The 510,493-nt window shown below is 51.6% G+C and overlaps 177 protein-coding genes and 5 non-coding genes across 182 annotated transcripts; 87 read left to right on the top strand and 95 right to left on the bottom strand.

The window, feature by feature from the left end:
- Positions 1-332: 332 nt before the first annotated feature.
- Positions 333-2,707, bottom strand: BO70DRAFT_396726 (TTC39/IML2 family protein; the record flags this gene model as incomplete). The annotated part of the gene is made up of 6 exons (XM_025546643.1): positions 333-1,178; positions 1,229-2,208; positions 2,260-2,326; positions 2,393-2,469; positions 2,544-2,561; positions 2,626-2,707. 6 exons carry the CDS (start codon positions 2,705-2,707, stop codon positions 333-335), a joined length of 2,070 nt encoding a protein of 689 aa, XP_025399208.1.
- Positions 2,708-3,521: 814 nt separating this feature from the next.
- BO70DRAFT_396725 (proteasome regulatory particle lid subunit SEM1) lies at positions 3,522-4,261 on the top strand (the record flags this gene model as incomplete). The annotated part of the gene is made up of 3 exons (XM_025546642.1): positions 3,522-3,636; positions 3,801-3,918; positions 4,228-4,261. The coding sequence occupies 3 exons, from the start codon at positions 3,522-3,524 to the stop codon at positions 4,259-4,261; spliced, it is 267 nt and encodes an 88-aa protein (XP_025399207.1).
- Positions 4,262-5,168: 907 nt separating this feature from the next.
- Positions 5,169-7,029, bottom strand: pgkA (phosphoglycerate kinase pgkA). The gene is made up of 2 exons (XM_025543280.1): positions 6,434-7,029; positions 5,169-6,382 (listed from the first exon to the last, which is right to left on the bottom strand). Exons 1-2 carry the CDS (start codon positions 6,927-6,929, stop codon positions 5,616-5,618), a joined length of 1,263 nt encoding a protein of 420 aa, XP_025399206.1. The 5' UTR covers positions 6,930-7,029; the 3' UTR covers positions 5,169-5,615.
- Positions 7,030-7,250: 221 nt separating this feature from the next.
- On the bottom strand, positions 7,251-9,084 carry BO70DRAFT_429465 (Mpv17/PMP22 family protein). Its single transcript, XM_025548071.1, has 6 exons — positions 8,764-9,084; positions 8,520-8,610; positions 8,420-8,445; positions 8,013-8,355; positions 7,797-7,963; positions 7,251-7,740 (listed from the first exon to the last, which is right to left on the bottom strand). The coding sequence occupies exons 1-6, from the start codon at positions 8,827-8,829 to the stop codon at positions 7,669-7,671; spliced, it is 765 nt and encodes a 254-aa protein (XP_025399205.1). The 5' UTR covers positions 8,830-9,084; the 3' UTR covers positions 7,251-7,668.
- A 404-nt stretch (positions 9,085-9,488) lies between these two features.
- Positions 9,489-11,637, bottom strand: BO70DRAFT_315398 (TRAPP trafficking subunit Trs65 domain-containing protein). The gene is made up of 4 exons (XM_025540308.1): positions 11,363-11,637; positions 11,033-11,302; positions 9,862-10,984; positions 9,489-9,812 (listed from the first exon to the last, which is right to left on the bottom strand). The coding sequence occupies exons 1-4, from the start codon at positions 11,535-11,537 to the stop codon at positions 9,629-9,631; spliced, it is 1,752 nt and encodes a 583-aa protein (XP_025399204.1). The 5' UTR covers positions 11,538-11,637; the 3' UTR covers positions 9,489-9,628.
- A 246-nt stretch (positions 11,638-11,883) lies between these two features.
- On the top strand, positions 11,884-14,705 carry BO70DRAFT_315396 (snoRNA-splicing protein PRP40). Its single transcript, XM_025540307.1, has 4 exons — positions 11,884-12,053; positions 12,139-12,293; positions 12,344-13,421; positions 13,470-14,705. The coding sequence occupies exons 1-4, from the start codon at positions 11,913-11,915 to the stop codon at positions 14,511-14,513; spliced, it is 2,418 nt and encodes an 805-aa protein (XP_025399203.1). The 5' UTR covers positions 11,884-11,912; the 3' UTR covers positions 14,514-14,705.
- Positions 14,706-15,639: 934 nt separating this feature from the next.
- BO70DRAFT_353004 (chitin synthase C) lies at positions 15,640-18,658 on the bottom strand (the record flags this gene model as incomplete). Its single annotated transcript, XM_025541817.1, has 5 exons — positions 15,640-15,777; positions 15,886-16,531; positions 16,592-17,984; positions 18,075-18,619; positions 18,651-18,658. The coding sequence occupies 5 exons, from the start codon at positions 18,656-18,658 to the stop codon at positions 15,640-15,642; spliced, it is 2,730 nt and encodes a 909-aa protein (XP_025399202.1).
- A 930-nt stretch (positions 18,659-19,588) lies between these two features.
- Positions 19,589-20,357, bottom strand: BO70DRAFT_42287 (uncharacterized protein). The gene has a single exon (XM_025547573.1). The coding sequence runs from the start codon at positions 20,246-20,248 to the stop codon at positions 19,700-19,702; it is 549 nt and encodes a 182-aa protein (XP_025399201.1). The 5' UTR covers positions 20,249-20,357; the 3' UTR covers positions 19,589-19,699.
- A 1,560-nt stretch (positions 20,358-21,917) lies between these two features.
- Positions 21,918-24,196, bottom strand: BO70DRAFT_371351 (P-loop containing nucleoside triphosphate hydrolase protein; the record flags this gene model as incomplete). Its single annotated transcript, XM_025544794.1, has 2 exons — positions 21,918-21,937; positions 23,302-24,196. The coding sequence occupies 2 exons, from the start codon at positions 24,194-24,196 to the stop codon at positions 21,918-21,920; spliced, it is 915 nt and encodes a 304-aa protein (XP_025399200.1).
- A 2,274-nt stretch (positions 24,197-26,470) lies between these two features.
- BO70DRAFT_292423 (chromatin-remodeling ATPase CHD1) lies at positions 26,471-31,029 on the top strand (the record flags this gene model as incomplete). Its single annotated transcript, XM_025539407.1, has 2 exons — positions 26,471-30,843; positions 30,897-31,029. The coding sequence occupies 2 exons, from the start codon at positions 26,471-26,473 to the stop codon at positions 31,027-31,029; spliced, it is 4,506 nt and encodes a 1,501-aa protein (XP_025399199.1).
- Positions 31,030-32,857: 1,828 nt separating this feature from the next.
- BO70DRAFT_337069 (C2H2-type zinc finger protein) lies at positions 32,858-34,310 on the bottom strand (the record flags this gene model as incomplete). Its single annotated transcript, XM_025541136.1, has 3 exons — positions 33,583-34,310; positions 32,966-33,516; positions 32,858-32,929 (listed from the first exon to the last, which is right to left on the bottom strand). Exons 1-3 carry the CDS (start codon positions 34,127-34,129, stop codon positions 32,858-32,860), a joined length of 1,170 nt encoding a protein of 389 aa, XP_025399198.1. The 5' UTR covers positions 34,130-34,310.
- A 173-nt stretch (positions 34,311-34,483) lies between these two features.
- BO70DRAFT_387464 (aldo/keto reductase family protein) lies at positions 34,484-36,271 on the bottom strand. Its single transcript, XM_025545914.1, has 4 exons — positions 35,979-36,271; positions 35,815-35,928; positions 35,497-35,752; positions 34,484-35,425 (listed from the first exon to the last, which is right to left on the bottom strand). The coding sequence occupies exons 1-4, from the start codon at positions 36,028-36,030 to the stop codon at positions 34,945-34,947; spliced, it is 903 nt and encodes a 300-aa protein (XP_025399197.1). The 5' UTR covers positions 36,031-36,271; the 3' UTR covers positions 34,484-34,944.
- Positions 36,272-36,669: 398 nt separating this feature from the next.
- BO70DRAFT_396715 (uncharacterized protein) lies at positions 36,670-37,312 on the bottom strand (the record flags this gene model as incomplete). Its single annotated transcript, XM_025546641.1, has 2 exons — positions 36,670-37,137; positions 37,190-37,312. The coding sequence occupies 2 exons, from the start codon at positions 37,310-37,312 to the stop codon at positions 36,670-36,672; spliced, it is 591 nt and encodes a 196-aa protein (XP_025399196.1).
- Positions 37,313-49,388: 12,076 nt separating this feature from the next.
- On the top strand, positions 49,389-50,685 carry BO70DRAFT_42166 (C2H2-type zinc finger protein). The gene is made up of 2 exons (XM_025547538.1): positions 49,389-49,550; positions 49,773-50,685. The coding sequence occupies exon 2, from the start codon at positions 49,805-49,807 to the stop codon at positions 50,627-50,629; it is 825 nt and encodes a 274-aa protein (XP_025399195.1). The 5' UTR covers positions 49,389-49,550; positions 49,773-49,804; the 3' UTR covers positions 50,630-50,685.
- A 1,231-nt stretch (positions 50,686-51,916) lies between these two features.
- BO70DRAFT_362355 (uncharacterized protein) lies at positions 51,917-54,292 on the top strand. The gene is made up of 2 exons (XM_025543279.1): positions 51,917-52,416; positions 52,501-54,292. The coding sequence occupies exons 1-2, from the start codon at positions 52,095-52,097 to the stop codon at positions 54,039-54,041; spliced, it is 1,863 nt and encodes a 620-aa protein (XP_025399194.1). The 5' UTR covers positions 51,917-52,094; the 3' UTR covers positions 54,042-54,292.
- Positions 54,293-57,755: 3,463 nt separating this feature from the next.
- BO70DRAFT_371344 (uncharacterized protein) lies at positions 57,756-58,847 on the bottom strand (the record flags this gene model as incomplete). Its single annotated transcript, XM_025544793.1, has 4 exons — positions 57,756-58,118; positions 58,170-58,293; positions 58,415-58,719; positions 58,791-58,847. The coding sequence occupies 4 exons, from the start codon at positions 58,845-58,847 to the stop codon at positions 57,756-57,758; spliced, it is 849 nt and encodes a 282-aa protein (XP_025399193.1).
- Positions 58,848-60,451: 1,604 nt separating this feature from the next.
- BO70DRAFT_42117 (uncharacterized protein) lies at positions 60,452-60,984 on the top strand. The gene has a single exon (XM_025547531.1). It carries the CDS (start codon positions 60,533-60,535, stop codon positions 60,824-60,826), a length of 294 nt encoding a protein of 97 aa, XP_025399192.1. The 5' UTR covers positions 60,452-60,532; the 3' UTR covers positions 60,827-60,984.
- Positions 60,985-63,423, bottom strand: BO70DRAFT_42116 (uncharacterized protein). The gene has a single exon (XM_025547529.1). It carries the CDS (start codon positions 63,274-63,276, stop codon positions 61,144-61,146), a length of 2,133 nt encoding a protein of 710 aa, XP_025399191.1. The 5' UTR covers positions 63,277-63,423; the 3' UTR covers positions 60,985-61,143.
- Positions 63,424-68,081: 4,658 nt separating this feature from the next.
- BO70DRAFT_396710 (uncharacterized protein) lies at positions 68,082-69,378 on the top strand (the record flags this gene model as incomplete). The annotated part of the gene is made up of 5 exons (XM_025546640.1): positions 68,082-68,102; positions 68,174-68,351; positions 68,417-68,773; positions 68,839-68,928; positions 69,020-69,378. 5 exons carry the CDS (start codon positions 68,082-68,084, stop codon positions 69,376-69,378), a joined length of 1,005 nt encoding a protein of 334 aa, XP_025399190.1.
- Positions 69,379-69,890: 512 nt separating this feature from the next.
- On the bottom strand, positions 69,891-70,003 carry BO70DRAFT_t177. The gene has a single exon. It is a non-coding gene; the product is annotated as a tRNA-Phe (tRNA).
- A 69-nt stretch (positions 70,004-70,072) lies between these two features.
- Positions 70,073-72,539, bottom strand: clf1 (putative cell cycle control protein (Cwf4)). The gene is made up of 2 exons (XM_025543278.1): positions 70,569-72,539; positions 70,073-70,460 (listed from the first exon to the last, which is right to left on the bottom strand). The coding sequence occupies exons 1-2, from the start codon at positions 72,345-72,347 to the stop codon at positions 70,224-70,226; spliced, it is 2,016 nt and encodes a 671-aa protein (XP_025399189.1). The 5' UTR covers positions 72,348-72,539; the 3' UTR covers positions 70,073-70,223.
- A 196-nt stretch (positions 72,540-72,735) lies between these two features.
- On the top strand, positions 72,736-74,421 carry BO70DRAFT_362352 (U4/U6-U5 snRNP complex subunit PRP31). Its single transcript, XM_025543277.1, has one exon. It carries the CDS (start codon positions 72,780-72,782, stop codon positions 74,349-74,351), a length of 1,572 nt encoding a protein of 523 aa, XP_025399188.1. The 5' UTR covers positions 72,736-72,779; the 3' UTR covers positions 74,352-74,421.
- Positions 74,422-75,201: 780 nt separating this feature from the next.
- BO70DRAFT_362351 (uncharacterized protein) lies at positions 75,202-76,320 on the top strand. The gene has a single exon (XM_025543276.1). It carries the CDS (start codon positions 75,324-75,326, stop codon positions 75,927-75,929), a length of 606 nt encoding a protein of 201 aa, XP_025399187.1. The 5' UTR covers positions 75,202-75,323; the 3' UTR covers positions 75,930-76,320.
- A 261-nt stretch (positions 76,321-76,581) lies between these two features.
- BO70DRAFT_315362 (uncharacterized protein) lies at positions 76,582-78,052 on the top strand. The gene is made up of 4 exons (XM_025540305.1): positions 76,582-77,352; positions 77,399-77,613; positions 77,661-77,753; positions 77,802-78,052. The coding sequence occupies exons 1-4, from the start codon at positions 76,725-76,727 to the stop codon at positions 77,838-77,840; spliced, it is 975 nt and encodes a 324-aa protein (XP_025399186.1). The 5' UTR covers positions 76,582-76,724; the 3' UTR covers positions 77,841-78,052.
- Positions 77,960-78,289, bottom strand: BO70DRAFT_396705 (uncharacterized protein; the record flags this gene model as incomplete). The annotated part of the gene is made up of 3 exons (XM_025546639.1): positions 77,960-77,993; positions 78,040-78,089; positions 78,140-78,289. 3 exons carry the CDS (start codon positions 78,287-78,289, stop codon positions 77,960-77,962), a joined length of 234 nt encoding a protein of 77 aa, XP_025399185.1.
- A 748-nt stretch (positions 78,290-79,037) lies between these two features.
- BO70DRAFT_362349 (adenosylhomocysteinase) lies at positions 79,038-81,077 on the top strand. Its single transcript, XM_025543275.1, has 7 exons — positions 79,038-79,087; positions 79,185-79,236; positions 79,289-79,421; positions 79,469-79,595; positions 79,647-80,248; positions 80,294-80,729; positions 80,778-81,077. Exons 2-7 carry the CDS (start codon positions 79,198-79,200, stop codon positions 80,788-80,790), a joined length of 1,350 nt encoding a protein of 449 aa, XP_025399184.1. The 5' UTR covers positions 79,038-79,087; positions 79,185-79,197; the 3' UTR covers positions 80,791-81,077.
- A 157-nt stretch (positions 81,078-81,234) lies between these two features.
- BO70DRAFT_406139 (Tm-1-like ATP-binding domain-containing protein) lies at positions 81,235-82,799 on the bottom strand (the record flags this gene model as incomplete). The annotated part of the gene is made up of 1 exon (XM_025547141.1): positions 81,235-82,799. The coding sequence occupies exon 1, from the start codon at positions 82,609-82,611 to the stop codon at positions 81,235-81,237; it is 1,377 nt and encodes a 458-aa protein (XP_025399183.1). The 5' UTR covers positions 82,612-82,799.
- Positions 82,800-83,369: 570 nt separating this feature from the next.
- BO70DRAFT_362348 (TIM-barrel enzyme family protein) lies at positions 83,370-84,640 on the top strand (the record flags this gene model as incomplete). The annotated part of the gene is made up of 3 exons (XM_025543274.1): positions 83,370-83,489; positions 83,559-83,704; positions 83,851-84,640. Coding segments are annotated over exons 1-3 (832 nt in total), but the record flags the coding sequence as incomplete, so codon positions are not given.
- Positions 84,641-84,703: 63 nt separating this feature from the next.
- BO70DRAFT_362347 (SDR family NAD(P)-dependent oxidoreductase) lies at positions 84,704-85,886 on the top strand. Its single transcript, XM_025543273.1, has 2 exons — positions 84,704-84,806; positions 84,869-85,886. Exons 1-2 carry the CDS (start codon positions 84,755-84,757, stop codon positions 85,711-85,713), a joined length of 897 nt encoding a protein of 298 aa, XP_025399181.1. The 5' UTR covers positions 84,704-84,754; the 3' UTR covers positions 85,714-85,886.
- Positions 85,887-87,802: 1,916 nt separating this feature from the next.
- Positions 87,803-89,818, top strand: BO70DRAFT_396700 (Zn(II)2Cys6 transcription factor; the record flags this gene model as incomplete). The annotated part of the gene is made up of 5 exons (XM_025546638.1): positions 87,803-87,874; positions 87,925-88,025; positions 88,072-88,765; positions 88,810-89,519; positions 89,572-89,818. The coding sequence occupies 5 exons, from the start codon at positions 87,803-87,805 to the stop codon at positions 89,816-89,818; spliced, it is 1,824 nt and encodes a 607-aa protein (XP_025399180.1).
- A 113-nt stretch (positions 89,819-89,931) lies between these two features.
- Positions 89,932-90,590, top strand: BO70DRAFT_41995 (uncharacterized protein). Its single transcript, XM_025547502.1, has one exon. The coding sequence runs from the start codon at positions 90,031-90,033 to the stop codon at positions 90,523-90,525; it is 495 nt and encodes a 164-aa protein (XP_025399179.1). The 5' UTR covers positions 89,932-90,030; the 3' UTR covers positions 90,526-90,590.
- A 2,505-nt stretch (positions 90,591-93,095) lies between these two features.
- On the top strand, positions 93,096-93,935 carry BO70DRAFT_362346 (uncharacterized protein; the record flags this gene model as incomplete). The annotated part of the gene is made up of 2 exons (XM_025543272.1): positions 93,096-93,367; positions 93,468-93,935. Coding segments are annotated over exons 1-2 (578 nt in total), but the record flags the coding sequence as incomplete, so codon positions are not given.
- A 426-nt stretch (positions 93,936-94,361) lies between these two features.
- Positions 94,362-95,705, top strand: BO70DRAFT_362345 (uncharacterized protein). The gene is made up of 2 exons (XM_025543271.1): positions 94,362-95,054; positions 95,219-95,705. Exons 1-2 carry the CDS (start codon positions 94,758-94,760, stop codon positions 95,378-95,380), a joined length of 459 nt encoding a protein of 152 aa, XP_025399177.1. The 5' UTR covers positions 94,362-94,757; the 3' UTR covers positions 95,381-95,705.
- Positions 95,506-99,586, bottom strand: BO70DRAFT_362344 (DEAD/DEAH box RNA helicase). The gene is made up of 5 exons (XM_025543270.1): positions 99,273-99,586; positions 98,904-99,209; positions 98,418-98,847; positions 95,957-98,359; positions 95,506-95,907 (listed from the first exon to the last, which is right to left on the bottom strand). Exons 1-5 carry the CDS (start codon positions 99,414-99,416, stop codon positions 95,633-95,635), a joined length of 3,558 nt encoding a protein of 1,185 aa, XP_025399176.1. The 5' UTR covers positions 99,417-99,586; the 3' UTR covers positions 95,506-95,632.
- On the bottom strand, positions 99,465-99,798 carry BO70DRAFT_41974 (uncharacterized protein). Its single transcript, XM_025547496.1, has one exon. It carries the CDS (start codon positions 99,701-99,703, stop codon positions 99,497-99,499), a length of 207 nt encoding a protein of 68 aa, XP_025399175.1. The 5' UTR covers positions 99,704-99,798; the 3' UTR covers positions 99,465-99,496.
- On the top strand, positions 99,774-101,287 carry BO70DRAFT_362343 (uncharacterized protein). Its single transcript, XM_025543269.1, has 3 exons — positions 99,774-100,488; positions 100,546-100,848; positions 100,919-101,287. The coding sequence occupies exons 1-3, from the start codon at positions 99,895-99,897 to the stop codon at positions 101,006-101,008; spliced, it is 987 nt and encodes a 328-aa protein (XP_025399174.1). The 5' UTR covers positions 99,774-99,894; the 3' UTR covers positions 101,009-101,287.
- A 3,024-nt stretch (positions 101,288-104,311) lies between these two features.
- BO70DRAFT_41926 (uncharacterized protein) lies at positions 104,312-111,023 on the top strand. The gene is made up of 5 exons (XM_025547470.1): positions 104,312-104,724; positions 104,803-105,669; positions 105,719-109,301; positions 109,360-109,481; positions 109,529-111,023. Exons 1-5 carry the CDS (start codon positions 104,512-104,514, stop codon positions 110,921-110,923), a joined length of 6,180 nt encoding a protein of 2,059 aa, XP_025399173.1. The 5' UTR covers positions 104,312-104,511; the 3' UTR covers positions 110,924-111,023.
- Positions 111,024-111,927: 904 nt separating this feature from the next.
- On the top strand, positions 111,928-113,797 carry BO70DRAFT_315341 (MFS general substrate transporter). The gene is made up of 5 exons (XM_025540303.1): positions 111,928-112,312; positions 112,440-112,566; positions 112,663-113,107; positions 113,201-113,405; positions 113,486-113,797. Exons 1-5 carry the CDS (start codon positions 111,955-111,957, stop codon positions 113,788-113,790), a joined length of 1,440 nt encoding a protein of 479 aa, XP_025399172.1. The 5' UTR covers positions 111,928-111,954; the 3' UTR covers positions 113,791-113,797.
- A 732-nt stretch (positions 113,798-114,529) lies between these two features.
- Positions 114,530-114,620, bottom strand: BO70DRAFT_t176. The gene has a single exon. It is a non-coding gene; the product is annotated as a tRNA-Ser (tRNA).
- A 997-nt stretch (positions 114,621-115,617) lies between these two features.
- Positions 115,618-116,390, bottom strand: BO70DRAFT_396694 (uncharacterized protein; the record flags this gene model as incomplete). The annotated part of the gene is made up of 3 exons (XM_025546637.1): positions 115,618-115,733; positions 115,797-116,198; positions 116,378-116,390. 3 exons carry the CDS (start codon positions 116,388-116,390, stop codon positions 115,618-115,620), a joined length of 531 nt encoding a protein of 176 aa, XP_025399171.1.
- Positions 116,391-116,849: 459 nt separating this feature from the next.
- On the top strand, positions 116,850-118,058 carry BO70DRAFT_379865 (DUF3632 domain-containing protein; the record flags this gene model as incomplete). The annotated part of the gene is made up of 3 exons (XM_025545379.1): positions 116,850-117,225; positions 117,305-117,973; positions 118,044-118,058. The coding sequence occupies 2 exons, from the start codon at positions 116,850-116,852 to the stop codon at positions 117,709-117,711; spliced, it is 783 nt and encodes a 260-aa protein (XP_025399170.1). The 3' UTR covers positions 117,712-117,973; positions 118,044-118,058.
- Positions 118,059-118,123: 65 nt separating this feature from the next.
- Positions 118,124-118,194, bottom strand: BO70DRAFT_t175. The gene has a single exon. It is a non-coding gene; the product is annotated as a tRNA-Gly (tRNA).
- A 681-nt stretch (positions 118,195-118,875) lies between these two features.
- BO70DRAFT_t174 lies at positions 118,876-118,956 on the bottom strand. The gene has a single exon. It is a non-coding gene; the product is annotated as a tRNA-Lys (tRNA).
- Positions 118,957-119,504: 548 nt separating this feature from the next.
- On the bottom strand, positions 119,505-121,553 carry BO70DRAFT_406129 (putative mitochondrial carrier protein). The gene is made up of 3 exons (XM_025547140.1): positions 121,129-121,553; positions 120,750-120,939; positions 119,505-120,399 (listed from the first exon to the last, which is right to left on the bottom strand). The coding sequence occupies exons 1-3, from the start codon at positions 121,162-121,164 to the stop codon at positions 119,597-119,599; spliced, it is 1,029 nt and encodes a 342-aa protein (XP_025399169.1). The 5' UTR covers positions 121,165-121,553; the 3' UTR covers positions 119,505-119,596.
- BO70DRAFT_362339 (putative eukaryotic translation initiation factor 3 subunit EifCh) lies at positions 121,201-122,855 on the bottom strand. The gene is made up of 5 exons (XM_025543268.1): positions 122,796-122,855; positions 122,696-122,735; positions 122,504-122,623; positions 122,155-122,432; positions 121,201-122,103 (listed from the first exon to the last, which is right to left on the bottom strand). The coding sequence occupies exons 1-5, from the start codon at positions 122,801-122,803 to the stop codon at positions 121,524-121,526; spliced, it is 1,026 nt and encodes a 341-aa protein (XP_025399168.1). The 5' UTR covers positions 122,804-122,855; the 3' UTR covers positions 121,201-121,523.
- Positions 122,856-123,021: 166 nt separating this feature from the next.
- On the top strand, positions 123,022-124,353 carry BO70DRAFT_387446 (arylformamidase; the record flags this gene model as incomplete). The annotated part of the gene is made up of 3 exons (XM_025545913.1): positions 123,022-123,450; positions 123,539-124,100; positions 124,135-124,353. The coding sequence occupies exons 1-3, from the start codon at positions 123,353-123,355 to the stop codon at positions 124,351-124,353; spliced, it is 879 nt and encodes a 292-aa protein (XP_025399167.1). The 5' UTR covers positions 123,022-123,352.
- A 90-nt stretch (positions 124,354-124,443) lies between these two features.
- On the bottom strand, positions 124,444-126,330 carry BO70DRAFT_362337 (casein kinase II subunit beta family protein). Its single transcript, XM_025543267.1, has 3 exons — positions 126,042-126,330; positions 125,360-125,605; positions 124,444-125,307 (listed from the first exon to the last, which is right to left on the bottom strand). The coding sequence occupies exons 1-3, from the start codon at positions 126,096-126,098 to the stop codon at positions 124,816-124,818; spliced, it is 795 nt and encodes a 264-aa protein (XP_025399166.1). The 5' UTR covers positions 126,099-126,330; the 3' UTR covers positions 124,444-124,815.
- Positions 126,331-127,314: 984 nt separating this feature from the next.
- BO70DRAFT_387443 (uncharacterized protein) lies at positions 127,315-130,500 on the bottom strand (the record flags this gene model as incomplete). The annotated part of the gene is made up of 5 exons (XM_025545912.1): positions 130,368-130,500; positions 130,163-130,291; positions 129,859-130,107; positions 129,368-129,809; positions 127,315-128,628 (listed from the first exon to the last, which is right to left on the bottom strand). Exons 1-5 carry the CDS (start codon positions 130,385-130,387, stop codon positions 127,315-127,317), a joined length of 2,154 nt encoding a protein of 717 aa, XP_025399165.1. The 5' UTR covers positions 130,388-130,500.
- A 634-nt stretch (positions 130,501-131,134) lies between these two features.
- BO70DRAFT_337013 (PSME3-interacting protein) lies at positions 131,135-132,460 on the top strand. The gene is made up of 2 exons (XM_025541135.1): positions 131,135-131,492; positions 131,588-132,460. Exons 1-2 carry the CDS (start codon positions 131,327-131,329, stop codon positions 132,157-132,159), a joined length of 738 nt encoding a protein of 245 aa, XP_025399164.1. The 5' UTR covers positions 131,135-131,326; the 3' UTR covers positions 132,160-132,460.
- Positions 132,461-136,690: 4,230 nt separating this feature from the next.
- BO70DRAFT_337009 (flavin-containing monooxygenase) lies at positions 136,691-139,163 on the top strand (the record flags this gene model as incomplete). Its single annotated transcript, XM_025541134.1, has 2 exons — positions 136,691-137,126; positions 137,193-139,163. 2 exons carry the CDS (start codon positions 136,691-136,693, stop codon positions 138,686-138,688), a joined length of 1,932 nt encoding a protein of 643 aa, XP_025399163.1. The 3' UTR covers positions 138,689-139,163.
- Positions 138,964-140,355, top strand: BO70DRAFT_292060 (alpha/beta hydrolase family protein; the record flags this gene model as incomplete). Its single annotated transcript, XM_025539403.1, has 2 exons — positions 138,964-140,046; positions 140,116-140,355. The coding sequence occupies 2 exons, from the start codon at positions 138,964-138,966 to the stop codon at positions 140,353-140,355; spliced, it is 1,323 nt and encodes a 440-aa protein (XP_025399162.1).
- A 536-nt stretch (positions 140,356-140,891) lies between these two features.
- BO70DRAFT_337005 (putative hybrid NRPS/PKS enzyme) lies at positions 140,892-153,642 on the bottom strand (the record flags this gene model as incomplete). The annotated part of the gene is made up of 8 exons (XM_025541133.1): positions 140,892-143,901; positions 143,988-145,991; positions 146,093-146,796; positions 146,862-149,045; positions 149,111-149,171; positions 149,229-149,449; positions 149,509-152,590; positions 152,682-153,642. 8 exons carry the CDS (start codon positions 153,640-153,642, stop codon positions 140,930-140,932), a joined length of 12,189 nt encoding a protein of 4,062 aa, XP_025399161.1. The 3' UTR covers positions 140,892-140,929.
- A 789-nt stretch (positions 153,643-154,431) lies between these two features.
- BO70DRAFT_337000 (cytochrome P450) lies at positions 154,432-156,017 on the bottom strand (the record flags this gene model as incomplete). Its single annotated transcript, XM_025541132.1, has 2 exons — positions 154,432-154,856; positions 154,907-156,017. 2 exons carry the CDS (start codon positions 156,015-156,017, stop codon positions 154,432-154,434), a joined length of 1,536 nt encoding a protein of 511 aa, XP_025399160.1.
- Positions 156,018-156,805: 788 nt separating this feature from the next.
- BO70DRAFT_379853 (uncharacterized protein) lies at positions 156,806-158,568 on the bottom strand (the record flags this gene model as incomplete). The annotated part of the gene is made up of 3 exons (XM_025545378.1): positions 157,198-158,568; positions 157,004-157,031; positions 156,806-156,889 (listed from the first exon to the last, which is right to left on the bottom strand). The coding sequence occupies exons 1-3, from the start codon at positions 158,430-158,432 to the stop codon at positions 156,806-156,808; spliced, it is 1,347 nt and encodes a 448-aa protein (XP_025399159.1). The 5' UTR covers positions 158,433-158,568.
- Positions 158,521-159,938, top strand: BO70DRAFT_406097 (zinc-binding alcohol dehydrogenase family protein; the record flags this gene model as incomplete). The annotated part of the gene is made up of 2 exons (XM_025547139.1): positions 158,521-159,342; positions 159,407-159,938. Exons 1-2 carry the CDS (start codon positions 158,762-158,764, stop codon positions 159,936-159,938), a joined length of 1,113 nt encoding a protein of 370 aa, XP_025399158.1. The 5' UTR covers positions 158,521-158,761.
- A 7-nt stretch (positions 159,939-159,945) lies between these two features.
- Positions 159,946-169,118, top strand: BO70DRAFT_336994 (uncharacterized protein). The gene is made up of 7 exons (XM_025541131.1): positions 159,946-160,350; positions 160,410-160,635; positions 160,704-160,772; positions 160,843-161,702; positions 163,214-163,254; positions 166,095-166,238; positions 167,058-169,118. The coding sequence occupies exons 1-7, from the start codon at positions 160,162-160,164 to the stop codon at positions 168,832-168,834; spliced, it is 3,306 nt and encodes a 1,101-aa protein (XP_025399157.1). The 5' UTR covers positions 159,946-160,161; the 3' UTR covers positions 168,835-169,118.
- BO70DRAFT_352961 (DsbA family oxidoreductase) lies at positions 168,998-169,973 on the bottom strand (the record flags this gene model as incomplete). Its single annotated transcript, XM_025541816.1, has 3 exons — positions 168,998-169,566; positions 169,680-169,824; positions 169,926-169,973. The coding sequence occupies 3 exons, from the start codon at positions 169,971-169,973 to the stop codon at positions 168,998-169,000; spliced, it is 762 nt and encodes a 253-aa protein (XP_025399156.1).
- A 526-nt stretch (positions 169,974-170,499) lies between these two features.
- Positions 170,500-171,235, top strand: BO70DRAFT_291944 (phosphotransferase family protein; the record flags this gene model as incomplete). The annotated part of the gene is made up of 2 exons (XM_025539401.1): positions 170,500-170,918; positions 170,992-171,235. The coding sequence occupies 2 exons, from the start codon at positions 170,500-170,502 to the stop codon at positions 171,233-171,235; spliced, it is 663 nt and encodes a 220-aa protein (XP_025399155.1).
- A 1,016-nt stretch (positions 171,236-172,251) lies between these two features.
- BO70DRAFT_336989 (GTP-binding protein YchF) lies at positions 172,252-175,618 on the top strand (the record flags this gene model as incomplete). Its single annotated transcript, XM_025541130.1, has 6 exons — positions 172,252-172,326; positions 172,535-173,092; positions 173,309-173,855; positions 174,586-174,637; positions 174,949-175,089; positions 175,197-175,618. 6 exons carry the CDS (start codon positions 172,252-172,254, stop codon positions 175,585-175,587), a joined length of 1,764 nt encoding a protein of 587 aa, XP_025399154.1. The 3' UTR covers positions 175,588-175,618.
- A 241-nt stretch (positions 175,619-175,859) lies between these two features.
- BO70DRAFT_387427 (RIC1 family protein) lies at positions 175,860-178,410 on the bottom strand (the record flags this gene model as incomplete). The annotated part of the gene is made up of 4 exons (XM_025545911.1): positions 177,470-178,410; positions 177,138-177,405; positions 176,618-177,093; positions 175,860-176,571 (listed from the first exon to the last, which is right to left on the bottom strand). Coding segments are annotated over exons 1-4 (2,391 nt in total), but the record flags the coding sequence as incomplete, so codon positions are not given.
- Positions 178,411-181,019: 2,609 nt separating this feature from the next.
- Positions 181,020-183,196, bottom strand: tim44 (protein translocase subunit TIM44). Its single transcript, XM_025547392.1, has 2 exons — positions 182,150-183,196; positions 181,020-182,095 (listed from the first exon to the last, which is right to left on the bottom strand). Exons 1-2 carry the CDS (start codon positions 183,019-183,021, stop codon positions 181,420-181,422), a joined length of 1,548 nt encoding a protein of 515 aa, XP_025399152.1. The 5' UTR covers positions 183,022-183,196; the 3' UTR covers positions 181,020-181,419.
- Positions 183,197-183,305: 109 nt separating this feature from the next.
- On the top strand, positions 183,306-184,534 carry BO70DRAFT_362320 (mitochondrial 37S ribosomal protein uS11m). The gene has a single exon (XM_025543266.1). It carries the CDS (start codon positions 183,505-183,507, stop codon positions 184,207-184,209), a length of 705 nt encoding a protein of 234 aa, XP_025399151.1. The 5' UTR covers positions 183,306-183,504; the 3' UTR covers positions 184,210-184,534.
- Positions 184,535-184,800: 266 nt separating this feature from the next.
- Positions 184,801-189,493, top strand: BO70DRAFT_315288 (putative VPS9 domain protein). The gene is made up of 3 exons (XM_025540302.1): positions 184,801-185,093; positions 185,155-185,404; positions 185,463-189,493. The coding sequence occupies exons 1-3, from the start codon at positions 185,016-185,018 to the stop codon at positions 189,035-189,037; spliced, it is 3,903 nt and encodes a 1,300-aa protein (XP_025399150.1). The 5' UTR covers positions 184,801-185,015; the 3' UTR covers positions 189,038-189,493.
- A 116-nt stretch (positions 189,494-189,609) lies between these two features.
- Positions 189,610-190,662, bottom strand: BO70DRAFT_362318 (uncharacterized protein). The gene has a single exon (XM_025543265.1). The coding sequence runs from the start codon at positions 190,586-190,588 to the stop codon at positions 189,935-189,937; it is 654 nt and encodes a 217-aa protein (XP_025399149.1). The 5' UTR covers positions 190,589-190,662; the 3' UTR covers positions 189,610-189,934.
- A 1,777-nt stretch (positions 190,663-192,439) lies between these two features.
- Positions 192,440-194,215, top strand: BO70DRAFT_315286 (bicyclomycin resistance protein; the record flags this gene model as incomplete). The annotated part of the gene is made up of 2 exons (XM_025540301.1): positions 192,440-192,708; positions 192,785-194,215. 2 exons carry the CDS (start codon positions 192,440-192,442, stop codon positions 194,079-194,081), a joined length of 1,566 nt encoding a protein of 521 aa, XP_025399148.1. The 3' UTR covers positions 194,082-194,215.
- An 819-nt stretch (positions 194,216-195,034) lies between these two features.
- On the top strand, positions 195,035-196,321 carry BO70DRAFT_429412 (uncharacterized protein; the record flags this gene model as incomplete). Its single annotated transcript, XM_025548070.1, has 3 exons — positions 195,035-195,394; positions 195,450-195,537; positions 196,017-196,321. 3 exons carry the CDS (start codon positions 195,035-195,037, stop codon positions 196,319-196,321), a joined length of 753 nt encoding a protein of 250 aa, XP_025399147.1.
- A 326-nt stretch (positions 196,322-196,647) lies between these two features.
- On the top strand, positions 196,648-197,671 carry BO70DRAFT_41548 (uncharacterized protein). The gene is made up of 4 exons (XM_025547375.1): positions 196,648-196,913; positions 197,157-197,239; positions 197,409-197,473; positions 197,632-197,671. Exons 1-3 carry the CDS (start codon positions 196,803-196,805, stop codon positions 197,461-197,463), a joined length of 249 nt encoding a protein of 82 aa, XP_025399146.1. The 5' UTR covers positions 196,648-196,802; the 3' UTR covers positions 197,464-197,473; positions 197,632-197,671.
- A 69-nt stretch (positions 197,672-197,740) lies between these two features.
- Positions 197,741-200,030, bottom strand: BO70DRAFT_336970 (alpha-N-arabinofuranosidase). The gene is made up of 7 exons (XM_025541129.1): positions 199,699-200,030; positions 199,433-199,627; positions 199,185-199,297; positions 199,122-199,136; positions 198,974-199,062; positions 198,825-198,924; positions 197,741-198,773 (listed from the first exon to the last, which is right to left on the bottom strand). The coding sequence occupies exons 1-7, from the start codon at positions 199,803-199,805 to the stop codon at positions 197,875-197,877; spliced, it is 1,518 nt and encodes a 505-aa protein (XP_025399145.1). The 5' UTR covers positions 199,806-200,030; the 3' UTR covers positions 197,741-197,874.
- Positions 200,031-200,521: 491 nt separating this feature from the next.
- On the top strand, positions 200,522-202,458 carry BO70DRAFT_336968 (MFS sugar transporter; the record flags this gene model as incomplete). The annotated part of the gene is made up of 7 exons (XM_025541128.1): positions 200,522-200,624; positions 200,679-200,724; positions 200,780-200,855; positions 200,920-201,111; positions 201,159-201,402; positions 201,455-201,711; positions 201,783-202,458. Exons 1-7 carry the CDS (start codon positions 200,598-200,600, stop codon positions 202,456-202,458), a joined length of 1,518 nt encoding a protein of 505 aa, XP_025399144.1. The 5' UTR covers positions 200,522-200,597.
- A 568-nt stretch (positions 202,459-203,026) lies between these two features.
- Positions 203,027-206,397, bottom strand: hir1 (putative histone transcription regulator Hir1; the record flags this gene model as incomplete). Its single annotated transcript, XM_025540300.1, has 3 exons — positions 206,014-206,397; positions 203,188-205,944; positions 203,027-203,124 (listed from the first exon to the last, which is right to left on the bottom strand). The coding sequence occupies exons 1-3, from the start codon at positions 206,258-206,260 to the stop codon at positions 203,027-203,029; spliced, it is 3,102 nt and encodes a 1,033-aa protein (XP_025399143.1). The 5' UTR covers positions 206,261-206,397.
- Positions 206,398-207,001: 604 nt separating this feature from the next.
- BO70DRAFT_362313 (SPFH domain-containing protein) lies at positions 207,002-208,733 on the bottom strand. The gene is made up of 2 exons (XM_025543264.1): positions 208,194-208,733; positions 207,002-208,086 (listed from the first exon to the last, which is right to left on the bottom strand). The coding sequence occupies exons 1-2, from the start codon at positions 208,685-208,687 to the stop codon at positions 207,312-207,314; spliced, it is 1,269 nt and encodes a 422-aa protein (XP_025399142.1). The 5' UTR covers positions 208,688-208,733; the 3' UTR covers positions 207,002-207,311.
- A 608-nt stretch (positions 208,734-209,341) lies between these two features.
- BO70DRAFT_41466 (uncharacterized protein) lies at positions 209,342-209,760 on the bottom strand. The gene has a single exon (XM_025547353.1). The coding sequence runs from the start codon at positions 209,663-209,665 to the stop codon at positions 209,375-209,377; it is 291 nt and encodes a 96-aa protein (XP_025399141.1). The 5' UTR covers positions 209,666-209,760; the 3' UTR covers positions 209,342-209,374.
- Positions 209,761-210,308: 548 nt separating this feature from the next.
- BO70DRAFT_41496 (La domain family) lies at positions 210,309-213,071 on the bottom strand. Its single transcript, XM_025547360.1, has 3 exons — positions 210,663-213,071; positions 210,441-210,503; positions 210,309-210,387 (listed from the first exon to the last, which is right to left on the bottom strand). Exons 1-2 carry the CDS (start codon positions 212,886-212,888, stop codon positions 210,495-210,497), a joined length of 2,235 nt encoding a protein of 744 aa, XP_025399140.1. The 5' UTR covers positions 212,889-213,071; the 3' UTR covers positions 210,309-210,387; positions 210,441-210,494.
- Positions 213,072-215,791: 2,720 nt separating this feature from the next.
- Positions 215,792-215,863, bottom strand: BO70DRAFT_t173. Its single transcript has one exon. It is a non-coding gene; the product is annotated as a tRNA-Arg (tRNA).
- A 2,314-nt stretch (positions 215,864-218,177) lies between these two features.
- BO70DRAFT_336957 (nitrogen permease regulator 3 family protein) lies at positions 218,178-220,719 on the bottom strand. The gene is made up of 2 exons (XM_025541127.1): positions 219,638-220,719; positions 218,178-219,570 (listed from the first exon to the last, which is right to left on the bottom strand). The coding sequence occupies exons 1-2, from the start codon at positions 220,701-220,703 to the stop codon at positions 218,234-218,236; spliced, it is 2,403 nt and encodes an 800-aa protein (XP_025399139.1). The 5' UTR covers positions 220,704-220,719; the 3' UTR covers positions 218,178-218,233.
- Positions 220,720-221,021: 302 nt separating this feature from the next.
- On the bottom strand, positions 221,022-222,358 carry BO70DRAFT_41281 (uncharacterized protein). Its single transcript, XM_025547320.1, has 4 exons — positions 221,692-222,358; positions 221,548-221,582; positions 221,282-221,396; positions 221,022-221,202 (listed from the first exon to the last, which is right to left on the bottom strand). The coding sequence occupies exons 1-4, from the start codon at positions 221,955-221,957 to the stop codon at positions 221,106-221,108; spliced, it is 513 nt and encodes a 170-aa protein (XP_025399138.1). The 5' UTR covers positions 221,958-222,358; the 3' UTR covers positions 221,022-221,105.
- An 86-nt stretch (positions 222,359-222,444) lies between these two features.
- On the top strand, positions 222,445-223,190 carry BO70DRAFT_429405 (GFA family protein; the record flags this gene model as incomplete). Its single annotated transcript, XM_025548069.1, has 3 exons — positions 222,445-222,452; positions 222,555-222,734; positions 222,852-223,190. The coding sequence occupies 3 exons, from the start codon at positions 222,445-222,447 to the stop codon at positions 223,153-223,155; spliced, it is 492 nt and encodes a 163-aa protein (XP_025399137.1). The 3' UTR covers positions 223,156-223,190.
- A 1,506-nt stretch (positions 223,191-224,696) lies between these two features.
- BO70DRAFT_362307 (BTB/POZ domain-containing protein) lies at positions 224,697-226,170 on the top strand. Its single transcript, XM_025543263.1, has 2 exons — positions 224,697-225,165; positions 225,230-226,170. The coding sequence occupies exons 1-2, from the start codon at positions 224,932-224,934 to the stop codon at positions 225,935-225,937; spliced, it is 942 nt and encodes a 313-aa protein (XP_025399136.1). The 5' UTR covers positions 224,697-224,931; the 3' UTR covers positions 225,938-226,170.
- A 662-nt stretch (positions 226,171-226,832) lies between these two features.
- Positions 226,833-228,104, top strand: BO70DRAFT_336951 (aldo/keto reductase; the record flags this gene model as incomplete). Its single annotated transcript, XM_025541126.1, has 4 exons — positions 226,833-226,972; positions 227,046-227,311; positions 227,387-227,710; positions 227,788-228,104. The coding sequence occupies 4 exons, from the start codon at positions 226,833-226,835 to the stop codon at positions 227,985-227,987; spliced, it is 930 nt and encodes a 309-aa protein (XP_025399135.1). The 3' UTR covers positions 227,988-228,104.
- Positions 228,105-228,533: 429 nt separating this feature from the next.
- On the top strand, positions 228,534-229,987 carry BO70DRAFT_396653 (PAP2 domain protein; the record flags this gene model as incomplete). Its single annotated transcript, XM_025546636.1, has 3 exons — positions 228,534-228,673; positions 228,868-229,307; positions 229,500-229,987. 3 exons carry the CDS (start codon positions 228,534-228,536, stop codon positions 229,985-229,987), a joined length of 1,068 nt encoding a protein of 355 aa, XP_025399134.1.
- A 69-nt stretch (positions 229,988-230,056) lies between these two features.
- Positions 230,057-231,094, bottom strand: BO70DRAFT_41246 (vacuolar protein sorting family 37 protein). Its single transcript, XM_025547312.1, has 3 exons — positions 230,730-231,094; positions 230,169-230,662; positions 230,057-230,118 (listed from the first exon to the last, which is right to left on the bottom strand). The coding sequence occupies exons 1-2, from the start codon at positions 231,005-231,007 to the stop codon at positions 230,176-230,178; spliced, it is 765 nt and encodes a 254-aa protein (XP_025399133.1). The 5' UTR covers positions 231,008-231,094; the 3' UTR covers positions 230,057-230,118; positions 230,169-230,175.
- Positions 231,095-231,272: 178 nt separating this feature from the next.
- Positions 231,273-232,554, bottom strand: BO70DRAFT_362304 (ankyrin repeat protein). The gene is made up of 2 exons (XM_025543262.1): positions 232,427-232,554; positions 231,273-232,371 (listed from the first exon to the last, which is right to left on the bottom strand). The coding sequence occupies exon 2, from the start codon at positions 232,347-232,349 to the stop codon at positions 231,684-231,686; it is 666 nt and encodes a 221-aa protein (XP_025399132.1). The 5' UTR covers positions 232,350-232,371; positions 232,427-232,554; the 3' UTR covers positions 231,273-231,683.
- An 89-nt stretch (positions 232,555-232,643) lies between these two features.
- BO70DRAFT_336940 (tRNA ligase) lies at positions 232,644-235,586 on the top strand. Its single transcript, XM_025541125.1, has one exon. It carries the CDS (start codon positions 232,922-232,924, stop codon positions 235,394-235,396), a length of 2,475 nt encoding a protein of 824 aa, XP_025399131.1. The 5' UTR covers positions 232,644-232,921; the 3' UTR covers positions 235,397-235,586.
- Positions 235,587-236,240: 654 nt separating this feature from the next.
- BO70DRAFT_41160 (putative Golgi traffic protein SFT2) lies at positions 236,241-238,192 on the bottom strand. Its single transcript, XM_025547292.1, has 4 exons — positions 237,871-238,192; positions 237,429-237,549; positions 237,027-237,177; positions 236,241-236,689 (listed from the first exon to the last, which is right to left on the bottom strand). The coding sequence occupies exons 1-4, from the start codon at positions 238,097-238,099 to the stop codon at positions 236,537-236,539; spliced, it is 654 nt and encodes a 217-aa protein (XP_025399130.1). The 5' UTR covers positions 238,100-238,192; the 3' UTR covers positions 236,241-236,536.
- A 7,713-nt stretch (positions 238,193-245,905) lies between these two features.
- Positions 245,906-247,898, top strand: BO70DRAFT_41054 (basic helix-loop-helix domain-containing protein). Its single transcript, XM_025547254.1, has one exon. It carries the CDS (start codon positions 246,342-246,344, stop codon positions 247,884-247,886), a length of 1,545 nt encoding a protein of 514 aa, XP_025399129.1. The 5' UTR covers positions 245,906-246,341; the 3' UTR covers positions 247,887-247,898.
- Positions 247,899-249,181: 1,283 nt separating this feature from the next.
- Positions 249,182-250,814, bottom strand: BO70DRAFT_315246 (putative mitochondrial 2-oxodicarboxylate carrier protein; the record flags this gene model as incomplete). The annotated part of the gene is made up of 5 exons (XM_025540299.1): positions 249,182-250,328; positions 250,391-250,474; positions 250,572-250,601; positions 250,671-250,681; positions 250,737-250,814. The coding sequence occupies 5 exons, from the start codon at positions 250,812-250,814 to the stop codon at positions 249,623-249,625; spliced, it is 909 nt and encodes a 302-aa protein (XP_025399128.1). The 3' UTR covers positions 249,182-249,622.
- A 388-nt stretch (positions 250,815-251,202) lies between these two features.
- On the bottom strand, positions 251,203-252,848 carry BO70DRAFT_362299 (putative GPI anchored protein). The gene is made up of 3 exons (XM_025543261.1): positions 252,750-252,848; positions 252,010-252,698; positions 251,203-251,929 (listed from the first exon to the last, which is right to left on the bottom strand). The coding sequence occupies exons 2-3, from the start codon at positions 252,680-252,682 to the stop codon at positions 251,319-251,321; spliced, it is 1,284 nt and encodes a 427-aa protein (XP_025399127.1). The 5' UTR covers positions 252,683-252,698; positions 252,750-252,848; the 3' UTR covers positions 251,203-251,318.
- A 310-nt stretch (positions 252,849-253,158) lies between these two features.
- On the bottom strand, positions 253,159-255,473 carry BO70DRAFT_362297 (cytochrome P450). Its single transcript, XM_025543260.1, has 5 exons — positions 255,244-255,473; positions 254,909-255,126; positions 254,621-254,807; positions 253,545-254,566; positions 253,159-253,495 (listed from the first exon to the last, which is right to left on the bottom strand). The coding sequence occupies exons 1-5, from the start codon at positions 255,434-255,436 to the stop codon at positions 253,424-253,426; spliced, it is 1,692 nt and encodes a 563-aa protein (XP_025399126.1). The 5' UTR covers positions 255,437-255,473; the 3' UTR covers positions 253,159-253,423.
- Positions 255,474-256,298: 825 nt separating this feature from the next.
- Positions 256,299-257,381, bottom strand: BO70DRAFT_362295 (PAF acetylhydrolase family protein; the record flags this gene model as incomplete). The annotated part of the gene is made up of 1 exon (XM_025543259.1): positions 256,299-257,381. Exon 1 carries the CDS (start codon positions 257,326-257,328, stop codon positions 256,300-256,302), a length of 1,029 nt encoding a protein of 342 aa, XP_025399125.1. The 5' UTR covers positions 257,329-257,381.
- A 375-nt stretch (positions 257,382-257,756) lies between these two features.
- On the bottom strand, positions 257,757-259,061 carry BO70DRAFT_406062 (uncharacterized protein; the record flags this gene model as incomplete). Its single annotated transcript, XM_025547138.1, has 1 exon — positions 257,757-259,061. The coding sequence occupies one exon, from the start codon at positions 259,059-259,061 to the stop codon at positions 257,757-257,759; it is 1,305 nt and encodes a 434-aa protein (XP_025399124.1).
- Positions 259,062-261,274: 2,213 nt separating this feature from the next.
- BO70DRAFT_396641 (glutamate--cysteine ligase) lies at positions 261,275-263,423 on the top strand (the record flags this gene model as incomplete). Its single annotated transcript, XM_025546635.1, has 7 exons — positions 261,275-261,285; positions 261,339-261,411; positions 261,460-261,525; positions 261,571-261,683; positions 261,730-261,855; positions 261,906-262,470; positions 262,524-263,423. 7 exons carry the CDS (start codon positions 261,275-261,277, stop codon positions 263,421-263,423), a joined length of 1,854 nt encoding a protein of 617 aa, XP_025399123.1.
- A 904-nt stretch (positions 263,424-264,327) lies between these two features.
- Positions 264,328-265,880, bottom strand: BO70DRAFT_371284 (MFS transporter; the record flags this gene model as incomplete). Its single annotated transcript, XM_025544792.1, has 2 exons — positions 264,328-265,377; positions 265,434-265,880. The coding sequence occupies 2 exons, from the start codon at positions 265,878-265,880 to the stop codon at positions 264,328-264,330; spliced, it is 1,497 nt and encodes a 498-aa protein (XP_025399122.1).
- A 1,240-nt stretch (positions 265,881-267,120) lies between these two features.
- On the bottom strand, positions 267,121-271,207 carry BO70DRAFT_352932 (formin-mediated actin nucleation enhancer; the record flags this gene model as incomplete). Its single annotated transcript, XM_025541815.1, has 5 exons — positions 267,121-270,120; positions 270,242-270,484; positions 270,631-270,793; positions 270,967-271,034; positions 271,103-271,207. 5 exons carry the CDS (start codon positions 271,205-271,207, stop codon positions 267,121-267,123), a joined length of 3,579 nt encoding a protein of 1,192 aa, XP_025399121.1.
- Positions 271,208-273,295: 2,088 nt separating this feature from the next.
- Positions 273,296-277,016, top strand: BO70DRAFT_40854 (putative PAB1 binding protein (Pbp1)). The gene is made up of 4 exons (XM_025547209.1): positions 273,296-273,589; positions 273,946-274,132; positions 274,192-274,465; positions 274,529-277,016. The coding sequence occupies exons 1-4, from the start codon at positions 273,426-273,428 to the stop codon at positions 276,904-276,906; spliced, it is 3,003 nt and encodes a 1,000-aa protein (XP_025399120.1). The 5' UTR covers positions 273,296-273,425; the 3' UTR covers positions 276,907-277,016.
- Positions 277,017-279,106: 2,090 nt separating this feature from the next.
- On the top strand, positions 279,107-282,168 carry BO70DRAFT_379825 (COPI-interacting protein CEX1). Its single transcript, XM_025545377.1, has 9 exons — positions 279,107-279,329; positions 279,412-279,549; positions 279,613-279,723; positions 279,782-279,928; positions 279,985-280,358; positions 280,413-280,707; positions 280,761-280,964; positions 281,016-281,188; positions 281,239-282,168. The coding sequence occupies exons 1-9, from the start codon at positions 279,207-279,209 to the stop codon at positions 282,017-282,019; spliced, it is 2,346 nt and encodes a 781-aa protein (XP_025399119.1). The 5' UTR covers positions 279,107-279,206; the 3' UTR covers positions 282,020-282,168.
- A 240-nt stretch (positions 282,169-282,408) lies between these two features.
- Positions 282,409-285,177, top strand: BO70DRAFT_429388 (uncharacterized protein). The gene is made up of 2 exons (XM_025548068.1): positions 282,409-282,415; positions 282,522-285,177. Exon 2 carries the CDS (start codon positions 282,736-282,738, stop codon positions 284,848-284,850), a length of 2,115 nt encoding a protein of 704 aa, XP_025399118.1. The 5' UTR covers positions 282,409-282,415; positions 282,522-282,735; the 3' UTR covers positions 284,851-285,177.
- Positions 285,178-285,590: 413 nt separating this feature from the next.
- Positions 285,591-286,984, bottom strand: BO70DRAFT_40789 (peptide alpha-N-acetyltransferase complex A subunit ARD1). Its single transcript, XM_025547190.1, has 2 exons — positions 286,407-286,984; positions 285,591-286,052 (listed from the first exon to the last, which is right to left on the bottom strand). The coding sequence occupies exons 1-2, from the start codon at positions 286,774-286,776 to the stop codon at positions 285,676-285,678; spliced, it is 747 nt and encodes a 248-aa protein (XP_025399117.1). The 5' UTR covers positions 286,777-286,984; the 3' UTR covers positions 285,591-285,675.
- Positions 286,985-287,193: 209 nt separating this feature from the next.
- BO70DRAFT_352927 (PI-PLC domain-containing protein) lies at positions 287,194-288,741 on the bottom strand (the record flags this gene model as incomplete). Its single annotated transcript, XM_025541814.1, has 3 exons — positions 287,194-287,417; positions 287,500-288,099; positions 288,156-288,741. The coding sequence occupies 3 exons, from the start codon at positions 288,739-288,741 to the stop codon at positions 287,194-287,196; spliced, it is 1,410 nt and encodes a 469-aa protein (XP_025399116.1).
- Positions 288,742-289,022: 281 nt separating this feature from the next.
- On the bottom strand, positions 289,023-289,842 carry BO70DRAFT_396633 (uncharacterized protein; the record flags this gene model as incomplete). Its single annotated transcript, XM_025546634.1, has 3 exons — positions 289,023-289,108; positions 289,156-289,425; positions 289,545-289,842. 3 exons carry the CDS (start codon positions 289,840-289,842, stop codon positions 289,023-289,025), a joined length of 654 nt encoding a protein of 217 aa, XP_025399115.1.
- A 367-nt stretch (positions 289,843-290,209) lies between these two features.
- On the top strand, positions 290,210-291,586 carry BO70DRAFT_40745 (SUR7/PalI family protein). The gene is made up of 2 exons (XM_025547177.1): positions 290,210-290,770; positions 290,836-291,586. Exons 1-2 carry the CDS (start codon positions 290,365-290,367, stop codon positions 291,414-291,416), a joined length of 987 nt encoding a protein of 328 aa, XP_025399114.1. The 5' UTR covers positions 290,210-290,364; the 3' UTR covers positions 291,417-291,586.
- Positions 291,587-292,085: 499 nt separating this feature from the next.
- On the bottom strand, positions 292,086-294,299 carry BO70DRAFT_362285 (uncharacterized protein). The gene has a single exon (XM_025543258.1). The coding sequence runs from the start codon at positions 294,183-294,185 to the stop codon at positions 292,251-292,253; it is 1,935 nt and encodes a 644-aa protein (XP_025399113.1). The 5' UTR covers positions 294,186-294,299; the 3' UTR covers positions 292,086-292,250.
- Positions 294,300-294,941: 642 nt separating this feature from the next.
- On the top strand, positions 294,942-296,638 carry BO70DRAFT_336898 (WD40 repeat domain-containing protein). The gene is made up of 4 exons (XM_025541124.1): positions 294,942-294,987; positions 295,081-295,102; positions 295,160-295,655; positions 295,721-296,638. The coding sequence occupies exons 1-4, from the start codon at positions 294,966-294,968 to the stop codon at positions 296,348-296,350; spliced, it is 1,170 nt and encodes a 389-aa protein (XP_025399112.1). The 5' UTR covers positions 294,942-294,965; the 3' UTR covers positions 296,351-296,638.
- A 286-nt stretch (positions 296,639-296,924) lies between these two features.
- On the bottom strand, positions 296,925-298,072 carry BO70DRAFT_362282 (dynein light chain Tctex-type family protein). Its single transcript, XM_025543257.1, has 5 exons — positions 298,022-298,072; positions 297,721-297,807; positions 297,553-297,591; positions 297,355-297,429; positions 296,925-297,253 (listed from the first exon to the last, which is right to left on the bottom strand). The coding sequence occupies exons 2-5, from the start codon at positions 297,748-297,750 to the stop codon at positions 296,969-296,971; spliced, it is 429 nt and encodes a 142-aa protein (XP_025399111.1). The 5' UTR covers positions 297,751-297,807; positions 298,022-298,072; the 3' UTR covers positions 296,925-296,968.
- Positions 298,073-298,331: 259 nt separating this feature from the next.
- On the top strand, positions 298,332-299,604 carry BO70DRAFT_387397 (uncharacterized protein; the record flags this gene model as incomplete). Its single annotated transcript, XM_025545910.1, has 5 exons — positions 298,332-298,693; positions 298,727-298,831; positions 298,874-299,193; positions 299,236-299,450; positions 299,504-299,604. Exons 1-5 carry the CDS (start codon positions 298,394-298,396, stop codon positions 299,602-299,604), a joined length of 1,041 nt encoding a protein of 346 aa, XP_025399110.1. The 5' UTR covers positions 298,332-298,393.
- Positions 299,605-300,039: 435 nt separating this feature from the next.
- Positions 300,040-300,888, top strand: BO70DRAFT_362280 (putative vacuolar transporter chaperon Vtc1). Its single transcript, XM_025543256.1, has 2 exons — positions 300,040-300,379; positions 300,472-300,888. The coding sequence occupies exons 1-2, from the start codon at positions 300,346-300,348 to the stop codon at positions 300,804-300,806; spliced, it is 369 nt and encodes a 122-aa protein (XP_025399109.1). The 5' UTR covers positions 300,040-300,345; the 3' UTR covers positions 300,807-300,888.
- A 98-nt stretch (positions 300,889-300,986) lies between these two features.
- BO70DRAFT_40624 (glycoside hydrolase family 5 protein) lies at positions 300,987-302,728 on the bottom strand. Its single transcript, XM_025547144.1, has one exon. It carries the CDS (start codon positions 302,495-302,497, stop codon positions 301,319-301,321), a length of 1,179 nt encoding a protein of 392 aa, XP_025399108.1. The 5' UTR covers positions 302,498-302,728; the 3' UTR covers positions 300,987-301,318.
- A 2,769-nt stretch (positions 302,729-305,497) lies between these two features.
- On the top strand, positions 305,498-307,796 carry BO70DRAFT_362277 (uncharacterized protein). The gene has a single exon (XM_025543255.1). It carries the CDS (start codon positions 305,637-305,639, stop codon positions 307,710-307,712), a length of 2,076 nt encoding a protein of 691 aa, XP_025399107.1. The 5' UTR covers positions 305,498-305,636; the 3' UTR covers positions 307,713-307,796.
- A 178-nt stretch (positions 307,797-307,974) lies between these two features.
- BO70DRAFT_40600 (uncharacterized protein) lies at positions 307,975-309,708 on the top strand. Its single transcript, XM_025547137.1, has 2 exons — positions 307,975-308,536; positions 308,659-309,708. Exons 1-2 carry the CDS (start codon positions 308,148-308,150, stop codon positions 309,242-309,244), a joined length of 975 nt encoding a protein of 324 aa, XP_025399106.1. The 5' UTR covers positions 307,975-308,147; the 3' UTR covers positions 309,245-309,708.
- A 464-nt stretch (positions 309,709-310,172) lies between these two features.
- On the top strand, positions 310,173-312,521 carry BO70DRAFT_292368 (arylsulfotransferase family protein; the record flags this gene model as incomplete). Its single annotated transcript, XM_025539406.1, has 4 exons — positions 310,173-310,553; positions 310,598-311,725; positions 311,806-311,892; positions 312,216-312,521. The coding sequence occupies 4 exons, from the start codon at positions 310,173-310,175 to the stop codon at positions 312,519-312,521; spliced, it is 1,902 nt and encodes a 633-aa protein (XP_025399105.1).
- Positions 312,522-314,067: 1,546 nt separating this feature from the next.
- On the bottom strand, positions 314,068-317,572 carry BO70DRAFT_362274 (NEDD4 family E3 ubiquitin-protein ligase). Its single transcript, XM_025543254.1, has 9 exons — positions 317,330-317,572; positions 317,084-317,141; positions 316,912-317,017; positions 316,723-316,856; positions 315,445-316,660; positions 315,098-315,391; positions 314,906-315,043; positions 314,461-314,856; positions 314,068-314,404 (listed from the first exon to the last, which is right to left on the bottom strand). The coding sequence occupies exons 1-9, from the start codon at positions 317,351-317,353 to the stop codon at positions 314,305-314,307; spliced, it is 2,466 nt and encodes an 821-aa protein (XP_025399104.1). The 5' UTR covers positions 317,354-317,572; the 3' UTR covers positions 314,068-314,304.
- Positions 317,573-318,892: 1,320 nt separating this feature from the next.
- BO70DRAFT_362273 (RNA-binding domain-containing protein) lies at positions 318,893-320,350 on the bottom strand. The gene is made up of 4 exons (XM_025543253.1): positions 320,043-320,350; positions 319,659-319,915; positions 319,516-319,603; positions 318,893-319,460 (listed from the first exon to the last, which is right to left on the bottom strand). The coding sequence occupies exons 1-4, from the start codon at positions 320,109-320,111 to the stop codon at positions 319,302-319,304; spliced, it is 573 nt and encodes a 190-aa protein (XP_025399103.1). The 5' UTR covers positions 320,112-320,350; the 3' UTR covers positions 318,893-319,301.
- Positions 320,351-320,844: 494 nt separating this feature from the next.
- Positions 320,845-322,771, bottom strand: BO70DRAFT_371266 (vacuolar protein sorting 29; the record flags this gene model as incomplete). The annotated part of the gene is made up of 6 exons (XM_025544791.1): positions 320,845-320,961; positions 321,029-321,442; positions 321,516-321,530; positions 321,586-321,643; positions 322,030-322,671; positions 322,731-322,771. The coding sequence occupies 6 exons, from the start codon at positions 322,769-322,771 to the stop codon at positions 320,845-320,847; spliced, it is 1,287 nt and encodes a 428-aa protein (XP_025399102.1).
- Positions 322,772-323,251: 480 nt separating this feature from the next.
- On the top strand, positions 323,252-325,462 carry BO70DRAFT_429371 (alanine--glyoxylate transaminase; the record flags this gene model as incomplete). The annotated part of the gene is made up of 3 exons (XM_025548067.1): positions 323,252-323,323; positions 323,857-324,239; positions 324,303-325,462. The coding sequence occupies 3 exons, from the start codon at positions 323,252-323,254 to the stop codon at positions 325,372-325,374; spliced, it is 1,527 nt and encodes a 508-aa protein (XP_025399101.1). The 3' UTR covers positions 325,375-325,462.
- A 617-nt stretch (positions 325,463-326,079) lies between these two features.
- Positions 326,080-328,618, bottom strand: nemA (Nem1-Spo7 phosphatase catalytic subunit NEM1). Its single transcript, XM_025543252.1, has 2 exons — positions 326,752-328,618; positions 326,080-326,693 (listed from the first exon to the last, which is right to left on the bottom strand). Exons 1-2 carry the CDS (start codon positions 328,142-328,144, stop codon positions 326,551-326,553), a joined length of 1,536 nt encoding a protein of 511 aa, XP_025399100.1. The 5' UTR covers positions 328,145-328,618; the 3' UTR covers positions 326,080-326,550.
- Positions 328,619-329,080: 462 nt separating this feature from the next.
- Positions 329,081-330,750, top strand: BO70DRAFT_362266 (translation initiation factor eIF2B subunit beta). The gene is made up of 4 exons (XM_025543251.1): positions 329,081-329,185; positions 329,252-329,547; positions 329,602-330,451; positions 330,517-330,750. The coding sequence occupies exons 1-4, from the start codon at positions 329,088-329,090 to the stop codon at positions 330,587-330,589; spliced, it is 1,317 nt and encodes a 438-aa protein (XP_025399099.1). The 5' UTR covers positions 329,081-329,087; the 3' UTR covers positions 330,590-330,750.
- A 74-nt stretch (positions 330,751-330,824) lies between these two features.
- Positions 330,825-331,837, bottom strand: rps23 (40S ribosomal protein uS12). Its single transcript, XM_025543250.1, has 2 exons — positions 331,548-331,837; positions 330,825-331,331 (listed from the first exon to the last, which is right to left on the bottom strand). The coding sequence occupies exons 1-2, from the start codon at positions 331,804-331,806 to the stop codon at positions 331,153-331,155; spliced, it is 438 nt and encodes a 145-aa protein (XP_025399098.1). The 5' UTR covers positions 331,807-331,837; the 3' UTR covers positions 330,825-331,152.
- A 528-nt stretch (positions 331,838-332,365) lies between these two features.
- On the top strand, positions 332,366-333,665 carry BO70DRAFT_362263 (DUF5315 domain-containing protein). Its single transcript, XM_025543249.1, has one exon. The coding sequence runs from the start codon at positions 332,486-332,488 to the stop codon at positions 333,263-333,265; it is 780 nt and encodes a 259-aa protein (XP_025399097.1). The 5' UTR covers positions 332,366-332,485; the 3' UTR covers positions 333,266-333,665.
- A 44-nt stretch (positions 333,666-333,709) lies between these two features.
- BO70DRAFT_362261 (MICOS complex subunit Mic12 family protein) lies at positions 333,710-334,351 on the bottom strand. Its single transcript, XM_025543248.1, has 2 exons — positions 334,264-334,351; positions 333,710-334,131 (listed from the first exon to the last, which is right to left on the bottom strand). Exons 1-2 carry the CDS (start codon positions 334,282-334,284, stop codon positions 333,784-333,786), a joined length of 369 nt encoding a protein of 122 aa, XP_025399096.1. The 5' UTR covers positions 334,285-334,351; the 3' UTR covers positions 333,710-333,783.
- Positions 334,352-334,551: 200 nt separating this feature from the next.
- BO70DRAFT_362260 (mitochondrial 54S ribosomal protein bL17m) lies at positions 334,552-335,745 on the top strand. Its single transcript, XM_025543247.1, has 2 exons — positions 334,552-334,907; positions 335,040-335,745. Exons 1-2 carry the CDS (start codon positions 334,692-334,694, stop codon positions 335,400-335,402), a joined length of 579 nt encoding a protein of 192 aa, XP_025399095.1. The 5' UTR covers positions 334,552-334,691; the 3' UTR covers positions 335,403-335,745.
- Positions 335,746-335,780: 35 nt separating this feature from the next.
- Positions 335,781-339,070, bottom strand: BO70DRAFT_362259 (putative R3H domain protein). The gene is made up of 4 exons (XM_025543246.1): positions 338,707-339,070; positions 337,888-338,651; positions 337,691-337,831; positions 335,781-337,616 (listed from the first exon to the last, which is right to left on the bottom strand). The coding sequence occupies exons 1-4, from the start codon at positions 338,755-338,757 to the stop codon at positions 336,191-336,193; spliced, it is 2,382 nt and encodes a 793-aa protein (XP_025399094.1). The 5' UTR covers positions 338,758-339,070; the 3' UTR covers positions 335,781-336,190.
- Positions 338,856-339,702, bottom strand: BO70DRAFT_40412 (uncharacterized protein). Its single transcript, XM_025547065.1, has 2 exons — positions 339,236-339,702; positions 338,856-339,132 (listed from the first exon to the last, which is right to left on the bottom strand). Exons 1-2 carry the CDS (start codon positions 339,561-339,563, stop codon positions 338,954-338,956), a joined length of 507 nt encoding a protein of 168 aa, XP_025399093.1. The 5' UTR covers positions 339,564-339,702; the 3' UTR covers positions 338,856-338,953.
- Positions 339,553-340,861, top strand: BO70DRAFT_379800 (uncharacterized protein). Its single transcript, XM_025545376.1, has 3 exons — positions 339,553-339,743; positions 339,796-339,931; positions 339,989-340,861. Exons 1-3 carry the CDS (start codon positions 339,659-339,661, stop codon positions 340,692-340,694), a joined length of 927 nt encoding a protein of 308 aa, XP_025399092.1. The 5' UTR covers positions 339,553-339,658; the 3' UTR covers positions 340,695-340,861.
- On the bottom strand, positions 340,852-341,664 carry BO70DRAFT_362257 (CCDC12/cwf18 family protein). Its single transcript, XM_025543245.1, has one exon. It carries the CDS (start codon positions 341,592-341,594, stop codon positions 340,995-340,997), a length of 600 nt encoding a protein of 199 aa, XP_025399091.1. The 5' UTR covers positions 341,595-341,664; the 3' UTR covers positions 340,852-340,994.
- Positions 341,665-341,818: 154 nt separating this feature from the next.
- Positions 341,819-344,308, top strand: BO70DRAFT_362256 (pentatricopeptide repeat protein). Its single transcript, XM_025543244.1, has one exon. It carries the CDS (start codon positions 341,916-341,918, stop codon positions 344,139-344,141), a length of 2,226 nt encoding a protein of 741 aa, XP_025399090.1. The 5' UTR covers positions 341,819-341,915; the 3' UTR covers positions 344,142-344,308.
- Positions 344,226-345,112, bottom strand: BO70DRAFT_362255 (protein kish). Its single transcript, XM_025543243.1, has 4 exons — positions 344,898-345,112; positions 344,720-344,829; positions 344,544-344,625; positions 344,226-344,441 (listed from the first exon to the last, which is right to left on the bottom strand). The coding sequence occupies exons 1-4, from the start codon at positions 344,898-344,900 to the stop codon at positions 344,418-344,420; spliced, it is 219 nt and encodes a 72-aa protein (XP_025399089.1). The 5' UTR covers positions 344,901-345,112; the 3' UTR covers positions 344,226-344,417.
- A 42-nt stretch (positions 345,113-345,154) lies between these two features.
- Positions 345,155-346,311, top strand: BO70DRAFT_315156 (putative transcription initiation factor TFIID subunit 13; the record flags this gene model as incomplete). Its single annotated transcript, XM_025540298.1, has 2 exons — positions 345,155-345,599; positions 345,714-346,311. The coding sequence occupies 2 exons, from the start codon at positions 345,155-345,157 to the stop codon at positions 346,163-346,165; spliced, it is 897 nt and encodes a 298-aa protein (XP_025399088.1). The 3' UTR covers positions 346,166-346,311.
- A 742-nt stretch (positions 346,312-347,053) lies between these two features.
- On the bottom strand, positions 347,054-348,253 carry BO70DRAFT_292293 (eukaryotic translation initiation factor 3 subunit F; the record flags this gene model as incomplete). The annotated part of the gene is made up of 3 exons (XM_025539405.1): positions 347,054-347,276; positions 347,353-348,065; positions 348,149-348,253. The coding sequence occupies 3 exons, from the start codon at positions 348,251-348,253 to the stop codon at positions 347,054-347,056; spliced, it is 1,041 nt and encodes a 346-aa protein (XP_025399087.1).
- A 357-nt stretch (positions 348,254-348,610) lies between these two features.
- BO70DRAFT_315151 (UTP25 family protein) lies at positions 348,611-351,339 on the top strand. The gene is made up of 5 exons (XM_025540297.1): positions 348,611-348,725; positions 348,781-349,148; positions 349,210-349,406; positions 349,470-350,047; positions 350,100-351,339. Exons 1-5 carry the CDS (start codon positions 348,631-348,633, stop codon positions 351,016-351,018), a joined length of 2,157 nt encoding a protein of 718 aa, XP_025399086.1. The 5' UTR covers positions 348,611-348,630; the 3' UTR covers positions 351,019-351,339.
- Positions 351,340-351,413: 74 nt separating this feature from the next.
- On the top strand, positions 351,414-353,593 carry BO70DRAFT_362253 (DMT family transporter). The gene is made up of 2 exons (XM_025543242.1): positions 351,414-352,025; positions 352,230-353,593. Exons 1-2 carry the CDS (start codon positions 351,609-351,611, stop codon positions 353,193-353,195), a joined length of 1,383 nt encoding a protein of 460 aa, XP_025399085.1. The 5' UTR covers positions 351,414-351,608; the 3' UTR covers positions 353,196-353,593.
- A 459-nt stretch (positions 353,594-354,052) lies between these two features.
- On the top strand, positions 354,053-355,692 carry BO70DRAFT_379793 (uncharacterized protein; the record flags this gene model as incomplete). Its single annotated transcript, XM_025545375.1, has 4 exons — positions 354,053-354,737; positions 354,800-355,344; positions 355,594-355,601; positions 355,641-355,692. Exons 1-4 carry the CDS (start codon positions 354,236-354,238, stop codon positions 355,690-355,692), a joined length of 1,107 nt encoding a protein of 368 aa, XP_025399084.1. The 5' UTR covers positions 354,053-354,235.
- Positions 355,693-356,251: 559 nt separating this feature from the next.
- Positions 356,252-358,053, bottom strand: BO70DRAFT_362251 (choline-phosphate cytidylyltransferase; the record flags this gene model as incomplete). Its single annotated transcript, XM_025543241.1, has 5 exons — positions 357,564-358,053; positions 357,236-357,462; positions 356,830-357,180; positions 356,515-356,779; positions 356,252-356,467 (listed from the first exon to the last, which is right to left on the bottom strand). Coding segments are annotated over exons 1-5 (1,266 nt in total), but the record flags the coding sequence as incomplete, so codon positions are not given.
- A 1,306-nt stretch (positions 358,054-359,359) lies between these two features.
- On the bottom strand, positions 359,360-361,563 carry BO70DRAFT_387371 (PP2C family serine/threonine-protein phosphatase; the record flags this gene model as incomplete). Its single annotated transcript, XM_025545909.1, has 7 exons — positions 361,414-361,563; positions 360,687-361,005; positions 360,512-360,585; positions 360,364-360,448; positions 360,103-360,309; positions 359,786-360,046; positions 359,360-359,721 (listed from the first exon to the last, which is right to left on the bottom strand). Exons 1-7 carry the CDS (start codon positions 361,447-361,449, stop codon positions 359,360-359,362), a joined length of 1,344 nt encoding a protein of 447 aa, XP_025399082.1. The 5' UTR covers positions 361,450-361,563.
- Positions 361,564-361,567: 4 nt separating this feature from the next.
- On the top strand, positions 361,568-362,125 carry BO70DRAFT_362249 (uncharacterized protein). Its single transcript, XM_025543240.1, has one exon. The coding sequence runs from the start codon at positions 361,840-361,842 to the stop codon at positions 362,065-362,067; it is 228 nt and encodes a 75-aa protein (XP_025399081.1). The 5' UTR covers positions 361,568-361,839; the 3' UTR covers positions 362,068-362,125.
- A 1,263-nt stretch (positions 362,126-363,388) lies between these two features.
- Positions 363,389-365,029, bottom strand: BO70DRAFT_371246 (MFS transporter; the record flags this gene model as incomplete). Its single annotated transcript, XM_025544790.1, has 4 exons — positions 363,389-363,862; positions 363,917-364,337; positions 364,392-364,524; positions 364,579-365,029. The coding sequence occupies 4 exons, from the start codon at positions 365,027-365,029 to the stop codon at positions 363,389-363,391; spliced, it is 1,479 nt and encodes a 492-aa protein (XP_025399080.1).
- Positions 365,030-365,656: 627 nt separating this feature from the next.
- BO70DRAFT_336827 (putative transmembrane glycoprotein) lies at positions 365,657-368,516 on the bottom strand (the record flags this gene model as incomplete). Its single annotated transcript, XM_025541123.1, has 1 exon — positions 365,657-368,516. One exon carries the CDS (start codon positions 368,514-368,516, stop codon positions 365,673-365,675), a length of 2,844 nt encoding a protein of 947 aa, XP_025399079.1. The 3' UTR covers positions 365,657-365,672.
- Positions 368,517-369,090: 574 nt separating this feature from the next.
- On the bottom strand, positions 369,091-369,717 carry BO70DRAFT_362245 (GNAT family N-acetyltransferase). The gene has a single exon (XM_025543239.1). It carries the CDS (start codon positions 369,617-369,619, stop codon positions 369,137-369,139), a length of 483 nt encoding a protein of 160 aa, XP_025399078.1. The 5' UTR covers positions 369,620-369,717; the 3' UTR covers positions 369,091-369,136.
- Positions 369,718-370,256: 539 nt separating this feature from the next.
- BO70DRAFT_396596 (mitotic-spindle organizing protein 1) lies at positions 370,257-370,956 on the top strand (the record flags this gene model as incomplete). Its single annotated transcript, XM_025546633.1, has 3 exons — positions 370,257-370,349; positions 370,605-370,682; positions 370,894-370,956. 3 exons carry the CDS (start codon positions 370,257-370,259, stop codon positions 370,954-370,956), a joined length of 234 nt encoding a protein of 77 aa, XP_025399077.1.
- A 160-nt stretch (positions 370,957-371,116) lies between these two features.
- On the bottom strand, positions 371,117-372,964 carry BO70DRAFT_362244 (CUE domain-containing protein). Its single transcript, XM_025543238.1, has 5 exons — positions 372,826-372,964; positions 372,458-372,755; positions 372,165-372,395; positions 371,839-372,108; positions 371,117-371,773 (listed from the first exon to the last, which is right to left on the bottom strand). Exons 1-5 carry the CDS (start codon positions 372,844-372,846, stop codon positions 371,418-371,420), a joined length of 1,176 nt encoding a protein of 391 aa, XP_025399076.1. The 5' UTR covers positions 372,847-372,964; the 3' UTR covers positions 371,117-371,417.
- Positions 372,965-373,383: 419 nt separating this feature from the next.
- BO70DRAFT_362242 (putative ATP dependent RNA helicase) lies at positions 373,384-375,604 on the top strand. The gene is made up of 2 exons (XM_025543237.1): positions 373,384-375,224; positions 375,300-375,604. Exons 1-2 carry the CDS (start codon positions 373,614-373,616, stop codon positions 375,429-375,431), a joined length of 1,743 nt encoding a protein of 580 aa, XP_025399075.1. The 5' UTR covers positions 373,384-373,613; the 3' UTR covers positions 375,432-375,604.
- A 118-nt stretch (positions 375,605-375,722) lies between these two features.
- On the top strand, positions 375,723-377,040 carry BO70DRAFT_362241 (PITH domain-containing protein). The gene is made up of 3 exons (XM_025543236.1): positions 375,723-376,036; positions 376,105-376,216; positions 376,447-377,040. Exons 1-3 carry the CDS (start codon positions 375,892-375,894, stop codon positions 376,856-376,858), a joined length of 669 nt encoding a protein of 222 aa, XP_025399074.1. The 5' UTR covers positions 375,723-375,891; the 3' UTR covers positions 376,859-377,040.
- On the bottom strand, positions 376,921-378,050 carry BO70DRAFT_379784 (ESCRT-III subunit protein VPS20). The gene is made up of 3 exons (XM_025545374.1): positions 377,942-378,050; positions 377,437-377,800; positions 376,921-377,362 (listed from the first exon to the last, which is right to left on the bottom strand). Exons 1-3 carry the CDS (start codon positions 377,983-377,985, stop codon positions 377,147-377,149), a joined length of 624 nt encoding a protein of 207 aa, XP_025399073.1. The 5' UTR covers positions 377,986-378,050; the 3' UTR covers positions 376,921-377,146.
- A 371-nt stretch (positions 378,051-378,421) lies between these two features.
- BO70DRAFT_362239 (putative AAA family ATPase/60S ribosome export protein Rix7) lies at positions 378,422-380,931 on the top strand. The gene is made up of 3 exons (XM_025543235.1): positions 378,422-378,502; positions 378,588-378,833; positions 378,896-380,931. Exons 1-3 carry the CDS (start codon positions 378,455-378,457, stop codon positions 380,801-380,803), a joined length of 2,202 nt encoding a protein of 733 aa, XP_025399072.1. The 5' UTR covers positions 378,422-378,454; the 3' UTR covers positions 380,804-380,931.
- Positions 380,932-381,237: 306 nt separating this feature from the next.
- Positions 381,238-383,757, bottom strand: erb1 (ribosome biogenesis protein ERB1). Its single transcript, XM_025543234.1, has one exon. It carries the CDS (start codon positions 383,721-383,723, stop codon positions 381,363-381,365), a length of 2,361 nt encoding a protein of 786 aa, XP_025399071.1. The 5' UTR covers positions 383,724-383,757; the 3' UTR covers positions 381,238-381,362.
- A 180-nt stretch (positions 383,758-383,937) lies between these two features.
- On the top strand, positions 383,938-385,613 carry BO70DRAFT_362237 (Zn(II)2Cys6 transcription factor rglT; the record flags this gene model as incomplete). Its single annotated transcript, XM_025543233.1, has 2 exons — positions 383,938-384,069; positions 384,147-385,613. Coding segments are annotated over 2 exons (1,229 nt in total), but the record flags the coding sequence as incomplete, so codon positions are not given.
- On the bottom strand, positions 385,529-387,319 carry BO70DRAFT_362235 (Paf1-complex subunit LEO1). Its single transcript, XM_025543232.1, has 3 exons — positions 387,006-387,319; positions 386,776-386,950; positions 385,529-386,718 (listed from the first exon to the last, which is right to left on the bottom strand). Exons 1-3 carry the CDS (start codon positions 387,206-387,208, stop codon positions 385,720-385,722), a joined length of 1,377 nt encoding a protein of 458 aa, XP_025399069.1. The 5' UTR covers positions 387,209-387,319; the 3' UTR covers positions 385,529-385,719.
- Positions 387,320-387,638: 319 nt separating this feature from the next.
- BO70DRAFT_396587 (Mob1/phocein family protein) lies at positions 387,639-389,047 on the top strand (the record flags this gene model as incomplete). The annotated part of the gene is made up of 4 exons (XM_025546632.1): positions 387,639-387,661; positions 387,992-388,290; positions 388,360-388,474; positions 388,546-389,047. The coding sequence occupies 4 exons, from the start codon at positions 387,639-387,641 to the stop codon at positions 389,045-389,047; spliced, it is 939 nt and encodes a 312-aa protein (XP_025399068.1).
- Positions 389,048-389,271: 224 nt separating this feature from the next.
- Positions 389,272-390,261, bottom strand: BO70DRAFT_362232 (uncharacterized protein). Its single transcript, XM_025543231.1, has one exon. The coding sequence runs from the start codon at positions 390,208-390,210 to the stop codon at positions 389,752-389,754; it is 459 nt and encodes a 152-aa protein (XP_025399067.1). The 5' UTR covers positions 390,211-390,261; the 3' UTR covers positions 389,272-389,751.
- Positions 390,262-390,413: 152 nt separating this feature from the next.
- On the top strand, positions 390,414-392,797 carry BO70DRAFT_387359 (rhomboid protease PCP1). Its single transcript, XM_025545908.1, has 5 exons — positions 390,414-391,423; positions 391,498-391,601; positions 391,671-392,001; positions 392,077-392,251; positions 392,321-392,797. The coding sequence occupies exons 1-5, from the start codon at positions 390,622-390,624 to the stop codon at positions 392,637-392,639; spliced, it is 1,731 nt and encodes a 576-aa protein (XP_025399066.1). The 5' UTR covers positions 390,414-390,621; the 3' UTR covers positions 392,640-392,797.
- A 795-nt stretch (positions 392,798-393,592) lies between these two features.
- BO70DRAFT_39897 (uncharacterized protein) lies at positions 393,593-395,489 on the top strand. The gene has a single exon (XM_025546827.1). It carries the CDS (start codon positions 393,744-393,746, stop codon positions 395,373-395,375), a length of 1,632 nt encoding a protein of 543 aa, XP_025399065.1. The 5' UTR covers positions 393,593-393,743; the 3' UTR covers positions 395,376-395,489.
- Positions 395,490-396,428: 939 nt separating this feature from the next.
- On the top strand, positions 396,429-399,109 carry BO70DRAFT_39850 (uncharacterized protein). Its single transcript, XM_025546788.1, has 3 exons — positions 396,429-396,547; positions 396,626-398,641; positions 398,701-399,109. Exons 1-3 carry the CDS (start codon positions 396,535-396,537, stop codon positions 398,826-398,828), a joined length of 2,157 nt encoding a protein of 718 aa, XP_025399064.1. The 5' UTR covers positions 396,429-396,534; the 3' UTR covers positions 398,829-399,109.
- Positions 399,110-399,190: 81 nt separating this feature from the next.
- Positions 399,191-401,368, top strand: BO70DRAFT_39785 (putative amino acid permease). Its single transcript, XM_025546737.1, has 2 exons — positions 399,191-401,008; positions 401,096-401,368. The coding sequence occupies exons 1-2, from the start codon at positions 399,454-399,456 to the stop codon at positions 401,128-401,130; spliced, it is 1,590 nt and encodes a 529-aa protein (XP_025399063.1). The 5' UTR covers positions 399,191-399,453; the 3' UTR covers positions 401,131-401,368.
- Positions 401,366-403,676, bottom strand: BO70DRAFT_362227 (triacylglycerol lipase family protein). Its single transcript, XM_025543230.1, has 3 exons — positions 403,561-403,676; positions 402,435-403,484; positions 401,366-402,362 (listed from the first exon to the last, which is right to left on the bottom strand). Exons 2-3 carry the CDS (start codon positions 403,257-403,259, stop codon positions 401,607-401,609), a joined length of 1,581 nt encoding a protein of 526 aa, XP_025399062.1. The 5' UTR covers positions 403,260-403,484; positions 403,561-403,676; the 3' UTR covers positions 401,366-401,606.
- A 160-nt stretch (positions 403,677-403,836) lies between these two features.
- On the bottom strand, positions 403,837-405,552 carry BO70DRAFT_379773 (60S ribosomal protein uL6). The gene is made up of 5 exons (XM_025545373.1): positions 405,440-405,552; positions 405,142-405,189; positions 404,751-405,006; positions 404,413-404,590; positions 403,837-404,344 (listed from the first exon to the last, which is right to left on the bottom strand). Exons 1-5 carry the CDS (start codon positions 405,483-405,485, stop codon positions 404,294-404,296), a joined length of 579 nt encoding a protein of 192 aa, XP_025399061.1. The 5' UTR covers positions 405,486-405,552; the 3' UTR covers positions 403,837-404,293.
- Positions 405,553-405,881: 329 nt separating this feature from the next.
- BO70DRAFT_379772 (glutaredoxin) lies at positions 405,882-407,345 on the bottom strand. The gene is made up of 3 exons (XM_025545372.1): positions 406,873-407,345; positions 406,431-406,809; positions 405,882-406,349 (listed from the first exon to the last, which is right to left on the bottom strand). Exons 1-3 carry the CDS (start codon positions 406,945-406,947, stop codon positions 406,048-406,050), a joined length of 756 nt encoding a protein of 251 aa, XP_025399060.1. The 5' UTR covers positions 406,948-407,345; the 3' UTR covers positions 405,882-406,047.
- Positions 407,346-407,535: 190 nt separating this feature from the next.
- On the bottom strand, positions 407,536-411,128 carry BO70DRAFT_315094 (alpha/beta hydrolase). The gene is made up of 2 exons (XM_025540296.1): positions 408,940-411,128; positions 407,536-408,868 (listed from the first exon to the last, which is right to left on the bottom strand). Exons 1-2 carry the CDS (start codon positions 410,723-410,725, stop codon positions 407,937-407,939), a joined length of 2,718 nt encoding a protein of 905 aa, XP_025399059.1. The 5' UTR covers positions 410,726-411,128; the 3' UTR covers positions 407,536-407,936.
- Positions 411,129-413,407: 2,279 nt separating this feature from the next.
- Positions 413,408-417,589, top strand: BO70DRAFT_315091 (uncharacterized protein; the record flags this gene model as incomplete). Its single annotated transcript, XM_025540295.1, has 4 exons — positions 413,408-413,698; positions 413,849-415,466; positions 415,529-415,642; positions 415,706-417,589. The coding sequence occupies 4 exons, from the start codon at positions 413,408-413,410 to the stop codon at positions 417,475-417,477; spliced, it is 3,795 nt and encodes a 1,264-aa protein (XP_025399058.1). The 3' UTR covers positions 417,478-417,589.
- A 436-nt stretch (positions 417,590-418,025) lies between these two features.
- Positions 418,026-419,886, top strand: BO70DRAFT_352874 (RXT2 domain-containing protein; the record flags this gene model as incomplete). The annotated part of the gene is made up of 4 exons (XM_025541813.1): positions 418,026-418,098; positions 418,151-418,290; positions 418,382-418,535; positions 418,616-419,886. The coding sequence occupies 4 exons, from the start codon at positions 418,026-418,028 to the stop codon at positions 419,884-419,886; spliced, it is 1,638 nt and encodes a 545-aa protein (XP_025399057.1).
- A 258-nt stretch (positions 419,887-420,144) lies between these two features.
- On the bottom strand, positions 420,145-421,681 carry BO70DRAFT_379768 (bifunctional phosphatidyl-N-methylethanolamine N-methyltransferase/phosphatidyl-N-dimethylethanolamine N-methyltransferase). Its single transcript, XM_025545371.1, has 5 exons — positions 421,612-421,681; positions 421,492-421,531; positions 421,396-421,412; positions 420,855-421,281; positions 420,145-420,716 (listed from the first exon to the last, which is right to left on the bottom strand). The coding sequence occupies exons 1-5, from the start codon at positions 421,658-421,660 to the stop codon at positions 420,641-420,643; spliced, it is 609 nt and encodes a 202-aa protein (XP_025399056.1). The 5' UTR covers positions 421,661-421,681; the 3' UTR covers positions 420,145-420,640.
- Positions 421,682-422,474: 793 nt separating this feature from the next.
- rgsC (putative intermediate filament protein (Mdm1)) lies at positions 422,475-425,461 on the top strand. Its single transcript, XM_025543229.1, has one exon. It carries the CDS (start codon positions 422,620-422,622, stop codon positions 425,278-425,280), a length of 2,661 nt encoding a protein of 886 aa, XP_025399055.1. The 5' UTR covers positions 422,475-422,619; the 3' UTR covers positions 425,281-425,461.
- Positions 425,462-427,116: 1,655 nt separating this feature from the next.
- Positions 427,117-427,889, bottom strand: BO70DRAFT_352871 (uncharacterized protein; the record flags this gene model as incomplete). Its single annotated transcript, XM_025541812.1, has 4 exons — positions 427,117-427,266; positions 427,356-427,539; positions 427,602-427,653; positions 427,742-427,889. 4 exons carry the CDS (start codon positions 427,887-427,889, stop codon positions 427,117-427,119), a joined length of 534 nt encoding a protein of 177 aa, XP_025399054.1.
- A 162-nt stretch (positions 427,890-428,051) lies between these two features.
- Positions 428,052-428,935, top strand: BO70DRAFT_39475 (uncharacterized protein). Its single transcript, XM_025546486.1, has 2 exons — positions 428,052-428,753; positions 428,895-428,935. The coding sequence occupies exon 1, from the start codon at positions 428,152-428,154 to the stop codon at positions 428,587-428,589; it is 438 nt and encodes a 145-aa protein (XP_025399053.1). The 5' UTR covers positions 428,052-428,151; the 3' UTR covers positions 428,590-428,753; positions 428,895-428,935.
- A 1,353-nt stretch (positions 428,936-430,288) lies between these two features.
- On the top strand, positions 430,289-431,925 carry sonA (putative nuclear pore complex protein (SonA); the record flags this gene model as incomplete). The annotated part of the gene is made up of 2 exons (XM_025548066.1): positions 430,289-430,555; positions 430,627-431,925. 2 exons carry the CDS (start codon positions 430,289-430,291, stop codon positions 431,452-431,454), a joined length of 1,095 nt encoding a protein of 364 aa, XP_025399052.1. The 3' UTR covers positions 431,455-431,925.
- BO70DRAFT_336758 (methionine--tRNA ligase MES1) lies at positions 431,908-434,347 on the bottom strand. Its single transcript, XM_025541122.1, has 2 exons — positions 434,138-434,347; positions 431,908-434,066 (listed from the first exon to the last, which is right to left on the bottom strand). The coding sequence occupies exons 1-2, from the start codon at positions 434,272-434,274 to the stop codon at positions 432,242-432,244; spliced, it is 1,962 nt and encodes a 653-aa protein (XP_025399051.1). The 5' UTR covers positions 434,275-434,347; the 3' UTR covers positions 431,908-432,241.
- On the top strand, positions 434,121-435,552 carry BO70DRAFT_39445 (Yae1 family protein). The gene is made up of 2 exons (XM_025546464.1): positions 434,121-435,411; positions 435,545-435,552. Exon 1 carries the CDS (start codon positions 434,355-434,357, stop codon positions 435,162-435,164), a length of 810 nt encoding a protein of 269 aa, XP_025399050.1. The 5' UTR covers positions 434,121-434,354; the 3' UTR covers positions 435,165-435,411; positions 435,545-435,552.
- Positions 435,553-436,562: 1,010 nt separating this feature from the next.
- On the top strand, positions 436,563-438,224 carry BO70DRAFT_38712 (ICE2 family protein). The gene is made up of 2 exons (XM_025545881.1): positions 436,563-437,252; positions 437,306-438,224. Exons 1-2 carry the CDS (start codon positions 436,731-436,733, stop codon positions 438,107-438,109), a joined length of 1,326 nt encoding a protein of 441 aa, XP_025399049.1. The 5' UTR covers positions 436,563-436,730; the 3' UTR covers positions 438,110-438,224.
- On the top strand, positions 438,123-438,938 carry BO70DRAFT_38720 (uncharacterized protein). Its single transcript, XM_025545890.1, has one exon. It carries the CDS (start codon positions 438,232-438,234, stop codon positions 438,673-438,675), a length of 444 nt encoding a protein of 147 aa, XP_025399048.1. The 5' UTR covers positions 438,123-438,231; the 3' UTR covers positions 438,676-438,938.
- Positions 438,939-440,218: 1,280 nt separating this feature from the next.
- On the bottom strand, positions 440,219-441,101 carry BO70DRAFT_38684 (endosulfine family protein). Its single transcript, XM_025545856.1, has 3 exons — positions 440,925-441,101; positions 440,770-440,853; positions 440,219-440,704 (listed from the first exon to the last, which is right to left on the bottom strand). Exons 1-3 carry the CDS (start codon positions 440,958-440,960, stop codon positions 440,306-440,308), a joined length of 519 nt encoding a protein of 172 aa, XP_025399047.1. The 5' UTR covers positions 440,961-441,101; the 3' UTR covers positions 440,219-440,305.
- Positions 441,102-442,451: 1,350 nt separating this feature from the next.
- On the top strand, positions 442,452-445,941 carry BO70DRAFT_371217 (alpha/beta-hydrolase; the record flags this gene model as incomplete). The annotated part of the gene is made up of 7 exons (XM_025544789.1): positions 442,452-442,785; positions 442,959-443,069; positions 443,125-443,243; positions 443,316-443,366; positions 443,916-444,109; positions 444,189-444,549; positions 444,613-445,941. 7 exons carry the CDS (start codon positions 442,452-442,454, stop codon positions 445,939-445,941), a joined length of 2,499 nt encoding a protein of 832 aa, XP_025399046.1.
- A 153-nt stretch (positions 445,942-446,094) lies between these two features.
- Positions 446,095-447,684, bottom strand: cia1 (iron-sulfur cluster assembly protein CIA1). Its single transcript, XM_025543228.1, has one exon. It carries the CDS (start codon positions 447,571-447,573, stop codon positions 446,185-446,187), a length of 1,389 nt encoding a protein of 462 aa, XP_025399045.1. The 5' UTR covers positions 447,574-447,684; the 3' UTR covers positions 446,095-446,184.
- A 270-nt stretch (positions 447,685-447,954) lies between these two features.
- Positions 447,955-451,787, bottom strand: BO70DRAFT_371215 (IQ calmodulin-binding motif domain protein; the record flags this gene model as incomplete). The annotated part of the gene is made up of 2 exons (XM_025544788.1): positions 447,955-450,838; positions 451,777-451,787. 2 exons carry the CDS (start codon positions 451,785-451,787, stop codon positions 447,955-447,957), a joined length of 2,895 nt encoding a protein of 964 aa, XP_025399044.1.
- Positions 451,788-451,997: 210 nt separating this feature from the next.
- BO70DRAFT_315049 (RING finger and CHY zinc finger domain-containing protein) lies at positions 451,998-454,460 on the bottom strand. The gene is made up of 3 exons (XM_025540294.1): positions 453,136-454,460; positions 452,717-453,081; positions 451,998-452,663 (listed from the first exon to the last, which is right to left on the bottom strand). Exons 1-3 carry the CDS (start codon positions 454,375-454,377, stop codon positions 452,066-452,068), a joined length of 2,205 nt encoding a protein of 734 aa, XP_025399043.1. The 5' UTR covers positions 454,378-454,460; the 3' UTR covers positions 451,998-452,065.
- A 530-nt stretch (positions 454,461-454,990) lies between these two features.
- On the bottom strand, positions 454,991-455,633 carry BO70DRAFT_362202 (DUF1763-domain-containing protein). Its single transcript, XM_025543227.1, has one exon. The coding sequence runs from the start codon at positions 455,485-455,487 to the stop codon at positions 455,176-455,178; it is 312 nt and encodes a 103-aa protein (XP_025399042.1). The 5' UTR covers positions 455,488-455,633; the 3' UTR covers positions 454,991-455,175.
- Positions 455,634-456,461: 828 nt separating this feature from the next.
- On the top strand, positions 456,462-459,602 carry BO70DRAFT_315045 (DUF2293 domain-containing protein; the record flags this gene model as incomplete). The annotated part of the gene is made up of 6 exons (XM_025540293.1): positions 456,462-456,596; positions 456,649-456,768; positions 456,826-457,116; positions 457,197-457,949; positions 458,035-459,401; positions 459,472-459,602. 6 exons carry the CDS (start codon positions 456,462-456,464, stop codon positions 459,596-459,598), a joined length of 2,793 nt encoding a protein of 930 aa, XP_025399041.1. The 3' UTR covers positions 459,599-459,602.
- An 88-nt stretch (positions 459,603-459,690) lies between these two features.
- On the bottom strand, positions 459,691-460,342 carry BO70DRAFT_429315 (copper metallochaperone ATX1). Its single transcript, XM_025548065.1, has 2 exons — positions 460,237-460,342; positions 459,691-460,113 (listed from the first exon to the last, which is right to left on the bottom strand). Exons 1-2 carry the CDS (start codon positions 460,322-460,324, stop codon positions 459,962-459,964), a joined length of 240 nt encoding a protein of 79 aa, XP_025399040.1. The 5' UTR covers positions 460,325-460,342; the 3' UTR covers positions 459,691-459,961.
- Positions 460,343-460,591: 249 nt separating this feature from the next.
- Positions 460,592-464,038, bottom strand: BO70DRAFT_315044 (uncharacterized protein). The gene is made up of 4 exons (XM_025540292.1): positions 463,795-464,038; positions 462,543-463,733; positions 461,794-462,478; positions 460,592-461,727 (listed from the first exon to the last, which is right to left on the bottom strand). The coding sequence occupies exons 1-4, from the start codon at positions 463,895-463,897 to the stop codon at positions 460,689-460,691; spliced, it is 3,018 nt and encodes a 1,005-aa protein (XP_025399039.1). The 5' UTR covers positions 463,898-464,038; the 3' UTR covers positions 460,592-460,688.
- A 165-nt stretch (positions 464,039-464,203) lies between these two features.
- Positions 464,204-465,168, top strand: BO70DRAFT_429313 (kinetochore Spc25 family protein). Its single transcript, XM_025548064.1, has 2 exons — positions 464,204-464,519; positions 464,579-465,168. Exons 1-2 carry the CDS (start codon positions 464,288-464,290, stop codon positions 465,121-465,123), a joined length of 777 nt encoding a protein of 258 aa, XP_025399038.1. The 5' UTR covers positions 464,204-464,287; the 3' UTR covers positions 465,124-465,168.
- Positions 465,169-465,366: 198 nt separating this feature from the next.
- BO70DRAFT_371210 (SKI complex subunit WD repeat protein SKI8) lies at positions 465,367-467,559 on the bottom strand (the record flags this gene model as incomplete). Its single annotated transcript, XM_025544787.1, has 6 exons — positions 465,367-465,550; positions 465,598-465,784; positions 465,839-465,932; positions 465,988-466,157; positions 466,214-466,474; positions 467,241-467,559. The coding sequence occupies 6 exons, from the start codon at positions 467,557-467,559 to the stop codon at positions 465,367-465,369; spliced, it is 1,215 nt and encodes a 404-aa protein (XP_025399037.1).
- A 555-nt stretch (positions 467,560-468,114) lies between these two features.
- On the top strand, positions 468,115-469,463 carry aspD (septin aspD; the record flags this gene model as incomplete). The annotated part of the gene is made up of 6 exons (XM_025539402.1): positions 468,115-468,253; positions 468,326-468,454; positions 468,521-468,602; positions 468,654-468,791; positions 468,850-469,063; positions 469,125-469,463. 6 exons carry the CDS (start codon positions 468,115-468,117, stop codon positions 469,461-469,463), a joined length of 1,041 nt encoding a protein of 346 aa, XP_025399036.1.
- Positions 469,464-470,321: 858 nt separating this feature from the next.
- On the top strand, positions 470,322-470,787 carry BO70DRAFT_38493 (uncharacterized protein). Its single transcript, XM_025545697.1, has 3 exons — positions 470,322-470,535; positions 470,602-470,639; positions 470,717-470,787. Exons 1-3 carry the CDS (start codon positions 470,441-470,443, stop codon positions 470,746-470,748), a joined length of 165 nt encoding a protein of 54 aa, XP_025399035.1. The 5' UTR covers positions 470,322-470,440; the 3' UTR covers positions 470,749-470,787.
- Positions 470,788-470,899: 112 nt separating this feature from the next.
- On the bottom strand, positions 470,900-473,250 carry BO70DRAFT_379750 (putative Golgi matrix protein). The gene is made up of 7 exons (XM_025545370.1): positions 472,968-473,250; positions 472,763-472,899; positions 472,288-472,698; positions 471,794-472,229; positions 471,462-471,741; positions 471,308-471,414; positions 470,900-471,243 (listed from the first exon to the last, which is right to left on the bottom strand). Exons 1-7 carry the CDS (start codon positions 472,975-472,977, stop codon positions 471,020-471,022), a joined length of 1,605 nt encoding a protein of 534 aa, XP_025399034.1. The 5' UTR covers positions 472,978-473,250; the 3' UTR covers positions 470,900-471,019.
- An 80-nt stretch (positions 473,251-473,330) lies between these two features.
- BO70DRAFT_362186 (putative DUF814 domain protein) lies at positions 473,331-474,519 on the bottom strand. Its single transcript, XM_025543226.1, has 4 exons — positions 474,422-474,519; positions 474,317-474,357; positions 474,055-474,181; positions 473,331-473,992 (listed from the first exon to the last, which is right to left on the bottom strand). Exons 1-4 carry the CDS (start codon positions 474,492-474,494, stop codon positions 473,592-473,594), a joined length of 642 nt encoding a protein of 213 aa, XP_025399033.1. The 5' UTR covers positions 474,495-474,519; the 3' UTR covers positions 473,331-473,591.
- A 2,299-nt stretch (positions 474,520-476,818) lies between these two features.
- BO70DRAFT_429308 (uncharacterized protein) lies at positions 476,819-486,771 on the top strand (the record flags this gene model as incomplete). The annotated part of the gene is made up of 2 exons (XM_025548063.1): positions 476,819-477,303; positions 486,762-486,771. The coding sequence occupies exons 1-2, from the start codon at positions 477,023-477,025 to the stop codon at positions 486,769-486,771; spliced, it is 291 nt and encodes a 96-aa protein (XP_025399032.1). The 5' UTR covers positions 476,819-477,022.
- Between the last annotated feature and the right edge of the window lie 23,722 nt (positions 486,772-510,493).

Here is a 510,493-nt window from a genome sequence, read left to right as displayed (position 1 = left end):
GCGGTGTAGACATCGCTGTTGGCTGTGGCTGCTGGCTGCTGTTGGTCTTCTGGGAAGTGAAAGTGGAAGTATCCGACCGCGGCTAGGGCATGTATCCGAGTGCCCTGGATTGTAATTCAGTCTGGCACAGGTGAGTTACAGTGGTTGATTAGTATGAGGGACATGGGGAATTCATATGGTCCATTCAATTCTATACTCATCGATCCAGGAAACTGGATAAGCTTCAGGGCCATGTTATGTATTCGTTAAGGTACATCATAAAATCAATTGCTCCTCTATCCCTTCGTAATCTGCAAACCAGCGGTAACTGTACAGCGTCATGATCCATCATTTTACTCGTCCGCGTGCGTCGCTTCCCACTTCTCCACAGCCTCCAGCGCGGCCGTCACCTTCAGCCCAACCCGCGCGTCTAGCTCGTAGCTCTCCCACTTGGCCGCCTTCTCCAGGTGCTCTTTGCATTCGCGCACCTGCCGCCGTTCCAGCGTCTCGGGTGTCTGGTTTTTGTCTGTTTTGTCGGGTGTCTCGAAAATGCTTGGTGATGAGGACACCTTCCCGTGCACCGCGCAGTACGTCGCCCGCTCCATCCACAGGTTGGCCGCCATCTCGAAGTGTGCCACCGGGTAGATCCAGTCGTCCTTGAGGTGGCCCGTGAATTGCGCCTTGTCCTGGCTGAAGATGCTGGTGCGGATCATCGCCTTGGCCTCCTCGTGCCGCCGCATCGCGCGCAGAACTGCCGCCCGCAGAATCTGCAGGATCGCCTTCTCCTCGCGCCCTTCCCGCGCCCACGTCGTGTTGGCCTCACTCTCCGACCACGCCAGCTTGGCCATGGACTCTTCCAGCTGCGCCTGAGTCATCCGGCTGTGTCCGTTCCAGAAGAAGATCATCTCCTCGATCGGGTCCACCCCGACCGCCTCCACCAGTGGCACCTTCCACTCCTTCGCCCGCGCCTCCCACTTGGCTATCTTGCGTGACACGAACACGTCGAACGGCAGCTGCCGCGCCATGAACTTTTTCTTCCCGGCCAGCGGCGGCGCCATCCGCAGGTATTCCGTCGCCTTCTCTGCATGTTCTGCCGCCGCCTTGGGGTCGGTTTTGGCGACGCTGCGATACAGGCTGAGATGGGAGGATCCCGCGATGTAGTAGTAGAGGGATCGCGACCATGAGTTCAGGTCAACGCACTGCGACGTTTAGCTTGCATTTATCTGGTAAGTGGTATAGCTCGGCTTACCTCGATGAAAGACTCCGCGCAGAGCTCGTACTTGTGCAGGTACATGGCGTTCAGGCTCCGCTCGAACACGCGCAGGGCCTCAACCTGCTTGAGCGGACTGCGGTCTTCCCCGCACAGCAGCTCCAGCGCCACGTCCAGTTTCTTGTTCGCCCCGTTCATCCGCGACTCCTCCAGCAGCCACAGCTGGCTCTTGGGGAAACGCTTCCGCATCAACGCCAGTAGCGCCTCGAGCCGTTCTTGCGGGTATCCTTGCACGTCGTCGCCCGGGACCGGGTCGGTCATGATGTCGCAGTAGCGCACAAAGCCGTTGGAGTACCCCAAAATGGCAAACGCCGAGAGCGCCCCGATCAGGTTGTGGAACTTGCTCGCCTGCCACAGCATGCGCAGCCCGCGCTCCTTGTCCCCGTGGAAGCCGATGATGCCCAGCAGCTTGCTGAAGGCTGGCGGCACCATGGAGATCAGGAGCAGCAGGATCCCGAAGCAGAAATTGGCCCCGGAGTGAATGAACACGTCAATCTGGTTCTGGAAGATGTCCGACTCGGGGTCGTGCCGGAGCATGTCGGATGCCTCGGATTCCGTGGCAATCGACAGGTCGGACAGCTCTTTGGCTAGGCTGCCGGTGACTTTGGTGGGAGAGGCCGGGACAGATCGGGGTGCTGCCGCCCGGGTCAAACTCTCGGAGGAGGTGCTGTTCCCCGAGGCCTGGGCCTGCAGGATGAACTTCTGCTCCATTTTCAGGATGGCGTCCAGGGTGATATAGGCCTTTCTCAGCTTGTAGAACCCCTTGATACTCTCAGTCAGGCTCTCGTTCAGCACGCCGACGACAGCGCTCATGAGCTGTGCCATGGCCTGGCAGAGGGCAAACTCAGTGCCAGGGGCATAGATCTGCGAGTGGTATGAGTTGGGAGCGTGCGAGTTGTGCTGCGCGCGATGCTGGTCATTGGCGGCGCTGGTCTCGGCAGCATTGAGCCGCTCCGAGGCTGCAGGACATACATCAGCACGAAGTCGAGGTCCAACCGGAGACTACCCACCCTGACGCATGATTTCTTGCTCAAACCCCAGCGTGGCCCGGATGAACGCCACAACACCTCGGCCAAGCTAACACCGGCCACGTCGAGAATCAGCATGGACCCAGCATCACATCTTGCGACAGAGAATACACACATTGTGGAACGAGGAGACCCCCTCGGACAGGCCATCTTCCGCCCCATCGACGTCATCGTTGAGGATCAGAGTCGCGGCTGTGCGGTCAGCATACGCCCAGCACTGACCCCGGAAGAGCGGGGGTTCGATCACGGAGGGGAATTAGACGTACCCCTCATAGCATCCTCGACTGGAGGTGCGAGAAAATGTGTCAGCCTGATTGCTTCGGAAGGATGAAGAGGGTGGCCACTCACGATCCCGCAGCTCGGACAGAGAGTCCAGAGACTGGGTGGAGGCGGGCTTTTTGCCATAGAGCCATGAGCCTACTCGAAACATGGTCGCAGTATTGGCGGTAGCAAGCAGTAAGACAAAAAGAGAGGATGAATTTGAAGCTTCAGCAAAGAGTCAAAATCAGGGAGTATTTCCCACGAGCCCCTCCAGCGATAGCAGTGGTAGACGGAATGGGAGGCCAGTCGAATCTCCCATCAGAGACGCACCGAGAGCGAGGCGGGGATCCGGGAACATACCCTAGAGAGACGGGGGAGGGAGAGGAAGGGAGTGAGAATGAGACGATAGGAAGGAAAAGGGAAGGCAGCGGATGACAGCCGTTATAAGCAGGACAATAATCGGTAGACGGTCAGGCTCGATCCACTTGCGGCGGCGAGGCGGAGCAACAGCAACAGCAGCAGCCAACAATCAAGGCTCAAAGAGAAGCGTCGCGAACGAGACAGTCCCGGGCACGAACCATTTAGGGAGGGAGTTAGTGCGGGCTGGGACTGCGGACTGCGGACTAGCTAGGGTAGCGAGCTATAGTAGTGCAGAGTATCTAGATCTGGGCCAACGATATCCGGGGGGGTCCGAAGATGGGACTGAAAGAGGAGATGTCGTAGTTGGTTTTGGAGGTGCTGAGCTAATTGCGGCCGGCCTCTGCTGTGCCCGATTGACCGACCGACCGACCGCCGCCGTCACTCATCATTCACATCTCCTCACTCCTCACCACCGCCACTTGCAATCGTCAGACCTGTCAATTTCCCCCCCTGCGTCCTCTACTCCTCCCCCCTCTCCTCTTTCGTCTCTCTCGCCCTCCTCCTCCAAGCCACCTGTCCCCTCCTCCCTCCCCTCCCCGCCATCACCACAACAACCACCCACCATGTCGAATCCCTCCCAGACCTCCGACAACAAGGCCGAACCCACCCAGCAGCCCCAACCACAGAAGCCTCCGGTTCTGGAGGAGGACGACGAGTTTGAGGATTTCCCTGTTGAAGGTTAGACTCAGTGCCAGCTACCTGCTACCTGCTACCTGCTACCTGCTACCCATCTAGCTATCTAGCTAGTCGGGCAGGCAGGTGGTGGGAGACAAATAGATGGCTATCCCGCCAAGCTGAAGCCGACGGAGGAGGACACGAATATGCGCTGACATCCCCATCAGACTGGCCGCAAGAAGAAACCGAGCAGGGCGCTGCCGCTGCCAACGGCACCAACAACCACCTGTGGGAGGAGAGCTGGGATGACGATGATGCCGCGGAGGATTTCTCGAAGCAGTTGAAGTGCGTTTCCCCCATCTCTATTTTCGTCTCTGTTTTGCCTCTGCTATATCCCACTTCTTATCTTTTCCTTCGATCTACATGTCTATCTACCCGTCTACCTACCCCTGCACCCATCCATCCATTCACCCGTGTTGCCATCGGAGTATGAAACCATTTACCTATCTATGCCCACCACTCAAACAATACCTACCCACCTACCTACCTACCTACTGACACACCCCTCCCTTCCAACCCATCTATCCTGTTTTACCCTGTCCCCATCAACCCCGCGATGCCATAAAACTAACATACATATTTATCTATCTACAGAGAAGAACTCAAAAAAGTCGAAGCTTCCCATTAATCACCCTCAATCAATCAACCAACCAATCAACTAATGCTTTTGTCCGGTCGGGTCGGTTTATGTTAAATGTTACATGCGGATGAGCGGATGAGCGGATGAACGGATGAGATGAACGCGCGCGCGAACGAATGCCCGGGGTGTCGGATACGATTGCGCTTACACTACGGCTTTATTATGTGTATGTGGTATATGGTATGGGGTATGAGGTATGGCGGTGCTCGATAAATAAAGAGAAAGGAACAGAGAGAAAGGAAGAGAAAGAGAAAGAAGGAAGAATGAATGAAAAGAAACAAGGGTAGATGTCGAAATGAAATGAATCCAGTTACAAACAGTTCAATCAATCAATCAGTCAAGTCAGATCAAACCAGGCCAGGCCAAATGAGAGAAGAGTTTATTTGATTTGTTGGGTTGGGTGGATGGCTGGGTGGTGGTTGAGGGGTGTGAGTGGGTGTGCTGTGTGCTATGCTATGCTATGCTATGCTATGCTATGCTATACATACAAGAGGGGCCATCTGTCTGTCTGTCTGTCTGTCTGTCTGTCTTTTTATCTATCTATCGGATGGACTATGTCTGCGTATGTGCGGGATGACAGATCTGTACGACGAATGGATAACTAAATGGATGGATAGATGATGGATACAAGCGTGCGGAAGGGGTTCTTACCGCCACCACCACCTACCTACCTACCTACTACCTACCTACCTACCTACCTACTCATCTCCCTACCCACCCACCCATCTACAGGCCAGCCAATCAACCAGCAAAGTCATCAAGAAGGATTCCAGCCTGAACATTTATCCGTGTCATCTACTCCATATTCTCATCTCATTCTATTATATCATATATCATACCACACTACAGACTGCAGACTACCCCACCAACTCAACCTATCTAACACATGTACACGGTGGAATGCAATGCCTAAGTAGGATGGGTACACACACAAGCCAGGAAGCCAAGCCATGTCACAGTTTCGGACCCATCTCTATTCCTAATTCGCGATTACATCAGGAGGTATTCTGCCAGGCTTGCGTTGTGTATATTGAAGTGGAAGTTGAACAGAGGATTGAGCAGGAACAGAAAACATGAGTTGGAAAATGGAAAGCGCATCTTGATTGATTATTATTTCATTCATCCTGGTACATTACATTCGTTGAGATATGTAGATAGATAGGTCCCACGCGTCTATCTATCTATCTAACAGACAGACGGACAGACGGACGCAGAACGGTATCTACAAGGCCTCTTGTTCAAATCAAATCCTAACCCGGGACGGCGGCCAGTCCTTTTCATATGGTATAATATAGGACGCGAGGGAAAACGCCCGAATCACGGGAGATGATATTTTTCAGATTTACTTACTGGACAGGGCGGAAACACCGGGGAGGTCCTTACCCTCGAGGAGCTCGAGGGAGGCACCGCCACCAGTGGAGACGTGGCTGAGCTTATCCTCGACGCCGTACTTAGCGGCAACGGTAGCGGTGTCACCGCCACCGATGATGACGATGGTGCCGTTCTGGGCAGCCTGGACGACAGCATCGAGGGTCTTCTTGGTGCCGTTGGCGAAGGGCTCGAGCTCGAAGACGCCCGGGGGACCGTTCCAGAGGATGGTCTTGGCCTCGGCGATGGTCTCCTTGTAGAGCTCGACGGACTTCTCACCGACGTCCAGACCCATGTAGCCGTCGGGGATGCCCTCGGCGTCAGTGGCGGTGCCGGTGGTGGCATCGGCGGAAAACTTGTCGGCAGTGATGTAGTCGACGGGCAGGACGATCTTGACGTTGTGCTTCTTGGCCTTCTCGACGACCTCGCCGACGATCTTGCTGCCGGCCTCGTCGAACAGGCTGTTCCCGATCTTCACGCCCTCGAGCGTCTTCTTGAAGGTGAAAGCCATGGCTCCGGTGATGATCAGGCTGTTGACCTTGGGGAGAAGGTTGTCGATCAGCTGGATCTTGTCGGACACCTTGGCGCCACCGAGGATGGCCAGGAAGGGGCGCTGGGGGCTCTCGAGAGCCTTGGCGAAGTATTCGAGCTCCTTCTTCACCAGGAAGCCGGAGGCCTTCTGGGGGAGGTCCACGCCGACCATCGAGGAGTGGGCGCGGTGGGCGGTGCCGAAAGCGTCGTCTGCATGTTGGTTAGTATATAGTTATGATTGATGGTAAAAAGAGGGCTTACTGATGTACACATCACCAAGGGCAGTCAGACCCTTGCGGAACTCAGCGACCTGGTCCTTGTCGGCCTTGACCTTCTTGCCCTCGGCATCCTTGGAGCTGCCCTCCTCCTCGGCGTGGAAGCGCAGGTTCTCCAGCAGAACGACCTGGCCACCGGAGGCCTTGTTGACGGTCTCCTCGACCTCGGGGCCGACGCAGTCCTCGGTGAAGATGACGCTGCGGCCGAGGAGCTTCTCAAGCTCGGCAACCACGGGCTTCAGGCTGTACTTGGGGTTCTTCTTGCCGTCGGGACGGCCCAGGTGGGACATCAGGACAACGGCCTTGGCGCCATTGTCGATGGCGTACTTGATGGTGGGGAGGGCACCGACGATACGCTGGTTGTTGGTGATCTGCTTCTCGGCGTTGAGGGGGACGTTGAAGTCGACCTGGTGTTGTTTGTTAGCTTGGTGGATGGAGAGTGGTGGAGGGGGGGGTTTATTCAAGCTCCGGAGAGGGGACATACCCGGATCAAGACACGCTTGTCCTTGAGGTCGACCTCGGTGATGGGGAGCTTGTTGCTGAGAGACATGGTGGATGGGGGATTGAGGGGGTGATGGGGAGGGTGATGGGGAGGATTGAGAGAATGAGAGAGAGAGAAGCAATTGGAAAAATGCCTACTTAATAGGACGACGGTGAGGGCAGCGGCGGGGTAGCGGGCGGTGGATTGTTTTGGGGCTGGTCACGACTGGTGGGGCAGCCGGTGAGACTCACTCGGCCAGACTGGCAGCCAGAGACACTCGGGCTGTTGCGGGACTGATGTCACTCTGCCGGCCGCTGCCCGCGGAACCCCCCGGCCTCAGGGGTGAACATCAGCCCGCTCTCCCCATAGCCTCGGATCTCTATCAGCCCACCTTCCGGGTCTTCTCGTCCAGCTGGACCATCGGGTCGGTCTGTCTTACCGATGCCCCGCCTACGTACGGAGTACTCTAGCACAGGATCAGGAGTCAAGACCCTCAGTCACTAACCCGAAACACGGTGTATTCTCTGTCGACATGGTTTATCAATAAGGAACGAACGCAATGACTCCGGTAACCACGCGAAGATGATCCAGACACCCATAGAGGAAGAATACCAAGTCCCAGAAGCACATGTACAACGCCCGGTAAGCATACACAACGCAGCCAGATAAGGAACGACAGGTACAGAAATGAGCGACGCAATGACAGAACACCTTTTGAGAACCAACGGGCCCGGTGACCCTTACTCCTCCTCCGACGAATTGGTCAGCGACAGATACGCGGTCCAGGCGATACCGATAGACGACACGAACGGCTAGCCATGTTAGCATGTATTGCGCGTAGAGGGTTCATTCTCGGCCAGGGACTTACAATCTGGAACTGGATAGGCACGACGCGGAAGTTCAGGATCTGAACAGCCGGCCACAGCACAAAGTTGGCCTTGAGAGTGGGGAGGTAGACGTCCTGGAACTTGCGCGTCAACGCTCTCCTGCCACCACCCTCGGCCACCGTCATGAACGTGAAGAAGCAAGCCAGGCCTGGAGACCGTTAGCGACACCCCCCAATTCCGGTCGAATGACTCCTTACCGAACGGAGCGAACATGAGCTGATCCACGGCCACCCTCTTCAGGGCCGGGATGGACGGGGCCTTCTTAGTGAGCGGGAACGTGCGAGACAGGAACCCAAACCAGTGGAACTGAACCGGCGCCATGAAGAAGCCATACGACATGAAGCGAGTCAGGCGCTCGAAATCGAACGGCGACACCAGCTGTCTCGCAAGGCCCAGCTCACCCAGAGCAGGCGGTTTCTTCTTGTCAAGCTCGTGAATCTCAATCGAGATGAGGTCTCCACCATCCGGGGGCCTGCGTCCGGCACTCGCCCTGACGGCCGTGATCAACTGTGCCACCGTGTCTGCGATGCCACCGAGAATCTACCACGCCGTCCAGTCAATCGACGGTATCCCCAAATCACTCAAGAATGTAGACAGCGCTTACCGCGTTGGTGACCATCGTAGTCAGGACTAGAGGCGAAGAACCCATCCCATTAGCTACCCCCCAGTAACTCAATAAAAGGGGTTGATTCGATCCAACATACCCGGTTTCTCCGCATAGTAGGAGTTAAACTTAGCGGCAAGCCGCATTGCAGCCGCCATCTCGATCAGGAAGATGATGGCGTGGAGCAATGGCTAAAGTAAAGCAAAGCACGAAGGGAGGGTCAAAGTCAGTGGTGGTCTGGAACACCGGAGATGAGGGAGAAAAAAAGAAAAGTACTTTTGACGACGGATGGACAGATAAGAGAGGGCCGGGGAGTGGCAGGATCAAGTCTTGGTTTCACATACCAGACGGCCGTAGATGTACCTCCGATTGAGTCCATCTAGAATGCGTCGACGGCCAGTAGAGAACATGGCGAAGCCAGGGGGGCGGAACGGGGTGATGGGACGAGGATGGGAGGGCAGGCAAGCAGGGAGGGAGGGAGACCGTCGAAGGCGAAGGCGAGGCCAAGAAAGCCCGGTTGGCGGTTTCGGCGACTGGATGACGCAAAGGACAGGCCGGCAGGGCGCACAGGCGACGGGTCGGGGGCTCTGGCGGATGCCCACCACAGTTGGGTCGGTTTGAAAGGCGATGTGTCGGGGTCGGGATGACGGGGATGGATGAAAGAGGATCGTCCAGCGACAAAGGGCCCCTTCAGCAGCAGCAGCAGCAGCAGCAGGCTGAGGTAGTGAAGATGAGGAAGATGAAGAAGAGGCAGCAGGAGCAGCAGTCATGTCATCCTGTGGCCGCCCGCCAGCCAATCCGCTCGCGTGACCATGCGCCTTCTCCGCCTGTCGCCGCCCTTAGGGTTTGCCGCCCCTCCTCTGGCCGCTTTATTGCATTACTTCTAGATAGACACTGGCGCATTATTGCATATTGATCATTGCAAACTCTGCCGTTGCATTTGCAGTTGCAGTTGCCGTTGCAGTTGCATTGGATGAATGACTCCTGGCCAACTACGGTACACTACGGTACACTCCGGTCCACCGCGCGGGTGCGGGTTACCCACCGGGCGTCTGGACTGGACTGTGGAGATTAAGAGTTTATGCATTGATGTCTCGTACGGCGTATATACGTCCACCCTGAATCCTCCCCAGTCATCAAAACAGCCATATCTATGGATTTGTATCGTAGGCGGCATTGGATCAATCATAACAGCTATTTTCTCACTTCTCAAACGGATGCCTCTGTCGGCGTCCCCTTCCGATCGAAGGAATGGATATCCGGGAGATCTTTGATGTCAATCGTTTCGTTCGTATTCACGTCCACCAGACGCACCGCTTCCAGCCGGAGCGCCCCAACCGCCAACGGAAGCAGCTTCAACTCAGTCGAAAAGCAGGTGCCCGGCAAAAGGGGACTGAACAGGTTAGTGAAGAGGACAAAGAAAGAAACAGCGCAGCACTCACCCAGCCCGGACATCGGTACTCAAAGACACGAGCTCGGCTTCCTGGCCGGCCACACTCTTCTGCAGGGCATGAATGATGTTATCGTCCGTCACCGCTTCGGCCACCTGGGATTCTCGACGCCTCGCCATTGACGAAGACGACGGTCGGGCGGTATGCCCCCGGAGATCCGGCCGCTTCCGACGAGGGATGGCCACCATGGAGAACTTGCGCGACGCGGAGGACCGATTCACGATGAAGACGCCCCAGGAAAAGGGTTTCCCGACTTCCACCCGCGGAGGGCCGGTGAATGAAACGGACACCCCAAGGTCCGTGGTCGAATACGCTCTCTCGCGCAGGGAGCTTCGGTTTGGTGGAAGCCCGCCCGCCACGTTGCTCTGGCTCGGGGTCATAGGAAGACTGGCCGGGCGGTTGTTTCGTTGCAAAGCCTGACTCGGTCCCCCGTAGGTGGGGTTGAGCACCATCGAAAAGTCGACATTGGTCCGCCACTGCATCAGGATCCGCGGGTTGCAATTGTCTGCCAGGTGGATGACCGCCTCCAACGAGATATCTAGCACACTAACCATCACCGTGGTGGAGGGATTGGCGCCTGGACCATAGTCCGGTGTCAGCTTGTAGACGAGTGTAATATCATCCCGGGGGAGGCATCGGATGGGCGGGACAAGCCCCGTCGCGGCCGAGAGGGTTTCGATGGTCCCGTCCGACATACTGAGCTCGGCCTTATCGAACGTGACATCGCAATTGAGGAACGGCGTCACCTCAAAATCCAGACTCGCGACCGTCGTAGGCCGTCCGCTATAGGCGTTCAGTCGAGAATAGCGGATCCTAGCACTGGCGGCAGGAACCACGCGGATCGGGTGCCCGGAATGCTGCTGGACATTGTAGATGGGGTCTTCGCTGTGTTTCGCGGGGACCACGCGCAGCAGGCGGGACGCAGGGAGGAAGGGATCTTTTTGGTTCAGGGATTTGTCGGACGAGAAGGGCTGTAGGATGTTGGTCGACGCAGGGATTAGAGGCGGGAGGTAGTCGTCGCCACGCGACCCTGGCTGTCGCGAGTTGGCTGGGTTGAGGCTAGCGGCGGCGATGAAGAGGAGCGACGGGTGTTGGATCCGTATGCGGGGGCGCTCTGGGACTTATTAACACATTTGGATGCAGAACATAGGCGGCAGCGTACTAAGAAAGGCCTCGATGCTCCAGATCACGTATACATGATTCCCGCCACCGGCGTCCCCTTCGAACTCGTTCACCACCACTAGCGGCTCCTGGGAGCTGATGACCCCTGAAAAGACCAGATCTCTCGTCGGGGTGGGATTCTCGCCGACAGTCTCAGCGGGGTCAATGGCGAAGGCGTCTAGACGGATCTCGAGATGAGGGAGGTGGTGTTTCAAGCTCGAGGGCGAGCAATTGGAGAGGCGCAAGACGATGCGAGCGGCGCAGAACTCATCTGTATGCGGCTGTCGATGAGTAAGAGAAGAGCTCGGCGAGCTGACAGGTCATGGCGTACCAAAGAACAGTAGCGAGCGCTGCGGAATATGCGAGAGCACCGCGGTGAGGTTGTCGGCGCCGCCTTCCAGCGCGGACGTCAGCGCGGCTTCGAGGTCGACATCTGAAGCATGCGGGACCACGGTATCTAGAACAGCATGCCGGAGGAATTCCCCGGGGATGTCGAGACTCGGCATGGCGAGAGCAACAGCCGCATGCTCCGCGGGGAGTGAGGATGAGAAAGAGAGCGTGGTAAGAGTGGGAGAGATGAGGAGGGGGAGAGGGAGTAGGATGGGGGGGGGGCAAGGATAGAAGAAGGAAGCTGGGAAGTAGAAGAAGCGACGCGAACCCCTCGGCGCATTCTAATTAAGAGGCCGGTGGAGTGTCTCACCCTCACTGCTTGTAAGTAACTGTATGTATAGTATGTATTGTTACAGGGACGGTGCAAACACGGCAAACAGCTCTAGCGCAGGAACATCGCCGGCGAGCTTCTTCCAACGCTACTTTTTCCGCCTTCTTCCATCGCATCCCAACTGCTGCCTGTCTCGCCGTGGCAGTTCTGCATCGACACGATGAATCCCATGAACGGCCCGCCTGTAGCTGCTCCCCTGTGGCAGGAGGCCCGCAACGCCGAGGGTCGAGTCTACTACTACAATGTCCAAACCAAGGCGACCCAATGGGCCAAGCCCGTCGAGATGATGACGCCCGTCGAGGTAAGTTGCCGGTCGCCGGTCGCCGGTCGCTGGTCGCTGGCTCAGCTGTCTGCTCTCACATACTGATGAGCATGTCTTGTTTTAGCGCGCGTTGGCAAACCAGCCATTCAAGGAGTACACTGCTGAGGGGGGTCGGAAATACTGGTACAACACTGAAACCAAGCAAAGCACTTGGGAGATGCCAGATGTTTACAAAAATGCTCTGGCACAGGCTCAAACGGCTCAACCCCCTTCTATGCCGTAAGTCATACTGTCCTGCTTCCCGCGCCAGCTAGGCTAACATATCCCAGGGCTCCGACTTTTGTTGCCGGTGGCGTCAGCTCGTTTCCCTCTTACCCCCAGCACCGTGACCGTGACCGTGACCGCGACCGTGACCGCGACCGCGACGACTTCGATCGAGGCTACAACGACCGACGGGGAGGCTATGGCGGGATGGACTCCAACGGCATGGCGGCTCCCATGCTAGGCGCACAGGAACCCGAGTACGGCTCCCTCGAAGAGGCGGAAGGCGCGTTTATGAAGATGCTGAAACGCCATAACGTGCTGCCCGACTGGACCTGGGAGCAGACCATGCGCGAGACCATCAAGGACCCCCAGTATCGGGCCCTGAAAGACCCCAGAGACCGCAAGGCAGCATTTGAGAAATATGCGGTCGAGGTTCGCATGCAGGAAAAGGACCGGGCGAAAGAAAGATTCGCTAAGCTCAGAGCAGATTTCAACACCATGCTGAAGCGGCACCCTGAAATCAAGCACTACAGCCGCTGGAGGACCATCCGGCCGATCATCGAGGGCGAAACGATCTTCCGGTCCACCGACGATGAGGGCGAGAGACGCCAGCTCTTCGAGGAGTACATCATCGAGCTGAAGAAGGGGCACGTCGAAGAAGAAGCGGTGAAGCGCAAGGCCGCCATGGATGAGCTGGTGACTATCTTGAACTCCCTGAACCTGGAACCCTACACCCGCTGGGCCGAGGCGCACGCCATCATCCAGTCCAATGACAAGGTCCAGAGCGATGACAAGTTCCGAAGCTTGAGCAAGTCCGACATCCTGACCGCCTTTGAAAATCACATCAAGTCGCTCGAGCGGGCTTTCAACGATGCGCGCCAGCAGCAGAAGGCCGCCAAGGCAAGGAAGGAGCGCCATGCCCGTGAGCAATTCATCGATCTTTTGAAGGAGCTTCGGTCTCAGGGCAAGATCAAGGCGGGCAGCAAGTGGATGAATATCTACCCGTTGATCAACGAAGACCCCCGGTATCTTGGGATCCTCGGTAACTCGGGATCATCACCCCTGGATCTCCTGTGGGACATCGTCGAGGAGGAGGAGCGGTCATTGCGCGGTCCGCGCAACGATGTCTTGGACGTACTTGATGTGAGTAACCCAAATCCTTCCTCTCAATCTCCACTAATTCCTTCCTAGGACAAACGCTTCGAAGTTACACCCAAGACCACCCTGGAGGAGTTCAGCGCAGTTGTGTCGGGCGACCGCCGCACGGCCAACATTGACCCCGAAATCCTGGAGCTGATCTTCCACCGCGTCCAAGAGAAGGCAGTCCGACGGAGCGAGGAAGAAAAGTACGCAGCAGATCGCCATCAGCGTCGCGCCATCGATGCCCTACGCTCCCGCATCAAGCGTCTGGACCCCCCCATCCGCGCCACCGACACCTGGGAACAGGTGCGGCCCAAGATCGAACGATTTGACGAGTACAAGTCCCTGGAGTCCGACGAGGCGCGGGAGGCAGCCTTCGACAAGGTCATCCGACGCCTCAAGGAGAAGGAAGAAGATGCGGAGAAAGACCGCGACGCCCGCGACCGAGACCGCGGCAGTCGCCGTGGCCACCACGACCGGGACCGGGACCACCGCAGCGGGCCGTCCTACCGCGGCGAGCGGCGCGGCGCCTCCAGCCGCCAGAGTCGCACCCCCGAGCCCGACGCCTACGAAGCCGACCGCCGCAAAGCCATGGCCGACCGCGAACGGTCCTACCGCAAAGCCAGCGGCCTGTCGCCCGTCCGCGAACGAGACACAGACCGCTACCGGGAGCGCGAGCGGGATCGGGACCGCGAACGCGAACGTGAACGTGAACGCGATCGGGACTGGGACCGAGAACGCAGCACCCGCTCCGTCAGCCACTACGAGCGCGAGCGCCGCGGGCGCGAAGAGGAGCGCGAACGCCTCTACCGCACGCGCGGAGACCCCCGCGGCAACCGCGACGAACTCGACTACGGCGGCGACACCCGAAGCACCACCAGCAATGACCGTCGTCGCCGCCGCGACAGCGATACCGAGAGCGTGGCCAGCCGGTCCGCGAAGCGGCACCGCCGTGACAGTCGGGAGCGAGAGAGCAGTCGAGCGGCTCGCAAGGACAGGGACCGTCGCGAGCGGACGCCCCCCGCCGTCGAGGACACCAAGGAGGAGAAGGCTGTCCACTCGGGCAGCGAGGAGGGCGAGATCGAGGAGGACTAGATCAGATCTGTCCATCGGTCTTGGGCATGTTATTTATTTCCATACCTAGATGATCATCTCTCTATCTATCGCTCTTGGCCGCTATGCTATGTATGGATGGATGGATGGATGGTATGGGATGATATATCTTCTAGTAACTTATTACCTTACTACTTCTTTGGTACTTTAGCTTGACGAACTGCAAACAAACACCCCATGAAGCGATTCGGCTTATTTCACTCACTAAAGTATTATTTTCTTGTAGAGGGAAGGTTGATTCACTTGTTTATCAATCTCCTAGCATGCATGACTGGAGCATGTAGATCTACTACCTACTTATACATACACAAGGCCCCTCCCTGACCCAAGACCCAATAGCGAAAGCCCGTCCAGTCCACACGGATATGGGAAGTAGGTAGGTACTCGGTATATTAGCTTTCTTTATCATCTATTATCATCTATTATCATCTCCCTTTCGGGAGCCCGTACTGAAATTAAATCCGCAGGCAAGCAAGCAAGAGAAACGGGGGATGGTGATAAACTGCAGATAGATGGGTCTGCAAGTCCAAAAAAAAAAAAAAAAAAAAAAAAAAAAAAAAAAAGAACCAAAAAAGAAGACCTTTTTACTGCCGCTGGGCTCGAACCACAATTGATAAGTAACCCTCCTGCCAGCAAGAGGGAACTATCCATACACACTCACAACCACCAAATACATCTAGATGTTCTGAGGAAGTTGTTGTGGGATGGATAATGTGATGGGCTTACCCGTGATTCTAGGATGCTATGATACTATGATATTAAGCTTAGTATGTATGTATGTATGTATGTAGACCCCCGGTTCCATCTTCCATCTTATTCAAAGAGATCAAACCTCAGCTTCAACTTCAATCATGTACAACATTATCCACTCATCCATATCCATCCAAAGAAATAAAGGAGAAAAGGAAAAAGAGAAAGAGAAAGATACTACAATGAAATGTCTCTAATCCAGTAACTTATCCTATCCTATCCTATCCTCCCCGTTCTGCTCTGCTCCGGCCCGCTTCGCTGCATTCATGTTCGGCGTGACATCCATTATCTGCAGCAGACGATATACATCTGTAGATATTGAGTGTATGTATGTATGTAAGGAGGTAGGTAGGTCGCTCTAGCGCCGGGAGATACAACACAAGACGCCCGTCTTGGCGAGGAAATACAGGGCGCCGAGGAAGCGGAAGAAGGACAAGCCGGCCGTGGCCCAGAGGATGGCGCGGAAGTAGTTGCTTGTTCGGACGGTGGAAGTATTCTATGAGTATGATTAGCAAGGGTTCGGACGGAAAATTGAGTTGATCGAAGAGGAGGGAGGGAAGGGAAGAGAGGGGGTTTGGAAGGAGAGGTGTTAAGTAGCACATACCGTAAACCCAATTTTATCAACACCCTCACTCGTAATACAAATCGCCAGGAAGGCATTAGAAAAAGTCCACAACAAGACCAGCTTCGTTCTGAAACTTTTATACGAATCATCCAGACTGCGACTCTCGTCCTCCTCCTCCTCGACGAAGGGCTCGAGCGCACGCTTCACGATCGTCTCAAACTGACTGTCGATATCAGCCTGCGACTTGTCCACCTCCTCGATGTAGTGCTCCTGCTCCTTGCCCTGGGTCTTGGTCTGCGCGGAGGGCAGCGCGTCGGACTTATCGGACCCCTTAGTTCCCCAGGAGACGTCGTGCCAGTTGCAAAAGGCGTAGACCATCAGCACGTTGATCGATGATGTCATGCCCGCCATGTACGCCCAGATAGAGGTGAGCATGTGCCAGGGGTCCATGTAGAGGAGACTAGCGATCCAGTAGATGCCATAGGTGGAGACGAGGGCGACGAGGACAATTCCGGCCGAGGCGGAGGAGAAGAAGGAGGCAAGGAAGGCCCCAACGCCGTGGTCAAGGTCGAAGTCGAGGTTGCCGCCGGTGAACGCGCGAGAGACGAGGTAGAAGGATAGGACGAGGACGTATACTTGCACGATGGCAAAGTAGATGAAGGAGGCTGTGTAGGATAGTTTTGCGCTGGAGGGGGGTGGTTAGATGTGTGGATTAGGTGAGGGGGGAGACTGGGAGGGGGCTTACCCTTTGGGTCGATTGCCCAGAGCGAGAATGAACTGAAGCGCAAGAAATCCCAAGTACCCGTACTGAAGGACGGTATTGAGCTTCGGGGTCACCGTGTTTCCAAACGGCCAGCCCTTGTTTTTGTTCGATGCGCTGGGCGTCCCCACCAGGTTCATGATGACCGAGGTGGTGAGCCAGTAGGAAGATAACGAAAACCAACTCATAACGGTATTGCAAAACGTGTAGATCGCTTGAATATGCAAGAAAAACATGCGCGGCAGACTGTGGCTACTTTTATAAATTCGTCCAAAATGCATCATCGCGTATAACCCGGCCGCGAAGGACCCGTTCAGCCAGCGGCGTCGTTGACTGATGAACTCGGGGGCGCGTTCGGGGACATCAGTTTCAGCCTTGGAGGCCTTCACGTAAGAAAGGTGCCATTTAAACCCAGCTTTAGCGACAAGCTCGAAGCAGAGAATGCGGTCTTCGGCTAAGAACATGTTTTTCTTGAAGATGTTCATCCCTTCAATACCTTTCTTGCCAAGCTTCTTCGATAGGGTATGGTCACCGTGGAAATATTGCTCCAGCGGTCTACCCATGATCGCGCGATAGCGATAAGCAGAGAACGCTCCTGGCAGAACACTCACGTAGCCAAAAGAGCTCTCCAGCGGTTTGTCCAGAATATTAGAGATCTTGTATTCGAAGTTCTGCGCCGCAACGATCGGGTTCAACACCTTCTCCCATCGGGGGCCCAGCATCGCATGGATTTCACCGCAAGCACCCCCTAGGTTCTTGTCGTTATAGAAGGCCTCCCATAGGGCGAGTAGAGACTTGGGGCCGGGTTTCGTTCCCGCGTCGATCAGGATGCAGACCTCCGGGTTGAGGATGCGGCTGAACGCATTGAACAGCCATCGGTGGGAGTTGATCTTCTTGCTGTTTTTCTGTTTGAGGCAAAAGATCATTTGCACCGGCGGGAATTCCTTGTCGTCGCTATAGCCCGGGCGGATAAGCTGCTGAGATGGGGTGACGGACAGCTGGGTCGTGTACTCGAAGATGTGAGCCGTGGTCTCCCGGCCATCAACATCGCGCTTCATCACATTCTCCTGGTAGATTCCAACTGTGGCCAGCACATCGAGGGTAGGCTTATCGCACGGGTCAATCCCATCGAAGACCAGACAGACGACGATCTTCTGCCAGGCCGGGCCTCCCTTATTCCAAAACTCCGACTTCTTGATGTTGACAATGTCCCTTACATTCTGCATGACGCCATGCAAGGTTCGGGCCGTGAGCACTTTGTCCTCATTGTAATAGGTGATTGCGATAAGGAGCTCCGTATGGCGGTTATACATGGCCGGTCGCAGATTGTAGCCATTGCGCAAGGTGAACTCGTCCGGATCGCACGTCGCGGCCGTATCTAGTTACCAATGGTCAGTAATCAATAATTTCTCCGAGCAGAACAGACCGCGAAAGGCCGGGAATCCCTGCCGGGGTATGTAGTACACACATCTCATGTGGGTGAACTCCTCGGGAAATGCGTCTTCTGCATCTCGGTAAATCGGCTGAATTGAATTTTGGATCGCGCTCGGCACAGGATAATCCACGCTCAGAACCGAACCGCGCACCAGTCTGATCTTTCGCGTGCCTGATCGTTGCAATTTTCCGGGATTGAAGACCTGACTGCTGCGCCAGCCTTCATTCTGCCAATCAGCGCCCGTGGTCAGAAGCGGCGAGCCAGCTGCCAGCTCTGGGTTTGGGTTGGCCTGGTAGGTCGGGGGCGTTGCGAACGGGGACAACAGCCCGAGATTGGCCTCGGCGGATGCGGGTTGGGTGGTGAGGAGATCATCGAGACTGTAGGACGAGGCGGATCGGGAGGGGTCGTAAATATTTTGTTCCTCCGTTAGAGAGGAGTTGGAGATGCTGGGGCGACTCCGAGCGAGGTGGGCTTCGGCGGGATCTCGAAGGGTGACGCCATGTTGGTGGTGCTGTGGCTGCGGGTGGTACTCCTGCTGGTGAGACGGGTTAACCTCCGGACACCGCGAACGGGGGACGCTGCAACGAATGTTGTCTATCTAGTAGTTACCTCCTCATGCAGAGAATAGTCAGCGGACGAATGGCCAGGTCCCACACCGGCTGAGTGACTGCTCATGATCTGTCGCAGGGTTGGTCGGCAGCGATTGTGGAGGGATAAAGAATGAGCCGGGAATGCGATTTAACTGGGGAAGGCGGCTAAACAGACGCAATCTAGATCTGGTGGGTATCAGGGTCCAAAAGAAACGGCAAATATCGATATAAAATCGAAGCTGGAACGACTGGAATGGGACGACGGTGGACGAGAGAGAGAGAGAGGAGGAGGGAGGGAGAGAGAGAGAGGAAGATGGACAGCAGGTGAGTGCCTCTTGTCCAACATGCGTTTGCTACGAGCGCGTACCACCAGGGGCCCCGATTATATAATTGACCTGTGTAAAGTCTAAGCGAGCTCATTCGTTGCACAGTCGGCGGGCCAGAGGGCACCGTAGCTACAAATGGCAATTCCCTTTGCTACAGCGCTGTGCACTGAGTGGTCGAGAGTGTCTCATGTGTGGTTACTGCGGCCTGGAAACCGTCTGTGTTCCCCACCCGGGTGAGCGAGGATGGATGGGATGGGGGATCGAGGAGACGCACTGGGGCTTCAGGGAGGGCAGCGGGCCCAATAATGCCCAGCCCACCCCGGCAGATCAGTTGCCTAAAGGTCCAAGCCACAGGGATATATTGAGTGTTTCAGGCCTTTTGTTCATTACCACGCCTTGCTCCAGCGTGACAGGTGTGAGGGTGATGGGGGTGCATCCAATACAATGTACATCATCCCACCGCATTATTCAATATCCAATTTTCCTTCCTTCCCCTTCCAGTTCTTCCTCTCCGCGGTGAAAGCGGATTCTCCTTCGGACCCCCGGTTTGACATGCGCCGCCGTAACCAATTGGGCTGGGGGGAGTTGCAAGTGTTATTGGCTCGACTCATGCACCAAGCTTTGCCGGCTTCCAATTCAAGTGAGACATGGTGACACCCCATGGCCCAGAGGGGCAGCAGTCTCCTCGCGTCTCCCCATTGTCCGGGGGAAGCTCGCTACGTGTCATATCCTTTCTTCATCCCTAGGGTATAAGAAAGGAGTGTCCGTCCCTACTGCTGGAAGAATTCGCCGGAAAAGTCACCGCCAAGTGGGATACAGTTGCTCGTCCAGGGTTCGGGGTCGGGTTCGGGTTCGGTTCTCGTTTGCTATTAATATGATCCGTTGCTTGAGGTACAGTACCTACCGGTACATGCTGCTTACCCAGGGTCGCGGTGGACCCGCTTCCCCAATATGCGCTTCCCACGGAACCCCCCGGGCCATGCTTCCCGCGACTAAGTATGCCGGGGTGTGAGTGGGTGAGTGAGTGAGTTGAGTTGCTGACTGTCACTGGACCAGACTGGACTGAGCTGCCATGTCGCCCTGTGTAGGGTTGCCGCCGTAAAAATAGAACACCAGCACCGCCAGGCCTGCTTGGTCTGATGCGAGTATCCGGGAGCCCCGAGTGCCAGGATGGCTGGAAGCAACCCACCCACATCGTATTGTGATGGTGTTGTTGGGATTGAATCTGATGAGACAAAGAAGCGGCGCTAACGGACCCTGTTCTCCACGGCGGGTCCCCACTCACAGGCATCCTTTATTTGATCATCAGGGAGGGGAGACCCTGAGTGGGCATCGTCCCCCTGCCATTAGTCAATGCGATCCTCCCAGTGGCTGCCGCCCTTGCCCACCAGCCAAACACATGACATCACGTAACCCGCTTGGCACGGCTCACTGGCTCAGCCCCCTTCAGGGTCCCCTGCAATTCTCCGCCCAGGGTGTTGTGTGCCGTTTTGCCCTTTTAAGTTTTAATGCCGCAGTTGGCTGGTCCCCTGGGGTCGGATTGGCTGTTCCCCGATTACAAAGCAGACCCTGCCGTAGTTAACTACAACAGACAGAAGAGGGATGGGCAAACAATTGAAAGAGAATCAGAAATAGCAATAGAATTTGTACTGAGACGAGTAGGTAAATAGTACTTTGTACAATAATGAGTTGGCTAGCTGGGTCTTACATTCTATCATAGTCTACTAACCAGTCCAACTACATACCCAGTCCGGAATCCCACGGAGTCCTGCGGAGTATCTACCTTACTGCTTCGTATTTAGTTTCTATAACCACCCAGAGAGAGCATCAGAGTCAGACGCTACCGTACCTACATATTGTGGTAGTCTTCAACCCTCATCCTCGTACTAACGGGGTTCTCCGAAACCCACCTCACAGGGGCCGTGGCACTCCAGACCACCACAACCACCACAACCATCATCATAATAATAGAAACAAACACAAACACAGACCTGCCTGTGCACCCAGCCGGCACCGTGTAACAGTAACAGCGGATACTAGGCACCTTAGATAAAACCACCCACCCATCGAACCGTTTGAGATGCCCTAGGACCCTGCCATGAAGCTTGTTTCATTTGTTTTTTTCTCTGAATAGACCTGAGTCCAGTCCGGGTGAAGCTATAATCGCATAGTAGTACGAAGTATAGTGTCAGAACGGAGAAAGTTTGGCTAGAGCTCCGATTTCCGCAGCGCAGCGCAGCGGGACGACTGGCCGGTCGGTGCGCGAGTTTTCCCGTTCCGGGGCGGACGGAGTATCCTCGGTTTGGTTCGGCAGGGACGGGTTGGTTGCCTGATTCGAGCTGTAGGGTGTGGTATAGTGTAGTGTACACCGCTCCATGGCTCTGGGCTGGCAGAATTGTGTTCTTTTCTTTCTCTTTCTTTTTTTTTTTTGTTTTGGTTGGCGAGTCAGATGAGGTGAAGGTGAGTGTGAGGTGGGTAGAACGCCAAGATCAGGTTCTGCTTGTCAGATGACTGACTTAAGTAAATTGGCAATTGTGCTGTGTGTTGTGTGCTGTAAGCACTATCTTCGGAATTGGTGAATGATAAGTTGATGATTGGGATAACAAGGCTGATGGAAAGGTATTTTCGTATACACAGTAGGATGTTTCGATTTCTACTGGCGGGCGGTGGCAGTCGTACTGTAGTACAGTCTGGTACAGCGGACATGCGCCCTGCAGGGTAGTTACCAGGTTAGGCAGATACAAAATATGTACTCGCAGTGATTGCACATACCCAAGAGTCTAGATTCTGGATTGTGCGCAGACCCTGCAGCACGGTATGCCTTATATCAGGGATTTTATTTTAGTGGATAATGCCATGCATTAAAAGAATTCATGGGTGGTGTACTACGCAGTACAGTCTACATATATATCATATGATGGCGAACAAAAGTTTCTGGAATAAGCGATGGAGAGTTACTATCAATCAACAGTATAGACAACTTTAGAAACTGAGCTAATCAGACTGTACATACTGATTATTTATCTGATGATGGTGCAGAAAATTTAGGATCTGATAATGATAGCACTTGTTCCATATTAGACGCGGAGGGAGAGACTCGTTCTCCATAATATGCACAAAGTCCACTTCCTGTTCAAGAATCCATGGTTACATGCGAACTAAATACACAGATTAGTAGACCTGATCTGGAATACCCAGAATTTAATGCCTGTACTCCATCCATGTGCAAATTGTGGTAGGTATGATTTGAGTTGTACAGCAGCCGCCTGTCTTGCAATTGGCTACACGAAGCATATTGTGCAATGTCAGTCATATGTCACTTTTGCCTTGCTTGATATCAGTGTGGGGTTGAGCGGCAGTTGATTAATTTACACAGTCTAAGAGAAAAAGAACTCCGTGAACGATAACCTCGGCATCACCTCTCTACGTACGGTCTACATCGTATCCACGGCAGAGCAACAAGGGAAGGATAGTATATACGGTGGGTAACATGCACTAACAAAACAACATATGTGCTCAGAATCTTTTGAAAAGCAGTGGTCACCTAACTCGACCACACCAGCTATTTTTCACCGAACCCGTCGTCGGTGGACCATTCATGTCGTGAAGAACCATGGGACATCTTAGTATAAACTTGAAAAGAAAAAAGAAAACTCCCACATGACTGCGCCAACCAAACCATTCCCTAAACATACCGAATCTAACAGCCGAGTTTTCGTGTCCTCACCCCTTAAGCAGGTGAAGATGACAATTATCGGACGTGCAGGCGTCGATGGGCTTGGAAGAGTTGACGATGGACGACGACATCTGGGCCGGGAGGGTTAACTGGAGAAGGTAAGGTACCCCACTGCCCCTAGCCCAGTATGTCGTCTTCTTCCTCGTCGTCGTCCTCCTCCAAAGCTTCACCCACATCACCAGCAAGGCGCACGCCATGGCGGCGGCGCCTACCCGGAGCTGCAGAGGCCTTGGTAACGCCGAAAAACGCCACTACCCGAAGGTACCTCCATCTCCAGCGACGTCGGTCTCGTCGCTGGTTCGAGTCGCGGCCATCACGTCTGTGAGGCACGCGGTCATGTTTGCCAAAAACAACCTCTTCAGCTCTCATTCTCCAGGAAGAACTATGATGGGTTAGCATGTGTTGTGTGAGTTGGAGGGTACAGACGGCACTTACGTAGTTGCCGGCCAACTTCTGCTCCTGGTCCATCTGACTCTGGTACTTGTTGATACGAGGACGGTAGCTGTTAGGGTCACGACGGAAGGTGACGTCCAGGTTCCTCAAGAAGGTGTTGCAACCGGTGACCAGAGACTCGGGGGTGTTGGCGTGGGCATCAATGGACGGCTTACCATCGAACACAATGACACGGTCCGCGAGGTACGTGGCCATGATGAAATCGTGCTCGACGATGAAAGCGGTCTTCTTGGAGTGCATGATGAAACGCTTGATAACGCGGGAAGCGATGATACGTTGTTCGGAGTCGAGGTAAGCACTGGGCTCGTCAATCAGGTAAATATCGGCGGGCATGCCCAGAGCCAGGACAATGGCGACACGCTGCAATTCACCACCAGACAGGTTCTGCACCTCCTGGTCAATGAAGTCGTCGATCTTGAGGGGCTTGTAGACATCGGTCTGGAACTGGGGCGACAGGAAAGCAGCCTTGATACGCTTGAAGAACAGCTGACGGACAGTTCCCTGGAACTTGGGGGTAATCTTCTGGGGCTTCATGCTGATGTTCAGGCGGGGGACGCTGGCGCCGTGGTCGGGCTTCTCAGCACCAGCCAGCATCTTACAGAAAGTGGTCTTTCCGGTTCCGTTCTCTCCCATCATGACGATAATCTCTGAATCCGTGAAGTCTCCGGCATCGACCTTAAGGTGGAAGTTACCCAGCGTCTTCTCCATGGTAGGGTAGCGGAAAGCACGGTTCTTGTTGACGATCAAGTCGTCACCAGTTTCGGCCAGACGGAAAGTGAGGGATTCATCGCGGAATCGCAAGTTCTCGGTGGGGATGTGACCATCCAGGAAGATGTTGATACCTTCACGGACGGAAGCGGGTAGAGTGACCACGCCGTAGAGGGCGGGTCTTCCGTACAGCACACAGACGAAGTCGGAGAGGTAGTCAAGCACGGACAAATCGTGCTCAACAACGATGACATAGTCGTCGGGGCGGAGAAGCTCTCTGATGGAGCGGGCGGCGGCGAGACGCTGCTTAACATCGAGGTAGGAGGAAGGCTCGTCGAACATGTAGCTGTAGCTGTCGTCAGTATCAATCGAGTAGATCAGGATCTAGGCCATCTTACACATCCGCTTTCTGGACACAGACCAGACCGATGGCAAAACGCTGAAGCTCTCCTCCGGAAAGGTGGCCGATATCACGGTCCTGGACCTGTCTCAATTCTGCGCATGATTAGCATGATGGCAGCAACCCGCACAAGGTAGGACCTTCATACCAAGAGTGTCCAGGATGTGTTCCATGTTGTCCAGCTGAGCACGGGCCTTGATGAGGGCGCCCACGTTCTGGACCGGGCCCTTGACGGCTCTAGGAATCTGGTCGACGTACTGAGGCTTCACGACAGCCTTAAGGTCATCCTCCAGCACCTTGGTGAAGTAGTCTGTAGCGCGTTAGGTCGTGTCTTCGAATCGATCCGACTATACATACTCTGCAGCTCGGAACCACGGAAGTACTTGAGGATCTCCTCCCAGTCGGGGGGATTGTCAAAACGGCCAAGGTTGGGCTTAAGCTTGCCGCTGAGAATCTTCAGCGCCGTACTCTTTCCAATACCGTTGGTACCGACGAGACCAAGAACCTGTCCGGGACGGGGCATGGGCAGACGGTGAAGCTTGAAACTGTTGGCCGAATAACGGTGTGTGACCTGAGTCTCCAAGTTGGTGGGCAGGTTGATGATGTGGATGGCACCGAAAGGGCACTTCTTGGGGCAGATACCACAACCAATGCAGAGGCGCTCGGAGATGAAGGCGATCTTGGATTCGGGGGAGACCTCGATACAGAGCTTGCCCGTACGGACGACGGGGCAAGACTTCTTACATTCCTGGCGACATTTCTATGACGGGGGACGGGTCAGAAAAATCGGGTTGGGCGATGCGAAGTATAGCAGAGGATCCTCATACCTTGGGTTTGCACTATCACGGAAGAAGCAATACGTCTCAGTAAATATTGATGCGTCCAGTGTGGTGGTGGCAGGGTATGCTGCGGGGTATAAAAAAAACTCACTTTGTCACTGTTGACAATAGCAACTCTAGACACATCGATCCGTTAGCTCAGAAGTCTTCAAGAAAAAAAAAAGTCCACGGAGGTGGATTTGGCGGGTCATACCTGGTAAGCTTGTCAGACATGATGCCTGTTCAGATCACGTAGAACGCGCGAAACAGATATAAAGTGGGCAGAAGAGTAGCAGCAAAGACGCAGGAACGTCGACGGTGGTGTGATCTCGGGGAAAAAGACGGATCACACTGCGACCGGAGGACTGGCAGAACGCGAACACGCCAGATATCTGCGCAGGCAGTACCAAGAAGAGGGTGAGGAGGAACGTTGCTGGAGAACCCCGACGAGGAGGGGCTCTCGAGAGAAAACTATGCCGGGCGTTGTGGGCAGCCGTCGCAGCCTGAGGCAGCAACGCCGGCCTGCATTATTTCCTGCCGACCTGATTGGCCTGCCGCCCGCCGCGGTCGAGGGAGTCCGGAGGAGAAATTGATCCGGGCCCGCGTCGCACGTGATGAGTAACACGCGCTAGGCCGGTTCCAGCCTCGCTTGAGGGGCACTAAACCGCACAGAGCATGGCGGGCGCTGGCAGCCTGAGCCGTCAGGCCGCCAGCCAATCCCTTCACGGCGACTCGTCCACCTCCAGCCGACGTACAACACTCTTCCTACTCCCTCCTCATATTCTCAGCGGTCTCCCCATCGTTCCTCTGCTGCCTCCACCATTCCATCCTCCCCCCTCCCCCCTCCCCCCCCACCTTTCCCCTCAACTTTTTCCACCATTTACTCCCTAATTCTCCCCTGAGTCGGGGTCACCAAGCTATGGATTGTAAGTATTTTGTTCGTCTTTCCTAGCTTTTCCAGACGTGTCCTGGCACTGTCGGCCTGGGGTACTTCTCCACGGTCTCGACCCACCGAAGAACTTCAGATATCCCCTCATCTGCAGTGCTGAGGGCCTCTAGAGTTCCTATAGGTCAAGGTCTGGCTGGTCTTCTCCTCTTGTACCCGATTTTGCCATTGGATTTGCCCTGACTGTCCACGTCTCCTCCCTAACACTCTCCTGTCGCGTTTCATCCAACCCGTCATCAAAAACATGCCCATGCCATCATACCCCATCTCCTATCTTGTTCACCTACCGATCCTGGTCGTTTCCCATGAAAACTGGGTCGCGTATCTCCGCTCAACACCATGCCGTGCCTTCCATCCCTCCCCGGGCCTGCGCTGAGCGTCAATGCTGATTCCTCTCCTCATCAATAGCTACTAGCATGGTGATCCCATCTACCTCCGAACCATCGGCCGCAATGGCCTTGATGAATGGGTACTCGGTCTCGCCTGCCTCCAATGCTGCCAGCATCCGAGATGAGTTCGCAGCCAGCGAGAGCGAAGGCCACCTGTCCGATACCTCTGCAAACCATGCCGCCCGCGAATCCTCCTCCCCCGATGAAGACGCCGCGGACGATTCCTACAATGCCGGCTCTCCGGACGCCGAAGTAGATGAGGATGGCTCTGCGACGGAAAACGATGGGAACGAGGGCAGTGCGTCTGGCTCTGAAAACTCTTCATCGTCAGAGACCAAGCGAGGAACGAAGCGTAAGTCGTCGTCGGTCAATGAATCGGACTATATCCGACAAAACCCCGACCTATACGGCCTTCGTCGAAGCGGAAGAGCTCGCACGACGCGTCAAGTGGTCGATTCCCCCTCCGAGTCCGAATCCGATGCCGTGGCTGCCCGGTCTAAGCGTCGACGCCCCGCGGCCTCACAGCCGGCCTCGAAACGCCCCTCGCGGTCCGCAACCCGGTCGTCGTACTCTGAAGACTCGGATAGTGACGAGTATGGCGGCAGTCGCGCTCGTACAAGCAAGGCAAGGCGCCGACGCCTCCAGACATCTTTGAACACTGCCCCCTCTCACCCCGAGGTGCGTTTCTCGACGCGAAACGCCTCCAGGGTCTCGAATTACAATGAAGATGACGATGACTCGATGTTCGAGGATGAACCAGACGAGGTCATGGATAACTACTGGGCCACTGCCGTGGAGGACAACCGCCCGGCGGTTGACATTGTCCTCAACCATCGTCTCCAGGAGGGTGTGGACCCAAGTAGCGCCGACCTCAGTCGCCACGACTTTGAGTTTTACATCAAATGGCAAGGCAAGTCGCACTACCATGCTACGTGGGAAACGGTCGAGAGCCTTGCAGACTGTCGTAGTACGCGCCGCCTTGACAACTACATTCGCAAAGTCCTGTCTGAGGACATCCGCCTGAAGACCGACGAGGATGTCGCCCCCGAGGACCGGGAAAAGTGGAACCTCGACCGGGAGAGGGATGTAGACGCTATTGAAGATTACAAACAAGTTGAGCGCGTCATCGGAATGCGTGAGGGCGACGAAGGCACCGAGTACCTCGTCAAATGGAAACGCCTGTTTTACGACTCTTGTACATGGGAGAGTGAAGAGCTCGTTAGTAATATCGCGCAACGCGAGATAGACCGCTTCCTAGATCGATCCTCTCGCCCCCCGGTGTCAGACAAGTCTGAAACGAATCCCGCCACGCGAAAGCCATTTGAGACCATCAAGAGTGAACCGAGCTTTTTGCAGAACGGCCAGCTGAAGGAGTTCCAAGTGAAGGGGGTCAACTTCATGGCCTTCAACTGGGTGAAGAATCGCAATGTTGTGCTTGCAGATGAAATGGGCCTGGGAAAGACCGTGCAGACGGTCTCCTTCATCAACTGGCTGCGCCATGTGCGGAATCAACAAGGTCCCTTCGTGGTGGTTGTGCCATTGTCGACAATGCCTTCCTGGGCAGAGACGTTCGACCACTGGACCCCCGACCTAAACTATGTTGTTTACAATGGCAATGAGGCTGCGCGCACTGTTTTGCGAGATCACGAGCTCATGGTCGACGGCAATCCCCGCCGACCCAAGTTCAACGTGCTCCTCACGACATATGAATACGTCTTGCTAGATTCAGGCTTCCTCAGCCAGTTCAAATGGCAGTTTATGGCCGTTGATGAGGCGCACCGATTAAAGAACCGTGACTCCCAGCTGTACCTGAAGTTGCTGGAGTTCCGGTCTCCAGCTCGCCTGCTCATCACGGGTACTCCTATCCAGAACAACTTGGCTGAGCTTTCTGCGCTTTTGGACTTCTTGAACCCAGGCCTGGTCCACATTGATGTTGACATGGACCTCAACGCTGACGCGGCCTCCGAGAAGCTTGCAGAGCTAACGAAAGCCATTCAACCCTTCATGCTGCGCCGGACCAAGTCCAAGGTGGAATCCGATCTCCCGCCCAAGACCGAGAAAATTATCCGAGTCGAACTTTCCGATATCCAGCTAGAGTATTACAAGAACATCCTTACCAAGAACTATGCTGCACTCAATGATGGGGCTAGAGGCCAAAAGCAATCACTTTTGAACATCATGATGGAACTCAAGAAAGCGAGCAACCACCCATTCATGTTTCCAAATGCCGAGGCAAGGATCTTGGATGGCAGTGCCCGCCGTGAAGACGTATTGAGAGCTATGATCACGAGTAGTGGTAAAATGATGCTTCTTGATCAGCTGCTGGCCAAGCTGAAACGAGACGGCCATCGTGTGTTAATCTTCAGCCAAATGGTCAAGATGCTTGACATCCTGGGCGACTACATGGAATTTCGTGGGTACACATATCAGCGTCTCGACGGAACCATTCCGGCGGCGTCTCGTCGTCTAGCCATTGAACATTACAATGCCCCTGGGAGCAGCGACTTTGCGTTCATTTTGTCCACTCGAGCTGGTGGTCTGGGTATCAACCTAATGACCGCGGACACGGTGGTCCTATTTGATTCGGACTGGAATCCTCAGGCCGATCTCCAGGCCATGGCTAGAGCGCACCGTATCGGACAAACGAGGCCCGTCAGTGTGTACCGTCTAGTGTCCAAGGATACGGTGGAGGAGGAAGTCATAGAAAGAGCGCGAAACAAGCTTCTGCTCGAGTTCATCACCATCCAACGGGGCGTTACTGACAAGGAAGCGTCGGAGATCCAAAATAAGATGGTTCGGAGTGGGATTTCTGTCAGCGAGCCGAACTCGACGGACGATATCTCGCGCATTCTCAAACGTCGTGGTCAGAAGATGTTTGAACAGACTGGTAACCAGGCGAAGCTGGAGCAGCTGGACATTGACTCGGTACTTGCGAACGCTGAGTTGCACCAGACGGAACAAGCCGAGGAAATCCAGGCCGATGGTGGCGAAGAATTCCTTAGAGCTTTTGATTATGTTGATATCAAGGTCGACGATCTGAGCTGGGACGATATTATCCCCAGGGAGCAACTGGAAGAGATCAAAGCAGAGGAGAAGAAAAAAGCAGACGAAAAGTATCTTGCCGAAGTCATTGAGCAAAACCGACCGCGCAAGCGCAACGCCCCTGGGGATGTACGGGATACACGTGAGGAGCGCAAAGCTAAACGACAAGCGAGAGCGCAGGTGAGCATGGACAATGCTGATGATTCCGATTCCGGCCAGTCGGATCCGATGCGACCCCTGACGGAGAAAGAATACCGCCACCTCCTGCGATCGTATCTCCGTTTTGGTGATGTTGGGGAACGCGAGGAAGATGTTTTCCGCGAGGCGCGTTTACTTGATCGGGACAGGGAGACGGTCAGGGCTGCTTTAAATGAAATCACTGACAAGGCAGCCGCTCTTGTACGAGAGGATGTTGAAAGATTAGAGGCTCTTGAACATTCCGGCAAGGTGCCGACGAAAAAAGAAAAGAAGGCAGTCTTGTTTGATCTTCATGGCGTCAAGCGTCTGAATGCGTACACTATTGTGGAACGGCCGGCGGAGATGCGTATATTGAAGGAGGCCACTGCTGCAGTACCCGATTTCAAAAACTTCCGTGTGCCGGAAGCCACAAAGGCCGCGGATTATACATGCCCGTGGGGTGCGAGAGAGGACGGTATGCTATGCGTGGGTATCGCGCGTCATGGATATGGCGCTTGGACTCAGATTCGAGACGATACCGAACTCGGTCTAAGCGATAAGTTCTTCCTCGAGGAACACCGGGTGGAAAGGAAAAACGAGCGCATGAATGCCGAGGACAAGACCACCAAGTCTCCAGGTGCTGTCCATCTGGTTCGTCGTTCGGACTATCTGCTATCTGTCCTCCGAGACAAAGCCACAAGCGGTTCGAGTGTCAGCGCGAAGCGAGCCGTCGACAACCATCACCGGAACAACCGGAAAGGCTCTCGTGCGCATGCGAGCAACAGCGTGTCGGCGTCACCGGCCCCGTCAGCGCGTAGGGGTCATCGGGAAACAGAACGATCCAGGCATCGGTCCCATACCCATGGAGCTCGGGATAGTGTTGAGAGACACCACACCCCGAGCCACGATGCCCGGTCCAAACCCGTGCATGACGGGGAGCGCAGCCGCCATCGGACCTCAGACGCTTCCAGTGAGGATGTCCGACGCCGGAAGCTCCACGAGAACGGCTACTCCGCGGGCAAGGAGGACATGTCGCGCCTCTTCTTCAAGCCAATCCGTGAGAATCTCAAGAAGGTATCCGCTGTCACGAAGGAAAACTTCCCGAACAAGGCTGAGCGGGCCACGGAACTGCGACGTCTCTTGGGCAAGATCGGCGAGTTCATCGGCCAGAACCTAAGGGGTGAGGGCTCCGTTACTTCTTTGGAGACCCGTTTATGGTATGTGCAAGCCCATTGTTAAGCCAAAATAGGACAATGCTAACTAGCGCCAGGCAATATGTCTCGTTGAACTACTGGCCCAACAAAGAGGCAGGGGGGTCCAAACTTCAAGAAATGTATCATAAACTGATTGCTGCCCGGAAGGAGGCGGCGGCCACCAAGCGCGTCACATCCAACGGGGAGTAGACTGTGATCGAGTCCGACAAGCACTGGATTTACAAACAAAAGCTGTCGACGGTCTTGTTATTGTGGAGTTCTTTTGCCTTTTGATTTCTTTTTCCCTTTTTTTTTCTATCATTCATGTTACAGGTACATACATATGCATCATTTGGGAAAGCATGGCGACGGCGTCTGGTATGATCTACGAAAGGAAAGGGGGGAGTGTTGTGTTGATTGATTGATTGATTGACCCACCACCCCACGAGTTGTGGAACTTCATGATGTTTGCTTGCATGGCAGTCTTCTTGGCTCTTATGTCTATGTCTTTATCTGCGACCCTGTTTCATCTCCATCTGTCCTGTCCATCTGTGCGTATTTGGAGCCTTTGGGCTTTGATTAATGTGTTCACTCACATATATCATTCTCCTCTTTCTCTCTTCTTCTTTTTCTTCATCTTCTTTCTTCCTGTGCGAGGTTCATCACTGCTGCCTCCCATATACCTGGAGTCATGATGACCTTTCTTTCTTTTTTTTTTTTTGCTGTGGTCCTCCCTGTTGATTCTAGCCGTGGGACCGGGTCCCTTTTACTTTACTTTACTTTACTTTACGCGTGTGGTATGCTTGGCCCGCCCGCCCGATGGTTGGTCGACTGACCTGGTCACTTGAACTTATATCCGAATTCAATTCACCATGTATCTTCTTCAGATTCTTTTTTCCTCTTCTTCTCTTTTCTTGATCTCAGGTCTACACTCAGAGTTTGACCTGTATTTGGTCTGATCTGCTGAGGAGGGTTGGTTGAGTGAGTGAGTGAGTGAGTGAGTGAGTGAGTGAGTGAGTGAGTGAGTGAGTGAGTGAGTGAGTGAGTGAGTGAGTGAGTGAGTGAGTGAGTGAGTGGCTGAGCAGATGGGTTAGAGCGTGGGTGAATTGTCTGTCTATCGAAGGAAGTACTATCTCTCCATCTGTCTTTAGATTTATTTATCTGCCTACCTACCTATCTATCTGACTGGACTGGGTATTATGAGCGATTACGATGTAGTTACCTTTGGTAGGAATGTATGCTGGTATTAATGCTATCTATCTACTTAGGTACCGCATTTATTGTCTGTGTGACCTGTATATTGGGAGGGGAAGAGAGGGGTGTGTCTACTCCGTACTACTCATTTAGCTACATCTACCTATGTACCTATAACATACCTGCTGAATCTATTGGTATTGGTTGATGATTTACTACTACTACTACTACTACTACTACTACTACTACTACTACTACTACTACTACTACTACTAACACACACACACACACACACACACACACACACACACACACACAAAACTACCTATTATCCAAGACAGCACCAAAGAGTTTGATTATCACTTGATTGATTGATCGATTGGTTCTTTAAAGGCAAAACATAATAAGTAGAGCGCCGCGCCAATCCCATTTCATAGAGTACAGATACAACAACACTTCTCGTTGGTAAAAGGAGGAAAAGTCCAGGATATTTCGCAGGAGGGATGTAGAAAAGAAAAGAAAAGAAAAGAAAAGAGGCAGCCGGAATTGAAGCGGAGCAGGTGGAAGATGAAAGGAAGGGAGGAGAAGAAGAAGATAAGAAGCGCCGTGGTAATATCCGCTGTTGTGTGCATGTCTGTCTGTCTGCTTGACAGTCTCTCTATCAGACGATGCTCGATTTTGTGTCAATGTCAATGCCAATGTCACGACCAGCCCGATGGATAAAAACAGCAAAGCTTGATGAGAGAAAATGGTATACAGGATGGGGGCATGCATGGATTGGACCATTGGCAGCCAAGAAGACAACTGAGTCGGGTCGTAGATATCGAGTAGTCGATCCCACCCTCTAAGGCGGAACAGACCCCTCTTCAGGATCAGGACCGACATCCATCTCAGTTGTCTCGGACTGACGAAGCTGCTGTTGCGGATCCTGTTGCTGCGCCTGTTCCTGCACCTTATCCGGCGAGTCATTGGGAGGCGGCGCGGGATTCGGGACGCCATACCCGCCATCAGGCCCAACAATGGCTCTGAACAACCGCAGCTCTGCCTCGACCAGATCATCAAAGATGGCCTCTTTCTCCATCCACGACTCCTTTCTCTTCACGTGGATCTTGTCCCACGCGCTCCGAAGCTCCGCCGTCTCCTGCTGCGCCCAGTGAATCTGTCGCAGAAGCAATCGATACAGCTGCGGCCCCTCCAGCAGCATCTCGTACGTGTCGAATTCCTTCTCCAGCCCCCCCGGAGGCAGCTGCAGATCCTCCTCCGTGCCTACCGCCTCATCGTTCGCGCTTTCGCTGTGCTCCCCGGCATCCTCTTTCGGCGGGTACGACAGCTTCAGCTTCAACCGCTGCACCTTGCCGGCGGGGGTGCCAGCGGGTGTACCGGCGGCGGAGGCGGCGGCATGGTGTTTAGGGACGGGGTCGGAGGGCCGCAGGGCCTCGGTTTCATGGACGGTTCGCATGTGCTTGGCGAGGGCGTCGGAGCGGGTGAAACTGCGGTCGCATTCTACAGGAAAAGCAGAGTGTATTAGTCACTGGCGTGGTTGGGTATAAAAAAGTGGTGAAGACAAACCCGGAAGCGCGCAGTAGAAAGGCTTTTCTCTCGTATGGCTGCGCATGTGTGCGCGCAGGGCGTAGCCACTGGCATGGGTCTGGCCTTTGCGGGTGCAGTCGGACCACTCGCAGGAGTACTTCTTCTGGCGGCTGCCGACGTGTTCGTCGTGGATGTGTTTGACCAGCCCGTCCATGTTGCCGAGGTCGCCGGCGTCGCACCCGTCCCAGCGACACACGGTCACCTGGTCGTTGCCCTGGCCGCTATAATCGTCATCCTGGCTGCCGCCAATCAGGGCCAGGGTGGTGGGGGAGTTGGGGATGTCGCCGGAGGTGTCGGACGAGATGGAGGTGGAGGGTGAGGCGGGCGCGAGGTCGTCCTGGAAGGAGGTCGAGACGGGGGTGTTGCGGTCCCAGGAATCGACGCCGGTGCGACGGCGCTTGGAGGGTGGCATATTGGTGGCGGAGGGGGAGAAGCCTTGCTTCAGGTCCTGGTCTTGGTCTTCGCGATCCGACATGTCGTCGTCGGAGGCAATGGAGGAGAGGGGAGAGCCCGGAGATTCCGTCATGGTGGGAGGTGGGAGGTCGGAGGTGGGAATCGAGGACGGACGGACAGACCCGCTTGGGGTCTGGTGAGGGAATGTGTTGATGGGTGGATGGGTGGATGGGTGGGTAGGTTGGTGAGTGAATGTGTGAATGGGGTCGAGTGTTAATGGGAGGAGGGAGTGGATTGAGGAAGCAACAAGCAACAAGCAACGGCGGCGTTGGCGCAGTTCGGCGTGTCGGCGTATACTATTGCGAGCTACTAGCAAAGCACGGAGTCCTCCTGGCGCGCACTGGCAATGTCACGTGATGAGGCTATTAAAGCCGCCGCCTTCCTCTTCTCTCTTCTCTCTTTCTCTTTCTCTTTCTCTGCACTTTCTCTTCCCCCTCCACGGCAGTGTCGCGCGTGTGCTTCATGTTTGCGCTGTGCTACGTCCATTGGACTCACTGCTCTTGGGGTTCCTTGGCCAGTTCCTCTGTCTTGCTAACCAAACCAGTAGACAATTGGGGGTATTTGACGCGTCGGGAAGCTCCAGCAGGGTAAGTGACCGATATTTTCTTCTGGCCCACCGCCCACCTCTTATGATGAATAAAACAAGAGTTCTGCAATTCGGACAGTCTCCTCTTTTGTGAGATTGCATGTTGATTCTTCTACACTTGATCTGATTACTGTTTTATTGGATTCTTAATATGCATGAAGCTTCTGCTCCAACACCTCGCTGACAAATGGCTTATCCAGGAACCCTCCCGTCCTATCCTTCTATAGCAATACAATTATATCCAGTTTCAGTAGTTGTCAAATCTCAACGTGTATTATGCTGCTCCCCCGAGTTCCGTAGATTCAATACCGAGCGCCAACAATCTTGTTCTCCTCCAGGATGGCCTTGAGCTCGTCCAGCTCGGCATCGCTCAACACCGGAACGCCTTGCAGATTCTGGGTCACCTTGTCGACCGTCGTGCCGCCGGGGATGGGAATAATGGTGGGCAGGCCGGGCTTGCCGCTGAGGGCGAGCACCCAGGCGATCGCGATCTGCACGGGGGCCACGTTCTTGCGTGTGGCCAAGGCATTGACCTCCTGGACCAGCTTGATGTTCTGCTTCATCGCCTCATCTTGGTATTTTGGCAACGTCCGCCGGAAATCTCCCTCGGGGATCTCCTCCAGCTTGGTGAAGGCTCCCGCCAGCACGCCCCGGCCCAACGGGGAGTAGGCCACCACGGGGATGTCGAGCTCCGCGCAGACCTTGGCCACGTCGTTGTGGAGGATAGTGGTGTCCCACAGGGACATCTCCACCTCCACGGCCGCAATGGGGTGGACTTTGTGCCTGCGTCGGGTCAGCCACGGCTCTGTGCGATCCCCCATTTATTGTAACAGCGCGTAGGGAAGGAAACATACGCTCTGCGGATGGTCTCCGCATCGACCTCACTCAGCCCAATGCCTCCGATTTTACCCTCCTTGACCAGTTGTGCCAGCACCGTCACCTGTTGCTCCACGGGGACATTGGGATCCTGCCTGGCGCATTCGAAGATGTCGATGGCCTTCTTCCCGTCCAGGACGCGCAGGCACTCGTCAACGCTGCGGCGAATGTTGGCCTCGGAGCTGTCCGGCTTGAGCTCACCCTTCTTCGCCCCGCCCTTGATGCTCAGGACGACTTTGCTGGCGTTCTCGGGATGTTTGGTGAAGTACTGGTTGAGGAGGTGGCACGAGTGGTACTCGGGGTACCGTAGAGTTCGCCCGCGTTCCAGAAGTTGGCGCCCAGCTCGAGGGTCTTGTTCAGGGTGTCGAAGCATTGCTCTTGCGAGGGAGGTTCAGGGACCCAGGTCATTCCTGATTGCTGGTTAGCTGTGAACGTCCCATAAATTTCTCTAGAACCATACTCATGAGACCGTAGCCGGTAGCACCGACCTCTTGTCCGTTTAATGAAGGCATTTTTGCTGTGATGTGCGAATACTGGTGATTCTGCAGTGTTGCGAGTGAGGGAAGGGTGCGTGGAAAGCTGGAGTGGAGGGGCCGACAGAGAGGGGCAAAGAGAGGGCTTTATATCGCCCGCCGTCCCTCCTCCAGCTTTCTGTCCTACCCTCCTACCCTCCTACCCTCCTACCCTCCACCTCTCCCTCCGTCCGACTCCCGGTGGCACCTGCACCAAAACATCAATATCGTGGATCATGTGGAAGACTATCTCGAGTCAATCGTCAATTCTGCACGGTGTTAAAGCTGACAAGCCCCGGAGACCGATGGCATCGGACTTAACCCCGGGCTTAAGACTTCGGTCATCTGTGGCGGGACGGAACCATCGCGAATGTCACAGAAGCCGGGATCGTCCTTGAGGGACAGCAAGATAAGATCACTATTCAAGTCTTGATTTCTAATTTCTAATGACTAATTGCTAACTATATTGCGAGTACCTAATCATAACAGTTTCCTTCCAAACCATTGGTCTTCATCAATCGTGACGCGCCGCTGAGATGCTTTTCACATAAACAAACAATTCCTTTCGAACCCAGAGCAAGAGACAAAAAGAAAAACCCAGACCCCCCATGAACATCACCCAACTTTTCATGAAACTGCTTAGTTGAGGGTGTGCTCGTCCTTGCTGTCCAACGCCTCATCGATGGTGTGCTGGAGTTGCCGCATCAGGGCAGACACGAACCCGGCCGGGTTCTGGGCGGGATTCGGGAACCTGTTCTCGTCATCCTTCTCACCCTTGTTGTTCTTGTTGGTCTTGGGGCTCGCAGTGCCTGGGGTGGCCGAAGGAGTCGCGCTGGCATGGCTGACATGGCTCGGGGTGGGCTTTCTCTTCTCCTCTTTGTCGCCAGCAGTTGTCTGCACATCGCCTGCTTTGTCATCGGTGTTGTTCTGTTCCGTCTGGGTTGGTGTAGCGCTTTTGCTGTCGTCGATCACGTCGGGCTGGTTGCTGGACTGGTCGTCGGACTCGTTGTCTTCTTTCCAGTGGTTGAGCTTGTTCAGGTCGCTCAGTCCGACGGTGTTGAAGAGACTGGAGACGAGATCGTTGCTATTGCTGTTGGGCATCTCTCTCTGTTGAATGTTAGCTAGCTGTGTCATGCGTTGAGCGGGTGATGGGGCATACCGGTGAGCGCGGAGTCAATGCACTCGCCTTCTGGGACGCGGGGACCGGATAGGCTTGGGTGATTGATGAGAAGGCCATGCAAGCCAGCAGGAAGGAGGCCATGGAAGCTTTGAAGCAAGGCATCTTGAAGATATGGAGTGATGGGACGATGAGATGAAGATCAGCGTTTGAAGCGGGGCTAGTGAGATGATTGCTTGAGAAGATAAGCTTGAGTGGATGTCTGGATCATCAGAGTTTGGGGAGACAGCAGGGCTAGATATACTGCTCGTGGTTGCCCTGGACTCCTGTGCGAGAACTCTGCCGCCGCCTGGAATGGAGAGGGCTGGAGAGCGTCGCGGGGGAGATCCCTCGCGTTTTGCAGCCCGCCCCCCAGAAGCCTTTCAGAACGCCTCCCGGCGAGATCTGGCCACTGTGTGGCTTCCTTATGGTATTCGTGGTTGCCCGGAGCCTTCCAGATGAAGATTCTCATCAATACGGAAGAAGCTTCGTTGAAGTTGACACCACCACCAGACGGGACCATCTTTAAAGAGGACAGAGGTCTTTCTCGCGTCACGCCCATTTCAAAGAGTCCAAATGCCCTTGTTTCATCGAGTCATCCGGGTTTGAGAAGCGTGAAACAAGGACCTCGAATGGAAGGGGCAGCCATCTGACATTCCAACGGCTCGCGCATTCCAACTAAAGGCTAATATCTGACAGAGCATACCCGCCGCACTTCGTTATGAGATGTCTCCCGGGGAATGAGATCATACACCAGTTGGAATGCATTCCAGGTCTCGTCGACCAATGTACAGGGGTAAGGTAGAGATTGATCTGTTGATGAGGAGATGTCAGTGGATGTCCCTGCCTAGCGACGGCGACAGGCACGCGTCGCACCTATCAACCAATATGGCAAAGAGAAAGCTCGATACTCACATCACAGCCCAAGACGTCGCGATTCGACATCTGTCACTCTGCGCATCACTGCAAGGGGCTTGCCCGAGCGAGTCTCTACCTGATCTCGGCATACCGGTATGGGTCTAGCCAATATCTTGTATACTTGGTCCATATCCAGCCTCTTCCATTATTCGAGCAAAGGTCTGGGCCAGCACTTCACTGTTTTTGCATTCTCTATGCTGAGGGCCCAGCAGCACTATCCCCGCTTCGTGCTAAAGCTATAGCGTCACATAAGCTTGGGTCACGTCACGCCCTATCCATGTATCCGCAGAATCCTCACGAGCATCAGGATGCTGACCATGTGGACCGCTCAAACCAACCATGCATATCTGACTGCAATTGGTACCAGCGATTTGTAGGATCGAGGGGCGGCTGTCTAATATTGCGGACGAACGGAGATGAGGTAATGAGGATTCTGACTATGACATGAGAGTTCAGGATGTGCTCGAAGTACGATCGATCGGTATTCTATTGTCCTATCGTTTCCAGGAATTTCATCTCCGAGGTTTCACTGTCCCTGGTTACCGAGGGACCAACGTCAGCCTTCAGCCATGAAATTAGGTGCAGATGGCGATAAATTCAAAGTCGCAGGCAACGCAATATCAGCCGGCCCAGCAGGCTGAGCGCATACTATAGCGCATTCATTGGCCAACCTGCCCCCTGCCCATCTGGATCAGACGCGTAAGTATACCTTTGCACGGTATATGGATTGCTTTGTCTGATGTTGATGTACCCCAGCAAGCAGCAGAATCAAGCAAGTAAACCCAATAGCAGGCGTCTGTCCAAAGCCACCCCAAGGGTCCAAGCCAGCTGACGCACGCAGCAGAGCAGACCTCAGACCCTGTCTATGTCTGTACAAATGCAATCGTCCCATCCCCCCCGGGGACGTATCATGCTGACAAGGTAGACCACCCAGCACGGGTAAATAACGCCTTCATTTGGACATACGTGATCAGCCCTGGACCGCCCAAGGCACCCCAATCCAGGGTCTTCCGGTGGCTGCTGACTAGCCTACCACCAAGACTCACGGGGCCCAATATACTTTGCTAGATGGTAGTCTGATCCTGTCCCCGAGGGCGAGACTCGTCCGCTACTCCGGAGAAGGAATGATCTTCCCTGCAGGCTGCGTTGCTGAGATTGGAGAAGTAATTCTCCATGCTGCGCTCGGTACATGCTGTGCACGAGACCTCCACACTCGTCGGACGTTTCCAGCGATCATTCCATCAATCAACCCGGCTACGGACTGTCAATCTATGGACATGCCGTCGTACGCACCGCCCCCGTCCAAGTTATCTGATGATGGCGGGTATGGAGTCGAGCTACGTACTCAGGAGGCCTCGGGCGTCCGAAACGTCCGCCCGTCTTTGTCAGAATGCCCTCATCAATGAGAACATGCTACGTAGACCTCTTCGGTCTGGTCTGGTCATCAGAGCAACAGACTGGGGGTCTGTTAACGCCGAGCCTAATCAGCGCGAGCAGGCAGAAAAATTCGATGCCTCGGTGAGGAGGCGATGACGAGAAAACGCAACGAAGGGAACCCTTAAATGAAGTCGGCCCCAATCGCAGCGCCGCTAACACCCCTGTTCTTTATATCCGCGAGCCCTAACCGGCCCCACTGGGGGGGAAGAACGGAGCATTCGTATGCCTCTACGGAGTACTGAGTACGCAGTGTACTGTGTACGTAAGTACGGAGTAGGCGAGATACAGCCTCGGACATGAAATATGGGGAGACGATCATGACCGACCGAACTGACAGGCATCCGAATTTCCCTGCCTGAGGCGATCCCGCGCGGTCCCTCCCTCGGGGATTGTGGAAAGCAGGGAGGCGGGCAGCGATGGTGTGCTCGGACGAGGCTAATTCGCCAACGGATCTATCGCACACGCGATGACTATCTACCTCCCCTACCCCGTAGTTTGTGCGTGTGGCTTACCGCTTACGTATGTTTAGGCCAGGTACGAAGCAGTTACTTCGTGTTGACCCTCAGCCCGCGAGCCCTTGAAAAGTTGTTTACTGCCGCCACGGTGCCACCAAGCAAGCCCGTCTAGAACAGAGGCAGTCGAGGGCCAGCGCGTTAGGCTGCAAAGGGATTAGTCTCCGGCTAAACCCATGCGTATCTCGGGACTAATCTAATTCTACGCGCGGCATGTCAAATCTCGGACCCCACTGAGTGACGTCTCTGCTTACGCAGCTGGCGCAGATGGCGCAGATGGTGGCCGATGGTGGGAGAGTTAGCGTGGTGGGGGGTGTCTTGATATGGATTTACACGGTATTATTGTTTGTGTTCATTCAAATAACAAACTGCTGTCAAACTGGACATAGATAGTATACACTCTACTATTACTTAAAGCTTCATCTATATACCGATCTCTATAACCATAACTCCCCCATCTTAGTCAAAGACAGCATTGCACAACGACAACTATGATAAATGATAAATAATAAATAAAATAAAATATAATCTCGACAACCTCGACCCAATTCTGCACGATAACCAAACCATCCGTACTAGCGCGTAGCTAAGGCGCCTCTAGTGCGCCCCACACCCACAACCACAATCCACAATCTGAATCCTGTGTCCACAGCACAACAGCAATCATTTCAGCATGGCCATGGCCTGATGGAAAAAAGTATATGCGTTTGTCTGGATGTAATCTTACTACTAGATAGTCTAGTCCCTCCCAGTCGCAGTCGCAGTCGCAGTCCCTCCTCCCAGCCATTAACTACTGCAAGCCATCATCAACCCTCAGCGGCAGCTGCCTATTATTAACCTTTATCCATCTATGTATGTTCATATTAAATTATTACATTACTTACTTACACACAGTCACACACTTGGTGGTACTTCAGTAGTAGGTAAGATAGTAAGACGGTACAACAGGTAGGTATGTAGCCCGTATCCCGTCTCGGATATCAACTACCGTAGGAAGCTTAGCCCCGAGAGCGACCGTGGTTTGACTTTTTTTTTTCTTTTTCTTTTTTTGGGAGGGATTTTTTTCCCCCCCTGGCTTGTTTGTTTTTGATTTTCGAGCGGACTACTGGTCCCGAACTTTCTTTTCGGACCCTGAAGATCGCGATGCGAGCGCCGAGCGGTGGATGAGATGCGTGGGTTTGGGTTGGGTTGGGCTGGGTCTGGTCTGATTTTGGTTTTGGTTTTGGTTTTGGTTATCCTTGGGAAAACGGTCCGTGACTAGATAGATACATACGGAGCACACAGGTATCTAGGTAGTTATTATTTATGTCCAGACTTAGGTGGTTGTGCACTGTTATTTTATAATAGTTAGAGGGGAATATTATTATCCAAATGATCTAAATTATCCAAAGACATGGGAGAGACACATTAAGATGAGGTGAGTCAGCGGGATTCAACCGTCCTTACCTAGTACAGTGCGTATACCATCTCACCTCACTCACAGTATAGTTCTTAGAGAAAAGTCTGTCCGATCCCGTTGCCGGGCCTACTCAGGTTCTTTATTCTCCTTGATATACTGGCTAATAAAGATTCTTAAATATCTATATAAATCTGCTTCCAAGTTATATACAAAGTCTTCCAGAGGAAGTTCTTCTTTGTAATATTATTACTACACATGCTTTTAGGCAAGAGATTAATCTTATTAATCTTCTTTTTTAATAGGAATTATATATGCTCAATAAAGTGAAGTATAGAGATTATTTTATCAACATTCAACTCTAGGGCTTAATCTTTGAATTATATAGTCATTTTATAGGCTGTATGGATAGCAGTGTTATCTTGCATAAAGATAAATTTCTTTTCTTTAATCTGATCGCGAATCTCAGGCAAAAAAATCATCCAAAACCTGTATATAGGACGCGGGCCCACCAGCGCGTTTTGGGACAGACTTTTTTCCTAGGCACTGACTGTATCTATCCATGGTTGGGTATTTCAGGGTTCACCAGGATATGATTACTTGTATAGGTAGGGATGAGGGGTGATATTCTCGGAGATAGGCATTGAGTTTTGCAGAGTCATGGATCAAGTTCATCGATCATAATAATAATTGGCAAAATTCAAGGAAAACGTTTGTGTTGTTGCTGTAGTACTCGTTGTGGTCAGTCCCTGACCCCGAACCGTACCCGTATCCGATAACAATAGATGCTCAGAGTCAGTCGCCGTGGCTGTTTCATCTGCTTCCCCTCCCCCTTTTCTGTCCCTGATGCCAGTCGAAGTCGGACTTGTAAGTAAGCGATCCGATCTGAAGCACACTGCTTCTGGTAACGATGATGATCTATCCTGACTCTATGGGGTTCGGTTCGATCGTTCGTCTCATGTTTCGTGTTTTATGCTAAAGATAGACACACCACCTGCCTACCACGTAACCTGAGGCACCAGGTGCCGGTAGAGGGGCATCTATATTTACCGATGGATGGATATCTTTATTTTTATCTTCATGTTGTGAGAGAGGCAAGTAGAAGCAGTAACGGGAGTATCATCTCCTGTGCAGTACGTATGCCTCTACGTATACTGGGCTTGGCTTGGTTTTGGGTTGGTTTGGGGGGGGGGGGGGGGGGTCTGGGTGGCTTTTTCTGCGTATTTGTGGCTGATGGTGGTGTGTTTGTATACATGGGACGAGCTATCTCTTTTGGGTAGGTAGACAGATAGCCGGAGAGAAGGATAGGTAGGTAAGTAGGTGGTTGGTTACTCATCATTTTTCCTAGGATTGTGTGTGTGTGTGTGTTTATGCTCGGGGGAGAGCCGAATTGGAAAAATTATATTTTCTTTACAATCACAATGATAGTAAAAATAATAATGATGATGTTCATCCATCCCGATTTTTTTTACCTGCCTGAAGCTAATAAATCCCTGCATTGGTCTGGCACCGGGTCGTTCGACCCCTACGCCCAGTACTAGCCGCGCAGCGCCCAAGACGGTTTAGCTCCGCCGAGCCAGGGTCCATAGGGCTCAAGGCTCAAGCCACCGACTGACACTTAACTCGGGACATACGTACTCCGTCTCCATGCGAAAAAAACTTTCCGGGTAATACTTTAAACACCAACACTGATGGGTGGTCGAGACCCGGGATGGATCGAAAAAAAGTCTTTCGGTCTGTCTGTCTCTGTGAGTGATCTATTTGGGACTTTACGGAGCGCGTCCGAAGGAGAGTGAGGATGAGGAAACCGGGTGAGGAGATCGAGGGTTATTTAAACATTGGTGGTTTCAGGCAGTTGTTCGCGGTCGCGGTCGCGGTCAGCTCGGAGGGTCCCGTGCATTGACAGCGTCGTTCTTGAGGCGGTGGTAGGGTTCTCGGGCTTGAAGACTGAAGAAAGAGGCTTGGGGAGAGGGGAGGGAGGATGCGTATGCTAATATTGCCGAATGGGTTTGTCTGCGTGTGCCCTGCGCGTTCCATCGTATACGTATCCTATACTGTATCTATTTGTATACTTCGAGTCGCTTAGCATCCATCCATCGACTCCGTACTCCGTACGCAGTCCCTGAAGGCAATCGGGAGATCTGGACCGGAGAACAGCTGACCAGTGTTCCAGTCCCAGTTGTCCCAGAGCGGTAGTTAGTGGAGCTTCCGCTTAATAAAAGAGGGAAGGGAAAGGGAAAAAAGCTCCTCGATACATACCGGCTTTGCATGGGTCCTGTACCGTACCGGTATTCCGCTGTAGATCATGGCAGCCCAGTAACAATTACCGTAACACCGTAACTCAGGGCTTCGGCCTGCTCGGCAGCGGGAGTGCCAGCCAGCTTAGTCAGGCCGCCCCTCGTATCATCCACGTATGCCCATCTCCATCTCATCTCCATCTCCATCTATCAGCGACCCTGATCTCCGGCCACCGTCCTTACCCAGAATTCGCTGCGTGGCGTACCACTACGGTCACGCCAGCCTCGCCGTGATTGTCTTTGGAGGCATGGACAGGGCATGGTCGCCGCTGTAGGGACTCGTATAGTCTGCCTTAGCCCAGCCACGCGCCAGCACAGTCACCGCCCCTAATTATTCTACTCGGTCATGGTACCTGGGCTACTTAGGTTGCTAACAGGGGTGGCGGCTTCAGGGTGTTTGTGTTTGCGCTTTAAGTCTGCGTGCACAAGCAAGCAAGCAAGCCAGCCGCTCTTATCTGTCCGCGAGTCAGTCGTCAGTCAGCAGACAATCAGACTCAGCACTGAGACTTCCGACGGGAAGACGGAAGACGGAGAACGGAGGACTTCAGCCAGTACGGACGGAGTAGTACTTAGGTACACGGCTCCGTACGACTATCTATCTATTATTATGAAGAGAGAGAGAGAGAAAGAGGAGTGTGCATGCTGCATGGCAACCCGCCCCCGTAGCGCCGCCAGATCAATCTCATTATTAGATACTAGATAGTCTGCTCCTGGCAAGCCTCCAAACAGCAGACATGATCAGCAGTCTGATCTTGGCTTTTACAGCCAATTTCTCGGATCGCTAGCCGCTGCTGTCAGGGTGCACTCCCCATCCTATACTCCGTAAGTACATGCCCATCGCAGGCCTGCAGTGTAACTGTACGGAATACAGTTATGTATATCAACTATCAGCTACCTCATCACAGTTCTGGTACAAGTAGATCGTCATGAAGTCAAATGACCATCCATCTATCTATCTACCTAGCCATTTATCACTCATCATACTTAACCGCTTGGGGGGGGGGGGGAGGAAAGTGTCGTGACTAACGCAATTTCCCAGCCGTAACAGGCCGGCTGAATCAACAAGCATCCAACCATCCCCGGTCCTCTCAGGGCATATTGGCCCCGACCTCCGACCCTCCCTGCCTCCGCCTCATCCTGCGCAAGCTTTCTGCTGTTACGCTGTAGGCATCAACATTCTCGTATCTGGCCAATAGGCGATCCCCGATGCAGGGTGGACTGTGGAGGGGGGAGGGGCCCTGAACCTGAACCGGACCCCCCCCCCTCTCCCTCCTCGGCACGTCAGGCGTGCTTCTAAGCGCTTGGAATCGGACCTTTTTCTGACGTTATCCCGGGCCCTGACGCGTCTGATGGAGCTTGGTTCGGTTCGACTATTGTGTCAACTTTCCAGAGTTGAGATGAGGTGGGTTGGGTTGGGTCCACTGTTAACTGTGAGGGGGTTTTGGATTTCACTATCTACCTACATGCGGTAGATAGATACAAAGTACGGAGTTGATATCTATTATCTAACTACCTACCACTCACTTCCACTATCAAGTAAGTATCTACGAGGTTGATAGGTTGTGAGGTTGGGCTTTAGAGCCAGCAAAAGAAAGAAGATGAAGGAAGAGAAACTCGCTGGTAGGTGAGTATGGAGCAAATCGCAGACTCTTGGTTGGTCGGGGAAGCTAATCCAGGGTCTTTGCCAATTTCACGGCCATGGCCACGGTCATTATTACCTACCAGTAAGGAGTGGGGATAATTGGATGGGGGGTGGATGGCGCAGGCAGCAAACGGAACAAGTCATAACAGGGCCGCAGGGCCATGCTCGGCCAAAGGGATTGTGTGGACTAAGGATTGGTGTGTGTGTGTGTGTTGTGTGGATGCCGGGGCGCCGGGGATGAAGGACAGGGCAGGACAGGGCAGACAAGCAGGGCAGGTTACCCAGTTACTTGTTAGATACCAGTACTTTTACTGTCTAGTGTCTTCTAATTCTCTTAACTTTTGGCACCAACACGTATGCATAATTAGCATCCGGTAGTAGATAGTAGTAGATAGTAAGTAGGCTTAGACTCCGGACTCCGTTAGATTAAATGATTGACAGTTCATTATTTTATCTCTATCTAGATGCGAGGCTAAGAAGGCTTAGTGTTATGGATCACCAGAACCAGATGGGGGGGGGGCTCGGGGAGGGGTCCGGAAAGCTTCCCTGAATGGACAACCATATCCATCATGATTGGTAAATTTTTATCCCTGTCCCGGAGAAAATTTCAGAGCCCTTGGAAAGGCAGGCAGCCAAAGTAGATCGGAAGGCAGGGAGGTGAGAACAACAGGTTTGAGGAGTGTATGAAGTCATTGTTTTTTTGTCCGTTCTGCAGGGCCCTGGATCATGGGTGGGTGTTTCCACCGACCTGCAGACTTGAGGGTCTTTCTACCAAGTACGGGGTACCTGGATAGTATACTACGGAGGACTACTCTACACTGCGTAGAAACACACCACCTTCGTCCAGGCTGCTATTTTTGCACCGCTGGATGATACCTCCGTACGTAGTCAAGTACGTAGTCGTAGATAGTTCCTGCTAGCCTTGTCGGGGGCTATAATTGGCAGGGACGGGGTGGGCGAGGAGGTGAACTGTGCCCCTCCGCTCTCTGGAAATCGGAAGCTAGTACTATTTCTGGTGGAGTGGGACACTAATCAATTTTCCAGAACGTCGGGTGGGCAACAACGCCTCTGATGATGGGACCTGGAAGTGGAAGCATGGGAGCCTGGAAAGAGGGGGGTGTGGATAATGACCGACAACCTCGGGACACTTCTCCACCTCACCGTTTGTTGCGCATTGTGTTGTTGTGCGTACTTTGTACAGTGTACGGAGTGGGAGTACACAACACTGTAAGAGATTCATTGTTCGGTTTCCAGCTATCCAGATTCCAAGGGTTGCCATACCCCCGGGGCCCGAAGGGCGTTGCTTACCCCCGACCCAGGTCGGCCGAGGATACCCAAACAGGGGATGTTGATCTGAGGGGCACTGCGGCAGCAAGAGGTTTGATCGTATCATAGTATGTATTCGTCTCGCCACCAGCCGGTTACGTGTTGAAAGAAGGCGCTGCAGCAGTTCAAACTCTCAACCCTTAATCGGACCTGACCCTCGAGCATGATGATGGTGATAATTATGACTAGGAGATGGAGATGCAGATGGAGATGGAGGGGAGACTAGCCCTCGGCGCTCCGTATCTAATAGAAAGTCGCCCCTGTCGGTATCGTGACTAGCGCCAGATACGCCCCCGTCCATGGATTCCATCACACCGTGGCTAAAAGCTTGTCCGTAAGCCTCTTCTGGGGATGGGACCAGGGGCCACTTGACCCTACCAGGCAGGGATCGGCGTGATTGCAGGGCCGCACGAGCGAGGCGTCCTGGGGGCGCTTGATATACAAGATACATGTAGCATGTACGGAGTAGGTAGTGTCTGTCGGGAGACTGACGATACGGTGAGGGGGTTTTCGGACCAGACCGGAGAGCATTCTATCCTACATCTTTTTTGGTCTCTATTGTGCGAGTACAAAGAAGTTATTCTTCAGATGCCAGGAACCCTTCGAGATACTTAGATACCCCGAATACAGTAGGATTCCCCCCCCCCCCTGTAAAATACATAACCGTCACTTGAATACCGAGTAAACTTTTCACCGGCGCAGGAACTAACCGTGACGAGCACCGCTGCTTTTTTGCTCGGGAACCCTGGAAAGTCTATGTATGCATCTTGATTAGCGCCGTCCAATCCCCCCGCTGTCTTCTGGTAAGGGACTCATTCACAAACAGCGACACGCCAACTTCTCTCCACTCCAACGCACCCGGACCAGACTAATTCCGATTAGTAAATTTCGTCTCCCCCATCTTCTGATGCTCTGGTTTATTTTGGTTGGGCCTGATTCGCTCTTTTTCTTTTTTCATTTTTTTTCCCCGTCGGCTTTGCTCTTATTATTTAGGTCTTATTTTATTTTTTGTTTATTTTTATTTTTCCTGTTTTCGATCTCGGCTTTTTTACTATGACTGGTCTATCTACTGTTCGGGGGTAGCAGCTGGGATTTCTTCGTGGAATAATTTCCTTCCAAAATCAACAAATAAATATTGTTGTTTTTAATTTACTTACCCGTACGGGGTACCGTACGGTCATTCCGCCTTACCAACAGCCCTCCGCCCATTCAGCTGACGACAGGGACACGTACCAGTCAGGGATCTAATCAGTTAGATTGCAGCCCGGTGGGAAAGAAAGAGGGGCGGTTTGGGCCCTGAAAGCGAAAGGGGTCGAGTCGGCAAGTCGGCCTGGAAAAGCAAGCGAGCGGCCTGCCTGCCATCCAGAACTTTGCCCGGTGTTCCATCCGCCTTCGTACAGTGGAAAATGACAGGGCAACGCCGGGTCACTCAGGTTGATCCGCGTGGCTCCTGGTCACGGTCACCCGGGAACCGTGGTTGGGACTGCCATCCTGACTAAGGCTGGCGACGAAGGGCCCCAGTTTAGTGCCGATGGCTGTACTTCGGCTTTGCTGGGACTCGGGCGGCTGCCGGACAGTATTCAGTAGGTATCTATCTGGGTATCTTGTACAGCCAGCCGGGTGAGAGGGTGAAGGGGAAAAGAATTAAGAATTAATGTGGTCTACTTTGTAGATTAGTATCTAGTAGTGTCGGTCCGAACTCTGAAGAGATGAACGGCTAGTGATGCGAATGAAGACTGCGATTGGCATATACGGAGACCCTGTGGTTCCCTGGGCTGCCAGTTAGGGTCTGGTTCTGCTCCGTCGGTACCCTTACCCTGACTTACTACCCTGACATACAGTTTACAATTTACACTTACACTTTACACTTACAGTCCACTAGTTAGACAGATACTGGCCACTTCCACCGTCCATCCACCGTCCAGTCTGCTCAGCCCACTCCGTCACCCACGAACTGGAGACGAAGAGGCAAGCTAAAACCATGAATGATGATGCCTATTTTCTGCTCCACTCCGGCGAACTAGCGTCGTGGACTGTCCAGAACTAACACTAGCGAACTAACTCAACTGACGGACTACCCAGATGGCCAGAGCTTCTGGAGGGACCCTGGACGGGTTTCAAGATGCTTCTTTCGTAGCCCCGACGTACGTACCGGCTGGCCCTGCTGGTGGGCGTGTCGCTTTTTAATCTTCCGCCGCCGCCCTTCCCATTCGACATCCTTTCCCTTCATCCTGATCCTCTCTTTCCATTCCTTAATCCTTCTTGGCCCCATCCCAGTCTAAAAAGCTTGGTCTATCGTTGGCACAGCGGCTTACTTCCCTCGCTTCTCTACTCCCCCCCTCGACTCTCTCGATCTACTTATCTCCCACTATCAACCCTTACCACCACCTACCACCATCTACCACCACCGTCTATCTTCCTTTCTTATCCGACTCGTGGCATCTTATTTCGATTCTTCAATTCCTCTGAACTTCCCTAGAACACCACTGCAAGCTAGCATTTCAAGCAAAAAAAGGGCTCGTCTGATTCCTGCAACATCATCGGCCCAGTTTGCAATTGCCCTTGGATTCACCCGATCCCATTGTCCGCGGGTCCACTTCAACGGTCTTCCACGGGGTTAGAATATCGGCTCCTCGTCGGCGTCTCTCGGTCATATCAGCGGGAGACATTGCTGGGGTGACTCCAGTGCCATAGGAAAGCGTCAGGCTGGTACCGCCTCCAACTACTCTTCGAGTGCCTGTCACCGTTCCACCCAGGGGCTCGTCTGCAGATCGAGCGGCGTGTTACACGAACAAATCGAGGCAAACATCCTCGAGAAGAAAAATAAAACTAGTCGGTGCGTACTTTGTCTTCCCCGAGTCTTTCTGTCACCTGCTTTCCCCCCATGACTGCGCCATCTGCTCCATCACTTTGGGTCTGGAGATCCTGATGAGCTCGTGGTCAGCCCGTCAATCCTCTCTATCAGGAGCGGGGAAAGAGCATAGTGCGGAGATAGTCCGAGTCAGAAAAAGAAAGAAAGAAACCAACCCAGGACCCCCGCTGACGATCCATCGAACAGGTTGCCTGTTGAATCTCGTCATCTGACTCAAAATGGCGAGCTGCAAAGCGAGTTTCGTGTCGATCCTGAACAACGACGACAACCCGTCGTTCACAGTTCGGTCTGCTCCCCGGGTATCGCGACACCCGACCACCTCACCCTATCAGTACCACTATGAGGCCCAGCAGCTGGCCCCGGCGCCAGAGTTCCGCTACCACCACGCATATGTGAACTCCCCATTGATCTCGCCCGGCATCATGCGGCACCCGTTCGACGCCGTGCCCGAACCCCCTCAGCCCACCTCCCCCGGCTCCTCGGACTGCTCCTACGACTACATGAGCAGCGCCAGCGTCCGCTCCCACTACCACCTTAGCCGCCCCGACTCGGGGGCTTACCGGCCCCTGTCTGAGAAGCGCATCAGCGGGAGCTCCGTGATTGACCCCCCGTCGCCGCAGCCCTCGATCGGCAGCACGAAGGACTCGATGGCCGCCAAGTCCGGGGTGCGCAAGAACAAGTACCCCTGCCCCTTTGCGGCCAGCCACGGCTGCTCCGCCACCTTCACGACCTCCGGGCACGCCGCCCGCCACGGCAAGAAGCACACGGGCGAGAAGAGCGTGCACTGCCCCATCTGCAACAAGGCCTTCACCCGGAAGGACAACATGAAGCAGCACATCCGCACGCATCGCACTCACTCGGAGGACATGCCCGCCGGCATGACGACGGACCGGGACAGTGACGGCAGCAGCAGCTGGTCGACCCGCCGGAGCAACACCTCAGTGTACAACCACCAGCGCTCCATCAGCCAAACCCAGATGGAGAGTTCCCTGGCTTCAAGTGGCAGCCACCGGTCCTATGAGACGATATCCTCACGAGTATGAGCACGAGCCAGAAGATGGGGGGGCAGTGTTCCCTGCTTTACTTTCTTCTTTTCTTTCTTCATTTCCATTCACCCCATGGCTGGCGAGCCATGTCGGGTGGGAGCAACGGCGTTATATGGAAAAAGGCGTCCCTTGACCGGCGCCCGGGGGTGACTGCTGGGCGGCCACTCTGATTGTCATGGTGGATTCATTTCTTTGTTTTCTTTTCCTTCCTCCCGTCCAAAGCGAGACGGGTAGAAAGACGCGATAGAGCGGTTTTGACCGGGGGCGGCGCGAGCTGCATAAATACCACATTTTGCCTTCTGTTGTTTGATTATATCACCTTTGCCCATTGCATCTTTGTGTGTTTATACTTTTGGATGGCTTACCAGCGTGATTGTTTGTTTTCTTGCCTGTTCTTGTATATGCCATGAATACCTGTTTGTTTGGAGCGACGGCCGTGAGACTTGTTTTTGGAGTGGATGGATGGATGGATGTACAATAGATTTTACCTTACTCCACCTACCTACGAGACCGGGGGACCACACCAGATGTGGCCCCGTCAATGGAAAGATCCATGTGATGATACCCTACAATTCTCTCTCTCTCTCGTTTTTGTTCTTGCTTTGAGCGTATAGTCCAGTGCCTCACTGTCTGGGTCTCCGGGCCAGCCCCGGGCGAACCACGGAACGCGCCCGACGGAACCCCCCGGGCTGGCCCCGCGGATGGCACCCGCGGGCTGACAGGTATAGTTACTGATGCTGGATACTGAGTGTCGCAGGTCGAGATACCTGCATGTGTGGACGCTGGACTAGCATCCTTCATAGCATGCTATGATGTATGCAGTGAGGTGTTGCCGTGTCGTGCCAGTCTGATGGAGGAAGGGCTGCTGAGTCAGGGTGTGGTGCACAGGAATGATGTCAGCCCTGAGACCCTTGCTTGCTGGCTTTGCCTGTCAGTGTCAGGCTGTCAGGCCGTCTGTCCAACAGCAGTAAGTACTGTGTAGTCCTGTGGTACTGCGGTCCTCCGTCCTACTACTGGCCGACAATGGCCGACCTGAGTTAGGGATTTTCTTCCCGGTGAATCAGCAGCCGCCAGCCTGAGACATGCCGGGTTTCAAGGGGACCGGGGATTGGCTGCCCGACTTCTACTTTGTACAGTAAGTGAATTAATGACTACCCAAATCGTCCAGACTGTCAGTCCCCGATCGTACCTGCCGGATCCAGCCAGGCCCTGAGCTGCCAAGCGCGCCTGCTCCATACGTCACTGATTTGCCCCGCCGCCTCGCCTCGCATTCACTCTCGGCATCTCTCTCCTCTTCTCTTTTCTTCTCGCTCTCTCTTTCTCTCTCTCTCCATTCTTTCATCTCCCCATCATCTTCCCATCATCTCCCTCCATCCTCTCACCTACTCACTGCATCCTCTCCCTTAACTCCCACTTCACCCCCACCGTGGTGGTCCCATCTAGATTCTAGATCCACCACACAATGACCTACCACGACAACCGCCGTCCTGCCGACTACAACTCGGACTACTACTACGCTGCCGGTCCCCCTCCCACTGGTCGTACCCGCACCGATGTCGTCCGTCATAGCAACCCCAGCGTCGAGTCGTTCGAGTCCGTTCCCCGCGACTACCCCCCCGGCGAATATGGGTACGAGTACGGCTACGGCTATCCCCCGCAGGCCAGGCCCTCCCGCGTCGCTACCGTCCCCGACGGCCTGCACCGATCCCACTCCATGGGCTACCGCGATGAATCCGACTACTACCGTCGTTCGCACCACCGGTCCCGACGACAGGATGACCGCCGTACGTACCTGTCTTTTCTTTAGACGCACGCACGAATCGGGAAATACAGACTCGCAGCAGGCAATAGCATACTGACTGTCCCAGGTGATCGTCACAGGTACTCCCGCTCGCCATCCGAAAGTCGCTCTCCCCCCAGGCGCCGCCGCAAGTCCTTCTCCGAGCAGGCGCTGGGCGCCCTCGGTCTAGGGTCCGTCGCGTCGTCCGGCTCCCGGCATCGTGAACGGGACCGCGGTCGCTCTCACGGCCGGGATCGCAGGTCTTACTCGTACTCGCCCTCACCCACCCGCGACCGAAGCCGTCACCGACGTGACAAGAGCGAGCAGCGGATTGCCCAGGCCGTGCGGGCAGCCCTGACTGCAGGTGCCGTTGAAGCCTTCCGTGTCCGCAAGGATCCCGGCGAATGGACCGGGGAAAAGGGTAAGCGAATCCTCACGGCAGCCATCACGGCCGGCGGAACCGACGGACTCGTGGACCGGAACCCGGACAAACACTCCAAGCGCCACATCATCGAATCGACCCTGGCCGGTCTGGCGGCAAACCACTTCATCAACGGATCCCGGTCTCGCTCGAGATCCCGTGGTCGGGGTCGCTCCGATAGCCAGGGCGGACTGAAGAACCTGGTGGCCACCGGGGCTATCGCCGCAGCAGGCAAGGAGGCATACGATCGGTTCCGATCCAAGTCTCGTCCGCGAAGCCGCAGCCGCGGCCGTGGCCGTTCCTCCTCCCGGGATAGCTACGAGGACCGCCGGCCCCGCCACCGGAGCAAGAGCGTCTCGGACTACATCAACCAAGGAATGGAAGCCCTCGGCCTAGGAAGCAAGGAAAAGCATGGCCGGAGAGACCAGGACCGGAGAGACCAGGACCGGAGAGACTATGACCGGAGAGACCATGGAGGCCGTTCATCTCGCCGGGACGACTACTCAGACGATAGTGACTATGAATCCCGACGCTATGGAAGCCCCCGGCGATCTAGGCATTCCAGAGATGTGAGTCGACCTTTGTCTGCAGCCAACACCCCGGCACGACCCTCCACGCGCACCACATCCCAAGGAAATGGAGCTGGCCGTGGTCGTGTCCCTCCTCATGGCGAGCATTCCAATTCGGACCAGGACACTGACTCTGACTTGGGGAGTAGTACCGATGAGGAAGACAGGCAGAAGAAACTGACCCGGAAAATGCTGGTAAAATCGGGCCTGGCCGCGGTGGCCACGATACACGCCGCACATAACATTCACGAAAGCATGGAAAAACACAAAAAACGGGCCGAACAGGTACGAGAAGGAGAGATAACCGCCGAAGAAGCCCGCCACCGTCGCATCAAGGGCCAGCTCGGGGATGTAGCCAGCGTGGGCCTGGCGGCGCTGGGGATCAAAGGCGCCGTGGGGGAATGGAAGCACGTGAAGGAAGCCCAACGCGAGAGAATGGAATTTGCGAAAGGGTGCGATGAACGCCGCGAGCGCCGACACCAGCGGGCTCGCAGCCATGGGCCAATATCCCGTGCGTCTCGGACGGTGTATCCCGACGAGATCGAGGAGCATCATCCGTCTGAGTATGGATCGACGGCGGATTTGCGGTCTCGATCAGCGGGACGGACATCGCGTGTGCCTGTGTCACAGTATGCATGAAAACACAGATTGGAGATTTCTTGGCGAGATGTGGTATGATAATGACTTATGATTAATGATTTTCTTGATGCACTAAATTGATTTACATGCAACTTTGTAACGTGCTGCTTGCTTACGCGTGCTATACATGTGCATAGCTTGTTTGAATTGATGTTGTTCACTTTCTTTCTGAGTTGAGTCACACATGTAATAGCGAAACATGATATACTTCCTTCCTGACTGGAAATCACACATTAACTCGCCGGAATGTGATATACTCCTGTTCCTAACTGTAAGTGATCCACACCTGTAATATGGAAATAGTGAAATAGAGATATCTAGCTTTGAGTAAGACTACATACAGAGTAAGTACAGACAGGTCACACACATCATCCGATTGATTGGCTGTCGTCCATCACACAGCACTACCCCCCCCCCCCCCCCCCCCGAAAACCGTAACACAAAGGAAGTATATCCTCTACAATGCAATATCAGAAGCAAACCCACCTTCTAAACCGTCAAAAACCAACACAGCACAACAAGAAGTTGAGAAAAAAAATAGATAAAAAATATAATAAAGATACATACAACAGCATAAGTATGTTGGTGCTCACCAAGCGGCTGCGGTGGTCCAGTGCCGCCTTATTCGGACTTATTCAGGTCAGCTGCTGGCGGCCGTCAGCACCCTGAACAACGACCATCTTTCCTGTCACCACACCCATCTAGAAGGTGACCGGCACCCATCGTAGTCTCTCGGCCTTGCCACACTGACAGGCTGACAATACGAGTAAGCCCATGCTCCCCTGTTTCTCTCCAAGGTGACAATCTCTCATCTTACTTTCTGTCTTGTTACTTCGGACTGCCACTTAAAGAGGTGTATTGCGATCAACAATGGGAGCAAAAGCAGCAAAACACTACCAGACAATAAATCTTAATAATTATGATAACTCAGAAATCAAGCGATCAGTCTTGGACCGAACTAAGGCCTCTTATGATCGGGCATTGGCGACTTTTGATGAGTAAGTGTATCCAAGAAAATAAGTCCTATAATTTAACAGCCTTGAACTTATGAGGTTTTATAATCAACTGCAGTTGATCACTATACAGCGGAAATTACATACGAATCGGAATAACCTTTGTTGATATTTATATATTCACTTAGAAGATTGTATCTTGTCTGCCTGTCTAGAATCTGCGCCAAACCGCTTGTGTATCAATTGGAAGCTAGAAGATTCCCACAACTTGGATAGTCACTCCGCAGTATTTGTTGCTACTGGATATTGCCCCCCTTTCGCCGCTGTCAGCGCCGCTATCTTTACACGGAAACAAGTCGAGGAGCCAGAGTCAGATAATTTTATTTCTTGGGCGTGAGTATCTATAAAACGATTATAGGTACAGTATCAGCTAACATTACCAGTACTAAAGTAGTCCATTTTCTGCTCGCACGTGGATGGATTTCTGGTGACCTAAATCAATTAAAGTCGATATAACTATAAGAACGCGAGACATAGCATCTTCTTCTTGCTCCAAACTCAGCAGACTTTATATCAGGAAGGAAATAAGTTAAAGAGTAAGGTCTGTACTTGAAAATCTCAGACTATACTCTACTAGCATTCTATAGATAGAGCCGCGGTCCAAGCTCCTTGTATCTCAAATCTTCTAGCCAAAAGTAAAATCAGTATAGATAATTATTGAAGTGTCAATGTAATTAGCATGCAGCCAGCTTAAGGATTAATAGTATTCAGCGACAGGCGACACTGAGTGAGCTTCCTGTTATCTGAACAAATTCGATGGGTCTAATGGCAGCGTATCAAATTGACCAACGTGTGATTCTTATATACACTAAGCGTGGCACCACTGACGAGAAATAGAAGTTAAACTTGTGGCTACTAACTAACCTAAACACTGGTAGACAATCTTACAGTAGGCAGGACATATATAGTTGTCCCCAGAAGATCTGTGCGCACGGCCACAAGGCTCTAGGCCAACTCCGCGGTCAATATGCCGCATTTAGATATGCATCCATCAGAGAATTACCTGTTTTCATTTGTGATTATCGTCTCAGTCACTTGCGTGTAATCAGTAAAGGATTGAACTGAGAGCCGGCTGTTAAGGCCAATGCTTGTATAAAATGTATAGGCACACAGTTTATTCCGCCCCAAAGCTAGAATTTTATTCCTACTTAAGTCAACATTCAATCCAATTCACTAATCCGCAGCCAGGATGGAATTACTCTTGCCTTTCTTACCATCAAATGTTGAGCAAGAACAACCTCTAGCTCAGCAGTATCGACTTGCAGCGGGGCGTTTTCCGATACCAAGTGCACACTTAGGCGGTGAAAAGAAGGGGCCTTCAGGCTCCAAATTGGGGTATTGAGGAAGTAAATACCGTTCGGGCTATACTCTTGATCAATCTCGACCCGACACGCATTGTTCCTTGGAAATTCTTTCCTGGTGATGATATTAAAGGTAAAGTTGCGCACAGCCATTATATCTCACTTAGCTGATATCTTCTTTAAGGATTTAAATGTCTTCGCAGTTCAATTCGCGCGGCAACACTCGACGATCTCAAGGCATTTGATGAAGATCAATTCTCAGGATAATGTGTACCGCTTGTTTTTTGAGTATCTCGCTGAATTGCTTACGACATACAATTCTGAGGATTCTATCAACAGGGCCCATCAGCGGAGAATAAGCACCAGTTCGGTTGCTACGGAACTCTCAACTTCAAGCAACGAAGGGAAACGCGAAACTGTCAGCACAGAAACCCTAAAGTTTTTTATCAAAAGTCCAATGGCAAAAATGAATATATACAAACATTTAGCAACTGGCAAGCCCGCGGCGCCGATTCTAAAGTGGTCTGTGAATAGCTGGTTGCTTCTAACTTTAAGAAACAGCTATGCCGCTGAGAACCAGTTTCAAATGAATATAGGAGGTACTACCTATGTTGTAGTCAATGATGGGTCCATTGGAGTCAACTTCCGCGGTACCTTTTCGGGTTCCGATAGGAGCTCGGAAGTACCAGTGGCGAGTTTGGAGGTGAGGAGCACCCAAATGATGATATTGTGATCTGTGACTGCTAACAGCTTTGATATAAGTGCAAACCACGGGACGCTGGTGGTGTCAAGCGAGGATTAGGAGAGTCTGAGCTCTTCATTCCTGCTGTTTTCACTCAGGAAGTTGCGGAATTAGTAGCAAGTGTGATCGCTCAAAAGTCCAATATTAGGGCTGTAAAGCACAACGACCAGGAATCATTTGTTATCAGCATGCATGGAATACTTTTCTATGTTAGCACTGCATACTTCTCACCTGACTATATCAACTATATAGGGACGGGCCAATTGGCTGGTGAAGGCCCATTTCTATGGGTCAGGCGGTCAATTTACTTCGATTTGAAGGACATTGATGAGAGAGCAGGTTTCTGTGGGCATTGATTCACTACATTGCAAGTAGAGAGGCGAGAATTAATATTGTCACTGCTGTAATTAGTGCTTCAAGAACTTCAGCTTCAAGTTGAGCATGTTCATTGTCTTGATCATGTCACTTGCTCTACATGCCTATTTACTCCTGCATCTTATTCTGAATTTGATTTGATCTTTATGAGAGCATGTTGTTCATCTCTCGGTATTCAACCTTGTCATGTCATTGACTCCAAACTGTAGACAAGGGGGATCTGATTGATGAATAGTGATGACATGAGCGACAGAACTTAAGATATTATAGTTTGTTGCCTTTGTTAGGGGTTGACTCGCACTGCGCTAACTTTTGAGCTGCCGCTGAAGAGGTAACGGAAAAGCCTTGTTAGTACACGAGTGCCTTCGAGCCAATCACACTTGAGACAGAGGTTATAACCTCGAGTGAATTCCAGATTGAACGCTTCAAGCTGTGAAAGACCTTGTGAATGTGCTCTGAGAACAGTGTCAAGTGTGAATACTCCGCGAGCAACATGGATACAGGAGTCATAAAATCCGACCACAAAGACTTCTTGATCCTGCAACCCGTCACATTCTTTCCAGGCACCTAGATTGCTCGCAAGCTGTCCCAGCATTATACTGAGTTTTTCCCCGAGAAACTGACGCCATGTCTGTCCTATAAACCACTGTATACGAAGTGAGTGGCGATTCTAGGTAGAAATGGAAATTGAACATACTCCAGTATAGGAAATGATCGGTAAATTCTTCTCTCGGGGACCGATAGCGATCTGGCCCTCTGATCTGGCCTGGTACTGCGTACCACCAGCAATGTACTTCATTTTCGGCGTGGATATTGGAAACCTTCCCGGAAGGTGTCAGTGAAATATAAGTTAATATATACCAAAGGAAATTGCTCACAGTACTTCAGGGTCTCCTTTTGTTATGCCTTCCAGACTTTCATACACAGTCTTGCATAAGCAACTTTAGAAGCATACCTTGTGATTTAATGAAATGCAAATGATTCTTTCTCTCCTCTGAGTCCCAATTTCTCAAGGGTATTTTGATAGTCTCGACCGCTCTCCAAACGCTTTCGATCCCGGAGTCATCGAGAGGGGAAGAGCGGGTTTTTGATAAAGCACAATCGGATAGGAGATTGTCAAAGAAAAAGGATAAGGTAAAGTCTTCGTCAGGCCAGGATTCTATGTCATCTTCCACCACAACTTCTTTTTGTCGAAATACCCAAGGTAATAGTCGCTCAACATCCATATCTGCATGGACCGTGTTAATCTGGGGGTTACATCGGCGAACAAAATAAGAAGCAGTTGCACAGTGTTTATACCTTCGCGTTCGATACTCACCACTCTAGGTATCAACACATCCAAGGATACAATGTTGGAAGTAATAGTAACCGACATGTTGTTTCGAAATGTTATCGACTTGCTCTTCGAAGGATTTGTGCTCCAGCTTGAAAGTAGATCGTCGTCTTAAGAATGTTAGGCAGGGCTGGAGGGTGCTAAGTTAGCCTTTTCTAAGATGAAAGCTTAAGAAGTGAATATTGCATCCAAAATGACTTAAGATGTTTACATACAAAAGAGAACAACGTCTGCGATAGTCCCTCCCAGCTGGTCGGGCCTTCGCCTATTGGTAACATGCCTGCACGAGGTTATTAAAACAACCCTGAAGACCAACGAGCTGTGATTTACTACTTATCCCAGATACCTAGGATCTCTTTTTTAGGTCATTGGCTATCTCAGCTTCCTTTAAGAAGAATATCATGATAATTCCCAGTTATAGCCGGGGAATAATATCCTAGCACAACCCAGACCGTACATCCTACATGCTGATCAGACCAGGAGACGACCTTCTTTCCATCCGTCCGCAAGGACCTCCTTATCCGCCAAGGATGTTAACTACCCAAATATATCAGATATGAGATATCAGACATCATATATGTGACTAGTCCAAGCCAAGCCATACCATACATATCACCCACCAACACAATTTCCTATAAACCCAGCAGTCACCGCCCTCGTGGGGTCTTTCTCAGAGATCCGGGATCGAGATCTTCCTGATAATTACAAAGTATCCACCCAGAAACCCGCCACAATACTCATCTGCAAACAAGTAAAGATTCGAGTAGAAATTCAGGACGGGGGTGAGTAATACAACTATCTGGCTTGAGTGACTTGAAGCGTTTTTTCAATATTCTTTTTCTACTCAACCCTTTCTGTGCCTTGTCTCCCGAAGACGTGTTTTGGGACTTATTTGCATATGATTAGAAACAGAAATCCGCTTTTATCCAATGTGATAGATACTATCTCATCTCATATATTTAATAGCCACTCCTCCATTTTCATGATCATGATCATATGGTGGCTGACTGGCGGCCCGGCCCGACCCGCACGCAGCCTGCTCCTGCTCCTGCTTCTGCTTCTATCTATCTAGCCTGAGGCACAACGCTTGAATGCAACCCCTAGGGTCACCAGACTGATATGTACGTTATATGTATGTATGGCTACTCCTTCGTGTCTAAGTAGAGGATAACATAGGAATCCTTATCTTGATAGGTTGGTTCAACCCCTGTCCCTAAGGGCAACCTCCACAGTCTTGCGAAGCCAGATTCCTCAATGAACAAATACAAACACACCAACATCGCAGTCAATAAGAATAGCCGTGGTACTGGGGCATGCGTGGCTGGGCAGTTTATCAAGATAACTGGCCGATAAGGATGCAACTGAAAAGACGGGATTTCTTCCAGTGAGGCTCAAGGCTAATAAATGTCTTTATTACTAACTATTTTCCTGAGGGGGTACTTTTTCTTGCTTGAATGGATAATAATAGTACAGTAACTGAGCAGTAGACATGCCTACCAGCGTTAAGTCAAGTAGCAAGTATTCAAGTGGACTCTTGAGTTGAAGGAATATTTTGGACGGTCAGACGGACTGCGACTGCGCAGCAGCTACATCATGATGTGTTAAAACCACCGACTACGGAGAGAGTAAAGAATTAAGTAAAGGATATGACGATAGCATAATCCATTCCGGCATGCAAAACATGCAGGCATGCATGTAACTCTATCAAAGGGAGTGTGGCCCCATCCATGCAGCAGCAACAAACACAATATTTACAATGCAGACGGACAGAGGCAAGAGGGTCAAGACAACACACAACACCGGGTATGGTATCTCAAGAGACGGACACACACCTGCTAACCAAACAGATGGGCAATATCATGGGCAATACAACCAAAGATTCAATCAGATCATCGATCGCGCAAGAACCAAGAATGAACTCAATGCAAGAAGATGACGATGGCCGAGCCGGCGAACAGAAAACACGCAGTGAACGGAACGCTCGATTCTTTTGCCAGCAGAGTGAAAAGCAGATGCAATAGACAGACAGGTGGTGGTGGTGATGGTGTGGTGGTTGTTCAAGCAGGGTGCGGGCACCATTAGACAGGAGGAATCTGGCAGTGAACATGTGCAAGGAACAGATAGAAAAAGCGCAGCTAGCTGTACATCCCAACGGGGAGAAGGAACTTTTGCAGAATGCATCTTCCGGGGTGGGTACCATTAAGTAAACAGGCCAAGGAAGGTATCAGGTCGGAGCCGGGGCCGATGGCGCAGAAACGAAGGTTGGGGGAAGGGAGGGTCCATAGTTGACGTAAGAAGGGTGATCGCGTTTCACATCCGATAGATATGCCCCGGGCTATCATCGATCGGCATTCAAGTTCAGCCAGCTCATGTCCGGGTTGACGTTGGCATTGCGCGTGGGCATTGGTTCCGGTTCCAGCCTTTCGGGTATGAGGATGCTAGAGCCCCGCGTGTTGGTGTGTGATGGGTCAAACGGTCGGTAGTCACTTTCCGACGGCGCCGCCATCGAAGGGACGTGCGTGCTGGGGTTGTAGAAGCTTCGACTATATGTGCTACTGGGCGGTCGACCCATCCAGCTGGGCTGTTGCCAACGCGAGTCGCCATCCAAATCGGCGCTCAGTGAGGACGCGCTCGAGATCCGCGCCGACTGGCTCTCTTGGATAGCAACCGTTCGGCCTTCGGATGATATAATCGACGAGGCGTGTTCGGTTGTGGGACTGCCGCTTATTACCATGCCCAGCGGCTTTGGCTCGTCCAGGAACCCAAAGTCCAACGGTGTCAGCGTCTTCATGGCCCAGGCAGGTCCTTTTGGTCCGGACTTGACCGAATCGGTGGTTGAAGCAGGTTTTAAAGACTGTGGCTGCGCGACCAGGCTTGTCGTCGTACTGTTGTCCTGGAAGTACCGGCTCCACCCTTCGTTGGTCCTTCGATCACCCGGTCGACCCCCAGCACTAGAGTCCTGGATCTGAAGTTCTTTGTCCAAAGCAGCATTCGAGTATATGCTGGGAGAAGAGGACTCTCCACTGGAGTGGATGGTCGTCAGTGGACTCGACTTCAGCGGAGTCGAGTTCGGCGCCAAGTTGGAGCGACCACCGGCCGACCTTGGAGTCTTCTCGTCGCCCAACTTGCCTGAGAAGATCGCAAGCGAGTCTACTGAGGAGGCTGCCACAGGTAGCGGGCTTTTCGCCATTGGGTAGGCCGACTGGGTTAAAGGCTCCACGCCCTGATCCTGGAAACTAAGCCGATCCTTGTCGTTTTCGCCTCGGGCCTTCTTCAGGTTCTGCTTCTTGCGCTTGATGAGGAGCAGTATGATCACCAAGATCGCGGCGACACCCAGGATGGCTCCCAAGGTAGCGCCAACTATCGTGCCAACATCGTTGCTGGACGAGCTACTGCCGGCAGCGGCGCTAGATGTTGTGCTGGACGTGGCGGTTGCCGTCGATGATGATGATGACGTCGTCGTGGATCCGAGAATCTGTTGCTGCGACTCATCACCGTAGAATAGTTTCGTGGTGTTGACCCAGCTGTTGGCGGTCTGGTTGAAGATGGCCAAAGAGTCGGTGCCATTGCCGCTGGAGATCACGACGAGTCCATCACTGCCCTGTGCCAATGAGTAGTTTTGTCTGGTCGTGGTTGCCGCGAGGTTGCTGTCATACGTTGGGTAATCGCTGAGAGTGGCATCCCTCTTCCTGGACGAAGACTGCGAACTGAGCACTGTCGCCGGGTTCTCTTCCTCTCCATCGGAATTCACCAAGACGACGCTGGAGACCGTGTTGGGCGAAACGCTCATGTCAAAGGCCTCCAAGACCTTGCTTTCATCGGATCCGTCGAGAATGGCGCATTGTACGTCGGAGGAGAGCGAGTTGGCCAATGTCACGTTTGAACTGTACCAGCCCACGGTGGGGTCGAATAAATGTACCTTTTTCGGGGTTGTCGTGCCACCTACCAGGGCTGCGACGCGATCGGTCCACGGCAGCAGTACGGGCACAGTGGCAGGTGACGCTTCCGTCGCATTGTGGGCCGCAATGTCGTACGGCGAGGTGGTGCTAAGAACGTAGGTGTCGGAAGATGCGACCGATTCGTCTGTCTGGTGGCCACCGTAGACCAGAATCGAGGAGGAGTTGGAAAGATAGACGGCCTTGTGGCGAGTGCGATTGGCCATGACTGATTGTGGGGGCTGGATGGTGGTCCACTTCTCGTCCTGGAAAGAATATCGCTGCAGGCCGGGTTTGTCCGACAGGGAGCCAGTTCCTCCGACAACGTAGAGTGCCTGTTGCGATTCGTCGCCATCAATACCACCGGTCACGCACGCCGCATCCGAGACGGGCTCCCCCATAGTTAGTTCGCTCCACGAGGCATTGCGTTCGAGGGGTATCGAGGCGAACCCATCGGCGGAGTAGGTGTAAAGAGTGCTGTTGTAGATGACGGAGCAGTGGCCCTCCAAGTTCACAGGGGGCGAAGGAGCCAGCATGTCGAAAAGAGAAAGAGAGGTTCTTCGAGTGCACCAGCCGAAGACGATCAGGGAATTGCCAGCCGCCCAAGGTCAGCACGCAGGCGCAGGGACGGATAAGGAATAGAAGAGAATGCCGGAGCACTAGTGCATGGTCGACGCGGTGCAATCGTCGTGTCGGACGAGGGGGCAACTGGGCGGGCGCGGTTCTCTAGCAAGCGAGGGTATGCGGTTGAGAAGTCCGGGTCGAATGCGATATGGAAGGCTGAGTGGGAGTGGATAGAAACCGGGATAACCGATGGGGGTGTATAGGGGATGGCTCTGGAATATGGAAATGAATGGCGACCTGGCAATCGGTATGTCAATTGGGGTTGTGGTTGGGTTCAGGGGGCGTAAACGATGGACAAGTTCACGATATCAAATCGTGCGACGACTGGCGATGAAGGAGAGAAAGAAAGAAAGATCGAAAGAAGGCGATGGGGACCACGAATGGCGACACCGCAGCGAAGGGGAAAGAATGCCAACGGGCAGAGAAGCAAAAAGCCCACGGGCGGCGGAGGGGAGGAGAGGAGAGGAGAGAGGGGATGGGATGGGAACGAGGGCGTCAGGAGAGGCGAGGAAAGATTGTCTGGGTGAACGGTGGAGGGTGAAACGCCGGAGGGCAGCTTAGACCAACACTAGGAGAGCACTCACCCTTTCTTGGTTACGACTCGGGGCGTGACGGCATCAAGGACAGAGGAAGAGGCAGGAGGAAGGAGCGAAAAAGGCAATTGAAACGAAAGGCAGGTGAACAAAAAAACAACAACAGGCACGAGTGCACAGCACGACGGTGGTGGTGGGGGGGGGGGAGGGGAGGAGAGGAGGAGGAAAGAGAGGAAGGGGAAGAAAGAGAAAGGAAGGGGAGCAAAAAGGAGGAGGCGGCGATGGGAACTTTGGAACTGGGAAGGAAGGAGCGAACAGCGACGGCCGCTAGGGAAGGTACCGGACGGACGACCGCCAGCATTTTTACTACCTGCTAAACACCACTAGTATGGCTAGATTATTATTTTTGTGGTATTATTACTATTACCCGCCAACCTCCATCCCAGTCTATCCATCATCCTCTTCTTTGCTCACTTTCCTCACCTTCAAGGTGTCGTTTGTTTTTGTTTCAGCCTGAGAAGGGTCCTTGCAGGAAGAGGGGGGGGAGTCCTCCGTACCTGCAGGAACCTGCAAGGAAGGATGTACCGCATCGCACCGCACCGCGTCGTGTCGGATGTTGGTGTTCCAAGTCCAACATTCGGCTGGGCTGGGCCAACTACTAGAGAGAGACCCTACGGGACAGCTCCAATGCTCAACCCAACCCCTTGGGCCCCCAGTGTCATCCTTTCTTTGGACGCCCACGGGTCGCGCACCCTTGGAACCACCCTGATCTTCAGTCCTCCCGACGGCTGGCATGGCTGCGATCACATCAGTCCAAAAATGGTGCTGCCTTGATCCGAGGTGCTGGCTGGGAGAAGAAGTCGAGCAGAATCAGAGAGAGCAAGCAACCAGTGGAGGGCGGACCCCACCATGATCTGATCGCGCGCAAGAATGCCCAACCGCAGCGACGCATGGCGGTCATATGGGCGACCGGGCTTATCGCTCAGTCACCTTCAAGTATGTCAGTTAATGTACGGAGTATCTAGTCTGTCAGAATCAGAGTCTGACTGACTGTCTGGCTGGCTCCCTCGTAAGATTAATATCGACCGTTGCGCTGCTCACCTGATGTGCGGCCCTCGTGCAGGATCCTTGCTGCAGGCGGTTTGATGATTGGCTGGTTGGGCCACTAGTCAGGAACCGCAGGGATGACGCAGGTACCGTACTGTTCCATTAATCAGTCTCCATACTGTGTTAGTAAGGGAGTACGACAGTACTAAGTGCTACTAGTACTCCATGGGCTATTAGTACCTATCCCGGTCGGTCGCTAAAATATTACGCCGGGGATTTTCTCCAAGCCGAGAAACCCCTCTCTCTATTTATAGCATGGTTCCAGCTTAGCATCTGATACTCGACAGGAATCAGGATAGTCGTACAGCAGTGTGCTGCTGCAGTAGCATGATGCTTGAAGTCTGGTACCGGTGGATAACGCGACCGGCACGCTCGTTTCACACTCTCCACTCATCCATGGTTGCGGATCGGAGGTTGATCGTGGTTGAGGTTCCCATTGGCTGGACTGGGGGTTCTCCCATTGGTCCGCAGCTTGAACTTGTTGAGCCTGAGGCCATGGGGTGTTTCATTCGATCCCCAGGCAGCAATCTAACTGGTTATGTGTCTGACGTAATCGCCCTTCGGTCTCCTCATGTTCGGAACCTATTGACCCATTGTTGTGATCCTCGGTCGCAGCCATCAGACTTGAAGCATACTCGGTATGACACACATGAGGGCTATGAGTCGCCATCTGCTGAGTATAGCCACAGTCCGAAGCTCTAGAGCTGACACTTATACGTACGCTTGCGCACGGCTATCCAACCGTATGTAAGCAGACAGCAGACTCGAACTAACCGCAACCGACAGACAGTAACCCTAACTCATCGATCCATCCTCGATACAGAGTACGTACTCCATATATAGATCCTCCCTACCCAAACCTCCATATATTATCAAATCCAGGCCAAGACTTATTCATTAAACACCAACAGAGAAACAACCAAACAAACAGATACCTTTTACCTCCCATATCAGATAACATGGTCTTAGTAATACGCCCTCGCTCTCGAAACATATTTTCAAATCACTACCTTACGTATCATATACCCAGTAAATATACTTCTCAACAAACGATCCATATACAGAGGAAGAAAAGACAACCAGCACCAACTCATCCATTGACCTCAACCCACCAAAACCAATCAACTCCCTCAAATTATACTACCCAGCACCTACCCTCTTCACGTTCAAAATAAGCTAGACCAGACCAGCTCAACTCAATCACTTACATATCGTAGATATGTACCAACTACCCTCTCCCCCAGAATACTCAATTTCAAAATAGCCAATACCCCATATCAATTACGCCTGCGTACACTCAAACTCATCATTTAATACTACCCAAGACTACTTTGGTGTTTAATTTCCCACCATAACTGTGACCATGATCATAAGCGGGGAAAGGAAATTTCATCTCGTGTTACACAGCGCCCGCCACACATCTACTACCAACCAACACATGTGTATAATCTGTATCTACACGTAAGTACTGAAGTAGTACAGAACCGGAAGAGACAAATAAACAAGCAAACAAACAAATTAATTTCAATCAATGGTTAGTATAGAGTAATTGGATACAGCTACCGATACTGACCGTACACACTGTTGGTGCAGGTGTTCTTTGGTATTAGGGACAAGCATAAAAGTAAGACCCCCCTGTAGACTACAATGATATTTTCTTTATGACTTCACCTACTACTACTTACTAAAAGAGAGATTACTCGCTTAAATTTGGAAATAAGTCCCTAGATAGAATTATATTATTCTTATCTAACCGATATGTCTAAATACTGCTATGCATCGATTTCACCGTGAATTCAGCCTATCAAAGGACTTTTGCTGGCAATTATGACCTTGAGTAAAAACCTGCATGTGTAACAGCTGACATCAGTAGACATGTTTGTTGGATAGAAAGCTCCTGTTAAAGATAACGATATCTCTATTCATCATTAATGTGAGGGGAGTAGGTCACGATAACTCTAGTCAGGCTACATTGCAGCACAGCTGCTGTATCTCCACCAGTCTCAGGATTTCTGGGTCTTTCCTGCTTATTGGTAGAATATAGGATTGAAGTTTTAACCAGAGGCTCGTTCAAAAAGTGTGGAAACCCAAGCTGTAACTAATTACAGCTGCTATTATTACACAGCATATTCTGGACGATCTTATAAATCTCGACGTTGCTTAAGGACAGGAGCTGGTCCAGGTGGCTGGTATTCGACAAGATCTACATGGTATCATGACCATGGAAGACGTGGCTGGGGAGTACTCCTTTTGCCGTAATGGTATTATATCATATGATATTCTGAGGCCCAGGACGGTCTCTCTATCTTTGAAGCTTTATAGAGCAGCCCGTATTTATCCCCTCTTCAATCGTCTAATACACCGGGACAGTGGACCCGATAATAGCGCGAACAACGATGGTTTGATGACTACCACCATCTAAATGGCATATTAGGAGACATCTCTTTTACTGACACAGCATTAATATCAAAATGCTCCTGTTTAGCACCCGGAGAGAGGGCTAGACTTTAGGGCTGTTGGGAATTACTACCGCCAAGTGACGGGCCCATCTAGTCTCCAACGTGATCTTAACAAGCTCTATATAAATAACCCCCCAGTGAGCACCAGTTTTCGTAGAGAGATTAATCGGGCATGTGGTGATAATAAACGTGAGGCTGAGCATACTCAGACATTGGAGATTCCCGCAGGCTCTTTCCAGCCTCGGGGAGCCGACTCCCCATCAATCTTGCGATCCCGGACATCGGACAATCAAGCCTTTAGTCAGAGCCTAGGTGGTTCTTTTTCCGGAAAGTCCTCCCGTCTACCCCGGGACGTAGGGCAATATCCCTGGAGGGAAGGACAAAGAACCAATAACAAAGAACTCCCGGTACAAACAACGGAATCACCCACCACTGCTTGGCCAGGACAACGATCGGGTCGGTCCATAACATCTGAGTCGCCCCCTCCCCCATTCTTCTTTTCACGCTGCACCTGTTGCTGCTATTGCTATTTAACGTTCCTGGTAACGCTGTTGCTATCGTTGCCACCTTTTCCCACTCAGGGATCTGTTGAACTTCTTCCAGTTCAGACTTGATACCATGGAGAAGAGACAGGCCAGGGTGATGATCCTCTTCGATTCACGTGATGAATGCCTGACAATGAAGCTGGCTGATTTCTCTCTTCTCTCTAGAGTAAAACCGCCAAGAAGGCCCGGGCGAAGCCTTCCCAAGACAAAACGGGCATAGCCATGAAAAGAGAGGCGTCGAAGAAGAGCGAGACAGCTGCCACGCTTAAGGCAAAAATCGCTAATCTAGAAGCGGAATATGCTGCGTTCAGGGCTGAGGTGATGGAAGACCACACCACGTATAGTAAGAGGTGGTTGGTACTGACTTCCGGGGGCATGGGGCGGCCGTGTGAGAGCATGTTGGACAAGAATTCTTTGGTATATTCCAGGATGCACAGGACTGGTGCATCAACAACATTGTGGATTCCACAGCTGATCTAGAAGGGCTCTCCCCCAACGAGAAGCAAAGCATCATCCGGGGTCTCGAAGGCTACTGTGTACAAGATCTGGACTGGGATATGTTAATTGGGTCCTTTCCTTATCCGATCTGTGAACTTGCGCCGTCTTTCCTAGCCGCAGCTCTGATAGTGAAGGACTGGATGGAGAGGTTCGTTGACAATCCATTCTGGTATTTCACGGGAGGCTCCGATCAGAAAGATGGGCAGAATGAGAGCCCTGGGTCTGTGGCACAGGCCATGTTGCATGTGTACCAGCAGTTTCTGGAAGGTAAGAAAGTATTGCTTCAGATGCCAAGCTGTCATTTTGATATCGTGTTCTGACAGGGTCCACAGTAAACCCAATCTCTGGAAGTTATTGGAAACGGGAAAGTGTCCGGCTTGCAAGCTCGGTTCACAAATCGCAGGCCTCCAGCACGATCCTAGGTGAGCAGACAAAGAAGCGACTTGGAGAAGCTGTCATGCAATTTGTCTCCTCTATGCTCTCTGACAGCCCACTCCGACTGATGTTAAAAAGGTCCCCGGGCTTATCAGAATGCTGAGGATTTTACGTTCCGTCTGCACGCATCCGACGGGTATTTCAAGTATAGAGAGCTCTGTCGGAGTGCCCGCCTATTTTTTGATCGCCAAACACCATGGATAAAAGCCCATGACCTGCACAGCCTTGAAGGCTTTGACGGCGATGAAGACTCAAGGTTGGATGGGCATCGGGTCCTGCTTGTGGTAAGCCCCGCTGGGGTGCGCTTCAGAGAGGCTCCTCAATATGAAGAGGGCCGCATTCTGCAGCCCGCGCGTGTAGTGGTCGAGCACGGTGAGTGGACAAAGGAGGATGATGTGAAAAATGCCGCGGAGTACCACAGAGTGGCAGAGGTTTGAGGAGAGCCACATAGGGAGGCGATGAGAGAGTTGATGAAAGAAATTGAAGAAGAGATCCAGGAAAGGAAAGAGCGGACGCAGAGAATGATGGAGAATTTAGAAAGAGAGATAGACGAAGGGATGAAAAAGAGGGTAAAAGAAGAGGAGGTAGACGAGACGGAGGTGAAGAAGGCGAAGGAGACGGGCAAGACAGGCAAAGTAGCGAAGGGGAAGGCACCAGTGAGACAGGGGAAGAAGAGAAGGAGAGAGCCAAAATGATATCCTCGCTCTACCAGACTGTTTGTTGTGTTTTAGTATGCATTTAGTATGTCATGACGCTTACTTCGTCTTTCTCTGCTATGTGTTCTACCATAGCCCGCAGAAAGTGAAGCAGTTCCAGAATATACGCAGACTCGAAAAAAAATGCAGGGGACAAGCAGATAAGAAAAGAGTAATAAAAAAAAGAAAAGGGAAATAAAAAAACGATGGTGGATGATTAGTATGGTTGATTCTGTAAAAGAAAAAAAGAAGATTGGGACGAGCCGGGCTTGAACCGGCCACCTTCAGATTACAGTCATCCCCGAGGGATAAAGCTATGGCCGAAGTGAACTTCAGTCTGACGCGCTCCCAGATGCGCCATCGTCCCGATTGTTGAAATTCTGGTCAAATGTTACTTTATATAAGGCAAACATTGCATTCACGTGAACTTTTTTCCCTGGTGCAACATTCTCGTCTCAGTCATACATATCATGTCTACAGCAATACGGCGTATATGTTCCAGGCAAGCCGCCGATAAGATTCCCACCAGATTAAAGCTACTGATACATGAGAACGGGGCAACGCGCTCACTCCCAACCGATGGAAGCCTATGCACCCTGCTGTTGCTGCTTCCATTGGTGTGCTCTCTGCAGCAGCTTCGACAGATTCGCCGCCGACTGGTCGTCCGCTGGGAACACGTAGTCCATGTATTCTTCGTACCGGTCGTCGTCCATCTTGCGGCGCTTCTTGACCCGGCGCGGCATCTGCTTCTCGATCTTGTCGATGTCTTCGGGCGAGCCGTGCGTGTGTTCGAACGCCCGCCAGGCATTGAGGAGTTCCACTCGCTGTGAAGAGGTTAGTTGGATCTGTCTGGGAGCAAAGCCAAAATCCCCAAAGGGGAAAATGAAAGAAAAAGAAAGAAAGAAGGAAAGAAGGAAAGAAAGAAGGCTTACCTCTTCCTTGAGCTCCTTCTCTTTGAACACCTTGTGGGCGCGGTTGAAAATAGCGCGAGCGCGTCGCTTGGCCTCGTCGCTGACCGGTCGCTCTTCCTCCTCTTCCTCTTCCTCCTCGTCGGGGACGTTGATTTCGAAACGCGCGTAGTTGATCCAGACCTTGACGTGGTCCGTCTTCTCCAGGAGGCGCTCGTACAGCTGCCGGACGCGGTCGTACTCGCCTTCGTATTCCTCGAAGTCGATGTACGATTTCCATACCAGCTCCGGCATATCGAGGGTCGGCTGGTCCACCCCAAGCTCGTAGATGGCCCTCGCGCGATCGGTGTCATCGAGACCGCGCTCCAACTCGGCAAACTTGATCCATGACTGGCTGTTGGAGGGATTCCACTCGATCTGCTTCTCGAACAGCGTCCGGCACCGTACGAACTCGAACAGCTGGCGTTCCAGATCGATGTACACCCGGAAGAGCTTATCCTTCGGGCACATGCCGATGGCCTGGCCCAGCGTCTTCCGAGCCGTCTGCAGATCCATCTGGCGAATCTCGAACTGCGCCTTCATGAGCCAGATCTTGGCAAATGTGAACTTCTTGTGGGGGATGAGCTTCAGGCACTCGTTGTAGATCTGGCGTGCACGATCGGCGTCCTTGGCCTCCATCTCCTCCCAGATGGCGTAAAAGATCCACAGGTATATATACCGCCTCCAGTGTCGCTTCTCCTGGGACGGCGGTATTTGTGCAATGGCGCGCTCGTAGATGTCTCGTACCCGGTCGGGTTCGCCGGAGGTCTCCTCCAGCCGGGCAAAGTCGAACCATATGTCGTAATTCCGCACGTTCTCCTTCAACTGTTCCTCGTACTGGACCCGACGCTTCGACAAGATCACGTCCTCGACTCCTTCGCGGTCGCCAAACTGCTTCTCGAAGGTCGTATAGGCCTTGTGCAGGACCATGGACTTTGAGCGGGGAAGACGGTCCAGAGCATACTTGTAGATGGCCCGGGCGCGTTCATACTCCTTGGACTTCGCCTCGAACTTGGCATACCCAATGAACAGCTTCTCGTCCATGAAATCTTCACCCAGCGTCTCAATCGCTACCCCGTACACCTCCCGCACCAGATCGCTTGTCCCGTACTCCTCTTCGAACCGGGCCCACTTGATCCAGTTCCTCGGCTCGGGATGAACGATGGTGAACCGCTGGAAGATGGCCCGCGCGCGATCGAATTCATTGTACCTCTTCTCCAACTTGATGTAGGCGCTCCAAGCGCCCTCCTCGGGCTCCCAAGACATCCACCGCTCGAAGACCTGCCGCGTGCCAGCAACATTGCCCAGGGTCTCCTCCATGTAGACATATTTGTACCAGAGCTTATCGACGCGGGGCAGGATGGTCACGGCGCGATCAAGCAAGTTGCGAGCGTGGTTGATGTTGCGATTGCGCATCTCCGACTCGATGTAGCGAATCCACAGCACCACCGAGGTCGAGCTGACGTCCAGCGCCCGTTCAAAGATCGATCGTGCCCGCCGGAATTCCTTCTGCTCCAGCTCCCACGCCGCATAGCGCATCCAGTTGTTCATGTTGATCCGGTTCCGCCGCACATAGTCCTCGAACTCCTTTCTCTTGCGACCCTGATACTCGTGCAGCTCTTCCAGGTCGGCAAAACGCTGCGTCGGCGCCTGCAATGCCGGCTCCTGCCGGTCCACAGCCTCGCGAAGCAGCTGCTCCGCTGAGATCTGGACCGGCGCAGCGGCCTTGTTCTTGACCCGGGGAGGGCCACGGGATGACTCCATGATGGGTGGGTTGGATGTTCCTGTCGATACTAAATCGGGGCGGTAGGCGAGAGGTAACGACCGCGAAGGCTCGACAGCACCGCCGTTGGTGTAAACGGAACGAACGAGACCCGTGGCAGCTGTAAGCGGAAGCGCAACCCAGGTCAGAGGTGATGTGCAATGGCGTTGTGCGGGCTACCTCCACGGTAGTCGAAGGCTGCGCTGGAGGAGATTCTGGATCCGCCTCACTCTCGCGACCCAAAGTCGGAAGCGCTGCGCTCTTGGTTCGTCGCGCCCGCCGCGCCCGCCGGGCTGACTCAGCCGCCGTGGCTAGGCGGCAAAAGCAGGCAAAAGCAGCGGCGGGCGAAACCTCCGCCTACTTCGTTTACTTCCGCAGCATTTCCCCATCTCAGAGTCGAGCTCGCCTGCTGGCCTAGCCACCACTTGCTCATCATGTCCAACGCCGAGGATCTGCTGCGGGATTTCGAAGACGACGATGAGGATGATCTCCAGATGGGAGATGGCCTCGAAGAGGAGGAGGAGGCAGTGGATGAGGAGCAGCTGGCGCAGGAGGCACCCGAGGTCACCAATGAATTCGACGTTGCTCTGTCAACCGCCGATGAACTGACCCGACTACACAAAGTGCTGCGCGACCATTACTCGATCCGATTCCCCGAGCTCGAAACGCTGGTGACCAACCATCTCGACTACGCGAAGACGGTCGCGATCCTGAAAAATGGCCCCCTCAACGACATCAAAGCGCTGTCGACTTCGTCGGCCAACATGGTGGGCGTGCCGCTGAGATCCATCCTGGATGGCCCGTCCCTGATGGTGGTGGCCGTGGAGGGTACAACTACTAGGGGAAGAGAGATGACCGAGTCCGAGTTGAAGGCGGTTCTGGATACATGCGAACGGATTTTGAAGCTGGACCGCGAACGGACCGCGCTTACGGAGAGCATCCAGTCGCGGATGAGCCAGATCGCTCCCAACCTGGCGGCGCTGATCGGACCCGAGACAGCGGCGCAGTTTCTGAACCAGACGGGAGGGCTACGCGAGCTGGCCAAGATCCCCGCGTGCAACCTGGCTGCACAGGGCTCGAAGAGGTCGGAGGGACTTGGATTCGCTACGAATATTGGGATTCGGTCCCAGGGGTTTCTCTACAATGCGCCTATCATTCAGGACGTCCCGAATGATCTGAAGCGCCAGGCGATTCGAATCGTCTCCGCCAAGATGGTCCTGGCTACGCGATCGGATGTCTCCAACTACGCCCCCGATGGTTCGCTCGGCGAGGAGCTGAAGCAGCAGTGTTTCCAGCGACTAGAGAAGCTCACGGAACCCCCGCCGAACTCGGGCGTCAAGGCGCTCCCCGCCCCGGATGACAAGCCATCCCGCAAGCGCGGTGGACGACGGGCGAGAAAGGCCAAGGAAGCGGTTGCCATGACTGAGCTCCGCAAGGCCCAGAACCGGGTTGCGTTTGGCAAGGAGGAAGCGGAAGTCGGATATGGCACCGGAGAAGGAACCGTGGGGCTGGGCATGCTTGGCCAGCAGAATGACGGGCGCATTCGGGCGACCCAGATCGACCAGCGAACCCGGGCGAAACTCAGCAAGAACAACAAAGGCTGGGGCAACGCGACTCCCGTCGGTGGTACTTCTACTTCTCTCCGCGCGTTCGGCTCAGGTGCCAGTGGTACGGCCAGCGTGCTGCAATCGAAAGGCCTGCGGACTTCGGGTATCGGCACTTCCCTGGGAGGGTCGGGTACGGCCAGTACCATCGCCTTCACGCCGGTGCAGGGACTGGAGCTCGTTGACCCCAAGGTGCAGGCGGAGATGAGTCGGAAGCGCAAGGCGGAGGAAGACCGATGGTTCAAGTCCGGCACCTTCACCCAATTCGGCGGCCAGGGCAGCAGCACCGGGGAGAGTGGTGGTGGAGCTGGAGGCTTTAAGGTTCCGGCCTTGCCCTCGAAGAAAAAGGTTGATACAGGCGAGGGCAAGATGGCACCGCCACCGCCGCCGCTCAAGCGGTGACGGACTCGCGTCGTCAATTTCCGGGGTTTTCTGTGGCTACAAGCATTAAAAAGGCGTTACAATAGGATTGCATGATACCATCAAGATCTGTATGATAGGTTATTGATTTTTAACACCAAAAAAAATGTCAAAAGACCAGTAAAAGACAAACAAGCCAACTAACTACTATTGAATTCTTCATCGTGCCGTAGAATTGCGCAAGGGCTGGGTCCCGTGCGAACCACAGGCCCGACAGCCATGGTTCCGGCAGAATGGTGAAATCTCTTGGCTCAGGGATAGGGTCTGGTGGCGCAAGCCCGGGGAATATGTCGTGAGATCTCACTGGAAGAGGGAAATTTTGGACAATAATGTGGCAAGGTAGATTCTTATGGTTGGTTGGTCCTTTGATCACACGCGCGGCCTGCTTTCTTTCAATTGTCTGGCAACTACACTTTGAATCAATCAGGGTGTCTGGTCTAGTACAGTCTATCCGGAGTACTACTGTAGGCATATACTGTAGTACTACTCTATACCCTATACCCTATAGTCAATAGAGTAGTAACCTCCTTGACATCCCGGGGAGATGATGAAGTGATAAGCATAAAATTAGCCGGTGATCATCTAGGCACCCGAAGGAAGAGAGGAGGGGGAGGGGTTCCCAAAGCCCAATGTCCAACGGATTGTGAAACATTGCTGCTGACCGACTTACTGTCGGCATATTGCGTGCTTCTGAGCAATCTTCTTTCATGGAGATGAATCCGGGTGGATCTGTACCTGTCTTCCCTGGTTGACCTTACTGAGTCTTCACTGGGTGTTTTTTTTTTCTCTGTCTCTCTTTTTCTTTTCACTTTTTTTCTGTCTCTTAAACCCAGTCTGTCTGCTCCGTCTTGTCCTACACCGTCTCCCCAGTGACTTTTTATTATCTCCATCTTGATCTTCAGCGTCGCGTTTGTTTCCATATAGACCGACCTAGGTATACCTCCTAGACCAGCCATGGCGCCCGGACTCAGCGAACCACTTCTTACCACAGACGCATCGTCGTCGCAAAGACCCCAACCGAAGCAATCATCCCCTCCCTCGCTTTTCCACCACAGTCTGGTCACCGCAGACCCGGATGCCTTCAAATTCCAGGCCTCAGCCTCGCTGCAGCTGCGCTTCGGCCCTCCCCAACTCATGACCACCGCCCCATCAGATAATCTCCTCATCGCATCACCGTACAACGACCCCGCACACCTCCTGGACCTTCGTCGTATCGACACCCCCAACCAGCTCCTCGCCAAAGCGCTGACCATCCTCACACCCACCCGTCCCGACTACGCGACAGCCCCGTACACCGAGTCATTCAACTGGACGGACGTCTTCGACCTGCTGCGCGAGTTGGCCCGCGTCGAGGGCTACCACTGGACGCGCCAGGACTTTTATGTGGTGGTATTCCGGTCTGTGTTGCTGGTCGATGCCGACCTGGATTATCTGCACTCGCTGGACGACCATTCGCATCAGGAGGCGACGGCGAGCGGGGGCTTGTTGAAGTACTGGTTTGGGTCCAAGAACGAGGCGCACCAGAATCTGGCGACCTGTAAGTTTATACGAAAAAAATAAAAATAAACGTGTTCACGGTTCCATGTTGGCTGACTGACTGGCGTACTAGGCATCTGGAGAAATCGGGAGGATGCGCGACTGGGAGGAACGGGCCCGTGGCATAAGCGAGCACGTGGAGCTGCACGGGAGTTGTATGAAAGGATTGATTTCTCGACGCTGAGATTGGTGGTCGAGGATGGTGCTGAGACCTGGGCCATTACCGAGTGGGTGGACGAGGCGTAACCGTGGTTTGGGTAGTCGGGTGTTATGATTTGGCTCTGGGGGTGTTTGGGATTGGACTCTGGTTGGCTAGATAGTGTTTTTTTTTTGCTGGACTGTGCCTGTTAGATAACATAGCGATGTTAGATGATTAATATCATGGAGTTATTTGACGACAGGATGGATGCTTCTGACGTGGGTTGAGAATGCATGGATGGACAATGGACAATGCAGGATAGGGGACGGAAGCGATCTAGACACCGCCACGCCGCTGCCCCGCCCGAAGGAGCAACTTTGCCCGCCGTGGACCCCACCCGGCGTCGAAAGGAGTATCTTTCTACGCGGGGTGTGGGGGTGCTTCTGCCTTCTGCATCGATTCTACTGTTCTATACAATAGAGCGATACCATGAGAAGGAATGTCCCCCATGAGCATATCTTCCCCCATGCGGGGTACAGGGTCAATACCCCCCGACCTTCGACCTTTACGCACGTCATGGCCGTGCAACGCCTTATAAAACCACAAGACCCAAGGACTAAAGCCCAAGCCCACCCCAACCCGACTTGACCACCTCGTCTCGTCTCATCCCATCCATTACCATGCCCGGAGTCCTCAACCAGACCTTAGCCGTCAACGACGGTCCCCTGACCTCCGAGAACGCCGCACTCCTGCGGCCCTCCTCGCCCAGCCTCCCGCTCGACGAACTCCGTCGCCGCTACAACGAGGACGGCTATCTGTTCGTCAAGCAGGTCCTGCCGCGCGAGGACGTCCTCGAAGTTCGGCGCCAATACTTCAGCCACCTGGAGTCCACGGGGGTTCTGAAGGAGGGCACCGACCCGGTAGAGGGCGTCTTCAACCCAGCCAAGACCTCCGACGACTTCCCGGGCATCGGGGCGGGCGCGGCGGGCGGCAACGGCCGGCCCGGCGGCGAGAGCGCCGCGCAGTTCGTCGACCGCGCCCTCGAGGCCCACTACAAGGACTGGTATGTCGAGAAGCTTTGTGGCCATCCGGCTCTCTACGACTTCATCGCCAAGTTCACCGGTTGGGGCCAAGATACCCTGACCTTCAAGCGCACCTTGCTGCGCAATAACATCCCCGGTACCAAGCCGATTGGCGTGCACTATGATCAGATCTTCATTCGCTATGGTGCGCCGAGCTGTGTCACGGCATGGGTGCCTATCGGCGATATCAAGCTGAGTGGGGGAGGGTTGATCTACCTGGAAGATAGTAGGTGGTTGGAAGGCCTGGATAGGATGGCGGCTGACCGGTACAGGTGACTCTGTGGGCCGGAAGATTGAGGACGACTTCACAGCTAAGGCCATGTCTGCGGGACTGACGGAGGAGGAGGCCAAGTTTGCGTTCAACTCGAACATGATGTCCACCGGCATGCTGTCCGAGTACCCGGTCGAGTTCGCCAACCAGCATGGCCGTCGCTGGCTTGCCTCGGCTTATGAGGCGGGCGATGTGGTCCTGCACAAGCCTCATATGGTATGTATTTATTTCTCTACGGGGTTGGTCTGGTGCTGATGGGGTAGATCCACGCGTCGACGGTGAACAACGACCCGGAAAATGTGATCCGTCTGGCTACCGATCTGCGATTTGCGGATTCGTCCAAGCCGTATGACAAGGTGGGTTGTGGTTGAGATTGATACAGGGACAGCACTAATACCGCACAGAGATGGATGAATTTCTACCGATTTGACGATGGTGTTTGATCTTTTGCAATGGGGTAGATATGATGGCTTGCAATGGCACATTTTTTATGCTTGATATGACATGTCAGCTATGGAACCACGTGTTGATACGGGTCTGATTGACCGTGTTCCCCAAGCCACTACCCCGAGACACCGAACGTGCAGTGGCAGATTCTATCATCGTTAGCATAGATGCCAGATACCGATCCGAAAAACTCACTGCTTATCGTCACAAAACCCCCCTGTCCACCCATCGCCCTGTTCGATGCACTAGGATAATCAGCCGCTACTTCCAATCAAGCGTAAGATGATGAACATACCGTATTGCGACATGTGAGATTCGCAATTCCATTTCCCCCGTAGACCTGGCAGGAGGTTGACTTGGTGAGAAGGATCTCCCTCAAAGGAATGGAGAAGGCGGGTAGACAGAAGGCGAGGATATAGAGGGTGAGGGTGAGCATGGCGTTCATACTGTTGGGGCGAAGACCGTGAGGAGGTTGAGAGTCGGGATTCAGAAAAACATCCCTGGATACATTCCTTGGCTGGGCTCTATGAAGTCAGTGTCTGCACCCTGTAGGGGCGTGATCTGCATGCAGAGGACTCGATTCGCTGTTCATTAGATCTGGTGCTGTGGTGCGGGTGGTTTATACAAGTGCGACTCCCGTACTTGAGTGTGAATGTCACACAAGGGACTCGATTGACAGGATGGATCGAGTCTGATAGTAGTCTCCAAGTTTCTGAGATCAGACACTAGGCCCCCAATAATCCTCAAAAGTAGCTTAGTAGTCGCTACCACTTGTGTCAGGGTTGCTGACTGCTTTCGTATCGCCATCGTATCGCAATCGGCCCTTGCTGCGTGGTCTTATGTAAGGCGTGCATCCTCAGGCACCGTCAGGCACGTCGACATATTTCGATATGCCTCATCTGCCTCAGGCACACGTCCGAGACACCCCTCCTCACTCCTCAAAGTGATGCATTACTGGAAAGAACCCCGTGCTAGATACTACCGTCGGCGCATCGGGTCCCCAACAAAGTCTCCGAACGGACTATTGAAACGCTGGATGATCGCCGACCTCCGAATCAGGGCCGGCGCCGTCAGCACGCTGCTCGGAGCCATAGAAAGTCCGGGAGCCAGCTGCCCCGCCTGTCCAGTGACCGGGCGCCCAATCCTTCCCCTCCGTCCTTTTATTATTTCTGTCCCTCCTCTCCTCCCTCCATCCTCCATCCTCCATCTTCCATCTCTCTCCCCCTTCCATCCCCCTTTCTCAGTAAGATCCCCTCCCTGTACTCCCTCCCTGTGATCCCTTCCCCAGGATCACTCCCCCCCCCTCTTTCTCCCCGCTTGAGTTTTGCTGACCTCTCCAGTATCTACACAACAATGGCTGCCCCCGCCCAGAAGTTCAAGGTCGCCGACATCGTACGTGCCCCCTCTGCCTCTGTCCTCCATCGAATCTCATTGACCATACCAGTCCCTGGCCGCTTTCGGTCGCCGGGAGATCGAGCTCTCCGAGCATGAGATGCCCGGTCTCATGTCCATCCGCCGCCGTTACGGTGCCGACCAGCCTCTGAAGGGTGCCCGCATCGCCGGTTGCCTGCACATGAGTATGTCTGCTTGAAAGCTTGTACTGTCGTGTACTAACCCCATCTAGCCATCCAGACTGCCGTCCTCATCGAGACCCTCGTTGCCCTCGGTGCCGAGGTCACCTGGACCAGCTGCAACATCTTCTCCACCCAGGACCACGCCGCCGCTGCCATTGCCGCTGCCGGTGTCCCTGTGTAAGTTCCACAGTACCACCACTACTACAACTGCGAGGCTAACGGGCGTAGCTTCGCCTGGAAGGGTGAGACCGAGGAGGAGTACGAGTGGTGCCTCGAGCAGCAGCTCTCTGCCTTCAAGGATGGCAAGAAGCTCAACCTCATCCTCGACGACGGTGGTGACCTGACCTCCCTTGTCCACAAGAAGTACCCCGAGCAGCTCAAGGACTGCTACGGTCTGTCTGAGGAGACCACCACCGGTGTCCACCACCTGTACCGCATGCTCAAGGAGGGCAAGCTCCTCGTCCCCGCCATTAACGTCAACGACGCCGTCACCAAGTCCAAGTTCGACAACCTGTACGGCTGCCGTGAGTCCCTCATCGACGGTATCAAGCGCGCTACCGATGTCATGATCGCCGGTAAGATCGCCGTTGTTGCCGGATACGGTGATGTCGGCAAGGGCTGCGCCGACGCTCTGCGCAGCATGGGTGCCCGCGTCCTGGTCACCGAAGTTGACCCCATCAACGCCCTCCAGGCTGCCGTCCAGGGTTACTCCGTTGTCACCATGGAGGATGCTGCTCCCCAGGGTCAGATCTTCGTCACCACCACCGGCTGCCGTGACATCCTCGTTGGCAAGCACTTCGAGGTGATGCGCAACGACGCCATCGTTTGCAGTAAGTGAGGCCTCTCCACCGCAGCGGGTTGTACTGACGAGACAGACATCGGCCACTTCGACATCGAGATCGACGTTGCCTGGCTCAAGGCCAACGCCAAGTCGGTGCAGAACATCAAGCCCCAGGTCGACCGCTACCTGATGGCCAGCGGCCGCCACATCATCCTCCTCGCTGAGGGTCGTCTCGTCAACCTCGGCTGTGCCACCGGCCACTCTTCCTTCGTCATGTCCTGCTCTTTCTCCAACCAGGTCCTTGCCCAGATCGCTCTGTTCAAGGCTGAGGACGCTGCTTTCGGCCAGAAGTACGTCGAGTTCAGCACCAACACCAAGAAGCCCGTGGGCGTCTTCGTCCTGCCCAAGGTTCTCGATGAGCAGGTTGCCCTGCAGCACCTGGAGCACGTCAACGCCAAGCTGTCCCAGCTCACTCCCGTGCAGGCCGAGTACCTTGGCCTGGAGGTGTCCGGACCTTTCAAGGCCGACCAGTAAGTTTTGTGTCTGATGATATGATGGATTGCGCTAACCAGTAATAGCTACCGCTACTAAACCGTCGATTGGATCTTCTGACGCTAGACTTTTCAACACTCACGACGTTACGAACGACATATAAAGGGTTCTTCTCAACATGGGGCTCAAAAGCATTGTCTTCAACGGCAACCAAAAGTGGCTGGGGTTTATGGATACATGGTTTCGCTGTATTTTCAACAGGCCATGATTTGATACCACTTAAATAAATAATGACATCATCGTACCATACTAAAGTCCTGTAAACAAACACTTGGGTAAAAGGTGTCTAGACGCTCGAATGTTGTATTCTGATGAATCCGAATCAATTCTACCTACCAGCCTCAACCCATAACCTATAGCTTATGACCCTCAGCCCATGAACGCATCTATCCCAGTCTTCCATCCATATCTCAGTCTCCCCATATCCTTCCTCCCCACCCTGCCCTGGTCCATTCACCCCCAATCACCCACAAGTATCCCAGCTCAATATCCCAACACTCCCGCCAACAAATCCACCGCGGCCTGCGCAAACTCCGGATGATTAACATCCCTGGGATGTCTCACCACCTCCACCCCCGACCCCTTCAACCCCTCCTCCAGCGCCCCAAACAGCCCCTCATCCGCCTCCGGATCCCAAAACTGCTGCCCCGGGACATCCAACAAACTCACCCCACCCCCCGGCACCAACACCTTGACCCTGTCGGGCCTCCTCGCCCCGCCCAACTTCTCCGCAATAAACCTCCCCACCTTGCAGCTCTCCTCGCGATCCGTCCTCACAATCGTCACCGTCGGATTATGCTCGTAGATCTCCCTCCCCGCCTCCCGGAACCGCGACGGCACCGTCTCCGGCGTGCCGTAGTTGACCATGTCGCATGCCCCCAGGCTGACGACCTGCGGGATCCCGCGAGACGCGGCGGCGGAGAGACGTTGCGGGCCGGCAGACAGAACCCCGCCGACAAGCTCGTCCGCGATCTCGGAGGTTGTGATGTCGAGGATTGCGTCTAACTGGGTTTCGGTGATGAGTCGCTCCATGGCTTTTCCGCCGCTGCCGGTTGCATGGAAAACGTAGAGCTCGCACGTGGGGTACCGGGCTGTTAGCAGGCTGCGGATGGCGGTTACGCAGGGGGTGGTCACGCCGAACATGCTGATGCCGATGCGTAGTAGTTTCTTTCCTTCCTCTCCCTCTGCCTTGGCACCATCCTCCCCATCAACACACCTTCCCCGAGTATCCCGATAATAAGTCCCCCCCATCCCCCCTACCGCAGCAGCCGCATTCCTCAAAATCCTCCCAAGGATAGAGTTCATCCCCGCGACATCCACAACCGAATACATCATCGTGATATCCGTCTCCTCGACGTACGGCTGCACATCGCCCGACGCCATCGTCGACACCATCAGCTTGGGGAACCCGACCGGCAGGGCCGAGCGCATCAGCGCCGTCGCAATGGCCGTCCCGCAGCTGCCGCCAATCGACAGCATGCCGTGGATCTGGCCGTTTTGGTACAGCGAGGAGACGGTAGCGTGCGAGGTGTGCGTTATGGTGTCGATGTAGGTTTTGCGCGGGAGATGGGTGTAGTCTTCTCCTTTGTCGTCGTCTTCGTCTTCGCCTTCCTCTTTTGGCGTTTCGTGTTCTTTTTCATTGCTGTCTTCGCGTGAGGGCTTGGAGCTGCTGTCAGGCTTGAAGTGGGGGTGTTTGATTGTGATTAGAGGCGAGGGGTGCGGGATTCGTCCTACGTCCATGAGCAGCGTGTGGATGGGGTTGGGGCCGCTGGTCAGCTGCGTGTAGGTGTATAGCAGCTCGTCCCATTTTGTGTCGCAGGTACCGAGGAGGAGGATGGTGGGTTGGGTGGCGGGGGTCATGATTGTGGTGGGCTGGGTTTGGGGTGCTGGGTTGGTGTTGATGCTGTGTCTATACAGTAAGGTGAGGGATTATCCTTTGTAGAGAGTAGGGTGCAGAATGCAGAGTTAATTAAATATGAGCACAGCAAATACTTAGAACTAAATAAGTCAGTCAGTCAGCGATAGTCACAAATTTACGAGCAATGATATGAATTCCCAGTAGAGTCGAGTCTGTAGAACAATGACGATATCAGCGGGGTACGCAGTAGCTTGCAGATCGCCCGCCTATCACCTTGGCAGCTGTTAAATTAGACCCAGCACAGCTGAAAATCACTCATTATTATGATGGGTGCTGGAATGTTTGCTGCCTGCGGGGTTGCTGGTTGTCGATTTAGGGTTATGTTACATGCGTCGGGGCAGTGTGTCGGCATGGTGTTGTGTAGCTGGTTATTAACAAGGATATTATCATCCTAGAAAAAAAGAGAAAGAGAGCTTCTGCAGCCGGAGAAAGACTTCCGAGAAAGGGCTTTGTCGTATGGACCAAACTGGCTTGTGCGAACTACTGCCCACTACTGTAAAGTACCATTATCCATTATTGTGGCTCCACTTGATGAACTGTCCGTCCGCCGCCCCTCTTCCCGGCCGAATCCCACCACCACCACTATAGTCTACGACCTTACATCATCGCTGTCCGGCCATATTTACAGTACCGGTGATCCCGGCCATCACCTACTTACTTCCTCAAGTTTCAACATTTCCTCTCCTATTTCCCCCCTCGATACTCCCTCTACTATTCCATACTACATCCAACATGCCCCGCCCAACATCCCGAGAGGAAGTCCTCGCGCGTCTCCGCCAAACCATCGCCGATGGCTCCGTCATCATCGGCGCCGGCGCCGGTACGTCCAGTCCACTCCACTAGACCTGCATAGTAAAACAGATAGCCAGCAACTGACATCGACAAACAGGCATCGGGCTCTCCGCCAAATTCATCGAGAAGGGCGGCGCCGACCTGATCCTGGTGTACAACTCGGGCCGGTTCCGCATGGCCGGCCGCGGTTCACTGGCGGGCATGATGCCGTACTCGGATGCGAATGCGGTTGTGGTTGAAATGGTATCTATCCATCTCCCTCTTACCCCTCAATTCCAGCCTAGCCCCCTTTGCACATACTCATACACATACACATACACAAACATACACCCCTCATAGTTTAACCCCCCCCCCCCCTCACATGCAAGCCATAAACTTACCATAAACAGGCCAGCGAAGTCCTCCCGATCATCCAAAACACGCCCGTCCTGGCGGGCGTCTGCGGGACGGACCCATTCCGCAACATGCGCGAATTCCTCACCCAGCTGCGCAGCATCGGGTTCATCGGGGTGCAAAACTTCCCAACCGTGGGCCTGGTGGACGGCAACTTCCGCGCCAACCTCGAGGAGACGGGGATGGGGTACGAGCGCGAGGTGGAGATGATCCGGCTGGCGCGGGAGATGGATCTAGTGACGACGCCGTACGTGTTCAACGTGGACGAAGGCGAGCGGATGGCGCGCGCGGGCGCAGACGTGATTGTCGTGCATGTCGGGCTGACGACCTCCGGCACCATCGGCGCGCACACGGCCCTGTCGCTGGATGACTGCGTGCCCCTGATTCAGAGTATCCGGGATGCGGTCGTCAAGATTAATCCCGAGGTTATTGTGCTCTGCCACGGCGGGCCGTTGGCGGGGCCGCAGGATGCGGGGTATGTGTTGAAGAGGACCAAGGGGGTGCATGGCTTCTTTGGCGCGAGTAGTATGGAGCGCTTGCCCGTTGAGGTGGCCATTGAGGAGAATGCGAGGGCGTTTAAGGAGTTGAAGGTGAATTGAGTTGTTTATGAGAACGAGTGCGCCGGTTGCTTTCGATTAGGTCGAATTGTATGTACATCATGGTTGCGTGCCGCCGGAGACCCGAACGGGCAATTTCCCGGTCGGAAGATCTCCAGCAGACTGAGAGGACCAAATAATTATTACCCTCTGTAGTGGAGAGTCCCATTTAACCGAGTGATGTCAGTAAGTATAACTAACCGACGTAGCAACTTGTATATATACACAGTAGTACCTACACCCCTCCCCCTTATCCCACACAACCACTCTCTGCAACAAACACCCACTACCACCACCCACCACCATGTCGCGTCCCCTTGAAGGCAAACTCGCCATCATCACCGGCGGCTCCCGAGGTCCCCCACCCTCAGTACCTGATATCAATAGACCACCACCACCACTGCTAACACCCCCCCAGGAATCGGCGAAGCGATCGCCCACAACCTCGCCAGCAAAGGCTGCTCTCTCCTCCTAAACTACACGTCCAGCAGCTCGGGCCCACGAATGGAATCCCTGTGCAGCACGCTCTCCAGCACACACTCAATCACCTGCGTCCCCATCCAAGCGGACCTCTCCGACCCCGTGCCCGCCGTGACTACGATCCTCGACGCGGCCAAAACGCACTTCACCTCGCCCACAACCAACACCCTCACCATCGACATCCTCATCAACAACGCCGGCGTCAGCGCCGACCGCCTCCTCAACGACCCCGCCCGAGGCCCCATCGACCCCGCCCTCTTCAACTGGCACTACACAATCAACGTCCTGGCGCCCCTCCTCCTCACGCAATCCATCGCCCCGCACCTCCCCACCTCCCCGCCGCACGCCGGCCGCATCGTCAACATCTCCTCCGTCTCCTCCTCGCTCGGCTTCGAAGGCCAGTCCATCTACGGCGGCACCAAAGCCGCCATCGAAGCCATGACCCGCACCTGGTCCCGCGAGCTTGCCGACGTCGCCACCGTCAACGCCGTCAACCCCGGCCCCGTCATCGGGGACATGTATTTCAAGACCGGCGAGGGGTTCTGGAACCAGATCCAGGGGTTTCAGGATAACACGCCGTTGAGCAAGATGCTGGACGGGGATGCGCAGTTGGAGGCGTTGACCGAGGAGCAGAAGGGCTTGATTCAGGAGAAGATGGGGGGTAGGAGGCCGGCGTTTACCGGGGAGGTGGCCGGCGTGGTCGCCATGTTGTGCACCGAGGATGCGAAGTGGTGTACTGGGAGTGTGGTTTGTGCGAATGGCGGGTTTAGGTTTGGGCCGTAGGGGACTCGGTTCTGGGACTTGAATATAAGGCTGTTTTTTTATTTCTCGAGTTCTATTGATTGCTTACATACGCGATGATATTGTTGTAAATGACGCAATGCAATAGACTTCTAGGAAAAGAAAAATCATCTCGTTAGATACATTATCATGAGTCCCAATATGATGAGTGAAAATCATGTTCGAAGTTGTCCAGACGTAAATGCTGTTTTTTGAGACGTCGCCTGCTGGAGGTTATACTACGGACTGATCACCCACCAAGGGGACCATTATCCAGCCGAAGCACATTCTGTGCTAGTATGCAGCTGATGTTCTTGATGGGGCATCAGAGAAGCCATTTTAGGTTGTAGTAACAACGGAAGGACCCCCAGAAAGAACGCGTGAGATGATTTCTTGGAAATCCCCAAGGATGATATTCAACCCTTCTGCTGATAGATATTGACTGTCCACGGGATAAAGCACTGCAAGTATTGAAGGTGGCGGCGCACGTAGATCGTGGAGATGATATCGATGATAATATTTAACAACAGTTCCATGAGCGATCGAGTCAACGACCTATTCTTCGTCCATCTCAACAACCAATTCATCTTTCTGGTGATAACTCGATACCCTGAGCTTGATGAAGCAATAAGCTTCGGGGTTGGTCACTGATGGTGAATTTTCAGCGTCAATGATAAATCCCGTGGCCATGATCGCAATCTGATTCATTCTTGGTGATGCGAAACGCCGCGCGAGGCGACGAGCTATGGTATGAACTATTACCCGAGGTGGTGGTGTGCGGCACAATGTTGCGGCAATGCCAGCAACAGTTAAACACCAAAACTTGGGATTGCGAGGCTTGAGTTAGCTTTGGTGGTCATTGTACTGATCTCTCATCTTTCATATATATAAGTCAGTAATCCCCAGCAGGGTATATCAGTGCCCTCGAGACTGGGGTTTATGACGAAGAAATATCGTCTCGTTGTTAGTGGATAGATATACGTATTTCATCTCCAAGTCTCGCATGTACATTGCCATCTTTCCTATACGTCTGTTGGCTTTATGGCGATAAACATCCATATTTCTTCTCCAAATCATGCATGTGTATCGCTAGTATTTGTTGTTATGTGGTTGTTGTGGGTGCTGTTGAATAGGGTGCTTGAATTCCATATCACTAATGAGTACAGTTATTTACTGCATGAGAGACTTTAATATGATGAGTGGACTGCTTCGAGACATGAGAATAATTCTCAATATCTTGAGGTTGGTAGTTGGGGCAAATCAAGAGGAAGAATTTCAGTCGTCGATTCGCGGCTGAGACAGATATTTATGGTCTTTGCTTGGATCGAATTGACTGTAGTGACTGCTATCGACGGTACTACACCTTCTGGCTGATATGGACGGTGATTGGACCAATTGGGATATGGATTATATCATTATGTGTAATTATTCACTTTAGCCTTTTTGAGGTTTCCATGCAGATGACATTGAAATGTGTGTCAGCAGAATCGAACACCTAGTTAATTCATATTTAATGTAAGAATTGCAATGGCTGTGAAATAGCATGTTCAATGCTGTCTGCAAAATATCTCCTCTGGATTCTTTGGAGGAATTATCGAGCTTAGACATCTTAACAGGCTGGAGCTTCACCCTCTTATAGTCTTGCGGGATTGGCTGTGGCCTGAACACGGCTAGTGGGCCCGGCAGATCATCGCGGGATTGGAGTTGCCCTTCGGCCAAGCGTAGGGTCCAGGGCATCTAGTGACTGACCATCTTCAAAAGTCATGTGATCAGCCCTGTGTACTGACAGTATATATCATAGATGCATGTCTAGGAGGTAAACTGCCGGACTCAAGTTTCAGACCGTCGATGGGCTCTGAAGCAGTCGGGTTAGGGTTATATCCCCCTGCAGTAAGTGGGGCGGCTTGCGTGGTTGCGTTGCTGTATGACTAATCAGGAGACCCTTAGGCAGCCTCCATTTCAATTTCTCCAAATATCCTACACAAGCTCTTGGACACTTGGACACTTGGACTATTAACTCCTAGACTCGCTAGACCCCGGGCACAGCCAATGCACGCCGCCAATTGCCACCCTTACAATGTCCCAGTCCAGCATGGAAGATGTAGTCACCACCGCCCGAGGCGGAAGGGCCCGCAGCGCCTGCGATCTCTGCCGGTATAGAAAGGTACGCGCCGTCTTGCCGTCGGCCTTCGCGAGTCACTGACCTCGATTTAGATTCGCTGTGATGGGGAAAAGCCCGCATGTGAAAACTGCCGTTTTTCTGGCGTGACCTGCACCTTTACATTCACTGGGCAGCCGCGGAAGACCATCAGAGAGTATGCCTCCCAGTCCCGACTTGAATCATAGCTGACCAACCCACAGGCAACTGTTCGAGGCGAAGGCGCGGCTGCGCGAGTTGGAAGGCATTGTTGCAGCCCGGGATCCTCAGGCAGTGAACCAAACTGCACGTGACGGTTCGTCGTCGTCTCCGAGTCCGTCTCTCGGCGTCTGTTCGGCGTCTCCTCATCCGCACGACTCGTCGGATTTTGACACGGCCATGGAGGTCTTTCGGCAGCACCTCGAGTACTGCTGGCCAGGGGTGGCACATTCTCCTCAGAGAGCGTCCTTCTACTCCACCGTGTACCGACAGACCGGTTCCATCTTTGACCTGCAAGGCTTCCTCGCCGGGGTCACTCAATCCTACAAGTCACAGCACCCGGCCACCCGGCCTAAAGCCATCCTCCCCAAGTGGCCGACCTACCAGCTCGCCCAGCAGTGCCTCGACTTCTATTCCGCAGAGGGCCTGTACTCCATCTTCCCATGCATCGATATTACCGCGGCCCAGGGCGTCCTGAAGGAGCTTGTCGCGGAACGCCCCAACGCCGACACCCAAGCTCGCACTGCCGAGAAGGCTTGTCTCTTTGCCTTTACCGCATTCATCGCGAAGCTCCATCCTCATCTGCCCATGTTTGCCGATGCTGATCCAGATGCCTATGTGCATGCGGTTCTCACCCTTGTGCCCAGGCTAATACTCGAGCCTGCCGACGTGCGCACCCTCGAAGCACTGCTCATCCTGGTAAGTCGCCATTGCTCCGACCAGGTCTATGCTGACGCGCGCAGGCACTGTACATTGCCCCAACGGGCCAACCCAAATCCGCCCAGCTGCTACTTTCCATGGCCGTGCGAATCCTGTACAACCTCGGAGGGCATCGAAAATGCCCCCTGATCGAGAACCAACGGGCCCACAGCCATCTCCGCGCCATGTTCTGGCTCTGCTACACGATGGATAAAGAGATGTCCATCCGCACATGCTCGCCCCCTCTGATCCACGACGTCGACTGCGACATGGAATTTCCCCCGGGCCACGGCGAACCCCCCGACTCTCCGGCCCTGCAGAACCTACCGTCCCCTCCGATCATTCTGCCCTCTGATGGTCGTCTCGCCATGTTCAAGGCCAAAGTCTACTTTCTGCTCTACTCCAACCACCCCCAATCTTTCCTTGAAGCCCGTCGCCTCGAACACATCCGCCAACTCGACCAGGAGCTGAGCGAGCTGAAATCCGGCTTCCCTCTCGCCTTCCCCTCCGATGCACCGGACTCGAACTCTCCAGAACCCAACTTCCCCGAATTCAACGTCCGCGGCGTTAGCATCTACTTGGAGTACTATTACTGTCTGAGAAAACTTCACGAAGCAAGCATCACCTCCAGCATGTCTCTTCCCTGGTACCAGAATCCGCTCCCGTCGAGTCTGGAACTATACTACCAAGCCTCGCGATCCACCCTGCTGTATTACCTCCGAGCTAAAGGGCTACTCGACACCTTTAGTTTCTGGTACGTCTTCCCCGATTCCATCCTAAGAATTCTAACTGATATGATAATGTAGGATACACGCCCAATTCATCCTCTCCGCCATCCTCTCCCTCTTCTGGTATCTCATCCAGGTTCCCACCGCATCGACTTTCATGAGCGATCTCCGCATCCTGGAAGACACTAAGGAGATGTTCTCGTCCATTAACCGGAATTCGTCCGATACGAAATACTTCCCGCCTGTGTATATCATCGAGGCCTTCCTGGATCTGTTGATCTCGCTGGCCCGTCAGGCGTTGTCCAAAGCTACCGGTGCTTCGTGATATGCTGAATCTGTCAGCCCTTCCCTCGAAGACCAGAGCGGGAGTCCTCCTTTTGCCTCAGTGGTCATCCCTTGTCATATTCCTTGCGGGCTTGCATGGTACACATACCACAGGTTTGCCTTCCTGTCTCGCTCTCTCTACTGGTTTGACTAACAACACTGTTTAGCTCGACTTGCTCTCTGCATGCTACGTCTCAGACTACAGAACCGACCATGACTTTATGTACAAGTCAGATCTACCTCAGGACGAACAGAAGTCGATTCCGACCTTGTCCATCATACCTCCTTTACCTAGAGGAAGTCCATTATTCATGGCATATGCACCGACAAGACCCTCCGACCATAACCCACCATTTATCGGTCAATAGTATCACTAGTAACCCGATCACCATCTCCACCTACAACCCGTGTACCCGACATCCATCTTATCATCGTTATCTCGGATCCTGCGGGAGCCGCAAGACAGCGAAGCGCCTATTTCCACTGAATTGGCTTCCACTACTACGTTCGTGGACCGAGATATCGGTAGGAAGCACGATCGCAGACTTCATACTAGAATTGAACAATCAGTTCATGCGCTGGCAGCTGACTGATGCACATGTTAATATGCTGTTCCTGAGCAAAGACATTGTTCGACCTCTGTTTGAACCATCTATCCTATACGTGAATGACATGTACGATTATCGTGTAACCAGAAGCAGACCATGAGTAGTAGAGCCTCTATCCCTCTGTCCCGGGACCATCATTCTCCGGTACGGTTAAGTAAACAAACGCCATCCTCGCCTTCCAGGGACATACTACTATCATGGTAAATAGTAGACTATATTGCTCACCATGCCACACACTCATATTCTCATTCGACCAATACCCTTCGCTTTGCAGCCAAGAACCACCCCAACAACATGCCATTCAACCCCAATCATAGTCTCCAGCTTGCCGCGTGAACGACATCCCACCGCCCACGGTGAACTTATCACTCACTCCCAGTACCGAATCGCGTGCCTCAGTGGAGGTACATGCCGCTTGAAGACGTAGAAAAACTCGAGTGCTACCGCTCCGGATGCTATCACCCCATAGTCATCAGAGACCGCCTTCATGACCGGTATGACGTGGTGCATAAACTGGGGTTCGGTACGTACTCGACAACCTAGCTGGCCAGAGACCGAGAGATGAAGAAATACGTGGCTGTCAAGGTTGCCACCGCGGACGGAGAAAGAGAAGGAGAAAGAGAGCAGCATGAGAGCAGGATCCTGAGGTCCCTGGCGCTGGCAGGATTACCTCCAGTCCTACCGCAGGTATCGGACGAGTGCTGTCTAGATGGACCCCCAAGGGGACACACAGATGGCGTGTTCGGGAATCGGAATCGGAATCAGGGGCCTGCGATGATGAATCTCTCCCAGGCAAGGCAAAGGATGCATCCTACTCCAGACTCTTCCGGTGGCCAAAGCCATCGCGGCTCGGTTTGTGCAGGCCGTTGCCTTTCTGCATCTGCATGATTGAGGGATCGTACACGGTGGTATGCACATATGTACATATCTTATCTCACGGCTAATCTCGCCTTCCTTCCTGATAATTCTCCCAGACCTCCTCCACGCGGGAAACATAATGCTCCGCCTACCAAGCAGCATAGAAAATCTCTTCCCCCTTCCCCCCCCCAACACGCAATCCTACCCTACCCATCTGGCTTGGAAAAGAAATCGAGCGAGCAGCTCCTGCTCTCTGAATCTCAATTCCTCCTAGCCGACTTCTGCTCGTTATTCACACCATGAACCACCCCCCGCCCATCGCACCTACTCCAACCCCCCACCCAATCCTCGCTCCCCCGAAAGTCCATTTCCTTCCGCAACATCAACGCCCGCTCATCCTCCCCTTCGACTTTCGACATCTGGTCGATGGTGTGAAAGGCTTACGGCTACAGCTAGGGAGGTGTTGCGGTCGGAGTGCATGAAGCATGAGTAGATGGGAGATGGGTGGGGTATGCGAATGTTAGCAACATAGACGATGATGGCGCAAGACGTCGATGGTGGGAAGAGAGCGACGAGAGCGACGAGAAATCCGGGAGATGGGGCGCGCGAGGAGAGAGGGGGGGGGGGGGGTTTATAGGAAACGGGAACAAGGCGCCTCAGGCACGACGCAGACGGGTGCCTTCTCAATCCGTCAAGGTCGTGGACAGCGATGGCGGGGTCAACGATGCGTTGCCAGATCCAGTCCCCGACCTGAAGGAAACGCCCTTGTCTGATCGCTCTTCACTTGTCCGAGCTCGTCCGAGAGACATTTTCGCTTCGAGATGTGGAAGCACTCTGTGTGGTATAATGATCACCATCCTTGGAGAGGGACTAACGTCCTTAGTAGTAGGCTGAACCCACACATACAAACTGCCATCTGCGGGGGGTAGATCACTTCGCCGCAGGCAATTATAAACTCGTAACAGCATCCTTGACTTATTCTAGAGCTCGCTCGGGAGCTCGTTTATACGAAGGCGAGACGTACTGATTTCGAATACAGCCTCTTCGTCGTCGAAGGGTTCTGGGAAACTTTCCGCAGTCGTACAAACTCACTCAAGAGTTTTTGCGTAGAGGATATGCGATTATTGTCAAGCGTCAAGAAGCTCTGAAGAAGCAGTGTACCGTACAGGGTAGGATATTGTTAGTATGGAATTTCTCGTCAAGATAGTAGTACTTCAAAGCTTCGCGTTTATGGACCTTGGGTTGCATTTCTCTGAGCACCAGGGTTTGAATTCTCCTGAGTAGCTGATTCAAGCAGGCATGATTCATTGCTTCGTGTTAACTCTAGTTCTCGAGCGGGCTATATCATCACTGGAAAGCATGTTGATTTTATTGCTCGGCGGAGGTGTATGTCGACCTCGGTCGGTGGAATCATGGGATTTTGTGGTTGAGAAGTTTCTTGATACATGTCATCCTTTGCCTTATAGTTTGAGCTTATTGATTGATGTCTGAAAATAACTTAGACATTGTATAAGACAGGTTGCTGCTGTGGGTGGCTCTTAGGGTTGCTTGCATAGCCTCGGAATCCAAGCAATCGTGCTGAAGATATGTAAAAATTTTAGAATTCGAAGAAAATAAAACAAGCAAGCAGATCAGCTAAATTCCACTGATACACTGCGTAGACAATCAAGTAGCCAACAATAACACTCTACTGAACATGAATGGCTTATCCACTACGCATAGCATAACTAACTATATAGTTATACACCTTAGTCAGCAGCATCCCCAACCGATCACCTCCGACGTCATCTCCATCCCTCCTGCAACCGACAACATCCATCATCAATTCCATCAAAATGTCGCTCCGTGCTCCCCTCCGCCGAGGATTGCAATTCTCCCGTGCCCTTGCTTCACGGCCATCTCCCACTCTCATCCCAATCCGCTCTTTAGCCCACATCCGACCCAGACTCTCCGCCTCCGCCTCCATCCTCCGAACAACACTCCCCTCCTCCCCCCAAACTACCATCTCAACCCACAGACCCTACAGTACCGGTGCCAGCACCGGGAAATCCCCCGGCGACCTTATCGTCGAAGAACTCCAGGAACTGTACGCCCCTCTCCTATGATACCCCCCAATCAATTCCCAATTCCCAATTCCCAATTCCCAATTCCCAACCCCAATACTGAACCCCACTAATCAAACACAGCTACGAAATCGCAAAGGACGAATTCGAAATCGCGACCGAAAGCACCGACTCATCAACCATCTACGCGGCCTCAGACCGTGAATCGGCGCGCGACGCCCTCGATGAGCTGGTCGCCGCGTACACGGTGTACACACGCGATGGGACGTTCCTGGCGCAGATGCAACAGGCCCAGGGAAAGACGCAGGCCGATGTGAGTGTTGATACGGGGATGAATCCGGCGGAGGTGGAGGAGGCGGTGCGCGAGGAGGTGCGGAAGAGGGTCGGTAGACGGGTGAGGGAGTTGGTGGCCGCCGTGGAGGGGTTGGAGGAGAGGGCGAAGGAGAGTGATTGATTGATTTTATTTGATGGAGTAAAAAGAGGGGAAATGTGGGGGGGGTGTATATTAGATGGTATCTACTAGGGATATAGGTAGGTGGTGGCTGGGTAGGAGGATGTGCAGGTTGGTTTGGTAGGTAGGTAATGAGAGGGATTGATTAACTGTATTGTTTTTGTTTTTGTTCTTGTTTTTGATCTACAGATGCGCCATTCTGCTCGTAATCATCCTATACATCTTGCGTATCCCTCTGTCCCATTGACACTTTTGATTTTGGTAGTTGTATATCTCACATACTACTTACATTTATCCTGAAAGAAAGTATGATGTCACACAACTGCCCGCGAACCATGCCGCCAAAACAGCCAACTCAGAAGACAACTCAGTAAATCCTCCTGGGATACCTATAACCTTCAGTCTAAAAATTGTCAATCCAAACTATCTATAAATATACAGTACAGTTGTATATTTATAGATAGCGTGGCCGCCCACGTGCCGGCCAGTCGGGAAGGACTCCGGGGTCAATGACTGCTGGCCCCTCCCTCCCGCCCTCACTCCGTTAACTAACTACGCCATCGCTGCCTACTTAGATAAGTCGACCAGCTAGTTACTAGCTACTCTCCAACTTCAACTCCAACTCCCAACTCCGCGACAGACACTACTATTCAACCATCTTACCATCCCACCACAAGGCACAATACCACACACCACACCAATCATTTAGCTCAGCTCCAACTCCCCCTCAGCTCAAATCAACTCGACTCCACGCACAGAATTACTCCAACCCTCCAACTCCAACCCCGCACGAACCATCCATCCTCCCTCCCTGACGAACTGACCGAACCGACCGAACCAACCGAACCAACTGAGCCTACCTACCTACCTACCTACCTACCTACCTACCTACCTACCTACTTCCCCCCCAACCAACCAAAATCCCTATACAACCTCCCTTCACCCCCAACCAAGATCAAAATGGGAAACCTCTGCTCCAAATCCAAAAACCCCCCCGAATCCGACGCCTTCTCCACCCCCGGCCGCGTCCTGGGCTCCGGCCCCAACCCCAACCCCAACTCCAACGCTCCTCGCCCGCCCCCAGCGCAGTCGTCCGCCCCGCGCGCGCCTCTCCCATCGAATACGAAATTGAATTCGGGACTTGGCTCTGGGACGGCGGGGAGGACGGTGGCGGACAGGGATACAACAAGTACGGATGGTGATGTTGGTGGTGGTGGGAAGGTAGATCCGCGGATGAATGCGGCGTTGGCGGCGCAGGTTCGTTTTTCACCCCATCCTGACGTTTTCCTCCCTTTCTCTCTTTTTGTTTTTTTCTTCTTCTAGGTGGGCTGTATATTGTTTAGAGGGGGGAGGGGGGGTTAGCATTGCCGTCTAATCCAATCTGCTGATACGAGACTAACAATGCTATGTGTACGGAGTAGAAACGCGCAGAATTAGCATCGACGGCAACCAAGGGCAAACTAGGGAGCAAGTTAGCGGCGCAGAAGGCGCAGACGCAGACGCAGACGTTGAACGAGGCGAGTCGGGATGAGATTGCCGCTAGGGATGCGGATGGCGCCGCGCAGGCGAGGGCGTGGCAGTGATTCTATCTACAGATGCTACAGATGCTATCTACCTGGCCTATCTTTGGTTGGTTTGAGGGGCCAATATGGTGGTGGGTGGCTGGGCTCAACATGGGCCCGCCCATGGCAGGGATGGAGTTTGGCGGTTATATCCTTTTACTTTTTGTGCACTTCATTATCAGCGGCCTTAATACCCTAGCACTATCTTTACAGGCGCTGCCATGCAGGTTAGGGTGGAGATATGATGCCGATATCGTACAGAATATAGGTAGTCTAGACCACGTTGTACCGTCCTCCCACGGGGGCCCTGGCGTCGCTGTCGGCCGCGGCAATGGTGCCCTCCTTCAGTAGGCGCATCAGCTCGCGCATCGCGTTCGTCACCGACAGCTCCGTCTCGCCCTCCACCAAAATATACAACTTGGGGTTCTCGCCCGGCCCAGGCTCCTTGCCCGTACCGTAGAAGCTGCCCTTGGTCGTGATCGACGTGCCCGTCGCTTCCAGGATCTTGGCCACGTTGGTGCGGTTGGTGACCGCCCATCGTGCTTTTTCTGTAGCGGTCGTTAGTACTTGAAAGAAAGGTAGACGGATCACACTTACGGGGAAAGTCGTTGATCTCCAGCGTGGCGTGGAACGCTCCCGCATCGGGCCCGCGGTTGTCGATGGGCACGCCGGATCTCATCACACCCGCTCGGCTCAGGCGCGCATGGATGTCGGCCACCGCCGAGCCCACCTTGTCCAGGGGATTCTTCGATGCGCTGTTCGGATCCTTCTCCGTCCGATGTACGGTGATCTTGCCGTCAAGGTCAATGCCCTTCGGGACGCCGGGCATTGATGTCGATGCTGTTGATTGCACCGCCGAGATGACCTTGTTGAACCGCTCTTCTGCCTGCTCGTTCTTTTCCTCCTTCTCCTCCTCCTCCTCGCCGTCGTCTCCGGTCTTGTAGGTCCGCCGTTCGCGCATTCGAGCCGCATCGCGTTCCTGGTCCAACCGCTCCAGACCCTTGCCGCCAAACCCTGACGCACTGGCCTTCTCCTTGCCTGCCTTCACCTTCTCTAAGAACGAGTCGACCATCTTCTGCACGGGCTCGGGCACCTGCTGCCCACTTTGCTTCAATGCCTTGGCGATATCAACTGAGTACCGTTCCTGGTCCTCAGTCACGAACGTCACCGCCGTACCGGTGTTACCGGCACGCCCCGTCCGGCCAGCACGATGGACGTAGTCCTCGAGATGGTTGGGTGCATCGTAGTTCACGACAAGCTTCAGCTGCTTGACGTCCAGGCCACGGGCGGCAACGGAAGTGGCGATCAGAACCGGAAAGATACCGGCCTTGAAATCCTCAATGGTGGAATCACGATCGATCTGATCCTTGCCTCCATGGATCGACATGCACGGGTAGCCTTTGCGCATCAGCTCTCGAAGGAGGTTATCCGCAGCTTCTTGACGCTCAACGAAGATCAGTGCGCGCGCATCTTCGTTCTCGTCGTTGGAGTACATGTTGCCCAGAATCTCCAGCAGCCGTACAAACTTCTGGTCGTCGTTGCGCACTTCGACAATCTGCGTGATCTCCGGCGCAACGACACTCTTGCCGCCCACCACGATCTCGATCGGCTTCGTCAGCGTCTTGCGGGCCAGCGCTTCCATGTTCCGAGGGAAGGTAGCCGAGAACAGCACCGTCTGCCGGTCGGGCCGGATGTTGGCCATGATCTTCATGACCTGAGGCTCGAAACCCATGTCGAACATGCGGTCAGCCTCGTCAAGCACAACGTAGGTGACCCTGCGCAGGTTGGTGACTCTGCCGGCATTTGCGGCCAGAAGGTCGATCATTCGTCCTGGCGTGCACACAATGATCTCTGCACCGCGCTTCAGATCCGCGATCTGGTCCTTGATCGGGGCTCCGCCATAAGCGCAAACAGCCCGGAGGTTCAAAGCTTTAAGGAATGGTTTGCAGTCCTTGTGAATCTGCGTCGCCAATTCACGAGTCGGTGTCATGATGAGACCGACCGGGCCTTCCATGTTGTCCAGCGGACGCTGGTCCCTGATGTGGCGGAACATGGGAATCAGAAAGGCAATTGTCTTACCAGATCCCGTCTTGGCCACGCCGATCACATCACGGCCAGACATGATCGCGGGGATCGCTTGGGCTTGAATTGAAGTGGTCTTCTCATAGCCCAATCTGTCGACGACATCCAAGGTCTGCACACCCAGCCCACATTGGGACCATTTCTGCACTGGCTTGGGAACGTCAACACCACGCACTTTAATGCCGTCAAGTTCCAGGCGCAAACTGGCAGCCTCCTCCTCGGACATTTGCGCCAGATCAGAAGGTTCCGTGTAGAACTTCCGCCGGAAGGGCTCATACTCCATCTTCTTATGGTCAACAGATGGGATATCCTTCTTCTTCTTGGCTTTATTGGCAATGGCGAGGAAATCATCCGCGTCACCATCGCCCACAGCCGTCATATCGACTTCGTGCTCGTCACCGAACATGGCCTCGGGCTGCTGTGCTTTTGCGCGGGAGAATTTAGCGCCGACGGCCTTCCTCGGGGGTGCAGCCTCAGCCAATCCAGACATGAACGCGTCCAGCGGGTCGATTTCCTCCTCCTCTGGAACGTCAACCTCCATTTTTTCGGATTCTTGATCTGGGGCATCGTTGACTTCGGTGTCGCCATTGGACTGGGTCTTGAGAGCCTCACTCTGCAAGCGCTCTTCTCGCCTCTCGGCAGCCGCACGTGCTGCGGCGGCATTCTCTTCCTCGTTGTCCCCATCTTGCATGTCAACGTCTTCTTCTTCTTCTTCGTCTTCTTCGGCAGGCGCCTCCGTCGATCCATTTACGTCTTTTGAATCGTCGAGTGGAGGGGTAGGTAATTTTTCCAGCTTCCTTCGGGTCGATTCCTCCTCCCCGAAACCCAATGTTTTCGTGGCAGTCGACTTCTCCGTCTCTGCGGCCTGTTTGGTACCCAGGCCAAATCGACCTACATTGCCTTTCGCCTTCAGGGAACCTACACGCAGTTAGTCTTTTGAACTTTGGAGCATAGCATTTGAAGTAGGATGACATACCCGAGGAGGTGCTTGCAGTAGTAGCAGGCTTCGGTTTCACCTGAGTAGAAACGGCCGCGGATGATTTGACAGACGGCGGGACGGCAACGTCATTTCCCAGCACCGCCGGCGCTGCTGGCGTCGCAGGAGTTGAGGAAGCACTCTTTGCAATCGCCTTCGGATCAAACTTCCCGGCATAGGTACCGGGGGTAGCATCAACGCCAGGTGTTGCAGGAGACTGGGGAGAACTGACAGCCGGTGACAAACCAGACTTCCGATCGATTTCTTCCAAGATACTTCTCGCCCCGCCCGCCGCCGCGGCTTCGCGCTGTTTGCGTTCCTTCTCGGCGGACTGTTTCTGCTTCCAAGCCTCCAATTTGGCCAGTCTTTCCGCTCTCTTTTCGTCTTCGGTCGGAGCCGAGGTTGCTGCTGGGGTTGACGGTTTCGATGTCTGTGACATGTTAAGAGAGCTCCGACACTGAAAAACAGAACCCGGCACAAGCTCACCTCTCGAGATCTGGAAGCCGAGTCTCTAGCCCGATCCCGGCTATCGTCCCGTCTAGACTTGTGCTTCAAGTCAGCAGAATCATCTGTCCGCCTCCGAGCTCTGTCGCGGGAATCATCTCGCCTGCTCCGGTAGTCCCTTTCGCGGCTTCTTCGACGGTAGTTATCGCGGTCTCGGGACCGTCGCCGATCGCGAGAGCGTTCTCTCCGACCTGGCCGATATGTGTCTTCGTCGCGCCTGTCTAGCGAGCGGTCACGTCTGCGGTAGGCATCCCGGTCCCGGTCTCGTTCGCGTTCACGATATCGCCTCTGAATGGGGTGAGAAAGGTCAGCGCAATGGAAGCGGAAAGGACTCCAAGGCATCGGGCATACCTCCGGGCTGCGGGATCTGCGGTAACTCCTGCCATCGTCTCGTCGGCTCCTCTCGTAGCGATCATCGTCTCTGCGAGTCCGTCTGGACGAGGAATACGTGCTGCCTACAGGTGATGGTGAGCGAGTATCCCCGTGGCGAGCCATTGTTGCAGTGTTACTGAGACCCAAGAAAGCTCGAGCACGTGGACAGGATACTAAAGTGAGTTTTACCCTTCCATAAAAAGTCAGAAACTGTGGTCTGCAGGCAGATGCTGCTGCTGCTGCTGCTGTGGATGTTGCTGTGGGTGCTGAGGAGTGATAGTGTCTGTCGCCCGGTCGGTCGCCGGCTGAGTTGACTGCCCGAGAGAAGGATGGATTGGATGGTGGCTCGCCTCAGGCGGCGACCGCAGTCCCGTATCCCTCACGTGATGCCACCCGATAGCGGCCCGCATCACGTGATAGCTCCATTCCCCGATTCGGCATCTCCCAAACGAGGAGGGTCGACGCGACGCCAACCCCCGGTTTCGTCACCGTCACTCACTAGCAGTGCACATCCCCAGCTAGAAGTCTACTGCTAATATCTCCTCCATCTCATCTGCGCGTCGCTCCGCATCCACCACAACTGTCCGTCATTGCTCCAGTGATGCCTTTGAACCTCGCTCGGTGCGGAGGGGGTGTCCTCCAGCACCAGCTCAACCAAGCTTTCTCTCGCCCCGTCCGCCAGGCTATCGTCCAGAGCCATGTTCGGCCTCTGTCCCTAATTACTCTCGGTCGCCTCTCGAGCTTCAATGCTCGGCCCGCACCGGTTTCCGTCGCGCTGTCTCGAGGCCCGTCCAACACCTATGCCACTGCAGCTTCCAAGCCCACCAAGGCCACCAAGGCTACCGATGCTACCAAGTCTCCCAAGTCTCCCAAGGCCACGAAGGCTCAGAAGACTTCCAAGACTCCCAAGGCTCCCAAGGATACCGACGCCCCCTCAAAAGAACGCAAGCCCAAGATGACAGTTCAAGAGAAGGAACGCAAAGACAGAGCCAAGGAAAGGGACCTAGTCGCGAAGACCAAGATAGCGACCCTTGTATCTGAGGAGCCGAAGAGACCCCTTACCGCCTACATGCTTGCTATCATAGACAAAATGAAGGAAATCAAGGCGGCACACTCGGACGCGGACCTGCCGCAGACGGAGATATTCCGCCTGGCCACTGAAGCTGCTAAGACAATTAGTGCCGAAGAGAAGGAGGTTCGTTCTATCTTTGTTGGCCTAAATTGAATATTGCGACTAATCCTTTTCTAAAAGAAATACACGTCCACCTGGGAAGCGAGTAAGGAAGCCTATCCGGGGGTATATCGGAAATGGGTCGAGTCATACACCCCCATCGAGATCAAGCAGGCCAACCTGGCTCGAAAGCAACTGGCCCGGCTCAGGAACAAGAAGCCTCGTTACATCCAGGATGATCGCTTGGTCAAACGCCCAAAGGCCTCCTACATTCTTTACGCAGAGGAACGTCTGAGCTCAAGTGATCTCCATGATTTACCCGTTCCCGAACGTAGTAAACACGTTGGAGCGGAGTGGAACAACATGACGAAAGCACAGAAAGAGGTACTTTCAGCTCCTCTCCCCCAGAAGATGCTGTTATATTTGAAACCACAGACACTAATTTAACGAACAGCCATACGTTGTCCGAGCTGCAGAGGACGCCGAGCGCTACAAGCGGGAATACCTGGCGGCTTACGGCATTCCTGTCCCTGAATCGAAATGAGCACATGTAGCATGGCTGTCAGGAAACGCGGGAGTCTGGATTTGTTCTGTTACTGGGCGGCTAATGGTGTTTCAAGATGACGCTGGGGCGCGTGGTCGGAGCAATGGGTTCTTTACTGTGCACTCGATCTTGGGCTGGCTGTCTTTCCTGTCTCTTGTTCCGTGTACCCTCCATTTGCGATTCTGGCCTCTGGTGGAGGACGTGTACTCTATCAAGTATCAATAACCATGCAATTTACAGCAATTGGCTGTCACAGACCAGCGGGATCTGCGGCTCGGTAAAAGGTAAAAAGCCTCATCGTATCACCATGGTGACGTATCCAAACGATCTTCTCGACCACCCAAGAATCCAGACGCAATTGAGATATTTTTTTTCTGAACATGGTTTGAGAGCGATCTGGCCGCCCTGCATCCTCATGCGCTGTCGGGGATCATTCGATCTAGACCGGCGCCATCTTGAACGCGAGGACCGGTGAGGGCTGTACCCCTGTCAAACATGTCGGAGTATTAGATCACATCCTGGTTGTACTGTAGGGAGGGGTAGTGGTGGTGACAGTGGGAGTAGTTGATGCAGGATATCCGGCGGATGCAGGCACACAGGCGCATATCTGGATGTTGGGCAGGAAGATCCATCCATCCATCCTGGAGTGGGTGAGTGAGTCATTGTCATCAACCCACAGTATCTTGCTAGTGTTAGTGCTACAGGCAATACCACCCGCTGTGGCACCTGGAGCAACTGACTTACATGTACCTATAGACTAGAGACGCTGTCGATACTCACCCTACCCATCTATCTGAATAAGATGTATACTAAAGTAGATAGACAGACCATAGTCCAGGGCAAGACCGGTCCTATCAGCCGTGTCATCTTAAATGAGTAACGAGCGTTGAGTAATGAGGGATCTGAAAGCCCAAGCCCACAAGAATCCGAATCAGGCCAGATGCAGACATAAACATACTTAGTAGTACTAGGTCGGGTCGTACTTCCTACAGAGTATAATTAACATTAATATTAACATCCTGTCCTGTCCTATCCAGTGCAGATTGAAATCGTTTCAGCCGCCGGTGGCTGTGGAATTTGCCTGTCGTGCATTATTTCTGTGGTACATAAAAATCGGGTATTTAGTACATAAGTTTGTATGTACCTATGTATAGTACCTATTAGGTAGGTTGTACTTAGGTAGAGAGCGTAGGCGGGGACACCCCTCTCTCCTCAGGGTCCGGAATGCACGCGCGCATGCGATGCAGCAATTGCGGAACGGACGTCGGAAATCCAAGACAATGCAATAGATGGAGTGGATAAAGACAACTGTCAATGCCGGACGGAGGTTTGTGGATGACAACCAACTCCGTATTGTTGCATTGAGCTAATACGGATATAGATCCAGAGCTCAAACCTCAGTGTAGTTAGTATCTATCTATGTAGGTAAGAAATAGAGACATCGTCCGGTGTCAAAGACTCAAAAGAAGCCCCGACTAAACATAGATTAATAATAATAACATGTATTAACTATTAGCTAGATAGACAGACAGATCGCTAGTGGTTGGGACTCCATTCCTGGAAGGAACGCAACGCTCATAGGCCGGCGCGGGGAGGGGAGAAGGCCTTTGCCTTCGATGCGGTGAAGAAATGGCCAGCACTCACTTCGTCCTCGCCCTCCACTCCACTCCACTCCATCCTTCATTTTCCTCTCACCCGAAATTTCTCGCGCTGCTGGCGGCCTGATGCGTGGGCGGGTTTGCCGGATGATTGTGTAGCTGCAGAGTGAGCGGCGCTTTGTGTGGCTTTGGCTTTGGCTTTGGCTTTGGCTTTGGCTTTCTCGAGGTATGCATGGTATGTAGTATGTACAGAGTACAGTAGAATGGATGTACTGTGTAGATCGCGAGGCATGTGCGGTGTTTGGTGTTTTGATCGCATGAGATCGAGTGAGTTCTTTACTGGTCATATTGTTCTCTGCATACTCTGTCGGTACTCCGTATCTGGAGCAGAATAATGTAGCCATGGATTGGATGATGATTGTTTACTGCTGTTCCCGCGGGGCGAACCAAGGAACCGGTGTTCTTTTAGCTCAGGCCGTCGGGGGTTCGACTGTTGATGTCCCCACTTGGATCGTGACAACAAATCACCGCTGCGCCCGTTTGGGGCGTCCTCCTGATCCCCGTGGACGGATGGGGAGGTTTCTGCATATTCGATCCGAGGTGAAGGGATTCGAGGTTGAGGTTGAGGTTCAGGGTTGAAAGTGAGCGAGTGAGTAGGTAAGTAAGTACCCTGGATTAATAGCATTAATACTAGCAGGGGAGACATATAAGCCTGTCCAGCGTCCGGTCATACGAACGGATGTCACTACATGGCTGCACCCCTCCACTTGTCCACCGACACTTACAGCACTGTAAGTCATCAAGGAGGGGCGCTCTGGCTATCGATAGGACCCGCCGCCCACCGCCCCGGAGTCAGTGTATGACTGACTGGCTCGTGCCTGCGTGACTCCCTCTGAATCGCCTGCTTTTCTCTCCCATTGCTTTGTCGCTTCTGTACATATCTACTTCTTATGTACTTGGATTTTTTTTGCCCTCCGATCGGAGCCACCCAATCCCTCTTTTCTCTGCAGCCAGCGGCGCGTGCAACGCTGCCTACATACATACATACTTACTTACGTGCGGACATAGCGATCCCCGACGCCTCGTTGGCTCTCCACCTCCCCAGCCACCGCATTCCCCTACGAATCCACTCCCTCCCTCCGACCATCCAAACCACCCGTTGATCAATCGGATCACAGGGTGCCAGAAATGTGAGACTGCAAAGTTTTTCCCTTTTTTTCTTCTTTGGCCCTTTTTCGACCTCCCTGAATCCCCCCTCCCCTCCCTTCCCCTCCTATCCGTCCAGCCAGCCCTCCAGCGACCGCGGTCTGACTTCCCTACCTTAGTTCGCATTCCAGTCTATCCATCGCATCCCGACCCGTCCAATCCCATCTCTCCCCCGGGGGATCTTCAACGCCATACCAGCAGCACCAGCAGCATTGCGCTCCCTCCCCTTCTCCTCTGCCACCGCCCTGTGGTCATGACCTCCATGGCCTCTCCTCCTATCCCTGCTTCGCCCTGTTGAACCTTTCCGTCATCGCAGGTCTTCTCCTCACGTCCGCCCACATTCCTCCCACGCCCTTCCTTTCCGGCCGGTGTCGCAAAATATCGGTCAAGCCAATCGATCGATCAATTATCTGGTGTGACGTTTTCGCGTGGTGCTACGGAGTACCTCCTCTCACTACTTTTTCCCTGGGTGCTTCGGGTCTGTTTTCGGAGCGGCGCTCTCGTGTGCTTTTCGCCTATCTTTTATACCCCTCGGTGTTTTCTTCGTTGCCTTATCCACTGTTCCATACGGATCTGTCTCGGAAATCCCTCGCGCCATCGGTGTACTACCTCAATTGGGGCTGATACTCAGTCCTGGAGATCCATGCGCCTGGCCTGGAGGAGCCGCGCGCCGTCTTACAACTGTCGGCTGTTTCCAGTATGGATGTTCTGCTCATCGCCCATCATGACAACCTCGGACCTCCGCCCTCGGGGCATGTCGATTCCCGGATTGGAAGTCTGAGCGGTTGTCGCAATGAGGGGTGGGACGAGAAACATGGTTGGCTACAGACCGGCGTGGTATTGGGGAGCCTGGGTTCCCGCGCGACCAGCTGCGGCTATATGCAGAATACTAGAACAGTCGGGGCAGGGAAGGTGCGTTTGCTCTGAATATATTACGATTACTATGGCGTAAATCGGTCTTCTCGATGCTAACTGCAACTTGTTGAGTAGGACACGGAGAGTTGCCTGTTGAGGGCATGCTATAAAACCGTCCGAGCCCTTGAGGCTGACTTTCAGACCCTCGAACCTCCGGTCTATGACCAGCCCCCGCCGTCCTACGATGATGCGATATGTGATCTACCTCCGGACTACTCCACACTTGCGCCGTTAGCTCAGCGAAAGGACCTAGTTCAGGACTCCGCGCCTGCACGGACCACGGAGGAATCAAAGCCTGGGCCCGCGTCTCGGTGGATCGATCTGGGGTCGACCTCCGGGGTCCGTGAGCACAAGGGAGGAAAGAAGAAGAAAAAGCCCGCTACGCAGCCACAGCGGCAGAGTACGCCGCCGGAGGACAGCGGGGGTGATAAGCCGGAAGGGGGCGGCCCCGGCGATGATCAGAATGGCGATGGTGCCGGAAACGACGGAGGTGATGGCGGTAATGACAATGGCGGGGGCGGTGATGGAGGCGACGGAGGCGAAAGGGGCGATGGAGGTGATGGAGATGGCGAGGACGACGATTGGAACGCATGGAACTCGACTTCGACAAAGAAGAACAAGAAAAAGAAGAAGCAGGAAGAGGAGGAAGAGCGCCTGAGAAAGGAGGAGGAGGAGAAAGCGGCGAAGGAAGAGGAGGAGAGACTCGCGAAGGAAGAGGAGGAAAGACTCGCGAAGGAAGAGGAGGAAAGACTCGCGAAGGAAGAGGAGGAGAGGCTGGCCAAAGAGGAGGAAGAGAAAAAGGCCGCTGAAGACGCCGCCGCCGCCGCTGCCGCCGCTGCCGCTGCCAACAGTCTCAGCTGGGCTGACGATGCAGATGGAAACGGTGATGACGCGTGGGGCGGATTTACGACTACCACCAAGAAGAAGAAAAAGAAGGGCAAGGTATGTTGAATCGACCTCTAGCGATCGTTTGCTTCTAACCCATGAGCAGGCCGCCGACCCCGTCCCAGCCGATCCTCCTTCGAACGCTTTCCAGGAAGTTAGTCTAAATGATGGCGCACCGCAACTCGACCTGAGCTTCCCTCCTCCGGCAGCCGACAACAATAGCTTCAACTTCGGATGGGGCGGCGGCAAGGGTGGCTGGGGCTCGAACGACAAATGGGGCCTCGACTCTGTCGGGAAGGATAGCAAACCCAAGGAGGACAACAACCCTTGGTCTTTCGCCACGGATAACAACGCTTCGGTTGGATTCGGGTTTGGCAGTATAGACCCGCCTGCTCCTGAACCTGTTGCCGAAGAGAACAAGGCGGAAGAAGATCTCTGGGCCGGGTTTTCTACGGCTACTAAGAAGGACAAGAAGAAAAAGAAGAAGGCACTCGAAGAGGAACCTCCACAAGAACCTGAGCCTGAGCCAGAGCCAGTTCAGGAACCCGAACCCGAACCGGAGCCTGAGCCTGAGCCTGAGCCCGAGCCCGAGCCCGAACCTAAACCCGTCCCTGAACCTGCACCTGTCATCGAAAGTTCCTGGGCACAAGGTCTTTCTAAGAAAGAGAAGCGAAAGGCAAAGAAGGGGCAGGTTAAGCCTGTCGAGGAGCCGGCTCCTGAGCCGGTCGTTGAAGAGCCGAAAGTTGATGATACCTGGGCGGCTGAGCCTGAACCGGAGCCGGAGAAGCCAGTCGAGGTGGCCGATGACGATGACTGGGGGGCCTGGGGTGGGGTCACCAATAAAGACAAGAAAAAGAAGAAGGGTATTGTGGTTGAAGAACCCCCTCCGGAGGAGCCTCCTGCACCTGAGCCCCCTGCAGCAGTCGAGCCAGCGCCAGCGGAAGACGACTGGTCTGCTTGGACCTCCAGCTCGAAGAAGAAGGACAAGAAGGCCAAGAAGAACGCGATCCTCGAGGAGCCAGTCATCGAAGAGCCGCCTGCTCCAGAACCAGAACCACCAGCAGAGCCTGAGCCTGCTCCTGAGCCTGCGCCTGAGCCCGTTGCGGAGAAGAAAGAGGAGGACGACTGGGCGCCCTGGGGTGTCTCCACCAAAAAGGATAAGAAAAAGAAGAAGGGCAAGTTGATTGAACCGGAGCCAGAGCCGGAACCCCTGCCTGAACCTGAGCCGGAGCCGGAGCCTGCTGTAGAGCCGGAACCTGAGCCAGTCATTGAGCCTGAACCAGAACCGGAACCTAAGCCTGAGCCGGAACCAGTGAAGGAGCCTGAACCGGAGCCTGAGCCTCCTCAGTTACCGGACAACCCGCTTTATAATAACTGGCTTACCCTCTCGTCCAAGGATAGGAAGAAGCGAGAAAAGCAGCTGGTAAAGAAAGGACTCCCGGTCCCTGGTAAAGATTTCGACTGGCCACCCAAGGAGCCAGAGCCCACGCCAGAACCTGAACCTGAACCGGAGCCTGTCCAAGAGCCAGAGCCTACTCCAGAACCGGAGCCGGAACCTGAGCCTGTTGCTGAACCTGAACCGGAGCCGGAGCCTGTTGCTGAACCTGAACCTGAACCTGAACTGGAGCCGGAGCCTGAGCCTGAGCCAGTCCCAGAAGCCGAACCTGAACCGATTCCTGAGCCTATCCCTGAACCCATCCCTGAAGTAGTCCCGGAAAAGACTTACGAGGAAAACAGCTGGGGCATCTGGAACACGTCGAAGGACAAGAAGAAAAAGAAGAGCAAGATCGCTCTCGAACCTCCTCCGCCCGCGCCTACCCCTCCCTCCTTTGGATTCACTCCTGAGCACGATGACTTTGTACCTACAGAGCATGTACCAGAGGAACCTCTCTATGATGACTATGACACACCTTCGAAGGGAGCGAAGAAGGGTTATGGCGAAGAGGAAGCCAAGCCTGCCATGGGATTTTGGGCCAGCCTGGGTGTAGCGGCCATGGGCAAACCCAAGACAACGAAGAAGAAGTCTGTCGAGAAGCCCAAAATCATCGATGAAGCACCGGAGCCTGAGCCTGAGCCTATACGAGCCAGCCAGTTCTCCGTGGAAGACTTCCTGATTGACGTTGACGATGATCTGAAGATGCCCGAGGCGCCCGAACCGCCCATCGCGCCAGTTGTCGAAGAACCACCCGCACCAGCCGCGCCGCCAGCGAAGGCTTCTGCTGGCACCTCCAAGACCAAGTCATCCGCCAAACTGTCCGTCGCAGAGCGAATCAAAGTGCTGGAGCAGACTAGGAGGGACAAACTGAAAGAGATGGCCGAGAAAGCTAAGGCCAAGGAGACCCCACCCCCACCTCCACCCCCGCCCCCAGAAGAACCCCCTCAGCCCGAGCCCGTCGAGCTTTTTGAACCTGAGCCAGCTCCATACAAAACCCCCTCTCGGGACTTGCTTCCCGGGAGTTTCCCGGACGCATTCGACGACGACTTTGACGATATTCCGCCACCTGCTCCAGAGCCACCTGCTTTCGAACCAGAACCGGAGCCGGAGCCGGAGCCGGAGCCGGAGCCAGTACCCGAACCTAAGCAGCCTGAGCCCGAGCCCGAGCCGGTGCTCTTGTCAAAGAAATCCAAGAAGAAGGAGAAAAAGAAGGCGAAAGCTATCGTACTTGAGCCCGAGCCCGAGCCGATCCCTGAGCCAGTCCCTGAGCCCGTCGCGGAACCGGAACCAGAGCCGGAGCCGGTACCTGAGCCAGAACCACCAGTGGCTGAGCCGGAGCCTGAGCCTGCACCCCCGGCACCTGAGCCTGCACCAGCGCCGATCTCAAAGACTGAGAAGAAGAAAAAGAAGAAGAAGGTTGTCGAGCCGGAGCCGGAGCCGGAGCCTGAACCTGAACCTGAACCTGAACCTATTCCCGCCCCTGCTGAACCCGAGCCTGTTCCCGAACCCATTCCCGAACCGCCGGTCGAGCAAGAGCAGGAATTTCTACCGGAGCTCGATGAAGCGCCTCCCATTCCCAAGCCCGAAAAGAAGAAGAAGAGCAAGAAGGTCTCTAGTCTAGAGCGGACACTGCCACCTGTGGAGCAGATCCCTGCCGATGCCGAAATGGCGAACGCAGCTGAGCCAGCTGAACCCGAAGTAGAAGTAGGCCCTCCAACGCCTCCACCGGAAGTTGCTGAGCCTGAGCCCGAACCCGAGCCCAAGCCTAAGCCGGTGAAGAAGGAGCGCGTTCGGCTTGAACGCGCGCCAGGCTCTACCGCGTGGGGCTTCTTGAGCGCCACGCCGCCCAAGAAACCATCCCAGCGGGAACAACGACATCGTCGGGAGCAGTCGCCACCACAGATCATCCGATCCAAGTCGACCAGGCAGTCGCGGCCCAAGGAGCCTGAGAACGAGGGCGAGAAATCGTCATCTGACAAGGAGCGGCGTCGAGAAGCCCGTCAGAGCAAGGGGTTGGCCTTCTCGAACTTTATCTTGGGGGCGCCTCCGCCTACCAGGACTAAGTCTAGTCGGAGACCTGGGGCACATGCATCGCGATCGGTGTCGAGACGTCCATCCGTGGATATGGAAGATGCGGGCTTCCCGACTCCTCCGCCGGAAAGCAGACGCGACGTGCCAGATAAGGCGGCTAGGATGATGGGTGTCAATGGCACCTCTAGGAGAGAAAGACCGCATGGATCTCGGAGACAATCGCGTATGTTTATCTACCTGATCATCCGCAAGATATTTTGGTCCCGACTAACGCTTGACAGGCATTCGCGATCCGTATGCAATCGACGACGAGGACATGGTCATGGTTGACCGGGATGATATTGATGCTCCAAAGGCCAACTCCAGAGGATCGAGATATTCAGACAGACGGTCAAGAAGACAGGTAAGCTCCAATCTGGACATGTCTGCTTTCACCCTAACACACCCCAGTCGCGGTCCAGACATGAAGACGACGCTGTCATGCTCGACGCAGAACACCCTCACCAAGGCCCGGAAGTCTTCTCGGGCCCCGACGATCTTGCCTTTGTGGAAGCACCAAGGGAACGCCGCCTGAGACGCTCGAGCACGGCCCCAAAGAAACCCGAGTCCACCGGCCTGATGGGTTTCATTGGCTCGTTGCGCAAGTCCACCCGTCCGGACCCCCCGGAGCGTCGAAAGTCGCGGTCCCAGCGTGACGACGACGCCAGATACATGACGGAGCCAGAGCGGGACTACTCCCGACGCCCACGACGCGAGGAGAGGAGAAGACGCCCGGAAAGAGCGGACGTCGATGACGAGGCCTTTGCCTACGAAGGCGGTCCAGTCGGCGGCTTTCCCGAGACGGATATCGACGAGGTGGATGCGAGGAGAGCGGCCCGTCGGTCTCGACGATCCTCCCGCCAGGCACCGTCTGATCACCGCGACAGCGAATGGCGCGAAGCCGAGGAGAGACGTGCGCGGCGGCGAGAGCGAGAAAGGGCGCGGGAGCGCGAGATGCAAGAGCGCGAGATGCAGGAACGACAGCTCCGCGAGGAAGAAGAACGCGAAGACAGACGGAGAGAAGAACGACGAGCACGCAGGGCCGCTCGTGAAGAGCGCCGTGCCAGAGAAGAGCAACAGGCTCGGGCGCAAGAGGCCGAAGCCCAAGCCCACGCCGACGCCGAAGCGCGGGCTGCGGAACGACGCGAACGCAGACGCCGGCGGGAGGCAGAGATGCAAGACGCCCCCGCCTACGAGCCACGGCCCAAGCGACGATCCTCCCGTCACCCCAACCCCAACCCCAGCCCCATCGACGACAGAACCGCACGGGAATTCTACCTAGGCGGCCACGATGGCTTCGATCGCCGCGACGCATACCGTCCCCATCCCCGTCCCGACCGCTCCGCCGACGACGGCGCGCGCCCTAAACGCCGCAAATCCCGCGCCCCAGACCCGTACCCGCCCCCGCCCATGATGTCCGGCGGCCGCAAGGACAAGGATAAAACTTCATCCTGGGTCAACTCGCAGGCTAGCGAACCCCCGGAGCCCCCACCGCTGGTCGCTACCGTGCTGGATGTCCCGCCGGGGCGCGGGGATCCGATGAACACGCACTCGATTTCTTCGGATGAGGAGACGAGGCGTGGGATGAGGCGCAGGGCCAGACTACGGGCTAGATATCCTGGTTTGAATGATGAGGAAATCGATGACTTGAGGGCCCGGAAGCGTGAGGCGAGACGCTCGGAGAGGAGTTCGGGGAGTGCGGATTACGAACGGGCTCGGGGGATGAGGGCATATGACGATCGGTATGATGCGCCGCCGGTGGGTAGGATGCCGGGTTGGTTTAGGAAGTTGACTAACATGGGTTGATTACCTTGGGCTGGCTGAGCTGTGCTGATACTGATGCTGATGCTGATGCATACAATGTTGAGGATGCATGCATGCATGCATGCATCTTATGAGTGAACGATGATGAACCGAAACGACAGACACGATACTTGAAAAACAGCTAGTTATACGCTATATTTGGACTTTTTTTTTTTCCTGGGGTGATGGCGATGTGATGGATTCAAGCCTGTTTGCTGAAGTTCAACACGATGACATTATTTGTCTGGCTGGCTGATTTGATTGATGATATGATTGATTGATATATGTATGTATGTATGTATGATAAATGGAATGGCACTCTGCTCTCCGGAATGTATTCAACATGATTGTTCTAGATATTTAACCTTTCTGTACTATATACGGAGTATTCTAATTCACTCTTCCCTTGTAGTCTCCTTCACGGTAAGTTTCTTTCCATAGAAAATCATCATTCTCCACATACCCCCAGGCTATGCCCTAGAAATTGCCATCGGATAACTATGTTTTCTTACTCAGATAATGGATGCGAGATGTCATATCCGGTAGCGCGAGCCGGCCCCTCGACTCGGACTCCGCCGGGGAAGAGAAGGCGCCATGATGATGGATGGGTAATAGCGTGTAGACTCTAGGACTAATTATGTCTACTAGTTATCGATCTAGTGTTATTTCATCTGCTTATCGTGGTATATGCCCCGGTCCCAACCTCTCCCTCATGCTGATCACCCCGTCTCCGGCTGTCAGACCTAGCATTTTCACACTTATCCGGGTGTCTCAACAGACACCTTTCTAGTCGCGCGAGTGTTTTTGCTCCAATATCGGTGGAAGACCCCTCCCCAAAACTAAAACCCATTCAAGCCACCCTCAAAAGCATGCCTAGCTACAACACAATCGAAGACCCCCTGTCTCAATCCCCCATAAACCCACCTCTGCCTCCACCCCCAGACCCCACCAACAATGGCAATGACAATGACAACGACGACGATACCACCATAACCTGGCGCCCCGCCATCCTCTGCACATCGATCTACCTCCTCATGGGAATAGGATACTACATTAGCGCCGCGCCCCAGCTCCGTCTCTTCGAGTCAATCATCTGCCAACAGTACTACCGCGATTCCCAACCCACGCCCTCCTCAGCAGCAGCAGCAGCAGCAGCAGCAGTGGCAGCGGGTATGGATATAAGTATAGGTATCCCCGAAGATCTCTGCAAGAAAGCCCCCGTCCAGTCCGCCCTCGCGCAGCTGGTGGGCTGGCAATCCTTCTTCGATAATATCCCGGGCCTGCTGCTTGCGCTGCCGTACGGGCTGTTGGCCGATAAGTATGGCCGGAGGTGGGTTATGACGATGAGTTTTGTGGGGCAGTTGGGGGGGGTGCTTTGGATTGTGGGTGTTTGTAAGTCCTTTTTTTTTTTTTCTTCTTCTTCTTCTTCTTCTCCTTCTTCTTCGTCTGCGGGCAGAATAGGATGGGATAGCGGGCTGATCTATGTTTTTTTGGTTGTTCTTGTTTTTTTTTGGAACAGGTTGGCTAGGCTTACCCATCCGAGCGATGTGGCTGTCGTCGCTGTTTCTGGTTGTCGGGGGCGGTCCCAATGTCGCTGCCTCGGTGAGTATGATGGTTATTACGGACTCGACGCCGGAGATTAAGAGGTACATTACACTACATTCACTCATCCCACCTCCCGTCTCTCCATCCTTAGCAGCTTTTGTTCGCCCGTCTCGTGAATCATAACTTGAATCCCCCAGATCCCAGATCTTCATGTACTTCAACGCCGCCGTCGTCATCGCCGAAATCATCTCCCCGCCCATCGGCTCTCTCCTGATGAAGCAGAGCCTCTGGCTCCCGATCCTCTTAAACGTCATCTGCGGAGCTATCTCCATTTTCCTGTCATGGTATATGCCCGAGACGAACTCCTATGCTGTTCGGGGTCGGGAGAGAGGCGGGTATACCGCCATCCCGAGCAGTCCTGGCAATGACACCAGCAGCAACAACAGCAACGAGGAACCGTCGAAGCACCCTGGGTATATCACAGGGTTACTCCACACCCTGCAGGACAGCATGCGGGTGATCTTCACTCAGAAGAACATCGCTCTTCTTGTTGTCTCGTTTCTTATTTCTACGTTTGCTAGAGATTCAATGGCTTTTCTGCTGCAGTATATCTCCACGAGGTATTCGTGGCCGATTGCTAAGGTACCTTCCTCCTCCTCCTGCTGCTGCTGCTTTCTCCCCTCTTTTCTTCCTAGGCGAACACAATGAATAACCATACTAACCCCCACCATCCAGACCAGCTGGCTCCTCTCCTTCCGCGCCGCCGCCCAGCTCCTGCAATTCACGCTCATCCTGCCATGGGTGGACCGCACCATGCGCAAGCGCTTCAAGGGAGACCCACGCCAGAAGGACCTCTATCTCGCCCGGGCGAGCATCATCGCCATAGCGGTCGGGTTCGCGATCATGGGCGTCGCTCCGATTGTGGGGTTGACTATGTTTGGTAAATTCCATTTTTCCACCTCCCGATTCTCCATCCTCTTGAGTACCTCCTCGGCTAACCATGTTGGGGGGGAAAAAAAGGAATCACAATCAACACCGCCGGCTCCGGCTTCGCGACCTTCGCTAGAAGTCTGCTCAGCTCGCTGATCGACCCGACCATGATGGGTGCGCTGTACAGTACCCTCGCGCTGATGGATACATTGGGTTCGCTGTTGGCGGGGCCTATGATGGCGTGGGCGTTTCGCTGGGGCATGCAGTTGGGGGGTGTTTGGTTGGGGATGCCGTATCTGGTTTCGGCGGTGCTGTGTGGGGGAATGGCGGGGTTGGTGTTTTGGATTAGGCTGGGAAGGGGGGGCCGGAGGGGCTGTGGTGTAGACTTATACTAAGACTGTGAGTGGTGGGCGGTGAAGGTGAACTGTGAAGTGAAGAAGAAGAAGAAGAAGAAGAAGAAGTGAGCATGAGGCTTATGATGCATCTTTATTATATATAGTCTTTCTAACTTTATTTATGTAAGTACTACTACCCAGTGCTATGACCTGAAGGCTAAGAAGTATCATGATGGTTGGTTGAGCAATAATATAATACATCTAGGTAGTTGACGAGAGACAGGCTTGCTTGTCTTTTAGCTCAAGCTCCTCGCCGTACATCAAGCAGGCAAATCTATTTCTGCCGCTCGAGCAGTAGACACCTCCGGAGTCCGGATAGGATATGAAGGCGAGGTAAGTTGTATAGGAGAGAGCAGATGAAGACGACGTGGATTACTTAGGTAGTATGTGTCATGTTGTGCAGTCTATTATTGTTGTTGTTCTGTTGTTTTATGGTATTTGTTTTTTTTTATTATTTTTTTTTGAAGAACACCCACACTTACACCTGAGTTATTTATTGATATAAGGCATGAAATGAAACGAACTAGCCCTTTTTAATTAGCGTGTATATACATACGGCATACGTAAGGCTAGATAGAAACCAGAAACAACTTAAGGTGAAAGACACGCTCAATCTCACCATTTGATAATAAGTACCTGGAATCGGGTTCAAAAGTAAAAAAAAATAAATGAATGAATAAATGAAAATAAAAAAAATATAAGATAAAATAAAAAAAAAAAAAGAAAAAAAAAGAGATAACGACAGCGGTGTGATTTGAACACACGCATCCGAAGATATATGATTTCGTGGAATTCGAGTCATACGCCTTAGACCACTCGGCCACACTGCCTTAATTGCTTATAAAGCTCAACATGTTGTCATTATGATGCAAGGTCCAGGAATTTCGTATTCGATTATTTCTCATTTCTCATTTCCCATATGGGGCATTCAAGGCAATAACCATTGCATTGCTTTTAGGACGTTGTATGATCGAAGAAGCGATATATATGGTGCATTCATAATTGGATTAAATCTACTAATTGGTTACTGTGTAGCAAACAGTTGAGGTGAGGTGAGGCTATTTGAGTGAGTCTGACGGTGACAGCCTGATGGATAGTAGGGACTAGGGAACGCGGTGTTAGGCAACGACGACACAGAACACCAAGCCGGCAGAATCTGGCCTTATGCCCTATACAAAGGCGGTGTGGTGGCTTGGCCATGACTACGGACGTGAAGAGGGTTAAATCGTGGGCTGGATGGTGGCTGGACTTACTTCTGTATATCTAAGAGACCCGTCTCGGACTATATTTACCTGGTTATTTATGCTTGATTAGTTGCTGCATTATCCTACCGTGTTACATGATCTTGATAAATTAGGGCTGGGCTGTTAATGGGGTTTATATCTAGTAATTAATTTCTGTGGTTTATACCTGCTATGGAAAGCTTTGTGTTTAAGCTACATGCAGGGCTATTAAAGTCTAATCGGAGCCTGGTTTCCTCGGTACCTGAATTGGGTCAGGTGGTCGGGAGGTATGGATCGTGATGCTAGCTGCTAAGAAACATATGGCTAGCCTATTTACTTTCTAGATCTGTTAAATCGTCCCCATACTGGTCAGCTGTGTGTTGCGTACTACCAGTTTCTCATAAATAAACAGACGATAGAGGTAGAGGACAAGCAGTTCCACAAACTTATCGATTCCAACACAACTCCCACTGGATCATACATACAGTCTATCCCTCACCCCTGAAATCCCACCCAGCCACTATTTAGAAAAATATTGACACATCTCCCCTCCCCTGGTCCACAGTCTCTCATTGGCCAATAGCCCCAGTTACATCCTTACTCATTATTGCACCGCTTGACGGTATCTCCCGTTCCAGGGGGGGTGATAAGTCGAGCCCATGTACTTGTACTTCTCATTCATGATGACCCGGTATTTACCCGGCTCACCGGCGGTAGTTTCTATTCCATCTGGTTAGAGAGCATGATTCCCCATTGAATGGAAATATCCTCGACAAGCAAAACGAAAAGAAAAGAGCAACTCGCTTCCGGAATAAATCCCATCGACCAACGGATACTCATACAGGTTGCTAGTGGACTGAAAGAGCTTCTCCCCATCGCCATAGAACGCGGGGTATTTGCCATAGCCGGCTTTCTTTTCGTCCTTGGCGGTCTGCACGACCTTCGCTTGCTTGAGAGCGTTGTTGATGTCCGTGGTCGTGAATTTGACCCCGTTGCAGTCGACAGGTTTGACCTGTGCGCGAGGGATAAGGTCGCGCTCGATGAGGTTGGTCTCGGGGATGGGGTTGGCGACTGGGGAGGCAATTGCCGTGAGGGCTAGGGCTAGGAGAATAGTAGGGTTGAGAGTGGACAGCAGCGTTTTGAAGGGCTGGGAGATTGGAAGATGGGATTGGATTGAATTGGCGGCTTTCGGTGATCAAATGAGTGCTGAGAGGGGAGCAAATCATTGTTGCGATTTGAATCGAGGGGTATGGGCAGTCCAAACAAGGAGCTTTATACTTCTCCCCCGGGATGGAGCATGTTTTGGAATCTTCGTAACTATCCCATCTTGAACTTCAGGTGGCAGCTGTAGCCCCCAGAAGAACGTTTGCTTTTCATGTTCGTGTAACCTCAACCAGGCAGGGCTGGTCAGCAGGGCTGAATGAGACGCCTTGAGATGTGTGAAGCGAAGCCGCTCGACCGAAATAGTACCTGAACGCAAGGATGGGTGTGATGGTGCTGGGTGGAAGCTGTAGAATCCCAACTACTCGGGACTTCAACTGCTCGAGACCGATTTGTCTTCTCGGATAACTCCGTCCTGCAGGGCAAACAGGACGCCTTACAGGCAACGATGTAGTGTCTGTATGAGAGTACGAAATATGACCTCGGCGGCAGGGACCCCGTTTAGGGCTCACATATCCGCATCCTATATAGCGGCGCCCGGGTGGGGGGCCAAACAGGCTAAGGCCAAGCCCCGGGCTGGGCCGGCCGGCCCCCAGCATTGGCCTTCCGTACCCTAGCACTGGTATAAAGCCGCTGCCGCAGTCCATCTTCTCCCACCCTTCCACCACCATCATCATGGACGACTTTGACCCCGATCTCACCGCAAGACCGGAGTTCCAGGTTATCATCCAGCTGCTTCAAAGCCCTGAAGCATCTCCCATTGAGGCCGTCCAGCGGCTCCTCCAGGCACGCGAAGACCAGCAACAGTCGCAAAAAGAACCCCGGGCAAGAATCGATGGCAACCACGCGTGGTTCACGATGTTGTCGCTCGTCGAACTCGCCACTCTGACTCCTGCCGCTGAGCAGACCAAGCTGGTGGGGTTTGTCTCCCAGTTGCAACAAACACCCGTCACGGATCCCACAACGGGGGAAACCCCGACCGCGATCGATCTCAATCTGTGGACCGATCTCCCTTATCTCCGTGTATACCTAGGAGATCGGTTTGGGTTCAGTGCGTGGACCCATTCCCCATTCCCCCCTCTTCCCCTTTCGTATTCTTGTATGCCTTCATAGCTAATACCTTCGTCCAGACTACTCAACGCAGAATTCCCCCGCTGAAATTCAAGAGTGGGAGAACCGCAACGCATTCATGGCCCAATTGACCGCGGCGGCGGACCATCTCGGCCACGCCATGGACTTCTCGATTTATGGGCTATATACGTTCGAGGAGGCATTCGAGAAGGACAAGCCGGTTGAGGAGGCCGTGCGGACGGCATGTGTGTGGTTCATTTTTGCGGGGAAGCGTCTGTGGGAGAACTGTCGGGCTGGACGGGTGTTTGGGGGCGAGGGCGATCCCCCGCGTCGGGGCTTTGATCTGGAGCGCTGGCAGCTCTGGAAGGGGGGAATCGGTGCGGCGAGATTGGCAATTGGTGGGGGCGATTCGCAAGAGTTGGTTGCGAAGGCGAGTGCGGAGATGGAGGGGGCTGAAGGGCAGTAAATAATAATTTGAGAGATGTCGAGATGCCGATGAGGGGTGTTGTGTACCTGTTGGAACCATCCCCCACCGTCCCGATTCCCGCCCCGCACCGATCTTTCGATTCATCCAAGTGACCATCTCATCATGTCAGGCACAACAGTCTTGGCGATGTGATGATGTATCTTCTCTTATGTTATTGAAGAGTCTGTGGCCACTTTGAAGATCGACATCCAAGGTTGGGATCATCAAAATGTTTTCAGGTGATTGGCTAGAAACACGAGATGCAAGTGAAACCCCCCCCCCCCCCCCCCCAAAAAAAGGGACATGCATATCTTACAGACATGATTGCACAGGCTGCAGTTAGTCAGTCCCCTTCCAGACCTATCTAGGTTGGCAGAGACCGGATAAAAAATAAAAAAAAAAGATATTGCACTGCATCATCCGTGAATCGAACACGGGCCTCATCGATGGCAACGATGAATTCTACCACTAGACCAATGATGCTGTTGACATGTTAAATAACCATTAATGCACATTTATTATTGTGATCCTATATAGAAGTCAACTTTTTTTGCCACCACTATTTCCAAGCTGCTTCTGCTGGCTCGTACATGCAACTCTATCACATAGCACTATTGCTTTGGTTCCTACGCTCAAAGCCTGGGGTGTTAGTACAAATTTCCTCCATGTCAGGTGCAGTGGGAATGGAGAATGTGGATCATGGGATGTGTGCCATGGATGTGGTGCCGTGTGGTATATATATATCGCACGCATAGTCCAACAACTATACTAGTAACAAGGCCAGTCCACCGACCGAGAACAAGACCAAACGAGTTAAATAAGAACCACCAGAATACCGGTGCCGGGACAAACAACATTATTCAGATACAATTCGACAATTACAGTGAAGGATACAAATGAAGTTGGAGTAAATACAGGCTTATTTTCTCCGGGCATGTCCCATCAAATCCGTGGACATCATGACATAACAGAAAGTAGACTGAAATGTAGCCAATAAGGGGAGAACTTTCGACATTATTTTTGTTCTGTTTGTCTAGCTGAGTTGTCCCAAATACAAGAGACTTGAAAGTTTCATGTGGACAGTTAAATAGAAAAATCAAATCATGGAAGATTTCAATTTGGAATTTAATTTGAAAACAAAAATTGGAAAAGAAAAAAAAGAAACGCCCGATGCGAGGCTCGAACTCGCAACCTTGAGGTGTGCTTCATAAAAGCCACACGCTCTACCGATTGAGCTAACCGGGCAGTTAATTGGAATTTGGAAATTCAGTTCGACATACAAGGTAATAACCTCACAACTGGCACTGATAGGATGTCTTAGTGCTAAAGGGTTTATTACATGTGACGATAAAGTGATTATAGAACGAGGCTTTCTGGAAGAACCACCCGTGATGATGAACTTTGGAGCAGGTCTTCAGAGTATCACATGATGAGCACTGCTGCGGCAAAAGGAGTACTCTACTCCCCGCCGGGACACTCTCTGGAAGAGGGACGGAACATACCAATCTTGTATAACCGAAGCAGGTAGAGTACGCCATTACCTTTGTATATCCTGTTTACCTTACCCCAAAGTACAGATATGCATGACCTCCCGGTGTTTAATGTATGATTAGACATATTCTATATGGAACCTCGAGGAGATAAAAAATTACCTGATTATCGAAACGTTGACTTTGAGATCATGGGTCTTAAGTCCATACGATCTTGAGATTTGATGACGACACAGTGTACCTCAGTTTAAATAATACATTCATCTTTAAAGGGCAACTAGTCCGATAAATGAGAGTAGGGGGCTGCCGCTTCTGGTTAGAGAGAGAGTGTGTGACACAATGATAGCAACAGTGTGGGTGACCACCAGCGTATTCTAATGTATGTATGATGTTGCTCACCCACTCGGGCTTTTCTCCTCCCGTCTACTCCCCAGATACTGTCTCCCTGCCTCGTAGATACACAGATACACCCCGAATGACACAGCCGTCCATACTGAGCGGATTGCACCTCCTCTGAATAGTCCCCTCACGCCCTCGTCTCTGACTATCGTTTTTCCCGTCGACCATACACCTTCCTTCTTTGCCCTCTCTCTTTGTCCCTGACTCTGTCTCTGTTCCTGTCCCTCCCCGGCTTTCAACATCATCCTCGTCTTCACAACATCAATCGGCGTCGTCACTACCGACGCCACCGTCCCGGATATACTCGCTGCCAGACCGGTGATTATGGCCCTCTCTAGCATGGATTTACCCCCCCTTTCCCCGCCTCCTCTTCCCCCCCCCGGTTCATCACCCTTATACCCAGATCTATAATCCACAATCCTCCCCCTCAAATACTCAAAAACCGGCCAATTCAGCCCCGTAAACGGCAAATTCCTACCCAGGAGAGCCGTATACCCGCTCCAGAGCGTCCACGGGCGATGAAGGAATTTCCGGATCGTGGGGATGGTCACACCTGTCTTCTTTGTTTGGTGGGAATGGGAATGGGAATGGGAATGGGGTTGGGTTTGAGAGGGTGTTTGGTCTCGGATGATCACCTGCGCGTTCTGCTTTATCACCTCTGCCGGGGTGAGGACGGCGCAGGAGACCGCTTCGGCGGTGCACGAGGAGAGGGTGTGCAGGAGGGGAGTCGGGATCGTGTATTTGCTTTGCTGCGTGCCGAGGTGTTTGAGCGTTTCGTAGGTGGTGAAGAAGGATCCTGCTGTGAGAGTGGTGGCTCTTTAGTGGGTGGTGGGTTGGTGGGTTGGTGGTTGATAATCAAGTCAAGGGGGTGGGTATAGTAGGTGGGTTGGTGGTACTTGGGTTGGGGAGGGTAGGGTAGGGTAGGGTAGGGTAGGATAGGTAGGTGTATGTAGATATGCCATATGCCATATGGCATAGGAACAAATATTGATGATTGATTAATTGATGGGTAGGAAGGAGAAGGTAGTAGTCAGGGAGTTGGGAATTGGAGAATTGAAAAAAAAAAGGTAATTGGGAAAGGGCAATTAGGAATTCCATAATAAGCAACAGGTGCTGGACACTGAAATAAGAACAGAATACAGAACCTACAAGCCGGAATCGTAGCCAAAACCACGCTCCCCACGCCCTGATACAGCCCCCGGAACAGCAGACCGCGATTGACACGCCCCGTCGCAGGATCCTTGTACACAGGCGTGTAGTTCGGCGATTGGATGCGGGTTTTCAGCGTGTCGACCGGGTAGACGAGGAAGTCGACGATGAGGACGGCAAAGGCGCCGGACTATTTGTTCGTTAATTTATAATATATCACATGTACGAGGATATAGTATCATTGGTACATCGGAACATCGGAATATCAGAGCATCGTATTATAAAGCACCAGATATCAGATTGAGGATCTGGGTTTGGTCTGGTCTGTTGCTGTGTATGGTTGTGGTCTTGCGTGGTGTTTGGATTGGATAGGACTTACGATCCAGATGTCTGTGCTTGTGTTTGTGTTGCTCATTGTGGAGTCGTACCGGGAATGTATAGAGAATCGATATAGGAATAGTATAGGTATGTACTATAGGGATGTATAGACTAATAGACTGATCGTCGTAATGCATCAAGATGAGGTCATCACCACGTGCGGATTGTGCCCTAGCCTTAGGGCTCGGCGTCCCGTGGCATCCAGGTACGAAAGTATAACAAAACGATCAGATGATGATCGGGAGAAGATAGTAATGCCGAATCTATTCCTCTGGATAGGCAACAGGAGACATATTAACATCAGCCAGATACAGAATTTTCCCTCCCTACGCCGTTAAGGTCATGCATGCAATTCCCAGAATCCCCGTAGACAAATCATCATCACGCTCGGCCCCCTTATTTGGCCAACTCGCCCGGCAGCAGGTTGCCCTTGACCGCAAACAGCTTGCCCGTCGTCGACGCCACGAAGCTGTCGACCTGGCGCGCGTACTGCTCCACCTGGCGGCTATTGAGCATGCTGTCCAGCCGGCTGGGCTCCTGGGGCAGCTTGAACAGCCGTTGCCACTCGTCCTCGGGGAGGAGGGGCTGCTTGAGCGCCGCGCGGCTGGCGTTCTCGGTCTTGCGCTTGTTCTGCCACGCGGTGATCTTGGTCTGCTCCCGCGCGAGCGACCGCTGGTAGTACTGGAAGTTGTTGGTCTCGGTGTGGTGGGTCTCCATGCTTTCCAGCAGCAGGTCGCAGTTCTTCTCCAGGAACGGATCGATGCTGAGGGAGAGGTTGTCGAAGTTGGGCGCCAGCACCGACGACTTGGCGAACGGAGAGGCCTCCAGGGCGGCCAGGGAAGTGGGCAGTTCCGTGGGGGTCGCCTGCTTGGGGCACTGGAGCTGGTGGACGAAAGAGGTGATCAGGTGGGAGTTGTGGATCTCAACAGGGAGCTCGACCAGAATGTCCTGGTATCTGAGGCCGGACTTTTGCAGTCTATGGCGAAGATTAGCACGGCCCGACAGCCAGGGGGGGCACGGCACCTACTCCTCCGAGGTGAACTTGTTCTCCTTGAACGCCGCCATGAACTTGGGGGACAGGCGGAAGGCGCGCAGGCTCAGGCTGCCCTGCGCACTACGGCTGACGTCGTGCACCAGAGCGACCGTGCGCTCGTTCATCTCCTTCTGGTAAAAGAACTGGTTCTCGATCACGTTCATGTTGACGAAGTTGCCCATGTTGGCGCTGGTGTACCAGCCGACGTTGTTGGCGTCGACGTTGACCTCGCGCAGCATGCGGACCATCTCGGCCTGGTAGGCGGCGTTGGCCTTCGCGCGAGGAGCGGCGGCGGCCGGGTTGGGGTGGCGTTGTCAAAGTGCGACTCGGCGGGCATCTCGACGACGGGGAAGGGGAAGGAGTTGGTGATCTCCAGGGTGCCGTCCACATCCATACCAACGATCGAACCGGTGGCAGTGGTCGGGAAAGACTGCGAGCCGTGCTTGATGATCTTCATCACCACCTGGACGCCAGCTGTCAGCATCGCCGTCGATATGAAGCGGGGGAGGAGAGGAAGTTTTCAGGGCGAACATACCAAGGCCTCGACCTTGACGGCCGTGAGGGGGACTTCTTTCCTGTTTCCGGGGCATCAGCATGGCCAGACAGAAGGCGGGGGATAGGGCATGGAGACGTACTCCGCCATGTTGGATGTGTAGCGCAGGGGAGCGTATATGGGACGGCGAGATGGATGGCAGTCGGCGGCGAGGTTTGTGTGGATGGAATTCAGCATTTCCCACCGCCTATCGCCCGGTCGGGCTAGCGCGCCAAGCCGCATACGAGCGCGGCCGCCTTCCTATTTGGGACGGCTCGCGCTGCTTTTCCTGCAGTAACATCTCCTCACCCTCCATTATTATTATCAGGCCGGACTCTGTCGCTATCGTTGTCACTGTCTCCCATTCTATGGGCATGCAACCATGATGCAGACAGGCTGCACCAGACCGGAATCCCGGCAACTGGCGCCCTGCTCTCCTACTTACTCCACAGATACCGGCACACTAACAGTGTATCCGTGCTAGATCGACTATCTACATTCCATGACCACTATCTATCCTAACCCCTCACTAACCTATATAACATAATAACTGCCCCCCCTTCTCCTCCTCCATCCTCCCTCCCCTACCATCCGCACACCTATACCCATACCCCCCCCTACAATCATAGACAAGACAAGACAAGACATAGACATCCCAACATGTCCACCGAAACCCTCCGCTACGGCACCGACCACGCCCTACAAACCGTGACCGTGACCACCCTCAACACCACCACCACCGACGGCTACTGGGTGATGTACATACCCCCCCCCTCTCCCCCTCTACATCCAACTCCCTCCCTCCCCCCCAAACCACCCCAACTAACCCACCCCCTCTCCATACAGCCTCATCCACGGCGGCGCCTGGCGCGACCCAACCCAAACATCAACTAGCTACCTATCACCCGTCCACACCATCCTAACCACAACCCCAGCCTACGCAACAACAACACAAAACATCACAGCACTAGCCTCGATCTCCTACCGGCTCAGCGCGCACCCCTCGCACACACAAGACCCCGCAACCACCTCCCCCTACGACTTCCGCGCCGCGAAACACCCCGATCACGTGGACGATGTCCGCGCCGCGATCGCATTCCTACAGAAGCGGTATGGGTTCGGGGGACGGTATGTGCTTGTGGGACATAGTTGTGGGGCGACGTTGGGGTTTCAGGTTGTTATGGGGGGGTTGCAGAAGCCGATAAAGACCGGAGGGGGGGTTGAGGGGCAGGATGAAGGAGAAGGAGAAGGGGAAGGGGAAGGACCAGTGGCTATTGTGGGTATGGCTGGGATATACGATCTGAGGCTGTTGAGGGATTGTCATCGCAGTGTGTCGGTTTATCAGGATTTTATTGTGGGGGCGTTTGGGTCGAATGAGGCGCTTTGGGACCGGGTGTCGCCGGCGAAGGTGGTCGGGGCGGGGGTGTGGAAGGGGATGGAAGGGGGGGAGGCTCGCGGTGTTGGCGTATTCGAATGGGGATGGGTCGGTGGATTCGATGCAGAGGGAGGCGATGAGGGAGGCGTTGCGGGAGTGGGAGGCTGGGCGGGAGGGGAGGACGGTCGAGATGTTGAACATTGAGGGGGACCATGATGATGCGTGGGAGAAGGGGGATGAGTTGGCTAGGGCGATTGCGTTCGCGGTAGACAAGTTGCGGGGATAGACTAGTAGGGGTTGAGGTTGCAGAAATGCCAGCTACGCGGAAGAAGCCGATGTCAACAAGCATGCAGTCCATTATGTGTCCCCAGTCGCGTCGGGGACGGACCGGGACAGAAACAACATAGAAACAGCGCTGTCGATTGTCCGGCGCCCTCAAGGCACCCGACTACATACAGGTAGGAAACTAGTTCACATTAGAAGCAAGGAACAGACCCGCCATCTCCGAAACTTCCAACGCCACCAGTGTTCGTGATCATTATTGCAGTGCACATGAGAAAGGAAATAACACAACCCGTCATACGCCCGGGATTCAACAGCCAGTAGCCGGAAAGGTGAGAAAGAAAACCCGACGAAATATCCAGACGTGAGCGAAATGCAAATGCAGGATGCATGCGTACGCGATGTGGATAAGAGGAGAGAGAAAATGAAAAGAAACTCCGATGAACCAGAGAATTACAGGGTGCCTTCAGTTGCCGATATCCATACGGCCCGAAGCGGCATCGCCTGCGACTTTCTCCTCCTTAGTCTCAGTGACGGGCTCGTCGTCGTCCTCCAGTTCTTCGTCCTCGCTGACGTCCTCCGCGTATTTGGCCTCCACACCCGCCTCGCGAAGGTTGGCTTTCTGGTCCTCACGGAACTGATCCTGCCAGCGCGCAAGAGCGGCACTCGCGTGCACCTTGAATCCGAAGATACGGGGCTCGTAGCGGCGAATGCTCTTCTCGGGGACCAGGGAGGGGTACACCTGGAACAGCATGCTATGGAAGGAGGTGCCGAAATAAGCGCCGTCGATGGAGGCATGGCGAGACGACTTGGGGTTGTAGATGTCCTCGCACTTGGGGCAGAACAGACGGACGTTACTCTGGTTGGCAACATCGTGCTGGCCCATGGGCAGGAGGGGGTGTCCGTCGCACATGACACGGGGGCATTTGCCAAAATCACCGCGCTTGTATTTCTCGACCTGCACGTCCGTCAGAAACCCGTTGTCTTCAACACCGCCGTATCACACATACCATCTTGGCCAGACCACGAGTAGTCACTATGTATCTGGCGTGGACCAGGCCGTAGAGGTGACGGGCCGACTTTTCGATCTGCTCGCGTAGATCGTCATCCGCGTCGAGATCAAAAACATCAGTCACGAGGTCCAAGGCATACTGGTAGTAAGCGACCTCGGTGTTCAGGCCGGTGAGGTTGAAGCGGTCGGTCAGGTAGTCTTCGTCAATCTCGCAAAAATACTCGTTGCCGCGGGACGAGATAAACTGTTTGTCAAAGTTAGTTATCTTTTTTGGCAGCAACATGCCATACGAGTATTTGGCCGAGGTGTGCATGTAGAACGTGGGAGGAGCATTGGCAGGAAGAGCAGGAGTAGCGGAGGAAGCAGAGACAGCAGGGTTGGTGGAGGCAGCAGGAGGACGGATGGTGGATGCATCCGATGCAGCGGAGTCCAAGTCCATTTTGTCAGACGAAGCCATCCTGACGTGGGATTGCTGCTACTTGAGTCATAGAGGATGGAGAGGAGTGCATGAGATGAAGCAGAGGTTCATGATGACGCGTTCCTCCTTTTTATCTTCTCATGGGCGCTCACCAGCCGCGACGACATCGTTGAGCGCAGCCACGCATCTCTTCTCACTCACCAGCCGCGGCGGGGACTCAGACAGACAGGGGTGACATCACAGGGATAACTTGACAACTTACCCAATCTCTCCAGTAGCTAGTGTAGTCACTGTCCGTCTCGCTGTTGAAGTCCTCCATGGTTCCCAGAGACAGCCTCCGTCACAAGGAGGGGGTCAAGAAAGATTATTCGAGCTTGGCTGAGGGAGAGAGACGGGGTCGGACAACTCCAGCGCAGGAGAGCCCCCAGAACGGAACAGGATGAACAGTCCTCCTCAGAGCATGCAACAGTCGCGGTCCTGACAAGAACGGCAGCAGAGGGAGGTTCGCGGGGAGGTGAGGATTGGATGGGGGGGGAGAGGTTGGTGGAAGCAGTGGTTGCAGTGTGTGTTTCTGCTCCTTCTGGACGGAACTGTTATCAGTGGAGCACCCTGTTCGGGCTTAGCGCGGGGTGGGCGGTGAGGCCATCCCACCAGGCAATTACTCCGTACGGACTATCACTCTCCTGCACACAGGCACCCTTCTATTCACGGACCTGTCTGGCCTCTACGATGAATCTCACGCCGGTCAGGAGCTGCACAAAGCAGGATTGGAGAGAGGGCGAGAGGCCCTGAGGTGTGCATGTCGGAGACTGACATTTGACATATGATATGTCTATCAATCACCCGAAACAACAAGGAGACAGACGGACGAGATATCCTGTTCGGCTGAGCACTCCATAATCAAGGGTAGGTACTAAGGAACATAGTCAACACGGACTCTACTATCTGTTGCCAAACCGGATCAAGAGGGATAATCATCTTTGCCATGTGTGGTGGGGTCATCTTCATTCCAGTTCTGGGTTAGGTATCCTATTTGATGAGGACAAGAGGAGGATGCATGGGGGTTTCATGTGGATTATCCAGGGTCCCTGCTCGTCGGCTTGGTCCGGTCCTGTCGATCTCATGCAACTCCTATCAAGGAAGCGTGATATGATTTCCAAGATATGGTGCTCTGATAACCAGAGCAAGGCTTGTCGGTGGCCCGAGTCTCTCCTTGGAGTATAAACGAGAAGGACAGACAAAACTATTAATCTGTTACTACGATAACTTAGATCTTCTTGAATGAAATTAATTCTAAATCGAGGATAATAACTATAGCCATGAAGGACAAAACACACAATCCTTCAAAAGAGGGGATCTGGTTAGTTTTTTTTTCTCGTCTTTTCCATTTTCATTCCCGATCGATAATCATCATGGATGTTCAGATATGTGCTTCAAATTAGTAAAAGAAGAAGGAAAAGGAAACACTAGAAGGAAAATAACGACTGTCAAAGTCCGTAGATGGTAGGGAAATAGGCCATGGCCACAGGGCCCGCTCAATGATCTCGCACAGCAATATCACATTCCGCAATGAACTTGCGGATACCTTCGGAGCCCTCGTATCCCGAGGAAGTCACGACGCTGGGGATATCGGTGAAGAAGGCCCGATCACCAAGCTCGCTGGCGTTGATGCTCGAATATCCCGATGACGACGACCTGGTCCACGGGTTCTCTGCGAACAAGGTCACGTCCTCGAAGCTGACTTGGTTGGATGGTTGCCTGGAGAGGTCGGGAGACGCGTCTGTGGCGCTCTCCGGCGACATCATCGCATGCCAGTCTACCACATCAGGCGCCTGTGACTTGATGGTGCTGGGGTGGTAGAAGTAGTCTGCCACATCCGGGGATGCTGGAATGCTGGGTGCGAAGGGGAACAAAAGAGCAAGATCCGCACCGGTACGGATGTCGAAATCCTCGTCCTGCATGATCTTGCCCCGTTGAACTCCGGCCTCGTCACACAGGCGTTCCACAGTGTTCGCATCGCATCCGGGGAACCGCACTCGGATGGTGGATTTGTCGTGAAGCGACATGGGCAAGTCGCCCAGTGAAGCCAGGCGCTTCAAGTCGTTGAGCACGGCAGAAAGGTCCTTCAGGGCACGGGCGAAGTCCCCGGACAACATGTCCAGGAGACCGTCCGAGTTGATGGTCTGAACCTCCCCAGTTTCCGTAGCGACCAGGTTCTTCTGCAGGCCGAAGGCCGTGATGGTGGGGGAGAGCTGGAAGTCGATGAAGGATCCCGGCGCCGTGCGGGGGATCGCGGTCATCTTCCGCTCGGCCTCATCTTGGAGCTTGCTCACAGCCTTGTACTGCTTGTTTCCGGTGACGGGGTCGACACCATCGAATCGAGCCTTCTGTCCGGAGAGGAAGAAGGCGCGCACGCCCACAGACACGTTGTTGATGACCTGCGCGGGCGCAGCCGGGCCATGGGAGAAGTACCGGGCACCGCCGAAGCGGCCGGCTCCAATGGCATAGCCTCCCGCCGTGCGACCCAGTGTGCCGCCGGTCAGGTTCGGACGGAGGGCCGACGCGAACGGAGCGCGTGAGGTCAAGCGACCGACATTGGCAGCAACGCGAGATGTCTTCGAAGCAACGTGCTCTCCTTGTAGACCGCTCCGGATGTACGAGACGAAAGAACCGGCCGCGCGGGTGGAGAACTGGCGGCCGCGGGCTTGACGGATGGCCTGAAGCCGATTGACAGGGCGGTTAACTATACGCGCGTAGGCGGGCTGGAGGCGAACCGAGCCCTGTTCGAAGTGCTGTAATTCATCGGGGAACTTTGACCGGATGGTCCTGAAGGCCTTCTCGTAGGCCTTCTCGTAGGCAATCCTAGTGGCGGAGCGTTAGCGGACGGAAGTACATCCGGGGTGGCGAGTGACTCACCTTGCTGCTCTCCAAAACTTGGGGAGCAGCAGGTGCCCGTTACCAGGAGGCATCCTGACTGCAATTGAGAAGAGGGTTTATTTCCGTTTCTCAGATGGAAGAACCATCGGTAGATGAGAGAGATGAAGGTGAGACGGGGGGGATGGCGAATGCCTGATGACGGGGGATCCCGGCGTGGCGGTGCAGCATGTGACCTGCGCCACGTGCTCTGACGTATTGCCAGTAATCTACTCCGTATACTTTGTACAGTTTGAAGATTGGGTCAAATGTATGCGTGGCAGTGTGATTTTTTTAAATTTGGAATTGGTATTATTCTGTTTATTCTGTGAATTAGTACTCCGTGTATAATGAAATGCATTGTATCTCAAAATCGATGTGCAGAGTATATATTCCCAGCAGTCTTGTCTTCCCATACAGTTACCAGAAACCACTTGAAACACTTTAAACTCTCCAGTTGTTGACAAATGATGGGGGAATCTCAAAGAACTACAAGGCTATATGAAAAACCTGACTACACGATATCAGGATTACCGGCACTGCTGCATCAAGGAGTCAATTGTATGTACATGTTTTATCTATACTTCTATTTCACAGGATATCATAATCATAGATAGCAGTTTACTCGTCATCTCCGAAGAAAACCTTGATGGGGAGCCAGTTGTCACCGCAGACCTTGAAGCGGTCACCCAGGTTGTCCAGCTGACTGACCTCCTCGGCGCTCAGGTCCCAGCCGTCGAGCTCGAAGTTGGCGTCAATGCGGGACTTGCTGACGGACTTGGGGATGACACTCCAGCCCTTCTGGACACCCCACACAAGCAGAACCTGCTGGGGAGTCTTGCCCTTCTTCTCAGCCAGCTTCAAGAGGGTCTCGTCGCGGTAGAGAGGGGAGTTGGTGGAGCCGAGGCAGGAGTAGCCGGTGGAGTGGATACCCTTGGAGGTGTTGTATGCGACAAGCTTGGGGGAGGGGTTGTTGGGGTGCAGTTCGATCTGGTTGACCGCAGGGACGATCTTGGTGCTGGGGTCGTTCAGGAGCTTCTCGAGGTTCTTGATGCCGAAGTTGGAGACACCGATGTTGCGGACCTTGCCGGTGGCAGGCAGCTTCTGCATCTCTTGCCTGGTGCTGTTAGTAATTTGGTTCACATGCAACGAATGTCAGAACATACCAGGTCTTGATGAAGTCCCAGTCGGGAAGGTGCTTCTTCAGGTCGCTGGGGTCGGTGGAGCTGGGCCAGTGAACGAGGTAGAGATCGACATAGTCGAGGCCGAGGCTCTTGAGAGAAGAGTCGATACCCTCAGTCACCCGGTGGTGCCAGGTGTTGTCCAGCTTGGTGGTCACCCAGATCTCGCTGCGGGGGACACCCGAGTCTCTGATACCGTCTCCCACCTCGGCTTCGTTACCATAGGCAAGGGCACTAGCGAAAGAATTGGTTAACGTATGCTTCTCCAATCCAAGCAGACACAACTTACGTGTCGATGTGACGGTAGCCCTTCAGGAGCGCATTCTTGACGGCTTCTCTAACCTCGTTGGGCTTGGATTGCCAGGTACCCAGACCGACAGCGGGGATCTTGTCACCGGTGTTAAGGGTGTAGACCTTCCTATGAAGCAGAGATTGTTAGCAATTGCATCTTCTCCCAATTGCCGAAAGATAACCAAAGAGGGTGGGGAGCTTACTTGGTGTGCTCGTTAGACATTTTGTGCGATTGAGTGGTGGTAGAATCGGGGATAGCAATTGGGGAGAATAAAGGAACAGAAAGACGGTTGGGACCGGGGGAGGGGGCTTTATAGCAAGGTGGGCGAGAGCTTCAAGGACGGAGCGCCCGCATGAGAGGCAGGTCCATCCAGCACACTATGGGCGGGACGATGACGATGGAGGGGCTCCGTTGCCCCTCCAAGCCCGGGTCCAACTCTCCGGTGGGGGGGCGTCTGAAGATATCGCTGGCCAGTGATCAACCGGTCTCAGGGTCGCGTTTGGAACCTCCAGCCATCGCGGACCCAGCCAGAGACGCTTGGGATCCAATCGCGAGTCTGTGTCAATGTTAGTTATCGGTGGGCTTGGGACTGCTACTGTGTAATTGCTGCGCGCCGTACAGTCGGTTGTTCAAACGAGCAACCTAAAAAACATGTATGCGCCAAGACAGGCATGTGATTTTCATTGGCTTTCTACATGACTCTGCAATTGACACCATTACCATGGAGCGGGGAGAATACACCGACGGCGTCCGATAGGAAAGAATCCGTGGCGCAGGATAAAGGCTGGAGTGCAGCCGCCCGCCGCATGACTAAGCCCCTGCGGCATTTTGCCTAAATGGCGCCGGTCCGGTGCGGGTCGGCCTCGTGTCCAATCAGCGTGAGGCGCAGGGTCTTCACCGCCTGTTTCTGCCAATCCACTGTGGCTCTCCGACCAGCGCTCGGTTGAAGACGGTAGAATAAAGAGGAATCAAAGAGCCAACTTGATGATTATCATTGTCTGCAGTGTTGTCTCGGCACAATTGCGCTCGGCCAACCAATAGCATCCCTGGAACTGAACAATCTCACCGTGCTCTGCAACTGACACAGCTCCCAAGCAGCGGTTCCTGCGCCCCAGGGAACGAACGGACGGACTACGGACTCCTGTCCCAGAGCGAATCAACATGTCGTCAGGATTTGTATCCGCCGGGACGGATCAACAGCCCGTCGAACGCGACGATGAATGGGTACGCGTGCAGCACGAGCTCGAGGAGGAGCGCCGGCGCAAGGCAGAGCTGGGGAAGCAGGAGGATGGGAAAAGCCTGTACGACGTTCTCCAGCAGAACAAAAGTGAGTCTCTACATCTCGCGGACCTGCCGGACGGTGCTGTGCGGTGTAGACGCCTTGGATTGACATGTTAGGGTGATGTGTGTTGTGTCGTGAAGTGGCCAAGCAGGAAGCTTTCGAGGAGAAGATCAAGTTAAAGAACCAATTCCGCTCGCTGGACGAAGATGAGGTCGATTTCCTCGATTCCATCATGGAATCAACCCGCGCCAAGGAGGCCGCCGTCAAGAAGGAGACTGCCGAGCAGCTGGAGGTTTTCCGTCGACAGAGGGAAGAGGCAGAGAAAGTCCTGCTGGAGGATACGTCGGCTGATGTGGCCCCCGTGGCCGAGGGGGAGGACTGGAAGATCCCTGCGCGCAAGCGACGGCGTGAGAAGACCAAGGACCTGTTGATACCTGGAAAGAAGCGCAAGTCCTTGGGCGGCGATGCTGCTGGGAGCCCCACGGATGAGCAGAAACCGGATGCGGAGTCTGGGAAAACTGGCAACAATGTCCAACAGGATAAATCGCGGTCGGTTGTGAAGAAGCCGGAGGCATTGAAGGCGTCTGTAATTTCACCAGCTACGAGTGGTCCGGTAAAAGAGACGAAACCCCAAAGCCAACCTGCACCGAAGCCAGCAGCAAAACCATCGTTATCTCTTGGTTTAGGTGACTATGGCTCGGATTCTGAATGATTTTCAGGAGATACAGAAATATAGTGGACATACTACACAGTGTGTGTACTACCACCTGCATTTTTGGGACAATTATGCAGTATCAGCAGGATGCTGAATGACGATAACAAGACTGCCTGATCTCAGGGCTCGAGCTTACAATAGCTGACATGACGAGAACCCTTGGTCACTGGACATGACGCGTGTAGCTTTCTCGTGGGTTAGAAAAGCAGAGAACATTGGTCCGCAACTGTCGATCTGCGGTCCAGCTTGGAACATTCTTGATGTATCAAACAATCTTTGGTATCTAAAGACAATCTTCCCAGTCATGTGGCTGGCTGTAAACTAAACACTTCCAGACAACAAAATGATATACCACCTATACTTATGTCTCAGAGCTCCATTTTCAAACAAATCCATCACATAAGGATGTCCACTATCCCAGCTTTCCGAGAGACTGGACATGTTCTGCGCCTCTGGGTAGGTTGGATAGCTCATTAACTCGGCATTCAAAGAGTCCGGTACCAATCCCGAAGATGGCACATGGCCTGTTCGGGTTTCATCCGGCAGTGGCGATGACTTTTTCTGCTGGATGTTCCGACGCGACAAGATCCCTGAGATACAACCATCCCTTGTGCAACACGGCCAAGATCCACACAGATATTGTGCAGCCTTTCTGCTGCCCGTGAGACGCCTCGTGCTGGTCGTAGTGTACCGATGACATCTTCGAGCAGCTTGACGTCTTCAGTACTCTCTGCTGCAATGACATGTAGGAAAATCACGATAACGGGGGTCAAGGATGAGTAGAAAAGGACCCTGGGAAAAGTATGAGCTTTTGATCCATACATTTGACACGGAACGGGCTAGCGGGCCGGAGGATCCACAGACCAGTTAGCATAGTAATCAGCAATCGTGTAGATACCCGGGCTTGCATAGCTGGGGATACATTTCAGGTGGCTTCATAGCACTCGCTGTCAATTTCGATCCCGTTGACATGCATGGAAGGTGGACGAAGGAGAGTGGTTGAAGTTGAGTAGTACATTAATTCCCATGAGGTCGAAGCCAGTCGTAGATCTTAGGTTCGTTCGCTTTGCTGCAGTCGATCTGGCGCAAGGAGAGGTCTGGTCAACACTGCTACTGGGTAAAATGGGAAATGAATGATGATTTTACCCATCTCGCCCTTCGCGGCATTCGTCTCACGCCAACTTCGGATTAAGCATGCATTCCAATCGCTTGGACGGTGTGCCCCTGACTGCAGTCGCCGAGTATAAGTCGTTGTAGATCCCCCATTTAACCTCTGCGACCTTGATGGCCCAATAGAATGCCTCATCCCACGGCCGAATCGCAGGATCGGAAGATACAGTTGGGACGTCGACGTCGACGTCCAAGTCCTGAATGTAAGACGCTCGGCCCAGTAGTAAATATTTTTTTATCCGAAAAATAAAGTGTCCAGAAGAGGCGGCGCTTGGTATGTTCGTTACCATCGTGGTCTTTTGTGAGTGTCGACTCCCGATGGTATCCGAGAGTTCGACAATGCCTCGCAGCAGCGGAAAGCAGATAATATCCTAGTAACGGCTTGGTTTCATCTTGTGCCTTTAAGATCTATGGTTCTTTTATTAGCATGCCCTGTCTCGTGGTAATATGTTACTAAAGGAAGAAGGGATACCCACACCTAGTCAAAGCGATATATAATGTTCTCGAAGCTGGGTAAGTATGCACGTCATAGCTTTCAACATGAGCCTCAAAGCTCTGCTTGCAAGCAGCAAGATTCATTTTCAGATCGAGAGGCTCGCATTTACTGTCATTTCTTGACGGAAACTCTCTTATTAGGGAGTAAAGAACACCATGAATTGCTGCGACATCGCCAGCAGACACGGCTCGAGTTGGAAAATAGACCTTCTGGCAGAGGCGCTCAAGCAGAGCTAAGACATTGATAGGATAAGAGCACAGGAACAACGGCCTCTTTTCTGGTAGACCGCGTCAATCTCGGGTAGGGAAGTCTGGAAGCACGGGCAAGCTACACCTACCTTGACATATCCGCAGTAATGTCAGCACCACATCGGCTGGCATAGGTAATGCCAGATGTGTCGTATGTGTCGTACTGGGGCGGGTGGCATCAAAGAACCGCTGACTCTGTGAGGCTGGTTGCAAATGACTTTTGAGCGAATGGAGTGCAGTATGAAGACTGGACCCAGGGCTAACAGCATTCGAGTTTGCAATCGTTTCGGCGGCGTCCCTGGCACGAGTTGTTTGACTGGTAAATGATGATTGGCTGATAAGAGTGTGATACAACTCTCTCGAGCCGGGTGTGGGCGTAAAGCAGTAAAGAACATACTTTCTTTGTAACGCTATATGGCCTCTATCTTATATTATGAACGGATGAATGCTTACAACTCGGATATCTGGAACCTGTTGCATGTCGTAACCTTGATCCAAGAGAGCCTGAGTGACAAAAATACAGGACATGTACGCCGAGCAAATAGTACTAGTTATTGTTATTTCATAGAGTTAGAAATTGAGGTTCCCGATAGCAACATTCTAATATATACCCCCGAGATATTTCACGAAAACGTCTCAACTCCTGTAAGGGATGATATCCGCGGGATATGCATACTAGTTACAAGGGTGAAGCCCACCTCCTCCCGGGTGTACTTGAGTATAGTACTAATATATGGGATTCTAGGGGTCCACAGGTAACTGCGGGTAATGTTAGCCTTTTGGCTCACTGGCAACAACTCCCCTAGGTTGGTGTCTTACAACTACTACTAGAGAGGATGATTGGAGTGGATTCTCAGAAAAGAGTCTGTACTCGAAGATCTGCTCAGGGGAATGAACAGCGGGAGTCGATTGACCTAATTGCACGAGACCCAGGCAGGTAGTAGATAGAACCCTGAAAACTCGTAACATTCTACTAAACATAGTCCAGAGTATCAGTGTTTGAGTGCTTAACTATCAAACATTTGACCGACGTGGCCACATAATCGGAGGTTCCTCCTTTTATCGGTGTAACCGTCAGCCGTCTTTCCGCTTCCGATATCAATTCCCATTGTACCCAGATGATTCACACCGATTAGCCGCTATGTTTAAGATGATAGGCAACTAGAGGGACAACATGGGCGGGGGAGTCGTCACCCGCTGGGCGCTAGAACCAATCGGGGGGCCCGCGCAGGCGCGGCGCTCCAACCAACCCCCCCCTCCCCCCCCAACAATAGCGCCCAGGGTGAAGCTATTCCGAACACCTATTTGGTTCTAGGTACACTTTTTATGGTGTTGAGCATTCGAGCAACTTGTAAAATTACGATACCCCCATTTGCCGGGGATGATGGAAGTCATCTTGGGTGGTTCTTTCTTAGACCCATGTTTCCAGGTCATCGAGTTTCGAGACCTGCAATGGGAGGGAGACAGTATCTGGGGAGTAGACGGGAGGAGAAAAGCCCAAGTGGGTGAGCAACATCATACATGACAACATGAATACGCTGGTGGTCACCCACACTGTTGCTACCATTGTGTCACCCTCTCTCTAATCAGAAATGGAACCCCCCCGACTCCCATTTATCGGGTAAGACAAGTAATGGGTTAGTTGCATTGCACCCGCACAGACACTTCGTGTCACAATAAGCAAGGATTATACGGCACTGTGCAACATATCCTGCTGGGCTTGAGTGTATACTTTTTTCTCTCCTCTACAAAATAACACGAAAACAACGGCTTTTTGAGCTTGAAGTTCAAAACAAAAGGGCAAGAAAAACATACAACAGAAGGGATTCGCTGGTGGTCACCCACCCAACTACTAACCTCCCGGCGTGTGGCTTAAGTACGGCTGAGCGGACGGGAAGCCCTGTTCTCCACACCCTATGGTCGTATGTACAATCTCTTTCAAGGAGAAGGATCTTGGAGAGCAGCTGAAGAAGGAGGAAAAGATTCATCCTGGGAAAGCATGGGAGATTGGCCTGCAATGATCGATCTGTAATCCAGCCATGTAGGGGGAGTATTCTCGATATATACAACCACATTTCCCCGATGTGAAGAACAGCCGTCTCAGTCCTAATGGCACATGGCTGAGTAGCTCATAGTTAGTCTTCCTCAGCGCGTTAAAGTGTCGACTTCTACCGTGGTATGGCCCGGTTCGGTCTAGCGTCTCCTGCGTGGCCGCCTCGTCTCCTGGAAAGGCGAGGCCCATCTCTTCATTCCTCCCCCCCCCGCCCCCCCCGACTTGCTAGGATACAGCCATTCGGATACTCTATCAAAGGAGGGTGATAGTCCCGCACGTAACATGCCAGGACTGCCAATTAAGATGAGGTTGAATCGCTGGATCGGGGGCCGTCCATCCAAAATGCCGGCGTCGGCCAGTACCCCCGAGTATCTAGACACTCTGTGTATATCATACATCGGTCATGGATTCCGGATTCCAGGGCCGGTGACTTACCTCCCGGACAGAAGCGTCGGTGGCATGGGACGAATACCATGTCCCACAAAAAAGAATTCAAGCGCATGATCCTTTCCTGACGCATTCCTTCCGTCTCAGCGATTCAGTCGATAACAGCGAGCAACGATGGACGCGGTTCTCAGTGCACTGCTACAACTTGGCCAGCATACCCTCACCCAACAAGCGAGGTCTCCGGACCCTCTCCACGCCGAAGCCCAATCCCTGCGCACCGAGACCCTGGCCGCCAAGTATCAAGCCGAACGCGCGAAACGCATCCGGGCCGACGGGGTTGCCCAGTTCCAGGAAACAGAGGGCATCTACCGCTCGTTCCAAGACGATCCGTGGGCAGCAGCAGCAGCAGCAGCAGCAGCAGCAGCAGAAGCCTCCCAGCGCGATACGGACGGGGATGGGTTGCGACGCGAGACCACCGTGTTGATCGTGGGTGGGGGATATGCGGGCTTGGTGACGGCGGTGAATCTCCGCAAGCAAGGCATCGACGATTTCGTGATCGTCGAGAAGGGTGCTGATTTCGGAGGCACCTGGTACTGGAATCAATATCCTGGTCTGTGGGGATTCTTTCTGCCCATGGATGACCCCTGGCCCGGTTTCTGACTGACCGCTTGGACAGGCGTCGCCTGCGACGTTGAGGCGCTCCACTATCTCCCCTTCCTCGAAGAAACGGGCTACGTCCCTCGAGAGCGATTCGCATCTGGCCCCGAGATCCGCGAGCATGTGGCTCGGATCGTGGAGCAATGGAAGCTGGCGCCTCGGGCGCACCTGGGGCGGGAGATCACGTCCATCCACTGGGACGCGGAGGGCAGTCGCTGGGACATCCAGACGCGCCAAGGGGATCATTTCCGTGCAGCCTTCGTGGTGCTAGCGACGGGAACCCTCCACAAACCAAAGCTGCCGGGGATCCCCGGAATTGCTGAATTCCAACGGGATCACTTCCACAGTAGTCGGTGGCAGCATCATTGTATGGACGGGCTAGCCAACAAGACCGTGGGCATCATCGGCACGGGGGCCTCGGCTGTGCAGCTGGTGCCGCAGCTGGCGCGCGACGCACGGCATCTGTATGTCTTCCAGCGAACGCCCTCGTCGGTGGCGCGACGGCACAACCACGCCCCGGATCCAGTCGCCATCGCCGCGCTGGCGCCCGGCTGGCAACGCGCGCAGATGAATGACTTCGCCCAGATCCTCCAGGGCGAGCTCCTCGACGAGACGGTGGACTGTCCGGCACTGGAGGGGCTGGAGGCCTTGACCATGCGGGCAATCCACGCCGACGCCGCCCGCCTGGGGGTGGATCTCCGCAGCGAGCCCGAAAAGCTTGCCGCAGTGTACGAGCTGGCGGACTTCCGCTTGATGGAGCGGTTGCGGCGGGAGGTGGAGGAGACGGTGCACGACCCTGCCGTCGCCGAGCGGCTCAAGCCCTGGTACGCGTTCATGTGCAAACGGCCGGCCTTTCACAACGAATACCTGGCTGCTTTCAACCGTGCCAACGTCGAGCTGGTCGACACCGCGGGCGCGGGGGTGTCGCATCTCACCGCGACAGGCGTGGTGGCGGCCGGCCGCGAGTACCCCGTGGATCTCCTCATCTACTCCACCGGCTTCGAGTTCGAGCTGGGGGCCAACTTCTACCGTCGCACGGGGATCCACCTGCTCGGGGCCCAGGGCCAGACGCTGGACGAGAAGTGGGAGGCCCGGGGCCCGTCGACGCTATTTGGGATCCATCTCCGCGACTTCCCCAATCTCTTCCATATTGGACCGGCCCAGGCAGGCGTGACGGCCAACCAGCTGCACAACATCTACATCGCGGCCGAGCATATTGCCTCAGTCGTGCACATGTGCCTGACCGCCCCCGCCGCCTGTCATCGCGTCATTCAGCCCACCGCGGAGGCCGAAGAGGAGTGGGGCAAACATATCGAAACGGGGCGTGACATGCGGCTGGCATTTGCCCAGAAATGTCCCCCGGGGTACTACAACCAGGAGGGCAGACCGGAGGAGATCCCGGCTCGATGGGGAGTGTATCCGGCTGGCATTGTGGCATGGGAAAGGGTCCTGAAGGAGTGGAGAGACGAAGGGACAATGAAGGGCATGGAGCAACGACTGGCCCCTTTCCCGTAAAGAGTCTCAATCAGAATCAGGGTCTATTTAATAATAGGCGGCTAGTTCCCCCCTCTCTTTCTGTACACGCACATACCTTATCTACCCTAGGTCCGAATATCCCCGGAAAGCCGAATATTTCGGCTACCGGGCCGGTTGGGGGAAGAAGGGTTGATATTGCCCACAAGCATGATACTATATTAAATATAGGGATACTATCTACCTTCGGACCTGTTAACAAATAGTCCCTCTTCTTTTTCTTCTTCTTCTTCTTCTTCTTCTTCTTCACCATCACCATGCACCAATTCTTCAAATCCACCTGGTTGAACTTCGAAGTTGTGCGCATCCTGGGCACGGCGCCCAACGGGGGAGCCGACATCTGCGAGGTGCTGGAGGCCGTCGAGCAGATTGAGGAAGGCAACGCGGAGTCCTGGCATGACGCCTGGAAGACTCAGGCCGAACGCGCCCACGCAACCGCCCGCCGCTGCCTCGCCGCCGGCAACCGAGAGCTGGCGCGCCGCGCCTTTCTGCGCGCCGCCAACTACACCCGCGCCAGTGGCTATCTGCTGCTTCATGACGCCGACGACCATAACCCCCGAGCGCTCGCCATTGCCGAAGCCGCCGTCGCCCTGTTCCGCCGCGGCATCACCCTCTCCGACCACCCCGTCGAGTTCCTCGAAATCCCATACCCCGGCGGCGTGCATCTCCCGGGCTATCTCTACCTGCCTCCACACGATCCACAGCAGAAAGACCACAAGGTGCCCGTCCTGATCGCCTGCAACGGCGCCGACTCCACCCAGGAGGAACTCTACTTCCTCCACCCCGCCGCCGCACCGGGCCAAGGCTACGCGTGCCTCACCTTCGACGGCCCCGGCCAAGGCCTCACCCTGCGACGGCACCGCCTGACCCTACGCCCCGACTGGGAGTACGTGATGGGCCATGTGGTGCGATTCCTGCACGCCTGGGTATCCGCCCACCCGCGCATGCAGCCGGGGCTGGATCTCGACCGCATCGCCATCACGGGCTCCGCGCTAGGCGGCTACTTCGCCCTGCGCGCCGCCGCCCACGACCCCCACCGCACCTTCAAGGCCTGCGTCGCCCTTGACCCCGTCTATGACCTTTGGGACTTCGCCACCCACCACGTCTCCCCGGCTTTCATCCGCGCCTGGCAACACGGTTGGATCCCCGCCGACGCCGTTGATGCCATCATCAACGTCGCCGCGCGTTGCTCGTTCCAGATGCGCTGGGAGGTTGCGCTTGCCAAGGACTTCTTTCGTCTCGCTCGCCCCTCGGAAGTGCTGTTGGAGATGAGGAAGTTCTCGCTCAAGGGTGATGAGCATGAGCATGGGCTTGGGCATGGGCCCTCGGCAGACGGCGGTGTCGGTGTCTCTTCCCCCGGCCCCGAGCAGAGTAGTAATGGTAGTGGTAGCAGCCTGCATCACATCCAGTGTCCGACTCTGGTCTCCGGCGCCGGAGATTCGCTTTACTTGCCTGTGGATGACCATACCATGAAGATCTGGACTGCCCTGCAGCATCTGCCCGAGACCGCTCGCGAACTCTGGCTGGCGGAGAAGCCCGCCGATGGCGCGCTGCAGGCTAAGATCGGCGCGTTCGCGCTGAGCAACGAGTACGCCTTCCGTTTCCTGGATGAGCAGTTGGGCGTCGTGCGGGAGCGGATTACCGGGTAAGCAAGCGCGCGAGGAGCGAGGAGGTTAAAGGGCAGGATGCGTGCGGCGTTGCGTTGTTTCAGTTGTATAGGTTGCTATTGAGTTGGTATATAATATGGGAAATATGGACTATAGGTATGGGTTGATGCGATGGTACTTAGAGTAGGACCTACTATATGTTTGAACGATTGTTCTCGATATTTGCTTGTGATGATGGTCGCAGCAGCGGTGGCGGTGGCGGTATTAGTAGTCGCAGTAGTTCTGCACGGCCCTGGAGAAGTAAGTCACCTCACTGGCAAGATACCGTCCTCAGTCTGTAGTCAGTATAGACCAAGTACCTAGGTAGTATATAGCACTGAACGTGATCTGTCTCTCTGGCTGCACCCGCAAGATCAGACAAACCCCGTATTTAGATAGTATCAGAAAGAAAACATGCACCATTCCACCCCCCTTGAAGTGTCTGGACACCTTTCTAGTCAAGTAATTTCGTTTGATAGATAGTAGGAGTACCTGGATACAACCCCACACCCCGAACCCCACACCCCCTCCCCACCAACCTGAAAAATAGTACTAAATATCACCAGCAGAACCATAATCATTCTGGAACCAGCCGGGTCATCAGGATCTCCCGTCCAGCCGCACTGTGCAGGAATGTAGCCACCATGGGGTTCAACCCCAGGACCTCGGCGCGGCGCAGCCATTCCTGCATGGTCCACACCTCAAAGGGGTCTCCAGTCAGAGCTTCCATCCGAGGCCTTAGCTGCGGCCCAGTTTCAATCTGCATTTCGCCGCCCTGAAAGGCGTAGCGCACCTCCGGGTCCAGCACGCCGAGCCGGACCGTGTCGACGATCTCGCGCGCCGCGCGCTGCACGGAGATAAAGTCGAAGACGCCCCGCAGCGCCGTGTCTGCCTGCGGGATGGCGCGGAGCATCTTCGAATACCGGAGCAGAGCGCCCATGACATCCGTGTCGGCGGCGTCGGCGCCTGTGAGGCTCGACGGCCGGTGGATCATCAGCGGAAGGCCGTACCGGACGCTCATCCGCTCCAGATACCGTTCAGATGCCCACTTCGACGCGATGTACCCGTTCGAGCCGTCGGGGGCCGGGGGGAAGTGGCGGAGGCTCGCCGAGACGGGCCAGGTCGGTTGCCCCGACAGGGTGGCGACCGAGGCCGTGGAGATATAGTGGAAGGGAAGGCCGTATTGCACTGCCCACGTTGCCAGTTGCTTGGTCGAGTCGACGTTGACCTGCCGTAGGGAGGAGTAGGATTTGAGAAAGGAGACGTCCGCACCGTTGTGGATGATGGCGTCCGCCGCCGCGAGAATGCGCGCCAGGTCGGCCGCGGCGAGACCGAGCGCCGGCTGGGATTGATCGCCCTCGTACACGACCACTTTGGCCGAGGCGAACACAGGGTCTGACGGTGAGCTCGTCGCCCGCACGGCGATGCAATACACTTTCTCGATGGAGGGGCTGGCCACCAGTTCGCGGAGCAGAGCTCGGCCCAGGAACCCGGTGGAGCCGGTCAGGATCACCGCCCGTGGCGCATGGGCACCCAGCACGATGGACGAGGGTAGCCCGGACGGGATGGCCGTTTCGGCCTCCCAGTCGATGCGTGTTCCGTGGAGTGGCGCAGACTCGCGGACAGGCTTGGCTGTCTTCAGCACAGACGCTTCTGCGATATCGGTCGCTGTCGCGGGGCGAGGCAGGCGAGCGTCGATAGTGGCCGCCATGCCGCCGAGCGTGCTCGCGTCGAAGAGGTTGACCAGAGGCATGTCGATCGAGAAGGTATCCTGGATCAGGGCTTGCAGGCGCATCAAGAGCAAGGAGCTGCCGCCCACGTGAAAGAAATCGGACGTGGATTCGACCGTAAAACGCCCCATGACCTCCGAGGGCAAGATCTCTTCCCAGAGCTTCAGCAGTCGAGACACAGTCTCATCGGTGGTGTCGTCGGGCAGGTCACTCCGCGAGGGCTGTGGTGCCAGCCGCTCTGCCATGGCTTGAGTCGCCCGTCGGTCGATCTTGCCCGATGCTGTTCGGGGCAACTGATTGATGGGGATGCACAAAGTCGGGCGCATGTACTGCGGCAGCGGGAGCTCGACCAGCAGCTGTTGCAGATATTCTTCAGTGTTCGGGTGCGAGACCGAGGGCGGTAATTCCACATGTGCCACCAAGATGTCCGACTCTTCGCATCGAGACACCACCGCGTGGAGGATGCGACCCTGGGATGCGTGCTCTATGGTGGCCTCAATGTCCTGCAGGTCGACCCGAAGACCACGCAGTTTAATCTGGGTGTCGCCCTCCATTCGACCCTCCAGAAGCAAAGTCCCATTTGGCTGTAGTCGGCCGCGGTCGCCAGTCAGATGCATCATGGTCCAGCCGTGCTCAATCCACGTGGTGGGAGCGAGATGATCAGGCACAAATCGCTCCTGGGTGAAGTCCTTCAGGTTCAGATAACCAGACGCCACCCCCATGCCACCCACGGCCACCTGGCCGGGGACCCCTACCGGGAGTGGCTTGTGGTTGGTATCCAAGATGTAAGTGGCATAGTTGGCCCAAGGAGTGAGGGCAGTGCTATTCTCACCATCATAATCACCATCATCGCTCAGCCCGGTTAATTCGGCCATGTGCGAAAAAAAGGTCACCTCAGTAGGACCGTAGCAATTGAAGACCCGGAAACCCGGGTGCTGCACTTGTCGTAACGCACCCGTCAAGCTCGCAGTTACCTTTTCCCCCCCGCAAATGCCCAGCGCCCATGCGGACTGCCGCAGGGCCTCTTGATCGCCATATTGGACCCAGCTGATGTATTCCGTCGGCGTGGCGGCGGTCACTGTGACTTTTTCCGAGGCGACGAGTTTCGTGATGGCGACCGGATCCCCGCGAGCTGACTGCGGAACAACGTAGACCGTGCCACCGGCGCAAAGCGGCCAGAGGATCTGAACCAGGGACATGTCGAAACTGAAGGAGGATTGCTGTAGAGCACGGACCACGCTCAGGCTGGACATCCATTCTTGATGCACTGTTTCGACATGGTTGCGAAAGACGGAATGCTTCATCACCACACCCTTGGGCACTCCCGTGCTTCCGCTGGTGTAGAGAATAGCCATAACGGAATCCTCGGTGGAAACATTGGGACATATGGGCTGGTTGACACGCATAGCGACCTGGGAGACGTCAATCTGCTTCACCGTGGAGTGGGATGCTGGAACGGCGGCATGCGTGGTGGCATCCGTGAGGAGGACCGTGGGCCGACAGTCATCCAGGATCGAAGCTAGCCGATTGCTGACGACACGGGGATCCAATGGCACGTAGATGGCACCAAGTCGAAGAACTGCCAACAGGGAGCAGACCCAATCGGTGGAAGCATCTTGGAACACACCGACTTTGGACCGGTCACCTACCCCGGCGTGCGATAGGGCATGGGCGATGGCATTGACCCGCTCGTTCATTTGGTCGTATATTAATTGATGACCGTGCCCATCACTGACAGCCGGTGCGTGGGCGTGGACTGCTGCCAGCTCATCAATCCGGTCGATGAGCGTTCCCTTCCAGTTGGGGGAGCGGAAGGCACCTAGGAAAAAAGTCAGTCAATGCAACTATTCTTCCGACCTGGCGTGTGCGCAGTGTCCAGAGGATCAGTTGGCAAGGTCAACTCACCGCGTCCAAGAGATATGGCGTCGTCCACGCTGTCCGCCGCGTGGAGAGCCGGCCGGTTCAAGCGGGTAGCAGGATTGTGCGAGAAGACAGTCACCAAATGGACCATACTCTTCAAGAAGATGTCGCAGTCGAGGGCACTGTAGTACTCCTTCTGCACCGAGAGCCGCAACAGTGCGTCTCCGCCGGCGTTATCCACAATATCCAGGTTGAGGTCGTACGCCGTCTGTCCACCGTCGAAATGAGTCCAGTCGCAGTCGCAGTCGCAGAACCTCCGACGTTCGGCCACACCCTGGCGGTAATTGAGCAGTACTTGGAAGAGTGGGCTGTGGTTAGATGCGCGCGGCACATTGAGTTCATTGAGAAGAACATCGAAGGGCACGACTGAATTGGCAAACGCCTGTTGCGCTCTCGCTTTGGTGTCCCGAACAGCCTGACTGAAGCTATTCGTGGCGAGCGACGTCGAAAACCGGACGGGAAGAAGATTCAGATAACATCCCAGACTCTGTTGCACGTCAGAGTCCGTCCGATTCGCGTCCGAGACGCCAATGCAAATGTCGTCCACTTCTGCAAAGCGCGATAGCATGATTCTGTAGACTGCGAGGTAAAATTGGAACGGCGTCACCTTCATCCGCTTGCAAGTGTCGTGCACCTGGGCAGACAACTCCGAAGGGATCCGGTATGATGCGAGGTGGGTCGCATACTCGGTCAAGGGTACGCGCGAGGTTGAGGCTGAGAGAGGGAGCAAGGGAAGTGGAGGGGGAATACTTGCAAACTCCTTTCGCCAATATTCCAGCTGCGTACTCCACTTACCATCTGTATACTGTTTTCGCTGCCGGACAGCAAAGTCTGGGTACTGTAGGAGCCCGTTATCTGCCGGCAAAGCATCATCGTACGCCTTCTGAAGGTCGGAAAAGAAAATCTCAAAAGCGACCCCATCCATGTTGATATGATGATATCCAAGGAGAAGTTGATGGATCGTAGGGGTGATGGAGAGCAGGATTATTCTCATTGTCTGTCCGTTTTCCAAATCGTACACATGATCCTTCAGACGAGCAAACTCCTTCTCGACTTCTTGGGCTCCGGACACAGTTCTCTTCTCCAAGCGAAGAATCGAGGATTCCAGTATAGCTTGCATTGGTTGGTGGTTTTGATCCGTGAAGAAGCGAGTACGCAAGGATTCATGGCGTTGCCCGACCGTTGCCACGGCCTGGGCAAGTCCATCCACGCGCAGCTGGCCTCGAAGGCAAATGGAGAATGTCACGTTGAAAGTGGTTTTGTCTTCTAGGTAGGAGCTCAAGAACCAAAATCTGGATTGCGAGAACGAAATCGGCAGCACTCTCTGGACTCCATTGTCGGAGCCGAGCGGCTGAGAAATATCCTCAAACAATGACCCGGATAGTTCAGACGGGCTTGCTTTGAAGTCCAACAGGATTTGGACTGCCGACGATGTGGTTGAACCTGCCACAACGCCCTCGAGGAGTAGATCTTCTGCCAGAGCTGGATCATTCTGGTCGACGGTTATAATTATCTTATCCCGCTGATCATCCACATCCTCTTCTTTCTCCCGCTCCACAAACTGAGCTTCCTGCTGTTGGGCCGGGCGTACCTGCACTGCAGTCTGCAGCGGGGTCCCCTGTGCCGCATCCTTCACCGGAGGTACCCGAATCTGCCCTGGTTGAGGTTTGGTCGAGGACGGCACCGTCGGATCACTTTTGCCATCTTCTGCAGAGATAGGGAGAGGCTGTCGATCGGGGGAAGCCCCTGCAACCACATTGGGAGTCGACTTGGTAGGGAGGATCTCACGAGCTCGATTGAGAAGCTCTCCCATTGTGGAGCCGCTGATGATCTTCAACACCGGCATATCCACGTCCAGCTCTTTCAAAAACCAAGACCGCATATCCAGAGCAATAAGCGAGTCGATTCCCAGGGTATCTGCATTCATGTTGATCACGTCTCGCCCAGGGGGGATCTGAAGCGCCGCTTGCAGTTTTGCAGTCAACGAAGCTACGCGAAATCGATTAGAGTGTCCGATTCAGATAGATGTACCCTGACTATTTCCGGAAAACGAAAAAGAAAAAGGCACGGAAAGAAAGCACAAAACCAACCTTTCATTATCTCATCCACCTGTTCCTCTGTCGTGGCTCTGGCGAGTTGGACCTTGGTCGAAACGGTGCTACTGCTGCCACCGGCGATATGACCCTCCAGACGTCTGTGCCGAATCAAATGTCCGAAAATGGGGTTCGTAGCATACTGTGGTTTGTCCTCTTCATCACTGTAGAAGATTCGCAAGCCGGTGAAGTACTCCGGGTTTGGTCCGACTTGGGGAGGACTGGCTATCACCGCTTCGGCGAAGATCTGATAGAAGTCCTGCTCAGACATCCACATGTTCCCCACTTTCTGCAGAGCCATCTGTTGGGCCAGCGTTAGCTCCCGGGTCACGTAGCCATTTCCGATGATGGCGCCAATGTGAACGGTGGACGCGGCAAGCCCTTGCTGCCTTCGCTGGGCAGCGAGTCCGGCCAGGAACATATTCGCGGCGGCGTACGCTGCCTGGCCCGGATTCCCCGTCACTGACGCCATGGATGAGAGGAAGACAAAAAAGTCGAGGGGCTCGCAGGAGAAAATCTCGTCGAGGTGGACTGCGCCTTGGACCTTGGGCTTCAAGACTTTCTCCATGCGCTCCATCGTCAAGTCGAGGAACAGGGTATCGTGCAGAACCATGGCCCCCTGGCACACACCCGCCACAGGGGGCATGGAGCTGCGGATTTGCTGGTAGACTGATCGAACCGACTGGCGATCAGTGACATCACTAAGACGTGGTGTTAGCACTATCTGTTGCCTTGGGTCAAGGAAATTCTATCAGGGAGCATATACTTAGCGTAGATCTTGACCGTAGCCCCAAGTGCGGTGAATTCTGCGAGCCATCGCGGATCCACCTTGGGGGCTCGACTGGAGAGAGCAATATGCTTTGCGCCTTTATTAATCATCCACCGGCATAGTGACAAGCCTAGGCCTCCAGTCAGTCCGACAAGCCAGTAAGTTCGATCATCTCGAAACAGAGGTCGTGCATCAACAGGCTCGACGCGCATCGCCACAGAGGCCCCTGCCCCCCAGTCAACGACGGATGAGAAAGTCATATCAGGCTGATGTGGTTTATAAATTAAATCCTGCAAAGCCACAACTGGGGCGGTCTGGAAATCGCTTGAGAATGGGAGAGCGAATGCCTGTGCCCGAGAGAACTCCAAGGCCTCCGGGATCCGGTAATCGAATGGATTGGTGTTCAGCCTGCCATTGGCATGGGTAAGCTGGTGGAAAGTCTCGACAGGATGTGTGGAAGAGATGTCTTGGTATAAGGCTGATGACTGCGCCTCATCTGTGCAACAGACGAGACGCGCCACATTGTGAGGAATCATTGCGCGGATCTCGCGCTTCGAAGCTCGCGGATGGATGGCTGTCCATGGTCCCGTCGGTGCAGGAACGCGTGATGTGACGAGATGCGTCAAGATGCCCCTTTTCAGTCCGACAAACTCAAAGAACTTTGCCAAGGTGTCGCTCGGCTCCAGGGCCAGCAGCATATCTCCACGCGCCAAATCACTCATGCATGAATCGCACACCAGGATAAGATAGAAGTTAATGAGATAGTTCACTGTGTGTTCCTGGGAAAAGGAGCAAGGTTGGGTCCAGGACTCTGGCACGGTGATTCGGGACGACAAAGAGGTGGACAGGGATATGACACGACTACCCGTGGCAGTATTGGTGCCTAAGACCACAAAGAATTGGCCAAGAGCTCCGATCCTGACCGACTTCAGTATAGAATACCTAACCTGAATTTCAATTCGACCGCGCCCATCAGACCCTTTCGCGTCGGTTGATGTTGTGTCATTCGTCAGTCGAACAGCATACTCATCATCGCGATGAAATAGGGTGACTGGTTGTGATTCGAGCTCAATAGACTGTGTGATCCGGCGGCGAGATGAGTTATACCGTTGATTCAATGGCTGGCTCAGCATCACCCGGGGAATAACTGCCCTCCCCTGTTCGAACGCGATCTCTGGTTCGAAAGACCAGAGCATGTCCCTCAGTCGTCCATCTCCCTCCCAGGTATCAAACGCGGAAAATCGGATCATCGCCTCTGAGATCAGTCGGGCACTAGGTTCCTCATCTTTGGGGAAGTCCAGGAATTGAACCCGGAGGTGTCGCATTTCTTGTAGAAGACAGCGAGTAAATCCAACGATCATTTTCGAAGACGCTTCACACTGCTTGTAACCAAGGGTAATCCAGAGAACGTTCTTTGACTTTTCAAATAGCGATTGAAGTCCCCGCAACTTAGCCTCTGACGGTGACTGCAAGGCCGGATCATCAAGGTCCTGCAGGCAAATTACGCTACCACCTGAGCATAAGATAGAAGCATCCAGACCCAATAGCGACGGAAGCCGGTTGATCTGCGGATAATATGGAGTGAGCAGATCAACCACACAGGATACGATGTTGGAAGTGTGGGTCGTGTTGCCCCCGATGATTGTGAGCTCAGGGAAGGTTACGTTGGCCAGATCGGTGGACAAGAAGGGATCACGGAGTAGATTGACTCTGTCGTCCACTGCCTGAGCCAACATCACGCACAACGGAAGAGGCTCAGTAGTTCGGTGGGGGGCGATTGAATCGATTCCTGCAAAGCCGGTCTTTTGGAGAAGGTGGTCCCACTGAGAGGACTCGATGCACGGCGATACCGTTCGGCCGTCATCAGTCCCCAGCCACCAACCAGGTAGCCCACCGAAGATAAACCCGAATCGCAAGGGATCATTGTCTGTAATTTCCAGCATAAGTAAGTATCCACCCGGCTTGAGCAGCTGGCGAACATTATTCATTGTCTGCTCTAGCTTGGTTGTGGCATGCAGCACGAGGGAGGCAATGATGAGGTCAAATGAGCCCGGTGCATAGCCTTGGTCGATGATGTCCTTCTCGATGTCAAGTGTCTTGAATGTCATCCGGGACTCGTAAGATTTGAAGGTCCGCATTGCCTTTTCAAAGAAGCCACTTGAAATATCCGTAAATGTGTACCTGAGGAGAAAGAGTCAGCTAACCTCGGTGGGGAGACAAAGAAATGCCTGGGTAAAGAGACTCACGAGGCAAATGCATCCCCAAGCTCTCTCAATATTGACTTGGTTGCACCCCCGGTGCCCGCACCTGCGATATATTAACACCGCTGTACATAATACCAGTGTCAGCGAGCACACAACTAACCTATCTCTAACACGTTCATGGAGGGGTGACGGTGCCCTATTTGCTTCGCCGCAAAGGTCAGGTTTTTGAGGTATTCCTCCATTCCAAGTCCGGTGACATAGAAGTCATTAAGCATATTATCTTGCATCATAGCTTCCAACATGGTTGACTCCCTGCGAATAGCGGGGATGATGTTCTCACCAACCGCGCGCATTATCCGAAGATCGATACTCTCAGGGTGACTGGAGGAACATAATAAGCGATACTAGCAGGGACTCATAGCGAGGAAAGGACGCCATACCTGTCAATGATATTTGAAATGTCACTGCGCGTATCTGCAATCCAGCGATTGCTAGCGAAGGGATGAGAGCCACTGGTAACCCGGTGGAGCATCTGATCTGCATAGGAGAACAGGTTTTTATAGTACCAGTCGCAGGTCTCACGATCCCGCTGAGTCGTCCTGCTCACCAGGTCGCGAAGAAAGTAGTATGCGACTCGCTCAAGGACGAACCCAAACTCAAACGAAACGTCCGTGCTGCAGGGAGCTCGCATTAAGTCTGGATTCGCCAAGCCCCAGATGGGCTCTGAGAAGATATTGACATCCGTACTTTCTGTGGGGGGAACCATGGGTCTGGTCTGCATGCCTTCCAGCCTGACCACGGCATTTGACCCATTGGTGGGATATATATCGACGTCACCATCCACCCGGGCTCTATCATCTTGTCCGACATTGGAGACAAATGCCAGTGACAAATCCGGAGTATCACTGACAGCACAGAGGGCCGGATTAATGGTGATCCGCGTGATCCGCGTGGGAAGCTGGATTGACTGGAGTCTTCCATCGCCAGGAAAGCAGTATGCGACAAGGATTGCCTGGATAGCGGCATCCAACGGTGCTGGATGCATGAGCAGCGGATTCGCAGGATTACCGCCTTGTGGAATCGCAATGAGACCAGTGGCAACTCCCAGTTTCCTCTCCATGGAGGAGAGTGCCTTGAACGGGCCCGTATAATGGTATCCATAGCTGGCAAATGTTTTATAGAATTGGTCTGTTTCAACCGCCGTCATCGCGTACTGCGGTTCTGGCTTAGGGGGTAAAAGCTCGCGGTCCGGAGTTCCAAAAATCACCTGGATCTCACCGTCCGCGTTTAGCGACATGGGTCCAGAATCCTTACTGCCCGTCGAGAAGAAACAGAACCTGCAAGTCAACTCATCTTCGTGCCTCTGAATTTGGGTAAGGGAAATGAGGGTTTCAACGACAGAATCTTCGGTGTCGAAGACCATAGGCTGGCCTATCGTAAAATCAGCCAGCTGTATTAATTTCAAGGGTTCATCCCCAGCAATCTCCCTGACAGCCTCGAAAGCAGTCGACATATATCCTGCCGCGGGGAATACCATCTGTCCCTGAATCCGGTGGCCTGAAATCCATCCCAGCTCCTTGGGGATGAGGTGGTTGTTCCAACGAACCTCCCTCTCTGAGAATTCGGCACATCGAGTGCCGAGAAGCTCATGTGGGAGGTAATTTCGCTCTCGAAAGGCCTTGGACAGGCGCGATTCGTACCAATAAGTCCGGTCATGATCCCAAGCGTAAGTTGGTAGTCCCTTGAGAGGTGTTGAAACGGCCACAGTGTTGTTCATCAGAGCATCGAATCGGGTGAAGTCAATGAACCGGCCTCCGATAGTGGTCCATATGTATCCAAGACCGCCAGAAAAGGCATTTATGCTATTCACTCCCCGACTGAGCACCCCAGTGTAGGGAATGCTGATCCCAAGGGTGTCTTGAATGACCTGGCTAGCAGGACCCTTCAGAGCAGGGTGAGGGCCAACTTCGATTGCGAGATCAAATTGGTCTTCCCCAAGTGCATGTTCCAGCGCCTGTGAGAAGAGAACGGGCGAGACCAAGTTGCTTACCCAGTAAGAGTCGGCAATATTGTCTTCTACGCTATCAATATGCTCATGATAGACGCTGGAAATCCATGCGCACTGCCTCTTTGCCTCGGGTCGTTTGGGGTGAATCCCACATGTGCGGAGAGACTGAAGATATGCTTCCGAGCAAGGCACCATATGGTGGGAGTGATAGGCCTTGTCAACTTTCAATACGCGGGCGAATTTCTTTTCTTCATCGCACACGACCTGAATGTGATTGATGGCCTCGAGGTCTCCGGAGATCGTGACACTCGTCGCCGAATTGCTTGCGGCGACGCAGACCTTGCCGCGGAATCTTCGCAGCTTGCATAACGCCTGTGCATCCTCGTATGAAGTTCCCACCGCAATCATCGCACCTTGTTGGTCATTCTTCCCTCTGGCTAGATGAAGAGTTGCCCCCCGGTAATAAGCAATACGTATCGCATCCGTTGCGCTCAGATAGCCCGCCGCGTAAGCCGCACCGATCTCGCCGGATGAATGTCCGACAACGGCGGAGAATTCGATGCCTGCGGCACGGAGGAGATTCACGAGGATGACCTGAATCGCGGTGCACAGTGGCTGAGAGAGAGCAGCTTCGCCCACGCGGGATGCTGCTTTGCTCGCCAAAAGTTCCTGTCTCAAGGACCACTTGGGGGGGTTCAGTGGCAGATTTGCTAGACTTTCTTCCATACGATCGACTATGGTCTCGACCGCAGGGAGCTGCAAGAGCTCGGCTCCCATGCCAGCCCATTGCGCGCCCTGGCCAGTGAATATGCCCAGAACTCGCAATGGCCCTGATCTAGATTGCAAACTCGGGGGAACAGTCACTTTCTCACCGGTCCCATTGGAGAACTGATCCAGTTTGGCACACAGACTCGGCACATCGGTTGCTGCAAAAGCTACGCGCGCCGGAAAGATAGTCCGCCTGGTGGTGAGGGTGTGGCTGAGCGCGCTGAGGTCGACCGTTGTCTGCCCTTGAAGGAAAGTTGAGAACGATGTTACGAGGGCCTTGAGAGAGGTTTCCGAGACGGCGGAGAAGGTAAAGGGCGTACAGACAAGGCCTTCGCCCTTGTGTCTGTTGGCCCTTGCATGTTTCGTGGATGCATAGCTCTCGAGGATACAGTGTGCATTTGCTCCTCCAAAGCCAAAGGAGTTGACACTTGCTCTCCGAGGTGCATCACCATCCGTGGCCGGCCAGGGTAGACTCTCGCGCGTGATTTGCAAGTCTCCGTAGAACGGTTTCACTGAAGGAGCCAGTGTCTTGAATAACATATTGGGTGGGATAATACCATTCTGCAGGGCCAGGGAGGCTTTGAGAAGCCCGGCAAGCCCAGCGGTTCCCTCGGTATGGCCGATAACAGTCTTGATTGAACCAACGAACAGAGGGCTCTGGCTTACTGTCCGCGGAGAATTATTCTTAAAAAAGGCAGTGTAGATCGCCTCCGCCTCAGTAGGGTCACCTGCTGGTGTACCAGTGCCTATAGAAAGAGAAACATGCCAGTGATGTCAGAAATCAAAAATCAATCCAGTAAGCTTGTCAGGGGAGACGAGGAGGAGACTGATACTGACCGTGAGCCTCGAAGTATTGTGGACGATCCTTCGACCGAGACAAATCCAAGCCTGCCTTGGCATATGTCGCTTCAATCAAAGCCGCTTGGGCGACGGGGCTCGGCATTGTAATTCCCTTTGTTTTGCCATCCTGGTTGATGCCAGTCTCCCGAATGATACATTCAATGCTATCCCCATCTTCAATTGCAGCGGTAAGTGTTTTGAGAACCACTGCTGCCATTCCTTCACCTCGAGCGTAGCCATTTGCTCTTTCATCCCACATATAAGACCGACCGTCAGGTGACAACATTTTGAGATTGCTCTCTGCAATATACTGCTCCGGTCCGAGAAGGAGATTTGCACCAGCAGCTATCGCCACCCGAGATTCACCCGAGCGTAGAAGCTGTACAGCCTGATGAACGGCAACGAGGCTAGAGGAACAGGCTGTATCGATGGTCATGGAAGGTCCCCGCCAGTCAAAGAAGTATGAGACCCGGTTGGAGATGATACTTCTTGCAGTCCCGGTGGCGAAATACGTGGGAAAGTCCGAGGTATCGCGTCCTAAGAGATCCGCATAGTCTGCACCCATGAGACCAACATAGACCGCGGTCTGGGAGCCCTGAAGGGCGTCAATCGTCAGCCCTGCGGCTTCTAAGCTCTCGTAGACTGTTTCCAGAAGCAGGCGCTGCTGGGGGTCGATCGAATGTGCTTCGACTGGTTTGATACCAAAAAAGTGGGCGTCAAAATGGCGATGGTCCTCGGAGAGGAAGTATGAGTGCCGGACATTGCTCGTGCCATGATGGGTATTGTCGGGATGATAGAATCCATCCGCATTGAATCGGGCATGTGGGATCTGACTCTGCACGTCCCGGGGCTCTTTAAGCAAGTCCCATAATTTGGATGGAGTATTAGCGCCTCCTGGAAATCGGCAGCCACTGCCGATTATGGCGATTGGCTCGTTCGTATATGCCTTGAAAGACATTATGGGGTCGCTATGTCTGGCGTTTCTATCAATGAACGTTGAAAGAGAGTCGTAAGGCAAGCGAGGAGCTAATGTTGCAGACCGATGAGAGAGCATTTGTGTGGTGAGAATGAGATCATAGACCAATATCAGAAGCTTTGGTCTAGAATCTCCTGACGCGGTCCTCCAGTGCATTTCGGTGCCGACTCCGAAAGTTTAGGAAGAGCCATGCCGAGCTCGGCGACCGAGAGATCACGCTGCTGCCGAAGATCTCGAGGCCTGCGCCGTCTTCTATTGCGGTCCGCCCAGCGCGCCATCATGAATATAATGGCTTGATTATCTTCGGATTCCTAATCACTGACAGGTCAACGAGCCTCGGTCACTGCGGCGTCGAGAAGCGTAGATATAGAAGTATCCCGTGTTCCCCAATACACGAGGTGTGCAACTCGTAGGATGCGCGATCAAGCGTGCGAGTAGCTGGACTCGAGTGCGCTGTGCGCATTCCCATAGTCTGCATAGCCATCGGGATACAAATCTTCGTTGTGCCCGGAAGGTTAATATGATATTCGAATTACGTGAAGATCCTGAGGAAGAAGCTCGAGGTCTTTCTTTTAAGGTAAGTAGACAGTGGTGAGGCGAAGTTGGAAGATGGGAAGATGGGAAGATGGGAAGATGGCTGGAATCTGGATGAGGGAGACAGTCACATGGCAGCACCCCTGCCTGGATTGGATTGTGAACGGTACATTATGACTAAGCCAGCTTGCACAACTAACACTAGCTAGTTAGTTACACCAATTCCTCCTTTGTTTCTCACGCGTCCCACTTTCTACTTTTGAACAAAACCCGAACCTTCAAGCCGGGGTTCCAAGAGCCATTCGGAAGCGAGGTTTTGATTGGCTTCCCCTCGCCATCGGCAAATCGGAAGTCATAGTGCATGATCAAATGAGCCAATGCAATCTTGAGGGTGCTGTTGGCGAACATGCGCCCTGGACAGGCCATGGCCCCGTCCCCCCAACCGGGCGAGTCGGCACCTGTGCTGACAAACTGATACGTGTTCTCCTTCCCTGGGGTCTTTCGTATCTCATGGAACCGCAGACCGTCGAAGTCCTGGGGCTTGGTCCAACGGTCCTCCGAAGTGTGGATGTGGTGCACATCCACACAGATCAGAGTTCCGGCAGGAAGGGTTGGCCCCGTTGATAGCTTGGTGGGAACTCGGAGCAAACGGTACAGGGCCACTGTCTCAATTAGACCAACCTTCGATCAAAGACTGGGACTGATTCCTTACAGAGACTGAATGGATTTGCTCGGGCCGATTCTCTCATCACGCTGTCCATCTTCCGGAGTTCGGCCAGATGCGTTCTTGGCAGCATCCCATCCACCATGACCTCGTTTAGTTCCTGTCGCAGGACCTCGACCAGCTGTGGCCGGGTGGCCAGTTCCATCAGAATCAGGTACAAGGCCGCTGTGCTCGAAGGGGTGGACTCGAACGAGACGGTCACGTAGTCATGCAGCAATTGAGACAATGTGGCCTCGCTCGGTTTGTACCGCGTCATGAGCGCGGCGGTGAAGGGGACTTTGCCGTCCTCCTTCAGCGTCAGCAGCATCTTCTTGTCGGACGTGGACTGGTACTCCTGCATGTCTCGTTGGACCACTCCGCGCAGTGACCATTTCATGCGCCATTTGGTGACCAGAGCGGGGAGGAAGATGAGGGGCGCCAGGACGGGTTGAAGAAAGCGCGGAAACACACTGATGGCAAAGGTACCAGCCATTACCTCGAAGGGGAACCGACTAACTAGTCCAATCCACCCCTCGCTCCGGGCGAGGGACCTACCCACGAGGCTACAGGCGTTGGTCATCGCGATCATTCTTGTCACGGCGGGAAAGAGCGAGACTTCTTTCCATTCCGGGCAGAATCCTAGGACGTCGTCTGCCGCGGCTTTCGCGTCCTCTTGCCGACTCGCTACCGTCAGGGGCATGCTTCGTGCTAGGTCCACGCTGATGGCCTTCAGCAACGCGGGAGTCTCGGTCCCCGCCGTGGTGTAGTGCCCAAAGTAGGTTTTGACGAAAAAGTCTTGTGCCGATGCAATATGCGGTGGGAGCTTCTTGATTTCATCGAATGCCTCCGGTGGGAAAACAACGTATTCCAACCCTTGAGTTTTGATCGCATAAGGCGAGTGTGGATACTGTTGTTCAGTCGACAATACTCGGTCAGAATGATGCGACGAGATTGGAAAGAATTGACCAACACGGGACAAACGTACTTTGTAGTACCCCTCTTCCACCAAGCGCTCGAAGTCCTTTGTATGTTGTCTGCTGCCCCCAACTGTGGGGATCCCAAGTCTTTCCAGTGCGCTTTTCCTGGTCCAGAACTTCAGGAGAAGCAGGAATGCAAACATCAGTGTTGCGAGCCCCGTAAGAACGACGGTGGCAGACATGCTGCGCACAATACTGGACACCATCATCTTTAATAGTTGCCACCTGCTGAGTCGCAACGGAGCCAGAGTCTGGCGGACAATGGTAATCTGTTCCAGAATGTCAAAGTCTAGCAACATCTTGCTCTGAAGTTGAAATCGACCAAGCATAAAGGGAAGAGTTTGAGGTGGGGGGGTGAAAGATCCAAAGAATACTGTATACAACTGTCGATGAAGTGATACGCTTCTGGGTTAGCGGTGCCCGAACTGGCATATTACCTGGGGATGTAGAAGTTGGCCCTCCTATCATTCTATGTTTGCTGCCAGGATGTAGTTTCGGGGCTCTCGGGCCGGGTTCGGGCGAGACCCCGAAGATGTCGCAACCAGTCAAACAGAACCACTCGACCAGGAAGGTGTCGGCACACCCAGAGAGGGTGGAGATTTGATGCATCTATTCCGATATAACCTGCGGGTCTGTCGTCCGGAATGCCTTTACACCTGTGAGTGAGCCAGGTGCGCTTGTCTTTCGCACTGGTGTGAATCCCTTGCAAGCCTAAGATTTCAGGAGCCCTATATTGGAATCCTTACTGCCAAAGCCTGATATGGCAGTCTGACTGTATGAAGAGTTGGTTCACTAGTTACTCTTCTCTTATAGAGGGTTCTCCAGGCCACACATACGCCAGCCATTACCATTGTGATATAAATTGTAAACCTTATCTACCTTCACAAATTTAACGATATATGGAGTATATCATCAAGACATTGAACACTTGTCAGAAGTTGCCCGGTACCCCCCCTAGACTTAAAAGGTGTTTCGACATCCTTCTAGTCATAGAGGTGCACCAGTTGCAACAACACTGTGTGGTTAGTAGAATTACGAAAACGACAAGACGAATATAAAATGACCAAGAATCGACTATATAGCTCGGAAGATAGCTATTTTGCAAGAATACCTGTCATTGACTACCTACGGTTAACGGGACGTAGAACAGGAAATATCTAGAAAGAGTATAGGCATGCGCCATAGATCGGCTAAATTCACCCTGGCCTATGGATCACAGATGAAAAGTAGGTTACCAGATCTTCTTGAAGCCGCCCATAGTTCCGACCCCGAGATTATCCACAGTCCTCACAATAGTAAGACAGCAATTTTCATCATGCATACTGATTTTTGAAAAGTGGCGAACTGTCCGGGAAGTTGAGTGCTTCGGTCAGGGCCACCCCTCTGAATTGCTCCAAGCCGACGGGGCCTCCACTGGAGCTGCTGGAAAACCCGCTTCCACCGCGTCCTTTCCCGACCAGATACTCGAAAGCGATGTTCTGATGCTCGATGATGAAGGTCCAATGCTGATTCCGGGCGGGGGAGACCAACTCGAGCTCGTAGCCGGTGACCTTATCGCGCAAGGTGCCTGTGACCGCGCCGCCATATGTCTTGGTCATGAGGACGTAGTCGTCCACCGGCGACGCGTGGCCCAGGGTGGAGCTGAAGATCTTCTCTGCGCCGTGCATGAGCAGCACGGAGGTGAAGTCCTGCCCGTCCGCGATGCGCGAGGTGAATCGCATGTAGGACAGAGAATACGGCCCCGCCGTCATCCGCACTGCGTTCATGGCCTTGAGACAGGTAAACCAGTTGAACGGGGACCACAGTCGATTGTGACCGCCCAAGCCCTGCCACGCGAATCGCTGGCCCTTGGCCACCAGATCCACCTGCACGTCCCCGACGGGGATCGGCTCCACCCAGTGGAAATGCGGGGCGATCGCCGTGGACGCGTTCTCCGACGGCCAGGTCGACGCGTCTGCATACCGGGGCAGAGTCTTTGACTTCAGGAAGATGATACCCTTGAGGTCGGGGGTGTCGACTTCCAGCTTGACGCGGCTCATGTCCTTGGAGATCTCAAAGCGGTAGCTGAAGTCCGATCCGGTCCACGCCCCTTTGGTTCCGTGGGGGCACGACTCCACGACCGAATCGCTGGCGTAGTCGACCCGTCCCCAGCGGGTGCCGTTGGCGTAGGCCAGCTCGGCCGAGATGCGTAGATTGCCCGTCCCCATGAGGGACAGACCGGGATCGCGATAGAGCCCGAAGATGAACGCATTCATGCCATCATCCGAGACCCCATCAAATTCCCATTGCTCCCCGCTACTTGAGTTGAGCGGGAGGATCTTGGGGGCTTCGAAGTCGTCCAACGGACTTGTTGAGAGCCAAATCTCGCTCCCGGGGGCGGCGGTCTCGTACGCAGTGAGATGACTGGTGGTGCAGACGTCTGCTACGACCGGGGTCTCCTGCAATTGCGGCGTCCAATTGAGCGGCCAATTCTCAGGAAATGTGTATTCCCAGGCCTGGGCCAGACGGATGGCGTGTACGAGCGCAAAGAGATGGAGAGATCTAGCTGCGTTCATCATGGTGTGAAGTTTTGCAGTGAGGGGGATCAAAATGGAGTTGGGGGAGTAGTGTTCTGCGGGGATAGAATCTTACACTGTCTTTTCACTTGTCGTAAGGTCCAGCATGGTCGGTCTCGGGGCCCATATCATATCATTCGAGTCGGGGCTGTAGTATGACCCCGACTGCACGCCGAACCCTACCTCCGGCGTCGGGCCGACCCCCTCCAGGATATCTTCCCCCCCCCCAAACTCACGGCCTGGAGGCTTGCTGTACCGTTTGACAATATCCAGTCCCTGGAGACCTCAGCTGCTGCCACGCCACATCGTGGGGAAGGGTCAATCCCGTCATCATGGCCGTCACCCAGCTTCCGGCCAACCTTCCTCGGACCCAAACCGCGATCCTGCAAACCCACGGCGGAGCTCTCGAAATCACCCACGCAGTTCCTTTGCCTCATGTGCCTCCGGATCGAATGCTGGTGCGCGTCGTCGCTGTGGCTCTCAACCCGTGCGATTACAAGATGCCCCATCAATTCCCGTGCAAGGGAGTGGTGAACGGTACCGACTTCGCGGGGATAATCGTCGCCATCGGACCCGCGGTGGCCGGGCTCGCATCGCAGCCACGCTGGCAGATTGGAGATGCGGTTTTCGGAGCATGCCATGGAGCCAACGCCATAGACCCGGAATCGGGGTCATTTGCCCAGTACGTCCGCGCGGATCCAGAACTGCTTTTCAAGAAGCCCCCCGATATGGGGTGGGCGAATGCGGCGGCCTTTGGTGCGAGTGGAATTGCGACCATTGGCCTCTCCCTCTTCTGGGGAGGCGGGATGGGCCTGCAAGGCAGTCCCGATGAGCCTGCGATGGAGCCAGAGCAGGTTCTGGTCTATGCGGGCAGTACTTCGGTGGGAACTTTGGCCATACAGTTACTGCGAATGTGCGTCCCATCTGGGCTGCCACGGCCTTCTCTCTTCCTGTTCTAATCAATCTTCTCTTTCCAGCTACGGCCATATCCCCCTGACCACTTGCTCGCCCGCAAATTTCGACCTCGTGCGCTCGTACGGTGCCGAGATGGTCTACGACTATCGTTCGCCCACCTGTGCACAAGACATCCTGGCCGATACAGACAATAACCTGGAACTGGCATTAGATCCTATGACCGAAGCCAAGACACAACGCCTGTGCTATCAGAGCATCGGACGGGCCGGTGGCCGATACATTGCATTGGAGGTGTGGCAGCCAATGAACCACACACGACCCACGGTGGATCCTACTTTCATCATGGGGTCCACCATTATTGGCAAGGAAATTCCACTAGGAAACGGTTATGGGAGCGAGGCTGATCCGGACAAACGTCGTTTTGGGATTGAGTACTATCGCCAGGTTCAAAGGCTTTTTGATAGCAACCGGCTCAAATCCCACCCCATTCGAGTTATAGAGGGGGGTTGGCAGGGGGTCCTCAATGGGTTAGAACTGCTGAAATCGAGAAGTATCTCGGCGCAAAAATTGGTGGTTTTCCTGGGGGATCCGTGACCCTTGGATGACTGTGTGTATCGAGTTAGTCCGAAGATGAACTCTGTGCTTTCGGGTGATGTATTCATGACCGCAAGGGGCAGGATCGGAGTCGGTGAATCCAAACTGGAGGAATCCCGAATGTGGCCCGAATTGTAGTCGAGTAGTAGTATCGGCCCCCATACATATAAACCACAGCGGCAACCCCATTTCAACACTTATCATCGGTCTACGCATTTCGACCATGGCGTTGACAATGTATCTCATTCTTGCCCTCGCCGCGGTCTTGGTGCTTCACTCTTTCCTTTCCAGCAGAAAGTTGCAACGGCAGCGCGGTCTTCCACACATTCCTCTGGTGAAGTTTGATCGCGATGACACGCAGGCAAACTACGTCATGCGGACCAAGGAAATTATGCACCAAGGATATTTGAAGGTCAGTCTGGGGTGATTGACCCTCTTGTATACGGGCTTGTCTTTGACCTTCGCCAACAGTACACTAAGAACGGAATCGCGTTCCGCATCCGCAACCCAATCGACGAGGGAAGCCCTCAGGTGATTATACCAAGCAAGTATTTGGACGAGGTAAAGAACGCGCCGGAGACCGAATTGAGCTTCCCATTGCACGCGATTCAGTCTTTCTTGTTGGAATATAGCGGATCGGCGCTTCCATCCCTGGCGGCAACAAATGTCACCCGCATTGACCTCAACAAGAACCTAGGTAGACTATTTTGCACCGAAAGTGGAAGTTCCTAGGTGATGTGCTAATCTTGTGACGTTGTAAAACAGGGGAGTTGGTCGGGGGACTGAAGGAAGAGTGCCTCGACGCCCTTGGAACAGTGATTCCAGAAAGCACGGGTAGGGGCTGCACTCGCTCTCTGACAGACATCCCCGAAGCAACCCCACTGACAACCATGGACCCTTGCAGATTGGACGCCTCTGAAGCCTTGGGAGGTCTCCCTTCCGCTTGTCGCCCGAATGACCGGACGAGTCTTGGTCGGACCGAAGCTCTGCAGCGACCCCGAGTGGATCCAACTCACAATCGCCAATACCACGGGCATCATGAAATCGGCGATGGAAATCCGAGCCTCCTATTCTGCACGGTGGCAATGGCTGGCTCCCTGGACCTATCGGAGGCGAAAGGACCTGTTGACGCTCCGCAAACGGGCAGCCCGGATGATCGAGCCTCTCTATCGCGAGCGCATTGCCACCAATAGTCACACCGAAAAACACCGCGATGCAGTGCAATGGCTCATCGACAATGGCAATCACGACGGCCAGGTCACGAGCCCCGCAGAGATTGCCGATGGGCTCTTGTTTCTTTACATGGCGGGCATTCACAGTACGAGTGCCACAGTCGTCTCGATGATGTACGATCTGATCGCGCACTCGGACTACATCCCCGAGCTGCTGGAGGAGATCCACCAGGTATTGGCCGACTCCCCTGAATGGTCCAAACAGAGTCTGGCCAAGCTGCGCAAACTCGACAGTTTCATGAAGGAGAGCCAGCGCCTGCATCCGGTGGGACATGTCACCGTCCAGCGATCGACGGTGAAGCCCTTCACCTTCCACGACGGAGTGCGCCTCCCTGCCAACACCCATCTGAGCTTCCCGACCGACGAGCTCACCCACGACCCCGATGTCTACCCTCAACCCGATGTCTTCGACGGTCTTCGGTTCTACCACATGCGAAGGGATGGGGATGCGAGCAAGTTCCACTTTGCGACGGTGTCCAACCAGTCCACCAATTTCGGGGCGGGGTTCCATGCGTGTCCGGGGCGCTTCCTGGTCGCGCACGAACTCAAGATCATTCTCGTGGAGCTCCTGCTGCGGTATGAGTTTCGATTCGCGGAGGGGACGGGCCGGCCCCCAGATCAGCACCATGATTTCACCATCATGCCGAACCAGCAGGCGCAACTCCTCGTTCGGAGGCGAAGGGGCACCGAAAAAGTCGGGGCAGCCAAGTAAGCACGCGAACTTGCTTGCCAGGCAGGGGGGTGGATCTTGGACATGGCGTCAGCCGTCAGCCGTCAGCCGTCGTCAGCAGTACAGAAGAGAGGCAGGGAATGTTGGAGAGCTCGCTCAATTGTGTGGAGTAGCCACACATCTCCGGTGGGAAATAAGTAGTCTTGTCATGACCACTTTTGGCTTTTTAGTTGTGGAATGGATGACTGCCGGCTGAACGAACAAGAATGATAATATGAAGGCACCCTCACCGCCAACCTACCTAGGCTAGCTCCCATCAGTGTTTGCCTGAGGCGGTAAGGCTCAATTGACCAGCTGGTACTAGATAAGTAGTAGTTAGTCTGCAGATGGTCTGCAGGCAACATAAGCAATGCAGGCAATACAGACAATCAACCTAGTAGTAAGATAATAAAAGCATGGATGTTATAAAAATGGCAAGATGCGCTGGGCTCCACATAAAAGGCCGCTTAATTGGTTGGCGGCGGGTGCTCGTAGGTCCCTGCGCCTGCATTGTTTTTCTACATTACTTTTAACCGCCCTGACTGTCTTGTGGGGATGTACGTCGCCACTCTGTTGCCATTACTGTATCATTATCATAAGTTCTGTCCCCGTCTGCTCCGTACAGGGATTATTGGAATGGCCCCACTGCCACGACACCGTGTTATCGTGGGTACCCTAGACCCTTCCCCGAAAAGGCGACGTACAGACTACTACCGAGTACAGAGGCATCTATCTGTCTGCATTCTTCTCTAGCTATGATGGGGACTTCTCTCGGCATACTCGGTCCTACAGGGAGACGATGTAAGGCGACAGGATCCTCGGTGGCTGGAGAAGACAGTCAGCATGGCCGCAGTCGCGTGCCCTGGCACGCTAGCCTGCCAGGGCTTGTTGGAGAGGCTGATATGGCACGTCCCTAGACAGCCTTCAATCGTTCCATCCTTCCAACAAGCCTCTTAGCTTCATTGGCCTGCCTGTTTGGTGTCGGGGATAGTTCGATAGTCAACCTCCCCGAGGGCTGAGACAATCTTCCAGGATGTACGATGTAATATTATTACAAAGACAACCATCAAACGTAAATCCTCCGACCCTCCTTTTCAGCTGACAGGGACAGAATATGATGCCACTGTGATTGTTTGTAAGATCAGTGTTCTGGTCGGATTTAATGTCTGTTTTCTGCGCCTGGCCTGGCCAAGCCCTCGCCCTCTCCTCTCCTGTTCATGCCTCCCCCCACCCCTTTCCCCTCGCGTTTGTTTGCTCTCCTTCGTGTCCTGGAGAGCCACCCACAGCGAGCCACGCAGCGAGACCGATATCAGAATCTATCTCTTCATTGGTAGCATGCTCCAGCACATTACTTTCAATCACGAGGAGCGCGGTTGTTCGGACCTGGATCATGATACCTGATAAGTAGAAGTTGGCCACATTCAGAAGCAGAGCAATAGTCCCACAGCCTTCACCATGAACCCCGAGGCCCGTCGTATTGCATGCGATAGGTGCAGAGGCCAGAAACTGCGCTGTGTGAGACCGTTCAAGACCGGAGACAACAGTCGGCATGCCATGAACCCGTGCGAGCGCTGCCTGAAGGCCGGAACCGAGTGTACCAACAGTCTCTCCTACGGCCAACGCAGGCAGCTGCTGGAGAGCCGACAACCGCAGGGGTTGCAGGCTCAGTCGGGGACACATGGCACATCCCACTCTCCGCTGTACAATCGGCGGGCGGGCTCGGATCGCATCTATGAATCCACCATGCCCACCACGGGCTCGTCCTTCACTGTGTCCGCGCCCCCTTTGGAGACGGTCCCGGCAAAACGAAAGCTATTTCTAGATCCGGGCTTCCATTCTGGCGCTGCAGAACAACACCATGACGGTCTGGCAATGGGTCCCGGTCTGAGTATGGCCAATAATCCCAGCTCGGCTGCAGCCAAGTCGAGGGAGTTCGGAGTGGAGTCCCTTGGCTTTGGCATGAGACTGAGCTCAGAAGTCCATGGTCATCAAGACGATCAGTTCATAGACATGCTCTTCGAGGAGGATCCAGACTCAACCACCACGAGCGCCGCCGCGCAGACGGCAGCGGACCAGACACCACAACCCGGTCTTCATCATCCACCGAGTGGCGCGCCGGCGTTGCTGGGAAGTAAGGAGGACTGTCTCCACTGCCTGTCCGAACTAAGCTCCCAGATCCTGCGCGATGCCAACAAGATCCAATCCATCCCGCTGGAGGAAACGCTGTCCTCGTTCTCGACATGGCCCGATCACAGGAAAGGGCCGTCCGAGCCTCGCATGCAGAACAGCATCGGTCGAGCCTTGGAGCTCACCCAGTCCTTTTTCAATATCCTCCGTTATTTACAGCTGTCCCTGACGCCTTCGTCCGTGCCCGTGCCGGTCTCCGCCGCCTCCGCCGCCGCCTCGGACTTTTGTGCGCCCTCGTCGCCGGCGAACGACTCGGATTGTTCGTACTCGGAATATTGGGAAGACCTCCACGAAAGCGCCCCCGTGGACATGGCTTCGGGGCACTCCATCCCCGCCCTGCCGCTACCCGCTCCTCCCGCGTCCGGCGTCGACATGCCCACCACCATGATCATTCTCACCTGCTACATCTGGCTCCTCCACATCTACGGCACCATCCTGCATCGCGTTCACACTACCTGCGTAGCCACCCCTTCCCTCCCGCCCGCCTGCGCCTCGTCTTCCTCATCGTCCTCTTCCCCCGCATCCACCCCCACCTCCCACGCATCGATCCCCTCGGTGCTGCCCGGTCTCCACGTCGGCGGATTCGACCTGAACAGCCATGGGGACCTGCAGCTGGCCATCCTTCTGCAGCTCATCTCCAAGATGCTGGGTCGGGTTGAGGGGATCTTGGGGATTTCGCTGGTTTCATCGCACGCGGCGACGGCGACGACGACGACGACGGAGGCTGGCGATCCCGACGGTGGCCCCCGCCGCAGCGGGAGCAGAGGAATCCTGGACCATGGGCTCGCCTCCGCCTTGCTCGAGGTGATTCTGAAGCGCAATGACTTGGGATCATCCCCGGAGGCTGGCGGGGGTGCGTCGTCGGTGAAGCAGATTCTAGACAATATTCGGGTCACGCTGGGTCAGCTTACCTGGTAAGATTGGCGGGCGGGCAAGCAGGTTGGTTGGTTGATCCACGGGAAGTGGAAGATCTTCGATGAAGTTCACTAGGCTACGTACAGGAAGATGGAGGGACACGCAAAACCTCGTTCCATGACTTCTGGTCTGATGTGAATGTCACGGGGAGTGGAGTGAACCGAAGCAGATCATTTGCAGAAAGACCATACGGGGGGCTTAAATGAAAAGGAGCTTGGCTGTGGACGAGACCGTGGTCGGAGGGAAAGAGCCCGCCTACTGAACGTAGTAGTAATCAACTGAACAATAACTTCTGTACACCTCCATCCTTCCTACATTCATCCCCCTATGCGTCTAGAAATCCAATTGCAGCTTACACACCTCCACGATTTCCCGCCAAATCTGCGCCTGCATTTGCTTCCCCTCCGGACTGGTCACCATCGGGCCGGGTCTAATTTGCCCCAGATTCAGTAGTCAGTTTGAAGGTCACTTGGACAAAGAAAGAAAAAACAAAAAAACAGGGACAACTCACTCGGTGAAAACGTCGTTCGTCCAGAACTTCCCATGACCGACCGGCCCCAACAGCGTGGCAGTGACCAAGGAGCGACTGCCTTCTTCGGCGGAGCGAGCACAGAACTGCTGCATCAGCTTGCTGGGCAGCACCATATACCACGGAAAGTCACGGCCCAAGTCAGTGGCACACAGCCCAGGACAGGCCACGTTAACGATGACCTCCCCGCTGGGGGCATAGTCCTGCACCAAGCCTTCCATGACATACATGGTTAGGAGCTTCAGGACGGCGTACGAGGTTTCGACATTGAAGAAGCGAGGGGAGGAGATCTGCTCTAGGAGGTTTTGGCTATCATTCGTCCGGGGTGGGAGGTTCTGCTCGGTCAGATACAGGTGCGCGAAACTGCCCGTGAGGGTCAGCTGGCCGGGGCGACCACCACCACCACCACCTGCCGCCCGCAGCAGGGGCATCAATCCCATGGCGAGCAGCGCCGTGGAGAGGGTATTCACCTGCAGCGCGGCCTCCCACCCGGTGGCGGGATTGACGCAGTATGTCGAGGGCGCGACCCCGGCGTTGAGAATCGCCACATCGACCGCCTGCACGCCGACCTCCGGTGCCTGCAGTCGATCCGGAAACGTCCGCACGGAGTCCCAGGACGCCATGTCGAGCGGCACCACCGTGATGCGCGTCTGCGTGCTGGGCGTCGCGGCGAGCATCCGCTGCTTGGCCGCCGCACCCTTGGCCGGGTCGCGCACCGCCAGGATCAAGTGCGCGGCGCCGAGCGCGGCGAATTTGGTGGCTGCGTGGTAGCCCAGACCGGTGTTGGAGCCGGTCACGACGACTGTCTTGCCAGCTAGGGGGTTGAGGCTGGGGTGGGAGCCGAAAAGCTGGACGGGGTCTTGCGGCGGGTGTCGGGCTGCCCAGCGCATCGTGCTGATTTTGCCCATCCCGGGAGGTGGGCCGGACCCTACCAGGAGATTCGGGATCGAGTCTCCCTGCTTCTTGGGCTGGTCATTGTTTCGCTTGTTCTTGTTTAAGTGCGCAGAGCGCGACATGCTGGAGGAGAAAGGAGAGGAGACGATGTAAATGGCTTTGGAAAGTGAGTGCGCGACTGGGGATGAGAGGGGGGAGAGGAAATGCTCCCCCGAATTAGGGTTCGCGGATCTCTTTATACCTAGCAGCATCTACCACCCACGCACGGAATCCCAACCACGCAACTACGCAGGGAACTATCTGCTGTCAAGACTCTTGGATCGCCGATCCCTAGCCACTAGCATGCCCGTCTTGAACAGTCGGGCCTTCATTTGTACTGAAACAAAGAACCAGATGTGCCTATCAGGGGGTGACTTTCGGCGCTACTGTACCGAGCCCGACTTTTTCGGCGATACCCCCCTGCTACCTCGCCACGCCTCGTCGGGCGCCTGATGTTGAGGGAAAGAATTCTTGATTGCTTGGTATTCGATATAGGGGTTAGGGATGGGAGATGTAGAGGGAAGGTAGAGTTTTCACATGTCAAAAACTGTAGCGAAGTAATTTGATTGAACCATGATGTTGCCCTTAACTCTGCTGCCCGTGGTTCTTCTCAGCGCGCCAATCTGGGGTATGAGGGAGAACCGCCACAGCCACCACATCTCGTCCCAGTGGAATTGGGCCACGCTCAATGCGACCCTTCACGGCCGGTTGCAGGGGACGGTCCCGCTGGCTCGACCGTGCTTCGACAGCTACGACGGCCGACTGGCCATGTTCCAGCCCAGTCAGTGTTCCGAGGTGCAGGCCCAATACACGTCGGCCGCCTATCGCGCCGACCTTTACAGCGGCTTCATGCATGCGCAGAATGAGATCTGTGCTGCCTCGACCGACCAACTGACACGCCAGTGTCTCTTGGGTCCCACCGAACCCCTGGTTGACCCGCCGTCGACCTCCTGCGGCCAGGGGAGCGTGTCCCACTACCACATCCCGGTCACTGACGCGGCCGACGTCCAGGCAGCGTTTGCTTTTGCCCGACAGACCGGTGTCACCCTGAGCATCAAGAACAGCGGGCATGATTACAGCGGCCGCAGCAGTCTCCGCGGCTCGCTGGCCCTATGGACCCGCCCCATGCAGCAGCTCATCTACCATCCGAACGACTTCGTCCCCGCGGGATGCAGCGCGCAGCACCGAGCCGCCCACGCCATCACGGTGGGAGCCGGGGTGAACTTCGACCAGGTGTACCGATTTGCGCACGAGCACAATGTGACCTTCATCGGGGGCACGGCGCCCACGGTCGGGGTGTCGGGGGGATTCGCCATGACGGGGGGACACGGGCTGCTGACGGCGCAATTCGGGCTGGGGATCGACCGGGTCCTGGAGTACAAGATCGTGACGGCGGATGGGGAGTTGCGGACGGCCAACGCGTGCCAGCACCAGGACCTCTTCTGGGCGCTGCGCGGCGGCGGCGGCGCGACGTACGGCGTGGTGGTGGAATCCACGCACCGAGTCGAGCCGTCGCGGCCGTTGGTCTTCGCCTCTCTCACTCTGCCTGCCCCCGATGCTAACTTCACCCGCCTCCTCATCCGCCATGCCCGTCGCTGGTCGCTGCAGGGCTGGGGCGGTCCCAACGCCATGGACCGCATCGCCATGGCCAATCCCTTCCTCGATCTCCCCGCCGCCCGAGCCTCCCTGGCCGAGGTCATCGACTACGTCGACGCCCACGACGGCGGCTCCGTCTCGTTGACCGTCTATCCCGACTTCTATCCCATCTACCAGGAGTACATGACCGCCACCGCCGATGCAGGCGTTGGCACGGCCAGCTTCGCCACCAATCGTCTCATCCCCACCACTCTCTTCCAACAGCCCAACGACACCGCACGCCTCCTCGACGAGTTGGTCCTGCTGGCGGCGGAGGGTTACGCCCCGACCCTCTTCGCGACTCCGCCAGCGTACTACGAGAGCCGCCAGCCATCGAATCCTCCTCCTCCTACTACTACTACTAATCATAATGATGATGATAATAATAATAATAATAATACCTCCACAACCCCCGCATGGAGAGACAGTACCTGGATGATCACGGTCAGTGCCGAATGGGCCTGGAACAGTACGCTGGCCGAAAAACGCGCCTTCGTCCGGAATTTCCAGTCCGTGACGCAACGCCTCGCTCGCCTCGCTCCCCGCAGTGGCGCCTACATCAGTGAGGCTGATCCCTTCACCCCCGACTGGCGGACCGCCTGGTGGGGGGACGAGAACTATGCCCATCTGCTCCGCATCAAGCGGAAATATGACCCCGCGGGGCTACTGCGGTGTTGGCGATGCGTGGGATGGGAAGAGGAAAGGGCGGACCCGGACGGTGGGTTTGGCTGTCTGGGTGGCCTTGTTGATGTCTGAATGAGCTAGATGGTGTTACTTATTGCTACTTGTTCCTGTTCCTGTTTCTGTTCTTGTGTGTGTGTGTGTGTGTGTGTGTGTGTGTGTGTTGGAATAGTGGGATAGTACCCCTCACATAAGACTCTCCCTCTATCGATATATAGAACGGAAAATTCAAAAACTACTAGCATGTATTCCCCAAGGCCTCATCCGTAGTGGCAGTGGCAGTGGCGGTGGTAGTGGTGCTTGACCCCTCCTTATACGCCACCAAAGTCTCCAGAAACTCATTCACATCCTGCGCGCCGTTCAATGTCTTCCCACCCTCACCCTCCCCCATCTGGAAGTAGGGCACGCCCAACAACCCCTCAGCGCGAGCCTGGTCCGCCAGCCACTCAATCCGCGCCACCCCGCGGCCGGTCTCCAACCACGCCCGCAGGCCCAGGCCATCGACATCCAGCCCCGGACACGCCTGCGCGGCGATCCGCACCAGCGTCTCCACATCACAGATATCGCGTTCCTCTTCAAAATGCGCCTGGAAGAGCGCCTGCACCACCGCATTCGTGATCTCGCTCGTCTGCCGCTCATTCGCGCTGTCCTGCAGCTCACTCCACAGGATCAACTGGTGCGCGCGCAGCGTATTCCCAATGCGGCCCCCGAATCGGAACTGGATACCATCTTGGAGGCCTAGTCGGCGCAGGTGCGCCTGCGCGCCTGGTACTTTGTCCGCGTCGCCCAGTTTCTGGATCATTCGGTCTGGTTTGAAAGGGATGAGTTTTGGTTTTCGTCTTTTGGAGATGGGAGCGCCGCGCGGAGGGGGGGGGGAATCGGGAATAATGAGAGAATGGGCCAGACAACGGTGCACGCACCAAGATAGGGAACACTTTCCATCGGAGCGTCGCGGTCCAGAAAATAGGGTTTCCAGGTGATTCGGATTTCATCGTTACGGGCACCGGGGTAGGTCTTCTGGAAGAGGGCGATGGCTTTGAGTAGGCGGCGGTAAGCGATGTAGCACTGTCGGTGAGGTGAGACAGGGATCAGTGGGGAGAGAAGTGGGCAGAGACAGGGGTGGAGTGGTGGAAGAGTGGGGGAGAGGAGAGTAGAGACAATCATACCCAAGGACAAACTGGGTCTGAGGTGATGGAGATCTTGATGAGGGTCATGATGTTGGTGTTTGGATTTGGAGTGGAATGGGGAAAAGGAGGAGGGGGACGCAGGATATGCAAGGTTAAATAGATGCCCTCCCCCCCCCCCCCCCCCTGTTCCATCCCCCCGGGTCTCTCTCTCTCTCTCTCTCGCTTTGGCCTTCGCACAAGAACTCGGCCTCGGAGAATTGTCTAACACTACGATTCGCTACTTGGTCGAGGCTAGTCGGCTTCCTGGTTCTTTGTGCTTACTGGAGATTATCAGCCACAGCTCAAACACTTAATTCATATGCTATTTATGAGAAAAGGAAATTTGCTGCCTAACTAACTATCATATCTGTTGCGTCAGCGCAATGCTATCACTCTGTAAGTGCGCCCGCACCTGCGGACTATTTCCACATACCTGTCCTGATGTTCTTACCCAACCTCTTTCTCATCTCTTTAACAGGTTTCTTCTACTTCACTCGCCCCGTCTTCTCTGCGTCTGATGCCATCTATCTATACCATCCTTCAAGCACTGATTTCGAGGACTTGCTGGGCGATGATGATCTTCCGAGACTCCAGCTTTTACAGGGAAAACCCAAGGGCTGCTCTTCCGACACCATCTGAAGTTAGAGCCATCAGCAAGAAGTCAGCTGGTACACAACACATAAGCTTCAATCGCCCACCACCGGTCATGATTTCATCGTTAGGCCTTGTTGTCAAGTACGGCGCCGATGTAACTGTCGTCGAGGCCCAAACCCAATTGATGTTGAGCAAGCACCTAAAAGGCCAGATCCCCATCCCGGACGTCTTTGGCTGGATTGAGGATGGTGGCCAATCATTTCTCTATATGTCATTGATTCAGGGCGAAACCCTGCAGGAGAGATGGAGTGACATGAATGAAGATGAGAGACTCTCTGTGTGCCAGGAACTCAATCGCATGGTGAAGGCTGAAGGCTTGGAGGGCTTTGAAGCAAGACAGTAAGGACTGACACTATTATCGGTAAGTCTCATCGGTTGCATCAAACAGGCGTAACTAATAATTGAAAGGGAGTCTGGGTAGGCAACCACTAAACGAGATCGTTCTTTCAAGTCATCCAGAAATTACGGGACCATTTCAAGGCACGGATGCTGTCCAAAGGTTCCAAGATGCTTGTGGTATCGAAATTTGGGAAGAAGTGCCCATTGTGTTTACACATCATGATCTTGTTCACCCGCCGTCCCGGGGCTGGCTGAAGATAGCATACATCCATACGAACAATAACTTCAAAGCTTTGATTAGAATATGCATAACTTGAATAATCTAGGTTTGCATACATAGAGGAGTCGAAAAATCAAAAGCATTACTTCTCTCACAAGGGCAAAGAGGGGGTTGTCAACTTTACATTCAACGTTATGAAAGACATGCGCCTGTCCAAGTCCGCTAACCCTTAGCGCCATAGCTCAGATATCAAGGCAAGTTGCGTCTTGCAAATACATCAAAGGCCTTTTCGACCGGACCGCACTCCGCGATGATGAAATTCGACAATCTATGAACAAATTGGTTCAAATTTCCGAGCGACTTTCCAAAACAATCCTGGCCTTCCATTTACCATCATGAGCACCCCAACCGGATCATCACCAGACTGGGTCAAGTCTGTCAGTCTTTCTGGTTTTGAAAACAGCAAGGCAGGCCGATTTCTCAGCGAGTATGCGCGCATCCCAGGCCATGAGCTTGAAGCCCACGTAATCACGATTCTACGGCGTACTGTGTATTGGCAGAGCCCGAGAGAGGCGCCTGCCTGAGGCATGACAGTTCAGGCTGTGTCAGCAACCGCAGGGCTGCTCCCTCACGTGGGCGGTGTGGAGAAAGGCACAACGAAATTAGCGAAGGACGGCGCCGCGGATGGGCGTCATGGGTCGAAGGTACCGTTGGGACGCGCTGCAGCCAAACCAGCGTCATTTGCGATCCACGAGTAACAAGCACCAGCACAATTAAGATTATTACTACTGCCACTCACCGAATCACCTCAATTGCGACTGTAAACTCCCTTTTTCCATCTCTCCCACCTCTTCCCATCTCCCCCTCATTCTTCGGTCCACGCCCAGTGGACGCCGTCATCACGTCTCCCCCTTCAGCGGCCGGGATTCTTTTTCTTTCTCTTCCACTCCGCCTTGCCCGTCGCTCCGCAGCTGGCCCTGCTTTGGCCTCGCGCCTCCATCACCTGTGCATCTCCCCCTCCCCCTCCCCCTCCTTCGCCTCGCTCTCTCCGTCCCCGCCCTCTTCTTCCTCTCCCGCCGCTCCTACTCCTCCAGCAAGAAGAAGAAATCCAAAATGCCTCCCAAGAAGGCCGTTGTTCAAGAGAAGGTCCATCTGGGCCGTCCTGGTAACAACCTCAAGAGTGGTATCGTATGTGAGCATTGACCCCACCGACTGACTATTTTTTTTTTCTGCCCCTCCCAGCCTCCCAGCCTCCCTATTTTTTCCCTCGCTTGTCCCGGCCACTATTTAACCTCCCTCCCCGGCCACATTTTTTTTTCTTTCTCTTCTTCCTTCCCACACATTCCACGCAATGTAAAATTCACCAGAGGATCATGGTTTAACCTTTTCTCTCTAGGTTGGTCTCGCCAACGTCGGCAAGTCCACCCTCTTCCAGGCCATCACCAAGTCGTCGCTGGGTAACCCCGCCAACTTCCCCTATGCCACCATTGACCCGGAAGAGGCGCGTGTCATTGTCCCCGATGACCGCTTCGACTGGCTGTGCGAGCACTACAAGCCCAAGTCGCAGGTGCCCGCCAACTTGACCGTCTACGATATCGCCGGTCTGACCCGCGGTGCCTCGACCGGTGCTGGTCTCGGTAACTCCTTCCTGTCGCACATTCGTGCCGTCGACGCCATCTTCCAGGTCGTCCGCTGCTTCGATGATGCCGAGATTATCCACGTCGAGGGTGATGTCGACCCCGTCCGTGATCTCAACATCATCAGCGAGGAGCTGCGCATCAAGGATATCGAGTTCGTCGAGAAGGCCTACGAGGCCCTCAACAAGCAGACCAGACGTGGCGGCCAGTCCCTGGAGATGAAGAAGTTGAAGGAGGAAGAGGCCAACGTCTTCAAGGTTCTTGAGTTCCTCCGGGCTGGTAACGATGTCCGCAAGGGAGATTGGTCCCCCAAGGAGGTACGTTCGATTTTTTTCTTACCTTTTTTGCCGTCCCATTCCCCTATCATGATGAATAAGAGCTTTGCTCGAAATAACCCAGCTCGTCGAGTACCCCAACTTTTTATAATCCAACGGAGGTACCATGAGATTACGTCCAATCTGATCACTTGCTTCATAATATTCTGTCGTCGTCATTGGATTGTGCAACCAGACGCTGACTTTTGCTATGACTAGGTCGAGGCTATCAACCCTCTCCAGCTGCTCACCGCCAAGCCGGTGGTGTACCTGGTCAACCTGAGCGAGAAGGACTACATCCGCCAGAAGAACAAGTACCTGCCCAAGGTGTTCGAGTGGATCAAGACCAACTCCCCCGGCGACTCGCTGATCCCCATCTCCGTGTCGTTCGAGGAACGTCTCACCCGGTTCGAGACCGACGCTGCCGCTCTCGAGGAGTGCAAGTCTCTGAACACCAAGTCGGCCCTGCCCAAGGTGATCACCACCATGCGTCAGGTGCTGAACCTGGCCAGTTTCTTCACCACCGGTACCGACGAGGTGCGCCAGTGGACCATCCGCAAGGGCGTCAAGGCCCCCGGTGCCGCTGGTGTTATCCACACCGACTTCGAGAAGACCTTCATCCAGGCCATCGTCTACAACTACGCCACCCTGCGTGAGTATGGCGATGAAGCCGCCGTCAAGGCTGCCGGTAAGGTCATGACCAAGGGTAAGGATTACCTGGTCGAGGACGGAGACGTCCTGCTGATCAAGGCTGGTGCTGCCCGCGGTTAAGTAGTCATGTAGCATAAAAATCCACTCATGTTACTCTACCATTGTCTTCTCGTAATTCTCAATATCTTGATCAGCTCTAGTCTCCTACGATGTAAATCTACACCTGCTTCGAGATTATAATCGTCAGCGACGACGCACAGCGGATGTGCTCTCGGATCAACGTGGTGATATTCCCAGTCCCAAGCAGAGGAAACCATCGGTTGTATGTAGATTTTTCTTGACAAGGCTTTGTAACAAAGGCCTCAGGCAGTCTTATCGACGAATAAACCTTGACTACGCCTGCGGCAATCGATACTAATCACTTGCCATGAACAACACCAACATCTAAAAAATCTATTAAAAATCTACAAACCTCCAATATCAGACCTGTATGTAACCTTCATAACTCGCAAATGAACATCCAACTAGTCAACTAAACCAACCAACAATCCCCCAACCCAAGAACATATTTCCCCAATCATGAATGACCACAACTTACAACTTATAACTCACAAATCAGTGAATCACAGCACCAACATCCCTCCAAACTCCAGAGAGTGAGTGAGACAGACCAGTCAGTGATCACGGCAACATACTACATAACTATCTAGCACACCCTCAGGCAACAACCACCCCCACCTACGCAAGGCAAACAACCACCAACCCACCCGCCCACGTGACCCGCTCCCGATTCCCCGCAGCTGCCGCTGAAGATTCGCGATAGAGAGCTGCAGTCAATACTCCAGACAACCCACACATCCCCCCTCGCCCCCGACAAACCACCATGTTCAAGAAAGAGTGAGTCGGTCTGCAGTGGAGAACTGCTCATATCTTGTCCCCTGGTGCAGCACTGCAAATTGAGAACGATTTCTTTGGAGGTTGTGGTTTACCCCGCCCACGCCGCGGCCGGGAATATCTTTGCTGCTGCTGCTGCTGCTGCTGCGAACACCTACCTACCTACCTACCTACCTACCTATATCCCAAACCTATACCCATTCCAATCCAGTCCAATCTCCCTCTCTCTACCCATCTCTATCTCTCACACTTCCTACCCCACCCCGACCCCAAACAAAGAAAAGGAAAGAAATACTAACAACTTACGTCAATAGTATCCCCCCGAGCAACCGCTCGAAAGTCAAGTCGTCGGTGCAGCGCGGTCTCCGCCAACGCTTCCTAGACGCCTACCCGGGTTTCGAGCCTTACATTGAAGATGTCCTGCCGAAGAAGGCGCAGCTGGATGCCGTGAAACTGTACATCCCCTACCCCAACGCTCTCTTTCTTCTATTTCACCCCCCGCCCCAACCCCGGGAACAACACAACACTAACACAACGTTCGTACCCCCCCAAAAAAAAACAGCCCCGAAAGAACAACCCTCTACACAATCGACTCAACCCCCCTCTTCTACCAACCGATGGACGGGCCCCCGATCCCGCACCTGAAGCTAGTGCACCAGTACCCTGACGCCATCCCGACGGTGCAGATCGACCGCGGCGCGATCCGGTTCGTGCTGTCGGGCGCGGCGCTGATGGCGCCCGGCCTGACGAGTGCGGGCGGCTGGTTGCCCGAGAAGGAGAATGAGGTTAAGGCCGGAGAGGTGGTCGCTGTTAAGGCGGAGGGGAAGGACACGGTTTGTCTCATTGGCATGTTGAAGGCCGGTACCGAGGAGATTAAGGAGAAGGGGAAGGGCGTGGTTATGGATGAGGGGCATTATCTGGGTGATGGGCTTTGGAGGATGAATTTGGATTGATTGATTGATTGATTGATTGATTGAATCGTGGGTTTTGGAAGGGGTTGGGTGGGTGGGATGGAATGGATTGGAATGATTGGAATGATACCTGTGGGGTGGAGGAGGGGAGAGGGATGAGAGATAGATATGATTGATGATGTATTGTATGACATTGAATGGGGTCAAAAAAGTTCCTAAGCGTCTAGTATGGGTCTATATACATGCAGCTGCAGCTGGTCGGGGATTCGGTTGATGTCTGTCTGGTCAGGGGCGGTCGTCGGGTTCAGTCGGACGTGGAGAGAGCGGCGAGCTGGGTGATAGCGATGACCACGAGGGCGTGCGAATCGCCAGCCCGAGTCCTTTCACGCTTGTCCCCGACCCGTTCCCGTTCAGGCCAGTGCCCGCCAGATTCCCGTCTCGGAGTCCGGCCCGCGTCACTGCCCGCTGGAGCATATCCCCCGACCCATCGAGCGCGATCAGGAACCTCGCGAGCTCCGCGCACAGCTCCCAGTCGTTCTTCCGCGACGCGAGGTACATCAGCCGGACGACGTAGTCTTCGATAGGGGAGTCGTGGTCGTCAGTCTCGTCCTCGAACGCCTGGAGCACGAGAAGGTAGCCCACCGCTGTCTTGAGCGAGTTGAGCTTCAGCGCCTGCTCGAAGAGGTCCTTCGGAGGAGGCAGATACGTGAATAGCGTACGCCAGGACCGGAGTTCCGTCTTGCGCGTGCACTGGACGACGATGTCCAGGTAGACCGTCGTAGGCAGTGACGCCTGCAAGAACGAAATGACCGTCGGGAGTAAGGGATCCCGCTTCTGCGCCGGGTCATCGATCTTGCTGTCTTTGCTCGCGTTGTCGACTTCGTCGTCGAGGACGTGGTGTAGCAGGACTTCAAGGGCATGTGGAAAGTAGGAGAGGTGCGAGAAATGTTGGCACAGCGACAGCGCTGCAGGCATGTCGCCGTGTGTCAAGCTGTATTGGAGGAAATAGGGAAGAATGAGGTGTGTCTGAACAGTTAGCACGGCCCTGGTATCCAAGGGATGGTGCACTTACTCGGATAGCGAACTTCAGCACAGAGAATGTGACATCGCGTCGCTGGGTCATCTCTGCCTCCACTCCGAGCACGATGCCCTTGTTCAGGAGCACCGACAAAGGATAAAAGTCCAATGGCACCTCGAGCGGCTTGGCGACGTCTTCCCGGCGCAATACATCCTGTACGTCGCTCCAGGCAAGGAGCTCCTTCCCACAGAATGTCCAGAGAGAGTCGCGCAGTGAGAGGTTGCTGTGATACATGTTCAGGGCCCGCTCCACCGAAGGACTGGGCGGCTGTGACTCGTCCACGGAGGGCGCAAAGTTGAAGGACAACTGGTCGCGCATCAGAATATAGTATTCGACTTCGTGGGAGACCACTCGCATGTCGTACTTCAGCTCCCCTGCATCCGACAACGATGGCTGCAGCAGAACCAGGTTACCATCAACCAGCAGAAGCACCGATGCAACCTTGACATCCTGCGAGGGGTCACCGTTCCCTACTGAGATTAGAATAGTCCATCTATCAGAGCAATCTACTCACGCATCTGGTGTTCTGGCAAAATCCAGCTGATCGCCCGGACCCGGGTCGGTGCTCGCACTATCCCATGGAATGCGATCTGGCCGACCGGGACCAACGTAATCCGAGAGTGCGACGAGTTGATGATATAGTGGTAAAGGATGTTATCGTATGTATAGACAAGAAGGGAATCTTCGCCCGACGGCCCAATAAAGACAACAGGGGAAGGAAGGTATTCTATATGCAAAATCGTTTGATTGTTCAGGGGCATCTCGCGGGAGTAGAGACGGAGCTGCATGGCGCATAGGTTAGCCTCAGCACTGGTCGTTTTTGGTATATGCCATGTCTTAACGCACCTCATATGATCCATCATTGTCAATAGCGGCAATTAGAATATGTCCATACCAGCACATGCCACCCCGCACGGAAAACGAGTTCTCGACCTTGGAGTCCTCGAAAACCCTCCAGCGGCCGCTGTTCACGCTATAGTGTGCCAGCCCACGTCTGCCAGCGATGGCCACGTACCTCCCATCCTGGGAGACGACACTTGAGCGTATGGGCCACTGGGAGTGCAGGTAGGTGGGGGGGTATTGTGCGTGGTGCCAGAGTGAGTCCTTGCCAGAGATGGTCATGAGATCTGGCAGGTCGTGGCCGCGATAGAGAATGATCTCCGTTCCGGTCTGCAGGAGCCCTCTGGCCAGATTCGCCGAGGAGTAACAGCCCGTCAAAGCACTCCGCGCCGTCTCCAGAATCCACAAGCGACGATCATCCTGGCTCGCGAGTATGATTTCGGCACCTCCACCGATCCAGCAGCCATGAGAGGCACCGGTAACCCAGTCCTCATCGTTCGATTTGGCAAGAGACCGGTCCGCTGTAAAGCTGTTCCCACCCGGCTTGCCGAAAACGCTCCAAGTCATCCAGCCGTGCTCGTAACCGGCAAACAAGCAATACCCATCGGGCGAATAGGATATAAACGACAGACTGCCAGTAGTAGTAGGGGAAGCCGGTAGTTGGAGGTTGTGCGAGAGAGGCACGTTTCCCATATAGTCCTTTGCCGTGTAGACGAGAATATCCCCGTTGGCGCAATTCACTGTCAGAAGCGAAAACCGAGCGTTGACAGCAACTTTCATAGCTTTTTCACCATCATTCTTGGGGTCGTGGAAGCAATGTCCCTGGAAAAGCTTCTTTGGAGAATCCGGGTCCTGTGCTCCTTCTGGGATGCGCTGGACCGCATACGCTTGCCCCTCGTTGGTGATCCATACCAGCAAGTTGATGGCACGATCGTAAACCATCTCCGTAATGGATGTGCGCTTCGACACGCCCAGGATGCGACTCAGGAGCTCCGACGTGGTCTGGGAGCCGTTCGCATCTGGCGTCCATCGGATGCATTGGATGGCTGCCGGCTTCACCGTTGCCACAACAAGCTCATTATCCAGCGCAAGGGCCTTCGCAACCCCAGATTCTATCTTGATGGCCATCCTGAAGCGAATGCTCACATCCCTAATTCCAGTGGCTTCTTCCTCCTCGGACAGGCGGGTGAGGTGTTGGCGGCGGGTGGAGCTAGTGTGATCGAAGTGCTGCTGGTATACGCGGGTATTGGGGCCGACGGCGATGGTGTATGTCAAAAGGTATCCATTGGAGGTTTGCACGACGAGGATGGTCGAATCGGGATGCATCAGCAGAGCTACATTGGTGCCATAGGTCCCCAACGACGCGGCGGACCGGGCCACAGCAGCAACCACCGCCGTGGGCTAACCGCCTGTCAGCACATGCGCGTCATCTCAAAGGGTATCAAAGACATACTCTAGTTTGCCAGACGGCGATGGACGAACTGGTCATCGTCGCGAACATGAATCCGCTCCGGGAGACACAGAGCCCGGCAATGGGCTCGTCCGCCCACGCCGCGTCCGCAGCCGGGGGCTTCGGGGGCTCATTTTCTCTCAAGGCCAACTCCTGCTCGGCGGAGCTGTCATATTCGAGGGATGCGTCATCGTCGGAAGGTGTAACCGGGATTGCAGGGCCGTTGATCGCATAGACCCGGGGGACTCCATTGGGCCAGTACATGGCTCGATACAGGCGCGAGAGTCACGGAGGAGTAGAGCGAGTTCACATCGAGTCATCTTCGGGGAGATGGTGAGAAGTTAGACCGTCGGACTCGGGACAGAAGCGATCCCACAAATACCGACCATACTATCCACCCAAGCCTCGATCTGACGGCGAAGGATGCAGGGGGAGGATGACTGCAGAAGAGGAGGAGGAGGAGTAATAGTCTAGTATGGAATGGACGGCGGAAGCACGGGGGATCACGTGCAGGGGAGCTCCGAAGCAAACGTGCCAAACAGCCGAAGTCCCCGCATCCAAAACCCCCGCGACGCTCGAAAGTTTGCCGTGATAAGCATCGGTTTCCCCTTTTCCCTCCCTTGTGATTCCCATCTCCCTCTCACAATGGTAAGAGATCTCTACCCCTTGGATTATGTCCGATCCCCTGGAAATACCCCCTGACGTGTTGGTCTCTCTAGGCTCCCACAGAGTCTAAGAAGCGCTTGGCGCTTGCCATCATCGACTTCCTCGGTGCCAGCCTCAAGGACGGCACTCTGACCGCCGACGACGCCGAATCCATCGAGATCGCCCAGTCCTGCATCGCGGATACCTTCAAGGTCGACCCGACAAATGAGGCCGCCGTCAAGGATGCCCTGGGTGGCCAGTCGCTGGCCAGCATCTACAGTGTCTATGAGAAGCTTCGGAACAAGCCCTCGGGCGAGTCTGCCCCCGCCGGTGACAGCCCCAAGCAGGCTGGCGCCCCCACTCCGGAGTCCGATAAGCTGAAGTCGGAGGGAAATGCCGCCATGGCCCGCAAGGACTACACCACCGCCATCGACATGTACACACAGGCTCTGGCCATTGCCCCCGCCAACACCATCTACCTCTCCAACCGTGCCGCTGCCTACTCCGCCGCCGGTCAGCACGAGAAGGCCGCTGAGGATGCTGAGCTCGCCACCGCCGTCGATCCCAAGTACTCCAAGGCCTGGAGCCGTCTGGGACTTGCCCGGTTTGACCTGGCCGATTACCACGGTGCCAAGGAGGCGTACGAGAAGGGTATCGAGGCCGAGGGCAACGGTGGCAGTGAGGCCATGAAGCGCGGCCTCGAGACGACCAAGAGGAAGATCGAGGAGGCCAAGCAGACCTCTGAGCCTCCTGCGGATGCCGTCGATGATGCTGCTGGTGCGTCCCGGGGTGCTGGTGGCATGCCCGATCTCTCGTCCCTCGCTAGCATGCTCGGAGGTGGTGGTGGTGGCGGCGGCGGCGGCGGTATGCCCGACCTCGGATCTCTCATGAGCAACCCCATGTTCGCCAATATGGCCCAGAACCTCATGAGCAACCCAGATATGCTCAGCAACCTCATGGGCAATCCCCAGCTGAGACAAATGGCCGAGAACTTTGGCCGTGGTGGTGGCATGCCGGATATGTCCTCCCTTATGAGTGACCCCAGCATTGCCGATATGTAAGTTGTTTGACACGAGTTCCGTGTTTTAGTCCATAAACTAACGGGGTCTCAACCTTAGGGCTCGGAACATGATGGGCGGTGGCGGTGGCGGCGGTGCTGGACGCGGAGGGCAGTAAAGGAGGGGAATGATTAGCCAATTTTCGAACCTTGATTTTACTAAAACATTGTTAGTCGCTAAGTGCGCATTGACCTCGACTAAACTCGCATTGCAAGTATGATCTTAATTCGGAGGAGCGGATAGATACCGCCACGCTTGACCTCCATCTTGAACTTCGGAACATAATTTCTTCTTTCTCTGTGTATTTACAGAATCTCATGGTGATCGACGAGAACGTCGAGAATTCGGTCAAGACTTTTCGCAAGTAGAGACCACAACAAAATAGGGGGGAAACAAGCTGGACACGGAGCCAGATGCAAGACTTTCATCATCAGAGGAGTGGAGGGGGACATTGCAAATCAGATAACAAGACTCCCGGAACGCCCAAGGAAGTACAGAAAGATGGACAACCCATGCTCAGATGCACTTGGGCCAAACAGAACCGCAACGCGGTGGGTGAGTCCCGCGGAAAGGGAGATCATCCGGCGAGATTAATCAGGTTACTATCACAGACATTCCACGAAGCGCCAGTTCCGCCTGGTCTCTATTTAAATAATCAATATTGTACAGTCGGATGATATCAAAACAATCGAGAAGAGAATAGAGGCGTCATAGGCCAAAAATCAGGCAGAGATGGGATGATCGTCGGGCGTCAAAGGTAAGAAGGAGAATCGAGGGAGGAAGGGTGTCTGATGTGGTGGGGTTTAGATGTAGTCCCGAGCAGCCTTCTGCAGCTCGATCAGTCTCCATCCGCGGGTCTCCGGGTTGTTGACATCCTCGGGTATCCGCGTCAGACCGATGGCGTAGGTGACCAGCTGGACCTTGTCCTCCATGCCCGCGGCCAGCTCGCCGGTCTTCACGTTCTTGTAGACGTGGACTTCCTGGGACCGGCAAGTCACCACGAACACGGGGATCTCACCGGGATCCAACATGCGGGCGTGGGAGACGTCCACGCCACGGATATCAAGGATACGGCCGTCGGACTTGAGGCCAGCGGTGGTGTACTGCTGCGCAAGAGCAGCGTAGACGTGGAACTGTGCGTCGGAGAGCCACAGCTTCAGGGTCTCAACATCGCCCTTGACATAGGCGTCAAGCACCTCAGGCAGGATGTATTCACGCATTTCCCGGAGGAACGACTCCATCTGGAAGTTGGGGTCCATTTCCCGGAACTTCTTGACGACCATAGCCGTCTCGTTCTCAGCGAAGAACCCGGCAACACGGTCCGAGATGCTGCGCGCAGTGCTGACCAGAGGATTCTCCGACTCGTTGTAGGACTCCTTCAATGTGAAGAGCTTCTGCATCATAGGGTTCGAGTCCTTGAAATCGCGCCACGACTCCTTCCAGGCAGAGTCCTTGTGAAGCGTGACGTTGGTTCCGGCGCTGTGAAGTGACCGTTAGTCGAAAGCTCGACCGAGCTGCAAAAAGATGACTCACGTAGGATCTTCAACCATCGGCTCCAGGCGGCGACCGGACTTGGCCTCCTGTTCTTCACGCAGCTTCCTCTGCTTGCGGCGCTCCTCCTTTTCAATCCAACCACCGTAGCGGGAGCTGCTGCCATCATCGATGGCGTTCTTCACGCCGCTGACGGTGGTCTTGTAAGCCTCGGTCTCTCTCACGGGTCTCGTGGCCTTCTCAATACCGCTGCCAGTAGCTTTGACACCCTTCCTCACACCCTTCACGACGGGCGTGTTCCATGTCCATGCGGCTCCCTTGCCGATAGCCTGACCGGTCGACTTCAACGCGGTGGTGGTCTTGGAGGTTGCGGCTCCAGAGGCCGCTTCATAGGCGGCACGGGCCCGCTTGATGTTCTCGTTCTCAGAGAACTCATGTGCGGATGAAGCGAGAGCCTTGGTCGACTCGTTCCACTCCTTGGAAGCCTTGAATTCCGTCTGAAGGGTGTCTCTGAACACTTGCCAGGGAGACTTGTCACCGTGGGGTGGCGGAGGCGCATCCTTCTTGTCCTCGTCCTTGGGCTTTTCTTCCTCACTCTTCTCTTCATTCTTCTGCTCGCTAGATTCCTCGGACTGCTTTCCCTTCTGTTGTTGCCAGCGGGGGGTGGCGACGTGGAAGGACCTGGTCAGCGGGAGAGCAGCGTACGGGGAGAGGAGTTGGGAGACGGGGCGGTTCGCGCGCTGGGTGTTCAAAGGGAGGGTGGCCCGAGCCGCGGGCGATGTCGCGTACGAGCAGGCCTGAATCAAAGAGCGCTGGGAGACGGCAGCGCTGGAGTGAGTCGTCTTCAGGCCCGGCACCTGAGACCGTAAGGTGGCCGCCCGCGCGGTGGCTGACATCCTGGTAGCCGAGATCATGCTATATACGACAAACCAGAAACCCGACGGACAAAAATTCGTGTGAGAGTCAACCCCAAGGGGAAGGCGGGAGACGCGTTTGGAGGGGTGGGTGGTGAGGAGGGAGAGATGGGGAAGACGGAGAGATGGAGAGGAAGAGAAGGAGGAGGAAGCGATGTCGGCAGTTACTCGAACCAGAAGGGAAAAAAGTTGAGATGCTGGAAGAATCCCGGCGGCGGCCACCGCCAAGCGCCCGTCGAAAATTCGGCCCTTTTCCGCCGCCTTGTCGTTCCCGGCCCAGACAGACAAGGAGACCAGCACCACCACGATATCCAACTCATCTCCACACCACAACAACTCCCCCGACTGTTGTCTTCCCTCCAGTCCTGTTCTGCGCCTCATCGCGTTGGCCGGTGCAACGGCCCCCCTCCCGTCCTTTCGTCCGCCTTTCCGCCTCCTCGCTTTTTCGCCGCGCTTCTCCGGTCGATTCACGGAATCGCAGCCATGAACTCAGCCTTCGTCACTGCTCTCACGAGGGCTCTGCCTTCCTTGGGCCGATCATGTCAGCTTCGTGCTCCAGCGGTTAGTCTGACGAGACCTTTCTCGTCAACTCCGACCACCCTCGAAAACCCCAAGGACTCAGCCCGCGAAATCGAAAGGCAGATTCTGAACACCGCCTCGGAACCACAACAGGCCCCGCGCCGGAACAGCTCACTCTCTGCCATTAACCACATACTCTCGGATCGCATGAAAAATGAGAAGCTGAGCGCCGACTTCATCAAGATGGCGGACAGTCTCGAAGCCGAGATGACCAAACAGCGCCACGCCGACCGGTCTCCTCCCCACCAACTCCACATCTACACCCATCGGCACAACCTCCACTTGACCCTGACACGGCCGAACGGCAACCCGCTGTTGTCGATGAGCTGCGGCCAGCTGGGCTTCCGCAAAGCCAAGCGTGGAGGCTACGATGCGGGATACCAGTTGAGTGCCCACGTTTTCGGTCAGATACAGGAGAAGGGACTCCTTCCGGACATCAAGCGCCTGGCGCTGAGTTTCCGTGGGTGGAGCTTGGCCCGTGAGGCGTTTATCAAGGTCTTGCTGGGCAATGAGGGAAGGAACATCCGGGGCCTGGTTTGTAGCGTGACTGATGCGACCCGGATAAAATTCGGTGGCCCGAGAAGCAGAAAGGTCCGTCGTCTCGGTTAAAGCGATATGTCTGGTTTGTTGGGAGTCGGGTTTTTTTTGCCGCTTGTTTGGGGGATCTGTGTTGCTAGAGGGGTTGGAGGAAGGGAAGCACCCGGCCGGACACGGTTCATGATGGATACTGGATACCCTCAGAGATGGCATCATCTGCCAAAGTCCAACGATGGGACCTCCTCGACCGTATGGTGAATACCAGCCTGTTGTTGCGCGGTGGACGCGGTGGACAGGGTGAACGGCTCTGCCTTCCCTGGCCGGGAAGGGTGTTCTCTATATTTGTATACTAGCCAGCCTGTTCCCGGCGTCTACGGGATATATTATTGTTTCTGTGAGTTTGGATGAGTGTCCTACTATATGGGTGGGCCCCTGGGGTTTCCAGGCGACCAGCTCGAGGCATCAGTCGCCCTCGTTTGTTCCGTAAAACCCCCGACATCCAGGTCGCCCCGATGGGGAATAGCGCGAGGAGCTCTCCGGGCTGCCACTCCGCCGAAGCTGTAGGCTGAGACCCTCAGATCAACAACGCCCCCAATTCCTTACTATCCCTCCTCCCTCCCTCCCTCGTGCTTCACCAGCGTGCACCGTCCCTTTTAATTCTGCGTCCCCCCTCTCCAAGTGGCCGATCCCCGTCTCTGCCCCCTACTCTTCCGGGTGATTCCCACTCTGCCCCGATCGGATTCCCCTGCGGGCGCATGCGCCGGAGCTGCTCCTCTGCGACAATCGAGCAGCGGAACCCCCCTCCCTTTCGAGACCGGTCGAGACGGCTTCATGAGTGCCAGTGATCCTGTGCTGGGCCGTCGTCCAAGACCGTTTGGATGCACCCTCTAAATCCCTTCCTCCGTGCCTTCTTCCGAAGCACTGTGCCGGGCCAGTGTATCCCCACCGAGAATCATGTATGTCCCGCCGAACTCTATCGGGCCCGGCCTGCATCGGCTTCTGACGTTCGCTCCTTAGGTCCTCCTAGTGCCCATCACCGAATCCCTGGTCGGGTCGCGCGACCGCGAGTCGTCGCTCTTCTACTCCGACCTCGTCGTCTCCGAAGAATTCCTGGGAAGTCATACGTTACGAATACCCGTATCCACCGGCGCTGGTGGGGGCAAGGATGACTCCAACATACGCGACAGTCGGGGCAAGGCCAAACAAGTGACCACGGTGAACGGGAGGACGGTGATCATCAAGGAGAATTCGGTGTATAGCAACAAAGGTGGGCAATATTTCGCAGGCACTCCCCTCGATTCGCATGCGCTGAACTCTACCTGTAGGCTTCAAGACCCTGAGTCAGGCACAGCTGCTGTCGGATGCCCTGTATTACAACAATAGCAACGACTCTCAGTCATGGCTGATTTACTACATCTCTCGGCCGTTGATAGGCACATTCGACCCGGGAAAGATCATAACCGCTGTCGTGCCAGGGATGATACCGAAGAGAATTGGTTTGAGCAACGGCGTCAAGTCCCCAGAGCCCGTATCGTCGCCACCCAAGAAGGAAATCAAGACTTTCGGAGAACTGCTGGCTCACTTCCCCATGATCGCACGGCAGATGCAGCCAGGCCTGGAGAGATTGTTTAAGGAGTTTGGGAAAGAACTGGGGAAACCCTTGCCGCCGCCCCCGTCACGGTCCCCTTTGATGTTTGATGAATATGAGCGGAAGCAAAGTGGCGAAGAGCGTCCCACCGATGAAGCCGCTTCCATACGAAGCTCGTCATCTCGCCATAGGGAAGGGCTTCCCTTCAATTCCGAGGAGTACTTTGAGGATGATGAGGATTTGATGCGCCGGAGCCTGGAAACAGCTGTCACGGCTGCGATCGACTTGTTCCGCTTAGTCGATAAACAGCAGTTATCCTTACTTGGTGCTACTACTGATCTCACGGGCCCATTGGTCGAACGGCTCATTGAACGATACGTCGCGGAACAGGTACACGGGTCCCTTCTCTTCCCTCGCCTTTGCAGCTTCCGTCAACCGGAGGACGCAGAGCTTGATGCTCGAACCCGCTACATGGAGAATATCGACATCTCGCAGGTGGGAATTGTTGTTGAAGGTGGGCGAGAGGGCAAGCGGGAACTGCTGCAGCGCATTGGTCGAGCAGTAGAAGAGTTCCGCAAAATGCTGGATGCAAAATGCCCCCATGACATGCTAGGTATTCTGCTTGAGACGGTGAAACTTCTGTCATATCCTGGAAACTACGACAGGGCGAACTCGCAAGAGCCAGAAAAGCAGTACGCTCCTGTAACAATCAACGCCGACGTCCTGGTCTCGTTGTTGCTCATCGTGGTCATTAGATCCCAAGTCAAGAACCTGCAAGCGAGACTGATGTATATGCAACACTTCATCTACATCGATGATGTCGACAGTGGTGAAATGGGTTATGCCCTGAGCACCCTAGAAGCGGTTCTGACTTATCTTGTGACTGATTCTGCAGGACTTCGAAGAGCCAGCATCCGCAACAGGCGCCTCTGGAATGCCACTAAAGGTGGGCGTGTTGTTGACATGAAGGCCATCTTGGAACCGAACGGTGATCAGGAATCGCTGGATGACGTTCCCTGCGAGGCGGAAGAAAGGACTGTTGCATTTCGAACCAACGATGATGCTCTCTGTCAGACCCCCCATGAACACCTATTTGTCCCGGAGGCGCAAGTTGCTGGCGAGACCGCGCATGATGAAGCCCCCTTCGAACCACCCCCTCTTTCCCATGTGTTTCCCTTCCAGACATGGGCGAACGCTTCCCCTCCAAAGGAAGTTCAACGCCCAATCAAGAAAGTGTCCATGGATGTCCGCAGCTTGTCCGAGTCCTCTGGCATATCCCTAGCTTCCAGGACCACGGGAATGGGCTCCATCGCAAGCGCGATCGAAGGTGACAGCTCGATTGAGACTTTGACTAAGACGCAAGACCCCGCTGGCGATTCGATTCCAATGATGGCCGTGGAGAGTCGCCAGCTGGAAGCCCTCAAGTACCTGCTGAGCCTGCAAGACTACTATCCGCTGGCGGATATTCTCGAAGATACCAACACTGATGGGACGACATTACTAAGTGCTGCTGTTCAGCTGGCTCACATTGAGATGGTTGACATGCTACTGAACTTCCTCTTCAGTTCCACCGACAAGCACACCATTGCCTCGTACCTGCAGAAGTCCGATATGCACGGCCGCACAGCGGCACACTATCTGTTCAGCACTCCGTCAGTGATGCATCGGCTCGAAGGGCTTTTGCCCTGGTGTCAACGTGACAAGCACGGACAAACGCCGCTGTTCGCCCTCTGCAGATCCTACGATCACCCGGACTACAAGTCCATGGTCAATGCAGCCCTGACGGCCGCCCAAGCCGCCCAAGGCAACGGTATGCCGCTGCGACTCGACAGCCATGTGGATTCCAAGGGCAATACGCTGCTGCACATCGTCAGCGACCCGGAGATTACCATTCGCATCCTCCAGGAATGCGACTGCGATCCCAACGCCACCAACGACAAGAAGTTCACGCCCCTCATGATGGCGAGCAAGTACGGCCGCATCGACCAGGTTCGGATCCTGTTCCTAGATCCTAGAGTAGACGTCCACCTAAAAGAGGCCCGCGGGTTGACGGCGGTCGAATTGGCGAAGGACGACGAGGTCCGGAACCGCATCGACGATCTCATCCTCCTCTCCGATCCCCCGTCCGCATACGACGAACAGTCTGGCCGTGTCACCACCGTGGTGCGCTCGTACTTCGTCGAGGATGCAACGGTGCGGTTTGTTCTCAAATCCGGCGCTCCCAACCCGGCCGTCAACTCCACCGAGTCTCGACCTGCCTCCGGCACCACCTTCACGGTCACCACATGCCGGCGCACTTTCTCAGACTTCGAGAACCTGGCCCGGTGCCTCTCCGTCGAGCACCCAGCCTCCTACATGCCCTCGCTCTCCGACTTCCGCAGCCCGTTCCAAGTCCACTCCAAGCCATCTCGCTCCGTGCTCCACGACATGCAGGAGAAGCTCGACCGGTTCCTTAAAGTCCTTCTCTCGCACCCCACCTTTGCCACCCACGAAATGCTCTGGGAGTTCTTCCTCGTCCCAGAGCTCCAGCCCGAGATGATGGCCGACCGCTCGCACCGCAAGGCCCAGGTCCTCAGCGAGTCGATCAACGACGACTACGAGCCCGTCACGCCCGAAAGCATGCGCGAGACAGAGCAATTCGTCTCGCACGCCCAGGACATGGTGCGTGCCGTGCACGTCAACACGCGCAGCCTCCTGCGGCGCGGCCACGCCTTCCAAAACGCGGCCTCCGACATCGCCGACGCCCTCGCCCTCTGCGCCTCCGTCATCTCCACCCTCAAGGAACCCACCAACGCCCTCCCCCAGTCCCACGTCGACGCCTTCACCCGCTACGCCTCGCACCTCTCCACCTCCGCTTCCGACTCCTCCCCGCTCCTCCAGTTCCTCACCGCCCTCACCTCCATCGACAACACCACCACCGCCATCCTCGCCTCCCTCGCCCGCCCCATCTCCCTCATCTCCACCCTCTCCTCGACATCCCGCAACCTCGCCCGCTCCCGCTCCTCCCTCGTCTCCTCCTCCCTGCCCCGCAAATTCAACATCAACTTCCCCGGCCTCGAAGAGTCCCGCCAGAAATCCGTCCGTGACCTCGAATCCAAGATCCAGGACTCAGAGGCCCACATCGCCCGTCTCTCTCGCGAGATCTCCTGGAACAAGGACGTCGTCGTCGGCGAGTTGGCTGGCTGGACCTCCTGGCGCGAGAAGGTCGGGCGCGATGCCATCCGCTCATTTGTCAGGGCTACCTTGGTAAGGGAGCGTGAACGCGGGAAGAGATTGGAACGCTGTTTGAGGGGGGTCAGGGACATGGCTTGAGATTGATCTATCTTACTGACTGACTGTTTGTCTGTCTGTCTGTGGGTGGGTGTATCTGGGTGCCTATCTGTGGGTGTGTCCGAGTTGTGTCTGTATCTGAGTGGCATTTTTGGCATGTGTGGCATGTGTATGGATGTTGTTGTGGATGTGCTCGTGGATGTGCTCGTGTTTGCTATAATAGACAAGTTTGTTCCAAGTGTAGATTTATTACCGGTTGCGGTTGCAGTTGCGGTTGTTGTTATTGTTGTTGTTGATGATTTTGATTGGCCCTGCTTTCTATCCGATTCGATTCCATTCTTCCTTTCGATGGCTGTCTTCTTGTCTTCTATCTATTTTTTTTCCCCCTCCTGATTGTCGCTCCTTCTGGTCTTGATGACTGCCTAGTATTAATATAATCTCGATGATGTGATGATGAGACCCTCGCGATGGATGGTATCATGGTAGCTTTGACTGGGTGGGCTTTGTTTGGTTTTTATTGGTGGTAGGGTGCATCGCTATATCTACACGATACCAGTGGTAGTAGACTACATGGCACAAGAGTGGGTACAATTTGCTAATGAATGAATGGTTTCTTACTTGTCTATGAACCCCGCCAGTTCAGCGCCATGTGGCCGCTTAGAGCAGACCAAAATCAAGAGAAAGCTATGAAAAGTGTAAGCTACTGATGCAAACGACCACACCCCTCTGGGCGTCTTGAGTATGACCAAAAACAAATAAAGAAACAAGCCGTGTTTATGCACAACACCACAGCATGCTGTACCATGAAAACAAAGCACTTTTGGAAGCCGGATAGAGGAAGGGACGTAGTAGTCAGCGCGTCAATGATAGCCTCCTTCGTAAGCCGAAATCTAAGTGTCTCGAGTGACCAGTTCAAAGCCTTCTGGATGGAGCTCTATATCAAAACGAGAAAAGAGGCGACATGGTTCTTTGAATAGCCGGGAGTCTGAAGAGACTGTTTGCTCCAAAAGACTCGCGCTTCGAGTCACGTTTGGACTCACGCTTTTTGCTTACTGGGGATTCGACAACAGCCTCGCTTTCAAGACTCAAAGGTGTCCGCTCAAGAATCTCCGGAGCCTCTGAACGGTGTATGATTGGTCTGACCGAAAAAGATGGCACTGGCTTCAATGGCGAGGGTACGACGACGGGCGACTTCGGGATCGAGCCATGACGTTCATGACGCAGCGCCTTGAAAGTGCTAGCAGGACGCTCTGGGATCGTGTTCAGCTGGGTAACAGAGCCCGTTTCTCCCGCCGCAGGACCAGGTGTATCCAATGCAAGCGTAGAAACGCTCTTGCTCGCCCGATATACCCGTGTCACAGAAGGACCCTCCTGCTCGACGACGTATGTCGAAGATCGCGAGCGGCTTCTGCTGAACATCAAGGTCTCTCGACTCATCTGCTGCTCACTCGTGGGCTTTTCTTTCTGGGCTTCCTCCATCATGGGGAGAGCCGAGTATCGGGAAGCTGCATACTCTCGCTTCTCGCGTTTGTGTCGCTCCCAGCTCCGCTTCATCTTCCGGATGGACAAGACCCCAAGAAAGATAAGCGCCATGATTGTAATAGCAGTGAATATACTGGCTGCGGCAATGGAACTTTTCTGATAGCTCCAATGCGGGATTAGGTTTCTTGTTGTGCTCACGGGTTGGGAGAGGCCCACCCGAGTGCTCCCAGCTCGTGCTCCATCCTCTCTCGCTGTAGCCCTTAATTTTGAGGGGCTCGCTGGAGGTGCAATCCGGGAGAGCTCTGCGATATCAGGCTCGTAAAGCCGCTCGTATATCTCATGGTTCCATTCCTGGCCGTTGCCGTTCTTCAGCTGCTTGTTCAGAAACGTAGTATCTCGCGGGTGGTAGTTGCTGCCCAAGGTCCTTGGCCATGGAGATCCCTGAGGACTAGGGGCTGTAGCGTGGTACACTGTGGGATCCAAGGAGGCCGAAGGGATCGGGAGGATGAAAGGAGCCATAACGACGGCTTGGCCCTTTAGGAGCACCGCCAGAAACAAAGGCCTGCAGCTCCTAAGAATGGGTGGTGGTATTCATGTAAAGAATGCAGATGCAGTGCGAGTGGATGGTGACGTCTCGGTACTGCTATCGAATGCTCGTCGGAGCAGAATATCACAATAAGTGCCATGCACCGGCATGCAGTGCGTGGGGATGGAGGAGAGAAAGGAGAGGGTTGTGGCATGGGAATGGCCTGGCTCATGTTGGCGGAAAGCCGCTGTGGTTGCCTCGAGAAGCCCGCCTGCGTCGCACCTTCCTAGTCGCGACCCTGCAGCGTCGTCCTTAGTAGGTAGGCAGACCGGCTTTCACTGGCCGCCTTCGCCTACTTAGAGAGGGCCCACCACCTTCTTCCTGTTTCTCTCCATGGGTTCGTCAGAGGTAATAGAAAAGCAAGACTTCAGTCTGGCTCTCCGTAGTGTTGTGGACGGAGACAACATAGACTGACAGGCCCCTCTGGAACCCCCGCATGGAACGTCGGCGCCCCACTTCCGCTATCTACCAAGCGCCCCCAGCACCCTGACCGCCAACAGAAACAGACTAGTTCGCCGCCTTACTACCCGAGGCAGAAGGCTAGGCTATAATAGGAGCGTGCTAGTCAGGTGATTAAATTAGTGAGTAATTTTCCTGTCAGCGATTGTATGGCCGCTCGTGCGTGTGGCCATGTAAGTAGCCAACACAGGCAATACCTCGCAGGCAAATATCTCCACGGGCAACGCGGGCAACGCGGGCAACGCGGGCAACATAGACAACACAGGCAACGCAGATAATACAGGCAACGCAGGCAACTCAGGTGAGGAATTTATCAGTAAAAGATTTCTCATTATCAATTAAAGTAACCTGACCGGTCGTTACAGTAATCAAAAATCAAATTTCGAAGTGATGAAAATACGCGTATTTAAAGGTATTTCTGTTTTACTAGTAGAACAACACTACAGGGACTATACTACTGTGTACAGGCAACACTAGGCAACACTAGGCAACACTAGGCAACACTGCAGGCAACACTGAGGGCGATAGGGTCTGACCTGCCAAGTCTGCGCTAATTATATTGCCGGCATTGTCCTAGTCCGGCAGGCGGTGGGATGCTGCCCGATTGAGAATATGAGGGCCCACAGCAAAAAATAGGGTTAGGACTAAGCTTTCGTTGGCTGACTCATAAGAATCCTTGGTTCAGAATTGTCGGACCGAAATACCACTAAACCAAAAGAACATCTATCTATACATGGATCTGGATAGGGTAAGGCCAGGTAAGGTCGTATGGTTATGGTATGATAGAGTCCCCTGTTCGTGTGATAAGAATCCTCCCATAGTATAAAAGCTCGCTTGGTCTCGCAATGTGCCTCTTCCTGTCTGCTCCCTCAGCAGTTGGATAGACACTGTTTGCGTACGCCACTCACTTGACAAGGATGTTTTCCATGGACGAGGCTTTCGACCCCCCAGTCCCCATTCTATCTTCAGTCGAGCGGCAGAACCTTTCAGAGAAAGAGCCCATAGCTGCGGCGGGAAGCAAGAATGAAAAGTTCGTGGAACAGCCGTTGGGAAATTCCATCGGAGACCGCAATCCCGATGTCATCCTCGTGGACTATGAGGAGAACGACCCGGAAAACCCTTTGAATTGGTCACCAATGCAAAAATGGCTGATTGTGTTCGCTATCTCGTGGATGGGTTTCGTCAGGTGAGCTTTTTTTTTTTTAATATGTTCTCTCGCCAGTCTCTGTATGTATATCTGCCGTCGTCGACTGACCGATTAGTGTCTTTTCGACAATGACAATCACGCCCACGGCGCCGCAGATCCTGCAAGAGTTCCATTCGCACAGTACGCTCGACCAGACCTTGCTCGTCACGATCTGGGAGCTTGGAGAAGGCATTGGCCCGTTTTTCATTGCGCCGCTGTCCGAAAGATTCGGCCGGCTTCCCGTCTTCCACATTGGAAACCTCCTCGCGCTCTGTTGCCTGGTCGCCTGCGCGCTGAGCGTGAACATTCCCATGCTGATTGCGTTTCGGTTCTTAACGGGCTGCTTCCTGTCGATTCTCACCCTCGGGCCCGCCATCATCGGGGATTTGTTTGAAATGGAACAAACCGGCCTGACCATGGCATTGGTCATGGGCACTCCGATGATAGCAGATTTCATCTCCCCTGTCGCGGGAGCGTATATAGCGCAGGACCTGGGCTGGCGATGGTCGATTTGGTTAGCGGTCATCGTGCTCGGATTCTTCAGCGTGTTCTTGCTGGCCGTGCTCCGGGAGACATACGCAGTCGTGATTCTCATGCGGAAGGCGGAGCGGTTGCAGAAGGAAAGCGCGGACGACGACAAGACGTATCGTTCCAAACATCAGGCCCGTGTCGATACATCCACCCTATTCGAAAGCGTTATAAAGCCGATGCAGACCCTGGTCCAGTCTCCCATCCTCATCCTGACGACGAGCTACATGGCCGTACAATACGCCTTGGTTTCATTAATCTTTGCCACACTCACGGAAACCATGGAGTCGACATATCCCGCCGTCTTTACTCGTGGCTCTATTGGTTTGACGTTTCTAAGTCTCGCCATCGGCAACACCATCGCTTTGATCTTCTACAGTCTCACTTCCGACCGCTACGTCATCCATCAGCGGGAAAAAAGGGGCGACGCATTCAAGCCGGAGTCTCGGCTGGTACATCTGCTCATTGCCGCAATCATGCTTCCTCCAGGCTTTCTCATCTACGGATGGGCATTGGCGTTTCGTATTCATTATATCGTGCCGCTCATCGGAACATGTGTTGCAGGGTTCAGCATGACGCTTTCCACCCTACCGATCGAAACATACGTGGTGGATGTTTATAAGATCCATGGCGCATCTGCTATAGCTGTTGGTGTGATCTTCCGAGCGAGTGCTGGGGCTTTTCTGCCATTGATCGGCCCTCCTTTATATCGAAGCATTGGGTTGGGCTGGGGTAACACTGTTCTAGCATTGATCGCAGCCATCTTTATCCCCCCGTTGGGCTTGCTGGTGATATACGGAGACTGGATTCGCAGTAAAGAGCGATTTGGATCGTCTGTGCGATAGATTGAATGTCGGCTGCAGCAAACGTTAACGTACTTGATCAGCATGCGATACAGAATCTCTGTCTTATGACCTATAGGACTTTTTGGCTCGAGGCTTGGAAAGCTGGGTTGAACAGAGAACTGTCAGTAAGTGAGGAGCCTAGAGGGAATAATAATAGTGGTATCGACATACATAGTAACCAAGGCATTGACGAAATTGTGGAAAATAAGAGTTTCTGTAAGAAATGTGTCAGGAGAAAGCTGATGCTGTACGGACTAGTATGAAATAGCGAAGTAACCTCTGATGGGATGAGATGATTGGTTGACTTGAAGAAAGAACGAGTCTCGTGGGAATGTTAGAATACCCCCGGATGCCAATCTTCTTCTAGCGGTGAGTTACCGCTTCATGGTTTGATAACATGTAAAAAACGGTTTTTGGTGGCTTTGTCCCTTCCTACCCACCTAGGTATAGTAGTCCGCTGTATCTAGGGCTTGCTCCCACTTCCCTGCTAAGTGAGGCTACGCGGTTTGGAGAGGCCCGTGCGGATAATAAACTGGGAGAGCCGTGATTTATCTACCCCATGTCTTTAATATTACTTTCCTACTCTGGAAAGAGTTGATAGGCTATTCCTGCGAGCCTGAGGATGATAGGCTGGGTATCATGGAATGGCTATGTTCAAGCCACCTATAAATTTAACTAAGATCTTACTCGTGCGATAACGACACTCTGTATTTAACCAGGATACTCTTCCTGCGATGACAGCAGGCTGAGGTTTGTGTGTTTGTGTAAAATGTGCTAGTGCTTATCTTAAGATCAAGAAATATTAATTAATGTTGATGGAAAAATTCAGGGATTAGGTACTACCGCTTATATCACTGGAATCGCGTCTCGTTTCCTGGGTAATATATCTAAGCATGAACGCTGTTGTTGGAGGAATAATGCCGGAGCCGTGGGCGAGCAATACTACAGCAGCCATGACCACTGCTGACTCTGATGACTCGGTCAGAGCGAAGATCCAGTACCTTGCCAGGGACAGCCAGCACCAGCTGGTGAAACCATATTATTTGTACCTTGACTACGACTACGGCCTTGCTCCAACAAACACAGCGGCCGATGATCATTTTGTCCAGATCCGTAATGCTCGGAGTCTGGGTATTCCGTCAAGAGAAATGTTCTTCGAGTGGGGGTTTGCCCAGCTGCGTCTTGATTGTCCTTTGACCCCCGAGGAGTATTGGTATAACAAGAAAGTGGAAGAGATCCTATACCCCAAGTACAAGTCGATTGCCCGAATTTTGTTCCCAAATGCTGCGCGAGTTGAAGTCCTGGAGCACGCAGTAAGCAAAAACCCCGAAGACGGAAGGCTTCAAAGGGCTGATTGACCGGAGCCAGGTTCGCAAACGTCACCCTCGTTGGATGTCTGCGGATATAGAACGACACCATCTCAAAACGAACCAACCGAGTGATTATGTGCACATTGGTACGTGCTCTTAACTGTACATATAGCAATTTTGAACTTGGTGCGCTGATCGTTTAAACCCAATGAGAACAGGCAATGTCTAATCCAATACAGGACCGGGTTTATGGTCACTATGATAGGTAACAACGAGCACAGGAGGCGTAGACATATACAGATCATGAGACTTTCCTGGATGAAAGATTTACAGGAAACGTGGAACAGGAGGATATCTTCTCGTCGTCGCCTCTTGCGGGCTGTATCAAGCTGAAATTTCGTCGGCTCACATAGCCTGACGTCTATGGAATATGGAGGACCGGTTTAGTTATATAAGGAGATTTATTTACTACCGTCATAATAGAGGGAGGCGATACAGCCATACCCGCCTGGCAAGATATTGGGATAAGCGAGCTATTAAAATACAGGATTCGTCTTTCGCCCCAGACTATGCTGTCCCAACCCCTAAGAAAATAATCAAGGCGCTGAACCCACCCTCTCTCCAGCCCCGGGGGCAATCGTCCCCGGGCTCCCCATCTCCAACCAGTCGCAACAATGGGTGCATTCCGTGGTCCAGCCAGCTACTGTACCAGTCGAGGAACTCCGGGATCGAGTCAAAGCGTGGCTTGCGCCCATACAGCGTTGTCGGGTTTTCGAGATCCGCGTGGACCATCACCACCCGCCAACCCCAGTCTTTATGTCGGGGTTCTTCGCTGTTTTTGCTGTTTTCGTCATCGTCATTTCCCTCCACGTACCGATGACAGTAGAGATACATGCTATACCACACATCATGTTCGTGTCGGACGCGTAACCCCGTCCAAAATCCCTCTGTCATCTCCAAGTCTACGTCCATTCTTCTTCTTCTTCTTCTTCTTCTTCTTCTTCTTCTTCTTCTTCTTCTTCTTCTTCTTCTTCTTCTTCTTCTTCTTCTTCTTCTTCTTCTTCTTCTTGAGACAGTTATAGATAGAACTAGTACATCCCAAAAGACCGTGCTATACCACGTCCCACGTGACCGCAGATCCCCCGCGACCAGGCTAACCCGAACAAGCCAAGCTCAGCAGCTGCGCCCCGGCCATGATGTCATCACCACGTTCTCCGTCCCGCCGGGCTCCATATAAATAGTATGACTCCGATCATCCTCCATCCTCCATCTATCTATCTATCTACCCCATCGCTCCCCTCTGATTTGAAAACCGAGCAATAATTCATCAATACCTCTCATCAAACACCGAAATTTCCTCATTCATCCCTGTCGGTACATCCACAAGGAGAACAGAATAGCAAACAGCAACATGCCCCTCGTCGTCCCCGGAATCAACAACACCGAAGGTTCAAGCCAGGATGAATGGCTGAATAAGTTGGCTGGGAAGACCATCTCCGAGCAGGGAGGAGGTGATGCTACTGTATGTTATGCTATGCTTTTTTTAACCCTTTCTTTTACCAACTCTCTCTTTTAACCTCTTCCCCCCCCCCCCCGCCCCGCCCCCCGGGCCTTACTTTCCATATCTTGATGACTTTTTTCTTTCCTCGTCATCGCATCGCATCGCATCGCATCACTGAGTGGAGGGATGGATGGATGGATGGATGGATGGATGGACATGCTGTTGTTAACTAAAACAAAACTAACTATATTGAATTATCTGCAGTCCTTCGCGAAACAGGACCTTCCCAAGTCCCACCGCATCGTCAGGCCCGGACAACCGGTCACGAGGGATTGGAATCCGGAGAGGTTGGTTTCTTCTTTCTTTCTTTCTTTCTTTCTTTCTTTCTTAACCTCATCTTGTTAAAAAAGTCTTTGCTCGGCTTTTTCAAATCCGTACTTGTTGGGATATGTATGGATGATATGAATGGGATGATCGATGCTGGATAATTGCTGATGCTAACGATTGTGCAATCAGGTTGAATGTCCATGTCAGTGAGGAGGGAACGGTTCAGCATGTTAGTTTTGGTTAGATGGTTGGGGGTTACATGCATACATGCATACATACATATGGTGGTTATGATGATGTCCTGGGCTGAGATGAGATATATGTCTTGGTCCTATTATGGGATGATATGTTCTGCTATGGAATGATATGGGATGTCAGGGCTGCGATACTGGATGGGGATGGATGATATGTTGCGATGTGATAATATGCTGTGTATGATTGACGAGAGAGAGGCTTGTATTTCCAGAATGGACGAATGAACGAATAATGTTACTGAATAACTTACGTACTCTCTTTCATCCCTGAAACTCAATAGCATACCAAGCTAGTTTATCCCCTGCTCTTGTCCAAGTCTTGCTAGATGGAGGAAGTGAGTAAGCAACACCAGCAGATCTATCACTGTCTAACAGCAGATAACTAACCCAAAGAACTCTAACTACTCCAGCTTCCACCGCAGCAAAGTCAACGAGTGCTTCGGGAAGAGATACGCCCCCTTCGCTTCCCAAGTCGACTCCGTCACGCCGACCTCCTGCTTCCCATTCATATTGCACGCCTTGACACTGTCGCCGGAGACTGTAAACACCTGGACCGCCCCCACCGACCCCTCAATAGTACTCTGAATCCCCCTCTCCTCATGGATATTCACCACCGCGACATTGACATACCCGTCTTCGCCTAGCGTGGCACTAACATCCAACCAGGGCGTGTCCTTCACCCCACGCACCCACTTCGGTGAGGTCTCGCCTTCGTACGCCGCGCAGGACAGATGCACGCCGATCGTCCATCCCCGCATGTACTTCGAGAACAGATACAGGGGCCACCAGGTCGTCTGCTTGGTGATGCCGTCTTTGGTGGTCATGAGGGGGGAGATGACGTTGACGGTCTGCGCGATGCAGGCCATGCCGAGGTCTTTGCTTTTGCGGACAAACACGTTGAGGTACACTGCTACGGCGAGGGCGTCGGATAGGGTGTACGATTCTTCGGCGCCCTTGCTGCCTTCGGCACGGATGGGGTCCCAGACGTTCCATTCGTCGAAGCAGATCGTGGGCCGGAGTTGGTCGGGAGGGACTCCGTTTTCGATCCGTGCGAGGTCAATCAGCGAGGATGTTATCTCGATGGCGCGTTCGGCGGCGAGAGGGGCGGTCACGTTGGGCACGTGGGAGGACGAAGAGGTGTACATGTGGATACTGTGCATGTCGATCAGGGGGACAGCGCTGGTGGAGAGGGCTGAGTGGGCGGGGAGCAGGCATTGCTTGAGGGTATAATAGTCCCATGAAGCTGTGCCGTCCTGTCCACAGAGGACTAGCACTAGACTGGGATCAAGGAGCTTCAAGGCTGGGTCAGGTTAGCGTAGGCCATCGAATTGAAAGAGCGGCGACAGCGCACCCTTAGCCCATTGGAAGGCTTTGTGAGCATATGCTTCCTTGGTCATCTGCTCCACCTGCCATGGACCCCATGTTTCATTACCAAGGGCCCAGTATTTGACCTGAGGATCTATGTGAGCACAACGAAGATGTAAGTCCGGGGTCTCATACATTGTAAGGCTCTTCACGGCCGTTCTTCCGTCGAAGGTTGGCGTAGTAAGTGTCTCTGGTGCCATTGCAGTACTCAACCCATGCCAGCGCTATGATAGATCTATTAGCCTCGTGAAAGAACCGGATCATAGACCCAGGTAAGAGTTACCTTCGTCCAGAGTGCCTTATTATAATGTCAGCAGTGTACTCCAGAAGGAATCAATCACATTACCCGTTCCAAAGTTCAAGCAAAAGTAAGGCTCAGTCCCGAGGACCTCGCACCACTTCAAGAATTCATCAGTTCCGAACTGGTTCGTCTCTGTTCCCAGCCACGCAAGCTCAGGTCTGTAGAAGTCAAGAGAATAAGCACCAGACAGCACAACGAAAGCCTCAAGCGGGGTGGCAAGAACATCCACAAGTAACGCCCCCAAACAAGACACAAGTACAAAAAAGGACCACCACTAGGAGGGCACGACATACCTCGCAGGCCGTTGCTCCTTCGGGCCAACACCATCAATCCAATGATACGTGGCCATAAAATTGCCGCCGGGATAGCGGACAACAGGGATATTGAGCTCCTTCAGAGCTTCAAGCACATCCTTTCGAAAGCCATTCTCATCCGACAATGGGTTTCCCGGATCGTAGATGCCCCCGTAGATGCACCGACCCATGTGTCTGCCCACATGTCAGCCTACCACCGCCTCCTCCACACGGAGAACCAGCCACGGTCACTGAGCTTAGCTTACTCTGTGAACCCCGCATAGATATTCGGGTTGATCTTGGAAAGGCGTCTGGCCGGGTGGATGGAAATACTCGGCGCAGCCGGCTCGCTAAGTTTGGTGAATGTTGTCATGGCGGCGATTCACCTTCAACCCTAGACTTTCTGGAGCAGGAAAAGGAAACAGCCCTAGTACTGATTGGTATGGCACGAGGATCAAGATGGGCAGGCTTCGCCAGAGAGTAAGTAAGTATCTGTCAAAGCATCGGTACGACGGCAGAGCCGACAACAAATATTAATGTGCTGGGGCTATTAGACCCTCGGTATGGATTGGGGAAATCCCCTGCGGGGGGATTCCAGACCCCAAGTCATCCCCGTATTCTGTGGGCAAGTGGTGATCCCTCCGGCTGGGGGAGGGGGAGGATATGCAAGATGCCTGGCGCCGTTGGGTTGGGGATGAAGCCGAGGCAACGCCACAGCAATATTCCATCAATCAGCACGCCCGCTTTGACGGGTATCTCTGCTTGATCCAGACAGCATGCTGACAGCTAGCTGTCTTCCCGCGCGGCCAAGAGTCCTTGGCTTGACTAGGGTCTGGCGATAGGTCACGCATGGCATGTTGCTTCGTGCTCGAGTGGCTTCGGTTGTGCTGAATCCTGGGGGGGGCACTTTTTGAAGTATGATCATCGGCTGTCATGTCGCGCATTGCCTCCCTCGCCTAATTTCCAATTAACCGAGACCCTCAAACTGAACCCGATGAACGATGAGGTTAAAATGGCCCAGGCTGACTATACGCCTGGGTTGGGCGGCTCGCTTCCCCGGATGTTCATAAAGGGCCGGGGTCCTGTACCCCAGGATCGATCTCCGCATTCTCCATAGTCCCCAGTGATCTAATTCATTGGAGCTGTGTCGATCCTCTTACTCAACATGCGTCTCTCTCCAGCATGGTACCAGGTATGCGCTGATTATTGAAAACACATCCGGGAATGGTGTTAACCTTTTCCCAAGTTCCTGGTGGGCGTCTTCGCCTCGCTTGGTTCCTTCCTCTATGGATGTAAGTCTCATTGACGGCTTATCTGTTTGTTCCTCGCTAACGGTTATTTCCATAGACGACCTAGGTGTCGTCGCTGAAGTGATTGCAAGTGGATCATTCATATCCAAGTTCGAGGCAGACACCACCCAACAGTAAGCCTACACACACAAGAAGGTGATGCAGGTTTAAACAATGACATTGTCTGACATCGACTAGAGGACTGGTGGTGTCCATGTTCACAGCGGGTGCTTTCTGCGGTGCAGCATTCGCTGGACCCAGTGGTGACGCTCTCGGGCGAAGATGGACCATCACTGTCGGTTGCATTGTCTTCTGTCTGGGAGGAGGTCTCCAGACAGGGGCACAGACGATCTCCTACCTGTATGGCGGACGATTCATCGCCGGTCTGGGGTAAGTTCCACTCGCTCCAAGACGGAAGTCTGTCCTGACATCTACAGCGTTGGTTTCCTCACCATGATCATCCCTCTCTACCAGGCAGAGATCTGCCATCCCGACATTCGAGGTCGAGTCACAGCCTTGCAACAGTTCATGCTGGGCGTTGGGTCACTGTGTGCAGCATGGATCTCATACGGCACATACATCGGATTCTCTAATACCAACGATGCCCAGTGGCAGTTGCCCCTTGGTCTGCAAATTGCACCCGCCGTGATTCTAGGCCTTTTGATCATGTTCTTCCCAGAGGTAAGTAGAGGGATATAGTTGACTTCCTTTTACCCAGACTGACCTGCAACAGTCCCCCCGCTGGCTCATTGACCACGGTCATCACGAGAAGGGTCTGAAGACTCTAGCACAGCTCCACGCGCACGGAAACGAGGATGATCCCTGGGTTCGGGCCGAATACAACCAGATCCTGGAGAGCATCACATTCGAGCACGAGCACGAAGCCAAGTCCTATAAAGAACTCTTCACATCCCGCTCATCGTTCCGCCGTCTATTTCTCTGCTGTGCGGTGCAAGCTGCAGGACAAATGACCGGCGTTTCTGCCATCCAGTGAGTTATCCTCCCCCCCCAAAAAAAAATAAAAATAAAAGAAGAGACAGAAGCTGACGAGCAACTCACAGATACTACTCCGTGACAATCTACGAGCAAATTGGCATCACCGGGGAAGCGACCCTGCGGTACCAAGCCATCAACTCGATCATCGCCCTGATAGCCCAATTCTTCTGCATCATGCTGATCGACCGCTTCGGCAGACGCTGGAGCCTGATCTACGGCAACCTGGGCAACATGGTGACCTTCATTGTGGCGTGCGTGCTGCTAGCAAAATACCCGGTGGACGCGAACAACACAGGGGCGCACTGGGGCTTCATCATCATGACCTGGCTTTACAACTTCTCGTTCTCGTGCACGTGCGGGCCCCTGACGTGGATCATCCCGGCGGAGGTGTTCGACACGCGCACGCGGTCCAAGGGCGTGTCGCTGGCCACCATGACCTCGTATGCGTTCAACACGATGATCGGGCAGGTGACGCCTATCGCGATGGCGAATATCCATTATCGCTATTATTATCTCTTTATTATTTGTAACTTCACCAATGCCGTGTTCTTCTGGCTGCTGCTGCCGGAGACGAAGAAGCTGCCGCTTGAGGAGATGAATTATCTGTTTTCGAACTCGCCGTGGCTGGTGCCCGGGTCGAGCAAGGAGGATTATGTCCCTCATGATCTGCAGCGCAGGGTGGAGGAGCAGGAGGAGAAGCAGCAGGTGTTTGCTACTCATCGCGAGTCGGTCGTGGGTTAGTTGCGAGCAGGGATGAGGTGAGGTGGACCTTTTAGCCAGCTGGATGATGCTATCACTGTCTGTCAGCCAGTCAGCCGGTCAGCCAGTCAGTCTCGAGGACATTGCGTTAGCTTGAATTCGATTGTGTTGCCGTCAATAGAGTGAGTGGGTGGGGCGAGAAGACTAGAGTAGAGAAGCAGGTGAAAGAGAGGAAGAAGTTTGGCGGGAGACCGTAAGTAGGAGAAAACCTCAACAAGAGGACAGAGCCAAGTTACGCGTCAATCACTTACACTCCACCAAAACAACCACACTCGATAAACACACCCACGCGGGCCATAATAAGGATATAATAAGATCACCCCACGATCGAATCACACACATCGCCAACGAAAATAATCGATATAGTACAAGCACCGCACGGCAAAGCCAGGCATGATGATGTCCCTGACTCCCTATTCCTCCCAACCCCCCCAGTCATCCCAGACCATGTGGAAATGGTAAACAGTAAAACAGAAAGTGAGCGGTTCCCACTCAACGCCAGGTCAACGCCAAACACAGACAAGCAAGCAAAAATTACCCCGCCGTGGGCCTACGTTTCCATGGCATCGCCGGCCTCGGATTCGTTGTCCACGACTCCCAGGAGCTTGGCGTACGGTACCGTCACTCGTTGGAGATCACGATGTTTTCCTGGTTTGAGTGTTAGTCGGAAGAAAGAGATGGGGGGGGGGAAACAAGAAGGGGGCTGCATACCAAGTGCCAGGATGACTTCCTTCAATAGCACCTCCCGTGGCCAGCCACAGAGAGTCTCCGAGCTTTCTCGCCAATTCCGGTCGTCCTGCTCGTTGTCCTGTAGGCGGCGGACAACGCCTGTGTCGTCCTCCTCGAATAGCCCGCCGATCAATCCCTTCAGCAGCTCCTCTACCTTCATTTTCAAGCCTTCCGCGCCGAGTCTCTTCGCATACATGGAGAGATACAGGCGGAACTCTTCCTTGGCCCCGAGGGACAGCGCGGCAGCAAGTCGGTTCTCCAGGTGGGCAATGGAGACACTGGACTCGAAGCCTTCGTAGCCCTCCCGAGACAGAAGGACCTTGATCAGTCGTTGCAAGAAGTAAGCCCGTCCACGCAGCAGCATCTCGTTGGTCGTGTTGCGCTCGAGGAACGGTACAATGCCGGCCGACACAGCTGCCTTGGCATCAGGATCGTGCTGTGCATCGGTCGACTGGAGATTGCCGACAGGTGTGTCTGTGGTGTTCCAATATTGACTACCAACGGCCCACCACGCCTCCGAGACCCGCTGCCAAGTGTACATGGACGGGGAGTAGGAATAGCCCTCGCCATTCGACAAGGCGACCACCACCCGGCCTTCGGAGTTGATCCGGGCGTTGGTGATGGCGGGGGCAGCGGTGGGATGGGCGCCCAGCGTGTGGATTGCTGCGTCTAGCACGGGTTGGAGCGAGATGGGGGGGTGAGGAGAGGAAAGATGCTTGACGTTCCAAACGTAGCACATGCCCACGGCCGAGATGCAGAGAATCCACGGGCCGTTGCACTCGAGGATCACTGGCTGCGCCTCGAGGACAAGGGCACTGACCAGCCGACGGCCGGCTGGCGTCCAGATATACACAGATCCGTCTTCACAGCCTGCAGCCCACATGCTGTGATTCCCGGTCACCAGAAGGACACTCCGGGGAAGGAAATCCTGCCATAACGGATGTTCGCCACGGAAGAGGGTGAGCCGGACGGGCTCTCGGTCGACAGCCCGTCCCGTCAGGCTGGCCGAGGACGGGTTGCGCGCTTCAAAGACAACGTCCACGCGCGATTTGTTGGGTTCGCCCGACGCACTGGGCGGTTCCGTTGGCTTCCCCGCTGTATCAATAGCACGCAGAATCAGACTGCGGGTCTTCGGGACTGCCAACCGAAGCTGGCTGACAGCCATACAGGGGTTCATGACGGCGGGTCGGATGAACTCGGGGGTTTGTTGCTGACCCGTGGGGGCAGGTTGGGGCTGCGCAGGGAGAAGACCATCCGGGGTGTTCGCAAGAATAGGGGTGGCGCCTTCTCGGCTGGCCACAGCCACACGTTTCTCAATATGCCCATCATCATCACCCTCCAGTTGCGCAAGCTTTCGTTTGTTGCCGAAGAGCAACGCGGCAAGCCCTCCCTTAGGCAGGCCGTCAAATGGCTTTGAGAGGTCCACAATCGACAACGGCGTATCAGCCTTGACCTGGCTGCTCACCGAGGCCATAAGGCGGGCTTGAGGGAGAGAGGACTCGGCAGCCCCGGCACCAGACACCAGGAGAGGAGCAATTCGCTTTTTTCCATCCTTGGTGTACGTGGGACGCTGCTTCAGACGTTCCAGCTTGGCCTGATATGGATCGGGCTTTTCTGGTTCTGGCGCGGCTGGCGTTCCCACGCTCCCATTCGGCTGAGCCTTCTGTGTATCTGGGGTGGGAGACGGAGCGCGGGCGGGCGTCACACCGTTCGATGTCCCTGAGCCGGCTTTGCCATTGACCGCGCTATCTGCTGCCGCATGATCATCGCCCATCAAAGCCCCCATGCGACCCTCAACGCCTTTGATCTCACCAGCCTTACTCTTCTCTTCCAAAAGCAGTCCATCTGTAGTCTCTGTAATTCCCGCGCCTCGACGGTTGGTACCAAACTTGGTAAGTGACTTCTCGTTCTCCTCCATCGCCATCGTAAAGCCCAGATCCCCGTCCTCGAATCGGACCGCGAGAATCGTCCCATCCAGCGCAGTCGCATAGAGGCATTTCCCGTCCGGGCTCCATGCCAGATCAGAGATCGACTTGGCGGCCAACTCTTGCGCAACCACAATGGGTCTAGGGTTGCTGGTAATCCAGATGCTCAGCGATTTATCGCCGCCCGCACAGGCGATGACAGTAACGGCATTATTCACCGTATGTCCCTGGCTATCGACGGCCGTTCTGACGACCGGCTGAGGCGTGTACAGGCGCGGGGAGAAGGCGCAAACCTCGACGGGCGCTTCATGTCCAATGAGGTTGATGTCCCCATCCCATGATCCCCGGTTGATGATCGCCACCGAGCTGACAGGACCGTTTACTGCATTGGCAGCCGCGATATGCATACCGTCCGGGGACCAGGAGCATCGACGGAAGTAGGCGGTTAGGGGCGAGTTCGAAAACGGCGCGGAAATGGTCTGTTCGAGGATGAAGTTGTTCATTTGGTCATGGGCGGTGGAATTCGCGGCCGGAGAAGTAAATCGGAAGATGCGAACAGTACGATCATCGCTGGCCGTGGCAAAGTACTTGTTCGCAGGGTCGAATGTGATCCCTTTGACGTGACTCTGGTGAATTGAAAGGGTCTTGAGCTTTTCGAACGTATGCCCCGACCACACCACGACCTTGGAGTCCAACCCGACAGAAACCAGAATCGACGAATCGTATGACCACCCCAGATCCTGAACATCGTTGTCGTGTCCGATCAATCGCCGAATCGTGCGCCAGTTCTCCACGGGAGGTGCCTCGTTCGATCCTAGAAGCAGCAACACCGATCAGTCTCCATTTATCCCTCGAACCCCACCAACGTCCCAGCAGCACATACCAAAGGTCGACGTATGGGACGGAGGATTCGCGTCCAACGTGTAGATGCACACGATCTTATCATCCGCCCCCGACGCCAGATATTTCCCGTTGGGCGAAAATCGAACCGTGTGAATTGTTCCGGAGTGGTTGCTCATGGACGCTAGCTGCTTCGGCTTGCTGGCACGCTGCGGGTCATCGGTATTGCAAATGGCCTCTGTAGACCAGATTCGAACGTATCCATCTATATTCGACCACGAGACAGCCATCCCAGTCAATAACGGTTCGATCGGACCCGGACTGCTGCTCCGGTAAGCAGGGATAGGACTGGCACTGACCTCCAGCTGCTGTCACCAGGCGACTCCCATCGGGGGATACGTCGCAACTATAGACCTCGAAATCCTTCCGTTCACCTGTGGGAAGAGGACAAAGCAGTTCAGTCAGTCAAACTCCGTCGAAGGGGCCAAGGCAAGTTCACCCCCGGGCCATAATTATGTCCAGCGGGGAGACCTGTAAAGGAACAACAAATCGAGATCGAACATACCTCCGTGTGTTAGCCAGACTGGCTTGATGATATGCATGGTCGCAGCGACGCCGTTGCGCTCTTGAGTTCCTCCTCTTTCTCTGGGTTGGCCGTTCGGGCTGGATCACAGGCAAGTGGACGTGATTGAGGGACAACTTCTTTGGACCATCGCAAAGCACCTTCGCCCCCAGCTCATCGGGTCACGGGGTCGTCCGATCGCAGGTGGAACTCAGAGGAGATGGGGCGTAGAATCAGAGAGAAGACAGCCCGGGCTGGCCAGAGGAGGATAAGTTGTTGGGGGAGGAGGGGAGGATGCAAACAAAGAGGCGATGAGGGCGCGCCGGATTTCCATGCAAGTCGCGATCCCCAAGGATGGGCGGCGCGGGAGGCGGTGGCCCGAGCTTCTGCCGCCGATCTATTGACCCCCAGTGACCAAGTAGCTCATCGCCTACAGTCAAGGTCTACAGTACAGTACACATACATATGGCTCAAGACTCGCCCGCAATCTGCTTTTGTCTACTGTACATTATCGCCGACAAAGACTCCTCGCAACAACCAGGAGCACCTCGTGAACGGACACCTAAAGCATGGGAAGAAAGGGAGACTGTCCTGGACGGAGAAACTAGAAACATAGAGTTACAAGGCGGCAAGAATAGTGAAGTGGTCATCCGGAGATTCGTAAGGTGGGAGGCAGATGCAGCAGCCGGAAATGGAGAAGGTTCAATCGCAATGAGACAACAGGACTAGGTAAAGTCACACAGACGACATCCGACACCCACCGGGACTGCTTCGCTCCCTCAGTTCTTCTGCTGGGTGGTCTCGTCAAACCCCTCCAGCACATCTTGAACGGCGGGGTCATGAACCTTCTCCTCCGACGGGGCCTGTTCAGACTTGGCGTTGGAAGAGGCCGGCACTCCCAGCGACTGCTTTGCGATCGCCTTCGCCTGGCCTTCGCTGATCTTGCCGTAGACAGCCATGGCACTCGCGATCATACCGCCCATGTCCCCGACGTTACCAGGGACCACCACGGCCGTACCCTCCTTGGCAAGTTTGGAGAAGGCGTCGACGTATTTCTCGGCAACGCTGAGACTGACCGCTCCGTAGGCGTTCTCCTGGCCAGACTCAATCGACTTCGCCACGCACTCGATGCCCCTGGCAGTAGCCTGGGCCTTCAGCAGGATCGCCTCAGCCTCACCAGAAGCCTGGTTGATCTTCTCGGTCTGCATGGCCTCCGAAGCCAGGATGACGGACTGCTTCCGACCTTCGGCAATGTTGATGGCGCTCTGGCGCTGACCTTCGGACTCGAGGATCTCCGCCCGCTTCGACCGCTCTGCCGTCACCTGGCGGTGCATGGCCGCGACAACTCCTTCGGGGGCATGGATATCTCTAATCTCGTATCGCAGGCACACGACCCCCCAATCCCGAGCTGCCTCGTTGATGGCCTTTGTTATGTTGGTGTTGAGTGTTGTGCGCTCCTTCAGCACGTGGTCCAGGGTGAGCTGACCGATTTCCGAACGCATGGTCGTTTGCGCAAGCTGGGAGATGGCATACTCAGCGTCCTCCACTCCGTAACTGAAGACCGAGTATCATATTGTCAGCCAAACCGTACAAGCCCCAGGATCCCGGGAAATCATTTCCAAGAGAAATAGGAAGGTCCTTTGGTTCAGCCGCCTACTCACCTAGCTTTGTATGCGTCGAAGACCCTTGTGTACAGCACCCCGTCCAGTTCTAGCGTAACATTATCGGCCGTGATGGCATTCTGGCTGGGGATCTCAATAGCCGACTCCTTCAGGCTCTTGACATAGGCGATCCGATCAATGAAAGGGATCATAATCGCCAGACCCGGTTCTAGAATCCGGTGGAACTTGCCCATCCGCTCGACGATCCATGCCGTTTGCTGGGGAACAAACCGAACGACGGTGTTGACAGGAAGTGCAGCGGCATGGCTAGAAGCAAAATATGTAGGCGGTGCGCCGGAGTGTGAGGAGCCTAGAGGCAGCAGAGACTCCGGGGCAGACCTGCGAGGGGTGCTGGAGGCATTTCTCCGACGGACGCGATTTAGCGGGCAGGCGGTAGTAGTGACGGTATATGCGGGAAGGCAAGAGTTGGAGAGGAGAAGACGGTTGTTGGAGGGCCGAAGCAGCCTCGTTGTTTGCCGGGAGGCGACTTCCATCGTGGTGGGAGCAAGCGCCGCGAGAGGATTCAGTGGCAGGGAGGAGGATTGGAGTTGTCTGATCGGAGAGAGACTGGAAGTGGCCGCAATGAAGCTCACGGCTCGGGGGAAGCTGGTTGGCCGCTCCGAGGGCCGCTCCGAGGGCCGCCGCGGGGCCTCAGGCATCGCTGAGTCATCACCCCGGACTGGGCGCTTCAGCTCTTGCTCTTGCTCTTCTTACGCATCTCACAGCGTACATCAGACTGAAAACAGTGAAAACGGCAAATTCTCATTGACCTTACTAGTATTGTACAGCAAACATTAGAAACATGTTCCATCCCAAAACAAACTCCGCCTGGCCGTCCTTCCTATGTAACTCCACCTCCCAGACGACAATATGCGAATGAAGCGAATTCACCCCGGCTTTAGAACCAATACTACTCGAAATTACTCGGAGGCACATCGCGATACTCTCAAGGAAGCCCAGGAAACAGGGATATCGTCACGAACATCATTGGAGACCCACACACCCCAGCCAGTGAGATCCAGATCAAGGAAGAGGACGCAAGCACCATCTTGGAAGGGGTCAAGTTGGGCGAGCAGCGTGGTCAGTGTCGATATATGCTTCATGGTCGCATTCTGAGTATCAATCTGTCATCGGAAAAATCGATCCACCCCGCTGGGAAGAGTGAAACGAGCAAGAGGCTTTTATCCTTTTCGGGTTTTTTTTTTCTGGTTCCATTCGTACTTAAACATCGAGACAGCAAGGGTAAACAGTACCGCGGTATTAGGGAGCAATAGAAACCCGGATAAACATTCTATGGTCGCGAAAGGAACTTCAGCCCGGCCCACAGAAGCAAGCGTCAAGAGCAAGAAGTCCTGCCCAGTAAAACATGCCCGGACTCCAGAAATTTTTGAATCCCCCCAGGACTGAAGCAGCAAAAGGAAAAGAAGTGAATCAAACAAGAATAATGAAGAAATGGTGTGGAGCCGAGACATGGAATGTGCATGGTTCAATCCGTTGCATTGGAAAGACTGTCATCGGCGACTCGAGAAGGTAGATGCAAGTCATGGGCAGAAAGCAGCATGGAGAGACATAGATGGTGGAGAGAACAAAACAAAATGAAAATTGGAAGAGAGAAAAAAAAGACATAATTACTTTTCCAGCTCGGCTCTCAGGCTAGAATACCTAGCACAGTCGTCCTCGGGCGGCTGCAGGGTTCGAAGAATGCATGCGCAATAGCTCACAGGGCCCGTGGCACCATGTGCAGCATGACTGATGCCATATAACTTCTTCTCGCTCAGTCCAATGAGGCCCGGAAGTACCCCTCAAAGCAAATCCCTGCTGCTCATCGAAAGACGCTGTGAAAGGTGAATAGTCTGCTAGAAAGACGTCGCTGACGTTTCGTGCAAGGAGATCATCAAACGCTAGACTCTTAAATTCATTGTACATTTGTGCATTGAAATTTTGGACCAAGAAACGTGACCATATCTGGTACAGAACGTCCATTTCACGGTTGCCGTCCTGGTTGCCGTTGAGAAAGTCCGTTCGTAAAGTACTCGTAATAGAAGTGTGTAAAAGGTCGTGGGGAATATTGGTTGAAGGCAAAGGATAGAAAGTGGAACATCCTGCTCCTTCACCCGGAATACCGGCGGATCAGCCTTCGCAGTCTAATGAAAGGCCTGCGCATGGCATGAAATTTCGTATGTCGATGACCTGGCTGCATGGAATGAGCGGCGAAAGGCTTGGGGTTAGAGACAGCTTGAGTCCTACCTGATAGATTGGTTGCCGGGATGCCAGGTTGGGAGAGGCAAATGCTGAATTCAGCTAGTCCACCTACTATTGCAAAAGGTTAACATCTATGTTGCAGAGAGCCAGGAGCGAATTTCCATGAAGAATAATTTTCCTGGTGAGTTTTGTAGAGCGCGGCCCATACACCACGCAGGCCAATCATCAAAGCAGTGATTCGAGAAGGGGCAGTCATGGGTTCCGTACATTTGAAACTTCAGTCTGAGCACTCAGATTGTTAGAAGGCGAAAATTCTGGTGCTGCAGACGATAGTGAGGTCTTGGGACCGTGGGATTCGGCCGTGCCGTTCGAGAGCTGTCCATTTGCCACTCCATCAACCTGAACCTGCGACACAAAAGTCTCCTCGGGCTGAGCAGTGTGGCTGGCAAGGGAGGGACCCTCGTTCTGGGCGGTTTGATCACGCTGCTCCAGAGGCAAAACCCACTGTCCCCAGTGCTCCTTGGGACGCAACCGATCAAGACCATCTTCGCTTGCGAAGTACTCAACGGTCCTCAAGTGACGGGAAACATGACGCAGGAGCTCGATATCTTCGGTCAGGGTCTTGATTCTCTTGAAGCTAGCGATGAAAGCCAGTCCGACAAAGCCCTGAGAATCCATGTGTTTGCGGAGGAACATGTCCTTGCACAGATTGTCGACAGAGAAATAGTACTCCAGCTGCATGGAAATCATGTTCATAAGAGAGAACGGCTCCACGTACTGGGGGTAGGGATAGGCGGTCATCGGCCCAGCGTGCATTGGCTGATAGGCATACATCGTGTTGATGTCACCGGGGAAAGGATAGGCCCCATACATGGCAGCCGAGTTCGGCAAAGAAGGTGACCTGATGTTCATTCTGTGTCCTTGCGAGCCATTGACCGCACCGTGTTGCGACCGCTGCCGTTCATTGAAGCCGTAGGCCTTGGGGTTGGTAAAGTTGTGGTGAGAAACGTGGTTGTTGGGGAAGTGGGAGTTCTGAGAACCGCTGAAGCCTCCACGGCCTCCGCGGTGAGAGCCCCGGCCTCGGTCAGCACGCGACTCGCGAGGGAAGTCCTTCTCCTTGCGGTCGTGGAAACCGGCAAAATCCGCCGACTTGGGGCCATTCTCGAAGCGGCGGTCCTGTGTAGGGCCAGACCGGGGAGCGGACTGGGCATCCACGGACATCTGGGGGTTCCGAGAGCCATGCTCGCCGGCCTTGTGACCTGCATCATGGCCCTTGGCAAACTGCTTAGCATCGCGGTGGTGGCGAGGGAAGGTCTCGGCACCGTTCACGTTTTTCCCGGCATTCGCATTATCCGCTTTAGACCCACGGCCACGGTCCGCTGCCTGGTGCTTACGACCGTCGGGCAATCCGGCATCAGCGCTGTTGGAACGTCTCGTCTGTGCAGGGAGCGAGTTTGCGCGACCGGAGTTCTGGTCGTTCCGTCCTCTGTCGGCAGAAGCGGCCTGCTTACCCGTCGAAGCCTGGGCCATTTTATCGGCTCCACTGCCATGAGTCCCGTTGCGAGTGTTTTCCCTTCCACCACGAGCAGTTCTTCCGCCTCTACGAGCGGTAGGGAGAGGGGTGTTGAAAACGGCAGTCGGTACGTAGGGAACGGGAGTCCACTTCTCCTTGCCATGAGGCCGGATGACAGGGCTCTTGTCAGCCTTTTCGGTCTTGTCCTGGACCTTCTTCTTCTCCTCACCCTTGGCAACCTGGGGGGTGGGCCACATGCTGGCATCGCCTACCGGAGGAATGCTGGCACTGTCCTCACGTCCCTTGCCTCCATCGGCCTTCTTGCGCTCCTTGGGGCCTTCCGAGACGTCAGAACCCTTCTTCTTGGAAGCGGGCTTCGAGGGCTCTGGCTGGTGATCACCGGATATCGAGGAAGCGGCGGACGTAGTCTTGGAAGTTCCGGCGTTGGCACTGGGCTTCAGCGCTGCGATGGCCTTCGCCTTGGCCTCCTGTGCCTCCTTCCTCTGGTGCCAGATGTTCACTGTCGGAAGAGGGGCGACTTTCAGCTCCTTAGCCGGTACACTCTTTTCTTTCTCAGTGGTCTTATCCTTAGCACCCTCTGCGCTGGTCACCTTCTCGGTTCCGGAGACCTGTGACTGCTTATCCCAGGTCGATTCCGAGGTACCGTTGGGCGTATTTAATTCCTCCTCATCCTTGGGGACGGTAGACGTAGACGAGCTGCCATCGCTGGGAGAAGCTGTTCCGGAAACGCTCGTTTTGCGGTTGGCCGTGTGATCGACTTCCTTGTCGGCGGCCTCGGTCACCTCGGGCTCCTGAGCCGTCTCGACCTTGGAAGAGACGATATCTGTGTTTGCCTGAGAAGTGGAGTCGGCGGTCTGCTCTTCGGTGTTCGAAGACTCGTTGGTCAGTTCTGCCTTGACTGGCGACTGCGCCGGGGCAATGCCCTTAGCTGCTTGGGCGTAGGAGAATGTAGCGGCCATCTTCTTTACGTGAAGTAGAAGTGGTCTAATATATCCGTTCTAATGTAGAGAGGAGAGCGGAGAAGAATTCTGTTCTGCCAGAGAACTGATGCCTTCCTGGGAAACCCTCAACCGAAATTTGGCTGGAATTGCTCCAACAATGTTGCCAATCAGAAGAAACGACTTCCGCCCTCTAGGCAACCCCGCCAAGCTGCAACTTTCCGCCGGGAGATCGGTCCTACTCGGAAGCAAATCGCTGGGTTTTTGTATCCGTTCAATCGGTCCAAGACACCGTAACGATCCTTCAATGTAGGCGTAGGTGTTTAGACAGATAGAGCCGGAGAATCGTGGAATCTGAATCTGACCCTAGCACGCGAATCGCATCGATATGCAGTCAAGGGCTTTTGTTTGGGAAAAAAATCCGTTTGAATGGCGAACGAAGAAAGGATCAATAAGAAATCGACGTCGAATTCGTAGCGGATATCAGGGAAGGAGGAAGGGTGTCAAAAAAAAATCAGGTCGGCAAACACGATATGTCGCGCTGGCCGTGCTGGATGTGAGGTGAGACTTGCTTTAGAAGCACTCGCAGCGTACAGCTATGAGATATGAGCCGTGAAAGCGGTGCTAGGCTAATCGAGTCGTAGGAGGGAAAACGACGACGCGGACAGATGCACACTGCGGTTTGCAAGAAAGCTGGTTAACGGTGCCCCTTGAGAAGCGTAGACGAAAGACAAGACGCGATTTGCACGTGGTGATAACGCTACTAGACTTGGTGGTTCTCAACTTCGCCTAGTACAAACGGACAAAAGGGAAAAGAAGTGAGGAGCTGTGACGGCAAAGTTTCAAGCAGGACCCGTGCGGAGAAAAAAAAATCAAGACTGGCAAGACTGGATTGATCAACCGATCGGAGTATCCTGCCAACAAGGACAGAAATATAGAACAAAAAAGCGGTCCCGCTGAAGACAAGGGTATGTGTGTGGAAGGAGGAGGATTGGAAGGCGGGCAGGGCAGGGCGCGCAGAAGGCGAGCACCACTTTTCACTGCAGCAACACACTCACAAGTAACCGATGCAGGGAAACTAAGAGGGACAGGATCCCAGGTCGTTGAGGCAGCGAAGAGGGGAAGGGAGGAGAAGAGGGGGGGGGGGTTAGGGGGGGAAGGTGACGAGAAGAGGAGAGAAGGTAGAGAAAAGAGTAGTGACCGAGAGTGTGTGTGTGTAAGAGAGCAAAAATAATAATAATAAATCACTTACAGGCCGGAGGGACGTGGAAAAGCCGAAGAAGGCAGGCAAGAAAAGTAAGTACTAGTCAGAACTGTGGAATCCGCCAACAGAGCCCAGAGGGTAAAAAAAAAAAAAAATTCAAGGCCGCTTTTGAGGTACAGTACTGTATAGTAGAGTGTCTCGGTTTCCCGCGCGTAAGGGCTGTCGTTTCGCGGCTAAACACTACGTGTATTAGTAGTACGTTGGCGGTATCAATATTCCTACAGTAATGTACCGGAGGTAGGTCCTGCTACTCAACCAAGGGCCAGGTAAGGGCGTAAAAAAAATGTAAAAAGCGCAGAGCCAGAAAAAAAAAAGACCGAAAAAAAAAAAAAAAAAAAAAAAAAGAAGAAGTGAAAGTTGTGAAAATTGTTGTTCCATCCGTATACCCACCCAGGAAAAGAGGATATGGTTCGTGGACTTCAGGGCTTCTGTGGGTATGAACCATTCTTTCGCTCCATCTGTAAATATTCCGGTACCGCTGAGACCAACAATGCAATTCGGATTGCTAACAGAATGCGATTTGCGATGGATATCGTATCGTATTCAATGAAGGGGAGGGGTCGGATTTACGGCAATTGGATGGAGCTGGAGAGGGGGGACTCGAGCATTTGCTGGTACCTGACTACTAGATTGCATCTCCAGAGCATCCCATAGCGTATCGCCGGTGTATATAACAGCGCCTCAGACATGTCTTGGGGGGCATACACAGTAGTTACAGGGAGGGAACTACCATGGCCGGGTGGCAGACATCCCACGCTGCTTCCGGGCGCCTTTCCAACCCCTCACTTCCTTCCCCTCGATGTGCGCGCCCAAACCTGTAACTGGCTGCTCCTGTCATGATTCGGAGATTCAGCGGCACTAGCCGCGATGTTTTCCGGGCTTGATTCGGGTCTCGACAGTCGATAGCCGTGCTGTTATTACTGCGCCATCCCAATTTCTAATTTCTACGGCTCGTGCTGGTTTGACACCTTGAAGTCCAAACCTTAGTTATAGTTCATGTCCTGGGGCCCTCCGAATGGCAGATACCCTCCGCAGCCTTGGGCAGAGTGACACTAGCCAGCTTGTCTTAGCATCCCACCCACCAAAAAGGCAATTCACTGCAGATGCTCGACTATTACCCGGAACCACCGATGGCGGGGCTCGGAGGGGTTCTGTGATCAATGCATGGATGGGGCTAATGCTGCCTCTTGAACCATGTCGCTGGTTGTCAGGGTCTACAAAGTATATAACTACCTACCATCCCCTCCCCCGGATCACAGGACGTTCGGCTGAGCGGGTTCAACAATAACATAGTATGGACGTAGTGATTATGAGCGGCCATCATATTGGGCTGAGAGTATCACTGTATATAACGTGCCTCTGGACGATCCTCGACCTATGTTGCACTGTACATTCAGTCACTGCGGAGCACAGTCGGTATAATCATAATGCATATCAAGTGAGCATGGCGCTGCTCTATAGAATCGAGGGTGCGGGGATAGCATCGAGTCCATCACTTCACATGTTTCCGTGTATAGGCAAGACGCAGGAATTTAGTAAACGTCACATGATACAAGCAATTTTGCCCATTGCAGTTTGGCATGGGGCTAGTGCTAGTGCTAGCAGCAGACCCTGGTAAGTCTATACATTAGACTCGCGGTCCTAAGATGCAAAAAACGAAAGCCCCCGGCGAGGGTCGAACTCGCAACTTCCAGATTAGAAGTCTGGCACGCTACCATTGCGTCACGGGGGCTTTAGTTGAGATATACGTGAAACCTTTGACATCATATCCCTTTGCAATGAGCTGCGCCGAATTCTGCCCCATATCTTGTCCGCATGAAGTTACGTACTCCATACGATGTCAGCTTACCCTGAGTCCCTGACATATGGTTCTACCCACTGACTCAACCTATAAGGAAGGATCATTTTCAATGAATAAAATGCATAGTGCAATGTTTTACAACTCTGTGTGTTAATTAAATCGCTGACTGCAAATCTAGTGAATTAAGGTTCTGCTCCAATGTGAATCAATACCGAGGCTTGATACCGATTCCGCGAAGATCTACAGGTACAAAAAGCGAAGCTTTCTACCCCATCCAAGCCACCAGGAGTCATGTCTCCAAGACACCTTGATGGACTTGTCTGAAGGACCTGCATATTACTGATAACAATTCAAAAGGCCAAGCCCCTCTGGATAACCGGTTTCCCGCATGTAGGGAGACAACTCCATACCGCAAACCCACCCGACCACTTCGTACTGCATATTGTCTCTACGAGGCCCTTGATCGTTGATACCGTACCAACACCAGACACCAGTCTAACTCGAAATAGTCAAGGGCTTAGGAACCCAATCAGCTGGAAATTATGCCTTGAAGAACACGGGCCGGAGAGACCCTTGAACTCAACCCAATTTCCAGGGTAAGACGGGTACTACTATCTCGATGGGGATAGTCTTCCTTTGCCCCGATTCCTTCCATCCATGATGACGGGAATCGGGATAACTCGTTAGGCCTTATGACTTACCTATTATTATGTGTACCGTAGATAATAATAGGCATGCGTACGGAGTACTATACCTAGATAGATCGAACCTGATACCATGCAGGGGTAGTCCCTACCACCTACGTACGTACCTTATGTACCTACGGAGTACTTAAGTGACAATCCATAGTTATATCCCTGATCATCCATCACTGCCTCCCCCAATCAGAACCGCCAACTTGGTACAATTTTATTATATCGCTCATCCCATGCATTCTCCCGCAGCATCATCCAGCATCCTTCATCCATCCCATTTTCAATAGTAATTAATACCTGGAACCCTCCCATCAGCCAGCCAGCCAACCAGCCAACCAGCCAATCAGCTATGTACAAAGCAACCCTGCCAGCCCCGGTCCGCCCATCCATCTATCCGCCCTTTACTTTACTTTACTTTACTTACAGTACAATGTACATACATAAACCCTCCGTCCGTAGTCCGTACAAAAAAATCTCCAGCAATTAATTATCTTTAAAAGAAAATCCAATCCACCACCCAATCACAAACCCGCAGAATTCTCGCCAAGTCGACTTAACAGCTGAACAATTTACCGACTTACCGACACAACTACTATACCTTGACCACCGCGCTCCCGGCTCCGACCAAATTATGTATTAATATTAATATTATTGCTATTTTGACTTTCGACATCCTTCCCGAACAATGGGAATGAATCCATAATGAATTAGGAAACCTCCCGGACTCCGGGATCCTCCCCCCCATACGCGTACGGAGTATGTACTCCGTAGTTACTATCTATGTATGTATGTATGTATCTATCTATCTACCACATCCCGTCTATTCTCTGTCGTCTACGGCACTCCTACGTACTAGGTAGGCTAGGTATTCTCCTAGTTATCTAGTCTCCTAGACTACTACATAGTACTTAATCGCTTCGCAGGCCCGCGTGATTCACGTCAATTAGGGCTGAGACGCGCGAGTCGTCCCCTCCGTGGACCGGACCGTGGGATGTTTGCCAATTTGCCGGATTATTCGCAGTGGGTTCGAACCCGGAATTCCTCGGAATCTGGACTGGGCTTGGGTTTGGTCCGGGCCGTCGGCGGGTTCACTACGTACTTAGATACGTAGGTACTATAGGTAGGTACGGAGTAACTAACTACGCACTACGCACGCTCATTTCTTTGCCGTTTCAGGTTGGGGTGGCCATTGGCCGAGATATCTCCTCTCCTGGTTTTGAATGACGGTGCGGACGGTTCGGCCAGTGGACCGAGGTGTCACGTGGTAGCTTGCTTGGGGGTATATATAACTTAGTAGGTAGGAGCTGTAGTGTTGTAGCGTTAGGTTGGGGTTGATGGATTGTATTTCTTTGTATGGTGGATATTTTCGAGGGTTTGCTTCTGGGTTATATATCTAGTGGATTTATTGAACGCATAGATGGAGTTCATGGTTTGCTTGGTACGAGTGGTGTTATATAGAAACACCTGAGTATATGCAAGAGTTGGGCGGAATGCGCGCTACAGCTTGTGACCTACAGTACTATAGAGTCTGCACAGATAGAATATAGACGCTCGTTCCATCTGTATTAAGATAAGGTGGTAGTTCCATCCAAGGTTCATAACTCATCTACCAATGCCGCACACTCACCAGCACCTGCTCTCTCGAGTCCAGTTGAATCGACGACTGCTGCCCCGTCACCAGTCCCAGGCGCATAAGGATCTGCCAAACCAGCTTCCGCTTCAGGCTCTCCCGGACAGGGATCTTCTCCAGCGCGTCATACCCGTTAAAGTATTTGATGAAGGTCGGCCAATACTTCTTCAGGGACGTTTGAAGCCCCACATACTCCAGATCCCCGTCAGAAACCTCGCCGCCTTGGAGGTCGGGGAATCGCGACATGACTTCGTCCAGCCACCGGGATTCCAGCGGGGAGGCGCGGTGCGGGTAGTGGATGAGCGAGGAGGTTTTCAGCGAGGTGTTTCGGTCGAGGAAGGAATGCGAGACGGCGAGCTCGTTGTCTTGCTTGTATCGGCCCGGCATGGGGGTTTCTTCGCCGCTGTCGTGGCTGTCGAGCGACGATGATGATGATGAGCTGACATCGTCGAAGTCTTCTTTGGTCTCGTCGGAGGATCTCTTCCTCAGGTATTGCTCCACCTCCTCCCGGCGAAGAACCGTCTCCACGGCCATCTTGATCTCGGGGGGTATCTTGATTCTCGCGAACGCGCGCAGCTGAGTCACCCAACCGCCTCGCAAGAGCCATGCGAGGATGGTGAAGTACGTGTCTTTGTGATCCTTACTTGGGATGAAGCTTCCATAGGGTCTGGGTGTTCCACTCATCGCGGACAGCATCTTTGGCAGACTAGGAAGAGTCGGGAATGTTGTTTGATACACGGAGGTGGCCAGCTCCAGCTTGCTCAGGTCGCAGTTAGGGGACACAACGTAAGTATCCCGTTGATGGAGTGGCGGGATAGCGCGTGCTCTTCTCCAGTACACCAGATGGCTTGCCAGCATCTGGATAGTGGACAGCGGTATGCCAGACGAGACGGATATCTGCGCAAACGACTTCGTTGGCTTCGAGCATCGGATATAGTGGGCAAGCGCTGGGGCGAGAGCACCGCCTGATGCTTCCACATCTTTGAGGATGGCCGCTTCATTGTCCAGCAATAGCAGCGCGAAGTGCTTGGCGAGCACCTGGTGCGGCGCGGTGTTTTCATCGGCTGTGGGGTCATCGATAGGGGTGACACTGTCTGCCGTTGTGAGCCAGAGACCCGGGTATGCCTTGTCAGTCGGGCCTGGAAGCCATGGCGTTGATGTCAGCGGGGGAATTTGCAGCGAGATGGACACATCCGCACTCAGCGTCACAGACGCAATCTTTGACGCCGAGATGCTCGTGAACATAGTGTAGATTGCCCTCGCAAGAGAAGACTGATTGATAAGTTCCGAATAGAGGCCATTCATAGACATTCCTGTATCCAATCGTCAGCAATCACTCACATCTCCTCATGTCACCATCTCAATGGCCATCAAACATACGTTTCTCCTTGGCCTTCTCCTTGATATGCGATATATGCTGGGCCTCTTTCCAAACATAACCCGTCCGTGCCTGCTCCCACTTGAGAGCCTTGGAGAACTTCTTGATAATGTTATCATAGATCTCGCGTAGTCGCATGGAATACTCCAACAGCGGAGGATCCAGCACGAACGCCACATTGAACATGGTCATCGAATCTTTATCATCCGCATCCAATGACTCACTCATCGTTCTAATCGACTTGGAGCTCGCCATGGACATCCACTGCGACTCCGAGGCAGCCATCTGCTTGGGACTCAGGGTCTCCGTTGATGCATCAATCGCCTCATCGTCCCTGACATCCTCCTCCGCGTCATCCCCAGGGTTCTCATTATGCCCCAGCTCACCCCCCTCCCACGCCGCCCGAGGCTTCCTCTTCTTCCGCCTCTGTTTCCTCCACGTCCCATCCTCCCGCATAAACACGGGCCACCCCACAAACGCCAGATCGTTGATCCCGACCTCAAACCGCCGCTTATGCCACGATCGCGACGGACTCAGCAACTTCTCCCACACATCCGCCGGAAGCCCCAACAGCGACTCCCACGGCGGCCGATACGGGCCCCCGTCCCCTCCAGCCTCATCGTCCTGTCGATCCGACGCCGCGCCCGCATCGTCCTCCGCGTCCGAATTTGTCCCCCGCTTGCGCATCATCCCTCGTCCGGACCCGACCGACCCCGCCCGCTGCGACTCCCCGCCCGGCGACGCGGACATCACTCCATCGTCTAGGCCGAAATTGCTCGACCGTCGGCCCGCCACGGGGTGGCTGCCGGCCATGTGCGATTGGTTCTGGGGTGGCTGGGTCTCGTCCTCATCTTCGGAGGAGCTCGAGCTGCTGTCCTCGCTGGAGCTGGAGTCGTTGCTTTTGGATTTCGTGCGCGAGGGCCGCCGCGCTTTGGCCGCGCCTCGGAGCCCGTTCTCGCTGAGTGGGTTCGGCGGGTAGTGGAAGACGAAGCGCGGGCCGGCTTGCGATCGGACGATTAGGATTATGGCGACCAGGCAGGGGTCTGGTGGCCGTACAATTGACGACATTGGTCGTGTGCTGGGGTGGGGGTGGTTGGTGGAGGGATGAGGAGGAGGAGTGACGGAGCGGCTGGTTGGGGTTGTTGGTTTGACGACTGCGGTCGCGGGCCATCTTCCCCGCATGAGGCCGGCGGACTCCAATTCGGATTGTTCGATTCGTTTGATCCCATCCACGTATGTTAACTGTTCACCTAGCCGTATAAAATTAAACAGTATCTCAATAAACATAACATTACACATCTAGTGAGATATCATCCCAAGCATATATACACACATAGTAACAACCATCACAACGCCGGAAACGGAGAAGTCTCTCTCTATCGTCAATCATCACGCCAAACACTCCATCTATACACAGAACCCTCCAGCATATCATACAATATCCCCTGGTATTCTGACCCGTTAGTCCGACTATAATTTCTTCTCTGCATTCTCTCCGGGCGTCGTCGCGTTGTCCTTTTCGAACACCAGTCCGAGGTTCTTGAAGTCGTCCGGCGCCATGAGGTTACTAGAAAACGAAACGAATATTAGATTAGTTTCATCTTATCTAACGTAGACGAGAGATCAGGATGCGATTGGGAACATACTGGTCCATCCGACAGGTCAGGTACGCCTTGGCCAGTTTCCGGCAGTCGTTGTCGTTGACGCCCCGGGCGGATTTCAGGCATTTGAGGTAGTCGCGGATAAGGGGTTTGCATTCGCCTGGTTCAGCGGTAAAGATACATGTCAGTTCATGTTTTGTGTCGGGGGTGTAGCCAGGGGGGGGCATCTCAAGATCCGTCCGAATTTATAACGCGACGACCGGGATAGAATTGAACGGGCTGTGCTGTAGACGGAGTACACGGGGAAATACCTTCGTGATCTAGAGGGAAGCTGCCACGCTCGGGACTGGAATATCAAAGTATGGTTAGCTATACTCTTCTCTCTGAATTATCCGGTGCTTGTTGGTAGGCCTTATCCCAGGACGGACGGACGGACGGAGACTGGAGTAACTCACGGCGTGGGCTTGTAGTTGGTTGCGGAGCCACCTGGAGCTCCGAAACCCATGATGGCGGTCGAGCTGTAGGCAAAGGAAAGAACTCTGCTAAAGCAAAAAAGAAGAATTGACCGATGGGGTATTCGTCCGGTATGTCTGATCATCAGAGGAGGATGATGATGATGATGGCTTCTGAAAAACGGCAACGCGGAGTGGCCTGATGAGACAAACAGGACAAACACTATCTGCTGATCTGTAACGCGCGACGCAGCACATCGGCAGTCCATCTACAGGTTATATGTATCGTGGAAATTTACTATTATTGACCTTCCTGGTAGGATACATAATATTCTCGTCGTGCAGCCCAGCAAAAGTCTACGTTTTATCCCGTGGTTGCATACGTGCGGGGTATGAGACCGAGATGCACAGCAGACCGTCCACTAAGCTAGGCTCAATACGCTGTGGATGGACAGGACAGAATGATAGGACAAATGCGGGCCACGATAGTTGCATAAGAACCACTGTATCGCAGGAATCCAGACCTGGTCCAAGCCTGCGGTCCCAGCGCCAACCCCTCATGGACCCAGAAGATCCGAGTTCCCTGATACTGTAACTCTTCTAGATCGATGACGTTTTACCCGCTGCGCGGGATTAGTATATAAAGCGCATCGTGGTCCAGCTGGCTAAGAATTTATTCACCTTGCTTTTGCACATTGTATCCTTGGGCTTCATACACTCTTAACTAACAACTTATATACGTACCACGATAAGAATATGCCGATGTAGGTCTCCAACTTCATTTCGCAGATATATCACTCCAACCCGCCAACATAACAACCCGGATCGGTCAAACCCATACATGTGATACTAACCAACCATCTCAGGAAACTGGACGGAAGCTGCCAATGCGGCAGCATCGAATTCAGCCTTGACACCTCCACCCCAGTCCCCTACCAGCTTTGCGCCTGCAGTATCTGCCGGAAGGTAGGCGGGTATAGCGGCAGCGTCAATCTGGGCGGCATAGCCGATAGCCTCCAGATCAAGAAGGGGAAGGACCTGATCAAGTATGTGGATTGATTCCATCCCCTCATGATTGTTATATTTTTTTTGGAAGCATGCGATTGCTTTCCATTGCGGGGTTCACAAGCGGTTCGAGCGCTGGCGCTGACCGGCCGGTCAAGGAAATATTCCGCGATCAAGGGTCGCGGAACTTCAGACGAGCAGATCTGCTCGTCCGAGCGGAATTTCTGCTCCAATTGCAGCACTATGCTCTGGCTTTGGGATCATCACTGGCCGGAGCTGATTCATCCCTTTGCTTCGGCGATTGATACCGAGTTGCCGGTTCCTGATGAGATGGTCTGCATCATGGAGAGCTCGAAGCCGGCATGGGTGCGGTGGCCCGAGGGGAAGAAGCAGGTGCACCAAGTTTACGGGAAGGAGAGCCTGGAGGGATGGCACAAGAAGCACAATCTGTTTTACGAGTAAATACGTGACTAGGAAATGATACGAAGTTTTACGAGATCAAAGATAAAATTACGAGAAAGCAGAGAGTTCAGTGAAATCATGTATTGTATTTTTATCAATGTTGCAATGAGACCTGCAAAGCATAAGGTCAGCAGCTGAGATGGCAAAGCGCTTATGCAAAATAGGCAGTCTTGAAGGTTTCAGTTCTCCAAGGTGAATCTTGTTGTTTCTTCAATGTAGTTCGAGTAAAAACAGCAATGAAAGAATTCATCATGCAACAGGCCAAGAAGGCGAAAAGGGCACACTCACGCTTTCAAGGCAACATCGACAGCTACGTGGGATGTGGTTCCTATTACTTCATTGAGAATTAGCAACATATCCAAGACATGCATGAGTGATTCATTGCAATGAGATGTCAACTATGTCAGGCTAAAGTGAGAAAAAGTTAGCATGATTTCAGACCGAAGGAGCAACGGGAGGTACCAACCTCATTAAATCAGATTTTTGTATGGATTGTTCATGCCCGTGCAGAAACACGGATCAAATAGTGTGAATAACAAGTGTTCATCATTTGATGTTGACTTTGGGAGTATGGGCAGAGGGGATATTCAAGAGTAGAATTACCTGTCATCACTAGTTAGTATGACTGGAATCCACGAGTATTGATAACCGCAGAACGATTGAAGAAAACTCAGGTGACGAGATCTCAACAATATGTACACCCACCCAACACCCGCAGAGTTTGTACGCTCCGCTTTTATGGATGCGGGTGGAATGTACACGTTCTGTCCGCCCGTTCGTTCAAAATATCTTCATCGAGAGGGGCCAACAAGGGCAAAGATGATGGAAGTAGTGGTATTTACCTATCAACAGCAAGTTAGCAGTGGTCACACACGAGCTGGTTGAAGCAAGTAGGCAGTAATAAGTTTGTGTCAGACAAGGCTGAAACTTAGAGTTAAACACGAATTCCACATAGTATTTTAAGTTTGAGGAATGCCATAAAGCGTGTCAAAGGGTCATCACACAAGGGTAGGGGATTGGAAAGACCATGGATCTCGATCTCGGTTCTCGCATACCTTTTTTAAGAATTAGACATTATGGTTGGCGAATAGAAGTCATGTCATCATTAAACATGAAAAGGTCAGCTCCAGCAATTGCTTGCATTGAGCATCCCAGATGCTTCGACTTGATCAAGGTCAAGTCGGGGTGGCATCGAACCCGAGTTGGTGATTGCGGTTGCAAGCTTGGGCAAGTTGAGAAAAAAAATTGTTGTGGGTCGCGCCGCGGTTTTATAGGTGGGCAGCTGGCACCACGGTTAGCGATGATTACCAAGAGCGTTGTTTGCCGAGGAAGCAAACACAGCGGGGCCAGGCCCACCTTCCCAACTGGTACATCCTCGCTACCAGGTGTACGCTTCGTGATCGTTTACTTACAGCGGGCCGTATCGACAACTGGGAAACCGGATCTTTAATTTCAGGATTTGATTTCTCTGCTCACAGAACTTGATATGTGCTTCACTCTATTCCTGAATCATGATTCAAACTTGACTAGGTCTTTACGAGGTCAAACAGGCGTTAGAGGCGCCTCCCAAAAAATGAAATTTGGCCTGATAGCTAATAAGGTACTTCCGGTTTGTACTTCCGTTACGCAGCTCAAGCTTACATCACGAGCAGCTCACATGTGAATCATAATGACGGGCAAGCATTGGGTCTATATAACCCCTCCCCTCAGGACAGAGTATCCATTCATGTTAGAAAAATCAGCACCATCATCAATCAGAAAGCAAACATTTACTCCATGGACTCCGCATGTGCTAAAATTGACAAGGCACCGTTGCCAGATTTTTGGGCATCGTTCCTAGCTTCCCGGGCATCAATCTCAACTTACCAAGCAATGATGAAAGATGAGCTTTTAACAGGACAGTACTATGACATGAAAATCACCTGTGAAGGCTTCACTTTCAAGGTCCATCGCGTGATCGTGTGCTGTCAGTCTCGGTTCTTTGCAGCCGCACTAAGGAATGATTTCAAGGTGAGCGTTCTCTATAGATAGTAGAGCGTTTTTCATTAATAATCCTTACTGAGAGATTGCTTAGGAGGCGATCACTCAGACTATTGAGCTGCCTGATGATGATCTTGAGACCGTTGAACGTGTTATTTCATACCTCTATATCCAGGACTACATGTCCACAGGACACATAGTGCCACTCAGCTGTACGTCAGATTTACAAACTGGGAGCGTCGACCCGGAGGAAACATCAAATAGCCCAGAATCAGACAGTCACGGCCATTGGACAGCCGATCCCACAGCTGCAGAGGCATACAATAACTTTCGGGTCTACTTGGCCGCCGACAAGTATGGAATAACGAGCTTGAAAGATCTTGCTGCGAAAAGGTTCGCTCTTTGTGCACGTGCCCATTGCGAAACCGAAGCATTCCTCGGTCTGTTACCAGTTGTAGTGAGCTTGCTGCCTCCGCATGACCCAAAGATCCAAGAAATTATAGCGGATGTCATATCCGATCACTCATCTCATTTCAAGTCGCAAGAGCAGATACATGAGATTCTGAAATTTGGAAATATCGGACAACTGGTAGTACTCAACCTGTGGCGAAAGGGAATAGACTTACGATCAAAGGAGGAGAAAGATAAAGGCGGTTACATAGCGCGTCTTGGACAGAAGCTGGATGGCCGATCTTCCTGCAGACAGTGTTCGAAAGAATTTAACGTCTCATTGCAAGGAGATGAATATGAGCGTGGAATATATCGCTGCTCTGCTTGTCGAACACGGCATTCATTTTTCTAACATGGCCCTTTGGGACTCGGAGGCAAGCAGGATCTGGAGACAGTGGATTTGTTGCTTTTGAATTTGGCGTCTTCACCAACTCGAGGGCAGGTAGGTACTGATTGGCGTTACCTCTAATCCTTCTGTGCGATCTACATGTTCCAGAAGAGAGCAGCCGAAAGACAATTGCCTGTTTGTGTTTTAATATCAAACAGTTCATGCTAGGTCGCAAAAATCATAAATCCATTACAGAGGAAATTGAGCTTTGCAAATCATGAGTCGAACGATAGTAGACTAGTAAAAGAGCAGAGGTATCGACAGTGGGACTCCAGGGTGGGGAAAACACATGATAGACGAGCTGGCGCGGAGCAGTACGGAACATCATCGTCCAGGAAGAAGGATAGCGACCCCTGCCGATCCTATCGAAACTGTCCTGCTTGACTGGATTGATTGAAGCATGTACATATATACAGTCAAGTGTGAACGACTAATATCAACATAGTAAATGCTTCTGGGGCCTTTTGAGACCATATTCGGCCTCCTGAGCCATCACCAAACCTCCTTGAACAAAACCCACAAGATACCGAACTGTACTATCTAGACAGTACTGGCAAAAGACTACAGTGATGTATGAGATCTACCGAATTGTCTAGAAGCCTGCAGCCCGACGGGGCCGGAGCTCCGGTGGGTCCGCCAGAACGTCATCCGCCATCGGGATCAAGACAAAGACAACCACAGTTCACCTGCGTCAATTTGACGTCGATTCCTAGTACCGGTCCCTCTTCTGTTCTACCATTCCGTGCCTGGAGATGGCTATAAAGGGAGCCTTCGCTCAGGCGAAGTCTTGCCACTACTGAAATCCAATACTCCATCAACAAGACAACCCCAAACTCCCAATTGACCTCCATTATCCAAAATGACAACCTACTTCAAGCTCAACACCGGTGCTCAGATCCCCGCCATCGGCTTCGGAACCTGGCAGGATGCCGAAGCGCAGGAACACGCCGTCGTGGACGCCATCAAAGCGGGATATCGCCACATCGACACAGCCAGAGTGTGAGTTCTTTCGTTCGTTCGTTCGTGCGCTCCTCGAATCCGATTCCGCCGGTACGCTGACGATGGCGCGAAGTTATGGAACAGAGAAGGCTGTAGGCAAGGCTATAAAGACGGCTGGAGTCCCCCGCGACCAGCTTTTCGTTACAACCAAGCTCTGGAACAACAAGCATCACCCGGACGATGTCGTGCAGGCTGTCCAGGATTCGCTCGATGATCTGGATCTGGAATACATCGATCTGTTTCTGATCCATTGGCCTGTGGCTTGGAAGCGGGGGGATGAGCTGTTCCCCAAGGAGAATGGGAAGGCGGCTGTTGTGGATACTGACTATATCGATGCATGTCTACCTTATATATAACCCCGCCACCAACCACGGGCGACTGCGGTGCTAACTCGATGACACTAGACATACAAAGCTCTCGAAAAAGTTCTCCCAACCGGAAAAGTGAAAGCGATTGGCGTCTCCAACTTCTCCCAAGCGGAAATGGAACGTCTTCTCAATAACACCTCCGTCGTCCCGGCAGCCCACCAGCTCGAAAGCCACCCCTGGCTGCAACAGCCCGACTTCGCCGAGTGGCACAAGTCCAGAGGCATCCATGTCACCCACTACTCTCCCTTCGGGAACCAGAACGAGCTGTACTCCTCCAAGGAGGGCGCCACTATCGGCAAGCTGATCGAGGACCCTGTGCTGGCTGAGATTGGCAAGAAATATAACAAGACTGCAGCTCAGGTCGCTCTTGGTAAGTCGTCCCACTCGCTCATCTATGGAATATGGTCATCAGACGTCCGGTTCGCTCATACAATACCTACCCTCCAGCCTGGGGCGTCACCATCGGCCACTCGGTACTTCCCAAGTCGAAGACCCCCTCTCGCATCAAAGCCAACCTGGAAGGCGACTTCAAGCTCGACGCCGAAGATATGCAGAAGATCCGGGGCATTGACAAGAAGCTGCGGTTCAATGACAGCAGCGCTGACTTTGGAAAGGAGTTCTTCACGGATCTGGATGGGAAGAAATAGACTTCTTCAGTTTAGGTCTTCTTTCCATGGGGGGTCAGCCTTGTATAACTAATCTTATGTTGTATATACATGCAGAATGTGCACGAGAAACGAATGCCATGAAATTCACACCTGCTCATATAACGTCTCTCTATCACTCTTAACTCATAATGTCCTCGTGTTTATCTGAATTCGACTCTTATGCTCTCCTAAATGTGGCGCAGTTAGAGTTCCTGCGAACCACGATAATCATCTGCTCTGCCTAATTACTGAAATACTGGCACTGGCACAGGCCAAATTCCCTTGACTGAGCAAGAGCCTGTGTCCCGAGGGGTCACCTGCCGCGAACTCAGGATAGACCATAGTCACAACAGCAGCAGCAGCAGCAGCAGCAACAACAACAACAACAACAACAACAACAAGTAGACCAACACCTTCTTTGCTTCCCCTTATCTTACCCCTTCAACCTGTCAACCAACCCTCCAACCAAACACCCTCAAAAGAACCAACCCATTCCACCAAATCCGACGGACCCAAACCTCCCCCCCCCGACATCGAGCAGCATCAATGGCATCTCCCTCCCACAAACCCGAGCATTCCACTACCTCCACCTCTACCTCTACAGCAACCGCACCGCGCGCTCTCGCGCTCGCACATATCCCTAAGCGTCTTATTCTATCATATGTCATCGATTGGATACTTATCATGTGCGTCTTTCCCTTTCAGTTACACTTGACTATACATCCTACCCCCCACCCAACACACACACACACATACATACATACATACATACATACATATATATATATATATATATATACCTCCACCCATCCCAAAACGCAATATAGTCAGTTATACAACTACCTAACCAACTAACCGAACAACCGAACCCAATCAACAGAGCCATCGGCCTCACCGGCTACGGGTTCTCACACATCACGCCCAGCGACCGCCCGTTCTCCCTCTCGGACGCGAGCATCTCCTTCCCCCACAAAGACAACGAGACCGTCTCGACCGCCGTCTTAGCGATCGTGTCCCTGCTCGCGCCCGCAGCGATAATCCTCCTCGTGACGGTGACGGTCATTCCCTCCAGCTCAGGGAGCACGCGGGCACGACGATGGAGATATAAGCTTTGGGAGTGGAATGTGGGATGGCTGGGGCTGGGGATCTCGTTCGCGGGAGCGTATATGGCGACGGAGGGTCTGAAGGATTTGTATGGGAAGCCGAGGCCGGATTTGCTGGCGCGGTGTAGGCCCGATGTTGCCCATGTGGGGGCTTATGCGGTCGGTGGGTTGGGGACGAGGCTTGCGGGCGCGGCGACTATGGTGACGTGGGGGATTTGTATGAATAAAGAGGGGGATGTTAGGGGGCAGGGGTTCTCGAGTTTTCCGAGTGGGCATTCTTCGCGTGAGTCAGGTGATGGTTTTTTTAAGTCGCGTTCTATCTGTCTGTCTATCTATCTAGGGGGTGTTTGGGTGTGGTTGGGGTTGGGACTTGGGGCTGAAGCTGAGGCTGAGGCTGATGTGTATGCAGTTTCGTTCGCCGGGTTGGGTTATCTCTCGCTTTGGCTGTGCGCTAAGTTCGCCATCGGTTTCCCGTACCTGGACCCGTACCGCGGTTATGGGCCGGATGGGCGGCGCAGTGCGATTCCATCCCAGGGAGCGGCGCCGCCGGTTCATATGCTCATCGTTGCCCTTGTACCTGTCGCGGTGGCTTCCTTTATCTCCGCATCACGTTGGTTTGACTACCGCCACCACGGGTTTGATATCATATTCGGGTCCGTTCTGGGGATGTTCTTTGCCTGGATTGGCTTCCGAATGTTTCAACTTCCTGTCATGCGTGGTGGTGCAGGCTGGTCGTGGGGAGCAAGGAGTCGTAAACATGCTTTCTTCCGGGGGATCGGACTGCCGAGTCATCTCGTTGCCGATACCTGGGGGACTTCCGGAGATAGCCCCGAGGCGATGGAGAAAAGAGCACGCGATATTGATCTCGAAAGTGCTCGACAGGGCCCGGACGAATGAGCATGACATAGGCTTCCACATTGGTCGAGTCGTTATGGAGGTCTTTGACGTTGGTGTTTATAATTATGCTCAGCTTCCCTTATCGCGTTGCGAGTTCAGCGATATGCAGTATAATGAATAAGCGATTCCACCTGCCAGTCAAGTCAGTAACCTTCCAATAACACCAAATCCGCCCACTCACCCGTACATCACCTCCACCCTCCCACTCTACCCTCATCCCACCTCGCCTTGGCCTCTCGTCTTGCCGCCAACTTGCCAGACTCCGCTCTGACGCGTCTAATCCAATCCGCGACCTCCTTCTCAGTCGCCCGTCCATGATGTTCCCCCTCCAGAAAGCTCTCCTCCACCGCCTGACAGACCGCCTCCTGCTCCGCGATGGAAGCAGCGAGTCGCTGATACAAAGCCTTCGGCGACCAGGGGGCCAGCGCGGTGTCCATCTCGGACTGCTTCTTCCGCCAAGAGACCTCCAACGACTGGTGCGTGAGGAGGAGGGTTTCGGTGGAGGAGCGCAGGTCTTTCACATGGGCCTGGAACTCGAGGAGCCGGTTCGCTAGGTCCTTGTTGTACTGGAGCAGCGATTGGAGGTTCTCTTGGTGTGCCGTGTAGGATGGGTGGTGGCTGGAGAGGGCGGAGATGAGACCGGGGTCTTTGAGGATGGTTTGGAGGTCCACCGTCCTGTGGAGTTGGCGTATGCGAGTTAGCTGGATTCGATAGAGGGGGCAGAGCTGGGATGCGAACGTACGTTTTCTCTTTCACACCGCTTGGGAGCCAGCCTTCTTCGATCGTGGGGGGCTTGGGCAGCGCGTTCTGGGGGCTCGGGTTGAGCGTCCCCGGAGATGAATATCTGTTGTTGGCTGGTTGCATGCCGAATCGATCCGGTGCATATTGCCCTTCGGCGAATTGCTGTGGCGGCCCTGGTACAGGTGGGTTGAGCTGAGGGGTGCCTCGCCGACTGGCCTCGTGGCTGCTGGGCTTCGGGGGCGGTGGCGGGGGAGTGTCTGGGTTCAATGCTGGGTTCATGGCGACGGTTCGGTTGTGAGAGGAGAGGGAATCCTTAGTACTGTAGTAAGCAGAGAGGCAACTGGGCTGGTTGCAGGTGGTCCGGCGACAGGCAGCAATTGGAGGGTGAGGCCAAGAGTTGCGCCGGCCGAAATGCGGGGAAAGACAATACGAATACGGCACGCCATAGCCGCCATCTGTGCCGGTGCTTATTTTTGGGGGGGTTTATTTTTGGTGGTTATGAACGGTCTGGAAAACCATACAGGAATCATATGAGATAGTTATAGTAAGTAGGGTCCATTGGAATCTATTCTCAACCTAGGTATTCTAAATATATCCAATCTATCCAATCGCATTAGGTGAAGTCATCAAATCTTTAGCATTGCGTATAATGTCTCTATGACCCCTGCTGTATTCCTCCTGTCTTGAGTCTGGCGCGAACATTGGGCCTTCGCTCATAGCGTGCTGTCCGATCGATGCAAAACAACAGAAGGTCCAGACCTCCCATTGCTGCCCGAGGCCGCATCGTCTACAGATTGACGGCACGGAGCGACTATGTCCGAGCCTTGGATGCTTTGAACCTCGACTCGACAAGAGACGTCTCACGGCCTTCCGGCACACCTAAGACACGGCGAAGCAAGCAAGACGGAAACCATTGCTGGTAGATGGCCAAAGCCACCACCCTCAAGCCTGGCTCTTAGTCGGTTCTGCGCCGCACGCCCCGGTCCTCCGTCTCAATACTCGAGCCCGAAAGCGCATCCATGACCAACTGTCGCAGTTCGTTCTGTGTAGCCTCGCTGTGGAAATCCGGCCGGGCAGCCAGCTCGTCGATGCGCCGCTTGAACTCCGGGTCGACCTGGTCCATTCCTGCACTGGCTTCCTGCTCCGACACCGTGCCCATGTTCACCTGGATGTTCGGGGGCAGCGGCAGAGCCGGGTTCAATGCGTCACCGGCTGATGGTTGGGCCGCCGGAGCTGCAGGCTCGACCCCCGCGACTTGCCGCAGGTAAACGGCAATCTCGGGGAAGGAGTCGTCGATTTCGATGCTCTCCCAAGCTGTCAGGCCCTCGTCGTTCCTCCGGTTGTAGTCCACACCCAGCTCCTCCACCAGGCACTTGGCGATGTCCAGGGTTTCCGTCACAAACAGGCAGGTTTCACTGTCCTCGTCGAGGAGGTTGACGTCCACGCCGTACTCCTTCACCAGGGCGCGCAGAAGGTCAATGTGTCCGTAGGAAGCCGCGGCATGGAGGAGGGAGTATCCATGGTCGTCCTGGCCTGATGCGATGGCCGGGTTGGACTGCAGCAGAGTCAAAACGGCGGACGGATTGTCGGCGGCCAGAATGAACGGGTTGGGTTGAGTCATCGCGACTGTAACTAACTAGCGACTAGGGTGAGTCAGTGGAGGGGGTTATCGAACCACTCGAGCAACCAGTGCCGTACCTTGAGTCACACAGCAAATTAAAGCAACTGGGATGGGGAACAAAGGAAGAGAGAGCAGCACGATGGGCTGAGACAGCAAACGGGGTTGGGTTGGCGAGGGGCTGAGAAGTGGCGCGGCGGAAAAAAAGCGCGGAGGGCAAACGGGCGATCGTCTTCTTATGCCCCGCAGCTCGATAAGAATCTCCAGCAACTGCTGATCCTGACTCAACCACCCCCTTCCCCCCCAAGTCATTCCCTGTCGTACGAGGCTCTGTCGGAGATCCCGTACAAGGCATCCGGCCAGGCACGATCTGCGAACCTCTCTTTAAAAAGGGAGCAATTGCTGCCCGATTTGCCGCTGATTCCAACACTCTTTGCGCGTGCCTTGCCCGTCTGACCTCATTCCTCTTCTCCTACCTCACCCCACCAGTGACGGCAGCTTTCAAGGGACGGATACATAGCACTGTCGATTTTTTTGACTAGAATATCTACTACACGGGGCAGACAGATCTCACAATGGTGCAGCAGGACGAGCAGGAAGTCGCCCAGCTGGTCACCAGCCTAGACCTGGCCACCAGGAAAGGCACCGCTCATGGAAAGAAGACGTTCGTATGCAAGAAGAATACCTTCAACGTGGCGAATTCCGACAACATCCGTGTGGATTCGTGGAAGTTCATGGACTGGGATTACAAACGCAGCGACCTCCCCACCTACGCCCGCGGACTGTTCACCACCAAGAGGAAGGACGGCGCCCATGAGATCGCTGTCCGCGGATACGACAAGTTCTTCAACGTGGAGGAGGTGACCGCAACGAAATGGAGGAATATCGAAAATAACACCCGGGGTCCCTACGAATTGAGCGTGAAGGAGAACGGGTGCATCATCTTCATTTCTGGTCTGGAGGATGGCACCTTGTTGGTCTGCAGCAAGCACTCGACAGGTGTCAGGGAGGACGCAGAGCTTAGCCATGCTCAAGCCGGTGAGCGTTGGGTCGAGAAGCACGTTGCCTCTGTCGGGAGAACGGTCAAAGACCTGGCACGCGAGCTGCGCAGACTGAATGTCACGGCGGTAGGCGAGCTTTGTGACGATACCTTCGAGGAGCATGTTCTTGCTTACGATGCGAACGCGTCAGGCATCTATCTGCATGGCCTCAACTTCAATGTGCCGCACTTCGCGACCCTCCCTAGCTCGGAGGTCCACACGTTCGCCGACGCATGGGGGTTCAAGAAGGCCAACTTCGTTGTCTACGACGACCTCGACCAGGTGAAGAGCTTTCTCAACAACTGTGCAGAGACTGGCACCTGGGACGGTCGGGAGACGGAAGGGTTTGTAGTTCGATGCCACTTGGGCGAGAGTGGCCGTGGCCCGTACCAGGATTGGTTCTTCAAGTACAAGTTCGAGGAGCCATACCTGATGTACAGGCAGTGGCGTGAGTGTACCAAGGCCGTCATCTCAGGCAAATACCCGAACATCAAGAAGCACAAGACCGTTACGGAAGAATACCTGTCGTACGCGCGGAGACAGCTCGCCCAGAACCCTCACCTAAAAGAACTTTACAAGGCCAACCACGGAATCATCGCGATGAGAGAAGGGTTCCTCAAGGAGCGAGGACTCAACGGGGCTGAACTCATCCAGATGGAGGCCGAAAATGAGGTGACGCAGAATGTGGTTCTAGTTCCCGTGGCCTCTCTGGGCTGCGGCAAGACTACCGTGGCTCTTGCTCTGTCCAAATTGTTTGGATGGGGTCAAGTGCAGAACGATAACATCCCCAAGCAGAAGAACAAGCCCAAGAAGTTCGCATTTGATATCACCAATCTCCTTGGCCTCCACCCTGTGGTGGTTGCAGATCGGAACAACCACATGAAACGCGAACGGGACCAGCTCATAGAAGATGTGGCAGCCGCCGTCCCCAGAGCCCGCTTCGTCGCACTCCAGTATGTCCACGAACCCAAAGACCAAATGCTTCCGGGCATTCGCGAGGTGACGCGGAAACGAGTTCTCGATCGTGGAGACAACCACCAAACCATCCGGGCAGGAAGCAACGCCCAAGAGGAGATCATCGGAATCATGGAAGGCTTCCTGAAGCGGTTCGAGGCCGTTAACACCGACCGCAAGCCGGACAGCAAATTCGACCAGGTGATCGACCTCGACGTTGCAGCATCTTCGCGGGAAAACCTGGAAACAGTCGTCAAAGCCCTCCACTCGTTCTACCCCCGGCTCGTACCCGAGATCCCAACCGCCGAGCAGCTCGACGACGCAATCAACTGGGCCATGAACGACTACGAAGTCCAGCTAGACTGGAGCCACCAGTACAGCTCGAAGCCGAGCCAGAAACCGAAACCCCCCAAGAGCATCAACAACAAGATCGCCGGCACCCGCCCTGAATCCCCCCCCGCCGCCCCTCCCAGCCCCGAAGCCCTCTCCAAGAAACTCGAATACTTCAGCATCTCCCTCCCCACCGCCGAAGTAACCACCATCCTGCAATCCCTCTTCCCCGACTCCACGGCCCCCGAAAAGGCCCGTCTCTACCGCCAACTCTCCAACTCGCGCCGCATCCAGCCCGCCTTCCACGTGACCCTGATCCACCGGGCCTCCAAAACCTCCCACGCCGATATCTGGGACGGCTATGTCCGCCAGTACATCGACAAGATGAAGTCCAAGCTCGAGTCCGACCCCACCATCACACCGTCCCTGGCTCCCGCGCGCGTCCGCCTCGAACGTCTCATCTGGGACCACCGTATCATGACCTTCGTCGCCCGCATCATGCCCTCCGATGACAATGATCTGGCGGAGTGGCCCTGCGCTAATGAAACCCCGCATGTCACTGTCGGAACCGTCTCGCCGGAGGTTAAGCCCGTCGAGAGCAATAACCTGCTCAAGCGCTGGCATGAGGTCGGCTCCGGTGGCGATACGGGTATCTGGGAGGCGGAAATCCCAGGTGTTAGGGTCGTGCGTGGCTCTGTGGGGATGGTTATGTCTCGGGGGAGGTAGATTGGTGAGAACTGGGAATTGGGAATTAGAATGATGGAATGATGGATAGATGGATGGATGTGGGTGGGTTATGAGTGATGATATCCAAGAAAAGAAGATGAAGATGGAATATAAAAGGGAGGTAGGGGAATCTACTTGCTATCATGCTAGTGGCTTCTGTAGATATCGCTAAATACCCAATATTGATGATACATATACACTTGGTTTTCTATCTCTCTTTCCCCTCCCCCCCCCCTTCTGAACAGTAAAATAGATTTGTAATGGTGGCAGCGTATCCTCATAGTATGTATGCACATCGACTCTATGCTGATTGCTGTCATTATCTCTTACCTACTTACCCACCTACCTACCCACCTACTGCCTATCCACCTAAATACTCACTGCCTTCCACCTACATACCAACCCGGTATCATAACCATAACCACTACACCATGCTCACTATCCTCATCCACAACCTCTCGATTAAATCCCCCACGAAGAGTGCGCATACCGTATCTACATACACGCATACACGCATACACGCATACACACCCCAGAACCTCAGTATAACGAATCCACTCATTTCGTCACCCATCAGATGAGATGAGATGAGATGAGATGAGATGAAATGGGATGGATACGAAGTAGTACTACTAGTAAATAGTAGTTAGCAGGTACTGCATGTATGCAGGTCGGTCTGTATGCGTGATTCGTACGATTGAGGCTTTTCTTTTCTAATTATTTTGTTTTGTTTTTAGGTTTGATACCTCGCTGCGATGGGATACATGTATATCCTCACTACAGAAAGGGAGAAAGAAAGATAGTGATAGGCAGACAGACATACAGGTTGTGATATTATCATGTAAGTATGTATGCATGTATGTATGTATGTTGTTCACGGGACTACCACTAGCAAGGATAGGGTATCATAATTAATAGTTGGTAAAATTATATGTAGTAAGATGGATGGGGAAGGAGGGAGGGAGGTATGTATGTAACTGTACACGAGTAACAATGCATGCGACATCGAAACCATATCTATGTATCATATCATGATCATGATCATGCAATCGCGAGGGAATCACCTATACAGCGAACAACTTCAAGGCGAAGCAAGATAGTCCGGGGCCCGGTTGTATCGAGATGTTGACAGCATCAGCATCAGCTGGTCATCCACGAAGTGACACGCTGAGCGCCGAAACGACCCATGAATTGCAGCCCAGTGCTACCCATGGGGAAGTAGCTGACCAGGTACCAGAGCAGGGCGGCGAGCTGAAACAGCGACGAGACGAGGGTCAACAGGGTGGAATGGAGCTAGAGGACATGAGACAGTCAGTAATTGCTATCTCGACCGTATGTTGTGCACGGCCCGCCTGGGGGGGCAGCAGTAGCGCTATGCACCTCCAGCCTGCTGCGGTTGCAGGACGACGCGAGAGATCATATCCACTAGCCGGGCGCAGATGCAGTGTGATGTCATAGCTGTCGACTAGAGGCCCCGACTGTGCGCACACCACCCCGTATGCCAGATCCTCGAGCGACGGGTTTGGATGCGATCGCAGAGCGCGCGCGCAGATGGCGCAGGCCGACGCGACATGCACCGACAGGGATGATCCTGGGAAACCGAAGAAGAGTTAAGGAACAGGCTACTTACTCCCATAGCAAAGTACAAGGTCATGGCGATCGAGCCGAAATAGGCCGCCGTGAAGGGCAGGCGTGGTCCCGAGACCAGATGTTTTGCGTAAACCCAGGGTCCCATGAGGACCGCCCATGATAGCAGAAACAGCAAGGAACCAACCGACCATCTAGTCCAGAGGTAAAACCGGTTCGGTCAGCCACAGATCCATAACAAGAGCGCTTGGCAAGCACTGTGGGTGAGGCGTGACGAGGTGCAGCCCAGATACTGGAATGTAGCCGGATCGGAGATGCATGATGCATGCTGCTCAGCCAGGGCATGGCAGGCACTCCACCGCCTCGTGCCTCGCCGGGGTGGTGAGGTAGGGGATGGCTGGGCTGGGATGCCAGGAGATCAGCCGGGGTCTGGAGAACGACTTACAGGATGGCAAACTTGCGGGGTTTGAGCGAGAGCACCGGGAATAGGAAAAAGCAAAGCAGGAAGCAGACGGTGGCACCCAGGTTGCATGCGATGAAGATGAGCATCCGATCCCATCTACTTACTGTAGAGGGAAAGTATGATTAGCATTAGGCCAAAGTTAAACGACGGAGAAAAAAGATAAGGAAAGAGGAGAGAAAAAAAAAAAAAGAAGACCCATAGAACCCAAAGAAGAACGAAACAAAATAAAATACAAATCGGAAGCGCGCAAGTACAGTCATGCAAGTAGCGCGATGGTAGATGTACATCATCCACCGTTACTAGGGCTTCCGTGAAACCCGGTCAGACGCAGGAACTGAGTCGCTGTCACCTGGACCAGGCAGTGCAGCAAATCAAGGAAAAGGACTTCTGCTCGGAGAATCGGTCATGCGTTCGGAGCACTCACAGGCGAAGAAAGTATCTTCCTCTTCCCGTCGACTTGCGGCCGGTAGAGGAGCTCCTGGAGCTTCATGAGTGGGCAGCTGCAGATAACCCTCCCCTTGACCAAATGGATTCCAAGACTGCAACCGTGAAAGAATGGGGGTGTTGGACGAGTTGGTGCGCGCGGGGAGGTCTGGTTCGCGTCGCGACCAGCCCAATGAGTTGACTGAGTCGCGGAATGAAGTCGTCGCCATGACTGTTATTGGCCTCGCTGCTAATGGGCCCGGTTACGCCCCGGGTGGGAGGGGGAGGAAGCGCCGGGGCCGGGCCGGGGACGGGGAGAAGGGGAGCAGAGGAGTCGGCTCTAGTGCCAACGGCGAATCGACCACTGGGGAGGGAGCGACACTGTGGTGACAAGGCGAGGAAGCCTCTGCAGGGACTATGCACGACGGACACCAATATGTGCGTGCAGATGATCTGCAGATATCAGCGAAGGAGGGGGAGACGACGACGAGCGAGCAAGCGGCGGTGATAGGACCGAACAAGAGCGGGCCAGATGACTGTTGCGCAACCGGACTAGGCTCCCGAGGAGCTTGGGCACGGGACAAACCTTGAGCCTGCTAGCAGATGGTATCTAGTACGGAGTGGTCTCGTCCAGGGTGGTGAGGTGAAGCTGATAAGCTTGTGATCGCCCTCTTGCCCGATTCGTAACCGTCGTGCTATCCACCGACGGACGGGATTGCACTGCTGGAGCAGCCGACCTATTATTAGAGAGGGACGGGCTGGCCAATCCTCTCGGGCTTTCGTACGGCGTAGCGCAGACTGAAACAGTATCTCCGAGGGCCGATGTAACACTTGCTAAGTAGCTATAGACCGGGGCGGTCCCACGGGCAGGAAGAGTACTTAGCCTCCCACCCACGCGCGCAAGGAATGTCGAGGTCCAAAGGCCAATGACCCAGTAAGGCGAGGGAGTAGCGGGCGACCGGGGAAGAATGGGAGGGAGGGAGGGGGAGACTGCTGCAAGATGATGACGATAATGGGTCGCGAGTATCCTGGATGGCGTAACGCTGGGGCCACGCTATTTCAAGACAGATCGTCTCTACACAGGCTGCAAGATTAGCCAGTCGTCATATGACTTGGGGAGGGGAGGGAGGGGGTGAAGGAGGGGGGAAAGAGGAGCGAGGCCGAGAGGGGGTAGAGAAGGGGGGACTGTGTGTGTGTGTGTGGGTGGGTGGGTGTGGTGGTGGTGGTGGTGGGTGGGCGTTGGTGTGAGCAGGTGGTCGTGAGGAGAGAAGGAAGGTATCCGAAGCCAGGACGGAACCACCACGACCACGACCATCCCCATCCAGATCCCCAGCACAGGCACCAACCCCAAGGAATCAGAACAGCGAGTCAATTAGGGTTACATACCAGAAGACAATGAAGAACGCTTCGCTGAGAGGCTGTGGAGAGAGGATGTCGAGCAGGAAGGCGAGTGATTCCCACGGATGTCGCGATAAGTCGAGGAATACGGATTACGGAGTCTACTGGAATGGGAGTTCGTCCACCCGGCCTGCAAGCCAATCAGCAGCCCCGTTGGCCTGGACGGTGTCCGGGTGACGGGGCTAAACCCAATGCGAGCTGGTGACCCCAGCTGAGCTGCCGATCCACCAATGGCTGCTTGATGGTGCGCCATGGCGGGCAGCCTGGATACATTTGATTGGCCCGTGATCTGGCCGTCGCCCTCCGTGCTTGAGACCATTGGAGAGTTGGACTACACCGCCCATGGGGTTAGCGCCTGTTCCGCTGACCTTCCCCTGCTCCATATTCAGTACGGTAACTGCGGAACCGTACCACGACTCACAAGATACGGGGTTCGACCTTCTGGCGACTCCTGCCAACTCCCTGCAACTTGCTACTTGCGACGGGATTGACTTCCCCCCCCCCCAAAACAGACTCAGGATGGGTTGGCGCATGCCTATCTTTCGACCGGCCTCTTGGTCGGTCGAATGAGCTCGTCGATCTGCTCGTCCAGCGGAGAGGGTCTTCGTTTAGACCGGTGGCGACCTGGGAACCTTTCCGGCTGGCCTCGCTCTTAGTCCAGTCGATCCTGGTTAGAGCAGCCGTTGATGCAGAAGCCTACTTGAACTTCAGTACTTCGGTACCATCTATACAGCAGCATACGTCCTCCCCTCTCTATCTGCATCCGCGAACTACTGCCCCCCCTGGTGGGGTTGCATCAGGCAACTCGAGGGGGAGACACATTACGTAGACGGCAGCAGCCTGCGACTTTCGAAGTTAAAGTGAGTGCAGAGTGATCTACCTTATCATCATTCGGATTGATGCTCCCGTTGCGCACGCAGGTTAACAAGATACTTCCCAGGCACTCACTCGATCAGCGCTAGGGTCGACTCCGGCAGCAACCCTGGTCTCCACGATTCGATTGTTTTTTGCCGTGAGGTTACAGGGTACAGGCCCCGCCCCATGTTCCCCCACTCGAAACACATCGCAGCCGTTTGGCTCCTTGATCTATCCGGCAATGCGACTGTCTGATGCCCGGCCATACAACATGATATTCTGGTACGACTACCGTCACAAGCCCCCAGCCCGCAGCGTAGCTTTCTTCCTTGCCTGCAGGTGAAAAGTAACTAGCAGCTCCTAGTCCTATAGTCTCTGCACGTAGAGAGACCGACAGGGAAGCATGGGGCGAAAGCAGCTCCTACCTTCGCCTCCCACCATCCATCCGATCCGTCCAGAGACAGACTCCTTGCAGTGACCGTGGATATCGGCCATGCACTCCAAACCTTGACGGGACGGGACGGGCGCAAATTGCGGGAACCAATGCTGTCCACCCTCTGCGCTTCCAGTGTTGGTTGTTGGTACATGCCCGGCTTATCTGGGAGGGCGCCGCATCTGGTCGCATTGGCCGGATGGGCTGACCCCCGATCCGCCTCTACTCCCGTCATTCCACCAGGCGCTGGATGTAAAATGAGAGAGACGCGGTGTGGTGGGTGTGGGCGTGTATGTGTGAGTGTGAATGTGGCATGCCGCGTTATCCTCCGCCGGAAGGGCCTACATAGTTAGTCCAAAGTGCAGGAATTCAAGTCAGTCGCGTGTAGTCCGTGATGGATCTGGTTGGATCGTGACATACCATCCATCGACACTTTGTACATTGTAGCAGGGGGGCCGATATCGCTACTGACTGCCGGTGGCCGTTTCCGGGCTATCAAGGCCCCCCGATTGATTTGATGCTGAGGGGTGATTGGTGCATGGGTTAGTTTGACAGCATTCCAGGAGCAGGTGAGTGCGTGAATCATAGCTCTCCCCACATTCTTGGTGACCTGTATTCCAGATGATCGGAGATGGAAAGGGCAATGGATGGATGGCGAAATGGGGGTATAGCAATCTCCTGAGGGAGTGCTGGCGATGCAGGTGGGTTTCGCATAGGAATCAGGAATCAAGGCTGGACTTGGACGACCGGTCGGGATCACGGAGAGGAATGGGGAGGTTGTTCAGGGGAGGAAGGAGCTACATCTTGTACGGAGTACTCTGTACATCTATATATATAATTATCGCTTTTAGATTTCTTTTGCTACGGGCCTTCTTATTGATTAGATCTGCAGCCTGCTTAATACTATGAAAATAATTAAGATTTTAAATAAGATTTATAATTCATATATTAATATTATTAAATAAGAAATTATAGTCGCACGCTCCTCAAGCCTTGTCAACAAACATGGGCGCGAAAGCCCGGAAAGGCAGGAAAGCCAACCCTCCCCCCCACTCGGGCCTATCAGATGGCCAAGGCAGACCGTCTGCACTCCTGCTCGGGAAGCGACAGGCAGGCTGCACGGTGTCACGGACCGCCTTTCTTGTGTCAGTCCCGACCTGGAGACGCTCGGACGCTGCCTTGGCGACCTGCTTTGTAACATTATCACATAGTAGTATGAAATTCGCAGACAATCCTCGTCTACGCGGCTCCATCGTTCCTCGTCGTCATCGTGGTCAGTGTGCCCTGTGCCCTGTGCCCTGTGCCCCCGTGGAAGGAAGGGAACGGGAGTGGAATACGGGTCCCCGTATCGAACCATGTGCACTAGATAATGATATGCCCTATCGCACCCGCGAGAGCTTGATAGCTGATAGTTGATTGATTATATCTAAGCGGGGCTAAACCGCATCCATGATCCATCCCTCGTACCGTGTTTGTTCTCTTGCCCCGGCGTGCTGTCCCGCTCGTCGATCCTATTAGCGTCCAGGGATGCCAGAAACCCATCCATGAAATGGGTCCCCCGCCTGGACAAAGAAAGGTAACTTTGGGTCTTATCGGGGAGAGGGGGGATGGGAAGGAGATCTATTCCTTCATCTATGCTTTCCGCACGGTCAGCCTGGCAGCCCCGATTCATTCTATCATTCTTTTCCCGATCCGGAAGTGCCTAGGCACCTAGGTAAGTAGTTAGTTACCTTGTAGGTACTAGGCAGGTAAGATAACCCGAGTGGGCGCGGTATCCCACCACCTCCACCACTTCCTCCACCATCATCGTCTGCCGTCGACCCGGGAGATTATTTTTATTTCCTTTTGCATGATTATCTGCACCATTTCTGCCTTTCGACCTAGCCGCAGATGATGTCATCGGTCTTGGATCCCTCGAACGCCATGGTTCTCGAAATCGCACGCTCCAAGGTCACCGACTAGTGGGCGCCCAGTAGCGTGAATGATCTTGGTATGCTTGGGGCTTGCCTAGTCTGGCATCTGATACATTCCCCCCTACGACATGGGTTATCGCTGATAGCAGACGGAATCTCCTATCGTAAACGTCGGGTTGTAAGTCCGAGAACGCGAATAACCACTAGCCTTGCTGCCTACCTGCTATCGACTTGCTATATTCCAGCCCTGCTATAGGTAGCGGAGCGTACCGTCGTCGCATGCTGCCGTGGTATACTACTAGTACTAGTAGTATGTAACATCTGATTGATAATGGACTATACCTTCCCTCCCCGACCAGGCCCAGAAGCTGACCCGAGTGAGTCATGAACTGCCCTGGCAGAGAGGGGACAGGTGACAAATATAGTAGTACCTGCCTGCTCATGGGATTGGGATGCTCGTTATCTTCCCTCGTCCATCCGGACGGTGCTACCCTCCTTGATTGAGGGTTTGAGGGCTACTGCCCCCCTCCTCCACCAACCACACGCGCCCCTTCCTGCTTGATTCAGGGCTGGCCGATGACTCGATACATACATCCATACGTCCATACATAGTACTTACATCCCCCCCCCTCCATCTTCATACTGTTACTGTACTAGCCTCGTTCCTCGGACCTGGCTGCATCGCCACTGGCTCTCCTTCTCTCCTCTCCTCTCCCCTCCTTCCCCTCTCCTTCCCCCTCCAGTCCTTTCCCGTAATTACCCATTTATTCTTAATTTCGTGGTATTTATTTTCTTTTTTTTCCAGATTTCTTTTTCTTTTTTTTTATTTTCCTTTTCCCTTTTGTCCTTTGATTTCCACGGCCTCTGTTTTTAATTAATTAATCTAACATTTATAATTTTAGTGGCATTCTAGCAGGCTGAAGAACCGGTTTACGCGCGTAATGCCCGTCGTAGATGGCTTGTTAAGCCTCGTCGATTTGAGGATCGACGCCCTGCATGACCTTGACCGTGATATATCAAATGGGAGGCTGTGAAGAACGCCGCGCGACGTCCTTAAAAGCCTTCCTTTCCCTCGTTACTCCAACCTGGATATGCTTTTTCCTTCGATCTGATTTGGTTTCTGCTCGTCCACCGCACACATACTGTTCCCGGATCCCATCTCATCTCTACTAAGGCACGCATTCGCCCATTGCTATCGCCGCGACACCACACCACACAGCACTCGGCACCGCCGAATTCGAACTCCCCGCGAATCGCCTGTTTACGCCCACTGTCATCCAGGGAGGTCCCTACTAACCCTACCGATATCCCCTCCTGTTCAGCGTCGCTGGCCGAGCACGAACCCCCGCCTCGTTGCCTGTAAGTAATCACAGCTAAATACCTGGCTTTCCTGCGCCCCGAGCGCTGCATGTCTACTTTCCCATATAAGCCCCTCCTGCCTCTGGGTCTGAGACAAGGCTGCTCCTGGGCGCTTCCATTGTTACTCTCCCCAGTTGTTTGCTTTTTCACCTCTGTCTGCCCATTACTGGCCTTGAGCCTCGCCCTTTCTCCCTCTGTCCGTCTCCCTACTGTCTATGGGGTTGGTCTCCTGAGATCTCTGGTGCTGTCATATGTTATCTCTGGACTTGGCGCTCTCGCGGCTCTGAGAACTCTGTCATATCAGCCGGTTATTGGGAGTCGAGCAGTCGCTGACCGTGATTATTGCAGGACACTCGACGAAGTGGATATCACATTTCGACCTGACCTGAACATATCTTTACCTGGTAAGTAAATATCTTTTTTTTTTGCTACGTTGTATCACTGTTCCTTGCGGGCCATTTCCTTCTTTCTTCATTATCAACCCCCATCCCAAGCCCTGTCGCATCGCGACAAAAAGTGCCGTCCCTGTGAGGGCGTGAGCCTGAGGGTCTTGCCCACTGTCGAACAATGGAGAGGCAGAGCGGGCAACGAGCAAAGCGAAAAGAGGGGCTAGTCCTCCCTTTCCCCCATGATGGCATCCCTGGCAGCACGATAGCCGGGTTGGCCTGTCCTCGACGGAGGGGCTGTTTGGGGTAGAACGCCGAACGTCGCAGCGCAGCGCCGTTGGGCTCCGACCCCTGCATGCTGTCTCGGCGGGGGGAGGTGATACCCACCGATCGCGGGGGGTCAGTGGGAGGGGCGCGTATGCGACTCCCCATCCCCCAAGGGGTTGAGTTACCGCGGGGCAACCTCGGAGGGCTCTTCGGAGGGCTCTCCTGGTTTGTCTCACGGACCCCGAGACGAGCGATTTCCGGCTGGAGGGAAGCGGGGGGAGGGGACGTCGGTGAGCAAAGAGGGGAGAGGGGGAGAGGGGTGATGCAGCCTACGACAATCATCATCATCATCATCATCATCATCATTGTTGCTTTTGTCGTCATAATCATCATTGTCGGCATCGGCATCAGCATTGGCATATCTCATCCATCAATGCTCAATGACTGGAACGGGGCGGGTGTCAGATTCCGGGGCAATGAAAGGCTGGCGCAGTCGGGCTCCACCGTGAACTGCCTGCACCGACCGCCTCCCTGAACAGGAAATACAGTGTACCCCCCCCCCCACGGTGCCTGTTTCATCGCCCCTCCACACTGGCTGCTGTCTGTTCTGTCTGTTCTGTCTGTTCTTCTCGCTCTCTCCGTCTGTCGCATACCCCAGACAGTTTCCCACATCCAACAGTTCCCAGTCTCCCCCTCCCACTCTCACATCTACATTATTTGCCTCCCTTGTCTGCCTATTTTCCAGTTGGATCCGGTTCTGTCGCCCACAGACCCGCACTCACTTGCCTGTCTTGCCTTATCGGGCCCTGTCTGCCTGGTTCCCTTCCCTTCCCTTCCCCTTCCCCTTCCCCTTCCCCTCCATTGTTCCAGGCTTCCAGGCTTCCAGCCCGTCGCCTCCGCAGCCCCATCGCCCGTCGCCGCCTTTTCGTTTTTCTCTTTTCCTTTTCTCTCCGCCTCTCTCCCTCCCTCCATCCTTTATTATCCTTTTCTGTCTCGCTTATGGCCACGCAACTCCGCCTTTTCCTTTGACCGGCTTGGCTTCTGTCCTGTCCTGTCTTTTCTTTTCCCGCTGATTTTGACTCTCCCTCCGCGGTCGCTCACAGCCCGACTCCTTAGACAGTCTCATTTGGCTCGGCGCCGCCGATCGACGGGGCAGCCTATTGGATCTCGGACTCCGCCCACGATAGTGGCATTTTCCCGAGTCGTCGTCCGCTTTCGAATCTTACTTTCACCACCTCTTCGCCCACTTCGTCCACCGCGGCCAGTTAACTCCGATCACGAACCCCCTCGCATTCTCTCAGCTCCCTCCCCCAGATCAGAACCAATCGTATCATCAACCCATCCAGGAGGCATCGTCTGCATCACTTCTCGCTGCTTGATTACTTGATAGAGAGAGGTTCTCATTCTTCTGGTGAGTGAACCACCCCAACGCCTTCCCGGATTTGTGGTGGTCTGAGCCACCCCCCCCATGTTTCTCCTTCTTGAGTCACCTCGCCCCCTCCCCCCATGGCTCGTCGCGATTTCTTGCTCTCTCCCTGTTTGATAGATCGCTAACAGACTCTGGCTCGATCTGTCAGATTGCCTCCCCGCCACCCTCGGACTTTGCGTGATCCTCTTTGATGAGTCTGCTTCACCGCTTGTCAGCCTTGGATCAATACCCGAACCCGTTGCCGTGACGCTGAGAGTGCCGCGCTTTATATTAGGAGCCCACCTCGCTCCTCCAACTTGAGTTTGGGGCCCTCCCTGCAGTCACCGACCCCATCTCCCCACAATCTCTCGTGAGTGCCGATCTTGGTTCGTAAGGCTCCCTTGAAGAAGCGGTCGGCTTTCTGCTTGAGAGCTTGCTCGGGATAGCTGCGAGATGGCAGAAACGAGCATTTTCATCAAGAACGAGCCTGACGAACACAGCAGTGATCTGCATCAGTTCATGATGTCGCAATCCGGCTACTCCATGTCGAACCAGTTTGGGAACCCCAATGAAGGGGTGGACCCGTCGGAGCTGAGCATGCCCAACAGCAATGGGTTCATGTCCTACCCCTTCAGCTCGCAGCAGAGCTTCAATTTTGGAAACTCTGGCATTGACACTGACGAGCTGTTGGACTTGGAGATTAACGGCCAGAATGGCCTGCAACAGAACTATATGCAAGACCAGCATTCTGGCGGTATCTCCATGAGTCATCCCGGCCAGATGTCCCAGATGTACTCCAACACACCGGACGGCGCTCCCATGCACAGCCCTTACATGCAGAGCTTCAACAACTATGAGCATTTCCGGAACATGGGCCAGCCAGGACAGCCGGGCTCTCACCTCCAGGGCGGATCTCACTTCGAACAGAGCTACCTCAACGGCAAGAGCCGGCCTAGCCTGCAGGCCGTCGACCGCGCATCGCTCGATGCGCGCAGCCCCATGACCCCCAAAACCCCTGCCCTGGGCGGATTGACCCTTGGAACCCCGGAGTCCGGAAGCTTCCCCAGCCAGCCCATCCGGACCGGCCTTCATCACCGACACCAAAAGACCCTTTCCAACCAGTGGGATGGTACACCGGGCAGTGCGCATTCCTTCGTGGAGTCTCCTATCTCCTCGCCAGGCCACCCGTCCCATCATGCCGGGATCTCAGAAATCCTCAAATCCGGAAAGCATGCTTCCTTGCCGGCCAAGGTTGATCACATGCCGGGCAGTGCCCAGGACCTGGAGTCCCAAGAAGCGAAGCGGCGCCGTCGGAGGGCCTCGCACAACCTGGTTGAGCGCCGGCGACGGGACAACATCAACGAGCGCATCCAGGACCTCTCCCACCTGGTTCCCCAGCATCGGTTGGAGGATGACAAGGTCCGCAAGCAGCTTGTCAACAACACGGCCATGTCTGCCACCGGAGCTACTCCGAACGCCGCGACGTCTCTGCTGGCCGGGGGCAATGGTCGCCGGGCCACCGCCGGGAACATCACCATGGGCCTGCCGATCGAGGAGAAGGAGAAAGGCCCGAACAAGGGCGACATCCTGAACGGAGCCGTAGGCTGGATGCGTGACCTGATGTGGTCTCTGCACGTCAAGCTCCAGCAGGAGTCGGAACTCGCCGAGTTAATCAGCAGCCTGGGAGGCACGTGGCCCTTTGAGCAGACCGAGGAAGAGAAGCGGATGCGGACGGAGATCCTCGACGCGCTGGAGAACAACGACCCTAGTTCTTTTAGCTACAGCCGCGCGCCCGGGAGCGGACTGCGGGTGCCGAAACACACGAACATGGCAGGCGACGCCGTCTCAGGCAACGGAGCGTTGAGCCCGCAGAGCCTGAGCCCGCCGTTCCACGGCGGCAGCAGCAACGGCACCGGGCAGGCTCAGTACTGGAGCAGCTCCGGGCACGCGGGCATGAGTTTCAAGGAGGAGGACGAGTATGCGATGGAGATGAACTAGAGGCATTCCAGCGCTTCCATTTCTTCAACGAATGCATGTCATGACCTGTTGCATACAAAGGCGTCTAACGGACGGGTGGTTGACCGGCGTACGAGGAAGTCTTGGTATATCATCGAGGCTAATTGTCCCGTCGAACTTTTTGCTGTCATGGTTGGGTTTTCTTCTCATGTTTGCGGTTCTTCTCTTTATGACTTTGATTTTCACTTCTGGGCTTGACCGTCTCGGTATTCTTTTTGGTGGTTTTTCGCATCTGTTATTTAGTGCTGCGTTCTGATTGACGAACTGATTCTTTCGGAGTGCATTCCTTTGTTTTCTTTTCTTTTGTTTCTGGCCCTTTGCGCATAATGGTGACCAAGATCGGGCCCACGACATTGCTTGCGTCCTTTTGCCGTTTTTGCTCCCATTATTACTCTTTTTTTTTTTCAGTTTTCATCATCGATACCCTTTTCCCATCATGTCTGATACGCTCATGCTCCTTAATAATGGATGTCGCTTTTTGAACTTGACCCTTGCTTTGACCGTTGAATCTTGACCGTTGAACGCATGTGAATCTTGACCATTGAACGCATTTCGGATGCCAATCAATCAATCAATCAATCAATCTACTGCAAGCTGAGATTTCTCTCCATCTCCAAATATGTTGTTCTATATAGTTTGAGCCCTGATACATTGGTAACGTACACATGCACACATGCGTATGCATGCTTATGCTTATGCTTATGCTTCTGAATGAGATCGATACTCGATCTGGTAGTCTATCCTATAACCCAACCAACCGCTTTCCTTCCTTGCCTGCCTGGCTATCTACCTACCTACCTACCTATCTACCCTCTACATCCAGCGCCATGCCTGGCCATCGGGAGTCTAGAATTGCCAGACATGACAATGATAATGACAAGGGTTAAAGTAAAGTAAGGTAAGCAAGCAAGCACCGGGCGTTCGTCAAGTCAAGCAACTAAGTCAAGTCTCACTCTCGACGCATCGTATCTAGCGCCGCGCCGCGCCATGCACTGCACTCACTGCATGCAGTATCTACCTTACCTTACCTTACCTTACCTTACCTATCTCATAGTAGTTAGACTTGGGCTCCATCCCGGCTACGGCTACGACTAATACTACCTAGTACCTAGTACCTGCAGCCCATCTATAGGACATACTACTACTACTACTACTACTACTACTACTACTACTTATTATTATTATTATTATTAGATTGATCAATCAAGTCGTTCGTCAGCTAATCAGCTAGTAATCAGTAATCCATCATGTATATAAACATCCAACTATGCCTATACATGTATGGGTCATCACCACTACAACTACCACCACGATCACCATTCATGTCAGTCTAGATGTCTATGCTCATTTGCTTGCTTGCTTGCTTGCTTGCTCACAGTGGCTTGTCAAGTCAAGTCAAGTCAAGTCAAGTCAAGTAAACAGAATAGTCTGATCAATCAACCACTCAATCACGTAATAGCCTGACTCATGCATCCATCTACCTACAGTATGTGTGGTTAGTACCACCACTACCACTTATGTGTGTCACAATCTAGATGTCCGTGCTTGCTTATAAAGTAAACGGGAATAATCCAACCAACCAACCAATCAATGAATCATGAATGAACAGTCCAATGAAAAAAAAAGAGAAAAAAAAAAAAGAATCTATTCACCCAGCCCCCAGCCAACTCATCCAATCAACGGAATCCCCTTCTATTCTATTTCTGAGAAAATCAAGTCTACTCGCCGCGCATGTTCCGGAAGAAGTCCATCACACCGGTGAACACGACGAGGAGGATACCACCACCGGGACCGAGACGGAGAACCTTGGGGATGAAGCCCTTGTAGAGGGCGCTGAAGCCCTCCTCCTTCATGACGGTGCCTAGAGCAGGCCAGGCCCAGTTGTACTTGGGCACCTGGCCGGGGACCTTGGTGGTGTTCTGGATGCGCGACTTGACCACGTCCATGGGGGTGTTGAGGATGGTTCCGGCGGTACCTCCGATCGAACCGGCGATCAGGTCGTTGCGGGTCTGCTCGGCCTTGTTTCCGGGGGCGGCCTTGGGGAGCTGCGCGCGCACCTGGAAGATGCAGCCGAAGTAACCGGCGTTCCAGAGGATGTGGCGCCACAGCGTCGACTCCAGACCGTTGTACATGGCCAGCGGGCCCTCCGCGGCGACGATCTTGCGCACCACATCCAGCATGCCGTTGTATTTCGACGCCCGGTCCTGCAGACGGATCTTGACCAGCTCGAAGGGCACAACCACGAATGACTCTGTCGCTCCGGCCGTGGCGCCCGTCAGGATCGCCAGCGATTGTGTCTGTTCGGCTTGGCCGAAGAGGTTGCGGTAGAATGAGCCCCAGCTGTCGTTGGCGGCGAATTTGGTCGCGCGCTTAGGCGCTTCCATCAGGATGGGCGCGGAGATACCGCGGTAGAGACGGGAGAAGCTGAGGGGGGTGGGTTGGGTGGTTAGTGCGGGGAATCTTGCAGTGGGGGTGGGGGAACTCACCCCTCGTTCTTGACGATCTTGCGCATGCAGTCGAACATGCCATTGTAGTAATCCTGACCGGGAACGGGCGCGCCCTGGAGCTGACTGGAGTGGGGGTCAGTGGGCTGTTTGGTGGTCGGGATTGCAATTCCGTGCGAAGGCAGGGAGGGAGGGAGGAAGGAAGGAAGGAAGGAGGGCTTACACTCGTGTCTTGACCACATCCAAGGGGTACCTGTGGGAGAAGGGGGGCGGTTAGTGTTGGAGAGATGGGAGAGCCGTTGGAAGGAATTCAATTGCGCACATAACAAGAATCTACATGGCTCGGTTAGTCGCGTGCTCGCCGGTCAAGGAATCAGACCATACGTACCTCGGACACACCGGCCACGGCACCGGCGATGAACTGGTAGCCGAAGGGCAGGGGCTTCTGCTGGGTGTTGTTCGACATGATTGCGGGGGATGGAGGGCAAATCGATGAGGAGACGAACAGCAATCAATTGGGCGGGGAGGGGAGGAGGAGAGGAGGAGAAGAAAAGAAGAAGATGGAGGGAGGAGGGACTGAGGCCGAGTCGGCGAGGGTCGGGGCTTCACCGGGACCGTTCCTGATCAGGTTTAGCGCTGCCCCACGTGCCGCCCCACGGGGCCCTCGTCTGTCACTTTGCGCTCTCCAGACATTGTACTTTGTATTGGATCATTCATGGTGGCTACGAATTGAATCACCTATGTCCATCGTATGCTTTTCAAATGCTTCGAAATTGGATAGTTACATGTTTCTACCCATGCTGAGGTATAATCTCACTTAGTATATAGAACAGTCAGCCAGTCATTATGCATCATCATCATCATCATCTCATTTTCACATCATCCTATATCGTCTATCATATTCATATCATATCAAATCAAATCATGTCAAATCAAATCATGTCAAATCAAATCATGTCAACGTGATTCATCATATCCAAAAAGCCCCGGCCACAGCCACCCCCACAGTGAGTCCGAGGGTCCACCCCGACCATGCAGGCCGACCACAACCACCCGTCGCCGTCTCCTTGGCCACCGTCTCCGTGGCCGTCGACGTCGACACCGCCGTGCAGCTGGCCCCGCATCTATATCCTGTCGGACAGCAGCCTCCTCCAACGGTTGCGGCGCAGCTGAACCAGCCACTTGCGCATTTCTCCGTCTTGCTGGTTGTCGCTGTCGCTGTCGCTGCCCCCGTTGTCGTTGCCGTGCCCACGGGCTCTACAATCGTCACGCCGTCGCTGGTGAAGGTCGTCGACGCCACCGTCGGACAGGACGTCGTATCGCAGTCGCGGCCTGTCCGACAGCATCCTCCCTGGTAGACAGCCGAGCAGGCGTAGAACCCGGTCGGACAGACCGATGCCGTGTCGGACGTCTTGGTGGTCTGCGAGGTTGTCGCGGTCGAGACGCTCGTAGCTCGAGCCGGAGGGACCAAGTCGCCCGTCGACTGGGTTGAAGTCGCCGTGGTCTTGGCGATCGTGTGCGTGGAGGTCGACAGCATGACGGTCGAGCTGACGGTCACGGTGATGGTGAAGACGCGCATGCCTGGGCAGTTCAGTTAGCCTTAGCCTCAGTCCACAGTCACATACACGATAGATGGTATCCGGGGATTCCGGGATACTTACAGCCTCCACTAACACACGAATAGCCAGGAATACAACACCCCCCGCCCAAAGCCGACGAGCAACTGGTGTATCCATCCTGACACGACCCGATGGTGCCCGAGCACGTCTCCCCACTGGGACAGCAGCCCACATCGCCCGACCCGGTGTCCGTAACCAGGACGCAGGTGTCGCCCGTGCTGCAGCAGCTATCGGGCCGATCAATGGACGTGCACCCGAACGTGCCAGACGGACATTTGAATTCTCGCCGAAGAAGCGGTGAGAAGTGCTCGCTCCACCCGCGTCGCTCGACCTCGAGGTCGTCGCTCGGGAACGACGGTTGGAAGGGGTACGAGCGCGGCTGGAAATCGACTCTCTCGCTGGTTTCGGTTTCCACGCTCGGGGGTTGTGTTTGCGAGGATGACCGGTCGGGAATGTCTGAGGCGTTGCCGCCACTGCTGACTGTGTGGGGGTGGTCTTCGTCGAATTGCCAGTAATCCAGGAAGAACTTCTCGCCTTCGTCGGAGGTCATTTTCCGGACTCCGCGGATGGGCTTCTGTGTCAGGTAGGATTCGATGAGGGCATTGTGTTGGAGGATCTCGTCGTCGTGGGTGATGCTGATGGAGGTGGAGTTTGCGGAGGCCTGTCCGGCGATCGAGGACCCCAGTACACAGGCCAGCAGTGGTACGAGCAGCATTGAAGCGGTTCTGGATCTAAGCCATGGTTAACTTGGGAAGGATACAGAAAAAGAGAGCAACACATACAGGCGGGGAGTTCTCAGCGCAGCCGGGTTTTAGAGTACAGTACAAACAACTGCCTGACGGGTGTGATCGATCGGAATTGCTCCGGGATATCAACCCTCGAGGATGGAAGAAGAGTGACAAGGATCAACTGCAGATCATGTCCGCTATAAATATATGGCGCACTAATTAGCATGGTTACCACAGCAAGGTCTAGCTGGAGCCTGGAATAAATGCGTGGCTGGGAATCACTGCATCCCCCCAACCCCAATCGGGAAACCCGCCCTGGACACCGGCAGTACCTCACCGCCTTTACGTCATTGCAGCGAGTGTCAGTTTCTTGATCATTTTTCCTTCTCGCCAACTACTACCTCCGATTTCGACTCTACGGACAGCTCTTCACTTGCAATGTACCAGTGAATGGCACTCTGCTTGGTGTCTAAAGACCATGCTATTAATAACAACATCTGCCCTACAGATTGAACACCCAACGGAGCACCCTAAAGGACTTTTGGGGATAGTCCATATAAATACATCATGCTTTTCTTTGCACTTTCAACATCAAGGGCTTCATGGATATAGGGTGTCATTTCTTGTTCCCATTGCCACAGATCACAGATATCGGTGACAAGACCTATCAGTACAAGGTCGCGACTGATCATGTCATATTCTCTGTTGATCACCCTACCAAATATAACTCAACCAGACGTCGCAGCAAGTCGAACCTTCATCCTCGTCCCATCCACCGGCTTCGCGGTGACCTTCATAGTCTGGTATCGAAGTCAGCCACAATTTCAGGAGAAGAGGCGCAACACTTACGTTGAACAGCTCTGATTCAACCTCATACTGTCCCCTGGCGTTCAGAATAGGCTCCCCACTCGCATCCCGGGCAAGTGCCCCCTGCCCCATCTTCTCAAAGTCGAACCGTCTCGCCGTGCACGCGAGAATCACCCGAGCCTCGATATTCGCCAGCTCCTGCCCGATGCAATTCCGCGGGCCACGCTCAAACGCCCGCCACGCACTGACAGGGATTTGACCCGTCGCATCCGGCCCGTTGCGCTTTTCATCCATCAGACCCGGACCGGTATCTGTATCCCCCAGCCAACGTTCCGGGACGAACTCATCTTTCGTGGGGCCGTAGACAGCCTCATCTCGGTGAACCAACGTCGCGCAGCTGTATATGATCACCCCATCCAGACAGAGCGGGCTCCCGTCCGGCAACTGCACAGTGAACCCCTTGCCTGGGGGCATATACCTCGCGGTCCCGGAGGGCGGATACAGCCGCAGGATCTCCTTGATCACTGCAGAAGTATACGACATCTGTCGAAGAATATCACCCCCTCCCGGCGCCAGCAGCTTCTCCTGAACGACCGCCGCAGAGGTCCCGGCCCCGAAGATCTCGTCCAGCTCGCGACGAAGCATATCCAGTACACGTGGGGTTCGACTAAGCTCGTAGAATGTCCATTGCAGCACTATACTCGTGGTATCATGGCCAGCGAAAAGGAAGCTTTTGAGCTGATCGCACGTTTCTTGGAGGACCTGCGCATCCAGATGTTCGACATCCTGCAGACTCAGCGAAAGAATGCTCCGGGCTGGTTTATCGTCGGATTGGGCCTTGTACTCCGTGAACTTTGCCTGGATGTGATCGGTAATAAGGGTGTCGATTCGGCGAGCCAGTGCTCGTCGCTCCCGTTTTACGCCGAGGTTTAGGAAGTCCCATCGTATGGAGTTGCCAGCGTCTCTCTGGTAGGTGCTTGTTAGCTGGCGGTAGAGGCAGACGATCTCGCTTTGTTGTTCGGGGCCAAGCTGGGCGCGGAGATCCGTGTCCATCGTTACTGCGCCTGGACGATGTCAGAAAAGCTATAGTAACCCTTTGGCAGCAGTGTAAACCGCACCGATGATATCGAAAGTCAAGCTCACGCATGGCTCATCCAACGCGAACTCCTCGCCGCTGCGAGCGTATCCATCCAGAATCTCAACAAACCGGCCCGCCTTGTCGAGAATACAGGGTAGGAGAGTCATGAGATGATGATGCGCAAAGCCAGAGTTAAACCGCTTGCGAAGCGCCTTCCATTGCTCTCCCTGGAGACAAAAAGCATTTTCGTCAGCGTGTCGTATTCCCCAGTGTACCAAGAAAAAAAAAACCTCCCAAAGATCAACAAAACAAGAAGAATAAAGCATACCTCCGCGGTAAGAATCGAATGCGGGCCCAGTAACGGCGCGAGCTGCCACATCGTGGGGGACTTGGACATGCTGTACGGGAAGGCCTTGGTACTCTTGGAGATCTGCTCCGCGATCTCATGGCTCCCGACCACGCACAGCGGTTGCTGCAAAGGCCGCAGGTCGAAGAACATGAGCGGAGGATTGCCCATGTATTTCCGGATCTCGAGGAATACGATGTCTGGAGTGCGCTTAGTTGGTTGATTATATCGGACGTGTGATGATGCTGTTTAGTGCAAGCAGAACTACGCAGTAGTAAAGAATGTCCAGATAAAATACAGCAGTGGGTAGTACCGACCGATGTGTCGCTTCGCGTCTCCCCGGGAAATAAACTCATGCATCGCTTTCATGTGTCCCCAGACGAGGGACGGCGGGAGTTGGGGCCAGGCGGCATACTGTTGGTAGCGGAAGTGGCGGGATCGGTCGAGGAGGTAGAAGAGGAGGAAGGGGAGGAGCAGGAGGAGGAAGAGGAGGATCAGATGCGTGAACATGGTGGGCTCATAGTTAGAAGAGCGAGGACATTTGATCCAGATAGATATATGCTGAGCTGCTGACAAGCAGCAGCTGCACTTTCGTGCTTCGGCAGGAGCGGAGGGGAGAGACCAGGATGGGAAAGGATGGGGGGATCCTGGTCGGAATCCTGGTCTGGCCCTGCGCCGGAACCGATGGATCACACCTCGTATTACGTGCGCGGAATTAAACTCTGCAGTAGGCAGCTGCCTAATTGTTTACCCTGAGCCGTGCTGCCTTGAGAACTTCTCTTGATATCGGCCAATAATGGAGGTGACCTGGGAATAGCACACGAACTGCACTATTCCTCATTCGGCGGTAAGGCGGGGGGGAGCTACGGAGCAGGCCGGCGAGATCGGCGATGTCGGCGAGGCCCGGGTCCTTAATTAGAGTGTTCTGATTGGTCCATAAAATGGTTGTTTCGAAGGGTGCTTAGCATAGCATACTAAAGGAGTATGCATCTACTCACACAGCTAAGTTACTCTTATTACTACAGGCTGAGGATAGTGATTGGTGTATTTTCTGGACATCTCAACATATACATTTCCAGCTGATAAAGAGCAATGGCAGTCGGAGAATAATTCCGTACTTTATCTAGTAGAATCTCTGATCGGCGCTGTGGCGTTCGCTCTAAGATCGGTATGACGTCATTGGACATGAGCAGTAGATATAGTAGTTAGCATCGATCTATCTTAGTTGTTTGCAGAGATAAACGACAATGTGATTGAGTCTGTCTAGGCTCCCGATCTGGAAACCCCAGATCTCCATCTTAATTACAAATGATAACCCTACACCACCACCACCACCACCACCACCACCACCACCACCACCAACCAACCAACACTCACTTCACCTCCACTTTCCCAAGAGCAGGGAGCCCCTCAAGCGCCCGACAAGCCTCGTTCCACGCCTCATCCTGAATATCAAACACAGTGCGCAAATACGCCCAACTCAACCGCTGCACGACGGCCAACCGCTCCGGACTCTCATCGTCCGCCGCCTCCGCGGTATCATACCCGGAAACCCCACCGAGCCCATGCTTGCCCCCGACCAGAGTAAGCAGCGCCTTGGGCCCCTGACTAGTATAATACCCATCCATATGCCACGCTGCCCCACGAGTCGTCAGATGTCCCGACGCGTCATTATCCCCGACGACCACCAGCGTGGGCGTGGCCATATCCCGTAGACTGTAGTCGGTGAAGAACCCGAACCGTTCGTTCACCATCGGCGTGACGCTTTCGCCCCCGTCTCCGTTCCCTGGCGCGGCGAGCAAGATGCCGGCTTTGATGCGGGAATCGGACATCTCGACGGGGGATTTGTCGATGGGATCGAGCAGTTTCCCGCCGAGGAGCATGCCCGCCGTGTGTCCGCCGAGGGAATGACCCGCTACCGCGATGCGGGTGTGGTCCAGCCGGCCCTGGAGGAGGGCGGGGAACGAGGATTCGATCTCGTCGAGCCGGTCCAGGATCGTTTTCATGTCTTCGATGCGAGAGCGCCAGAAGAGTGGCTCGGAGGTGTTCTTTTCGCTGCCCAGGTTGAGGGTTTTGGAGGACAGGTGCGTGGGCTGGATGACGGCGAAGCCGTGCGCGGCCCAGAAGTTCCCCAGCGGGCCGTAGCCGTTCAGCGAGGAGAGGTTGTTGGATGCGCCGTGCCCGTGCGAGAGGAGGATTATGGGCAGGTTGGGGCCGGTTGCGGGGAGGGTGAGCTTGAGGTGTAGGTCGGTGATGCGGTTGGGGGCCGAGAGGATGATCGGGTTGATGGTGAGAGTGGGGACCGCCGCGTTGATGGGGATGTTTGCGGCGGAGCCGATCAGGGCGTGGTCTTGCAGGTTGGGGATGCGGGTGGGTGGTTCGGTGGGAGTGGTGGTGGTCATGGTGCGAGAAGGTTTTGGAAATGTGAGAGTGAGAGTGAGAGTGAGAGTGAGAGTGTGGTTTGTTGGATATATGGATGTAGGAGAGATTGGGTGTTTTTATAGACGTCAGCTGCCATATGCCGACCAAAACGGACTTATCGCAATTCCAAAAACCGGTAAATCAGAAGTCCGAGCCAGACTTACGATTGGGTCAGGATTGAAGGTCTACAGGCCAATTCGATCCTCGGCTCCCTGTGGAGATAAGCAGGACTCGGGCGGAGTTAGGCTTTTGGAGGTAAACCCTTTTATTCCTAGGCTAACTAACGATCGATGTTGCATGTATAGTACATATTCCAGGTCCGTTTCCATCACCCCACCAGATCAACATCGATATCATGCGAAAAGCTCGAAAGCGAAAGTTGCAAAGCAGTTGCTTGATGAGACACAGCTCAGTACTGGACGGAAAGAAGAGCCTCGAATCCACCATTCAGTCGCTCTTTATCCTGTCGCAGCAGCGTGCCATCTCCCGCCTTGATAATCAAGCGAGTCGCTCCATCCAAGCTGGTCGGAAAGGCTTTGGCAACCAAGGTGCGTACAATCTCCATGCGCGCGGTGGGGTTCATGATCGCATTGTAGATGGCCCCGAAGATATGGCTCTTGTTCATGAATCTCACCTCCGGCTCGCCATGCAGCAGACTTTTCATTTTGCGGTTGTAAAGAAGACGGTAGCGCGTGAGCAGCTCGGGGGAGTCCTCGTGCTCATCCTCGGGGTAGTTGTAGACCACAGGGTCCAAATCCCGGGTGATCCAGTTAGGAAAGCTCGCGAAGCCCAGGAATCGAGGCATGGTCTTCACCTCATCCCAGTCGATGAACCCAGTCACATGGAGCTGGTCGTCGATGAGAATGTTGCTCGCATCGAAGTGAGGCACTGACAGGACAAAGCTCTCGCGGTCATCGGATTCCCAGTCCGTCGACAGCGGGAGGCACAGGACCATCATCTCCAGGAACATGCGACAGCCGGCTTCGGGGGGCGCCTCTTTCTTTCTGGGGGTCTTACTCGGGGGATCCAGCATGCGAGAGAGCATGTACGTGACAGTCGCGCTGTACGGACCAGACTCCTCATACCACATATCACTGTCGGAGATCTTGAACGAGTGACAGGGGTTCGTCATTTGATGGCCGCGATTGTTCGCTTCTATTGCGCCGATCAAGTCGAACTGGTGCCCACGTAGCTGCGCCATAGTGTCCGCAACGCTGTCCAGGATGCGCAGCCGCTTTTCTTCCAAGGGCATCAGGCCGGACTCCTCGAACCAGACGTCGGATATGGGGTTGCCGGGAATGAAGCTCTCAACGACGTACGGCGCCTCGATTTCATTTTCAAACGAAGCGTCAAAGTCGTAGATCTCGGGCATGGGGAAGTGGGTACGCTTCTTGATGACCTGCATCATTTTGACTTTGGCGACGAAGGCACCCTTGGCGATATCGGTATAACGATCATGGCCACCGCTGAAGGGCAGGCGAACGACGTAGCGGAGCTTGTCATCGAATTCGACGATATGAATCAGGCTGCGGGCGCCTTCGATTCGCTTGACGAGGGCGGCGGAGGTGAAGGTGTTGGTGGTAAACTCTCGACGGGTGTTGATGGCCACAATGACAATGGAGTCACTGGGAATGTCGAGGAGCTCACCGAAACGACCCTCTGGAGAGGCCGTGTTCAGGTCCTCAGCATCGGATGACTCGCTGTGCTCATCCATGATGCTAAGCTTTTGCGGGGGATGAACCGTATGGTCTTAGGAGCAGAGGAGAAGGTGGTTGGGAGGTGGATGAGTGACAACTGAGGCGGTTCGCAAGGAAGGTAAAGCCTTGTGTTTGGTCGATGCAGGTCAGTTGCCAGTATTCACCACTGGCTGCAGAGTTTATAACCAGTGAATATGAGATGTGGTGAAGACCGGATAGTATACTGCCAGCTATGTGGGAGGTCAAACAAATTCACTCGTTTGCTTGCAAACCCAAGCGCTTTCATATAGCAATGGCACAAAATTACTGTAGAGGCCTGAGTAAAGCTATGATGAACAGGAGTATGGATTCGATATGTAGACCCTTAGCATACATGCTCTATGTAATGTGTTTCTTTGGCTATAAGACTCAAGCCTAGGACCAGAGTTTTGAGCAGTCAGAAACTAATATCACTACCAGTGCTATGCTTTCAAGCATATGTGCAGGTATAAAGTTGAATACAATCTGAATGAGATATAGTAGCTCTATCAAGCCTGCTAGTTGAAGTCAGATCAGGCCAGGAGCTTCTTCCAGAACAAAGGATATCCCACGCTGAAAATGTCCTGTGTAATTACACCTCCTAAGCTTGTATGTATTGATCTTGCAGACTTTCTAGCCGGCTAGAGGAAAACACATCAAATAATGTCAGGGCTTTCTGCGAGACCTGGCTGGGAAGATCCCCTTTTTCTGCAGTGATATCCTTCAGACAATGAATGGTATCTATGGCAGGATGCAGGCTGGCTATTTCCTGCGGTTGCAGGGAGCTGCAGACGGTGACTCTGGGGTCCCTCCAGCTCTAGATGGTTGAATAAAATACAACATCAAGATTGGCCATGATGCCAGAGGAAAGTGTTGTTTGACGACCCCGTGACTGCACGTGGCACATCGAGGACACTCGACTCTTTCCTACTTACTGTTCTACTACCTATCTATTGCACCTGTCTAACAAACAGCCACGCGCAACCAGTCCCGGCAGTATATTTCATTCTCATATGCTAAATTAAGTCCAAACTTGCTCTCCCGACCGTTTAACCTTTCTGGAATATACAATGACGTCCGTGGCAGCAGCAGATCTACGCGCTGACGACTCCATGAGATCTCCCGAGTCTATATCAAACACCGTGCGGCTCAACTCGTGGTCGAGAGTTTGAAGCTCACATACCGAAGGGATTGTCATCCAGTCAGGAAAGGAACCTCCTCGTGAGATGCAGGTGCCCACGTACGCCTACCGGACGGGCCTGTCCCCAAGCCAGGAGTGAACTCAAATCACAAGACCAGCAATGACGAAAGGCATCAAGCCTTGGCCAAGAGAATTACCCCCGGGACGCGAAATCACGACAAGCACCGGTGCCAATAGACATCATGTACGGAGTACAACTCCCAGCTTTCTTCTTCCCCCTTACAACACTCTCCCCCAAGTCCACTCTCCGAGAGGCTAATGATCTGCATTATGTAGGCCTTGGCGATAATCCATCCGCGTACTCGTCCTGAAAATCTTGTCCCCAAGACCCTGTTTCAATTGGGGACATCGCTCGAAATTGCTTCTCCAACCCCCCCGAGTCCTTCAAGAACGTCGCTGCCTTGAGGCTGCGGTGATCCCGCCAAGACTAGAAATATGTGAAACAGTCCGCTTTCACCGATGCAGGGGATTTGATTCTTAATTCACATCCGTCCATCCCCTGGCGCGCCTGACGGATTACTCACCCCGACGGCGACAAAGCTGAGAAACATCACGCTCCACAATCTTATTGCTCCAGTGACCGATCTTATTATTCCTGGAGTCGGAGGATTTGTCTTCTTGGAATTACGTGGCGGTCACCGCCCCGGGTAGATTGTTTTCGTGGCTGACGACCGCCCATGCAAGGGGCAGCGGCGAGCAACCTGCAGCCTGACAGACATTACGCCATTCGTGGGGTCGAAAAGCATAGAATCTAAGAATGCACGGCTGTGATATTCTATAGGCGTTTTCCTGCCCCGAGGATTACGTATGGGGCAGTATCTTATCACCAGCCAAGCGGTGATTTGTATCGAGCACTGTGATCGACAATGGGTCCAGCGATCATGTTTTCAGGACGATCCACACCGTTCTCGCTTCTATGGCAGTTGTATTTATACCCAGGTGCTGTGACATATTCACCAGGTATCTGGTCCGGAAACTTGAGCCCGAATCGCATCACTACTTTCAGCCACAATGGGACCACCGTATGCTACGTCTGTGTTTTAAGCAGGAATCGGGCTTGCTGACGATGCAACAGAGTAACAGGAGAGCCAATTCCTTGGCATGAGCTTCAAAGAGTTGCTCCTATCGCTCGAAAGGGAGCTGTGGAGGTTAGTATCCTGATGTCTGTTGCATTGGATGCGCGCTAACCGAACCAGCAATTGATTTCTCTTTGGAAGAGGCAGAGGGAACGAACAGATACCGAACCACTATGGGGCGATGAGGTATGATCCACTCTAAATACATAGCGATGGCACCTGACCGTTCAGATTGAATATACCCTAATCAACCTCGACGCACGCAAATCACGAGCAACGCTACTCTTAAACCAAGAAGAGGTTCTCCAGAAATGCCAGAAGCAATGCGCAAATACAGGGGAAATGTGAGCATATTGTTAGAATTTAGGGATGTGATCTGACACATGGCAGTGAACCCTGGAACGAAGTCATGATACAACCGGAATGGGGTCGATATATGATTGAGGCGACTCCCGGAGAGCCGTACGGCGGGGAGATTATGGATCTGCTCAGAGTGGAGGGCAACATGAAGCGACGGTATGCCGCTTTGCAGCCACCACCTTTCCTGATGCTAATAATAACCTTAGGCGAAAATTGATCCGGGAGTGCTTGTCGCCCGATCAACATCCAGCCTCGATCTGTGTCTTCCCAGGTCTAGGAATGAGAGAACAGTTCATGATACCAGAAAGATCCCAGGAAAGCCCGACACAAACACCACATTCCGAAATCTACTGCCCTGTTTCGCGTTACATCATGGTGACCAAAAACCTAGCTGCTCGGCGACAAAGGCGTGTGGAAACCTATATCCCGGTCTATCGAGATGACAAGACGGAATCCCCGTTCCATGACAAGACCGGGTCGTACGAATACCCAGCCGAGCACCAGCCACCAGCTGATGCAAAAGAGGGCCACGTGCATCTAGATGGAATCGGCTTGGGGCTGGGGAGCTGCAGCATCCAGGTCACCTTCCAAGCGCCCAACGAGTCCGAGGTCCGGTGGCTGCATGACCAGCTAATCGCCATGGGTCCGATCATGTTGGCACTGACTGCTGCAACGCCGATCTATAAGGGGTACCTGGTAGACACAGATGTGCGCTGGAGCCGGATCTCCGACTGTTTCGATGACCGCACACCAGAAGAGCTAGCCACCACAGTAGGCCAACCCACCCACCCAATGATCCTCCCAGATCACTAAACATAATACAGCCACCGCGTTACTCCTGGAACCGCACCTACATATCCCAGGAAAAGCCAGCAGACGCAAACAGCAAGAGCCCCTTAAACCCCATGGACCAAGCCGTCAAGCAGCGTCTACTCGACGGAGGCATGGACGAGCCTCTCGCGATGCACTTCGCGACCATCCTCTCCCGCGACCCGGTCATGCTAAACCGAGTCGATCTCGAGAACTTCGACCCCAACGGCACCGGTCTCTTCGACGTCCTCTACAGCAGCGTATGGCAATACGTGCGCCTCAAGATGCCACTGAGCGACGACGGGCCCGGCTGGCGTGTAGAGTTCCGACCCATGGAAGTCCAACTAACGGATTTCGACAACGCCGCGTTCTCCATCTTCATGTACCTTCTTTCTCGCGCCATCACGACCTTCCACCTAAACTTCTACGTCCCCATCGACAAACTCACCGAGTCCATGGAGCGCGCGCAACGCCGCAACGCCGCCCTCGAGGAGCGCGTCTGGTTCCGTCGCAGCGGCTGGTCCTCGACAACCACCGAGCAACAACAACACGACCGAGCACCCCGCCAACGGAAGCCCTGCTGCGTCAAATCCTCCGCCTCCACCTCCCCGTACGCCCTCCTCACCATGGACGAGATCATCAACGGCGAAGACCCCAAGACCCCCTGCCGCTTCCCCGGCCTGGTCAACATCGTGTGGGCGTACCTGCAGTACAAAAACACCTCCCTGCAGGAACAGTCCAAGATCAAACCCTACCTGGACGTGATTAGCAAGCGCGCCAACGGGGAGCTTCCCACCCCAGCGCAGTGGATGCGGTCGTTCGTGTCGGCGCATGACGATTACAGGAGGGATAGTTACGTAGGGGAGAAGATCCGCTATGATCTGATGCAGGAGATAGTGGGGATGGGTGAATAAATGCGATACTTACCTACCTACCTACCTACCTACCTACTTAGTAGTCTTTTGTTTCACTTCTTATGCACAGGGTTTACAGTTTTTGTCTTTTTTTTTTCTCTTTTTTTTTCTTCTTCTTGGCAATCAATGTACCTAGAATACCTAACCACCGTACGTAGTATTTATCTAACTTGTTCAATTTACAACGTCATCATACATCCTTTCCTCCATGCCCTAGCATCAATGCTCGTCTAGCTGCAAGCAAGGGACGTTGTATCTGTATTACTCCCTCCTTGATGCAGTGTAAGTGGGTAAATCCGTCGTGAACTCCTAGTTAGTTAGTTAGTTAATTAGTTAATTATTTAGTTAATTAGTTATTTAATTAGTTAATTAGTTGGTTGGTTAATTAGTTAATTAGTTAGTTAGTTGGTTAGTTAGTTAGTTGGTTGGCTGGTTGGCTGGTTGGCTGGTTAGTTCATGGTGTGTTTATTCTGTACTGTAACTACGGACGGAGTACTCGAATTAAAAATCTACCTCGGGGTCAATTTCTTTCACTGCCTGGCCTGTCTCCTCGGGTTCAGTGTTCGCATGTACTAGTTATACCGACGGCTCTGTACGGAGTATAGTATGTAAGTAGTAGCCCTAACTCTAATCGTAAAACGCTCCGGAGCATTCATCCATCCAATACAATTAAATACATCCAACCACCTACCTACCCACCATATCAAATAAATATAAGAGTCACGAGGCACGAAAGAGATGTTTATTACCAAATATGGTACGGTACTGAAATGGAATGAATATAACAAACATCCATTATATCTGTTTCACAACAAAAAAAAAAAAAAAAAAGAAAAGAAAAAAAAAAAGAAAAAAGAAAATAGGGGAAGCACAAGGGAAATCAAAATCAAAATCAAAATCAAAATCAATCCCTATCAGCAAAACTACTCCTAGCCCTCAACCTCTCGCCAAACCACCACAACACCCAGGGAATGGGACAGCCGACCACAAGCGCCACAAAACCCAGGATACTATTCCCCCACCCGTAGCCCAACGCCTTATACATGACGGGACTAAACATCGGGAAGCCGAACCCGGTCAACCCGCGCAGGATATACACGCCGCCGTTGGCACTCGCGCCGAAGACACTGTACGCCTCGAGCAGGTAGGCGTTCGTGCACTGGAAGATCACCGTTGCGCCCATCAGCGGCAGCGCGATGCCGATGTCCGGCACGATCCAGTGGGTTTTGTACTGCGCGGACCAGCCGTAGATGAAGAGGCCGGCGGGGACGAGAAAGCTGGCGGGGATCATCAGTGGGAGCCGGAATTCTGGCTTGCCGGTGCCGTTGTTGCTGGATTTGAGATGCGTGTAGATCTTGTCGGAGAGGAGGGCGCAGAATTGTGCCCCTAGGAGGTAGCCGATGCAGGGGGCTATGTAGTGCAGGGAGCCCCGGCTGGTGGAGAGGTGGTATTGGGTTTCCCAGAGGGTGGGGAAGGTGGATAGCACCAGGTAGACGAGGCCGTAGAGGTAGCCGTAGTAGAGGGAGAGGGCTTGGACGATGGGCTGGGTGAGGAGCAGGTGGAGGGAGCGGAGGAGCGTCCGGCTGTAGAGGGCTGTGAGGGCTTTGGTGGTCGTTTGGGATTGCGGGTCCGGAGTGGATGTGGGGGCGTCTTTCTCGAAGCGGGTGAGGAGGGTGAGGCTCTTGTATGCTGGGGTCGATTGGAGCGTGTGCTTCTTGCGGCGCAGGAGGACTGGTGGGTAGGTCTCGCGCGAGAGACAGAGACCTGTGAGGATGGTGACGCCGCCGAAGATGGAGGTCGCGTGGAAGGCCCACCGCCAGGTTGAATAGTCCGTGATGAACCCGCCTGCTATGGGGCCGAGGCAGGAGCCCAGAACGGGGCCCATGTTGAGTAGTGCGAGGCCTAGGCCGCGTTCCTCCTTGGGGAAGACGTCGCCGATGGTGCTGGCGCCCGTCTGGGTTGGGTTAGCGGGTGATCTAGGTAGGTATGTGGATGGAGGATGGGACGTACGGCTAATGAGGCACTGGCGCCTAGACCACTGAGTAGCCGGAATACCAGTAGCTGGGTCATGCTTCTGGAAAAGCCTCCCGCTAGGTTGAAGGCCAGGAAGACAACATTGCCCACTTGTAGGACGGGTACGCGGCCTACCAGCTCGCTGAGGGGGCCTAGCAGCAGCGGTCCCAGGCAGTAGGTGAGCAGAAACAGGGAGACCGTCAGAGGGCCTTCAACTGTCGAGATGACGTGGAATTCGGCGGAGATGGCGTCCACAGCGGGGGCCAGGATGGTGGATGACAAGGGCATGAGAAAGATGGGGAGGGTGACGGTGAGCAGGATTGTCCATTTTCGATAGTTGGGCCAGCTGTGTGGATGCTCGTGAGGGTCGAAGTCGATGATCAGGACCTGGCTGGGGAGGTCGCCTTTCTCCTCGTGAATGACCGGGTCGATTTTGTCGTCCATGTTGATGGTTAGGGAGCGAAATCGAGGTAGGTCTGGTCGAGCATACGCCCGCATTTGAACAGGCCTTCTTATGCGATCGAGGAAGATTAAACCGGAATCAATGCAGGCACATTCCAGGGAATCTCTGGCGTGGACACCCCGAGGGTCGTCGTGGCCCTTGCATGATCGACATGGAGGATACGGTGCAATGATGAACCCGATTCGAAGTGAGACCCGCGCATCCCCTGCTTCACCACATGTGGTGTCATTTCATCCTTGAAACAGGTTGAGTTTGACGAGCGGGGAGATTATCTCCTTGAATGATGATACTTTGGGTGCATGGTTAATCTAGCATTCCTTGGTGGCCATGATGTGAACCCACCAAGTACAGATGACAATGTATTTGCAAATCTGTGATGTTGTTAGTAATAAGATAATGAGATGTGTTGATAGAAGCAGCGACAGCGAACTGGGGGAATGGAGCAGAGAGCAATAAAGTAAGAAGAGTGGTGGAGGAAGGAAGGAAAGAAGGAAGGAAGAGTGGTGGTCTCAATGGGATAACTCACCTGTCCGGAACATTCAATGCGGTGGGTGTTCTGCTGGCTCGCTACGCCGTAGCCCCCGTGGTCAGTATAGTAGTAGTACACCATGGAGATAAAATATACTATGTCGGCACCGTTGGGTCCTCTGCCTACTACGTAATTTGCTGGACATTCAACTGTTTCTATTCTAATCCACAGCATGATAACGAGTCTTGAAAATCATCTGTATGAACAGGGGATGACAATGACAGACGGCACGGGAGAATTATGACAGATGACAAAAAAAGTGCTATTCCCTATATCACAAGCTCCAGTGGTAATGCGAAGAAAGAGTATTGACACGCCTATCAATCAACTTCAATGAAACAAGAAAACAGGAGACCAAGATGACCTGAGCCTCCCGTGTATCATCAATGGTCATAACAAGCCACAAACAAGCTGGCAGGGTATCGTCGATATGCGAACAGGCAAAAGCGGCAGCTCCGGCTGGCAGGGCCAGCCGTCGTGGGTGGAGCAGCCCAAAAGTCAGGAAAAAGAAATGCAAGGAAATTATAATGAGGGTCAAGGCAGGGGCAATGGTGGTGACAAACGAGATAAATCAAAAAGAGAGCAACCCGAAGGTGACCCGAAGGTCAGGACGCCGGGAAGATGTAGAGCATGATGAGGATGAACGCGACAAGGATCATGTTGGCCGCAAATGGGCCAACAGGTTCGTATTCCTATTGTTCCGTCCTCGGGTTATGTTCGTCCGCCGTGCTCTCCCGGTCAGTCTCCTCGTTCTCCTCGGCATCCAAAAACGTTTCTTTCGTCTCTTCCTCTCCCTCTTCTTCCTCATCCTCCAAGGCCGGGGCCTTTCCTTTAGATGTGTCCTCCTCTTCCCTAGCGGCTTCCTCGCCGCTCTCGGCGTCTACCTCCTCGTTGGCGTCCGGCTTGGCCTCGGCATCGTCGGGCTCTTCATCCGTCGGGGGTTCAGCCTGCGCTTCTTGCGCAGCTGCAGCTGCAGCCTCCGCTTCCGCCTTCTCCATCTCAGCCGCTCGAGCCTGTTGCCTCTCCCAAACTTCCCTGCGAATGCGGTCATCCTTGGTCCGACGAAGTCTTTCGGCCTCTTCCACACCGCCACTCTTCTTCAACTTGCCCTCCTCAACGAACGCCCCGAGCTCTTTCTGGAAGAGTCCGACCCGGCGAGTCTCCAATTCCTTCTGACGCGCCTTCTCCGCCCGCTCGATCGCTTCCAGGCGGGACTCGTGATTGGGCTGCAGAGCACGCACCTCGCCCAAGACGCTGTCTTTAGCTTTCGAAAGGTCAACTGCCGGGTCAATCACCACGTTCCGAGACGTGTGACGTAACACGGGACCTCCAGTGCCGTTCTGCATCGTCTGCTGCTTCGTGGCTTGCTCGACAAGGGCGAATGTTTGCGCTGCCTTCTCTAGATCATCCTGGAGATCGGCCGCGAGGTCTTCTTGCATGGTAAGCTGATCACGCTCCTCGCAAACCAGTTGAAGCTCCTTCTCCCAGATCTTCGTCCACACGGGCTTCTCCCGCTTGAGAAACTCTTGCATCTTCTTGATCTCCTTGGTAACGGCACTGATATCTTTGCTGACGGACTCCAGCTGCCTGGGGATGGGTCGAACACCACGGGTGACAACGTCCTTACGGAGATCCTCGACCAGATCCTGCAAATCATCAACGCGCGCCACAAGGCGCTCGGACTCCTCCGCAAGCTCCTTCTTCCCGGAGTTAACGCGCGCGCGGCCTGCATCGCCTTCAAAAGATGGAACAGAGACCTCCGCTGCGGCAGACTTGAGGGTACCTGCCTTATTGCGGATCGCGCTCATCGAGCCTGCAATGTCAGTCGAGAAATTGGAGTATGTCTGTCGGAGTACAGCTAAATCGCGTCGTAAACTCTGCAGCTCTGCAATCTGACTGTCGCTCCCCCTGATCGGATCCTTCCGGCTTTCGCCAGTCTTTGAAGCCCCCGTAGCGGGCGCAGGAGGCGCTGCAGCAAGACGAGCCATTTCTTTCGCTGCCTCAAGTTGACGATCTGACACGCGTTGCATCATACTCTCCTGGCCCTCCAGGGCGCCCTTCACTCCCTCGATCAGGCGGCGGACTCCACCGAATTCGTCGTCAAAATGCTTCTTGACCTCATCGAGTATGTCGACGTTCAGAACCAAGACAGACCGATCCTTAACATCGTTCAAGTCTTCCAGCTCATGCCGCACCCCTGACACTGGGTCTTGCACGTAGATTTCGGGCAGGTCGACTCCGTCGTTGTGTGTGTTCCAGGCGAACTTCTCGATAAAAGCGAGCTGAAGTCTTCCGATAGTGAGACCAGCGTATCCTTCTGGAAGGACATACTTCTTGATCTTGCTCCTGTACTGTAAAAACAACGTGAGCTCCTTGCCCGGGGACTGCTGCTCAGGAGAATACTGAGATGACTGCGGGGGCGTAGAAGTGGTGGCCGTAGGCTGTTGGCGCTCTGACTTGGGGGTTCCAGGAGGGATAGCTGCAGATGCTGTGGTATCCTTGGTCGGTTCAAATGCCTCCGCAAGCGACGGCTCTTCAGAAGGACGGGGTAACTCCGGACGTTGTCCAATGACCGAGTTGTCTGCCGTGTCGCCCTCAGGACGCTCGGTGGGCTTGTCTTCGTTTGCGGTAGGATCTTCTGCAGGGAGCTCTGCCGGCGACTCAACGCGAGGCTTCGAACGCTCCTCCTCAATACTGGGGACATTTACAGGCGCCTGTGCTTGGGTGGTCTTCACTTCCTGCAATCGATTTGTCGACCGCTGCCGCCCATGGGTGGATCCACGCAAACGCACAGCATTCAATGATTCGCGGACATCGCGGCCGCGATTAGGTATCGGAGAATTCTGGGTCGGGAGGACTGGAACGCCGTTGGTCGAAGTACCAAGGTGCTTTTGTATTTGATACGCGGAAAACCTTCGAGACGCACGGCGCTCCAGCTCTCCACTCCTCTGCAAGGCACCTAAAGCATCATCCTGTTTCGGGGGAGGCGGAGGGGGCGGTGTGGGATAAGCCGCGGCGTTGGTCGAAGACCCGGTGTCTTTGGTCGTGTCTAGCTGAGGGGTCTGGGACAAAATACTTTGTGCCTCGCGCCTCGACGCTTCTCGTTCGGAGAAGCTCGAACCCCGCGCATCAGTCGATGGCACCGAAGATGCTCGCGCCACACCCGGATCCTCCATGGAGCCACTGCTGCCATACCGACGAGTCGATCGCTTTGGTGACGATGATACCGTGGAAGCTGTTTCCTCATACGCCTGGTTCAACGCCGCCTGTCCTGAGGTTGCGCTGCTCGCACTTGTATGGCGACCGGGCAATGGCCTGCTTTCCTCCTTCTGTTGTCGGGATCGCAAGCGAGCCTGTTTCTTCTTTAGCCCATGAAGCAGATTGATGATGATGTCCCGGATCCGTGGAAGGTAGCGATCGAGGCTCTGTGGAGATGCATCTTGACTGAGGGTGTCTTCGAGAATCGTCCGGAGGAGATCCGGTACGGGGCCAAGATCTGAGGTGTCGACTCCGATAGCATTGAAGGCGCGACAGGCCAGGTTGAACTCATACCCCAGCCGAACGTAGACATCTGACACCTCATTCTCCGATGCTTGTCGACGAGACCATTGCGTGAGAGTCTCGAGTAGTTGCTTCGTGGCGACCAAAAGATGGGTGACGCTCTTTTCGATCTGGTTAATCTGTCTCTCGGGCTGTGGATCAGATGCATCACAAGGTCAGCCGGAATATTTGTGGAGTTGGGGGCGGGTGGGAGATTTGGGCGACGACTGCACCCCAATCCCAATATATGTAATGCAAGAGAAGAGGACTTACCACCGTGCTTTTCGAGGACTGCGACCTCGTGGAGCTGGATGAACTGCGTGGTGCGGAAGCCATGGCGGAGGAATCACCGCTGCTCCCCGAGCCGGACGGGAAATGCTGGGCTGATGGACTTCGCAAAGAACGGGAAAGGCCGGAGGACTGCATGGATGGGAGAGGCAGAGCACGGGGACGGATTTTCCTTAAAGAGGAGGCTGAGGATGACGGGGGAGGGAACAGGAAACCAGGGAAACTAAACTAGAAAATGGGGGGGGGGGGGCGCTATTAGGAGCGACAAGAGACGCAGGGGTTGTTTCAGAGGATGTGTAAGGAGGAAGCCGAAAAAGGGTAACGAGGGAAATGCAAAGTGGCGCTGAGCAAAGAAGCGAGAAAAGGAAGCACACGCAGGGAAACAGCGAAAGATGGCGGCGGAGAAGAAGGGTGATAGAGCGGGCAGGGTAAGGTAGCCAAGAGACCAGCCCCTTCTGGTAGATAGTAGTGGTGGTGGTGGATGATGATGAGGGAGGGAGGGAGGAGGAGGAGAGGAGGAGGAGGCAGTAGAACGGACTAGTGAGAAGAGTAGTGAGGTGGTGAATGAGTATCTGATAGACGGTTGGTTAGCCTGGCTAGTTAGTGCTAAATTGGGCACAAGCCGGGCGCCGTCCCAAGAGTCGGTCCCGGCCTAGCTGGGCCTAGTTTGGCGCCTCTGCCGGTGCCTGAGCCCTGAGGCTGCCACGTACAAAGAGTTCCAGCAGACGCGGTCACATGTTCCCCGCCAGCCTCCCGGATTCTCGCTGTGCGGTTCCACCTGACAGATATAGTAGAATGATACTTCATATCTACAGAGTATCTACTCCGTTCGGCTAGGCGACTTACGATCATGCTCGCATTGCACATCCGATTCGATTCTCTTCTCGGGCGGACATAATCTCCTGGACTAGTACCAGTCACACCCTCGCATGCGAGGGCACACGCGCTCATGATGACGCTGATTCAGCCGCCGTCCATGTCAGACTGCAGAACACTGGCTTTAAGGTTCCAATGGCGGATGGTCACTTCCATCAATTTTCCGCAAATCCTATCCTGTGTGACTGTAGGATTCTGCAGTCTACCGACCACCTCTTACTCCGTACTCCCCGTCTCCTTCGATCGGATTGTCTCAACTCGCATCCCCAGGAAGGCTTCCCTCGAGCCACCCATCTTACGTAACCGTGGCAGCGGCTGAGTGAACAATGGGCCGGCCTCATGATGCTTAGCATGGCCAGTAGGTAGTCATCGGATGTCTATGTATAGCATCGCAATTGGGCAGTGGGCGTATTAGCGTGAATCTTCATTGGAATGGTTTCGAGGCAGGATCTTAGCACAAGCAGATCTGCTTTACCGATATTTCATCGCCCAACAAGCGGCAGGGAAGGGAAGGGGTAAGACAAGGCCGAAGACTGATGCAGAAACAGACAGCACCGGTTTGATCGCCGAGGCACCTTATCAGCAGCGACCGACCATTTAGCTCGGCAGCCCTACTCCATCACCGATCGCATTAGAAGCTGCACAAGAACGCAACCTGTCTGGTTGACTGGGATGCAGGACTGGCTCTCGGGAGGCGTCTCCGCCCTGATGAAGCCATCCATATCTAGCCAAGCGGGGAGTGAAGTCACTGGTCGCCTGGAGAGAGAGTTATGGGATGTGTTGGCAAGACAGCGGCCCTTGCTCGCGCGAACCTGAGCTGCGCGTTTTAATTGATCGATTGCCATCGGATGGTAGGAATGCCGTGTGGTCTTTCTTTCAGTTGCATTGACGGCAAAGAAACCACACAGCGGAAGAGAGCTTCCATGCAGCAAGGGATCATTCCAAACCTAGATAAGTCATACAGATTAAACCAGCATGAATAATTCACCATACAGCAGTGGTGGGCCTGACTGAGTGGGTTCTGACAGGCCGCAAGGGCGAGGTTCATTGAGATTGGCAACCCGACTGATGGAAGCAAAGGCAAGTGGAGTGAGGCGACATGGTGCGTCTCAGTACTAGTAAACTACTAGCGAGGTGGAACACACACAGCAGCTGCAATCCGATTCCCGGGAGTGAGAGCAGAAGCAGGAGCAGAAGCAGGAGCAGGAGCAGGAGCAGGAGCAGGAGGAGGAGGAGCAGCAGGAGGAGAAGGTGTATGGGCAGATCAATTATTGTAATTTATAGTTACTCGTTACCAGAGACCGCCCGGAGGACTTCCATGCATTACATACCTAAAGTGCCTTAATAAGGTAGTTACTCGGTAACTACTCCATACAGTAAGTCACCCTGTGGATGTCCCTTCTTGAGGGAGATCATGCCATAGACTGGAACAGGAAATAAAGAAGAGACTGATACAAAAATTTCATGGCGATTGTATTTCCCTTTGTCCCCACTTGGTCGACAAGCAGACATTCAAGTGCTTTGCAACCATGGGATTTGCGCAACTAAACGGGCCTCTGACAAGCCCGCCCGCCCGCCAGCCGGCCAGACCCAGCCAGCAACAGACAACTACGCCCTCTGGCCCTCCGGAGTTCCGTACTTACGTCGGTCTGTCTCTTGTCTGTTACGCTGTACGGTGCTGTTACCCAGCTGGACTCCCAGAACTCCCAGACTCTCGCTCCTCCCCATCCAACCCATCCAATCCCTTGGACCTTTCTATATCTCCTTCCTCTTAACAACCACCGTAACTACTACAACATCCTCCAACCAACACCCCTCCTCCTCCTCCTCTTCCTCCTCTCCCCCTCCCCTCCCTCCCTCCTCCACTCCCCCCCCCCAAACCCCAAAGTTTGGCCTGGATCATTTGTCCTATCCCTAAATCCGGACAGTAGTAGTCTCTCTCTTTCTTTCCCTTTTCCCCTCTTGATCTTTGCTTTCCTCGTCTTCTCCACTTCCCGTTTCTCCTCCCTCTCTCCTCCTCCCCTTTCCCCATTTCGCCCTTCCCGTGGAATTTCGTTTGGGGGAGGTCCCGTGACTCCTCACTGCTGCTCTCTTCTCCTCAGCTTCTCTTTTTCCCCTTCCACCCCCGCTCCTCCTCCTTCCCTCATCCTCCCTTCCACCCCCCCCCCATCACCGTCCTCTCGGTCCTGTTAGCGCAGGCGGTGTGCTCTGGCGTCGTGCCCTCCGTCCGCTCTCTTTACGGCTTTGCGTCGTCCGACGACGTAGAGCTTCGTTCGGTGACCGATCCAGCCAGATGGCTTCTACCATCAACTCCATGCCCGCCGCCAACAATGCGTCGGGCAATGCCGTGAATGCGCAGTCTTCCGGTGCCCGGCAGACTTTGAGATCCAGCGCCAGTACTAGGGCGTCGGATGGGAGCCGCCGTCAGTCCGGCAGTCCCTTGGATGGTGGTCAGAGGTATGTTGTGTTGTCCATCCCTCATTGCCTCTTCCACAACCCACTTGCTCCCATTGTCTGTGCTTCACCGCTTGTCGCTTCACGAAAGCGTCGCTGTCTGCCTTTTGACTGTTCTTGCTTCCCCGATCTCGACTCTCGGGAATCCACATGCTGTGCCAGTGTTGGTCTGCTGGCTGTTGCGCACTTCCTGTCGCTCCTTTTGCGTTGTTGTTTTTCACCTTGTCCAAACTCAATTCCCACCCAACCTAAGAGCAACCCCCCTATCCCACCAGGGCGCAATCCTCAATTCGTGTGTCGAGCACAAAATTACCACCTTATATTTCGCATGCACTAACCCGTCTCTTTACTCTTGACAGGCGCAGCAACTCTCAGAAGGCCTGGTCTCAAAATACAAACCCCATGACGCAACGTTCCTCATACGCACAGCAGAACGGCAACCTGTCCCAAAGACATGCTGCCTCGCCCAGAGCCTCCCCGAGGGAGTCAAACACCCCGGATAACCATGCTCATGACCGCCTTGTCTTCCTGCTCACTAGCTTCATTGTAAGCTTATTGCGCTCTACCTGATATTTATGTCCGATTGGAAAGCTCATGGTTCTCAGGGCTTGACCGCTACCGTCACTACCAGAAGTGGAGAGAAATTCACCGGAATCTTTTCTTCGTCGGCATTGGAACCTAGCGAGTCTACCTTCGTACTGAAAATGGTGCAGCGTCCGTCAAAGTCCGAACAACACAGATCGAACGGGGTAAGCGAAGCCTCCAGCCCCTTCATGGGTTCGGCACCAGATCATAGCATGTCCTTTGATTTCAAGGATGTGGCCGACATCTCTGTGCCGAACGTCTCTACGGCTGATGTCACGGTGAAGGGTTCAAACGGTAGGTCAATGTCCCAGTCCAGGAAGATGTTGAGAAAGCCCCCAGTTGCTGACAAGCCGGTAGGGGCTTCTGTAGGGTTCAAGACGGACGCCGACATCTCCGGAAATCTAGCCATCCGTGAGCGGACCTTGAAGCGCTGGGAGCCAGCAGCAGATACAGATGTCGATCTGTCTCTCGAAACCAGCAACAACTCAAGTGGGTGGGATCAATTCGAAACGAACGCCAGACTCTTCGGGGCTACTAGCAGCTACGACGAGAATATGTACACCACTCGCATCGACAAGTCGGATCCTACCTACAAGCAGAAGCAAGCAGATGCTGCTAGAATTGCTCGTGAGATCGAAGGCACTAATACCGACAATGCCCATGTCCGCGAAGAAAGAGGGATGGTGTCCACGGATGACATCGATGAGGAGGCGAAATATAGCGGCGTCCGCCGTGACGAGAGAAACTTTCCTCCTCTTGTTTCGGGGCAGCCGAACAAGTACACTCCGCCAGCGCGTAGGCAAAATGCCGTTCAGCCCGCCGTTGCCACAGGCGCTCCTGCAGGCGCTGTCAAGCAAACTCCCGGTGTCCCTAAAGATGCTATTACTACAGGACCGCCAAAGGAGAACGGGCAGACTCCAGCGCAACCTGCACCTGCCGATACTACTGCAGCGACCACCGCCACGGAGCAAAAGCCTGCGTTGTCTAAACCCCCGTCGGGCGTGACAGCACCCGCTCCTGCGAACGCTACCTCTAACGTGGAGGCAGAGGTGCTGGACTCCTTCCGCCAGTTCGCCCACAGCGAGAAAGCAAAGCTGCAGGAACGCCGTCGTAACCAAGCCTCATATGACCGCACACTCAAGCTGAACGAGTTGATGAAGTTCTCGAAGAATTTCAAACTTGCCACTCCTGTGCCCAAGGACTTGGTTCCAATTCTTGCCAAAGATCCGCACAAGCAGGAAGAGATCATTCAAAGAGCCCAGCAACATGCTGAGGAGAAGACGGTCATTAAAACCCCGGAAAGTACTGCTGCTGAACCAAAACCAGCGGTCCGTGCTCCTGGAGCTGCTCACCAAGAGGCGGTAACCATGCCTCCCCCAGCACAGCCCGACCATCAGAACTACCCTCGAGGCCGCCAAATGTATCCCCCTGCTGGACCGGCTGGGCGGCTTACGCAGCCGCCAGCCCATCCAGGCCGTCAAGCCACTGGTATGCTCGGCCATCGCCTGGCAGATAACATACAGCAGCGGAAGGGGACTGCAATGGGATCTGTTCCAGCACCCTTGCCAATCCAAGAGGTCCGTATTCCCCCAACTGGTCCAGCTGGCGATCAGCCTAGCATCACCAGTCCGAACAAATCGCACACCCCGACCTCTGCCGTGTCCACCAAGTTCAACGTGAAAGCATTGGAGTTCAAGCCGAACCCTGCCGCAACCACTTTTACCCCTGGCGCTTCGTCCACCTCCTCGCCGTTCGCCAGAGGGCGATCTGTCTCGCGCGCCACCAGTCCCTCCGCATTCTTTGGCACCAAGAAGCCCAGACCGATCTCCGAGCGGCCATCGCTTAACGATCAATTCAACCCCATCAAGCGTATGAAGAAAGAAAGCGCGGCGAAAGGTGATAAGGACTACACCTTCAACGGAGGAATCCCCCCTGCTTACAAAACTCTGCCTACCTGGGATGTTTCCGCCGGAAACGAAGAAAAGACCTATCTACAGATGTTCAAGTCGCCTGTCTCTGGACCCGCCATATCTCCTCAAAGCCGCTCTGCGTCGAACCCGCAGATCCCCCACCCACCCCAAATGCCCTTCCAATTCCCGCAGGGGACGCCGGGTATGCCTCCCACTAGTGGTCCTCCCCACGGGCCTCATTTGCATCCCCAGCAACATCACAATTCCGGTCCTCCGCATTTCGATGACCCCCACCGCATGCAGATGTCCGCGTCAACCTCTCAGATGTTCCCGTCCCCGAGACTGCAGCATGGCTACCCATCCCCAATGGCGCCACATGCCCAGCTTGCGTTCGGGCAGGGGGTGCCACAGTTTTACATGAACCAGGGTGGTCCGCAGCCTGCGCACATGAGACATTACCCCGGTGCTCCTCAGTTTGTGAACCCACAGTCGGCCATGGGTGCGCCAATGATGGTTCAACAGCCGTCCAGCGGGCCGTACATGGGTGTTCCCCAGGGCGTAGCCCCTTACACCCCCCAGATGCAAATGTACTCTCCAAACCCAAGCCATGCTTATCCTCAACATGCGCCACCGCCCCAGCCTCATAGTGGCTATCCGAGCCCCAGTCGGGGTGCTCCCATGATGATGCACCAGAACTCACAGCCGGGTCAGCCCCCGCAGCCAGTCATGTTCATGTCACCCGGGCAGCATGGGCAGCCCGTATACCCCGCCCAGCAGCCGGGTCACAGTATGTGTCAGTCCATTCCAGCGGCACCTGCAGAATGAGTTGCTGATATTTGACAGTGCCCCCGGTGCGAGGAAACTATCAACAGCAGCAGCACTTCCAGTCTAGTCCCCATCAAGTGCACCACTATCCACCCCACCAGCACCGGACACCCAGCAGCGGTTATAACCAGATGGCTCAGGTTCCCCCTCAAATGCCCCCTCAACCCGCGCCAGCTGCCGCATCCGGCCCTCAAACGCAAGAGGCTGCAGATGAAGTGAAATGAGCCGTCGTCTCAGTAGCGTGAGACGCCATATCGCTGGCTTGGCGACCCGACCAATACTGCCGTTTCAACTCTCTTTGGCCATCGGGCTCCATTTGGACGTGGACGAAAGTTGTTCACAATTGGCGACTCCAGTGTCTCCCGTCGTCCGACCCTCACTATGTTTACCAAAGCTATCTGTACTTTGTACTTTTTTGCTGCTCTTCGTGCACCGAAGACCCAGTCTCCCGGTGAGCAAGTTGCGACTCACTACCGGTAAGCCGGCCGAAACCAACCATCGGATCTTCTACTGACGAACAAGGCGAGGTGGCAGCTTCCTATGGAGTATCGCGGTCAGATGAGGAGTGTATAAGAACCAAGCCACTGGGCTATATGTTGAGAGATGACGTTTAGGATTGGTGCGTCGACGAGTAGTTCGGCATTCGACGGCCCCGTGGCCATCCTGCGCGGACCTATACTATACGCGTTCTTGGAAGTGATCTACCAGAATTCGTGAGGAATTCAACCCATTACTTTCCAAGCTACTGGGGTACTCATTGCTATATGCCAATGATGTTCTGGGATTTATTATTTCGTTTCGCTTATGTCTTTTATGTCACCATCTTCCACCAGGTGCGGGGGCTGGGTTGGGGCAGGGTGGAGCTCGGACGAACAACAAAGGGGCTGAGGTTGACATGATCAACTCGAATGTCAAACAGGATGTGTGGTGTGCAAAGGGGGTATGCTGTCGTTATGCGAATGAAGCCGATGCTGCACGTTGAAATGGATGTGGACGGGGTCAGCGGTCGGAGGGGTGACTTGTTTCTAGCGTCTTGAAGGAGAGCAATGATATTCTCTAAGCCATGCGTGGGCCTTGCGTAAAGCCATCACCTACCTACCCGAATGTGAGTAACAATGCAACCATAGCACCGTAGTTGTAGGAATGAACAATTGCAAACGAGAAAGCAGTCTCCTCAGGTCTTTTCAGTTTATATTTGGTCGTCATTCAGCCAGGAATGCCGACGTCGCCGCCGCGGTACTCCAGCCCGGAACCGACCACTACCGCAACGTTAGATTCCACGGCACCGAATCGAAGCAAAAGCCGCATCCAACCCGCGCTTCAATCGAACCATGTCCGCCGCTTCTCCTCCCACCAGCAGTGTCATGTTTAGGGATTGATGTTTGCCGTAGCCATTGGTTTCTGAAGTTCCTCATAGAAGAAAAGCGGACCAGAAACCCCAAATTACGGCTTGGATTTAAATTTGCTGTACAACATGGATCTCCAAGGTAAAAACAAGACCGTGAGCCTCGCAGCCAGGACCTTGTGCCTTTTACAAGACCATGTGCCTGCATAATGGAGAGGAGGAGAAGCGGTGGGAGCGGACGATATCCACGAAGGTCTTCCACGACACCACGACATTGGCGGAGGGATTCTGAACATTCGGATAGCGCATTCGGTTGCGCGGGATAGTGAGAGCACACATCGGGGTCTGTGGCGACGCGTATCCTGGCACACGCGGTCTGACCTTTTACCAGTGTCACATCATTGGAGAATGTCTGCTTGGGGAGTTGGGGAGGGGGGAGGGGTTCGTAGAAACTGGACGGAACATGACATGCCTTGAGTTAGCTTTGATTGCTTGGGTCGTTAGTTGGATAGCAAGGTCGGGAGCATCATCATTCAGCAGGCGTCGCGACGCGACAGTCGGGGGAAGGACGAGGAGGACAAAAGGGCCGAGGAGCTGCGGCGCGTTATTTGAGGAGCTCCGGGCCGGCGGGGCTAAACCCGATCGGGGGCGGGGTACCACGGGCGGCGCCAAGGGGACGGACACTAATACTTACAGTACTGCCTTCGCTGTCCAGATCTCCCCTCCTCGCGCTGCCTGTGATCTTACCTCGCCTTGCCTCGCTATAGGCATCACTGATGGTCGCATACGTGTCATCTCATTCCCGCTTGCATCCTATCCCCGCATCCCCCTTTTCCTGCCGCAAATCAGCCTTCCCGGACCTGTGCGCGAAAGCGTCTTGAGACCAGCTACAGGCAGGTAGCTAGCTGCTTGCTCGCCCGCCCGCCGCCCCCTACACGGACGCTCACCACCGACCATGGATTTCCTCAAGTCCGCCGTCCAATCTGCAATCGCGAAGGGCAGCTCATTCCCTTACTCTCTCGGGGACAGGGTCGACATCTCCGACTCGATATGGACGCTTCATAATGCGACGAAACGGGTATGGCTGCCGTGCATGCTTCGTGCGCCTGGAAATAAGACTTAGGGGCTAATGCGACCCTGATTGGCTTGGAACCCTCTAGGAAGACAGTTCGACATGCAGTATCTTTACCTTCGATGTCGCTTCCAACAAATCCCGCCTCCCATTGGCGAAAAACGCCGTGCGCAAGTCCCGGACTTTGAGGCATCCGGGCGTGATCAAGGTTTTGGACACGATTGAGGTACTTGGGCCTACGGCGGCCGGAACACCATGACTGCGAGGACAGGGGGCTTACGAGCTACAGACAGAGGCCAACATCTACATTGTCACCGAACGAGTCGTCCCCCTCTCTTGGCATGTGAAGCGGAGGAGTCTGAGCGAGGAAACGTCGAAATGGGGCTTATACACTGTGGCGGTATGTTTTCAGCTTTGGGGACATGGGGATCTTTTTTCTGATGAGCGTGGTCCTGCAGTCAACGTTGAAGTTTATCAACGGAGATGCGTCCTCCGTGCACGGTATCGTCAGAGCTTCCTCGGTGTTTACCAGTGAAAGCGGAGAGTGGAAGCTGGGCGGATTCGACGTCTTGAGCTCGATGAATGACGATAATGCGGTCATCTATGTCTGTACCACCTATTCCGGACCCGACGAACCACCGTGCTAACACCCTACCTGCAGACATACGGTAGTCTTGTACCCGACTCTGCGCGATACACGCCTCCCGAGGTCGCCAAGGGCGGATGGGAGGCCATCAAACGTCACCCGCTGACGGCTATCGACTCCTACGGACTGGGGATACTAGTTTACGAGGTATTCAACGGCAACTTCACTGGTGGCGAGCAGGTGGGCAAAACGACCAACATCCCACACGGCATGCAACAAAGCTACAAGCGCCTTTGCACGGCCAACCCCAAACTCCGGTTGAGCCCTGCGCATTTTGTGGAACAGGGCAAGAAGAGTGGTGGTTTCTTCCAGACCACGCTCATCCGGTTGACAGACGATATAGAGAGCCTGGGGCTGAAGAACGATGCCGAACGGGATGAATTCGTCAAGTGAGTACTGTTTCTGGTTGGGGTGGACTTGGAAATGAGTACTGACTGGGACAGTGAGCTTGATGGGCTGTCTGAGGACTTCCCCGAAGAGTTCTTCAAGATGAAGGTGCTCCCGGAGCTGTTGAAATCCGTTGAGTTTGGCGGAGGTGGTCCCAAGGTCTTATCGGCCATTCTCAAGATTGGGGCAAAGCTGTCCCCAGACGAGTTCAATTCGAGACTTACCCCCGTTGTGGTCCGGCTGTTTGGAAACCCGGATCGAGCGCTCCGTGTCTGTCTGCTAGACAATCTCCCGGTGATGATCGACAACCTACCCCAGAAGATCGTCAACGACAAAATATTCCCTCAGATTGTTAGTTTTTACGGTGGCGTCGAGTTGTGTTCCAGTGCTGATATGTTGTGCAGACTTCTGGCTTCACTGATGCGGCGCCCGTTGTTCGAGAGCAGACGGTCAAGGCGGTCTTGCCGATTATCAACAAGCTTAGCGACCGGGTTATCAACGGCGACCTGCTCAAGTTCCTCGCACGGACTGCCAACGATGAGCAGCCTGGGATCCGTACGAATACCACTATCTGCCTGGGCAGAATAGCGAAGAACCTTGGACAAGGCGTGAGTGGACCTTTCTGGAGGCAGACTATGTGATGCTAAGATCTACTGCAGTCAAGGACGAAAGTCCTCATCGCCGCGTTTACAAGGTCGCTTCGGGATCCGTTTGTACACGCTCGAAATGCTGGTCTGCTGGCCCTAGCCGCAACGATCGAGTTCTTCACCGAGGAGGACTGTGCAAGCAAGGTCCTGCCAGCCATTTGCCCCTCCCTTCTTGATAAGGAAAAGTGAGTGTGTCTCTATTCTCTCGTTATTCAGATCTAATGCTGTGCCATAGGATGGTGAGAGACCAGGCAAACAAGACACTCGACCTGTATCTCCAGCGTGTACGGAAGTTCGGCAACACCATGGCAGACACGGTGATTCCGCCATCGGCCAGTGCAGACCCCGTGAAGGATACAGCTCGCATCGGCACATCTAGCGATAAGTCCTGGGCAGGATGGGCCATCTCATCGTTCACCAATAAGCTCACGGCAGCCAACGGAGAGATCGAGCCCACTGCCAACGGCGCCACGCCTGCTGAGGTGGAACCTCCGCGTCCAGCGTCTGTGCCTGGCCCGGCAAAACCATCATCGCCTTCGGTGCAGAAGGACATTCTACGTCCTGCGATCCAGCCTCTGAACCGGTCCTTCTCGGAGCAGCCAGCGGCATCTCCGGCGGCGGATGAGATCGAGGAGGATGTTTACGACGCATGGGGCGGGATGGACGACGACGATGAAGACGCGCAGGAGAAGGAGGATGATCCGTTTAGTGCGGCAGTGGCCAGCCCTAAGATTTCAGCTCCGGCCCCCAAGCCAGCCAAGCCAGCCAAGCCAGCCGCGGTCCCGTATGACGACGGCGGAGAGCCGGACTTTGCGGGATGGCTCGCCGCACAATCCAAGACCAAGAAGCCGTTGCCCAAGGGGCTGAACAAGACCAGCCCTGCGGTCGTGTCCCGAACATCCAGTCGCAGCAGTAGTACGGTCAAGCCCAGGACCGTGATCGCTCCGGCGAAGAAGATCGACACGAAACCCAAGCAAGAAGAGGAGGACGACGGTTGGGGAGACGCATGGGATTAGCCGGGAGCTATCCGAGTTGATAATAGGCAGCATATACTTCATTCGCTGTTTTCTGGGATTTCTTCCATCTCATCTGGACATCTTTTTTTGGGGGGGGGGGAATTGGAGGCAGGAGTTTGGGCGCCGGTCGTTGTTGCTGATTGAATTTGAATATACCATGCATGCATGTGTGAAGTGCGACGGGATAGAATCGTATCTTTATTGCATATAGATTGATTTAGAGCTGTTTTATAGTTGGACGCAATGAAAGGCTGAAGAAGAGACTAGACGGGCGGCGGGCCCCGTGACCACATCGGGCGCCGATCCTCCCGTCCGTCGCCGTCGCTCCTCGTCATCCAACGATGCCCGCCTGCTGCTCATCCCCCGTGCCTTGAACATCCTCCATTCGCCTTGCAGGTCTGTCCTCCCCTCCCCCTGGTCCCCTCCGTCTGCGTCCCTCCACCCCCCCCCCCCGGTGTCCGTGTGCAGTGCCACAGAGCTAATGTTTGGCGCCACGGTCTAGATAATCTTGCTGCCTTCCACTGTCTTCCACTGTCTTCCAGCTAGCTCCCCCCCGAGAGTGACGTGAAGGCTGGTGGGTGCTGCATATCATCTCATGCGCGATGGATGCCGGTTGATAAGCCTGAAGGTCTATCGTGGTCCCTCATTTCAACTCCCCTCCTTCCTCCCTCTCCCCCTCCCCCTCCCCTCCCTTGGGATTGTCCGCCCTTGCCGCAATGGATTCCGACGAGGCCCCTCCTCCGCCCTACTCCACGGTCGATCCGTTGCTCGTCCAAGCCAACAACCGAAATGCCGCTGCCTCCGCGGAGGTGAACCGGGTCATGGACCGGCTGCGCGGAGGAGACCCGGCCCTATCTGATACCCCGTCGAGCCCGGCGTCCACCTCCGCCGGTGGTGATCTTATAACGCCTACTACGTCTGCCGCCGCCTTCCCCGCCCACTTCACATCCGCCGCCGGCTATTTCACGGAGAGACGCCCTCCGACGACCTCGACCCGGGAAAGACAGGTTGTGGAACACTGCGTCAACATCTACCCACGGAGCCAGTCGAAGGATTTTCCGCGCCGCCCTCGCTGCTGGAGCTCCCGGACCGAAGACATCACCCAGCAGGACTGGGACGTGTTTCTGAGACATCTCTTCCCCGCACATCTCGGACTGGCATCGGTCTCGACGCAATTGCCCCGCCAACTGAGGGCGGAAATCCAGCGGGATCGCAAGGATCGACCACAGGAGACCGATGAAGAGCGCAAGAGGCGCATAGCCGCCGTGATTGCGGAATGGAACCAATACTTCTTCGAGCCCCGCTCGGGCCGCGTCGTCTACGTCTACGTGATGGACGCTACCGGTGCGCCGCGATCGTCCCTATGTCCTCGATGCTATCCTGCCGCCACGAATCGGGCCGCCCAAACGCCCGACGCCGGCCGAAATCGCCTCCAGCGGCCAAACCCGCCGCCACCAGCTGCAGAGCAGCCAGAGGCACCTCCAGCAGCAAATCCTCCCTACTCTCCCGGGCCCTATGCCTACCCGAACTACCCTACACCCCCTACGCCTGCTCCCTACGCACCCTATCCCCCTCCGGCGTTATACAACCCTGCCGTCTACCCAGTCCAACCACAGTTATATACCTATCCTGCGCAACCGCCGGCGCCTTATCAACAAGCTCCGTGGGGGTGGAATGCTCCCCCATACGGTGTACCGTACCAGGACACCGGCCCCTCCAAAGGGCCGCTTGGCTGGATCTCCTCGCTAGCCGATCAGGCTCAAAGATACGGCGAGCGCTTCACGGAGCAAGCCCAGCATTACGGAAGACAGGTGGAGGAACAGGCACTTGCCCACAGTCGCTGGATCGAGGAGCAGGCCGGCTTCCAAGGACGAAAAATCAGCGGCTTCGTTAGTCCCCCTCGGGACGAATGGGCCAACCATCCCCCCAAGCCTGGATACTACCAGACCCAGAACGCTTATCCCCGACCCCCTGCGCCTGTCACCAGCGCCCCCCAACAACCCATCGCCACTCAGCCCGATCGGCCCCGTCGAGCCTCAATCGACTCAGATGCATCCGACCAGTCATTCTCCTCGATCGATTCCCTCTCAACAACATCCGACCTCAGCGCCTCCGACCTCGCCACCGTCCGCGCGCAGCTCCTCTCCCTAACCGACCACCACGACCGTAAACTCTACGACGCCGCCGTGGGCCTCCGCCGCCAGCTCGACCTCCGACAACAATCCCGCCGACAGATCCGGGCCGCCGAACGCCCCGGCTGGCGCAAGGGCTGGGGCCGCCGGGACTCCGCGCAACAGCAGCAGCAGAAACAGGCCGAAAAGCAACTCGTCAAAGAAGAGACCCGGGCCACGCGGAAAGCCTTCCGCGATGTCCTTCGTCGTGCGCGCGAAGAGCAGCGCGAGAAACGCCGCATGAAGCGCAGCCGCCGCCGCCAGGAACAGCGCGCTCGCCAGTCCCAACGAGACGAGGGTTTGGATCCCCAGTCCCAGGCCCAGCCGCTGCCCCTAGACCAGCACATGCAGCATCTCGATCTGGATTCCAATCGTGAGAGCCGCTCCACCGTCCAGTCTTTCACCTCCTTCCCGTCCCCTGTGCGCTCTGTCGCCGAGTCGGAGATCAGTGAGATTAGCTCCATCAGTACCCCCAGCACGAGGTCTTCGCGGGCCAGCGAGAAGGAGAAGGTCTCTGGGAGAGCGGAGAAGGGTAGTACTGCTGGTACTGAAAAATCGGCCCCTGCCCCTGAGAAGCAGGCCACGGACCCGGGGAAGTATAATCCTCCTACAGATAAAGACCCCGATCGACCGGATCGGGGCCCGTCACGGCGTAATTAGAACGAGCGCCTTTGAAGATGGATGGATGTCTATGTTATTGTCTATCCATCTACCTATTATTCCTGACAGAACGATGCATGATCGAAGCGGTGATTCTTTTTTTTTTTGTTTCGTTTATTTTTATTTTTTTTTTGCCTTTTGCGGAAGATTGGGATACACAGCATTGATTTCTTTTCTTTTCTTTTCTTTTCCTTTTTTGGGGCTTTCTTTTCCATTCTATTCATGTATTATTGGCCATTGCACCGGCGAATTAGTGATAGTGATATCGGGTATTTAGCATGCATACATACATACATACATACATGCATGCATGCATGGTTTTATTTTATTTGTCTACGGACGTGATATTTGATTTCAGTGATTGATCGGGTGGTCGGGTGGTCGGGTGATCGGGTGCCAACCCAACTCTCAACTGCCAGCACCCAGCACCACTTTTTTGATTGATTGATAGATAGATGAAACTAGTAGTGGGTAGGTAGTTTGTCTGTTGACGTGCAGAGATGATGCAGAGAGTGAGTGACTCACTCCGGAGAGTATCTCATCTCATCTCATCTCATCTTCATGCCAGTTGCGTATGTATGTACTTATGTATATACTCGTCCTCGTCCTCGTCCTCGTCTCCACCGCCCAAATGCATATGCATATCTATACAATGAACGAACGAACGAACGAACCCAACCAAGCACCAAGCATTGATCACCAATCACCAATCACCGAAGACAGTCAACCAGCCAGCCAACCAGCCAAATAACCAGCCAGTCAATCAATCAATCAATCAATCAATCAGATAGATAGATAGATGGATAGACAGATAGAGCAAACACTCTACTGCGCCGTCTGCGCCTCATTCTTCTCCACGAGATCCCCAACCCCCAACCCCCTCCCCACCTTCACCCGCACCATCTTCTCCTTCTCCTCCTCCTTCTTCCCCAACTCGCCCACCTCATCGCCCTCGTCGCCATCCTTCTCGTCGCTCGCCGCCCGCTCCCGGTCCTTCCGCTCGATCTCCGCCCAGTCCACCCACATATTCGACAGATCCATCCGCATCGCGTACGCGTCCTCCCCGTCCGCGTAGTACTTGCTCTCCACCGTCTCGACTTCGAAGCCCAGCGTGTCGCGGTATAGTCGCAGCGCGGCGGTGTTGGACATGCGCACGTGCAGGGAGACGTATTTTGCGCGGTGGGATTCGGCCATTGCGCGTTCTGGGGATGAGGGGGGCAGGGGCGAGTGGTTAGCTTGTTTTTTTTTTTTTTTTTCTTTCATTGGGGGGGTTGGTTTGGGTTGGGTTGGTTTTCTCTGTGCACAATTGTCGAGGGAAGAGATATGATGATTGTGTACGGAGGATAGCTTGATCCGTTGGGTCATGATAGATAGACACCAAGTCACCGGCACCGACACCAGCACCAGCACAGAAGCACGCACAAAAAGGCAAAGGGGACAAAATAAATAGGGAACAGGGCAACAGATGGATAGCAAATGCAGGAAAGGGGAGGAAAGAAAAACAAAACCAAGAACAAAAGACAGAAGAAAGGAAAGGGGAAAAAAGAAAAACATACGACTCATCCGCATCAACCTCTCCGCAATGCCCAATCTCCGATGCGTCCTCATGACACTCAACGAAGTAATATGCCCATGGGCAACGCCATCCGTCGGCTCCTCCTCCATCTTGGCCAACACATACCCGACGACCTTGGGATACTGCTCGGCGACGCTGCCGGCGCCGCTGCCATCGGGCGCGGTGTGCTTGGTGTAGCCGTTCTTGGGGCGCACGACCGCCACGAACGACAGTTGCGGCCAGGTCAGCGCGTGGTACAGGTAGTATTTCAGGAAGTAGTTCTCCGGGAGGTTGGTGATGTTGCAGGTTTGGATGGACGGGAGGAGGTCGATGTACGAGGGGTAGCTGCTGAGGGGGAGGATGTCGACCATTTTGGCGGTTGTGGACCCGTAGGTGTGGTTTGAGGGTGTGTACAGGTTTTGTTTGAGGGTGGTTATGTTGTTGTTATGGTTGGGGAGGGGAGGGGCCCCGAGTTGAGTGGATTGGAGTTGGATGGAGGAGGGGGAGGGGAATGGATGATGCGGTTGTAATGGATGGTGGTGGATATTGATCGAGGCGGAGAGGCTCGGCGCCGAAGTGCGTCGTGGTCAGCCGAGTCCCGCGCTAGCCGTCTTGGGTTAGAGGTCTGGTGCGGATATCTGTCGGAGCGGTGTTTTGGACTTGGGGTTACGGGGAGAATGAAAGCCAACTGTACAGTCGTCATGCATCGTGAATGGAAATGTGCCCGCATCGCAGAACTCCAGACTCCAGACTATAAGTATATACTATACGCGCTGCGCAAATCACATCTAAAACGCTGACGACACCAGGAATTGCACCCCCGCCATCACCAGTAGCGCGCCCATCGTGCTGACGCCCGGCATCAGATTCGACGCCGCAGACGCCGTCCCGCAGCATTTGGCGCTGTAGGTCACGTTGTTCATCTCTGCGGCTACCTCGAACACTGACCCGTTGAAGTTGCCGTCATTATAGTAGTCGACCAGAAGGAAGTTGGGGGGACGGTTCCACATGGCTGGTTGAGGGTTAGCCGGTCATCTTGAAAAAAAAAAAAAAAAAAAAAAAAAAAAAAAAGGAATAACTGTAGGGCTGCTTACCAGTGCAGTTCTGGGCCATCAGCCCCAAGCTACCATATCCAGAAACCGCGTTGGTCTGGTTGAGCGCCGCGGTGTTGGGGAGCAGCAGGCTGATGCTGGCAATGCTCACGTCAATGTTCAGGTTGTGGTTGGCCATGTACATGCGGTCTTCGGCGTCCTGCTGCGACAGGTTGGGCGGACGCTGCTCCGTACAGGGGAAGTCGCTGTCCGTCGGCGAGAACGGGGTCTCCCACAACTGCGAGAACTCGTCCATGAGCCACGGGTAGGCCGTCTGGTTGGCCTGGTAGTCCATGAAGATAACGGCGCGCTTGCCGGACAGGATCATGTTCGACACCGTCGGCCAGTCGTCCAGGGCCATGGGGATCTTCGGCGGCGTGAACACATAGTCCATCAGCCCGGAGTTCTGAATCGGGGTCGTGAAATTGCCCGGAGCCACATAGTCGTAGTTGCCCATAAGAATGGTGACCACGTCGTACGGATGGGTTTTGATCCACTTGGTAACGGTGGTCAGGTAGTCCTCCAGCGTGCCCACGTTCAAGAGGTCACAGGTGGTGTGGCAGAGGTAGAGGGTGCTGTTGATCAGGTGGACCTGGAATTGCACTGTTCGTCCACTTGTCAGCTTTCCCGACGCCAGACGCACGGTTCAGAAGACTTACACATGCGAACCCCGTCGTCCAGTTGGTCTGTGACGGGAAACGCTTGGTTGGCAGCCGCATTGCCCGCCTTGACGAAGGGACTGTTGTGGGCCGCAACCATGGTGATGTTGGAGTACTTGCGCGAGCAAAACTCCGTGTAGCCGTTGCAGGGCTGTGTGTTGACGACCGGCGTCGACGAGGCCGAGGTCGACGCTGTCGCCGTCGCGTTCGTGGACCCATTGGCTGCCCCCGTGTGTCCACCACCCACCAGCAAGGTGAGCGACTCGGAGCTCGTGCTGACCATGGTGGCATTTCCCGAGGTTGTCGTGCCATTGGAGGAGGAGGAGGAGGTGACCGTCGATTCGGCGCCGGTGCCGGTGCTGGTGACGGTATGTCCGTTATCGAGGGTGATGGTGCTGGTATACGAGAGGTAGTGACCTGTCGGGACTGTCGCTTCGCTGATGGATGATGTGAGGGTGCCATCCAGGGTCAGGATGCCGTCCGTCGCACTGGTGGTTTTTTTGTCGTCCTTGGTGGTATCGTCCTTGGCCAGGGCCGGGAGGACAGCTACCAGCAGGAGCGGCAGCAGATGAGCGATCAACCGCATGATGCCGGGGGACGGAGCCGCAGCAAGTTGTTGATGTTCGGGGATTTATATAGAAACCCAGGATATTGGGGAAGGTTCGTATAGAAAACGTGATCCTTTCAGCCACCGACGGGAGAGACCCTGAGGAAGAGAAATCCCAAGCGGAAGGTTAAGAGTTGACGAGATGAAGTCAGTCAACCATGGAAAGAGTGGATGATGTAGAACCAGTATTACGGACCACTCCGTACTTACTAACTGAAGGGTCAGGGTCAGGCAGGGTCAGGCAGGGTCGGCGGGTAATTTTAGGTGGGTACGGTATCGTCAGACCCCGTAGGGGCGGGATTTCCCCCTAATTGGCTGCCACCCCCTGTCTTATGGCCCCACATGGCTGAGTCGATCTTAGCACAGTCAGACCCCGCTTAGTCGAATTTAGACTCTTGGGGCCGATCGCGGTCGCATGGATGGTAGCCCGCCGGCCAATCAGCGGCACCCAGGCCAGGCAGCCGAAATCTCTGGACCGAAACTGGGCCGAAACTGGATGAAAGTGGATGAAAGTGGACGAAAGTGGATCGGAGCTGTCGATGACGTCGTACCATTGCCCCTCCGCCCAATCGCTAGCTCGAGCGCCAGAAGATGGGAAGAACACTGTTCCACTCTGGCACTCAGGAGCCGCTGTGGGCGTGGTGATGGGCGGTTGCTGTTGCCCTACACAGCAGTATCAAGTATCAACGAACTGCCAGATCAGCCCCGATCGCTGTGCGATTGGGTAATCGGAGCAGCCCAATACCGGGCTGGCACCATCACCAGCCACTCAGCAAGCCAACCGCGGCCTGAAACAGCACGATCAACGGGGTTATCAGCTTGCATCAGGGCAAACGACGCAGGATCTTCCTCCGCCGCCACAGCCCCAGCCCGGATGGAGTCACGATGGCCCAGAAGGGCAAGTCCAGGGTGCCAAGGGCCCAACCCCTGCCCCTCTGCAGCCCCGTTCCGTCTCTCCCAGGGCCCAGACCGGCCCGACCTGACCAAGAAATCATGCCGAGTGAGAAATGACATGGCCAGAGCGCGGGTGAACTGACCGTTACTGCTGCTGAAGCGGCCAGCGTTACGCTTACGGCCCATTACGCCCCTGCCACCCTTACTGGATCTGCTTCGGCCGTCTAAGAATACTCTTCATTTGCTGCCGCCAAGGTGTCGCCGTCTTAACTTTTTTTTTTTGTCAACCTTATAGTCGGCCCAAAACAAGTTGCTATCTTCTCTCTCTCTCTCTCTCTCTCTCTCTCTCCTTTCTGATCTTCCTGATTTTCGATCTTCACACCTTTGGGCTCGCTTAGAAGGATCATAATTCCTCTCCGCCTCCTTTTCCCCTCAGGGAATCATCGCCATCCGTGGTTCACTGATTCCCTCCGCCGCGTACCACCACCACCACCGCACGTGGTCCATGGCGAGCAACGTCATCTACTAGTTACTAGCCCGCCGTTGGAATTTCTTTTCTCATATACCAACACCACCACTAGATTCTCCGTCCCTCCCTACGACTCCATCCCCCTGTTGCCCTACATCTGCGCCTATTCTTACCCCCCCGACTCCAGCTCTATTTCCACCACGACCACGTGGTGATCGAAACCCACCGGTCTGCAGTCCATGGCAAAGCTTCCCCTGTTCCAAAAGGGCTCCGGGCGACCTCAGGCCGGACGCACTCGGTCCAAGGTGATCTGGCATCGCCTCCTCCGGTCCTTCTGCTACCTGATCGCCTGGATCTTCCTGCTTCTGGTCTGCCTGGGCAGTCTCGCCAACAAGCCCGTCCTGCGCGACACCTACTTCCTCGAGATCAACCTGGCCAATATCATCCCGCTGTCCGTCCCCAATGCCGACCTGATCGATACCATCGCCCGCTCCATTGGCCTGCACGACTTTTACCAGGTCGGACTATGGAACTTCTGCGAGGGCTACCAGGACCAGGGCATCACCCATTGCTCGACCCCCAAGCCTCTCTACTGGTTCAATCCCGTCGAGATCATCCTCAGTGAACTTCTCTCCGGCGCAACCAGTACGTCTATCCCCTCCCCAGACCCCAATCTCTCAACCAACTAACCATTCCCCCCCCCCCCCCAGTCGCCCTCCCCGCGAACATCACCTCCGCGCTGAAGATCGCCCGCATCGCCTCCCACTGGATGTTCGGGCTCTTCATCACGGCCACCGTCCTCACCTTCATCCTGGTCTTCCTATCGCCGCTGGCCGTCTCGTCTCGCCCTCCGCAGACCATCTCCGCCGACCCGGCCGTCAACCAATCCCACCCGCAACACCGCCGCCGCACCTTCGTCTTCCTGCGCGCCCTCCCCTTCCTCCTCCTCACCTTCATCACGGCGCTGTTCACCATCGTCGCCTCCGCCGTCGCCACAGTCATGTTCATCATCTTCCGCAACGTCTTCACCTCCTCCAGCTACGACCTGAACATCGGCGCCTGGATCGGCACCCGCATGATGGTCTTCATGTGGATCGCCTCCGGCTTCAACCTCATCGCCTTCATCCTCCAGCTCGGCTCCTGCTGCGCCTCCTGCTGCGGTGGCCGCAAGGCCCGCAAGCAGCTCAAACGCAACAGCGCCAATGGCTCCGCCGCTACCACCGCCTCCGTTTCCCCTGTGCGCGAGAAAGAGGAGCACGAGAACGGCCACAGTCCCGCTACTACGGACTAAATGGGCCGGTCATCTCTTCTCACCTCCTCTCTTTCAATCAAACCACCAATCAGTCAACCTACCTGCACCTACCCCTCTCTCGTCTCCTACATACACGCCTGCATATATACCCGGGCATCGATCTCCGGACTGAACTGACCGTCTACACTTCATCTCATCTCATCATCTCTTCCTCCCTTCTCCCTTCTCTCTTCCATTCCATTCCATACCCCGCGATGGCATCCATCCACCATCCACCATCCACGGACAGGACGGGTTGGATATCTCTTGATAAATAGACCATAAAGAAAGGTGCGCGCATCTAAGGGAGTTTACAGCTCACCAATATATACAGATCTGGTTATGTATTATAGTGTACGTCTTATTATTTCGTTTTCGCTTCTTACATTCTTACCCTGTTGGACTAGAACCCATGGATATAGATTTGGACATTGTTGGTTTGGACGGATGGCTGGATGGCTGGGATTGGTGGGCGTGCAGTGCAGGTGAGCTTGCCCCTGGACGGCAAGTTACGATCTTTACGACTTTGTTATGAATATTACGAGGATGAGGATACATAGGATTGGTTGGGTATATATATATATAGATGTAGGGTACTGCTGGGGAAAATATATCTGGATTTTTTTATAAAATATGTTTGGATTTCATTTATGTATTGGTGGTATTGGTATCCCGAAAGGTGAACTTGTTTGTCTATGTATGCAAAACCAGAGGCCGCGCACGCTATGATGCAACTGTGACAGCAAAAGAAAACGGGTCAGAGCAGGGCGGTCTCGTAATCCGATCGATAAGGGTAAGGGTATCAAAATGTGAAGAGAAAATCAAATACGTCAATCAGCTCTGCGTCAATTCTTGCTCCATCATACGAGCCAAGTCATCGTCGCTATCGGCTAGATCGACTGACGCAATCTCGCATGAGGCTTGCGCCGGTGCGTGGCCCCGGCTCCGCCCGGCATCTTGAGGCCCACCTTCCGCCCTGGGGGATCCTTGGGCTTGAGGCGCGGGGGTCGCGCGGACGCTATGAGGGCCGGCGTCCGCCTCGGCACCAAGCCAGCTGTATTTCTTGCTTCGTAGCGATTGAAGCATTTCGGCCCGTCGTTGGGTTTCCTCCGGGGTTGGCATCACCGGAGCTGGCTCATCATCACCAGTTTCCTCGGTCAGGTCGATCGTCAATGGTTCCGCTCTGGGCGCAGAGGAGCCTGGAGCTATGTTCTGGCACACATGACTAGCAGGAGCGTTTGGTGCAGACGATGACACGGGCTGCAGATGTGGAGGCTGTGCCGTGGGTGGAATTGTGTGCGAACCGGGTTGCAAATGCGACTGCGACTGCTGGGTCGGATTGGCCTGGCGAACACGTGGAGGCTTGTATCCATTTGGTATGGGAGCAACGGCGGGGGCTTCTTTCTGTGTCCGGAGCTCATATAAGAGATTGTTGTAGGTCGTACCCAGGTCGTGAAGCTTATTCTTCCACTCTATGGTCTCCTGTTTGTACTGCTCAACCCTACTTTGGTGGCGCGAACACACTCGTCGCAGCATCGCGTTCTGATCAAGTAGCAATTGTTGGTTTGTCTTGCCCGTCGCCGGGTCCACCGTGATCAAGTCCGCCAACTGCGACAATTCTTGTCGGTATTTATTCCGCTCGAGCGACAGCTGCTGCACTTTGTTCCGCAGGCAATTGATACGGTAGCTGTTACGGTCGTCCGTGACTTCAACGTACCTGACGTGGACTCCAGGGGTTGACGGGAGATACCCCAACGGCCCTCCATGAGCTGGATATGGCGAAACGTACTCGGGTTCGGGGTAGACTCGCTGCAGGACCTCTCGGTTTGTGTTTGCAATGACATGGTGTTGGTCAAGAGAGAACCGTGCCTTGGTGATTTCGCTGACAGAAGGCAAATCGCATTCGTCGAATCCGAGAGCCTCTTCAGGGATCTCAATTTTCATTGACGCTGCCTCTTTCTGCTCTTGTTCGTTAAATGCATCCTGGAGATCAAAGTTGAAAGGGACTTCGCCATCTGGGATGTCTAGAGAAACATCGAACGGCGGGTCTGGGAACAAGAGATCCATCGATTCAAACATAGCAGGCGGCTGTTGTTTCTCGATATCGACTGGTGTATGTGGCCCCGTGCCGCCTTGGTCGGGCTGAAGAGAACAATCAAGCGACGAAAGCGACGGTGTCTTATCAGGAGACTCTGTAAGGCCTTGGATGAGCTCGGTGGCCTGTCTCTTTCGGGACTGGTCCCAGAAGGCATTCTCCTCGGGAAACGCCTCCTCACCAGCCCGCTTTTGGGAACGGAAGGCCGCATCGAGCTCATCAAAAACAACATCCGAGTCGAAGAGAGGGTCGTACAGATCTCCAGCCGTATCGTTTGCTCCATTAAACTCCGAAGAATGAACATCCAGCCGTGGTGAACCTTTGGACTGGTCTATGTAGGCGCTGCCGCCATGTCCATCATCCGAAGGTGCATGGTCGGGTTTTTCCTCGTTTCCATCGCCTTTGTGACTGTATGAGTGATCTTCGGCGTGGTATGTGCGGTTATGGACGGCGTTCTGAGCTGAATTTGTTTTTACGTCCCGGTCAGACGAGCCGCGTTGTTCACCTTTGGAGGCATCGAAGTGCTGCAGCTGGGATCCAGGGGAAGGTGTAAGCCCCAGATCATTGACATGCAGATGAGAGAGTGGTGGGGGGGACGAAAGACCCTCAGAGGTGAAAAGACCTTGAGGGTCTGAAGGGCAGGTCTGTGAAGAGGTAGAAATACCTTCCGCCATGCTTCCATTCATCCCAGCGAAAATTTGTCCAGTTGGGAAACGGATTAAGCCGAAGAGACCAAGGCGGGTTCACTCGGCTATACCTCAGGATCGTAGACCCTTCCCAACTCGCCGACCAGCTATGCAGAGGTAAGAACGAGGTTCGACAGTGTCTCCTAAGTTCCCGGCGCCGAGAAACTATGAAGCGTACCTCTTGGGAGCAGTGTCCTACTCGGGAGGACGAACTGAATCCAGCCTTGGTGATGGGAGGATAGATGGCGCCCCCAGTGGCCTGTCAGCGGACTCAGGCTAGCCACTGATACGCGCCTTATGACAGAAGCGTCAGTTGCATAATCTGGATCCGACACAAAAAATCGAGTCTGAAGTCAGACGAGGTGCAGGGAGAGGAATCGGGGAGATTTTCCGGAATAAAATGTCCCAGCCTTCTGCGGCACTTGAAGAATCCGTCTGCAGCAGTGAAAGGAAAAGACAGCCAGCGTGCAGGCAGGCAGGAGAAGGGGCAGTGAAGCATGAAGCAGCAGACTGGATCCCTTCAATCCAAATTTAAACCGCCGCCATCCTGGCCGCCTTCGCCACCGCCCCGCACACCGCCCACGTGACCGGCCACGGGTCCGCCGCCCGAAGACGGCGTCGGGAGGTAAAGCCGGCAGGATAGTTAGCTACTTACTGGCAGCGGCGGATTAAGTAACACACGCTCCTCCCCCAAGTTCTCCGCCGTTCTCGACTCTGGACTTCCCCCCCCCCCCCCCCGACCCTCCCCGTCCTATCAACACCTCCAAAATGAGCGTCATCCTTTGTACCGGTAGGCGATGTCCCTGACGCCCCTTGCGCCCTGAAGCCCTCCATCTATGCGGCCCCGGGAATTGGCTGACCATTGCTCTATCACCTCCCCCAGCCGGCTATGACCACACCATCCGGTATGTCAGGCCGCGAGTCTTGCGACACGAGCGTTGCGCTGGCTAACACCAGGTTAGATTTTGGGAGGCGCTGTCCGGAATCTGTTCGCGTACGATCCAGCATCCAGATTCCCAGGTTAATCGGCTATGCATCACCCCCGACAAGCGCTACCTGGCCGCCGCCGGTCATAGCAACGTCAAGCTGTATGACATCAAGTCCACGAACCCGAACCCCGTCATGACTTTCGACGGCCACACGAATAACATCACCGGCGTCGCGTTTCACTGCGAAGGGAAGTGGATGGTGACCAGCTCCGAGGACGGCACCGTCAAAGTGTGGGACACCCGGACCGGCAGCCTCCAGCGCAACTACGCGCACAAAGCCCCCGTCAACGACGTGGTCATTCATCCCAACCAGGGCGAACTCATCAGTGGTGATCGCGCTGGCATTGTCCGGGTCTGGGACCTGGGCGAGAGCGTCTGCACGCATCAGTTGATCCCCGAAGACGACGTTGCCGTGCATAGCGTCAGCGTCGCAAGCGACGGATCTCTCCTTTGTGCGGGAAACAAGAAGGTGAGACGACGGATTGCGGAACTGAGTCGCGTTTCCCCCAGCTAACACCCAGTGACCGGCTCCAGGGCAACGTCTACATCTGGCGCATGATCCAAGACGCCGAAATAACGCGCATCGTCCCGATCTGCACCTTTCAAGCGCACAAGGACTATCTTACGCGCGTTCTCCTCTCCCCAGACGTCAAGCACCTGGCGACCTGCTCCGCCGATCACACTGCCAAAGTCTGGAATCTCGACCTCGATTACCCGCCAGCCAAACTGGCCGCCGCGAAAGCGAAAGCGAAAGCCCTCGCCGCACCAGAGGCGACTGACATCCCTCCCTCCCCCGAATCCCTTCAGAACCAAAACCACACCTCCCCCAACGGCGTCGAGCCTGAGGAAAACCCCTTCAGTATCTTCCAGGGCACAACCCCCCAAGCCACCACCGAGCCCCAGCAGACATTCCCCGTACAACCCGACGGTCCCCCGATGGACGCCACCGCCGGCACCCTCTTCCTCGAGACCACCCTCGCCAACCACCAGCGCTGGGTCTGGGATTGCGCCTTCTCCGCCGACTCGGCGTACCTCGTGACCGTCTCCAGCGACCACTACGCCCGGTTGTGGGAGCTGGCCTCCGGCCAGATCATCCGACAGTACAGTGGTCATCACCGCGGGGCGGTATGCGTTGCGCTGAACGACTATTCCGAGCCGCGCTGACGGATCCACTACCGGGTCGATTGGATGCGACTGCCTGCCGGCAGTTGGGTTTGTTGTTATTATTGTCTTGTCTTCTTACGTACGGTTCAGGGATAATGAATGGTCAGCATGGAGCCTGGTTTGGGCCGGAGCACCGAGGCGTCTCGTGTGCGCCTTGTCTTGTGCATTGGAGTTTGGGTTTTCTTCCTTGTTTCCTTGTTTGTTTGTTTAGTTAGGTTGTATGCTTTGGATGTTAGCGCGCTATCCAGGTATGATATCCCGTATATGCAATATACTATAACGTTGAATCGTCTACTGTATAATTAATCCCGTCCCTGTGTAGTTTGTTGACTGGGTTCGGGTTCGAGGAATCAGGATTCAGTCTCTCAGTCGAATACTTATATAACTAATAGATCATTGCTAGCAATAGTCATAGTAATAAGAATGGCACAACGCTGAGACAGCTACACAACTTCCCACCCACCCACTCAGAAACAGAGTATAATCCCATATAAATATAAAGAGACACACACACACACACACACACACACCCTGAAAACGCAACCCACCAGCAAAAAAAAAAAAAAAAAAGATGGTATATCTCCCTTCCATTACTCTAACTCAAAACAAACTACCGACCTAGCTCAACGCAAACCACGTCACACTGACCACGACATCCAGACCCCGCTCCTCCGCACCAGGGTACTTGAACGTCCACATGCCATCGCGGTTCACATCCCAGAAGGCCCCGGAGGCGGAGTGCATGCCGCGCTTGCCGGCGTTGCCGGCGGCGCCGTCGGCGGCAGCGGACTTGTCGATCAGGCCTTGTTGCACGATGGTGCTGTTGACGGTGAAGCGGTAAGGGGGCGCCGTGGAGGGGGTGGTGGGGGCGGTGGCGGTGATCAGGGCTTTCAGGATGGAGTTCTATTCACCCATTGGAGAGGGGGGTCGTTAGAGTTGAAGAGACAGTTGTTTGGTGCTTGTGCTTGTGCTTGTTAGGGTGGGTGGGGGCTGGGGAGGCGTACAATGATTTGCGAGTTCCATTCCCCGACTTTGGTGTGCTCGTATTCGGTGGCATCCTTCAGGGAGGTGTCGCAGGCCTGAGGGCATTCCGGTGGTTAGTTTGGGGAGGGTGTGGGCGTTGTCGCGGGTCGTTTGCTTGGTGGCAGGAGAGGAGATGGGAGGAAAGGAGAGGAAGCAAGTCAGGCAAGGCTGCAACACACCTCGGTGGCGATCTTGGTCAGTTCGGGGATGGGGACGGGCTAAAGCGTCGCATCGTCAGTAGAGATCCATGGCCGTTTGTCGGTATAGAGGGGAGGGGTCGATGACGTCCAGATGCGGGCAATCAATCCAGGAACGAGGGAGGGAGGGGGTGGTGAGTGGTGACACACCGAAGACGGGGGAGCAGTCTCGACAGCCATTGTGGATGGGATGCGATCACGGAAGTTCGGTAGGTAGTCGGAGAGATAGTCGCGGGACTTGAGGCCAGCAGGTTAGCGGAGTTTGCACGTGTCGGGAAAGTCGAGGTTGTTTGTCTGGGTGGAGATGGTCGAGATGGAGGGGGGGGGGGGGGGGGCTCGACAACCACGGAACGCTGGGGATGCGATTGTGGGGGGGAACCAGATGCGGCTCCTGGACCGGAGCACCAAGCAATATTGCGTGGAGGGATTGACGGGGGAGGAGGGCACTCACTCAATGCGGGTTGCGATGCGCGACAGTCTCGAGAGAAGCGTTGGTAGCAGGTGGACAGTTGGAGAAGATTACAATCACTGTTTGGGGGGGAACTCGGCGACTCGCATCATGGCTGTGGCTTGGCGGCCGTTGATTGGTCGGGGCAAAGCTTCCGCTAGACGCGATCTGGCTTGGATCAGAGGTTCCTTCCCCGTCCCGGACTAGCGCCGTGTCACCGGTGCCTCTCTGTGGCTGAGAATCTCCGAGCCACGACGGAGTAAAGAAGGACAACGAGGACAAGGAATACTTACTTTACTCCCTACAAGGTACGGCTAGTCTTGCATAATCTGCAGGCCAGGGTTATGTTTGGCGACAACGTCTGCCACTGTCGCTATGGCATTCCTTCCTCTTCTCCGCGGATCTTGCATTTCTTTAGAAGACGCCGCCTTGACCGACGACGACAACATCCTACACCGACTGGACGATCCCCGGAAGCTGGAGAAGTTCTGGGCGCACCTCACCACCCACCAGGCTTGGATTAAAGCATTGGTCGCATATTATTATTGGACGAAGCATTGCCGGGTTGCCGACGAAGCGAATTGGCTGTTTGGCAGCTACGACGTCTGCGTTCCGGTGTATGCCAATGGGCCTTCCAGAGACCGCGTCCTGGTCCGGATCTCGCTGCCACACAAGGTCGAAGAAGCGAACAATTCCGGGAATGTGTAGGAAGAGCTGCGCTCGGAGGTGGCGAGATACTTCCGGATCCACGAGAATTGTCCTACTGTTCCTAGTCCGACCCTCTACGGGTTCGGGTTCCCCGATGGACAAACTGTAGGTGAGCCCGGACTTCCCGTGGGCGTCTTAGTTCGCTAGACCATCCTGCGTGACACTGCTTTCTCGAACCCGGTATCATACTACGCGGACTATCCGCTCGTGGCTCGGATTCCCCGTCGCATGGCCATATGTCGGGCTGCAACGGGGGACATGGTCATCGGCTCCGTCGAGAGTGGCCGCATGCTCTCGGATACCTGGGCCACGCACCTTCTCGAGGATAAGGCCCGCAGGCAGACCCTCTTTAGCGACCTTGCGAAGATCATGCTCTCACTCAGCTGCTTTCCAATGCCGCGGATCGGCTCCCTGGCTCTGAATAATACTGGCCACCTTGGTCTTATAAATCGGACGTTGACTCTACGGTTTCAAAGATTTGGAAATTAAGGGAATTCTACAATTTAAAGACACTCAACCTACCGGTCTGTCGAGCCGTACGTCCTGGATCTTTTGCAATGTTATGACAACCGCATTTGCTACCAGCCCAATGCCAGTCACAACGAAAAGAATGGCGAGGAACAATTTACCGCGTTGACCATGGTGCGCAGACTTCTGCATCAATTCGTCTCTCGTCAGTACCGCAACGGGCCGTTTGGACTCAACCTGACAGATCTACACCTGAGTAACCAGTTGAACTACAGACTTCCCCATACTGACTGACCGGCCGGGTTTTAGACGACCGTGAGCACGGAGAGCATCCACAGACCTTCGAGAATATCCTGGCCGAGTTCATCGATGCCTTCGAAGAGGTCGAGTACCAGGAACGAGTACGATAACGGTTCCTGGCGGATCGCGAGTAGTACGGCGTACTATGTATGTCAAACAGCACACTCCACCCAGAGCCTCCTCCCAGCCATCCTTCCACTGCTCCCAGCCAGTCAGTTCGCCCCAAAGCAGCCTCAGGAGGTCTTCTCACCTTCTCGTCAACCCAGATCGACCGGTAAGGCGTAGGCAGCCGATATCCGAAGGCCGTGGCCGCGTAGCACTACTGTAGACTACCCCGGACTAGCACACACCGTCACCGCCACGGCGGCAGAACCACGCTTCCGGAGTGGGCCGCGCCGGTCAATCACAGCCACCGCCTGCGGCACGTGCGCTCTCCCCGGCGGTGAGGGGCGGCAGAAGAGGGGGCGCCAGACCGCAACGGGCCAAGACCGGCCCGTCAAGCGGGGGCCGCGAGTCTCGATTCAACCAGCAACCGACCTTAAATCCTCCCGCGCTTGAACGACCTCACTTATCACCAGCTGCTGCTGCTCCTTTCTCAGCCCCCAATTGACCCCGTGCAGATTCTGCTTCTTCCCAGCTCTCTGCTCGACCGCGCTCTCTGCAATCCTTCCAACAGTATACGCACATTGGCTGCATTATAGCTGGGCTCAGCTCTTATCTTCGTTCCTTCACGCATTCCTTCGCGAATCGTCTTATCTCTCCTCTCCTCTCCTCTCCTCTCTCCGAAGAAGAAGAATCCCCTGCTCTCTTCTCATCTCCTCTTCGACTCTCCACCAAAAACAAAACACAAGATGTCCAGCCAACCTCTCCTCCAAACTGCCCCAGGTAACGCCCTCCTCACTCCCTCCCCCTTCCCAAACACCACCACCACCACCCCAAGCTAACAACAATTCCTTTTGGAAAAACAAAAAACACAGGCAAACGCATCGCCCTCCCCACCCGCGTCGAACCAAAAGTCTTCTTCGCCAACGAACGCACCTTCCTCTCGTGGCTCAACTTCACCGTCATCCTGGGCGGTCTGGCCGTCGGCCTGCTGAACTTCGGCGACCGCGTCGGCCGCATCTCCGCCGGTCTGTTCACCCTCATCGCCATGGCCGCCATGATCTATGCTCTTGTGACCTTCCACTGGCGCGCCCAGAGTATTCGTAAGCGCGGCCAGAGTGGTATTGATGATCGCTTTGGGCCGACGATTTTGGCTCTGGCGCTGTTGGCTGCTGTTGTGGTTAATTTTGTGTTGAGGATGGTGGAGTGATATTCTTCCTTTGTTTGTTTTTTGGGGGTTTTTATTTTTTTTTTTTGTTATATTTCTCTTTGGGGGTTGGGTTTGTTTTGTTTGGGGTGGGGGGTGGCTGTGGTGAAAAAAAAGAGGGAGATTGAATACGAATGGTATATATCTAAGACTAGGTAGTGAGTGTTTAGGTCTGGGTGTGGTCAGTGCTGGTCACTGATTGATGGTGGTGGAGGAGGAGGAGGAGGAGGAGGCTATTGTGATAGTGATAAGCGGTGTGCGTCGATGACGGTGGATGTGAGACGGCTTATGCGTGTGGCATGCTTGTATTTCTTATGGATAACCCGCGTTCATCTGCTGAGCGTTCGTTCAGATTGTGCTTTGTTGTTATTTCTAGACTGTGGTTACGTGCAAAAGTCATCAATAGTAGCATTGGTTTGAATTGCGTAGCATGGGATGATAGTATGTACATGAATGAGATATAACCCGATGGGGATAGAGGTTGGCCACATGGGTCAGATGTCAGATATCAGATGTTAGACACCCTCGATGAATCCGTCGTCAATGAACGTCTCGTAGCTCCAGTAATCGCGCTGCTGTCCCTGTCCGTCCACGCTGGTGTTGCCCGTGTACTTGGCCGTCCAGTAGGAACTGCCCTGCGTGTACTCGCCAAAAGCAGCCAGTCCCGCGTTGAGGTTCCTCTTCCGAAGAGCAAGCGAGTTGTTGTACGTCGTCTGGATGGCCCACTCGCCCACGAACACAGGGAACTTGCCGTCGCTCGATCTGGCGCGCGCGTCCGAGTACAGCAGGCCGGGCAGGTTCTCCGAGGTGGCAGGGCGGTTCTCGAAGTAGTAGTTGTGCACGTCGAACACGAGGTTGGTGTCGGCAGGGAAGTCTCCCGCCCAGTACGACGGATACTTGAAGCTGCCCTGGAACATGACAGGGACCTTTGGGTTCACGGCGGCCACACTCTGGACCACGGCTTTGATGTATTTCAGCACCCACGCCGCACCGTGGTCCGTCAGGGCTTCGGGGGTCCCGAAGGTGATCATGTTGGTGTTGTTATCGGCGGGTTCGTTGATGGGCTCGATGGAGTACGACTGGGGCGAGCCGGAGTTCTGCACAAATGAGATGACCTTGTCGATGACCTGCATGGAGTAGTCGAAGTTCGTTTCGTTCCAGAACCAGTCCCAGTGCCCGGTGGCTTCGCCGGTCGTCAGGCCGTTTACGCCTCCGGGGAGCGAGTGGGTGTCCACAATGATGTGCATGTCGTATGTTGAGATGGCGTAGTCGGCGATTTGCTTCAGGTAGACGGTCTGGTTCCCCGAGTATAGCTGAGAGCCAGGCACCTTGATCCACGCCGCATACGTGGTAGGGATTCGCAGGACCTTGACTCCGCCGGACGCCAGCTTGTCGATGTCCTTTGTCGTTATCCACGTCGCATATCGATGCTCCAGAACTGGGCCGCACTGGGACCCTAGGTGCTCACAGAGTCCCCATTCATCGGACGCCCCACCGGAGTACTTATCCCAGAACTGGGTGTCGATCGTGGACTCCTGCTCAAACCATCCTCCAAGGTTGACCCCGTTGGCCTTGAAAGTCCGCCAGTCGACATACGCAGAACTTTGGGGGGTCTCTATAGGAACTGCGAAGGTTGGTCGGATGCAACCGAGCGCAACAAGAAGCCCTAGTAACGCATACATATCAAATAACATGGTAATACGATATTCAGCTGGCCAGACTGGCTCTATCACATCAGGGAGTCAGCCCAGATGCAGCTCTTTTATAACTGGATTGGCATCGTTGGCCCCCCGTCGCCAAGACCGAGGCCATCAGGGTTTTCCGACGAACGAATCTCCAACGTTTGGGCATCGGGTTGGTAAAGCCCACGATTGAGATGAGGTGCTGAAGGTCGGACCATCCGAGGTGCTAAGCAACCATATCCACGTCGTCACTTGATCCAAGACTGGTGACGCGGACCTATCAGAAGTGGCTGACTGCCACCTGATTATATGGGTGCGAAGGTCAATCTCACTGACCATGGTATATTAAAATGGATATGTACAGGAGTTTCCCCGGTCTGACTTCCGGAACATGTGCGGGGTGTGGGGAAATAGCGTCGCTCGTAGGATATTAATCACTCATCGTCAGACAGCTGACTCCCCAGCCAGCACAGATCAGCGTACCTGAGCGTCGCTAAGCTTCGCAACTGTTGGGACGCACTCGGAAATCCCAGACCTCGGGAGTCCCGAAGGAAGGTCATCTTCTCGTATTGGACGTCGGAGGGTTTGTCCCCTGGATTTAAATAGCGAGGGCCCCGACTTCTCATTTCCCAGCGTTTTTCCCTCAGGGGAAGCATGCTTTCTGGAGATGCACGATTTCGGGCACCCTGCAAGGACAGGGCAACTCCGACGCCAGCTTTTCATGTCAGACAACACAAGGCCGCTGGAACCTTACTGGATAGCACTATCGCAGCCATCCTGAGGTTCTGTGTATGGGTCACGGATCGAAGACGTTGCTATGCTAGCAACAGTCACCACGAAGGGTATTGAGCGAGGGCTGGAGACATCAGTGTCGGAGGGATGGGATGCTATGTATCAGCCAAGAAAGTCAGTGGATGCGATGCGATTGGCATGCCCCAAAGGCTAAAGTATGGGGGTCTCCCCCCTCCCCGCGCGAAACAATCGGGCGGGAGAACTCAATTGCAGCAGTGTTGATATGAGTGGAGACGTAGAGGGAAGGTGGGCAAAGTGGATGATGTAACGCGATGGTGCTAACCGCGACGATCGGGCGGATCTGCCCATCAGGAGAGACAACAATGACCATGTGTGACGAACCTTGGGGCGGGTGGTTGAGGGACGGACCCATGGGACTTGCTCGTATGGGTGCGTTGGCATGGCTGGCTGGCGAGTGAGACATGGCGAGGAGATGGAGGAGGGCAATCTGGAGTCCGGAGAGTTCTAGATAGATGGATATGTCTGACACTACGGAGTATCTGGATTCTAGATAGTGTACGGATTAGTTACGGAGTACTTCGTAGGAAAGTCTGAGCTCAATACAGAAAGTACGTACTAGGTACCGTACGGTACTTCCGACGAGTGGCGGTAGCGCGGCAGTACCCCGGCCATCCATGGCCCAGTCCAGGCCCGGCAGGCGCATCACATCATCGCCCCACCCGCTTTGGCTCCCACTGATTCGACGTGTCATGGCCGGGATCACTGATCAGCATCAATCGTTGTAAAGTACGATACACTGCCTTTTCTGCTGAGTGAGACTACTAAGGTAGTTATGTACGTACTAGATACTGTGTAGCCGGGAAGCATCAATAAGAAACACACACCTAAACATGATACTCAATCATGATGAAAGAAAGAACTAGGTAGGTCACTGCACGGGAAAGTGAATGTCTGCCTGTCTGCCTGATCTCTCCCCTCTTTTCTACCTTTTCTACTCCGTACCATCCCTCCCTCCCTTGATACCTCCCCCATCCCGGATTCTTCCCTCTTCTCCCAACTTCTTTTTCCCTCTTCCACTCCCCTCTTCCCAAATAACCTTTTGTGTCCCTCAAACCGGTTTGGTCATTCTGGTCCCTGGTTGGACCTCGCTCCCGATTATCTTACCGGTCGTACTGAGTACTACTGAGTACTTACTTACTTCCCTTACTACTTTGCCCGCATACTTACCACCACGGCTTTCGGACGACGCTCTCCTCCAAGCCTACAACAACAACACCAACAACAACACCTCCCTTCTTCTACTTCCTCTTCTTCTTCTTCTTCTCTCTTACACCATATCTCCCTCCCTCCCTCTTCCTCCCCCTCCCTCCCTCTCGACACATTCTCTCCTCTCCCTCCACTACCTATTATTGTCTCTCTCTCTCTCTACTATTTACCTCCTCGACCCGTTTCCACTGTTTATTATTAATAGATTACGCCACCGCCCAACCGTGCTGGGGGAAGTTTGCCTCTCGAGTTACCCTGACTAGCCGTGGATCCGCGCTGTTCCTCCTCTTCCGGGCGTACATGTGACTTTGGCTTTGGCTGGAGGGAAAAGATACACATTCGATCTATTCTTACCAGAACTGACTGTCTCGGACGGACAGCCAGGCAGCCAAGCAAAGGACGAAAGCCATCGGACGAAGACCATTCACAACTCTCCGTCTGGCCTGGATCGCTCCCCCGTCCATCCATCCATCCCTACCTTCCTACCGCTTACTTCCTGATTATTATTATTACCACTCATTACCATTTCTACTTCTACTACCTATTACTTACTACCTTTACCTACTACTGCTACTGCTACTGCTACTCCTACTCCTACTCCTATTCCTACTCCTCCTATCTACCTCTCTATCCCTCCTTCCGGTCATCCTGACCGCGCAGGGCTGTTAATCCACCCCCTTCGTCCAATTTTCAACCAGAACTCAGATCTAATCCAATAACTGTTGCATGCTTCTTCCACCATCGGAGCTTCGGGCGTCCGTCGTTTCTGGTTGGGGTCCCCCCGTGTTTCCTTGCCCCTTGCTGGGTTTCGGCCGGTCGCAAACGACGTCTGACCGATCGGCAGCAACGTCCACTCCCTCGTTGCCTGCTCCTACATTTCTCTCCACCTCCCCCATTTCTCCCCGGATTTAGATCGCATTCGCATGCACTGGTGCATGCTGTCTTTGCGCCGCGGTTAATCTTGTATTCTTGTACCCTGCTTCTCGCGTGGCGCCGGGTACTGTCGCATACCTCGCATCACGCGGAGCCCACCCTTCTACTCTTCTGACTTCACAACTCGCATGGCATGTTTCGGCTGCTCCCTTGGTCCTCTGCAATCGGGGGAAATAAGGTGATGGCCGAGGAGCTCAAAATGCTCGCGACCTCGCCGCACTGCACTGCGCCCGGCGTCAGTGGCCTGCCGCTGCCTCAGCTGAAGCGCAAGCGCTCTGACTCTAGCGATCCGGCCTCCGATCGCGATGCTCCGGTCGCAACCAAGCTACGCGCGGACGATGCACTGTCAAACCCCATAGCTGTCCAGCAGAGCTCTCCGACCGTCAACAGCACGCCTGTGTCGCGCGACCCGGCCTGCGATAATCCATCGCATCCGTCGCATCCATCGCCACACGCCACAAATACGATCGCATCCGACCCGCCTGCTACGAATCGCGACGTCAGCGCCCGCAAAGTAGACGCGGATACACTGCGTGAGACGTTGGAGGCACAGCTGAGCCTGGAGGTGTTGTTGAAGCACAACGAACTGCGACTGATCGACCAGGAGATCGCCAAATGTCAAGTCGCTTTGGAACAGCTACGTCGGTGCGCCGAAATCCCATATCCCGGCTCAAGCGTGGCGGGCCACTCGCAGTCCGTCAGCAACGGGACGGGTCTGGCGGTATGGGCTCCTGAAAATGGACCTGCGCCGCAGTCGCCCGCGCCCTGGGGGGTCATGGATGGGCCTTACTCGCGTCACTATTCTAGGTGGCTACTTCCCGACCCGCGTTTCGACGGAGGAGAGCTCGATCCCGAGACCCCTCTGGCTGGAATCCCTATGGAGGGCCGTGCGACGCGCGGCAGTTTGGGGGATCTGGGCTACTTGGCTGGCAAGACCCGACCCTCGCGGGGCTCAGGCGGCATGAAACTCCAGGCTCTGCCCAATGGCTACCCGGCAGCGAAGGAGAAGGTCGGGCCCATGTGCATTCGACGAAAGTCGGATAACGTGATGGTGAAGTTGGTCTGCCTCGACTGCCGGCGGGACAACTTCTCCAGCACCCAGGGCTTCATCAACCACTGTCGCATTGCGCATACCCGGAACTTTGCTAGCCATGAGGCCGCTGCGGTGGCGTCGGGCGAGCCGGTCGAAGTCGACGAGGCTGGTGCCGTCGTGGGGGGCAAGCCTGAGACATCTAGCGCGGCCACGGCCGGCTTCGTGCACCCGCTGATCCGGTCTGCCCATGTGATGGAGCCGTCCTCAGCGTCTGCGTCTGAGGCTACGGGCGACAGTGCGACTCCCCGCAAGCGATCTTGCCCGAGCCGACGGGCATCGTCCGGGGTGGAAACTCCTCGGGGATCAGCCCGTCGTCCGCCTGGGAAACGCGCCACGCCCGCCACTGGGACTGGGACTCCAAGTGACTCATTCCTGGGCTCTCCAGCCACTCCCCACCTCTCGTCTCTGATGCAGTCCCGGGGCGTCGGGCTGGACCTGGATCGGTTGGTGGGCGAGGCGAAGACGGCGGTGGATCTTGGCGACTACTCGTCCGACGAGGGCGAGTCAGATTCCGGGTCTGTGCCACCTCCGACGGAGATGAGTCACGAGCAGACGACGCCGCTGGGTGTCCGTGCCGGCAGGCAACCGATGCGGACGACTGCCTCGCAAGCGACCGCCCAGCGACCCGGCAGCCGCAAGGGGCTCGATCAGACAGGTCACACCCCCTTCCCCCTCGAGAGTTTGACGCCCACGAAGCCGGCGCCTTACGAATCCCCGTATCTGCCCGTGGCGTGTTCATCGCGGTCGACGCAGATCGATGAGCTGCGGGGGGTTGATTCGGTGCCGTCGATCAGCCCAAACGCGGTGGAGTCGAACCAAGCGCCGAGTCTCGTCAGCGACGACGATGACTATGAGGCGGCATCGGATTCGGAGAGCCCGGGGCCGAGCTCGTCGGAGGCGGGCGACCCGGAGGACTTTGGGCACATCGATGTAGAAGACGATGAGGACAGCACGACGTCGACGGCGGCGCCCGAGGCGAAGCCGGACATGGGAATGGCGAGCGCCGCGACGCCCCGACCGCCGCTGTCGAAGCCGCTGCGGCGCAGCACGAAGAAGAAAGACCGAGTGATGTCGGCGCCGGTCGTTCCACTGAGCCGTACCCGCGACGAGAAGCGCGTGAGCTTCGTGAGCCCGGACGCGAGCCCAGCGACGAGCAAGAAGGACAGCCCGCGAGGACGATAAACGCGATAGACTTGCCTGCCTTGCCTTGCCTGCTTTTCTGTGGGGAGGGGCGGGACACTTTCGGCCGTTGTAATTGTGACGGTGGCATCGGTTTTTTTTTTTTTTTTTTTTTCTCTTCTTCTTGTATGAGACTTTCAGGTATTGATAAATTGCGGTCTGGTTGATTCTGCGATGGAAGTTCATGTCTAGGGGTAACCGTTCAGCGAGTTGCGAAAATTACGGATTATGATTAGAAGATGATGGGGGCAGTGTCTGATATTAATAAGATATCATCTCAATTCTACCTCTGATTAGGGCGTCAGTCTATATAGTAGTAGTGCTCCCTAGGGAGAGAGTAGATATAGTACGCGTCCCGCTCGTATCCAACGTGACCAGCTAACTGCACGCTCTCTCTCTCTCTCTCTCTACCATTCTACAACCAACAACACTCTCACCATGAACCCCTCTAATTCCACCCCCATCCACCCTTTCCACCCCGCCCAAATCACCTTCCCCACCTTCACCACCCTCCTCGCCCACTATCCTGCCACCGTGGAGGCCCGCGCCCGCCGCAAAGCCACCGACAAGATCCTCCGACCGCGAGGCAAGAAGCAGAGTAAGGCCCCAGCCTCAGCCCCAGCCCCAGATCGCTCGGAACCCACTCCGGCCCAGCGCGCACAGATCCAGGCCGAGGTCGACGAGATTTTGGATCTGGATGCGTTTCGGTATGAGGTGCTTCCGGGGAGGGTGAGGGAGAGAGAGAGAGCTGATTATGGGGAGGAGGGTGGACATGGACATGGGTATTTGGAGAAGGAGGAATTGGTGAAGTTGGTGCAGTGGAAGATGTATGTATTCCTTTCAGTTATTCTACTGAGTACTGTCGGTCGAGATCTACTTCCACTACCCTATAAATACTACCTACATCTAGTTATACAGATAGTTAGATACGACGTACTAATCAAAGCAGGAAACATGGCATCTTCCGCCCCGCCCTCCTCGGCCTCATCCGCTCGAACCCCGACAGCCTGGTCAAGACGGCCACCGCGCGGGCCTTCACCCTCCTCGCTAGCGAAGCCAAGGATAGTGATAGTTCATTTCCAACACAAAGCCTCGACGCCCTGATCAAGCCACTGCGGGGCGTCGGGGTGGCCACGGCGTCGCTGGTGCTGGGTCTGAGCGGCCGGGTGCCGTTCTACAGCGATGATGTGTATCTGTGGGTGTGTTTGGGGGAGTGGAGGAGTGAGGGTGGGATTGATGGGGATGGGGTGGTGGAGGAGAGGGTGCGCAAGGGGGTGTATAAACGGGGGAATGGCGAGTTGGATGTCAAGTATAATCTGGGGGAGTATCGGGGGTTGTGGGAGGGGGGATGGGGGTTGAGGGGGAGGTTGGGGGAGGTGCAGTGGACGGAGGTGGAGAGGGTGGCTTTGGTGGTGAGGTATGGAGATGAGAACGAGAAAGAGGAACAGAGTAAGAAGGGGGGGAAGAGAAAGCAAGATGATACTACTCCTACTACTACTACTGCAAGACGCAGGAGCAAAAGGCTGCAACGATGATAATTCGCCATCGGACTTTTTGATGGTGTCAGGGCCAGTGCCAGTCTGTAACTATACATTTGACAGATGGATATATGGATATCCGTATGGATGTATGGATGTATCACCCCGTATCAGTACCGTCGGTTCTTGACTCCTCAGGCACCGGCGAGAATATCCCCTCCAACCATCACAACTTCTCCTCTTCTTCTTCTTCTTCTTTTCTTTTTCTCTCTCCTCTGCAACTAGCCATCCTCATGCATCATCTCCAATCTCCCTATCATCCATCATACGCGTCACCCTCCAGTCTCCGCATCCCCGGCCAATAACTCGCCTCCATCACGCAACCTCCCATGCACCCTCATCTCCCCTCCCCATCCGCCCAGTACTGTCCTCCAATCTATTTCCGGCCCCGGCCAGATATCTGCCTGCCTGCTAAAGTATACGCCGTCCTGACCCCCTCCTCGTTCCCTGGGTCCTTCTTATCGTCTATCTAGGCACCTACGGTACAGTCTGTCTGCCTCCGCGTGGTTCTCCACGACTTAGCGCCGCCAGCAGTGGAGACGCCGCTTCGAGAAAATATCCTGATTTCCCTCCCATCCGCGCCAACGTACGAATCTGACATCCGGCCTCGGCGCTAGCGCCGCCTCCACCACGAACTTCTGGGGCCTGGCTGGACTTAGCCAACCGACTCGTCCCCCCCCTGATGGGTCCGGCTATGTACATTCCCGTCGCTCGTTGGATGGTTTGGGGCTGATGGGCAACCATCCGCGTCATGCCCTGTCCCACCTCCTCCTAATGCCTGTCCCTGTCGGTCGGCCTTTCTTTCCGCTGGCCAGCCCAGTCGCTTCTTTTTCTTCCTGTCACCATGCACCTCCCGCCGGCTGTCGACTGATTTGCTGTGCGATCCGGTGTACATACGGAGAGTACACTGTTGTTGTCGTCGTCCATGGCCGTGCTGCTGGTCGTCTGGGCCCTACTGCCCGTCCTGGCCACGGCCTTCTCATGGCATGCCCTCTGGTACGAGCTGGGCTTCCTGGGCGCCCATCCGACCCTGAAATACGAGTCCTTCGACCAGGAGTCCCCCGAGGTCAATGTTATGCGATGGGATCCGCGATGCGAGGAGGGCTACGTCTTTCTGAGCCCTCGCGGCCACTCCTACCCCGAGCCCGGCCCGTTGGTCTACGAGAACCGCGGGGATCTGGTCTGGATTGAGCGCGACTTCGGCGAGATCATGGATCTCAAGGTGCAGCGCTACCGCGGCCAGGATTATCTCACCTTCTGGGCCGGCGACGACGATGGCACGCGAGGGACCGGCCAGTACTACATGGTGGGTGTCCTGCTGAAGGTCCGAAACTAAGCTGACCGTCATAGCTGAACTCCTCCTACGATGTCGTCCACATTGTCTCCGCCGCCAACGGCCTGATGGGCGACGTGCACGAATTCAAGATCACCGACGAGGGCACCGCGCTCATGACCATCTACGACATCTGCCAGGCTGACCTCACCTCCGTCGATGGCCCGGAAGACGGCTGGATCTACGACGGGCTATTCCAGGAGATCGACATCGAGACGGGGGAGCTGATATTTGAGTGGCGGGCCAGCGATTACTACGACATCGACGAATCGTACTTCCCGCTGGGCGTGAAGGGCTTCTCGCCGTCCGCCGCGGACGCCTACGACTACTTCCACATCAACAGCATCGACAAGCACGCCAACGGAAACTACCTCGTTTCGTCCCGCTACATGCACACGGTCACCTGCATCAGCCCGTCGGGCGAGATCCTGTGGGTTCTGGGCGGGAAACGCAACACGTTCAAAGACATCTCGCCCGGGAAACTGGCGACGGGGATCTCCTGGCAGCACGACGCGCGCTGGCAGTCCGACACGGTGATCAGCCTGCTGGACAACGGGGCGCACGAGCACCTGAACACGCGCGACCACTCGCGCGGGTTCATGATCGAGCTGAACTTCGACGACTGGACCGCCGACACGCTGCACATCTACGACAGCCCAGGCTCCTTCAGCAGCCACTCCCAGGGCAACCTGCAGGTGCTTCCGCGGACGGGGAACGTGTTCATCGGATGGGGCAAGCCCTCCGCCTTCACCGAGTTCTCCGAGGACGGCGAAGTGCTCTGCGACTTCCACTGGGGGCCGCGCCTCTACTTCTGGCTGGGGTGGATCAAGTCGTATCGCGCGCAGAAGTTCCACTGGGTCGGGCGGCCGCGCGTGCCGCCCGACGTGGTGATGGACGAGGACGGTCACGCCGCGTTCGTGAGCTGGAACGGGGCCACGGACGTGGCGGGCTGGGTGCTGCAGCGCGCAAGCAACTCCAGCGCGACGGAGGCAGACGCGGACTTCACGAGCATCCTGTACCAGCCGAAGGAGGGGTTCGAGACGCAGGTCGACCTGCAGGGCGAGGGCCACTTCCGTCTGGTGGCGGTGGATTTCGAGGGCAACGCGATGGGCGTGACACGGGTGTTTGAGAGCATCTGGCAATGGGTGAGTGGGCTGATCCAGGTACTAGCGAATTATCTCGATGGACCATACTAACTTCGGCAGGATGCGGACGACACGAGCAGTGCCTCGACGTTCTTCGTGTTCTCCGAACGGGCGTTCCAGTGGATGCTCGTGGGGACGTTCACGGCGGGGGCGGTGGTGGTGGCTGCGTGGCGCGGGAGGAAGCGCATCCAGGCGATGGGGAGTGTTTGTCGGGGATACTTGCGTTTGCGTTCTGCTTGATTGATGACCACTTGATGATACCCAGATATATATATATATATATATATATATATACTCTCACTTTAATCTATCCTGATATTGATTACATGTCTATCCATTACATTACACCCCTCTATCCATCACATCCATCCTCTCCAACATTAACCCTCACAACCCTCACAACCCTAACCCACTCCCCCTCCCCCTCCAGAATAACCCTCTAACCCCCCCCCCCCCCCCATCAGAACACAACCTACTCAGAAAGTGAGAGGTGAAGGTCCCTCAAACCCAAACCCCCGCCAAAACCACCCCCATAACCCCAGAAATGCCCATACCCATGCCCATGCCCATCCCCAAAGGCCCATTCACCGCCGCCCCCCCGGAAGACTGCACCGTCGCAGCGGACGTGCGACTCGCGCTGGCGGTGGTCTTCGTCGCCGGCACCGTCGTCTTCGCCGTGGCCGACGTCGACGACGTCACCGTCGAGTACAGCGAGTATGCCTCCGCCGCGTTGCAGTATTGGATCGATTGGTCGGAGGCGGTGCTGTGCGCGGGGTCGGTGGGGCAGTCGTTGTAGCATCTTTATTTTTTTTTATTATTCACATTAGCATTAGCATGGGTATTGGTGTTAACATCAACATTCATATGAGGATTAGTATTGGTGTTAGGGTTGGGGAGTAGGGAAGGGGCTGTGTTTGTTTGATCTTGGGGTCCTCATACGTAAGAACATTCTTGCTCTGCGTGCAGAGACAGGCCCAGTCGTTTGCTTGGCAGTTCTGGAGCTGTGGGTTCATGATTTGGAGACATGCGTCGAGGATACTATTCATTCATTCATTCATTTAGATTCCATTTCATTTGTTAGGGTTTGGATTTGGGATTTGGGTTTGGGGTTTGGGATTTGGGTTTGGGATTTGGGATTTGGGTTTTGGGTTTGGGATTTGGGTTTTGGGTTTGGTTGGTGTATGTATGTATGTATGTATGTATGTATGTATGGGATGGGATATGGATATGGATATGGATATGGAGGTATAAGGCATGGATCATGGGGTGTAGGGCTGGATATAGGATATAGGAAATAGGACGTGCAATACAATATAGATAGAAAAAAAAAAAAAAAAAAAAAAAAAAAAAAAAAAAAAAAAAAAAAACTCACTTCTTCGCGCACTGATTATAAGCACTACTACTCGAGCTGGTAGTCGTCGCCGCTGAGGAATCCTCCGTCTTCGCTGCTGCTGCTGCTGCTGCTACCGTCACGGCTAGGGTGGCCGTGAAGAGGAGCTGGAAGAGGTGGAGGAGATGCATTTTCTGGAGATTCTTTTGTCGATTGGTTGGGTGGCAGGGTTGGGTGGTGATATCGATGTCAATGTCAATATCAATATCAATATCAATAGAAGTGAAGTGTAAGTATAAGTGTAAGTAAGTGAGAGAAATAGAGCCCACAAGAAATAAGGATAAGTATAAGTATAAGTAATGTATACAGCCAGCATGCAAGCAATTCAGAATCAGAAGAGAGAGGCAAGAAAAAAAAGAGAAAGAAAAAGGAACAAGAACCCAGCCAGAGGACCAGCTCATATGTATGTATGTATGTATGTATGTATGTATGTATGTATGTATGTATGCCCTGCCCTCTACTATAACTACTACCCTACCTACCCTGCCCTACCTTGCCCTACCGACACAGGTAGATAGGTAGGTAAAAAGGTAAGTAGGTAGGTCAGTAGTACACAACCCACCACAAACCCCACAAAACTACACCCCTCTCGTGTTCTCGTCCGTCAGTATCTCCCAGATACAGCAGAAAACCGGCATCTCACCGGTCGAAACCGGTAACAAGAGGTCCTCTCTGCATCGGCGTGCAGGAACTATCCCCGCCACCGTGCCGACAGGGTCTCGAAACGGAGGAATTATTGGCGAGGTACCTCCAGAAAATAACTACCCCGTAGATACTTTAGCCTATCTATCTACCTTCTACCTAGGTAAGTACTTAGGTAGGACATAGTCGGTGTAGCAGATCGGAGAGGTCAGAATACATAGTCAACCGACTGGGTGGAACGCCATGCAGGAGGGTCGGATAGACAGACAGATGAATACGGGACGGCGATGGGATTATTGAATATTGAGTTCGGGGTTGGCGATGGCCTCAAGAAGCACTACGATCCATCCTCATTAACAATCTACTCCGTACACCGTGGTGATGATTCTCTGCCCCGCCAATGGCAGCATCGCCAGCAATAATACAGTCGGTATATACAATTCGCCCCTCGAAACTAACGGTCAAACGATTCCGGTGCTGCCCTCGCTCTGTTCCAATCCCCTAGCCCAGGTCAGATGCAATATCTCGCTCCGACCACGCTGCAGCTCTACTCCTGTCCGAATCCTAACGTCTCCTCCACCGCGATCGACATCTTGTGCTCCAAAACATCATGCGACTTGTACGGGGGAAGATCCAGGCGGTTGAAGCTGGGGCGGTTAGCAAAGGAAAAGAAAGAAAGAAAGAAAGAAAGAAAAAACCATACCAGGTATGCGACTTGGGCAGCGCGCCCGGGTCGCCCGACTTCTCAATCGTGAACCGTCTCGGTCCGTCCGAGCCCTGCAGGTCCTTGAATCCGTTGACCGGGATACGAGACGTTCCCGTCGTGAACTGCAGCAGTCGCGACTTCTGCTCCGCATCCCAGGTGCGCACGATCTTCCAGAAGTTCTGGATCACCTCGTCCTGCTCCTGGTACCCGCGGTAATCCGTGTGCTTCTTCCAGTCGTCCACGTCAATGTCCGCGATACCGCCGATCAGCAGCTCCAGCTCGCGCTCGTCAAACACGTTCACCAGGTCCGCCGGGATCAGCTCGTTGAAGCCCGACATGAACGCGTTGAACTGCTCCTCCACGCGCTTCACGATCTTCCACTCCGTGACCAGCCTGCATGCGTCAGTTGGGGTCGGCGCCCTTCCGAGGGGAATGTACTTACTCGACGTATTCGCCCTTGTTCTCGTTGGTGACGGGGATGTCCCGACCACCCGGCTTCAGATCGATCGTGGTGCGCTCACCGAACTTCTCGTCGTCAACCGAGAAGGTCAGCTCGATGATGCCCTCGATATCGTTGTCCCTAACGGAGCGTTAGCCTCGACTCGACCACCACCAGCACAGTCACGCCACATACAGAGTCCACGCCAGGTTGCGGTGCAGGTCCTCGTCGACACCCTCCATGTCCTGCAGCGAGACCTTCTTCCGCAGCATCATCTTGTAAAACGCGCCAATGAAGAACGAATCGAGGAACCGGCGGTGGAAGATGGCCAGGCCGACCACACGGCCAATGAACTTGAAGTAGTTCAGGTGCTCCGGGTTCACACCGGAGTGGGGATTAATTTGCAGGGTATAATTATCATGTGCGGAGTACTCGAAAAGACAGTAGAAGGGGTTAAACATTTCGTGCGAGAGGAGGAAGAAGAATTCACTGTCACAGGTCAGCATCGCGTCGTCAGTTCTCCCTGCCAGGAGGCGCCTTACCGGGAAAGACCACCGTAGTCCAGACCATCTTCGCCGTCGAACTTGATCATCAGGCGCTTCTTCAGGTCCGAGGCGCTCTGCCGCATGATCTCGGCATACGAGTCCTCAAAGATGTTGTTGCGCCGCACCTTGACGTGGCACTGGCCGGACATGATCCGCAGCGCGGGCTGGGACCGGAAGTAGATCAGCTTGCGGCGGAAGTCCCGCTTGTACTGCGGCACGCCCTGATCCAGCGACGACGGCAGACGGGGGTCGTCCCACGTGGTCGTCTTGGTGTTGTGGTCCACGAAGTACACCCGAGCCGTGTTCGTCAGCCGCATCTCCCACCCGCTGGGCAGAGGCCCCAGCTGCGACACGGGCTGCTGCTGGATGGTGGTGTTGCCGCCGTTCGCATTCTGCCCGTACATGCGGATGTACTGCTGCCGTCGGGGATCCACCCATGTCGTCGTCCGCGTGTTGTGGTCGACGAAGTAGGGCCGTCCCTCGGGCGTCGTGCGCTGCTCCCAGCCGGGCGGAAGCTCACCAGTGCCTGCAGTGGTGGCTCCCGTGGCCATCATCGACGCTGCACCGGCGCTGCCACCGGCGGGCGGGGTCGTGGCCTGCGGCGGTTGGCTCTCCGGCAGATTCGGCGAGCTGGCCCCCGTGCGGTCCTCCGGCAGCATCCGGCTCTGGTGGGCGCGGCGCTCCAGCTGCATGTTCGCCTCGCGCTGCGAGCGCTGCGTATGCTCGTTGTAGTTCGACGACGGTCTGGTCCAGGTCGTGGTCCGCGTGTTGTGGTCGACATAGTACGTCCGTCCCAGGTTATCCTCGCGTCGCTCCCAGCCGGCTGGCAGGCGACCCTGGCTGTCCTCGAACGAGCTGAGATTGGTGCGAGAGCTTTGGTTGCCGTTGGGAGGGGGCGCGGCCGGGCCGGCGGGCGGGGGCGGCGGGCCCACGGTGCTGGTAGGCCGGGTGGTGGAAGGCACTCGTTGCGGGTTCAGAGAAGCACTCGACGCAGCGGCCGACGGCTCAGCCTGGCTGGGGCTGGCGGAAGGGTGCGGACCGGACGATACCTGTGGGACGAGGCCACTGGAGGTCGAGGACTGGGCATGTGAGCGGTGCAGGCCATTGGCCTGGTTGGGGATCGGGGCGCTGAGGTTGGTGGACAGGTTGATGATGAGCTTGCCGTGTACCACCAGGTTATCGTTGGATTTCTTCAAATCTCGTGTGAGCATTTCTATCGGAGGCGAGGAGCCTACTGTCAGCGATGCCCGTGGTACATGGCACAAAGTCACTCACCGTCACCACCCATCTGTATGTCTATCACATCTCCAATCCTCACGTTGATGACACCGAGAAAACCTTGGTCCTTCTTCTTAAACTTCTTCTGGTCAAATATCTGGATGGCGAGGATACTGTCTTCGTTGACTCGGCTGCAAGGATCGGATGATCAGTATCGGGCGCAGAGGCGGCCGGCGGGGTCCTTACAGATCAAACATCTCGTTCCAGTAGGGGTTCAGCGTCTTCTTGATGACCGAGGTCGTGTGGGTTTGCTCACCCCCGACGGTGGCCACCGCGAAGGGATCCGGGAATCCTGTATGCCAAAGTAACAGTGTCAGTTCCGAGTGCCAGCAGATCGCTATCAGGTGGCGGGACGTACGGAAAACATCACGCTTGTATAACCCATCCGCCGCGATAACTGTAGGAAATGCGTCAGTCTCCGTCGATCCGCATCGGCCCATCGGAGGACTCGATGGCCGGGCACAGATGGAGCGGCTTACTTGTGACGCGAAGATTTGGCTGGCTGCACGTCGTCATGATGTTAGTTAGCCTCGACCGTCAGGAACTCACGCACACACGGAGCGTGGATTTCAGACACCACGCAAGGGGAATCCGGGACATGCACATACGCTGGCAGGTTGGAACCCATCCTGGACGGAAGGCTCAGGCAGGCAGGCAGTTACGCGCCTCTGGGTGCCGTACAAGGCCGATCCGGGCAAGCCTCAAAAGGTAAATCGTGGCGTGCGCATCCACGGCCGTCGACAGGCACGGACACCGAGCAGTAGCGGAGATGCGTCAGGAGACGGTCGTGGGGGAGGGACCGACGGAGGATAGTGGAGGGAGGGGCAGGGTAGTGAGGGGAGAGGAGGGGGGGGGGGACGAATGGAGCGGGGAGGAGTGGGAGGGGAACAGAGAAAAGTGAGGTTGACGATAACCCGGGGCGTTGACAGTGAGGGACAGAACTGGAGATGATGGAGGAGGAGGAGGCGCGGGTTCGCAGTAGTGGTTAGTAGTAGTTGGGGCTGAGCAGGGCAGTCCTGACGTTGCGCGCGAGGAGCCAATCACGGGACGGCGAGGGGTTCGACCGAAAGACTGGCTGGTTTTGGTGGGTTTTGGTGGATTCCCGCGGGCGATGGCAGTAGTGATCCAGAAGGGGGATCCAGAAGGGGGATCCAGAGGGGGGATCCAGATGACACTGGTGGTGGTGGTGGTGGTGATGGTGTCAGTCCGTAGGCAGTCAGTCAGGTCGAGCTGGTGGTCGTGGCGAAGGAAAGGAGGGGGGGGAACTGGTCGAGCAGCTAGAGTGGAAGAGTGATAGTTCGAGGTCGTAGTGGTAATTAGTCGTGGCAGCCTGACTGCCTCGGATGACTGATGGGGACACCCTCACCCTCAGGCAGCCATTCAATTGATATTGACTGACTGAGTATCTAGTAGATTATAGTATCTATCGACTGAGCGGCAATGAACAACTCTCACACAACTATTAAACAGTGATTTAAACCCTCCAGACAATCAAAATACCCAACCCATCAATCACCACCCCATTCTGATACCGCCAGTACTGCGCGGCTAAGGCATCCAGGCCCCCCGGCAGCCCCGCGTCTCTTTCATCATCGGCCTCAGGCCAGTCCAGCCAAGGCAGCGAGATTCTTTTCTTCTGCGCCTCCGATATATCGCCATTTTATACACACATCCTGACATAGCACCCTGTCTTCTGTGTACTCCCCATCCCCATCCCTATGTATTATTCCGTATTACTACCCGCAGTTCCAGTATCGTACAACAATCCCGGCCGCGCACATTACGACCCAATACCCAGCACAGTGGGGCCAATCCAAGGCAGAGACAGAGCGCGAGAGATGATTATTTCCTCTGGCTGCTCCGCTCCAGGCGAATAGACTCGTCAGCACCTCGCATGGTCAGCCTTCTAGACCCCAGCGCGCACGGTAAACGGCTGCACATCTTTCCCCTTCTGACCTTGCCGATAGTGTACTTTTACTGTGTAGGGCTGTCGCGCTGCCCTGCTCGCCTTCATTGGTGTTGCCCCAAACGGTGACGCCATGGCCCCCAAGGCTACGGGACTGGGACTGTGTATACCACATACCACCTCGCATGCTTGAGTAACTACTGTACAAGGTCCCCCCCCAATTAACAATTAATAATAAGTCTAGCTGGGATGCAACAGATGGTCAGGCCATTCATTAAGCGCTATTCACTCCAGAGCAAGTTCCATTCGTTGGTGGTCCCAAACGGTCCCAAACGGCCCCAAATGACCGCCCTGTTAGCAACTAAGAACCCCGGCTAGTCGGATCGTAAAGCAATTCTCTGTAGACGGTATGCTATCACGGAAACAAAAAATGACTTCAGTTCTCCCGCCCATCAGGCCCAGTCCGAAATTGCCGGATGGTTATCATACAAAGTACATCCCAGTCCATAACTCCGAAGAAATTCTTTCCTAAGAGACGTATATCTCGGGTTCAGCCAGCGCCGCCGCCACGGACGTCTCCGGCGCGCTGCTGTTGCTTCTTCCGACGGCCTTTGCTGGGCCACTTTGCGCAAGGCAGTCGCCGTATACGTTGTTTTCGCATCGGGTGCCCTTAGTAGGGTGCATAGCCACGGCCCCGGCCACGGTAGCCGCCACGATATCCTCCACGGGGGAAACCACCGCCGCCACGGTAGCCCCGGCCTCCGCCTCGGAAACCACCCCGTCCGCGTCCACGGGTCATGCCGGGCAGGTTGGTGCGCTTGGGAACGACCTATGCATCGAGTGTCAGTATCAACCAGGCAGGATGGCATCAGACGGCGGCCTACCTTCAAGTTCCGGCCGCGGAAGACACTCTCGTTCAGAACAAGGGCCTGAGCCACCAGACTCGGCTCTGAGAATTCGACATAGGCGTATCTGTACCCGGTGTCAACACAGCAGCTCCCTGACCCACTGACATGCAGCAACGTACCCCTTGGGCTGGCCCGAAAACTTGTCCAGGAGGATGGTAACGCGGTTTATCGAGCCGCAGCTTTGGAAGTGCGCCTGGATCTCCTCGGGGGAGGCACCGTAGTCCACATTGCCGACGAAGATACTCCGCGCGTCGATCTCTTCCTTATCCTCCCGCAGGTTCTCCGACTGTTGGTCGAGTGTGGCTTGCATCTCGCGGAGCTTCGCAGCTTCGGATTCCATTTCGGCTACCCGCTTCTTCATCGCCGCAATCTCCTCCTAGTAGGCAAGAAAACAACATGTTAGAGTAATCCGGCAAGCACGGGGCGGCATCAATATCCGGTCAAAAACGGGGAAAGAGCAGGAAGCTCCCGGTTGCCAGCTTCGGCAGCGCAAGCAGCCTTACCTCATCGTCACCAGCCTCCTCCTGGTGCTCCAGGATCTCGTCCTTGATCTCGTTCTCTTCCGTAGCCATGATGGGGGGGGTGAAGTTGAAAGTGGTGGGCGTGCTTGTCACAGCTCGAGTCGCAATGAAAGCTCGTGCGGCAGCAGTAGCTTCCGCGGGTCTGGTCTAGCGGGCGGGGAGTAAACTCTGCAGGAAAAAAATGGATTCCGACAAGGTATGCGGGGACAGGCGGCTAGAGACAGTCGAGGGGCCCGTTGAAAGAGTGAACAGTAAGGATAGGTAGTAGGGGTCTGGAGAAGGCAGAAAGCGAATGTGATGCTTGCGTTGATCGACGCCGAAGTCACTGCTTGCTCTTTCCGGCCTAGCAGCCTTGTCATTGGACCACTCCCGTACCGCTCGACGGACTGACGAAATACGCCTGGAACTGAGCCCCGTATAACCAAGAACCCTTTTATGTCTCCAAAAGGGTGGTTCTCTTCAAAAATACGAAATGGCGGACCTCGAAGACAATCAGCATGCCTACTATTTCGCAATTACCCCGACTCTGAGTCGCCGCATTACGATAGATAGATAAATATAATACAGACGTAGCCCATGGTCCGTCGTACCCATGAGTCTACCTTACTATGTGCAACGTGTCTGCGCAAACTGCGCAATAAGACGAAAGTATCATTTCAGCATAGATCAATACCGGCAAGCATCAATGTACTCCCTCAAAGGGGAGGGGGGAACAGGGTTAGAAAACATCATTATCGTGCATGGTTCTATTATATGTACAAAGGGGGAATCAAGAAACGTCAACTCATGAGGACGGGAAGTTGTTCTTGCGGAAAGATACTTTCTCAACCGCGACCGTCTCGACCCCGTTGACGTCCGTCTTCAGCTGGTACACATACAACACCAGCACATCACCTTGGATCTGCTAGCGTATTAGCAGGTAGCTCATATGCAGATCTGGAAAGGAGGCATGGGGTAGCACGACTCACATCCATCAGACAGAAACTCGGTGTTGGCTCCTCCCCTTCCGGCCCATACGCTGTGGTCATGGCCCCGGTGGCACTGCCAGGGTTGACGAAGAATCGGCCCTCCAGCTCAAAGGCTTCGAAACGATGGGTGCCGCCCCAGAGCAGGACATCAACGTCCATCTGGCGCGCAGCAATGAGCAGGGCATCGGCGTCCCCCGGCGGAATGATGGTGTGGCCATGGGTGAAGCCGATCCGAAGGCTACCGTGGGTCACGACTTTGGAGAGCGACAAGTTGGGGGAGTCGACATCGAAGTCACCCTTGACTAATTGCAAGTCTGGCGCGACCTGGCGGAGGAGTTCGAACGTGCTTCGATCGGTGAGGTTGCCGAGACAGAGGATCTGGCCGATCTTGCCTGGAGTCAGGAGTTTCTTGAACTGCGATCGTGTCAATCGGGAACGGAGGATTGTAGAACGGAGAGGATCAATCGAATGGAGGGATGGCGCGCACCTTAGCTGGGAGGTCCTAGCAAGTACCGGTCAGCAGCTGGATCAACACGTGAAGGCGCGAGAGCACGTACAGGGGCTCTGTCGGGAATGAAGAGGTCACCAATGACCAAGACCAGGCGCGAAGTCATCCTGGAAGAAAGAAGTGATAACTCAAAGGCTCATTCCAAGTAGAGCTTTGTTGGGGGGGGGGAGTGAAGTTGTATAGGATGGACAGCAGAGGGGATGGGGACGGAATTAAGCTACGTATGATGCCTGCCTATCTGTTACTCCTCCGGCTCGATGGAGCTCCGCGGGGAAGCTGACGGACGCCCGCCTTGTCAGCTGCCTGCCCTAAACCCTACCCTGCCGTCGGTTTGGGATTAGCCCGTCGACCAGGGATGCAGGGCATAACTTAGAACTACTAACGTCTTACACCTGGGATTCATGATGGCTTCATTTCAGAAGTATTATAAAAAGACCGGGATGTGCTCTTGACACAATAGCAGAGGCTTGCTTATTCCTGGCCCCAGTTCAACGCCAAACGACCACTGCTGATCTGATACTCCTTCAGCATCCTCAAGACGTCCTCCGCCTGCGTAGCCTCCGCAATGATGCCAGCATTCTCCGCGCTCACCAGACCCTCTTGGACGGAAGTCTTGACCCACTGCAGCAGCCCGTTCCAGTAGCCGTTGATATTCAGCAGAACGATGCCCGCTTTATGGATCCCCAGCTGGTTCCAGGTGGTCATCTCCATGAGCTCCTCCATGGTGCCGAACCCTCCCGCAAGGGCAACAAATCCAGAGCCAGGGCCTCCCTCGAGGACCTTCTGGGCCATCAGTCTCTTCCGCGTGTGCATGTCAGGAACAACGGTGACCATCCCGTAGTTGGACTCCTGGACAGACTGGCTTACAACACGCTCGGCAGCCTTGCCTTCCTTGCTTACAAAGGCCTGGTTGTCTGGGCTCTTGTACCCTTCTTCGATCTCAACCAGGGCCCGAGGGATGATCCCGTGGACCGCCTGGGGTCCTGATAGTGATACAAGCGTTTTCGCGAGTTCGCCCATGATTCCAGCGGTGCCACCGCCGTACACCAGTTGGACATTCTGCTGGTGGAATTCTTTGGCCAGCGCGCGGGCTGCTTCTAGATGGCTCGGCGAGTTGCCAGGTAGTGAGCCGCAGCTGGTCAGGCATCAGCATGGGGCATCCGGTGTGGATCTTTCAGTGGGATGAAAGCCTACAAGACACAGACCACGGTGGGCTTCACTTCTTGGGGATCCATTGCAACGTTTGACTCGAATGGGAGCTGTGGGGTATTTTGGGGAGCTAGAGAAGGTGGGTACCAATGATCGTAGCAAAAAATATCTGTCTCAGGAGGTGAGAGAAAGAATGCAGAGGAGGCCAGATGTAATTCCTTCAGTCCTGCCAGGCATATGTACGGTACGGCGGGACGTTGGAACTGGACTTTAGGATTTGACGATAGCGGAGACCCACTCGGTAAGATAACTCTGTTGACTGTACGGAGTAGATACCCTGTATACAACAACGTCCATCGCATATTGGAAGGGTGACTCCATTTGCGCTTAGAGGCATTGGAATTTGTAGGATTGTTGTTCGGCCGTTACGACAACACGGCCGTTCTGGGGGGTACGTTAGGCCGGCTATCTGTATTGTTCGCCAAACGCCGTCTCCTCGATGTAAATTGTCTGCAAGTCCCGGGTGGACATATACAGTCATGCTGACTATGACTTCCTGGACAATCATGGCCACGGATCCCAATGGGTTTCTTATCGACCAATCTCGCGAGTTCCAGATCCGATCTGCTGCATGTCACGTATGTTGGCAGCATGGGTGTGCGCCGGTTGTGGCTGGTGGTGGTAGGGTCTATTATGCCACCATGATGATAGATAAGCGGTGATTCCCATAAAGGTTCGGAACAGCTATCGAGTATAGACACGTAAGGAGGTTCGAAATGCTGCGAGGGTAGAGAGTATCCAGGAAATATGTCATGGGTGTGAGTCAAGCTGGCGACGGGAGGACTCGAGGGGACGGAAGGTTCCGCCCGCTGGAGGGCGACAAAGGCGTCTTCCGGCCGATAGCATGCGAGAGAAAGGGGAAGGAAGGAAGGGGAGGGAAACGAGAAAAAATCTGAGCTGCACGGCGACGACAGTCCAACCAACCCGTCCAGCCCGTCCAAACCACCAATTCCCCCTCGACAGTCCAGCCATTGCTTCAATTGCACACTTCCCTCTCGCGATCTGACTGCAGAGAGACTGCAACCGGATCCATATACTTCATCAGGCCCGGCGATCCCCGAAGGAACCAGGGCTTGCCTTGCCCCCCCCTCCCCCCCCCCCTCCATCGCAGCCAACCTCCTCCGTCTACCCCGCGGGCTCTCCCGTCGAGAGCCGACTGACCGGCACGCTGGCCGCCAAACGCACGCAGCAGCGCTTGAGCCTGATTTCCAGACACCTGGATCAGCGCCTACCGCTGCCTGAGCTTAACACCCCCTTCTCGACCGAGAGGAACTCGCTGGCTCCCGACGACGTTGAATATAAGCCCGTCGACCGCACCTCCACCAACTCTTCTCCCTCTCTCTCTCCCTCTCCCACATCATCTGCCACTCCCTCCCCCTCACAGCCCGCATCACCTACCGCCAACATGTCCCAGCAAGCCCCTCACCCCACCCTCCTGATCCCAGGACCCATTGAGTTCGACGATGCCGTCCTCCAGTCCATGTCTCACTATGCGTAAGTCCCATCGAGTGGCTGACATCATGCACTACCCCCTCACTGACTCTCGATCGATCGCAGTGAGAGCCACGTCGCCCCCGGCTTCGTCAAGACCTTTGGAGAGACCCTGGCGCTGACCCGCAAGCTCTTCCAATCCACCAACCCCGCCGCCCAGCCCTTCGTCATCTCCGGTAGCGGCACCCTGGGCTGGGACGTCGTGGCCTCCAACCTGATCGAGAAGGGCGAGAACGCCCTGGTCCTGCACACCGGCTACTTCGCCGACTCCTTCGCCAACTGCCTGCAAACCTACGGCGCCCACGCCACCCAGCTCAAGGCCCCCATCGGCGAGCGCCCCTCCTTCGAGGAGATCGAACAGGCCCTGAAGGAGAAGCCCTACAAGCTGATCACCATCACCCACGTCGACACCTCGACCGGTGTGCTGAGCGACATCAAGCGTGTGGCCGAGGTTGTCCGCCGCGTCAGCCCGCAAACCCTGGTGGTTGTCGACGGTGTCTGCAGTGTCGGCTGCGAGGAGATCGCCTTCGACGAATGGGATCTCGACGTTGTCCTGACGGCCAGCCAGAAGGCCATCGGCTGCCCGCCCGGCCTGAGCATCCTGATGCTGTCCGGCCGCGCCATCGACACCTTCAAGACCCGCAAGACGCCCTCGTCCTCCTACTACGCCTCCCTCGGCAACTGGCTCCCCATCATGCAGAACTACGAGGCCTTCAAGCCCTCCTACTTCGCTACCCCGCCGACCCAGCTCGTCCACGCCCTGCACACCACCCTCTCTCACATCACCGCTCGTCCCATGCACGAGCGTTTCTCCATCCACGCCCACGTCTCGGATCTCGTCAAGGCCGCCGTCGCCGACCTCGGCCTGCACCAGGTCGCCGCCAAGCGCGAGAACCAGGCGCACGCCATGACCGCCATCTGGCTACCCGAGGGCCTTGCCCCTCCGGACATCCTCCCGGGCCTCCTGAAGCGCGGCGTGATCTTTGCAGCCGGTCTGCACAAGGAGGTTGCAACCCGGTACATTCGTTTCGGTCACATGGGCGTGAGCGTCACGGACCCGAAACGTACGGACATCAAGGATGCCATTGCCGCCTTGAAAGAGGCCCTGGCGGAGGCCAAGCTGGCCAAGGGATTGTAATCAGCAATATTATGACCTAGATAACCGAAAAGGAAAAATTTTTTTAAAAAAAAAAATTACAAAATATAATTACAAAATCAATGATCCATACCATCTTCATTCTTCACTACACCGTGCAAGATAATCTGTTCGATGAGCTTCCACAAAGTAAATGAACTCACCGATCTCGGCCCCCCAGGCAGCGATAAGTGATTACCACATCGGGTTATCATTTCCCGCTCAATCGACTCAACAGTTAAGGCAGCACTATCGATTTCTCTCTCTCTCTCTCTCTCTCTCTCTCTCTCTCTCTCTCAATTACCCACTCTCATCTACTATCTAGAATTCTAGACGTTACATTAATATCACCATTCAATATTCACTAGAGCAATGCGATATACCCAGTTAGAACTGCCGACGGGTCATGTGCGGAGGGTTCTCTAGAGTCGGGGATGAACCTGGGTTAGTGCTTCCGCGGCAAGAATGCCTCGGTTATTTATATATCTGCGGGGTGGAGGTTGACTACTTACTACTAGTATACAGCTACAGCAGATGAAATATATAACTGCAGCACTGTGACAATTGAACTATGGTACTATCTATGTACTATGATTCTAAGGATAGCAGTCTGGGTTGCGAGCTCTTGGTCCGGAGAAAAGAGGGTTCAACTTGTTGTTGTTATTGTCGTTCGATTAATTACTGGTGGATACAATGGGTTTCCAGTAGCAATGTTCATATTGAGAAGTTGGTTTGAGAATGGTCTGCACTCATACGGTCAATCCAATTCACCCACGATCAAAGCGTCTCTATCTCCAAAAGGTAGGCAAGGTAGAAGGATATATTCGGGAAAGGGACAGCAAGATTGATGATCCTGACTCGGGACAACTCACTCCATGCAAGCAAAACAATGACAGGGCAACCAAAACAGACACAGATGTAAGGATGGGGAGAAGATAAGTAAGATGAAGTAAGGAATTACAAGAATCGATAGGGTTGCAAGGAAAGGTAACAGGAGAGGGGTATGGAGTAAGGAACAATATGCTAGACACTCATCATGCTTTCAATCAGCCTCTTCTTTACATGGGCCGAGCTATGAATGCGTTATACGACTTGCGTGAACATCAAACGGGGCTTTCTTGGGTTTTCTTTGCTGCTTTTCTCTATGGTCGGGGGGCTCCCCCCCCCGTCCCCTCCGCGTCAGGCTTCCGCTTCTCCCCTCCGCAAGGCCAGGAATGCACGCACGTCGGTCACATACTGCAAAGCTTCTAACATGGGGACGAGGTGGAGCAGACCATTATCCGTCGGATCATTAATCCAGCCCTCAATCGGGATCGCATTATCTGACATCGCGTCAGACCATGTACTAGGGATATACAGTTGCGGGAGAATCGAACGCACCTTCGTGAAAAATATAACTCATAGGACTGTTGTCCAGGATCATCACCTTGCTCAGGTCGGGCTCCACAGAACTGAGGTCCTTGATGTATGCCCCGTTCCGCAAGGTACAGTGCTGGCGGTAATACCGCGCCTGGAAGTATTTCCGCTCTTGCTCCAGCCAGTCAATGACCGGGTCCGCATACTCCTGCACGCTGGCCGTGAAGATGACCAGCTTGTACCACTTGCAGATCTTGCGCAAGAAATCATCGCAGTGAGGCCGCTTGTGTACATAATACAGGATCGGATGCTGGGGGCCAAGAGTCGTGGGGGGCCCGCCTGGCGTGAGAGCCGTCGTCATCGGCGCGGTCAACTTGACCTCGACCATATGGCCGCTGGACATGCGGCCACCCTTGGCCAGGGAATGAATGAGCGTTTCATCCAGGTCAAGCACCAGGGTCTTTTGCGGGCTCTTGGGGCTGCGAAGATTGGCCGTGTAAGACGGCACTCGGGGCGGAATCAACGGACGAGGCGGCACGGGCGAATGCGGATACCTCGTCACCCTGTGCACCGACGGAGACGTGGGCGACTTGATCGTGTCGAGGTTGAGAGTACCTTGGGTCCCATTCTCCGGTATCTGGCGGAGATCCGCACTTTGCGATCGACGTTGCCTCTGCCGCTTAAGGGCCTCTTCGTTGTGGAGCTTGATGCGGATCGAACGACGAGGAGTGCTCTCATCTGGTGCGGGTTCTGGAGGGTAAAGCTTGGACTTGGAGGATCGAGACCGACTGCTGGTGAGTTCCTTGGGGCCGCGACGGTCCCCCTCCGACTCGGATGTACTTGAAGCGATGGAATCTCGTGATGCGTGCCCTTTCGGTCTCCGTAAAGTCCCAGACCGTCGTTTGCTCTCCGCTAGCCGACTGCCTCTGCCCATCGCTCCCGTCATGGGGCGAGTGGACATCGACCGTCGTAGGCTTCTGAGCGGAGCCATGGGGGAGTAATGACCGTCGTCGTCACGAAAACAATGAGCAACATATAAACCGGGAGCAGCTAAGGTGGATAGAATGAACTTGATCGTTTCGGCAATAGCATCGAAGAACCGCTGAGCAACAAATCCTAACGTGCTTCGCGTAGCAAGGGAACCATCTTTGTGAATACTTCGTAATAGGGGCGCTTTTTCGTCAAACGGATTGTCGTTGAAGTCTATGAGGCCGGGCGCGTCGAGGGTATCGCCGTGGGTCTTCTCGTGGCCGTCGGTGGAATGGAAGTTGTCCTCGCTGTAGGAGCGGAGCTTCGCCAGGTCGCCTGGCTCGCTGGCTCTGGCGACGTCTCCCTGAGACCGAGATCGTTGGCGGCTGCGACTCGAGCTGGTGGACTGGCCGATGACTCGAGCCGACAGGATGTTGAGCGAGTTCATCTTCCCACACGGCCCACGGGTTGTCCGGGGTGGCGCAGGTGTCTAGACGGAGAAGGAGCGCGGGTCAGCAAGCAATCGTTCCAACAAGGCAGCTGGGACCGGCAGCGGTGGTGGTGGGTCGAGATCAGGCGAGATCCCGGGGCATGATGCGAGGACGATCTAGATGGCCTTCCGGTTTCCGGTTGGGCCCTTCCAGATGGCAGGTGGTACTACTACGGACCTCAATGCGCCAGTCGACAGCCCGTGTGTTTCGGAATCAGTCGGTAGTACCCCGGGGCCTTGCTGGGGACAGCGGAATGACGACAGGATAACCGACGAGCGGACGAGCGGCCTGGATCCGCGGGAAGAACGGGCGGAAGGGGGGGGAGAGAGGCCCGATCGAGCGGAATGCGGGAGGCAACGAGAGAAGGCCTCGCGGGGAGGCAACAGCGGTGGAGGCAGCAGTCGAGGTGAGATGGAGGAGAGTGGGGAGGGGAGGAGAGGAGAAGGAGAGGGAGGGCGAGGAGGTGGTGGTGGAGGAGGATCGATCTCGTTGCTGGCGGGAGTTCGTACCGCCCGGTACAGGCTGTATGCCCGTATGGTATCGATGCTATGGTTGGGTTGGGCCGAGCGGGCGGCGGTTGAAGCGGGCAAAATCCCACATCCCACCTTCGCTCTCCAGCTTCCTCCGTCCGACCTCTTCTCTCCCCTCTGCCCCAGCGCATCGTATCTGGGACCTCTCGAGTCGTAGCCTGCTCGAACGCTCCAGGCTCAGCCGTCCTCAACAGGCCCCAAGAAGGTATGCTCACACTCCGTTTGCGACCGCCTGCCTGCATGACTCCTCCAACCCGCTAACAGATCTGTGCGCCCAGGAAAGCCATTGAAGCTTGCTAAACACTACCCCGGTCTCACACGCCCGCTTGACTTCACACCCCCCCCCCCCCATCTCCCTCGAATCGCAACCATGCCGTCGTCCTCCGTGGCCTTGACGCCGGGATTGGCGTCCTTCCTCAAGTCTTTGAAGACGAACCCGATTGACACATCCATTGACGATCTGATCTCGTGCGTGCTCGACGTCATGTCATCTCCTGTCGCGCCAGCTCGTGCGCCGTGCTGACAAGCCCCTAGTCTCCTCAAGCGCAGACAGATCCGCCATTCGAGATCGTGCGCGACTGCCACCGCCTACCTCCTGCGCAGTGTCATTTCCGCCTGCAGGACCTCGGATGCAAACAAGTTGATCGAACGGGTCCAGTATGTGGGTAGACGTGTGATGGCTGCCCAGCCCAGGGAAATGGTGGTTGGCAACATCGTCCGACGTGTGCTAGGATTGATCCGCGACGAAGCGGAGGATGACCGGGAGGCCGACTTCACGTTGAGCGACGCAGGCTCCGAGAGCCAACCGCAGACCCCTCGTATCCTCGATGGTAGGTTCTGGTTCCACCATGGGGCGTTCCTGAGACTAACGAACTCGGATGTAGACATCTCCGAGTCTCTCTCTGCACGCCATGATGGCTCCGACCGGTCCTCGAGACAGCCTTTCACCTCGCTGTCCGCACCTCCAATTTCCATGTTCAGTCTCCTCTCACACCCGGAGCCCGAGTCATCGTTGCCTGGTACCCCAGCTTCTGCGTCGCCTTCCGGCAGGCTGCCCAGCCAGATTCACAACAAGGACATCCGTGCCGAAGTGCTCGACGGCATCAATGAGATTATCGATGAACTGGGCCAGGTAGACGACCAGATCGCGGCCTATGCCCTTGACCACATCCACTCCAACGAAATCATCCTCACACACACCTCGTCCACTACCGTCCAGAAGTTCCTGCTGAAAGCTGCGGCCAAGCGGAAGTTTACTGTCATCCACGCCGAGTCGTACCCCAACAACCATGAAGCGACCCATGCCACCGTCAGCGGCCAGACCCCCGACGATGACGAGCTTCTAAGCACCGAGGCTTTCCAGAAGCCTTTGATTGCCCTGGGCATCACCGTCATCCTGATCCCGGACTCCGCGGTCTTCGCGCTCATGTCCCGCGTCAACAAGGTCATCTTAGGCACGCACTCCGTCCTTGCCAACGGCGGACTGGTGGCGGCGGCCGGCACACGGGTTATCGCCCGCGCGGCCAAGGTGCACCAAACCCCGGTGGTTGTCGTGAGCGGTGTGTACAAGCTCAGCCCGGTCTATCCCTTCGATTTCGACTCGTTGATCGAGTATGGAGATGCCAGCAAGGTCATTGGCTACGAGGACGGGGATCTGGTGGACCAGATTGATGTCCAAAACCCGCTCTACGACTATGTCCCGGCGGAGTCGATCGACCTTTACATCACGAACCTGTAAGTTTCCCTGCACATGGTCATCTTGGATCATGACGAGCTAACGCGAAATCTTCACATCGCAGGGGAGGTCATGCCCCATCCTACCTGTACCGGATCGTTTCGGACCACTACCGCAAGGAGGATATCAACGTCTGATCGATCGGGTTGGGATTCAGGCAAAGAAAGATAAAAAGACAAAAATTGAGACAAAAATGAGACACTATCGTGGAAATGCCGATGACTGGGTAATGAAACGCAAAAGTCTGGTTATATAAGGCGTAAGGGCATAGACAATGAAACGCAACGATACCCGCAGGAGCAGTCTATATCAGGGTTACCAGTCCTTATCGATTGTCGATTGTAATGTAATAAAGCCAGTCAGTATTCATCTGAATCTGATAGCAATTTGCATGTAGTATATCGGGATCATTCCCCGCAAACACTGCCTACGTACTTAAAAAGAGACGAGACAGACACAAGACTACATCATGATGGGTTGGTTTTTTTTTTTTGAAGAGTTTGATATTTTAGGGCCCTCCCAAAGAAATAAATCATGGCGCCATCTTTTATGGATATATCAATCGTAGTAGCTGCAATGGTATTTGCAGGGTCATCCGTCCTGAACCATCAATTCCAGACCATAGACTGTGCCTCCCGAGCTTCCATGGAATGGGGCCCCTTTCCCGAAGATTTGAATTCCCGCGTGGTGGTTGGGTTGTTTAAGAGCGGGGCTTCTCCTTCTTCTCCTTCCAGAGAGCGAGCAGACCGACACCGGAAACCTTGACGACCTTGAAACGGACACCGGGAATATCACCCTTGGCCTTGCCCTTACGACCGAAACCGGCGAGGAGGACCTCGTCGTTCTCATCGATGAAGTTCAAGCAACCGTCGTTGGGGACTAGATGGGTAAAAGAAAATGACATGTTAGCTGATGCTCTGCTGGGCCCCCGATTGAGTTTTTCCGTCTTCCTCCTGAATCGTTCTTCGTCTTCCTCTTCCTGGTTCCTTCCATCTCTTCTCCTCATCCTTCTGTAATCTATCTCCAAGCGACCAGTTCCATTCACATCCACCATCATCGAAAACCGGGGAAAAGAAAGAAAAGAGGACTACCCACCGAAAGCAGTGACCTTCTTGCCGTTCTTGATGAGCTGGACCTTGACACACTTCCGGATAGCGGAGTTGGGCTGCTTGGCCTCAACACCGACCTTCTCGAGGACGATACCCTTGGCGTGGGAGGCACCACCGAAGGGAGACGACTTGTAGGCTGTACCGAGAAGGCGCTTCTTGTAGTGCAGATCGGCCCAGCGGTTCTCACGACGGGTGGTCGCGAGCTTGCGGGCGGCGTTCAAACCACGGGGCTGTCCCTTACCCATCTTGACGGATTATGTTCGAGGGAACGGTGAACTGTGTAAGATGAAAGAAAATTGCGTTAGAAAAAAGAGCTTGTTGTTTGATCGTTCGGGGTTGGCTGTTGTGTGCGGCGGGGGGTGTTGTTCCGGATTGAGTCTCTCCTTCTCGTCCTCGGAACGGAATCTTGTGTTTTTTCTTTTTTTCTTCTTTTTCTTTTGTCGAGTGGTGTGATATAACCGCGCGCAACGGGCAAATTCAATATGGGGGGGGTGGTATACGTACCGACTGATGGAAAATGGGTGGGTGGGTGATGGTTGTCGAAAGTCGAAGCGGTCGAAAAGGGTTCCTTTCACGGCCGGCGGTCGCTCGACTAGATCGAAATTGTTCTGCTGTGCGGCTTCGCCCTAAACGGCCGCTAAGCGAGAGGCACGGGACCGCCAATCGTACGGATGCAGGTCACGTGAATGTTGACATGCTGACTCGCCCGCGGAGAAACCCTCGGCCCGCCCCTCGTCCGCCCCCGGATATAGTACATATGATTGACTGCTGCTGACGCCGGGCATGGCCTGATCCATCCCCGGAGCTGCGCAGCCTACCACGGCCCATCGTGGCCAGCATCCCCTATCCAATCCCGCATTAGCGCTATCGCCTCACTCGGCCCAATCCCTAGCTAGCTAGCATTTATCGATTAATTTGCTCGCCATGGCGTCCACCCTTCGAATGGATCCCAAGATGGATCCCAAGATGGACACCCGCAAGATCAGCTCCCAGCGCCTTCCCCCACCCGTCCTCTTCCAAGGCCCGCCGTCGCATAATGCGTCGAATATCTCCCTGCCTCCGCCTGTGTCTGCAGGAAGCCCTACACCGGCAGGGAGCCAGGCGCCGCCTCTCCAGCGCGTGCGCCCGACTCGGCCTCCCGGCTCCCTCGAGGCCCCCTTTCTCTCCCGCAAACAGTCCAAGGGCGAGGTGGACGGCTCCGACGCGATATGGCAGGAGATGCAGAGTGCGCTGTCCGAGGTCGAATTGAGTGCCACCACGGGCGAGCACGTCTTCGGGGAGAAGCACTCCGAGGCGCTGGAGGACCTTCGAATCAAGCAGCTCAAGCTCGCGCAGGCGTGGGCTCGCAGCGAGGCCGACGACGAGGTCGTGGAAGGCAAAGGGGCCGCCGTCACCAAGGGCAATGGTTCCCTGAGACCCGGGTCGCGGAGTACGGCGGGGCATGGAGAGGCGGGGAATATCGAGGACGACTCGTCGTCTCGCAACTTGGATCAGGAGACGGAAAAGGATATCCTCCTGGCTCGGGAGAGACGCGAGGCGAATGACAGGTACTTTGACCGTGTCAACAACGGCGTCTTGGATGTTGTGGCCAAATTGGAGGAAGTGGCCCAGGCCATGCGCGCCGTCGAGAGAGAGAGTAAAGATATCTGGAGCGACACAGATACCATGAGCACGACGACCCAGTCGACGACTGATACCGGGTGAGCCTGAAAAGCATGTCCTGCCGTGCATGATCCATGCACAGGTGCGACTTGACTCCTCTTCATAGCGCGTGATGCGGTCACCGACTCTGCGTGGTATCGGTCAGTCCGCATGGCAACTCCGAGAAGTGCACATGCATATCACCAGCGCAAGTCTTTTGTCTCCACACGGGTCGGCTCCTGCTACGGGTTTATCGCTCAAGGCAAGCTTCTCGGGTCTGCAATACTCCAGGCCATTGCCCCGTCGTGCAAAGGCAATTCCAACCACCCATTCAAGTCCATATGGCAACTACCCATCATGACCTGAAAATGACCCTCAAGAAAGTAAAACCGCAGCCAGAAAGGAAAGCCAATGGTAGCATTAACCGCTAGTCAACAATCAAATAAAATCAAGGGTATCTGAGCAAAACAGCCATTCCCACCCGACCCGCACCCAAGTATACACATACACACGTACTCATACACACACGCGTAATCCAATGAACCTCGCACACAAGGTAGCCAGCCACAGAACAGGCTCCCTCACTCCCACTTAACAAACCTTACCACCGAGTTCCAACCCTTCGCAGCCGTATGACGAGCATCCTCCCACCGACTCTCATGGGCCTTCCGCGCCAGTCCCTCCACCTCTTGATTCCAGCGATGCTTCAGATGATCTTGCAGGGTCGGTTCCGGAGGCGTCGCCTTCTGTTCCATCAGCAGCAGGTCTTCTCGTGGGAGGAGCCGGCGATCATATGCGCCGGTGGATTCAGCCACCCAGTTCAGAGCCCGGGTCTGCTCGCGGATGGTCTGGCGCTGCTCGAGACGGTTGGATCGGTGTGCTTGGACGGCGAGGTAGAGGACGGAGGAGGTGAGGGCGAAACCGCTGCACTGGAGGGGGGATGGGATGTTAGTCTTTGCATGGATGTATAGTTAGTTCACTGATCGGGGTGTGCGGGCGTAGGGATATGGTTGATTGATCGTAGGGTTGATTGAATAGAAGTTAGAGAGTGGTCGACGTACAAACCCGGTGAAGAAACCCATGATGTTGCCCCTTCAATTCCGAATCCAAGTCAAGTCCACAGCCGGTCAATGGGGGAGTGAGAGAGAGAGAGTGTGTGTGTTGCGTCCTGAATGTTGCCCGAATTGCGGCCCCGAAGTTCTTCAACGACGCGGATCGGGGCTGCCAGGCCGCACTCCGATTGGCTGGTGCGGGAATCGAATCTTTCCAGCGCAGCACATGAACCAAACCAACCAAGTCGGACGGCATCTTCAACTCAACCTCACCTCCACTTCCAACCTCCTGCCACTCCGTCGCTCCCCGCCCTTCGATTCTCCCAACGAAGTCCCTCCAATCCACTCCGGCTGCCCCGACTCAATCGCCCCTATCCACCCCGAACCACGCCAGCACCCCCCCCTCCCTCCCCCCATCCTCATAACCCTCCTTCACCATGGCCGGAGGCGCAGCCAAATACCGCCATCTGAGCCGCAAGTCCTCGCACCGTCAAGCCCTGCTCCGCAATCTGGTCACCTCCCTCTTCCAGCACGAATCCATCACGACAACATGGGCCAAGGCTAAGGAGGCGCAACGTCTGGCCGAGCAGCTCATCACCCTGGGCAAGAAGAACACCGAGGCCAGTCGGAGACGCGCACTGGCGACTTTCTACGTATGTATCATGAACACCCAGCCAGCCAAACAACCAATGAAAGAAAGAAACAAAGAAACCAAGAAACCAAGAAACAACCAACCAAACGAAGGAAGATACCGATCTAATTTATATGATATCATGAATATATAGACCCCCCACGAAATCCTCCCCAAACTCTTCGGTCCCCTTCGTGAACGCTACGCCGAACGTCCCGGCGGATACACCCGTGTGCTCCGCGTCGAGCCCAAGAAGGACGACCAAGCCCCCAGCGCCATCCTGGAACTCGTCGACGGGCCGAAAGATATGCGCTTTGCGTTGACGGCGCGCGCCATCGCGAGACAGCGCTCCAAGGGCTTCGAGACCCTCAATGAGATCGCTACCCTCAATGTGCGCAAGGTGACCCAGTTCCGCAAGGATGGTGTCGAGGATCTGGAGCGCGAGATTCAGCGCCTGGGCCTGGAGGGGAATGAGAAGGATGAGGCCAAGTCGAAGCCGAAGCCCGCGAGACGGTAGATATCAATAAATAAGTCTTGTGTTTGGTTGTTTGGCGGCTTGGGACGGGGAAAGGAGAGAGAGAGAGAGAGAGAGAGAGCAGGGAGGGCGCTGCTCTACTCTTGGTTTCTAGCCATGGGTCAAGCTTGCTTGGGTGGTCCTTTTCTTTTTATTTTTGTATCTTTACTCTTTGACCACCGTGTGTTTTTCATGATTGTGTAATTTTAGCTGTTGCCTGTTGTGTGTGCACATTGTACCTCTTGGTGGTGTCGTTGGTTGGACTCCGGACATTCCAACTGTAACTATCTGACCGAATGGGTACGACAAACCAGTGTAGGGCTTATAGTACTATTACTTGGTAGGCCTGCGGCATTTCAGCTGCCTTCGGTTTCGCGCTGGTTGGGATCGGTTACGACTTGATTCATACACTTTATGTATCTAAGCACTATCACCACCCCCTGAGCCAGCAAGATCTAGAAAACATGGCAAGGCGGAAGTACATGCATGTCAAGCTTCCACTATGTCCCCAACGACGCCCTGAAACCCCCAGACTTCAGCCCCAGTGATTCTACGGTGCAGTCAGGACTCGGAAAATTGGATTGAGCTCGCCAAATCATTTTGTCCTGTGACCAGGGGTACACCATGTCCTCTTCAGCTCCCGTTCCTAATCTTCCAGAGATAGAGAACAGCCATGTCAAGACCCACATCACAGCCAACGCACCACAACAACGATGAAAGATATGTACTTTTGGAGAAGGCGTGTCCCCCCGCGGAGACATCATCAGTTTGCGCTGAAAGGCAGATGGGCGCTAGTTTACCCTTGGCAAGCTTGTTCCGCCGGAAACAACCAGCGGTCCATTCTTGGCGGTTGGCAGCGTGTTGCCCGAGTAAGGAATTGTCGAGTTGGGGCCACTCCGGTGCTTCAAGTCGAAGTCAGAAGGAACCTCGGACGGGGGTGGCTTGGGGGGCAGATGGGATGGTGTCCCCCATTTGGTAATGGAATCTCTACCGCCGACGGGCACCCCGCGAATCGGGCCATGGCCTGCCGACCCGGAAGCCTCCTGATTATTCTTGTTGACATCCGGAAATCCGGGCCACTGCGGCTGCATGCCTGCTTGGATGCCGGGGTACGGACTCATACCATGCTGGCCGTTCTTGCTTGGATGCCGCGCTAGCGTCGCGCCACCGGGCACAAAAGAACGTGTTTGAGGGTTGAACGGCGACCGATTGAAGCTGCCGGGCAAGGGGTGGGGGCCCGAGAGGTTCTGCATGCCGGGGCTCAAGGGCTGTCCGGGATATTGCGGATAGGGGAACGATGTGGGAGTGGGGGGCTGGGTCTGATAATTTCCCCACGCAGCCGGCGGCGGGTTGCGAGGTGTGGGTTGTGGATATCCGGCGTGATAAGGCGGGGTGGACCAGCCGGGAGTAGGCTGCTGGTATGGGACCGAGTTGGGCATAGGGTAGCTGCTCAGTGCAGGAGAGGACTTGGTGGATGCCATCGCCGGCGATTGGTTGATAGTCGCATATCCAGAATAGGGAGACTGCTGCGGTACAGGCGCATTCTGCCACGGACCGCTCGGCGTCATCTGGGGAGAAACAGGCATCGAGTAATGAGGCATCGCATTCATATTCATGGGACTGGAGTACATGGGGGCTGTCTGCCCACTAGGAGGGTAGCCCATACCCGGTGGAGACACGCCAGGCCCAACCATGCAAGGCTGATTGGGGAAAGACGGATCGTTCATCGCCACGCCATAAGGCATCGACCCGTTGTTGTAGGGCATCCCAGGGTAGTATGCGTTGAATTGAGACCGAGCCTCGAAACTGTCATCGTGGGGGGTCTTCTGTCGGTGCGCCTTTTTGCGGCCACTCGTCGAGCTCGAGCGTGACATATTGGCACTGGAGTCGCCATTCGTATTATCTGCCGACTTGGACTCGGGGAAATCGCGAAAAATTCGCTCTCTAGCCTCCTGATACTTCGCCTCTCGTTCCTCTCGGGTTAACGTCAGCCTATCTTTGGCCGGGGTCGCGCCGGCGGATGAGCCGCCCCGTTCGCCATCGTTCCCACTGTCGCCCGCTTCGGATCCATTCTTCGATGGAACGGAGGAGCTTGCCGCGATGCTACCTTCCGTAGAAGGTCGCTCACCATCATGACGGCGCATGATTTTCATTGCGGGCATAGCTGGAGGCGGGGTGCTATGGTTTGCGGCGTGGAGAATAGAGAGGGGCGTGGGCCTGTAGAGATCAATCAGCCATTCATGCCATCAAGCCTTCGTGAGAAGATGCGGGCATCGCAAAGGAAGACTTACAGCCGACAAAACGGCGTCCTATGTAGTCGGACGGACGTGACATTATTGTCCACAAAGTGGGTTAGATGATAGTAATCGCCCAGTTTATGCGCAAGAAGTCGCCCAAAAGCATTTGATGGCGGAAGCTCCAAAGAGTGCTCCCTGGATAATAGTTAGACCATGAAACAGCGGGCAGGCAAGATGACGGGGCGACCTACTTGGAATTCTGGATGAAATGTCGAACCTTCTCTTCTAGTTGTAAGATCAGAAGACGATCCTTGGGGGATTTCATGGCCTCGAGGAGTTTCTCATCTGGATCCGAGGGAAACCCATGTATGGTTCGTCCATTCTGGAAAGCATCGGCATTCGTGACGAAGTTATTGGCGACAGCGTCTGGGAGAATAGCACCGTTCGTGCGCTGGATACCATCGACAAAGATAGGGCCCGACGGCTGCAGTATGGCCCGTGGTCTTTGCATGAAGCCGCGGGCACCCGACTCGGAGCCCGTCAACGAATTGGGTGCACCCGAGGCAGGCCCAGAAAGCGACTCCTCCTCATCAACAGCCTGGACGCTAGCGCTATCATCAGGACGCAAGGAGTCTTTCTCGTCCATTGCAAAGGTTGTCACTGACGCCATGCTCTTCGAATCAAAGCTGGTTGGCTTAGTCGAGGAGTTGGAAAGGTGGGTACGATCGTCCTCCTCAAACGAGGTCTCTCGTTTCAACGAACCGCGGTCCTGGGCCTCGGCCGAGAACATGGGACTCTCGTGATACTTCTTCTCTGCGATGTGAACGCCTTGCACAGCGTGCGAAAGGCCATCGACGTCTCGATCAACGATGGCAGCCTCGCCTCGGGCGGTACACGGGCCTTCTTTCGAGTTGGGTTGTTCGGAACACGACGGTCCGTCGGGAGACTGAGAGCCGTTCATCTCGTCAGATACGACGGAAGCTTCCGGGTTTGATGGTGGAGGCATGGCAGCAATCTGCGCAGCGGGTCAGACGGGATCATGCGATGCGTGGAGGGGCGGCGGGGCTTACCTTTGCAAAGGAAAGACGATGCTCGTCCCTCGGGGAACTCCGAGATGTCATGATAGTCTGGATCCCCCAGCAGAACTTGACGATTTCTTTGTAGCGTTCCTTTCGCTGAGACAGTGAACGATCGGATACGGACGAATTGGATAAGGGGAAACCCCGACGAGAGAGACTGACTCGGCTCGTTCAGGTTTTGAGGAGGACGAAACCGAGGAGACTTGAATCGATAGAAAAGCCACTCAAAGATCCCACTTCACACAAGCCCAAAAAGAAAGACGGTACATCTCTGGAAAACGTAATTCGCCATAGGGAAAGCTGCCTCGACGTCAGGTCCGGGGGGGGGGTGTGTGTGGGATGCAGGCGACCGGTTGATCAGGAGCCAGCGGGTGTGGGTGGGCAGATGGAGGCAGAGACAGGCAGGAGGGAAGGTGACTGGTCTTACACGATGGTCAGAAAGCGTGGCTCATGGTATTCGGCGAGGTTTCTTTCCGCGGAAAAGATTCAAGAGGGGGGGGGAAGTGAGGTTTCCTCGTACAGAGAAAGAAGTCTGCAATAAGAACCAGCGGGAGGCTGGGGAGGGAAAAGGACCCTCGACTTGGACTCAAGCCGGGATTCGGACGCAGGAGAAGAAGTACTAGTACTATCAGGGAAGACCGACGCTGCTGGAGCGACCTGGCGATCTTTTTGGGGCGAGAAGGAGCGAGCAGCAGCGGAGGAGGGAGTTGAATGAATGAATCGCTTGGCTCCTCCTTCGTGGGCCGCCGCTCAGCCGCGCGGCTAATCCAGTCGGTCCGGCCCACACGCTGCCTGCGACAGCCGCGATGACATGGAACTGGATACCTGCCAGGATACCCTCCATTCATCCCCTTTCCAGTTCTCCAGCAGGGCTGCTGCCTGACGGATCCTCTCTGCCTGCACTTCTCTTCGCCCCGTTCCCCCAACAAGACTCAGTTCCCGCATGAATCGGTATCGAAACGCTCCCGGGCTGAGAGGCCCTACCAAGGCGACTCCGAGTACCTTGTGTCAAAAATGCCTAAAACGAGATATGTACCTGTCCGCCGGTCTCTGATGGACGCAAACTGACCGTCTCAGTACGGCACTACAGCTATGAATGTACAGTGACGACTCAGGAGCGGCCGTACATGTCCCGCCCCTCGCGCACGCAGCAGTTGCAGAACCCCAAACTGCGCCCTCAACTTTCGGCGGACGTTCTTAGTGAGGAATCTCGCACGTATGTCAACCGATACCCCCAATCCTGCCCAGACGGGCCAACTGACGATATGTTCAGGACAGGGCTGGCTGATGAAATTCTGGCAAAGAAGCGTGAGGGAGAACGGGGTCGCAAAAGAGACCTGGATGAAGTAGACCCTCATGATAGTCGGACACAGATGTCGAAGCGAGCCCGGTCAGCCTCATCGCACTCGGTCAGCTCCGTCGCAACGATATCCACCAGTCGGTCACACTCCCGATCGCCCGCCCGCGGTGGAGACTACGGCGCAAGACGAAGCCAGGAGCGAACAAGATCTGTCTCCCCACATCCCAGGAAGAGACGGTACAGCGATTCATCCTCCCAGTACTCCGATGCGTCTCACTCGTCTGGCGAAAGGGGGCCTCGCTCTCGGTCGCGCGAGTGGTCGGATGACAGAAACACTCGGCGGAGACATCGAGAGTCCAGCCCCGACGAACGAGGGCGGCCTCGACACCTGTCGCGAGACGGGGGCCGACGGGATAGGACCCGAAGTCGGAGCGTGGATCACAGCCGAATTGCCAGAGCACGACGGTCTGTCACCCCCAGCACACTGCCTGAGAGCGGCCACTCCGGGTCCAGGGAGCAGCATATGGACCATCCGGGTCCCTCCCACAGCCGTCCTACCAACTTCGGCAGGGGAGGCGGACGGGATCAAGGACGTGGACCTCCACCTCGAAAGGAACGGAGTCTCAGCCCATACAGCAAGCGCATTGCGCTGACCCAGTCTATGAACCTGGGCAATTAGGCGTCGTTTGTTTTGAATAGAAAAAGTGCTGATCAAGGATGCATGGGAGTTTGGCGTTTTCCCTTCTCGAGGTTCATCCCCGCCGGCCGATTTGCCTGGGTTTCTGAACGCGGCACTGTACTATAGCAAGATTACACGGAAGGTTAATGCAATAAAAAGTAATTTTTCCCCCAACAAAATATGTCGGCAAATAATCCTCAACGCCGGGCGACACTCGTCCCAAAAATCCCCACGATGAGCGCCTGAAGTAAAAGTAACGTCGCAACTGCTATCATACATGTTTTCCCGGGGGTATCAAGATCATGCCGTTTCGTCCTCCAGCTCGCGCTCCTCTTCCCTTTCGCGGACGTGGATGCCCTCGACCAACATTTCGCCTTCAATTCCCACTTCTTCGCCGTGGCCGCCTCCGTTGGACCCGGTGCCCTTGGCCTGAGCGGCGCGCTGCGCATCCTCTATCCGCTGCCGTACGAGTCTCGCAATGGCGTTCTGTGTCCTCACATCGAGGATGCTCATCTTCTCGTCCAGGTCCCGTTTCAGATCCCAGTTCGGCTTCTTGGGCTGCAACTTGAAGAGATCGATCGGTTGGTCCACTGCCTCATCCTTCTGGGCTTGCTCTGCCGTGGCCTTTGCAATTTCAGCGGCCTGCGCTTCCAATGTGAGCTGACCCTCTATCGGGGCCGCGTCGAACCCCAGCTTCGGGCCCCGGGTCTCTGCGTCGTAATTTCTCCCGGACAAATACTTTCGGGTGACGTCTGAGGTGGCAGGTTCGGTTTCATCACCCGCCGTTGGTTCAGTGTCCGGCTCAGGCTCAGGCTGTTTCCGTTTCAACGCGGCGAGCTTTGCAAGGCGTGCTTTGCGGTCGGTGGCCGCCGCATCGAGAGAGGCATGATTGGACGACATGACGGAGGAGAGACGGAAAGGGGGAGGAGGAGAAGGAGAAGGAGAAGGATATATAGATGGTTGTATGGAGAGGAATCAGTCAGTCAGTCAGTCAGTCAGTCCAGGTTGTGGTGCGCCACATGGGCGGCGGGAGGCACACACCAGCCACACGCACCCGGCGCCGGAGGAAGATTCGAACTCCGCCGTCCTCTTGCTTGCTTGCTTGCTTCCTTCCCTTCCCTTCCCTTCCTCCCCGCGACATCGCCGCCATTCAATTCATCTTCTCATCTGCCAGCATTTCCCTCCCGTTCCCTTCCGAGACATGCAATAATTCCTTTCTGAATGTCCCTCTGCTCGCACCCCTCTCTACGTCTCTGCCTCCGTGCTGGAGGCCACTCCTATGCACCGGAGCATAGCCTCTGCCTGGGCAGGAGTCGACGGGTAGCTGCCCGGCATGCAAGATCCTTCGGCAGCAGTACGCCGCAGCCTTGGAAGGCCCCCCATTCCTCCAAGGAGCTCAAGCATGGTCACCCGAAGCCGGCTTCGAAAGCCACCGCGGCACCCAAATGGAACCGAGTTATCTACCGGACCCAGGTCTTGCGGGGCAATGTATATCAGCCTCTGAAAAGATTTCTCGGCGAAGACGTGCTGGCTATGGAGAAGGAAATCCGGGATAATTCATTAGCCTCCGGAGAACATGGATCCTCAGCTCATACTCAATGGCGAACCATCGCTGCGCAGCTGCGAGAGGGCGTGGATCCTGATGGAATTAGCTTCCATGATTTCCCATTGGAGTCCACGGAAATAGACCTTCTTGCAAAGATACAAACAGACTGCCTGGGAAGCTTTCGTGAAGCTTGGGAAAAACTTGACCTCAACACAAAGGCTACCGCTTGGGAGCGATTATCACTGGCGCTATTGCGTCACCGTCACTATGGCCTCCTCTTGGAATTTCTTTGGGTCACTAGCCAGGGTTCTGAGAAGCCAGTGCTAAAATTGGCTTATGACTGTCTGAAAAATATCATGGAATGTTTTCCCGGCTACAGAGACTGGACAAATGGGGAGCTCACTTTCCGCTCTGTTGTCCAGACTTGCTTAGCCCCTGAAAATTGGCCTGTTGTCATCATGACACAGAATGCCATGCGCTTATTTTTAGATTGCACAGACGGCGATGGTGTCCGCCGGGCCTGGGATCTCTCGCGCAAGAGAAAAGTGCATATAGTGGCCCCAACGCTTCTTCATTTCATGTCCCATTTCGTGAAGCTCAAGGACGCTGACATGGCATTGGAAGTACTGAAAGTCATCTTTGATCTCCGACAGGAAGGGTTCACAACACGGGACTACCTAGTTACGAGGGAAATTGCTGGACTCTTGGGCCTAGATTCAGTTGTGGACGGCCCAGATGGGCGGAACTTCCATATCTTGCCCAGGATTCTCAAGATTGGAGTGCGGCTTGATATGACCATGATGAATGCTATCCTGAAAAACACTTTCAAGACAGGGGATCCTCAGTTAAGTGATGATATACTGGAGTATATCAAGAAACAAGGCATGAAGTTCAATGCGGGCACTTACATAGCTCAATTGGGTGATGCTCTTGACCGCAGAGATCAAGACCTAGTCAAGGAACTGCTGCAAGAGATCGATACACGGCCTGACCTTCGAACGCACCCATGGCTCGCGAGCAAGATTTTTCACGCCCATTTTGTTTTTAACGTCAAGGGAAACAGATTCATAGGGGGTGAAGGTCAACCGGATCTCACCCCTGAACAGACCTTCTACTCCATGCTAGACGTGTATAATAAGTACTTTGACATCGCACCCTTACAGGAACTTTACATACTAGCGCCTGGATACACTCCTCCTGAATCGGACGTGGCTAAGTTGGAGCCAACCCGTGGTGCCATGTTTCTCCTGATTGCGAGTTACCTGCGATGCAAAAGAAGTGCGGCCGTTGGGCAACGCATTTATGCCAGGTTCATCGAACTTTTGGTTCAGGGCGACAAATATGCTGTTCACCTAGCCAAGACTGATCATATCTTCAACGAGTTCATTATCTCGTGGCGGAATGATCCTCGCGGGGGGCGACCGTCTGTGCGCGTCGTTGAAGACATGCTATACTTGTCGGCCCAGGACCCGGAAAAATTTGTCAAACCAACGGTTTTGACTTGGACAGTATTGCTAAGCGTGTTTATCTATACCAAGCAGCAATACGCCGCCAACAAAGTCAGAGAGATGATGGCTAAACATCAGATCGTGTACGATTTGTCCACCTGGAACCTGATCATCAGCGGACTTGTGATGAACCAGGATGTTGACGGGGTCGCGAAAGCAATTCAGACCATGCAGCAGGAGGGCCTGTCTCCAGATGCATATACGATTAAGCACGTGAACGAACTCGGAGATTTGCAATCCCTGGTAGACATCGTGGGGGAACTCAACGAGAGCGATGCTTTAGCCAGCGAGGGTGCTGCCGCCGAGGCCTACCAGGCGGAGATGATGGAAACCGAGCGATTGGTCGAGGAAGGTCTGGTGCGTCTGAAGGCGGACGAAGAGGACAAGTCGTGAGATATCCCGTTGGTTTCCCCGTTGGTTTCAGTTCTTCTCTTGCATCTCTAGCGTGGCGCGGGAGGATTCGGTGTTTTCGGATAAAACGTATATAGATGGAATTCCCTGGATGGTACTCCGTAGACAGCACCTTGTATGTACGATATGCAGCATGATAATTATGGGGATGAATCCCGAGCAAAAACGCAAGCAGTAAAAGAAGCTACAGTAACGCCAGTGCCTGGTAGAATGACCACCATGCTATCCTGAGATCGTAAGGAACGCAAGCCCGCCCAATCAGCCGCCGAAGAAGATGGAGACCTGGATGAAACCGGGGGCGTCAGCATTTCCACTCGTGCATACATGCATACATACATATATGCCTGGGCCATTGTACTCCTGCCGGGGACCGGGTATACTCACAGCCATCACCACGCAGCATATGCTGACATACGGGCTCAGCCGCTCGCCAATCCGTGCGCATTTCCAGAAGATCCCGAAGAAGCTATTCGAGCGCATTAGCGAGCCGTCCGATTATCTCGTCCATCCCATCTGTCGATCTGTCGACGGCGCGTCCTCGGTATGTATAGGCCACTCACCCGCTCTGGTTGCGGTCCATGATTCCCGGCATAATGGAGTGCCCATACGTGCTTGTGCAGATGATGAGCAGGAAGACCAGCAGGAGTGACTGGAAATTGAACAGTGCCGACTACATCTCGCTCTCACTTGTTAGTGGTGATTGTGTTGCTTTTGCGACTGCGGGCGTTATTCACTGACCATCTTGACAGGTTATAAGAGCGACCGGTCGTCTGGCCCTCTCAGCCGTGCCTTCTTTCTTTCTTTCTTTCCTTCTTTCCTCTTCTTTCTTTCCTCGTCCCCAGATCCAGTCGATGTGTAACACTCTCCTGTTCTCGTTGGAGACAACAACACGCAGGCAGGAGAATCCGAGTCGAGTGCTCGCTGAGACGAGTAGTGAGCAACTTAGTCCGTCGTAGTGACGAACTGCCACTCGCCGGGAAGTCCATTCTGCCACCATGTCTCCCTCCTCCCCCGCCGACCGCCTTCCCCCTGCGGCGGCGGCGACAGCAGCAGCAGCAGCTGGCTCGAGAAAGCGAAACACTCCGTCTCGTCGCCGTCCCCAGTCCCAGTCCCAGTCCCAGTCTCTGTCACTGTCTCTGTCATCGCAGCAGAGCCATACCCCCGCTCCTCCCCGCCAGCCCAGCACTGGTCATGTGCCGAGCCATCTCGCTCCCCCTTGGCCCTTCGATCCCCAGGAAACTGCGCTAATCCGCGCCGGATATCGCCCGGCCTACAAACCGAAACCTATCGCCGCGGCTACCCATCCAACGGACATAACCACCACGGCTGCTGCTGCTGCTACTGATCCCACTACTGCTCCCTCTAAACGACCCAGAAAGATGGCGGAACCTCGAGCCCGTGCCGCCCGGCACAAGGGGCAGATGAACTTTTCGTCAGAACGTGAGTTATTACTATTCCCCGCCCTTTTCTCCTGCTCTTTCCACAGGCTTGACTTCCACTTCCACTTCCACTTCCACCTACACCTACTAACGACCCACTTATCCAACTATATAGTGCGCCTCCTCCTCCTCGCCTACGGCGACCCCCGCCCCCACCCCTCCTTCACAGCCGAACCCCTCCCGGAAACCATCCGCGTGCTGGACGAGATCGTCACCGACTTCGTGCTGGAGATGTGCCACGGCGCAGCGCAATACGCCAGCTACTCGCGCCGCCAGAAGATCAAGGTCGATGATTTCCGGTTCGCGCTGCGTCGGGATCCGAATAAGTTGGGCCGTGTACAGGAGTTGCTGCGCATGGAGCGAGAGTTGAAGGAGGCCCGGAAGGCGTTCGATCAGAATGATGACCAGGTGGGCAATCTCAAGGATGCGGGTAAGAAGGGGCTTGAGGAGGCCGGCGAGAGTGTCGATGGGAAGAAGGGGAAGGGGAAGGGGAAGAGGAATGCTAGGAGGGATTCCGATGCTACCGAGGATAATACGGTGCCGAAGAAGAGGAAGGTTGGGGCGTGAGGGTGGCGTGGCTTGTTTTCGGTCTTTCTCTGGAGCTTGTTTTTACTCGTTCACTCACTTTAATCACTGGCGTTACGGGCTGGGCTGGGCTGGGGGACTGGGTTTCCGGGCTTTGTATGTACCTTATCTGTCATGCGTGATATCCTATCTGGTTGGCATCGGAGGCGTTTTTATCAAGATGATTTGTTAGCACATACATACATACATATATTGCCACTGGGCTTGGCTTATCGGCATTGATTGCTGCTGGAAAGGGTAAAGCTGCGGTACTTAGATTATAGATAAGATGTACTCCGTAGATCTACATTATCTACCTCTACATGCCCTTCCAGCATATTCGTCAGGTGGAGTCTAGATAAAACATAACTTCATTCACGTCTATCCGCAAACATCATGCACGGTAACAAGCAATGCAAACCCCTCCCCCCTAAAGCCACTCAACCTCCCAGCTACACACTACATAATCCTGAAGGCCTAACAAGGCGGGTGTAATCAAACCGGGACCGGTTAGATGCCTAGCCAGATTGTTAGGTAGGTAGGTAGGAGGAAGCAACAGCCCTTCTCTTTTCCCATTTTCCATTCCAAGCACTCTGATCAAAGCCAGGTAGGTGGACTCCCATACGCCGTGCTCTTTTTCATTCTTTTCGGTTCCGGCCTGTTCGTTTTCTCTGCCCCCTTTTTTGTCCCCCTTTTTTTTTTTTGCTCTTCCCGTGGTTGGTACTATCCCAAATCCCAACTCCAAGACCAGGTCTCTTTTTAACCCCTGGAGGTGTCGGGGTTGAACGTGGGGCGTCGCAAATAAGAAACAGAGAGAAAAGGAAATTTTTGCACAATGAATAAATGTTCAAGAGAAATGGAAAGGTATCGTTAGAATAACCCTATCTCCCCTTACGCGCGAGCCTCCTCTCCGCTGCGCTCTTGGTTCCGCTGTTGCCCGCCCCGGCCTCCCTTGCCGCCTCTTTGGCCGCCGCGCTGAGCTCCCGCCTCGGCGCTGCCGGACTCGCCTCCCAGGGTCAGCTGGGCGGTTGCTAGCCGGTTGGACAGCTCCATCTGTGTACGGATGGTGTTGGCCAGGTAGGACACGACCAGGACGTCCTGGATGTGGTTGTTGCTGCGCACCGTTAGCAGGAGAAGATGAAGGGCAGGGAAGGGAGAGGAAGAAGTAGTCCACCCGGGGAAATACGTACAAGTCACGCTCGATGTCAGCGGGCTCCACCTTGGGCGCCAGGGCCAGGGTGTTGAGCAGGAACTGGCCCAGGGCCGTCGAGGCCGGCGCCTCCTCGTCAATGACCGACTCGACGTAGCGAGAAACACGGTCGATCATGCCCAGCACCTCCTCGATCGCACGCTCCAGAGCCTCGATGTCGGTGAACAGGTTGGCGGCCCGCTCCTCGGATTCGCGAGCGGCGGCCACGGCCTCCAGACCGCTCTTCTCGGCCTCGCCGTACCGGATCTCGTAGGGGACGGGGATGAAGGCGGCACTGTCGGCGGCTCTCTCCGCGGTCACGCCGACGGGGGCGGAGATGTAGGCGCGGGTCTCGATGTCCTTGCCGGCCTCGGTGGACACGGTCAAGTGGACGGCCGGGTGAGGCCACGTGCCGTCACCCTGGCCGCTGTAGAAGTTCTGGATCAAGGCGCTAAAGGTGTTCAGCTCGGACGAGGTGGCGTACCACCCGACAAGGACTTCCTTGGGGTTGGCCTTCAGGTGCAACGCCAGCATCTGCTTCTGGTATTCCATGTCCACCTCGACCTGGTCTGTCGTCTCCGTGTGTCCCACAGCGAAGGTGCTGCGGATTTCCACCTCGGTGCCATCTTCGGTCCTGGTTCCCAGCAGAGTACCGATGACCCGCTCCTGGTCGGCGTTACGACGGAGGGAGTGGTCCAGGATAGAGAAAAGAGCCTAGCCACGGCCGTCAGCAACCGGACACAGCGGATATGATCCAGCCATGGGGAGGTAGGGGGAGGGGGGACGTAGATATATACCTGAGGCTGGATGACCACGTTCACAGGCGCGGTAGTCGGGGCAGACCCCACAGCCACGGGGCCCAGAGGGCGAGCAAGGTGCACGAAGGAGTCGGCGTCAGCCATGATGGGCAGGTAGAGTTGAGGAGAGTCGGTGTTGGGGCTGATCCTATCTCGTGCTGGGCGTGGGGGAGGGCGTCTGGGGTCGGGGATGCCAATTAAATCTTCCGCCTCTCTGAAGTTGCGGCGGCGGAGGTTCTGCTGCTGCGAGGCTCAAATTGTGTGTGCGCAAACTTCCCTTCCGCGCTAAGATAAGATAAGCCGCCCTTCCTCTTCTTCTTCTTCTTCTTCTTCTTCCTCTTCTTTTTTGTTCCCCAGCAACCCGCAAAAAAAAAATAATTCGCTCTTTTATAAAGCTCACCCCCCCCCCCCACTCGACCGGTTTCGGCTGGATCACAGAGTCAATGGTTTTTCAAAGAGGTCGAGGTTCCCGGGGACGTGGCATGGGCCGCGGACGAGGTCGCGGCAGGGGACGAGGCGGGAGAGGCCCCGTCAGTCGCAGAGATGCCTTCCAATCCTCCCGAGTCGACGAGATTGAGTGAGCCCCCCCACTGCAGTCGGGCTGCTATGTGTAAGCTAACCGGTCCATTCAGATCCGAAGGCTCTTCCGAAGGTGAGGATGGCTCGGGGGACGAGTCCATGGAGAACGACATCGCCGACGATCAACAGATGGACGAGGGGTCGTCCAGCGACGAGGACGAGGATCAGCAGAAGGGACGTTCCTACAACGAATTGCTACAGCTCCTGAACGCATCCACCGACTCCAAGGGCCCGGCTCGTAAGAAGAGAAAGGTCGACCATCGAGACTCCGAGAAGATTGCAGTTGTCGCGGACGAGGAGGAGGAGGAGGAGGTGCCCGAAGAGGACGACTTGGAACAGCAGGAACCTTCCGACGAAGAGGACAACGGCAATGCCCCCGAGGAGGATGCAGGATTGCAATTGGATAGTGACGATGAAGACGGTAGGGATTTCTTTCCATTGCCTATCTACATGGTTCTCCAAGCCCGCTAATGCCCCGCCAGATAATGATCCTTTCGACACACACTTTTCGATCCCGAAGGAAGACGAGCTCACTCAGAAAATCAAGGCCATCGGGGAAAACAAATGGAAGACCACTAAGAAGGAGCTTCCCGAGGAACTGAAGTTTGTGCGCTCGGTGCCGGATACCGGCGACGAAGCGTCCTGGCTCCCCGCCATGAAGAACATCTCAAGCGCCAAGGTAAACAGCAGTGACGGTATTCCTATACATATCGCAACGGAGGACTGACGGAGACATCTACAGCTCAAACGGAAACTCAAAGCTCCTGCCGCGGAAAATATCCCTGAGATCAGTGGCCAGGCCCAGCAGCTCGCCCCGTACATCTTCGGCTACCAGGACGTGCTCTACGGAGCCCGGTCCACCTCCAACGTGGCCCAGATGCGGGACCTGCTGGCTCTCCATGCCACGAACCATGTGCTCAAGACCCGCGACCGGGTGCTCAAGAACAACGCCCGCCTGGCCAAGGAGCAGGACGCCGACCTCGACGTCCGAGACCAGGGGTTCACTCGGCCCAAGGTCCTGTATCTGCTGCCGACCAAGCAGGCGTGTGTGCGGGCGGTCGAGTCGATCGCGCGCTTCTTCCAGCCCGAGCAACAGGAGAACAAGAAGCGCCTCACGGACACGTTCTCTTCCACCGACGACCAGTCGTGGGAGAACAAGCCGGATGATTTCCGGGACCTGTTCGGCGGGAACGACGACGACATGTTCCGCCTGGGGCTGAAGTTCACCCGCAAGACGGTCAAGTACTTTGCGCAGTTCTACACCTCCGACATGATCCTCGCCAGTCCCTTGGGTCTGCGCACGATCATGGATCAAGCCGAGTGAGTTTGCCTTTGAGTACCGCCGCAGGGGCCCATCGCTAACGCCATGCAGTGTGAAGAAGCGGGACCACGACTTCCTGTCGTCGATCGAGGTGGTGATCGTCGACCACGCCGATGCCCTCCAGATGCAGAACTGGGACCACGTTGACTACATCCTCAAGCACCTCAACCTGCAGCCCCGGGAGGCGCACGGGTGCGACTTCAGCCGCGTGCGGACGTGGTACCTGGACAACAACGCGCGCTACATGCGGCAGCTGATCATGCTGTCGTCGTTCGTCACGCCGGAGATCAACTCGGTGTTCTCGGGGCACATGCACAACGTGTCGGGCAGGGTCAAGGCGACGCCGATCCACGCGGGGGCGATCGGGGAGCTGCCCCTGCCGGTGTCGGTCAAGCAGACGTTCTCGCGCTTCGACTGCCTCTCGCCGGCGAAAGACCCGGACGCGCGGTTCAAGCACTTCACGACGACGGTGCTGTCGACGCTGGTGCGCGACATCGCGTCGGGGCGCGGCAAGGCCAGCGGGGGCGGCACGCTGGTCTTCATCCCGTCGTACCTGGACTTTGTGCGGGTGCGCAACTACTTCGCGACGTCGGCGCAGACGACCAACGTCTCGTTCGGGGCCATCTCGGAGTACACGGAGATGCGGGAGGCGACGCGGGCGCGCACGCACTTCATGAACGGGCGGCAGTCGGTGCTGCTGTACTCGGAGCGCCTGCACCATTTCCGGCGGTACCAGATCCGCGGGGTCAAGCGCATCATCATGTACGGGGTGCCGGAGAACCCGAGGTTCTACGGCGAGATCGTGGGCTTCCTGGGGCTGGATCCGGCGGCGGTGGTGGAGGCGGCGGAGGGAGGCGTGCGGGCATTGTTCTCCAAGTGGGATGCGCTGAAGCTGGAGCGCATCGTCGGGACAAAGCGCGTGGGGAATATGTTGCGCGAGAAGGGAGGGGATACCTTTACGTTTATGTAGAGGGATGATGTATATAGTAGTTAGTATAATCCGTTGTGTATAAAAAGACATGTCTCATCCACGGCTTTTCTTCGACTGATTGTATCCGCAGTGGCTACTCTGTAGAATGGAATGATTAGGGCTCGGGGTTTGCGCACAGACTGCATAGTTCAGTTACAGCTCCTGATAGCCTGGGTAACTCCTGATCAGCACCATCTCGTATAAATTCCTTCCTTTTGCAGCCTGAGTGGTGCCTTGGAAGGTCACACGAGGGGGGCCGATTAGTCATCAGGCATGCACTTCAGCCGATCGTCGCCGGGACTAGTCCTATTCCAGTCTGTCGCTTCTCGCCGATCAAGAAAATCAACATTCCCAACTGCCAGGTACTTAAATACTTGCCCTGTTCCACATCCGATCCGGATCTGACCTGTCTCTAGCCGAGAACAATACCATATCTACCTATCTATCTACCCCTCCCATACACATACAATAGCCAGAGAGAGAGAGAGAGAGAGAGAGAGAGGGGAAAAGCGAAACAAACTTCGGGCCTCGTTCCTCTCCCATCCGCGCCTTTACCTGCCTCGCCCTCCCCACCAGTCGGGTTCGCCAACATGGCCTCCCCGGATGCCACCTGCGTCACGCCCTCCCAATCGTCGCCCGCGCTCAGTTCTCTCCCCCGCGATTCCTCTTCGCCGTCCGCGGTTCGGTCGGCCCAGTCCCAGCCCCAGTCTCAGAGCCATGGCCATGGCGATGACCACTATACCGAGCGCAGTCCGCTGCTCGCTTCTTCTCCCTCTGCCGCCTACTCCTCCTCCTCCTCTCCATCTTCCTCGTCGCCTTCACCCGCTGCAACAATGTCCGCTCAATCGTGGTGGACGACCATGTCTCATCCGGCCCGCGAGTTCTGGGCCCAGGGCAAGGGCATGATCCTGGTCCTGGGTGCGCAGTTCTTCGGCGCCACGATGAATGTCATGACTCAGTTTTTGGAGATTAAAGGGAAGGAGGGGAGAGGGTTGGATCCGTTTCAGGTGCGTGGACTTTCTCTTTTTTTACCGGGGAGGGGGGTAGGTAGGTAGCTACGGTGAGATGGGATGGCTAGTGGTGATAGTGCGTGCGTGCTGGCTGGCTGGCTGGCTGGCTGGCTGGCATGCATGGACTAGCCTGCCGCCGTCGTCGACTACTAAGTAGATACTGTCTCCGCGGGATACCTCGGCTAATCTATCCCGTCCCAGATCCTCTTCGCTCGCATGTCGATTACCGTGCTGGCAAGCTACCTCTACATGTGGTATGCTCGCGTGCCCCATCCGCTGGGGACGCGCGACGTCTTCCCCCTGCTGATGCTGCGCGCCAGCGGCGGCTTCTTCGGGGTCTACGGCCTCTACTTCTCGGTCCAGTACCTGCCGCTGTCCGAGGCGACGGTGGTGACCTTCCTGGCGCCCATTCTTACCTGCTACGCCTGCTCGTTCCTTATCCCCAACGAGACCTTCACACGCAAGCAGCAGCTGGCCGGGATCGTGTCGCTGGCCGGGGTGGTGTTGATCGCGCGGCCTTTCCCGTTCATGCGGTCGGGGGCTCCGGCCGACGACCCGGAGCTGGGCGACACGCCCGGGTCCACGGACAGCTACCACCACGTGCTGGCCATCGTGGTGGCCCTGGTCGGGGTGCTGGGGGCGTCGTGCGCGTACACCACGATCCGGATGATCGGACAGCGCTGCCACCCGCTGGTCTCGGTGACGTACTTTTCGATGTTCACGACAGTGGTGGCCACCCTGGCCATGCTGTTCGTGCCCTCGATCCCGCTGGAGCTGCCGGGCACGCTGCTCGAATGGACCCTGCTCCTCGGGCTCGGGGTGTGCGGCTTCCTGCTGCAGTTCCTGCTGACCGCGGGGCTGTCGTACGTGCCACCGCCGCGCAAGTCCAAGGGCCGCGGCGAGTCCTCCCCGCCGACCTCGTCCGGGTCGCGGGCCACCTTCATGATCTACATGCAGATGCTGTTCGCGGTGTTCTACGACCGCACGGTCTGGGGCAGCACGCTGTCGGCGGTTAGCTGGGTGGGCTCGGGGATGATCCTGGGGAGCGCCATCTATGTGGCGATGGCGCGCGAGGGCGCCAAGGGGGCTGGAGCAGGCGAGGGGAAGGAGACCGAGCGTGCGGCGGTGGAGGAAGGCGGGGAAAGGCAATCGGGGGCTAGCGCGTGAGGACGCGAGGCAAAAAGGAGGCGCTGCTATGTGTGAGGGATTTGACCTGCGAGAAGAGTCTCCTGGAGTCTAGTCCCGGTGTCCAGCTGCATGGGGCTCGGTTGGGTGGACGCCACCAGTGCTGAGTCCCGGGGGGGGGGGTGCCGTTTGCATTTGGGTATATACGACATACATGCATACATAGACGGCGGGGATGCATGAATCATGAGGATTATGAGGAATGAGACGAATGATGAAATGGCAGTTTCAGCGACAGCGGTGCAGGAGTGCAGTAGACAGTAGATACTATCTATCTATCTACTCTACTACTCGTAGACACTAGACATGTGCACTAGCCCGACTGGGGAGGACTGCGGGGGAGCTCCACTCAATTGGCGGTGCTGATTGGCAGGAGACATCGAGCTCTCGTCTGCAGCGGGGCGGTGGGTTGCCAGTAGTAGATCCGGGGGTGGGCACTTTTCAATCTGAATCTGATATCAAGAATGCTGTGGATTATCCATCAACCTCCAGCCCATAAACAGAGGACTCACCCACTCCTATATTATTCCAATTCCCTCCCTCCGTCCGTCCTCTCCTGATCAATATCATGATCATGATCAACACCACGCCATCCATCCCATCCGAGACAACCCACCCAACCACAGCTGGAGAGAGAGACCCGGAGCACTCTGTTCCTACGCGCCCGGCCAATCAACATCGCACCGCATGCGGCAGCCCAGCCCGCTCTGCTGATTGGCCGCCACGGCGTCATAGGGTTGCACGGCGGCCGTAAAGTCCCGACGGAACCGCCCGAGATTGACCGGCCTTTGTATAAGAGGCGCTCTGTCGCAGCGTCATAGCCTTCAATCCCATCCATCGTGGAATATTGATCTTGAATCCCACTCGCCTTCCGCTGGCAGGAAGCAGCTTCTCCTTTATTCGATTCGATTTGATCGACCTAGAGATTCCATAGACCATCTATCCATCCATCTATACAGCCAATTCTTATACATCCATACCTGTATACAGCCAACCACTTACTGACTTACGCATCACCCACCATGCGTCATTTCGACGCCTGGCTCCTCCGCGACCCCTACTCCATCTTCCACTACTACCCCACCGGTCGACGCTGGCCCGAAACCGTCCGCGAGCTCATCCACACTCGCCAGATCTGTAGCCCTGGCAGCTCCCTCACCACCAACACCAACACCAACATCAACAGTGACCATGACAGTGACAGCGACAGCGACAGTGACAATCACCACGACGGCAACAATAACAATGAAATCCCCCCCTTGGACCCAGCCACAACGAGTGCCTCCCAGCCCCAGAGCCCGTTCTTCGCCCGTCTGCCCCCGGAGATCCGCCTCATGATCTACGCCTACGTCTTCGACGCCCCGACCGTTCACCTCGTGCAGATCCGCGATCGGGTCCGCCATGTGCGCTGCGCCGTCGCGAGGAGCATGCCGCTGGATCAACATCGTCTTTGTTGTCCGGTGACGACGGCGAGGTGGCGCAATGCGGCGATGGCGGGGGGGGTTAAGGCTGTTGCTACGACCAGTGCCTCTACCACCACCACTGCAAACTCCCAACAACAACACCAACACCAACCCCCCCCACAGACACAGACACAAACACAGACACAGACACAAACCCCCCCAACCCACAAAACCCACCCTCGACCCCCCCCCAAACTCTACCCCCACACCCACCCTCCCTCGCCAACAACCTGACCACCCAAACGCCCGCCCTCCTCACCACCTGCCGAGCCATCTACACGGAATCCCTCCCCGTCCTCTACACCCTCCCCACCTTCGACACCGACGACCTGCACACCCTCCTCTCCTTCCTCACCACCATCTCCCCCGTCGCCCGCGCCCACATCCACCGCCTCACCGTCCAGTTCGCCCCCGTCTGGCAGCCCCTCGCCGGCCAGGAACATTCCGTTTCGGTCTACGCGCACACGCATAATGATCGTCTCTGGAGGGGGGTGTGGCGCGTTGTCGCCCGGTTGGCGGCGCTGGAGGAGCTGAGGCTGGGGTTGGATTTGGGGTGTGTCAGTTTGAGTGTTGGGGAGAATAATAATGCGAATGGGAATGGGGGTCTGGTAGGGGCTGGGTTGTTGGAGTTTGCCAGGGATGTGCCCTGGCTGAAGCCGTTGCTGGGGGTGAGTGGGTTGAAGCGGTTTGAGTTGGGGTCAAGGTGAGGTGTGATGCCGCCGCGAGACGGGTGTTGGAGGGGGAGGGCGGGTTGGTGGCCAAGGTGGAGGGGGTGAGGGGCTGGTTGGGCGAGGTTTTGACTAGGGAGAGAGAGATCAAGAAGAAAGAGAAGGGGAAGGGGAGGACGAGGTTGGCGATTATGCCGGCTTGAGGGGATGGGTGGTGGTGGTGATTGATATATATACTATTGATGATAGATACCCTTGTCAGTTTGGTGTTTGGTGTTCTAAACAATACGTTACAGCTGGCTATCGCCGATCCAGGTACCCATCCATGTTCTAGTATCAACAATCTAGTCTGTACATTATACCATCTCCCTCATTTTCTTGCTACTATAATAGCACCCACCCGCCCACCTCCCATCCCATCCCAAATGATACCATGATACCAACCCATCCCGGACCTTGCCACATACATGCATGCAATTTCAATCAATCAATCAATAAATAGGTAGGTAGGTAGGGCATGGTCCCCTACGCGGCGCTCTCCAACAGATCCCAATCATGGCCAATATCCTTGAAAGGACGCGTAGAATCAAACCAAACATTACTCATATCACGGCGAGGAGTTGGAGCACGGACGGACGACGGAGGACACGAGGTCGGATCATAGCATTCCCTTTCTTTCCGTTCGTAATTTTCCTCTCCCAAATAAACAAGAGGCCAGCTGCCGCGAGGAGCCAACAAAGAATCCCTGGATCTTTCCCTTCACTTAACTTACATCATGGCTGACCAGACCGAGGCCCCCACCTGCAGGACTCCCGCGTCTGATACTAGTATCGTTCCGTAGATTAAAAACAATTATGCGATCCGCGCCGCCTCGGACGCTCTGCCGTTGCTGCGCTCCGCCTCCGACTCGTGGTCTTCCTCGCTCGTGGGCGACGGCGCTCGACTCCCCACCAGGGATCGACGACTGCGCATCTGTGCCCTCGTTAGTCTTCGGCTCCATCATGCTCGCGCGGAGAAAACTCACCCATGCGCGAACGCCGCCAATCAGCCCCAAGCTGTATCCCGTCGCGAAATCCGGCTCGTTCCGGCCGTTTCCAATCACGCTCTCGGGACGTCCCAGCGCCTCCACCCGGGAGACGTGCGCCTTGTTCCCCAGCACGGGCTGGTGACGCCGCTCCGTGTGCTGCCCAGGTCCACGCTGTTTCGCGCGCTCGACAGCGGGCTGTTCGGCCGGCTGTTCTGCCAGAACTGCCGCAGCTCACGCCCCAACTCCTGTCCGGTCGTGGTCCAGTTGTTCCGAATGCTGTCCCGGAGCTCCGTCACGTGGCGCTTGACCTCCAGCTCGTTCTTCTTGATCCATGACACGTTCAGTTCCTGTCTCGACGCTCCCCGCTTGAATTGCCGGGAGATGTAGCGGTCGTAGTCGCGGACAATCCTAGACACTGTGAGTGAGAACCCCCGACCCCACGGCCAGCCACAACTCACCTGGTGATGATCCCCGTCGTGCTCACTCCTTCCGTCCGCTGCGTGACCAGGAACTTGCCCTGGGCCTTGATCGGGGCATAGATATCGTCGCCCTCATCCGCGCCGTAGGGCAGGTCGTCATGTGCCACGTAGTCGATCTGGTGGTCGTCGATGAACTCCGGAGTCACGATCCACGGACAGTCGGGGATCACTTCGTCAACCCACTTGCAATGGCGAAGACTCTCAGCCCGCTCGGCACCGCTCAGCACCGTCAGACCCTTGCGCTTGTGCGTCTCGTCGTCCCCCGTCACGCCGACAATCAGATACACGTCGGGGAACGCCCGCTTGGCCTGTTCTAGTTGTCGCTGGTGTCTAGCACACCCACCATGTCAGCATCGCCCGCGCAGTCCAAGGAAAGTCAACGTACCCCAAGTGAAACAAATCAAACACTCCATCGGCATACACCCGCACCGGCCGTCCCGTCGGGGGAGGGTTGGTGTGATAGCCCACGGGGTCCTGTAGGCCCGCGCGCTCTGGCGGCTTCAACAGCCGCTGCCGCTCCGACGTGTCCACCTGCAAGCCCGGCCGGCTCTTGCTCCGGCTCTCAATGTCACTGCTGGCCAAAGTGGTCTCGGACGGCTCGCCCGGATCCTCCTTGCTGATCGCGGACGGAGCGTCGACCATGTCGACCGGTTCGACTGCGTCGCCGTTGGCTTCGCTTGTGGACGCCTTGCGGGCCCGCTTGGGCGGGGCACATTGCCCGAGGTCACGTCCAGGGACGCTTGTTTCTTGTGTTTGGTGGGCCCCGGGATGGCTGAGCCCGTGGACTCGTCGCCTTCCTCGCCGGACGCGTCGCGAGAGGAGGGCTGCAGGAGTTCGGCCGGGGACGGCACGGCGGCATCGGCGGAGAGAAGTTGGGAACCGCTGCGCTTGCGTTTGCCTGATGACGGCGGAGAGGACATGGTGGCTGACCGAGGGAGCACAGCTCAACTTCTGTCGGAAGAGGATGAGAAGAAAGATGGACAGAAAAGGGGGAGGAGGAGGAGGAAGTGGAGGTTGAGGTTGAGGAGAGAGAGAGAGAGGGACGGAGAGGTCGGGTCGGGACTCGATGGTAGTGGTAGCGTAATGGTAGTAGCACGGGGCGGGTGTGGTGAGACAAGACCGACGCGAGGAAGACGTAGACGAAGAGTCCCGGTGGAGGAGGGAGGAGAACGGAAAGAGGCGAAGTGAATCCCTCAACAAGCCATTGGGGGGGGGGAGAAAAGGAAGAGGGAGAGGGAGAGGGAGGAAGAGAGAGAGAGAGAGCAAGGCTAAGGGTCCTGGACAGCAATCGGCCAACAGGGGAAGAAACCGAGAGAACAAACAAAAAGAGAGCGAAGGACAGGAAAGACAAGAAACACAAGAAACACAAGAAAGCCAGAGAGCTCAAAATTTGCCCGACTTGGCAGGCCGCAATACGCTCGTCCACTATACAAGTATGGTAAGTACGGTACCGCGTATCGTACCGACCCTCCCAAGGTACACCGCAGGTACTCGTCGATCGTACGATGGCCCACCGGCGCCCGGGTAGCTGCAAAGGTACCGCCCCCGAGGTACGGTACGGTAATGGGCCGGGCTCCTCCCGCTGCCCCAACGGCCATCACGGGACGCCGCGGCTCCCTCTCATTCGACCGTCGCCCATCGCGCGATCCCACCAGTATCTATCCAGTATCGAGTATCAGACCTAACCTGACACACCTGTCTACAAATCCTACCTACACAGGATGCGGCCGGTCCTGCTCTGCTGCACAGCCAACGGGTTCTATATGCATACGATATGAAAGGGTCCTGAGATACTCCGTACATGGCACGCTTGCCTCCTCAGTCCGGGAACACCAGTCCACCCCCATATTTGACCCTTCTAGGCTTCTTCGGGCCGTCGATCCGCCATCCATCCCCCAATACGCCGCCCGGACGCTCCATCTTAGGTGGTCGTCATCTTCGCCAGCTTCCCGTCGCAGGGTACGCCGGGGTCGGCACAGACACCGCAGGGTGTGGAGGAGGAAGAAGAAGAAGAGGAGGAGAAGAGAGATAGTATAGTCAAGGAGCAGGTAGAAGTAAAAGAAACGGAACAGTCATGGAGATATCAAGGTTCATCAACAGTGGCGTTTTGTGCGGTATCTTGTGTCAAGGCATAAAACAGACGTACTCTCGTGAGGCCTGCCGCTCGCGGCTCTGCATAAAATGGAAAACAAAAACGAACCCCTCCTGCCCCATCCCGTTCCCATGCTCCCACCCCGCCCGGACGGGCTGTCTCATCGCTTCGGCAACACCACCGGGCCACTACCAGGGGAGGGGGATGGGAGGCAAGTCGATCGATGGAGCGGACAGAATAGAAAGCCGGGCGCTGGCGAAGGGGCGCTGAAGAAGAAGATCACGGAAGAAAAAAAGGGGGGAAGGGAAATCGAGAAACGGCACGGTCGTAGAATCACACGAGAATGGGTTTCAAAGAACCAAAAGAAAGAAAGGAAGGCAACGATATTAGGGGGCAAATGCAAGAGATCCACCAGGACTACGAGCTCGGCTTCTGCGGCGTTCCAGGGGCCTCCGCGGTGGACGGCGACTCCGATATGTTGGCAGCAGAGGCTCCGTCGGCCTTGGGGGCATCCTTCGACTGCGGCCCGGGGGTCCCCTCGCGTTCATTCCGAACAGCATCGGGCGAGTCGCGGCGCACCTGACCGACAAGGTCCCGGTCTTCCTCGGTATGGTCAAACAGCTCGTCATCGTTCTGCTCCGGAATCAATTCAGTACCGTCCCCCAAGAGGATGATGCGGCCCGACCGTACACTGAAGCCACGCGCACGGTCGTTCTCCATGTCAAAGTCATCCGGGTTTTCCTCGAATTGGTTACGGATACCGGGGCCGCGGAACTCAGCTGCACCCCCCGTTCAGTCAGTAGGGAATGGGATTTGAGGCCGTGGGATCCTCGAGAGACTTGCCGTACTCGGGCGGAGCGCAAGGGCCGTCGCCGTTCGCAACGCGCTCGGCTATCTGGTTGTACCACTCCTCTTTGCTCCTACCGTTCAGGAGGCCGATGATGATCATCGTCATGTTGTCGCAACCAACGCCGCCGGTCTCGCTGTTGGAGGCAAGGCAGTTATCCATCATGTTCTCACAGATCCGGTGGAGATCCTGCTTGGCAGCGATGCCGCGGCGAACGAATTCGACCACGGACTGAGAGGACTGGCAATCCCAGATACCTGCAACCCACGTTAGCGCCATCCAGCCAGCGCACCTGTTTGTAGGAAAAACTCACCGTCACAGGCAATGACGAGGAACTCATCATCGTCGCTGAGGTCGTGCACTGTGACGTCCGGATAGGCCGTGACGATCTGCTGCTCGGGAGACAGCTCGGGGCTCTTCTTGAATTCGAAATCGCCAATGGCCCGCGACAAAGCCAGGTTGCCATTGACACGGCCGAAGTCGACGAATCCACCCGCGGCGCTAATACGAGCTTTCTCGCCTGTTTCCCATCGTCAGAGGCATATCCCGATTCCAAGTAGACCGAGCCACGTACCTTCGTTCTGGGGCTTGTGATCGAAAGAAAGGGGCTTCGCGCGGCCCTTCACACCCAACACGGAGCGGGAATCACCAGCATTGGCCTGGAACCAGTCAGCCGTCAACCCAGACTACGCCGACGACGAGGTGAATCCGGAAATACATACCACCCAGATCTTGTGCTTCGAGATCACGCTGACAGCTGCGGTGCAGCCAGACACTTCCTCCTCGTACTTCGGGTCTAGCCAGGTCAGTCGGTTGCTGCCTGGGAGGGACAGGCCAGTCACAGGAAGAGGCGGGTGGGGAGGTTGCCCGGACTCCAGGACCAGAGCGCTCACGAACCTTCCAAGATCGCCCGGTCGGTGGCCAGGAAGCCGTCCTTGAGGGACTGCTCGATATCACCCTTGGCGAAGGACTCTTGTTTCGACACGATTTTGTGGACATTCTCCCCGGCGAACAAAGCCACTTTGTCTCCGCCGTGCCCGTCATATACACCGAAGAACGCGAGTCGTTTGTCGGGGTCGGTCGGCTTTTCCTCCTCATCCGCGAGCTTGGCCTGGAGGTCTAGGACGGCAGCATGGGCGTCCTCCATGCTGATTCGCCAGCCCTGCATGGCGGAAACGCCGTATATACAACACTCATCTTGACCCTCATCGGAAGTCTAGTCCCCGCCCGATTAGGTTAGCGAGAATGCTACAAAATGACGAGTGGTCCGGAACACAGTAGAATGATGACAGGTCATCCGTCCGGAATTCGCGTGCAGGAAATTTTCATCATCCTGTGGAGGGACCCCGCAGGGGGGGGGGGGAGGGGGAGGTTGATCACCACGCTGCAGCCCCTCCGGCGACAAGCGACACGGATACTCGGACACAGGGTAGACAATAGAGAAGATAGACATAGATGTCGAGTTGGGTGAAAGAAAAATCGAGGCACGAAGGCAGACGGTTTTTTGGGGGGGGGGGGGGGTGCGGCAACGTGGATAGAGAGGAGGGATTGGAATTGCGTAAGGATGCTTGCAGTGTGGGGGAAGACCAAGACCAGGCAAATGGATGGCCTCGTTTTCACTCACCTTATCGACCACGGGCTCGGACAAGGTCTGACCCATGATGTCTATTGGATCACAATTGAACAGTTCACACAGATGAAGGACCCGATGTCAACGTACAGGGTAGAGGAAGGGGACAGGAGGGCAAAGTTAAAAACGGAGGATCTTTTTTGGGGGGGGGGGGGAAAGAGAGACGGAGGGGGAGGGGAGAGGAGGAAGAGAGGGCGGATCAGGTGGGAGGGAAGATTAGGTTGGCCTGGAGGGCAAGGGCAGAATGCCGGTTAGGGAGGCGGCGAGCGGGAATGGTTCAGCACTCAGCAGAATTGTAGGAGAGGAGGGAGAGGAGCGAGAGAGAAAGAATCTGGCAACAATCCAGCCTGGTACCCGGGAGGGAGCACTGGGACTGAACCGCCGTAGTAGGTAAGTCAGGTGTATTAAAAGCACCTATCAATGGGGAGAGTGGGGAACCGATCCCACGATGACGATAGCTCTGGATTGGGCAAAACCGGTCGGCGTGACAGGGAAGAAAGAGCAGGCGCAGAGGACACTTGGTTGGGAAATAACAAGAAAGGACCGAGAGATCGATCTAGGAAGCAGCAGCAGGAGTTTGAGAATCCAACCACCCAAGCTAGGAGGGGTGGTGTCACAGGAAGGGGAAGATTTTTCTCTGCACGATGATTACTATCTACTAGTATCTGGTCATGTAGGCCTAATCTGCTGCTCACCACGTAGTCCCTCCGGTACGACGGAGTATCAATCAATCAATGAAACAAACAAACAATCAATCAATCAATCAATCAATGCCGCAGATGGTGAGATGCTCCAGCCTCCAAGCAGCCTCCAAGAGGGGTTGGGTTGGCGTAGGTAAGGCGCATGGGATAGTAGTTACTTCCTTCACTGTATACTAATTTACAAAGTTACAGTACTCCGTACCGGGGACAGACACCAGCGTGGGCGGTACTGTCGTATTGACAGGCGGTAGGCCCGAAGAGGGAAGTCGCGTGCTTCTGAGTTCTGAAGTGAAAGAAAAAAAAAAAAAGGGAAAAAATGACGAAAATCCTTGGCGTCGGCTGACCCAAACATCAAGCTTGGTACGAGTTACTTCCGGAGCAGTCAGTACAGTACCTTAAGTGTATGTAGGCACTCGCCCCTACCTGCCTCTCTCTGCCTGGCTCAGCTGAAATGCCGTTGGGGCGACGGCGCTCACCTGACCTCGTACCTCGACGCCTTGCAACTGCACATCGACTTCGGATCGAAGTGAGGGATGCCGCATTAGATCTAGTGGGTGCCTGGCTAATAATATCGGGAATGTGCTGGTCCCCCGAGGATGGAAATTCCCGAATGCAATAGATATGTTCCTTAGATTTAGTACTTCCATCCATGAGGTACCGACCCCGACTGCCTCATCGGGATAGAAGCACCTGCCGTAAGTACCGTACCCATTGCACCTTGCATGCCAGCCAGTTAAGCAATTCAAGCAATTTACCTACTGCCAGTACATTGGTAGTACTGTATACAGTATAGACATTAGATGCTAACTAGATAGATAGTACCTACTTACAGAGTACAGCTGTCGGGTGCTATTAGGATGTGGCCTGTGCATGCGTCTAGCTTGAAACCTAATGTCGGCTTTCGCAAGGGGTCCGGATAGCCTGCCTAGTCTGGAGGCACTGGCACTTAACTACTACTACTGTAGGAGGTGCCAGTCGGTGGTAAACAAGCGAGGTACCGACCGAGGTAGGCAGGTACTAACCCAGTAGTAGTAGTACTCCGTACGCCCAGATGGGAAGCCAGGGGTGCGACCCGGTCAAGATCATGTGAACCGGGCTCACTGGTATAGCTGGCTCTGTCTTCCCTTCTTCCCATACCCGAGCATAGCACTACTAGTACCCACACACTAGGTCTCTCTGTCCTCTGTTTATGCATTACTATGACCAGTGTCACCGCTCAGGTCGTTCTAGTTCGTGACATGAAACTATAAATAAGATGGTTCATGAATCTACTCGGTGGGGACGCGGAGAGAAGCAACCGCCAACCCAGCTGCCGCAAACAAGACAACCCCAATCATCCACGGCAACCCCATCCAAACCCCCTCCCAGGCCATTCCCACTCGCAAGGATCCGGCCGTGAGAGGCCCAGCCACCATGAGTCCGACCCCCTGGGCCAGTGCAATGGATGTATTGAGGAGTCCAACGTGACCCTCCCCAACCAGCGCACTCCCGGCGCTGCGGAGGGAGGCATAGAACCCCCATCCGAGGGCGGTCAGGGCCACCCCGATGATGAATGGTGCTGGATGGGACGCGAGGGACATGAAGCCGAATCCCACCGTCATGACACATGCACTGGCCTTGGAGACCCAGAGATCCTTCCGGACAGGAGAAAGATACCCCTCGAGGATCTTTGACGCCAGAGGGAGTACGACAAGGTAAGACGCGAGGTTAAATCCGCCCTTGATGGAAATGAGAAGACTGGCCTATGGGCCTGGGTCAATATGCAAGAAGTCTGGGTTTGGTTTGGGGTATCATACCTCTGCCATGCTCCACGAAAAACGCTTGGAGGCATATTGAACCATGAATTGAAGCGCCTCAAGCCCAAAGCCGGAAAGCAAGAATGTAAATGAAATGACGATGGCAGTTGGATATTCGAAGAAAAAGTCAGTCACCTGGTGGATCTGGGCGCGAGCAGAGCGGATAGTATTCGACCACATGGATGAGTAAGTGAGCCTTTCGGGTGCTTCAAACTCGTCTGCCGACTCAACCAGAGGCTCATCGATTGATTTCGGTTTGGTTTCCGGGATCATGAAGACAGTGAGAAGTCCGACTATCTCAAAGGCTAGTCCTAGCATGTAAGGTGCCCAGAGACTGGAGGACATCATCCAGGCGCTCAATGGAGCTGCTAGTATTTCAGACGCCAGGATAGCCGCGGACAAGACAAAGTATGCGTTGGCACTGGACGGTTGCACAGTCAGTCAATGGGACATTTCAAAGATGCTTTACGCGTACCGTTTCTCTGCCGGATAGACATCTGCTATAACTGTCCAAGCTACAGCGTTTGTTACTGCTGTGCCGCCACCACAGATTTGGAACAGTGGCGTGAACCAGATTGCCTGGGGAGGAATGACTGTATGATACCAGCCTTCCCACGGCAGAGTTAGTTACATCACCATCTAGTCACAGCAGGCTCACTCACAAATGATGCGGATTGCAACCTCCTGCAGCGTAAACCCAACCAATCCCAGCAACATGACCCGCTTGCGACCGACTCGATCCGCCATCAGACCGTACGGAAGGGCAAGGATGATGCTCGGAAGCTGATCGAAAGTGCTCATCCACCCTTTGAGTACCGCCAACTCCCCTTGCACATCAGCCGCCTTACAAGATGCGATGGGGGCTGCGGGTAGCAGTCCGTCGAAGAGCTCAGGATGCAAGCGCTGGCAGATGATGGACTCGTATAACTGGAGCTGAGGTGCAACGGAGAGGTAGGCGCCAAAGTCCAGAGTAACCGCTACAAGACAGGCAAGCAGCAGGACCTGCTGTCCCCTCCGAGAGGTGGACTTGCCATGTGTAGGACGTTCATGGTCATTAGCCAGGAGCGAGGTCGATTCTGATGGAATATCTGGTAAAGAGGAGTCAACTGCCATAGTGGAGAAAGGTCGGAACAGTGCACATGAGAAGAAAACCGAGCCTAGGCATCGTTGGTGGCAGGCATTAAAAAGGGAGGACCCCCAGGTAATGTACTGTATCGCTTGGCCTCGTCAACCCCGATAAAAATAGTGGGATTCAATTAGCCTCATGCCTGGAAGACGCTAGGAGCACCACAGCACAGTAAGCCCTTGCGGATTCGCAATCCTGGCTGGGCCCCGTGTTACATCAGCCGGGGAGGACATGGATCTCCGATGCTAACTAGATACCAAGCTTGCATCACGCACCGACCTATCGTCGGTAGGTAAGACGGATAAGGATAATATCGACCCCATCGCTCTGATATGGATGGTATTAACTAGATTAGACACTAGACTGCCCAATGGCTCACGGGTCCATTGTGGTACACGGTATCCGGGCCAAACAGTAAAAGAGAAAAGGAAAAAAAAAAAAAAAAAAAAAAAAAAAAAGTCCAGAATGAACATGAATGAAGTTCAGAATCCATGGATATCACGCTCGCCGAACACTTTTTGTAATAAGCCAGTGTATAGTGGAAGACGCCCAAATCAGATATCAAAACAAAGACAAACCTCCCTCATCCCACCCCCTTTTCCCCCTCCGCATCTCTCCAGTCTTCCTCATTTACACAAAGGCTGCCGTGTCACTTCGCACGCTTCCTGTCAGGTCTCTTGGGATGGCCATGGCCTGTGGCTCGTCCCAATCTTGCTCTGCCACTCGGGTCAAGCTCACCCGACGTGGTCGGTTGTCGTGTGGGATCGAGAAAAGGGAGGGACTGTGTCGCAAAGGCGGCCCAGTGCCAGGCATGTCACCATGTGAGTAGGAAGTGGCCTGGAGCCAAGGGCGAGTTCCTCCCCCGGTGTGCTGCTCATAGGGTGGGTCGTTTTCTTTGCCAAACGCGCCCCCTCCATAGAACCGTCTTGTGCTGTTCAAGCTCAGCTCGCTGTAGGGCCGAGGAAGCGGCGCGATCGCATCCGAGTAATTCTGCGCTAGGCTGGATTGACTGGGCAACTTGCGCACTGAGCCGGGCATCGGCGTGTCGAAGGATTCTTCAGACAGGCAGTGTAGATAAGCGGACTGGCGATTATCGTCGGTGTATATGGAGGCAGACATTGCCGTCGACCACGGACGGTCCTGGATGGAGTGTCGATAATCATCGACATAGTTGGAGCTCGCTAACGTGTCCGCCCTACTGACTGTACTCCGGGCTCGTTCTAAGGCACGGCCGCCCGAAGACGCCCGACGGCTGAATTGGCCGGCAAACAGGGGGTTGGAAGAGTTCCGGCTCTTCGCACGGCTGTGGACAAATGCCTCCAATGAGTCTGCCTCGGAGATTGTGAGAGCGTCGGGCTCTACAGTTCGGAGACTCATTCGTTTCGGGTATTCTGCACTCTCTCGTGTGCGCGGCGGTGGTCGAGGGAACAGAGGGGCCAAGTTTTCCACATCGCTATCATCACTCTGGAAGCCTGCCTGGGTGTTTTGCCAGGACATGCGAACCACGCCGTGCCCTGGAGGCCCGAAAACACCTGCCCCATGTCCAGCACCGCTGAGTCTTACTGGGAGCCCCGACGCAACTGTGGAAATACCACTGGACCGTTTGGAATACCTCCGTGATCGAGACGCAGTCGAATTTCGCTTCAAAGATCTCCTGGGTTGAATCGACCTGAGAGGTTCGCGTTTCCTGGAATTGGTCGTGGTCTTTCTGCGCAAAGGAGGGCTGTTCTGGAAGGACAGTCGCTTCGGCTGTGCTGGTGCTTCTTCGACCGGTTTTATCTCCTCCGGCTCGGGCTCTCCTCCTCGCAGAGGCGCAAAGTCCCATTCGATGGTCGAGCCTGGGAAGGTGTTTTCCTTGTCAGCGGCGTCCCGGAGATGCCCCGTGTCGCCTAGGGGACTTGCGCTCCACGACGGTAGCTCCAATTTGGGGGGCTTCGATGATGGTGAAGGGCTTCGAAACATCTCTGGTGGCTCGCCCTGAGTGGTGTCTTCAAAACGTTGACAATGAGTAAAGCCACCACCATCGGGCTGCAGTGATAATCTCTTCTCAGATGATTCCCCATCTTCGGGGGAGGTGGCGGCTGCTTTACGTTTGTGACGCCAGCAACAGAACAGAAGTATGACGGTACTCAAGAACACGAACGGAACGACAACCGCAATAGCGATAATGCCGGCTTTTCCTGCGTGACTGCTACTACTGTGGCCTGGGTCTGGATTATCAACCGGGCCCTGGGCGTCATCTGTGTCCTCTTCCGACACCGCATTGATTGTGAACTGGCGAGTGTCCTCTGCCGTCTCTTCTCGAGCCGTGAGGTTGATGTGGAAACTCCCCGGGTCAATGTCCGAAGGGACCTGTCCGTAGAGAGTCTTGTTGTCGCGGTTGTAGTGTAACCACGACAGGTCCTGTCCCATATCCACGTCGAGCTGGACCGAGTCATTCGTCAAGACAGCGTCGTCGAAGATGAACGTGAAATATTTCCCGATAGTGGCATCACATTCATCTGGGTTATTGTGGAAGAACTGAGAAAATTGCAGGCTAACAATTAGCGTTGCCACATCATGGAATCCATCTGTCACGCTGATGGTGACATTCTGGTCTGTTGCATCTGCCGGAGGAGTACCGCTCAGTGAAATGGTCTCCTTGTCCAGAGACAACCAACTCGGGGAGTCCACATGGACATCCTTCAAGTCATCTTTCGTTATATCGTGACCGTCTAATGTCAAATTGCTTGCGAATTGAGGGCTGGTGAACTGTTTCCCTCGGGAAGGAAAGAAAGTCTGCGTGCTCCGATTGAAGGCCAGGATATGTGGGCTAACCGTCATCTCAAAGGTCATGATCGCTGCACTGAACCCCGCCACATCCGAAGCAACTAGATTGAAACTGAAGGTCTGAGGTCCACTAGCCGGTGTGGCCCCCGAGAACTTGAGTGACGCTTGATCGAATCCAACCCATGATGGCAACGGGGCGTTATCGGGAGAAGTCCCATAGTAAACAGTAGATGGGCGCGTGTTGGTGAATGTTTCGGGCTCGAAGGATAACGAGAATGAGTCACCCGAGTGTATGAAGATCGTGTCTGGAGCAGATGTTGCACCCATATTTTCGAGTTGCGGAAGCAATGGCCTCCCAGGTTTCGGTCCGTCATCTGTCGTCACGACCAGGGTAACCTCCATGCTGACTGACCCCGACCCATCTGATGCTGCGAGGTTGAATTTCGGGGATCCTTGGTCTTCCTTCTGGGGCGTGCCGGATAGTGTACGGCTGTGGCTGTCTAGTTTGAGCCATGACGGCGCGTCGGAAAGCGAGTATTGGGTGTCCGGGTTGCTACCAGAAAACGTGCCTTGCGAGAAGACGAATTCGAATGGCTGCGATACCCGAGCTACCGGGGGTAGTTGTGCATTGATAGGATAGCTTACTTCCAAGGCTGCATTGACTGTGACCAGGATGCTGAGAAGAGCCAACGCAATGTGTGCCATATCTCCAGGGCTGATACAACGGTTCTGGCAGATATTCAAAACAGCGCGCGAGAGGCACGTTCGTGTATGTCCCCCAAAGGAATCATCCGAAGACAGCCTGTCGAGTACTGTCGAAAAGTGTGAAAAAAGCAGCAACAAGTGAGATGGGCAATTGTGGGAGCAAAGGCAGAGAAAATTGTCCTGCCCTTAGGGCGCGAGGTAGACTCATCCAGGGCATCCGCGCCCAAGGGCCCATCGGGCACAGGAGAGGCGCGAAGCGTGTGGCCCCTTCAACAAAGCCATACCTAGATATGTTTGACGTCACTCAAGTATTGGAATGGTCAGGGAAGGATGGTTCGCGGCGCGGCGCGATCAAGCTCACGTTGCGAAATGCACGCCCATGCAAGGGGTGGCTTGCAGGAGCCCAGGAGAAAAGCCCCCCCCCCCCCCCCCCCCAAAACACTTCCGTCTCCCCGTGGCTTCCTACTCCTCGTGTAAGTAGAGAAGGTATTTGACAGGCTATAACGCCCTATATTCCGAAGCAAAAACCTTCGGGCTCCTTCCCATTGCATGAAGGGAGCAAGCCTAACGAGGGGCAGAGGGACATGCTTAGGAGTGACAGGGGCGGGTCAAGGGCCACTCTAGAGATCGAGGACCATCTTGATTCCCGTCCGCCCTGGCGCATAGTAGTCCGGGATTTGCTCGCGCTCCTCGAAGCCATTGTGGGCATACAGAGATCGTGCGGATAATCTTGCCTTGTCTACCCACAGGTGGATCTGCTGGCATCCCTCCCGTTGCAGACGGGCTCGAATGTAGGTCATGAGCTGCCGCCCAACGCCTTGTCGACGATAGACTTCGGCCACACAGACCTTGTTCAACAGGGCCACTCCCCGCTGGCGAACGTAGACAGCATAGGCTAACACTGTCGGGCGGGCACTTGCAGCCGCGCGGGTCACATACAAAACCCTCGTGTTGGGCTTCTTGCGCCAGAGTTCCTCACTGAACTGGAAGGCCTCATTGGCAGGGAAGGTCTTCTTCTCGACGCGTGCAATCTGGGCGAGAATCTCAAATGCCTGATCCTTCTTCAAGGAATGGATGTCTGAGATGGTCAGATCCGGGTGCATTCCTGCGAGCCCCTCCAGGATCAACATTCACACCTGTTTGACGAGGGGGGGATGACAGGGCTGGTCCCACACGGAATCGGCAGGAATTTTTGAGTTTTGAGGTTAGATAACCCTTGATGGGGGGGGGGGGGGGGGGGCTCGGGCGCAGAGATATTCTCACGGGTGCCCAAGATCCCTGTGCTCCGATCCAATTGCCCGGCTCTGACTCGTAGGGGTCAAGTCAATACTGAGTCCTCGGTAGAATGTTTGTAGTATGGAGGATCCCGTCGCTGGAAGAAATCCGACGCTCGAGCCCTGAGGCCAATCAGATACGGGTCTGCCGTCGATCCTCGCGACTATACCCATTCCAGCCTAGCGGATATCAGTCCGGGCGATACCGGTATTCTCAGTACGGGTTACCTTACATACCAGGCAAAGACAGCAGCAACAACATCCCTCCATCTTCCATCCACCATCCATCCTACACTCCATAGCATCCATCCATAGTAACTGCCACACATCTTGGCCAGCCCCCTCCAAGAACCATCCTCACCAGACATATATACTTTCCAGCATTCTCCTCCGTGTTTCAACCCCAACCCCAACCCCAACCCCCCACTCCTCTCCTCCAGGAACCCCAAGCCTGAAAAAAAAAAAAATGCCTTTCAGAGATGAAGAAGACTACGCGGAGAAAAAGCAGCAGGCCGCCCACGATGTTATTAGCATTCTTCACGAAATCTCTAACTTGCTCGTACGTGAGACTCCCCCCAATGCCCCAATGTACTCCGTTCCTGCCTATCTGCCTCTGCATTCTGGTCGATGGCTTGGACACCAGCCCGTCTACTCGCCTACTACCTAGCTTAGTAGCCACTACCTGCGAAGCCTAAAGAATATCCAGCCAGTAGACCCTCTAATGACGGCCCCCCCCCCCCTCTCCACTTCTCTTTCCCATTCAGGTAGATGTTAGCCAATCTGGCATGCTGGAACTAACGCCCCATCTTTCCAGAACACTGATCTGACCCGCAGACAAATCACTTTGTGTGCGTCGCTGATCGAGAATGGTGTGAATCCTGAAGCTCTGGCTGTAAGTCTTCTTCTATCTTCTGCTTCTGCTTCTGCTTCTGCTTCTGCTTCTGCTTCTGCTTCTGCTTCTGCTTCTGCTTCTCTCCTTTTTCCCCCATGGGGAAGGCATGGGAAGGGAATGTTAGTCAGCCCTGCCATGTATCGACTTGCTCTCCCCGTCTGTTTTTCTTGCTATTATCACAGGTACTCAGGGTTAATCTGACCGCGTCTAGGCGGCGATCAAGGATATCCGTAAAGACGTACTACCGGCGCCATCGCGCGGGGGCCGCGAATGAGCAGCTGGGGTTGCTGGATTGAGTGATCTGTGTCTGTTGATGCATCTGGGCTGAGATTCTGATTGTGTTGGTGTTGTTGTTGTTGTTGTTGTTTGATTTGGGGGTCTGGGGATCTACTGTCGAGTAATTAATCATGTGATACCCCTTCGTTTGGTCTGGCTTTGCGTGTCATATATGGTTCATTGTTTCAAGAGCTCAGTTATCATGGTTAATGCTACATATGGGAAAGAAGAGACACATTCGTAAGATACTAGATGGGATGTGGCCGTCATGACGGAGATCGATTTCCATCGCCCGCATTCTCCCGATTCGCAGTCTTTGGTATCATCGTTGTCGGCTGGAGGCATAGAGGATGGGATAGTTGGGATAATAGTGGATAGCAAGGGTACAAGGAGAGGTGTGGAGGGTTAGACAGGCTGAGTCAAAGGGGACAAATGAACGATCAAGCGCTTAGGGTAACTCTATGACCTCCCGGCACCTTCGGCCTTACTCGTGTCTTTCGACGCTTCCCCGGTCCCAGCCTCCGATGCGCTGTGTTCCTTGGTCTTGGTCTCCTTCTCCTTCTCATCCTCGCTATCGCCCAGGCTGAACGGATCATGCTCTCCGACGGGTGATGGTTCAACGGTCGACAAGGGCTGCCACTTGCTGGACTTGCCTGTCGTCGGAGGGGTTCGTCGAACGGGTTCGGCGTCGTAAAGATTATCAATCTCCGCAGGCGGGCCCTCCTGGAACGACACTCGGCGTCGATCCGGAGAGGGCGAGGAGGCCTTATAGAGGTTGGGGTTGGCGAGAGGTCGAGGGGGGCGCGGGGGAGGAGCTATGAATGAATGACAGTCAGTGAAACTATTAGGGTTAACCAAGGATGGAACTGGAGCCACGGACCTTCACTATCCCTCAATTCCAGCCCAGAGAAGTCGTCATTCAGGATCTGGGGGTCGGCATCGTAGCGTTCGCGATCGCCGCTCCGGCGTCCTAGGTCCCCGCTGCGCCGAGGTCGACCGTAGCTCTCCTCAGGACGGCCTTGGGTAGAGGTACCCGAGTCCTCGGGCTCTCCGTCGAGCCGCTTCTTCAGATTCGTGACCCACGAGTTGACCTTGGTCTGGGTATCTAGAAATCCTTTGCGGATGTTCTCGCGGATCACGGGGAGGTCGTCTACAAAGTCCATGGTCAGCAACCAGACCCATCCGAGCCCCAGGTAAGTCACCCACCATCAAAGAAGCTGTATTCCTTCTCCTCGGACATATCGCTCCCTCGTCTCTGCCGCTCCTGTGGGTAATCGTTTCCCCGACGGGATTGCGGCGCGCGACGGTTGTAGTGCTCGTTCAGCTGGCGGGCATACATCTCATCCGCTTCCAGCTGCCTCTGCGCAGCGGTCGGACGTGGCGGTTTCGGGGGAGGTGGAGGTGCATCTTGTTCGGCGGCAGACGGGTCGGTCATGCCTGAGGGATTTGGTTAGCGATGGTACCACATGACAGAAGCACTGGTGTAGGTGCGCACGTACTCAGTAAGGCATGGAAAGCCCGTTCCACATCCCAGTTGCTGGCCACCAGGACTGCCTTGATCACAGAAGGGTCGATCGATGGGAAAGCTTCCTTGAGGGTGTTCTCGGCCTGTAGTCGGGGACTCAATGGGCGGGGTGGCTTTGGCGGGGCAGCTTCCGTGGCCCGCTGCGGAGGAGCGGCCGGCGAGGTGGACGTGACGCCGGACTCTTGAGGCTCGTCGTCGAAATCCATCGGGCGCGCGGTGGTCGGCGACTCTGGTTTGGGGCTGAGAGGGCCGGTCGACAGCCTGTTGGTCGACTAGCATCTGCGTTAGTGACCAGGACGAGGAGGGAGGGGGGGGGAAGGTAGGTATAGAGTGAGGACGTACGGTCTTGTCTTCTCCGGACATGGTGAAGGGCGCTTCAGGCGACGGAGGAAAGAGGAAATGCTCGCAGGTCGACGAGGATGCCAAGATTGCGCAGGCACTCGAGTTTCGGATTTATAGGATGCGACGTGCAGAGTAGGATTCGCCCAACAGGCAGAAAGCCGCGGCCATCCTCAGGCCTCAGCCACGCCCCTTTCTAGCTGATTGGGGGAACCACCCGCGGAGGTGACGTTGTGCCACGTGATGCGGGTTGCGTATCATTAGGTAAGCTGCATGCATGCATAAGTATCGGACGGTACCCGTATGGTAACATCTTCGGAGCTTTGCGACAGAGCATCATCGGTGTTCGTCCAACATGCTCCAGAAGAGCCTTCGCACTCCCTGACTAGCTCGACGCCCCTTTCCGCTCTCGATCGAGGGTAGAGGTGACCCGTGATCCCCCCCGGAGCATCCAATCGCTATGGCGGCGGAATTGGATCTTTCGACCGGGTTTATCCCATCTCTATACAAGCCCGCCGCATTGCTCCCCATCGCGAGACACAAGCAGAGCTTGCTGTATCTGGTCGAGACCTACCCTGTCACAATCGTTGTCGGGCACACGGGGAGCGGGAAAACCACACAGCTACCCCAATATCTCGACCAAGCAGGATGGTGCGCAGACGGGAAAGCCATCGCAGTGACCCAGGTGGGACTTCATCCATCTTTCTCCCCTTCCCCAGTCACCAAACACTAACGGACTGCAGCCGCGGAGAGTGGCTGCCACCACGGTGGCAGCCAGGGTTGCGGAGGAAATGCGTTGCAAGCTCGGCGAAGAGGTGGGCTACTCAATTCGTTTTGAGGACCTGACTTCCGCTTCCACCAGAATCAAATTCCTAACGGATGGCATGTTACTTAGAGAGGCCCTGGTTGATCCTCTACTATCGCGCTACTCCGTCATTATGGTGGATGAAGCGCATGAAAGGTCTCTCAGCACTGATGTCCTGCTGGGGATCCTAAAGAAGATCATGAAAAGACGGCCGGAGCTTCGGGTCGTGGTCAGCAGCGCGACCCTGCAAGCCGAGGATTTCCTGCGCTTCTTTGCGGGGGAAGACTTCGACAGTGATGCCGAATCTGGCGAAATCGGAGGCAAGACGGGGAGAATCATCAGCCTCGAAGGTCGCACGTATCCGGTGGACATGCTCTTTCTTGAGTCTCCCGCCGAGGACTACGTCGAACGGGCCGTGAAGACCGTATTCGACATCCACCTGCAAGAGGCCGAAGGCGATGTGCTGGTGTTCCTGACTGGCCGGGAGGAGATCGACTCCGTGGTGCAGCTGATCTCGGAACGCGCTGCAACACTGCATCCTAAGGCGCAGAGCGTGCTGCCGCTCCCACTCTACGCGGGTCTCACCACCGACCAGCAAATGTACGTGTTCGAGCCGGCGGCCGAAAATACACGCAAGGTCATCGTGTCGACCAACATTGCCGAAGCGTCCGTGACCATCAATGGGATTGTGTATGTGGTTGACTGTGGCTTCGCGAAACTACGGGCCTTTAACCCCAATACCGGCATAGAAACACTGACGGCCGTGCCGATCTCAAAGGCCGCTGCAGTTCAGCGCGCTGGTCGAGCAGGGCGAACAAAGCCCGGGAAGTGTTTCCGCCTCTATACACAGCAGGCATACGAGCAACTCCCGGCCGCTACTGTCCCGGAAATTCAGCGATCAAACCTTGCCCCGGTGATTATGCAGCTGAAAGCTCTGGGTATTGACAATATCGTCCGGTTCGACTTCTTGACTCCACCCCCTGCCGAGCTTGTGATCCGTGCATTTGAGCTGCTGTTCTCGCTGGGGGCCGTCGACGACTACGCCAAACTCACCAAGCCTCAGGGGATGCGGATGGCCGAGCTGGCCGTCGACCCGATGATGGCCAAGGTTCTTCTCTCCGCACCGGCGTTTAACTGCCTGAGTGAGATTCTCACCATCGCTGCCATGGTCAGTCTGCAGGGAATTGTATGGGTTCAGCATGAGGGCGATCGGAAGTCATCTGAGAGCCACCGCAGGAAATTCGCCGTCGAAGAAGGTGACCATCTGACGTACCTCAACGTCTATCAGGCCTTTGTCACCAGGGGAAAGAAGGACTCCAAGTGGTGTCGCGACAATCTTCTCAACTACCGATCTCTACAACGAGCCGTGAGTGTCAGAGGGCAGCTCAAGCGGTATCTGGAGCGGTTCGGAATCCAAGTCGATGAGACACTCTCCGCGCGATCCAGGCAAGAGGACACCAGTAAGCTGTCGGAGCAGATTCGTAGGTGCCTCACCACAGGCTATTTCGCCCATGCTGCGAAGATGCAGCCCGATGGGACATTCAAGACCGTCAGCGGAGGTCTGACCCTTCATGCCCATCCGAGCTCATTGATGTTTGTAAGTTGACACCCCTACCCCTCACCCCCTCTTGTGTATGGCATGCACACGAGCTCCGCTAACTGGCGCCTGCAGAATCGCAAAGCCGACTGGGTCATCTTCCATGAGATTCTACAGACGGGCGAAAAGACCTTCATCCGAGACGTTACGAAGATCGAGAAGACCTACCTTCTGGAATATGCTCCGAACTATTACAAGGTTCATTGATCGGAGCCTATCCTCATGATGACATTGAACGAGACCTTTCCCATAGACGTCCAGCGTTTAGTTAGCTATTAGAGTGATATCCCCTTACGTTCCGGTATGCCAGTTCTCATAGTCATGATCATCAGTATGGCTGGCTATCTGGCCGACGTAGCAATAGAACCAATTAACAAGAGGGGGTGAATAATGCCGGGGGATGCTGTAGTCGACCACAGTATCCCGTAGCAGTACTAGTAGTATATAGTATACATACTTAGTTGAAAGAATCGCCACCCGTGAAGTGAAAGCAACGGCCCGACAATCCCCCAACATCTCTGAACCCCAACACAGATCTATCTCCAAGACAAGATCGACGCGATTCTCCAGGCCACTGTGGGCAAATCTGCGCCTACACCCTGCCTCCAATCTACCGAGTCGTCCACACACCCACAACACCAAACCACCCAGGTTGCTTGCCCTCGACATGTCGGGCCATCATCATCATCATCACCACGACCATAGCGGTGGCTGCCACGGAGAAGACCACGACCATTCGAACGACCTCACCCCGGCGATCCAGTCGCTCCTCTACTCCCAAATCCAGTTCGACTCCATCACAACCCTGAACGGTGCGCAAGCAGACTCAAATCCCTCCTGCGCCGACGCGGGCTCACGCGCTTGCTGACCGGAGCTGCAGAGGCCAGTCCCAAATCCGGGGCTGCGATCGTGCAAAAGACTTGGGCCGAGAGATTGAACGATGAGCCCGAGCTGGAGAGCGATGCAGACGAGCAGCTGCTGATGTATATCCCGTATGTCTCTCTCTCTCCCTCCCTCTCTGTCTTTGTCTGTTGTGTTGCGTGTGTCCGTCCAACTTCGGGGTCAATTGCTGCTGTTGTTGTTCTACCCCGCCGAATGCCCCTCCTTCACCCAACCTCCCCGACGCGACGGAGAACCAAACAATCCGATGTTCTATGCTCTGCTCTGCCCTGCCCTGCGCACCATCCATCCCATCGCTAACACTGACTGTCACTGATTCCAGGTTCACCGGCCAAGTTAAAGTCCACTCCCTTCTCGTCTACACCGCCCCGACCTCCTCCGCCCCGAAAACCGTGAGACTGTTCAAGAACCGCGACGACTTGGATTTCTCCACAGCCTCCGATCTCAAGCCCACGCAAACCGTTGAGATCCCTCAGCCCGTGCCCGGCGCCGATGTCTTCGACCTGCCGTTGAGCCGCGCCCTCTGGAATGCCACCACGTCCATCACGCTGTTCTTCGAGGATAATTGGAGCGACGGGGAAGAGGACGTCACCAAGGTCGGCTACGTTGGCTTCAAGGGTCAGTTCCTGGCGCTGAATCGGGAACCCATCAGCTTTCTCTACGAGGCGGCGGCGAATCCGAATGACCATGTCGCTATCCCGGGTGTGAGTGGGGTGGGTAGCAGGATCCTGTGAAGTGCGTTTTGGCTTTTGCTTCCATGATGCGATGCAGGTGAGGGGCAGTAAGACCGGTCTATGTGTGCATTCGTTTGGTTACGGAGCCGGACTCTCATATTCAGACAATGTATACAAATCCGTGCTCGACCGTCTAGTCACACTAGGTAGTGAGATAGTTAAATAGCAGAGAAATCTAACAATGCGAGACAATGTCATCCCTGGAAACCACCAACGCCGACAATGCTAATAGCTGTAAGTAATAGAAGCGCCTGATCGGAGTATCAAAGGCGAAGGAGTGAGTCAATCTCAAGCAGGAATCGCGGTGCGCTCCTCGACTCGGGCCTTGGATCCTTCGGCGGGTTGCTCGTCTTCTTCGACCCCTTCGCCCTCCGGGAGCGTAGAGACGGGGACATTCGGCAGGACAACCGGGCCCTGGGTCGCCCGTTGTAACTCTTCCAATTCCTCTTCGACGTCGTCCTCGTCCTGGGTGGACAGACGTCCCGCAAGCATCTCGCTGATCTCCTGTAGAGCCACCAACCAGTCAGCCCACGACCATTGCCAAAGAACATCATCCGCCCCAACATCAACAGCCTTACCTCCTGGTAGGCTCTTGCCTCCTCCGTCTCGCCCATCAGCTTCTCCACCCCCTCCAGGCCGCCCATTTCCTTATGGATGGTCTGCAAGACCTGCGTCCCCTGCTGCAGGCCGAAGAGAACGTCCTTCTGCACGAGCGCAAACTCGATCTGTCCCGTGAGTTGTTCCAACTGTTCCAGCTGCTTGTCGGTCTTGTCCAGCAGCGACTCCTGGTACTTTTTGCGGCGGAGAGCGAGCAAGGCGCGTTTGCGATCATTCCGGGCCAGACATTCTTTCGCGATCGCAGTTTCTCGGTCGGTCAGAACCACCACCCGCTTCTGGTATTGGTGGAGTTTGTCCCGCTGGTTTTTGAGATCTAGGATGGCCCTGATATTGAATGTTAGGGTGCGTAGGGCGGATAGGGTGTGGGGTGGGGGGTCTGGGGGGAGATAGGACGATATCCCTGCTGAGTACTAGTGGGGACGGGACAATTTCGATTTGCAGGAGAGAAGAGACAGAAGAACTCACCGGTCCTGGGCGGAGATCTTATGGGAGCTGGTTGTGTTTCCCATTGTCAGCGCATGATGGAGAATGGTATGGAGAAGGAGAAGGAGATGGTGAAGGAGGAGATGGTGAATGCCGGGTTAGCGATAACAGATGACGTGCAGCCCGGCTGTGCCTAGGCTAACAGTACCTTCCTGATGGGGAAGTTGGACCTCTACATTACATTATAATGTATTGAGGTTTTTCCCGTATAACAAATACTAGATTTTATTCTTTTTCATATTTCGTAGTCTATCAAATTACGACAATCAAAATCAACCTGTCTCTCGAGATGTACAGTTTGCATACTCCGTTCCTGTTATCGTAATTACCGCCCGTCTCACGTGACGCGCAAAACTGCCGGTAATTTTCCGCTCTCCGCCGGCGAATCGAAAGTCCGGCGGTCCCAAAATTGTGGGAAGTTCTCCAGATTCGACCGTTATCAATCAGCCCCAGCATATCCCCTTCGAGGCAGAAATAGCCCCTGGACTGGATACGATGCGTCGCGGGGGCAGGACGACCTTGAGGCAGGGCCTGGACAAGGATGTGCGACCCCTCTCCTCGAATTGGCCCCGAAAGACATGCATGTGCATGCGCTGACCCTCCCCCCCCCCCCACTCTTCGCCTACAGGTCTACCAGGTCGTGCGCAAAATCATAGACGACAACGCTGAGAACGACCAGTTCCGTCTGTCCGTGCCCGGAATTTACGATGCGCTCAAGCGGTCGAACTCCAATCTGAACAGAAAGCCCAAGAGGATCCTGGAGGACAGCATCGAGCGCGTGGTGGAGGTGTTGAAGGGCGATCTGCTCGGTGACGATGAGAATGATTCCATCGAGGGCGACTTTGAGGGTCTGGAGGAACCGACAGCGGCACCGGTATGCAGCGCACATGTGCCTCGAACGAGTGGAGGCTTTCCAGCACTGACTGACTGGATCAGGAATCCAACAGCCTCAACAAGAGTCTAGTTGGCATGTGGAACACCACCCCGGCCACGAAACCCTCGAAACAGACCGAGTCGAATACCGCGGAGTCGACAGCCCCGTCTACCTCAACGAAAAAGCGCCATCACGGCGGTGAATCCAACTCGTCAAAGCGACGCAAAGCCGAGGCCGCTGTCGATCGGTCGCCGCCGACTCATGTTAGTCTCGCCGATCTGGGAGGTCTGGACGAGGTGGTCCAGGACCTTGGTGATCTCGTGATTCTGCCCATGACCCGTCCACAGGTCTATATGGCGTCGAACGTACAGCCCCCCCGGGGTGTCCTGCTTCATGGTCCGCCGGGTTGCGGTAAAACCATGATCGCGAACGCTTTCGCCGCCGAACTGGGCGTTCCTTTCATTTCGATATCTGCCCCGTCCATTGTCTCAGGAATGTCGGGTGAATCGGAAAAGGCCCTGCGCGAGTACTTTGAGGAGGCCAAGAGAATCGCACCCTGCCTCATCTTCATTGACGAGATCGACGCTATCACACCCAAGCGCGAAAGTGCGCAGAGGGAGATGGAAAAGCGAATCGTGGCCCAACTCCTGACGTGTATGGATGACCTGGCCCTCGAAAAGACCGACGGCAAGCCCGTCATCGTCCTCGCGGCGACCAACCGCCCCGACAGTCTGGATGCCGCCCTCCGTCGAGGCGGTCGATTCGACAAAGAAATCAACATGACCGTGCCATCCGAGCCCGTGCGAGAGCAGATCTTGCGGGCCCTTACCCGTAAGATGCGGATGGCCGACGATCTCGACTTCAAGACCCTGGCTAAGAGAACCCCCGGGTTCGTTGGAGCCGATCTGAACGACCTTGTCGCAACGGCAGGCGCTGCCGCCATCAAACGGTACCTGGAGTTGCTCAAGTCCCACAGCGGCGAGGAGATGGACATCGAGGAAGTCGACGACATCAGCCCCAAAGTCAAGGAGCTGCGCCGGCTCATCATCCACGCAAAGGAAACCCCCATGGGCGACGAAACCCAGACCGTCCTGGTCTCCAACGCCGACTTCTTCACGGCCCTCCCCAAGATCCAGCCATCCTCCAAGCGTGAAGGCTTTGCCACCATCCCCGACACCACCTGGGCCGACATCGGTGCGCTGGGCGGCATCCGCGACGAACTGTCGACCGCCATCGTCGAGCCGATCCGCAACCCTGAGATCTACGCCAACGTGGGCATCACCGCCCCGACTGGCGTCCTCCTCTGGGGTCCCCCGGGTTGCGGTAAGACCCTGCTGGCCAAGGCTGTGGCCAACGAGTCCCGCGCCAACTTCATCAGCGTCAAGGGCCCCGAACTCCTCAACAAGTTCGTCGGTGAATCCGAGCGCGCCGTCCGCCAAGTCTTCGTCCGCGCTCGCTCCTCCGTGCCCTGCGTTATCTTCTTCGATGAGCTGGACGCCCTCGTCCCCCGTCGTGACGACACCCTCTCCGAGGCCTCCGCCCGCGTCGTCAACACCCTCCTCACGGAACTCGACGGCCTCGGCAGCAGCCGTCAAGGTATTTACGTTATCGCCGCCACCAACCGCCCCGACATCATCGACCCGGCCATGCTTCGTCCCGGCCGTCTCGAGACCCTCCTCTTCGTCAACCTGCCCAGTCCGCTCGAGCGTGTCGAGATCCTGCAGACCCTGGTCCGCAACCTCCCCATCGAGTTCGATGAAGACCTGCGCCGTCTCGCCGAAGAGTGCGAGGGCTTCAGCGGTGCCGATCTGGGAAGCTTGCTCCGTCGTGCCGGTTACTCCGCCATCAAGAGACGCGATTCCATCAAGTTCCAGGACTTCCTGGCCGCCAAGTCCTTCATTCGCCCCAGTGTTACGGATCTGAAAAAGTACGAGAAGTTGAGGAGGGATTGGAGTGGCGGCGTGGTGTAAATACCTTACATATTAGAGATAGATATATCCTTGACTTTTCACACATCTTCATCTCTTGGCTTTATTTCTATGTATTGGGGTTCGGGGGACAAGGTGAATTCGACCGATCGAGTCTTTCTGGTTCGGTCCCTGTATCCATTCGTCTATATATATATGGACCGATCAGCTTTACCGGAGATCATGAATTAAAAGTCCTGATCGATGTAATGTCAGTCACGGGTAGTCATGCAGGTAGCCATGTGAGGTCAATAAGGCTTGCACTATTCTAGATGTGCCGAAAACACAATGTGGATTCGTATACGAACGAGCCCTGAAGTTCCTGTCTCAATAGCATACTGCAATATAGTAAACATTGAATAAGATGTTACGCGTCATGGAAGCGGAGGATACAAAATTTATGTACGCCTGTCGGATATGAAGGAGGAAGTGAAGTATGAACTTTTTGTATGGATATCAAAGACTCTAAATATGCACACCAAAAACGCCTATCGTGTGGATGGAACAGGGCAGAAAGATCACAAGGAAGGCGGATAATATACGCTGGCAATTCGACGTGTAATTACATCCAGAGACGGCATGTTCCATCCGCACCGGCACTGACACACCAGGCTTCACGCGGGTGCCAATCGATGTCCAACACACCGAGTTCGCCGGTGATCTTGTGGCCCTTGAGGACCTTGAGAGGGACGATGCTGGCGTTGCTGAGCATGTCTCCGGTGACGCTACCGTGGAAGATCTGGAGGGAGCCGTCGTCACTGGCATCCGCGAACAGAGGGTAGCGGCCGCTGGGGTGGAACCGGACCGCACGAATGGCCTTGCGGTGGTAGCGGAGGGTCTTGTACGGGCGCTGGGAAAGCTCGAGATCGTGCCACAGCAGACGACGGTCGTAAGATCCAACGATGATGTTGTCACCACCGGAAGCGGTGGAGGAAGTTGGGTGAATATCGAAGGAAGAGATCCAGCGGGCACCGGGCTGGATGATCTTGACGAGGAGTTGGCGCGAGAGATCGTAGGCACGGACGGTCCGTTGGTTGGCGACAAAAAGGATCGGCTTCGAGGGGTGGAAGTGGGCGGTCTGAGGAGGACCACCACCCTTGATACGCCGGCTGAAGGGGTACTGGGTCAAGTGCTTGGAAAGGGTGTGGATAGCAATAGCCAGGGAAGCCGGAGTCGAGGCACCTGAGCAGACGGTGACGAAGTAGTCACCGCGACGATGCCACGAGATAGACTTGGGCACATAGCGGAGGGGAATGACGGCGCAGACACCGGAGTCTGCGAGAGCCGGCGAGGGGCGAACCCACTGGGGAGGAGGCGTGGTCTTCTTGCCATCCTCGGAAATCTTCGGGGCAGGCTTCGATGCGGCGAAGCCCCAGCCAGCGTCGAGGAGTTCCAAGCTCGCCTGCTCGAGTTCGGGATCAAGGACCGGAGGCACAATGAGGAAAATGTCATCACCCGCGGCAGCGGCCAGAACGACGGCGTCCTTTCCAGGTCTCCAGCGAACCACGTTGACGGGCTCCTCGTCGCCCACCTTGACGCTCCATAACTGGCGACCAGTGAGCAACTCCCAGACACGAACCGTTCCGTCATCGCCACCGGTCGCAAGCCAAACGCCAGAGGGGTCGACGGCAAGAGAACGAACACGGCCCTTGTGGCCTCTGAACACCGTGGCACACACCGACGGGAAGGGCTTCAGCTCCTCAGGGCTGGGCAGCTTGGGCAGGAGACTCTCGGGGTCAATGTTCAGCTTGCTCCTGCGAACTCGAGGAGCCAGGTAGAGATCCAAGCAACGCTCAAACTTCTCCTTAACAAACTCGCCATATCCAGGGACCTTGCGGAGAGAGCCAAAGTCGGTGGGAAGATACTCGCGCTCCCGATCTTCGGGGTCGGCCTCCTCCCAAGTCTTCCGCTCCTTCTTGTCGGGGATATACTCGGGGGGAGGGTGGTAACTCTCTTCGTAGCCGGGCGGAGGAAGTTTGGGGGCAGGAACGTGCATGATATGATCAGGCCGCTCAACCTCGTCAGCCCACAGGTCGTAATTGACGAGATCGAGGCTCTCTTCCTTCTCCTCGGACGGAGGCTTGTAAGGCAAAATGCGGCCTTCTCTGATCGCCTTCACAATTTTCATGACCCGCTTGGCTTCGTGCTTGGAAGGAACAAATCGGCGCTTGGGTTCCGGGGCAGCACTCAGGGGCATGATCTCCTGCTTGTTACTGAACCATTCCATCAGAGGCTCATAGGGGTTGTACCCCTCCTCGGGAATCTCATTCATCTGCACCTTGCGCAACAGCTCCAGCTCATCCTGGCTCAGCTCCAGGGGCTTTCCGGTCGAGGGATCAGTGAGACCGGTGAAGCCCTTGGGGATCTCGATACTGTCAAGCAAGGCATCCAGTGCCTCGCCCTTGGCGGGACGCATGATCTTCTTTCCATTGATATCGTAGCCAATGTGGGGGTACTGGTCGTAGAAGGACAACGGGATGTTGCCGATGGTGTTGCCGCTCTCCTCGACGTCAGAGTAGTCGGAGTTGTCGTCCGGGTTGATCTCATCGTAGATATAACGGTCGTTTCCGTTGGCATCTGGCTCGATCCGGAAGTTCACCTCTTCCTCCTCGCTCGAGCTGTCGTCGTTGGTAGGCATCTCGAGGTCGGTGGCATTCTTGCCGGACTTCTTGACAGGCAACTCTCCATCGGAGGGGATCTCGTCGCTGTCCAGCGCCTCCTCATCCTCGTCCTCATCGTCATCACTGAAGTCGTCCACCAATTCGACTTCCGAATCCTCCTCGTCGCTCGACAGATCGTTTGCGTTGTCGGAAAGCGCGCCGTTGAGGTCGCCGTTCAATTCGTCGCCAGAGAACACACCGGCCTCCTCCTCGACATCTCTGGTGACGGCCTTGCGCTTCTTTGAAGCCTTGGAAGCATCCATGATGGCGAAGCAGCGCGCTGGATGGGCTTTGAGGTGCTGACGAGAAGCGCCTTCTGGGAGAACTCGAAGCTTTGCCGCGACTTTTTTTCCACTTTTTTTTCTGCGGCCAGCCCACCGCCCACGTGACTCACCGCCTCTCTTATCGCCGCGCTGCCCGCAAACTTATCGTCGCCATCCATCCTAAGGAAGGAAAGGTCCTTACTTGCTTCAGCCATCATGATGTCCCAGGCGATTACTCCGGGGTGTGCCCATGCGAACCCGGACTTCTCTACTCCCACGGCTCCCAGGGATGCAGCAACCACCGAGGCCCCGCCGGTAAAGAGGCACTCGGCGTGTGACGAATGCAGTATGCTTCGGACCACTACTAGTAGTATAGTTGACTATACATGGGTCGTTGACGCTAACTGAAGTCCTCTGGGATAGGAAGTCGCAAGCTGAAGTGCTCCGGCCAGCCAGCTGGCTGCTCTCGCTGCGTCAAACAAGGGCTCTCCTGCCACTACTCGGTCCAGAAACAAATGGGACGCCCCCCGAAGAAGCGGTTGCGAGAGGATGAGGACGACCTGCTGCCCCCCTTTACCCTTTCGGGCAATGAGCCATGGACAAGTGATTCCGACCTGGCCTCCCTCCCACCTCTGGTCTATGAGAGCAGCGAAAACACCCCATCGAGCTACGCATCCGAACCCAGTCCCCATCTCTTCTTTGCAGGTGGGAACGATAACCACTCGGGACAATTCTTTCTCAAGAAGCCCATCAGCACCATCCCGGCGACAACAAGCCCTTGGCCCGATTTCGCCAACGTGTCGACATCATCGGCCAATCTGTTTGCGCTGCCTCCAGATCTCTCCCAGATGCAGTCCAATCCTGCGACTTCCGATTCCGAACCCCCCGATGGCCAGTGTCCCTGCCTATCCTGCCTATACCTCTGCCTCAGCCACCTCTCGTCTCTAGCGCCATTTCCAGTCTCCAAGCATACCTTATGCTCGTTGTACATCGCAGCCAGAACGGCCCGAGCTGTCATACGCTGTCAGGCATGCCCGACGCGCTTCTCGACGGGTATGCAGAACGTCACCTTCACAGGAACACTGTTGACGGTCATCGCCGATACCTGGCTACGCGTTTTTCAAGCCAATGCCGCGGACCTTGGCAGGCAGGCGACACCGCCTGCATATGCAGCCACAGTAGAAAGATCCCCAGACCCCCCGGCAGGGTGGAGGGACTGGCTGCAGCAAACAGTGCGACGAGGTGTTATTGGTGGGTCCTATGACCCGGCTGGCAGCCCCGTGTGTGCGGAAACACCCAGCCTTCTGGCTCTCGTTGAGGAAATCGAATCCCGTCAACGTCGGTGGCACAGATTGAATCCACTGCCAGTCGGCGAACGCCTCCTTCCCGTGCCGGGGTCTAAGGAGCCGTTTGATGAGCGCGATGCTCTATGTTTGCGGATCATTGGAACCGCGCGTGATGTGATCGCGAGATTCAATTTCCAGCCGAGCGACTATCCGGAGGGCGTGACTCCTGTGTAGGCTTGGTGTCCATGGCGGGGTTGGGAGTCTTATGATGGCCTTGGCTTGAGCCCCGGATTTGTTGATGTCCAATAGCCTGGCTGCTACTTGAGCATGCTAGATGGTGATGCCTTTGATACCCGGGCATTACTAGACCGGTGGCTTGTGTTACGATGAACATACGAAGAACAACGACTATTCTCACACCCCTAGTCGGGTTGAGTGTCCATACCCTCATAATATTAGCAACTCTTTTAACGGTCGAGACAGGTCGACCTGCACAGTATGTACATATTTGCAAATTGCCGGTTTAATGTTTATTTTGTAATGTCCTGGAAGAAATCAAAGTGCAGCAGGGAACGCGGAGATGGACCATTCATGCGCCGATAACGACCCCCCGGGTTGATGGTACAATTAAATGTCATTAGCATAGGAAAGCAAGATTCATAAGAACCGTGAGGCAATGCGGAGGAGGGATGATAGATCTAGAAAAGCATTCACTCCTCGTCGTCGTCGTCCACGATGTAGCGGTTCTTCTTCCGAGTCGGCGGAGTGTTAGCCCCAGCATCGGGAGATGCTCGTTTCTGGCGGGGTCTCGCGGGCGGCTGGTCTTCTTCCTCGCCCTCGGCATCCATATCTTCATCTTCAAGCACATCCTCCTCATCGTCGTCATCGACGATTTCGGGTTCTTCGTCACTGCCGACAAGGAAACCGTCGTCCTCGTCGTACTCATCTTCCCGGGTCCGTCCGCGGCGGTCGTAGTCCTCCTCATCGTCGGTGTAGATCTCACCACGACGGTTAGGCTTGCGGGGCTTCTTCGCACGAGGCCGTGTCGTTAAGAGACCATCGTCATCTTCCAATCCACCCACAGTGAGGCCAGCGCCCCCGGTGCGATGTGAGAACCCGACGCGGCGTCCACGGTCAAGCTCCCGGTCTGCAAGTTGCTGGCGGCGACGCGCCGCCTTCAATTTCTCGCGCTCCGCCAGTTCGGCCTGGCGCTTAGCAAGTTCTGGATCTTCCTTCACCTCAATAACCGGCGCCGAACCATCCAGCGTCTTCTTGCCTCCGCGGGCGGCAGCCGCGAGGGACTCCTGCAGACGCTGCACAGCATCGTCCGTCTCCATGGTTGTCGGGTAAACGGTCAACCCATGAGTGAGATGAGAGGTCAGTCGGAACACCGAGGAGGCCTCTGCGGCTGCTCCGAGGTAGACGTGGGAGTCTAGTTTGGTGTCGTATTCGCCGGACTTGTTGAGCGGTGCAAGGGGCTTGGTCGAGATGCGATACTGTTCTTTTGGTGCGGAAGCTAGCTGCAAGGTCATGGAGCCGTCCTCCCAGCGGATGATCCGAGCATTCGACTGAAGGAGCGACTCGTCTTGCGGGTCATAGCGCCAGCACAGAGATGTGGCAGCTGTCGCAAATGGGGGCGCAACATAGGTCGCCGGGTTGAACTCTTCTGTTTCGACCGATAGGAAATGGGGGACCGGCATTGTGTACACCTGGTCGCGTTACGATGGGCTCCCAACACCCCCCCTTCGTGATCATGTCAAACATACCTCGCCGTTCGAATTGACTGGCTCCGGTGCCCGGCTCAGACTCATATCCATGATGTTCACAGTCTCCTCGTAATCCTCGCCCCTGTCGTAGTCCATCTGATCACCCGCCCGATCATGGCGATCCATGTCATCCCCGGAGTCAAGCTCCTCATCGTCGAGTCTCCGCTGGGGTCGACTAGCGACAGGTTAGTGGATCTTCTGCCACAGCGGGGGACAGGAATCGGACGTACTCATTGTCGTCGCCCAGACCTCCGTCGGACGCGTCCGAGCCGAACAAGTCCGCATCATCATAACCGTTCGCGTTGCCCGCATCTGAGCCGACGGGACTTGGGCTGCGTGCCGGATTGCTGTGTTCACTTCCAGACGGGCTCCCTGGCTGACCGGCACCAGTCCCGCGCCCGGGACGGCGAACGTCTTCGTCCGAAGAAGACATGGTGGTGGGGGGGCTGAAGAAGGTGGTAAAGCTGGCCGAGCTGGAGCAGGGACGGACAATCCAGATGGGGAGGAAGAATGGGTATGTATTTTCAAGAGAACAGACCAATCGGTCATCGGTCAATAATAATAATGTCAGGCCGAGCGAGCATAGCAAGCATGCGGACTTGGGGGAGAGAGAAACACGGAGAGGGGAGATGATCCGAACCGGGCCGGAAAGGGGAAGGCTCTGGGCGGGCAGGGCGGCGGGCCAGACCGAGCAAGTCTCACTTGAAACCGTCAGGCCCAGATCGGAGGGGGTTCGTTCATCTGCTGCTTCGTCTTGTTCCTTCTTCTTCTTCACCTTCACCTTCACCTTTCTCATTCTCCTCCCTCTTGTCCCCTCCCTCCCCGTCAACCCAACCAGCTCTCCTGTGCGCGTGCGCTTCATCATGGCGACCTTCTTCCAGAGTGTGTATGTGGTTCCCCTCCTCCCTCAACCATGCGTCGGCGTTGCGTGTCCGGCCACCGTATTATCGCGCGTATTGTCGGCCAGCACCACCCTCGCTCCTCCCTCCTCGGCGGAGTTCCAGGGCCGCAGCATGCCTACGAGCTCAAGGAATGAACGCCCCTGAATTTATGGCCAGGCCACGAACACCGTGCTGCCCGTGGTTACAGCGCTTCACCTCCTGACGCTCTCCTTTTTATTCCCCCCCCCCCTCCTCCCCATCCCCACATCTCTCTCCCTTTCCCTCTCCCTCTTGGGTCCAACTCATACTGACTTGCGATTCGATTGCCTTCCCAGTCGCCAAGGGTTTGGTAGAGGCAACAACAACAAGAATAACAACAGCGGCAACAACCCCAAGATGAACAGTGGAAGTCCCGCCCCGTCACCGGTGTCTCAGGGCCCTCCCACTGGCCATGTGCCCAACTCCCCGTCCTTGACGTCGAGTCTCTCTGTGGATACCACCTCCGCCTACGATCCCGACGCCCCCAAGTACTTCTTCCAGGAGAAATACGCCCCTTTGAACGTGAAGGGCAACTTCTTGACCTTGTGTGCCTGCCCGAAGAACGTGGAACTCGGAGAATGGCTGGCCCATCAGAGTAAGCTGGCCCGCTAATGCCTCTCCTGTGCGGAGCCACCGAGATGCTGATCACTGCCTCTCAATACAGTTGTCGAACAGTACCGCTTGCTTCATGGCATGCTCCAGGTCATTCAGGAAGTCAATAGTCTCACTGGGCTGCCGATCTGCAACGAGAGCACCTGCCCCACCATGTCTGCTGGTCGGTAAGTCAACCGGTCCTCTCCGCGGCCATGATCTCACAACCAATCCCGCTGACCTCTGCGCCATGCTATAGTCTGACCTACACCTGGCTCGTGGACGGTCGCGCCGCCAAGATCTCCGCGCCCAAGTTCATCAACCGTGTCGAGAAATGGATCGTCAGCAAGATTCACGACCCGGTCATGTTCCCGACAGAGAAGGTGGCTGGCATGCCGGAAACCTTTGCGATCAACGAGGCCGGAGGCCCCAGTGCGACCTCGGGAGAGGAGTGGATCGGCAAGTCGAGCGGCTTCCCGCAGACGTTCTACAAGGACTGCCAGGGGATCATGAAACAGATGTTCCGCTGCTACGCCCACTTGTACCACGCGCACTGGCTCAATCCTTTCTGGCACATCAACAAGCACGACATCCTCAACATGTGCTTCGTCCACTTCGTGACGGTGGCCAAGTACTACAAGCTCGTGTCCGACAAGGAGATGGAGCCCATGCAACCGCTCATCGACCTGTTCATCAAGCAGCAGCGGATCCCTCCAGAGGCCCTCTCGGGCGGTCACTGGGGCCAGCAAGCCTCTAGCTGAGCTAGAGCGCTCTCTCCTTTCACCAGCAATGAAGAAGTTGTCTGACCTGGCGTTGGAACTCACTACCTGATTCACGGTCAAACTCGAATCTATGACCGCCGCTCCCTTGGTGTCTTGCCATCCACCAGGAAGGCGCGGGTTACATGAACCAGAGTTAACATTGAGCATTTAGCATGCGGTGTGAATATCTTCTTTCAGTTACCCCTGCATATCCTTTCATGTGGTCGCTTGTCCTGCTGCAACCCCCACCTACTACGCCGCTGTATTAGCCTAGATTAACCGGGTGCATCGGGGCCGGACGGGACTTTTGTTTTCTGTTCTTTTCTTTTGAGATTCCTGGCACTAGCCTGATGTGGAGATGACACTGATCAGCCTAATTGAGACTATGAACCACAGACCATGGAAACCTGTCCCAGCCAGTAATGTAGCATGAGGCGCAGCCCCACCAGCATGCGCGGGGTGGATGATCATGCGGCCAATTTGGAGGGGATGGGGTGCGTCGGAGATTTGATGGGGTATTAGGCGATAGGCATTCCGAATCGATTGCGACGTCGTGTCCACGGCGTGTCGGTCAACAGCTCAAGGTACCCAAGTCCCAATGCCTCATCGGTCATCCGGGGTGGCAGTAGGTATGGTGGCGTAGGTAAAACGCAGGCCCTTGTATCCTCAGCCTCCATAGTAAGGAATGGCGACAACGATCCTCATCAAAGGTAGACACCTTCCTCATCTTGGTCCGCTTGAGAGTCGGCAGGAGTCTCGGAGGCTGCGGGGGCCGCAGCCCCATTGACGGCTGATGCCTGACCCTCCCTTTGATGCTGATCATGACCCTGGTCCTGGTCCTGACCCTGGCCTTCGCCCTCATCCTCCTCCAGTTCGATCCACTGTTGCCCGCGGGCTTCAACCTCGGCCTTGAGCAGGGCGATCCTTTCCGTCATGGAGACCAGAACCCCTTCATTCTCCACGATGTAGCCTTCGAGTTCCCGCTTGTCCGACTCGGTCTCGCATGACTCGTTCACGAAGGTCCTCAACTCCAGGTTGGAACGGTGCAGGTGGGCGATGGAGTTGCGGATCTCGGAGACCTTGGCGTAGAGAACGGGGAGGGTGAGCTCCTTGATGGCTTCGGCGAAGGCGGCGGGCGCGATGGGGAGAGATTCACCGGACATTGTTTGTTGGGTGATTAGTGAGGAATTGAAGGTGGATGGAGGACTGAGGAGGAGAAAGAGGAAGAGGAAGAAGAGGGGAAGAAAGAGAAAGAGGGCCAGCAGCTTATCGCCACGTGATGGGCTGGTCCTTTGGTACTTATTTATACAAAGTACTTAGATGTGGGTTGACTGATGGACAGGAGGTCCCAGTGGCAGCCGGACTTCTTCGGCTGTACATCTATCTCTATCCTGACTTCGGAAGGGAAGAGTCAGACTGTACTTAAGACCAGCGAGCCCTCTTTCTCTTCTTTACCGGAACAATTCTCGGCAGGTCGCGCAAAATCCGTGGCTCCTCCGCACAACATCATCCACATCAACAACCACAACCTCCCGAGTCCATCGCACCAGGGTCTCCACCCTCCGTCGCAGGAGATGAGCAATGCGTTCGGCGTAGCCTGGCGCATTCCATGCCCGGGGCTTCGAGCCTCGAGCCTGCTCCCCTCCGTCCTCCCTCCATCGCGTCCCCATAGCATCCTCGTCTCCCGGCGACTTCTGGGCTCCCTGTCAACCCCCGTGCTTCCTGCCTCTCGCCTCCCCCGACCCCAATTCCTCTTCCCTTTCTCGACAGCTTGCGTTCGCTTCTTCAACAGCTCCGCCCCCCTCCGCTCCCACCCTTCGCAGCCCGATCCCCATCCCCCTGAGGACCAGGAACAGGAACATGGCACCCACCCCCGTTCGCGGCCCTTCTCCGCCACAGAGCTCAAGGCCATCTTCGGACCCCGCACACCTATCTCCAAGCTCATGGGAAACCGGATCCTTGCCGTCATGCAAGGTCGTCGGCTCCAGGGCACGCTCGATCTAGATCTCCCCGCCGACATCACCAGCTCCGTGCAGCAACACAGTCTCGACGCCGCCCTGCAATACCTCCGCAAGCAGTACCCCATGGACGAGGATGCGGCGATCATGACTCGGATCGAGCGCGAGGAGGTAGACCCGGACCGGTACAAGCCCCAGAGCGGTTCCTATGGGGCTGAACTGGGCGAATCGAATGACCCCTCCGGCAAGAGTGTCCTGCAACAGATCCGGAAAAGGAATGAGACCCGGCTCTTGGCCGAGCAGGAAAAGAGGAACAAGGAATGGATGGAGGGTGCCCAGCGGGACCATGACAAGATGAAGCGCTTGGTAGCGACCAACACGGCCCTTCAGACATACGAAGGGACCTCGGCCGTGCAACGTGAGCCGGTCTCAAACTTTCCCCGAACTGGGAGATGTCTTTTGCTGACGCATATTGTGTTTGGCTTTGTACAGTACGGCCGCGTGCAGACCTCCGTGAACGCCCGGCTCTTGCCTGGGTCCAGAAACACTACCTCCGCGCCGAGGAGGACTTCGATGTGTCGAAGATAGCATCTAAGGTACGTCCTGGAACCCCCAACCTGTCGGGCTGATGTGTGGATGTTTTGGCTCAACTATGCGACGGACAGAGTCGCCGGATCCTCCCCTCGCTCGCGTTCACGCTTCTGACCCTGAGTCTTTGCTGCGCCTTCGCCGTCTACTATGAGCCCTGCGTCCCCGCCGACCGCATGTGGCCCGAGATGCCTCGGGCTGCTGCCGCGGTCCTGGGTCTCATCGGCATCAATGTCGGGGTCTGGATCCTATGGAAGTGGCCTCCGTTCTGGAGGTTCTTCAACCGCTACTTCATGCTGGTCGCCTCCAACCCCCGGGTCTTCAGCTTGGTCGGAAATACCTTCAGTCACCAACAACACAGGCATCTGGCTTGGAATGCGCTTTTCCTGTGGATTTTCGGCACCCGAAGTGAGTAGGCCAGACTACACCCCATTCAAGCTCTCCAGTCTGCCTGCAATAACAGGCTAACAGGCATCGCACCAGTTCATGATGACATTGGCCGAGGAGAGTTTCTCGGCCTCTACGTGGCATCCGGCACCGTGGGCTCATTCCTCTCTCTCACGTCCAGTGTCCTGACCGGGAACTGGACTACAACCACTCTGGGCGCCAGTGGAGCTGTTTACGGCTTGCTGGCGTGCTGGCTTACGCTTCACGCCAAGTACGCATCAATCCGCCCCCCTCTACCCCCATATCATCCGTTCTCGGAAAGCTAACCCGCCCCGTGTAGCGAGAAATTCACCATCAACCTCAACCCAAAAGACTGGGGCATTTTCCCCAATGACTGGGACTTTGTCCCCAAAGACTGGAATCTTCTCCCGAAAGACTGGGCGTTTATCCCTGATCCCTGGAAGGATGTCTTCGTCGCTCGTGGGTGGATCATTCTCGCCTGTCTTTTCACCGTCGAAGCAGCCAATATGGCCCTGAGGCGCAGCACAACGATCAACCACTGGGCTCATATGGGCGGATACCTCACCGGAACTGTCTGGGCCCTGGCCCGGAAGGACGAGAAGAGCCAAGACGGTGGCGGGAAAGGGAAAGGGAAATAGTGGAACTAGTCACCCAGGATCTATATCCTTTCCGATGAGATGATAGATGAATAGGGTGGATAGGGTTAGCTTTCACCTTTTGGTATAGCTGCCCTCCCTCCTCCGTGTACTTTTACTTTTTGCAGTAACATGCCTTTCCATGACATGGATAAATAGATATTGATCTCTCTTTCTCCTCATCCTCCTCTTCATCCTGTGTTGGCATGGTGTGGTGAATCTATTCACCCCGACCCATGATTCATTCCCTATTTGCTACCTGCTGCACCTTCATCTAGATCGTCTAGATCGCCAATTTCGCGTAATTTGCCCCATCCAGCGATCCAGAGAATATTCCGGGTCCTCCAAGAGGACAAACACAAACAATGTGGACCCGGGGAAAGATACCAGAACAAACACCTAGACAAACATGGAGGGATTTTCCGGCTGTTGAACCTGTTTGCCTCTTTTAGAGGAGAGAGAGGATATTCACTGCCGTAGTGGGTGAGAGTGATGAACAGCGCCCCCCCCCCCCCCCCCCCCCTCTCTGTCCTCTTTGCGGCACGCAGTCCCCGAAATCGCAGATCAGCCATGCCCAAAATAACACGATATACACAGGATCTGGTGTTCTGCGATTTGTGGGTGTGATGGTTCCGTTACGCGGATTGATAGAGATATGATATCTTTGTCTCTGCGGGATATTTGCATTCTGGGAAATGAACAATGGTTCTGGCAGGGTTGGATATGGGTGTTTGTTTATAGCTGGAAAGTGTAGATTCCTTGGTTTTTCATGCCTTATGTCACTCTTAGGACAGTGAATGTCCATTGACTTAGACTTATGTGTTGTATGTTTGCCTGTCTCCACTCTTTGCTCTTGAGGTCTGAGGTCTTTCTTGGGTTGTATTCTTCTTCCTCTTCTTCTTCTTCTCTCACTCCTTGCGAGTCTTGTCACGTCGAGGATCCCATGTTTTAAGCTCAATCAGTTTCGTCCTCTGTTGAATCTCCAGCTTCTGTTGCTCGTTCTGAATTCCTCGTGCGGCTTGCACGATCCAAGATCTCATTTCTCTCGTTCTCCTGACACCAGACATATCGTTGCTCCGCAGCCGGACAGACGCTGGCCCAGTGAATATGCCACTCCGTCCTCCCGTTCAGTCCGAGGGCGAGCCCAGCTCTGAACTGATGAGGAGCCAGAAAGATGTCAAGGTCGACCAAGCTGTGCTCGAGAATGACAGCCTGTCTGTCGGGGACTCCTCGCCGACTCTCTCCGATGAAGCCTTGAGTATGGCCCAGGGGGAGATCTTCAAAACCTCCAGTCATAGCTTCGGTGAATATCTGGAGACTGCGTCGGCGGCGTCAGACGACTCCAGTGACCACAACCAGGTCGTAGGCGCCGAACTTCCAATCTATATTGTCCGTCGGTCAGGCTGGAATATCATCGACTACCATTTGTATCTTGTCCACAATGAGAGGGGCAAGGATGAGTGCATCAGACGCAATAGCATGTTCTTGTATGACGGTTTGGACTGTCGTCCCTGTCTCTTCAGCGAGCTGTACCAACCCGGGATGCCTCGCCCTGAAGATATTATTCTGTTTAACATCTTGCCCATCATTGAACGACACAACCCTGTCAACTGCAAGGGCTATGTGTTGGGCTTCGATGTCGGCAAGCAGACTCTCTTCGCCCGCCAATTCCAGTGGATCCCGGACGTTGTTGAGGACGTCTGGTGCGTGTGGGACGAGGGTATCGACAAATACAGTCTGGACATCAAAGACCTGCTTACCATCCTTCGTCTCTGTATCGATGACCACAAACTGTCTCCGGGCGAAGGCATTCTTACCTACAACAAACTTGTGTGCGAGGAAGACAAAACCGATGATCCTGGCATGGAGCTTGTCATTGTCGTTTCGTTCTGCCAGTGGATTTTGGACGTCGCTGGGCCGCTTTTTGCCCCCAACTTGCCCGGATTCGCCTACGTCATCAAGGAGCTCGAGCGTTACATGAAAGCATGCCGCAGTATTTTGCAACGCGCCTCGAAGAGGGCTTGGGAGGCCATTGGAAATGGCTATACCAAACAGATGCGTAAGCGCAATGCATCCGTGAACCAGTACACTGATGACCTGTACACCTTCGTCAAGTCCGAAATTGAAGTTGATGCGGAACAGGGCCAGCCGTACGCACCCGGCCTGGACACTTGCCACAGACTTCGCCGGCGATACGAGGAGCAGCGAAAGGAGCATGCGGAGCAGCGCTTGCAGAGCTTGTTTGCGGCGCCCGACAAAGATAGCCTCCCGGAGTCTGCCCAGGACATGCTCCAGAAAGCGGTTGCAAGATCACGGATGGGACTGGCGTCCGGGGTGCTGCCGTCCCCTCATACGCCCCCGGCCAGTTCACCTCCCCAGCTTGACAGCGATCCTGCGGACGGCTGGGGTCCTCCGTCCCCAGAGATTGTCACCCCGTCGATTGAAAAATATGAGGATCGCGAAATCACGGAATACGATACGCTCCCGCTTCCAGCGCTCATGGGACAAGCCCTAAGCATATTGGCGGCACATCCCTCCCGCGACAATCCCCAGTCACGCGCTCGGTTCGGGGAATTCCTGGGGGAGATTGGAGTGTATCTTCGACGGAATCCGGCTGGCGATCTTCACATGGGGGGACTGACCACCAACCACCACGCGACCTGGGAGCTGTGCGTCTTGGAAGAGGGACAGGAAGCTCGGGGCATTCGTCGTCTGCTTCCTGGTCCAGTCTTTGATTGACCGTGAGGGCCTGGTTATGAAATTGTTATGGAAATGACGACACCTGGTGGAGTAACAGCAGAGTGCGTTGGAGGCGCCGCTGCTTGCTGCAACTTCTGGAGTGATTGCTTATGGGCATGGTGGCCGGTTGGTCTCGAGAATTGATAACGCTGGTCCACAATCGTCTGGATGGGTTGTAAGTGTAGGATAATACCCTGGCTGTTTTGTTGTTCTTCTGCTTTTTCTGCTTCATTTCCTTTCTTTGCTTTCGTCTCTATTGCTTTCCGTTTCTCGGTGTTCGTCGTCGTTTCGCTGTTCCCAATGTTCCCAATGTTCCCAATTGTAAGTAGTCCGTCTTCCAGAAGCCCGATGGTAGGGTTGACAGATTAGAGCAATGTGATTTCTCGCCAATCCTTGTACGGAGTAGAACGGAGGTACGGAGGTAGCAGTGTGTAAGTAGATGTGGTGATGTGTGGCTGGCTGGCTGGCTGAGGGTGGCTCAGCCACGCCCCCGGAATCCTGCGATTGGCCAAGACCCCGGGCTGGGCATCCTGGGGGCCCCTGTCCAATCAGGGGCCCGTTCGTCTCGCGAGCCAAGGGAAAGAGCGATCGGCGGGTGGTCGGGTACCGTACCTGCCCTTCTCAGTTCTCAGACTCTCAGGACGGAGTACTTCTGCCAAGATCGCTAATCGGTCAGTGATTTCAAATGACTTTCTAGTCCTGAAGTACTCGATGTAGTAAGTACGGACTAGTTAGGTACTGGAGTAGTACCACTACTTCTCCCCCCCCCCCTCTTTCTCTCCCTCCCTCCCTCTCTTTCTCTCCCTCTCTTCCCTTCAGCCCTCCCTGTCTGTACTCCTACACTACAGCCCTACTCCTACAGTACTTCTCCTAATAATCCACCCGCTCGTTCATTATCGCTGGGGCCTACCGTAAGCACCTCTTGTGTTGGCTCAAACTCAATCTGAACCACTCTTTTCCCATCCTGACTCTCTTTTCTTTTCAAGTTCCTTGATGTTCCTTGATACCCTTTCTTGCCTATTCCGGATCGGTACTTGATCTCCGTCGTCATCACCACCACCACCAATTATTATTATCTTTAGCACTCCTTCCCATCCTTTCGCTTCTCCGTAGCTGGCTTACCGTCTTCCCCCCCCAAATCCCCTCCCTCATCGCCAACATGACCCTCCCAGGTAATTAAATTCTCTGTCCAAGTCACATTCATCTTCATCCCCCTGGCACAATGTAACCAATATAACTGACTTCCCTAGATAATGCTCCTGCAGCGAGCAGCAACGGCCAGGCGTCTGATCCCAATGCCCCGGTCGACGTCATTTGCGGGCCTCTGATCAATTTCAAGAATATGGATGTCACCCCATCATCTTCTGTCTGGCGTGGAAGCATCTTAATCGTCACCAAGCCCAGCCAGAGTAAGCCGCAGTTGCGTCTGCGCCAGGCAGGCCCTGTCACAAACGACATGGCCACCAATGGAGCCTTGGCCAGTCCCTCGGCGGTCGCCATTGACGGAGTCCGTCTGTACGAGGACCCCCTGAAAGCGTTCTGGCGATTCTCCATCTCTGTGACCCTCGAGCCGTATGAGGCGCGTTGGGAGTATACGATCCCCGGATTCCGATATGCAGAGGGCGGCGAAATTCCCGGCTCGTGGGATTTTGCGGTCCCGTCCGGAAGCCAGTCGATGCGCCTCATGTTCCATTCCTGTAATGGCTTCTCAGTGGGCACGGACATGGATGCTTGGGTCGGGCCCAATCTGTGGAACGATGTCCTGCGGGTACATGCGCAAAAACCCTTCCATGCCATGATCGGGGGTGGGGACCAGCTCTACAACGACGGCATCCGAGTGGACGGGCCTCTGAAGGAATGGACGGCAATCAGCAATCCTCATAAAAGACGCGCACATGGGTTTGACAACAATCTGCGTGCCCGATGTGACGAATACTACTACGCAAACTACGTCAGGTGGTACTCAACCGAGCCATTCAAGGCGGCGAATGGCCGCATTCCCCAAATTAATGTCTGGGACGACCACGATATCATCGACGGATTTGGTTCTTACACTGACCACTTTATGCGCTGTTCTGTTTTCCGGGGTATTGGCGGCGTTGCCTTCAAGTATTACTGCCTGTTCCAGCATCATATCGCGCCGCCAAAGTCGACCTATACCACGGATGCCCCACAGACGATGCATGCCATCAATGGGACGGCCGGCGCGGACCCTCGGCAGCTGGAAAACACGTTTGTTTTAGAGGAAACTACGGAAGATGACAGCTGGATCATCGGGAAACGCCCCGGGCCCTATGTGGAGGAGAAGAGCCGGAACCTGTATATGCGCCTGGGCAAGCGGTTTGCCTTCATCGGCGTTGATGCTCGGACCGAGAGGACGCGTCACCAGGTAAACTATCCGGATACCTACGATCTCATCTTTTCTCGGCTGGAAAACGAGGTGGCGGCGGCAAACGGCGACATCAAACACCTGGTCGTGCTTCTCGGGGTGCCGATCGCCTATCCCCGCCTTGCATGGCTGGAGAATATCTTGAGCTCGCCCTTAATCGCCCCCATCCGCCTGCTGAACAAACGGTTTGGCTTCGCGGGGGGGTTGTTCAATCAGTTCGACGGTCAGGTGGATCTGTTGGACGACCTGGACGACCACTATACGGCTCGTCAACACAAAAAGGAGCGCAGGATTTTCATACAGCGTCTTCAGGGGTTCTCCAAGGCCCATTCGGTCCGTGTGACTATTCTAGGTGGAGATGTGCACCTGGCCGCCATCGGGCGGTTCTATTCAAACCCCAGCCTTCGCATCCACAGTGAACATGACCCACGATACATGGTCAATGTCGTCAGCAGTGCAATCACCAATAAGCCACCTCCGAAGGCAGTCGCAAACCTCCTCGCGCGGAGAAACAAGCTCCACCATATGGATCCATCCACCGATGAGACCTTGATGAGTTTCTTTGATCGCCAGCCCGGGGGGCAGGAGAAGAGTGCGTCCTGGAATAAGGTGACGATGCCGTCGCGAAACTATGCGTGTATCACCGAGATCGGCGGTGCTGTGCCCCAGGGGGAGAACGGGGAAGCTGCCATATTCCCTCTCCCTGCAGACGGGCACGCGCCGCTCCACCAAGGCGAGGCCGATGCTGGCTCGGCCCATCCCGCCGCCGATGGATTCAGCAGCAGCAGTGCGATGCCGGGAGGCTTGGACGTGACCGTCCGAGTGGAAATCAACCCCCAGGACCGGGACGGGGCGACCGACGGCTATGCCTTCAGCAGTAAGTTTCGTATCTGGATCTCTCAGTTCAAGACGGGGATTCGCTAACTTCTATTCCAGTTCCTGCTTTGGCCTATGTGCCTTCGGAAGCCGACTCCCGCCCCCAATCACGCACTCGGTCGTTGCGACCTCGGTCTCTTCGCCCTCGGTCCAGCCAGGATGCGCGTCCCCGGAGTGCTGTCAATTAGCTGGTAGGCTGCAAGCTGACCTTTCATGCGTTGTCACACGCTCAGTTTGGATCGCGAACCCTGCCTGGGTGAGGACGGACTCACCCTGGGTTTGAGCATGTAGTAGTGTAGGATATATCCATCTGCTGTTGTATAATTCGACTGACGCCCTGTCTTTTACCTCTGCTGCGTTTTTCCGCTGCGCTCGGTGCACCGCTGTAGGATGCTGGGGTTGGGATTGCATCTTCACGTACTTCCTACTACTACCCGCATGGGTAAGACATCGTCATGGGCGTTCTTGCCCCGGTCATGCATGTCTCACCTGCTGCAATTCCTCTCTAATGCAAGGGATGCGCTGACTGGAGCCTTCTTAGGTCTTGCATGTAGGTAGTACTCGGTCCCTACTGTGTACCTGCCCATCACTAACTCGACAAGGCCGTATATTGCCTGTCGTGTCACATCACCGGTGTCACATTCAGGCCTAGCCTGCAAGGGGAATCACCCAATCGAGACATCCACTCCCCCGGCAGGCACAACAGGGGTCTTATGTATTCCTGCAGGTGTATGCCATCCTGCTCTTCCCAGCTCTCTCATCCTCTCCATATCGTGCCGTTGTAAGGCAACACTGCTCACGTCGACTCTCACAATGGATGCGCCCATGGACGGCGGGCCGATGAGCCCTCGCGGCACCATGCAGAACACAGTCGCACGGGGACTCCTGCCGGACGATAAACACGAGGGGGGAGGACACGGTCTTCACGAGGAGGAGGGATTCGGCCTCGGCGACACTTTGGGATACAAGCCGGAGCTGCGTCGCAACCGCTCAGTGACCACTCTGCTTTTTCAGACGCTGGCCATTGCGGCGATCCCCTTCGGAGAGGGAGGCCCTCTGCTCAGTGCCATCTATGGCGGCGGCCCACTGTCCATTTTCGTTGGTTGGGTCGTCGTGTGCATTTTGTGTGAGTGTATTGCGCTCTCGCTGGCAGAGCTCGTGTCGCGATATCCCACCTCGGCCGGTCCCTACTACTGGTCTTACCAGATCGCAAGCAGCTCCAAGCCGGCCGTGTCCTTCGTCACCGGTTGGGTCTGGTTGATCGGCAACTGGACCATCACCCTGTCGGTCAACTTCGGCTTCGCGTCGATGGTCTCGGCCTCGATCTCGATGTTTCACCCGGGATGGACAATCTCCAGCTGGCAGCTTCTGCTCATCTTCTACGCCATCTGTCTGGGAACGCTCCTCATCTGCACATTCGGTAACCGATACCTACCGCAGGTAGACATGGTCTGCGCCACCTGGACGGCCCTGACCATCCTCGTTATCTTGATTGCGCTCTCCGTCAAGGCCGGTGCAGGCAGGCACAGCGCTGCCTACGCCTTGGGGCACTTCGATTCCAGCTTCTCGGGCTGGTCCGGCTTCACCTTCTTCATCGGACTTCTCCCCGCCGCGTACACCTTCTCTGCCATCGGCATGATCTCCTCCATGGCCGAAGAATGCACCAGGCCGGCCGTAAAGGTGCCCCGGGCGATCAGCCTCTGCGTGCCTGTAGGCGGCACCGCCGGGCTGTTCTTCATCCTCCCCATCTGCTTCACCCTGCCTCCGATGGAAGATATTCTCAGTGCGCCCGCCGGTCAGGCTCTCCCATACATCTTTCATGTCGTAATGGACAGTCCCGGTGGCGGTCTTGCCCTCACCATCCTCGTCCTGATGGTCACTCTCTTCGCCAGCATCAGCATCACTGTCGCCGCCTCCCGAGCGACCTGGGCTTTCGCTCGCGACGACGCCATCCCTCTCTCGCGGCTTTGGTCGCGCGTGAACCCGCATCTTGGCGTTCCTGTCTGGTCGCTCGTCTTTGGGACCGTCGTGCAAATGCTTCTAGGGCTCATCAACCTCGGCAGCACCAGTGCCTTCACGGCCTTTGTCTCCGTCGGCGTCATTGCTCTGGCTGCCGCATACGCTATCCCCATCGCACTGAGCCTCCTGAATGGTCGGCGTGAAGTTTCCCGTGCGCAATGGACCTGCGGGCCGATCCTCGGTTCGATCGTCAACGTCATCTCTCTATCTTGGATCTCCTTCGAGCTCGTCCTCTTCAGCATGCCCACCTCGCTGCCGGTCAGTCGAGCCTCTATGAATTATGCCTCCGTGGTCTTTGTAGGACTCATGGCTTTCTCGGCATTTTGGTATGCCGTGTATGCGCGGAAAGGTACGTCACTTTTGACCCTTTTCTAAAGCCTCCCCCCGTCCATTTCGTCCCACCTTTCGTACATGAGTGGTGCTGATTATACTCTAGCTTTCAAGGGCCCACCACAAATCGAATTTGGCTAGATTCCTCGTTCTAGGTCGTAATGAGACCATGAGCGATACAAGGTAAATGCACCTACCCTGGATGGTTTCGGCCTTATGCATCAGGTTTATACATAGACATAAACGCCACCGAGAAGCTATTCCAATGAATCTTCCAACTCATCTCGTATTCATCCCTCCGGAATACTACGTATCCTCCTGTCACATAATATGCAGGAAAGCGACATTTCGGATAACATAATGACGACGTAACTTGTACATGGGGCACGTGCCTGCGACGGCTAACCGATAGTAAATAGTAAATACTGATACGGATACAAAGGTTCTCGCTTTCACATTGAAAATGGGCCGCCTCACTAGATGGATGGTTTGAACGCGTGGTTCCAGAATTCTACATATTCCTAACGTAGCGCTTGATGCAATGGCAAACCCTACATTCTCAATAGATTAAAGCGAGAGATACAAGACAAATCGTTGGAAAGCGGATCGATGAGCGATCAATAATTGGAGTCATCTTGACAATCCAAAATCCCCGAGAAACTGATCGCATCTTTTCCGTGGTCGATACTATACCCTCTGCGCCGACGAGGAAGGGCCTCGTTGGGCATGCGACGGGTCACCAGAGAGGGATTCTCCGAGGGCCGTCGGCGGCGGACGACCTGATAGCCCTTGTCGAGCTCTATCTCAATGGCACAGCGCACCTTCAGTGCGCCTACGGCTGGCCAAACCCCCCGTTCCCCTTTCAGAGACCAGTGCGCAAGGCTTTCTTTGTTCGGGTTCTGGAAGAGTTTGGGCAAGTCCGTGAATGAGAGGTCCGGCACGAGGGTGAGGTTGGGTCCGGGGATTGTCTCCTCGATGAGGAGTCGAGCGACCGTGGTCGGAAGGAGATTCGTATAATCAAGCTGTCTGAGTCGGTGGCGAATTTCGGCCACGACGAGACGCATCAAGGATCGAGTGATGTTCAACTGGCCGGTTGGGCGTCGGTCGAGCAGATTCAGTTCGGATCGTAAGAACGGGACGAGGTATGGCCGGGCCTGAGACACGATAAAATGGTTGACGTTGAATAGCTCCGCTATTCGCGACAGCGGGGACTCGCCATCGTTATAGTGGACGTGGCGCCACGATTGAAAAGTCGCGTCCCGGGAATGTGGCCAAGGCACAATCGAGCCGGTCTCATCCTTGCAATATATCGTGACTGGCTGGTAGAGCGAGGAGTTGGTTGCATTGGAGGCTACAGCGGCCGACCAAATCAACTGGGGGGTTTGTCAGCTTCTGCTAACACTGCGAAACAGCGTAAAATACAGAATGGATGCAGGATCACGTACCACATTCGGTGCAGTCAGGTAGTTCAAAAGGTTCGGAGTCGCGTTCTGATTCGATGTAGCGACCGTGATATTTAGAATGCGCTTGGATCGAGCATATGCTTCCTCGAATGTCAGATCGCCGAGATTGGCCCGCACACATTCTTCTAGGACCTCCGCATCGAAGAAATAGCCTTTCTGGATATATCGCTTAACCCGTCGTGTTAACGTCCCCAACCAGCCGTCCCCCAGGTCAAACGATAGCCATCCTACATCTTCGCCAAGCGCCTTCGCTCTCCGCCGGCGATCAAAGGCACTTAGATCAATTCCATCGCTATCGAGAAATTTTAGCAGTTCATCTTCGGTATGGATACCTACGAGTGCTGCGATGAGCGCCCCGGTCGCTGTCCCAGTGATGATCCTGGGTAGGATGCCTCGCAGATGAAGGGCCCTCACCACTCCGAGATGGCAGAGTCCAAAGATAGACCCGCCTTGCAAAAGTAAAGTGGTCCGCCCAAAGGCCTGCCGGGTGTCATGCAGAAGCTCGAGCTTGGCTTGCGAGGTGAATCCACTGTCGTGAGCCGGGGAGGTTTGCAGGGCCGTGACCTGCTGAATGGAGAGCGCGACCTGAGTGATATAGTCATCTATGAGAAGTTTTGTGCCGGCATAGGCATGTAGGAACATCTTGGGAGATGTGATGTTGCCCAGATTGCGAACCAGCCCGGACCGAAGAAGGTTAACCAAGGTCAAAATGTCCTCCTCTTCCCGGGCACTCATGAGAGCCTCCAATCGCCCCAGAATCAGCCGATAGTCGTAGTGTCGACTAGTTGGGTTCTGGCGCCTGTCCATCATTGTCAGAGACTGAATCTGAGCATGTGATGTTTGATACCGATGCCTCGAAGCGCACTATGGGATCGCCATCATACATATGTGATAAACTCACCAGAGGTCCATGCTAAGGATCTCATCGAGTTCGAAAGCGGCGTCCTCCCATTCCTCGTAGGTGGGAGCAGTAGCCAGGGCATGCTGATATCGCTGCCGGGGAGATTCTGATCTCCACCAAGACAGAAGTCTCTGGACGGAGGGAAACATTAGCTGTGCGGTTCTGTTAGGCGCTCTACGGCGTGGGTGAGTGTGGGGAGCAACGTACCTCCTTCCAGAACTGCGCGACATCTAGCATCATGTTCAGAACCGCGGGGATTAGGCCACAGAATGATATCCAAGACTCCATTGTGACAGCGGCGGAAGAAGCGGGCTTTCTTGCAGGGGTTCAGGGAGGGCGTCGGCACATGGCGAGGGGGGGCAGGTCATTCACATGCTCGGGGGCGTCAGCTGGAGGTATAACCCGTCTCGGAGATGGGATGGGCGGTCGTAAGACAGAAAGAGATGGTGTGATGGTGGCAGATTGGAAGGGAAGCTGACGCATACATGAATCGAGGGTGTTGAGAGAGAGGGAGGGGGAGATGTTCATGTCGGAGAGGAGAAATGGGAAGTAACTATAGATGATGACATGATCGCGACGGAGCTTCCCCGCAAAACTACAACCATCGAGTACACTTCCGCATTACCTGCTTTACACCACTTTTGTACCCTCACACTACACTCCCATCCCCAATGTTCAATGGTAGTAAGTATTCACGGTGGTCTACATTGTTTGACGAAATAAGAAAAAAATCGGATTGCTCAAGAAGGCAAAACATTTTTTGTAAGTCTACACAGCCGCGCTCCCCGCGAAGAAAGAGCCTTCCATTCCCGTGGACACGTAAAAGGACATTTGAATTCCATGATTTTGGTTTTGAATTTCGCGTTGCTCCCTATGCAAGTAGGCGAAAAATATATTCTCCAGACATCCTTCACTACCCACCAAGGCGGACAGACACCGTTTACTCCTCGACAATGTTACCCCGCTCCGACACGTACAGACCGTCAAGGAACTATTCCGGATGACTCGGGTCAGTAACAACGCTCCCCCACCAAGACGGCATTGGGCTGGTATGCTTACCTTACGGATATCCTTGTTGCGGACTCTGCAGATCTGCTGGATGTCGGCGGCGCTCTGGGAAACACCCTCCAGGGAGTTACCGAAGAGCTGGAGCTCGTCCTTGACGTTGGGAGAGGTGATGACCTCAACACCGGGCTGGGCGGTCACACGGCGGACGTACTTCTCACCCAGGAAGTTTCTGTTCAAACGCAAGACCCATCAGTAACTGTCTTTTCCCATGGGGCGGATTGTCCCGACACCGTAAACCAAGAAGCACGAGACTAGACAGGGAAAACACCCGCGCTCGCGCTTCCCTTCACGGAGCGGTCCCCAATTCCCGCGATATGATTTCGGCATACCTGATCTCGACCTCGAAAGAGCCGGTCTCGGCGTTCTTCTCAATGTTGACATTGATGGGGAAATGGGCGTAGACGTAGCGCATCTTGTACTTGAAGCCCTTGGTGACACCGATGATCAGGTTGTTGATGAGGGTGCGGACGGTACGGAGGGAGGCAATTCCCTTGCGGACACCGTGGTGCATCTGAATGGAGATGACATCCTTCTCGGGGCGGCCGAAGGTAACGGCGATGTGAGAGAGGTCCTTGACGAGCTTGCCTGAAAAAGGAGGGAAGAAAGACCATGTCAGTGTGTCGCTCGAGATTTAGCAACCCGGCCTATTGCTTAGATGCAGAGACCATGATGCCAGGGGTGACGAATTTGTCGAATTCGTTGTGGGAAGTTTTTGCATACCACGGGGTCCCTCAACGGTCACAACGCGAGAGCGAATGTGAACCTTCACTGTATGATGAAAAACCAATCAGTCCAAGTCCTCGTCCTATCATGTATGTCGAATCGCTTAAAAATCACTGGGACAGGCATTGTGTAGCATCTCTCTTCCCAGCGAACGCCTGTCGAAGGTTGCGCGTCGCTATCCCAACTCTGCCCAGGCCCCCGATCCACGATGCATGCCTGTCCCTCCATCCAGATCCTCTCCGCCTCCCACCGGCGAACGCAGCGACAATGCTTGGGGGAGAATCGAAATGCTCACCATTCTCGGGGATGGGCAGCCGTTCCTCGGAGTAAATGTACCGCATCTTGACTGCGTGGGCTGTGGTGTGTCCGAGGGGGGATTGTCGATATCGTCGAGCGGTCGGTCGTCGAAGAGATCGAAATTCGACAAGGCAGACCGCAGTCGAGGAGTGGTGGAGCGAAAATCACGGGTTGTGCGTCGCTTACGGTCCAATCCGGCTTAGCCCACATCCGCCTAGGGTTGGCCATTTCAGGTATAGTCTCGGAACGGCCTCCGGATTTCTAGATCCCGGAGTATCACTTTCTCCTTTTTCCGAGTCAAGGTAGAGATGATGACTAAGTACTATCTCCGACGAAATAATTTCAAGCATGTCGAAAGTAGCACTATCTACTCCGCAGATGAAGACCCCCCCCCCAAAAAAAAAAAGGTCTCTCTCGGCGTACAACTTTAAAATTCATTAATTATTACCAAGTTCACTAAATGCTTGGGAATGGTTGATATATCTATACTCCTACTGAGAATGCGAAACGCACAAACCCCCATGGAACCAATCCTTTGCCAACAAGGCCCTGTTCTGGCAGCTTAGAAACACATACATCCAAGTCTAGTACTAGTAGATAGTCGCTTCATTCTTTGCGGCGGGCTTCTTGGACCCACTTCCCACCCAAACTTTTCAATGTTGATGCCAATTCGTCCTTTTGGTCGAGTGCCGCCACATCGTCCCCTCCTCCAATGCTTTTCCCATTGACCAACACGTTTGGGACAGTGCGGCGGCCGGTATTCTCCCCCAGTAAAGTCTGCAGCGGTTGGCCCAGCTCATGCTGGTCCAATTCCACCACAAATGGCGCGGGGACGATCGAGTACTTCTCCAGCAGGATGGACTTCGCTCTGGCGCTGTGGGGGCAGTAGGATTTCGAAAAGATAATAACTGGGAGCCGAGGTACAGAGTCAGCAAGCGTCCTCAGGGAGAGGCGAACATCCCAAGTGGCCCATCACGTAAGAAACATACTGGGGGCCCGTTTCAATATCCCATTCAGCTCAGCCACCGCGTTCGCATGATTATCGGCCTCGGGCTGCTCCGGCGCCTGGACCTGGACAGGTTTCTCTTTCTCTGGATCGTTTCGGTTTTTAGGGACGGTTATCTTCGTCCGGCCTGCGATCGGGATCTCTTCCACGTCGTCCGCGACATTGGCTTTGGGAATAGCCGGTGCTTCCCTGTCGTTGTCCGACACGGCCTTCACCTCTTCCTTGGCACCATTCCAACTAGGCCGCTCTTTTTGAATCGGAATGTTCGCTGCAGATTCCGCCTCTTTGGCTTGTTTTCGAGCCTCCATCGCGGCCACAGTCGAGCGATAGAATCGTTGGTTCTGGACACTCCGCGCTTCGCTCTGGAGGAAAGTCGGCCGTCATCAGTCACTGGATCGAATTAGATCGAGGGAAGGGCGAGTTACCGAATAGTAGAAGGCCATGACGACCATCATTACTACGGCAATGGCCAAAAGCCTCATGCGCCGTTGCGAAAACATCTTAAAACAGGAGACACGTTGCCCGATACGATTGATTGAGCTGATGCGAACGCGTTTCGACTGGTTCTTCGTCTCTAGACAGTCCTAAGTATTTTAGTTCCGCAGAGACCGGATCTCAATTTAGCAAGCTGCTCCGCGCATTCGCCGGGGTGGTTCAAGAGTAGGCCGGTTGAGCCGGCAGGTCAGTCATAGGTGCAGTGCCAAAACCAAGAATGGCTGGACATTGACCGAGCAGGCAAATACTGATCCCTGCACTAGGCGAATAACAAAAAAAGGGGGCGCACAGGATAATAGAATATCCTGCAGACCAAACAGATGACGGTGCTGCTCCTGAATGATCCCATGGGGAGGGAGAGTGGGGGGGGGTTGGTGGAAGGGGACTCGGAGGAACGGCCGAGTCCGACAGGCAAGCAAGCTCGGGCGGTAGTAAAGTATCTAGTAGTACTACGGAGTACTTATGCTTAGTCGTCCACCTGACAACATCCCCCCCCTCGCCATCATTGACACATAATGTGCTTATCGTCCGTTGGTATCAGTAAACAACGGGCTAACTAAAGGATCGTAAATGTGGATTATTAATTAAATTACCGGCTATCTATGCTATGGTTGGGGTATGTGGCTATAAACGGATGGTATCATGATCAAAGGGGGCACGGCAAAGAAAAAAAAAAAAAGAAAAGAAAAAGAGCTGGGCATCAAGTCTTGGTCGCGACGTGCATAGAGGCATATGAATGAAACTCGCTCATGGATGTAGGACAGAGGACGGAAGTGAAGCCTTTCATAGATGGGAGCCGCAGCACAAAACCACCGAACCTGCAGCGGTATGTTTCAGCAATTCGAGCAACGTGGGTGGCAGATCCCACAGGGATCCATCATCGCGTTCTCTACCCTCCATGCATCCCCCTCCCTCCTGCCGCCTTTTTTCGGCTTCTTTGCCTGCCAAACGGTCCCGGTCTGGCGACAACGAGCTATCACCGCCCCTCCAATGTTCAAGAGGCCTGGACAGCAATTCCTGAGCGTGTCCCTGTAGTGCCTCGGCGCTTTCCCTGGACCACAATCATCCAATCTTCCCATTCTTTGGCAATTTCCATCAGGACATTGCCCATCACAGCTGCGGATGCCATGAGCCCATGGCCCTCACCTTCGAGAACTCGGACCTCACAACGCCGCATGGTTTGGCCCAACCATCGGACATTGTCAACAGGAACACGCGTATCGCGACTTCCATGGTGTATCACAACATTCCGAGTGATGTCTACATAACGAAACCCAATCGGCTGGCGACGTTCCAAGCAGACCAGCAAATCTACCGCCGGGTTTGCGTTGGTAGTGGCTAGATCCCAGATTCTATGGGTCAGTCGATTGTCGTAATCCATCTGGCGCTCATGTTCCTGGGACGAGGCAACCAGAGTCTGACCCTTCGTGGAATCGGCCTTCTGATAGCCCTCCCCCACAGAAACATGCGGTGTCTTCAATCCCTCTAGCGCTTTCAGATCTGCCTCCTGTTGGTATAACTTGGCTGGAAGCCGCTGCATGCCCTTGGTCTCTAGACCAGTTGGGCTTGAGCCATCCTTCGGTGTCGTCTTTCGTTTGGCCCGTCGAGGGGACTTAGGCAAGCTAGAGGTAAGGCTTGCACTGGTCGCGCTCATAAAGCTCGAGTTGGCCACCTTGAGAATGGACGTTGGCAATGCCCGAAGTATCCGTTGAGAGTAAGGGACAGCATTGGTCGGGACGGGGGTCTTTTGCGAGCCAATGCTGGACAACTGAGACGGAGGAATCCACGGGGCCAGTAAATGGATGCGGCCGCGGATATGTTGCGGGATCCGTAGTGCAGTGGCCAATGCGTAGATGGCGCCGGCAGAGTGGGCCATGATCGAGAACTTAGTGACTTTGATGTGATTGCATACAATGGCAACATCATCTAGGTTACGTTAGTGGGGCTATTCATCGCGAATCGGGTAAAAAACATATGCAGCAGGTAATAATACTCACCAGGCCAACTCAGAGGGGTTCCCGACTCGTCCACATACGGAGCGCTTTCACCTACACCGGGACGGTCCAGAGTGATCAACCGAAGGTGCAGGGATCGTGCCAGTTCATCGTAGAATGCCATCAAGTACCTGGTTAGGCCCATGCCAAGGCAACAAAGAACTACATGGCCTTTGGGGTCCCCAACCTCCGAAAACGCAATAACGCGACCCGAGGTGGGATGGAAGACCTTCTGGGTAAGTGTGGAAGAAGATATATAGTCGTGAACCGCTAGATCGATGGAATCAGCACTAGACGGGCGATCTTCCCCGGTTGAAATATTGACGGGGGAGCCCGCCTCGGAAAGAGAACGTCTGTGAGGCTTTTGTGAAGTTGACTGTTCCAGAGATCGGCTGTAACAGGTGAGTTGGTCTGACATGTCCAAAGATGGTGGCAATGCATTGGTGGGCTTTGAGGCGATCGGGGGTCCGTTACGAAGTGGGGAGCGACTCTTGCCCGTCATGATTGCCGGGGCTGGTGCGCTCTCGTCGAGGGCGGACTTTTTCTGGTGCGTCATCTGTCGATGTACAGCAGCTTCCCCACTTTCACCAGGACGGGGCGACTCTCGAACAGGCTCCACGATCCATTCTCTAGTGGGCTTGTCGGGGGTATTGTCTATCTCTAATTCGTTCTTGATCTTTTGCTGCTGGTCTTTCAATTCCTGGATTCTCTTCGTAACTTGTTCGGCCTCACTCCCCATTTCTAACACGGCGCTGTCCACTTTCATCTCTCTGCTACTTGTCGAGGGATGCCGGCTATGGCGAGTGGGTCTGTGGTGCTTGTGGCTGGAAGAGAAGCTATGCCGTAACGAAGACTCTCGAGCAGGGATAACCCGCCCACTGCCGATTCCACCAGGCGTACTGGGTGCGCTATCGCGGGCACTTTGCAACGAGAGGCGCTCCTTACTGGAAGGCCTGCTGAATGCGGATTCTCTGGTGGGTTCCGTGGCCGAACGGATTGGGCGTCCTTCCTCGGCGACGTCAGCCATAGAGTACAGGGAGCGTAAGCTGGCTCGACTGCGCGGTATATTGTGCCTCAGCCCGTCGTTGAAGCTACTCGTCTTGCGCAGGCGGTCGGTCTGCCGGTCCCTATCGCCGCCAAATTCCCGTGATGACTTTTTGAGGAGACAGAATTGGTTCCTAATGCTTTTCCTGGAGCCCGACGAAGCCACACTATTTGCCGTGGAAACTCGAGGCCCTGGTTCCGCCGTAATCATACCAAAGGCGGAGTCTTCATAGGCCGCCTTCGATGATGTGAACGAACCCCTGGAGGTAGGTCTTCCGAGCGATAAGGCAGGATCGAGAGTTGGTTTAGATTTGGGAGACGGGGGCGCCCGGGCCATGCGAATGACAGGGGCAACGGCTGCATCGTCTGGATGCAGAAATGGACCCTGCAGTGCCTCCTCAGACACCTGCCGCGCCCCGAAGCTTACTCCAAAGCCATGCACGCTGGAGTGGCGCTGGTCGGGACTGGAATGTTGGCCGGGCGGTAAGCACACTGGCGACAACGTGTCGGTCTCCGAATCAATGCGCGGGACTTTGTCGAAATGGGTCTGGAGGGGCACGGAGATGGTCGAAAGGGACGATATCAGAGAGGAGATGACTTCGGGAGAGGCCGGATCGACCGTTGTTGAAGGGTCGGTGGTATGCGAGCGTGAAGGGATGGACTTGCGCCGTCGGGAGAGCAGAGAGGAGGGCTGAAAAGGGGCAGCATCAATGTTGGATGCCGAAGGACCCTCCACACGATCCATGGCGGCCACCGACAGGGTATATGACGGTCCAAAAAAGTTCGGCCCCCGTCAGAGTCAGGAGACAATCACCGACGATATATGCGGTCGAGTGTCGCACGCGCTTTCATGATCCAGTGAGAGCGCAGGATAGCGTCTGCAAGCTCGGTAGCTTAACGGGTAAGAATCAATAGACTGCGGGCGCTTGATGCAGGTGCCAGTCAGAATGCAAGTTGGAGTTGGGAGGATCCAAGGCGCGGCGGCGGACCTATCGAACGAAAACCCTTGCGGTCTGCAGGCAAACCAACCAACCAGCCAGCCCCCTTACTAAACGTTGTTGTTGTTGTCTGAAAGCGAACCTGAAACGGTAGGGGGAGGCAAAAGAATTGCCGATCTTGAATTGAAGGAGGGGAGAGAGAGAGGAAGGGGGGGGGGGCCGGGGAAGAGAGGGGTGTGCACTGAAGGCAGTTTATTTGTATAGAGCAGATTGAAAAGACGGAGGGAAATGCAAAGGGAGCGGATAAGATAATTATGGGTATGATGGCATTAGATCGGAATAGGAAAAGGGGAAGCCCAGGGAGGCAAAGGACGGAGGTACGATCGATAGTCAGTCCCAGAAAGTACGTAGTCCGGAAGTACTGACTGTCCTGGAGAAGAGGAGAAGAAGTAGATACAGTGAGAGAAAGGAGAGAGATGCTGCTCAACCTCATCTGATGTTCTCTTCCTGCACCTTCCTCCCTCCCCCTCTCTCCTTGCCATCGTCTTCCGGGCGCTCTTGTGTTGTCTTCTGGCGCTCAGCTGATCCTTGATGGATGCTTTGGGTTTTCCAGGAAGGAGAGATTATTTAATTTCAAGACCCGGTCGGCCATTGTCATTTGCCTGGCCGCGCCCCGCCCAAAGTTAGTCTCCCTGCAGGACCTCCACTCACTCGTCCATCAATAATCAATCCAAGGAATCATCAAGGAATGCCATGCACCCTTTTCACCCTCCACGCGGTTCGCAGATCCAAATTTCAAAAGGCTGAATGATGGTGCTGGTGGTGGTACGGAGTATCTATCACAGTAGATTAGGTACGTAAGTACTAGGTATCTACTGACTCTGTACTTAGTGTTGTCTTCAATTGTTGGTGCGGCAGGAGCCAACCTAACTTCGAGGGAATCTGAGAACCCTCCTCCTCCTCCTCCTCCTCCTCCTCCTATCAACTTTGATGGTAATCAGCATCATGTAACTCTTCCCTCTTTCCGGGCTAGTCGGCCTAATGTCCACGGGAGCAACGAGGTTGAGAAGCCTGGGAGGTTGGAAGGATTGGCAGCAGTAGTGGATGAACTTCTTATTTTTATTATTCTGGGCTCTCGACGCTTCCGTCGTCAAATTCCCCACCGGACCACAGGCTGGCTGGGATCGAAATTGAGGGTCAATGCCTCAAAATGGTTCTGGGTCCGCGGTTCTGGAACGGACTTTCCCGTCCCTCCAATGCCGACGTGGCTCATGCTTGCAGCTGGTCGATATGCAAGGACGTTTATCTAGATCTCGTGTGGGCACACTATCAGAGGGGCTGGAGATCCTTCGTACTCCGTACTACTAAGTAGCCTCAGACCTCCTGCATCTACCGAGACTGCAGGATGTTGCGTCATGAGAGGGATGGGGAAATGGGAAGGGGACCGACCGATCGACGCTGGGGTGGGCATTATTGTTGTTCAAAGCCTGGACAACACATTATGGCTGGCTGGTATGTCCAGTCCAACAAGTAAGTCACTCTGCAAGATTAACAAGCAGATCCACTAGCATGCTTCAATACAGTATATCTCTTAGGTGGTAGTAGCATGCTTGGTACTATCTATATACTAGTACTTGCCTCGCTGGCCTTGCCTGGACTTGACTCGGGGTTCCTTCCCTCTTGGCATGTTTTGAGTCTGGAGCCAGCCAAATGCCTGTGACAGACAGACAGATACGCTGCAAGGTATATATTTCGAAAGAATGGTTCAGGGGGACACGTTCAGCTTGGAGGATGCCCCGAGTGAACTTCACGACAATGACTCAAAGAGTAGCTTCCTGGCCTTTTTTTTTTTTTTTTTTTTTTTTTTTTTTTGTAGCGATACAGTTCAGTGTAGTATAAACATCATGGACTGATTGATTGAAACTAAGTTGACGGGCTGTATGTATACTAGTACTAAGTATATTTTGGTACCCGAAGTATATACAGTAGTAGTAGTACTAGGTAGACACACCCCAAACAAACCCTGGAGTGCTCCGTAAATTCAAATGCTTTCCGACCCTAGAATCATCATCATCATCATCATCATCATCATCATCATCATCAATCTGGCTATCTAAGCAGCTAGACAGACAGAGTGACAGGCACCCTCGCACGTTCTCCATCCCTCATGATGATGGCGCGGCGGGTGGATGCCCGATAGAGGTTGGCTTGGCATGTTTCGGCGATGTCAACCGAACGGACCATCGGCCGGTTGGTTCATCGCCAAACGTGAGTGAATCTTGATCCAGGTGGAAGCCCACAACTGCACGAGCCCAAAGAGGCCTTTCCGCGACGTGCGCTCGACTTGGTCACGGCGCCTTATCTTTGTTTCATACGCAAGCCTTTCAAACCCGGTAGCCACCTCCCGTGGCGGCCTTTGCAGACCAGACCCCTCGATCCCACCAGACATGCGGTGACCGACAGGCACCACGAAGCAGCCTGTGCCCGCAATGGACGCCTACCCGGAAGACTATGTCGCCCATAACCTTCCATTTATCCTGCTCTCCGGTCTCGAGTCAAGCTCGGATGACGACCAGCAACCCGTGCGAGCTGACTATCCGCTCCTCAAGGACAAGGGCGTGAAGATATACTCGGACTTCCAGCCGTTGAGCGGCTCAGTCGCGGAGGAATTGAGGCGCGTGCTTCTGGAGGAAGATGCATCCCGTGTCCCCTGGGAGCCGAGAGATGATGCATATGCAGATCCATCCAAGTTCGAGTATAGAATTAAGAGTATTGGACGGGTATGTTGGTGCCCATGCCTCCTCCCCTTCCCCGCTTCACCTGGATCCCGGAATTAAACAGATAGCCCCATCCGATTCTCTCTTCCTTCCCCCAATACCAATTTTATCGCTCGCTCGGATCGAGGTGAAGTTAGCTGAACTTTGGTCTAGTCATATAGTCTCCCCCCACGCAAGGCTGATCCCCCACCTGCCTCTCCTCCCACGAGCCCAACGACCGGACAAGACAATGGCACGTCGCGTGGGGCATCTGTCGTTCTGCACTCCCCCATATCCCCGTTGACCCCGAGCTCGCCGACTTTCCCAGATGGCCTACTGACTCCGTTATGGGTCACGAAGCACCAGAACATCGTCCCCGCGGCGGTGATAAACTGCTTCCCATTTTGCTTCGACCCCAACATGAGTTCACTGCGCGATAACCAACTGAAGATAGAGATCAATGGACTGAAAAAGCAATGGTCCTCATCTGGCTACAAAACTCGGTTCATAGTCGTCCTCTTGTCGGAAGAAAGCAATGGTAACTATGTTGCGGATGCCGAGGACAGGGTGGCAGGCATTCGGAGGGCAACCAATCTGGATCAGAAGTCCATGTTTCTCCTTCCATCAGACGCGACGTTAGTGGAGCTGAAGGAATTCGCGACCTCCCTGCTGTCTCTGCTCCAACCATCGGTGATGGAGTATTATCGGGATCTATCGAAGCATGCCAGGCGCAAACGCAACCGAGGCAATATCCCCCCACCGACAGCGCCACCGACAAGTGGGACGTCGCAGACTTTGTCGACTCAGGGGTGGAATGTTCGATACGAGTTCAAGCTGGGAATTTTCGCGGAGTTTCGTCGAGAGATAGACGCGTCTCTGAGAAATTACGAAAGCGCCTACGAGACCTTATTCGGGCAAGAGGTCTTCGAATATATCGCTGGCTGGAATCCCAGATTTAATGATGCACGTATGTTAGGCGATGTATTGGCTATACGCATCATCCGCTGCTTGCTGTGGACGGGACAAACAACACCAGCGGTGCGGTTTTGGGTAAGCCACCGAAACCGTTCGAAGGACATCGTTGATCGTCGGGGTAAAGGCACCAAAAATTATGGCTGGGAAGCCTGGGAAGCTAGATGGTCAATGGTAATGGGTCAACTCGTTCGTCAAGCTAATATCCCCCAATTCACTTCCGTGGGTATCCCTCAAGACCAGTTCGAAGAACAATACTCAATCTTTGTTCCACGAGACAAGTCTAGCTCCATTCAAGACATGTATCTTCCATGGGAACAACTCCACCACGAAGGGTACTGGATTTATCGAGCCGCGCAGCATACAGAGTACCGGCGAACGTGGGCGGAGCAGATCCCGGAGGATGATCGGATGCCACCAGGACAGTCTCCTGCCTCTCAGATAGCAAACAAAGCTTACCTGTATGATACCTATCTGGTCCCAGAGCCACACGTTGAGGCACCTCAACCAGGGGCGGATGGATTCAACCACTCATTGTTGAGATTGGATGCACTGAAAGCGGCACTGGAAGAGTTCTCTAAGCGAGACCAGCATCGGAAAACGGAAAGCATTAGCCTGGAGATTGCGCAAGAATACATGCGTATGGGCTCATGGCCTGAGGCCTATGAAGTTCTTCGACCACTATGGCCTACCCTTACGTGGCGGCGCTCGAGCTGGTGGCAGCTCATGGAGCAGTTTGGCTGGGCTCTAAGAGAATGCGCGTTCCGATTGCATGATAGCGATATGGTATTGCGGGTGGATTGGGAGCTACGACATTCGGGTAAGAATGTTCCCACTCCCCAGAATACCTTGATGGCATCGTTTTTAACGTTTAGATCTTAGTTTTTCAACCGCGGGCAGACTGGCACTATGACCTCCATGAGAGCCTCGAAGGTATTCCATCGGTTAAGCCCAAGCCATCGGTTGTGCTGCGGGCGGAGGATGTCATTTCGAGTGGTAAGTCATCGTCGTAGCCTTCTATGATACATCTATGGATGCTGACAGCATTCTCCTAACAAGTAACGGCGTCATTCGTATTCCAAAAGTCGGAAGGAAACGTCGGTGAGCCTTTACAAGGCCAGCTGGTAATCAAGTCCTGCGGCCAGTCATCAGCCAAGCCCATTAGGTTTTCCGAGATCAAAGTGGTCTTCGAGGGTTGCCTTCGTCCAATAAAACTTCAATCAGATCACAACCTGATTGCCGACAGCACCACTCCTTGTACATCAATGTCGCCATCGCTACGTGACCCCAGCAAGGCGGAAGGTCCGTCGTCTATTCAGTCACCTACCAGTGGGCTAACGGCCTTGACTGGCATTGCAGATCTAGCCATCGGTCCTTCCCAGACGAAGGTGTATGACCTCACGTGCATTCCCAGGGAAGCCGGAGAGTCTCGTGTTGCATCAATAACATTGGCAATTGAAGAAGAAAATTTTGACCTTGCCAGCGCCATCACTGATCTGTCCCCACGTGAGTCATACTGGTGGCAGCGGACCTCGAAGGGCCTGAGCCGACGGCGTGTGGGCAAAGGCCGCGATACCGGCCGGTGCAAGATATTGCCTAAACCTCCAAAGATTCGGATAGAGCTACTGAACCTCCGAGAAACATACTACACCAACGAGCATATCATTCTCAATGTCGCCATTCATAACGAAGAAGACGAACCTGCTGATGTTTCCGTGGAAACCAGACTCTTTGGTCGTCCGGAATCAGCGGCGAAGATCCGATGGTTTGGTGAGAAGGGATCCTTGGAGGCGCACGGTTCTGGGGAGAGTACCCCAACCGAGGGAATTTCCCATTATATCAAACGACCGATAGGCGTGATGGAACGCTCCTCTCACCGAGAGGTGGCGATTGTGCTCACGGACACCAGTGACGCTTCCGATTACGAGATTGAATTATCGACCGTGTACAACCTTGTGTCTGATATCCAAACACCCATCATTGCAACCGTGCGAGTGGGCGTATCGATCGTCAGGCCGTTTGAGGCCAATTATGAGTTTCTCCCACGCCTTCATCGCGAGCCTTGGCCGGACTTCTTTAGTGTAGACGATGATTTACTCGCACAGGGAGAGGATCCCACCCCCGGGGGATTGCAGCAGCGATGGTGTCTAAACTCCAAGGTTGTCTCGTTTGCCTTGGAGCCCCTTGTCATCGAGAAAATGTCCTTGGTCTTACTCGGGCTCAACGGCGCAGCAACCTGCCACCTCGGATCGGAGGAGGTTGTCAGCCCTGAAGTGGCAGAGATCCATCCCGAGGAGCTCCGCGAGTCCAATTTCATCCTAGATCTCCAGAAAGCTATTCTGGGCGACCGGAGGCCTACCGCCTTGACGCTGGCTCTCGAGATCCAATGGAGACGAAGTGCAGCGGACGACGGTTCGCTCACAGACAATTCTGCCCTCACCACATCTACGCTTGCTATCCCCCGCTTTGTCATTCCGGCGGGTGAGCCTCGAGTGCTCGCGTCGGCCAAGGCCTCCAGCACTCTTTCCGGGTTGATCCATCTTGATTACACCCTAGAAAACCCGTCGATGCACTTCTTGACCTTCAACTTGACCATGGAGGCCAGTGAGAACTTTGCCTTCAGTGGGCCGAAGACGATTGTGGTCCAGTTGGTGCCAATGAGCAGGCATGTAGTCCGATACCATCTGCTGGCCTCGAAACGAGGCTTGTGGATCCAGCCACAACTCCTCGTGGTGGATACGTACTTTAACAAAACACTCCGGGTTCTTCCCACGGAGGACATGCGGTCGGACAAGAAAGGGATTCTGGTGTGGGTGGATGCCGAGGACTAGATGCGATCGATCCAGTTAGTGATTTACGGTGAAGGAAGACGGATCCGCACCGAGCATAGCTACCTAAGGAGGTAGGGAGTGTTGTTTATATGTAATTGAAAGGACCTACTAGACACCTGCCTACTACTCCTACCTACTAGTAGTTGACCATCACGTGCACCGCCCTTATCACGCGCTGCCCGAAGCAGCCTAGCGGCGGAGATCGGGGCGACGCCCGCAGCTCCTCCCCAATCCGGAGACTGACTGACCTGAAGAGCGAAGAGCGAGTGGACTTGAACTAGAACTTGAACTTGCGCTGTGATTATTGTTTCTCTCTTCTCCCCCTCCCCCCTCTTCTCTCTTCTCATCTCCCCCTCCCCCCACATCACCCTCCCCCCCCATCCGCAGCCTCCAAGTGCCTCTCGGGCCTCAATTCCAAGATCTCTCCAAACATCGCTCCTTTCTCATCCTCTTTCTTTCGTCTGCCGGTCTCTCCACCGGCCGGTGCAACACAACCTCTAGCCTGACCGACTGCCTCTACCGCCATCCGTTTGTTCCGGTAATTCACCATGGCGGCCCAGGTAGCTCTGATCACCGATACAATCGTGGGCATGAAAAGAGCCCTGCGGAAAGAGAATGACTGTACGTTATTCCCCGTCTTCCTCTTCTCTTGCCTTTCGCCTTCCTGACGTAGTGTCTCTTGCCCGACCAGACTCCGGGCCCGATGATCCGATCACGCAGCCGACAAATCGAGGCAACAAGTTACGCGCGAACGCAAGTTTTGTTCGGGAGGGTGCCCTCGGATACGTACACCCAGAGGAGATGTACAAACAGGTGGGGTTTCCTTGGATAATCACCGAAAATGTCTGGTTGACGACGGACGAGGAGCTGACCATTGCTGAACCTTGTTTTCCCTTCGCGACAGAAAATTGACCATGCCGGATACACACGTTATATTCTTCAGCCCAATCCTGTGCGCTACGATTCGGAAGGCGATGAACTGGACGAGGACGACGAAGACTCCGAGGCTGATGCCGCTGCAGCGGAAGAAAATCCGTTCTCTGAGATTGCGCTAGAAAGTGAGATCCTTTCTTTCGTCTCATCAATGTTCAAACTATATGTTTTTTTTGGCTAACAAATCTGCGTACGTCCCTGGTAGATTTCCTCTGCCCTCTTAAACATCCATCCGAACTGCCTACCCACCCGTCTCTGTCACACGCTTATACGTCCAAGGCACTGTTACATATGACCCAGGCGATCGAGGCCAAACTCCGTCAGGAAAGAGCACTGCTATGGCGGGCAAGGAACTTGCACCGACGGTTCTTGGGTGATAGCTCCTGGATGCCATCCGGGGCAGTTGAAACGCATGAAGACAGATGGGTTTTTGAGCCTCGAGTGGTCGGTACATCACGCAGCTCCCCTACGAGTCAGTATAGGTCGAACGGGACTGCCACCCCTTTGGCGACAGGGGCACTTGCTGCTCAAAAAAATGGCTCACAAGGACCGCCGTCTGTGGCAAGTGGGTCAAATTTGCCCCAGCCCTGCCAGAACAACGCGGTTCTGAGCCAGTCTGCCGTGGAAAAAGATGTCGAGATGACCGACGCTCATGAGCAAGAGCTGGTCCGCAAGGACTTTATTTCCAGCACACTTGAACAGACCCGGGAACCTAAATCCGAAGAGATCGATACCCCGGTCGGAGACCTACCACATCACTCGGAAACTGCACACCCCGAGGCGCAAATAAATGGAAGCGATCCGGCAAAGCCCAGAGCTGACGAGGACCGGATGTCGGACTCGGATGGCACCATCGACAGAGACGGGAAGGAAGACAACAGAGGGACTGCAACCCATGGAGATGCGCAAGCTAGGCCCGATCGTGGGAACACTTTTCAGGAAGATGAGACGGACAAGGATGCGGAGATGCAGGACGGATCGTCGCCCGAACCTCCCCGGCGAATGACGACTCGGGCGCAGGCCAACGCGGCGAATCCGCACCAGGAAGATGAACTGGGTTCCCTATCCCCATACCCTTCCGACGATACCATCGGTAGTCTCCCAACGCCACACCCACTCTTTCTCATCCCAGAGACCGTCCGGCCAGACCCAAACTTCGGTCTTCCACCCAATGAAGCGGAAGACACGCGCCGCTTACTATGGTCTTATGTTCAGAAACAAGAGGAAACTGTTAGAGGGTTTGAGCACATGCTCGAATCTCTGCTTCGGGCCTGTCGGATGAAAGAAGATGTTCTGGAGTGGTGCAAAGCGGAAGGCCATGTCGGCGAGATGAGCGATGGAGAAGATTGGTATGACCGGGAGAAATGGGGACTTGTCGAAGGGGAGGATCTGAAAAAGGGTGCCGATGAAGATGAAATCGAGACGGTGGAGGAGAGCCGGACGTCGAATAAGAGAGGCAGGGGTCGGCGAGCATAAGCTGGGCCCCTCGATTTGTTCTGTGTTCTTCTGTCCTTTCATTCCAGCCTTAGTGGGGGTCGTCACTTCTACTTTCAGGAGTCATAGCGTGGAGTTGCCGGTGTTTGGTTGAGGGAACGAAGTGTCTTCTGGCTACCGAGGACAATTGTGGGATCGTCTTTCTGGGGCCCATACAGTGGGCCAAGACGCTATATGGTTCGCTTTGGCATACAGTGTAATTTATGATAGTTGAAGGTCATCTCCAAACTACACAGGTGTAGCAAATGATACCCGTTGTTTGTTCCTATTCGTGTAAAATGCGACATTAAAAAATTAAAAATGATACACTAAACGCAATCACAACGCTTTTCTTCCCCCTCCTCTATTTCTTTTCCCTTTCCTCCTCCGGTTGACCATTTTGCTCTAAGCGAAGGTAGCAAGGCATGCGAGGCAGCTTTCATGTCTGTTTGACCACTGCCTCTCATTGGTCTCCGGCTCTGTTGACTGATCAACAGGCTAGCTGTCTGATTATCGTTGAAGATTGACGGTGCGTTTTCTGGAATCTTATACCCACGTCACCTAAACCATAGGACTTGGTCTTCCCCCAAATGATATTTGGGGACTCACAGGAACGGTATGGATGTTGAAAGTCCAAGGCCCCTCTCCTCCCATCCACACCAGAAAGACGTATTGCTAGTGTCATCACAATGCATGGTCATTCTATGGGAGTAGGCGTCCAGCCAGACCCTCGGGTGTTCTGTTTGCAGGACTGCATTTACAAGCGTTTGCCTCCTTGCTTCGACTTTGCGCGCTCGCGCTCGCGCTTGGCATAGATCTCCGCCGTAAAGGGACTACCACGCCGAGGTTAGTGGGTTACGGAGTCCACGTGTTTGGTTTTTGCATTGGGGCTTGAAACGGCGAAGGAGGACTTTGGTTGCAAGGGCATTCATGGCCACGAGGGCCAGCAGGAAAAAAGATCGGACACTTACTCCTCCCACTGGAGAGCGAACCAGTACATGACGAATACTCCGGCTGATAGAAAGACGCCCGCCACCTTGCCCTTGTAGAGGGCAACACCCAAGAAGTTCAGGGTGCTGCCCCAGTACATGGGGGAGCCGGTGACACTGAACGGGAAGCCGGTGACGGGGGCATCCATCAGGATTCCGAAGTAGTCTCCCAAATAAGTGCCGGTCACACCTAGGGCATACATGCTGGACAGGACCAGGACGGAGCCGACGGCAAAGAGGAGCCCGCCGAGAATCGGTTGGTGCACAGGGGCATAGTAGGGCTGATCATCCAGGGCCAGTTGGTAGATGTGGTCTCGCAGGATTCCCAGGCCGAATATGGTGACCGCGAGGAAGTAGCAACCGTAGTAGGGATTGCCGAATATACGAGTCAGGTAGTGATTCCGATATTCTACAGGATGAGATGCAAGGCATGTGTCATGAGCCACTTATACTGTGCACCAGGAGGATAGTCGGGGGCCTTCCTGGAGACGGAAGGACGGGGGTGGGATGGGGGTGTACCAACCAGCACGGGCGACAATGCTGGACACAAAGGAAAATAAGTTAGTCATTGGGAGTGTTGAATCAATTGGGGGGGCAAGAGAGCAAAGCAAGGACTTACTTCCAGAAGATGGGGTTGAAAGCGACGGATAGCAGGGCCCCTGGAGAGAAAACGCGGGCGTTGAGAATCACATGCGGGGAACGGAACGGAAATCCAGCAGGGGTGGGTAAGGCTACGTACACTGTAAAGACGGCTGGGAGAGGTCGACAAAGTCGGAGAGGAAAGCCATGGCTTGGTGGTTGGAGTTGAAGGTGAGAGGGAGAGAGGGGGGAGAGAATGATGATGAGAGAGGGGAGAAGCAGCGGAAGAGGAAGAGGAAGAGGAAGAAGAAGGATGCTCAACAAAAAGAAAAGAGAAGCAGGAGGAATGGCTCGGAACAGCTGACTGGCTGACGTTTGAGGAACAATATACGGAAGGCGGCCCGGAAGACGGGAGTACAGTCAGAGTACGGCAGTGCTACTTGGTAACATACTGGACTATGCTGTATCTGCTCGGTACCTTGAGGTACCATATACACAGGCACTCCGTATGGTAGGTTCATACCTACGCAGGTAGTAACTAGTAGGAGGTACCTAGGTTCCTATGACGTATGTACTGTGGTACCTACGGTGTACTCGGTAGATGTATGGAGCACAGTACCCAGTACTCCGTACCTGCTCCGTACCTTACCCACCTTGGGAACCCACGGAGCACCACCACCTCCACATGATATCTACTTACTATGTAGTAGATACACTACAACACAGTAGTCGTAGATTCTTATATACTAGTGCTAGTAGGCAGAACATGTACGTCTGTGGCATTTTATAGTACCACGAAACGATCTTTACTTACTTTCTCAGGTATTCATCCCCGTTTTTCTTATAAGCTCCCAGAGTACCTATTTAAATAGCAGGTAATGTTGTGGACTTTGTGGTACCATGCGGTCCGCAAACCCCCCCGGGCCCCCTCCCCGGTGGAGTCTCGCCTCACCGCCGGCCCTTCTTACTAGATACGTAGTACTCCGTACTTGGTTCCTCTTACTATCTTTCCTCTCCCCCCCCCTCTTCCTCTCTTTCTCTCCATCCAAAACTGATCTATCCACCGATCATCCGAAGCGCCCGACTGGAATATCATCATGTCTCGCCCAGTCTTGCTGTTTGGTCTGCTCTCGTGACCGGGCATGGCAGCGCATCTGCTCCCGGGAGAATGGCCCTGAAGCGTCGTGAGCTCGTCGTCCTCGGCATTGGTGGCTTTGTAGCTTGGGGGTTGGCCGTTGAGTGGCTTCCTATCCTGAGGTATCTGGGGTATGCGCTGGCCTTGGGCGCATTCCTTTCCTCGGCCATCCTGATAGGCCTCGTGCTCCTCACAATCCGCCCCCCCAATGGCCCACCTTCCCTTCCCTCGAAGTCGCCCCCCATCGCCTTTCTCGCTCACCCCCACTGGGGAAAGGAAGCACAGGCTGTCCGAAGTCGCTCGATCTATTATCCGCCGTCTCTCTATCCGCAGTCGTTCGTCGTATCCGAAGGCATTGACGAGCTCCTTGCTCTGGCCACCCGCGACTTCATCGCATCATGGTACCAACATATCAGCCCAAACCCCACATTTGTCAACGAGGTGGACCAAGTGATTCGAACCGCTGTTGGAAACCTGCGCGATAGAATGTTGGCAGAAGACCTACTCTCCCTCTTGGTGTCCCGAATATTCCCTATTTTAACGGCCCATCTCAAAGAATTCGATGTCGCAGAGCGATTGGTGCGAGGCAGGAATCTTACGAGAAATGTCACCGAGTCGGAAGAGCTAGACCTTGCCATTGCGGCCAAGTATCGCGAGGGACATCTGCATCCAGCGGCTGTTCTCTCAGTCTCCGACCAAAAGTTAGTGGAACAGGAATATCTCCGTAAGATTGCCGTGGGGCTATTGCCACATGTGTTTCCTGAGTCTGTCCTCAACAGTCGTGTTGTCTCCGTCTTGATCCGTGAAATTATTTCATGCGCTGTTCTCTTTCCCCTCGTCTCTGCTCTCTCGGATCCGGACACGTGGAATCAACTGGTGGAGGCGTACGGGCGAACTGCCATTCAGGACCGTAAAACCGTTCGGAAGCTTCGGGCAGCCTTGGACGAGCATGCATCACCAGCCCCCAGGTCAAAGAGGCATTCGTTTCCTCGGTTGTCCCCTCATGATTCGGAACGTGCTTTTGAGCGATTTGTCCGGGCTATCCGGCGCTGCAATAATCTTTCAGAGGCTAGACGATTCAGAGCTCTTGTCACAAGTCAATTGAAACGTGAGACTATGGTGGAAGGGCAAGACCAGGTCTATCTTCGACGGTTGGAGACGGGCAAGAGAGTTCTGGACCAGAAAGTAGCCAAGTTGTCGGCACCGGGAGGTACTCGCCTGTTGTCGCATGCCTCCGCAGCGGTAACCCATTTCCGCCGTAAGAATTCGGTTCCTCAGGAGGCATCATTGGTGGACGTTATGCATGACGCATCGGGTCTTTCCTATTTCATGGAGTTTATGGACCGGCAGCAGCTTATGTCTCTAGTGCAGTTCTGGATCGTGGTGGATGGATTCCGCAACCCTCTGGAGGACGATTTTGGAGATGAAAGTTCTCCAAGCTCAACGACATGGACCCCAGCTGATCGCAGCGATATGGCACTTATTAGTGAAACATACCTTTCAAAGTCTGAATTGAAAGTCACGGATGAGTCACGCCGAATAGTGAAAGCTTTTCTCAGCGCAGGGAGGCGAGCTACACCAGAGCAGTACCGCAGGGCTCGAACCGTGATATTGAGTGCTCAGTCTGCCGTACTCGAGGAACTTCAAGAGAACTACTACCCCAAGTTTAAGCAATCCGATCTTTACTACAAGTATCTCGCATCGGATGAAGTTTCACATTCTGGCACTCAATCGCCTCGCCTCCTTTCTCCCAGCGCCGCAGAGGTGCCCGAGAGACGTCCTCTTCCTCCACTGATAGCGCGCACCTCCTCGCAACCAGGCGGCAAGCCGAAGGATTTGCGGCGCGCGGCCGTTTCGTCGAATGATGTCAGGAGCACGGTTAAACTGTTCGACGATGACGAATCCCCAAGACGCTCCTTTGATTCTGAACGTTCAGCGCCCCTGTTCGATGATGACTATGACACGGACCCTCTTGCCATGTCAACGCAGAGTATCGGCCGAGACTCACAGAATGGCGAGACTGAGACGAATCAAAAGGAAGTTATCGAAAACATGGAGGCTGCCTTGAATGATATTATCGCGAATGAACCGAAGAACAGCAGAATAGAGGATTTGAAGACTGCTGAGGCCCCTCCAACAGGACTGCCTAGTGCCGATCAGCCCCCCAGGTCTCCGCGCAGCTCGATAGAATTCTTCAGAGCCGAGAACCGGGCAGAGGAAAAAATGAAACCGAGCATTGCCTCGCTGGGGCTTGTAGACCGATCTTCCCGGCTGGGTGTCTTCGATGATGACCTTTTCCCCGACCAGCAGAAATTCATCGAAGATGAGTATGATGAGCCTATGGGGACGGACAACGACCCAGCTGATCAAGTCCATGAGGCTGCTCCCGGGGACCTCGGATTGACTGAGGCGATCGAGGTTCTTTCAGCGGATATTGAAAAGCTCGGATCTCAAGAATCCGTGGTTGACACTCTCACTCGGAAGGCAGAGCTGACAAATAACACCGCGGAATTGAGGATTCTACGCAAGTCGAAAGCGAGCATCCAGCGGGAAATTCATCGCAAAGAGATGCAACGGCAACAGTATATCATTCAGGAGAGCGATAACAGCTTGTATGGCCGGTCGACCGTCCGGATCAAGTCCATTGTAGTTGGCAAAGAGGAGGATGGCCGCGAATTCGCCATGTGTACGTGACCGTCATGCCTGGCCTGTATCTGCAGGCTCCCTCTCTTTCTCTTCCCAAAATTTTCCAGATGCGCGATGGACTGACATGTTCTCTAGATGTGGTTGAGGTACAGAGAAATGCCGGTGAGCAGATGCCAGCGGCTTCCTGGGTCGTTGCCCGCAGGTACAGCGAGTTCCATGAACTCCACCACAAACTGCGCATGAGATACCCTTCCGTCCGACACCTGGAGTTTCCACGCCGGCGCGTAGTCCTGAAGCTCCAGAAGGAGTTCCTACAGAAGCGACGCTTGGCACTCGAGGCGTATCTTCAGAGACTACTTCTTCTCCCCGAAGTATGCCGGAGTCGTGACCTACGAGCATTTCTTTCCCAGCGGGCCATCATTCCACGCAACGAGGCCCAGAGCTCCAGCAATGGAGAGACCAAAGACCTGGTCACTCGAATCTACAACTCTGTCGCCGACGGCATGGATGACTTTCTAGGCAACTTTGGGGTGCTCGACCAATTATCTACGGCCGGGCAGAATCTCATCTCCGCTGCTACCAGTCAACAAGCCAGCGCAGTTTCCGACTCTGGGCTGGCGACAGAGGACGCGGTCACCGCTGCTGAAGCCGAGGCCGAACTGAACGCATTCGACGACCGCGAGCTGGAGCCTTTCATTAAACCAATCTGCGACCTGTTCTTAGAGACCTTCGAGTTGAACAAGGGCAACAACTGGCTGCGAGGCCGCGCCGTGGTCGTCGTCCTTCATCAACTGCTCGGGGGCACGATCGAGCGCAAGGTGCGCGAAGGAGCACGCTCCCTATTGCAAGACGACTCTGTCCTCCGCTACCTCACCCTGGCCAAGGACACCATGTGGCCCGGGGGGGTTCTCCGCCAGAGCAGGATCCGCACGGCTTCGGAGCGACTGAAGAGTCGCACGGAGGCCAGCTTGGTCCTGGCTACGCTGCTCCCCGATCTGGCAGGCAATGTGGTCGGACGAGCCAATGCGCAGGCTGCAGCACGGAGGATCTTTGCGACCCTAAACAACCAGCGACTGAACGCGCACTTGGCTTTCACCATCCTGGATGAGATCGTCTTAGTCCTGTTTGGTGGGGCCGAGGCTGGACGAATGCGTTGATGACTTATCATGTGTGTATGATAGCTACGGGTTTTCTTTGTCTTTATCGCGGCCTTGCTCTTCTTGTCTTCTTTCCCTTCTTCGGCGCGGGGATTGTATCGATATTAGCGGACGTATTGCATCATTGTTCTTCATCCCGCATCCCATGCCCGCCCGTTCTGCATAATGTGTCTTTTTCTTCTTAATGGCCTGGACACCGCTGTGTCAGCCCCACGGGGCTTGTCGGGTCATATCTCGCACCTACTTGACGCATTTGCATGGCAGGGCTTGAATGAATTCGGAAAGATACAGCGCGATCATCCGATGCCGATAAAGCCACCGTGCCTGAGACTACCGTGTTAGCCCCCATCTACTGGTCCCGCTAAACAATAACTCTACGGTAGTTGTTCAGCTGAGAGTATTCTTTCTTCCTCTGTTTCGACGCTGTGAGTATGAATGAAGGAATTACTGCTCGAAGATACAAGATCGTACGATTCCCAGTGGGTCAACCCAGCCGCACAATCAGTGACAAGTTCCCGGTGAAAGCAGAAAGTTGAGAAAGTTGAGATAGAGCATCAAAAGTCAAATTACAGGGATCATCATACGTTCAGCCCCTGCTGCGACGCCCCAGGGCACAGCTTCAGATGGCTTCAGGGATTCGACTGAGGGCAGACAAGAAACGAAGCATCATGGAGTATGGTTGGGGTAGTCCACAAAAGAGAGGTTAGACACTAGAATCATGGCTGTTCTATGCTTCATCGGCTTTCTTCTTCTTGGACTTCTTGCTGGGCTGCTGGGGAGGGCCTTGCTTGGTCTGATGAACAATGAGGCGTGTCCAGCACTCATCCTTGTCCCACTCGAAACCAGCGAGGTAGGGCTTGTCCAATTCATCATCGGCCTGCAGAAAGTTCATGTCAGCACTGAATTGTCTGTCCCAAAAGAGGTGCTACCCAAAACCCTTGACTTCCTATTCGGACATAGGCCTACCTTCTTCTTGAACTGCTTGTAGATCGCGTCCAGCGCATCCTTTATCGTGACTCCCTTCATGTTACGAGCAGTCACTTCCAGTCCCAGGGGAAAATGCAGATCAATCTTCTTGACCGGAGGGTTGACCAGATGGAGCTTCAGAATGTCTTTGTCCTCGACAGTGGACGGAGAGGTATTCAGCTTCCTGTGACCTGGGTTAATCTCATCTCTCATCTCTAGTGCTTGTTCGTGTGTGCAATGACTCACCACCCTGTTCTTTGCGTTTCGATTGGCAGAGTTATCTCAATCTTCTTGTCCTCTATGGAAGGGAGTAATCGTTAGCTGTCACATGTGCTTCTCAATGGATTCGCCGTCTTTACAATGGAAATGCAACGAAGGAAACATACCAAGATCCTTGATATTGTAGACGCCCTCAGCATGAGATGAGGTGCGTCTGTGAGACTTCTTGGCATCCTTATCGGGGGCTTTCTCATCCTTGGGTGATATCGTCATGCCAGCAATGGCAGAGTCGACCTTGGTGAGTTCTTCAGACATGGTTGAAGGTTGACAGGAAGTAGCTGGTAGCTGACAGTGATGTTAGTATCTCAAGAAAGCCGTTATTTGCACGCCCAGGCCGACATGGTGATGAGGACGAGGATGGTCGCGGAGATGGGAGACGAAGAAAGAAGATTCACGGATTGAATGGTTGGTGTGTGACAGGACATCTGACCACAAGGGAGAATTGAGAGGACGGGGGGGGGTTGAAGGGATGAAGACTTACCAGTTACTGAAAGGGCACGAGTGATGATAGAATGAGATGGTCAATGGGGAGGGTGGATGGATGGATGGTGGATGGGGGGAAGGATGGGAGAAAGAAGGAGAGAAGAGGGGGGGACAGAGGAAGAAGAAAAGGGACGATACGAGCAAAGCAGAGCAGGTGACTTTGATGGGCCAACCCAGAATTGAGACAGTCTTCCTTGGAGTGGAAGGTGCGGGAGGGAAGTCTGGCAGTCTGGGGCACGGCAATAATGGATGTGGGTTCCCTGACGTACTTTCCCTCCAGTACAGTCTGTCTGTCATGGATACTTTAGTAGTAGCTACTACCTACTTTACTAGTAGTATGTACTTCCTCGCCCACTACATACGTACCATACCACCTAGGGACAGTCATACAACAATAACAGTACACTCCCTGAGCTTGTCCATCATCATCATCATCATTCACTACCGCGATGCCACCCTACTAGGTAGCTAAGATGTACTTCGTACAGGGGAGTGAACGGTGGTGTGTTCCGACTGACAGGGAGCAAAGGGGTGGGATGATGGACCCCAATAGATGGTTGGATGGCTGATGTAGGGATGATCTCCGCATCGGGGCGCGTCGCATCACCATCCGACCCATCACCTGATGGTTGTACGGTTGTTTCACCTCCCTGTCACCCACATTACTATTACTATTATTATTATTATATTATTATTCAATCATGCTGTTCTCATCGGGGGCCAGTCCAGCCGGTGGCAACCGGATCACACGAGCAGCGCTGACGTCGAGAGCTCCAGGCGATGGGCCACTAAGGCTGCACCCCGCATTCCCGCCCGCTCCACTTAATTCGGTACTTTATTTTCCAGCCCGCCCGCTGCCTGTCAAGTGGTGGTGGTGTTAAGTCAATGATCTCTTCAATTCTCTCTCTTCTTCTTCTTCTTCTTCTTCTTCTTCTTCTAGAGAGGATGGAAAGAATGCTCTTTCACCTATTCACGCCCATAGCTTCCATTCCATCAGTGGGGAGTGATGATGAATGGCATGAATGACCTCATGGCGCCCATTGCCTTTCATTGTGCCAGTCCATTGGCGGATTGATACCATGGGACAGACTGTATTCACATACCTACAGTACAGTGCCTTACTACTACCTGTAGGTACAGGTAGTAGTCAAGCAGCGGTATTAGGGGCATGTAACATATACTGTATTGTACTTCTCCAATCAGTACCAAGGTACCTAGTAGGTAGTCCTAGGTAGTATAGGTACGTATATCTGCCAAGTATCTGGGCGATAACAGTGCAGGTAGATAGTAACTTTTACCTGTTCACTTTTAGGAGGTTGGCTGGTAACGTTGCCCCGACCTTCCCCTCCTCGCTGAGCCCTCGGGGTGCATACTTGGATGGCTAGTAGACTGGTGGTGGTGGTGTGGTGGTGTGATGTATATATAAGTACTCCGTACATGGTACCTGCTACTGATGCATCTAAGGTATCGCACACAGTAAAGGGGTAGACTGCTTTATGAGTTGCTGGCGATCATATGGCGTGCTGCAGGCAATTGGCAGGCTTGGGCGGGGTTTGTGCGCGACCTGCGAATCATGGTGGGCAGCCTATCTATCTAAGTACCTAGTTACCTGGTAGGTACTGTTGTGATGTAGTGGTAAGTTACCAAGGTCCGGAGTACAGTACCCGTACCTACTAGGTAGGTAAGGTAGGCAGCTACTATCTTCTTAGGAGGAGGTAGGGTAGGTAAGGTACTGACACAGATACGTTACGTACAACAGAACAATGAGCTTGATTTGCCAATAATAATATAATCCATCTACACGGAGACTCCGATTCATGCCTGCTGAGTCAGGATCGAACCGGAGGGAGCAGGCGGTGAGCGCGAGCCGGCAGAAGATATTGGAATATTGCCCATTGCCCGTTTGGACCTGTTGTCAGGCTGGTCGAACTCTTTCCTTCTCCCTCCCTCTCTCTCTCCCTCGGTCTGCAAGTGTCAAGTCCTGCAATCAGCTCGCCCGGCGACATCCGAATTGCATTGTTACGAAAATCCCCCTGCACTTCCACCTCCAGTCCACTTCTGCTTCTCCCTGGTTCTTCGTCGCGCGTTCCCGGAGCCCTCGGTTTCCTCAGCGAGCTGCGTTACTTCGACCTAACCCATCTCCTTCAGAAGCTTAACTTCTCTCCGCTCGAATGTCGTCGCTCTTTGGTGGGGTTGCCACGCCGTCAACCACGGCTGGTCAGACGAACACCACAGGGGACATCTCCAAAGATGTCGCCCTCAATACACCCCCCGATGACAGTATCTCGGATCTCCGCTTCTCGCCCGCCAGTGAGCATCTCGCCGTCGCGTCGTGGGACAAGAAGGTTCGCATATACGAGATCAACGAGCAGGGCCAGAGTGAAGGGAAAGCCCTGTTCGAGCACGAAGCCCCTGTGCTGAACTGTTGCTGGTCACCTGTGAGGCTTCCTCTCCCCCATCGCATCCCCACGCCCGAAAGTGACTGACGGACTCCCCGTCGTCGGACTAGGATGGTACGAAAGTGATCGGAGCTGGTGCCGACAAAGCCGCCCGCATGCTGGATCTTGCGGCCAATGCGACCACCCCCGTCCAGGTCGCCGCTCACGATGCGCCCATCAAATGCTGCCATATGATTCCTAACCCGGCTGGGAACAGCCCGCTTCTCATCACCGGCTCCTGGGACAAGACGGTCAAGTACTGGGATCTCAGACAATCCACGCCCATCGCGGCCGTAGAGTGCCAAGAGCGCGTCTACACCATGGATGTCAAGAACAAGCTCCTCGTGGTTGGCACGGCAGACCGGTACATCAACATCATCAATCTCGACAATCCCACCAAGTTCTACAAGACCATGCAGTCCCCCCTCAAATGGCAGACACGGGTAGTCAGCTGCTTCGCCGACGCCACCGGGTTTGCTGTCGGTAGTGTCGAGGGCCGCTGTGCTATCCAGTATGTTGAGGAGAAAGACTCCAGTTCCAACTTCAGTTTTAAGTGTCACCGTGAAACCCCTCCTAGCCAGCGGGACATCAACAACATCTACTCCGTCAATTCCATCTCCTTCCACCCTGTACATGGCACCTTTAGCACCGCCGGCAGTGACGGCACGTTCCACTTCTGGGACAAGGACGCCAAGCACCGTTTAAAGGGATATCCCTCCGTGGGCGGCACTATCTCCAGCACCGCTTTCAACCGCAACGGAAACATCTTCGCGTACGCCGTGAGCTACGACTGGAGCAAGGGGTATTCCGCCAACACCCAGCAACTGCCCAATAAGGTTATGCTACACCCCGTGGGTCCCGAGGAAGTGAAGCCCAGACCGGGCACCAGAAAGAGGTAATAGAATGTTTTCGAGGATCGGTGAAAATAGGGGCGTCGTTGGGGCCAGCCTAGATCGGTGTAGGGATTGATTTTATTACACGCTCGACGACCCATATATGGATTGGCTAGTCATGGTCTGATTGTCAGTTTCAGTTTTGTCTTGCCTCTTCTTCTTTTCTTTTCTTTTCTTTTTTTCTACAACTTCTCATGTACCCTTTTATCATTGTTCTCTGGGAATGCATATGAGCGATTCATTTTAGGCCTATGACCTTTCAGTTTCTCCGGTGGTTACAGGGCGCGGTTGTTTCTAACTGAGGAGAAGAGGACGCGCGTGGGCTTGCTTGCTGTAAACGGTAAGTAGTGAGGGAAATGACTCCTTGGTCATTGATGAAGTTCTTGTCCGGTCCGTGGTCTGGAAGCTATAGAAAGGTCTTGGGACATATATATGTAACAGTGAACCATCACCGAAGATCGTACGTAGTAGTTTGAGAGTCATGTTGAATTCCCTAATTCAGTTGAATCGTGCACTCGGATAAAGACGAAGGGACAAAAAAAAAAACCGGAAGCCAGGACCAAACCCATCAATCATCAGCCGTACGTCATTGCACCTACATCGTATCTCATATTAACACTTCACATGCATCAACATCAACACAAATCAAGAGGGAAAAGTAGACGGGCAATTTGGCAATTCGCGACAAGAAAGATAACAACGCTCTAATCATGAGGATATGAAGGAATCCAGTAGCTACTCTATAGACGTGGTCTTCTTTGAGTATTGACTAGGAGGAATCAATATCTAGCACTCACGACGTAGGGATCGTGACCTGGGCTACTCCATCCGTGACCTTCTCAACGGCCTCATCAGTCTTGCCCTCAGTCGTCACATCGATGTTCTGGGCACCTCCTTTGGCGGACGACTCGACGTCCCCGCCAGCTTCAGCAGCAGCCTTGGCCCTCTTCTCCTTCTTCTTGGCCTTGGCGGCATCTTTGGCGGCCTTCTTGGCTGCCACCTTGGCGGCTTCCTCCTCCTTCTTCAGCCTGTCCGCCTGCGAGCCACCGAACATATCACGCCACTCATCGGCCTTCTTTGGGTCAATCCGAGAGAACAGGTACTTGGCCTTTCCGATCTTGTGGCCGGGCTGGATGGCAACCGGCTTCCAGCCGTCCTTGATGTCCTCCAGGGAGGGGATGACTCCGAACGGTGCGTCAAGCTGCTCGTTGATCGCCTTGGAGGTAGCGGGAAGGTAGGGAGAAAAAACGCTGGCCAAAAGGTGGATCAGGTTTAGCACAGTGCCGACGACCGCGGCAGCACGCTCAGGCTCATTGGCGATGAGAGAGTTGTCGAGGCGATTGGCCTGGATCAGGCCGTTTCCGGCCTCGGCCAGCTTCATCGCGCTCGTAACACCCGCACGGAGGTGGGCGCCTTCCATCTCCTCGATATACTGGCGGAGAGTTGTCGTAACCTCGTCCAAGGTAGGCTGAAAGGTTTCAGGAACGGTGAATTCAGGAACGGTCGAGCCATACGAGGCTGCCACAAGCTTGATGACACGGTTGACCAGGTTGCCCAGTTTGGCTAGCAGCTCGCTGTTGTTGCTCTCGACGAACGAGCGCCATTCAAATTGGGTATCGCCAGTTTCCGGACGGTTCTTCAAGAGGTAATAGCGCCAGACATCCGGGGGCACACCCGTCTGCTTGGCGTTGTTGCCAAAGACACCAATACCCCGAGACTTGCTAAACTTGCCACCTTCGTAGTTCAGATACTCCGTCGTGCTCAGGTGATGGAGCATGGTCCACTTTTCCTCGGTTCCCATCTGGCAGCCAGGGAAAATGACACTGTGGAACGGAACGTTGTCCTTGCCCAGGAATTGATACAGCTGGACATCCTCCGGGTTCCGCCACCAGAGCTCCCAGTCTGGGGTGTAATTGGCAGTGATAGATGGGTAGCCGATGCAGGCCTCGAACCAGACATAGAGCACTTTGTTTTCGAACCCTTCAAGAGGCACGGGGACACCCCATTTGAGGTCTCTCGTGATACCCCGATCCTTCAGGCCTTCCTTCAACCAGGACTCGGTAATGACGCGCGAGTTCTTAGGCCAGTCACCCTTCTCGATGGCCGCGCGAGACCACTGTTCGATCTGAGGCTGGAGCTTGTCAAGTAGGAGGTGGATGTGTTTCGTCGAGCGGCGTACGGGGGTGGCGCCATCGAGCTTACACCGCGGGTTGATGAGGTCGAACGGATCGAGAAGATGTCCGCACTTATCGCATTGGTCTCCACGGGCATCGTCGTAGTGGCATCGGGGGCACTCTCCTTCCACATAGCGATCCGCCAGGAAAGACCCATGGGTCTCACAGAAGGGCTGCTCCGCAGTCTTCTCGGTGAGATAGCCGTTCTCATACAGTCTCTTGAAGATGGCCTGGGAAATCTCGGTGTGCTGCTTCGTCGGGGTACGTCCGAAGTGGTCGAAGCCGATGCCGAACCATTCATACACCTCTTGGTGGATCTTGTTGTACTTGGCGCACAGCTCCTCCGGCGTCACCTTCTCCTCCAAAGCTTTGGTCTCCGTCGCTGTTCCGTATTCATCGGTACCACAGATGTAAAGCGTTTGATGCCCGGAGGCCTTGTGGAACCTGGCAAGGTGTGAGTACGTACGGCAGCATTGGAGGGGAGGAGGTAGGGCCGGAGACAAGGCGTTAAGTACCTGGAGAAGACATCCGCACTGAGGACGGAGCCTACGATGTTGCCCAAGTGCGGTACATTGTTGACGTAGGGCAAGGCACTGGTGACCAGGATATTGCGCTGGCCCTTCTTGGGCAAAATCGGGGAATCCGAAGCCATGATGGGATGGAGGCGGCTGGTGGGGTTTGATTATCAGTGGATGGAGGGGTAGAAAAGTTGCAGCTTTTTCGCGGGTGCGGATGATTCATCGCTTCGGCCGGCGCTTCTCCGCATTTTTCATCTTCCCTTCCTTCTTTCTCCCTTCTTGCCTTCTTTCTTCTTCCCTCATCCCTACCTTCCAACCCAACCACTCATCTCAGCTCCATTTGACTACAGACGGGAATTGCGTTGTCTGTCCGGCTCGTCTACCCCGTCGGGAACTATACCATCCTGCTACCATCGCCCCGACCATGGAGAGCAACTTACTCGAAAGTCTCCTGGACTTGGAGGAGGAATTTTACCAGGAAGGCTATGACCTGGGCGCTGCAGATGGTGCACAAGCCGGCTACACTGAAGGCAGTGTCTTTGCTGTCGAGAAAGGATTCGAGAAGTTCGTTGAAATGGGGCGACTATACGGCAAAGCCCTGGTTTGGGCTCAACGACTTGCAGATACGCAACCGGCCGATAAGTCGGACCCGGGCGATCAGGGCCAAGGGTCTTCTCCAAATTCTAGTCTGGCAAGTGTGGCGCAGGCCGACGCTGCCTCCTTGCACCCCTCTATTTGCAAGGAGATGTCGAGCGTCTCGTCTAGTTCTCGGTTGGCAAAGAACCTTGATACCCTGCTAGAGTTGGTAGATCCCGCATCCTTAGCGATGGCAAATACGGAAGAGGCGGTCAATGATGTAGACGAGCGTATGAAGGGCGCTGCCATCAAGGCCAAGCTGATCCAGCGTGCCTTGGGAGAGCGGGAGGATACCTCGGACATCCATCCCGATGCCAAAGACACCCCCACCTCTGGCGACGGAACAGGCAGCATCGAAGACATTAGTTCCTTGAACATCCGCCACTGAGGGGTATCCTTCCCTGACCGCAGGGACTTACCGAAGGACGCCATTCTGCTTTTGCCTGCAATATCCCCGACTCGAAGGTTCTCCCGCTCGCCGCCCCAGATGCTGCTCCGTCCCCAGGATGTGATGGCTGGGAAACGCCATATCTCTCCAGATGATGAGGGGAGAGGTGTGGCTACTTCCTGGGTGACCAGCAAGTACAGCGATCGTTCCGCGAACTTGCCATTACCCCAGACCAACGGAGAATCCGGTTAGTACCACTGCCGTCTCAAGAATGCCAGTCAAGTCTCGAACCCCCCTCAGGTCAACTCCGCGCGCAAACCAGGTCTCTCTGTAAGGCTGTGGACCATCCCAATGGACCTTTTCTGATGGCGTGACGACAGGAACCGAGACCTATCCTCGAGTGTAGGTTGGTCAGAATGGAAGCTTGCCATTCCGACCTACGATTCTCCAAACCGAACGTTTAGTTCTAGGCCAATGCATCTATACAATCATCCATGCAGCTGGTGATGTATGCTTTTGGACAATTGTCTGCCAGACTCGCTCATACTCAGACCCTTTCAGGTGGTTGCGGTCCGTCCGTGACATACGTTGATCGCTGTGAAAATGTGCTGTCAAGACATCGATATGTACGTAACAACCGTAGATGCCGTCACGACAGTTGGTAATATTACTTCAGTAGCAAGGCACCAGACCCCAGAATATTGCAGAAAACCAACATCAGATAGGCTGGTATCAATGTATTATCTATGCCTCCAGACCGCTACTCCAGACGTGCAGCGGCGACGCATCCAGCCCGACCCACCGCCTTCCCGTCTGGGCTAGAAGGCTTCCTTAATGGCATTAATATTATTATTATTATTGCGACCGTCGTTCTACTAAGTACTCCGTACTACTTACTAGTACTGCTCACCCAGCTGCCTGCCTGCAGCGCCATCCTCGGTATCTGTTGCCCCCCTTTCTTGAGTTTTTTTTTTTTTTTTTTTTTTTTTTTTCCTTTTCTTCTTTTTTTTTGTTTTCCCTTTCCTGAATCTTAGTATTGCGCCTTACTTCTCTATCCTGAGCTGCTGCGCCCGTGAGTTAAGCTTCGCGCTTCTGTCAGTGGCTTTCCCCATTACCCGCCCAGGCGTACTATTTTGCCCATTGCACGTGCCACGTGAATTCAGGCCAATCCATCATCATATCCAAGCAGCAACAACAAATTCTCCCCCTCCCTCCCCGCTGGCAAGATAAGATCTTCACAGTTCACATCCGCAAGGAAGTCGACCATCGGCATCGACCCCCCCCCCTTTTCCCCTTCTCTCCTCTTATATCTCGACCAGACAAGGACAACCGAACAGACAAGAGAACACTGGCTTCCATGTATCCGTAATCCGGATCCCGTCGTCCCCTTGTCACGCTCCTACCCCCAAGATTTTATTTCTTGGAGGCTGTCCAGTCAGTCAGTCAGTCAGTCAGTCAGTGGACACCGCCCCGCGTCTGTCGTTCCTGCCACGGCCAGCAAGCATATTGATCACCTCTGCCTCGTCTGCCTATACGAAACGCGTCCCTAGGGTCTATTATTGTCCGATGTGGCTCTTCCGGGTCTTTTCGTCGGCCGCCTTTCTGGCCGTCACCGTCTCTTCCATCCCGCTCGCCTTCGACGTGGGTGGGAAAACATGCGGTCTGGCCTATTCCCTCTCTCTGGCGACTTTCTACTTTCTGTTCTCGCTCCTGCGGCTCACCACCCCCGATCGCTCATGGGTCCGCTCCTCCCTCATTGTCCTCATCAGCTCAACGCAATGGCTCATCGTCCCCATCCTGCTTATCTGGGCGTTGAATCGCTTCTCGATCGACACTGACAACGCGGGTTCTTGGGTGGAGCGAACCTTTACCGGGAAAAGAGCCCATGACTCGTCGATACAGGAGTGGCTGTTTGGGCCTGACGGGCTGATGGAGTCAGTAACGATCGGGAACTGGGACAAACTGTTGAGATGGTCCACGCCGGTTTTCCAGCTGGCTGAAGGGTTCTGTAGCCTGTTGGTCATACAGGCTGCGGGTCAAATCACCCGATGGCTTGTCAACCGCGGCGGACGAAGTGATAGTTGGATGGTAGGTACACGACATTCCGTGGCACATATCTTTGGCTAATCGTGGTCGGTTAGATTGGTCTCTTGGTCTTATCGGCCTCCATCATTTCGAGTTCCGTATACTTCCTTTGGCGGGTCCTTCAGTTTCCCGAAATCTCCAATGTCGACGCTGCTTTGATCGGTGTGTCGATCACCTGCGCCGTGATTCTATGTGCATGGGGAATTGGCAGTGGCCGTGGAAACCCAGTGGAGAGTTCGCTGCTATTTGCCTATATCGTGCTGTGCATCTATCAGATTTTCACAGACTACAAACCATCACATCCCGTGGAACAATTCCCCTCACCTGCGCAAGCAGGGGACTTTCCGCCGCTCCCGCCTATAATCATGGCATCGTATACGACTCTAATGCACGCTTTGTCTCTGTTACCCTCGATCATCCACGCCGCCTTCAACGTCATCGCTGCAGTTTTTGGCGCCGTCACTCCTTCCGTGTTGATATCCCTCACGTACCGCATTATAGTTCTGTATGCATCCACTCGGATCATACCTGCGGTCCGCGAATCTGGGGCGCGTGCTCTCTCCCAAGAAGCGTCATTGGACGACTCCGATGCGGCCGGTCAGTTTTTGGGCCTACTCAGCTATTTCTCGCCATCTATCCTCATAGCTGTCTATACCAGTCTTCTCATGCAGCATTTCGCCTCTACCTCTCAAGCGATGGGTGGCAGTGGCGAGTGGTGGAGCAGTCAAGGAGGTGGTGGAGGGAATCTTTGGCGTTGGGTTAACCTCGCTGGTACGATGGCCTTATACGCCGTCGAGCTCTACCTGGGTGAGAATGACGACCTGGATTCTGGACTAGCTGGTCATTGGAAGACCGATTGAGCATAGCAACGAAACCGAGAGCAATCTCCGGTGCCTGTGGAGCTGGACTGCAAGGGCTTGCCGCCTTGATCCGGTACGAATGACACGTCAACCACTTCCGCGCCTTATGAACAGCGTTTCTTATGCGCATGGACTGCGGACACGGACTCATGGAGATCTATATGATCGAGGGCAATTCCACCCTTGGAATCTTAACCATTCAAGCTAGACTATGCCGTGTCGATAGTTTATGCTTCTCGAAAGATCCACAGGGGCTGCTGCTTTGGATGCCAGCAATGTCACCTTACTATCCGATACTCTCGCTTTCTTCATGTGTGTTTGGAAGCATAGGATATACTCCAGTATTTCTCATTTGCAATATCTGTTTCCGGACGAGTTTGTTGCTCGCAGAATCTACGACTGCAATCATCTCGCAGACCTCTCCCTTGGCAGGTTCGCCAAAGCGCCGCATACCTCCAAGGAAAGGTGAAAGATCAGACATAGCAGGTACTGGTACTCGAAGAGGCACGCCGACGGGTAGCGCAAACGAACCCCGCTTGCCTAGCTACTCCTGCTTCGCCCGTTGAGCCCGTGGCTTTTAGGTCGTGGGCTGTTCTAGCCTCCATTTTCTTTTTCATCTTCGCCACCATCCATATCGATCGTTGTTGCTTCCTGAATATCCTTCACCTCTTCACGATTCTACGAACAGATGTTTCAACTATACCCCTGGCCATTCGTTGAATTCTCATTCCTCTTAGCTTTCCACTCTTCAGGGATCATCGTATATCTGCATGTTTTGTGTCAACCTCAGGCTTTGTTTTATCATTTGATTGTCTGCCTTAGACGAACACTTATACCCAATTGCAGATTGAGATGAAATGGAACACCCCGTGCACTCTGTATACTTGTAGTGATATAGTTTTTGTGGTATTTACAACACGCATCAACGAAACTGGATTGTTTGCTTGCATCAAAGGTCCGAATGCCGATTTTAAGCTGAACAGGCCCTAACACCCATCCCGTCAACTTGAATAACCTCGTTGATACCAAGTCAGGTCAGCTGCAGACCAAAAGATTGAATCCAGTGAGTGCCCTTTCAACAGGAATCGCATCCTACAACTGTTTGTTTGACGATGTTGTTTCAAACAAGACATGATTACCATAGTACCCTGCGACAGAATAGAGAATCACTTTTGTATACTAGTAGCCATTGAGCCATTATGACTGCTGTTTGATTTTGACTTTCTTGAGTGTGAACCATTATGTACCCTCCTATGCTAAACAGGATTCCTCTCGACCATGAGTCATTCAAGACTTTTCGTAAGTATCATTGGTACCAGATATAGGCCTGCGGCTGACCCAACCCGTCAGGGAATCAGCAGTGATGCAGGTGACGATTATGCACTTGCCCCCCTGAGAATCACTCTATCTAGTGTAGTGTATCAACGTAGGGCGTCCGCAATCATGAACAGTCTGATGCTACGAAGAGGACAACGTCGACATATCAAATACGACTTTTCTCGTGGATAGTCACCGATAGAGCCATGCCATGCATGTGTGTGTGTTTGCGAGAGTATCGAGAGATCAAAAAAAAAGAAGCCGGGAAGAATATAAGAATTGAAGCTAGACGTGTATCCAGCACATATTAACAGGTTGTATGCAAAGCATTATCACATTTTGGGAGGCATCACACATGGAAAGAGATAACAACATGAAGGGCATGGGCCAAGGGAGAAATATGAAGGGCACGTGGCCAGGCAAACATGAATCGGAGAACAGTAAATGGCCAATATATGATCTGAAACCAATATGGACAAGAAGCGAAAAAGGTCGTTTAAACTGCAAGCATGGCAGGAGGTTTGGAAACCTAAAAGAAGCAAGAAAACCACAGAAACGGCTTGAGCCGGTCGAGCTCCCCCCATCAAGGTGTTTATGCTCAAAGAAAAGCTCCTTTTCCAATCAGGTTGACCATGGTTCCGGCGCTTCCAACTCTCCCGCATCATCCTGGCTTGTCCCGCTCTTCAGGATATCACGTCCACTATGAGCGGAGGAAGACTTGGTTGTCGTAAATACATCAACATCACAAGAAAAAAGGAAAAAAGGAAAATCCATAGCGCCGGGCTCTTTTAATGCCACCCTACCACCAAATGGAACAACAAATAGACTGAGGCAAAGCGGTTGCAAATGGGTCAAAGGAAATTCAGTTGACATGACCACCTATTGCCGAATAGGGACACCGCCGCGAGCAGGGGGGGGGCTCACACTAGACTCATCTGCGTCCTTCTGTTCAGCCGAGATGGAACCAGTGGCACCAACCTCAGCATCATCCACACTTCTTCCCCGTTGCAGATAGCTTGCTTCCTTCACAGGGCTTCGGCTCTGGAATCCTATAGAGCCCGGGTGACCGCTGATACTACCGGGAATCTGCTGTCCTTGGGAACTGACAGTTCCACCGTTACCCGCAGCTGCGGGGTTATTGGCGCCAGGCGAGGTCGCCGTCAGATGGGGGATGTTCTCAGGGACAGGGTGTTGAGAGCCAATATTGGTAACACCGACGTCTGAGGCCTTCCCAGCCTTGCTGAGGGCATAGTCACCCGAATCGAAGTATTTCCGTTCCTAGAAAGCACAGGCCCATGTCAGAGGGGAGGACGGCGAACCCTGGACCAACCAGGAAGACATACCTTCAACTTGTTCTGCAACAGATCTTTCTTGGTAGGCATCTTGCCATAGAGGCGAAGAAGGCGTTGCTCATCAGGACTCAAGGACTGCCAAGGAACGATGTCAGGAGCAGCTCAGCGGGGGAGGCAAACCGGAGGGATAAGTGAATGGGACTCACGCTGGTATCAATCTTATTCTGTTGGTGAGGGTTCATATTGCCTGGATGGTGGAGGAGGGGTGGGAGGATACGGGATGAAATGACTATCGATTGATTGAGAGAAGGGGAAAGAGGGCAGGCCGGTCAAAAATCAAGAGGAACAAGCAAAAGGGCTAGCCGTTGGGCGGGGAGACGAGGTAGATCAGGTAGTAGTCCGTGGAATGGATGAGGTGCGGTAACTGAAGTGTCGTCAGGAAACCCCACCGATGGCGGGGAGGAAAGTATAGGATCCAAGCGGCGGGCGGGACCAGAGGAATGAGGGCGTCCGTTGGCGGGCGTGCTAATAAGCCGAGGGGATAGAGAGGGGGAGAGTGCGTGAGGGTGTAAAACAATGGGTATGTCGCTGTTGACGTCGTTGATCTTCGTTGAGAGAAATAGAAATTGGGGGGGGGGGGGGAGAGGGGGAGAGGGACTGGGAGAGGTAGCAGTCAGTCAGTCGCAGGCTAGCAGCAGCAGCAGTAGTTAGCAGCAGCAGCCGCCGCCCGCCTGTGACGAGAACTGTCATGGGGATTTCATGGAGGAGGTGAGGCAGCGTCGATGGTTGGCTGTGACGCGTTGGTTACCAGCCCGGGTCTCCGCGAGGCCTTCCACTAATCCTGTCCAGGTAAAGTGGCCACCCCATTAGGCCTAGCCCTTTTGATTGGGGACCGCTCCACATCTCTATACTAATACCAAATATACGATACGTGGTATTACCTGGTATCAATAGTGCTCCGTACTGTACCTCCCACTTACACCACCATCTATCTACCTACCTACTTGACTTATATCTACTCACTCCTACCTTACCACCTGCAGCGGTTTGGCAACCTCAGTGGTAAGGGTTACTAGGAGTATCTACCACCTGGCTGAATAGATACTATCTAGAATTACATACCTGACTACCAGTAGTAGTTACCTATTGAAAAGCCACCCCCCCTCATCAGGCACGCATCTGGCTCAAAAACACCGGACTGGGAGACCAGAAGGGGGAAGAAACACACGCACACATTACCTTGATTGAGCAGCTTCTCCAACACAACCCCCCACTCTCTTCCGCCCTTCCCCCTCTCCCAATTCCAATTCCAGGACGATGGGCCATTCATTTACCAGGTGGGAGAGCCCAGGAGACGACGGGTTTGGGGGACAGGATGCTTCAGCGTCCGGCGTGTATTGGTCGGTATTCGCCCTGCCCTTGACTTCAAGACTGGCAGGAATCAAAGTCTAACGGCTTCTTTCTCTGCCCCTCTTCGCCCGACAGTCTCTCCATAGCTCCAAAGGTAGCATTTCGGCAGCTGTTCAACTCTCCGTTCTCATCATACCCTTCTGGACCTCCGCCCCCGGCCGATCAGATCTTTTCCGCGTTCCTTCCCACCCCTCCCTCGCAAAAAGCCTTGACGGCCACATTTGCGGTTCGAACCGTTGCTTGATACCCCGCCAACCCAGCCTCAGGCATTTCCAGCCATTGCCCAGTTGTAGGACGCAAGAAACCTTCCCAATCGCGCCGGAATGAGCGATCAAACTGCGTCCTCGGGGCCCGTGACCATTGTGGTCGAGCACCTGGACCCTGAGTTGGGCGTTTGGTCTGGCTTAGAGTATGGATGTATTGCCCGGGAATCCCACGCCGCCGGGAGCAGATTTCTCCTCAGCTCTGTGCCCACCTCCTTGCAGATGCCAGAAGACTTGGCTGCTACCCCGGGGCTTAACGTCGAGCATCGGAGTGTCGAAGAGATCTTTGCGGATCGGAAATCCCGGGTCTGCTTGCTAGACCCGGCTGCTCAAGTTGAGCTGAGCCCTGCTGATGCGGAGACATTCGATGTCTTCCTCTTCGGAGGTATTCTTGGTGAGAGACCCCGACCTCGGCTCACCTATCGGGCGGTCCGATGGGACCGATAGGATTCTCGCTATGTCTAACCTGAGCTATCCATGGGGTTTAGGTGATGACCCCCCGCGCGGTAAGTTGCATGGAAGAAACCAGCGTCCACCGAACACAGAGGGTTAACAGAACAACTCCAGACCGGACGTCCGAACTACGAAAGAAAGGCTACGCCGGCAGACGGCTGGGGCCCAAGCAGATGACCACCGACACAGCTGTACGTGTGACGCGCATGGTCGTGCACGAGAAAGGTCTACTTCACTGCCCAGGATTGGGAGTTAATGCATGGTAGCTAACCATTCCCAGTGCCCCTGGACCAAATCTCTTATGTCGATTACCCGGAGATTCTAATCAACGAGCATGAACGGACCGAGATGCCCTTCCGCTATGTGAAGGGCGAGGACGGCCAACCAATCATGCCCAAGGTACTGTCTCCTCCATCTTGCCCACAGCCCTGTCTGCGAGTGAGTCGATCCGTTACTGACATGGGTCTCTAGGGTATGGTTGATTTGATTAAGAAGGATGCCGATCAGGGCATTGATGATCTGGTTTGATCGGATGGATAGGCTTCTCAAAAATAGTACTATAAAGTAACTAGTTAATAAGAAGAGGGTCGATCAATGTGCCGGAATGTGCTCTCTATGTATCTCCTCTATAGAACCCCCGATTCGGCAATGATGGTCCGTGACCGTATCAATACGAGGCTTCCACGGCACTTCCACAGCACTTCCACAGCTTCCATGCGGGGATCGACTCGACGGTATGGTACGGATACCGTATGGAGACTGTCTGACCGCCCGTCACCCGCCCGCCGCCTGCCTGAGTCTGGCCACGCCATCCATTCGTTTGTCTTCTCACCATATTCCCCCTCCTCCCCCTGCTCTCTCATTCCTCTCCCACTCTCTCACTCTCACTTCCTCTTCCCTGTCTTCTTGCCCCCATCGGTTAGTGAAAGAGAGATATTTCGTTGTGAGCGCTGTTGCCAGTCCTCTCGAGATCAGTTCTGCTCGGCGCCGGATCTCTCGGCATTCGCGACGCTGAGGTCCCCCCATACTTGCACATAAATACAACATACACACGGACATACTCCCCCGGAGATGATCTCATTATCATTCCGCGGGGGTTCCGGGAGGAGGAGGGATGTCTCGCCCTCCGCCCCAATATCATCCTGGCTCCTATCGGCCCTATTCCTTCTAAGCCCGGCGTTGGTTTCAGCTAAGTCTGCGGCGGACTACTATGTTCACTCCTTACCGGGTGCCCCCGAGGGTCCCCTGTTAAAAATGCATGCCGGGTAAGTAGCCTCCATCCTCGAAATCATATAACGCCCTGGGGAAGCGAAACTGACTTGTTTTTCACGCTCTCGGTGACAGCCATATCGAGGTGGACCAGCAAAGCAATGGAAACCTTTTCTTCTGGCATTTCCAGAATCGCCATATCGCAAATCGCCAGCGAACTGTCATTTGGTTGAACGGTGGCCCCGGGTGCAGCTCAATGGACGGCGCATTGATGGAGGTTGGCCCGTATCGCCTGAAGGATAACGAAACGCTGGTGTATAATGAGGGATCTTGGGATGAGTTTGCCAACTTGCTGTTTGTCGACCAGCCAGTCGGAACCGGTTTCAGTTATGTCAATACCGACAGCTATCTCCACGAGCTTGATCAGATGTCAGCCCAGTTTATTACGTTTTTGGAAGAGTGGTTCAGATTGTTTCCGGAGTATGAACGCGATGATGTATGATACCCGGACCGCCGCTCCCCACCCCCCGCTCGAGTGCTTGTTCTAACAATTTGGCAGATATATATTGCTGGGGAGTCTTACGCCGGTCAACATATCCCATACATTGCCAAGGCTATTCAAGAACGGAATGAGAAAATACAAGAAAAGAATATGGCCCAGTGGGGCTTGAAGGGTCTCCTGATCGGCAATGGCTGGATATCCCCAAGTGAACAATATCTCTCTTATCTGCCTTTTGCATACGAGGAAGGCCTCATCAAGGAAGGCAGTAGGACCGCAAAGGAGCTTGAGGTGTTGCAGTCAGTTTGTCAGTCCAGATTGGAAACGGGCAAGAACAAGATTCACCTAAACGATTGCGAGAAGGTTATGAATGGGCTGTTGGATAGGACGATTGACTCGAACAACCAATGTTATAATATGTACGACATCCGTCTTCGTGACAGCACCGATGCCTGTGGTATGAACTGGCCGACGGACTTGGTGGATGTGAAGCCCTACTTGCAACGACAGGACGTGGTGCAGGCTCTGAATATCAACCCCGAAAAGAAATCGGGATGGGTCGAGTGCTCGGGGGCCGTGGGCAGCGCTTTCAATCCTCAACAATCCGTGCCATCTGTTCGACTCCTCCCCGGTCTGCTGGAGTCCGGAATCTCTATCCTTCTTTTCAGCGGCGACAAGGATCTCATTTGCAATCATGTGGGGACTGAGCAGCTAATCAACAACATGAAATGGAGCGGGGGTACTGGTTTCGAAACTTCCCCGGGCGTCTGGGCTCCAAGGCACGACTGGAGTTTTGAAGGTGAACCGGCTGGAATCTATCAATATGCCAGGAACCTGACCTACGTGCTTATCTACAACGCAAGCCATATGGTCCCTTACGACCTTCCCCGGCAAACCCGAGACATGCTTGACCGCTTCATGAATGTCGACATTGCGAGTATTGGAGGAAGCCCGGCGGACTCGCGCATTGATGGCGAGAAACTGCCTCAGACATCCGTTGGCGGACATCCGAACAGCACCGCGGCAGAGGAGCAGGCGAAGGAAAAGATCAAGGAAACGGAATGGAAAGCCTACGCCAAATCCGGGGAGGCCGTTCTTGTGGTCGTCATCATTGGCGTGTCAGTCTGGGGCTTCTTCATCTGGCGTAGCCGCCGGCATCACCGTGGATACAAGGGCGTCTGGCATAAGGACATGAGCGGGAGCTCTGTCCTGGAACGGTTCCACAACAAGCGCACTGGAGGCGCGGACGTCGAAGCTGGAGATTTCGACGAGGCTGAACTCGATGATCTTCATTCACCTGGCTTGGAGAGAGAGCACTACGCCGTCGGTGATGATAGTGATGATGAGGACGACACCTCCCGGCAGCATTCGCGACAGCATCTATCATGATTTATATTGGCGCCCTTGGCTATAACCCTTGTTGAGGTCCGTCTTGTATCTTGCTTTTGGCCAGCGGGGGCATCTTCAGCTGTGCATCTATGTTCTAATTTAGTTAGGGTGAAGCTTCGTATCAATTAGACATGAATAATTATGACTTCGACGCCCATTTCCAATGCGACGTGCTCCGACCAAATTACACCAATACGAAGAATACTAGTTGTCTCTGCGGCCCAGATTCAGCCGCCGCAGAAATCATCTTTCAACGGTCCAAACCTTGACACTCCCATCATCAGCCGTGGTAACCAGAACCTCCTCGTCCTTGCTCTCGTCCCGATCACGATCAGCGCGCTTCGCCCAAGCCGCATGGTTGATCTCGTAAATACCATGCGCCCCTGTCAGGACCGTGGCAATGACCCACTCCGTCCGGGGCGGCAACGGAAGGTCTGTCTCCATGACTTCTTGTGAGGAATCTGACTTCAAGTCTGCCACAATGCGTTCCTCGTAAAGTACAACCCGTCCATCCGCGCCTACGGACGCCACAAGGCCCGTTCGCTTACTCCATGCCACCGCGTAAACCGCAAGGTCATGGATAGTGGGAAGGATCGCTTCCTCTTCCCAGGTCTCGTCCGTGCCAGTCGGTCGAAGGATACTGGGCACCCCAGTGTTTTCATAGCCGCCGCCAGACTGTTCCTTGGGCTGCCGCCGCCAGACACGAATGGTCCGATCATCTGAGCATGATACGAGACGTGGGCCGGATAGTGCACGCTGGCCAGTCTCCCTCCACTGGGACAATAAAGTCTCATTATCTTGGCCGGTCAACTCCGGCGAACAAACTGGAACGTTCTGAACACCCTCCCAGTCGACAAACCAGACGGTACCGGAATGGCCCCGCAGGCAAGCAACCTGGCCCCAGTCGTCAAGATCTTCACGCCAGATTCGAATGGTATCATCATAGCTCGCGCTCGCTAGACACTCCTCGACCGGATGCCAGGCCACGCACTTTACATCCCCCTCGTGCTCCTGCATAACGGCTACTGTTTCAAAATTGTTGTCGCCATCGTCCAAATCCTCCCAGATCCAGATGGACTTGTCCCGCGAACAAGTGGCCAGTAACATCCCCGATGGTGACCACGACACCGACTTGACCTCGCTGTCATGCCCATCAAGGAGCACTGCAAAACGCCATTCCTCATTGTCCTCGTCCTCGGCGCCCGAGTCTTCCCTGCGGAGAATGTCTGTCCTATTGTTTTCCTTGGCATCGGGATCGTGGTCATGCTCTAGCCCCGGTCTTGTCCTTGGTCCGCATCCGCCTTGTTCGTCGTCTGCGTGTCCGTAACTGTCCCATCGACGCCAAATGCCCGCTGTCGCATCAAAGCTGCCGGTCGCAAGCACGCTCTCGCCCTGGATATGGGGTTTCCAGGCTGCGGTGCGTACGCTGCGCTTATGTCCTCCAGAAATGGTAGAGAGGAGTCGGAAGTTGGTCAGCGAATAGACACGCACCGTCTTGTCGGAACCGCAAGTTGCGACGATGGGAAGATGGGGATGCGGTGCCGTCAACCAGGTGCGTTCGAGGGAGGGGGGCGTCAGGTCCGACAGCGGATGGAGGGCGCAAGAATAGGTGGCGGGGTTGACGGTGGCCATGGTGGGACCGTGAAAGGGGAAGTCCAAGTACACACTACCAGTCACTTGTCTGCCGTTTCAGCAGTTTCCAGAGTGAAAGGATGCTGTTCAGTTGTTCGGTTGCAGGCGAGGGAGAATGGGAGGAGTGGTACGGGAGACAGGCAGAGCTCGCGGCCGAGTTTCGGGGATTAGTCACTCTCCCTGCTCGGCTAACCAATGTTTACGTAGTTTTGAACTGGCTAGTAGTATCAAACAAGATGCCAACGTCTACAGTAAGAGACTACAAAGGTCCGTTGAAAATGAACAGCATCAAGTCTGTATCTATTGAAAGCATACCTAAACCAGCCACAAGCCCCCCTGGTGCTAAAAACAGGAATCCCCAAAAACCAACAAGAGAAGCAATCATGCCTCAGGCACAGAGCAGAGCCTCTCGGCGAGGATCTGGTCGTAAAACATGCCATGGCAAACCCAGTCCACCTCGCGAATCTTATCCAGTTCGTCTGTCAATTGCCCAACTTCCGTGACAAATTCAGGCATGCCCGCCCCAGCCAGGCTTTGGCTAGCAGTGCTGGTTGCTCGCACCCTTTCGCTGGCGCTCGACGCACTCAGGCGGGAGAGAACGTGAGCCCGTAGGCGCGCTAGGATCAACCGTGCGACGGGATCTGTAAAGCCGGTGGCACTTCTGCCATCCCCGCTAGAGCCGGCAGAATTTGCGGGTTCCGACGCGGAACAGAGGGATGACGGTGGCGCATTGGGTGCGTCCGTTTGAATCTCAAGCGCTGTCAAGGTCGTCCCTGCATGAGAAGCTGTAGCGCAGGCCGTGCCCACTGGTGCTAAGACTCGTCGGATGGTCGCCGCCAATTGGGCGCTAGCGCTGGGTGGCATTGGGTGTGTAGATTCTAGGATTGACTGGACTCGATCGGGCTGGATCTCGTTGAAGTCCAACGATAGGATTCGGTCCGCTTCAGCCTTCCACTGGGACCTCACATCCCGCTTGAGAAGATTCTTGGCAGTCAAGAGAATGGACGCCGTAGCAACGATCCTGAATGCATGTGCATGCAGCCGCCCGAGACGCTGCCGATCTAATTCAAGTGTTTCGGGGATCAAGTCGTCAGAGACTGCTGCATTGCTCAGCACAAGATCTACGAGTCCCTGTGCGTAGACCTTTGCTGCTGGCGGCTGCGGCTCACCGTTGGCGTTTTCTGGATCTCGCTTTCTCATCTCATCCGCGAGAACCTTTCGGTACGTCCGCCAGAAGAGCCGACTCTTCCCCAAGCCCAGCGACCCATCCTGAAGGGCCTTTGTGAAGGTTCTCTGCTCATATCCGGGTGCCTCCTGGATGAGTTGCGGAGCCGCCACCTGGATCATGAAATTCGTGTGGTCAAGAGAAAGGAGATCAATGATCCCCATAAGTCTTGCTAGGCGATCAATTGCGTCCCCCGACGTATCCTCAACAAAGTCTTTGACCACGGGATCCCGATAAGGAGCGCAGAGCCTTGGCAGAATCGTGTTCATGAACTCGAAGAAACTGCCGTAGGAAAAAGCGCCGGCTTTGCATTGAGTCTCGATCAACTTGGGATCAAGCACTTCACTAATAAGCACGTAAAGTGAGTTCCCAGGCCGAAGCGAGCGCAGTAATCGATCCTGGATCACAGTGGCCATGGCCACTGTCCAGTTCGCCCCCATGCCGGCATCCACATCTCTTCGCATCATTTCACACATATGCCGCATGATCCGTTTGCGGGGTTCCGTATACTCATTCTCGTCAATCTTGAACTCCTTATTGATAAGGAGCTCATGTACCAGCGACCGGTTTTCCGGGAGTGCAGTAAGGATCCGAGTGAACCGTTCATGCGGAGATACGCGTTGCTTTTCTAGTTCATGAAGGATTCCATTGTCCACATTGCTAAAAGTTTCACTGATAGGCGATGCAACACTCTCAGTGAGAGCTTCAGTCGAGGAGCGCGCGACTTCCGCCGAACGTGGGATAGCCTGCTTGAGAGTGATACGCTTCTTCTCACGCTTAGCCTTTTTCAGGGCATCACGCACCATCTGCATCGCTTTGTCGGACCCCGCCAGGCGCTTGAGCCTGGCAAGGAGGAGAATTTGGTTCTGTCTGATACCTTGATGATAATCGTCGGCCACACCACCAGTGCGGTCATTTTTGACCGTCTGCCAGATCAGCTCCAGCTCGATAAACTGGGCCAGCATGATCTCTATCAAAACGCTAGAGTCATGCGTTTTCCATGCGTGGAATGCAGAGAAAAATACATTATATGCCTCACACAGGGCCTGGAGCTCCGTCGAGATGGACTGTGGTGAGCAGCAGTCGGAGGATAGTAGCGGCGTGACTTGCTCGAACGCCATCAGAAGCTCCCGAGCTTTGGCAATCAAGTCCTGTTCTTGTTCGCCGTTACTGCTTAGAGCCTCTTTAGGGTGCGTGACAATCAGGTAGCTGCTGAGAAAGGTTCGCACAGCACCCCGACCACTCATGGTGTCACTCTCCATGTCGTGCAGCCCGCAGAGTCTGAGAACTTTAGCAGTTGCTTCTAACACTTCATCCTCTGAGAGCAGGGCGCCAACATCCTCAAATACCATGTTACCAATACGATCAATTGTCAGGACATGAGCCAGGAACTGTCGCATGACCATCCTCGCGTAGTATGCCCTCCACGCTCTTTGAATTGTTTTGGCAGCCGCATCCTGCGTGAGCAATCTTGTTACGGCTCTAGTCATTTTCTTCTCTTCGGCGATAGGTAGGCTAGCTTTGCGGTGGCGCCGGTGACTCTGCTGATATAGCATTCGCCTCTTCTCCGCTTCGGCAAACTTCTCTGCGATCTCCAAACGAAGCCGAGCGTGTTCAGCAGCTTTTCTTTCTCGATTGTCTTCGGCCTTCTTCTTCGCACGGCGGACTTCCTCCTCGCACTTGGCGGTGATCTCGGCTAATAACCGTTCGCGGGCTTGCTGAGCAGCCAAGGCACGTTCCTCTCGCTGCAAGTTTCGCGTAGCAGCTTTTGCGAGGGCGGCACGCAATCTCACCTTTTCAGCATGTAATGCGCGATCTGCAAGCCTCGCCTTCCGGCTTTCGAGGATGGAAGTCCGCCGGAGATGCTGCGCTATGTGATCAGTGGGAGATGCACCGTGAGATGGCGCGTTCGAGTGCTGTGAATGGAGCGACGAAATCGAGCTCCGGCGAGACGAGGCTGCCGAGCGTCGGACTACACTTGGCTTCCGGGCAAAGCGAGCGGCGAGATGGGCAGGTAAGCTTAGAGGGAGAGTTGGTTCACTGGATGACATTTCCACATCTGACTTATTCGGAGGTTCAGATACAGCTGTGGGACCAGTATCCGAGAGTTGGACCTCAAAGTCTGAGTTGCGGTGGATCATATTCTGCCGAAGATGAATGTTCCGGCATGCAAATGTAGGAAGCTTATCGGGAAGCCGGGCGGGGGGTGGGGGGGGGGTGTCGATTTACTGTTGTATAATTTGGGATATATAGAGTGATTCAGGTCCGTGATAGATGAACAGGGGGGGGCGGAGGGTGGTTGCTTGAAAGACACCGCGTCGCAGTTTCTGTGTCCGCAAAAACAACTGAAGACTGGGGGAACCCAGAAAAGTGTCTCAAGTAGGTCTGAAGGTTCAAAGTTGGGGGGCATGCCCCGGAGAGATCTGTGATTTGTTTCGGAGGGGGAGATTAGCGCACGGGGGAATACAAAGTAGAGTAGAGGAGATAGTGAGTGTTGAGTAGTGATAGTGAGTAGATAGGTAGGTAGATGAGTAGTGTCAGTGCAAATTGTACCCAGAGCGAATGGAAAGTGGGGATACAAAAGGAATGTAAAATAAAGGAGGCGGGAGAGGTGCTAGAATAAGAATAGTAAGCAAGAGGATGAACTCATGATTAATGATAGACAGATGGATCACGCATGCATTCCAAGCATCACGGATCGGGCGCATCCTTCGTTGTCATCATCAGCGCCGCTCCAAGGAAGGCAATGGAAGCCGCATCCAGATGGCTTAGCTAAGCAGATCGGCATTCCTGCCGTCTTCTCCTGGCCATACACAAGCGGTCCGCCGTACTCTGTCCTATAGATACCTACTAGGGAGTTAATGCCATGTAAATCATATTTGATTGTGCTTCCTATCCACAATTCATCTACCATGCCCTTACCCAGCTACCGAAGGGCATTGCGCATCCTCCATGTCTAGTACCAGGGTACACCACACTCAGACACCATGGTTGTACAGTAAAACAATAATACGGGGGTTCGATTATGATGATAGTGATTTTGTTCCCTCATGCTCAACACCGAACGCCCATATAAGCACACCCAAGCATCAATATATCATATGAGGCATCTTCAGTTGGGCCTGCCAGCTTCTGCCATCATAGTTGTCATCACCTAGTCCCCGAATGGCCCCAAAAGGCAAAACCCAGGGACTCGCGTCTATATTAGCATTGCAAAGTTAGCGGGGGGCTCACGAGGAGCGCCTGTACGTAGTTATCTAAGAACATTCATCGATGGCCCACGATGTTGATGCGCTCAGGGCCTTCATCGTCGTCCTCGTCGTCCTCGCTGCCGTTGTTAGATTCACTATCCCCTGAGATTTCACCCTCACCCACCTCTCCAGCATCAGCATCGGATGCCCCATCAACGGACTCTGATTCCTGCCCGAGAAAGCCATAGGTGTACTTGAGTTTGGTGCCCCATAAACGAAGTTCGCCGCCGTCTTCGTTTCCACTGCCTCGGAACGAAAAGCCGCCAAAGAAGGAGGTTGATCTCGATCTTTCGGAGTCACGGTCGGGCGGGATACCGAAATAGTTGCTGATCACAGGGGACACAGCACGACCACGAGTCAGGTTGTATGACGAGAATTGGCCACCTGCTTCAGCAGACAAAGGAGCAGTACCCCGAGGAGCCGGGTCTGTCCCCAGGACCGAGCTCGTGTCAATGCGCAACGATGCCAAGGTTGACGACGCACTTTCATCCGCACCGTGAGAGGACGACCTGGCTCTGGAGGGTTGGATATCCTCAAGGTCAACATCAGGTGCTGGAGAATCCAGTGAATCTCTGTGGAGGAGCCGAATCTGCGCGGTATTGTATGATTCGCACCTGAGATCTAGTCAGCATGCCAGTCTTTCGGGCCGCATTAGGAGAATACCCACATATCACATCGAAAGCCCAACCAGTGATACTTCACAATGGATTTAACACCACAATCGTTGCAATAAATGAGTGCCCTTGTGTCTTTGAACTCAGCCGGCATAGGCTGACTTTCAATGGTCCGATCCAAATTCCGGAATGTGGACTCCATGTTTGTAATCGTCTTGCTACAAAGTGGGCAGCGATACGAATTCTTTGCGTATTCGGATAAACATCTTTGGTGAATACTGTGTCCACACCTCATAAAGACCACAGTTTCTGGAGAGGTGAACATATAATCTCCGCAAATTGGACAATCACATTGTGTGGAACGCTCAATACATCGATGAGTGTTCTCAATAGAAATCGGGAGGCAGACACTGCACGTCTAGATATGTGTTAGCAAACAACTTTTGTCAATTTCACGTCAGTCTGTGCTCACCTTACAGTGGAAGAAGTCCTTCCCTAGCCCTTGGCCTATGCGGCAGATACCGCAGTCATTGCAGTGATAGATACTCTTGTTCGAGTCGTTGTCCCAGAGTTTGCAGACATGGCAATAATACTGCGCTGCCCGCTCACCACAGTGTCCGCACTGCTGTGCCGCGGGCTGCGCTTGTCCACATAACATGCAGAGCATATTCTCTGTCTTTGGTCGATCGAGGTGATGATCTTCAATCTCATCGTGGCAGAATCTGCACGTGTACCATTTCTTGCATGTATAACACTGCAACTTCACGTTTCTCTTATAATGGTGACAGCCTAGGAAAGCTTCCTCGAGTTCTTCACTGTCCATGTCCTCTGTCTCACCAAGGGGTGACTCTGGGTCTACTCGTGGTGCATATGTCGGTAGTAGGTCTTCAGCTGTAAGTGGGTAATTTATACGGGGGGGGTTGGAGGGCGTAGAGACTGGGGAAGCAGGCGATAGATCGCCCGACCGGACACTCCAATGACTGGGGCTGACCATTTGTCTTGGACTTTGAGTAGGTGATGGGCTCCTGGGAAAGAATTGATCCCCTAAATCCATTTGATAAGCGTTATAGTTTTCTGTCATCAACGCGTGAATCATGCGTGCCTGGTCTGTACTACTGGACCCTAGGTCTCTGATGGCATGAATCCTTTTCCTCAAAGCGCCCATTCCATCATCTTCTGGCAAAGAGAGAGGAACCCCAGTCTCATTCACCTCAGCCCGGTTGTTCAGATGCTGCCCCGCACTATGTCCGTCCCAGCTTGTCCCCCGAGCGACATCTTGTGTGGGGAAGGAGGCCGAGGCAAGCCGGCCAGGTGATGAAGTTGAAGTCCTTCTGTGCATATTGTGCGACACAAAAAGCGGCCGCGGGGAGCCATCTGCCATGTCTACAGGCGAGTTTGCGGGTGGACAGTGTTCCGCTCTAGTATGTGGTCTGGTCGAGTCTATCGTCGGCGAGATGGTGCGGCCATGGTCGGATCCCGCATACCCGCCGTGCGATGGGGATCTAGCTTGTTTCTCTGGTTCTGGCTCTGGTTCTGACACGACCCTGTTATCCGCCTCTTGTCTATAAGAGCTGTCTGGGTGGTCATTGTCCCAGGTGCTGGTGGGAGTTTCGGCTTGATCGTGGGAAGACAACGGGGTGTTTGTCTGCTGCGAGAGGCGACGGGCTTGCCGAACGACGGGTTCAATGAAGAAAGAAGAAATAAGCCCACTCATGGAGGGCCGGTAGCAGCATAAGACGTGGATGGAAGCTCGCTGGAAGCCAATGGGAGCCGGAAGAAGGTTCGGGGAAATGGTTGAAGGCAAGAAGGTAGGGACGCGAAGCACTTCGCTGGCATGAAGCCTGACAAGGACTCCGGAATACTTCGAACATGTGACATTGGCCCGGCCCGGTCGTTGATTCGCCGATCGCCACTACTTGACAATACTACTACTATCTAGTTTACTTGCCTACTTACTAGGTATGTACAGTAGTAGTAGGAGGGACCTGTACCTAACTAGTAGGTGGGTAAACAGATATGTACTATCAAGAAACGAATGTCGGATGATGCCCGTTTTGAGGATAATTATAACGATACTACCTACCTGCATCCCACCGAATGCAGGCAAGGGGTGTACTCAAATACTCCGCACTCTACAATGGAACTTGCCGCAAGTGAAAGGTACTAGTACTCTCATATTATGCGATCGCGCTGCCCCGTACTAACTGGTCTACGGAGTACAACCTACTGGAATCAGGTTTAATTGCTGTCTACGAAGCGTGGATCACTACGTAGATTATACCGCTGATGATTCTACTAGTAGTCCCTCGAAGATCGTAACCAGACCATTATTGATTGCATGACTACTACCTCAAGCAGATTTCTAGGCTATCATTAAGGAGTGATAGTGTCAGATTAAACTGTCGAATCGCGTCCTGCATCAGAGCAGGATCTTTTTGATCGAGTCCCAATCCTCGCAGACTGAGTTGAGGTTAGAACAGTGAAAATCCCAAATCCCCCAACTCATGACAACCTACATGCGATAGTCCTTCCTCACGTGAGGCTGCTCCCAGTATTTTATCACCATCAGATTTCTGACAATCTTGTGTTCCAGACCTGCAACATCGGCAGCTCGCTGGAGGAAGCGGAGGGTATTGGCTATGCGCTGTGGATTCAATTCCTCCAGTGAAGATGAGCGAAAGGAAGACCGCAGAGTGTTCTGAAGAACATGCCGCGCTGGAGTGGAATAATTGACTGCCTTTAACCCTTGACGGTACAGGTGACGATAGGCATTGATGACCATCTTCGGATCTGCCGCAGGCTTCAGAGCTGACGCCGATCTCATATTGGTGGGAGGTGGAGGAACTCAGGAGAAGGGAGGCAAGTCATTACAGCGTCTTTTTCAGATTCAATTCGGCCACAAGGACAGACACATACCCGCCTGGACTAGAGGCGGTGGCCGGTGCGATATGGTGCAATATTTATTCGGTGTTATTCACAAGCCGGCTGCGATCCAGTCGAATATTTTAGGTGATGGATGACTGAGAGGTTCACGCTAGCCTGATTGGGTATGCCCCTTCAGTGCCCACGCTTTAGGCCGCAAATGTTCGGTTGCGCCCCTCAGTCTTCTCCTTCTTTCTTACCCTTCGCCCTTGCTCCTTTGTATACCATCACCACACTTTTTCTGCTGCTGCTACTACTACAGCAGCAGCAGCGGCACAAGAACAATAACAACAACAAGAAGAAGAAGAAGAAGAAGAAGAAGAAGAAGAAGAAGAAGAAGAAGAAGAAGAGCTGCTGCTGCTACTGCTCCGAACCGCTGCTGTTGCTGCAATCAGCACCCACCTCTATCTACTACGGTCGGGGGTCAGCGTCATCCGCCTACTTGCTAATATTGTGGCCTCCTCAAAGCTCCTTCCTAACCCCTCTATCGGGGTGAGTGTGTCTGGAGAGAGCTGAAACATCGGCTGTATCAGACAGAGTACTCTGTGCTGTCCTGTTCAGTTCATTTGACTCCGCTGGAACTGTGACTGATCTGTCCATCCATGCTCACGGCTCACGGCTCACGGCTGCTTGTGTAGTTAGTTAGACCTATGTGGCTTACTAACTGGCTCCTGCCTGACGGACAGCTTCATACACTACTACTTACTACTTCTGCTGCTGCTGCTATTGAATACGGCCCTCTCTGCTTCGCTCGGTGAATGGCCGTTTCCTGGCTCCTCTTCTCTTTATGCAGCGCGTATCGGAAATGGTACCGGTAAAATGAAGACTTGTTTTATGTAGTTACTTGGGAAGGCCCTACCTACCTACCTCATCAGCATGGCCCGAGTATCGAGGAAAGCTGTTTCAGTTCTTGCCAGACATGCGCCAAGCAGGGCCATCAGGAGGAACACCCGAAAGCATAAAGTGATTCTGGAGTCTATCACGCAAGAGAAGAAGAAGCTTCGCAGTGTTGTATGTTCTTGTGCTGCTAGTCTCCCGTGAGCACTCTTGACGAAGAAGACAGATATCATTTGAAGCAAAAGCGCCCCCTGGCTACACCTTCATCCCTGCTGGTAATCCTCAGCTTACAACAGCTTGTAAGGAATTGTGTCGGAAAGATGGTTGGAAGGTGTTTGCAGTCACGGTAGGCCGACGGCCATGCCCATTTCTGGACGTTCATGTCTCTAATATCCCCTGCTAGACAACACCACATATGCACACCCACAACCTCTCACAACATGTCCATCGAATTGGGTACCACTTTCCAAGCACTGCCGTTGCCACAGTGTGTATGGACATGGGTCTTTATCTCACTGCAGCAGGAAAAGCGGTGCCATTCCAAAGTGTTGGCAGTATAGCCAGCCGCAGGCGTGCTAATTCGGAAGTTTCCCAGACTACCATCAATACAGAAGCAAGAGACGTTCTGAAAGATCTTTTCCCTAACATGCCAGATAATGATTTGAATCAAATCATCAAGACTGCTTTCCAAAAGGTACGTGTAGGGCTTAACCATCGAGGTGGAGGGAAATAAGGCGAAGCAAACCATTTGATAGATACTGAACCTAGATTAAGGGCCAGCGAAAAGTAGGCACGGCAGTTGAGCTGCCTCTAGCTCGTCGGGCCCAGTTAGCGGTGGTAGCCCATATTCGCCATATCTACACGGACTACGATCGTCTTCTGAAGGCGACATCATTCCACGAGGCTAGAAGCCTAGTCGAGGAGCCTACTCTAGCAAAGTTGGTGGAATGGAGAGGAGACGATGAAAATGGAAGGACGGTCTTGGAAGACGTATTCCGTGAGGTCATTGTCATATCCGATGATGAAGAAGATAGTGATACCGAGGGAGAGGCCCCCGCCTCAGTCGACCGAGACCGCAGTGTAATGGTGGTCTCCAGCAACCCTCGGGCTGACGAGTTGCAAACAAAGCAGCTCAATTATGCTAACCCTATTCTTCGTGAGGTCCAATCAGATATATCAGATGATGAAGCTCCACCGGGCTTTCGTTTCATCCCAGAAGCGCCCCGGACGAACAAAATTGACCGCCGTGGTTTCAGCAGATACCAAGCTTGGGATCGTGCGATCAATCGATATAGACATATGGCAAATGAGGCTGACCAACGCAGATTACACGATGGGTCTACTGATAGCCGGAGGCCAGTAGTTACTCGGCAGCCGTTGCAGGAAAACGTTGGGCAAGAAGGACCCGCCTTATACCCTGCCATAGACCATCCTTGTGTTTCACTTGCACCCCTGGCTGCGTCTAATACAGGCCCTTTTGGCGCTGGAGCAGGTAGACCCATTCTAACTTCTGTAGTGGATCGTCATGTAAGTTCCCAGGGGCACATTTTACCCACCATGATTGTGCTTTTTGATCTCTAACCATAGTGACCCCAAGCTAACTTTGAACGAGTCATACGAATTAAATCGGGGGGCTGAATTGTCTATTGACAGGAGAGATATTCTTCTGTCAAATGTGATCCCCTTGGACCGAACACAAGCTGCTCCACCAAAGAGGCGTACATTCCAGCGAGATGACTCGCCCAATGCTCCTGTGTTCGTTAGTGGCCCTAGAGAAGTTTATGAAATGACCCAGACTGGAGACCCAACTTTACCTTTGGCCCCATCACAACACAGAAGCACTGTGCAGTCACAGGATCATGCATTTCCCTCTATTGAGGCACCTTTGCCCGTGGAAATCCGGCGCTCCGACAGTGGTCAATTGGATCATCTTACCAAAAGGATGTCTGGGACGTTCTCCATCCGTTCAGTGACGCCCCATCATCTAGCTCACCGGGAGGCGTCGCATCAAGATTTGCAAAAGTCGGCTCGAGATCAAGCTGCCAAACGGAGGCGTACGGCTCATTATGAACCTGTTGGAGCAGATTACACCTACTCCAAGGATAATTCTGCCAGCACTGTTGTTCCTCACAGAGCTGGCTGGTTTCACAATGCTGCTGGATATGTTCCATGGGGCAGTTCTTCGGCCTTGGATGAAACCTATGTCCGTAGGGGGTACGTTGCGCCATTTGGGGCCTTAAATACCCCTGAGAATCATCCAGGACGGTCCCAGTCCTCTGCTGTTACCGCAAATATTGGCTTGAATACCGAGGCAGCACAGCATCAAGTGCCGGTAAAGAAGTTGGACAACCAAACATCTCACTTACTCTCTTCTGAATTTCCCGCCCGCCGCTGGTCTCCAGGGCAGCCTCACATCTTTCCAGGCAATAGGTATGCCATTTATAAGGATAATGCTTCCGAAAGGCTTGTTCCTGTACGGCACTCCGCCTTGGAAGAACGGCGTGTCTATCGTGAAATTCCCGGATACAATATTCGAAATTTGAGGCCGGTTCAGGGTCCAGAGTCACAAGAGTCCATATGGAGTAGCAGGATTTATGGTCGCACCCCTGCTTCACACGCGCGGTCTCCGAAAAGACATTATGCAGAAGACTTTGTTCGTGCTGTTGATTATGATGATCGAATCCCACTGGAATATACAGCGCAGCATCAGCTTCAGACGCCAAACCGTTCTATGGGAACCCGCCCTCAACCAGTTGGGGTTACCGTGCAAACCGAGTCCTATCAGTGTAACATATCTGGTAGTATGGAATCAAGACCATCTGGCCCTGTTTGTCTAGATTCGCGGGCGGAAATTACTGCCCAGGATTTTGCAGCGGCATTAGATCAGAGTCAAGGATATCAGACTGTCAGAGAGATCAACCCATCTTCTACAGCCCAGTATTACGATAGATATGGCGGAGGCACCATGGACTTTTCATGGTATGGCCCTTGAAGCTGTCTAACCCCCCGGCCCGATCTTATGGCTGCTAATCGCCCCCAACCATGACAGGCAAGCCTCTGAGTGTCAACAACAAGGATCGGGGACAGGGGATCAATGTTATCCCACATATGTCAGACAAGTGAATCGGACACAGTATTCAGTTCCTGAGGGTCGGGCTGTTGTCATTGTTGACTGAAGTCAATGACTACCCAACCTGTTTGTTTTGTAAATGCCCGCATGTACATCACTGTACGTAGTGGCATTGGGTCAATGGATGTAATACCAAATCACATGTCAACAGTGAATATGACAAGTGCAATACTTCTTATGTAATTATTCTGAACTACCTTGTGCACATCAAAGCCTGGTCTAATGAATGCCCTTAATCATGTCCCTAACCAAAGTAAATGGGCAAGGCTGCCATCTGCATGAAAAACAAGATCTGCAGGGTTTTCTTGCACGGTTGACAAAATAAAATGCCAGAAAGCAGCAGCAGAAGCCGGGCTGGGTTTAGAAGGCTGCTGAGTCGCTTGATATGCACCACTCCTGTGCACACCCCTCAGACTTCCCGAGCGACACCATCAGCCTCCCCACTATTAACTCCTTTCCCAGTCTTCTTGATCGTTGCCAACACTGTTTCATAGGGTAAAGTCTCGTCAGCCACCACAAGGGCGGTCTGAGACTCCAAATTCACATCAAAGGACTTGACACCTGTGGTAGGGGAAGGGTTAGCCTCAACACTCCCTTGGAGGACGGTCACAGAATCAAACACTGTCTGATTTTACTCTGTAAGGCAAGAGAGATTGCTAGACAGGAAAGGGAACTCAGACACACCATTTAACTTCTTGAGGACTCGTTCCACGGCACCAGAGCAACCCCCGCAGCTCATGGTGACATTGAATTTGTATTGATGGTCTGACATGGTGAAAAGCAGCGAAATATCCAAGACGGGGAGGCTATGTGTACAGGGACAACAGTGAAAGTTGCAGACTTGCAGACTTGCAGACGCGACTAGGGACTAGATATAAGGATTATAATCGATTGTTATTGATTGTATTACGAGAATGGCGGCGGGGTTGGGGGAGAATCAATGGGTGGGTCAGGTCAGCGGTTGTTTCAGCTTTCAATAGAAATACCACTAATATTACATCTACTGGTATTGAGTACTCCGTAGACTCAGTTACAACACCAATTTTCTACTGTTATTTATCCCTATTATATATCAGGTAGTACTAGTAGGTGGCAACAGCCCCTTCTAAAATTCTTCTTCTACGTACCATTCCAACTTAAAACCCAGCTGCCCGCTTCTTCTTCCTTCCCTTTACCACGCTCTTTCGTACAGCTTCTCGACCTCCGAATATACCACGCTCGACCTGTGTCATCGGGACATCTTCGTCCACAGCTTGGCTGGTCTGGGATCTAATGGCGGGCCTCTCGTTATCAGGCTGGCTTCCCCATCCCCGTACGTCAGACATAACAGAGGCAGCAGAAGACATCGGGAGAGGTGCGGACACTCCTTGTGACGAAGGTGTTTTCTTGAGAGACCGGCGTCTTGGAGGGGTGACGTTGGGTGCTGGTTGCGGTTCCTCCGTTTCTTGGGTTTGTACCGTCCTTTGCCAGTTATAGCCACCTGGATCAGCTCCTGGGTGCCAGTGGTGAAGCACGCTCTCCGTATTTTGAGGCAATGCCCACTCGTTGCTGAAGGATGCAAAAGCGGAAAGACTGGCATATGAAGGTTTCTTGTCGCCTTGGTCATGAATCCCCTGTTGCTTGTGCCACACGGCATTTCTAGGTATTGCGCCGCTAGTCCGAATATCTATGCCACTATCGCTTAGTAACGCCACTGGTAAAGACTCGTGTCTCGCAACATCAGAGTCCGAAGCACCCATGGGGTCATTTGCGGTAGTAACTAAGGATGACAGAACGGCCTCGGGGCTTGTCCGCGAGCCAAAGCCCACCTTTTCAAGACCATGGGCCTGCTGTACCTTGATACTTACTTGCGCCAAAATCAAATCCCCAGCAACAGTGCGAATGACTTTCTCCTTCATAATTCTTGTACGCCCAGGAATATCGTAGGGCATAGTAGTCAACCAGTCGTTGACCAACCGGTCATAAGTTGCTATTAGATCCATTTTCGAGAAGCCCTCCGTGGAATTGGTCGGTTCAGCGAGATGCGTGCTGGCATGATTATATCGCCGGTTCTCAAGTTGGGTTTCGTTGAGGATGCTTGAGTGATCATTCAAGATTCTAGAAAGTAGGCTTTGAAATTCGCGGGCGTTCTGGTCGATATCCTCTAACAAAGGACTGCTACCAAGGATCTCGAGCCTGGAAAAAATCAGATGGTGACTGAACGCAATGGTGATTTCGTATCAACTTATAACAAATACTCACCATGTTTGACTTGTAGGCCGGCCATTGGCCGCAGTTCCAAAAGCTATCTCCTCAAGCTCTTTCATGGCTTCCCGGAAACTCCTATCGGGGCCTGCGCTCCCTTCCCTACGTAATAACGTTAACGTACCAATCGCAGCCGCGTACACTTCAGTATAATCAATGGTCCACTGTGGGATAGCGAGCGTAGTTACACCGGATATTCCAGCATCTGGGGCAGGGAATATGCCTGGGCCCAAAACACATTCGTCCCAGTCATCGACAATGAATTCATCCTGAGAGCGAGCCAGCTGCATTCGCTGCACTACGGCATGTTTTTTCTTTGCCCATAGGACATCTCTTGGAGGGGACTCATCTGAGGCGCCTTTAGATGAGAGACCTGCAAAAATCGCCTCGCGAACAGCCAGACTTGAATCAACGACAAAAGCCTTGATGAGTCTTGCAGATGGATCATAATACTTTTTACCGATGGGCGACGGCAAGTGCCTGATCTCCTTGAAGGCAAGCGCTGAAAATTGCGTGCTACTGGAAAGGAGTTGGATTTCGGTGGCATCATCGGATGACAACGGAATATTCAACACAAACGGATCAGGGGTTGATATCGTCTTCGTGTGATCCTTGTGCGCAGGAGGACATTGAAAAACCAGTGTGAGACGAGTGAGTCTTGAGTACAGGATAAGGTAGAAGTCTGGCGAGACTGTCAGTAAGAGATGTGAAGTATTTCAAATGGGCTGTGGCACTCAATAATATACCTTCATGCACAAGCAAATGAGTTAGTCGTAATGTTACGTCCTCGGGATCCCGAAAATGGCGCCAGCTCAGACGGGGGTATAGAGGAGTTCTTGTGTCACTATTTGCCGGTTCAGAAATAGAAGCGACCTCCAACCAGAAGATCCGACTTGTTGTCAGTATGAATACTTGCGACACATCGTAAAGACTCCTCTTGACATCTAGAATCCACTCCGATTTTTTCAAGCCAAGCTCGATCATATATGGCCAGACCAGCCCATTGTGTATTCGATAAAGCATTGGACAACGCCGGTCAGACACAATTAATCCATTGACATCTCCAGCCCATTCAATGGCGGCCCATCCATCATGCCGAGGATGGTCGTCAATATCTTGAGTATCTCCCGAGTCGAACCATGGCAATGAACCGGATTTAACACACGCAGCTGTCCAATTGCCCTTGCTTCGTCTGTGTCGACCAGATAATTCCCATATGCTCCAGTTGCCTCGATTGTCAACAATGGCGAATTGTTTCTGATACCAGGGGTTGAAGGTCACGTCTGCATGTGCAAAGCCTCCAGTCTGCATGTTCGATATTTCCACTAATGGATTTGCATCCAGCCGGGACCGGATGGATCTGTTCGGAATTATACGGCCATCATCGCAAGATACAAGCATAGGCACCGGGTTTCGATGATACACCGGTCGAAAGATAGTGGTTGAACGAGGCAAACGAACAGCCATCCAAGTCGCCTTTTCCTCCATCGTTCGTGCAAAGCATATTTGACGAACAGGGGCCCCTCCGGCGGACCAATTAGCACTCTCTGACTGTCCAATCGCCGGAACACGCATCCAAGTTGTTGTCTTCTGCCGGATTTCTACATTGTCTTCTTCAAATTTCCGCAAGCAGATTGTGTTCCCGCACTCTCCTGATGCCACCACTGCAATCGGTACCACACGGTTCCCCGAATCGTTGTTTTCCAAGTCGACAGCATAACCTGTATCAAATAGAGAAGAAACTAGAGGGTCACAGATTGCAGATGCGGCCGTAATGGAATGAGACAGTGTCTCGTTTCTGGCAAGAGGCCAACAAGCGGCAAGCTCGGGGTATACAGTAGTCAAAGAACTTTTGTTCCCAATGGACGAGATATGTGGCGCAGTGAGAGGCGACGGGATTGTAGTTTTTGTAACGCCTGTATACTTGATACGAGGGCCTCAAGAAATGGTTAGTATTGCATGGTTGGGAGAAAGACGTCGTTGCCCTGGATCGCTTACATGGGACCAGTGTTCGCGAGAATTCCCAGGTCTGGATTTCAGTGTTATAGACTGGTTTGCCCAAGTGCCCGTATTGTAGAGCACTCGTAGAAGGTTCATCCATTAGGTATGTTTTTGATCCTAGCGAAATGCGCTAGCTCCAGCATATCGAGACACTTAGATGCAACGTCTGAATCATATTTCCTGATGGTGTCCTTGAATACAGCTGCTTCCGACAGCCAGTCATGCATACGCAAGATGGCTGAAGGTAGTTATAAGGACGAGACCAAGATTCATTGGGACACTATCTAATGGGCGAAAAAATATTACGATAGATCGATGCCAAGCTTTTGTTAGTTCGTATCTGGCGGTTGCGCCGCAACACGGTTTAGCGTCTCTTTCGGGGAACAGGACCCGGAACAATCAGTATCATCACCACCCCGCGCATATCAGAAGTACTCCAATCTACGTCTTCCAGCAGTCTGCACTGAATCATCATTCGATTAATCTCATCATGAATTCTTCTTTCGATCCGTCACTCTCAACGAGTGGCATGCGCCCCCCCCTCGCGTCGGCTGATGCGCCCTCGATGGCGGACTCTCTCCCCAGTATCAATTTCGGATTCGAGGATCTTCGGAGTCGCATGGCGCAGTTTACCGCCCGCTTTGATGCCTTTATTGAGAGGGGTCGTAAACAAGTGCTGGAGGAGCGAAATCAATTCAAGATAGGGCTAGCAGAGCTTCAGGGTATGCCATCGGTCATCAGCCAGGGCGCGAGACCACAATTGCTAATCCAGAGTTCATAGAGGACGAGCGCATGAAGCAGAGGGACTCTGAGATTCTTGAACTTAAATCACAAACCCATCATCAGAATCTTCAGAAGGAAGCTGCTGAAGCGGCGGAAATGCACGCTGCAATTTCGTCCGTAACTCTGGAACGCAACTCCCGTCTTGCCAAGCGCGATCGCCTGAGGCAGCAGATCGAAGAAACTCAGAAGGCCATCAACCAAAAAATAGAGGCGCAGAAAACGCACGCCAGGTATCTGGATTCACAGGCGCGGCTTAATGTGCCGGAGTTGGAGTTTTGGCAGGACTATTTGTGCTTGCGCATCGAGGGAGCTGGGAGGGAGGATCGATTAAAGTTCGTTTACACTCACTTGCTTGAGAAAGACTGGGAGGTAGAAGCCTGGTTTGAACTCGGCACTGCTAGTCGCGATTACGCCGTGTTCCACACGCGACCCAAGCTAGACCGGGAGGCCCTTGAACAGGAGCTTGATATTGTCAACGAAGATCGTGACTTTGGTGCATTCTTAAAAAGAATGCGGAAGCTATTTGTTGAAACCTTGAAATAGGGACATATCGGGGAACATGATTACCTAGCGAGTACAAGTAATGATTCATCTATATCAATACTGTGGTATGATCCAAGTTGAATTCCTACAGCATCGGAGCATGCCCCTACGCCTACGGTCTTGGTAGTTTCAAGGGGCAACGCCCAAGGACATGTATTGAAGTTTGTCTGTTGTGGGGGATACCATCCAGTCTTTCATGGGGAAACAATGAATAATCCAGGCAGTATCATTAAGCATTGTGGGTCAACCGCCAGTGGCTTCGCGGTAAAATGATATGCTCCGGTTCGCCCCAGCCGTAGCAAATCCCTCTGATCTGCCGACCTTTGGCAGCCACTTCACGCTCCAGAGGGCTTTCTCTGTTTCAGAGTGGGTTGCGACACATGTTCGGGTGTCGATTGACCAAACCTTGACCTTTCCATCGAATGATCTTCTGAGCGTTAGAATGGCTTCTGCGAGAGCTAGTGGTATACATACCCGCTGAGGAGGTATTCTCCTGTGTGGCTCCATGAAAGCGACATGATCCAGGCAGAATGTCCCGCGAGATTAGCCACTTGCTCGCCAGAGGAGGTGTCATAGAGTATGATAACCTTGGAGTCACCAGCAGCAGCGAGTAATTTCCCCCCAGGGGAAAATGCAACGGCTCGTGCAGGATTCACCAGGCCTTGAACGTAGTGATTAGCCGGTCAGAGCCAAGCTCCCATAAACAGGTACATACCACATAAGCTGAATGGCATACGTCCCGTATCTGTACTGAAAATGTAGACACTGCCATTTTCATGTCCGCTAGCTATCAAGCGGCCATCCATAGACTGATTTGGTACATGAGCGTTTGCAGATTAACATTGGATAGAAGATACACTTTACCAGATCAATACAGGTGCCGAAGCTACCTTTTGTTTCATAGTCTCGGATCTCTTCGCCTTTAGCGTCAAGGTCCCACACTTTGATGTGTCCGTTTTGAGTGACGCCAGCAAGATACTGTCCATCCTGCGACAAAACAATGGCCCAGACGTCCACAGTTTTTGCATTATTTACTATCAAACAGTTAACCACGGGACTTTCAGATGGTGTGCAAAGTAGAGCCACTCACTGGAGGCTGCCTCATCTTTGGACCAGATGTCATCACGACAGGACCACACAAGAATATCACCACCGAAGCCAATACTGGCTGCTCTCGAGCCTTTTCCGTTGGTTACCACATGATGACACCCGACTTTATGGGCGCCGTCAAGGGACTGTACCAAAGGAAAATCGGCACCTGTGGTTGAATGAACCTTGAGAGAAGAAGCACCCGAAGCCGATAAGACCTGCCTGTCAGTCACAGCCAGTGCGAAAATATCAATGGGATGCGCTATTCTTGAGTTTAGCATACATTAGAAAAGTAATGGCGTGGTTGTCTACAAACCATCGTCTGCCGAACCGCAGGAGAGGTATTGTTTCGACTAAAACCCAGTGTTGATCCAGTCAGACTCTGCTGGGGCAGGACTCATTTTCGACAACATTACCATGCTCAAGCTGTGGCTCTAGATGTCTAGACGGTGCAAGCCATGTGAAACTCAACCACGTTGTAGCGTTGGGGGGAAGGGGGGGGGGGGGGGGGTATAAACGCGTAGTTGTTTGGGGACACGAGCATCAGAACTGGCGGGACAAACCGACTAAGGGCCAAATGAGATCATGATCTCGATGGCACCCACTCGGACGGGCCGAGCTACTCTTCACTCTCTGGCGTCTTTCAACCAGCACTGTTGCGCGTAGTCGAACTTACTATAACAGACAATTTTCGCGAGGCTTTCAAGTGGCTCGAAATAAATATACAAGATATAATCACAGTACGAAACTAAAAGATGATGAACCCTCAACTGTGCCAGACGCCGAATGCCATGCAGCATTTACCCTCTTATACTTCATGAATGCCAGATAAAAAAATACAATCCCAACGGCAGTCACGATCTACCATACAGCCGTTTCCATTCGCCAGCTGTTACCTAAGTATCCATCCTCCGGACTTTTTTAAGCCGCGTGGGTTCGGCCCCATTGCTTCTTGATGCCTGGAGAAAACATTGTTATTCGACACTGAACAGTCATATCCAAGTACCCTAACTGAAGAGAGCACCTACTTTCGACGCAATGAGGACACAGAACATGCGAGCGCTTCACTTGACCGCATCCGGAACATGTGCTGAGACTCTTGACGTCCTTCAAGGCCTTGCCGGCCATTTGCCGATGACGCTTTTTCATATGCGAGGTTTTCTTTTTGGGTACGGCACGGAGAACAGAATCCCACAGGTCGGCCATGATACCCGGGATACTTAGCGAAAAGGCAGCGGGCCTCAGAAGGTTGTAAGACCAGGCAGGGACGTTGAAAGCAAAAGCGAGTCGTCCGGCCGGCGCCGCGGGGGACAGCATTTCCAACAGATAGAGGCTTCGGGGTAGCATCTGGGATGAGGCACTGGATGGGAGGAGTCGCAGAGCCATTTCTGGGTGCCGATTAAGGGTAGCAGATTCGAGGGCAAATAATGAATTGGATGGGACGCAGCGCTGGCTGGCAAGGCGGGCATAAAATCGAATAATTCTGCAGCTTTTTTGGGCGGTGGCTGGCCCGATTTGGTGTCTGGAGATGCGCTATTACAGATATAGACTAGCGGGCCCCTGAGTCGCAACCGCCTGTTTGGGCCAGCAAGTACCTACCAACTTGGTAGATTGTAGGCATTGTCCTCCTTCCTGCATTTTAAGGGGCCCCGGCTATTTGCTGTCACTACTACGTACTACTGCTACTACTATTACTACTACTAATACACTGCTGCTATCACTCCTTCTTCTCTCTGTCGGTCTGACGCTTGGGCATTGCCAGCTTCCTATCCAATTGTTCACTTTACTTCGTCTCTTCCTGTCCCCTTCCCCTCTTCCCCCCTCCCCTTCCCCGAAGGTACTTGCCTATAGATACCACACCACGTCGTTCCACCCTTTCTCATAACCTCGAAGTCCTACACGATGGCGGCCGCGGCTAATTCGACTTCGACCTCTCCTGCGGCGGTCTTCCCTCGCAGCCATGTCGGTTTCGACAGTATTACCTCGCAGATTGAGCGCAAGCTGTTGAAGCGTGGTTTCCAGTTCAATGTGATGTGCGTTGGTGAGTCGAATCTGTTGCCTTCTTTCTCTCACGCTTGACTGGCCCCCCAGGCTAATCTACTTGAACGAACAGGCCAGACGGGTCTAGGGAAATCTACTCTGATCAACACCATCTTTGCTTCTCACCTGATCGACTCCAAGGGTCGTCTCACCCCCAATGAGCTTGTCCGCTCCACCACGGAGATCCAGACCGTTTCACACAGTACTAACCCCCTCCCCCGAAAATCCATTTCTTCTACAACTGTGGCATATCTAACCGGTAGTGTAGTCATTGAGGAAAATGGTGTGCGCCTCCGGCTGAACATCGTTGACACTCCCGGATACGGCGACCAGGTCAATAACGACAGATGGTAATAGGGAACTCTGTCTCACCATGGATATCCGAGCTAATTTGTCACTAGCTGGGATCCAATCGTGAAATACATCAAGGATCAGCACTCCGCGTACCTTCGCAAGGAGCTCACCGCTCAGCGTGATCGCTACATTCAGGATACCCGTATCCACTGCTGTCTCTTTTTCATTCAGCCATCCGGCCACGCGTGAGTGAAGACTATGCCAATTTCGAACCAGTCGGAAACTGAATTCTTGGTCATACAGTCTCAAGCCCATTGATATCGTCGTACTGAAGAAGTTATCGGATGTTGTCAACGTCGTGCCCGTTATCGCCAAGGCGGATTCGCTCACCCTCGAAGAGCGTCAAGCGTTCAAAGAGAGAATCAAGGAGGAATTTGCCTTCCACAATCTGAAGATGTACCCTTATGATAATGATGAACTCGATGATGAAGAGCGTGCCGTTAACGTCCAGATCAAGGTACGCCACCCTTTTCAATGAAACGCGTCCTATTTGAGTTCGTTTTCTAATGCCCGTCTAGGACATCATTCCATTCGCTGTCGTTGGCAGTGAAAGGACTATTGTTGTCAATGGTCAACAGGTTCGAGGCCGCCAGAACCGCTGGGGTGTTATCAATGTTGAGGACGAGAACCATTGTGAATTTGTTTACTTGAGGAACTTCCTTACTCGTACTCACCTCCAAGATCTCATCGAAACCACCAGCCAGATTCACTACGAGACCTTCCGTGCCAAACAGCTCTTGGCGCTAAAAGAGAGCAGTGCCGCGGGGGGCCATCCTGGCAGCAGCCGTCCCATCAGTCCCTCTGCGGACAGAGAGCTCAGCCGCAACTCGCAACGCATGACTATGAATGGCTATTGATTGAAATAAAGGGATTGATAAATTGCAATGGTTCAGCGAACCGGGCAACCGAAATGCACCGTTGCCCTGCATTAGGAGGCGGCCAACCAGAAGCTAGCCTCGGAGACTGATTTCCTTTCCTTCTATTCATGTTTTGATCCTATCGCACCAACTTCATATCGGCATGCTTTTTCAGATATCCTCTTTAACTTCGGGCTTTTCGTTCATCGTATTAGTGTTCATTTTACCTTCCACCCCCGAATTGGGGCGAGGGGCGCGACTCGACTTCATGTCCTTCAAATTGGTTATCCAAATCGAAATGACTCTAGCACAGAATGTTCCGGGCGTCGTCTTGTCGTTTCATGTACTTAATTCTTTAATATTCGTCCGTGAAGAATATAGCAGGTTCAAAATGCCGTTCAATGATGTTCCCATGTTTATAGTATGCTTACCGTTTCTAGTACCACCAAATATATCAACATCGCGCAGTCCATTATTGTCGACGTGATTAGAGGGGTATACCAGTCGAACTCCAGCATGATGCGTCGGTTTCACCGCCGTCCAAAATCTAATTTTCTTCAGGTCACAGTGTACGCTTTTACCAGGTTGTTGGGCATTGTGATCCTTGGACTCAAACTGTATGTAGTGCACTTGTTGAAGCTTTCCTCCGGTTTTACGCCTCTCACACAATATTCTCTCCCGCTCAAGTGCCCGTAACCGGAGCCAAGCGTGATTATCGGTGCGCTTCACCTGCTTCATACTCTATCTCACTCCGAATTGTCGGACATATGGTCTTTTGGGTCTAGTGTGGCCCGTCTCTTAGCCTGTATCCTCCGCAGCGTACTCCGTACAAGACGACTCTTTATCTCTATTCTGGTGTTAAGTGTACAAACCACCGGAATCCCCGGGTTTCTTCGGCGTTTGGACGCTAGTTACAGACCGGTTCCCACAAATCTGCGCATGCTTGACCGCTCCGCTTTGTCACTCGCACAATCCAGATGATCATAGTGATATATCTATTTTCGGGGCATTCAATTATTCCCGGGGGTCTGGTTGTATCGATTACAAAAGACCAAGCGAAATTCTACTCAAGGTATGGTTTAAAATAACCAAAGCCCAATTACAAGCAAGGGCGGACTGCTTCTAAACGAAAAAACAGAAGAACGAGATGCTCAACGCTGAGAGACGGCTTCAAAAGCAGGGTTGCGCACAGGCACTGATGGCTATTTTCACCACTAAAAGATGGAAAGCTAACACATGGGTCTTCCAATCAGTGTATACGTCAAGTATTTCGTATCAGCGGTGAGATTTTATGGGGTTAATTTTATGGTAGAATCAAAGGCAGTGTACGGAGTAGAAAGAAAGGGAAATGGTAGTCGTGAATACTGTTTGACGGGCATAGGAGGGAGACACTACAAATTCGAAAGCGGTCATGGTTCAGATGATTTAGAAGATTTCGGTAAGATCCTGCTTATCCTTCAACATATATTAACAAACACACTGCCCCACTACTATATTCATCACTAATCGGTGTGTGGAGAGATCCTGACCACTGGGTTGATCTACTAGGCCCTAATTCACGGCTTCGGGTGTATATTCTCAGCAGCCTGCGACTCCTGCTCCAGGAAATTCGACCAGAGCTCTGCCAGTGACTCTTTGTTCGTGTTGCTGTTATCCAAGAACTCTGTAGCTAGAGCTTGGCTGCTAGGCGTACGGTGAACAGGAGTGCTTGGGACCCTCAGCTTACCCATCGTGCTACTGGAGGTCCCAGGGCGTGACAGTCCTGCCTGCTCACGCTGTTCTGTCCCACAGAGTCAGGATCATTGTATACGTCCCTAAATTTGAATATGGGCGAATTGGCTCACCATCAGTCCAGCCCAGGAGCGCTGCAATAAGCTGCAAGATCTGGAACTTTTTCGGGTCAGATCGATCAAGAGCAAGAAAATGCAAAAGATGGTTCGTAACAATATGTCTAACATCTGAGTAAGTAGAAGTCCTGGAGGGCTTGGGGTGACTTACCTATCGACGTTATCCTCCGCCTTGCCTTTCTTGAGGAACCGCAGCGCCTTGGTCAAATGGTCATTTAGTGTCACCGCTTCATGCCTGAGCTTTCCAATCAAGAGGTTTTTCTCTTTGACTTCTTTCTCAAACGGCCGCACTCGCTCGAGCTCGTTTTGAGCGTCTTGGAGAGCCTTGTTGGCTTCCGAGGAACTCTTCTCTGCGCCATGAAGCTGTTTCTTCAGCTCTTCGAGTTGAATATCGGAGCTTTCTACAAGCTCCCGGAGTTCTTGTTTACGTGCTGGCGCCAGTTAGCATACACAAATACAGATCGGGCATACTTGTTTCCTCACCTGCTTGGATCTCTTGTAACGCCCGCTGCAATCCATCCACGGTGGCTACCTGCGAGTCAAGATCAGAAGCGGCTTTCTCATATGCGCCTTTGACGGTCACAAGCTGTTCCTCAAGATCTATAACTTTCTCTCCCAGATTCTCCCTAATAGACCGCTCCTCCATCGCTAGCACCTCCCAATTGTGCATGGCCTCCTTAGCCTGTTCAAACTCTGTTTGCAGATAGTTTTCCTGTTCGAGTATCTCTTCTTTTTCTTTAAGCCAGTTCTGCTGCGATAAGTTCGTTCGGTCTCGCAGTGTTGATAACTCTCTCAACATGTTGTTGTTCGCTTCTGAGACCCGTTCCAGATCGGAGAGCTTCGACTGCAGCCCTTCCTGCAAGCCTAGGTTCTGGCCCTCCAATTCTTCGATCCTTGATTTCGCCTGCGCGAGCTCCTCCTATTCGAGGGATTAGATGAAAGGTCGAAAGGGGTCGCCTGTAGATGGTGGAACATACAGCATCTTCCCGGAGCCTCTCGCCAAGCTGCGACTTGATGGTATTCACTCTTTCTAGGAGTTTCTGGAACTGTGACTCCGCATGTTCCTTCTTGCTCTCCGCATTTTCCAAGTTCTCCTGTAGGGCCGCCATGTCTGCGCGATGCTTGGACTGTAAGCCCTCCAATGATTTCCGCATATCTATCACTTCGGCGCGCAAGGTATCCCTATCTCGGACAAGGGCATCGAGCCGTTGATTTGACTTAAGAATGTCCGGGCTAGCTGATCTCTTTCCATTGTCCGCATGGTAAGTCTTATCATCAGCGATGGGCATTTCTGGGTCTTCAATTATCGCGCCGATGTCTGGTTTGGTCCCGTTGGCAGAGTCTCCGGTTCCGTGTCTTAAGATGGCACTTTGGTTGTCTGTGTCCTCCTGCACGTCGGTGATCCAAATTTAGCGAATGAAGACGATGCCATGTTAATGCGCAAACCCTTACACTTGACTGTATCGCCTCCAAAGCATCGTTGGCTTCCACCTCCAAGGATTCCTTAGAGCTTTCATGTTCAGCTGGTTCCCCAGATTCCATGGGTTTGACAGCCCCCTTGTTCCGCTTCTTGTTCTTCGGTTTTGCGCCTGCCGGCCAATTGTAAGCGGAAGTATTGAGGATTAGTGCAAACTGAGAATTATGGTTGACAACGGACCTTCGGGCATTTTCTTTTTCCAATTTTCCAAGACGTGAAGATTGTTCTTTGATTTGCTCTGGAGCTATGGCGGTATTCACTGCGCCAGAGTGCCGTATCTGTTGTGAAGAGATACAGTGTACAGACAATAGCTGTCAACATCACTAGCGCAAGGAGGTTGCTTCCGCAGTTCTCGCTTAGGCATGCAGAACCACCACACCTTGTTGAAGGCAACCAGATCAGGAACTCTATCTATAGCCTACCACAACATGCCATATTATCTAGTCCTCTTATGGGGTCTTCTGTCTATCCATAGATCATAACATGATATGTCTCCCTAGTTATATTCAGGACACTTAGTACAACAAGGTTACCCAACAATAAACGATCAGCATTCTACTCCGTACCTCGGAAAGCTATGCTCTGGGGGAGCATATCGCCCGCGATCGTTAGATATCAGAAGTATGCGCGCAATGAGATCATGAGCCTCAGTGGTTGGACTGAAGAGCCTTATGGTTGAAGTCAGCCATCCTCGGCATGGAAAACCGAACTGCGATTTGTCCAGCTCTACATATCCCGGATTTCCAAGCGATACCCTTTAAGTCAAACAATTAATTCCAATCTGGCCGCAAATTCACCTCTTCATCACATGAAATCATCAAGGAAGTCCGGGTCCCGGTCTTGGTTGCTACTCGCTTGGATGTTTTCTTCGCTCATCAGGTCATCATAAGCATGTTCTTTCTGCCACTTCAACTGTTCCCTTTCCCTTCTCTCCAGCTTCTCCCTGGACCGCTGTTCCTCTCTTGCCTTACGTTCGTCCTTTTGCTTCTTCCTCAAGTATTCGTCCTTCTCCGCCTTCAGGTCGGGAGACTTTTCAACGCGGGTTTTGTTCAGTCGGTTGACAATGGGGTTCTCCCGTTGGTGGACGTAAACCTTCCGGACCAGTTTGTGGTTGTGGAAAGAGACCTGGCCTGTTGCCATAGATCCATCCTTCATGAGGTTCGACCATGGTGTATATATGACCGTTATATTGTCCTTTTTGTTCCCTGCTCAACCGCTTAGACTACCTCTTCCATAGATGTTCAAATTCCGTTGAATTATCGCTGACCTTCTATCGAGTTTGCCTTCGTAAGCTGCGCGCAATCTTCCAGGAGTTGCTGTGGGATGTTGTCCCAAGTTTCATTTTCTTGGAGGCGGAGATAGACGTGAGCACTGGACAGATTATCAACATGGAACTAGACATAGTGTCAGTCTTTTCCTAAAATAAATGAATCTACCACAGCAATCAGACAAACGAACCCTGCGGGTGAGTTACACATGTACAAGCATTAGCGAAAGGTCGAGGGTAGCAGTCCAAAGGTCGCACTCTACCAGACATCTCTCTCTATGCCATATTTGATAAGGTCCTCATCTATGCACAGAAGTTATCAATTAGGCTTTGAGCATGCCTTCAGGATGTAATATGGCTAACATACTCTCGAATTTGTCTTTCCCAACATATATGATGGCAGGGGGTTCAACCACATTGGATACAAAATGATAAACCATTTTGCATATACCCTTTTCACAAAATATAGATGTAACTTCCTTCGTCCAGAAGAAAATAGTTACAGTGCCAGTGCGGTAGCAGCAACACAACAACAACAGAATGATTTCTTTTGATAGAAAGTTTCTTGATACTAGATTAGTTTACTAGAATGAGAGAATGTGCATAGATTAGTCATTGTTTTATTAACTCTGATTAACTGGCTATGCACTACGTACTCCGTACAACACCTTACAGGTCCACACAAGTGGTACCAGAGCTGTAAAATTATCTATTATAACAAACCAAATTTGCTATTTTAGTATGTACTACTACTAGGTAATCATTGATGTAGGTAGCAATTTTGCAGTTCATGAACGCTCTGATTGGTTGCTGATCTCGGGTAATTACGGCGGGCTACACAGACCGTGTACGCAGCCAGTGCTCCAGCCTGAGGCAGCGATAGCTGCCCCGTAACAAGCAGATTAGCAGAGAGGTTTAGATAGTCGCGCCCCGGAGGGGCGCGAGCTGCAAATTCTTGCTTAGCTATGCTCCACCTGATTAGGTACAAATTACCTAGTTAGTGATTATTATTGCGTAAGTCAAGTCATTTATGCATGCTTTTTCGAGGGTTTTAATCTTACTAATGTGATTTATAGTAATTATAGTGATTATCACTTTTGGGCTCCTTATCGGCAGGAACAGTGCTCTATTCAACTAAATGCATAGAGATTAGCAAGTAAACAGGCTTACTTGGTACTAACTATATGATGGATGTTTACATATACCAAGTCAAACAAGATGAGACTACGTATCCTTATTTTGACAGATGTACCTAGGAGTCTGGAAGTAAAATGTTTCAAACTCCTCAAGTAGTAAGTACTGGGTACCACTTTGTACTAGGTACTCTGTACCTAAGTATTTGTATGTGGTACCTACCTAAGCTAGTACCTGTAAGGTAGCCGGCACGCAGGTTATGTATGTTCCATGGATGGTTACAGGCACCATCTAAGGTGCCTTACCTCCACAATAATAGTACCTAAGGTGGTTATACTCTGTATAGAGTATACTTTGTACAAGATGTACTACAAGCTCATGCCATGCTAAAAAAACCTGAATACTGCACCCAAATACACAGTACAGTCTACCTAAGTACTGGGTATATATATACATACACCTTACTACCTACATAGGTACCTAGTACCTAGTACCTAGTAGTAGGAACTGGTTACCAGACATATAAAACATTAGTACCAGGTATTCTGTGACAATACCTAGTAGCACTCCGTACCTTAGGTAGCACCCAGTACGTACTCTGTACTGCCTCGGCACCTAATAACATTCAGCCTTCCAGCTTTTCAGCATTAGTACTAGGTATGTATAAAGTAATAGATAGGTGGGGAACCGCTCGTTTCGGCCTTGTTCGTAAGGTAACACTACATACATACCAGTACTGTCTTTATCCTATCGTGGAGCCCAAATCTGACACTTTTCCCAACGCGAGGAAAAACCGTTGCGCCAAGGGCTCAATACTACCTACTACAGCGGGTGAGCCCGTACGAAACCCCACCTGCCACATGGCCATACAAATCAAAGTCTTCATGGGAGGGAAATTAAAGAGGGTGAGCATGACGGGGAAAAAGGAAAAGCGGACCGCAAAACATATCCACTGCTACAGTCTCGGTTTCGACAGGATGGGCCGGGATTTTTCAGGATCATACAAGGAAAGAACTGATTTATATCTTTACAGAATTATTCCCAACCGGAAAAAGGATACAGATTTGGGAGAAGAGAGGCGAATGTCATACTGTCTAAAGCACAACAACAGTTTGCACATGTTGCTAACTTGCTAGGCTGTATGAATAAGTGATCACCACTATTGTTTATTATTTCTGTTGTTGGTATTTGCTGTGGTAGTGGTATCACTGCCTATTATTTTCAGGTACTAATTATTATAAGTGCTCAGACAAGGCTTTTTTTATTTCTTTCATTTTCCCCTTTACTTTGGTTTTGAAAGAAGAAAGAAAAAAAATTGGGGTTGGAGGGGGGATAAATAATAGCAAACACAAACAAGAGCAAAGATGTAAAGAGTAAATAAGGAAGGGTAAAGGGAAAGAGAAGGAAATAGAAAGAGAAAAGAGGAAAGGGAAAAAAAAGATGGGATGAAAAGGGAACTGGTTTCACATTAAAATTACTATTTAATATTTAATTGTTGTGAGCTCCGTATCTAGTCTCTATGGAGTATCTAGTAGTATTGCTATTCCTTGTAATTGTCAGAGAGTTGATCCACGATTGCCCACCAAACCCCCTGCTCCACCTTGGACCGCGTTAAATTGGGAAGGTCGGAGCTTGCTAAAGACAGTCCAGTCCGCAGGTGGAAAAATCTGATGAAAAAAGCCAGGGATGTATTTCAGCCCCCCTTTCTTCTACATCTATTAATCTGGCTTATCCTCCCCCAGTGTTCTGCATTTCTGTCTGCTATCTTTGTCTCTCAATACTCCCGCCAGCCGGAACCCGTGCCAACCCTAACGCATCTTACAAGCTACTCTAGATGGCCAACTCCGCATCCTCTCCTGAAGTTAAAGCCGCGTTAGATCGCGCCAGAGATAACCAAGGCGACACCGCAGCAGTGGCTTTGCTCGAGACTGCCGTCGGGAAGCTATGGGAACGCATCAAGAGGGAGCCCGAATATGTGCTCACTCGCGAGGAATTCGCTCTGTTCAACTATTTTATCTATCGCTATGGGAAGCTACCTGAAGGCCGAAGAGCCGTGGAGCAATTTTGGAACCATTACAACCCGAACAACTCGGCATCCAACGGGAGCAAGACATAGTGATGACTATCGCCCCACTGTCGATTGCCATCTATACGTCCACACCACCCTGATGCCACTTCCTCCAAGGACCGATCAATTCGTCCCCGGACTAAACGCTTGGGGGAGACCATCGGAGCCCGGCCAGGTTTGATATAAAAACCGGGGTCAAGCAGAGAGCCAAACAAACACTCAGCAAATCCACGTTCACGCCCCCCGTCGGTCTGCCAAGACAACCGGCATATCGGGGATGCGACATAAAGGCGAGGAATTATTTTTATATCCTCGGGCATCAGCATTTGCATTTCAAGCCACACAATGACTACGTCGGATCAGAGGGCACTACATATTTACATTGCCCCCTGGTATCTGGTATGCTTTATGGGTTGATCACGCATTTCGACCTTTATCTCCGAGCTGTGTCGATTCGGTATCCGAGCGGGCGAGCAATACTCGGGTAGTATAATGGTTCATCCGTCTACTACTCCGCACGAGCTTGAAGGATGGAGCCGCCTTGAACAATTGGCTCTCATTTTTATTTTTGGTTTTTTAAGCTCTTTTGAAATTGATTGTTTCATGAAATCTTTTCAAGCTCGTGTTTAACATATTCTTATACTTCCTTCTATTTGTTTTACTTTCTCTCTCTATTTTCCCCCGTATTACTTGATCACCGGTATCCTTTTTTCTGACCTACACCCCCTCCCTGTTTTTAACAAACAGACGTTAAGCCAATTTTTAATACATTGTGGCATTCTATGAGGCGACAAGCGAGCATCATCCACATGACTCCCCTTTGTCTCAACTTCTCCATCCTCTAATGTTGATATATGGCTTTAGGAACCCGCGCTGTCCTATTTTGCCGCATTCATGCATGGAGTAGGGGCGCTGCAAAAGCCCGACATCGGTCTTGAGCCGAAGACGGTACTAGGTGGTTATAACAGTTACCTACTCTTTCAGAACCAACCAGACTACATACACATGCGTGGTTTCACGGATAGAATAACTGCAGGACTTCTGAGTTAAGAGACAGGGTAGGGTAAACAACACAAGAACAACACTGCATGAATGGAGCTGGCATCAGGAAGCGTGCTGTATCTATTCCTATCTTCTTTGGCAACATGGTAAAACATTGTCGGGCGTGAACAACGTCCTAGTACTGCTGCTACTACTACTACCACCACCACCATCTTTAGGTAAGTAGCACTAGATACTAGGTACAGTTGGTACTGAGCAGCTGAAGACTGCCGTACAGATGGACATGCAACTACACCTTAGATCCGCCATGGTAGTTCTGCACAAGTCATCACAACATACTAATGATAGAACCCTTGTCGCTGTGAACTCTGCGGAGAGACCCCGTGATATTAACTACGCCCTAGCGGTCCTCGATCCAATTATGGCCATTCTTTTCACTGGGTGCTGGATAGGTGGTATCTGCAAAGTATCTACTTCCTGTTTCTCCACGTTCGGGCTTCAGGCACCGGCCCGATCAAAGCAGACACGCTAGTCCGCTCGCAGTAGGTGGGGGTGGGGACTCGCCGGCAACTGGAAAGCTGCAAATGAACTATTATAGTATCTATCTACTTATGTATTATTCTATCTAGACTACTTACGGAGTACTCCGTCGCCCCTGGCCCGGGTTTTGAGTTGCATCCTAATCCGGCTCGCGCGCGGATTTGATTCCGCTAGCCCCCCAATTGGATGATTACGGAATGGGCCGATGCCTATCCAAGGCTCTTACTTCTCCTACCTAGGTTCCAAGTTGCTCTGTTTACTTATCTGTCAATATAGTAATATATAGTATGGTATATTTGTATATTTGTAGGTATAGTCTCAGATGCCTCCCGGTATTCATGTATGGACGCCACCGTCACCCGAGGAGGAATATGACCTGGTACTGGGGGCTTTGTTAGCCTCACACTTATCTTGCCGGGCTACTACTATGATATGATGCAACTAGGTTTATAGATAGAAGATTGTTCCATCTCTGGCTTACTAAGAATAGAATATAGTTATTCTATCTCTGGCTGAGTAAATATATAAACTAAATTAATTATTAGATAAAAATTATTAAATATTTAGAATATTAATATTATAATACTAAAAAATATTTATTTTATTTATTATTAGTATTCTATATCTGTGTTTTAGATTATATATAAATAAAATATTTAAAAGTCTTTATATTTCTAAGAATCTATTTTATTAATTATAAGTCTGGATTTATTAATTTATTAAATTATTTTAAATTCTATATTTTAAGAGATTTATATTAGCTTAATATTTTATATAAATTATTTAATTTTTTTATTTATATATTTAACTCTTAATTTATTTCTAGAAATATTATTAATCAGTATATTTTTAATTATTAATCTTAAGTTATTAAAATATTTTAGCTATAAAATCTAAATTAATAATAAAAAAGTTAATTCTAGATTCTGATATTAGAATAAAAAAGTTTAAAATTAATAAATTAATTAAAAAAAATATTTAATATTAATTTTATTTAATAAAATAATAACTATACTTATAATCTATTTAATAAATAATTAAATTTTATAATAAGATTTCTAGAGAAATTCTGGATAAATTTATTATATTAAATATTAAATAATAAAAAATTAATATAAAAATCAGAATAATAATTTAAATAGAACTTAATAAAAATATAATTTTAATTATTAAAAAATTTAAATATATTAAAAAAATATAATAATATCTATAAAATATTTATATAAGATTTTTTAAGATTTTAAAAATATAGTAATTACTAAAGCTAATTAATGAAAAAAAAATTTTAATTATATTAAAAAAAAAATATTTCTTAAAATTAAAGAAACTATATTAATAATTAGTTAATATTTATAAAACAAAATTAAATCTTAATAATCTCTTTATTATATAATATTTTAATAATTTATTAAATAAATATATTAATTTTAAAAATATAATAATTAGTTTAAATATTTCTTTAATCTCTAATTATTTTATAAATTATATAAATAATTATAATAATATAAATTATAATAAAAAATATTAATAAAAAAAAAGATTTAGAATATTTAATTTTAAGAAGAATATAATTTATTTTAATTATAAAAAAAAATTATATAATAAAAAATTATTATTAAAAAAAGAAAGATTAATATTCTAATAATTTAAAAAATAAAATTAAAAAAAAAATATCTTAATAAAAAATAATTTATTAAATATAAGAGATAATCTGCTGATTATTAATTTAAAAAGAAATTAAATTAAAATTATAATAATAAAAATACTTGCAGAGTAACTGTCTAATTCTTTAAAATAATATATTATTATATAAAAAAGATTAATATCTTTTTTAATAATTATAATATTAAAATAAGATTAACAGAGAATATTAATATAAAGTTAAATAATTTTAATTAATCTAATTAATAATATCTTAATAATAAAGTAATCTACTATATAATAAAGCAAAGAGAAATATTTATTTTCTTAGATTTTATATAAAAAGAAATTCTTTTAATAACTAATAATAATAAATTATTAATCAAAGATTATAAAATAATTAAATTTAAGCTTCTAAATAATTTTATAGTAAGATTAGAAGATATTATATATATTTTAGATTTAATAAATAATCTTCTTTTTTTAAAGATATTTTATATTAATAAATATAAATTATAAGAATTTAAATATAATTATCAGATTCTAAAGAACAGCAGAATAATTATAAAAAATAAAAAATTAAATAAAATAATATATCTTAATATAATAAAATATTTAATAATTTTAATTCTTAATCTACAGAAGATTAAATATTATATATATGTAATAATCTTTAAAAATATAGTTAAAGTAGAAAAGCAGAGCTTAATATATTAATATTTTAAATATTTTTAAAAATATTATTTTAATAAATATATAATTTATTTAAATATAAAAAATCTATAGCTTAAAAAAAGAAATTAATTATTTAAAAATAAATATCAAATCTATATTTATATAAAATAAATTAAAAAATAAAGTTATATTTTTATTTTATATATTATTTAATCTTTTAAATATATTTATATAGACTTCTGAAACCCGAATTATAAAAGAATTAGAAAAAAGAAATATTATTTTTTTTAAATTAATAATTATAACTATTTTTTATAAATATATATTATAAAATCCTAGAAAATTAAAAATATTTAGAAATAATTAAATATTTAACTCTAATATATAGAATATTAAACAGAAAAGATATTTATAATAATCTAAATTAATAATATAAAAAAATTTATTATTTTAATTTCTTAAGATTAGTTTAAAGATATTAAGTTTAATTTTATTAAAATAAAAATACTAATCTAGAATAATATTATTAAATAATTTAATTAGATTATTCTAGAGATTATATATATTTTATTAATTAAATTAAAAATTAGTAAAATATATTAGAAATAGACTATAAATATAGTTAATTATTTAAGAAATTATATAATTATTATAAAGAATTTAAAGAAGATTTATAAAAAATTAAAGATTTTATTTAAACTTTAATTTAATTATTTATCTAATATTAAATATCTGCGGACTTAAAAATATAGAATATTATATTATTATAAAAATATAAATAAACTAGAAAGCTATATATCTGAAGAAATATTTTTAAAATATAAAAAGAATAATAAATAATATATTATTATATTAAAAAATAATAATATAATAAGATTTATTATAAATTCTAAATTTTATAAAAAAATTTAAAATATTATTTAAATATTAATTAGATATTTTATAATTTATCTAAAGAATAATAATTATTTTATATTTTATTAAATAATTTTATTTCTCTAAGTAATCTTTAATTTATAAATTTAAATTTAAAATCTGTTATAAATCTTTAATTAATAATTATAGACTTAAATATAAGTTTATTAAAAAATAAAATTAGATTAATAATTAAATTAATTAATTTTATATTTTTAAAGTAATCAGCTACTATAATTAATAAGAATAATTTTATTATTAATAATATAATTAATAAAAATAGTTCTACTGCTTTAAATAATAATATTAAGAATAAAAAAGAGATTACTACTTCTAAGAATAAATTTCTTAAAAAAGAAGAATAATCAAAGATTAAATTATTTTAATCTAAATATAATAAATATTTATAATAATTATTTATAAGACTCTTAAAAAGTTAACAGCTCATAGAAATAAATAAAAAATTAAGAAGAAATATTAAATACTCTATTATAAAATAAAATATAGATAATTATTTAATATAATATATTAAAATCTTTTTTATTCTTATCTTTAAATTTTTAAAACGAATTATAAGTATAAAATAATCAGAAATATTTTTATAAATTTAAATATTTAAATATCTAGATTATATAATAAAATAATTAATAATTAAATTTATAAATCTAAATAAATTAAAGTTATATAGAAAGAACTTATTATATTAATTAATTTTAAAATTTAAAGAATTATCTTAAGAAGAAAAGCAAAAGAAATTATTTTTTTTATATATTAAATTTTTAATATTAAGACTAATATTAATAAAAAAATTAATTAGTTTAAAATAAGATTAATAATTAAAGAAAATAAATAATTAAAAAATAATTTTAATAAAATATTTATTTTAATATTTTATCTAAATAATCTTAGAATTATTATAGTAATATTAATAAAATTAAGATATAAAACTTATCTTTTAAATATATTAAATATCTTTGTTAATTTAGAGTTAGATAAGTCTATTTATATAAAAAATATTCTAAGAGTTGTAAAAATTTAATTATAAAATAATTAAAAATATAATACTAAAGCTGAGAAAGTTTCTATATAAATTTAAATAATTAATTAATTTTTAAAATTAAAAAATAATTAACTTTTTAAGAAAATTAGATTTAAATTAATTATTATTAATCTAAATATTTTTATTAATATATAAAGAATAATTATTATTTTATATATTAATAATATTCTTATCTTTAATTATAAAGAAATAGAAATTTATAATATTAAAAAAAAATTAAAAACTTTTTATTTAATAATTAATTTTAATTTAATCTAAAAGCTTCTAGATATTAGATTTATCTAAAAAGAAAATTAATTAAAATAAATTAAAAAGTCTATATTAAATAGATTTTTAATAAATTTAAAATAATAGATTATAAGTCTATTAATATATTAATAAAATTAAGTATCTAATTTAATATTAATAGTCTATAACTAGATAAGAAGAATTATAAAATATTTAAAATAATAATTAAAAAATTAATATTCTTAATATATAAATATAATTAAATATTATATTTTTAATTAATTAATTATTCTAATATTTAATTAATCTAAGCTAGATTTATTTATCTATTACAAAGTATATTTTAAGATATCTTAAAATTATAAAAAATTATAAAATAATATTTTTTATTAAAAAAATAAGAAGAAGATCTTTTTTATATATATTAATTTAATATATATTAATATAAGATTAAAAAGATTAACTACTAAATATATAATAATAATTAATAATTTATTTATTTATTAAATTAATAAAAAATAAATTATTATTACTTAGAGCTTTATTAAAGCAGAGTATATTATTATTATTAAAATAATTAAATAAATAATCTAATATAAATATTTTTTATATATAATTAAAAAGAATATTATATATTAAAATATTTTTATTATATTATATAAAAATAATTAGAATATTATTAAGATTACAGAGAATCTAGTAAATTATTAATAAATAAAATATATATCTATTTAATATTATATTATTTATAATTATATTATAAATAAAAAGATTTAAATTATTTATCTATTGTAAGGATAGTAATCCTTATAACCCTTGTGATATAATATATCACAAGGAATGCCTATACTGCAGAGACAGTTCCTTGCGAAATAATTATATTAATATAATATATAATTTACAGAATTTTTATAGATATATTTATCTATAAAAAAAGCTAGATAAAAAATTAATAATAATATTTTAAATAATATAGATATTATTCTAATTTTATAATAAATATATTTTTTTTATATTATTTTAATATATATTTTTATAATCTTATTATTTAAAATCTATAAGATAATCTATTAAAATTATATTTATATAAAATATTAAATATTATATTTATAAGAATTCTTTTAATCTTCTAAAAATTAATTATAAAATTATTATAGAAAAAATAATTAAAATAAATATAATCTTATTATTCTCTAAGAATCTTTATAAATAATTAAATATATTTTAATAAATTATAAAATTAGAATAAAGATTTAAAATTTTTATAAATAATAAAAAAATTTATAAATCTTTAAATAATCCTGATATTTTATTTATAAAATTAAAAAAGACTAATATATATATATATTTTTATAAAATAATAAATATTATAATACTTGTGATTATATTATTTTTTAATTATTTATTATTTAGTAGAAGTCTATCGCGGGGATTAATAATTAAAATAAAAATTAATAAATATAAATTATAATAATTTATTTAAATTATATATTTAGTAATTTATAGAAAAATAAAGCTATAAAGATTTTTTAAGAGAATAATTAAATAAATTTTTATAAATTTTTTAAAATATAGCTAGATAATTCAGAGAATTATAAATAAAAAATATAATTATAAATTCTAAAAATAATTTTTTATAAAAAAAAATTTATATATCTATAATATTAAAAAAAGATAAAAATAAAACTAGATTATAAAATATAAAAACTAAATATTATATAATTATGTTTATTTTTTAAATTATTTTTATAAAATATAAAATAAAAGATTTATAAATAACTAGACTTTTTTATTATTAAATAAGATTTAATTATATTATTTATAAAATTAAGATTAAATATTAACTAATAAAGCAAGAAAATTAATTATTTATAAAAAGAAAATTATTATTATTTATAAATTAAATAAAATAATTTAATAATTAAAATTATTATAAGAAATTTCTGCAGAGAGATATTTTATAATTAAATATATTAAAAATATTTATTCTGTAAGACTCTATATCAGTATTTATAAAAATAATAAAATATTTTAATTATAAAAAATAAAATTATATTATAAAGAATTATTATTAATATAAAAATAAAAATTTTAAAAAATAACTTATAGTCTAAATAAATTATAAGAAATTAATAGATATATTTTTTATAATATATTTTATTCTAAGATTATAAAAATAATTATTTATATAGAATAAGACTAATCTACTTAAAAAAATTAATATTTTAATTAATATAAATATAGAAGTAAATCTGATACTTATAATAATAATAAAAATTATAGAATAATTAATAATATTTATAAAGATTTTTATAAGATTATTAAATAATAATAATATTTAATTAGAAAAAACTATAATATTTAAGATTAATTTTATAAATATAGAAAATAATTATAAGATTTATAAAAAAATTATTATTATAATATATAATATAAAGAAAATTATATTAAATATATTATAAATTTAAACAAAGATCTCTGTTATAAAATTTCATTAATATTATTTAAAATTTTATAAGAAATAATAAGTTAAGATATAATATATTATTATAATAAAGTTTCTTACAGAGAAGCTAAAGACTGAATAATTATAAATTATAATAATTAGATTTATTTATAAAAAAGCAGATCTAAAAATACTTTTAGAATAATTTTATAAATTAATAATATTTATAAAAAATAAAATAATAGACTGTTTATTTTTATAATTAAATATTAATCTAAAGATAAATCTAAAAAAAGATTATAAATTAAAAATAAATCTAATCTATAAAATATTATTTATAAAACAGAAATAGAGTGGCTTAACCTGATCATTATATCTTAACCTTAACCTGGCCATAATCTGATAGTCAGATTAAAATATAAAGAAATTTTAACTATATAGTTAAGATTAGATTAAGATATAATTATTATTATAATTATTTATATCTGCTGATTAGAAAAATTAGATATAGTAAATAAATTAATAATTATAGATTAATTTATAATATATATATTCTTTTTATAAAAATAATATATAAAATATAATATATATTTAATTATAGTATAAATATAATAATATTTTTTAGATATAGTCTACTACTTAATTTATTTAATTAATTATTTTAAGAGATATATTATACTCTAAAAAAGACTTTTATAGAATCTAATATAAAAAAAATAAAAAAAAATATAGAATATTTATTCTTTATATTATTCAGAATAATAATTATAATAATATAAAAATTATAAAAACTAGATCTCTATCTTTATCTAAATATATATAATAATTAAAGACTTAGATAAGACTAGTTCTTCTAATTTTAATAATAATCTATTTTCTGAATTATTTTTAAGATTATCTATATTCTTATTTTTATTAATATAAAAAATAGTAATTATTTTATTTTTCTCTTATTTTTTAAATATAAAAATAATTAAATCTAAATTAAAATTATCAAGTATATTCTAATATTTTTTATTTATAATAAAATAATTAATATATATTTAAAATATAATTATTTTAATTATATTAAAATTAAGACAGCTCCGGTAATAATAGTAAATATTTTAAGAATTATTAAAAAAATATTTAATATTAATATTATTAATTATAATTAAGAAAAAATCTCTAGCTATTTAATAAAAAATAGAAAATTAATTATAATAGAATTTTTAATAAATAAGAATATTAGTATATTTTATAATATCTAAAATTATATTAATTTAATTAAAAATATCTTAAAAAGCTATATATTTTTAATATCTAAATATATTTTAAATTTTTTATATATCTTAATTATAGATAAAAGTCTTTAATATTTAAAAATATTATAAAAAATCTTATTCAGATCTGATAATAATTTAAAGATTATTAATAATATATTAATTATTAGATTTTAACTAGAATAGAAAGAGAATATCTTTTTAAAAATAATTTAATATTTATAATATTAATTAATATTATTATTTAGTTATATATCTTTTTTAAATTTCTTAAGCTTTAATATCAGATTCAGAATAATTATAATTATATAGATATAGTTTTCTGTTTAATAAATATAATAATAATATTTTCAGAGCTTCTAATATATATTATATAAATTTTTAAAAAATTTTTTTTTAAAATATCTATTTTCTTTTCAGTTTATTAATTAAGTAATTTAAATAATTAAAGAGATTATTATAAATATTATAAATTTTATAAATAATAGATCTACTGTTCTTAGAAAGACAGAAAATAAAAAAAAAATATATAAAAATTTAAAAAAATATTTTATTTATTTTTATTTAATTATAATAAAATAAAGATAATTAGTATTATTATATTTATAATATTAAATAAAACTTTTAATTATTTAACAAAGATTAAATATCTAATAAATTATAAAATAAATTAAGTTTTAGTGAGTTTTATAATTAAGAAAAAGATAGTAAACTAAACCAGATTTAAATTATTAAATAAATAAGAACTTTTTATAATATTAAGAGCTTATATTTATAAATTATATAATCTTCTAAATCTGTAATTAAGAATTAATATAATAAATTAGTTAATAAAAGACTTCTAGAAACTTTTTATAAAAAAAAATTTTATATTAATTTTTTATAAATAACTTCTAGAATATATCTTCTTAAAAATTTTTAAAATATTAAAAAAGACTTTAAGATTTTTATTATTATTTTTTTATATATATTTAATAATATTATTTAAGATCTTAATCTAAAGTTTTTATAGAAAAATATTAATTATAAATTAAATTATATAAATAAGACAGAGAATATAATACTAGCTTTAAATAATTTTTAAAAAATTAGAATTAATTAGAGTATTATAAAACTAAGTATTCTAGCTAAATTAAGTTTAAAATTTAGCTAAGATTATATTAAATATTATATTATTATTATTAATATTATTAGTTATTATATCTAATAATTAATAAATAAGATTATATTTATATAAGATTAATAAAATAATTATAGCTAGATTCTTATTAATATAAAATTTAGATATTAATCAGAAATCTAGCAAAATCTTATAATAATTTATATTTTTTATTAAAAAATATTTAATTAAATTAAAAAATATTTTCTAATTAGAGCTGATCTAGTAGTCTATTATAATTAATATTTATTTAATATTTAGAAATTTTAATAGCAGCTATATATATATCTCTTTAGATAATTTTATAAAATATTTTTTAATTTATATTTAATTAGAAAAATTTAATTTTTAATAGAAAAATAAAATAGCAAGATTAATTATTTATTTAAATTAAATATATTTAATAATTTAAAATAATAAATAATAGATAATTATAAAATATAGAACTTAATTCTGAAAATCCTGTTTATTATAAATTATAAAGATCTAGAGAAAAATAATAATTAAAAAAGATTTATTTTAAAAAAAAAAATAAATATTTATAATAATTCTTTACTTAATATCTAATTAATTATTTATTTAAATATAACTAATAATAATTTCTTTTTATAATTTTTATAAAGATAATAGTTTATAGAACTAGTTTCTAAGTTTTTAATTCTTAAATATTATAAGATATAAAAATATATAATATAATAGATATAAGAAATTTTATTAAAAAATAATATATTTTTTTAAAAATTATTTTATATTATTAATAATTTTTCTTAACTAAAGTAAAATAATAATTTTTTAATTTATATATAATTTTTAAAAAAGATTATTTTCTGCTATTAATTCTAAAAAATAAAGAATTTTTTTTAAAAAATTAAATATAAAATAATCTTCTGATTCTTTGTATTATATATAATCTTAAGATTTTAAAAAAAAGAAAAGATCTAATTTAAAAAGCTTATCTTAGTTTAGATATTATTATAATTTATAAAGATCTAAGAAATAAAAAAAAAAGATTTAATAATATTTTTTAAAAATAAATTAAATAATTATAATTAATTTATAATTCTAAAGCTGTTCTATAAATAATAAATATAAAAAAATAAAAATAGAAAACTCTGCAAAGATAGTTTATTTTATTTTAAAATATAATTTTATATAAATATAATTTATTATATTTTAATATATAACTAAGATACTTATTATATTTTATTTATTTTAATAAATTTAATAAGCAGAAATTTATATCTAAAACTTAGAATTATAAAATAATTTTTTTTAAATAAAACTATTTAAGATATAATAAACTAAAATAAAAAATAGATATTTATAAAAATAATCTATAAAAAATTTTTATAAAATTTTTTATAAAAGCTATAATATTATAATATAGATTTAATATATTTTATTTATTTATTTTATTTATTTAATCTATTTAATTTATTTAATTTATTTAATCTATTTAATCTACTTTATTTTAATAATTTAATTATTTATAATTTTTTGAATTATCTGCTAATTTCTAATTTTATTAATAGTTTTTTAAGCTATATCTTATTTATAAATCTAAGAATAATCTAATTCAGAAAAAATAATAAAATAAAAATAATATATTTATTTCTAATATTCTAATTAATAATTAATATATAGTTTTTCTAATATTTTATAATATAATTAAAATATATAGCTAAAATAGAGCAGTAATTATATATTTTTATATATATTTTTTATTATAAAAATAATAATTTTATAAAAAACTAAATTTTATTAATATAACTAAGATTTTCTTATTATTTTTAATAAATAATAATAAAAAAGATACTAATTTCTTTTTTAATTATATTTTTTTAATCTAAAAAGCTTTTTTTTATATATTTTTAAGTAATAATAAAGATGGCCAGATTAATAATTATTTAATCTAAATATATCTTAATTATATTAAAGCTTAAAAAGATATAGTAAATAGATCTTGATATTAAAAATAATTAAAATAATTAATTATCTGATTTTTAGCTATATTATAATTAGATATAAAAATTTTCTTAATCTAATTATAATCTGGCAGTTAGATATAAAAATTCTAATTAACCTGACCTGACCTGGCTGTTAGCCACTCTAAACAGAAAGTATTCTAAGAGTATTTATAAGAATATTTTATATATAAATAGATTTAATATTTAAAATTATTTATTAGAATATTAGTTCTCTTTATAAAAAAAAATAAAAACTTATAAATATATATTAATTATTATAAATTAAATAAATAAATTATTAAGAATAAATATCTGCTATTATAAATTAATAATTATATTAATTAATTTATAGAGATATTATAATTTATATAACTTAATCTTTATAAAATTTATTATAGAATAAAAATACAGTAGATTATAAATAAAAAATAATCTTTTAAATAAAATATAGCTTATTTAAATATTTAATTATATTATTTAAATTAATTAATATATTTACAGGATTTTAAGATTTTATAAACTTTTTATTTATAAAGTACTTAAATAATTTTATAATTATTTATTTTAATAATATTATAATATACTCGCAAGATCTAAAGATATATAAAAATAAATTTATAAAATTATATATATTTTAGTTAAAATAAGTTTATATATAAAGCTAAGTAAGTATTATTTTATATAAATAAAGATTAATTTTCTTAGATTTATTATCAGCTGTAAAGATATATAAATAAAATTAGAATAGATAATAATAATTTATAAATAATTAAAATTATAAAATATAAAAAATATATTATAATTTATAAGATTTATAAATTAATATTAATAATTTATTTAAGAATATTTATAAATAATAATTTTATTTATAAATTTTATTAAGAAATTTTATAAGAAGAAGAAAAGAAATCTGATATAAGATTTTTTATAATTAATATTTATAAAAATTTTAAATAGCTGAAGATAATATTTATAGAAAATATTATAATTATTTATTTTTAAAAAAAAATAAATATATATTAAAATAGATATATTTAGTTTTATAATTAATAATATATTATTATAAAGAAACATAGATAGTCAGTAAATTTTAATTATATTTTATTTATAAAAAATAATTATAATAAAAAAGAATTATAGAATTTATAATTAAAAATTATTTATAATAATAAAATTATTTAGAGAATAGTATCACTGACTAGAGAAAATAAATCTTATAATAAAGATATTTATTAATTATAAAAATCTTAAATATTTTATAATCAATCCAGAGCTGTTATAAAAATAAATATAATAAATATAATAAATATAATAACTTATAATATTTTAATTTTATTTCATTTATTATTTAAACACACAGAATTTTATAGATATATTTTTATAATATTTAGATTATAAAAAAAAATAGCAGCTAAGAATTATAAGAAATTAAATAAATTAATTTTATAATAATTATTTAATCTATTTAGATTATAAAAGCTAGAAAATATAAAGATAAAAGTTTTATTTATAAATATTAAATAAATTCTTACTTACAGATATATCTTAAATATATAAAAAATTATAAAAGAAAAAATAATAAATAATATTATTATTATAAAAAATTATATTATAAAAATTTTTCTGTAAAGCTACTAGCTATAGTATTTATAATATTAATAAAAAATTAATAAATATAAAAAGTTTATAAAGAACTAAAAAATTCTAAAAATTTTAAATTATAAAAAAAAAATAAATAAATAAGATTTTATAATAAAAAAATTATAAAGATCTTTTATAAAAAATAAAATAATTATATATCTTAGATAAATATATTCTTAAGTTCTAAATATTTATAAAGCTATATAATAATTTTATTATAAATTATTTTATAAATAAAAAAATATTAATACTAATATTATAATGATTTTAATAATTAAAGATAAATAATTTTATAAATAAATATTATCAGGCCTGCGGAGTATATTAAAATAATAAAATAATTTATAAAAAATAATAAGAATTATTAAAATCTTTATCTATATCTATAAAATTTTAAAAAAAAATAATAATAAATTTTATTACTAATCTATTTATAAATATTAGTATTATTAAAAGCTTATAAGAGATTTTTAATAATATTTTAATAATAATAAATTAATATAGTAAGATAGCTTATTTTATTTTTTTATAAAAAAATCTTAATAAAAAAATTTTATAAGAATTTTTATTAAAGAGATTTTCTATTTATATAATATATTTATAAAGATTATTATAAATTATAATAATATTATTATAAAGAATTTCTGATCTAATTTTATTTATATATTTATAATAAAAAAAAGTAAAGTACAGCTTATTATTTATAAATTAATAATTAAATTAAAAGATTAAATAATATTCTTAAACAGTATTTATAAAATTATATTAATTTTAAATAAAATAATTAAATAAATTTATTACTTATTATAAAGTTTATATATAATAATATTTTATAAATTTTTATAAAGAAATTATTTTTTTATATTATTACTATAAAATATCTGTGAGTTATTAAGATAGATTTTTATAAAAAAAGAAAAATAAAGATTAAAGTCTTTAAATAAATTAAATATATTTAAAAAATTTATATTAAAATAAAGAAGAATCTAACTTCTATTTATAAAAAATAAAAATAATTTTATAATTATAAAAAATAAATAAAAAGCTTTATATTAAAAAAATAATTTAATTATTTATAAAATATTTTCTGCAAAGATAGGCTAGCAAGAAACTAGATTTATAAAATAAAAAATTTTATTATATTATTAAATAAATAAACTTATAAGTCTATAGACTAGAGTTATTTATAAAATTATAAATATATAATATATTTTATATATTATTATTTTATAAATATTATAAAATAAACAGAATAAATTTATAAAAATATTTTTTTATAAAAAAATTAATTATAAATATTATTCAGAGATTTTATTAGTCTTATAAAATTAAAATAAATTTTTAAAAATTTTAATTAAATAAAAGAATTATTCTAGCAAAAATAATATTTAAAAATTAATTATAAATTTATATTATTTATAATTTTATAAGAAGTTTATTTGTGAGAATAGTCTTTATTTAAAAAATAATAAAATAATAAAATAATAAAATAATAAAAAAGAAAATTTATAAAAATTCTTATCTCACTACAGTTTAAAATATAAAATATAATAAATATTTATAAAAATAGAAATAAATAGATTAATTACTTAATTTATAAAAAATAGATTTTATATCTAATCTGAATATAATTATTATATTTTTATTTATAATTATTATTAATATATACTATAAATATTCTTAAGTCTAAGAGATTATAATATATATTATATATTTAATTAAAAAAAGAGAGCTAATCAGCTTTAATTATAAAAGAAATTTTATAAAATTAAATTTAAATTTTTAACTAGTAATAGCTACTAAATCTAATAAGAAAATAAATTATATTATTAATTATATAATCTAATATTTTTCTTAATTAAATAGAGATTATAATTTTATTTAGAAAAAAGAATATAATAAAATTATTAATATAATTATAAAAATATTAATAAATTAATTTATTATAAATAAATTTATAAATTAAACTAAAGTCTAGTTTATAATCTTCATATTTTATAAAATAAATTAATTTTAAATAGATTTAAATATATTTTCTAAAAAAAAAAATAGTTTATCTATCTACTGCCTGTAAATTATAGAGACAGTAAAAATACTATTTAAAATAATATTTTTATTATAATAATAGATTATAAAAAAAATATAAAAAAATAATATTATAAAAAGCTAGATTATTCTAGAAGTTTTAATCAGTAAAATAATAAATTATATATAAATTAGTTTCTTATACTTTATAAAAAAAACAGATACTTACTATAAAAGAAAAAAATAAAGAGATTATAATAAAAATAATAATAATATTAACAGCAGTAATAATAATAATAAAGATAACAGCAGTAGCAGTAATAATAATAATAATAATAGTAATAATAATAATTATAAAAATAGACTATTCTAATTTTATATTAATTATAAGATATAAAATAAATCTTTCTAAGAAATTATTTACCGCGGATATTAATAAAAAGAGAAAAAAAAAATAAAAAAAAAAATAAAAATAAAAATCTAATAATAAAAATAATAATTTTTTTATAAAAAAAAAATCAGCGGATATATAATATAAAAGAAAATATTAAAATAATTAATTATAATTCTTAGATTAGATTATATATATTTTAGATTTATAAAATAATAAGTATCTGTAAGTTAATAAAAAATTATAAAATATTATATCTTATAATTTAATATAAATATTTTAGAGTTACAAGAATATAAAATAGCTATAAAAATATAAAATAAGCTATAAAGATATAAAATAATTATAAAAATATAAAATAAGCTGTAAAGATATAAAATAATTATAAAGATATAAAATAAACTATAATAATATAAAACAGTTATAAAGATATAAAATAAATTATAAAAATATAAAATAAACTATAAAAATATAAAATAACTATAAGAATATAAATAATTATAAGAATTCTTTAAATAAGTACTTACTTATAATAATAATAATAATTAAAAGAAAGAAAAACTGCAGAGATTAAGAGAAAAGAAAATTAAAAAAAAAAAAAAAAAAAAAAAAAAGAGAGAATTTAAAAAAATATTTTTTTTAAAAATTTTAAGTTCTAAGTCCTGAGTTCTGATTTATATCTAAATTAGAAATATTATATTATATTTATTACTTAATTATAATTATAAAAATATTTATAATATTTATTATCTGATTATAATCACAGAAATCTAAAATATAATAAATAATAATATAATTATAACTATATAAAACAGCCGCAGTAAATTTATATAAAATAAATATTATAAAAAAAAAAGAATTATTTTTTTTTAATTAATTTTTTTATAAAGAAGATTTTATAGCAGAGATTTTAATAATATCTAATTTTTTATAAATAATAATCTTAAGAATTAAGATTCTAAGAGAAAAAATAATTATAAAAATAATAATTCTTATAATTCTTATAATATAATATATTATAAGAAATATTTATACTATAAAGACAGTTTCTTATAAAATAATTATATTAATATAATATATAATTCACAGAATTCTTATAAATATATCTATTTATAAAAAAAGCTAGATAAAAGACTAGTAATAATATTTTAAGTAATATAAATATTATTCTAACTTTGCAATAGATATACTTTCTTTATACTATCTTAATACACACTCTTATATCTATCTACAGAGAATATAATAATAAATAGATTAATTAAAATAATTATATAAATTAATTAGATATATTTTATTAAAAGTTTAGAACTTAATTAAATAAGCAAAAAAATTAGCTTTAATATATTAATATATCTAAATTTTTTTAAATATTTAATATATCTTTAATTTATACTTATTTTAATTATTTTAATTTAAAAAATTAATTATATTTTAAATAAAAAAAAGTAATATAATATAATTAGATTTATAAATAAAAGATTATTTTATCTTTAATTTATTAAAAATAAAATATAATTATTTTATCTTCAGCTAAGTAAGTATATAAATTAATAAATTTTTAAAAACAATTATTAATAATTACTAGATAGAAATTATTAAATACTTAGAATATTAATATTATAATACTAAGAAATACTTATTTTATCTATTATTAATATTCTATATCTGTGTCTTAGGCTGTGTATAAGTGAAGCATCCGGAAGCCCCTGGCCCCCTACACCCCTGAGGATCCACTTTATACTAGGTACTGGGATTTTGTATGCATACTAATGTAATAATACATTGCGTCTATGAGCTCAGGCAGCATATTAACCTTCCTCCCTTCATTCCAAACTCCTCATCGTCCCAACCATAAGGATTTGGTTTAGATATAGAACATGTGTAAATTAAGAGAAGACAGAAAATATAACAGTATCAGAGGGGGAGTGAAAAGGCTGTGGCAAATCTGTAACATAAAATCAATAGTGTTTCTGGATAAGGAAAGTTATAGTCCCGCTGTTGAGCCTAGTGATGCTTCATATCTTGCAGAGTATTAATGGACTAATGCTGTATTACTAATTATATCTCTTTTCTAAGACTCTTTCCAACTTGCTCATCTTTACAACTACTCTTGACTTAGGGGCATCTTTAAAATAGGACTCTTAATAGCTATTTTCTATCTTATTTATTTTTATTTAATATATCTTTAGATTTTTTATCTCCAGCCAACTGCTTCTCACAGCGCGAAGTTAAAGAAATAAAAGTCTTTATTTTTAATTATTTAATTTAGAATATTCAGAATATTAATTATATTTAATCTTAGAATTTTAAATCTCTCTTTAATCTATATATTTTAAAGAGATAAAATAAGAAATAAGATTATATATTATTTCTGATTTTTATAATAAATAAAAATAAAATAATAATAAAAATAAATTAATTTATAATCTTTATAATTATTCAGAGTTAGCTAAATAAGATTAAATAATAAGTTTAAATTAAATACAAGATCTATAGCTTCTTTATTAAAATTATTAATAATTTTATTATCTCTTATAAATAGTCTGATTAGAGAGCTTTTATATAAAATATTTATAATAAATTTATATATTTTATTATTATATTTAATTATATAAACAGTAAGAATATTAATTATATTTTTATTTATATTTATAATAATTTTATAATAATCTTTTTTATAAATAAGATAATCTTATTTATAGATATAATTAAGATTTTAAAAAACTTAGAAATTAATATAAAATCTATTAAGCCAAAATAATTAATTATATTTAAATTAATTTTTAAAAAATCTATATAAAATAGATTAATTTTTTTTTAAATAATAAAATAATTAGTAAATACTTATTATTCTTAAAAAATAATATTTTATAAATTAAACTAAGTTTTATATAATGTAGAGAATACTGATTAATAATTTAAATAATCTAAGTAATATTATAATAATTCTTAGAATTAAGCTTATTAAAATAGACTAAATAATTATTCTTATAAATTATAAGATTTAGAATATTTTTATTAAATTAGAATTTATTAAAATTACTTATTAAATTCTTAAAATAATTAAGATTAAAATCTTTTAGAAATAATATAATTATATTATTTCTAATATTTCTATAATTATCTACTTTTATAATAATAATATACTGAATATTAATAATCTTATTAATAATAAAATAATAATTTAAACAGAAATTAAATTAATTAATTATTATTTATTTTAGTATAAAATAAATATTTATATTTATATAATTATCTAGATTATTTTTTTTCTTATATTAATATATAGTTTCTGTCTTTTTAATACTAGCTAGATTTTTTATTTTATTAATAAATATTCTAGAATTATTATTATTTATTTAAATATATAAAATTAGTCTGATATAATTATTATAATAATTAAATTAATAATTATAATAATCTCTTTAAAAATAATTATATAAAAAAGACTTATTATATTAATTATTTTAATTTTAATAAAGTTAATTATAATAATTATTCTATAGTTCTAAAATAAAAGAATAATATATTAATTAAATTTATTAAAAAGAAATTTAATAAAGTTTAATACTATTAAATATACTATTATTATAATTTTTATAAAATTAAAATAGAGATTATTATTAATTATTTAAAAATAATAGCTGAATAAAAAATTAATCTAATTTTAAATAATATTTTTAATAATTATAGAAAAAGATATAATATAATCTCTTTAAAATATAATGAAATCTAATAAATTATAATTAATTAATAATTTAAATATATTATAATTTTCTAGAATAATATAGATAAGATCTCTTAAAATAGATTCTAAAAAAATTATATTTATTTTTTAGATTTTTTAGATTCTAATATTTTTAATATCTAATAAATATAAATAAAGCTTAAAATTACTAATTTTAAAATTAAATATTAATATTAATTTCTTAAATTAGTTATAATTATTATTATAATAATTAATTATCTAAAATCCGAGATTTTTATATTTATTAAATAAATATAGTTAAAACAGTACTTTTTTATATTTTTTTATTTTAATTTATTTATAAAAATAGCTATAATATTATCTATATTTAAAAATTATAAACAGTCTGTGATATAAAAATATTAAATTATTTTAAATATAATTATTACTTCTTAATTAATATCTAAGATTATTTAAATATTTAAATAACTTATAGATTATAGATTCTGATTTTTATAAAAAAAAGATTTAGATTTATAATTTAATAATATTATTTAATCTAGAGCTAGAATCTTTTCTAAATTATTATAAATAGTTTCTAAATTATAAATATATATTAAGAATTTATTATATATAAAATTATTAATTATATTATTAATCTTAGTTCTGATATTAATAATCTTTTTAATAAAAATTTTAATATCTAATATAAGATCTTTAAATTAAAGATATTAAATATTTATTAAAGAAATAAAATAGTTTAGTAGATAAGTAATAATAATATAAATTTTATTAAAAAATTAGAAGTCTTTATATAGTAGACTAGCTATATTTTTAATCTTATTTTTTTTAATATTTTTTTTACAATAATAGAGATTTAATCAGATTTATAAAGTAGTTTAAATTATAAAACTTAGATTATTATTCCTTTAAATCACAGAAATCCTTCTCTTAATTAATTCTATTATTAAATATTTAATAAAAATCTATCTTATTTTATTAGACTAGTTTAGACAGATCTTATATTTTTTTTAGATCTTTAACTTTTTATAATAAAAACTTAAATAAATATTTTTATTATTTAATTTTTTATATTTTTTAAAAAGCTATCTATATTATAAATAAACTAGATAAAAAAAAGAGCTAATTAATATTTTAATAATTTAAAGAATATTAGATTATATATTTAGACTAAGTATAGATTAGATATAAATAATATTTTTTAAAAAAGATTTAGAATATATATTATTATTTTAAAAGTACTGTTTAAAAAACTAAGCATATATATTAATATTTTATTATAGATAAAATTATTATAAATAAAAAATTATATAATCTTATTATCTAATATAAAATAGTACTAAATCTCAGCTTTCTTTTATTAATAATAAATAATCTAATTATTAAGAATATTAAGAAGAAGATTAAAGTTTTTTATAAGATAATATTACATTATTTTAATTTAAAAAATAATCTTATTAAAAAATTTTTTATTAATTAAGAAAGTACTGATTATCTTTTCTAATCTAAGATAATCTTAGTTAAGAAAATTAAATATAATATTATTAAGATTTCTAATATCTTCTTAGATATTAATCAGATTATAATTTATTTATTATATATATATTAAGAATAAATCAGATTTATTTTTTATATTTTTTATAATTATTATCTGGCTCTTAGTTATTTTTCTAATCTTTAAAAATAAATAAAAATAGCTATACTATTTAAAATTAATAAAAAAAATAAATTATTTATATATTTCTAATATTTAATTATTTTTCTTTTTTATATTTTTAAAAATCTTAAGCAGATTATTATCTGCTGTATTATATAAATTATTCTAATTTTTAAAATATTCAGTCTCTAATATAAAAATATTTTATTTAAATATTTAATAATAAATCTAATTATTATTTTAATATATAATATTAAGTCAGTACTAGCTTAAGACTAAGAGATAATTATTATTATTATAAATATACTAAAAGTCTTTAATATACTATTATAATAGTAGTTTCTTAAGTATATAATTACTTAAAACTAGTCTTTTTTATTACTAAAGCTAATAAATAGCTTTTTTATTAATTAAATTATTTAAATATATCTAAAGAAAGTAATAATATTATATTACCTTATTAATTATAATAAATTCTAAGAATTTTCTCTTTTATTAATTCTCTTTCTTTTTTATATAATAGAGCTTTTTATAATAAATATCTTATTATATTTTAATTATATTAATAATATTATTTTATATAGAATTATATACTCTTTTAATTAGAATATTAAGCTTTTTATAAAAAATATTTATAATATTCTTAGCTAAGAATTTATTAATAAAATTATTTTTATTTTTAAGAAATTAAAAATAATTTATATTACTAAAAAGCACAGCTCTGAGACTCTGTTTATTAAAATAAATAATTTTTTTATTATTTTTTATTATTATTTTTAAAAAATTTAATTAATAATCTGTTTTTTAATAATTTAGAATCTGATTTAATAAATAACTTAGCTAAAAATATTATATAATTATTTATATAATAAAAATATAAATAATTTTCTAGTATATTAGAAATCTTATTAAAATTATTAATAGTTTTTTAATATTAGTACTAAGAAAGATAATTATAATATATATTTTTTCTTTCTTTTATATAATATAGAGATATAATATATAAAATAAATAAAATCTATTAAATATCTAGAATATACTAAAAATATAATTAGTATCTAAAATAAATAATATATTAATATTATTAATAAAATACTTGCTCTTGCTATAAGAAAAGTTCTTTTAATATAATAAATTATTTTTATAACTATTTTTTATTATAATACTAAGCTTTTCTTAGCTATAATAATTTTAAAAAAAATTAAACTATGATTTACTCTCTGTCTTAAGATAATTGATAATATATATTTATTAATTCTCAGAATTATATTATTAATAATTATACAGAGCTGTGATATAGACTAGAAATAATAAATAAAAATTAAAATCTAGATTCTAGATATATTATTATTTTATATCTAATAATCTATATTATTCTTTTTATATTATATTATTAAATATCAGATTAATCTAATATAGAATATTATTAAAATTACTATAGCTAATAAATTTTAGAAATAATAGAAATTTTTTTTATTTATTAATATTATAATCTTCTCTAATAGCTTAAAATAATATATAAATAATATTATATATCTAAAATATAGTTATATAATCTATATAAATTAAAGATAAATTATTATTAATTATAAAATATTAAGATTATATTTTTATATTTTTAATATAAAAGTAATTAAGATCTAATAAGATCTAGAGTATATTTTTATTTTTTTTATTATAAAAATATCTAAATCTGGCTCTATATTAATAATATTTTAGTAATATAATATATAGAGTGGCTAACGGCCAGGTCAGATCAGGTTAATTAGAATTTTTATATCTAACCGCCAGATTATAATTAGATTAAGAAAATTTTTATATCTGACCGCGGTATAGCTAAAAATCAGGCGATTAATTATTTTAATTATTCTTAATACTAAGATCTATCTACTATATCTTTTTAAGCTCTAGTATAATTAAGATATATCTAGATTAAATAATTATTAATCTGATTATTTTTATTATTATCTAAAAGTATATAAAAAAAAGCTTTTTAGATTAAAAAAATATAATTAAAAAAGAAATTAGTATCTTTTTTATTATTATTTATTAAAAATAATAAGAAAATTTTAATTATATTAATAAAATTTAGCTTTTTATAAAATTATTATTCTTATAATAAGAAATATATATAAAAATATATAATTATCACTCTGTTTTAGCTGTATATCTTAATTATATTATAAAATATTAGAAAAACTATATATTAATTATTAATTAGAATATTAAGAATAAATATATTATTTTTATTCTATTATTTTTTCTGGATTAGACTATTCTTAGATTTATAGATAAGATATAGCTTAAAAAGCTATTAATAAAATTAAAAACTAGTAGATAATTAAGAAGATTATAAATAATTAGATTATTAGAATAAAGCAGATTAAATAGATTAAATAAATTAAATAAATTAAATAGATTAAATAAATAGAATAAATAAATAAAATATATTAAATCTATATTATAATATTATAGCTTTTATAAAAGATTTTATAAAAGTTTTTTATAAATTTTTTTTATAAATATTTATTTTCTATTTTAATTTATTATATCTTAAGCAGCTCTGTTTAAGAGAAAAAACTATTTTATAATTTTAAGCTTTAGATATAAATTTCTGATTACTAGATTTATTAAAATAAATAAGATATAACAGATATCTTAGCTATATATTAAAATATAATAAATTATATTTATATAAAATTATATCTTAAAATAAAATAAATTATTTTTACAGAGTTTTCTGCTTTTATTTTTTTATATTTATTATTTATAAAATAGCTTCAGAATTATAAATTAATTATAATTATCTAATTTATTTTTAAAAAATATTATTAAGTTTTCTTCTTCTATTTCTCAGATCTTTATAAATTATAATAATATTTAAACTAAAATAAGCTTTTTAAGTCAGATCTTTTCTTCTTCTTTAAATCTTAAGATTATATATATCGCGAAAAATCAAAAAATTATTCTATATTCAGCTCTTATTAAAACATGCGAAGAACTTAAGATATATCTAGATATTAAAAATATATAGTTTCTTAAGATATCTTTAATTAAACTAATATAATTTTAGATACTATAGAATATATTAATATTCTTATTTATTAAAAGTCTTATTATAATTAATTTTCTATTTTTTATTAAATAGCTAGAGATTTTCTCTTGATTATAATTAATAATATTAATATTAAATATTTTTTTAATAATTTTTAAGATATCTGCTATTATTGCCGGAGTTATCTTAATTTTAATATAATTAAAACAGTTATACTTTAAATATATATTAATTATTTTATTATAAATAAGAAGTATCAGAATATATTTAATAATTTTAATTTAGATTTAATTATCTTTATATTTAAGAAATAAGAAAAGAATAAGATAATTATTATCTTTTATATTAGTAAGAATAAGAATATAGATAATCTTAAAAATAATTTAAAGAATAAGTTATTATTAAAATTAAAAGAACTAGTTTTATCTAAATCTTTGATTATTATATATACTTAGATAGAGATAGAAATCTGATCTTTATAATTTCTATATTATTATAATTACTGTCTTAGATAATATAAAGAATAAATATTCTATATTTTTTTTTATTTTTTTTATATTAGATTTTATAAAAGTCTTTTTCAGAGTATAATATATTTTTTAAGATAATTAATTAAACAGATTAAGTAGTAGATTATATTTAAAGAATATTATTATATCTATATTATAATTAAATATATATTATACTTTATATATTATTTATATAAGAAGAATATATATATTATAAATTAATCTATAATTATTAATCTATTTACTATATCTGATTTTTCTGATCAGCAGATATAAATAATTATAATAATAATTATATCTTAATCTAATCTTAATTATATAATTAAAAATTTTTTATATCTTAATCTGATCATCAGATTATGGCCAGGTTAAGGTTAAGGTATAACGGTCAGGTTAAGCCACTCTAATAATATATTAAAGATAATATTATATTTTTTTTATAATAAGTCTTTCTTAAATATTATAAGACTATTAAATAATATAAAGTAGATCTAAAGTAATTCTTTAATTATATAAATATTAAAAATAATAAAATAATAAATATTCTAGCTAATAAAAAGATTAAAAATAATATAATTTTAGATAAATAAGCTCTGTTTATTATAAATAATTTAAAATTTATTTATTAAATTCTTTAGACCGAGACCAAGCTATAATAATAAATAAAAATCTTAATAATATTCTTTATCTAATATAAATAATAAAATAGTTATTAAAACTATTATATTAGATTAAGACTAAAATTAAATATATATTATTTATTATTATATTATTAACTTGCTCTATACTTTTTTTATAAAAACTTTAATTAATATTATTATAAATTTAATTATATTAATATTAAATTTATCTGCGCCTGTGATTATATTAAAAGTTTAAAATATTTAATTTTTTATTAATATATATAATATATTTTTATTAACTGACTAAGATATTTTTTAATATTTTTCATTAAATAATAAAAGATTCTAATATATTTATAAATTCTTAAGTCTAAAAAATTTATAAAACTTTTTTAGATTATAGAATTTTATTTTAAGTTTTATATTTACTAAATTTATAATATAATAATTCTTAAATATTTTATATTTATTTTTATCTCTCTCTTCTCTTTTATTATTATATTTATAATTTTTTAATTTTTTATTTATATTATATTCTATACCCGCGCTTCTGATGCTCTAATAATAACTAATCTTAGTTTTATTTTTTTTTCTAAATCTTATTTTTTATCTCTATCTATAATTTATTAGTCTGTCTGAATCTTTCTATATATATCTTATAAATTAAAGAAGTACTATAATTAATTAGTAAATTCTATTATTATTAGTAGTTAGAAATATCTTCTATAAATATATTTTATATATATAATCTCTATAGCTCAGCGTGTTTTTATACTCTATAAAAGATCTTTGGACCCTAGGCACCGCCCAGGGTCCCCCGGACATTAAATAATACAACAACAACAAAATTTCCAACTTGCTGATGACTGCATATATATACAGACATATACTTTGAATAGAGTGGCTAACAGTCAGGTCAGATCAGGTTAATTAGAATTTTTATATCTAATTACCAGATTATAATTAGATAAAAAGTTTTTATATCTAATTATAATATAATTAAAAATCAGATAATTAATTAGTTTAATTATTTTTAATATTAAGATTTATTTACTATATTTTTTTAAGCTCTAGTATAATTAAGATATATTTAAATTAAATAATTATTAATCTGACTATTTTTATTATTATTTAAAAATATATAAAAAAAAGCTTTTTGAATTAAAAAAATATAATTAAAAACAAATTAATATCTTTTTTATTATTATTTATTAAAAATAATAAGAAAAGTCTAGTTATATTAATAAAATTCAGTTTTTTATAAAATTATTATTCTTATAATAAAAAATATATATAAAAATATATAATTATTATTTTATTTTAATTATATATTTTAATTATATTATAAAATATTAGAAAAATTATATATTAATTATTAATTAAAATATTAAAAATAAATATATTATTTTTATTTTATTATTTTTTCTAAATTAGATTATTCTTAGATTTATAAATAAGATATAGCTCAAAGAGCTATTAATAAAATTAGAAATAAATAAATAATTAAAAAGATTATAAATAATCAGATTATTAGAATAAAGCAGATTAAACAGATTAAATAAATTAAATAAATTAAATAAATTAAATAAATTAAATAAATTAAATAAAATAAATAAATTAAATAAAATAAATAAATAAAATATATTATAATATTATAGTTTTTATAAAAAGTTTTTATAAAAGTTTTTTATAAATCTTTTTTATAAATATCTATTTTTTATTCTAGTTTATTATATTTTAAGCAGCTCTATTTAAAAATAAATATTTTATAACTTTAGACTCTAGATATAAATTTCTGTTTATTAAATTTATTAAAATAAATAAAATATAATAAATATCTTAGTTATATCTTAAAATAAAATCAATTATCTTTATAAAGTTTTTTGCTTTTATTTTTTTATATTTATTATTTATAAAATAGCTTTAGAATTATAAATTAATTATAATTATTTAATTTATTTTTTAAAAATATTATTAAATCTTCTTCTTCTGTTTCTCAGATCTTTATAAATTATAATAATATTTAAACTAAAATAAGCTTTTTAAATCAGATTTTTTCTTCTCTTTTAAATTTTAAGATTATATATATTATAAAAGATTAGAAGATTATTTTATATTTAGCTTTTTAAAAAAAAAATTATTTTTTAGAATTAATAATAAAAAATAATCTTTTTTAAAAATTATATATAAACTTAAAAATTATTATTTTATTTTAATTAAAAGAAATTATTAATAATATAGAATAGTTTTTAAAAAGATATATTAATTTTTAATAAAATTTTTTATATTTATTATATTATATATTTTTATATTTTATAATATCTAAGAATTAAAAACTCAGAAACTAGTTTTATAAATTATTATTCTTATAAGAATTATAAAAAAAATTATTATTAATTATATCTAAGTAAATAATTAATTAGATATTAAATAAAAAATTATTATAAATATTTATTTATTTTTTTAAAATAAATCTTTTTTAATTATTATTTTTCTCTAGATTTTTATAATTTATAATAAACAGAATTTTTAGAATTAAATTCTATATTTTATAATTATCTATTATTTATTATTTTAAATTATTAAATATATTTAATTTAAATAGATAATTAATTTTATTATTTTATTTTTTTATTAAAAACTAAGTTTTTCTAATTAAATATAAATTAAAGAATATTTTATAAAATTATCTAAAAAAATATATATATAATTATTATTAAAATTTCTAGATATTAAATAAATATTAATTATAATAGATTACTGAATTAGTTTTAATTAAAAAATATTTTTTATTTTAATTAAATATTTTTTAATAAAAAATATAAATTATTATAAGATTTTATTAGATTTTTAATTACTATCTAGATTTTATATTAATAAAAATCTAGCTATAATTATTTTATTAGTTTTATATAAATATAATTTTATTTATTAATTATTAAATATAATAACTAATAATATTAATAATAATAATATAATATTTAATATAATCTTAGCTAAACTTTAAACTTAATTTAATTAAAATATTTAATTTTATAATATTTTAATTAATTTTAATTTTTTAAAAATTATTTAAAGCTAGTATTATATTTTTTATTTTATTTATATAATTTAGTTTATAATTAATATTTTTTTTATAAAAACTTTAGATTAAAATCTTAAATAATATTATTAAATATATATAAAAAAATAATAATAAAAGTTTTAAAATCTTTTTTAATATTTTAAAAATTTTTAAGAAGATATATTCTAGAAATTATCTATAAAAAATTAATATAAAATCTTTTTTTATAAAAAGTTTTTAAAAATCTTTTAAAAATTAATTTATTATATTATTTTTTAATTTTAAATTTAAAAAATTATATAATTTATAAATATAAGCTTTTAATATTATAAAAAAATTTAATTTATTTAATAATTTAAATCTAGCTTAGTCTATTATTTTTTTTAATTATAAAACTTATTAAAACTTAATTTATTTTATAATTTATTAAATACTTAATCTTTATTAAGTAATTAAAAGTTTTATTTAATATTATAAATATAATAATATTAATTATTTTTATTTTACTATAATTAAGTAAAAATAAATAAAATATCTTTTTAAATTTTTATATTCTTTTTTTATTTTCTATCTCTCTAAGAATAATAAGTTTATTATTTATAAAATTTATAATATTTATAATAATCTTTTTAATTATCTGAATTACTTAATTAATAAATTAATAAAAAATAGATATTTAAAAAACAATTTCTTAAGAATTTATATAATATATATTAAAAATTTTAAAAATATTATTATTATATTTATTAAATAAAAGATTATATTTATATAATTATAATTATTTTAAATCTAATATTAAAGCTCAAAATATTTAAGAAAAATATATAATTAAATAATAATATTAATTAATATTATAAATATTAAATTATTTTTAAAAAGATTTTCTATTTTTATTATAATTAAAATCTAAAAATTTATATATTATTAATAATCTTTAGATTATTATTAGATCTAGATAAAATTTTTTATAATATTTTTAAATATTAGAGACTTTTATTCACAGCTAAGATATATAAAAAAATTAAAATATATTTAAATATTAAAAATATATAATTTCTTAAGATATTTTTAATTAAATTAATATAATTCTAGATATTATAAAATATATTAATATTCTTATTTATTAAAAGTTTTATTATGATTAGTTTTTTATTCTTTATTAAATAATTAGAGATTTTCTCTTAATTATAATTAATAATATTAATATTAAATATTTTTTAATAATTCTTAAAATATTTATTATTATTATTAAAATTATTTTTATTTTAATATAATTAAAGCAGTTATATTTTGAATATATATTAATTATTTTATTATAAATAAGAAATATTAGAATATATTTAATAATCTTAATCTAGATTTAATTATTTTTATATTTAAAAAATAAAAAAAGAATAAGATAATTATTATTTTCTATATTAATAAGAATAAAAATATAAATAATCTTAAAAATAATTTAGAAAATAAATTATTATTAAAATTAAAGAAACTAGTTTTATCTAAGTCTTTAATTATTATATATATTTAGATAAAAATAGAGATTTAATTTTTATAATTTTTATATTATTATAATTATTATTTTAAATAATATAAAAAATAAATATTTTATATTTTTTCTTATTTCTTTTATACTAGATTTTATAAAAGTCTTTTTTAAAATATAATATATTTTTTAAAATAATTAATTAAGTAGATTAAATAGTAGATTATATCTAAAGAATATTATTATATTATAATTAAATATATATTATATTTTATATATTATCTGTATAAAAAAATATATATATTATAAATTAATTTATAATTATTAATTTTTTTATTATATCTAATCTTTTGAATTAATAAATATAAATAATTAAAATAATAATTATATCTTAATCTAATCTTAACTATACAGTTAAAAATTCCTTATATCTTAATCTAATTATTAGATTATAACTAGATTAAGATTAAGATATAATAATTAGATTAAGCTATTCTAATTTTAAATAATCTTTATATAAACTCTGGCTAAATATAAAGAATAAAAAAAAATTCTTTTTTTAAATAATTTATTATTTATCTATTTATATTTTTCTAGTAGATTCTATAATAATATCTATATTTAATATAAATATATAAGAATAGTAATTCTTATAATATTTATAATATTATTATTATAAGAAATATTTATACTATAAGATAGTCTCTTTATAAAAGATTTTAAGTCTTTTTATAGACTTGAGACTATCTCTTATTAAGATTTTATATTAATAAATAATATTATATATAATTTATAGAATTCTTATAAATTTATATATTTATAAAGAAAATCTATATAAAAAGTTAGTAATAATACTTTAAGTATATATTTTATATCTTCATTTTATAATAGATATATCTTTCTTATATTATCTTAAAATCTTATTTTTTTTAATCTTATTATTTAAATTTTATAAGATAGTTATTAAAGCTATATTTATATAATATATTAGATTTTAAATCTGTAAGAATTTTTCTGATTTTTTTTTAAGCTTATTATTTTATCTATAAGAAAATTATAAAGAAAATAATAAAGTCAGAGATTAAATTATTATTATAAAAAAGGTTTTATAAATAATTAAGTATTCTTAAATAAATTCTTAAAATAAATTTAAAAACTTAATCTTATTATAAATAATAAAAGAACTTATAAATCTCTAAGTAACTGTAAAATTTTATTTATAAAATTAAAAAAGATATATATATATCTTTTATAAAAAAATAAATATTCTAGTACTTATAATTATACTGTTTATTAGTTATTTATTACTAAATAAAAATTAATATAAAGATTAATAATTAAAAATAAAAATAATAAATATAAATTATAATAATCTATCTAAATTATATACTAAATAATTTATAAAAATAAGAAACTTTAAAGTCTTCTTAAAAGATAATTAAATAAATTTTTATAATATTCTTAAAATATAGCTAGATAATCTGAATAATTATAAATAAAAAATATAATTATAAATTTTTAGAATAATCTTTTATAAATTAAAAAGAATTTTAGATATTTATAATATTAAAAGAAGATAAAGAGAGAGCTTAATTATAAAATATAAAAACTAAATATATTATAAATTTATTTCTTTTTTAAATTATTTTTATATAATATAAAAAAGATTTATAAAGTATAAATAGCTAGATTTTTTTTATTAAATAAAGTCTTATTATATTATTTATAAAACTAAGATTAAATATTAACTAATAGAATATAAAGATAGATTATGTATAAAAAAATAATATTACTTATAGATTATATTAAATTATCTAATAGTTAATATTATTATAAGAAACTATAAAAAAAGATTTTATAATTAAATATATTAGAAAAAATTCTGCAGAACTTTATATTAATATTTATAAAAATAATAATATATTTTAAATATAAAAAATAAAATTATTACATAAGTAATTATTATTATTAAAAAAATAAGAATTCTATAAAATAATTTATAATTTAGATAATTTATAAAAAATTAGTTATTAGAGAAATGATTAAATTATATTAATTTAATAATTAATATTTAATTATTAATATAAAAGAAATTAATAAAGAGAGAAAAAAATAAAAATATTTAAATTATATTCTTTTATTTTTTATATAATATTATTTCTTATTTTATTATTATTTTAATATA

Source organism: Aspergillus heteromorphus (assembly GCF_003184545.1).
Source record: "Aspergillus heteromorphus CBS 117.55 chromosome Unknown BO70scaffold_13, whole genome shotgun sequence".
Taxonomy (NCBI): Eukaryota; Fungi; Ascomycota; class Eurotiomycetes; order Eurotiales; family Aspergillaceae; genus Aspergillus; species Aspergillus heteromorphus.
Note: the sequence above shows the minus strand (reverse complement) of the source record. Positions and strands in the feature narration are given on the sequence as shown.

Bases quoted from the DNA above. Each gene is read 5' to 3' on its own strand.
- BO70DRAFT_41160 (XM_025547292.1), bottom strand. From the start codon at position 238,099: ATGGCGACGACTTCATTCCGCGACTCAGTCAACTCATTGGGCTGGTCG. The intron at 237,178-237,428 runs GTAAGTCGTTCT...CCTCTGGACTAG, and splicing joins CCCCGCAAGTTTGCCATCCT to ATGGTCGGTTGGTTCCTTGC. The intron at 236,690-237,026 runs GTAAGTAGCCTG...CATGTCCTCTAG, and splicing joins CCTTGTACTTTGCTATGGGA to CTCCATTCCACCCTGTTGAC.
- rgsC (XM_025543229.1), top strand. From the start codon at position 422,620: ATGGCCCTGAAGCGTCGTGAGCTCGTCGTCCTCGGCATTGGTGGCTTT.
- BO70DRAFT_336994 (XM_025541131.1), top strand. From the start codon at position 160,162: ATGGCGTTGACAATGTATCTCATTCTTGCCCTCGCCGCGGTCTTGGTG. The intron at 161,703-163,213 runs GTCGCGCACGAA...CTTCATTGGTAG, and splicing joins CGTGTCCGGGGCGCTTCCTG to CATGCTCCAGCACATTACTT. The intron at 166,239-167,057 runs GTGCGCGGCGCC...GGTTCTTCTCAG, and splicing joins TCGCGCACCGCCAGGATCAA to CGCGCCAATCTGGGGTATGA.
- BO70DRAFT_362239 (XM_025543235.1), top strand. From the start codon at position 378,455: ATGCGTCGCGGGGGCAGGACGACCTTGAGGCAGGGCCTGGACAAGGAT. The intron at 378,503-378,587 runs GTGCGACCCCTC...CTTCGCCTACAG, and splicing joins GGCAGGGCCTGGACAAGGAT to GTCTACCAGGTCGTGCGCAA. The intron at 378,834-378,895 runs GTATGCAGCGCA...TGACTGGATCAG, and splicing joins AGGAACCGACAGCGGCACCG to GAATCCAACAGCCTCAACAA.
- BO70DRAFT_379800 (XM_025545376.1), top strand. From the start codon at position 339,659: ATGAATCGGTATCGAAACGCTCCCGGGCTGAGAGGCCCTACCAAGGCG. The intron at 339,744-339,795 runs ATATGTACCTGT...CCGTCTCAGTAC, and splicing joins TCAAAAATGCCTAAAACGAG to GGCACTACAGCTATGAATGT. The intron at 339,932-339,988 runs GTATGTCAACCG...CGATATGTTCAG, and splicing joins CTTAGTGAGGAATCTCGCAC to GACAGGGCTGGCTGATGAAA.
- BO70DRAFT_429388 (XM_025548068.1), top strand. From the start codon at position 282,736: ATGGATTCCGACGAGGCCCCTCCTCCGCCCTACTCCACGGTCGATCCG.
- BO70DRAFT_41246 (XM_025547312.1), bottom strand. From the start codon at position 231,007: ATGAACCCAGCATTGAACCCAGACACTCCCCCGCCACCGCCCCCGAAG. The intron at 230,663-230,729 runs GTACGTTCGCAT...CCAACTCCACAG, and splicing joins AGCGGTGTGAAAGAGAAAAC to GACGGTGGACCTCCAAACCA.
- BO70DRAFT_38720 (XM_025545890.1), top strand. From the start codon at position 438,232: ATGCGCATGGACTGCGGACACGGACTCATGGAGATCTATATGATCGAG.
- BO70DRAFT_362274 (XM_025543254.1), bottom strand. From the start codon at position 317,353: ATGGGTTCCAACCTGCCAGCGTAT. The intron at 316,661-316,722 runs GTGAGTGACTTT...CGCCTCCGATAG, and splicing joins CATACAGATGGGTGGTGACG to AAATGCTCACACGAGATTTG. The intron at 315,044-315,097 runs GTATGTGGCGTG...ACGCTCCGTTAG, and splicing joins CGCAACCTGGCGTGGACTCT to GGACAACGATATCGAGGGCA.
- BO70DRAFT_362282 (XM_025543257.1), bottom strand. From the start codon at position 297,750: ATGGCTGTCGAGACTGCTCCCCCGTCTTCG. The intron at 297,592-297,720 runs GTGTGTCACCAC...GCGACGCTTTAG, and splicing joins AGACTGCTCCCCCGTCTTCG to CCCGTCCCCATCCCCGAACT. The intron at 297,254-297,354 runs GTACGCCTCCCC...ATGGGTGAATAG, and splicing joins AATGGAACTCGCAAATCATT to AACTCCATCCTGAAAGCCCT.
- BO70DRAFT_362277 (XM_025543255.1), top strand. From the start codon at position 305,637: ATGCTCGCGACCTCGCCGCACTGCACTGCGCCCGGCGTCAGTGGCCTG.
- BO70DRAFT_362339 (XM_025543268.1), bottom strand. The intron at 122,624-122,695 runs GTATGTTCGCCC...GCTGGCGTCCAG, and splicing joins CCGTCAAGGTCGAGGCCTTG to GTGGTGATGAAGATCATCAA. The intron at 122,433-122,503 runs GTCGAGATGCCC...CCTCGCGCGAAG, and splicing joins ACTCCTTCCCCTTCCCCGTC to GCCAACGCCGCCTACCAGGC.
- BO70DRAFT_42166 (XM_025547538.1), top strand. From the start codon at position 49,805: ATGGCGAGCTGCAAAGCGAGTTTCGTGTCGATCCTGAACAACGACGAC.
- BO70DRAFT_406129 (XM_025547140.1), bottom strand. From the start codon at position 121,164: ATGAGCAACACAAACACAAGCACAGACATCTGGATC. The intron at 120,940-121,128 runs GTAAGTCCTATC...ACGAACAAATAG, and splicing joins CAAGCACAGACATCTGGATC to TCCGGCGCCTTTGCCGTCCT. The intron at 120,400-120,749 runs GTAGGTTCTGTA...CCACTCTCACAG, and splicing joins TTTGGCTACGATTCCGGCTT to CAGGATCCTTCTTCACCACC.
- BO70DRAFT_42287 (XM_025547573.1), bottom strand. From the start codon at position 20,248: ATGCCTGTGAGTGGGGACCCGCCGTGGAGAACAGGGTCCGTTAGCGCC.
- pgkA (XM_025543280.1), bottom strand. From the start codon at position 6,929: ATGTCCCCTCTCCGGAGCTTGAATAAACCCCCCCCTCCACCACTCTCC. The intron at 6,383-6,433 runs GTAAGCCCTCTT...ACCAACATGCAG, and splicing joins CCTTGGTGATGTGTACATCA to ACGACGCTTTCGGCACCGCC.
- BO70DRAFT_387359 (XM_025545908.1), top strand. From the start codon at position 390,622: ATGAGCAATGCGTTCGGCGTAGCCTGGCGCATTCCATGCCCGGGGCTT. The intron at 391,602-391,670 runs GTACGTCCTGGA...TGCGACGGACAG, and splicing joins TGTCGAAGATAGCATCTAAG to AGTCGCCGGATCCTCCCCTC. The intron at 392,002-392,076 runs GTGAGTAGGCCA...GCATCGCACCAG, and splicing joins GTGGATTTTCGGCACCCGAA to TTCATGATGACATTGGCCGA.
- BO70DRAFT_40412 (XM_025547065.1), bottom strand. From the start codon at position 339,563: ATGAATGGAGGGTATCCTGGCAGGTATCCAGTTCCATGTCATCGCGGC. The intron at 339,133-339,235 runs GTACGAGGAAAC...GTGTAAGACCAG, and splicing joins TATTGCAGACTTCTTTCTCT to TCACCTTCCCTCCTGCCTGT.
- BO70DRAFT_336957 (XM_025541127.1), bottom strand. From the start codon at position 220,703: ATGTCGTCAATTGTACGGCCACCAGACCCCTGCCTGGTCGCCATAATC. The intron at 219,571-219,637 runs GTATGTTTGATG...GATTGGATACAG, and splicing joins GGAGAAGGCCAAGGAGAAAC to GAATGTCTATGAATGGCCTC.
- BO70DRAFT_362227 (XM_025543230.1), bottom strand. From the start codon at position 403,259: ATGGACAGGCGCCAGAACCCAACTAGTCGACACTACGACTATCGGCTG. The intron at 402,363-402,434 runs GTACGTGATCCT...CAAACCCCCCAG, and splicing joins ACCTGACTGCACCGAATGTG to TTGATTTGGTCGGCCGCTGT.
- BO70DRAFT_362343 (XM_025543269.1), top strand. From the start codon at position 99,895: ATGCCTTTGAACCTCGCTCGGTGCGGAGGGGGTGTCCTCCAGCACCAG. The intron at 100,489-100,545 runs GTTCGTTCTATC...CTTTTCTAAAAG, and splicing joins TTAGTGCCGAAGAGAAGGAG to AAATACACGTCCACCTGGGA. The intron at 100,849-100,918 runs GTACTTTCAGCT...TTTAACGAACAG, and splicing joins TGACGAAAGCACAGAAAGAG to CCATACGTTGTCCGAGCTGC.
- BO70DRAFT_362235 (XM_025543232.1), bottom strand. From the start codon at position 387,208: ATGTCTTCTTCGGACGAAGACGTTCGCCGTCCCGGGCGCGGGACTGGT. The intron at 386,951-387,005 runs GTACGTCCGATT...ACCTGTCGCTAG, and splicing joins GGTCTGGGCGACGACAATGA to TCGACCCCAGCGGAGACTCG. The intron at 386,719-386,775 runs GTATGTTTGACA...TAACGCGACCAG, and splicing joins CAGTCAATTCGAACGGCGAG to GTGTACACAATGCCGGTCCC.
- BO70DRAFT_362263 (XM_025543249.1), top strand. From the start codon at position 332,486: ATGGCGTCCACCCTTCGAATGGATCCCAAGATGGATCCCAAGATGGAC.
- BO70DRAFT_41466 (XM_025547353.1), bottom strand. From the start codon at position 209,665: ATGTCTCGGCTCCACACCATTTCTTCATTATTCTTGTTTGATTCACTT.
- tim44 (XM_025547392.1), bottom strand. From the start codon at position 183,021: ATGATCTCGGCTACCAGGATGTCAGCCACCGCGCGGGCGGCCACCTTA. The intron at 182,096-182,149 runs GTGAGTCATCTT...GTCACTTCACAG, and splicing joins CCGATGGTTGAAGATCCTAC to CGCCGGAACCAACGTCACGC.
- BO70DRAFT_429313 (XM_025548064.1), top strand. From the start codon at position 464,288: ATGAATTCTTCTTTCGATCCGTCACTCTCAACGAGTGGCATGCGCCCC. The intron at 464,520-464,578 runs GTATGCCATCGG...CAGAGTTCATAG, and splicing joins AGGGCTAGCAGAGCTTCAGG to AGGACGAGCGCATGAAGCAG.
- BO70DRAFT_379768 (XM_025545371.1), bottom strand. From the start codon at position 421,660: ATGGCTTTCCTCTCCGACTTTGTCGACCTCTCCCAGCCGTCTTTACAG. The intron at 421,532-421,611 runs GTACGTAGCCTT...TTTTCTCTCCAG, and splicing joins CTCCCAGCCGTCTTTACAGT to GGGCCCTGCTATCCGTCGCT. The intron at 420,717-420,854 runs GTAAGTGTCCGA...TCGGCGTGGTAG, and splicing joins TTCGCTCTCCAGTGGGAGGA to TCCCTTTACGGCGGAGATCT.
- BO70DRAFT_362266 (XM_025543251.1), top strand. From the start codon at position 329,088: ATGCCGTCGTCCTCCGTGGCCTTGACGCCGGGATTGGCGTCCTTCCTC. The intron at 329,186-329,251 runs GTGCGTGCTCGA...ACAAGCCCCTAG, and splicing joins TCCATTGACGATCTGATCTC to TCTCCTCAAGCGCAGACAGA. The intron at 329,548-329,601 runs GTAGGTTCTGGT...ACTCGGATGTAG, and splicing joins GACCCCTCGTATCCTCGATG to ACATCTCCGAGTCTCTCTCT.
- BO70DRAFT_315094 (XM_025540296.1), bottom strand. From the start codon at position 410,725: ATGGATCGTGTGGAGGGTCCTTCGGCATCCAACATTGATGCTGCCCCT. The intron at 408,869-408,939 runs GTGAGTATTATT...AACGTAACCTAG, and splicing joins AACCCCTCTGAGTTGGCCTG to ATGATGTTGCCATTGTATGC.
- BO70DRAFT_379772 (XM_025545372.1), bottom strand. From the start codon at position 406,947: ATGTTTTCGCAACGGCGCATGAGGCTTTTGGCCATTGCCGTAGTAATG. The intron at 406,810-406,872 runs GTAACTCGCCCT...ACTTTCCTCCAG, and splicing joins TCATGGCCTTCTACTATTCG to AGCGAAGCGCGGAGTGTCCA. The intron at 406,350-406,430 runs GTATGTTTCTTA...CTCGGCTCCCAG, and splicing joins GATATTGAAACGGGCCCCCA to TTATTATCTTTTCGAAATCC.
- BO70DRAFT_41548 (XM_025547375.1), top strand. From the start codon at position 196,803: ATGCCCCTCGTCGTCCCCGGAATCAACAACACCGAAGGTTCAAGCCAG. The intron at 196,914-197,156 runs GTATGTTATGCT...AATTATCTGCAG, and splicing joins AGGGAGGAGGTGATGCTACT to TCCTTCGCGAAACAGGACCT. The intron at 197,240-197,408 runs GTTGGTTTCTTC...TTGTGCAATCAG, and splicing joins AGGGATTGGAATCCGGAGAG to GTTGAATGTCCATGTCAGTG.
- BO70DRAFT_315398 (XM_025540308.1), bottom strand. From the start codon at position 11,537: ATGCCGAGTCTCGACATCCCCGGGGAATTCCTCCGGCATGCTGTTCTA. The intron at 11,303-11,362 runs GTACGCCATGAC...AGCCGCATACAG, and splicing joins GCGCTCGCTACTGTTCTTTG to ATGAGTTCTGCGCCGCTCGC. The intron at 10,985-11,032 runs GTACGCTGCCGC...AATAAGTCCCAG, and splicing joins GAGCATCGAGGCCTTTCTTA to AGCGCCCCCGCATACGGATC.
- BO70DRAFT_362242 (XM_025543237.1), top strand. From the start codon at position 373,614: ATGCGTTGCAAGCTCGGCGAAGAGGTGGGCTACTCAATTCGTTTTGAG. The intron at 375,225-375,299 runs GTAAGTTGACAC...TGGCGCCTGCAG, and splicing joins ATCCGAGCTCATTGATGTTT to AATCGCAAAGCCGACTGGGT.
- BO70DRAFT_362349 (XM_025543275.1), top strand. From the start codon at position 79,198: ATGGCTGCCCCCGCCCAGAAGTTCAAGGTCGCCGACATC. The intron at 79,596-79,646 runs GTAAGTTCCACA...TAACGGGCGTAG, and splicing joins GCCGCTGCCGGTGTCCCTGT to CTTCGCCTGGAAGGGTGAGA. The intron at 80,249-80,293 runs GTAAGTGAGGCC...CTGACGAGACAG, and splicing joins CAACGACGCCATCGTTTGCA to ACATCGGCCACTTCGACATC.
- BO70DRAFT_362253 (XM_025543242.1), top strand. From the start codon at position 351,609: ATGGCCTCCCCGGATGCCACCTGCGTCACGCCCTCCCAATCGTCGCCC. The intron at 352,026-352,229 runs GTGCGTGGACTT...ATCCCGTCCCAG, and splicing joins GAGGGTTGGATCCGTTTCAG to ATCCTCTTCGCTCGCATGTC.
- BO70DRAFT_429315 (XM_025548065.1), bottom strand. From the start codon at position 460,324: ATGTCAGACCATCAATACAAATTCAATGTCACCATGAGCTGCGGGGGT. The intron at 460,114-460,236 runs GTGTGTCTGAGT...CCCCTACCACAG, and splicing joins AGTCCTCAAGAAGTTAAATG to GTGTCAAGTCCTTTGATGTG.
- BO70DRAFT_336940 (XM_025541125.1), top strand. From the start codon at position 232,922: ATGGTGCAGCAGGACGAGCAGGAAGTCGCCCAGCTGGTCACCAGCCTA.
- BO70DRAFT_362259 (XM_025543246.1), bottom strand. From the start codon at position 338,757: ATGACATCTCGGAGTTCCCCGAGGGACGAGCATCGTCTTTCCTTTGCA. The intron at 338,652-338,706 runs GTAAGCCCCGCC...CCCGCTGCGCAG, and splicing joins ATCGTCTTTCCTTTGCAAAG to ATTGCTGCCATGCCTCCACC. The intron at 337,617-337,690 runs GTAAGTCTTCCT...TGATCTCTACAG, and splicing joins AGGACGCCGTTTTGTCGGCT to GCCCACGCCCCTCTCTATTC.
- BO70DRAFT_336898 (XM_025541124.1), top strand. From the start codon at position 294,966: ATGAGCGTCATCCTTTGTACCG. The intron at 294,988-295,080 runs GTAGGCGATGTC...CACCTCCCCCAG, and splicing joins GAGCGTCATCCTTTGTACCG to CCGGCTATGACCACACCATC. The intron at 295,103-295,159 runs GTATGTCAGGCC...ACACCAGGTTAG, and splicing joins GGCTATGACCACACCATCCG to ATTTTGGGAGGCGCTGTCCG.
- BO70DRAFT_362257 (XM_025543245.1), bottom strand. From the start codon at position 341,594: ATGTCGTCCAATCATGCCTCTCTCGATGCGGCGGCCACCGACCGCAAA.
- BO70DRAFT_362255 (XM_025543243.1), bottom strand. The intron at 344,626-344,719 runs GTGAGTGGCCTA...GCGCTCGAATAG, and splicing joins ATGGACCGCAACCAGAGCGG to CTTCTTCGGGATCTTCTGGA. The intron at 344,442-344,543 runs GTGAGTATACCC...GGTTTCATCCAG, and splicing joins TATGCTGCGTGGTGATGGCT to GTCTCCATCTTCTTCGGCGG.
- BO70DRAFT_362285 (XM_025543258.1), bottom strand. From the start codon at position 294,185: ATGGCGGAAGGTATTTCTACCTCTTCACAGACCTGCCCTTCAGACCCT.
- BO70DRAFT_379784 (XM_025545374.1), bottom strand. From the start codon at position 377,985: ATGGGAAACACAACCAGCTCCCATAAGATCTCCGCCCAGGACCG. The intron at 377,801-377,941 runs GTGAGTTCTTCT...ATTCAATATCAG, and splicing joins AAGATCTCCGCCCAGGACCG to GGCCATCCTAGATCTCAAAA. The intron at 377,363-377,436 runs GTAAGGCTGTTG...GTGGCTCTACAG, and splicing joins AGGCAAGAGCCTACCAGGAG to GAGATCAGCGAGATGCTTGC.
- BO70DRAFT_41496 (XM_025547360.1), bottom strand. From the start codon at position 212,888: ATGGCCGCTACATTCTCCTACGCCCAAGCAGCTAAGGGCATTGCCCCG.
- BO70DRAFT_38712 (XM_025545881.1), top strand. From the start codon at position 436,731: ATGTGGCTCTTCCGGGTCTTTTCGTCGGCCGCCTTTCTGGCCGTCACC. The intron at 437,253-437,305 runs GTAGGTACACGA...GTGGTCGGTTAG, and splicing joins GACGAAGTGATAGTTGGATG to ATTGGTCTCTTGGTCTTATC.
- BO70DRAFT_362202 (XM_025543227.1), bottom strand. From the start codon at position 455,487: ATGAGATCGGCGTCAGCTCTGAAGCCTGCGGCAGATCCGAAGATGGTC.
- BO70DRAFT_362344 (XM_025543270.1), bottom strand. From the start codon at position 99,416: ATGGCTCGCCACGGGGATACTCGCTCACCATCACCTGTAGGCAGCACG. The intron at 99,210-99,272 runs GTATGCCCGATG...CACCCCATTCAG, and splicing joins GCAGATCCCGCAGCCCGGAG to AGGCGATATCGTGAACGCGA. The intron at 98,848-98,903 runs GTGAGCTTGTGC...AACATGTCACAG, and splicing joins CGGCTTCCAGATCTCGAGAG to ACATCGAAACCGTCAACCCC.
- BO70DRAFT_42116 (XM_025547529.1), bottom strand. From the start codon at position 63,276: ATGCTGGCTCCTTCGCCCCCTGTGAACTTGGAGGGCCACTGCTCCGTC.
- BO70DRAFT_41281 (XM_025547320.1), bottom strand. From the start codon at position 221,957: ATGGACTGCCGATGTGCTGCGTCGCGCGTTACAGATCAGCAGATAGTG. The intron at 221,583-221,691 runs GTGAGTTACTCC...TTGATATTCCAG, and splicing joins ACCAACTACAAGCCCACGCC to TCCCGAGCGTGGCAGCTTCC. The intron at 221,203-221,281 runs GTATGTTCCCAA...TTCGTTTTCTAG, and splicing joins CTGACCTGTCGGATGGACCA to TAACCTCATGGCGCCGGACG.
- BO70DRAFT_41926 (XM_025547470.1), top strand. From the start codon at position 104,512: ATGGATGTTCTGCTCATCGCCCATCATGACAACCTCGGACCTCCGCCC. The intron at 105,670-105,718 runs GTATGTTGAATC...ACCCATGAGCAG, and splicing joins AGAAGAAAAAGAAGGGCAAG to GCCGCCGACCCCGTCCCAGC. The intron at 109,482-109,528 runs GTAAGCTCCAAT...AACACACCCCAG, and splicing joins ACAGACGGTCAAGAAGACAG to TCGCGGTCCAGACATGAAGA.
- rps23 (XM_025543250.1), bottom strand. From the start codon at position 331,806: ATGGGTAAGGGACAGCCCCGTGGTTTGAACGCCGCCCGCAAGCTCGCG. The intron at 331,332-331,547 runs GTGGGTAGTCCT...TTACCCATCTAG, and splicing joins CAAGAAGGTCACTGCTTTCG to TCCCCAACGACGGTTGCTTG.
- BO70DRAFT_40600 (XM_025547137.1), top strand. From the start codon at position 308,148: ATGAACCCCTCTAATTCCACCCCCATCCACCCTTTCCACCCCGCCCAA. The intron at 308,537-308,658 runs GTATGTATTCCT...TAATCAAAGCAG, and splicing joins AAGTTGGTGCAGTGGAAGAT to GAAACATGGCATCTTCCGCC.
- BO70DRAFT_362352 (XM_025543277.1), top strand. From the start codon at position 72,780: ATGTCCAACGCCGAGGATCTGCTGCGGGATTTCGAAGACGACGATGAG.
- BO70DRAFT_362351 (XM_025543276.1), top strand. From the start codon at position 75,324: ATGGCGCCCGGACTCAGCGAACCACTTCTTACCACAGACGCATCGTCG.
- nemA (XM_025543252.1), bottom strand. From the start codon at position 328,144: ATGAACTCGCTCAACATCCTGTCGGCTCGAGTCATCGGCCAGTCCACC. The intron at 326,694-326,751 runs GTGCGTTCGATT...ACGCGATGTCAG, and splicing joins GAGTTATATTTTTCACGAAG to ATAATGCGATCCCGATTGAG.
- BO70DRAFT_362304 (XM_025543262.1), bottom strand. From the start codon at position 232,349: ATGACTCAACCCAACCCGTTCATTCTGGCCGCCGACAATCCGTCCGCC.
- BO70DRAFT_362320 (XM_025543266.1), top strand. From the start codon at position 183,505: ATGAACTCAGCCTTCGTCACTGCTCTCACGAGGGCTCTGCCTTCCTTG.
- BO70DRAFT_38684 (XM_025545856.1), bottom strand. From the start codon at position 440,960: ATGAACCCTCACCAACAGAATAAGATTGATACCAGC. The intron at 440,854-440,924 runs GTGAGTCCCATT...GTTCCTTGGCAG, and splicing joins AGAATAAGATTGATACCAGC to TCCTTGAGTCCTGATGAGCA. The intron at 440,705-440,769 runs GTATGTCTTCCT...TGTGCTTTCTAG, and splicing joins TGTTGCAGAACAAGTTGAAG to GAACGGAAATACTTCGATTC.
- BO70DRAFT_362244 (XM_025543238.1), bottom strand. From the start codon at position 372,846: ATGTCCGGAGAAGACAAGACC. The intron at 372,756-372,825 runs GTACGTCCTCAC...CGCAGATGCTAG, and splicing joins TGTCCGGAGAAGACAAGACC to TCGACCAACAGGCTGTCGAC. The intron at 372,396-372,457 runs GTACGTGCGCAC...CAAATCCCTCAG, and splicing joins GGCTTTCCATGCCTTACTGA to GCATGACCGACCCGTCTGCC.
- BO70DRAFT_362232 (XM_025543231.1), bottom strand. From the start codon at position 390,210: ATGTCCGGTGAATCTCTCCCCATCGCGCCCGCCGCCTTCGCCGAAGCC.
- BO70DRAFT_362318 (XM_025543265.1), bottom strand. From the start codon at position 190,588: ATGGCGCTTATCTTTCTTGGGGTCTTGTCCATCCGGAAGATGAAGCGG.
- BO70DRAFT_42117 (XM_025547531.1), top strand. From the start codon at position 60,533: ATGCAGCAGCAACAAACACAATATTTACAATGCAGACGGACAGAGGCA.
- BO70DRAFT_362347 (XM_025543273.1), top strand. From the start codon at position 84,755: ATGTCGCGTCCCCTTGAAGGCAAACTCGCCATCATCACCGGCGGCTCC. The intron at 84,807-84,868 runs GTCCCCCACCCT...ACACCCCCCCAG, and splicing joins CATCACCGGCGGCTCCCGAG to GAATCGGCGAAGCGATCGCC.
- BO70DRAFT_362337 (XM_025543267.1), bottom strand. From the start codon at position 126,098: ATGGAGGACTTCAACAGCGAGACGGACAGTGACTACACTAGCTACTGG. The intron at 125,606-126,041 runs GTAAGTTGTCAA...TTTGACAAACAG, and splicing joins CTAGCTACTGGAGAGATTGG to TTTATCTCGTCCCGCGGCAA. The intron at 125,308-125,359 runs GTATGTGTGATA...ACGGACGTGCAG, and splicing joins CTCGTGGTCTGGCCAAGATG to GTCGAGAAATACAAGCGCGG.
- BO70DRAFT_362313 (XM_025543264.1), bottom strand. From the start codon at position 208,687: ATGGAAGTCGCCTCCCGGCAAACAACGAGGCTGCTTCGGCCCTCCAAC. The intron at 208,087-208,193 runs GTGAGTAGGCGG...CTCGGTCTTCAG, and splicing joins TTCGACGCATACAAAGCTAG to TTACGGAGTGGAGGACGCTG.
- BO70DRAFT_362273 (XM_025543253.1), bottom strand. From the start codon at position 320,111: ATGGCTACGGAAGAGAACGAGATCAAGGACGAGATCCTGGAGCACCAG. The intron at 319,916-320,042 runs GTAAGGCTGCTT...CTTGCCTACTAG, and splicing joins AGGAGGCTGGTGACGATGAG to GAGGAGATTGCGGCGATGAA. The intron at 319,604-319,658 runs GTACGTTGCTGC...CACCGGGTACAG, and splicing joins TTTTCGGGCCAGCCCAAGGG to ATACGCCTATGTCGAATTCT.
- BO70DRAFT_362345 (XM_025543271.1), top strand. From the start codon at position 94,758: ATGGGAAACCTCTGCTCCAAATCCAAAAACCCCCCCGAATCCGACGCC. The intron at 95,055-95,218 runs GTTCGTTTTTCA...TGTACGGAGTAG, and splicing joins ATGCGGCGTTGGCGGCGCAG to AAACGCGCAGAATTAGCATC.
- BO70DRAFT_40789 (XM_025547190.1), bottom strand. From the start codon at position 286,776: ATGGTCGACATCCTCCCCCTCAGCAGCTACCCCTCGTACATCGACCTC. The intron at 286,053-286,406 runs GTATGTTTTTCT...CCTCATCCCCAG, and splicing joins GAGGTTGATGCGGATGAGTC to AACGCGCAATGGCCGAATCC.
- BO70DRAFT_387464 (XM_025545914.1), bottom strand. From the start codon at position 36,030: ATGCCTTCATTAAACGGACAAGAGGTCGGTGCTACCGGCTACGGTCTC. The intron at 35,929-35,978 runs GTATGGTTCTAG...ACCAGCAATCAG, and splicing joins TACCGGCTACGGTCTCATGA to GAATGACCTGGGTCCCTGAA. The intron at 35,753-35,814 runs GTACCACTCGTG...ACGCCAGCAAAG, and splicing joins CGAACTCTACGGTACCCCGA to TCGTCCTGAGCATCAAGGGC.
- BO70DRAFT_362256 (XM_025543244.1), top strand. From the start codon at position 341,916: ATGTCCCTCTGCTCGCACCCCTCTCTACGTCTCTGCCTCCGTGCTGGA.
- BO70DRAFT_429465 (XM_025548071.1), bottom strand. From the start codon at position 8,829: ATGTTCTCTACTGGCCGTCGACGCATTCTAGATGGACTCAATCGGAGG. The intron at 8,356-8,419 runs GTAAGCGCTGTC...ACGGCGTGGTAG, and splicing joins CTACGATGGTCACCAACGCG to ATTCTCGGTGGCATCGCAGA. The intron at 7,964-8,012 runs GTAAGGAGTCAT...AACGGTCTCCAG, and splicing joins GCTCATGTTCGCTCCGTTCG to GCCTGGCTTGCTTCTTCACG.
- BO70DRAFT_362355 (XM_025543279.1), top strand. From the start codon at position 52,095: ATGACCTACCACGACAACCGCCGTCCTGCCGACTACAACTCGGACTAC. The intron at 52,417-52,500 runs GTACGTACCTGT...TGACTGTCCCAG, and splicing joins CCGACGACAGGATGACCGCC to GTGATCGTCACAGGTACTCC.
- BO70DRAFT_337013 (XM_025541135.1), top strand. From the start codon at position 131,327: ATGTCGTCAGGATTTGTATCCGCCGGGACGGATCAACAGCCCGTCGAA. The intron at 131,493-131,587 runs GTGAGTCTCTAC...TGTGTCGTGAAG, and splicing joins CGTTCTCCAGCAGAACAAAA to TGGCCAAGCAGGAAGCTTTC.
- BO70DRAFT_315362 (XM_025540305.1), top strand. From the start codon at position 76,725: ATGCCCGGAGTCCTCAACCAGACCTTAGCCGTCAACGACGGTCCCCTG. The intron at 77,353-77,398 runs GTAGGTGGTTGG...TGACCGGTACAG, and splicing joins GTTGATCTACCTGGAAGATA to GTGACTCTGTGGGCCGGAAG. The intron at 77,614-77,660 runs GTATGTATTTAT...CTGATGGGGTAG, and splicing joins TCCTGCACAAGCCTCATATG to ATCCACGCGTCGACGGTGAA.
- BO70DRAFT_362307 (XM_025543263.1), top strand. From the start codon at position 224,932: ATGGACTCCGCATGTGCTAAAATTGACAAGGCACCGTTGCCAGATTTT. The intron at 225,166-225,229 runs GTGAGCGTTCTC...GAGATTGCTTAG, and splicing joins CACTAAGGAATGATTTCAAG to GAGGCGATCACTCAGACTAT.
- BO70DRAFT_379750 (XM_025545370.1), bottom strand. The intron at 472,230-472,287 runs GTATGTTCCACC...TCCCTCGAATAG, and splicing joins AGAGGCTCCGGGAAGATGCT to GAGGAGCTCGCGCAGGCGAA. The intron at 471,742-471,793 runs GTGAGGAAACAA...AACTGGCGCCAG, and splicing joins GTTACAAGAGATCCAAGCAG to CACGTAAACAAGAACTCCGG.
- BO70DRAFT_315341 (XM_025540303.1), top strand. From the start codon at position 111,955: ATGGGAATAGGATACTACATTAGCGCCGCGCCCCAGCTCCGTCTCTTC. The intron at 112,313-112,439 runs GTAAGTCCTTTT...TTTTTGGAACAG, and splicing joins GCTTTGGATTGTGGGTGTTT to GTTGGCTAGGCTTACCCATC. The intron at 112,567-112,662 runs GTACATTACACT...TGAATCCCCCAG, and splicing joins TCGACGCCGGAGATTAAGAG to ATCCCAGATCTTCATGTACT.
- BO70DRAFT_39785 (XM_025546737.1), top strand. From the start codon at position 399,454: ATGGATGCGCCCATGGACGGCGGGCCGATGAGCCCTCGCGGCACCATG. The intron at 401,009-401,095 runs GTACGTCACTTT...ATTATACTCTAG, and splicing joins TGCCGTGTATGCGCGGAAAG to CTTTCAAGGGCCCACCACAA.
- BO70DRAFT_315044 (XM_025540292.1), bottom strand. From the start codon at position 463,897: ATGGATGAACCTTCTACGAGTGCTCTACAATACGGGCACTTGGGCAAA. The intron at 462,479-462,542 runs GTATATTATTGA...CAGTCTCGCCAG, and splicing joins TCATTTGCTTGTGCATGAAG to ACTTCTACCTTATCCTGTAC. The intron at 461,728-461,793 runs GTGAGTATTTGT...GATTTTTTCCAG, and splicing joins CGGCCTACAAGTCAAACATG to GCTCGAGATCCTTGGTAGCA.
- BO70DRAFT_379773 (XM_025545373.1), bottom strand. From the start codon at position 405,485: ATGCGGTACATTTACTCCGAGGAACGGCTGCCCATCCCCGAGAATG. The intron at 405,190-405,439 runs GTGAGCATTTCG...TTCATCATACAG, and splicing joins GCTGCCCATCCCCGAGAATG to TGAAGGTTCACATTCGCTCT. The intron at 404,345-404,412 runs GTAAGCATACCA...CATCCGGAATAG, and splicing joins GCAACAAGGATATCCGTAAG to TTCCTTGACGGTCTGTACGT.
- BO70DRAFT_39445 (XM_025546464.1), top strand. From the start codon at position 434,355: ATGATTCATCGCTTCGGCCGGCGCTTCTCCGCATTTTTCATCTTCCCT.
- BO70DRAFT_39897 (XM_025546827.1), top strand. From the start codon at position 393,744: ATGCCACTCCGTCCTCCCGTTCAGTCCGAGGGCGAGCCCAGCTCTGAA.
- BO70DRAFT_41054 (XM_025547254.1), top strand. From the start codon at position 246,342: ATGGCAGAAACGAGCATTTTCATCAAGAACGAGCCTGACGAACACAGC.
- BO70DRAFT_40854 (XM_025547209.1), top strand. From the start codon at position 273,426: ATGGCTTCTACCATCAACTCCATGCCCGCCGCCAACAATGCGTCGGGC. The intron at 273,590-273,945 runs GTATGTTGTGTT...TACTCTTGACAG, and splicing joins CCCTTGGATGGTGGTCAGAG to GCGCAGCAACTCTCAGAAGG. The intron at 274,133-274,191 runs GTAAGCTTATTG...CATGGTTCTCAG, and splicing joins TCCTGCTCACTAGCTTCATT to GGCTTGACCGCTACCGTCAC.
- BO70DRAFT_336970 (XM_025541129.1), bottom strand. From the start codon at position 199,805: ATGACAACATTCACCAAACTTAGCGAGCCGGCTGCGCCGAGTATTTCC. The intron at 198,925-198,973 runs GTATGAGACCCC...ATAGATCCTCAG, and splicing joins GCCGTGAAGAGCCTTACAAT to GTCAAATACTGGGCCCTTGG. The intron at 198,774-198,824 runs GTGCGCTGTCGC...AACCTGACCCAG, and splicing joins AGCCTTCCAATGGGCTAAGG to CCTTGAAGCTCCTTGATCCC.
- erb1 (XM_025543234.1), bottom strand. From the start codon at position 383,723: ATGGATGCTTCCAAGGCTTCAAAGAAGCGCAAGGCCGTCACCAGAGAT.
- BO70DRAFT_315151 (XM_025540297.1), top strand. From the start codon at position 348,631: ATGGGCCGCGGACGAGGTCGCGGCAGGGGACGAGGCGGGAGAGGCCCC. The intron at 348,726-348,780 runs GTGAGCCCCCCC...CGGTCCATTCAG, and splicing joins TCCCGAGTCGACGAGATTGA to ATCCGAAGGCTCTTCCGAAG. The intron at 350,048-350,099 runs GTGAGTTTGCCT...AACGCCATGCAG, and splicing joins ACGATCATGGATCAAGCCGA to TGTGAAGAAGCGGGACCACG.
- BO70DRAFT_38493 (XM_025545697.1), top strand. From the start codon at position 470,441: ATGATCATAGTGATATATCTATTTTCGGGGCATTCAATTATTCCCGGG. The intron at 470,536-470,601 runs GTATGGTTTAAA...ACGAAAAAACAG, and splicing joins CAAGCGAAATTCTACTCAAG to AAGAACGAGATGCTCAACGC. The intron at 470,640-470,716 runs GCAGGGTTGCGC...TCTTCCAATCAG, and splicing joins GCTGAGAGACGGCTTCAAAA to TGTATACGTCAAGTATTTCG.
- BO70DRAFT_41974 (XM_025547496.1), bottom strand. From the start codon at position 99,703: ATGCGGGCCGCTATCGGGTGGCATCACGTGAGGGATACGGGACTGCGG.
- BO70DRAFT_315288 (XM_025540302.1), top strand. From the start codon at position 185,016: ATGCACCCTCTAAATCCCTTCCTCCGTGCCTTCTTCCGAAGCACTGTG. The intron at 185,094-185,154 runs GTATGTCCCGCC...TTCGCTCCTTAG, and splicing joins GTATCCCCACCGAGAATCAT to GTCCTCCTAGTGCCCATCAC. The intron at 185,405-185,462 runs GTGGGCAATATT...CTCTACCTGTAG, and splicing joins TTCGGTGTATAGCAACAAAG to GCTTCAAGACCCTGAGTCAG.
- BO70DRAFT_362241 (XM_025543236.1), top strand. From the start codon at position 375,892: ATGTCGGGCCATCATCATCATCATCACCACGACCATAGCGGTGGCTGC. The intron at 376,037-376,104 runs GTGCGCAAGCAG...CCGGAGCTGCAG, and splicing joins CTCCATCACAACCCTGAACG to AGGCCAGTCCCAAATCCGGG. The intron at 376,217-376,446 runs GTATGTCTCTCT...CACTGATTCCAG, and splicing joins CAGCTGCTGATGTATATCCC to GTTCACCGGCCAAGTTAAAG.
- BO70DRAFT_362186 (XM_025543226.1), bottom strand. From the start codon at position 474,494: ATGGTTTATCATTTTGTATCCAATGTGGTTGAACCCCCTGCCATCATA. The intron at 474,358-474,421 runs GTATGTTAGCCA...TTCTGTGCATAG, and splicing joins TGGGAAAGACAAATTCGAGA to ATGAGGACCTTATCAAATAT. The intron at 474,182-474,316 runs TAGAGTGCGACC...CACTATGTCTAG, and splicing joins GCATAGAGAGAGATGTCTGG to TTCCATGTTGATAATCTGTC.
- BO70DRAFT_362249 (XM_025543240.1), top strand. From the start codon at position 361,840: ATGGGGAGAGTGGGGAACCGATCCCACGATGACGATAGCTCTGGATTG.
- BO70DRAFT_362280 (XM_025543256.1), top strand. From the start codon at position 300,346: ATGTCCAGCCAACCTCTCCTCCAAACTGCCCCAG. The intron at 300,380-300,471 runs GTAACGCCCTCC...CAAAAAACACAG, and splicing joins TCTCCTCCAAACTGCCCCAG to GCAAACGCATCGCCCTCCCC.
- BO70DRAFT_40624 (XM_025547144.1), bottom strand. From the start codon at position 302,497: ATGTTATTTGATATGTATGCGTTACTAGGGCTTCTTGTTGCGCTCGGT.
- BO70DRAFT_315049 (XM_025540294.1), bottom strand. From the start codon at position 454,377: ATGAGTGGGCTTATTTCTTCTTTCTTCATTGAACCCGTCGTTCGGCAA. The intron at 453,082-453,135 runs GTGAGCACAGAC...ACACATATCTAG, and splicing joins AGGACTTCTTCCACTGTAAG to ACGTGCAGTGTCTGCCTCCC. The intron at 452,664-452,716 runs GTGGGTATTCTC...ACTAGATCTCAG, and splicing joins TTGGGCTTTCGATGTGATAT to GTGCGAATCATACAATACCG.
- BO70DRAFT_336758 (XM_025541122.1), bottom strand. From the start codon at position 434,274: ATGGCTTCGGATTCCCCGATTTTGCCCAAGAAGGGCCAGCGCAATATC. The intron at 434,067-434,137 runs GTACTTAACGCC...ACACCTTGCCAG, and splicing joins AGTGCGGATGTCTTCTCCAG to GTTCCACAAGGCCTCCGGGC.
- BO70DRAFT_362261 (XM_025543248.1), bottom strand. From the start codon at position 334,284: ATGGGTTTCTTCACCGGGTTT. The intron at 334,132-334,263 runs GTACGTCGACCA...TCCCCCCTCCAG, and splicing joins TGGGTTTCTTCACCGGGTTT to TGCAGCGGTTTCGCCCTCAC.
- cia1 (XM_025543228.1), bottom strand. From the start codon at position 447,573: ATGGCCACCGTCAACCCCGCCACCTATTCTTGCGCCCTCCATCCGCTG.
- BO70DRAFT_39475 (XM_025546486.1), top strand. From the start codon at position 428,152: ATGGTCAATGGGGAGGGTGGATGGATGGATGGTGGATGGGGGGAAGGA.
- BO70DRAFT_379825 (XM_025545377.1), top strand. From the start codon at position 279,207: ATGGATTTCCTCAAGTCCGCCGTCCAATCTGCAATCGCGAAGGGCAGC. The intron at 280,359-280,412 runs GTGAGTACTGTT...TGACTGGGACAG, and splicing joins GAACGGGATGAATTCGTCAA to TGAGCTTGATGGGCTGTCTG. The intron at 281,189-281,238 runs GTGAGTGTGTCT...GCTGTGCCATAG, and splicing joins TCCCTTCTTGATAAGGAAAA to GATGGTGAGAGACCAGGCAA.
- BO70DRAFT_362297 (XM_025543260.1), bottom strand. From the start codon at position 255,436: ATGTTCACGCATCTGATCCTCCTCTTCCTCCTCCTGCTCCTCCCCTTC. The intron at 255,127-255,243 runs GTCGGTACTACC...AGCGCACTCCAG, and splicing joins AGACGCGAAGCGACACATCG to ACATCGTATTCCTCGAGATC. The intron at 253,496-253,544 runs GTAAGTGTTGCG...CTTCGATACCAG, and splicing joins TTGAATCAGAGCTGTTCAAC to ACTATGAAGGTCACCGCGAA.
- clf1 (XM_025543278.1), bottom strand. From the start codon at position 72,347: ATGGAGTCATCCCGTGGCCCTCCCCGGGTCAAGAACAAGGCCGCTGCG. The intron at 70,461-70,568 runs GTAAGCCTTCTT...ACCTCTTCACAG, and splicing joins AGAAGGAGCTCAAGGAAGAG to CGAGTGGAACTCCTCAATGC.
- BO70DRAFT_362245 (XM_025543239.1), bottom strand. From the start codon at position 369,619: ATGCACCCGGATCTGACCATCTCAGACATCCATTCCTTGAAGAAGGAT.
- BO70DRAFT_39850 (XM_025546788.1), top strand. The intron at 398,642-398,700 runs GTAAGTTTCGTA...CTTCTATTCCAG, and splicing joins CGACGGCTATGCCTTCAGCA to TTCCTGCTTTGGCCTATGTG.
- BO70DRAFT_362260 (XM_025543247.1), top strand. From the start codon at position 334,692: ATGGCCGGAGGCGCAGCCAAATACCGCCATCTGAGCCGCAAGTCCTCG. The intron at 334,908-335,039 runs GTATGTATCATG...ATGAATATATAG, and splicing joins GCGCACTGGCGACTTTCTAC to ACCCCCCACGAAATCCTCCC.
- BO70DRAFT_40745 (XM_025547177.1), top strand. From the start codon at position 290,365: ATGGCAAAGCTTCCCCTGTTCCAAAAGGGCTCCGGGCGACCTCAGGCC. The intron at 290,771-290,835 runs GTACGTCTATCC...CCCCCCCCCCAG, and splicing joins ACTTCTCTCCGGCGCAACCA to TCGCCCTCCCCGCGAACATC.
- BO70DRAFT_315396 (XM_025540307.1), top strand. From the start codon at position 11,913: ATGAATCCCATGAACGGCCCGCCTGTAGCTGCTCCCCTGTGGCAGGAG. The intron at 12,054-12,138 runs GTAAGTTGCCGG...GTCTTGTTTTAG, and splicing joins AGATGATGACGCCCGTCGAG to CGCGCGTTGGCAAACCAGCC. The intron at 12,294-12,343 runs GTAAGTCATACT...AACATATCCCAG, and splicing joins GCTCAACCCCCTTCTATGCC to GGCTCCGACTTTTGTTGCCG.
- BO70DRAFT_362299 (XM_025543261.1), bottom strand. From the start codon at position 252,682: ATGCTGCTCGTACCACTGCTGGCCTGTGTACTGGGGTCCTCGATCGCC. The intron at 251,930-252,009 runs GTAAGTATCCCG...TGAACTGCCCAG, and splicing joins TTCGTGTGTTAGTGGAGGCT to GCATGCGCGTCTTCACCATC.
- BO70DRAFT_41995 (XM_025547502.1), top strand. From the start codon at position 90,031: ATGACTTTATGTACAAGTCAGATCTACCTCAGGACGAACAGAAGTCGA.